A 520038-nucleotide genomic window follows, 5' to 3' on the forward strand; every position below is an offset into this window, starting at 1 on the left:
TTCTTCCAGATTGTCCATTTTATTGGCATAGAGTTGCTCGTAGTAGTCTCTTAGGATGCTTTGTGTTTCTGCGGTGTCTGTTGTAACTTCTCCTTTTTCATTTCTGATTTTATTGATTTGAGTCCTCTCCCTCTATTTCTTGATGAGTCTGGCTAATGGCTTATCAATTTTGTTTATCTTCTCAAAGAACCAGCTTTTAGTTTTATTGATCTTTGCTATTGTTTTCTTTGTTTCTATTTCATTTATTTCTGCTCTGATCTTTATGATTTCTTTCCTTCTGCTAACTTTGGGTTTTGTTTGTTCTTCTTTCTCTAGTTCCTTTAGGTGTAAGGTTAGATTGTTTACTTGAGATTTTTCTTGTTTCTTGAGGTAGGCTTGTATAGCTATAAACTTCCCTCTTAGAACTGCTTTTGCTGCATCCCATAGGTTTTGGATCGTCGTGTTTTCATTGTCATTTGTCTCTAGGTATTTTTTGATTTCCTCTTTGATTTCTTCAGTGATCTCTTGGTTATTTAGTAATGTATTGTTTAGCCTCCATGTGTTTGTGTTTTTTACGTCTTTTCCCCTGTAATTTATTTCTAATCTCATAGCATTGTGGTCAGAAAAGATGCTTGATGTGATTTCAATTTTCTTAATTTTACTGAGGCTTGATTTGTGACCCAAGATGTGATCTATCCTGGAGAATGTTCCGTGCGCACTTGAGAAGAAAGTGTAATCTGCTGTTTTTGGATGGAATATCCTATAAATATCAATTAAATCTATCTGGTCTATTGTGTCATTTAAAGCTTCTGTTTCCTTATTTATTTTCATTTTGGATGATCTGTCCATTGGTGTAAGTGAGGTGTTAAAGTCCCCCACTATGATTGTGTTACTGTCGATTTCCTCTTTTATAGCTGTTAGCAGTTGCCTTATGTATCAAGGTGCTCCTATGTTGGGTGCATATATATTTATAATTGTTATATCTTCTTCTTGGATTGATCCCTTGATCATTATGTAGTGTCCTTCCTTGTCTCATGTAACATTCTTTATTTTAAAGTCTATTTTATCTGATATGAGTATAGCTACTCCGGCTTTCTTTTGATTTCCATTTGCATGGAATATCTTTTTCCATCCCCTCACTTTCAGTCTGTACGTGTCCCTAGGTCTGAAGTGGGTCTCTTGTAGACAGCATATAGATGGGTCTTGTTTTTGTATCCATTCAGCAAGCCTGTGTCTTTTGGTTGGAGCATTTAATCCATTCACGTTTAAGGTAATTATCGATATGTATGTTCCTATGACCATTTTCTTAATTGTTTTGGGTTTGTTTTTGTAGGTGCTTTTCTTCTCGTGTGTCTCCCACTTAGAGAAGTTCCTTTAGCATTTGTTGTCGAGCTGGTTTGGTGGTGCTGAATTCTCTTAGCTTTTGCTTGTCTGTAAAGCTTTTGATTTCTCCATCGAATGTGAATGAGATCCTTGCTGGGTAGAGTAATCTTGGTTGTAGGTTCTTCCCTTTCATCACTTGAAGTATATCATGCCACTCCCTTCTGGCTTGTAGAGTTTCTGCTGAGAAATCAGCTGTTACCCTTATGGGAGTTCCCTTGTATGTTATTTGTCGTTTTTCCCTTGCTGCTTTCAATAATTTTTCTTTGTCTTTAATTTTTGCCAATTTGATTACTATGTGTCTCGGCTTGTTTCTCCTTGGGTTTATCCTGTATGGGACTCGCTGTGCTTCCTGGACTTGGGTGGCTATTTCCTTTCCCATGTTAGGGAAGTTTTCGACTATAATCTCTTCAAGTATTTTCTCTGGTCCTTTCTCTCTCTCTTCTCCTTCTGGGACCCATATAATGCGAATGTTGTTGCGTTTAATGTTGTCCCAGAGGTCTCTTAGGCTGTCTTCATTTCTTTTCATTCTTTTTTCTTTAGTCTGTTCCGCACCAGTGAATTCCACCATTCTGTCTTCCAGGTCGCTTATCCATTCTTCTGCCTCAGTTATTCTGCTATTGATTCCTTCTAGTGTAGTTTTCATTTCAGTTATTGTATTGTTCACCTCTGTTTGTTTTGTTTTTTAATTCTTCTAGGTCTGTTAAACATTTCTTGCATCTTCTCAATCTTTGCCTCCATTCTTATTCCGAGGTCCTGGATCATCTTCACTATCATTATTCTGAATTCTTTTTCTGGAAGGTTGCCTATCTCCACTTCATTTAGTTGTTTTTCTGGGGTTTTATCTTGTTCCTTCATCTGGTATATAGCCCTCTGCCTTTTCATCTTGTCTGTCTTTCTGTGAATGTGGTTTTTGTTCCACAGGCTGCAGGATTATAGTTTTTCTTGCTTCTGCTGTCTGCCCTCTGGTGGTTGAGACTATCTCCATGTCACTCTTTTGATCCAATGATTTCCATCTGTTCTTAGAATACAAGGTCTTGTGTGATCTAGCTCTTCCTGCCTGTCTACACCCCTGACTTATTCCAGCACAGAATCTGCCACTCAGTAGATGTTCAATTTAATATTTATTGAATAAATGTAAGTCACTTGTGTCCTTTGTCTGCTCAAAACCCTCCAATGGCTTCCCACCTCACACAGAATAAAATCCAAAATCCTTACAACGTTTTGTAAGTTACTAAGCCATCTGGCCTCATCCTCATCTGCCTCCTATTTCTTTCACTCTCAATTACTTTACTCCAGCCAACCAAGCTTTCTTGTTCCTCAGAAGCACCACACACACTCCCTTCTCTTTGCGCTTGTTATTCTCTCTGCCTGGAATGCTTTTCTCCCAGATGTCTATCTGTGTGGCTCAATCCCTCCTTTCAACATTAGGGAGGTCTTCCCTGACATTCTAAAATAGCAATTTCTGGGGACTTCCCTGGTGGTCCAGTGGGTAAGACTCTGCACTTCCAGTGCAGGGGGCTCAATCCCTGGTCGGGGAACTAGATCCTGCATGCATGTTGCAACTAAGAGTCTGCGTGCCACGACTAAGAGGTCCACTTGCTGCAACTAAAGATCCCGCATGCTGCAACTAAGACCTGGCGCAGCCAAAATAAATAAATAAATATTTTTTTTTAAATAAAAAAAATAAAATAAAATAGCAGTTCCTATCCTTGTCCCCTGCATTTTTCTGCATCATAACGTTTATCACCATTTGATGCATAATGAATTTTACTTCTTAATTTTTTTATTTTCTGTTCCTCCAACTAGAATGTCACCTTCATGAAAAGAGATGTTAGCTTTTGTTCACTGCTTGTATCCCCAGTGCCAGTCGAAGTGCCTTATCCATAAGGGCCATAGTCATAACCAGTACCTGGCTCATAATTGACACTCAGTGTTTGCTGACTGACTGAATGAATGAACGTATTATCAGAGAATGAAAGATGTTACACAGCTTTGTGTATGTGTTGCTGTGTTTACTGTAAATAGGTTGTAGAAGCTGTTGTTCACAGTATCTCAATATATTTTTCTGAAAAGCCACAGAAGAAATTTCTGCTTCAGTCCTAGGAACAGTTGCGCCTCCTCTGCATGGCTATTTGCTTCTTACTTTATGGGCAATGCGAATCATATGTGTGTACCTCTGCATGAGCCCTGAGGAAGTTCAGAGCCTAGCTCTGTGGCCTAGCTCCAGCAAATAGTGATTATGCATTCTGCACGCTAACAAAATCCTTAACTTCATTTATCTTTTCTGCCTTCATTTTTTTATTTGTCCCACTTTTTCACTATTTTACTTTTTTAAAAATTAATTAATTATTTTATTTTTGGCTGTGTTGGGTCTTTGTTGCTGTGCACGGGCTTTCTCTAGTTGCGGCGAGAGGGGTCTACTCTTTGTTGTGGTGCACAGGCTTCTCATTGCGGTGGCTTCTCTTGTTGCGGAGCACAGGCTCTAGGCATGTGAGCTTCAGTTGTTATGGCACGCGGGCTTCATATTGTGGCTCGCGGGCTCTAGATCGCAGGCTCAGTAGTTGTGGCACACGGGCTTAGTTGCTCCGCGGCATGTGGGATCTTCCCAGACCAGGGCTCGAACCCATGTGCCTTGCATTGACAGGCGGATTCTTAACCATTGTGCCACCAGGGAAGCCCTATTTTAAATTATATTTCTTTTTCTGGTGGGTTTTTGCCAGCTACCTTAGTTTTTTTTCCATAATAGTGTAAAATATTAATAAATAAAATTTTAAAATATTGTTAAATGGTATATCTTAACTTTGCATCTAACTTTTTCACTTAGCAAACTAGCACATTTTCCTAACTTATCATAAATTCTTGGGATACTTGATTCATAATGATTGTATTCATAGTTCTTGTTACTATTGGCAATTATTTTGAATATGTGGTCTTTAAAAACAGTGCTAGTATGAACATCTTTATATACAAAGCTTTTTCATTTTTCAGATTGCTTACTTAAGTTGGAATTTGTCCTATTTAATACCATCTGCTGGATATATTGTATCTACACATGTTAACTGTTAACCTGGGAGATCCAAGGGCTGGTCGTGACCCTTGCACTTCTCTTGAGTAGGGGGTGCAAGTGGAATTACTTCTCAACAACTTAAATCTAAGACACCAAATGCACCTGTATTCTAATGGCATTTTTCTTTTGCTTCCTTACTAGCTTCCACTGCGATTCCAAAGACTTGGGCACCTAGTGGCTCTGACGGCCCTACTGTGTGGGGACCCAGTGAAAGAGGTGGCCGAGGAGGCTGCAGAGGGCACGCACTACCTGCTGCATATTATACTGAGACTGAAGTGTAAGGCATGCTGAAGGCAGCGAGGCCCTGAGTTAATTCTCCAGCACAACACGAGCACCAGCCCTCCTTGTGCACTCACTTCCCACATTCTAGAAAGACTTTTACAGTAGTACATAAAGAGAAAGGTACATACTCCATAGGCAAAGATAGAGCAACACTGACTTAATAATTCGAAGCATAACACTGGATCAGACCCAGCAGTGTCAGCCACCTGCGCGGCCATGGAGTTGGAGTAGTAAACACGTGGCCCTGTGGACAAGCTGGAATGATTAGTTTGGTCGGAAGTAGAAGTTCTTGCCATCATTTGGGCCTGAATTTATTTGTTTATCCCATAAATGTTTACTGAGTACTTACTCAGATCTAATAGTAACCAGAAAATAAGTGGTCCGGTCCTTACGTAACACATAGTCTAGTGCGGGAGTCAGACAATCAAAGTATCAACAGATAACTCTTCTTATAAACAAAGATGGCTGCTATGAAGGGAAATTACAGAGGCCATGAGTAAGAGTCAAATCTAGTTGTGGGGTTCAGAAAAGGCTTTTCTGAAGATAACTTAAACTTAAAAAATAAGGGACATTTAGCCAAGTGAAGTGATAAGAAGAGCATACTAGGCCGAAGGAACAGCATGAACAAGGGCGCTCAGCAGGTATGAGCTTGGGGAGTTTGAAAAACAGAGCAAGGGCCACTGTGGTCCAGGAGTGAATCACTGACCCCCCGCAATTGGAAGAGACTTCAGAAGATATCTAACCCAGCATCCCCCCCATGTTTGAGTCTTAGTCTCCTCTATCCCCACCAAGGAGTTGCCCTGCCTGGGCTCACTCATACCAAGGATAAGAAAGCTCTGTTCTTCCCAAAGCAGCAGTATCATCTCTGGGCAGCTCTGAGTATGAGCTTTGTCTACCAAGACATATAGCCATGGAAATACGACTGGTTGTTCATTCAACAAATATTTATGAAGCACTTCTCGTTCGAAGGATGCACTGGTGAGCAAGACAGGCAAGGTCCCTTCCCCCAAAGAGCTTATAGTTGGAGAGATGGTATCCTTAACCAAGGGCTCAAATACTTCCTATAGATAAATTTCCAGTGAACATGAGTCACAGTAAAACATGAGGAAAACAAGGCACTGTGAGGGAGTCTGGGCAGACTCAGTAACCAGCAAAACTAGACACATGGAGATTTCTGATAGCAGAATTATCAGACAGTACAAAATCATGTAATTTTTTATGGGGATCCAAGCTTCATAGGGAGACTGCTCAAAAGTCATCACCAATGGGGAAATGAATGGTTTAGCTTGCCTTGTTTATTATACTCCCAAATCACTCAGAAGTTCTGCTCTTACAAAAAGCTCTTTTCTTTTTTTTCAGCTCTTTTTATATATTGCTGTACCACAGAGGGGAAACATATCAGATAAACACACACTCCTTCCCCCAGGCATTTTTATTCAAGTGAAAAAGACAAGAGTGAGACTAGGGATTCACTTCAACCTGGAGATCAACCAGACTTGCAAAATCAAGAAAAAAGAAATAAGCCAGAAAGTATAATATTTTATGTTTTTTCTCAGATATCACTCATGACAAGAAAAAGCACCAAAGCTTGAAAAGAACAATGAAAAAATGTCGAGAACTCCTAGAACTCTACAGTATTAAACGGTTCTACAGTTGTCCTTTCAAAATTGCCCAGGTAATCAGAATGGCTAAAATTATAAAGACAGACAGCTTGAAATGTTGGAGAGGACGGGAGACAACCAGAAGTCTCATACATTTGTTCATGGGAAAGTGAAATGGTAAAACCACGCTGGGAAGAGTTCCGTTAACTTCTTATAAAACTAAACATACACGATTGCCCAGAGAATTTGCTCTCTGAATATTTCATAGTTTGGAGACGAGGCACCATGGCTATGACTCTTACACACCTTGCCCTGTGAGTTTAGTGGTTTATGTCAGCCTGTCAGTGAGGCCAGTATCACTGTTTGGATATCTCTTCAGTCAAGCTCTGCTCTCACTGATTGCTGTCCTAACCCTAGCCAGCCTCTTGCAAATTTAAACCCTTGTCACAAAAAGGAATTTAAAGAGGGTGTAGTTGATCCAACAAGCCTTACACTTTTTAATTAATTAAGATATTTATTCAATATCCCACAAATATTAAGCATTTATTAGGGACCAGGCACTATGTTAGGTGATACAGAAAAAAACTTACAGATCTTACTCATGTAGGGTCAAAGGTTTCAGGTAATTTAAATTGTCTTTACATCAGTTTCCTTAACTGTATGATGAGGATCCGTAAAAATTGGGATAATTCAATTGTTATGAGTTAAATGAGATACAGTATAGAAAATGCTTTGCTTAGTGCCTGTCACATAGTAAGTGCCCAGTAGATTATACCTATTATAATTATGTGAAAGACTTTATACACTGCCAAGTACAGTGAAAAGCAGAATGACACATTCTTTTAATATATTATCTCCAGGCAAATTATTTTAGCTAGGCGTGGGTCCCTGTCAGCCGTCTAGCATTAGGGCCTTTCCTTAATTCCTATTCCTATAAAAGTGTCACATGTCACTCTTTCTGAGGATCTCAGTAATCAAGCTTTTTTTTTTTTTTTTGGCCTCACCGCTCACCTTGTGGGATCTTAGTTCCCCAACCAGGGATTGAACCCGTGCCCCCTGCAGTGGAAGCACAGAGTCCTAACCACTGCCAGGGAAGTGCCTCAAGCTTCTTTCTAAAAGTCAGAGCTGTAAAAGACCATGCATAGTCCCTAGCATGGGACATTTGGGTTGCTTTGAGTTTTTCACTTTTGTAAACAGTATAGAAGTAAATAGCCCTGTACAGGTTTGTATGCTTCTCTGATTGTTGACTTAGAATCTATTCCTTGTTCAGGACTCTTTCTGTCATACCGTGTGTCTTTAAAGTTCATTTTCCCTAAATCATCTCAGGTCTTTGAAGTTTTTCTCAATTCAAATGAGCTCTGCCAGTTTGTAATGACTACATTGGATGGCCTGAAAAACCTGAAACATCCCTGCACCCAGCAGTCAGCGGGGGAATTGCTGATAACATTGGTGAAGAATGCGGAGTCCTGGTTTGAGAAGGTAAACAGCTCAGTGATCATTTCCTGGGTTTAAAATGCTGGCAAGAACTCTCCCCTCCTACAGATGCTGAGGTCTCTCCTGCTGCTCCTATGCAGCTGAGAACAACTACTGAAGGGGACCAGGGTCAAAGCCTTAGTGTGTTTGGTCAATGTTGAACAATCATTCATAAACCAAGCATATAATTAACAACCACTGTGTATGCAACTAGGGAGGGCAATTTTAAAAATCTAAGGTGTGGTCCATATTTTCCAAAAGAATATAGTTTTTCTGGGAGGAAACACATATGAGAATGGTAACTCCAATTTAGATCCTCATTCAGGTTAGAGGTATATAATCTTTAAAAAATCGAGCCATCAGTGATCCTAGAAGGAAGCCAACTTTGTAAACTTAAAATCAGGAGAATTTATTTAAATGTATCTAAAATTGATACATGAAGAAATAACAATATGGTTATATCATCTAAAAATATGGAAGGACATACTGGAAGAGGTAAATGGATGAAAGTAGTTGTCTCTGGAGAGTGGACCTGGGGAATAGGCAGGAGAGAGCCTTGAAATACCACTGGACTTTTTAAATTGTGTGCATGTTGCACTTTGATAAAAATAAAAAATAATTTTAAAATGATGAAAACCCATTTTTTAACCTATTAAAATAGCAAAGATGCAAAAAGATGAGTACTGTGGTGAAATGGGCACTTGTATCATTTGGGTGCTTTCAGTTGTAAAAAAAAAAATCAATTATGAGACGCTTAAACAAAGGGTTTATCATCTCATACATTAAGAAGTCTGGAAGTAGAGTATATTTTCTAGGATTGGTTCAGCAACTCAACAATGTTATCAGAGAGCCAAGGGGTTTTCCATCATTCCAGCTTTACCTGTTCATATAGTCATAAGATAGTCACCACAATTTCAAACTTTATGAGCAGATAAGACAAGACTACCGAGCAAAGAAGAGAGAGGTTGCCTTCCTTTAATCAGAGAGAAAAATCTTTCCCAGAAGCCCTGGTAGATTTTCCCTCATGATTCACTGGCCAAAATTGCATCACCTGCCCATACTCAAACCTGTTTCTGGCAGCTGGTGGTAATGATGGCCATTTTATATGAGGCTGCTAAGAACCGCCTCTCTGAGAAGGTGACATTTCCACAGAGACCTGAAGCCACGAGTCTATGAGCAGGAAGAGCAGTCCAAGCAGAGAAATGGACCAAAGCCCTGTGGCTCCTGCTGACTTTACCTGAACATGATAAACATCTCCAGGAGGAAGGCGTGTATGACTCCTCTGCCATTCTCAGAGTCAGAGTGGAAAAAACCCAGCTTCCTTCCAACACTTTCATTAGTTTGTCTTATTATAAAACGAATACAGGGACTTCCCTGGTGGTCCAGTGGTTAAGACTCCAGGCTCCCAATGCTGGGGGCCCGGGTTGGATCCCTGGTCAGGGAACTAGATCCCATGTGCCACAACTAAAGATCCCACATGCCAAAACGAAGATCCCACGTGCCGCAACTAAGACCCAGAGCAGCCAAATAAATAAATAAATATTAAGAAAAAAAACAATACATAATCTTTAAGGAAAAATTAGAAAAAATATATAAGCCAAAAAATAAATATCCCATCACTCAAAGACATTAATATCTTTGTATATATGTATATATATATATGTATGTTCTTCCAAATCCTTTTATATGCATATACATTCATACAGGTATATTTTAAGTAGTTTTGATAATAATACACTTTTTAAAAATAATAAACATTCTGTTTTAAAAGTCTCCCTGAGGATCTTTTAAAAATAACCACAGTATCCTCAGTAACTATCAGTGTCCTACAGCATTAAGGTCTTAGTGATTTCTTTCCTTTCTTCAGGTGCCAGAAATTATGGGAGTTATCTGTGCCCCGCTATCCATAATCAGCCAGCCTAGAGTCTGCCAGCAAATCATAAATACTGTGAGTATGTTTATCTCCAGGCCCAAGTATACAGATATAGTGATCAGCCACCTTCTGTGTCACCCAGTACCATATGACAAGTAACAGAATCTGATACAGCCTCTGGCTTAAATTGGGGTGTGTGATACAGCTCTGAATATTGTGGAACGTGGTTGCCCTCAAAAATCTAATAATGTTCTTATAAGATACAGACAGATGCCTTCAATATAAATCAGAATATAATGCATAAAATAAGGAAACAATCTAGAAAATCCAGAATGAAGAACATTTTACAAGATAGTTGGACTGAACTCTTCAAAAACGTTAATGTCATGAAAGAAAAAATTGTGCTGAGGGCACCGTTCTAGGTAAAAAGACACTAAAGAGACATAACCAAATACAATACATGACTTTGATTGGATCCTGGAAGAAAAACAAAAGCTGTAAAAGAAAATTCTGAGGAGATTTAAATATAGACTCTATACTAGATTACTAAATTAACATAATTTTCTTAGTTGTGAAATGATAATATAGATATATAGAAAAGTGTCTTTATTCTTAGGAGACAGATAATTTAAGAGATAGAGATTTAGAGGTGAATGTCATGATATCTACAAAGCACTTGAGAAAGATTTAGCCAAAAAATAACTGTATACATAAAAAAGAAAGTATAAATATATACATAAATAGGAACAGAATCATAGAGAGGAACAAACAAGAAGCTTCTTTTAGATTAGTGGTTTTGAATTGGAGCCACCTTGGAAGTTCCAGGAAATGCCTTATGGGGAAGGCAGTGAGGCATCAAGCCCTTCTATTTACCTGCTTTATATAGCACTGTGATTCTGGGTAATTATCGTATTGAAGGAAAGATTTCTCAGCTTTTTTTTTTTTTTTAAAGTATAGTTGATTTACAACATTGTGTTAGTTTCAGGTATACAGTAAAGTGATTCAGTTTACACATACACACACACACACACATATTCATTTTCAGATTCTTTTCCATAATAGGTTATTCCAAAATATTGAATAGAGTTCCCTGTGCTATATAGTCAGTCCCTGTTATTTATCTATTTTATATATAGTAGTGTGTATCTGTTAATCCCAAACTCCTAATTTATCCCTCCCCCCTCACTTTCCCCTTTGGTAACCATAAGTTTGTTTTCAGTGTCTGTGAGTCTTTCTATTTTGTAAATAAGTTCATTTGTATCTTTTTTTTAGATTCAATATATAAGTGATATCATATAATATTTGTCTTTCTCTGTCTGACTTACTTCACATAGTATGATAATTTTTAGGTCCACCCATGTTGCTGAAAATGGCAATATTTCATTCTTTTTTTTTTTTAATTTATTTATTTTTGGCTGCATTGGTTCTTCATTGCTGCACGCAGGCTTTCTCTAGTGGCAGCAAGCGGGGGCTACTCTTTGTTGCGGTGCGCAGGCTTCTCATTGTGGTGGCTTCTCTTGTTGCAGAGCACAGGCTCTAGGTGCATGGGCTTCAGTAGTTGTGGCTCGCAGGCTCAGTAGTTGTGGCTCGTGGGCTCAGTAGTTGTGGCACACGGACTTAGTAGCTCCACGACATGTGAGATCTTCATGACCAGGGCTTGAACCCGTGTCCCCTGCATTGGCAGGTGGATTCTTAACCACAGCACCACCAGGGAAACCCTCATTCTTGTTATGGCTGACTAATATTCCATTGTATATAAATACCACATCTTCTTTATTCATTCATCTGTTGATAGACACTTAGGTTGCTTCCATGTCTTGGCTATTGTAAATAGTGCTGCTATGAACATTGGGGTGCATGTATCTTTCTAAATTAGAGTTTTTGTCTTTTCCAGATATATGCTCAGGAGTGGGATCACTGGATCATATGGTAACTCTATTTTTAGTTTTTAAGGAACCTCCATATGGTTTCCCATAGTGACTGCACCAGTTTACATTCCTACCAACAGTGAAGGAGGGTTCCCTTTTCTCCACACTCTCTCCAGCATTTATTATTTGTAGACTTTTTGATGATGGCTATTCTGACCAGTAGGTGTGAGGTGATACCTCATTATAGTTTTGATTTGCATTTCTCTAATAATTAGAAATGTTGAGCATCTGTTGATGTGCCTGTTGGCCATCTGTATGTCTTCTTTGGATAAATGTCTATTTAGGTCTTCTGCCCATCTTTTGATTGGGTTGTTTGATTTTTGGTACTGAGCTGTATGAGCTATTTGTATATTCTGGAAATTAAGCCCTTGTTGGTTGCATCATTTGCAAATATTTTCTCCCAGTCTGTAGGTTTTCTTTTTGTTTTGTTTATGGTTTCCTTTGCTGTGCTACAGCTTTTAAGTTTGATTAGGTCCCATTTGTTTATTTTTGCTTTTACTTTTGCCTTGGGTTACTGCTGTAAGGGAATATTGCTATGATTTATGTCAAAGAATGTTTTACTTATGTCCTCTTCTAGGAGTTTTATGGTGTCCTATCGTATTTAAGTTTTAAGCCATTTTGAGTTTATTTTTTTGTATGGTATGAGGGAGTGTTCTAAATTCATTGATTTACATGCAGCTGTCCAGCTTTCCCAACACCACTTGCTAAAGATTCTCAGCTTTAAACTGTTTGAAAACTGTTTGAAACTGGTTTCAATGAATGGTTCTCATATAACGTCTTGGTGTAGCGCTGATGTTTTCTGTAAGCTGAACTTAGACATTTTAACCACTAAATCAAATAAAGGAGGACTTTTACCCATCCAGGGGAAAAATGAGTTAATATAGATTTTTTTTAAAATGTTCTTACTTTTGTGTATTTCTCTGATACATTGTTTTTACATCTTTACTACTTACCTCAGCTTACCTACACTAGAGTGTTATGTAAAATATATGATTTGGTACAAAATATTAAATATATCCAGTTGTTTTAAATGTAATTTTAGCATTATTTTATTTTTGGGGTTTGTTCTAGCTCTTGGAGAACTTTGAAAACTACAGCTTTAGATCATATGAGAAGTGTGGAATCTGTTAGAAATGGAAAGGACTTAGGAAACTTCATTCTGATTATATTTTTGGTTATTTACCTGAAGATGTTAGTTGATTTACATGCAGATTGGGTGATTGCTCTTAGGAGTCTGTTCAGATCATCTACTATGTACATGTAGATGGGGAAATGATGGACAGGACATGGACCCTGCCCTTAAGCAGCACAGAGTCTGGTAGCAGACATAGACAAATAACAGGATTCCAAAGCAATATAAAAGACTTCTGTGGAAGCCCCTATGAGGGGACGGGACTCAATTTGATGAAGGATGGGGGAAGGATTTCTGAAAGACGGGCTGTCCCAAGCTGAGTTTCTAGTGTAAATTGGCCAAGTAGACAGTGGGATGGGGGAGTGTAAAAGGCATTCTAGACAGAAGGAATAGCAAAAATAAATGCAAGGAAGGTATGAAGCAGCTTGGTGAATGTTCATTCTCAAAGGGATGATGGTCAAACAAAAACCATGTCACATCACAGAATCAGTATCACTGGAGGTGAGACCTGTTCCATATTTTTTACAAACTCTCCAGTTGATTTTTTTTAATTTTTATTTATTATTTATTTATTATGTTTATTTTTGGCTGTGTTGGGTCTTCGTCTCTGTGCGAGGGCCCTCTCCAGTTGCGGCGAGCGGGGGCCACTCTTCATCGCGGTGCGCGGGCCTCTCACCATCGCGGCCTCTCCTGCTGCGGAGCAGAGGCTCCAGACGCTCAGGCTCAGTAGTTGTGGCTCACGGGCCCAGTCGCTCCGCGGCATGTGGGATCCTCCCAGACCAGGGCCCGAACCCGTGTCCCCTGCATTGGCAGGCAGATTCTCAACCACTGCGCCACCAGGGAAGCCCCTCCAGTTGACATTTTTCACACTAAAATTTGTGAACCATTGGCTTATAGGCCAATGTGTGTGTTTTCCTAATTCCTAGCACACTTAAAAATTTGCAGGGCTTCCCTGGTGGCACAGTGGTTGAGAATCTGCCTGCCAATGCAGGGCACACGGGTTCGAGCCCTGGTCTGGGAAGATCCCACATGCCACGGAGCAACTGGGCCCGTGAGCCACAATTACTGAGCCTGCGCGTCTGGAGCCTGTGCTCCGCAACAAGAGAGGCCGCGATACTGAGAGGCCCGCGCACCGCGATGAAGAGTGGCCCCCGCTTGCCACAACTAGAGGAAGCCCTCGCACAGAAACGAAGACCCAACACAGCCATAAATAAATTAATTAATTAAAAAAAAAAATTTGCAGCAGTCCAAAAGCATTTTTGAAACACTTCTTTCACAATGAAGAGCTTCTCAAAGTATTTCATTTACTCTTCAGGAATTCAGAGAAAAAAAACAAGGGTAGGTAGATATAGGAATTTCCTAATTTTATCCCAGGAGTGACTGTTCATATTCTACAATCTATTTCCCCAGCTATGAGCCTTTACAGCATCCCACGTTGCCTTTCTGTCCTTCCCTTTAGGAGTCCTTTAGGATCATCTACTTTGTTTTATTCACAGAGTGGAAATACCAGAGTAGGGAGTGAAATGTTGGAATAGCCTTTAAGCCTCTCAATTTTTGTAGTGATTCTGATGCAGGTAATTGGAAGACACAAACTAAAGTAAAAAACACTGACTCTCGCATGCAGAGACATCTAGGTAGATTCCAAAAATAAGACAATTGATTAAAAGCATGAGTAACTCCCAGTCTTCCCCCTGTAATGCTCCTCCACAATGTTTACATAACTCTCAGGCCCTACCTTTAGGTCAATGATAGAAGAGAAGTTATTACATGCTACCTTTCTTTAAGAAGAGATCTCTTCTAAGGAGGATCAAAGCTTTATTTCAGGGCTTGACCTTAGCCAAAATTTGAGGACCATAGAGTAGATTGAATAAATACTTCTTTGAATGTCTTCTGTGAGCCTGGCATGGTGCTAGCCCCTAAGAGATCCATAGGAGAAAAGCTGGACACAATCCCTGCCTTCAGAGGGAAGAGATAGACACACACATGGAGAACCGACAGTAGGACGTGTAAGATTGAGGCAACCTCTATAAAGAAGAAATTTTTAAAGTGTTAGAGGAACTCTCGTGAGTGACATGGTAAAGAAGCAGCAAAGACTTCACAGAAGACATGACACTGGAGCTCGACCTTGAAGGATTTTGATGGGCAGAGAAGAGTTTTGGAAAGGGCCTTCTAGTTTAAAGAAATGACATAAGCAAAGATATAGGGTTTCCAAAGTCCATTGTTCGTTTGGTAAAGGTGAATGGTCTAGGGTAGCTAGAACACAGAGTATGTGATAGGGAAGTTGCGAGACTGGAAAGGTAAGTTTGGACCAGTTTGCAAATGGTCTTGAAGTCCATGCTGAGGCCATGGGAACTTGCATTTATGAAACCTTGGGAGTTACTGTTATGACATCAGATAGTAAGTCTTGATACCCTGAAGAACCAAGCATCAGAGAGCAAAACCTCTTATAGAGTAGATTCCAGACAGATTCTAGGAAGCTTGTGGTCGTGGTTGGCCTAGGATAAGCCATTCCCCTGAACCCTCTTACTGTGGGATTTCTAGGCATCTGGCTGAGTTTGGAGAACTCTGGAGGTGGAGCTGCCCAGCACAACGTGGATTCTCCGGGGGCTCGTGAGGAAGCTGCAGAAATGCCCTGATGTGCCCCCCCCCAGGAGAAGATGGCCTATGTGGCTGTCACTGTAAGCCACTGGGCCCTGCCCCTCCAGCGTTAGCCCACCATGGCCCCTCCTGGGTGACTGACCCAGCACCCCATCTCAAGAGTGTTCCTTTTGGTTCCTCTCGAAGTTTGCTTCTGTCATCCATTTATAACTCTACCAAGTGTCTCCACCAAGGGATTGATGTGGAGGGGGCTGGGATGAGTGAAGGAATCAGTATGGTTTAATATGTTTTAAACATTCCTTTCCTCATCCTTTAAAAAATGTATATCATCATAGTTAAGAGAATGCAAACTCGTAAAAAAATTTCAAATAATACAGAAGAATATAAAATAGAAACCAAAGGTCCTCCTTGAGCAAAGTTTGGCAAACTTCTCCTGTAAAGGACCAGATGGTAAATATTTTAGGTTTTTCAGGTCACCTATAGTCTGCACCACATATTCTTTGGATATATTTTTAAATAATCCTTTAAAAATCTAAAAACTATTCTTAGCTCATGGCTATACCATCTCCCTGAAAATGAACTTTCTAGAAGTGTTTATAATATATAAACTTGTTTTGTGTGCACTTGGCATACTTTTTCCCTCCATATTTTTCCTTTTAAATAAACTTTTTTAGAGCAGTTTTAGGCTCATGGCAGAATTGAGCAGAAAGCACAGAGTCCCTATACATCCCCTGCCCCGCTACATGCACAGCCTTCCCCATACCCACGTTTATTTATCTTATTGGAGTAGAGTGGATTTACAGTGTTGTGTTAATTTCTACTGTACAGCAAGTTGACTCCGTTATACATGTATATGCATTCTTTCTCATATTCTTTTCCATTATGGTTTATCACAGGATACTGAATATAGTTCCCTGTGCTATACAGTAGGACCTTGTTGTTTATCCATTCTGTATATAATAGTTTGTATGTGCTAATCCCAAACTCCCAATCCACCCCTTCCCCATCCCCTTCACGACTACTTTTTACTTTATTTTCTTCCCTACCAGTTTATGGTTCGTCTTTCTCTGGCCTAAGTTATTATCATACTTTTTTTTTTAGCTTTCAAAATTACTTTGTCTCTATTCTGCTATTGTCTCCTCTCTTATTCTCTCTGTTCTTGTGAGTTTATGCCTTTTTAAAAATCCCTGTAATGTCTTTTTAGTGCAGGGGTTAGGGCAGATAAAGCTATATATTTAATCACATTAGTCTATAAAATTATATACATGTATTAATAAGATCATAGTACATATAGTTTGATGACCTGCTGTTTTTCATTTAATGATATATGAACTACTTTCCCTATCAATATATAGGGCTCTCAGTTATCCTTTTCGTGGCTGCATAGTAATTTGTTTAGTTTTAATTACCTTTTAAAAAACAGGTAATACGTGATACAGAACTATTTATTTCATTATTAAGTTTCTTATTAGTGAACATTTTGACAATTTTCAAACTTTTGCCATTAAAACAGTGCTGTAGCAAACTTAATCATGGATGCATAAATTTTGTTATACATACCCAATTATTTTCTTAGGCTAAAGTCCATTGAAGGGGAATTTCTGGGCCAAAGGGTGGGCTTATTCAAACTTTTGATAATGTTCCCAATGGCCCTCTAGAACACTGCCCTTCTACCGTTGTGTGTGAGCATGCCCGTATACCCTCACCACACTGAGCATTGTTGTCTAGCCGATAGGTGAAAAAGGAACATGTTTTAATTATAATTTCATCATTGGTGAAGTTGAACATTTATATATGTTTTTCAGTTGGTCATTTATGTTTCTTTTTCTTCATGTCCTATACACCACTGCTTCTCAATTTTCACATACACACAAACCACAGTCATCTGAGGATCTAACTGAAATACACATTCTGATGCGGAAGGTTTGGAGTGGGGCTTGCGGTTCTCCATTTCTACCAGCTCTAGGCGATGTCAGTGCTACTGGTATGTGGCCCACACTTTGAGTAACAAGCCTTTTCATTTTTTCTTCCTGATATGTAAGGGCATTTTATATATTAAGAATATCACGTTGGGCTTCCCTGGTGGCGCAGTGGTTGAGAATATGCCTGCTAATGCAGGGGACACGGGTTCGAGCCCTGGTCTGGGAAGATCCCACATGCCGCGGAGCGGCTAGACCCGTGAGCCACAACTACTCAGCCTGCGCGTCTGGAGCCTGTGCTCCGCAACAAGAGAGGCCGCGATAGTGAAGAGGCCCACGCACGGCGATGAAGAGTGGCCTCCGCTTGCCGCAACTAGAGAAAGCCCTCGCACAGAAACGAAGACCCAACACAGCCAAAAATAAATATAAAAATAAATAAATAAAAGATTACTATTTAAAAAAAAAAAGAATATCACTTTGATGCAAATTATTTGTTGTCCAGCTTTGTTTATGAAAAATTTTGCCCTGGCTTTAAATTTGTATGTGGTCAAATATGTTAATAGTTTCCTTATAGTGTACTTCTGGATTTCAGGATGCCCCTCACTCTGGCAACTTTTAGTGACAACTTCACTCCTATTCCTTTTCCCCCTCACTTTCATGTCCCTGCATTGATTACCGCTCCCCTTCTGCCTGTGGGATAGTAGAACCAGAAAGCATGTTCTGGCACAAGCAGAAGTAAAACAAAAGTAAGGATTAGGGCTAGCGGGTGTTCAATTCTGCTGTGTGCCTTTTCTCCCACAAGCAACAGATGCCCTTTATGAGGTGTTTGTGGGAAACAGTCTCCGAGCAGCTATGTTCCGACTCTTCCCTCAGCTTCTCATGACACTGCTCATCAAGATTCACCGCAGCATCGGCCTCACCATGTCTCATGTCGCCATCCCAAGTGGCCTGTACACAGAACAGGAAGTGTCTTCAGAGGTCACCCCTTGTGGTACTGCCCATTGCGATTTCACTGACCTCGATTCTTACTAAGCACTGGGCACTGTGGTGGCTGCAAAGATAGCCAAGATGTGGCCCCAGCTGTGGGAGAGCTCCCATCTGCTACCTTCATGAGACATCAAGATGAAATGCTCGGGAATCATTCTGGGCTCTCATTGGTTGTCTTTGGTCTTACTGGTACTAAGGCAAATTTGGCTAGCTGGGTCCAGATGCCTCGCAAAATAATGTGTGATAGTATGCCAGCCCTTTCTTGATAAATCAGGTAGAGACAGAGACAAGCAAAACAGCCTTAAACCTACCTCCAAGACCATACTGATCCACAGTTGAACATTTTCTCATTTCTGCTTCATTGCGTGGAGAGGTATTTTTAGTTCCCCATTAGGGTTTCAGTAGAAATTTCTCAGTGTTGCTGTGGCACATGGATTTCTTTCAGAGGAAATGCTATAATGAACACCTGACTAAGAGGCAGGAGAACTGAGTTCTAATTCTCATTCATTTAAATAACTACATACCCTGGGCAAATCTTTCTGTTGTTCCGTGCCTCAGTTTCCTTATCTGTAAGTGAGATCAGGCTAGGTGTTCTCCAAGGACCCTTCCAGCTTTAAGATTCTCTGATGTTATGTCCAGGATACTAGTTCAGTAAGTAATTTTAAAAAGCAGTGGGGGTAAATTTCATAGGGTGTAAATTCTATCTAAATAAAGCTTAAAAAGAAAAGCAGTGAATATCAGTTTAGCATCCTATATCATTTGTTTTATCATAGATTTCTTTCCATACTCCCAGGGAAACAAAATTTAGTTAGATTTCTTTATGCTTAGAATTTGTGTGAAGGGCCTTTCAGGTTATTAGAGCATTGAGTCTTTTGGGAAATCTAGAAAGAAGAGAATTACAGTCCAGCAGCTATCAATACATGGCCCTCCTCAATGAGAGCAGGGTGATTTTTTTTTTTTTTAATATTTATTTATGTGGCTGTGCTGGGTCTCAGTTGCCACACGCGGGATCTTTTTAGTTGCGGCATGCAGAATCTCTAGTTGCAGCATGCGAGATCTAGTTCCCTGACCAGGGATTGAACCCGGGCCCCCTGCATTGGGAGCACGGAGTCTTAACTGCTGGACCACCAGGGAAGTCCCAAGAGCAGGGTGATTTTATGCTCGTAAGTTAGAGGGACCTGCACTGTATTCACTTGTACTTTTTGTTTGATTAGCTTCGCCATACAGGCTACAAAGACTCTCTTCCTCAGAACATTCTGCTGGCAGGAATTTAACATCATGGAAAAGAATAAAGGATGGACTCTCCTGGAAGGAAAAGATTGCTGTCTTCAGGGAATATCCCTTCTTGCCAAGTAAGGCTCCCTTGCCATGCATACCTGCTCTAAATCACCGGTGTTTTAAGGTATTTTTTTTCCCCTTTTAGTTATCACAGCCACCAAGGTTGAATAACCTTCTCATCACAGGGTGGGCAAATGCCCATAATGCCCGCCAAATTGTTCAGAGGCGCTGGCCCTGCCATATCCTCCTGTGCACCTGAAGCTGAGCAGAAACTTCAGAGGGTGCCCCCCGACCCTGGGAACAATGTTCTCTGAACAGGAGCATTTCTAAGAGTTGTTCTGTCGGTGTTCTGTTTTGCAGTGCATTGCCGGAGAGCAATCACCTCCTTGCACATAAGGTCATGTACCTGCTAGTCCCTCTTCTTAACCGAGGGAATGATAAACATAAACCCACATCTGCAGGCTTTTTTGTGGAGGTAAGACTCATTCTTTAGAAGCTGGATTCAGGAAGCCTATAAAGCAGCAGCACCTGCCTTCCTAGGCCTTATCCAACTTAGTGGCAGGCTGGGATCCTATTCAGACATGGGATAGAAATAGTTTCAGATTTAATCCTATTGAAATTCTTCTGCCCACGTATTCAGCGTTCCTTATATACCTACAGTGTAAGCATCACCCTGTAATGCATGTGCTGTATAGCAGAGGATTCAAAGAAAAGTATGTATTTTGGAGTTGGTGGGAAGGTGGCTCCCCTCATGAAAAGGGCTTAAAGGTAACTTCTTTGGCTGATTTCTGGGTTCTTTCAGCTTTTCCAGAGCCCAGTGGCTAGGAGACTGCCCAGCATATACTCTGTTGCCCGCTTGAAAGACTGGCTACTTCATGGAAATAATCTCTTTAAAATTCTTGCCCTGAGGGGACTGCACTATCTTATCAGACACCTGGAGATGGTAGGACCCCTGATTCTTCAGTCACAAATAAAACATACCCCAGAAATATACCCAGGAAACTGGTAACAGCCGAAAAGGAAAATTCGGTAGCCTGGGAACAGGAGTGGGTGGGAGTCCATCCTCTGTACATTGAATTGGGAGTACAATTGAATTTTATGCCTAGGAAATATGGAAGTACCGACAATTAAACATTTAATGAAATTAAAAGAAAGTAGAAGTCCAAGTCACATATATTTATAATTTTTGAAACCTGCAGTTTGTATAGGAGGTATCCTCATTATCTTCACAACCTGGGCAACATTCAGGTGTCCTTTTATGCTTTGTACCATGTTGCCCTGTGGTGTAAATTTGGTAGGCCATTGTATCAGTTCCCAAGATGCTTATCATCCAAGACAAAGATCACCCACATTCATGTTGGAAGTTTTCCACAAGCCTAGCTAGAAACTATTGATAAAACTAGGTCAGAAGAGAAGATTAACCCCTGAGCCTTCAATTTTATCACTTGAGTTCTCTTCCTTTTATGTAAAAGATAGACAGATCTGAAACAAAAATGGCAAATGTTAACATAAGTTAATTCTGGTTGATTAGATACTTGAATGTTTGTTGCCTTATTCTCTTTACTTTTTAACATGTATGATTTAAACTTTAAAATGCTGAGACTGCCTCCTTTTGGGGGTTTCAGAAGAGCAGAATCCCAATTCAGAATTTAATTAAGAATGAATTAAAATTCAGTTAATTTCTGCTTGAATTCCTACAAGGAGTCTTTTAGCCTCTGTTTGGATACACCTTCCATGTTCAGGAATTGCTATGACCTGAGCTAGCCATTCCACTTTCTCTCACTGTTTGGAGAGCAATTCCTTATATTAAGCCCAAGTCCGTGTTGCTGGACCATCTCCACCTAGTCCCACTTCTGTCCTGTGAGGCAACTCACAACAGCTCTGCTCCCTTCTCTACATATCAGCCCTGCCAATACTGAGAGAGGGCATCAGGCCCTCTTTACTCCTTCTCTGTTCTTGACTGGCCAGCACTACCAAAAACTCAACAAGCACCAGGTACAGGGTACAGGCGGGAAGCCCTACTTTGGTACCAGATGAAGTGCTATCAAGAGGGGTGGTGATATGCTCCCTTTGGGCACACAGAGGGAAGACATCAAGAGTTTGTTGCCGTGCGTCTTAGACTTCTTATATGAATCCGACGAGAAGATTGTTTGTTGGCCATTCAGATACTCCTGCAGTTCGTCAGGACGATGGATTTCACCACCCCAACTGCCATGATGAGGACCCTCTTCTCCTTATTTGTTGATGTAAGACAAGGGGAGAGGAGAGACTTTCCTAGGGGGAAGGTAATTGGCATAACAGCAAATAGAAGTTGGTAATAAATATTCTCTATTTTAGATAGTACTTTTATGTTCAGAGCACTTTCAAATCTCCTCTCTTAAGACCCTTCCAGGTAACCCATGATGTTGTTAGGGCTGGTGTTACCATTTTTCAGATTTAAAAAACTGAGACATAGAGACTTCCCAAGGTACTCCCCTGCTTCATGGGATGAGGAAGGAGTTTATATAAGAAAAGACATCGTCTTTCCTTTCAAGGAACAATCAGAACTGCATCAAGATGGTGGACTATATGTATGTCTCCATCCCAAATCCCAAAGACTTCTCAAAAAGAAATACACGGGGAGACTTCTCTGGCAGTCCAGTGGTTAAGACTCTGCGCTTGCACTGCAGAGGGCGCGGGTTCGATCCCTGGTCGGGGAACTAAGATCCTGCCTGCTGCAAGGTGCGGCCAAAAAAAAAAAAAAAGAAACACATGGGGCACAGTGAACCACATTCTGAAGAGTCAAATATGCCAAGGCTGGGATTTTGAATTTCAGCAAAACAGCTTGCATGAATGGTTAATATCAGGAGCAGGTACAAGCTGTGATGACTACAGGTAGGAGTGACCTGTTTCTCATTTGTAGAGTGAGAGATCAAGTCGTGCGAAGCAGCAAGTATGGCTATCTCCACATATATTTGGTTTCTTATCCTCAGCTACCGACAGCTAAACATCCTTATGTTGGGACTGACATTTCAGCTGACCTAAAGCTCTTACAAGTTAAGCATGAACACTTTCAGTGAGTTGCTTCCCTTTGAACACTCCCTTCGTAGGTAAGAGCTGATGTTCGTCATTTCTCCATGACCCTCTTTGGAGCCTCCATAAAGTCTGTGAAATACACAGATAAGAAGCGTGTAGAGAGCCAAGTCCTGGACAGCTTGGTCCCACTTCTTCTGTATTCTCAGGATGAAAATGATGCAGTAGCTGAGGTAATGTCTACTGTCAACTTCTTTCGACCCTGAAGAAGTTCAAATCCAGAGCCAAATGTGCAAGCAGGTATTCATGTCTTTGAGGGCAGGGACTTTGTGGTACCATCTTTATCTCCCATTTCCTCTGGCACAGGCTTCCTTTCAGCTATTTTACCTAAGTGAACAGTGCGAAAAATCTTACTCCTTATTTCTGTATAGCAAATCATGGCCCTTTGTGAGTAAGAATCATGTATTATACCTTTTTGTAGCCCCTCCCCAATATTCAACCTAGCACAGAGCCCTAAACGCACTGCCCAATTCAACAAACTCTTTCTGTTAATGATGATAATATTCTATTGTCTTTCCTCTTTTGTTCAAGTACTGTCTTGTGGCCTTGAGACAAATAGACTTGTGTTGAGGCTAAGTCAGAAACAGTAGCTTCTCTGACAATCTGGAGACGGCTTTACCTCACCTTAATCTTTCTGCCATAAGAATTGTGGGAGGGATGTCATCATCTTTAGTACTGTCCCATACCTCAGAAGCCTGTCCTTTCCAAGGTGCTATGACCACCAGTTAACAGCAAACCAGAGAGGTAGGTTTAGGCTGCAAGGATTCTGGAAAAATGCTGGAGCTCTCACCTACCTATGCTCCTTACAGAAAGATTCAGAAACGGGACTTAAAATTACGGTGGACCTTGGTACCTTGTTATGCGGGAAGTTTTATGGCCTTGTGGCCATAAACATAAAATATTTCAGATCCCAATGAAGTACAGAGCAGAGCTGCCCAAACAAGTGCTGGGAAAGTATGCCCCGTGGAGGTTACGGATATGTGGCAGTATTGATACCCACCGCCCCCCCCCCCGCCCCGTCCGCCCGTGCCAGCCTCTGGCAATCAGGCAAAGCATAGAGCAGCCAAGGCTCTGGGTTTATTTTCCTTCAAACCTTGAACAACCTCTAGCCAGCTCTTCAAGTTTTCTCAGAGGGTAGCCTAAGCAGAGGGGAGGGATCTAACATTAAACAGGTTAGGAATCACTGGCACTGGCAACGTGATAAAGACCCATACATCTACCACCTACTCTGAGAAATAAAACAGGAAAAAAATCACACACCTATCCCCAGTTGAATTACCCCAAGAAGTACCATCCTAAATTTTGTTTTTATTATTTCTGAGGTATTATTTTTCATGTTTTAAAACTTTCTGTGAAAAAAAAGAAACTTTATATATTAAAAAACTTTATATCATTTATAAATCTTTCAGCAACTTGCTTTTCTTTGTTTAACATATTTATAAGATTTATCCATGTTATATAGCTCTAGTTCATTTATTCACTGCTATATAGAATTCCATCATGTAAATATCCTACAACTTATCCCATTCTTCTATTCCTGGACATTTAGATAATTTTCATTTTTTTCCTTATTACAATGCTGCAATGAGCATTTCTGTACATATTTCTCTGTGTACATGTGTGAGAGTTTCTTGAGGGCATCAACCCAGTAGTGGAATATCTGGGTATCTTTAACTTTACTAGACATTTACAAATTCCTAACTAAGTAGCTGAACTAATTTGTATTCCCATCAGTCCCCAGAGGAATTTTAATGGCCCAAATATCTAGTGGATCTGGGACAAAATACTTATTTGGAGCCTCACCAGGGATGTCATACGGTACATGGGAGCCATTCTGCTGAGAGCAGTGAGTAGAGGAGAAGCCCACTTGCTAAATTTTGCTCAAGTATGGCGATCAAGAAAGGATCGGTACTCTCCAAAGTTTCTTCCAAGCTAGAGATTTCACAAGGACTGTGAGAACGGGAGCTACCCTCCCCTGTGTAGAGTGAGAGGAAAATGACATAGGAGCAGCGAGTGGGCATAGGAGCCCTATCTCTAGAGCATGGGGTAGTGGGAACTCCTGCCCAAATCTCTGGTCTGGGTAATACACTTGATAGCTCTCACTTTTGCCCTAGACCAGTGGTTTCTACATCTTCCCCAGAACCCTGCAGATTTTATGGGTTCTCTTTAGGGACTGTTTGGGAAAGTTGAAGGAGGGCAGAACTCTGGTTCCTTTCCATCTCCCCCCTCACTTGAACCAGGATAATTCTGAGTTTATTAGCTTATCATATTGGACTTTAGTGTCAGTTTTATTTGAAGAAAGGTAACCTCAGCTGAAAAATGCTGATCTCTGATAATCCTTTTCATAGGAGAGCAGGCAAGTCCTAACTATATGTGCCCAGTTCCTGAAGTGGAAGCTGCCCCAAGAAGTGTACTGCAGAGATCCCTGGTACATCAACCCTAGTGAAGCTGGAACAATCTGCAGGTTCTTTGTATGTGAACAATATGGCTTTGCTAACTCCTTAATATGCTGACATGCTTATTTTTTTCAGACATAGTTTTTAATGGAGGAATATGACATAAAGGAAACACTTCCCATCCCTTCTCACATCAACAGTTGATATCTATGAACTGTCTTGCTCTGTGAATCCATTTTTCCATAGCTTCCTCCCAAATGAATCAAAATTCACTTTCTATTACCACCCTTCCTCACAAAAAAGACTGGTGAACTCTTAGGAACTCCACTAACCTGGGTCAGAGGCTACAGAGTCAGGGTGATAGTATATGCTCAAAAAACTACTTATGGAGTGAATGGAAATGAGGTTATGTATTGCCTTTGCAATGATCTCTAATCCTTTCCTTGGATATAGTGGATTGTTTACCCCCCATCAGAGCATGAGCCCCGAGCAAGGGATGCCGTGCTGTTGTACGCCATGCAGCACGACAGCAGCATGCCACTGGCTCTGCCAGGACCCAGATGGCATCCTTTCTCTTCACAAACTTGACAGAGGCTACTGTGGCTGATCTTAGGGGCAGGTTTGAGCCAGGGCAGCCCAAGGAGGCCATCCTTGGTTTTCTAGACAACTGAGTCTAGAACCACTGGGATCCTATTATGAAGTCCCTAGGACTGACTATTCCCAGGGATCTTCCATATGTGTAGCCATTTAGGACCCAGTATGGGCTCCTCTGACCAGACTTGCTGGGCTAGGAAGCCCCACAGTGCCGTCATGTCAGGCTCTCCACTGGGGATTATCTCTCTGACCTGCAACCAAACCTATAGCTGATATACTGATGACAGCATTTGCAGCAAGAAATTCAGTGCTCTCAATGGATGAGACTACAGCTTGTCCATGTTAAATTGTAAGTTCTATGAGAACGAATTCCTGTCCTCCTCCTTCTGTCCCTGAGGTGCCTATCCTTGTAAGAGATCCACTGAGGGGTGAATTCATTCATCCAATAAGCATAACACATCCAATGTGCAACAGGCCGTGGAGAACCCAGAAATGTGCCAAGGATTAAATCTTCTTAAGCGGAGCTTACAAGCTAGTGAGGGAGATCAAACCTCTGTGAAACACTGAATGGAAACTCAATGTGGAAAATTGGTATGTGCCAAGAGAGGAGGACCTGCAAAACGCTCAGAGCAGGGTTAGGTCAGGACAGCAAGAGCTGGCGGGGAAGAGCTCATAGGGAGGCAGAGCTCAAGGCTGAGCTTAGAGGCCCGAGAAGACTTAGATAGAGAAGTGAAGGCAGATTAGAGGCAGTACAGGCACAATATGCAGAGTGAGTGGGTGTGAGTAAGGTGTATTCAGAGGATTTAACATTGCCGAGGGCCTTGGTATTGTGGCATGATACACGCTGAGCAACTGTAGTTATTTCAACGAGGATACTCTGTATGTGTATCTGACGTTGTCCCTGACTCTGGAAACTGTAGTGAGGCTGATAATAATAGTGCTGCTACTTCACTCCTTTATACTCTGACTTTTTTCCCCACTTAGGGAAAAAAATGCAAGGGGAAGGTTAACATCTTAGCCCAAACTTTGACGTTCTCAAGAATGCAAAACTTCCTATCAGAAGAGCAGCAGTCTTGTTTGTAGGTACAAAGAAAATCCTTTCATTTTTACAGTCACTTTTATCCTGTACTTTCCCAAATGGTGTTTCTGATTATCCCCATTCTTTATGAAGATGACCTTGAAAATACTTCTTTGGAGAAAGGGGCTATGTTATCTATAGGTAACTATCAGGCACTTGGAGGAGTTCAGTTTTTAGAATCTAATTATCAAAAGGCCAGTTCTACCAGCTGCTTAAAGCCACATCCAGATCACAGACTCACTGACTTTATCCTGCATTTAGGGCTCTTATCAAGGTACGTGGATCACAGTGAGCTCAGGATGAAGACTGACTGGATAGAGGATGGTAAGTGATGAACACTTGGGTTTGGGGTGCCCCATACTTTGGAAGGTATCTGAGGCAGTGACTGTGGGCAGGCTCTGTGGCAGAGCTGAGCCTCTGGGAACCAGAAAGCCTGACTTTTGTGGTTAAAAAGCCCTTGAAGAATTTAACTGAATGCCAATACAATTCCTGAACTTTGTCTGTCAGAAAATAAGAAACTATGTAGAAATACTATCTTAGTAAATTATGATGACACCCTATAAGTACCACAGAAATTGACTGCAGCACTATTGTCTATAAGTGGCAGTTGTCCTGTAAGGTGGGGGGACTTGCTAAGAGAGAAGTTTTGTAGTTGTGTGAGGCAATCATCATGCAAATGATTTTCTATAATTGTACAGCCTTGAGGATTTAACACTCAAAGAATTATCTATTTCCATTGAATAATTAGTCCTACAATTAGAAAGTGCCATGAAATGCTAAGTCTCACTCTCCAAAAGCATGTACTTTGAGAACCAAATTAAAGTCCTGAGCAATTCACTTCTTTTAAAATAAAAATATGTAACTGGTAAAAGAGGCAGAAGCTAAAACTTATTTAAGAAAGATCATGCCACTTTTCTCTAAGGTCTCCTACTTCCTCACAGATATCAGAAGCAAAAAATAAAGTAAAATACAATAAAATAAAATAGGAAAAGTCAGTAGATTATCTTATTCTATGAGGTAGTATTCCACGTGGTTGATTCTGGTCAATTAAAAGGAAATTATTTTCTAATCTAAAACACTGGGGAACCAAACTTCCTTTTCCATTCTAAAGTTATCTATATAGAAGATTTAGAATATGTATATTTAGGATATGAACCACAGAAAATTGCCATTTTGTAAAGCAAGAACAGTCAAGTATCAGCAATCTCACATGGTTAAACCTAATGGAATAATCCCACCCTCTTTATTCCCTAACAGTGGTTTATCTGTCTTAGAAATAGGGTAGAACATCCTAGCACTCTATTTTGAAAAAGTTTATGTCATTTATCACAGGTAATTTTAAGTTAAATTTAAACAAAAATAACAAAAATTTAAATATGACTTTAAATCAATTTCATGACAAAATAGGTTTCAGTTCCTTTGGATTCAAAAATTGACGTCTGCTCTCTTGTGTTCTGCGGAACATGGAGACAGATATTAATGCAAGAACTGAAAGAAACTAAAGACTAGTCAGATATTCCATTTTGGAAATAAACGTGATGAATGTAAAGACTAAGCTACTACTTAAATTAAAAACTCCATCTATGAAGAGGTCCTGAGCACTTTTGAAATCTTGGAAAATTAGAAATTAAAAAGAGAGCTTTTTCTAGTATGATACAAACACAGATGCATAAGGTGAAGGAATGATAAATTTGTGTATGTAAAAATTTTAAAAAACAATTTTGAAAAAAAAAAGAAACATAAAATTGAAAAATTATTAATAATATGGGGGATATATTTGCATTATAATAAAGGGTTAATATCCTTCAAACAAATCAGTACTTCCTCAAAAGAAAAGTGGCAAACAGTATGAATAAGTAGTTCATAGAAGACAAATAGCCAATAAGTATATGAAAAATATTCAGTATTACTAGTAATCAAGTTTGCAAAACGAAACGATGATGAGATAATAGTTTTTGTTTTTCTTTCAAAATGGCAAAGATTACTAGTTAATACTCAACATTGGTGTGTTAAGGGAAAACTGACATTATCATACACTGTGCTAGTATGAGCATAATTTGATACAACTTTTTTACAGGGAAGTTTGGCAAATATGTATCAAAACCCTTTAAATAAACATATACTGGACTTCCCTGGTGGTGCAGTGGTTAAGAATCCGCCTGCCAATGCAGGGGACATGGGTTCGAGCCCTGGTCCGGGAAGATCCCACATGCCGGAGCAACTAAGCCCGTGTGCCACAACTACTGAGCCTGTGCTCTAGAGCCTGTGAGCCACAACTACTGAGTCCACGTGCCACAACTACTGAAGCCCGTGTGCCTAGAGCCCGTGCTCCGCAACAAAAGAAGCCACTGCAATGAGTAGCCCACGCACCACAACGAAGAGTAGCCTCCGCTCGCCGCAGTAAGAGAAAACCCCCACGCAGCAGCAAAGACCCAACGCAGCCAAAAATAAATAAATAAATTTTATAAAAAATATATATATATACTATGACTTATCAATCCCACGTCCAGGAATTTAAACTATGAAAATAAGCAAAAATTGTTATAGGAATGTTCATTTAAGTGCTATTTAAAATAGCAAAAATAGGAAACATCCAAGATTAGAAAAAATAGGAAATTAGTTAAATAAATTAGAGTATATCCATGTTGTAGAATCATGTGTAACCGTGAAAAATATTGTAGAAAAATGTTTAAATGACTTGGATAAAAGATGATGCAATATTATTAAATAAAATAAGCAGTGATTAGATAATATGTATAATATGGTTCCATTTGGACAAAAAATAAAAGCATACCTGTGTAAACGAATGAATAGAGAAAATACCAAAAAAGTAACAGTGGTTTTCTCTGGTGGTAGGAATATCAGTGACTTTGATTTTCTTCTAGTGCTACATGTATGTATTGTCTAAATTTTCTACACAATGAACGTGTATTTCTTTTGCAATATGAAAACATATACAAAATTTTTTAAAGAAAAATTAAAAGGGAATAATGATTTAAGAGTAACCTCTAGGACCAACACAGGAACTCAGAAATTAACATTGTTACACATAGCTTGGCAGGTCCATATTATTTGACTCTAGACTACTTGGCAGTGTGATTATTGTAAAAGAGTAAAATATTTGGCAACTCGGAAACAAGTAAGTTTTGTAGGTCAAAAATTGGAATTGATCTACAAATGTACAAACTTTCACACAGAGGCTTGGAAAAAGTTAGGCCTTCATCTCAGCTGCTCTAGGCATATTGGCTGTTGTGTCTGGACCAGTGATCATTTCCATAGATCTTCACCTCCAGCCTGGGTTTTCTTGCCACTTTAGATCTGAGAAAGCTACTACATGACCCTGAGCCCTCTCTACGCATCATCGCCTCCCAGGCTCTGTTCCGAGTCCAGAAGGTGGGGGCTGAACCAGATCCCAGGCAGACAGTTTGCAGGTTGAGGAAGCTCATAGGTTGTGTTCCTACCTAGAAGTGCAAGGCAAGCAACAACAGGTAAAAGCTAATCCTTTCAGAAGCCACGGAAGCAACTCGTTCTCCATTAGCAAGAAGCTTCCTCCAGCAATTTAATTACCTCAGAACATATTTTTTGCTGTCAAAACCTTTAAGGAATTACAATATATAAGAGAGAGCAGCTCTTGGTTTACATTTGCAAAATGCACTGAGTTTATGAGGCATGCCAGAACATCCGTAAAGTTCTAGTCTTCATAAACATGTCTAGGACAACTTCAAGAGATTCTAAATCAATGTTAACGTTGCAGTGTTTGTATTGTTGGCTCTTTTATCAAGGCCCAGTCTACTTGTCAATAATCTTAAGAATAAAGTAACAACCAGCTCTTATAATATGATACTAATGATGATTTTTATAAAATTCCTTACGGCCTTTCTCCTTCCTTTCTCTTTCCCTTAAAAACATTCAAGCAAGAAAAATTTTCTGAAGGGTGTAATACTAAATCTATTCCAATATATGTGAGGTTTCCACTCCTTACTTTCCCTTTTTTATTTTCCTGACTCCTCTCCTACAACTGCTGTCATCAGATCCTCAAATGGCTCTAGGATGGGAACTATTATTTGTTGAGTACCCACTGTCTGCTTGAACCTTTAACCATAGTTAGAGAAAACTTTCTTACAAGTAGAAATTTTCTGAGGAAGAGATTAATTTTTACTGTGTGAATACTTTGATAAGCTGCAGGTGGAAGGGTGGAAACTCCCTGAGAGGTATGCTGGATTAATTAGAAATGGTCTGTAGTGGTCTAATTCCCAGGCTTTTGTTTGGTTGAGGAACATAAGTGGAGAATCAGAGCTGAATTATTTAAGGCAAGGGAGAGGCCTCTTGGAGGTGGTATGGGAAAAGAGAAAGGAAATGAGGCAACTGGCATATGTAGAAGAGACACATCCAATGGTGAATTACATAAAGTTTTTGTTGTAAAGTAAACAGTATGAATCCTTACCCCTATCCCCCCACCTTTCACCCCGTCCCTCTGCTAAGACATCTTTAGAAACAAATTTCTCCATGATTCATGATAAGTTGGATATGTTTTGAGGGATGTGAAAGAATGCCAAGGGTGGCTTCAGGAGGATTCCTGCCCAAGAGAGGTCTTCATATTTGGGACTAGCAGGAGTTTTGAGCTAAAATGCAGGCCGTGCCTGGCTGCCTATGGACTAACTCTCCACCCTTGAGCAGAGCTAAGAGTACACCTTGAGGGTGGCCATTGATGCTAAACTTCAGTGCAACGAGCACATTTGAGCTACATGCATCCCTCACTGCTTTCTCTTTGGTCTCGCTGCATGCAGGCAACTCCACTCTGCACTTTTGAACTATCCATTTTGTGGATCATGCAATAAAAATGACTAACGTTTATTGAGTGCTTACAGTGAGCCAGACTCTAAGTACATTATATGGTTAACTCTTTTAATACTCCAACCACTCCATTATTGGAGTGCGTATTATGTATTATTATTTCCATTTTGCAGGTGGGGAAGCTGAGGGACAGAACGTGAAGGTGACTTGCCCAAGGTCACACAACTAGTAAATGCCAAACTCAAGTAGTCTGGCTCCAAAGCCCACATCCTTGGCTGGTCTGCTCTGTTCCTCTCCAGTCTGCTTTCCCTTTAGTGTGAATAAAGGTTTCCTCTACATTTCATCTCAGTTGCTGAATTCATGCCCCAAACTCATGTAATCAAACAAATGTTATAAAATGTTATTGAGCCTCAAATTATAAAGTTTGAACACTTCTTACCTAAAAGTTAGTGCACCTCATTTTATTTTTTAATGGGATAGAATGCACATGCTACACTGTAAAGAGTGGAGTTAGAGCAAAAAGTGGTGGTTATTCTTGAGGAATATTTTTGAGTCCTTGGTTTGATTTCATGAAATATCTGTGTCTCACTGCAGGAAACAGACCTTTAGGTTTAGGATGCAGCTTAAACCTCCAGTGGCATGTAAGAGGTTCAGTGAATCCTTTCTCTTTACTCATATTTACACTGGTGTCCCTTTCCCTCCAGGCGGTATGTTATTTTCTGAGTAATACCACTAACAGGGAGTAGCAAGCACACCAATGCTTATTCTATTTTATTTATGCTTTATTGTGTTAAAATTCACAGAGAGAAGCATCCATTAAGAGACAGAGGACTGCTCTTTACAGAACTACCTCAGCAGTTTGGGGAGGGCTGAAGAAGCACTTAATAGTGATTGTGTTAGCAAGTCTATTCTAAATATCTCCATTACTTTTATATAAGGCTCTCCTCAGAGATAGGTTTATGTTTTTATGGAATTTTTTTTTTTCTTTAAATGGGGATAGTAGTTCTTTTTTTTTTTTTTTTTTATTTATGGCTGTGTTGGGTCTTCGTTTCTGTGCGAGGGCTTTCTCTAGTTGCGGCAAGCGGGGGCCACTCTTCATCGCGGTGCGCAGGCCTCTCACTATCGCGGCCTCTCTTGTTGCGGAGCACAGGCTCCAGACGCGCAGGCTCAGTAATTGTGGCTCACGGGCCCAGCTGCTCCGTGGCATGTGGGATCTTCCCAGACCAGGGCTCGAACCTGTGTCCCCTGCATTGGCAGGCGGACTCTCAACCACTGCGCCACCAGGGAAGCCCTTTATGGAATTTTTTAAACATACAAAACAAATATTTCTGGACATTTAATTTTGTTGTAATATGTTGATATAAAAGTTCATATAATTAAATATCATTTTGGCTTTATTTTCATCATATACTATTAAAATGTATTGTTCATCTATTACTCGCCCAACAGTGTCTTTATTATTTTATATTTTCCCTTTTTTAAAACTTTGAATATAGCTTTTCCTCCTTATACTGAGATACCTATTTTATAAATTTTTCTTCTCTTATTGAAAGATTAAACTATCATCTAAGTAAAAGATGGGATTGCGGAAGGGGAGAATCTTACAGGCATCAGCTCTGGCAAGTAAAACTGTAGTAGATAAAGTTGTAAAACAGGTCAAATCTCTGCGCCTTCCAGCTTTCCCTTCTCCCTTCTCCCAGGTTCTGTGCTCCATGCTCTTTTTTTCTCTCTCTCCCTCTCAGGAAATAATCTGATGAACTCACTGTTAGTGTAAGTGATTAATAATGTGAGACTTAATGAGGTTAACTCTTCCAGAGACTTTTGCTTTTTAACAAAGCAGAGTTCTTAAGCTAAGGGCATGAACCTCTAATTGAGAAAGTTTAGGCATTACTGAGCAGGATGGAGAGGGGAGGTATTTGGAGATGAGGTTGGAGGTGATGGTGGGGAATAGAGATTTTTCCTGTCATCCCTGAAACCATATCACATAAGCAGCTGCTTTCCCTACTTCTTCCCAAACCGTCCTCAGAACACGGCAGAGGAAAGGGTAGAAAGAATAATTAAGAATATGCAAAATACAAAGGGAAGTGCTGGAGTCTATCGTTCCTGAAAAACGGTGATGACTTCCCCTTCTTAAACACCAAGTGCCAATTGCCAAATGATTCCATTATGTCTTCTTCACTTCACTTCTCACTCTGTAGTTTATCATTTGATGTACAAGGAAGACAGCACTGATTTAAAATGGTTCTTATGGATACTGATAAAGTTAATTTATATATAAGGACCCACAAAATGGAGGCCACCCCAGTGGCCTGACCCACATCACAAATCCTTGATACCTGTCAAGGAATCCTAAGATGTACCAATTACGATCTTCCAACTCAGCTTTAGCTAGCTTAACCTTATCCTAGAAAATAGGACCTGCTAGCCTTATAAGGAAATCCCCAACCTCCTAGTTAATCATGCTGTTTCCACGTTGCCTCTGCTAATTCTATAAAACTTGCTCTTGCCCCAAATCCCTCAGGAACGGTGCTCTACTACTGTGAGGCACTGTACTCCTCCAATCCATGAGCTGTTTTCCCTTGAATAAAGGACATCAAACTTGTTGCTAAATTGTGTTATTTTTGTCACTTGACAATACCAGAGAATCTTTATGAGGGAAATGTCACACACACACACACACACACACACACACTTTAATAGAAATGGTGGCGTGAATATAGAACGGGAAAATTTATTTTATTTTATTATTTTTTTAATAAATTTATTTATTTTATTTATTTTTGGCTGTGTTGTGTCTTCGTCGTGTGCGGGCTTTCTCTAGTTGCGTCAAGTGGGGGCTGCTCTTCGTGCCGGTGCGCAGGCTTCTCACTGCGGTGGCTTCTCTTGTTGCGGAGCATGGGCTCTAGGCCTGCGGGCTTCAGTAGTTGCGGCTCGTGGGCTCTAGAGCGCAGGCTCAGTAGTTGTGGCGCACGGGGGCTTAGTTGCTCCGCGGCATGTGGGATCTTCCCGGACCAGGGTTCGAACCCGTGTCCCCTGCATTGGCAGGCAGATTCTTAACAACTGCACCACCAGGGAAGTCCCAGAAAGGGAAATTTTAAAAGAGAGCAGGAATATGGGAAGAGGTTTGAGGAAGATGGAGCTGGGAATCTAGAAAGGATGTCCACCTGTGAATGAGATTAAAAGGTATAAAGTTTTGATACTATAGAAGAGACATCAAAATGGAGTCTAGCCTTTTTGGTCCCTAGGACTGGTTTTCAGTAAAATCTTACCCCAGACCACGTCAGAAGGGTGAGTAAAGACTGCTTATATGGCATGGGTTTAAAAGATTAGGTCACAGTCCTACACATGCCATTTAAGGGTGCATCTCCTGAGCAAGTCTTTCAACCAACCAAACCAAACCCACTAAATCCTGCTGAATTTAAGTTCTGATTGTGTATTACTTGATCTCAGGAAATCATTTTTGTGGCCAGAAGGGCATGACACTAAAAAGGAAAAGAATTTATAGGCAGTTAAAGTGTTGTGACCTTAAAATTAAAGAAGTTGATTTTTCCAAGAAAGACCTCAAAGCTTTCCCCTGCGATAGCCTTGGTGATTTCTAAAGAGTCTTTGTGTTGTATTATTGCCCAGATTATGATTTCAGCTCAAGACCCCTTAGAATTATAAAGTCTGGCCAACCAATCCCACTGCATTTTAGTAATTTTATATGAAAAAATTTTTTGCAAATAGGTTTTAAGCCAAACACATTTCTGTAACTTCCTTTGTGGTAATCTGATTTAGAGCTTCAAATAGTCTTGTCAGGGACTTACCTGGTAGTCCAGTGGCTAAGACTGCACACTCCCAATGCAAGGGACCTGGGTTCAATCCCTGGTCAGGGAACTAGATCCCACCTGCCGCAACTAAAGATCCTGCACGCGGCAACTAAGAGCCTGCATGTAGCAACCAAAAGATCCCACATGCTGCCACTAAAAAAAAAAAAAAATCCTGCGTGCCGCAACTAAGACCTGGCCCAGGCAAGTAAATAAATAAATAGATATTTTTTAAAAAAATAAATAGTCTTATCAGGTTGTTGTTGTTAAGATTTCTAAGCCAAAAGTTCCTTGCAAAACCATTTCTATCCACTGCATTATTAAAATAATTGAAATTATTTAAAAAATTGAAAATTTAAAAAGTTATAAAAGGATTTTCTAATTCAGACCTTCAAAGTTTTTACTATTTAACAAGAAATGAAATTGCTACAGCATCCTGATTGCTAAAAGAACCTTTTAAGATGTTTGAAATATTATACCACCCAGGCCTCATCACTGCCAAAAGTGAAATAAAAGCATGAAATAGACATTAGTTAAGTGGTCTTGTGTTGAAACAAAATCAGTAAATGACTGAATCTGAAAATAATCTCAAGTAGTCATCTCTGCATCTGATTCCTTGTATGAAAGCCCTGACCTCAACATACTGTTTTGAAATCAGAATATTAAGTCAGTTAGGGTTATTTAAAATGAAAATACAGTACTTAAAAAGTGAAAAAGAGAGAAGTTCAGAAAACACTTTTGTTTTTCTTATTACAGATTTATTAAAGTGGTAATGCGTATATATGTTCAAAATGCAAAAGTTATAAAATATTCCCAGCCATCTACTTCATCTTCCTGAAGCAATTATACTCCAATAAAGATTTAAAAAAAGACATAATTATGCATTTATGAGCAAATATGTACATTCTCTTCCCTACTTTGTTTTCACAGATTATAGTATTCTATATATACTGTTCTGTACCTTGCACCTTTTCTCCTTAATATCTGAAATTTTTCCATGTTAGTCCAAAAAGAGTTTTCGTTCTTATTTCCTGCCCAGTACGTTGCCTTTATTATATTACTGGACATTTAGGTAACTTCCAATCTTTGGCACAAACTATACTATAGTAACTACAGACATATGTATGTCATACATGGCCAAGTGTATCTTCGGGATAAAATCCTAAAAGTGAAATTACCAAGTTAGGATATGTCATTTGTATTTTCAAATTAAAATATTGCCTAATGACTTCCATGGAGGTAGTTAGAGTTACACCCCAGGGATGTAAGAGCGTGCTTTTCTCCCCACATTCTGGCCAGCACAATGTGATATTCATTCACTCTGCAGAGATTTATTGGACTCTGGCTATGGGCCAGGCACTGTCCTGGGTAATTAGGAAACATCAAGGAATAAAAGAGAACGAAATCCCTGCCCTAGTGGGGTTTATATTCTAGCAGGAGGAGAGAAATAATGTATAATAATATACAATACAAACCAAACATAACATCTTACAGTATGTTAGAAGCTGGAATATGCTCTGGAAAAAAGAGCAGAGTATGTAGAATCAGGAGTGTGGTGGTTGTGGGGAGGAGGGGCTGGAATTTTAAATAGGATGGTTAACAGTAGGCTTCATTGAGAAGGTGATATTTGAGCAAAGACTTGAAGGAAGTGAGGGAGGTGGCTATGCAGATCTAGGGAAAGAACATTCTGGGCAGAGGAAATGGCCATCTCAAAAGTCCTAAGGCACTAGGGTTGCCTAGGGTAGTCAAGGAACCACAAGAAGGCCAGTATGACTAGGGTGGGGTAAGAAAGGAGAGAGTAGCAAATGAAGGCAGAGGGAAGTGAAGTTATATAAGGGACCAGGGTCCAGATCCTTAGTGACCTGTAGACCATGACAAAGAGTTCACCTTAACTCTGAAAGAAATGGGGAGTCACTGAAGCATTTTCAAACTTTTGGATTTTTGCCAATTGAAAGTTTAAAAAAATGGCTTTTCAGTGGCTTAAGTTTGCATTTTTTATTAGAAAGGTTGAGCACCTTTTCGTGTCTACATGCCATCTATATTTCCTTTTCCTAGACTGTATTCAAATCCTTTCCCCATTTTGAGGCGATTTGTTAGTCTTTTTCATGTTGATTCATAGGAGCTTTTCATATTCAGGAAATTAGCCTTTGGTCTGTTACTTTAGTTACAAATTCATTTAACACCTGAAATGGTCTGACCACATGGGTTTTGCTTTTATGTGTTGCATTTCAAACTTTAGGACCCTAGCAATGGCACTGCGATTGTAAATGGAAATTAATTCATGATTCTCCACCCCTGTGTCAAATCAAATATACAGAGAAAAATCGTTTCTTAAATGACAAAATGCTAAGAAGTTCCTAGGTGCAGTTTTTAATTAACTGAGCTTATCAGTAAAAACAGGTAGTAAAAAAAGTATCTTAAGTATCATAGCATATATATGTGATGGTCTCTTCCCTTTATTTTATAGCATTCATTTTATTTATTAAGTTAGTTTTTGGTGTAACTACAAAGTTCAAAAGATAAAAAAAGATACACAGTAAAAGTAACTTTATTTTTATCTCACCACTATTGAATTCCTCTTCCCTTACGCAACTACTGTTCCCACTTTCTCATGTATCCTTCCAGGTATTTTATACAGATACCTATGTATATATAATCTTCGTCTGTTTGCTCTAAGGGAACCCATTCCTAATCTCAGTTAATCTGCATTTAGGAATCAGTTATATTGATTGAGATGACACACTTCAAGATGTGGAAACAAAGTAGGTTAGAGTTGGTTGTAAAGCAGCCACTTGTTTCTGGTGCAGTAGAAAAACAGTAGAGGAAACAGTTATAATTGTTCTTCGTATAGAACTTTCATGTTATTTTTCTACCTTGCATTAATTATGTAATTTAGTTATTATTATCACAATTTTACAGATGAGGAAACAGGCTCAGAGAGGTTAAATAACTTTCCAGAGAGCACAAAATCAGTAGGCAGCAGTGCTAGGACTTCTTAGACTCAAATCTCTTGATTCCAATCTTCTGTACCTTCTTCAGTAGCTCCCTAGGTAATAGCCTTAGCTGTTTCAAAGAAGAAAAGGAAAATACCAATTTCTCTAAACTGAATGAGGAAATCGAAATGAGGAAAAAAGCAACAGGGATAATCTCGCGAAGACTGTTCCTGCTGTTGCTATCTTTGGGTGTTACATATATCCCTCTCATATGAATGACTTTTCCACCAAGACCTTCTGATTAAAAGGCTATTCTCTGGGGGGCGGTAGGGGGTAGGTTAAACCAGTGTTCACTTTTCCAACTTCTCTGAGAATACAGGGGAGCAGGATTAACATAAGTATGTATACATTCAGGAAACAAAAGTGATCCTAAGTTTTGGTTCTAGGTAGAATGAAGTCTGTGTCAGGACAGTCTCTTAGAGGAAAACTTAAAAGAAAATGCTATTCTGAAATATCTTCTTGTGACTAAATCGAGTGCCCTGGACATAGATTTTGATGGATAAATGCCTTAGAATTAACATTAAGTTAAATTGGGCTTTTCGGTTTTTAATTTCTTTATCTAAAGTCTAAGCGAGGTAGAAAAATCATTAATTATCCTTTTGAGTAGGGCTGGCATTACCTTCTCTGTAGGGACTCAGCTTAAGGACCACCACGTTAGTTTTTCCTTTGAGGAACAAGAACCATAAGAATGATGAGGGCTGGTCTTGCCCCTCCCTGACAACTATTAACTGCTTTTTTTTGACAGATAGAAGGTTAGCTGTAGTAGTTTTTCCTAAGAGGGGCATGTGCAGACTAAGTAGTTGCTTAGGGCAGAACAAAGTTGGGGGAAAAAAAAAAAATTTTTTTTTTTTTTTGTAAAGAATTTCAAAATGAAATAGTCATGTTGGGAAAAATAATCAGAACTTTGTTGTACTTTCTTACCCTTATTTTGGGGTTTGGAATTGTTTATATTTTGAATTACATTTGGAAGGGTGTATACTATCATCTTTTTAGTCTTGGAGCCTCTAAAGGTCTTCATCAGGCTCTCGACACATGCTCTGGGGAACTATGAAATACTAAACCACAACTGGGAGGCTAATCATAGAGGCACAATGGGATCAAAATAGAAACAACCTTCATGATGTATCTGGATCAGAAATTAAGGGCAGAGTAAATCTATCTCACCACCCATACTTCATTTTCTATTCAAAAAAGCTCAGTTGAGTGTTAACACGGCAGGCCATTGGATAATAACGAAAAATAAAACCCAACATGTACCCTGAGAAAAAGTAGGGAGAGCATATTGACAAAAGAAAAGAAAAAAAAGCATGCAGGTGAGGCTGGACCTGACAGATGTGCTTCAATGCTTAGCTGCCTAAATTTGATTCAACTGGTAATAGTGAAGCCCTGAAGAGTCTTGAGAAAGAGACACGTTACAAATGCTGCTTGAGAAAGACTAGACTAGGAAGTAAACATAAGATGGACTGTAAGAGAAAATATAACATGTTGAAAGACAGCTAGAAATCTGGTGGAGGAGGAATCCACAAGATTTAGTAATTAGGTATAGAGGATGAAGGAGCAGGGGAGTCAGTGATAACAAAGAGGACAGCATGGGCTGGGTTTTTTTTTTTGGTGAGTTTGGCAGTACTGTTTACTAAAAACCAATGATATAATAGCAGAGGGAGGAACACTCCCAAACTCATTCTATGAGGCCACCATCACCCTGATACCAAAATCAAAGATGTCACAAAAAAAGAAAACTATAGGCCAATATCACTGATGAACATAGATGCAAAAATCCTCGACAAAATACTAGCAAACAGAATCCAACAGCACATTAAAAGGATCATACACCATGATCAAGTGGGGTTTATCCCAGGAATGCAAGGATTCTTCAATATATGCAAATCAATCAATGTGATACACCATATTAACAAACTGAAGGATAAAAACCATATGATCATCTCAATAGATGCAGAAAAAGCTTTTGACAAAATTCAACACCATTTATAATAAAAACTCTCCAGAAAGTGGGCATAGAGGGAAGCTACCTCAACATAATAAGGGCCATATGTGACGAACCCAAACCAACATCATTCTCAATGGTGAAAAACTGAAACCATTTCCTCTAAGATCAGGAACAAGACAAAGGTGCCCACTCTCACCACTATTATTCAACATAGTTTTGGAAGTTTTAGTCCCGGCAATCAGAGAACAAAAAGAAATAAAAGGAATCCAAATCGGAAAAGGAGTAAAACTGTCACTGTTTGCAGATGACATGATACTATACATAGAGAATCCTAAAGATGCTACCAGAAAACTACTAGAGCTAATCAATGAATTTGGTAAAGTAGCAGTATACAAAATTAATGCACAGAAATCTCTTGCATTCCTATACACTAACAACGAAAAATCTGAAAGAGAAATTAAGGAAACACTCCCATTTACCAATGCAACAAAAAGAATAAAATACCTAGGAATAGACCTACCTAAGGAGAAAAACCTACCTAAGGAGACCTGTATGCAGAAAACTATAAGACACTGATGAAAGAAATCAAAGACGATAGAAACAGATGGAGAGATATACCATGTTCTTGGATTGGAAGAAGCAATACTGTGAAAATGACTATACTACCCAAAGCAATCTACAGATTCAGAGCAATCCCTATCAAACTACCAATGGCATTTCTCACAGAACTAGAACAAAAAGTTTTACAATTCATATGGAAACACAAAAGACCCCGACTAGCCAAAGCAATCTTGAGAAAGAAAAATGGAGCTGGAGGAATCAGGCTCCCTGACTTCAGACTATACTACAAAGCTACAGTAATCAAGACGGTATGGTACTGGCACAAAAACAGAAATATAGATCAATGGAACAAGATAGAAAGCCCAGAGATAAACCCCCCCACCTATGGTCAACTAATCTATGACAAAGGAGGCAAGGATATACAATGGAGAAAAGACAGCCTCTTCAATAAGTGGTGCTGGGAAAACTGGACAGCTACATGTAAAAGAATGGTATTAGAACACTTCCTAACACTATACACAAAAATAAGCTCAAAATGGAGTAAAGACCTAAATGTAAGGCCAGACACTATAAAACTCTTAGAGGAAAACATAGGCAGAACACTCCATGACATACATCACAGCAAGATCCTATTTGACCCACCTCCTAAAGAAATGGAAATAAAAACAAAAATAAACAAATGGGACCTAATGAAACTTCAAAGCTTTTGCACAGCAAAGGAAACCATAAACAAGACGAAAAGACAACCCTCAGAATGGGAGAAAATATTTGCAAATGAAGCAACTGACAAAGGATTAATCTCCAAAATATACAAGCAGCTTATGCAGCTCAATAAAAAAAAACAAACAACCCAATCCAAAAATGGGCAGAAGACCTTAACAGACATTTCTCCAAAGAAGTTATACAGATTGCCAACAAACACATGAAAGGATGCTCAACATCACTAATCATTAGAGAAATGCAAATCAAAACTACAATGAGGTATCACCTCACACAGGTCAGAATGGCCATCATCAAAAAATCTACAAACAATAAATGCTGGAGAGGGTTTGGAGAAAAAGGAACCCTCTTGCACTGTTGGTGGGAATGTAAATTGATAGAGCCACTATGGAAAACAGTATGGAGGCTTCTTACAAAACTAACAATAGAACTACCGTATGACCCAGCAATCCCACTACTGGGCATATACCCTGAGAAAACCATAATTCAAAAAGAGACATGTATCACAATGTTCACTGCAGCACTATTTACAGTAGCCAGGACTTGGAAGCAACCTAAGTGTCCATCGACAGATAAATGGATAAAGAAGATGTGGCACATATATACAATGGAATATTTCTCAGCCATAAAAAGAAATGAAATTGAGTTATTTGTAGTGAGGTGGATGGACCTAGAGTCTGTCATACAGAGTGAAGTAAGTCAGAAAGAGAAAAACAAATACCGTGTGCTAACACATATATATATGGAATCTAAAAAAAAAAAAAAATGGTTCTGATGAACCTAGGGGCAGGACAGGAAGAAAGATGCAGATGTAGAGAATGGACTTGAGGACACAGTGGGGGCGGGGGAAGGGGAAGCTGGGACGGAGTGAGAGAGTAGCATGGACATATATACACTACCAAATGTAAAACAGATAGCTAGTGGGAAGCAGCTGCATAGCACAGGGAGATCAGCTCCGTGCTTTGTGATCACCTAGAGGGGTGGGGTAGGGAGGGTGGGAGGGAGACGCAAAAGGGAGGGGATATGGGGATATATGTATACATATAGCTGGTTCATTTTGTTATACAGCAGAAGCTAACAAAACATTGTAAAGCAATTATGCTACAATGAATATGTAAAAAAACAAAACAAAACAATGATATAGTTTAGTTACAGTCCAAAAGAGGAAAAAAAAAAAAAAAAAAGAGTACTGCTTAAATCTGCTTTATTTCGTAAGGGAAATAAGGGAACTCAAGATTTTTTTCCTTTTATCGTGGCCTCATTTCCAAGGCCTGCACTTCCTAATAATTCAATTCAGGACAGTCTGAGAATTACAACATGGCAAAAGGAAAAGTCACAGATGTGAGTGGTTAATTGGATGTAAAGGGTTACAGATCAGATGAATCAAAACATAGGAGGGGAAAATGGAAGGCTTTACATATAGGATATGACTTACTGAAAATCCAAAGTTAGAGCCCAGATTCACTCCTGAGGAGAAAACAACAACAACAGATAGTGTTTCTCAGTTTTTGTTTGTTTGGTGGATGACCTTTGAGAGGTGTTTCTTCTGTTCTTGGATCATTTTCAAGCCAGCAATGCCCCTCAGTTCAAGTCTGGATGATCTGAAAGTCACAGCAAAGGAAGAATCAGTATCTTGCACATAGCAGGCATTCAGTAAACATTTTTGGAATGAAGAAATGAAGGGTTTTCAGGACTTAGTATGCATGCAGTGGGACAAGAATCAGGAGAATCAAATCCAGCTGCAAAGAAGAAATGGGCTATAGTACGTACTGCAACTCACTGAAAACCCAACTACTTACTAAAGGGATGAAAAATGGGGCAATGAGTCTCAGGTTCTATTTGATTTATAATTCCTGAGAGCTGTTTCCTTTTATCTTGGTTTCTTTTCAAGGCCAGAATGACTCTCTGAAGTTCAGATATGGATAAAAAGGAGATTGATTAGTTATGGCAAAGGCAAAAATCTTGAGGCTTCTCAGCTCTTGTGATCTTGTCCAGGACTAGCTACGAAACCCAGGATCTCATGGGGTAGACTTACTTTTACTGCATTTTTCCTCAAAAAATTCCAACCATGATGTCTGCATTTGACAGAGCCAGTGATATTTCTCAAGTTGTTCCAAACCTTTCCCACTCTCAACTCCCAACTGCATGTTGCTATTTTGCTCTCATCAGAGCACCTAGCAGTTCTGCTTAATCTAGATGTGAGGTGACCCCCTTCCAGACAAGAGCTATGAAGAGGAAGGGCAGGCTCTGGATCCCCGGCTTGGCCACTTTCTCTGGAGCCTGACTATATTGATGATCTTTTTTTATTTTCAATCTCTGCCTGCTGCCTGTCTCTGATTACTCGCATGCTTGTGTTTCCCAGTCCTAGAAAATACCCTTCCATTTGGCTCTCCTCCACCAGACTACTTAAAGAGAAGTTTTTACTTCCTACTTCAACTTTCTGACCTTCCTCCCATTAGCCCCTCAATCACAGTAATCTGGCTTCCACTCCCACTGTGCAAAAGGCAGCTGCTTCTGGCAAAGGTCACTGAAAACATATGAAAGATAATACATGAGGTCTTCTTTGAATTCCTCATCCTATTTGAATTCTCTGTAGTGTTGGTAGTACTCTATGGAGTACTTCTTTCCTGGCCTCTGAAATATTGGTCCTTGTTTTTATACCTCTCTGGACAGTTCGTTTTTTTTTTCATTCACTCCTAAAATTTTACCCATCCCTGAAATGTTGGTGTTCCTAAAGGTTCTACCCCTGAGTCTCTTCTCATGCCAACACATTCCCTGAGTGATATGAACCTGCTCCCTTAGCTTTCAGGTACTGCCTGAAAATTCCCAAATCTTCATGTCTAGGCTGTCTCCACTCCTGGAGCTCTCTCCTAAAGAAGCACAGTAGGTTAATTAGAAAACAAATGAGCCAGTACAGGAAGACCTTCATCCATTTCACCTCCACTAATCCTGACATTTCTTTGCTGAGAGGAAAGGAAGTTAGGAGGAGGGACGATAAGCCCTGTTACAGAACCCTTGGCACTGGCAATAGACCTCCCCTTAACAGCCCATAACCTCTAAGTAAAATCTCATGGGAGGTAAGTCTCTGTACAGACACTATGTGCCAACATCCCTTGCAGAAAATGATAATGAGATGGCCCTGAAGTCAGCTAGAAGAAAGCAGAGTTGCAAGTACCACATGGGTGGTTCAGTTTGCGTTTGAGTTTTTAGGGGGAGTTTGAGTTTTTACTCATTTGAGACCCAGCCTGCCACTGGTTCCCAAGTCCCACCCCTCCCCACGTGTGGAGAATGTAGAAGACTGGGAAATTGCCCAGGAGAGAGGGGCTACGCTCCAGGATCCAACAGCCTCCTTTTAAACTGCCTGCAAGCATCCCATACACAACAGTTCCAGAACTGATCCTATCCCTCTGGCTGTACTCCCATTCTAGTTGACAGTATCACCTTTCACCCTCTTGGCCCAGATGGAAACCTGTTATTGGAGACTTCTCCTCTTCAGTAGTGCCCCCTTCAGTTCTAGGACACAGTTGTCTCTCCAGACTGGCTCCTTTCTACGCTGGACCAACCTCCCACCATCTTCATCCCTCTACTCTCTACCCCATCCAATCCACGTGTGACACTGCAGCCAGAGGAACCTGTCCAAAACACATACCGATCATTCACCTCCTTTCATTAAAACCCCCACTGATAATGTGCACGCTTTTACCTTTATGAGATCCTTTGCAACCTAACTTGACCTGTCTTCCATTTTCATCTCTGGTGACTCCTTCCCTCATCTAAGCAACAAAGGTTTTCTTTGTAATTTTTCAAACACACCATGCTAAGTACTGAGTGCCAACTACAAGTTGGCCACTCATCTATAAACTTTGGAATACAGTGAACATGAAAGGAAGGCCCCTGCTCTCATGCAACTCACATTTTAGTAGGAAGAGCCAGCGAATAAACAAATAGGATAATTTCAGATAGTGATAAGATGCTATGAAGACAATGAAATGGGGTGGATGGGGGGAGATGCGGGTCAGCTATTTTAAATACAGTGCTCAGGGGTGGCCTGACAAGACGACTTTTAGCTGAACTTGAAGGATGAGGAGGAGCCAGACAAGCAAAGATCTGGCAGAGAGTATGTGGGGCTGTTTGAGCAGCACGTGCAAAAGGCTCTGAGGCAAGAACTAGTTTGGCAGCTTGGCATTTCCGAGGTTCCAAAACAAAGCAGTGAGGTTGGATCTTGTTATATACCTGAGGAGGGGGACAATGCCCTAGATGAGGTGAGGCCAGGTCACATGGGGTCTTATAGGCCAGGTCAAGAAGTCTGGATATTATTTTAAGGGCAAAAGGAATCTACTGAAGGATCTTGAGTGAAGTACTGACGTGCTCTGATTTACCTTCTCAAATGATCACTCTGGTTCTTCTCGGAGAAGGTGTTTTTGGTGAAGCGGAAGGGTAAGCCTCGAGACTAGCTCCATGCCTTCAGGCTTGTGCTCAGGCCATTCCTAAGTCTGGAATAACAGTCTTCACTGGGTTCCAGGGTCCCAGCTCCCAGGAAGCTGAGAAAGTGGCCCCTTACTGCATTTCTTTCAGCCCAGGTCAAGCCTCGTTTAGCGATCAAGAAGAGATGGACAGGTATCCCCCAATAAACCTTGCCTCACCAACCCTTCAGTCATTCAAAAGACCACTCACTAGGCGCTGGAGACACTGAGGAGAGTCCGACGAGGCCCTCCCCCGCCCTCGCTGTCGAGAGACCACTTTTTTCAGGTCCCTCCTCCATCTCCTAACTCAAGGGGCAATTCTCGATCAGACTGTGTTTGGCGTCCCGGGGCAGGGACAAACCCAGGCCCGTGGGTTGGCCGGGCAGAAGAGGCTTCTCCCTAAGATGAACGGGGCCGCCTCGCAACTGGCAGCCCAGCGGGGCCCAAACCAAAGAGCCACCAAGAAAGGGCGGCGCAGCCGGCTCCAAGGCAGGATACGGACTACAACTCCCAGCAGATCCTGCGCGTGGACCGCCGATCCCTCCGCTCCCAATTTGCCCTGCCGGCGGTTCCACCGCTGTCCGCCAAGGGCCAAGTCCAGGTTTTCTAGGCCCCGAAGTCCGTCTTCTTATCACATTTCCTGAGAGGGACGGCTGGGAGCCCTGGAGGAGAAACGGACCTTTTTGAGGAGAAACGCGGATGCAGACCATCGAGGAGACGTCGTGCTGCGGTTCCCGATTTTCGCGCGCTTTTGGCGCGGGGGGTTGTGGGTAGCGCGCCCAGGAGGGAGAAAGGAGCTGGGGGGCCTGTGATCGCGCCGCCCGCCGGGCCTGAGGGGATGGACGAGGACGATCCCCACGCTGAGGGGGCGGCGGTGGTCGCCGCGGCCGGGGAGGCGCTGCAGGCCCTGTGCCAGGAGCTGAACCTGGATGAGGGGAGCGCGGCCGAAGCCCTGGACGACTTCACCGCCATCCGGGGCAACTACAGCCTAGAGGTGAGCGGCGGCAGGTGGGGCAGCGGGACCGAGCTCGCCAGGCCCCACCCCCGCCCCGCCCCTACCCCACCCTATGGGGCGGTGGGAGTTTCCCCACCGGGAAGGGTCTCTGCCCAGCCTCGCGCCGAGGAGTGCGGAGCTGGAAGGGCGAGTGTAGATCAATCTCTCCATTTATTTTGAGGCGGGAAACCGAAATCCGGAAAAGGAGTGGCTTGTCCAAGGTCACACGCCACTCAGGGGTCCCCTAGTCTTCAGACCAGTGCCACAAACGTCATGGGACTGCCCTTAAGTCTGCTTAAACAAACAGTTACTCTAATGGCAGAAGCTTACGTGAATTGTGTGCCCAGACGCCACTGCCCAGCGCTTTAAATATGTCATCTCACTTGGTTCTCGCCGCCACACCTCTTCGAACATGTTGTGATCCCCGTTACACAGATGGGGAAGCTGAGCCCGGAAGAGGTTAAGCTCAAGGTCGCACCGTTAGAGGTGGAGCCGGAGTAAGGAGTCTGAGCCATAAACTCTCCACCCTTCCGCCTCGAGGTGTGGGTTGCTCTTTCGGCAGTATTGCCGCTGTACAGCAGTTTGATCAGAGCCAGTGTGCACACGATGCTTATCTCTCGGCCCCAGCTTCCTCCTCTCTCAGATGGGGATAATTAGGTTATCCTGATGCTAAGCACAGTGTCTGTCTCTAAACAAAATAAATGTAGGCTATCATTAGATTTTCCCCAACCGTTCTTGCATTAAGTCCTCACAACAGCCCTGTGAACATGGCAGGGCAGCGAGTATTAAACCTGCTTTGCAGGCAATATTATCAAGGCCCAGAGGATTGTCTTGCCCAGGGTCGTTCTGCTAATTGTCCTAGGAACCCAGACAAGCATAAGCCCAGTATAGAGGTAGAACGGTGGTGGAATGTATTTGCAGTTGCTCCAGCAGCCTTATGGTCAAAGATTTTCGTGATCCAAGAGGGCTGGACTCACCCAGAGGGCTCTCCTGACTCATCACCTGGTGAAATAATTAATCGGTGGGCTCTAAGGCATAGAGTTGGAAATTTGGAGGTGTGTGTGTGTGTGTGTGTGTGTGTGTGTGTGTGTATGAGGGAGAAGAAGAGAGACTCTTGCATGTCTCCAGGGTAGGACTGGATAGACTGGATGAAGGACAGTGATGTGCGTCTCTGGGTGACACGAGTGGAAAGCTGAGGAAAGAATAAGAAACTAAGGGAGATTATAAATTATGTCCTCTAGATTGGAAACAAACTTTTTAAAAGTCTGAGAAAGCATTTCTGACATCGAGTCCTCATTTGGTCTGTCACTGAAAAGCACTGCTGAGTGCAGACGGTGGTCAAGGTATTAAACTGGGCACCTCTTTCAGATTCTTGAATATGCCCAGCTTGTTCCTACTTGTGTGCTTTCTCCATGCCAATCCCTCTGCCTGGAAACTTTTCCCTCACTCCCGACTCCAGCGAAAGTTGAAGAGCTGAATCTCCAGTTAGGCTGAGTTGATCAGGATATCTTAAATGTTTGACCGAATTCACAGCTGTGTGAATTAAGATTTTGTGAGTGTTTATTCTATCTAGAGTGTTTTATTTTCCTCTTCTTTTATGCTTTGTTTTTGGTGGAGGGCATTTTTATATATCTGCTGCTTCCTAAGAACCCCTCTGCCCAGCCCCTGTCCCCTCTAGTCTACCTGACAAGCTCCTGCTTACCCACCCCACTTCCCCCGTACATTTTGGTGATTTTTCACCACTTACCACTTTTGTCTCCCTCTGTGAACCCTTCCCTGACCCCCAGTCAAAATCAGTAACTACACTATATTCTCCCATAACACTTTCTCTTCAATTCTTTTTAAAACATATATCTCACCAATTATAGATAATAGTATAATATCTGTTCCTCTTAGCTCTACACTTGGAGTACCCTGAGGTTAGAAACTGTTTTTGTATTTCTAAGGCCTAGCATAAAGGAACTAAATTAAATACTATAGGTGCTTTTTTTTTTTAAAGGAAAAAAAATCAAAGCAGTAATTTTGGTTCTTAAATTTTCTCTGTCTTAATAGTGTTTTCATCTAGTAGCCTGTATCCAAAAGCTGTAGAGTACTTGGATGTTATACCCAAACAGTTAGTTAATCAAGGCTTCTAAAAGTATTCAACCTTAAGCTTACCTGCCTCCTTTAATGCCTTGAGCAAATGAGACTTTTCACTATAGTACTTTAGGGTAGGAACATTAGGTGGCTTTATTGGTGGCTACCCATCTCTACCCACCCCTTTCGGATTATTGCGAGAAATCTTTATCAATCATTTTATTCTTTTAGAGTCTGATCTTAAAGAGGATCTGCACAACAGTATTGTGTTGTGCTATGAGATTTGAGTCTAGTTCTTAATTTTATGTAAAGCTCAGCAGTGAAGTCATAAAGTGAATCTAGCTTGGATATCTCAAGCCTAAAGCAGAGAATTAAGTGTTGAATTCCCAAATGTCACCTTTTTTGTAGCATTGTAAATTGAAGTGTCTGCTAAGATAGAGAGCCATACTTACTATTTTAAAGATTAGGGTAAATAATTCCCCAAATTTTTACCTCACAAAACTGACAGTCTCCTTTGTGTTGTGATGGGTCTTAATTTTTATATATGTAATTCTCTTGCCATCTTCTACTCTGTTCTTTCCTTTCTCTGCCAAACTGGTTAAAAAAGAAGCCTAAAACTAAAATGGTAGGAACTTCAGCATCATCAAGGCCATGACTGGTGTTATAATATCGAGAAAGCTAATGCTGAGAAATTGAAAACTCTTCAATAATATTAGATTTGGGGTATAGGTGAGAGATCTATCTTTAGATTAAAACGGATTTAGCGTGTTACACAGGACTAAGAGTAAGGAGTTTTATACCCATTACTGCAACCAACTAAGTTTTGTGACCTTGGGCAAATATCTTCATTTCTCTGGCCTGTTAATTAATACAGGATGAAAATTAGACCAGATAATTCTAAGATCTCTTTTGATTCTAGAATTCAAGCATTTTAACGTAGTATATCCATTTTGCTGTTTTATCTTTTGCCTGCCAGGGAGAAGTTATACACTGGTTGGCATGTTCATTATATGTTGCTTGCCGCAAAAGCCTTATTCCCACAGTTGGAAAGGGTATCATGGAAGGAAATTGTGTTTCACTTACCAGAATACTACGTTCAGCTAAATTAAGGTAAAGCACTTTGATTTTTCAAACATTATTTTATAAGTCCTAAATTTAATTTTAGGATTTAATTTCTCTTTATTTTAAATCATTTAGCTTCATCCCATTCGAAGTTTGTTATCCATATAGGTATCCTTTCCCAATTCTCACATTCTTTCTCTGCCTTTCTTCCTTAAATTCTAACTTCAACCAGAGGCCTCTAAATCTTTTTAGATTTAGAGGTTCTAAATCTTTTTTCTCTGTAACTTTTTCATTAATATTTTAAATTTGAGAATAATTTCAAGCTTTCAGAAAAGTTGCAGAAATAAGAAAACTACAAAGAACATCCATGTACCCTTGACCTAGACTCACCTTTTATTGATATTTTACTCCATTTGCTTTATCATTTGATCTTTTTCTCTTGAATAGTATTTTTTTTCCTCAGCTATTTCAATTTAAGTGGTGTCCATTATAGCCCTTTACCCCTAAATACTTCGTGTGTATTTCCTTAAATAACTGCAGTACAGTTATCAACTTCAACAAAATTAACATTGATACAGTAATTTTATATAATCTAGCATCTGTATTCTAGTTTTATTGGTTGATCCAGTAGCATTCTTGATAGCATTTTTTTCCTTCAAGATCCAATCTTAAAAAAAAAAAAATCCAATCTAGGATCAGGTATTGCATTCACTTACCATGTCTTTTTAGTCTCCTTTAAACAAGAACATTTCCACAGCCTTTGTCTTTTATGACATTGACATTTTTGAAGAGTATAGTTCACAATCACCCTGCCCCCCTTTTTAATAGATTGTTCCTCGTTTTGGATTTGTTTCATGTTTCCTTATGATTAGGTGCAGGTTTTACATTCCTAGATGGAAAACTACATAAGTGATTTTGTGTCCTCAGTATATCACATCTAGAGGCACATGATATCCTTCTGCCTCTCATTGGTGATGTTAATTTTGATCATCTGCTAACGATGTTCTCTTGTTTCTCTACTGTATGGTTAATATTTTGTCCCTTGCAAATACTAAGCAATTGGTGGGTCTTAGCTATAGCTTTTACTCTCTCTGGTGTCAACTGTATGGAACTATTTGCCTGAATACCAAACAACAGAAATGGAGTGATTCAGATTTGGATAGTTGCTTATGTTCATAATGACTATTTGAGGTCATTGTCTATTTGCTATCCTGGGTTTCCAGGACAGAGACGAAAGTGTAAAGCCCTATCCAGAGAGGGTTAAGTTTCAGTTCATGCTAAATTAAAAAAAAAAAAAAAAAAAATCCTCAGAACAATTTTGGTTTCTATAAATGGAAAAAGAATTAAGTCAAGACAATTTTTAAAACTTTAGTAAATATAATTTTTGTCATTCATGATAAAAACAAAATGAAAATATAAGATAAAAGGAGTTAAGGTAATTTTTTAAAATTGAGCAAAACCTTGTCCATTGTCATATGATCTTTTTCTATTGATGTTTCTCTTTTAAATTTATTTATTTATTTATTTATTTATTTATTTTTGTCTGTGTTGGGTCTTCGTTTCTGCGCGAGGGCTTTCTCTAGTTGCGGCAAGCGGGGGCCTCTCACTATCGCGGCCTCTCTTGTTGCAGAGCACAGGCTCCAGACGCGCAGGCTCAGTAGTTGTGGCTCACGGGCCTAGTTGCTCCACGGCATGTGGGATCCTCCGAGACCATGGCTCGAACCCGTGTTCCCTGCATTGGCAGGCAGATTCTCAACCACTGCGCCACCAGGGAAGCCAGGGAAGTGATGTTTCTCATCACTGACCATATTAAACTTTTAAATCTTTGTAATAATAAGTTGTTGCGGAAACTGAACAGTACAAGCTCATGATAAAAATTTCAAATAATGAAAAGAGTTCTGGAGGTAGATAGTGGTAATGGTTAATGCCACTGACCTGTACACTTAAAAATGGTTAAAATGGTAAATTTTATATTGTATATACTTTTACTACAATAAAAGAAAAAAGGTTTAAAAATTTTCAAATAATACAGAAGGGTTGAAAATAGAAAGATATCTCTTTCTTTTTCCATCCCCCAGATTTACCACTATTAGCAATTTACTGTTATTAAATTGTTAAGCAGGAAAAAAATCTGTTTTTCAGTTTTTTGCGTTTTATTTGTAAGCATAAATGAGATCATTGCTATATGTATTTTTCTGTTGGTTTTCTTACTTTATATTCTGGAAATCCTTCTATATCACCATGTATAGCTCTACCTCATTAATTTTTTTTAATGACTGTGGGATATTTTAAGTTATAAGGATGTTTTATATATTTAGCCAGCCCCCTTATTGATGAGCATTTAGATTATATCCAGTCCCTTGTGATTACAGACAAGTGAACATTATTGTAAGTGTGTATTTCAGAAAAATTCCTAAAAGTGTAGTGATGAGTCAAAAGATACTTTTAAAATGTGGATTGGTTTTAAAAAAATTGTTTAAGTGTCACATTCCTAATTGCTAAAAGAGCAGTTGACCAACATCAATGTGTTCATTCAGACAAATAAAAAAGAATTTCAAGTGATCATTATTATTTACATTGATTTATAATAATTTGGACTATTTTCAAAATTTCAACTTTAAATGTAATTTTAAATGACTAGATCTTTATAGATATGGGAGAATATCCATCAAATATTGTTAATAAATTATACTGCAAAATACTGTTTAAGTATAGATTTATACATACACATGTAAAACTAGCAAATTTTTATTGAATATTTACCTGTGTGACAGACAATATGTGCTAATAGTTTGCATATCTTTATTCATTTAATCCTCACAGTAATTGTATTAAATAAATCTCATTTTAAAGATGAGGAAACCAAGTCACCAAGAGATTAAATTACTTCCCAGAGGTTATATACCTAAGAAAGTGGCAAGCCTCCCAAGTCATGCTGTGTTACATATGTATCTATATACAAATATACATTAGTATGTCTCCTTTTGAACTGTATCTATATTCAGCTTCAGTCTACAAAACAAAAAAAATTTAACCAAAGCAACTTCCAACTTAAAAAGAAAGTTTCATGTAAAAATTTGTTCTGCTATTAAGGGTATTAAAAAATTATATCTATTTTATAATTTGTATTTTAAATTCATTTTAATAAAGCAGTTAGTTGTCTACATCTTATTGTTTTAAGTATTGAGAACTAATTTTTCCATATTTTTTACAAGTTTTTCAGTAACTTAAATCAAGACAACTTTCATTCATTCATTATTTTGTAGTATAATAATAGAACCTGAATGAAAAATGAGTTTTCATAATTTTAATTGGAACATTGATGATACTAATTTTTACAGAGTAATTTTCTTTTTTTTTTTTTAATTAATTAATTAATTTATTTATTCTTGGCTGTGTTGAGTCTTCGTTTCTGTGCGAGGGCTTTCTCCAGTTGCGGCAAGCGGGGGCCACTCTTCATCGCGGTGCGCGGGCCTCACTGTCGCGGCCTCTCCCGTTGCGGAGCACAGGCTCCAGACGCGCAGGCTCAGTAATTGTGGCTCACGGGCCTAGTTGCTCCGCGGCATGTGGGATCTTCCCGGACTGGGGCACGAACCCGTGTCCCCTGCATTGGCAGGCGGATTCTCAACCACCGCGCCTCCAGGGAAGCCCCCAGAGTAATTTTCTCTTTTATCTTTTGCCGTTAAAATTAGGTAGTGTGCCACTATTGGAACGTATGTTCCATATTACCATCCCTACCCTATACTTTGCTTTTGGTGGCACGGTTTGGGGGAAGTGTATGTGTATGTGATAAGATTTGCATTACATAAAATTTACCATTTTAACTAATTTTAATTGTACAGTTCAGTGTCATTGAATACATTCACATTGTTGTTCAACCCTCACCACCATCCATCTCCAGAACTTTTTCGTCTTCCCAAACTTAAACTCCATACCAGTTAAACAATAACTTCCCTCTTCCTCCTCATCCTAGCCCTCGACAACCACCATTCTACTTTCTGTCTCTCTAAGTTTGACTGTTCTAGGTACCTCACATAAGTGGAATCATACAGTATTTGTCTTTTTGTGACTGGCTTATTTCACTTAGCCTAATGTCTTCAAATAACAGCATAATATCGCCAAGGAAGGACACAACAAATGAATACTTAGCATAATGTCTTCAAAGAAATGGCTGATTCAGAAGCTGGGGCAGACCTATTTTTCTAACGAACCTGGAACAACTTATGCCAGAAAGTAAGGAAGTGCTCAAAAAAATGTTGGGGACATGTCCAGGGGACAAAGGAGCTAGTTTGAAAAGGCTCCCATTTGTAACCATACCTGGGATAACTTGCGCATCAGAATGAATAGGGACAGTAATGGATTATAACTCACTGAATAAAATCTATACTGATGATAAATAGGGGAGAAGGGAAATCTCTTCCTTATATTAGAATGCCAACTAAATATTTACATAATTGTAGAGTATCTTCTGACAAGTCACTTATCAATTACAAAGGGAAAAATAGTAACTTTGAAGTGGAAAACCTGGCAGATACCACCTAAATCAAGTACAGAGTTATTATCAATGATGGGACAAATGGTTATGACCCACTGAGAAGGATATAACATCACTTATGTAGTACTCTGTCAAAAATACATAGCCTAAATCTAATAATGAGGGAAGCATGTAGTGACATACTATAAAATAACTGACCTGTCCTCTTCCAAAATGTTGGTGTCACAAGAGACAGTCTAACGAACTGATGTAGACTGAAGGAAACTAAAAGGAAATAACACATAAATGCAGTTCATGCTACTAGATTACACCCTAGATTGGGAAATTTAAGATTGCTGTGAAGAACATTCTTGAGACAGTTGGTGAATTTTAAATTTAAATATGGACTAATAGTATTTTATCAATATAAAATTTTCTGATTTTGATAATTGCACTTAATCATGTAAGACCTCTTTCTCAGGAAATAGAAACTATATTTTTGAGTAAATACATTTTCTCTTTATGAAAATAGAAGAGAGGGCACGATATCTACACCTTACTCTCAAATGCTTCAGAAAAAAATTATATGTATGTTATATTAGGGTTCACCAGAGGAACAAAACCAATAGAATGTGTTAATATGTGTGTGTATATATATATATATATATATATATATATATATGTAGAGAGAGAGAGCGCGCACGCACGCAAAAGAGCATGTACACACATATGCACAGGTTGGGAAGAGGAGAGGGAGAGGGATTTTAAGGAATTAAGGAATTGGCTCACATGGTTGTGGAGACTTGGAGAGTCTAAAATATGGGGTAGGCCAGCAGGCTGGCAACCCAGGAAAGAGTCGCAATTTGAATCCAAAGGCAGTCTGCTGGCAGAATTCCTTCTTACTTGGGAGGAGGTCAGTCTTTTTCTGTTAAGACCTTCAAACTGATTTGATGAGGCCCACCTACATTATGGAGAGTAATCTGCTTTACCCAGAATCCACCAATCCAAATGTTTATTTCATTCCAAAAAATACCTTAATGGAAACATTGGAATAATGTTTGACTGAGTATCTGGGCGCCCATACACATCTCCTTACACCATACTTAATCTGCAAGTAAAAGCCATAACAAGATCATACATTAGCCTAACATGACATAAGTATCCTTTGTACAACCAAAAATGCCTTAACCCTTTCCCCAAAAGAGGATGCAAAATCCTTGGGTGATGTTTACTCTTCTTCTTGATATCCTGTAACTTAAATACTCGGAAGTAAAGTTAACAATACTGTGGTATAAAGTCAGTACATGCTATGTTACGTAACAAGTGGGTAAGAGAGGAAGGAATACAAAGATTTAATACACGCACACAAACACTTGTAGCAAAATAAGAAATACTCATTACAATTAGAGTCCTCGTTTCGTAGCTGGTCACGTGGTTGTAGTTGGTATTAATAACCTTCTTCCACTGCCCGCTCCATATTTCCTTTGCCTTCACCAAGCACCTCAGCTGGTCGTGGTTTTTTACCTGGTGAGGTGACCCGAAACCTTCATTCCTGAAGAGTCTGGGCCATTAGTAGTCCTGCCTGGATTAGATTGTTGTAGTTTTCCATTGACTTCAGTTACAGGGCATGGTAATAGTAAGAGCTACCCTAAGAGATTCTTGTATTCTATTCTTTACCTCCATTCTGGAGTAGCAATCCAATTTCTCCTTGGTCATCAGGATCAGTGACTCCAGCCAGCATAGTAACTCCCTTCTTTGCCTGTTGCTTTAGAGGCATGAGGAGCCCAAAGTGGTTGGATGGCAGTCTTAACTTCTAGTTCAATGGATTATTGTTGTATCTCTTGGTGGAAGCATTACTCTCTCTGGAACTAAGACCTCTAGGCCAACAGAGTATAATGTGACAGGGACAGGAAGCAAAAATTTTGCTGGTGGGTCAATAGGGGTAATAGTGAGTGGTGCCACTCTCCCCCCACCTCTTGATTCCTGGACCTGTGAATCCTGGCTATGGAAGAAACAGCACTATATTGTTTGCTGATTCAGAGCATATACAGCCTCCTAAAGAACCTTGCTCTGCCGCTGGCTGATTGGGCACTCAGCAGTGACTGTAGGCAGATTGGCTTTGGTCCAGATTGGCAGTGGAAATCCATGAGCCCGTACATAACTTTTCTAAAAAATTTTAATCTCATCAAAAAACATCTTCACAGAAACATCCAGAATAATGTTTGACCAACTATCTGGGCACCGTGGCTCAGTCCAATTGACACCTAAAATTAACCATCACATGTGGATACATATACAGATGATGATTCGACTTAAGATTTGTGACTTGATGGTGTGATACTGTCTCATGATGCTGGGCAGCAGCAGTGAGCCATAGCTCCCAGTCAGCCATGCAGTCAGGAGGGTAAACAACCAATACACTTACAACCACTCTGTACCCATACAACCATTCCGGTTTTTACTTTCAATAGAGTATTCATTAAACTACGTGAGACAGTCAACACTTTTTTTTATCAAATAGGCTTTGTGTTAGATGATTTTACCCATCTGTAGGCTAATGGAAGTGTTCTGAGCACATTTAAGGTGGGCTAGGCTAAGCTATGATGTTTGGTAAGTTAGGTATATTAAATGCATTTTCAGCTTATAATATTTTCAGCTTACAGTGGGTTTGTCAGGATGTAACCCCATGATAAATCAAGGAACACTTGTATGCACATATATACACAGAGAGAGAGATGGATGACAAAGCAAATACACAAAATGTTAATTATTGGTGAATATAGGAGTTCTTGTATACTATTTCGCAACTTTTTTGTAAGTTTGATGCTATTTCAAAATAAAAAGATTAAGGGATAAAAGGGAATGTTTAAATACATTTATGGTACATTCATATAGTGGAATAAAATGCGGCTCTTAAAATTATGGAAGGAGTGTAACATGAACTGATATAAAAAGATCTCCAAAATAAATTACAGGGAAAAAAATGAAGTGCAGAGTATTGTAGGTAGTATGGTATCATTTGAGTGGGAAAAAAGTTTAAGTAGGTATATGTTTATAAATGCCTTAAAAAGCTTTGCAAGGATAAATAAGTAACTAGTAACAATGTAATTAGTCACTAAGGCAAAGTTGATTGCTTTAGTGGAAAAAAACTGGGAGGGCGGTGATAGCGGACATCATATATCCTTTAGTACCTTTTAAATTTTGTAATTATGCATATTACCCGTTAAAAAAAGAAAACCAGAAAGGAGAATTCTCACACACAGGGTATCATGATATACTTTTTTTTTTTTTGGCTGTGTTGGGTCTTCATTGCTGCATGCAGGCTTTCTCTAGTTGCAGCGAGTGGGGGGCTACTCTTCGTTGCAGTGCGGTGGCTTCTCTTGTTGCGGAGCATGGGCTCTAGACGCATGGGCTTCAGTAGTTTTGGCTCGCGGGCTCCACAGCGCAGGCTCAGTAGTTGTGGTGCACGGGCTTAGTTGTTCTGTGGCATGTGGGATCTTCCCGGACCAGGGATCGAACCCGTGTCCCCTGAATTGGCAGGCAGATTCTTATCCACTGTGCCACCAGGGAAGCCCTGATAAAGATCTTTTAAAAAAACTCAGATTCTTAGATTTCAATCAGCATGTCTGGAGTTTGAACACCTATGGACAACTAGCTGATGATTTCTTCCACCACCTTTTTTAAAAAAAAAAATTACAAGTATCGTTCTGTATATAGCGCTAGACACTTAAATGAGCTTTAACACTACAAAATTTCAGTCTAAGACCATACTAACATGAGGACATAAAAAAAATGCACTCATAATTAAATAAGCCAGAAAGGTAGAGCCATTATCCATTAAGTGATATTCTGGGTATGTACTACCTTCTTAGTTTATATTTGGTGGTAGAACCACACGTTGGAACACAAACATTTGAATTTTATTCCTGCCCTGTAACAGTCTGGTGCTTTGTGATCAAATTTCAGAATCCAGTATTGGGAGATTCTGTCTTTCCTCAAACTAGTTTTGTGAACTCATCAGTCTGATGCCTAACATTTACTTTGTAATTTATATGCAGAGTATTGTATAGGTGCTGCAGGGAATAAAAGAAGTAGATAGGTACTCCCTGCATAGTAGAAGGTATTTTATGTATTGACTACTAATTCAAAATCTACATTCCCACAGTGATTCTGGGAACCAAAGTAATTTCATAGCACTTGGAGTGAGGTTTTTGGTTTTTTTCTCTCTCTCTCTCTTTTTCTTTTTTTAAATAAAATCAGGCATTTAATAAAGATTTTTAGGCATAAGTAGAGTGTCTTCTTTTCCTTCCCTTATACGGACTCATTTTAAAGTTGCTTGTTTTCTGTTTTTTTAGTTTAATACAGTTTTTTAGTAAAATGAAGAAGTGGATGGACATGTCAAACTTGCCACAAGAATTTCGTGAACGTATAGAAAGGCTAGAAAGAAATTTTGAGGTGTCTACTGTAATTTTCAAAAAATTTGAGCCAATTTTTTTAGATATATTTCAAAATCCATATGAAGAGCCACCAAAGTTACCACGAAGCAGGAAGCAGAGGTGAGACACTTAATCCTCATATAATTGACATAGAAATTATGATACAAACTTATTAAGGGAATTTGCATTTTTAAAAGTCTACTTTTTAATTCCATTTAATAAAACATAGTTGTCTGTCCTTTGTGAATGAGATTTTATATGTAATTTGACTTTACTATTCGTTATATTTGCTGTTTCAATTTAAGTGACAAATGTGGAATGATATTTAGTAAGTTAGTCAGATAAAAAGTACATTTTTCCCCCTTTTTAGGAGGATTCCTTGCAGTGTTAAGGAGCTCTTTAATTTCTGTTGGACACTCTTTGTTTATACTAAGGGTAAGGTGACACTTTCAGGTGTTTTACATTTCTACTGTGGGAACTTGGTGCTATTTGACCTGAAAGGTTTCTGGGTTTTGTGTCTCTTTTCTTCTAAAGGTAATTTTCGTATGATTGGAGATGATTTAGTAAACTCTTATCATTTACTTCTGTGCTGCTTGGATCTGATTTTTGCCAATGCCATTATGTGCCCAAACAGACGAGACTTGCTAAATCCGTCATTTAAAGGTAAGACCTTATTTATTTTTGAAAACTGATTATCAATTTTTAGAAAAAGAGTTTCAAAAATTGACCATATTCTCTTTTCCCTCCATTGCTCTTTATACCCTGTCAAATTAGGTTTACCGTCTGATTTCCATACTGCTGACTTTAGGGCTTCTGAAGAGCCTCCCTGCATCATTCCTGTACTGTGTGAACTACATGACGGACTTCTGGTAGAAGCCAAAGGAATAAAGGAGCACTACTTTAAGCCATATATTTCAAAGCTCTTTGACAGGAAGGTACTATACTTACAATTAAATGACTCAGATTTTGGGGGGTCAGCAGCAGCAGCCTCAAGGGGAAAAGCAATATTTTAAGCAAGTTCTTAACATTATAGGACTCAGGGTCAAGATTCCCAGGTTTCAGTCTCTGATGTGATGTGGAGTTGTCCTGTGATTTTCTGTGATGTGCAAAACTGAGCTGTTGAAGAATGTGACCATCTGTATGTACTGTCAAGTAAATGCACTGTCAGAGGCAACTATAGGAGGTTCTGATAGAGAATTATAAAGAACAGAACATCAGAGTAAGCCTGATAAAGAATTATGAAAAGCAGGAGGTCAGAGTAAGCTAGTTTACTGCCACAATTTGAATAACTGCTGACTGTTTACTGAAAGTAGGATGATGTATCAATATAACAACTGTAGCTTTAATTCAATATGAGTAGAGCAGAAAATCCCTTACAGTTGTGGGCTACCTACATGCATTCTGGATTTTTTTTCTCAATAATTTACCTTGCTATTTCTATATGTTTGAGTTGGCTTTTTCCTTTGGGTCTCAATTTATTTCCCCAACGCTGAGCCATTTAATCCAGCTACGACTTGAGTTTTCTCTTTGGTTGGAAAAAAAAAAAATAGGAATATGGATTAATTAGGTCATTATTATAGTTCCCCTCTTTGCAAATACTATTATGAGATTTTCCTCTGAGCATAAAGTCTTCCCTAACTGGTTTCTTCTCTTGCACATACTTCTTTTTTTTTTTTTTAATATTTATTTATTTATTTAATTTTATTTTTTGGTAGCATTGGGTCTTTTTTTTTTTAATATTAGAATTTTATTTTTTACACATATTAGTGTATATATGTCAATCCCAATCTCCCAATTCATCACACCACCACACACCCTGCCCCCCACCGCTTTCCCCCCTTGGTGTCCATACGTTTGTTCTCTACAACTGTGTCTCAATTTCTGCCCTGCAAACCCGTTCATCTATACCATTTTTCTAGGTTCCACATGTATGCATTAATATACAATATTTGTTTTTCTCTTTCTGACTTATTTCACTCTGTATGACAGTCTCTAGATTCATCCACGTCTCTACAAATGACCCAATTTCGTTCCTTTTTTATGGCTGAGTAATATTCTATTGTATATATATACCACATCTTCTTTATCCGTTCATCTGTCGATGGGCATTTAGGTTGCTTCCAAGTCCTGGCTACTGTAAATAGTGCTGCAGTGAACATTGGGGTGCATGTGTCTTTTTGAATTATGGTTTTCTCTGGGTATATGCCCAGTAGTGGGATTGCTGGGTCATATGGTAATTCTATTTTTAGTTTTTTGAGGAACCTCCATACTGTTCTCCATAGTGGCTGTATCAATTTACATTCCCACCAACAGTGTAAGAGTGTTCCCTTTTCTCCACACCCTCTCCAGCATTTGTTGTTTGTAGATTTTCTGATGATGCCCATTCTAACTGGTGTGAGGTGATACCTCATTGGAGTTTTGATTTGCATTTCTCTAATAATTAGTGATGTTGAGCAGCTTTTCATGTGCTTCTTGGCCATCTGTATGTCTTCTTTGGAGAAATGTCTATTTAGGTGTTCTGCCCATTTTTGGATTGGGTTGTTTGTTTCTTTAATATTGAGCTGCATGAGCTGTTTATATATTTTGGAGATTAATCCTTTGTCCGTTGATTTGTTTGCCAATATTTTCTCCCATTCTGAGGGTTGTCTTTTTGTCTTGTTTGTAGTTTCCTTTGCTTTGCAAAAGCTTTTAAGTTTCATTAGGTCCCATTTGTTTATTTTTGTTTTTTATTTCCATTACTCTAGGAGGTGGATCAAAAAAGATCTTGCTGTGATTTATGTTGAAGAGTGTTCTTCCTATGTTTTCCTCTAAGAGTTTTATAGTGTCTGGTCTTACATTTAGGTCTTTAATCCATTTTGAGTTTATTTTTGTGTATGGTGTTAGGGAGTGTTCTAATTTCATTCTTTTACATGTAGCTGTCCAGTTTTACCAGCACCATTTAGTGAAGAGTCTGTCTTTTCTCCATTGTATATCCTTGCCTCCTTTGTCATAGGTTAGTTGACCATAGGTGCCTGGGTTTATCTCTGGGCTTTCTATCCTGTTCCATTGATCTATATTTCTGTTTTTGTGCCAGTACCATATTGTCTTGATTACTATAACTTTGTAGTATAGTCTGAAGTCAGGGAGTCTGATTCCTCCAGCTCCGTTTTTTCCCCTCAAGACTGTTGGCTATTCGGGGTCTTTCTGTCTCCATACAAATTTTAAGATTTTTTGTTCTAGTTCTGTAAAAAATGCCACTGGTAACTTGATAGAGATTGCATTGAATCTGTAGATTGCTTTGGGTAGTATAGTCATTTTCACAATATTGATTCTTCCAACCCAAGAACATGGTATATCTCTCTATCTGTTTGTATCATTTTTAATTTCTTTCATCAGTGTCTTATAGTTTTCTGCATACAGGTCTTTTGTCTCCCTAGGTAGGTTTGTTCCTAGGTATTTTATTCTTTTTGTGGCAGTGGTAAATGGGAGTGTTTCCTTAATTTCTCTTTTAGATTTTTTGTTGTTAATGTATAGGAATGCAAGAGATTTCTGTGCATTAATTTTGTATCCTGCAACTTTACCAAATTCATTGATGAGCTCTAGTAGTTTTCTGGTGGCATCTTTAGGATTCCCTATGTATAATATCATGTCATCTGCAAACAGTGACAGTTTTACTTCTTCTTATCCAATTTGTATTCCTTTTATTTCTTTTTCTTCTCTGATTGCCGTGGCTAGGACTTCCAAAACTATGTTGAATAATAGTGGGGAGAGTGGACATCCTTGTCTTGTTCCTGATCTTAGAGGAAATGCTTTTAGTGTTTCACCATTAAGAATGATGCTTGCTGTGGGTTTGTCGTATATGGCCTTTATTATGTTGAGGTAGGTTCCCTCTATGCCCACTTTCTGGAGAGTTTTTATTATAAATGGGTGTTGAATTTTGTCAAAAGCTTTTTCTGCATCTATTGAGATGATCATATGGTTTTTATTCTTCAGTTTGTTAATATGGTGTATCACATTGATTGATTTCCATATATTGAAGAATCCTGCATCCATGGGATAAATCCCACTTGATCATGGTGTATGATCCTTTTAATGTGCTGTTGGATTCTGTTTGCTAGTATTTTGTTAAGGATTTTTGCATCTATATTCATCAGTGATATTGGTCTGTAATTTTCTTTTTTTGTAGTATCTTTGTCTGGTTTTGGTATCAGGGGGATGGTGGCCTCATAGAATGAGTTTGGGAGTGTTCCTTCCTCTGCAATTTTTTAGAAGAGTTGGAGAAGGATGGGTGTTATCTCTTCTCTAAATGTTTGATAGAATTCACCTGTGAAGCCATCTAGTCCTGGACTTTGTATGTTGGAAGATTTTTATCACAGTTTCAATTTCATTACTTGTGATTGGTCTGTTCATATTTTCTATTTCTTCTGGTTCAGTCTTGGAAGGTTATACCTTTCTAAGAATTTGTCCATTTCTTCCAGGTTGTCCATTTTATTGGCATAGAGTTGCTTGTAGTAGTCTCTTAGGATGCTTTGTGTTTCTGTGTTGTCTGTTGTAACTTCTCCTTTTTCATTTCTAATTTTATTGATTTGAGTCCTCTCCCTCTTTTTCTTGATGAGTCTGGCTAATGGTTTATCAATTTTGTTTATCTTCTCAAAGAACCAGCTTTTAGTTTTATTGATCTTTGCTATTGTTTTCTTTGTTTCTATTTCATTTATTTCTGCTCTGATCTTTATGATTTCTTTCCTTCTGCTAACTTTGGGTTTTGTTTGTTCTTCTTTCTCTAGTTCCTTTAGGTGTAAGGTTAGATTGTTTACTTGAGATTTTTCTTGTTTCTTGAGGTAGGCTTGTATAGCTATAGACTTCCCTCTTAGAACTGCTTTTGCTGCATCCCATAGGTTTTGGATCGTCGTGTTTTCATTGTCATTTGTCTCTAGGTATTTTTTGCTTTCCTCTTTGATTTCTTCAGTGATCTCTTGGTTATTTAGTAATGTATTGTTTAGCCTCCATGTGTTTGTGTTTTTTACGTCTTTTCCCCTGTAATTTATTTCTAATCTCATAGCGTTGTGGTCAGAAAAGATGCTTGATATGATTTCAATTTTCTTAAATTTACTGAGGCTTGATTTGTGACCCAAGATGTGATCTATCTTGGAGAATGTTCTGTGTGCACTTGAGAAGAAAGTATAATCTGCTGTTTTTGGATGGAGTGTCCTATAAATATCAGTTAAATCTATCTGGTCTCTTGTATCATTTAAAGCTTGTGTTTCTTTATTAATTTTCTGTCTGTATGGTCTGTCCATTGGTGTAAGTGAGGTGTTAAAGTCCCCCACTATTATTGTGTTACTGTCGATTTCCTCTTTTATAGCTGTTAGCAGTTGCTTTATGTATTGAGGTGCTCCTATGTTGAGTGCATAAAAATTTATAGTTGTTATATCTTCTTCATGGATTGATGCCTTGATCATTATGTAGTGTCCTTCCTTGTCTCCTGTAACATTATTTATTTTAAAGTCTATTTTATCTCATATGAGTATTGCTACTCCATCTTTCTTTTGATTTCCATTTGCATGGAATATCTTTTTCCATCCCCTCACTTTCAGGCTGTATGTGTCCCTAGGTCTGAAGTGGGTCTCTTGTAGACAGCATATATGTGGGTCTTGTTTTTGTATCCATTCAGCGAGCCTGTGTCTTTTGGTTGGAGCATTTAATCCATTCACGTTTAAGGTAATTATTGATATGTATGTTCCTATTATGATTTTCTTAATTGTTTTGGGTTTGTTTTTGTAGGTCCTTTTCTTCTCTTGTGTTTCCCACTTAGAGAAGTTCCTTTAGCATTTGTTGTAGAGCTGGTTTGGTGGTGCTGAATTCTCTTAGCTTTTGCTTGTCTGTAAAGCTTTTGATTTCTCCATCGAATGTGAATGAGATCCTTGCTGGGTAGAGTAATCTTGGTTGTAGGTTCTTCCCTTTCATCACTTGAAGTATATCATGCCACTCCCTTCTGGCTTGTAGAGTTTCTGCTGAGAACTCAGCCGTTAAACTTATGGGAGTTCCCTTGTATGTTATTTGTCATTTTTCCCTTGCTGCTTTCAATAATTTTTCTTTGTCTTTAATTTTTGCCAATTTGATTACTATGTGTCTCGGCGTGTTTCTCCTTGGCTTTATCCTGTAACGGACTCTCTGCACTTCCTGGAATTGGGTGGCTGTTTCCTTTCCCATGTTAGGGAAGTTTTTGACTATAATCTCTTCAAATATTTTCTCTGGTCCTTTCTCTCTCTCTTCTCCTTTTGGGATCCCTATAATGCGAATGTTGTTGCATTTAATGTTGTCCCAGAGGTCTTTTAGGCTGTCTTCATTTCTTTTCATTCTTTTTTCTTTATTCTGTTCCACAACAGTGAATTCCACCATTCTGTCTTCCAGGTCACTTATCCGTTCTTCTGCCTCAGTTATGCTGCTATTGATTCCTTCTCATGTATTTTTCATTTCAGTTATTGTATTGTTCACCTCTGTTTGTTTGTTCTTTAATTCTTCTAGGTCTTTGTTTAGCATTTCTTGCACCTTCTCGATCTTTGCCTCCATTCTTTTTCCGAGGTCCTGGATCATCTTCACTATTATTATTCTGAATTCTTTTTCTGGAAGACTGCCTATCTCCATTTCATTTAGTTGTTTTTCCTGGGGTTTTATCTTGTTCCTTCATCTGGTACATAGCCCTCTGGCTTTTCAATCTGTCTGTCTTTCTGTGAATGTGGTTTTTGTTCCACAGGCTGCAGGATTGTAGTTCTTCTTGCTTCTGCTGTCTGCCCTCTGGTGGATGAGACTATCTAAGAGGCTTGTGGAAGTTTTCTGATAGGAGGGACTGGTGGTGGGTAGAGCTGGCTGTTGCTCTGGTGGGCAGAACTCAGTAAAACTTTAATCCACTTGTCTGCTGATGGGTGGGGCTGGGTTCCCTCCCTGTTGGTTGTTTGGCCTAGGCGACCCAACACTGGAGCCTACCCGGGCTCTTTGGTGGGGCTAATGACAGACTCTGGCAGGGCTCACGCCAAGGAGTACTTCCCAGAACTTCTGCTGCCAGTGTCCCTGTCCCTTGGTGAGCCACAGCTGCTCCCCTTCTCTGCAGGAGTACCTCCAACACTAGCAGGTAGGTCTGGTTCAGTCTCCTATGGGGTCACTGCTCCTTCCCCTGGGTCCCGATACGCACACTACTTTGTGTGTGCCCTCCAAGAGTGGAGTCTCTGTTTCCCACAGTCCTGTCAAAGTCCTGCAGTCAAATCCCGCTAGCCTTCAAAGTCTGATTCTCTAGGAATTCTTCCTGTTGCTGGACCCCCAGGTTGGGAAGCCTGACGTTGCACTCAAAACCTTCACTCCAGTGGGTGGACTTCTGTGGTATAAGTGTTCTCCAGTTTGTGAGTCACCCACCCAGCAGTTATGGGATTTGATTTTATTGTGATTGTACCCCTCCTACCGTTTCACTGTGGCTTCTCCTTTGTCTTTGGATGTGAGGTGTCTTTTTTGGTGAGTTCCAGTGTCTTCCTGTTGATGATTGTTCAGCATTTAGTTGTCATTCCACTGCTCTCGCAAGAGGGAGTGAGAGCACGTCCTTCTACTCTGCCATCTTGAACCAATCTCCAGCCTTGGGTCTCAGTTGCGGCATGAGGGATCCTCCACTGCGGCGCGCGGGCTTCTCTCCAGTTGTGGTGCATGGGCTCCAGAGTGCGTCGGCTCTGTAGTTGTGGCCCGTGTGCTCAGTAGTTGTGGCGCACAGGCTTAGTTGCCCCACGGCATGTGGGATCTTAGTTCCCCGACCAGGGATCGAATCCCCTGCATTGGAAGGGGGATTCTTAACCACTGGACTGCCAGGGAAGTCCCTCTTGGACATCCTTTTGTATTTAGTCTTATCTTTCAGCAAACAAACAAGTATTTATTTATGTGTATATATACACAGTATATATTTTTGTGTGTATATCTGTGTAAAATATCTCTTTGTAGAACTTTAATCTCCAGCAAAATAAACTTTTAAAGGAACTCAAGGTTTATGTCTATTGTGCTTTGCTGAAGCAAGGCACTAGTGGCCCCTGGCTATGATGACCATTCATCTTGGTTTGCCTGAATTATCTGGGTTTTGGCTGTTGTCTTGGCATAATTATTATAATGTCTTATTTCACTCCAAAAGTATCCTGGTTTGGACAGTGGTTCTCCTGCCCATGGGCCAGATGCTTTATTTGGCCTGTTTAGGGTGTTTTAATTTTTTATTTCATTTTTATTTTGTTCAATTTTTAACTTACACATAAAGATCTTTTGTATGAAAATTTTTTAAAAATCAGAAGCTATGGCAATACTGGTTTGCAATTTCTACATGGTAACTGTTGTCAAGCTAAATGATGGCCACTTCTTTTGGCCACCTTTTTTAGGATGGGAAGTGTGCTTTCTGCCCTCTTCATTTATGTATGTTGATCCCTGACCCCTGAAATCATTTGAGTTTGCAACCCTTGTTATGTAGTAATCTAAGTATAGTGTGGATACACAGAAAGTATTGCTAACAGTGTAGTTTTCCTCTGTCACCAGTAACAGTACCTATATTCCTTTCAAATCTTTTGCTTGCCTGACATACATTATCATTCAGTAACTGTTAGTTTCCATTTTCCATAGACCAATGTTTAAAATTGGACAGCTTTCATGAGAATCACTTGAGGGATTTGTTAAAACTGCTGCCTTAGTTCAGACCTTGAGGTCTGTCAGTCTGCATTTTTAACAAGTTCCCCTACATGATTGTTATGTCACTAAAATTTGGAAACCACTGCTATAGACTACAAAGTATTTTCAAAACTTGACTTTAAATGTTTTTTAATATTTTATTTGCATACTAAATAGGATTTACAGGTCTGAAAGAAAGATTTAGTAATTCTATTTTGTGTGTGTGTGTTATTTATAATAACTACCAATGTGAAAATTTAGATAAATGTAGTATTTTTGTGTGTATGTTAATATGCTTACTTACATGAAGTCACAAAATGGCTTTTTTCCCCCAGATTTTAAAGGGAGAATGCCTTCTGGACCTTTCTAGTTTTACTGATAATAGGTAAGTGTCTAGCACTGATGGTATCTGGCATATCATAAGCTGACAATATGATTTGTTGCACTTTGTTAAGTGAAATGTTGTATGAAGGTAACTGCTCCAAATTCAAGTTCCTTCTGTTTTGGTGGCATTGAGTGGGTGTTATCACTAAGCCTTGCTGTCTTTAAGTACATTTATTTTAAGATCCCATTGGCTCTTAAAACAGCTGCTCTCCTGAGAAACTCATAAACAGACCCAGTGACTTCTGTATTTGACTTTACATTCTTTCATTAATCAAATATTGGCAAATTCAGAATGTGCTTATATTTCAAGGCCACACACAGTTGTTTCCTCAATGATCAGGTCTTAATTAGGTTCAACTAGTTTCCAGATTAAGTGTATATTCTTTTCACTCACCTTTCAAAGTAATTTATTGCCATGTATGTGAATGTGAAGAATGTCTGTGATCGGATAGAAACCTCTGATATTGTTAGATGGGCAAAGTTAATAAAAACTAGAAAGTCATGAGCTTTTCTAGTCTGTGGAGTCAAAATCTATCAAGTCAAGATAAATCCATTGTGTAACTTAGTTTTATTCTAGCAGCTTAAAATAATTCTCTTTTCAGCAAAGCAGTGAACAAGGAGTATGAAGAATATGTTTTAACTGTTGGTGACTTTGATGAGAGGATCTTTTTGGGAGCAGATGCAGAAGAGGAAATTGGAACTCCTCGAAAGTTCACTGGTGATGCCCCATTAGGGAAACTGACAGCACAGGCTAATGTGGAGTGTAACCTTCAACAACACTTTGAAAAAGTAATTAACCTAGCCTGGCCTCAGTCTTGAATGATCTTTTTCTCTGTGTGTGTGATTCTACTAACAGCAGAAGCATCTTTCAAGTTAAATCTTGAGTTTCTTCTACTAATTCATATTTCCCATGAAAGCCTTAAAAGGTATTTTTCAAAACTATGGCATTTAGTATTTATACCTCATTTCTTGCAATTTTTCATATTTGGATATTTTCCCAGAATGCCTGGGTTTTCAGTAGAGTATGTGTCTTTGGATATGAAGAAGGATTTATGCTTTCTTCCTATTTTTTCTTTGCATCACTTTAGCCACTCTTCTCTTGCCTTAAAATTTAGTTTGCTTTCCTACCCATGACGAACTATGTGCTCTTCCCAAACTTTAGCCATATAACTCTGGATTTGATTGTTAATAGCCAAGGCTTAATTCTGTATTTATGTGTTAGGTGGGTTGGAGGATGAGGTCTAATGGAAAATTCACTGGTCCGGAAGATAGAAACCTAAGTTTTAGTCCCAGCTCTGCCATTACCTTTGTCAGCTTAAACAAGTTTTTTAACTTCTCTGTGCCTATTTCCTCATGTGTAAAATGAAAATGTGCCTGTTATATTTCAAATGAATGTTATGAAGATAAAATGAGATTATGGATAGAAAGCACTTTGGGAAAGTGTTATTTAAAGGTAGGATGTTATTAGCATAATATTGCTAAAAATTTGGTGGGTAACCAGAAGAGGGGGAAAAAGTAACCTACTAAACATGAATAGAGAAGATGGTATATGTACTGAATTAAGCACATAATGGGGAAGAAGGTAGCTTTTTAATCTCACATAATTGTCTTTTCTGACAGAAAACATCATTTGCACCTTCTACACCACTGACAGGACGACGATATTTAAGAGAAAAAGAAGCAGTCATTACTCCTGTTGCTTCAGCCACCCAAAGTGTGAGCAGGTTACAGAGTATTGTGGCCGGACTGAAAAATGCACCAAGTGAACAACTTGTAAACATTTTTGAGTGAGTACAATACTAGTATTTTTCCAAATGTCTCTTTTAAATTAGATTCTGTATTCCATTCTGTTTTCAGTACTTCCGAATTCTGGAGAGAGTGGATATACATCTGGCAAGTTTTACTGTACCATTTCAATCACAAAGTATGTTGACCTAAAATCAGATAGAAGTACCTATTAAAAATTGTATATAAATTTTATTTCATATTACTATAGACTTTCAAGGTTAAATGCATCTTAAAGGTTATTTAGCTCCAACATTCCATTCTGGTAACACCCCTAATTTATGCATTACTGTTTTTCTTTTTACATTGATTTTAAATGGGTTCAATATAAATGTCCATCAAATGGGAGACTGGTTACATATTGATGGTACAGCTGTAAAATGGAATTTTATGCAATTGTCTAAGAAAAAGAAGCATATTTCGTAATAAAGATGATAAAGTCAGGCCAGATTAGAGAACCTTATTTCCTAATACCTAATGAAATAACAGAATAGTAAAAATCAGCAAACTACCTATCAGCAGAAACCAAATGAAGAGAGGGATATGATTTCATGCTATAATTTTCCAAAGTGGTGGTCAGGAAAGGAAATGGATGCTTCTGGTATGCCCATCCCCAAGAAGCGTTACTGGGGGAAAAGGGTATGTTGATGGGACTTTTTTATTTATTTATTTATTATTTTTGGCTGCGTTGGGTCTTTGTTGCTGCACGTGGGCTTTCTCTAATTGTGGCAAGTGGGGGCTACTCTTCATTGCGGTGCACAGGCTTCTCATTGCAGTGGCTTCTTTTGTTGCAGAGTGTGGGCTCTAGGTGCGCAGGCTTCAGTAGTTGTGGCACGCGGGCTCAGTAGTTGTGATGCACGGGCTTTGTTGCTCCGTGGCATGTGGGATCTTCCCAGACCAGGGCTCGAACCCATGTCCCCTGCATTGGCAGGCAGATTCTTAACCACTGCGCCACCAGGGAAGTCCTATTAATAGGATCTTGAAAATACTCATTAATACCCCAGATATGGAGAGAAACAAATGGAGTGAGTAGGCAGATGAGTAAAAAGTCATAGAAACCTCCCCAAGTGAATGTCCCTGTATACCACCAAGATAGCAGTCCCTATCAAAATCCCAATGGCATTTTTACAGAAATAGAAAAAAAAAAATCTAAAATTCATAAGGAATTTTGAAGGACTTTTAATAGCCAAAATAATCTTGAGAAAGAAGTAAAAAGCTGGAGGCCTCACATTTCTGATTTCAAAACACACTCCAAAGCTACAGTAAGCAAAACCGTATGGTATTGGCATAAAGACAGACATGTAGACTAGACATGGAATAGACTAGAGTCCCAAAATAAATGTTCACGTATATCATTAAATGATCTTTGACAAGGGTGCCAAGACTACATTATGGGGAAAGCCAGATATCCACAGGCAAAAGCATGAAGATGGACTCTTATCTTACACCATATACAAAAGATACTTTAGATACCTGTTATAGGTGGAATCATGCAGTATTTGTTTGTGTTTGGCTTAATTTACTTAGTATCATATCTTCAAGGTTCATCCATGCTGTAGCATATGACAGGATTTCCTTCTTTTTAAGCCTGAATAATATTCCATTGTATATATATACATACCACACTTCCTTTATCCATTCATTCATCAGTGGACATATAGGTTGCTTCCACATCTTGGCTGTTGTGAGTAATGCTGCAGTGAACTTGGGTATGCAAATATCTCTTTGAGATATCCACATGTGAAAGAATGAAGATGGACTTTTATCTTACACCATGTACAAAAGTTAACTCAAAATTTGTTAAAAACCTAATAAACATGAGACCTGAAACTGTACAACTAGAAGAAAACATAGGTGAAAAGCTTTATGACACTGAAATGGGCAGTGATTTCTTGGATGTGACATCAAAAGTATAGGTAACAAAAGCAAAAATAGAAAAATGGGACTATATCCCACTTAAATACTTCTGTACAGCATCGAAAATAATAAGATGAAAAGGCAACCTACTAGAATAGAAGAAAGTAATTGCAAACCATATATCAGATAAGGGGTTAATAGCCAGAGTATATAAAGAACTCCTACAACTCAAACAACAAAAAACAAAACAAAACAAAAAAACAACAAACACCTGATTTGAAAAAGGGGCAAAAGACTTAAATAGACATTTCTCCAAAGAAGACATACAAATAGCCAACAAGCATGTGAAAAAATTCTCAACATTACTAATCATCAGGTAAATGCAAATTAAAACCACAATGAGATATCACCCGTTCGGATGGCCACTATCAAAAAAACAGAAAATAACAAATGTGTTGGTGAGTATCAGAATTGGCACTCCACTGGTGGGATTATAAATGGTGTAGCTGATATGGAAAACAGTATGGAGATTTCTCAAATAATTAAAAATAGAATTTTTATGACCTAGCAATCCCACTTCTGGGTATATATCCCAAAGAGTTGAAAACAGGATCTCAAAGAGATATCTGCACACCCAAGTTTATTGAAGCATTACCCGTAAGAGCCAAGATATAGAACCAACCTAAATGTCCACTGATGAATGAATGAATAAAGAAAATGTGGTATGTACAACAGAATATTACTCAGCCTTAAAAAGAAGGAAATCTTGTCATATGCTACAATATGGATGAATCTTGAAGACATTATACTGAGTGAAATAAGCCAATCACAAAAAGACAAATACTGCATGATTCCACTTATATGAGGTATCTAAAGTAATAAGACTGATAGAAACAGAAAGTAGCATGGTGGTTGCCAGGGGATGGGGGAGGGGGGAAACAGGGAGTTGTTGTTCGATGGGTATAGAGTTTCATTTATGCAAGATGAGAAAGTTCTAGAGATCACTATACAATAACATGCACATAGCTGACAATAATGTACACTTAAAAATTAAGAGGGTAAATTTGTTATGTGTTTTTACCACATAATAAAATTTTAAAAAGACAACCTAGTTGGAAGAAAATGTAACTCAAGAGGCACAGCTTTGCATTAGAAGAACTTGATAAGAACATAAAATGTTTTTGCCATGTATGCTACATGGCACATGATGCTGGTCTTTTTGAACATGGGACTGGGAATTCTGAACCCTGCACTAGTTATTTGGCTTTGGGCAAATCACATTGTTTCTCACAGTCTTGGATTTGTGTCATTTCTGAATTAAGACCTGTATTCTGTGTTTTATTGATAGAAAGTTAACAGAGTTAATAATATAACAGGATTAATTGCTTCTTGCCAAATGTCTTTCTTTTTTTTTTTTTTTAATTTATTTATTTTTGGCTGCGTTGGGTCTTCATTGCTGCGTGTGGGCTTTCTCCGGTTCCGGTGATTAGGGGCTACTCTTCGTTGCAGTGCATGGGCTCCTCATTGCGGTGGCTTCTCTTGCTGTGGAGCACGGGCTCTACGCGCGTGGGCTTCAGTAGTTGCGGCTTGCAGGCTCTACAGTGCAGGCTCAGTAGTTGTGGCGCACAGGCTTAGTTGATCCGCGGCATGTGGGATCTTCCTGGACCAGGGCTCAAACCCATGTCCCCTGCATTGGCAGGCGGATTCTTAACCACTGTGCCACCAGGGAAGTCCTTTTTTTTTTTTTTTAATTTTTGGCTGCGTTCGGTCTTCACTGCTGCAAGCGGGGGCTACTCTTTGTCATGGTATGCGGGCTTCTCATTGCGGTGGCTTCTCTTGTTGCAGAGCACAGGCTCTAGGTGCGCGGTCTTCAGTAGTTGCAGCACTTGGGCTCAGTAGTTGCAGCACGTGCACCCTAGAGCGCTAGTGCTTCAGTAGTTGCGGTGCATGGGCTCAGTAGTTGCGGCGTGCGGGCTCTAGAGCGCAGGCTCAGTAGTTGTGGCACACAGGCTTAGTTGCTCTGCAGCATGTGGGATCTTCCCAGACCAGGGATCGAACCCGTGTCCCTTGCATTGGCAGGCAGATTCTTAACCACTGTGCCACCAGGGAAGTCCATCTTGCTTTTTAATGCTACATTTTTTTTACTTGTTATTCTTTTGGCTTTGATAAGAACTAAATGCAGTTTATTGTTCCAGCACAATATATACATAAACACTGTCTATCATTTTTCTTAAATCAGATGAAGAAATCTTTCTTAAATTAGGTTTATTGAAGTATAATTTATATACAAGAGTCATCCTTTTTACTGTACAGTTGTATGAGATTTGACAAATGTATACAGTTGTATAACCATCACCACCATGATCAAAACATAGAACAGTCCCCCCAAATTTATGCCCCTTTGTAGTCAATCCCTATGCCATCCCCAGCCTCTGGAAACCACTGATATGTTTTCTGTCCTTAGAATTTTGCCTTTCTAGAATTTCATATAAATGGAAGCATAATAGAGATAATATTGACTCCCCTAATGTTGAAATTCCAAAACAATATGCCAAATGATTATATTTAAAGGCTGTAGACTGGTTTGAAATATGCTGTGTTTACATATCTAGGTTTACACCTGAGAACAGGACTTTGGTCACTAAAAACTAGACTAATTCTTGACTGAAGAAATGTTGGTACTCTGGAATTTTTTTTCTGTTAATTAGGTTCCTTTTGTATTTTTTAGATCTTGTATGCGTAATCCTATGGAAAACATTATGAAAACAGTGAAAGTAATAGGAGAGACTTTCTGCCAACACTATACCCAATCAACAGATGAACAGCCAGGATCTCACATAGGTAAGAAGACAAAACTGAAACTGATAAAGCATTGAAAGTAGATAGATTGTTCCAGGAAAAATAGAAACTCAAGTTTTTTCTTTCCCTGCAATTTTTAATATATCTGATTGTAGCTTATGTAAGTTTTGCTCTTTAGTTCTTAACAGCTACATTTATTTAGCACGTTTTCCCCTTGTTTCCCCCCGTAGATTTTGCTGTAAACAGACTAAAGCTTGCAGAAATTTTGTATTATAAAATATTAGAGACTGTAATGGTTCAGGAGACACGAAGACTTCATGGAATGGACATGTCAGTAAGTAAATTCACTCTCCCAGCCACTGGCATGGTCTACAGAACCTAAGCCTGGAAGCAATGTGTTGAGAGCCTCTGTAGTTCATTGTGGGGCTCAGCAGTTAATGGCAAACTTACCCATGATGACATGTTAATTGGCCTTAGTTGTCTTTGGCACACCCAGTGCTAGCCACCTCTAGGCAGAAATGTGAAATTTGTAAAATTTTTCTTTGATGCACCATCATTATCCTTTCCCTTTGGTCGGTTTTTTTGTCCTTCATTCCTAGCTAGCTAATAATGAAGTCCCTCAACTATTAAACCAACTGATAATTAAGATATCTAGCCATACCGCTCAGGGAGTTTTGAGGAATAAAATGTTGATGGCTTTTTTTTTTTATTGCTTCATTTTCTTTGGACATTTGATCAAGTCTGATCACTCTCTCCAATAGCTATGTAAAGGAATTTTTCTAAGAAGTCAGACTTATCATATGATCTTTGTTTCCTCCTCCTCCTCTCTCTTGTCACTCTTGGAGCCTTCTGGCCTTCAATTCCAGTAAGAAAAGTTGATGTTTGGAGGTGCTGCTTAACTAGTGTAATAAAATTTCTCTGTGTTTGCACCCTGGAAGTTTTCTTCTGTGTTGGTTCCCCATTTTTCCTGTATGCCACGTCTTTCTTTTTCATGATTTACTAATACTTGATAGAGCATATGCTCCCATAGCTTCCGGAGAAAGAAGTAAATTTTCAACTTTTTATTTTGAAATAACTATAGATTTACAGAAAGTTGCAAAAGTAGTACAGAGGGATCCCATATATCCATTTGCCCCCAGTGGTTACATTTTACATAGTATATCAAAACTAGGAAATTGACATTAGAACAATGTATGTGTCTTGCTCTTTACCCTTATATCACATGTATAGATTAGGTAACCACCACCAAAATCAAGATACAGAACTGTTCTGTCGCCACAAAGATCTCCCTCATACTACCCCTTTTTAAGTGACACTCAGTTTCTTTAGCCACTAATTTGTTTTCCATATCTAAACTTTTATAATACAATCTTATGAGTTCTTTTTGTTTATATTTGTTGAGGTTTATTTTATGACCCAGGATATGGTTTTTCTTGGTAAATGTTCTGGGCACTTGAAAAGAATGTGTGCTATTGTTTGGGTGGAGTGTTCTGTAAATGTCAGTTCTATCTTGTTGGTTAATGGTGTTGAATTCTTCTGTGTCCTTGCTAATTTTTTGTTTAGTTCTATCAGTTATTGAGAGGAGAGAAAGGTATTGAAGTCTCCAAATAAAATTGTGGATTTGTCTCTTTCTCCTTTCAGTTCTATCAGATTTTTTTTTAATTCATATAGTTTGAAGCTCTGCTGTTTGATGCATAGACATTGAGGATTACTGTGTCTTCTTGGTGAATTAATCATTTTATCATGACAGAACATCCCTCTCTGAGTCTGGTAACTGTCTTTGTTCTGAAGTCATCTGACTGATGTTTATACAGGCATACCTAGTTTTATTGTGCTTCACTTTTTTGCGCTTCACAAATAGTGACTTTTTAATAAATTAAAGGTTTGCAGCAACCCTGCATCAAGTCTGTTGGTGCCATATTTCTAACAGCATTTTCTCACTTCATTTCTCTGTGTCACATTTTGCTAATTGTAGCAATATTGCAAACTTTTTCACTACTATTGTATTTGTTATAGTGATCTGTGATTAGTGATCTTTACTATTGCAAAAAGATTACGACCCACTGAAGCCTCAGGTGATGGTCAGCATTTTTTAGTAATAAAGTACTTTTTAATTAAGTTATTTTTTTAGACATAATGCTATTGCACACTTAATAGATTATAATATAGTTTAAGCATAACTTTTATATGCATTGGGAAACCAAAAAATTTTGTGTGACTCACTTTATTGCGATATTTGCTTTATTGCATATTCACTTTATTGCAGTGGTCTGGAACCTGGTATGCCTGTATATCTTTTTCCATTCTTTTACTTTCAATCTACCTGTAACATCCTTTGAAATTAGTTTCTTGTAGGCAGCATATAGTTGAGTCATGTTTTTTTTAATCTACTCTTCAGGCTTTTTGTTTTAATAGGTAAATTTAATTTACCTATTAAGTTCAATTAAATTATTGATTTGTTAGGGCATAAGTCTGCCATTTTATACTTTGTTTTCTGTTTTGTTTTTCTGTTTTCTTTTTCCTACCTTCCTGTGGGTCACTTTGAACATTTTTAGACTGTATATCTTTGTATAGATTTTTTCTTTATTGGTTGCTCTAGGTATTACTTATACATACATAATTTCACAATCCAGTGGTATAGACATTTTATCGGCTCAAGTAAAGCGTGGAAACCTTACCTTGCCTTAAGTGTCTTTTTTAAAACTGCATGAATATCTTTATTTTATTTTATTTTTTTATTTTTTTATTTTTTGGCCACACCACGCGACATGTGGGATCTTAGTTCCCTGACCAGGGATCGAACCCACACCTCCTGCATTGGAAGCATGGAGTCTTAACCACTGGACTGCCAGGGAAGTCCAGAATGTCTTTATTTTAGACTCACACTTGGTTAATAGTTGTCTGTGTATAATTTTATGATTTAAAAGGCATTGCTCCATTATCTTCTAGATTCCAGTATTGCTAATTAGAAATCCAGTGGCATTCTAATTCTTTGTATTGGTATGTGACATGTTTTTACTTTCTGGAATCTTAGTTATCATTCTTTTATCACTAATGTTCTGAAATTTATAATAGAGTGCCTTAATCGTGGGTCTTTTCATTCATGTGTTGGGCATTCCTACAGAGTTGCTCTTTTAGCCCAGAAATTTATGTCCTGCAGTTCTGGGTCATTTTATTGCATTATTTCTTAGATAATGTATTGCCCACAATTTTATCTTTCTGGAGCTTTTATGATTCAGATAAAGAACCTTCTGGATTAATCCTCTTATTTTCTATTTCTTTGTCTTTTTGTTCTACTTCTAAGGATATTTACTCAATTTTTCACCATCCAATTCTAAAGAATTTTTTATTTTAGCTATATTTTCATTTCTAAGACTTATTTTTTGAGGTTAATTTAGATTTCTTTGAGGTTTTCTTCTGATGCCTGCATTGTCTCTGTTTCCTCTGAGTTTCTTTTCCATTTGTTTTGATCTTTGTTTTTCAGTTGGAGGCTTTCCTCAAATGTTGGATTATTCCTCAAATATTGGATTACACCTTTGTCTTTCAGTTGGAGGCTTTCCTCAAATGTCTACTTTTTGAATGAGTCACTAAAAATGAGACATTAGTAAACCCTTATGTTGACAAAACAGTTTGGCTCAAAGCTCTGTGTGCAAGAGTGAGAATAAAAGTCCAGTAGCCTCAAGTGATCATGTAGTATAGGGACCCTCAACTGTTGGTGTCTTTCAGACTTCTCTGGAATATTTCAGTTTCTTTAGAAAAGTATCTGCCTGGCTGTTGGTGTTACAGAGCAGAGCAAGGAAGGGAAACTTGGTCTCACAATTCAGTCTGCAGACTTTCACCTTAAACCACGGTCTCTTTTTTTTTTTTTTTTTTTTTTTAAAGAAGGAAGCTTCTCTCTTTTTTTTTTTTTTTTAAAGCTGCGTTTTATAGCTACTTTATTTATTTATTTATTTATTTATTTATTTATTTATTTTTGGCTGTGTTGGGTCTTCGGTTCGTGCGAGGGCTTTCTCCAGTTGCGGCAAGCGGGGGCCACTCTTCATCGCGGTGCGGGGACCGCTCTTCATCGCGGTGCGCGGGCCTTTCACTATCGCGGCCCCTCCCGTTGCGGGGCACAGGCTCCAGACGCGCAGGCTCAGCAGTTGTGGCTCACGGGCCCAGCCACTCCGAACCACGGTCTCTTTTATACCTGGTGTTCTCAAGCTCTGATTCTCTCTAGTTCAGTTTCTGTAGAGAATAATTCTCTAGATCCTTGTTGGGATAGACTAGAGACCTATCATCTGACTCCTTAGAGTGGTTGTTGGGTGGGGACCTGAGGACTTCTAACTACCATAAACTTAAAAGTCACCCATCCATGTCAGCCCCTGCCTAACCTCTACTTTCCATTCTGCCTGTGCCTTCAGTTGCTGTGTTTTTCCCAAGTTGAGTGGAGCAGATTCATTTGTTTTAAGTGTCTCTCTTCAGGCCCTTATGTTTGACCATCCTACTTTCTGCTGAGTAATTTGTCATCCTTTCATCCAGTTTCAGTTTTCATATATGTTTTGCGGTTACAGTTAACTCCTTGTTCTATCCAAGATATTTTCTATTGCTTATTCTCTTTGTTGATTTGGAATGGTATTTGAAAGAAGGATGGCAACAAACACCATTTATAGAACTGAAAACTTATGTTAAATTTTAAACTCAGTGGCGAAATAGAACTTTATCTTTTTCTTTTTTTTTTTTTTGCCACGCCACGTGGCATCGGGATCTTAGTTCCCTGACCAGGGATCGAATCCATGCCCCCTGCAGTGGAAGCATGGAGTCTTAACCACTGGACTGCCAGGGAAGTCCCAGGACTTTATCTTAGTAAAATATTTCTTTCTCTGAACTTTTAAAAATCTTAACTGTGATATACTACACCTTTAATTTTTGTGTTTTGATTAATAAACACTGCCCTCATATTGACAAAACAGTTGACATAAAACTGTCATTTAAATAAAGGAGCCCAATTCTTATGCTTTTCTCTTGGCAGGAATATTAATTATTTTATTATTTACTCCAGTTTCAAAGTAGATTGTTGTTTATGCCTCATTTGAATTTAACATCTATCACTGAGCAAGATTATATCTTATAAGAAAATTATCAGTTTAAGAACTCAGATTTTTATCTCTGGTAATCTAGTATAATATAATGTGCACTTATATAAGTTATGGTTTATAACTTATATAAGATATAAGTTTTTTTCTTGTTTCTATAGTCTTCTTTATATAATGGCAGAGGCTAAAATTGCTGAGAAATTCATTAAACTGTGGTCTTTCTCTTCCCCAAGGTTCTTTTAGAGCAGGATATATTTCATCATTCCTTGATGGCCTGTTGTTTGGAAATTGTGCTCTTTGCCTATAGCTCACCTCGTACTTTTCCCTGGATTATTCAAGTTCTTAATCTGCGACCATTTTATTTTTATAAGGTGAGATGAGAGCAAAGTTCTGTTATGGTGTGCCTCAGGTAAACATTCTGTTTGTCTTAATGCTGAAGAAGTGAGCTGTAGTGATGTCTGGAAAATATTTCCAGAGGTATTGTGAAAGCATTCCTTTTAGGGTGGAATCAAGGACAAAAGGGAGACAAAGAGGGAATCAGTAAATTAAGCCAATCACACAGCTTCAGTTTTTCCATCACTGACTTGCAAATGTGGCCAGGAACTAAGTAGTTAAGTTTGAATTTCCATATTATGAATGAAAATCATAATCCTGTTAAATAGATGTATGATGAAGAACAAAAACTCTTTCTCTCAGGAGAAAGAAAAGGTCTAAAATTAATTGTGGTCATGGTCTAGCTAATGAGGCTGTAATAACAGATGGTGCTCCTTCCCCAAATTTGAGCTAATTCGTTGTGGATGAATCTTACTTACTTACCCTTTTGTACCTGCTAGAACCTTTTTCTTACAAAACACAGAGGTCACAGCTGCAGTAACATTTAATGTTACCTGATGTCTGAATTTAAGACTGATGCTATTACTATACTGGTTGGCATAATTTAGTTAATATTTTGTCATCTGTGTTACTTGCAAATTATTGATTATAGAAAAGTTAGTTTGATGAGTTAAATTTTTATACCTAAATATACCTAAAGTTACAGAAATGCAGATCACTGAAAACCCTATCCATTTTAATTGTTGACTGAATGGAATTTAAATTCTTTTTAGTTTTGTAAGGAAAATTGCTTCTCTATATTTACTTTAATGTTTATGTATGTGTTTCCAATTTTCCATTAGGAAATATCTGTAGTTTTATCTGAGGAAAAAGTTTAGTTTTTGCCCTCACCTAATAACAATTCATTTTTATTTGTAACATCCTTTTTTCATTCAAGAAGTTAAATGCCGTTGTTTTTTAACCACATAAATAATATATACTCCTTGAAGAAAAACAGAAAATACACACAAATGTAGATATTAAAGTCATACATTATAATCCTAATTACAAATAATAATCACGATTAATATTTTTATATATATGCTTACAGACTTTGCTCTAGATATTTACTCTTATTAAAATGGAACTATAGTGTATATAAGCAAAGTTCCTTTTAAATATGTTATTCATTCTTTCTTTTGAGCTGTTGGGAGGAATAGTCTGAGAAGGGGCAGTGAATTCAAAATAGCACTGGACTGGGAACCCAAGACCTGACTTCTACCACTATTGGGCTGTTGACCACTTTCACCTATCATTGCCTCTGTTTTCCGTGTATAAAATAAAACATGAAAACCAGAAATGTATGTGAAAGTATTTTGAAGATCTTAAAAACTTCTTTATAAATTAAAAATATATTAATAAGCCATAGAATTATGGTTCAAAGGTATTCTTGGTTCTGTGTCATTAATAACAGCAGAGCTAGCCATACATGTAAGCCTAGTCTAGAACTGACTACTTGAGACCACATGACTTTCTCAGTTTTCTCTTCTCCAGGTCATTGAGGTGGTGATCCGCTCAGAGGAGGGGCTCTCCAGGGACATGGTGAAACACCTGAACAGCATTGAAGAACAGATTTTGGAGAGTTTAGCATGGAGTCATGATTCTGCGCTGTGGGAGGCTCTCCAGGCTTCTGCAAACAGAGTTCCTACCTGTGAAGAAGTGAGTTAGGGCAAGGCTAATAATCCCATCATTTTATGAAAGCAGCTTTATTGAGACGTGATTCCCATACCATACAATTCACCCATAAGTATACGATTCAGTGGTTTTTAGTATATTCATAGGTACGTGCAGTCATCACCACAGTCACTTTTGGAACACACCACCTCAACAAGAAACTTTACGTATCACTTCCCTAACCTCCATCTTCTTGACCTAGCCCCTAAGCAACCAAGTAACCTACTTTCCATCTCTATTGATTTCCCTATTCTGGACATTTCATGTAAATGGAATCATACAATATGTGGTCCTTTTTAACTGACTTTTTTTTTTTTTTTAAACATCTTTATTGGAGTATAATTGCTTTACAATGGTGTGTTAGTTTCTACTTTATAACAAAGTGAATCAGCTATACATATATCCCCATATCTCCTCCCTCTTGTGTCTCCCTCCCACCCTCCTTATCCCACCCCTCTAGGTGGTCACAAAGCACTGAGCTGATCTCCCTGTGTTATGCGGCTGCTTCCCACTAGCTATCTATTTTACATTTGGTAGTGTATATATGTCCATGCTACTCACTCACTTCGTCCCAGCTTCCCCTTCCCCTCCCCGTGTCCTCAAGTCCATTCTCTACATCTGCGTCTTTATTCCTGTCCTGCCTCAAGGTTCTTCAGAACCTTTTTTTTTTTTTAGATTCCATATATACGTGTTAGCATATGGTATTTTGTTTTTCTCTTTCTGACTTAGTTCACTCTGTGTGACAGACTCTAGGTCCATCCGCCTCACTGCAAATAACTCAATTTCATTTCCTTTTATGGCTGAGTATAACTGACTTCTTTTATTAGCATAATGATTTTAGGTTCATCCATGTTGTTGTATGTATCAGCACTTCATTCCTTTTTACGGCTTACTAATATCCCATTGTATGGATATACCAGTTTGTTTATTCATTTATCAATGGATAAACTTGGGTTGTTTCCACCTTTTGACTATTATGAATAATGCTGCTATGAACATTCATGAACAAGTTTTTGTGTGGACATATGTTTTCATTTTTCTTGAGTATATGGCTAGCAGTGGAATTGCTGGGCCATATAGTAACTCTCTTTAAGCTTTTGAGGAACTGTCAGACTGTTTTCCAAAGTGGCTGCACCATTTAACGTTCCCACCATCAGTGTATAAAGATTCTAATATCTCCACATCCTCTCCAGTGCTTATTATCTGTCTTCCTGATTCTAGCCATCCTAGTAGGCATGAAGTATTATCTCACTGTGGGTTTTTTTTTGCATTTCCCTGATGGCTAATGATGTTCAACATCATTTCATGTGCTTATTGGCCATTTCTTTATCATCTTTGGAGAAATGTCTATTCAGATCCTTTGCCCATTTTTTATTTGGGTTGTCTTTTTATTATTGAGTTATAGGGTTCTTTATATATTTTAGATACACTCCTTTATCCGATATATGATTGGTAAAACTTTTCTCCCATTCCATGGGTTGTCTTTTTACTTTCCTGATGATGACCTTTGAAACACAAAAGTTTTAAATTTTGATGATATCCAGTTTATCTATTCTTTTGTTGCTTGTGCTTTCAGTATCAGATCTAAGAAACCATTAATCCCATCATTTTTAATTTTTTAAATATCCATATAAAGAATTAAACACTTTTAATTAGTAGTGTTTACAATAAAAAGATCAAAAGCTTCTGCCTAATGCACACAAATTGCACATTTAACAGTTTAGTATCATGAGAAATTGAGTTTTTTCCCTTCACCTCTGTGTTATTCTTTAACTCTTGTCTATACATCCTTCTTTGCTTTTCTGTGTCTCCTTATACTTCATTAATCTTCTTGAGTTTTCCCCTAATCTCAAACAACTGAAAGAACTATTTAAGACTAGGAAGAACTGAAAAGATGATTTCTTAAAGCCTCTCTTCCATGCTTCTTTGGTCTTTTGCAGCAGACTGTGATTAATTGGGCAATCTTCAGTATTCATCAATATTTCCATTATGGAATTCATTGGGAATGGAAAAAACTATGAACTTAAAAGAGAAGGATTTGGGTTGAAGCCCTCGCTCTAATATTTAGTAGTAGTGTGTCCTTGGGCAGATTTCACATTTTTGAGCCTCAATTTTCTCATCCATAAGTGAAGAATAGCAGTGCCTACCTCATAGGTTTACTTCTAGTGGTCAGTAAACTTTACTAGATATATTATAAGATTAAGTGAGATGAACTCTTTATATATCTTTAACAACGTTAACTATTGAGCACTTTATGCAAGTTGGTATATTTTGTGAAGGACAGGGAAATAAAACAGTAAAAAAGTTAAGACTTCCTCATTTTTTCTGTTATGTTTTGATCAGTGGGTTTATCTGTGTGTAAAGCAGAGGGTTTTTGTTTTCTACAGGTTATATTCCCAAATAATTTTGAAACAGGAAATGGGGGAAATGTACAGGGACATCTTCCCATGATGCCAATGTCTCCTCTAATGCATCCAAGGGTCAAAGAAGTTCGGACTGACAGTGGGAGTCTTCGAAAGGGTAGGTTCAATATTGGTAAAACAATGAAAAAATAACAAAGATCTTTTTTTAGAGAAAATTTCAAGTCTTGCCTAACATATTATTAAGAAATACAATTTTTTTATCAAGATTTGAAAGGGGATGAATGTTTATGCCAACACCCCGTGTGGCTCATTGTATACTTTTTATATTAAAGTAGTAAGATGTCCACTCTGATTTTGAATCTAATCTATTTTTTAAATTGCAATGTCTATTATTGTGGAAATAGTATTTTGGCTTTTTCATAAATATACACAGCTTTTCCTCAATGCTAATGGAAAACTATTTAAGCTAAATACCTACTTTTCCAAATGTGACAAAAGTTATATTCTTTATCTCTATGTCTTTAAAGAAAAAGAAACGTTTAAAGCAGAACAAAGAACTCTATGGGATACTTAAATTCATCTAATAAATTACTTATCTATACTCTCTCAAAATAGTTCATTTGAGCCTTACTAATAGGAAGATTTTAGTGCATTATTCTTTATTTTCTCTTGTGATGTAGCAAACTGATGTGTGCATCTTCTGGATTATTTAACTCTTGGATTTTTAAAAATCACTTAAAATCTTCTGATGACAATATCCCTGAATAAACCTCAGATGTACAAGTATTCAGGTTACATAGTAAGGTAGCTCAAGACCCACTTTTGGACTATAATTGTGTGTGTGTGTCTTGCTTTACATGTAGTATAAGGTCATAAAAATGTGCACGCTGTGCATGCAAAACAATCTTCATTAAGCAAGGGGAATAATTAGGATTGTTTTATGACCTTTAAAAATCTTGTCAAACCTAAAAACTCTCTTACTGTCAATTATTAATATTTAAACAAATTTAAAAATAGTAAAAATATTTACTTAGTACACTACAATTTAAAACATTGGAAACATTGAGAATGAAAATGTTTTGTTTTTAAAAAAGTCATAAAGAATCGTTTACATGGTGCTTGCCACTTTCTTATATAACTTACAATACTGAGTGAGCTTCTTTCCTGTGCCTTGGTGAACTATCATGTTTCTTTCTAAGTTTGGACCAGATCTTAACATTTTATCCTTTGTGCTTTCAGTGTTGTGAAATATTTCTGAGAGTTCCTTTAAAGTGAAGTTTTTTGCCATCATAACTTCCTGTTGGATGTCTTCATCCTATTCATCTTAACAACTTTTCGCATTTATATCAATAAGTCTCATCTTCACACAGTTCTTCTGGCTGTATATCTAATCTCTTGAATAGCAGCAGTGTCAACATTCCTAGGGTCAGCTATTTCTTCTATAACTTCAGTAACAATTTTAATTTCACTTTCAGCATTATCACTTTTCATTTCTTTGTTGGACTTTCACTTTTATGGGGGGGGCCATTCCCTCTTTCATTTGTCTATTTTCATTTGTCTATTTTGTAAAATGCGGGTTTATCACTGGGAAATAAGGAGACAACATAACCATATGCTTTGCTGCCTGCATGAATTGAACCAGCAAATTTGCCCTGACCAATCACCAACAGACTTTGAAAGAAGTAACAGGATTGGTCACTGATCATGATGCACATCTATTTTTTACACAATGATTTATGTAAATCCTCATGGGAAAAGTTTGTAGTTTATGCAATTACTCACAGTTAATATACCATGGCAACTGAAATCTGAACCTTTTTGTTAAGGCTGTCGTTAATTTATGCTATGGTAACTGAAACTCATGCATACTTTAACTGTACAAAGCATGAACTCTGTGCGTATGCGTGTGTGTGTATCTGACTATAATGTGTATGTGTATATAATATATATTATATATATAATATATGTTATGTGTGTGTGTGTGTGTGTGTGTGTGTGTGTGTGTGTGTGTGTGTGTTTGCAGCCTAGCTAGATATCTCAGAACTAAGATCATGAAGAAATGGTCACTAAAATGTAATTCTGTCCTGGTGGTGGAATTTTGAGTGTTACCTTTTTCATTACAGTTTTTTGGTATCATTTGAGTTTTTTCAGTGAGCTTTTAAAAATTGAGATATAATTCACATCCCATAAAATTCACCCTTTTAAAATATACAATTCAGTATATTCACAAGACTATACAACTATCACCATTATCTAATTCCAGAACATTTTTATCACCCCCCCAAAAAAACCTGTATCCAATAGTAATCACTCTCTATTTCCTCCTCTACCAAGACCCTGGAACTACTAATCTATTCTTTGTCTCTATGGATCTTCCTGTTCTGGACATTTCATATAAATGGAATTATATAATATGTGACCTTTGTGATTGGCTTCTTTTACTTATCATGTTTTCAAGGTATATGTATGTTGTCGCATGTGTCAACACTTCATTACGCTGAATAATTTTTCATTGTATGGATATACTGTATATTGTTTGTTCATTCGTTTGTTAATGGACATTTGGATTATTTCCACTTGTTGTCTTTTATGAATAACGCTGCTGTGAACATTCAGGTGATATATTATTTTTATAATTAGAAGAAAAAGGTATTTTCTTATAGGGGTTCAGGCAAGAGAATCAAATAATGGAAAATCCTTAGAAAACAATAATATTGAGCCTTGACTCTGGGAGAAAAAAGACAATTTATTAACTTATATATTTGTTAAATTTTTATTGTCTACTGCAGCTTTTCCAGTACTGTGCTAGGCAGAGAATCATTTCAAGGGTCTTGCAGCTAACTTCATGGCTATAACATGAGTTTTCCCTTGAAATGTCAGCTCTGAACATTCCAAGTCAGATTCAAGGGCTGCATTGGTTTTCTTAGATATAAGGTATTCAGGTAGACTTCTGCTAAGGGGTAATGGGAGCTACAATAGAACTTTCCACTTTTTTTACTAAGACTGGAAGTCAGAGCTGCTTTTTTAACCTCCAGAATTATGGAGAGATTTTTATTAAACCATGACTATTCCCCACTTATCTCAGTAATACAGAGAGCTGTCAAATTATTGCCAGAGGTAATTTTTATACCTTTTAAACATGTTTTGAAAATAGATGACATGGCTATCTAATTATCTAGTAATTGTAAAAATAATTAGTGAAATGTTTTTACTTTAAAAACATGTTATATACCTGTAAAGAAACAGTGGGTTGAGGGAAGTAGGGGGAAAATGGTGGGAAAAGATGTAGGATTGGCTAGGAGAGGCTTTGCACCTAGTGGAGATGGAAAAGAGAGCAGTTTCTGCAGAAGGATAGCACTGGAAAAGAGGTTTAATCCATACCTTACTTTCTTTTTGATCAACACACTAATGCCTCAGATTAAGGCAAGTTAAGCAGAGTCATAACACTTCTACTCATCTTTATCTTCTAGTGGACTTATAAAAGATGATTCTGCCTCTACTAAATCAGAAAGTCACAGCTACTGCCTTAAACTGTTTGAAGTGTGGGTATGTGGCGAAGGCAAAATTGTGAACCAAATCACTGATTTTTCCTTCTAATCAGGAGTTATTTACTAGATAAGATTGGGAGACAGAAGCTAGTTGGACTACTTTTGAAATTTAGCAGTCACCACATTCTACCTCTCACCTTTTACTTTACCCTTAATATTTTGCTTCTTTAATATAGGCAGAGGTTCAAGAAACCAGGAAGATGAGTTCTCATAATTTTATTTTAAGATTTACTTCATTCTCCTCTCTCCCACTAGACTCGATTATTCCATGAGGACAGAGGCCATGTTATTAGCATAGTAACTCAATCTCTATTTGTTAAATGAGTGAGTAAAGCTGACTTATTATTTTGGAATACATGTCAAACTATTATAAATTTTTCTCTTTATTAGATACGCAACCATTGTCTCCAATTTCTGTCCATGAACGCTACAGTTCTCCTACCGCTGGGAGTGCTAAGAGAAGACTTTTTGGGGAAGACCCCCCAAAGGAAATGCTTATGGACAGGATCATAACAGAAGGAACAAAATTGAAAATTGCTCCTTCTTCAAGCATTACTGCTGAAAATATATCAATTTCACCTGGGCAAAGTCTTCTAACAATGGCCACAGCCATAGTAACAGGGACAACAGGACATAAAGTTACAATCCCATTGCATGGTAACATTTTGATGCATTTATTTTATATTTTTTCTGAGTTGGATGAAAATTTAAGAAATGTCTTATTGGATTGATCACATGGTCTTATTATTCCAGTATTTTTTCTTGAACCTGTATACTTTTTTTTTTCTTTGGCTGCGTTTGGTCTTCATTGCTGTGCACGGGCTTTCTCTAGTTACAGGGAGCAGGGGCTACTCTTCATTGCAGTGCACGGGCTTCTCATTGCGGTGGCTTCTCCTGTTGCGGAACATGGGCTCTAGGCATGCGGGCTTCAGTAGTTGCAGCACACGGGCTTCAGTAGTTGCGGCGTGAGGGCTCGGTAGTTGCGGCTCGTGGGCTCGAGGGCACGTGGGCTTCAGTAGTTGTGGCTTGCGGGCTCTAGAGTGAAGGCTCAGTAGTTGTGGCGCACAGGCTTAGTTGCTCCGTGGCATGTGGGATTTTCCCAGACCAGGGATCGAACCTGTGTCTCCTGCATTGGCAGGCAGATTCTTAACCACTTCGCCACCAGGGAAGTCCCTGAACCCATACTTTTTTTTCTCTAAGAGCAGTTTTAGGTTCATGGCAAAATTGAGCCTTCCTTGCCATCGACATCCTGCACCAGAGAGACACATGTGTTACAATTGATGAACTTTCATGGACACATCATTATCACCCCAAGTCCATAGTTTGCATTAGGGTTCACTCTTTGTTGTTGTACATTCTATGAATTTTGACAAATGTCTAATGACACATATCTACCATTATACTATTATACAGAATAGTTTCACTGCCCTAAAGATCCTCTGTGCTCCACCCTTTTGTTTTGTTTTGAACCTATAGAGGCATTCCTAGTATTATTGCACTTTGCTTTGTTGCACTTTACAGATACTATTTTTTTTTTACAAATTGAAGGTTTCTGGCAACCCTGTGTTGTCAAATGATGATTAGCATTTTTTAGCAACAAAGTATTTTTTAATTGCGGTACGTACATTGTTTTTTAGACATAATGCTATTGCACACTTAATAGATTGCAATATAGCATAAACATAATTTTTATGTGCACTAGGAAACCAAAAAATTCATGTGACTCACTTTATTATGATACTCAATTTATTGTAGTGGTCTGGAACCAAACTCTCAATGTCTCTGAGGGATGCCTGCACTGTTTTTTGAATTTTCACATTCTATAAATTTACAACCCTCTTTGTTAGGACTTATTTTATTTTCTTATCTGAGTTTTACAAATAAGTGCATTGAGCAAGAATTTTGTTTATTGATTAAAAACATCTCCTTTAGAGCTCAAAAGAAAATAATTTTATTGTTTCAGAGCAGAAATAGAAAATACGAGTATCATAACCTAGAATTACTATTTTTGTGGCTTTCTTCTAACATATTCCTATGCATAGATAGATAGATAGTAAAGAAAGGAGGGGAGGGAGAGAGGGAGGAAGGAAGCAAGGAAGGAAGAATTGACAACTTTTCTGGGGCACATTTCTAAAACTAAGAACTCTTGCTTGTACATTCAGGTATTGCAAATGATGCTGGAGAGATCACACTGATACCAATTTCCATGAATACAACTCAGGAGTCCAAAGTCGAGAGTCCTGTATCACTTACGGCTCAGTCATTAATTGGTGCTTCTCCAAAACAGACCCATTTGACTAAAGCACAAGAGGTACATTCAGTTGGAATAAGCAAACCAAAGAGAACTGGGTCCTTAGCACTGTTTTATAGAAAGGTACGTGTTTTTATAGCATCTAAAAAGGTCTCCTTTAATCAATGCAAGAAAGATTGAGTAACAGAGGGCAGCTTTAGCCTTCTTTTTTTGTGTGTGGTAAAATATACATGAAATTTACTATTTTAACCATTTTTAAGTGTACAGCTAAATGTCATTAGTACATTCACGTTGTTGTGCAGCTTCCACCACCATCCATCTCCAGACTTTTTCATCTTCCTAAACTGAAACTCTGTACCCATTAAATAGTAACTGCTCATTTCTTCCCCCCACCCCCAGCCCCTGGTAGCCATTATTCTACTTTCTGTCTCTATGAATTTGACTACTCTAGGTACCTCATATAAGTGGAATTATATAACGTTTGTCCTTTTTTGACAGGCTTATTTCACTTAGCATAATGTTTTCAAGGTTCTTCAATATTGTAGCATGGTCATAATTTCCTTCCTTTTTAAGGCTGACTAATATTCCATCGTATGTATATACCATATTTTGTTTATCCATTCATCTATAGATGGACATTTGGGTTGTTTCTACCTTTTGGTTATTGTGAGTGAATAGTGTTGCTATGAACATTGGTGTACAGGTATCCAAGTCTGCTTTCAATTCTTTTGGGTATATACAGAAGTGGAATAGTAATTTTCAATTTAATTTTTGAGAAAATGCTATACAGTTTCCCACAGTGGCTGCACCATTTATATTCCTGCCAGCAACATACAAGGGTTTTTCACAATATTGTGAAATACAAGTGTTTTTCTCTTTCTGACTTACTTCACTCTTTATGACAGTCTCTAGATCCATCCACCTCACTACAAATAACTCAATTTCATTTCTTTTTATGGCTGCGTAACATTCCGTTGTATATATGTGCTACATCTTCTTTATCCGTTCATCTGTCAATGGACACTTAGGTTGCTTCCGTGTCCTGGTGTTGTAAGTAGAACTGCAGTGAATATTGTGGTACGTGACTCTTTTTGAATTATGGTTTTCTCAGGGTATATGCCCAATAGTGGGATCGCTGGGTCATATGGTACTTCTATTTTTACTTTTTTAAGGAACCGCCATACTGTTCTCCATAGTGGTTGTATCAATTTACATTCCCACCAGCAGTGCAAGAGGGTTCCCTTTTCTCCACACCCTCTCCAGCATTTAATGTTTGTAGATATTTTGATGATGGCCGTTCTGAAGGGTGTGAGGTGATAACCTCATTGTAGTTTTGATTTGCATTTCTCTAATGATTAGTGATTTTGAGCATCCTTTCATGTGTTTGTTGACAATCTGTATATCTTCTTTGGAGAAATGTCTATTTAGGTCTTCTGCCTATTTTTGGATTGGGTTGTTTGTTTTCTTGATATTGAGCTGCATGAGCTGCTTGTATATTTTGGAGATTAATCCTTTGTCAGTTGCTTCATTTGCAAATATTTTCTCCCGTTCTGAGGGTTGTCTTTTCGTCTTATTTATGGTTTCCTTTGCTGTGCAAAAGCATTTAAGTTTCATTAGGTCCCATTTGTTTATTTTTGTTTTTATTTCCATTCCTCTAGGAGGTGGGTCAAATAGGATCTTGCTGTGATGTATGTCATGGAGTGTTCTGCCTATGTTTTCCTCTAAGAGTTTTTATAGTGTCTGGCCTTAAGTTTAGGTCTTTAATCCATCTTGAGTTTATTTTTGTGTATGGTGTTTGGGAGTGTTCTAATTTCATTCCTTTACATGTAGCTGTCCAGTTTTCCCAGCACCACTTATTGAAGAGGTTGTCTTTTCTCCATTGTATATTCGTGCCTCCTTTATTAAAGATAAGGTGACCATACGTGCGTGGGTTTATCTCTGGGCTTTCTATCCTGTTCCATTCATCTATATTTCTGTTTTTGTGCCAGTACCATATTGTCTTGATTACTGTAGCTTCTTAGTATAGTCTGAAGTCAAGGAGCCTGATTCCTCCAGCTCTGTTTTTCTTTCTCAAGATTGCTTTGGCTATTTGGGGTCTTTTGTGTTTCCATGCAAATTGTGAAATTTTTTGTTCTAGTTCTGTGAAAAATGCCAGTGGTAGTTTGATAGGGATTGCTCTGAATCTCTAGATTGCTTTGGGTAGTATAGTCATTTTCACAGTGTTGATTCTTCCAGTCCAAGAACATGGTATGTTTCTTCATCCGTTTGTATCCTCTTTGATTTCTTTCATCAGTGTCTTATAGTTTTCTGCATACAGGTCTTATGTCTCCTTAGGTAGGTTTATTCCTAGGTATTTTATTCTTTTTGTTGTAGTGGTAAATGGGAGTGTTTCCTTAATTTCTCTTTCAGATTTTTCATCATTAGTGTATAAGAATGCAAGAGATTTCTGTGCATTAATTTTATATCCTGCTGCTTTACCAAATTCATTGATTAGCTCTAGTAGTTTTTTGGTAGCATCTTTAGGATTCACTATGTATAGTATCATGTCATCTGCAAACAGTGACTGTTTTACTTCTTTTTTTCCAAGCTGGATTCCTTTTATTTCTTTTTCTTCTCTGATTGCTGTGGCTAACACTTCCAAAACTATGTTGAATAATAGTGGTGAGAGTGGGCAGCCTTGTCTTGTTCCTGATCTTAGTGGAAATGGTTTCCGTTTTTCACAATTGAGAACGATGTTGGCTGTGGGTTTGTCATATATGGCTTTATTATGTTGAGTTAAGTTCCCTCTGTGCCTACTTTCTGGAGAGTTTTTATCATAAATGGCTGTTGAATTTTGTCAAAAGCTTTTTTTGTATCTATTGAGATGATCATATGGTTTTTATTCTTCAATTTGTTAATATGGTTTATCACATTGATTGATTTGTGTATGTTGAAGAATCCTTGCATTCCTGGGATAAACCCCACTTGATCATGGTGTATGTTCCTTTTAATGTGCTGTTGGATTCTGTTTGCTAGTATTTTGTTGAGGATTTTTGCATCTATATTCATCAGTGATATTGGCCTATCGTTTTCTTTTTTTGTGACATCTTTGTCTGGTTTTGGTATCAGGGTGATAGTGGCCTCATAGAATGAGTCTGGGAGTGTTCCTCCCTCTGCTATATTTTGGAAGAGTTTGAGAAGGATATGTGTTAGCTCTTCTCTAAATGTTTGCTAGAATTCTCCTGTGAGTCCATTTGGTCCTGGGCTTTTCTTTGTTGGAAGATTTTTAATCACAGTTTCAATTTCAGTGCTTGTGATTGGTCTATTCATGTTTTCTGTTTCTTCCTGGTTCAGTCTTGGAAGGTTATACCTTTCTAAGAATTTGTCCATTTCTTGCAGGTTGTCCATTTTTTTGGCGTATAGTTGCTTTTAGTAATCTATCATGATCCTTTGTATTTCTGCAGTGTCGGTTGTTACTTCTCCTTTTTCATTTCTAATTCTATTGATGTGAGTCTTCTCCCTTTTTTTCCTGATGAGTCTGGCTAGTGGTTTATCATTTTTGTTTATCTTCTCAAAGAACCATCTTTTAGTTTTATTGATCTTAACTATTTTTTCCTTCATTTCTTTTTCATTATTTCTGATCTCATCTTTATTATTTCTTTCCTTCTGCTAACTTTGAGGTTTTTTTGTTCTTCTTTCTCTAATTGCTTTAGGTGTAAGGTTAGGTTGTTTATTTGAGATGTTTCTTGTTTCTTGAGGTAGGATTGTATTGATTGCTATAAACTTTCCTCTTAGAACTGCTTTTGCTGCATCCCATAGATTTTGGGTTGTCGTGTTTTCATTGTCATTTGTTTCTAGGTATTTTTTGATTACCTCTTTGATTTCTTCAGTGATCTCTTGGTTATTTAGTAGTGTATTGTTTAGCCTCCATGTGTGTGTATTTTTCACACATTTTTTCCTGTTATTGGTGTCTAGTCTCATATCATTGGGTCGGAAAAGATACTTGATACAGTTTCAATTTTCTTAAATTTAGCAAGGCTTGATTTGTGACCCAAGATATGATCTATCCTGGAAAATGTTCTATAAGCATTAAATGTATCATTTAAAGCTTGTGTTCCCTTATTTATTTTCATTTTGGATGATCTGTCCATTGGTGAAAGTGGGGTGTTAAAGTCTCCTACTATTATTGTGTTGCTGTCGATTTCCCCTTTTATGGCTATTAGCATTTGACTTATGTATTGAGGTGCTCCTGTGTTGGGTGCATAAATATTTACAATTGTTATATCTTCTTGGATTGATCCCTTGATCATTATGTAGTGTCCTTCCTTGTCTCTTGTAGCATTCTTTATTTTAAAGTCTATTTTATCTGATATGAGAATTGCTACTCCAGCTTTCTTTTGATTTCCATTTGCATGGAATATCTTTTTCCATCCCCTCACTTTCAGTCTGTATGTGTCCCTAGGTCTGAAGTGGGTCTCTTGTAGACAGCATATATACAGGTCATGTTTTTGTATCCATTCAGCCAGTCTATGTCTTTTGGTTGAAGCATTTAATCCATTTACATTTAAGGTAGTTATCAATATGTGTTTTCCTGTTACCATTTTCTTAATTGTTTTGGGTTTGTTATTGTAGGTCTTTTCCTTCTCTTGTGTTTCCTGCCTAGGGAAGTTCCTTTAGCATTTGTTGTAAAGCTGGTTTGGTGGTGCTGAATTCTCTTAGCTTTTGCTTGTCTGTAAAGGTTTTAATTGCTCCGTCAAATCTGAATGAGATCCTCGATGGGTAGAGTAATCTTGGTTGTAGGTTTTTCTCTTTCATCACTTTAAATATGTCCTGCCACTCCCGTCTGGCTTGCAGAGTTTCTGCTGAGAAATCAGCTGTTAACATTATGGGGATTCCCTTGTATGTTATTTGTTGCTTTTCCCTTGCTGCTTTTAATATTTTTTCTTTGTATTTAATTTTTGATAGTTTGATTAATGTGTGTCTTGGCGTGTTTCTCCTTGGATTTATCCTGTGTGGGACTGTCTGTGCTTCCTGGACTTGATTGACTATTTGCTTACCCATATTAGGGAAGTTTTCAACTATAATCTCTTCAAATATTTTCTCAGTCCCTTTTCTTTTCTCTTCTTCTTCTGGGACCCCTATAATTTGAATGTTGGTGCATTTAGTGTTGTCCCAGAGGTCTCTGAGATTGTCCTTAATTTTTTTCATTCTTTTTTCTTTATTCTGCTCTGTGGTAGTTATTTCCACTATTTTATCTTCCAGGTCACTTATCTGTTCTTCCACCTCAGTTATTCTGCTATTGATTCCTTCTAGAGAATTTTTAATTTCATTTATTGTGTTGTTCATCATTGTTTGTTTGCTCTTTAGTTCTTTTAGGTCCTTGTTAAACCTTTCTTGTATTTTCTCCATTCTGTTTCCAAGATTTTGGATCATCTGTACTATCATTACTCTGAATTTTTTTTGCGGTAGACTGCCTGTTTCCTCTTCATTTGTTTGGTCTGGTGGGTTTTTACCTTGTTCCTTCATCTGCTGTGTATTTCTCTGTCTTCTCATTTTGCTTAACTTACTGTGTTTGGGGTCTCCTTTTCGCAGGCTGCAGGTTCATAGTCCTCGTTGTTTTTGGTGTCTGCTCCCCAGTGGGTAAGGTTGCTTCAGTGGGTTGTGTAGGCTTTCTAGTGGAGGGGACCGGTGCCTGTGTTCTGGTGGATGAGGCTGGATCTTGTCTTTCTGGTGAGCTGGACCACATCCAGTGGTGTGCTTTGGGGTGTCTGTGACCTTATTATGATTTTAGGCAGCCTCTCTGCTAATGGATGGGGTTGTGTTCCTGTCTTGCTAGTTGTTTGGCATAGGGTATCCATCACTGTAGCTTGCTGGTCATTGAGTGGAGCTGGGTCTTCACATTGAGATGGAGATCTCTGAGAGAGCTTTCGCCATTTGATATTATGTGGGACTGGGAGGTCTCTGGTGGACCACTGTCCTGAACTTTGCTCTCCCACCTCAGAGGCTCAGGCAGGACACCCAGCTGGAGCACCAAGGCCCTGTCAGCCAAATGGCTCAGAAGAAAAGGGAGAAAAAAAGAAAGAAAGAAAGAGAAATAAAATAAAGTTATAAAAATGAAAAATAAAAAATATATTATTATAAATAAAAAAATTAGAAAGTAAAAAAAGAAAAGAGAAAGAAAGAAGCGAGCCACCAAACCAAAAAACAAATCCACAATGATAACAAGTGCTAAAAATTATAGTTAAAAAAAAAAAAAAAAAGACAGACAGAACCCTAGGACAAATGGTAAAAGCAAAGCTATACAGACAAAAATCACATAAAGAAGCATGCACATACACACTCGCAAAAGGAGAAAAAGGAAAAATATATATATATAAAAAAAGGAAGAGAGCAACCAAATCAATAAACAAATCTACCAGTGATAATAAGTTCTAAATACTAAACTAAGATAAACATAAAACCAGAAACAAATTAGATGCTGAAAGCAAACCCCAAGTCTATAGTTGCTCCCAAAGTCCACTGCCTCAATTTTGGGATGATTCATTGTCTATTCAGGTATTCCACAGATGCAGGGTACATCAGTTTGATTGTGGAGATTTAATCCACTGCTCCTGAGGCTGCTGGGAGAGATTTCCCTTTCTCTTCTTTGTTCGCACAGCTTCTGGGGTTCAGCTTTGGATTTGGCCCCACTTCTGCGTGTAGGTCGCCTGAGGGCATCTATTTCCCTCCCAGACAGGACGGGGTTAAAGTAACAGCTGATTAGGGGGCTCTGGCACCCTCAGGCCAGGGGGAGGGAGTGGTATGGAATGCGGGGTAAGCCTGGGGTGGCAGAGGCCAGCATAATGTTGCAACAGCCTGGGCACAATGTGTGTTCTCCTGGGGAAGTTGTTCCTGGATCACGGGACCCTGGCAGTGGCGGGCTGCACAGGCTCCCGGGAGAGGAGGTGTGAATAGTGACCTGTGCTTGCACACAGGCTTCTTGGTGGCTGCAGCAGCAACCTTAGCGTTTCATGCCCGTCTCTGGGGTCCACGCTGATAGCCGCGGCCCGTGCTCATCTCTGGAGCTCGTTTAGACAGTGCTCTGAATCCCCTCTCCTCGCACACCCTGAAACAATGGTCTCTTGCCTCTTAGGCAGTTCCAGACTTTTTCCTGGACTCCCTCCCGGGTAGCTGTGGCTGACTAGCTGCCTTCAGGCTGTGTTCACGCAGCTAACCCCAGTCCTCTCCCTGGGATCTGACCTCCAAAGCCCGAGCCTCAGCTCCCCGCCCCCACCCGCCCCGGCAGGTGAGCAGACAGGCCTCTCAGGCTGGTGAGTGCTGGTCGGCACTGATCCTCTATGCGGGAATCTCTCCGCTTTGCCCTCTGCACCCCTGTGGCTGCGCTCTCCTCTGTGGCTCCAAAGCTTCCCACCTGCCATCTCTGCCAGTGAAGGGGCTTCCTAGTGTGTGGAAACTTTTCCTCCTTCACAGCTCCCTCCCAGAGGTGCAGGTCCCATCCCTATTCTTTTGTCTCTGTTTTTTCTTTTTTCTTTTGCCCTACCCAGGTACGTGGGGAGTTTCTTGCCTTTTGGGAAGTCTGAGGTCTTCTGCCAGCATTCAGTAGGTGTTCTGTAGGAGCTGTTCCTCATGTAGATGTATTTCTGATGTATCTGTGGGGAGGAAGGTGATCTCCATGTCTTACTCCTCCACCATCTTGAAGCTATCTCCTTACTGTAGTTTTGATTCACGTTTCCCTGATGATTAGTGATATTGAGCATCTTTTCATGGGCTTATTGGCAATCCTTCTACCTTCCTCAGAGAAATGTCTATTCAAGTCCTTTGCCCATTTTTTGAGTTTTTTATTGGTGAGTTGTAGAAGTTCTTTATATTGTCGGGATATTAATTCCTTATCAGATGCATGATTTGCAAATATCTTCTCCCATTCCATGGGTTGCCTTTTCACTATGTTATATATTAGTGTCTTTTGACACACAGAAGTTTTTTAATTTGATGAAGTCTAATTTATCTATGTTTTGTTTTGTTGTCTTGTTCTTTTTGGTGTCATATCCGAGAAATCATTGCACATTCCAGTGTCATGAAGCTTTTCCCCTATGTTTTCTTGTAGGATTTTTATAGTTTTAGCAATTACATTTAGGTCTTTGATCCATTTTGAGTTAATTTTTATATATGGTATAAGGTAAGGACCCAGTTTCATTCTTTTGCATGTGGATATCCAGTTTTCTCAGTAAGTCTTGTTGACAAGACTGCCTTTCTTCATTGAATGGTCTTGACACCCTTGTCAGGTTACTCATCACTATATATGTGAGGGTTTATTTCTGGGCTCTGTATTCTGTTCATTGGTCTCTTCATGCCAGTACCACAGTTTTGATTAGTGTAACTTTGTAGTAAGGTTTGAAATCAGAAAATGTGAGACGTCCAACTTTGTTCTTCTTTTTCAAGATTATTTTGACTATTCAGAGTCCCTTGACATTCCATATGAGTTTTAGGATGGACTTTTTTCTATTTCGGCAAAAAAAAAAAAACTTTGGGATTTTAATATGGATTATATTGAATCTGTAGATTGCTTGGAGTAGTGTTGACATCTTAACAATAGTAAGTCTTCCAGTCCATGAACATAGTATGTCTTTCCATTTATTTATGTTTTCTTTAATTTCTTTGAGCAATGCGTTGCAGTTTTCAGTGTACAAATTTTTGCCTCCTTGGTTGAGTTTATTCCCAAGTATTTTATTCTTTTTCATGCTATTGTAAATGGAATCATTTTCTTAATTTCATTTTTGGATTGTGCATTGTTAATGGTATAGGAATAAAAGTGATTTTTGTGTGTTGATTTTGTATCCTGCAACTTTGCTGTATTCATTTATTAGTTCTAACATTTTTTATGGACTCCAGGGTTTTTGGGTTTCCTACACATAAAGTCATGTCGTCTGCAAACAGAGATGGTTTTACTACTTTTCTAATTTGAATGCCTTTTATTTCTTTTTCTTGCCTAATTGCTCTGGCTAGAACTTCTAGTATGGTGTTGAATAAAAGTACTGAAATTGGGCATCTTTGTCTTGTTCCTGATCTTAGAGGAAAAGCTGTCATTGTTTTACTTTGAGTGTGATCTTAGCTATGGATTTTTCATATATGGTATTTATTATGTTGAAGTAGTTTCTGTCTATTCCTAGTTTGTAACAAAAGGGTATTGAATTTTGTCAAATGCTTTTTTTCTGCATCAAATTTTGAGATGATTATATCATTTTTCCCTTCATTCTGTTAATGTAGTGTATTACACTGATAGATTTTCATATGTTAAACTATCCTTTCATTCCATGAATAACTCCTACTTGGTCATGATGTATAACCCTTTTAGTGTATTATGTTCCATTCAGTTGCTAGGGTTTTGTGGAGGATTTTCACATCAATATAATAGATATTGGTCTGTAGTTTTCTTTTCTTAGAGTGTCTCTGTTTAGCTTTAGTATCAGGTAATGTACCTTTAGCCTTTTTTAAAAACATATTTGACATTCTAAAAGAACATTATGATCTTGATGAGCTATGTTTGGACTCAGGCTCATAGAGTTTTAATTCCATTTCCTGCCAGCTTGTTTTACATAACTTTGATTAAGCAGTTGGCCATCCTGTGGAATTTACAGGAACTCCATTGTGTTATATTGCTTTAGATTGGAGTTTATTGTGGGACAGGTACATTGGATCTTATGGATAAGTTTAAGTTACTGAAGATTCATTATTAAGATTGGTGGGATACTGCTGGGAGTCTACCTAATTTTTATCATAAATCTAGTTTTTTACCTTTTACGAATTGACCAGTTCTCATTATAATGCCTAAATTATTTTAGTATTAATACAAAGATTTAACATAGAAATAATTTCAGCTTATCCTGCCTAGCTTTTATAAGCACCATAAAGCTTCTGATAAGATAGACATGTTAATCAGATATTTGTGACCAAACATGCCGCTTCTCTAAAATAAATCCCAGAATTGGAAGATACCTCTCCAGTCTACCCTATAACTAGTGGCTATCTAGCCCACTCTGAAAAATTGTAAATGAAAAAAAAGGCACTGTTTTTTGTTTCTTTCTAGCATTATGATTAGGGTTTAAGGCTTAAAATTTTTAAGAAATTCATGTTTGTTTTTTCAAATTATCTCTTCATGCAAATTTATTTCCTCTATCTAGTCTTTCTTAGAATAATTCTTGAGACACTTGCCCTTTTTTCCACCTCCCACTGCCTTCTCTACTCTGTCCCACCATCTCCACTCCTGCCTACATCTTGTGCCTAAGGCCTGTTTTAAAAACAGAGCTCCAAATGTAGTATTTTCCCCATTCATTCCCTATTTTTAATTTTCAAAATGACAAATTGCTGCCTTTGATAATGAATCTAAGATTGACAAAAATAAGGCTTTATTTATGAATTTTTAGTTCTGAATTTATTTCAGAATCTAGCTTGTCCTTTTCTTTTTAATTATAGCCTACTTAGAAGCTAGAAAAATTTTACCCTAAAAGGGAATTGAAACGTCCATATCTATAATGAGTTCAAAATAACCATTTCTTGAGTAAATTGCAGATGTTATCCATGCTGAACTCAGTGTGATGCTGATATCCTATGCCTGAGTAGAATTTACTGTGAATTTTTTGTTAGAAGCCTTCCAGAGTATGTGTACCTTTAAGGCATTGGATTAGCTTTGTAAAAGATACTTAACAAGTATTACTTTTTTTAAAAAATTTATTTATTTTATTTATTTATTTTTGGCTGCGTTGGGCCCTCATTGTTGCACGTGGGCTTTTCTCCAGTTGCAGCGAGTGGGGGCGACTCCTCGCCACAGTGCGTGGGCCTCTCATTGCGGTGGCCTGGCCTGCTGCAGAGCACGAGCTCAGTAGTTGTGGCTCACGGGCTCCAGAGTGCAGGCTCAGCAGTTGGGCACACGGGCTTTGCTGCTCCGTGGCACGTGGGATCCTCCCGGACCAGGGCCCAAACCCATGTCACCTGCATTGGCAGGCGGACTCCCAACCAGTGCGCCACGAGGGAAGCCCCACAAGTATTACTTAATGACATATTTCTTAATCCTTCTACATAGGACTGCATCTGTTATCTTCTCCTATCATGAATGTAAAGTTCCAGCATCTTTCCCACTGCTCTGACCCCAGTGGTTCCTGTTTATCTCTTGGCCAACAAGACCAGAAACAAAGGGTTGGGATGCAGAAAATGAGTTTGTTATAAAATGAATCACTGGTGGCTTTGGAGTCAACCCTTATCTCTCTTTCTATCAGATTAGTGTATTGGATGGCTAAAGTTCATCTTTCAGCTTTAGTTTGTGGATTTTTTTCCCTCTCAAAAGATACTTTGCTATAAAGAATGCCTTACTCTTTTTCATTTTTTTTACCCTGAACATTTAGATTTAAAGACTTAGTTCACACAGAATAGTCTAGTTTAGGAATATCACAGTAGGATTACCAGTTCTTAAGATGATAAAACATAATGCTTTTTGGATGATCAGAAATCATTTTAGAATATATCAGGACCTTTGGGGCATTTGCATTAGTATCAGTTCATATAAAAACTCTATATATGAAAGGTTGAAGGCATTGAACTGAATTTACTCTGACATACTTAAAAACAACAACTTGACTGAGAAGGACAATACTATATGATATTTATATGTGGAATCTAAAAATCAAAAACAAGCTCATAAATACAGAGAACAGGTTAGTGGTTTCCAGGGGGCGAGGAGGTGGGTGAAATGGATGAAGGGAGTCAAAAGGTACAGACTTCAAGTTATAAAATAAATAAATCATGGGGATATAATGTATAGCATGGTGACTATAGTTAGTAATGCTGTATTCCATATTACAGTTGCTAAGAGACTAGATCTTAAAAGTTCTCATCACAGAAAAAAAAAATTCTGTTAACTGTGTGGATATTAACTAGACTTATTGTGGTGATCTTTTCACAACATATACAAACGTCGAATCATGTTGTACACCTGAAACTAATGTAATGTTGTATGTCAGTTATACCTCAATAATCAACAACAACAACAAAATCTGGTATCTCATTTACTTAACATTCCTTTCATGTGCTCATAAAAACAATGTAGACTATTGGGGAAATTTTTAAATGATTTTGCTTTCTGACTCATTTTTGGAGTCAAACATTTTAGTGTATTATGTGACATTTTAGGCTTTCTGGTCATTTTACCTGAACCAAAAAAAGAGAGCGACTTCTGAACACTTGAAAAATTATGTATTCATAATGATCATGATGCTGGTAAATCAAACCATTTAATTTTAGTATTTCTCACTTTACATAGTTGACAGCATAGAATAATAGCATATAACATCTTTACCAAAAAAATGTTTAAGGTAGTTTTCCAAAGAGAATTTTGTTTTAATATATTTTCTTTTGCCATAGCAGTGAATTAGTACTATAAAATAAAAATTTTATGTAATTTAATGTATCAGCAGCCTTAGGTGTTTATTAATCTTGGCCTAAAAGCCCATGTTCCTGGTAAGACATAAATTTGAGAAATTATTTACTTGTTTTTTTGCATCAATGTGCTATCTTTCATCTTAGGTCTATCATTTGGCAAGTGTACGCTTACGTGATTTATGTTTAAAACTGGATGTTTCAAATGAGTTAAGAAGGAAGATATGGACATGTTTTGAATTCACTTTAGTTCACTGCCCTGATCTGATGAAAGACAGACATTTGGATCAGCTCCTCCTTTGTGCCTTTTACATCATGGCAAAGGTAATGTATAAGTTGGGGGAAGCGCTTTGCCGTAGTTACCTGTATTTGAAGCCTGAGGTGAAAATCTGTTGCGCTTGATTGTTAGTTTGCCTTAAGTGCTATAAGCCAACAGTGGTAAATTCCAGCTACTGTATCTATTTCTATAGACTCTTCATTACTTTCTTTTTTTTTTTATTTTATAAATTTATTTATTTTATTTATTTATTATTTTTGGCTGTGTTGGGTCTTCGTCGCTGTGTGCGGGCTTTCTCTAGTTGCAGAGAGCGGGGGCTACTCTTCCTTGCGGTGCACAGGCTTCTCATTGCGGTGACTTCTCTTGTTGCGGAGCACAGGCTCTAGGCGTGAAGGCTTCAGTAGTTGCGGCACGCGGGCTCAGTAGTTGCGGCTTGTGGGCTCTAGAGCGCATGCGCAGTAGTTGTGGCTCATGGCTTAATTGCTCCGTGGTATGTGGGATCTTCCTGGACCAGGGATCAAACCCGTGTTCCCTGCATTGGGAGGCGGATTCTTAACCACTGTGCCACCAGGGAAGTCCTTCATTTACTTTCATAATAATCAGCCTTCTCGCTTCATAAGAATTCACTGGTTGTAAAAAAAATTGGAAAAGATCTTAGAGACCATTTGTAGTAAAATGGTTCTCCACACTATTGATGGAGAACCATTTCCACCGTCACCCCGTGATACCTCTAATCTTGCACTTTAAAGTAAAATGATCGTTACATTTTAGGTGAGTAACTGAGGCCCAGAGCTGAAAGTAACTTGGCCAAAGTTACACAATAAGTGACAACCTATGTTCTCCTGATTCAGAATCTGGTATAAAGTAGCTTCTATACTATATTGCTTTCCAGTGATTTATTCTGTTGCCTCAGAAGAGCATTCTACTTTCTAGTTGCTACAATATGTTTTAAGTCATAAAATGGCATATCTTGCTTGTTTTTAAAAATTCTAATATGTCTGAAACAATCATCTGTAACTTTGGTCTTGATCATATTGGCCACACTACCAGTCCTAGCAGATGTACATGTTACAACCTAATTTTTCAGCTTTTTGAGGCAGAGGACATGTTTTCAAACTCCTTTGTGACTTCCTTCTCACATTACCTCTTTAAAATCTCTATACAAAACAGGTATTAATAAATGTTATTAACTAATCTTTTTTTTAAGCTGTTACTATTTTTATTATTTCTCTTAAGGATACCAAAACCCTAAAAAGCAGCCTTGGGTTTATAACTTACAGAGAGTTAAAAATATTTCCTTCTGTGGTTACGATTTTTATACATTTATTCCACAACAACTAAATAACATACAGCACAAAAATGACCACGTAGTTACTCCCCTTTTATAGTCACATTCTACATTGGCATCCATACTAATAATCCTTTATATTGGTATCACTCTTTCCACTTTTAAAACCACACCATTTATTTTACCATTCCAAGAATCTCTAGGGTTAGGACTCTGCGCTTTCACTGCCGAGGGCGCAGGTTCAATCCCCGGTCAGGGAACCAAGATCCCACGAGACACGCGGCACGGCCAAAAAAAAATCTCCAAAGTCAAAACAGTAACAATAACAGCAACAACAAAACCAAAAGTTGTCCCAGAGCTAATAATATCACTGGGGTTCCCAGCAGAAGAAAACTACTTTGAGGTATGAAACACTCAACCCTGAAGCCATTCAGTATTCACACAAATTAAATCCTTATTAAAACAGAACTAAAAAATCCAAAATTATAAAACAATCAAGGAAATAAGCCAATGTGAGTATGTCAACAGATAAAATTTAGAGCAGGTTAGATATTCAAAAATTTCAGGTAATGGAATTATTGATCTCAAATTATGCAATTATATGTTTAAAATGATTCAATGTATAAAGGAAAATTCTTTTTATGAACAAAGGCCAAGTCACTTTAAAAAGGACCCGAAAGAGGTCAAAAAGAACTGAATGAAACTTGTAATGGAAACCAAAGTCCAACCCAAAAAACTCAATGGGTTAGAATATAGAGCTGAGGAAACGAAAAAACAGCTGGAAAATACAAAAAATCAAGAGACATAGAGTTACGAAACATTTTTTCTTGTTCCCTTCCTCTTTTGTTCTCTTCTCTTGTGATTTGATGACTAACTTTAGTGTTGTGTTTCGATTCCTTTTTCTTTTTTGTATGTGTATTTATTGTAGATTTTCGATTTGGGGTTACCATGAGGATTTGATATAGCAATCTATATATAAACAAGATTGTTTTAAGTTGCTGGCCTCTTAATTTCAAATGCATTTCCAATATCCTGCATTTGTGTTCTCCCCTTCTCGTAATTGCTGGTTTTGATATCATATTAGCGTGTGGATGATTTCCTACCTTTACTGTATGTTTGCCTTTCCTGGTGAGCTTTTCCATTCGTAAGTTTCTTGTTTCTAGTTGTAGCCTTTTCTTTTCTGCTTAGAGAAGTTCCTTCAGCATTTGTTGCAAAGCTGGTCGGGTGGTGCTGAATTCTCTTAGCTTTTGCTTATCTGTAAAGCTTTTGATTTCTCCATCAAATCTGAACAAGAGCCTTGCTGGTTAGAGTATTCTTGGTTGTAGTTTCTTCCCTTTCATCACTTTAAATACATCATGCCACTGCCTTCTGGCCTGCAGAGTTTCTGCTGAGAAGTCAACTGATAACCTTACGGAAGTTCCCTTGTATGTTATTTGTCGTTTTTCTCTTGTTGCTTTTACTATTTTTTCTTTAATTTTTGTCAGTTTGATTACTCTGTGTCTTGGTGTGTTCTTCCTTGGGTTTATCCTGCCTGGGACTCTCTGCCCTTCCTGGACTTGGGTGACTGTTTCCTTTCCCATGTTAGGGAGGTTTTCAGCTGTTATCTCTTCAAATATTTTCTCAGGTCCTTTCTGTCTCTCTTCTCCTTCCGGGACCCCTATAATGTTAATGTTGATGCATTTAATGTTTTCCCAGAGGTCTCTTTGACTGTCTTCATTTCTCTTCATTCTTTTTTCTTTATTCTGTTCCACGGCAGTGATTTATACCATTCGGTCTTCCAGGTCACTTATCCGATCTTCTGCCTCAGTTATTCTGCTATTGATTCCTTCTAGTGTATTTTTCATTTCAGATATTGTATTGTTCATCTCTGTTTCTTTGTTCTTTAATTCTTCTAGGTCTTTGTTAAACATTTCTTGCATCTTCTCTATCCTTGCCTCTGTTCTTTTTCTGAGATCCTGGATCATCTTCACTGTCATTTTTCTGAATTCTTTTTCCGGAAGGTTGCCTGTCTCCACTTCACTTATAGCTGTTCTTCTGGGGTTTTATCTTGTTCCTTTATCTGGGACATATTCCTCTGCCGTTTCACTTTGTCTAAGTTCCTGTGATTGCGGTTTCCATTCTGCAGGCTGCAGGATTGTAGTTCTTCTTGCTTCTGCTGTCTGCCGTTTTAACTAATCATTTGTGTTTTTTTGAAAACTACCATAGCTCAGGCTTTGCCATTTCTGTGGAGAACATCATTATGGAGAACAGGTTTAGTGCTAATGGACAGTGAAGGAGAAAAAAAGAGTAATTTAAGTAAACTCTGTGATAATAAATAGACTAGAAGGGATTCCTTTATGGATCACTAATTTATTTTCTTTCTTTTGGCCACCACTGTGACTTTTCTAAGTGTTAAAACCCTACAGTCTGGACTTCCCTGGTGGCGCAGTGGTTAAGAATCCGCCTGCCAATGCAGGGTACATGGGTTTGAGCCCTAGGTCTGGGAAGATCCCACATGCCGCGGAGCAACTAAGCCCTGAAAAAAAAAAAGAAAAAAAGAAAGAAAAAAAAAAAAAAAACCCTACAGTCTGTTCTGAACTATTAAAAGCCAATCCTATAATAACCTCTGTCTTATTGTGAATCACAAGACATTTTCTATCCTTTAGTATGTGGTTAATTTTAAATAAGTACTTAAAAACTAATACAACTGGAGACTGCAGGGGATTCAGCAGATCTGAGTTTTCTTATATCATTCTTTTTTATAAAGAAATGCATTTTTGGTAGTTATACCATAGCAATCTTAGTGCTTTTGATTAATGAAACTATTAGCTGAGTCCCCACAGGCCACAAAGCCTGAACTTTTAAGGTAGTAAAAGTCATAAATGGTAGTGGATTTTAGTTATTGAGTGGCCTGGGGTTAATGGCTTTCTGCAAGACTGCTCTCAATGCCAACCTGTAATTGAAGTTTTTGTTCAGAGCCATTTTTCTTTCAAAAACAATTGATAAATGCAGTTCTTATTTTCCTTAGGTAACAAAAGAAGAAAGAACTTTTCAAGAAATAATGAAAAGTTATAGGAATCAGCCTCAAGCTAATAGTCATGTGAGTTACATTATTTTTCCTCCTGTCCCAAAATAGATTTGTACTATTTCTCTGCTGACAAGTCACGTAAAAGGTAAACTTCTTTTCTAGTTTTACTATAGATTTTTTGGTTTAATGGACACCGTTAAACTCGAGACAGCTTTAATTAAAAAACAGTTTCAGTGGAAGCCAAAAATCTTGCTGTTTCTGACTAATCTATATTATTTATTTGTTTATTTATTTATTTATTATTTATTTATGGGTGCATTAGGTCATCATTGCTACACACGGGCTTTCTCTAGTTGCGGCGAGTGAGGGCTACTCTTCGTTGTGGTGCGCAGGCTTCTCATTGTGGTGGCTTCTCTTGTTGCGGAGCACAGGCTCTAGGCACACGGGCTTCAGTAGTTGTGGCACACAGGCTCAGTAGTTGGCTCACGGGCTCTAGCGCACAGGCTTAGTAGTTGTGGCGCACAGGCTTAGTTGCTCCACGGCATGTGGGATCTTCCCGGACCAAGGATCAAACCCATTTCCCCTGCATTGGCAGGCGGATTCTTAACCACTGTGCCACCAAGGAAGTCCCTATATATTATATATGCATATACTTCTCACACGTTCTCTTATTCCACTTGTTCATTTATTTGGGGACATTTTTCACTAATGAAAAATATTTATAATAATAATATTCCTTAATTGTATAAGACTTGATTCTCTGATGATGTTTAAATCCAGTGAAATTTGAGGATATATTAACTTAAGTCTAGCTTCTTTTTCCATCTGATAAGAATATTAATGTTTGCATCTTTGAATAGATATCAGGCATTTCTGATATAATAGCCCTGGTGAGAATTCTGTACAACCTTTCAGTCATGGAAATATAAAATGTTAGCGTAGTGACCTGGCACATAGTAAGCATTTAATAACTGTTAGCTCTGTATTATTGTTATTATTGTAGCTGAAGAACACAGGATTAGGTTACCTTAAGGCCTTGGTCATTCAAGAACCTGATTGCTCTGCTCTAAAGGAGCATAATGGCCTCTTCTCTGGCCCAGTGATCTGCCACCTTAGACAAAAAGAGAGACGTGGTAGCTCAGATATCCCTGGTCCCAGTACTAGTAGCCATACCCCCTTCTATGAGAGCCCCACAGATAGTTTCACTTCTTTACTTAAGCCCCAAATACACTGCTAGCAATATAGAGATATTAGAAGAGCCAAGTATAGGCATTTCTTACATCCTGTGACAGGGTGGAAGAGGCCTGGTTTCCAGGCCTCTTCAGAAAAATCCCTTAGGAACAGAGCTTAGAGAGGTTCAGAGTATCCCTTAAGATCATTAAGGTGAAGTTAATATGGGTCAAAAATGGTTTAAGCCACAGCTTCCTAAATATTCTCTCAATACCAATATCCATAGGATGAGGAGGAATGGATCATTCCTTTCAGCTACCTTGGAGGTTAAAAACAGTTTAGGGGCAGGGAGGGGAACAGATTTTCATGTGGCCATCTGAAAGGAGATGGGCATGGGATGGGAGCAGGAAAACAAGCCCCAGTGAGATCAAATGAGTCTCATGTAAGAAATTAAAAAGAAGAAGGAATAGGTTCATATCTTTTAAGTTGCTTTTATTTGGCAAAATCTGCTCATCAGTGTTTAGTTGCTCCTTACTTGATTCTTCTATTTTGTAACCTTCTGCAGTGGCTATATTTCAGGTGGTAAGCTCTGCTTCAGTATCCCCTCTTCTAAGATGTTTGCCATAATCTGCATTTCCCAAAGGCTACTAACATCTTGCCCTTGATTATCACCCATACAGACAAATACTTTTTAATTGGCTTGATATCTTGTCCTTATTTTGGTTTTGCTTAACCTGTGCCTCTTTGTGACTCAGCAGTCCTTTTTGTCCCCTCTGATCTATATAGGTTTACAGAAGTGTACTGTTGAAAAGTATTCCAAGAGAAGTAGTGACATACAGTAAAAACCTGAATGGTGATTTTGAAATGACAGATTGTGGTAAGTTGCCCAATTTAAGATTCTATATGTAGTACACTATTGGTTACATTGTATATAATACGGTGGATGTCCTGGAGTTAATTGTGTAGGTGGGGTGGATAATGCATATGTGTTAGGAAGAAGCAAATGACTTTGAGATAAGTATGGGTCAGGTACCTCCCTCCACAGAGGTTGTGTATTGAAACCATTAATTTATCCCATGTTAATTGTGTTTTAGAAGTTTTCTAGTATACTTATACACATTAATAAAAACTCATAAAAGACAATAGAATTCAAAAATAAATCTGAATGACAGGGAAAGTAAGATAGCTGTCAGTGATCTGCCTGTGGAGAACATTAAGGAAATGTCCTGTTCATTAATAAGTGTATAGGTATTCTGCCACCATCAGCAAAAGCAAGGTCGCCACCTTGTTACTACCATCATGCTAAGACTTCAGGCACTAGTAATTTTTTTTAAAGAAAGAAGAATCAAATGTTCAGTATTCATATGTTGATAAGTTGTAAAAATGCCTTTTCAGCCCATCTCTTTTCCTTGTCTCATCTGTCTTCTTTTCCTTGTCTCACTTTCCATTACTTAATGTATATATATGTGTACATGTGTATATAAGTACTGTAATTTATTTAATTTCACCGTGTGGGACTTTTAGGTTGTTTCCAATTATACACAGCTTTGTGAGGAACATCATTGTAGGTTGATCTTTGGTCCACATCCTTAGGGTAAATTCTTAGAGAAAATTGACTGGGTCAAAGACATTTTTTTTTAATTACCCAAATATCCATGATCATTATGGTATCTACTGGGATCTGAACTTTTAAGATCTTAACAAAAAAAATTATTTAATAATAATGTCCTAGAATCTGATCCCATCTAAGGTTACACAGGCCAAACTCAGTTCTTTTTACATAGATAAATAGTCCCTGAGCCTTTTCAAGGCAATGAGAAGAAGTACATTAGGAAGTAAACCTGACAAAATACAAAAAAAAACCACCTTCCTATTTTTGTTATACATGTTGCTCACCTGTCCTGGGTGGTTTTTCTGTCCTTGCAAAACCAGGCATCAGGTTAGCTGGGAAACTGTGTGTTCTATGAGAAACAAAGTAACTGCTGGCGAGAGTATTTGGGATACAAGGAGCAGTGAAGTTCAAGACAGAATTTGATAAGTTTGATGATAAAGTTTGAGGTAACTGAAGGTTAGCTACCTTCTCTACAACATAAAGGTTTCAGGTCTAGTTCTGTTTTGTATACATTTATTAACTAGATACTTATTAGCAGGCAAACAAAAAACCATTCTTAAGATCCTGTCCAGTGGTGATGGCACAGAGCAGGGAGAGTATCCAGTGATAGTAGACTGAGGAATTCTGGCACCAAAAAAGGGACAAAGTTATTGAGGAGCATACAGTCTCGCAAGTCTATGTTCAGATAAGACAAGTTCCAGTTCCTGGAGCTGTGGCTAGATGCTATGACCTAGACTTGGACACACCAAAGAACACCACCTTGGGAAGAACAGTTCTGGTTCTATAAACAAATTCATAATTAGGAATAAAATAATTACTATTTTAAAAAACACACAGTTTATGCATCCTGTGCCACCTGACCAACCACCTCCTCACATAAAAGATTCACTCAAAGTAGATGCCAAGATTCCAGAGCAGGATTCTGTTAAACTTAAAGCCAGGATCAAGCAGACAACATGCATCAGAGTTCAGGCCTGGGCATCATTCATAATAGTAAAGCCCCACAGACCTCACTGGATCTCTCATGTCTATCATGCTGTTGTGGGTAGTGTCTCAAATATGTTAATCAATCTGCTTTTTTTTTTTTTAATACATATATATTCTTTTTCATATTTTTTCCATTATGGTTTATCATAGGATATTGAATATATTTCCCTGTGCTACACAGTAGGACTTTGTTATTTATCCATCCTACATACAGTAGTTTGTATCTGACTTTGTTATTTATCCACCCTACATATAATAGTTTGCATCTGCTAATTCCACTCCTGATCCTTCCCTCCCCCACTCCCCCTTGGCAACCACTAATCTGTTCTATACATCTGTGAGTCTGTTTCTGTTTTGCAGATATGTTCATTTCTGTCATATTTTAGATTCCACATATAAGTGATATCATATGGTATTTGTCTTTCTCTTTCTGACTTACTTTGCTTAGTATGATAATCTCTAGGTCCATCCATGTTGCTGCAAATGGCATTATTTCATTCTTTTTTGTGACTGAGTAATAATCCATTGTGTCTATATACCACATCTTCTTTATCCATTCATCTGTCGATGGACATTTAGGTTGTTTCCATGTCTTGGCTATTGTAAATGAACATATGAGTGCATGTATCTTTTCAAATTATAGTTTTGTCTGGATATATGCCCAGGAGTGGGATTGCTGGATCATATGGCAACTCTATTTTTAGTTTTTTGTGGAACCGCCATACTGTTTTCCATAGTGGCTGCAGCAATTTACATTCCCACAAGTAGTGTAGGAAGGTTCCCTTTTCTTCATAACCCCTCCAGCATTTGTTATTTGTAAACTTTTTTTTTTTTTTTTGGCTGCGCTGCACAGCTTGCAGGATCTTAGTTCCCCAACCAGGGATCGAACCCGTGCCCCCTGCAGTGGAAGCGCAGAGTCCTAACCACTGGACTGCCAGGGAATTCCCCATACGTTGTCTTTTTGTTTATGGTTTCCCTTGCTGTGGAAAAGCTTATAAGTTTAATTAGGTCCCCTTTGTTTATTTTTGCTTTTATTTCTATTGCCTTGGGAGACTGACCTAAAAAAACATTGGTATGATTTATGTCAGAGAATGTTTTGCCTATGTTCTCCTCTAGGAGCTTTATGGTGTCATGTCCTACATTTAAGTGTTTAACCATTTTGAGGGGTTTTTCTGTGTATCCTGTGAGGGTGTGTTCTAACCTCATTGGTTTGCATGCGGCTGTCCAGCTTTCCCAGTACCACTTGCTGAAGAGACTTTCTTTTCCCCATTGTATATTCTTGCCTCCTTTGTCGAAGATTAATTGATCATAGGTGTGTGGGTTTACTTCTGGGCTCTCTGTTCTGTTCCATTGATCCATATGTCTGTTTTTGTGCCAGTACTATGCTGTTTTGATTACTGCAGCTTTGTAGTATTGTCTGAAGTCTGGGAGGGTTATGCCTCCTGCTTTGTTCTTTTTCCTCAGGATTTCTTTGACAATTCTGGGTCTTTTATGGTTCCATATAAATTTTAGGATTATTTGTTCTAGTTCTGTGGAAAATGTCATGGGTTATTTGATAGGAATCGTATTACATCTATAGATGTAATATTTGCTTTGGGTACCATGCCATTTTAACAATATTAAATCTTCCAATCCAAGAGCATGGGATATCTTTTCATTTCTTTGAATCATCTTCAATTCCCTTTATGAATGTTTTGTAGTTCTCAGCATGTAAGTCTTTCACCTCCTTGGTGAGGTTTATTCCTAAGTTTTTTTTTTATGCAATTTTATTTTTTTAAATTAATTTTTATTGGAGTATAGTTCCTTTACAACGTTGTGTTAGTTTCTACTGTACAGCAAAGTGAATCAGCTATGCGTATACATGTATCCCCTCTTTTTTGGATTTCCTTCCCATTTAGGTCACCACAGAGCACTGAGTAGAGTTCCCTGAGCTATACAGTAGATTCTCATTAGTTATCTATTTTATACATAGTAGCAATAGTTTATATATGTCAATCCCAATCTCCCAATTCATCTTACCCACCCCCCTTTCCCCTTTGGTATCCATACACTTGTTATGTACATCTGTGTCTCTATTTCTGCTTTACAAATAAGATTATCTATACCATTTTTCTAGATCCCACATACATACATTAAAATACGATATTTATTTTTCTCTTTCTGACTTACTTCACTCTGTATGACAGTCTCTAGGTCCATCCACGTCTCTACATAAGACCCACTTTCATTCCTTTTTATGGCTGAGTAATATACTACTGGATATATGTACCACATCTTCTTTATCCATTCCTCTGTTGATGGACATTTAGGTTACTTCCATGTCCTGGCTATTGTAAATAGTGCTGCAGTGAACATTGGGGTGCACGTGTCTTTTTGAATTATGGTTTTCTCTGGGTATATGCCCAGTAGTGGGGTTGCTGGGTCATATGATAGTTCTATTTTTAGTTTTCTAAGGAACCTCCATACTGTTCTCCATAGTGGGTGTATAAATTTACATTCCCACCAGCAGTGCAAGAGGGTTCCCTTTTCTCCACACCCTCTCCAGCATTTATTGTTTGTAGATTTTTTTTTTTTAAGTGAATGGTGGGTTTTTTTGTTTTTTGTTTTTTTTATTTTATTTTTGGCTGCGTTGGGTCTTTGTTGCTGTGCACGGGCTTTCCCTAGTTGAGGTGAGCAGAGGCTACTCTTCGTTGCGGTGCGCAGGCTTCTCATTGCAGTGGCTTCTCTTGTTGCGTAGCACGGGCTCTAGGTGCGTGGGCTCAGTAGTTGTGGCTCACAGGCTCTAGAGCGCAGGCTCAGTAGTTGTGGCACACGGGCTTAGTTGCTCCACGGCATGTGGGATCTTCCTGGACTAGGGCTCGAACCCTTGTTCCCTGCATTGGCAGGCAGATTCTTAACCACTGCGCCACCAGGGAAACCCTGTTTGTAGATTTTTTGATGATGGCCATTCTGACCCATGTGAGGTGATACCTCATTGTAGTTTTGATTTGCATTTCTCTAATAATTAGTGATGTTGAGCATTGGTCATTGATGGAGATATGCCTAACCAAAACCCTTATAGTAGCCATCTGTGGAGAATGAGCTTCCTGATTAAAACACCAGCTGGATACTCATGGACTGTGCATTCATTATCATATTAGCAGAGCACCCCAGACTGGCATTCTTTTTTTTTTTTTTTTAATATTTATTTATTTACTTGGCCGCGCCGGGTCTTAGTTTCGGCACGCAGGATCTTTGTTGCAGCATGTGGGATCTTTTTTAGTTGCGGTATGGGGAATCTAGTTCCCTGACCAGGGATCAAACCCAGGCCCCCTGCATCGGGAGCACGGAGTCTTAACCACTGGACCACCAGGGAAGTCCCCAGACTGGCATTCTTGATTAGAACATTTGAGAGACGCAGATTATAGCTTAATCTAAGTAACACAAACATAATGCCCAAGTGTATGATAGTAAATTGAAAACTTTACAGTACTTCCTCAGAGGCTTGTTTTGAGAATTAAACAAAAACTGATGCGTGTGTGGTGTTTAATACAAGGCCTGCTCATAGTAAGGCCTCAGTAAGTAGTAGTTATTATTTATTATTTTGTTTATAAGCAATATAAAATTTATTGTATTTTATTCATGAGTATATGGCTCTTTAAATGTCTTTTTTTTTAAGCTAATTTTTCTAAGGCCATATTCCTTACATAAAATCCTTTAAATGTTGAAAACTAGGTCACACACACAAAAACAGTTAAAAGCAAATCCTCTCAAGAGACAAAAATTCTGTTTCCATGTGAGATGTATAAAATTGATAACTGCAAATTGATAATTAAGTGACTTTATTCACATTAAAACTATTTTATAGTTACCAGATAGACAACCAAGATGTGGATGGAGCACATTTTCTTCCTAGACTGTTTAATCTAAACAAGATTTACTTGGTTTTAGATTATAATGATGCCCTTTAGAGCTCATGAGAAACTGCCAAAACGGTCTAAAACCACTGTAGTAGTTTTAAATTGGTCTGTGGTCAGTGGCTTTTGCATAACTCGAGCTAAATGGCACTGCCCTCTCAATCAGAAAGCCAGTCTGAAATATTTACTGCACACTGTTAATGGTGAGGAGCAAAAACGGTAAGGAAGGACGTGGTAGGAGAAATATAAAACAAATAGTAAATGTTTACTCCAGGGAAGTACTGCTGTGCTGATCAAGCCCATCATATCTCAGCCTGACCCTTGGATTTATAAATAAATTGTGATCTTCTTTCTTACTTTCATCTTAAAATAATTTTGCTTCTTTACTTTCTCCATTTTTAAGTGGTAAGAATCACTATTTATACCTCTTATCAGACTGAAGACTAATGACAATATACAAAGAAGCCAGCGTCAGTCACTTGAGCAGCTCCTCTGGGGGTGATGGATGGGGGTTTCATTAATTTATGCATCCCAAACAATTTGGGTGTGCCCATCCTCTGAAACCAGTTCCCCTGAGAAATGGGTATCTACTGTGCCCTCAATGTCTTTTCCCCTGAATGCATTTATATTGTCCTGGGATATAAAATTAAGCATGTATTATGGTTGCAGTTGTTGGCCACCTGCAGCCCTGGGGTAATTTGCCTTCTCCCTTCCCACTTTCACTTCAAATCCTTGGAAAATTCTGAAGCCAGAGATCCAGGCTAAAAATTTCAGCATGTCTCTCTGGAGCTCTGCAGATAATATCTCCTTTTTTCTAAGGGCTAGTCTCATTCACTGGTAGTTTATATAAAACCACATTTTAATTGCTTGACAGTGTTGTACGATAATCCAAAAAAGACATTCCTCTTATTTATGGGAACAGTAGGGAAAATTATGAAACCATAATAGTTCATTTGTTCGTTTCATGAATGTATATCAAATGTATACCATGTGCCTCAAATTATGTTAGGCAGAGGTCCCTCCTGCCCTCTGAGGGGAAACAGATTTGAAAGAATTATAGCACCAGGCAGGGAGATCTCATTCTCTTTCCCAGTCTTTCATAAGTTCCATCTCCTAATGTATATGTGGTAAGATGGTCACCAGGCCTACTGAGGCTTTGATTTCTGAGTGCTAAAGTCCTTAAAGAGGTGGGAAGGTAGAGATCTTTTTCCTGCTTAAAGGACAACTGACATCTTTTTTTCTGTTTTGAAATGAAAAAATACTAAACAGCTAAATAAAAATAGCTAAATAAAATCATGTTTAGTTAGAATCCAAGGTCCCAGAGAGTTTTAAAGGTTTGGTTCCTTCAAATTAAATATAGCTCCTTACCTTATGTAACTATTAACAACTGGAATTGGAATAACACAGAAACATGAAGAAGTAACTGCCTCCAGAAATTTCTAATCCAAGGAGGACATATAATAATTTTAATTCATCTGTATAACAAGAATAACCTACAACAGCTGTTATTAAGCCATTGTTTACTGCCTTGGGACAGTGTCCCCCAGGATGGTAGTAACTGTTATGGGGAAGAGCGACTGTGCGTAGAAAATTTGAGAAGTATGGAATTAAAGTGAACATGTGTTTTTTTCTAATTGCAAAAGTTCTCAGAACCTTTAATATACTAACATGTATTCTGAATTCCTAAGAGGAGGATATACTACTATGCAGCATTTTTTCAACTTATTTGATCACAGAGCTTTTTTCTGCCCTATTAGGATGCTGCAAAAATAGCAAGAGTCAAAAGGACATCCAAATGGAGATCCCTATGGAGGTTCCCTGTGGCTGCCTGGCCCTTGGACCATGTTTGAGTTTTCTGGTTTTCCAAAGGTGGAAGCATGTTTCTACCCATATTTTCAGTATTGAGAATGAGAAAGTTTTTTCACATGTTGAATTCTTTTTAATCACTGGTAGTTTTCTCAGCTCCTGTGCATAGATGATTCTTGTAGGTACAAGGAGAAGATGGTTTGTAATACTCTTTCCCAAAAAAGAATAGGATAAAGTTCTGCCTGGTGTCACAAGCTACTCCAGAATCACAGTAATAAACAGGAAAGTACCTTGGGGCAAGCTGTCATTTTACAACTGAGGACGCCGGTTATAGACAGCACTAAGGTTCCTGTTGTGCGTGGGAAAATAAGACTTTTTGAACACCTGTCATCTGCCATGTATTTGCAGAAAAATAAACTTAAGCAATTCACCTTGCTTCTTCCTTAAACTATGAGGATACACTTTACCTTTTAGAGTCTTTCCACCTTTTTCAAAGAGTCAATATGAATATCTGCAGGCCCTTTTGTTATCTGAAACTCAGGGTTTGCCACTGCTACCCATACTCTGAAGCTCAGTTTAGGTAAACTTCAACCCAGGGCTGGTGCCCCTCTAAGAGCCACCGGTGACAGTGAGCTCAAAAGGTAGGGTTGTGAAAACATTCTTGCTGAAGTGATATCTAGAGAATAGAGTACCAGCTTAAGTTTACGTGTTTGCATTTCTAAGATTCCAATTTAATTTATCCATAATATAGATGGATTTCTGAACCTTTTCTAAAAACATTAATTGTCTTACATAAAGATTTGGGTTTATTTGATTTTTTTTCCTTTTATATTTTAGAGCGAGTTGTGATTCAAATCGCCAACTTATAGATTAAGGTACACCTATCACAACACTGAATTCTTTTTTTTTTTTTTTTTTTACATCTTTCTTAGATTATAATTGCTTTACAATGTTGCGTTAGTTTCTCCTGTACAACAAAGTGAATCAGCTGTATGTATACACATATCCCCTCCCTCTTGAGCCTCCCTCCCACCCTCCCCACCCCACCCCTCTAGGTCATCACAAAGCACCGAGCTGATCTCCCTGTGCTATATGCAGCTATCTAATTTACACTTAGTAGTGTATATATGTCAATGCTACCCTCACTTCGTCCCAGTCTCCCCTTCCCCCACTGTGTCCTCAAGTCTGTTCTCTACATCTGCATCTTTATTCCTGCCCTGCCACGAGGTTCATCAGTACCATTTTTCTAGATTCCATATATATGCGTTAATATACAGTATTTGTTTTTCTCTTTCTGACTTATTCATTCTGTGTGACAGACTCTAGGTCCATCCACTACACTACAAATGACTCGGTTTCATTCCTTTTTATGGCTGAGTAATTTTCCATTGTACAACACTGAATTCTTTTAACAGACTTGGAAGATGCTACAAAAACACCTGACTGTTCCAGTGGACCAGTGAAAGAGGAAAGAGGTGATCTTATCAAATTTTACAATACAATATATGTAGGAAGAGTGAAGTCATTTGCATTGAAATACGACTTGTCAAATCAGGACCATGTGGTATGTTTTATATTTTACTACTTTATTAATATCTGTACTCATAATTGGATTACTGTGAGTTTATTTTGCTAGATAAGTGTTTCAAAGCTAAAGCCTTACTGATACATTTTATAGGAGAAAACATACTGGTAATTAGAGTGATTAAGGCTGTGATACAACAGAGACCAGAGGAAATCATGGAAATTTTATCCACACTGTGATTATGTTGTTAGAAATTATGGATGCATATGGGCAAGGACTAGATGGGAACATGGAAAAATGAAAACAATTCTGGTGGTTTTTTCCTTTGTTTTTGATTCCTATTGTTATATCTCTGAGATAAGTGTTTTTCTCAAGATAAAAAGAAAAGGAAATAAATAGGCTTGAATCAATAATAGAAGCAACACTAAGAAATTTTTATGCAGACTCTAGATTTGACAGTACCAGCAGGCCTTTGAAAGTATTATCAGTGTATAAGCTGAAGTTGGTTCACAGGAGACCAGACTTCAGTTATAAGAAAGAGGGACCTAGTAGAAGCTACATCCAGGCAGTAGCCATATATGTGTCTATGTATCTCTCTATATTTCTGTCTTTGTCCCTTTCAAGGAATATAGTCTATGATTATCCTCAGAAGCCATGACTACTCATTCTGTTCCCTCAGTTCCACCACCCCCACCATGTGCTATACTGTGAATATCTCTATTATCAGCCAATTAAAAAAAAAAACTAGTTTTCCTAGCTTCAGGTGGAGATGATGAATGAAATATTAATTAAGGAGTCATCTCCATTTATTCTTGGAATAGAAACATTGTATAGATTATTAAAAGTGCAGTCCCTTCTCACTTTATCTCTAAATTTTTTGCATTTCAGTATAAAGTCTTAACCATTTCATTAAGAGATTTGTTCCATATTGGACTCATCCTGCTGGCCCACAGAATGCTCTGCCTCTCTTTTATTCTCTGTGCTACTAATTTGGTTGTGGGTATGTGCGTGTGGAGAGAGATTCTTACTGCAAGTGTTAGGACATAGATTACTCTTTGCTCCACTTTCTGAGCATTGACATAAGGTTCCTATGCTCCTGGCTTACTGCTTCTGGTGTCTTGCTCAGAATTCTTCAGAATTCCCTGAAAGATCCAGGAAAATAAATTTTAGTTTATCTATTAGTAATTGTTGACAAACAAGGGTTAATGAACCATTTTTTGATTTTCTTCAGCCATAAATAACCTCTTACAGTATAACTGACTCCTAACTAGGAGATAGCAATAAGAATAAAAACAGGGCTTCCCTGGTGGTGCAGTGGTTAAGAATCCGCCTGCCAATGTAGGAGACACAAGTTCGAGCCCTGGTCCGGGAAGATCCCACATGCCGCAGAGCAACTAAGCCCGCGTGCCACAACTACTAAGCCTGCACTCTAGAGCCCGCAAGCCACAACTACTGAAGCCCATGTGCCTAGAGCCCATGCTCCACAACAAGAGAAGCCACTGCAATGAGAAGCCCACGCACCACAACGAAGAGTAGCCCCTGCTCACCACAACTAGAGAAAAGCCCGTGTGAAGACCCAATGCAACCAAAAATAAATAAATAAATAAATAAATAATTTTTAAAAAAGAATAAAAACATGGCAAAGAAAAAGTTCCATGTTGACCCTTCACCTGGCTTGGGGCTAGGGTGGGACAGGGTGGATAGTGCAGAATAAAAATGGTGGGATTCAAAAAAAGAAAGAAAACCTTTTATCTTATAAAAACTTTACTTTTGTATTATTTCAGATGGAAGCTCCACCACTGTCTCCTTTTCCACATATTAAGCAACAGCCAGGCTCCCCGCGCCGCATTTCCCAGCAGCACTCCATTTATGTGTCCCCACACAAGAATGGGTCAGGCCTTACACCAAGGAGTGCTCTGCTCTATAAGTTCAATGGCAGCCCTTCTAAGGTAAGTTGCACACAAACTTTACTCCAAAACAATGATGTACATGTGTTAAATACTGGATTTCAGATTTCCAATTAGTAATCTTTAATCTTACCCCTTTGTTTGCAAAGTTACCGCTAATAAATATGAACTGTTACTATGGCAAGTTTCCTGTGATCAAGAGCAGTGTATTCAGTTGAGGTAGTTTAATCCTTTACGATTGATGTGGTATCGGGGGAGTTCACTCCAAGAGCCCAGTGTGTCCCTGCTCAAGCACGATCTTGAGAAGGACTAGTAAGGCAACACCTGCAAGTGGTCAGACATGGGGAACACTATGCGTAAAGAAAGGCCTTGGAAGTGAAAGTTCATTTGGTGGATGGCAACCAGGATAGTGAAAGGTCTGAAAACAGACCTCTTCTTACTTACACAGACAGCTCTGTGGTCATCTCCATCTTTATTCCCATACAATGATGAAGATGTGATAGGGACATGATTGCTGTTTTCAGATAATTCAAGGGCTATCAAGTAGATACGCTCAGTATGTCTCCAGAAGCCAGAATCACTACTAACTGGAAGAAATTGTAGTGGGACAGATTGTAACTCAGTCCAAATACATGGCAGCTCCTTAACTCATTAGTTTCTCATTTAGTTCCACAGATATCTATTAAGTTCCTGCTATGCTTAGCAAACAAAGTTGACTGAGATATACTGCACAGGCTTGCATTTCTTCTTTATAGAAGTTGATTTCATATGAAGACTTTTAGAAGAAATTCTTGCATAAAATCAGAAATGGGACCAATTGAATTGTAAGGCAATGATTTCACAGTCATAGGTCAGAATCTGGGGAGCTTGTTGAACACAGATACCTGTCCCATAGACTTCCTGTATCACAGAGCTCTGGCAGGCAGGTCCCCTAGACTGTTGTGATGCACAGCTTTCAGGAACAACTTCTCTAAGGCTGCCTTACAGACCAGCAACATTCAGCATCACCCGGGAGCCTGTTAGAAACGCAGACTCTCAGGCCTCACACCAGCCCGACTGAATTTGAATCTGCATAGTAACAAGATTCCCCAGATGATTAGTAAGCACATTAAAGGTTGAAATGCATTGCTTCAGGAGGAGGATCTCAAACTTTAGGGAATATCAGAATCACCTGGAAGGCTTGATAAAATATAGATTGCTGGGCCCAACCCCCAGAATGTCTGATTCAGTAGGTGTAGGGCGAGGCTTGAGAATTTGCATTCCTGATAAGTTTCCAAATGCTTCTGCTGCTTCTGGTCTTATGTCCACATTTTGAAAACTACTGCTATAAGGTAAATCCAATTTTTAAAATCACCTGAAAAGATTAGATCTAATCACCCTTATTAGGTTGGCCTAGATTCAAAAAATAATCTCTACCCCAGTGTTTAGCTTTGGGTAGAGGATAAAGGGCAGGAAAAAACAGTTAGCTTAGTTCTTGGCTGCTGTTTCTCCCTTTTCCCCTTTTACTCACACATGTCCTCTATTTTTGCACAGAGTTTGAAAGATATCAACAACATGATAAGGCAAGGTGAGCAGAGAACCAAGAAGCGAGCAATAGCCATCGATGGTGACGCAGAATCAGCTGCCAAACGCCTCTGTCAAGAAAATGATGACGTTTTACTTAAACGACTACAGGATGTTGTCAGTGAAAGAGCAAATCATTAGTGCCCTTCCCATTTCTATGATAAAAGCACTTTCGGTTGTTTTCCAGAAAAGTTGGGGCTCTATCTTTCAAAACATTCAGCCCTGTAGGTAGTAAATATCACTGAGTTACAAGAAAAGTTACACCAAAGTTGGGTTTTTTTTTACATTTATCCAAAATGTAGTTGACAGATGTATTTTGAGTTGGATTGTAAAGGAATGTTTTAAGTGCCTTTTAAACATATTAATAGTCATAGAATTGTTAAAATATTTGTTCCCTGGGTTTTTCAGGTGAAGTAAGAAGAAACCTCATAATTTTTCAGCTCACTTTTTAAAATAATTAAATGTCTTCTTCTTCTGGGCTTTGTAATATGAGGGTGAATAATCTGGTTTTGGTAAGTGTCATTTGAGAGGTTTGTGTTCCTAATTTAGTACTGAGTAGGGGTTGGGTTCCATGGCATCTGGGCCAGAGGATGACGCCCAGCCTGTCTCTGACCCAGTGTGGTAGCTCCACATCCAGGTGCCAAGACCATTCTGGGTTGTCCAGACACTTCTCGTGCCCTTCCTCTCCTTGAGCGGAAGCAGATTTGTACCTGAACCCCTGCACTACCCTCACTCCTTGCTTTCCAGCCCTAAGCCCTCTTAGCCTGGTGTCACAACCTGATAAAAGAGATACTTGCTCCTTTTTAAAACTACTATCATTTTGTTTTCCAAACCATTAACTTAGTTATATATGATTATATTATGTCATATAATTCTCAAAATAGGAAGCTGCTTCTCAAGCCAGTAGAGTAAAATACAGAAAAGAGTTGTTAGAAACCATATTCCTACTAGTAAGGTAGCACCATGATAATATGTGAGATACTGTTTTTGAGGTCATCATGAGATTGGTCATTCTCAATGTCTAATTGATTCCCTAAGAATAGTTGAAACCTTTTTCAAAACCACATTAATGTCACCTCATGCCATATTACTTCCCCCTCTTTGTTCTCAGTATCATCGGTGCATTATGAGTTTCCCATTAGGGTTTGATCACTGCACCCGCTTAAGGGTGTTTTCCGGGACTTGGGGTGCAACTTTCCAAAGAGTCGGCTGTTCGGTATTCACTTTTTCTAGTATGTTTCCAGAATCTGGAAGGACATGGATAAGCCATTCTTAATTAATTTTGAGAAAATGTTATCAAATGTATGTTTTTTAAACCACAAACCTTATTTTTTTAAATGCAAAATATTTAACAAATATTTAACTTAACCTATGTCTAACCCTGGCTAATTTGAATTAGTCTGAGATTTGAGTATGAACTAGTAATTACAATTGTTAGGAATTTTATTTTTAAATTTTAAGATGAAAAGTGATTTTGGTCACATTTTACTTTTCTGAAAATTACATCCTCATTTTTTGTGTAGTATCTACACATGTTATAAGCCAAATAACATCGTCTGTTTGAATCCTTGTATATATTTTTATGTAGCTATAACTATTGTGTCATTTTCATCATCGTTATTAATGTGCAGAATGTAAATGAGCATTTGTACGTTGTCTTTATAAGAAACTCTGGACGTGTTTTTATCAGTTTTCAAGACTGAATATCAATGTACATAAAATGGTTAACAAAATAATGGAGTTTTTTGAGATTATTGAAAAAACTACACTTGAGCTCTTCTGTGTGACTAGATGCAATTGTGCAACCATCTAGAATCTGTATCTCTTTAACTATCTGCTTTATATCTTTAAAATATCTTAGTGTAACTTAAAAGTTAATGTTCCTGGTGCTTTCTAGGAGCTAGGAAGATGGGGAGTGAATGACTGCTTGATGAGTATAGGGTTTTCTTTTGAGGTGATGAAAATAATTTTGGAACTTGATATAGGTGGTGATTGCATAACATTGTAAATTTATTAAATGACACTAAATTTTACACTTTAAAATAGTTAATTTTATGTTAGGTGAATTTCACCTCAATTGAAAAAATGCCTTAGACACATATAAAAAAACAATTATTTCAAAGCCTTGGAATGGACTAAATTATGATTCTGAATCAAGGAAAAGGCTTCTCTCTTAGGAGTGCTTTCAGGTGTATTTCTTCATTTGAGGATCACAGCTTAAAAGTTTTTTGGTTTTTTTTTAACATCTTTATTGGAGTATAATTGCTTTACAATGGTGTGTTAGTTTCTGCTGTATAACAAAGTGATCAGCTATACGTATACATATATCCCCATATCTCCTCCCTCTTGCGTCTCCCTCCCAACAAAAGTTCTTTTCTAATTAAGATTTTTATGTCGTTAGGTTATGTCAAATCAAAAAAAAATTTTTTTTAAAGAAGGTAATATTCCCGCTTGTTTTTATTTTGTTCCTTACAATATTTTCACTAAGTCAACAGACATTATTGGCTGTTTACTGTATGCCTGGCCCTTTGCTAGGTGCTAGGGATATAAAGGTGAACTAGGCATAGTTCCTGTCCTCAAAATATAATATTTGTAGCCTATTAATATACTGGAATAAATACAGTAATACAAGTCTACACAAAGACGGATGGTGTTAGCACAGAGAAGGGAATGATTCACTTTGCCTGAACGAGTTTGTCAGGGAAATCTAAAATCACCCTAGGGAATTCCCTGGCGGTCCAGTGGTTCGGACTCCACACTTCCACCACAGGGGGCACGGGTTCGATCCCTGGTCGGGGAACTAAGATCCGGTGTGCTGCGCAGCACAGCCTTAATTAATTAATTAATTAACTCTAAAGTGGGGGCTAAGTGGTAATTTAGTCGTTAGGGATGAATAACTGTTCGCCAGGGCAGTAGAAGACAGCATAACCAGTAGAAAGGCCCAGCGACTTGAAAGTACTATAGGTGTAAGAATTTCAGATAGTTTAGTGAGGCGGGAGTAAAGTGTACATATGTAAAAGTGCAGTGCAAAGCAGAGCTAGAAAGGGACCTTTCTAGTTGGGCTTTAAGCCAGGCTGAGGAGCTCAGGCTTGGTAATTTCCAGTGGTTCTCAACATTGGCTGCAACTGGGGAGTTTTAAAACACACATCAGTGAATGGGTTTCTCCCCCAGAGATTTCTGATTTAATTGGTTTGGGGAACAACCTAGTATTAGGATTTTTAAGTACTCCCTAGGTGAGTACCTAAGGTTGAGAACCACTGCTCCAGGTCATGGGGAGCCACAAAAGAGGTTTTAATTTTATGTGGATAATGACAAAATCTGAATTTTTTTTTTTTTTTTTTTTTTTTTGGTGGCCAAGCTGCACGGCGTGCGGAATCTTAGTTCCCCAAACCAGGGATTGAACCCAGGCCCAGCAGAGAAAGCGCCGAGTCCTAACCACTGGACCACCGGGGAATTCCCTAATGTTTATTTTGGCAGTTCCTTAACTTGCCCAAAGATAAGGATTACCTGAGACACATATTAACAATGCAGGCTCCTGGGCCCCACCCTTGACCAATGGAATGAAATCTCCAGGAGAAGGACTTAGGAATTTTGTTAACCTCTGTTCCAAGTGATATTAACCCTCAGGCAAGTTAGAGACTTTCTGGCAGTTCTTCTCAAACTTTAAGAGCATAGGAATCACCAGGGATTGTTAATCTTGTTAAAAATGCAGAGCCTGGAGTTGGGCCTGAGATGTTGTTTTTCTAACAAGCTCTTATACCTAACACCAGTGCTGCTGGGCTAAGGACTATGCTTTGAACTGCAAGTTTTAGAAATCTGGAATCTATGCAGAGGATTGATTAGAAGATGTTTAGACTGACACGGGAGACAAGTTAATGGTTCTTAACTTGGTTAATTTTGCCACCTTCAGGTACATTTGACAATGACTGGAGACATTTTTGCATTTTTGGTTGTCACAACTGGGCATGGGAGGTTGGTGCTACTGGTATCTAAGGGTAGAAGCCAGAGATGCTGCTAAACATCCTACAGTGCACTGGACAGCCCCCACAGCAAAGAATTTATCCAGCCCCAGTGTCAGTCGTGCCAATTAAGTAAACACCTGGGCAAGAAGAGCTATATGCTTTACTGTACTGGTAATGGGGATAGAAAAGGAAACCACCAAGGGTCACCCAACTCTGGGCAGGTATGGGGTCCCAGTTAGGGATAGCTTCATAAGGAAGATGTCTTTCCAGGAAAGATTAACGGTAATAGATTCCAGGTGGGGTAACTAATACACATGTGGGATTATTTGGCATCGATGACAGACCCTTAATATAAAAGAAAATGTTCCTGAGGTTTCAGATTCTGCATGTAGGCAATGGTTCCATCAAATTTCCCCGTGGTAAGAATCACCTTTGAGGGCTTATTAACTATGCAGATTTAAAAGTGTAGTACACAAACAGTTTTGTTAAGCATCCCAGGCTATTATTCTTATCCTGGAAACTTGGAATGTACCTGTATAATGGCCAAGAGTATAGAGATCCAGGTTCAAACATCCACCCTGACGCTGTCTCACCAAACCAAGTTGGGCTTATTTACTTACTTCAGTTAGGTCATCATCACTTCAAGAAATAATTGATTAATTATGGAAAATAACATTCATTGTATAACATTCAATATATGTAAGCAAAAAATAAAAACTATATTCCCACCAACCAGAGGTCACCTGTTCAAAGTTTTTAAAATTTTTATTATTTTTTCACATGAAGAAAATTGTGTAAATCTTAAGTTTTCTGATGAATTTTTTCCAGCTTCACTGAGGTATAATTTACATAGAATAAAATGTACCCACTCTAAGTGTATAGTTTGTATAATCATAATTATATATGATTGTATAACTACCACTACAATCCTCGTTTTATTGTGCTTTGCCTTATTGTGATTCACAGATACTGCGTTCTTTTTACCAAATTGAAGGTTTGTGGCAACTGCATCAAGCAAGTCTATTGGCGCCATTTTTCCAACAGTATTTGCTCACTTCATGTCTCTGTCACATTTTGGTAATTCTCACAACACTGCAAATTTTTCATTATTATTATATTTATGGTAATCTGTGATCAGTGATCTTTGATGTATGATATTATCATTGTTTTGGGGTGCCATGAGCCACACCCATGTAAGATGGCAATGTTGTGTGTGTTCTCACTGCTCCACTGACCTGCCATTCCCCAGTCTCTCTCCCTCTCGTTAGTCCTCCCTATTCCCTGAGATGCAACAATATTGAAATAGGCCAAGTAATAAGTCTAAATGGCCTCTAAGTGTTCAAGTGAAAGGAGGAGTCAATCGATGTGGCAAACTTTATTGTTGTCTTAAAGACATCGCCACAGCCACCCTAACCTTCAGCAACCACCACCCTGCTCAGTCCGCAGCCATGAACATCGAGGCAGGACCCTCCACCAGCAAAAGATTACAACTCACTGAAGGCTTAGATGATGGCTAGCATTTTTTGGCAATAAAGTATTTTTTAATTAAAGTATGTACACTGTTGTTTTAGACAATGCTATTGCACACTTAATAGACTACTGCATAGTGTAAAAACAACTGACTTTTGTATGTACTGGGAAGCCAAAAAAATTTGTGTGCCTCACTTTTTTGCAATATATGCTTTATTACAGTGGTCTACAACTGAACCTGCAATATCTCTGAGGTATGCGTATATAGAACATTTCCATCACTTTAAAAAGTTTTCTTTTTCCCTCTAATATTCCCCGCCCTCCCCATATCCTCCCCACCACTTACCCAGGCAATTGTTGGTCTGCTTTTTGTTACCATAGGTTTGCCTTTTCTAGAATTTAATATAAATACATGTATGCACAGCATGTAATCTTTTGTATTTGAGTTCTGTCACTTAGTATAATGTTTCTGAAATTCATTCATGTGGTATGTATAAATATTTCTTTTTACTGCTGAGCAATTTTCCATACCTTGGTTATACTCAATTTGTTTTATGTCATTACCAGTTGATGGACATTTGGGTTGTTTCCAGTTTGAGGCTATTAATAATTATGAACATATGTATGCAAGTCTTTGAACATATAATTTTATTTCTCTTTTATTCCTTTACGAGTTGCACTGCTGGGCCAAATGGTAAGTACGTGTTTAACTTCGTAGGATATCCATGTCTTTTTTCAAAGTGGATCATTTTGCATTCCCACCAGCACTGTCTAAGAGGTCCATTTGCTCCACATTACAGCCCCCCCTTTTTTAAAATTAAAGTATAGTTAACTTAGAATACTGTGTTAGTTCCAGGTGTACAGTAAAGTGATTCGGTCATATATTTTTTCAGAGTCTTATCAATTATAGTTTATTACAAGATATTGAATATAGTTCCCTATGCTGTACAGTAAATCCTTGTTGTTTATTTTATATATAGTAGTGTGTATACATCAATCCCAATCTCCCAATTTATCCCTCTGCCCCACCCTTTTCCCCTTTGGTAACAATAAGTTTGTTTTCTACATCTGTGACTCCGTTCCTGTTTTGTAAATATGTTCATTTGTACCATTATTTTATTTAATTTATTTATTTATTTATTTTTGGCTGTGTTGGGTCCACCGGCCTTGGTGGACACATTGCTTTTTACAAGTTGGGCTCCAGTCTATTATGTAGGACCCGTGTGAAGACACTGGCCATGGACACCATCCTGGCCAATGCTAGGTTCTTTGATGGAAATCTCACCAAGGTGCCCACCATGGCCCTGATGGTGGGCGTGGGCACTGTGATGGGTGCTAGAGAGATGATAATCTTCATCTCAGGTGCTCACAAGGCGTTTGCTCTGTATAAGGCCATGGAGGAGGGAGTGAGCCATATGTCTGCCTTCCAGTAGCATCCCCACACAGTGTTTATGTGCGACGAGGATGCCACCCTAGAGTTGAAAGTGAAGACTGTCAAGTATTGCAGAGGTTTAATGCTTGTTCATAACAAGTTGGTGGACCCCTTGTGCACTATGAAAGAGAAAGAAACAGAGAAAAGCCAGTCTTCTAAGAAACATACAGTGATTAGCCTGTGCTAATCCTAGTGTCAACTACCTCACTGGGACAGGCGGGTCTTTCTGGAAATTGTCTTTAGGAGGACAGAATTGTATTGCTTTAATCTAGTGTGGTTACTAGTTGAATGGGTGAACTTGTTGTTCCTGGCTGTTCAGTGTGGAGTCTAGTCATGGAATTTAGCTACTTATTTGTAACTTAATGAGAAAAAAAATCACTATATAATTTTGACGTCTGCCCCACAAATTAGGGGTTTTTAGCTTTTTGTTGTGCCTCTAACACTGTTCAGATGTACAATATACTCCCATCAGGAATTTCTGTCATTACATGCACTGATCTCAATTGAGAGGGAGTTTGGGGCTTATGTATATTGGACAAAACCTCTTTGGAGAGTCTTAAGAGCCCCTCTTGGGAAGGCCTTCCCCTTATTTGAGAATCAGTGTTCCAGATTAAGGAACAAACTCTCTCAATGTCTAAAGTCACTATAAGGAAGTAGTCACTCTGGTCAGTAACAAGTGCCACAGGAAGAAAACTATCCCTTACTTTCTTTCCGCAGCTGTTTTTTTCTGCTCTCTCAGTTGGCCTTTCCATGAACTCAGAGCCTCCTTGGGGAAGGATTTGGGTGGGTGGGGCTAAAGGGAAAGTTTTGCTGATGAACTCAGAGCCTCAAGGGGCCCAGCCACATCAAACTCTTATCTCTCAGGGACCCTCCAGCACCAGGAGGAAGGCAGAAACCCTTTTCCCAAGAGAGCCCTGTGTTTTCTTCCAAGGTCTCACTGTGGCGCCTCTCTTATACATACTCATTCATAAGTAGGACGTCCACGGGAGCAACAGACACAGCCAAGATTCAATGTTATGTTCAGCCAAGGTGATGGGGTCAGGGCAAGCAGCTCAATTATGAGTTTAGAAACAACACTAGAGTGACGTGTTTCCTGTGTCCCTGAGAGTTGAGTGCCAAGAAACAGACCAAGTGCTTCTAAAGTTGACTAATATCCTTTCCCCACTTAAAAAACTGCCCTTCTAACCCACCTGTGTTCATGTGGCATGGTCTGATGTTCCCAGAACATCAGGAAGTACGCTTTTACCCTTTTATCCTTCATCCCCCTTGTTCACAAGATGAGTCTATTGCTCTGTTTTTTTTGTACTCTTATGCCTTGATGGTTTGAATGCTGCCTCCTCCTTCTCCCAATTTTTGTGCCTCTTTGAAGCTGCTGCTGCCTCTATTTCTGGGAAAGATCTTTCAGAGCCTGGCTCAGGCCTCTCTTTAACTGCTGTGTTTGGTACCAGCGTTTCATTTTTAGGTTTTACAATGTGATTGTGCTGTCATTCTGTTTTAAGCGAATGGATCACTGGACTTGTTTACAATGTGACATTTTCTTTTAAATCTAGTATTTTCAAGAAAAAAAATACAGGAAAGATTAAAAGGTTTTGGATTTTTTTTATTTCTTTGCTGAATTTGTTTCAGATACTGGCATTTGGAATAAATTTTGTTTAGTGAGTCTAATGTTCGCAAAGTTAAGAATTAGGCGGTATTTAATCTATAACATTATGATACAAGGTTGCTAAAATAGTAGATATTCATTACACAGTGGAGTACCCCACAGGCTCCTTACTTCATTTGGGTTCTGCTCAAGTGTCAGGTCACAGCACTTCCCAGCCTTTCCTATACTCTTAACATGTTTTATTTTTCTTCCCAGAATTTATAATCTACTCATGTATTATCTGAATCCACCACTAGTAATTAAGCTCCATGTAGGTGGAACATTTTTTCTGTAGTTTTCCCAGAGTGTAGAATGATGCATTGAAGGAAGTATGGGCTTGACATTTGTCAAATTCGTGAATTGAAGAAAGAGGCTTAGGGACATTTTTTGTTTTTATTTTGGGGGGTGGTTTGTCTTGATTTTGGGGTTTTTTTTTTGCCACACTGCGTGGCATGCAGGATCTTAATTCCCCGACCAAGGGTCAAACCCTCGCCCTCTGCAGTGGAAGCGCAGAGTCCTAACCACTGGACCACCAGGGAAGTCCCAGGGTTGCTTTTTATAATAATTATATCTCACATGTATTAAGCATTTTCTATGTGCCAGACTCAATTCTCATAAAGCCCTGTAACGAAACTTTACAGAGGAGGAAATTAGAGCTCATAGATTTTAAGTAACTTGCCCAGGGTCTCAAGAGTCAAACCCAAGCACTCTGGTTCCCAAATTTTTTTTTTTAATTCAATGAAATTAGGGGGTTTTTGTGTGGTAAAATATGTATAACATAAAACTTACCATTTAATCATTTTAAGTATACAGTTTAGTGGCATTAACATTCACATTGTTGTGCAACCAATCTCCAGAACTTTTTCAAAAATCTTGCAAAACTGAAACTCTATACCCATTAAACAACAACTCCCTTTTTCCCCTCCCTCCCTGCCCCTGCCAACCACCATTCTACGTTCTGTTTCTATTATTTTGACTACTTTAGATACTTCATCTAAGTGAAATCATACAGTATTTTTGCTTTTGTGCCTGGCTTATTTCACTTAGCATAATATCCTCAAGGTTCATGCATGTTGTAGCATGTGTCAGAATTTCCTTCTTTTTAAGGATGAGTAATATTCTATTGTGTGTATAGACCACGTTTTGTTTATCCATTCACCCTTGGATGGACTACAGCTCAGTTTTAATCTGTAAACTATACTGTGTCTTTTGATATTAATCTTGAGGTGACAGATTTATATCTGCCGTATTCTGGGAAGTCCTGGGCTGTCTTCCTTAAGCTTCTCTCTTCCTTTGCCATGTGAAACATTCTCATTTCTTGTTTCTGTTTGTTTTGGAGCAGATCTTCTCACCTGCATCACACACAGAGGAAACTCAGCTTGTTGAAAGATTTCCTTTCAAAAAGTTGCTTACAACAAATATTTGGGGGGGGAGGGGTTATTAATGTGGTCCAATAACAATCTTCTCCCTTCACTCAATCCTTCTCTTCCAAACCCTCTCTCCCAGTTGCCTCCTGGGAGCCCTAGATTACTTGCCTTTAATACATCTTCCCTAAACTTTCCACCTTAGAAGCCTTAGCACCAGCTTTCACCAACGTCCTGAAGATTGAGTCAAGGTGGCACTGAAAAGGGTCTTTTTCTCCAAGGAACACTGCTCTCCTTCTCAGAATCTACTGCCAGCTTATTCCCAGATACTCAGAGCACAGTAGATAGGGGAAAGTTCAATTCCCTTGAAGCCACCTCACATGTAAATTATACTTCTCATTAGTAGGGATAATTGAGGTTTTCTCAGTCTTATAAACAATGTAAATAAGAGCATCTTAAACACTACTATGTGTATTGGTGTACTCTAACTCACGATATAGGGAACTACAATATATTTATTATGCAAATGCAACTCCAAAGACAACCCTCCAGTCCCACCCAGGTTACTGGCTTTAAACCCCACCTTTATAAAAATTCTGAAACTATTTTCCTTGTTAATCACAGTGATTAACAAGTCCCAAACACTAGAATGCCTTCAGACCTTCTCCTTGAGATAAGGGTCACTTTTTTTTTTTTAAAGAGTGAAACAGAAAGTCTTTTTATTTATTTATTTATTTATTTATTTATGGCTGTGTTGGGTCTTCGTTTCTGTGCGAGGGCTTTCTCTAGTTGTGGCAAGTGGGGGCCACTCTTCATCACGGTGCGTGGGCCTCTCACTGTCGCGGCCTCTCTTGTTGCGTAGCACAGGCTCCAGACGCGCAGACTCAGTAGTTGTGGCTCACGGGCCTAGTTGCTCCGCGGCATGTGGGATCTTCCCAGACCAGGGCTCGAACCCGTGTCCCCTGCATTGGCAGGCAGATTCTCAACCACTGCGCCACCAGGGAAGCCCCAGGGTCACGTTTTTAGATGAGAAGGATTACTATGTAACAAGATATTTAACTTTGAGGAAAGAATATTTTTTAAAAGATCAGGGGACTTACCTGGCAGTCCAGTGGTTAAGACTCCACACTTCCACTGCAGGGGGCGCAGGTTAGATCCCTGGTCAGGAAAATAAGATCGCACATGCTGTGTGGTACGGTCAAAATATTCAAAAAAACAAAAAATCAAAGCCTTCCTTAACATTTGAATTAATATCTACTTTGTTAATGATAGCACACTCATAGTGGAGATATAGACAAGTATATATGAGACTTTATTTTGCATGATATCCAATAGCACAGGGGTTCCTGGTTGTAACCAGCTCCATAGTCATCAGAAGCAGAAGCCTGGGGCCCAAAGACTGGGAACCACTAAGTCAAAATGCCCAAACTTAGGCCATCAACTCAGGAGTAGATGTCACATAGTACAAACATGTTGGCTGTGTGTATCAGTCTGCTAGGGCTGCCATAACAATACACCATGGGCTGGGTGGCTTAAACAACAGAAACTTATTTTCTCATAGTTCTGGAGGCTAGGAGCCCAAGATCAAGGTGCTAGCACAGTTAGCATTACTGAACCAGGTCCATTTGCCCAATGTGCAGCAAGCCAAACACTGAGATGCCAAGGTTTACAGCCAAGAAGGAGTTTATTCACAAGGCAGCCAAGCAAGGAGATGGGAGAACAAGTCTCAGATCCACCTCCCTGTAGGCAAGAGGATTGAAGTATTTATTGGATAAGCAGGGTGGTCTTGAAACTGAGCAGGACACTGCAGGGCCCTCCTGGGTACAAAAGCCCTTCCATGTCCCCCACTTTTCATATGTAGGAAAAAGGCTTCAGCCTCCTAGACCTTCTCTGAGTTCCAAAGGGCAGATTCAAGCAGGTACTAACTAGAGAAATGAGGTAATGCAAAAACAAAGGAAAAGCAGTTAAGCAAGAAAAGTAATGACAACAGGCAGCAATAAAACAGAGTCCTAGTTCCTCCTCAAGAGATATTCATAACAATCTGATACATATCTTGAATTGTTTTATAGGAACTAAGGCCCCCCACTCAGGTGGAGGATGGTGACTTCATGCAGAGCACAAGATTCCTGGAACACCACACGTTACCTCACCATCCACCCATCAGAAGAAAGCTATGCATCCTGCAGCCCTCGCCCCAAAAGTTGCCTTTAAAAACTCTTCTCTGAAACCCATCAGTGGAGAGTTTGGGCCTTTTGAGCACGAGCCTCCCATGCTCCTTGTTTGGCACCTGCAATAAAAGCTGTACTTTCCTTCACAACAACCAGATGTCAGTAAATTGGTTTTGCTGTGTGGCAAATGAGTGGACCAAAGTTCATTTTGGTAACAATCTTAGGTATGGGGAAAGGTGACTTGAAGTAGGGAAAAAGGTGAGGTAATCAGTGTTCTGCACAGGTGCTTCTGGGTTACATGCTTCTGCATATTCAAAATGGAGGTGCTTAGCATGATCTGAGGGTGGAGTTTTCCAGCCCTCTAACATCAAAAGGTCCTTCACTGGACAGCTGTGCAGGCCCAGTTTTAGGGCTGGTGGTCCCAACTAACCCCCAGCTGGCTCATACTGGGCAGGAGCTGACTCCAACTTCCTGTAAAACAACTGGGCTTTGTGAAGCTTGGAAGGTGTGCAATTAAAGAGAGGAAAAAAGAAAGAAAGAAAATGAAAGTGAAATTAATCAATGAAGGCAGTTTTAACAAGCTGTTCCCTTATCTGTTGTTCTGTAAAATAAGTTCAAAAATTTCTATTAGTTATCAGCTTCTGTTAACTCCATGGGGCATGGTTTTATTAGTTTCTGGTAAGATCTCTCTTCCTGGCTTCCAGACAGCTGTCTTTTTGCTGTGTCCTCACATGGCCTTTCCTCTGTGTGCACAAAGGGAAAGAGATCTCTGCTATCTCCTCCTTTCTTATAAGGACACTAGTCCTATCTATTGGATTAGGGCCCCACTTGTATGACCTTATTTAATCTTAACTACCTCCTTAAAGGCCCTGTCTCCAAATATAGTCACATTGGGGGCTAGGACTTCAACATGTGATTTTGGGGTGACACAATTCAGTCCGTAATACCATGGATCCACTCAGTGAGTGGCACGGTGACTTTCTCAGAGAAAATGATCTTTGTGAACTTGGCTGACAGGCAGTGGTATTCACTAGGGACTGCAGGGCATGAGTGTTGAGGACTTGACTAGACTGGACTAGATACAAGTGTCACTACAAGCTAAAAATCAGCCAGATAACACTGAATATCTGAAACAGAGTCCTGTTGGATGCTGAAGTTGTGTATCAGTGATGCTTTCGGCTATAACTGAGAGAAAAATCCAAAAATTCAAAACACACACACATGGGACTTCCCTGGTGGTGTAGTGGTTAAGAATCTGCCTGCCGATGCAGGGGACACGGGTTCGAACCCTGGTCTGGGAAGATCCCACATGCCGCACAGCGACTAAGCCTGTGCACCACAACTACTGAGCCTGCACTCTAGAGCCCATGAGCCACAACTACTGAGCTCGCGTGCTGCATCTACTGAAGCCACGCTCCACAATAAGAGAAGCCACTGCAATGAGAAGCCCACGCACTGCAACGAAGAGTAGCCCCCACTCGCCACAACTAGAGAAAGCTCACGTGCAGCAACGAAGACCCAACACAGCCAAAAATAAATAAATAAATAAATTTATAAAAACAAAAATAGAAAAAAAACAAAACGCACACACAAAAGAGAAAATCCAACTCAACCTGGCTTAAGAACTAAGAAAGTTTCTTGGCTCACGTAGTTGGAAGTTGTCAAACCACAATCAGTATCATGGCTGCAAAGAATAAAGACCTTTATTTGGGGTGTTAAGAACTGCAATTCAGGGATTTCTCTGGTGGTACAGTGGTTAAGAATCAGCCTCCCAATGCAGGAGACATGGGTTTGAGTCCCAGTCTGGGAAGATCCCACATGCCATGGAGCAACTAAGCCCGTGCGCCACAACTGAGCCTGCGCTCTAGAGCCCATGAGCCACAACTACTGAAGCCTGCGCGCCTAGAGCCCGCGCTCCACAACAAGAGAAGCCGCTGCAATGAGAAGCCCGTGCACCACAACGAAGAGTAGCCCCCGCTCACTGCAACTAGAGAAAGCCCACGTGCAGCAATGAAGACCCAAAGCAGCCAAAAATAAATAAATAAATAAATAAAAATTTAAAAAAAACAAGAATTGCAATTCAGGAGACACAGATTTGGGTAAAAACCAAAAGAGCGCTCAGGAGAAGACATGAGTCAGAGGCTTATAAAGACAAAAGCCACAAGGTTGTTAGAGTTGTCTGGTGAGAATTGTGATTGACTGACACAAATAAGGAAACATTTGTTCTTAAGGAATAGGCCGTCACTAGTTTGTTTAGGGTAACGTCAATAAGTATCTTGAGTTTCTGGCAAATGTTCTGGATGCCTGTGTTAAGATTAATAAGTGGTCAGAAGTTCAGATTCCATCCAGGTTGAGACATGCATAAGTCCTATTTCCTCAGTGTCCTCCCAGGTCCATTTTAGAGACCTCTCTTAGCAATACCTACTCCATATTTATTTTTCTTTCATGTTTCCCCCTTTTGATCAAGATCTTTCTTTGGGAGGCATCAATGATCAACCATTTGGTTATCTGTCATTGGCTTCAACTTCCTCTGTGCTGGGAAGGCTCATTCCCAGAGAGTCATGTCCCACAGAGGAGGGAAAGAGGTGGCTGTGTGAAACGTACGCTTTTAGCAAGTTTATGGCCATATATGAGCAACAAGGAGTCATCTAGGAAGCAGGTCCTCAGTGGCATTCAAAATAAGAGAAGTTCATAAATCTTCATTAGTTAGAATCTTATAGGAGTGGTCAATCATCTCCAGATGTCTAGCTATCATTTTTCCTTTTAGTATTTCTCCAAGACTTGGTATTAGGTCATTCATAGCAGTTATTTGCTTTTTCATATGACTTATTAAGTGGATGACATTAGATGATTCATCTGGTCCTGAATCTTGGGAAAGCTGTCTACAACAGATGTCATCTGCTTCATTATCCTGGCCTTTGTCTGGTTAATTTCAGTTTCAGGTCTCTAGACTGTTGTGAAGTCCAAGCAGGACATGGTGCCTCCTTTAAATGAGAAACATGAATCCATGAGTCAATGCCCTTAAGTTTAGCAGCACAAGTTTAGTTAACAATACCTGGAAAGGTCCCCTCCAACAAGATTGGAGGACATTTTTGTGAAGGTGTCGTTTCCAATAGACATAGTCACCAGTCTCTTTTTTCCTGAGGGAGTGGACCTGAGATTAAGCAAAACCAAAGGCAGTGCTTTGGGCCACAGCAGCTTAAATGATTAGTCATTGTAAATGCGCTATGGTAGGTGAAGGAGTGCAAAGACTAAAAAAATGAGTTTGCCAGGGAGCCGCAGTTGTCTTGGGTTTCCCATAGCCCCCACTGTCAATTTAATTTACAGCCATTGTTTACCCATCTTAATTTATCTGATTCAGAAGCAGTCTGTTGCCATGTTACAAGTTATCAGGATGGCGAAAGTCTGGCAATAAGGGTAAGGGGTCAATTCTTCTGTAGAAGCAGAATGGACTTCATCTACATATGTCACAATATTTACAGATTCTGTTGCTGCCTTTGCACGAAAGTCAGCTAGGGCATTTCCCTTGTACTCAGTCCTTTTAGTGTTAGCCTCAGTTTGATGACAGACAACATTTTACGTCAGGACATATCCGACTTCCAGGAATTTCACACAATTTCTGGAACACTTATAACACATACCTATACAGACACAACATAAAGAAGTCTTAACATTACTTCTTATTTGACAATGCTTCCCCTATAATTTAAAAATATCAAATACACCTAATTAGTTTAATATCTCTTTCTTTACAAGGAGAAAGAACAAACCTTTGAGATATTTCAGAGACCCTTTGAAATATATCTCTAAGTTAGTTCTAAGTCAAAAAGAATTCATTTAGAATTTAATTTGGGGAAGTTTGTCAAAAATATCCAAAAGGTGCTAAAACAGTTAGTCAAATAGGATCACAGGTCACTGGGAAACAATGCTTAGTTATCCATTTAACCAAAGTAACACTTAAAGACTTCATAGGCAAATATAGAAGGTTATATAGTTCTGAGCAAAACTTAATATCGAGAGGACTAGGATTACTTAAGTAATCATCTGATAAAGACAGATGATTATTCTGACAAGACACAATATCTTTGTTTTCTTCCTAGGCACATTACTTAAAGGTAAAGAAAAACCTTCCTTATCTCTTATTATCAAGAGCAGACAGATAGGGAAAAAAAACCAAAAAAAATTTGTCCTTTTAACAGAGGGAGAAAACCAGATTACTTAAAGGTAAAGAAAAACCTTTCATAATCTCTTATTTGAAGAGCAGACCAATAGAAAAATATACTTTGTCCTTTTAACAGAGGGAGAAAAACAAATTCGAATTTTGTACCAGTTTATTTTTGATATTAAAACTCATTCACTTAATTAAATTCATTTCAATCTTTTCCAGTACTGACCTTGCATAAAAGTCCTTTCCAAAGATTCTTTTTTCATAAACTTTCTTTTATGGAAAACACACATTCTACTTTCCTCACATACTGAGATGTTTCTATTTATCTATTTGTCTATCTATTTATTTAGCTTTAATCACATATATTAGAATTTTTTTTAAAAATCCTTAGAAACCTTTACTTTGAAAATGAATGAGAACTAAAAAGTAAGCAATTATGAACTGTCTTTTACATAAGCATTGTATAGATTGGCACACATACTTTTTATAATTTCTAGAAACATGTGCTTTCTCATAGAAAACTTCTCAGCCTGGCATTAGACAACATCAGTCATCATCCTAAGTTATTTTTCTGACTGACAAATTTTTTTTTTTTTCCTGACTGACAAATTTTGTAACAGAGATAACATGAGCTTATTTGACTTTCAGTAAACCTAAGTAGAATAAAAGTGTTATACTTAATGTTGCTAATGCTAAAGATATGTCTGTATTAATTTAACCAACAAACTTAAACTAGCTTTTATTTACTAAAGATTCATCCCAGATCATGTGAACTTGAGGAACATTTCAGTTAGTTTCTATTATATTTTTGCAAGTATACTTAATTTATATAGTGCTTGTTTGTTTTAAGCCAATTACATAGAACTCTTTTACAAATTAATTTTAGCAATACCATCCAAAGAAAAAATACCATGTAGCCACAACATATTTATATATAGACACACATGAACATACAGACAGATGCAAACAGAGGCCTTACAGTTTTTGTTTTAAAATTTTCCTTGAACTAGATTTCTGGGCAAAAGTGCTTCTATAGCACCTTGTATTTTTTTTTTTTTTTTTTTTTTTTTTAATTTATGGCTGTGTTGGGTCTTCGTTTCTGCGCGAGGGCTTTCTCTAGTTGCGGCAAGTGAGTGGGGGCCACTCTTCATCGCGGTGCGTGGGCCTCTCACTATCGCGGCCTCTCGTTGCGGAGCACAGGCTCCAGACGCGCAGGCTCAGTAGTTGTGGCTCACGGGCCTAGTTGCTTCGTGGCATGTGGGATCTTCCCAGACCAGGGCTCGAACCCATGTGCCCTGCACTGGCAGGCAGATTCTCAACCACTGCGCCACCAGGGAAACCCAGCACCTTGTATTTTTAAAAGCCCTTTTCATGCTCTTTTTTTTTTTTTCCTTCCGGTTTTAGGAATTGGAGATGGTCTAGATAAGAGTTCCCAGAGAGGTTACAAGCCTTTTGAGATAAATAAGGGAGGTGTGAGGAATGATGAAAAGAAATGGGTGAACTGTCTCTAGAACTGCATTTCCAGTTTCACAAAGATTCATAAGGTATAATTTAAATGACATCATAGGCTGATCCACCCATCCAACTACTTTATCCTCAATTTGCTTCTTTATATTAGGGAGATTTCTAACTGAGATGTAAGTCAAAAAATGTTTATGTTTTGCCCAGGCAATGTTGTTGGTTCCCTTTAGCACGTCCAATTAATAGTGCTTGAAGGGCGGATTTACATGCCTTAGTCCAGGGGGTATATGTGATGGTGTTGGTGCCATCCTCATTGGACCTGGCTTTAAAAGGGGCTGCCATTACAGGATGGGCAGTATGGATGGTCTTCTGCAGGGGATCAACCTCAGTGTTATAAAAAAGGAAGTTCAGAGAGAGATGGATAGAAAGAAGGAGAGCCTTATGGCGGACATTCAGAGGGACAGAAAAAAGCAGATTTGGAGAGAGAGAGTTCTCAGAACCCTCAGAGGATTTTTCTAGTTTGGAAATTTTTTGAGAGTTAGTTTCTCTGGGGGAAGCAATAGTAGTGGATTCATTATTACAATTGGAGGCCTCAAAATACCAATTGAAATATGCTTCCCATTCTCTTTGTCTTGTTCTATAGCTTTTCTCCAATTGAGCACACAAACTAATTTAGAAATTTTGAATGAGCCACAAGTGGACCAACAGAGTTTCAAGTTGTTGTGGGTGATTTTAGTCCAATGTGAAAGAAATTTACAAGAGGAAGGCCCATAAGTTTTAAACATAAATTGATCTGGAGTTCTGGACGGTGGCAGTGCCTGTAGAAACCCAACTCCCCATAACTGAGTACTCACCAAGATGAACCATTCCCTTCCCAGATAAAGCCAGCAACAGAGGACACCCAAATAAAGGCTCAGAACCTCAACCATATTGGGAGGTTCAGAACCAAGAAGACTTACCCCTAAGACCCAAGACCACTGAGGAAATGACTGAGTACAAAGGACTCCTGTAGGTGCCTTACTTGTGCCTGCAGCAGCTCCAGGGGTAGTCACTTTGGCTCCCACTTTGGCTCCCACTTCTTTTTTTTTTTTTTTTTTTGAGTTTAAATGCATGTTATTTTTAGACAACCTACATGACATGTTTTTTTTTTCCTCAAATCAATGCCTCCGCTCCAAACAAATCAACATCAAAACGAAGAGCTCAAGATGCCATCAGTCCCATTTGTCTAAGTCCTGGTGTCGTGTGGATGAACAGCAGCAGCCAGCCAGTTATGACGAGCAGGTGACAGATCCAAACAGCCAAATATGTTAACATTTTTCCATTTCTAAACCATCCTTAAAGAAAATCATATACGGGGTCACACCATCCTCGCGGTAGTCCAGCAGAGCAACCATGCCATCTGGATTCATGTTTTCACCAATAAAGAACTGATAGTTTTTGAAATTAGCAAGGATATGCTTGATTTGTTCTGCAGCCCCTGTCATAAAAGGTTTTACTCTTTCTGGTCTCTGTTCTTCAAGCTTCCCTTTGATTGACTTCATGTAATCTTTGATGTACTTCTTGTAGGCTTCTTTTGTGAAGCTGGTTTCCTGCAAGTGATGGTTCATGACAATATCCACACCAGTGACTACTGTGCCTTCGGTACCTTCACCCTCGGGGCCTTCAGCGGAGGCATTTCCACCAATGAGCGAGTCATCAATGTTACCCTCTGTCCTACTGACCATCTTCCCCTCCACCTCCAGACACAGCCCGTCCGCGACCTCCCGGATCTTGTAGATGTCGGAGAACATCTCATCATGGCTGATGAGGTCCCAGTAGATGATCATGATGGCGACTGGAGGGAGACAACGGTGGCACTAGCTTAGGAGCACGGAGCTCAGAGCGAGCGCGGTGCTGCCGGAGCGGCGCTCGGGGGGAGGGGGGAGTGGGCGGAAAAGGCTGACTCTGCCGCTCCCCAACCTCATATAGCGAGCACGTCAGCTCCCACTTCTGACACCATGAAATGTCCAACAATAATCAGTTTCAAGGCTGCAAAGTACAAAGAGTGTTATTTGGGGTCTTAGGCATTACAATTTGGTAGAAAATTGCAATGCCTAAGATTCAGGTAAAACCGAAAGAGTGTTCCAGGGAACAGACAGAATCAGGGCAAAAGCTACAAGGTTTTTAAAGTTGTAAGAATTATGTTTGGCTCTCAAGCAAAAAGGAAATATTCATCCTTAAGGGACAGCTTTCATGAATTACTTAGGGTAATGGTCTGGTAAGTATCATAGACTGTGACAGGTTATTTAGGGTAAGGGTCTCATAAGTATCTTGAGTTTCTAGAACATTGCGCAGATGTTCTGGATCACTGTTTTAAAACAATAAGTGGCCAAAGTTCAGATTTCATCCGGGCTGAGACATGCAAAAATCCCACTTCCTCAGTGGCCTCTCAGCTCCATTTTAGAGAGCTCTCCTAGTAATACTGACTGCATTTTGATTTTCCTTTCACAAAGTGCAGAGATAGGGTGCATTTTTGGGTTGGTTGATCAAGTGGCTGAATAGTCTCATCAAAACCCAAAGTCTGTTCCACAGTTTTGGCTTCTATCAAAAGCTTTCCTCCTAATGATTTCAGGAGAGCTAACCATAGCAATGGCAAATTCACCTTTTGTCATATCTTAGGGGCTCCCAAGCAAATCTATGTTGGAATCAGGCTGGCTGATGCAACTACCATTTGAATTTAGGAGCCAATGCTCCTAAAATATGAGTTGAAATACATGTTGAGATTGGCTGTTAGCAATGAGTTTAAAAGGATTCATCAACTATGTTTACTCAGGAGTACCCCACTGAAGTCTGGCCACTCCCTCATGTGTTTGAGCATCCCAACCCCCAAATACATGGTCACCCCACCCCAAACATTGAGGCACTCCCGGGAAGTCACCGCAAGCAAAACTCTATAGGATGGGATGGCCTCTCTCTGTGACTGCCTAAAAGCAATAGAATTTGTACCCAGCTCAAGTTACAGAAAAGAACAATGGTTTTCAAGGCTGACCTAGGTTAAAATCCCAAAGCACTTAACACATGTGTGTGACCTTTGGCAAGTCATTTCACCTCCCTGGGCTTCATTTACAAATCTTTTAAATAACACCTGGGGTCTTTATCCAAAACCAATTCTCTTCTTCCTGATACTAGACCTTACCCTCTAACCCAAGGGTAACATGTGACCTGTTTGGGTCGATCATTTTATAACACAGCAATTGGTCCAGGAATGAATGCAATCAGACTTGTTGAAGTCATTCACTTACGTTGGAACTGGAGGAGCAGAGGCTTTCTTTCATCTCTAGATGTGAAGCCGTAAAGATGGGACCTCAAAGCTGCTTGCAGCGGGTAGCCCTCATGTTCCCACATGGTTTGCACCCTCCTTGACTTTATCTCTTAAGACTTCCCCTTTACTCACTTTGCCCATCCAAACTGGCCTCTCTATTTCTCAACACCAGGCATGCTCCTGCTTCAAAAGCCTTTGCACTTGCTGTTCCTCCAGGCACTTGCACGTCTGGAATGGTTTTTGTCTGGAATGCTTTTCCTCCAGACACCTGCATGGCTGACTCCTTCATCTCCTTCCAGTCTGCTTAAATGTCACTTTCTCAAAAGGCCTATGACCACCTTTTATGGCCATATTATGTATGACCACCCTATTCAAAACTGTGACTCTATCCTCCTCTACTCCTCTTTAAAATAAGTTTTTTTTCCAAAGTACTATCTTCTAAGTTTATTACTGTTAATTATATTGTTATTCACTGCCAGTCTCCTCCCACTAGAATATGTTTCACTAGGGCAGGGATTTTTGTTTCTTTTGCTCATCGATATGTCTCAGGTGCCAGGCAAATTAGTAAGTACCCAGTAAACATTAATATTTGTTGAATGAATGAATGTATTTATAACTAAATAAGCCCAGCTAGTAGAATACCACCTAATGACATTGTTATGAGGATTAGAAATTATAGATATAAAGTAAAGCACAAATCTGACTCATAGTGAAGCAGGAGATAGATGGGCCCCAGGTTGAACAGCTGGAGCTCATCCCCTGTGGACAGAAACTCCAAAATAGAAGCGAGAGAAGAGCTGAGCCCTGCCCAGATAAAAGATAGAGACCACATATTTCTTATTCTCGAGGTCAAGGAGACCTTCCCAACTATACATTCGCAGAAAGGTTCCTCGGAGGTCAAAAGGGAGGGGGGGGCGTCACCTCATAGTAAGTGATGTCAACCTACCCATAGGCCTCTTCGCTAGAATCCATCTTGGCTAAGAGATGCGTGTGCACACATGGAAAAACCCTGAGATATACCAAATACAGACACAGAACCAGGAAAAGCAAGATGATTGGCCAAAGGAAACCCGGAAGAAATGCCCCATAAAAGTGATTCAAACTACCACGAGGGTGCGACTCTCTCTCTGAGCCCGCCCGTGTGTCCATCCACACTTACTCTTTTTCCTCCTACTAAACACTTCGTTTCACTACTTTCCATGTATGGTGGGAATTCATTTCTGCAAAGCCGAAGGGCCAGGTCCTTGTCACTGGCCACTGGTCTAGTGGCTAGGATTCAGCGTTCTCACTGCCACTGCCCAACCTCAGTCTCTGGCCAGGAACCGAAACCCTGCTTCAAGCCGCTGTAGGCTGTGGCCACCCAAGATCAATAGTAGGTACTCAAATATGGTAGCTATTATCATTTTGCAAGGTCTCTTTTTTTTTTTTCCAATGAATTCCTTGACAGATCTGGAGATAAGTTTCTACATTACGAACAGAAAAAGACTTATGAAGAAAAAAAAAAAGAAAAAGACTTATGGGGCACACTCCAGGAGGTGATCTTTGGATCTGTATGTGTGTGTATACACATTTTGTTTTCCAACTTTTCTTTCTTGAGCATTATTTTTATCAGACAAGAAAACCAATACTTTTTTAAAAAAGAATTTTGGCTTGCTTTGGGATTTTTGACAGATGGAAAAAAGAATGTCTTGAGGAGGTTATATTCAAAGAAAGAACCAGGGGTTGGTGGTAGGTGGCACTGAGAACTAGCAGCACTGGTTTAAGAGGAAGTTGTGGAGAGATGTAAAACCACAAGGTTAATACTGCCAGAAATAAAATTGCCCAACTCAGCTGGGTGTGTGGAAGCAAGGAAGGGCAAGGAAGAACTGCTGGGGGTATTCAACGTCATTAAGCAATGGGCCTTAAATTAATTGAACTTAGAGTTTTTTCTAGTCCTAACTATGGTGAGATTGACATCAGAGGACAGCCTGAATAGTCATTTCTCTCAGTACAACCAGAGCAGAGGGCCTGTGTCTAGCAGGCATTTGTTTCCACGTTGTGGAATGACTGAATGGAATAGGATCACCAGGACCAAGTGGAAGTGAAGTGGCAAACTAGGAACCACCCAAGTTTTGGAGTCAGCTTTGAATGTTAATTCTGTCACTTGGTCAGCAAGCCATGTGACCTTGCTCAAGAAACCACCTTGTGCAAGATCTAGGGCCCCTACAAAGTAGGAGATTAGGGGAAACATCATAAATATGGCATTAAATTATACCCTTTAACAAGCAAAAACAAATAAAAATTAAATTCTCAAAACCAATTGCTTTGAACAAACCCAACTGATTAAACTTAAAACCCTGCTTATTATCACCTTCTACTGCCCAAGAAACCTTGCTTTCAGGGCAGATTTTCCCACAAGTCTTATAAACACAAATTTTCAAACAGCCATTTCCAAGTTTAAATATGTCTTTCACATTTATGCTCTTTGTTGTCTCTTTGACCCCTCTCCCCTTGTTTTGGTTTCACAAGTCTTGAAAACTGTTTTTTCTCAAAATATTCTGTGGTTTAAAGGTTTGTTTTTCTGGGCCTGGCACTTCTGTGCAGAGGAGGGCAAGGTCACCTCTCCATACTTTCCCCCACGGGTCTATGGGATAAGGGAGCAACTGAAAAATTTGGATTAACTAATATAAAATAATTTTATATCAAAACTCCCATTAGTGAGCAATTGTTGGCAAGTGAGTAGGAGCATGGGCTTTAGAGCCAGGCTAGATTGCTTGGGTGTGAATTCAGGCTTCATCACTCCCTAGCTGGGTGACCTTGGGCAAAACACTTACTCATTTCTCTGTACCTCAGTTCCTTACATCTTAAGGTTATTGGGATACTTAATTAATATTTGTAAGCCCTTAGAAGAGCGCCTGGCACACAGTAAAGCTCTAAGTGTTTGCTGAAAATATTTTGCTCAACCCTAGACCACTAACTAGTTCACGCTGCTTGATGATAATCTGCCTCACTCACCCTGTATCTCCTGGATGGGTCTATGGCTGTGCTGATGGGAAAGTGTACTGGCTTTAGTAGTGGTAGTAGTAGTAGTCCTTTTACCAACACGGCCAAGGGTAAGCCTGGGGTACTCACGTGAAGTTCAGTTCACCAGAAGAGCCCCTGCTCTGGACTGTAGCGGGATGTCCTGGGCACACTCTTTCCCGGCCCCCGCCCTTATCAACACCACCCTCAGTTCTGCTTCTACTCACCCGCTTTAGCGTAAACGCGCGGGTGGGGCTAAGGGTCATTGGGCGGTCACTGCGCCTGCGCCGGGACCGGGGGTTGGGGGTCTGAAGTGGGTGGCCTGCCTGGCCCCAAGGTCTGAGCTGTCAGTGCGCCTGCGCGGCCGGCCAGTAGGCTGGCAGTGCTAAGCTGACTCGCCGCCGCCGCCACTGAGCTGAGAGTGCGCCTGCGCGCGGGTCGGGCGCCGGGGTTCTTGACTGTGCCGCGCGGGGCGCTGGGTGTAGCCATGCAGAGTGCCGACTCCCAGAAGCCCCCCAAGCGGCCACGGCGCGATGGGAGCCCGAGAACCCCGCCAGACACCCCTCCTGCAGACGCAGAGAGGTCCCCGAGCCCCGACCTTCACCCCGACCACCGGACCTGGGGCCCGGAGCAGGTGTGCTCCTTCCTAAGGGACTGTGGCTTCAGCGATTCTGGACTGCTGGAACGCTGCCGAGGTAGCAGGGCTGTAGGGGTGAGGGGCCGGGGGCCGGCGACCCGAGGTCGCGACAGCCGGGCCTGAGAGACGGCCCCCTGAGGCCGTGAGCGGGGGGCCTCAAAGAGGAGCCAGAGCGGCCGAGGGAGACCGGACGCGGGAGGCACCCGAAGGGGTGGACCTGAGGCGGGGACGCCCAGGAGGGATGACCTGAGGCGGAGAACGGAAACCTGAGGCGGCGAGCCCTCGGAGAAGATTGCCTGAGGCGGGGGAGGGAAACTTGACGCGGGGGGCACCCGCAGGGGTGGACCTGAGGGGCGGCGCCCAGGAGGGATACCCTGAGATGGAGGAAGGAGAAATGGGGCGTCTGGCGTTGCGGACCCGTAGGAAGGGAGCGGACTTTGGGGGTTGTGAACCTGGGTCGGGGAGGGGGCAGCTGGTCTAACTCTGGTGGGCTTCTTCAGGAACTTGGCACCCCAGCGCCGGACAGGCGGGACTCAGGTCCCTTTTTCAGTTAGAAGACCCATGGTGGGAGGGTTGCTGTCATTGAGGCTCACCAGGCTCGGGAGACCCCCCTCTGCTGATGCAGCTCCCTGAACACTTGCCACGTTAGAGTATATTTGGGTGCTTTAAAGTTTGTTTCCTCCGCTCCCCTCCCAACTCGGGGTTTGTCTAACCGGGAAAGAACTTTTCTGTTAATCTCTGAATCCGTAGCATCCCGGTAGGACTCAATACATGCTTGATGACTGTACTTGCAGAGCTTAGTAAAGATCATGTTTTGTTCCCCAGAAGTTTCCCTCGCTAAATCTGAACCCTGGGGTGGTTCAGTTGACCACTGAACTCCCAGGTGCCCACAACTTGGCCTGTAGGTTGTGAGTTTTAAGCGACTTTACTGGCTTAAGTTCAAGCATCCATCCACTTGAAATCTACTCAACTTCCCGTAAGGGGGTTGAAGTTTAACCTCTGCTTTACCCTCTGAAGTGTTCAATAGGAAAGTGGTGTGATTTGCAAATTCAGTAAACTTTTGCAATTGCGGGGTGGAGCCCTCTTTGCTTAGGCTGGGTGGGAGGAACTAAAGAAGTGTTCAAGACTTAAAGATAGCTTGATGGGTGAAGGAAATTGCACTTCTCTTTTTCCCTACCACCACCCCACCACCCCCCCACCCCCGGCCTTGGTTTTCCTCCCCTTCTGGGGTGGGATTTTTCTTTTGAGTAGCAGTAGGTGGGGATGAAGTAGTTTTATGTCTTCAAAACGTGATTGGCTATATTGTTGGCTGCCTGTTTCAGTGGTGTCCTGTAGATTAATTCATCAGTCTTCAGAATGATCTGTTCTCTTGACCCACAGTCTAATACTAGAAGACATTACATGCTTTTAATTGGTAAAAACTGACCAAGTGTTCACAGTTGCTCATTTCTTGCTGTCTGCTTTGTTTTGACCAAACTTTAGTCAGTCTTCTCTCTCTTCTACTGGCCTCTGAACTCCTACTTGCCCCCAAACTTGAGCAAGCACTAAAAAAGTGGAATATGCTCCTTGATCAGCTTCTCCTAAGAACTGGCTGACCACAGCCGGACAATGTCCTGTCAGACTGGGGTCACTTCCCCTCCAAAGATTCTGCTTATCTCTGCTTGCCCCTACTTTATCCTATTAAAAAACCAACCAACCAACCAAAAAACACCTTTTTGATTTTGAGCCACTTGCAGATTTCTGAGATCAGAACGTTCTCCCTATTGTAATAATTTTCTCCCTAATTAGAGTCTGTCCCTATCTAAGTCCAGATTTTTTAAATTGAAGTATAGTTAATTTACAATGTTGTATTAGTTTCTGGTATACAGAAAAGTGATATATATGTGTGTGTGTGTGTGTGTGTGTGTATATATATATATATATGTAGTCTTTTTCAGATTCTTTTCCGTTATAGATTATTACAAGATGTTGAATGTAGTTCCCTGTGCTATACAGTAGGACCTTGTTTTTTATCTGTTTTATACACAGCAGCTTGCAAGTCCAAATTTGTTTTTATTTGACAAAACTAAGCACAGGTGCTGGGTCCCTTTCCTCATTTTGGAATACAGTTTCACAGGAATTTAGAGACTGTAATCTGTATTTTTTCGTAGATGATGTGTTTGAGGTTCAAAGGCCACACAACTAGAAAAAAGCAGAGCTGGATGTTAAAGTTAGGTCTTTGGACCCCAGAATTCATGCCACTTATACCTTAACAAGTGTTCTCATCAAAATACATTGGATTTCCCTCAACAATAAGGGAATAAACAAACCAATAAGAAAAGAAAAAAAATGGAGAACATAACCAAAGTTATAAAGTCAACTAAGAACAAGGAAAAAAACACCTCAGTAGGAAAATGAGCAAAACACAAGGACAATTGACAACCAGCCAATAAAAACAGAAAAAAACATTCAGTCTTAACAGTAATTTTAAAAACACTGATTTTAAAATTTAGATAGAAAAATATTTAAAAATTGGTAATAGGAGAAATGGGTAATCCAATAAAGTTGATAGAAGTATCAATTTGCTTAACCCTGGACAGTTTGGGAATACCTTTTTACTTATAGAAAATTTCACTTGTAGGAATTTACAGAAACATTTGTACACTGTCCAAATAAATATATTCAAGATTATTCTTCTAACCACTAGTTATAAATAGCAAAAAAGTAGAAATGATCTAAATATCCATTGATAACAGTAGTAAATAATATTGATGATTAACAATTTATGGAGCATTTACTTTGGGTGAAGTACTATTCTCTGCACTTCATGTTTCATCTTATAAAATCTTTACAATAACTCTGTGACATAGGTTCAGTTATACTCATTTTAGTGGTGAGGAGCATAAGGTTCAGAAGAAATTGGTTAAATGTATTATGGTACATCTGTATTGTGGAATAAAAGACAACCATTAAAAATGATGAAACTACATCATTAATAATTGTTAATAATTGACAAGAAAGATCTTTATGACCTATTAGTTGGGAAAAATAGATTATAAACAACATAATTTCATTTGTGTAAAATTACATAATTGCATAGATAAATGTCTTGAATGTTGTTATCTAAAATATTAATGATTATTGGGAGAATATGAGTAAGTTGATATTTTATACTTTATATTGTTTGGATTTTTTATATTGAATATTTTTTATGCTTGAAAAACACCCCCAAAAATGCCATTTTCATTTAAATGTTTTTTTCTTTCTGGAAAATTACATCCTCATTTTCTCTTGTTACCTTTAGAAGGACTTTTGTTTGTTTGAAAATAACCCAGTGTTCTGGAATCTGAGGTCAGGAAGGTCTGGAATTAATTATATAGAAAGATAAAGAAAAATAAACCATGTGGGACTTCCCTGGTGGCACAGTGGTTAAGAATCCGCCTGCCAATGCAGGGGACGTGGATTTGAGCCCTGGTCCGGGAAGATCCCACATCTGTGTAGCAACTAAGCCCGTGAACCACAGCTACTGAGCCTGTGCTCTAGAGCCTGCGAGCCACAACTACTGAGCCCGTGTGCCTACAGCCCGTGCCCTGCAACAAGGGAAGACACCGCAATGAGAAGCCCGCGCACCACTACGAAGAGTAGCCCCCGCTTGCCGCAACTAGAGAAAGCCCACGTGCAGCAACGAAGACCCAACGCAGCCAAAATAAATAAATAAATAAATAAATAATTTTTTTAAAAATGTATATAAGCTTTACTAAACAGATTGTTTGCTTTCTTTGGAGGTTTTAGAACTAAGTCAACACGTGGAGCATCCCTCAGGCTATGGTTTTGACCTGACTATTCTAACAATAGACTGACATTTCTTTCCCTGCTCCCACCCCAAACCTCACCTGTTTCAGGAGGAAGCTGCCAGTTTTGCAGCTGGACTTCCTTGCAAATAATTTACTCAAATAATTTTTAAAATTTTACCTGGTTTATCAAAAAAATCCTCTTGGTATAGTTATCAAATTAAAATTAAGACTTTCCAGGCTTCCCTGGTGGTACAGTAGTTAAGAATCCTCCTGCCAATGCAGGGGACACAGGTTTGAACCCTGGTCTTGGAAGATCCCACGTGCCACGGAGCAGCTAAGCCCGTATGCCACAACTACTGAGCCTGCGCTCTAGAGCCTGCGAGCCATAACTACTGAGCCCGTGTGCCACAACTACTGAAGCCCATGCGCCTAGAGCCCGTGCTCTGCAACAAGAGAAGCCACCCCAATGAGAAGCCCTCGCACCACAACGAAGAGTGGCCAACACTTGCCGCAACTAGAGGAAGCCCATGCGCAGCAACGAAGACCCAACGCAGCCAAAAATAAATTTATTTTTAAAAAAATAAAATAAAAAATAAATAAAATTAAGACTTTCCAAGTAGCAATCAAAAATGTGGTACTTGGCACAGTTTGTTGCCAGTACTGGGTGCTCAAAAAAATGTTGATCTGGGGGCTTCCCTGGTGGTGCAGTGGTTGAGAATCTGCCTGCCAATGCAGGGGACACGGGTTCGAGCCCTGGTCTGGGAAGATCCCACATGCCGTGGAGCAACTAGGCCCATGAGCCACAACTACTGAGCCTGCGCGTCTGGAGCCTGTGCTACGCAACAAGAGAGGCCGCGATAGTGAGACGCCCGCGCACCGCGATGAAGAGTGGCCCCCGCTTGCCACAACTAGAGAAAGCCCTCGCACAGAAACGAAGACCCAACACAGCCAAAAAAAAAAAAAAAAAAGAAAAAAAGACCTAAAGAAGAAATACGTGGCGAATATCTTTAAAAAAAAAAAAAAATGTTGATCTGAGTAAATTCTGGTGGACCCAAATTGAAAGAAATCAAAAAGCATGTGCTGTGAATATTGAAATCATTCATTTTTTTTCTCCCTTTTCTTCCATAGAGAAGAAAATCACAGGTTCCATACTGCCCTTTCTTGATGACTCTCTTCTTGAAGACCTTGGAATAAGGTAAGAATGATAAAATTCACATTGTAGCCAAGCACACTTAAGACCTTTTTATTCACACTGAACAGACAAAGCCCAAGATTGCCGATATTAAGTGTCCTCATTTTAAATCTGCACAGGTTTTAAAACAGAATACCACACCTGCTGTCTAAGAGTTGTTTCTGTTTGTTTTTGCTGTGCAAATCCTATGTTAAATATTACTAATGATTCCTGTTTTTAAAAATTTTGCTAACAAGCCTTCATGAAGTTTGTAGTGACCAACTTTTTACTCTCAAGTTCAGAATAATTGAATTACACACTCCAGAAAATGTAGAAGAATTGATAGGAAAAAAATGTTGGCAAGAAAAATCAAGGCTACAACCCTATCTTGAGTATATTTCTAGGTCTTTCTAAAGCTACTTAAGGCTGGAATGCTTCCCTGGTATTAGATTTAAAGACACTATCCAAAGTAGTTTGGCACTTTTCAGTTGTATGATTTGGGACAATTTATTTAACCCTTCAGTTTCTGCACCTGTGAAATGGATAATAATAATGAGACAATGTATGTAGAGTGATTAGCACATGTTAAGCCCTTCATAAATTATATATGTAGGTTGAGATCCCTATATATGACTGGAGATTCTAGGGTCTAGATTTATGTAAGTCCACTTTAAATATCTCAGTTGAAGATCCAATCAATATTTAAACCTTCCTTAAAGTAGAGACTCTGTTTCTATTAGGGAATTGGCAACAGTGGTAAAATATGGTCTTTTCTTCTGGAATTCCACTTAGCTAAGTGTTGTTTGTGGAAACAGTAACCAAAGAATCAGAACAAAAGATTATACTGAATTACTTCATGCACTGTTGTTTGGTAATTGATAATGCAAGTAGATTGAGGGAAAAGATCACTTTAGAACATTTTACTGACTTTTAATAAGCCTCCTTTGGGTCAGAATCCTTGGGAACCTAATCTTGCCTCTTTCATAATTATGTATCAGCCCCCTCTGTCCCCCCAAAGCCCCCTTACTACCTATTTCTTATGTATAATAGTAGCTTATTGTTTGAACTGAATGGAATTTTTTCTAATAGAGTTTTGCTTTTAAAGGGAACCATATACTTTGTGGACCCAAATGCTGTTGATTTATTCAACAAATATTTATGGAGGGCTCACTATGTGTTAGGCATTCTTCCAGGAACTTGGGACACATGAGTTAACAAAATAGTAAAAATTCCAAAAGGAACACTGTATGTCATGTCTTTTTGTGCCCACCTCTTAAGTCTGAGGTGGATTCTGCAGTACTCCTTAGAGCTGTGTTTTCCTATACAGCAGCCACTACCTATGTGTTAAAATTAATTAAAATTAAATGAAGTGAAAATTTTAATTTCTCAGTTATACTATCCATAATTCAGGTGCTCAGTAGCCACTTATGGCTGGTGGCTACCATGCTGAACAGGGCAGATATAGAATATTTCCATCATGACTAAGTTCTCCTAGACAGAGCTGCCTTTGAGGATTTCAGTGGGATCCGTTGAAGTTGTTCACAGTGGTCCAATGCAACCAACTTATTAATGTACCCTTGCATTATTTTCCCCTCATTTCCTGTTTCACCTTTTCTAGTCCTCCACTCCATATCCCAGGATTCACATCCAAAATAAATTAACTGTATGCAAGCTCTTGTCCTAGACTCTGCTTTCTAGGGGGAATCCAGTTTAGACAAGTACTCCTGTATTTCCTCAGTTTTATGATTAACTGATGATGGTAAAAGATTTTTCTTAAAAAAAATGAGAAATATTGTCACATTAAATGTACACATCAGTTGTAAGAAACATTAGATTTCAGAAATGATGAAATATGGAAACAAAATCTTATTTTAGTCCAACTATTCTGGCTCAAATCTTTGTTTAAAGTATTTAATTTGCCATAGCCTTTGCCAAAACAAACACACCTCCAGGTTTTGGGTGGCTTTTTAAATATACTTTAATCAGTGATCTTTTAAAAAAAATTAAATATTTTTATTGAGGTATAATTGACATATAATATTACATTAGTTTCAGGTGTACAATGTAATTATTCAATGTTCGTATATATTGCGAAGTGATTACCACAATAAGTCTAGTACCCTCTGTCACCATACAAAATTACAAAGAAATTTTTTTTCTTGTGATGAGAACTTTAAGATTTACTCTCTTTGGAATTCCCTGGCAGTCCAGTGGTTAGGAGTCTGTGCTTTCACTGCCGAGGGTGAGGGTTCGATCCCTGATCAGGAAACTAAGACCCTGCAAGCTGCGCAAAAAAACAAAACAAAACAAAAAACAACCAAAAAAAGATTTACTCTCTTGGGTCAACAAAAAATTAATCAATATTCGATCTAAAGGAGAAATAGAGAGTTTTATTCAAGCCAACCTGAGGATTATAACCCAAGAGACAGTCTTTTAGAAAACTCTGAGGACTCTTCTGCCTGTTAGAAGTCAAAGGAACAGTCATATACATTTTCGAGATAACAGATTGTACATCAAAGTGACACACTGACATTTTATGTAAAGTTCACCAAAGATACATAGTCCAGATCTGCACATAGGAGCAGTATATCACCATGATCCCTTACAGGATTAGGAAAGGAAAAATTAATCTTCTAAGGAGTTACATTGTTGGCGTCAGAAGAAGGAAAAAAGCATTGTTTTTTACAGTTGAGCAGGCATTCCCACCTTTGAGGAGGTCTGGTTAATGTATAATGCACATTGCACATTAGGGAGGGCCCAGTACAAGCAGGGAACATGTTATGCTTAAATTTTCTTGCCCTGCTTAAAACATAAATTGTATACCATCACTTGGCAACTTTTAAACATGCACTACAACATTATTGACTATAGTCATCATGCAGTACATTACATTCCCATGACTTATTTATTTTAAAACTGGAAGTTTGTACCTCTTGAAGCCCCTTCACCCATTTTGCCCCCCCCCATGTGATTTCTTTATGAATACAGTAGTTTCTTTTTGATTCCTAATTAAGTGATGAATACTGAGTATCCGTTGAGGAAAAGACTGGGCTGTGAGGTTGGTTTAGGTTTGGTATTATTTTATGCTGTGATTCCTGGTTATGCTCCACTGTGCAACTATACTTAACCTGTGTCAGTTACAGCTCTGCCTTAAAGTACTTCTTGGAGCCTGGCCTTTCCCTGTGCTTGATATTTCAAACTGATGAGGGTAGGGGAATAGTAAAACACAAGCTATGCTGCTTTAATGGTTTATCAGCTCTAATGATGCTTCTTTACATTCCAAAAAAATCATTCTTAGATTCTGTAGTTACTGTGGGTCTCGGGGGACAACATAGAGGTCAATTGTAGTACTTCTGGCTCCAAGTCTATCTAGGACTTTTAGCAAAAGATTTACATTTCAGTCTAATTAGCTAAAGGATTGATAAAGGCTAACCCCTTGCCTCCTGCTTCAGCCAGGTATCAGGCTAACATGCTAGACCAATTAGTAAGTGTTAATGGAGCAAGAATGTGAATTATAGGATTTTGAGTTGTTTAATTCCTATTAAATTCTTTCTCAAGACTGGAGCATTATGAGTAATTACTGATAGAGGACGATAGGTATAAATGAAGCTAAAACCATATATATTTGATTCATGCATAATTCATACCTGATGCTCATAAGTCAAACTTGGACCTTTGCAACTCATCACTATAAAGAGTTTTTAAAATCCATGCATGGACTGATCACGTGACTGACAACCGCCCCTGCCAAGAAGTCTTACATTGTCCTCCGTTTCCTTTCATTGTCCTGTGTTTCCTTTCATTGTATCCTAGACATTTGCATTTGATGTGACTATTTCTTAGTTGATGTAAGCAATAATTATTTCTCTTTGAAAGTTATTTTGATTTGACAAAGGCTCAGTTTGTCAAACAAATGTAGTCTTCCTATATGTAACATCTTTGGCCAGTTTAGTTAGATAACTTTGTTCGCATACTCACCACTTGGTTACACTAATAAACTCCTAGATTCTTGTACTTAAAACGCTGCTGATGGGATAAATATTGAATTTAACATCAATAATAATTTCTATAACACCTGTAATCATAGTTAAAATCCTCCTATAGTTCTTGAGGGCAGGAACTGAGTCTTTTGTATCCCCAGTGCCGAACACACTGTTTAATCCCTCTCCAGCTCTGTGAGGGAGATAGTATTACATCTGTGCTATAGATGAGAACATAAGTGTACCAATAAAGGTTAAGTGACTTTTCCAAGGTCATAGAGATTCCACGTGCAGATGTGAGCCAGTTCTGCCTGATTCCAAAGACCTTTTTCATTATCACTGTGCTCTACTTCAAAGAGACTTACCTATCTTGAGATTTCACTTACGTGAGCCATGCAGATTTAGGATCATGAGGGTAGATGTTGGCCTCAATTAGGTTAAAGTAAGTTTGAAGTGTAAATTGAGCATTCAGTGATGTAGGTATGAGAAGTGTTGAAGTCTGAATTTACCAAGAGAGAAGAGGATTGAGGGCAGAAGAGTCTCATGTCTTAGAAGCAAAGGAAGGAGAGGGTTTCTAGTAGGAGTATGTTTGAATTATTAACTGTTCCTTTTAATCTGACTTCTATTCTAACAACCTAAAGTTGATTATATACTATTATATACTCCAGGGATTATTATTTAGCAAATAATGATAGATTTGCTTATCCTGTTATAATTTTAGTTCCTACGGGAAGAGAATAAAGCTGCTTAATAATATCCAACAACTGGATCAAGCTCATGTTTATACAATGAAGGTAAGAGGAATCTGAGTTTATTATTTTTTTAATATAAAGTGATATAACTGAGTTATGTAGAATTCATTTTTAAAAGAATGGAAAGAAATCTCTTTACAGTAACAGGATTGTGAGTAATGGGTTTTTACTTTTCTAAATTTTCTGCATTTTCTAAAATAACCACGAGAAAAACTAAAATATTTTAAGCACACAGAAAAGCAGAAAAGCACACAGAAAAGCCCAGCTTGTCAAATCTTACCGTTTTGCCTAATTTGCTTCAGATCTATTATTTTTAGAACAAAATATTAGAAACAATAGAAGGCCTCCTTTGTACCCCTCTTGAATTCTGTTTCCATCCTTTCTTCCCCAAGTGTTTAATCATTTTCTTGAATGTTTTTTTAGATTTTTTACTACATATGTATGTATAGCCACAAACAGTGTATAGTATTGTTTTACATATTTTTTAAACATTTATAAATGGAATTTCATTCACAGTAAGTAACCTTCTAAACTTTCATATAATGTTATATTTTTGAGAAATATCCATATCGACACATATAGCCCTAGTTACCCCTTAGTCATAGAATAACTTTTAAATTAAAATTACTTATCAGCCACAAGGACTCAGAGGCAAAGAATATACAAATCAATTTTCACTGCAAAGTAAAGGAGCTGTTACAGTGGAAAAAAAAAAAAAAAAAAAATTACTTATCAGTTTTGGTAAACTTTTTTGTCAAACAGTAGACCAAAGAATAGATATATGCCTAAAATTTGATCTATCAATAATTGTTTATTTCTCATCCCCCACCCCCTTCCAGACATTTCAAAAGCCCTGTTTTTCACACTCAGTGTCCCAAGAATCATTTTAACAAGCAGTCAACTGCCTAGCTCCCATCTCAGAAATTCTGATTCTGGGAACTTACAGTAGAGACCCAGAAATGTGCATTTTTCACAAGCTCTTCAGTATGGTTCTAATACCGTAATTAAAGAAATGTTTCTTGATTGGTTGGTGACAGGAAATGTACCACATTGTTTACGCTTTTGACATCTATAGGGTAAGAAAACTTAGTTTCAGACCTGGAAGAGGGGATGGGGGTCTCATTCCCCTTTTACACAGTCATCTTTTGCACTTTTCATCAGAGGTGCTTTATGTATTGAGTTATCTCAGATCCTATGAGCGCATGAATTTCAATTTTACTGTTACAAGTTAGTCTGCTTATTTTTCATTGAAAATCATGTTTGAAGATATTTAATAAATGTGTTTGGTTCAATTCCACAAGAATCTTCTTTTACAGACAAAGTAGTTGTTCTTAGAGCAAATCTGTTATTTGAGGAATGATCAAATCCCAGCCCTTTTTGAAAAAGTTACCTAATATTAAAAAACTTCATTTTCATGAAGAAGTAAATAGAAGAATCACTTACCAAGGATGATATCTAAATATTTTGTCCTGCAGTTGGGAGACAGTTGCTGTCATGCATTCTTTTTTGTCCTTTCTCAATAGCAGCAGCATGGGTGTTCTCATCAGGCAGGGCAGAGATAAGATGAGTTTTCTTCATTAGTTGAGATCATCTCAGATAATCTCTGAGGTCACATTTTCACAGTTTGCAACAAAAAATCTTTTTTTTTTTTAAAGAGCTTTTTAATTATTATTTACTTATTTATTTATTTTTGGCTGTGTTGGGTCTTCGTTTCTGTGCGAGGGCTTTCTCCAGTTGCGGCAAGCGGGGGCCACTCTTCATGGCGGTGCGTGGGCCTCTCACTATCACGGCCTCTCTTGTTGCAGAGCACAGGCTCCAGACGCGCAGGCTCAGTAGTTGTGGCTCATGGGCCTAGTTGCTCCGCGGCATGTGGGATCTTCCCAGACCAGGGCTCCACCCCATGTCCCCTGCATCGGCAGGCAGATTCTCAACCACTTTGCCACAAGGGAAGCCAAAAAAAACTTTTTGAAGTAATTTTCAAGGCAGTCAGTACTTTCATTTGCCCCTTGTATTTATTTTTTCTATTTTTCATTAAAAACAAAATTGTTTAACCTCATATATAAACTATAGTCATTGAAAATAGATCTTAATGCTACTAAGTACTTGAGTCGGTGAGTCACTGTCTAGTAATGAAATTGATACCTTTTTTGACCTTAGCTTCATCAGCAGTACAGTTGAACAAAGAATTGATTCCTACCCTAATTTGGCATCTACCTTTTTTTTTTTTTTAACATTTTTATTGGAGTATAATTGCTTTACAATGGTGTGTTAGTTACTTTTTAACGTTTTTTTTTAAAATAAAAACAGCTTTAGTGAGATATAATTCACATACCTTGCAATTCATTCATTTTATTTTATTTTATTTTATTTTTTATTGAAGTGTAGTTGATTTACAATGTTGTGCCAATCTCTGCTGTACAGCAAAGTGACTCAGTTACACACAGATATATTCTTTTATTCACTCATTTTAAATATACAAGTCAGTGTTTTTTAGAAAGTTCACAAGATTGTTCAGTCATCACCACAATCTAATTTAAATTGTAACAGTTCTTTATATATTCAGGATACAATTCCCTTATTAAATATATAATATGCAAATATTTTCTCCCATCTTCTGGATTATCTTTTTACTGTCTTTTTATTTATATATTTAGACCACATCATGTGGCTTGCGGGCTCTTAGTTCCCTGACCAGGGATTGAACCTGGGCTCCCAGCAGTGGAAGCGCAGAGTCCTAACCACTGGACCACCAGGGAATTCCCTATCTTTTTAGTTTAGTTTTGTTTTGTTTTTTTAATCAGTATTGCCTCTTTGTAAATTTATTTATTTATTTATTTTTGGCTGCGTTGGGTCTTCGTTGCTGTGCGCAGGCTTTCTCTAGTTTCGGTGAGCAGGGGCCACTCCTCATTGCCGAGCACAGGCTCTAGAGCGCAGGCTCAGTAGTTGTGGCGCACAGGCTTAGTTGCTCCGCAGCATGTGGGATCCTCCCAGACCAGGGATCAAACCCGTGTCCCCTGCATTGGCAGGCGGATTCTCAACCACCATGCCACCAGGGAAGCACCCTCTTTTTAGCTTCTTGATGGTGTTCTTTGGAGCACAAAAGTTTTAAATTTTGATATAGTCCAGTGTATCTATTTTTGCTTTTGTCTCTTATGCATTTGGTGTCATATCTAAGAAACCATTGCTTAACCCAAGACTATAACCTCTTATTCTTGGCTTAGTTTTCTTCACGCTAAATTTAGTTCAATTGGCCTCTGAAGCCAGGAATTGCATAATAGTGAGGATGAAGTGCAGTGTTTGACATAGTAGGCACTAATTTGTCAAATGTATTGGTGATTTTTTTTTTTGGCCATGCTCTGTGGCTTTGGGGATCCTAGTTCCCTGATCAGGGATCTAACCCGTGCCCTCCCCACAGTGGAAGCACAGAGTCCTAACCACTGGATGACCAGGGAAGTCCCTGGTGAATTTTAAAACAGTGAAATGTCTGCCTAATATGTGTGAAATTATAGAATCACCACCTCTGAATCTTTTTCTGAGGTCTCCTGTTCCCCTTTCTTCAGGGTAGAACTGACCACTCCTTCTTTTGTTTCTTTTTCCCCATTCTCTTTCCCCACTACTCTACAGATAGATTCTATTATTTTTCCTGGGGGCAGGAATGGTAACTTACTCATCCCTCATCCCCAGTGCTTGGCATATACAGAAGGCAATAGAATTGTTTTATCCTGCTTGGCTAGTAACACAATAGAATATCATATACCTTTAAAAGTGATAAGTAAGTGGACCATGTGACTATAGAAGGAGTAGATTATATTAAATAATACTGGGAGACACCAGCTCTGAGACACCTTGGGCACCTTAGCCAGCCACCCAAGGATCTGGCCCCACTCACCAGCGGGCTGACACAAGCTTCAGGACAGCCCTGACCCTACAGCCAGCTGTGTCAGGAACCAGCCCCACCACCCCCCCAGTGGTCTGACACCAGCTCTGGTACCCCTGGGTCCTGCAGCCAGAGACCCCAGAACCCAGCTGTGCCCCTGCCATTGGGCCAGTACTAGCCCCAGGACCCAGTTTTACCCACCAGTGGGTGGGCATCAGTCCCAGGAGCTCCTAGACCCCGATCCTGCCCACCAGAGGGCAGACACAGGCCCCAGCACCACTGCAGCCCCACAGCCTGCCCTGTCAGGACCCAGCCAACACATCAGCAGTACAGCAGCAGTCCTGGGGCCCTACCTCCTAACCCTGCCCACCAGTAGGCCAGCTCCAGCTCTGGGGCACCTTGGGTGTGTCCGTCAGCAACCCTGGGATCCAGGCCCACCCATCAGCAGACTGTCAGCTTCGGGACCCCCAGGGCCCTGCATCCAGAGACCTCAGGACCAGCTCCACCCACCAGTGAGCTGGCACTAGCCTGGGACCCACCCTGGGCCCTGCACCTGCCCACCAGCAGGCTGACAACAGCCCTGTGACACCCCAGGCCCTGGACCTACCCATCAGCAAGCCAATACCAGCTCTGAGGTACTTTGGACTCCTCAGCCAGCCACCCCAGAATTCATCCCCACTCACCAGCAGGCTAGCATCAGCTTTGGGACACCCTAGAACTCACAGCCAGTAGTGTTAAGAACTGGCCCCACCCACCAACAGGCCAACACCAGATTCAGGAACCTCAGCCTCACAACCACTCATCTCAGAACCTGGCTCTGCCCACTAGTGAGCCAGCATTAGCCCCAGGATCCCCTGGGATTCTGCAGCCAGCCACCTTGTGGCCCAGCCCTGCCAACCAGTGGCTAGCAGCCTCCACACAAGGTAGGGCCTGGCAACCAAGCAAATTGGGGGGCCATCCGTGCCTACCAGACCACGCACAGTAGTCAGCCCACCATAACAGAAGGACCCATGCAGCTCGCACTGGGGGCACCCCTAGAACATATAACCCTAGTGACCAGAGGGGAGTGCACTGCTGGGACACATAGGACGTCTCCCATAAAAGGTCACTTCTCCAAGGTCAGGAAACATAACCAACATATCAGATACATAGAAATAAAAACAGCAGTTTAGGCAAAATGAGACAATAGAGGAATATGTTCCAAACTAGACAAGACAATAGAGGAATATGTTCCAAACTAAATAAAATATGTTTATTTTATTTGAACAAAATAAAACCTCAAAAGAACTAAGTGAAGTGGAGATAGACAATCTAGCTGATAAAGAGTTCAAGGTAGTGATAGTAAATATGATCAAAGAACTCAGGAGAAGAATGGATTCACAGAGTGAGATGTTAGAAATTTTTAACAAAGAGTTAGAAAATATGGAGAAGAACCAAGCAGAGATGAGGAATACCATAACTGAAATGAAAAATACACTAGAAGGCATCAACAGTAGACTAAGAGAGAATATTAAAAGCAGCAAGGGACAAGCAACAAGTTATGTATGCAGGAACTCCTATAGACTATTAGCTGACTTATTAGCAGAAACTCTGCAGGCCAGAAGGGAGTGGTAGAATATCAAGAACCAAGAACCTACCTGGCAAGTTTCTCAGTAAGATTTGATAGAGAAATCAAGTTTTACAGATAAGCAAAACCTAAATAAGTTCATCACCACAACCAGCTTTACAAGAAATGCTAAAGGCAATTCTCTAAGCAAAAAAGAAAAGGCCACAACTAGAAACATGAAAATTATGAAAGGAAAAAACTCATTAGTAAAGGCAAATATACAGTGAAGGTATTCAATCAACCACGTACAGAACCAGTAGGAAGGTTAAAAGGCAAAAGTAAAATCATCTATATCTGCAGTAAGCAGTTAAGGGATACACAAAACAAAAAGATGTAAAATATGACACTGAAAACAGTACTCATGGCAGGAGGGGAGTAAAAATGTAAGGTTGTTAAAATGCATTTGAAATTAAGAGATCAGCAACTTAAAATAATCATTTATATATATAGATTGCTATATATAAACCTATAATAGATACATACTAAAAACTAAGCACAAACTAAAAACCTATAATAGATACATACACAAAAAAGAGAAAGGAATGCAAACATAATGCTAAAGATAGTTACCAAATCACAAGGGAGGAGAACAAAGGAAGAAGAAAGGAACAAAAAAGAACTACAAAAACAAGCCCCAAACAATTAACAAAATGGCAATAAGTACATACCTATCAATAATTACTTTAAATGTAAATGGACCAAATGCTCCAATCAAAAGACATGGAGTGGATGAATGGGTACAAAAACAAGACCCTTATATAGACTGCCTACAAGAGACTCACTTCAGACCTAAAGAAACACAGACAAAGTGAGAGAATGGAAAAAGGTATTCCATGCAAATAGAAATCGAAAGAAAGCTGGGGTACGCACGTCACAACTAAAGATCCTGCATGCCATGACGAAGATCCCGTGTGCTGCAACTAAGACCCAGTGCAGGGCTTCCCTGGTGGCGCAGTGGTTGGGGGTCTGCCTGCCAATGCAGGGGACATGGGTTCGAGCACTGGTCTGGGAAGATCCCACATGCCGCGGAGCGGCTGGGCCCCGTGAGCCACAACTACTGAGCCTGCGCGTCTGGAGCCTGTGCTCCGTAACGGGAGAGGCCGCGATAGTGAGAGGCCCGCGCACCACGATGAGGAGTGACCCCCGCTTGCCGCAACTGGAGAAAGCCCTCGCACAGAAACGAAGACCCAACACAGCCAAAAATAAATAAAAATAAATTAAAAAAAAAAAAAAGAAAAAAGACCCAGTGCAGCCAAATAAATAAATATTAAAAAAGCAAAAGCAAAAGAAAGCCGGGGTAACAAAAACTTAGACAAAATAAACTTTAAAACAAAGAGTGTTACAAGAGACAAAGAAGGACACTACATAATGATCAAGGGATCACTCCAAGTAGAAGTTATAACAATTGTAAATATATATGTACCCAACATAGGAGCACCTAAATACATAAAGGAAATATTGACACACATAAAGGGAGAAATTGACAGTAACACAATAATAGTAAGGAACTTTAACACCCCACTTACACCAATGGACAGATCATCCAGACAGAAAATCAATTAGGAAACACAGGCGTTAAATGACATATTAGACCAAATGAATGTAACATATATGGAGAATATTCCATCCAAAAGCAGCAGAATACACTTTTTTTTTTTTTTTTGGCTGTGCCATGCAGCATGTGGGTTCTTATTTCCCTGGCCAGGGATTGAACCCGCACCCCCTGCAGTAGAAGCTCAGAGTCTTAACCACTGGGCCTCCAGGGAGGTCCCAGAATACACATTCTTTTCAAGCACACATGAAACACTCTCCAGGATAGATCATGTTCTAGGCCACAAAACAAGTCTCAGTAAATTTAAGAAAATTGAAATCATGTCAAGTGTCTTTTCCGACCACAATGCTATGAGACTAGAAATCAACTACAAGAAAAAAACTGCAAAAAACACAAACCTGTGGAGGCTAGACATTATGCTACTAAATAACGAATGGATCACTGAAAAAAATCAAGGAAAATATCAAAAAATACTTGGAGACAAGTGAAAATGAAAACACAGCAATCCAAAATCTAAGGGATGCAGCAAAAGCAATTCTAAGAGGGACCTTTATAGCAATAAAAACCTACCTCAGGAAAAAGAAAAATCTCAAATAACCTAACCTTACATCTAAAGGAACTAGAAAAAGAAGAACAAACAGAACCCAAAATTAGTAGAAGGAAAATGGACAGAAGACCTGAATAGAAGTTTTTCCAAAGAAGACATACGTATGGCCAATTGGCAGATGAAAAGATGCTCAACATCACTAATTATCAGAGAAATGCAAATCAAAACCACAGTGAGATATCATCTCACACCTGTCATAATGGCTATCATCAAAAAGCCCACAAATAACAAATGTTGGCGAGGGTATAGAGAAAAGGGAACCCTTGTACACTCTTGGTAGGAATGGAAATTGGTACAGCCACTGTGTAAAACAGTATGGAGATTCCTCAAAAAAACTGGAAATAGAACTACGATGTGATCCAGCAGTTCCACTCCTAGGCATATATCTGAAGAAAACACAAATGCTAATTTGAAAAGATACATGCATCGCAATATTCATAACAGCATTATTTACAATTGCCAAGATATTGAAGAAGTCTAAGTGTCCATCAACAGATGAATGGATAAAGAAGATATATTATATATAAGCAATAGAATAGTACTTAGCCATAAAGAAAGAGTGAAATTCTGCTATTTGCAACAACATGGATGGACTTGGAGGGTATTACTCCTAGTGAAATAAGTCAGAGAAAGACAAATACTGTGTTATCACTTATGTGTGGAATCTAAAAAATGAAACAAATGAATATAGCAAAACAGAAAAAAACTCAAGAATAATAGAGAACAAACTAGGGGTTAGCAATTAGGAGAGGGAAGAGGGAGGGGCAAAATAGAAGTAGGGGATTGAGAGGTACAAACTACTATGTATAAAATAAGCTACAAGGATATACTGTATGGCACAGGGAATATAGCCAGTATATTATAAAACTGTAAGTGGAGTATATTCTATAAAAAATTTGAATCACTATGTTGTAACCTGAAACTAATATAATATTGTAAGTCAACTATACCTCAAAAAAATACTGCAAGAACAAAAATAACATTATATACAATGATCAGAGCTCTACTCAGTACTCTGTAATGACTTATATGGGAATAGAATCTAAAAAAGAGTGGATATATGTATATGTATAACTGATTCACTTTGCTATACAGCAGAAATGAACACAATGTTGTAAAGCAACTATACCCCAATAAAAATTAATTTTAAAAAGTGATCAAAACACGTTAATATCACATATACACACTAAGGGTTGCGAAGGGAATATGAAATTGACTAAATAGAATTTCCAGTATCACAAAGCCCGATGTTAGGGGAATGGTTTAAAAATGTTGGTTCATCAATGAAACAGAGCCATTACAGTGATAATTATTAAGATTTGTAAAAACATGAGAAACTGTTCATGATGCATTTTGACATGAAAGGAGAGTGTGTGTTATGGTATTAAGTTAAAAATAATTTTCATTGAGTTCTTTTAAAAACAGTTATTAACCACTGAAAAATTGACAGTGAAGACTTTTAGATCTTTAAATGGATTAAAAGTAGATTATAGGATTTTTCTTTGATAATTTTTCAAAATAAAATAGATTCTTGGGACTTTCCTGGTGGCACAGTGGTTAAGAATCTGCCTGCCAATACAGGGAACACGGGTTCAAGCCCTGGTCCGGGAAGATCCCACATGCTGCCGAGCAGCTAAGCCCGTGCACCACAACTACTGAGCCTGGGCTCTAGAGCCCACGAGCCACAACTACTGAGCCTGCTTGCCACAACTACTGAAGCCCACATGCCTAGAGCCCGTGCTTCACAGCAAGAGAAGCCACCGCAATGAGAAGCCCGTGCACTGCAACAAAGAGTAGCCCACACTCGGCACAACTAGAGAAAGCCCACGTGCAGCAACTAAAACCCAACACAGCCAAAAATAAATAAATAAATTAATTAATTAATTTAAAAAATAGATTCTCATTCGTTTCATGGTTACATTGATCTTGTATAAGGGAGAAAGAATAGACCAGTATATGATTTTCATATATTTAAAAATTGTGCAACTTTTTCTTCTCTGATAAGGACATTCACAGGGTTGAATTACAACATCCTTCTATTCCTGAGATACTTTGACATCATTCTTGGCGTATTATTAAAGATATACTTGGTACACTGTAACTATAATAGCTTGTTAACATGTATTACTTTGCAATAATGTTTCAACAGTCATTCAAAACATGTCTGAGTTCCTACTCTGTGCCAGGCACTGTGCTGTTTGATGGGTTCTGAGAATATGGCAGTAAATGAGGCAGACAAGGCCCTTCACCTCCCAGAATTCCATACATTTTTTAGGAACTTCATGGAACCATTTGAAGCAGTTTGAAAATCATGGATTAGATCATTTATCATGTTCCTTTTTTTATTCTGAAACATTCTTTTTAAAAGACAGTTATGGACAATTAAGAAAGATGTTATCTTTATTTAAAGAAACATAGAGGAGCATTAAATCTTCACCCATATTTAAAGCCCCTGTTTAAGCTTAGAGTAATGAATAATTGTGAAATGTATGTTTACTAAGTATAAATAAGTACTTCTAAGAGACATTAAGTGCTGTAGAATTTTATAGTACTTCCTGCCTATGATTGTTTACTACATGGTAGGAGGGGTTTTTTTTTATTAAGGATTATAGTGATGGGTAGATACATTTACAAAAAAATTAGACACAGTGCCTGTGGTAAAATAGTGTATGTGATCTGAATGAGTGTGTTAAATGAGTATGTTTAACTTGAATACCAGACTAACTTACTAAAGGCTAATGAACTCATATACATAAAAGAAAGATTGAAATCTTTACCCTTCTGTTGTTAGAATCCATTAATCCATTATTAGAATCCATCAGGTCCAATATACTTGCTCTGTCTGGTAGTGATACCTAAATAAGGTAAAGATATTCATAACTTGTCATTTCCCTTAGTATTATTCTTACTTAAAAATGAATAGCTTTGACTTTGCACTGTAGATAGGAATGACTGGACAAAAATTTTAGATGGTGTTATGTATTGTTATTCACATTAATTTATAATTTTCTAGGTGATTAATGATCCTATCCATGGTCACATTGAATTTCACCCTCTTCTCATCCGAATCATCGACACACCTCAATTTCAGCGCCTGCGATATATTAAGCAGTTGGGAGGCGGTTACTATGTTTTTCCAGGAGCTTCACACAATCGATTTGAGCATAGTCTAGGGTAAGAAGGGTATTGGGGTGGGGAACTTATAGTTATTAAGTCCGTTCTCGGTCACATCGTATCTTTTAGAAAACAAATAGTTTTATAAAATGGTAATAATAGCCTTATTTTTTTTAAGAGCCTTGTTTGACTGAGACAATCAATATTTGATTTTTTTTTTTCCTTTGGCCGAGCCACGTGGCATGCGGGATCTTAGTTCCCCAACCAGGGATCGAACACGTGCCCCGTGCGGTGGAAGCGTGGAGTCCTAACCATTGGACTGCCAGGGAATTCCCAATAATATCCTTATTTTATTGATGAGAAAGCTGAGGGTTTGATTTACCTTGCTCTACTTTACTTATTTTATGTATTCTTAGAAGCCACCTCAAATCCTTCCTGGAAAGATAATGAAAGTGCCTGGCAGGCCTTTTAGATGAAATATTTGTGTTTAAATATTATTTAAAAGTTAATAGGGTTGGTTACTGATATAACTAACTCTGTAAGTTTGATTATTTAATTTTCCTACATTCCCTATTTAGTCTTATACATAATTGCCCTTTAAAACCACATCATTGGGCTTCCCTGGTGGCGCAGTGGTTAAGAATCCGCCTGCCAATGCAGGGGACATGGGTTTGAGCCCTGGCCCGGGAAGATCCCACATGCCGCAGGGCAACTAAGCCTGTGCGCCACAACTACTGAGCCCGTGTGCCACAACTACTGAAGCCTGCGCGCCTAGAGCCTGTGCTCCTCAACAAGAGAAGCCACCGCAATGAGAAGCCCGTGCACCACAACGAAGATTATCCCCCGCTCGCCGCGACTAGAGGAAGCCCACACGCAGCATCAAAGACCTAATGCAGCCAAAAATAAATTTAAAAAAACGAAAAACAAAAAAACCACATTGTTTTCTTACCTATCAGGAAACGTGTAAATCAGAAAAGCATTCACAAGCGTAGAGAAGATGGCACCTCTGTTACATACAACATAGTTGAGACTTTGCTCTGCTTTTTTTTTTTTTTTTTTTTTTGCCTGCGTTTGGACTTCTTTGCCGCACATGGGCTTTCTCTAGTTGCGAATGGGAGCTACTCTTCGTTGCAGTGCACGGGCTTCTCACTGCGGTGGCTTCTCTTGTTGCGGAGCACAGGCTCTAGGCGTGCAGGCTTCAGTAGTTGCGGCACGCAGGCTCAGTAGTTGCGGCTTGTGGGCTCTAGAGCACATGCGCAGTAGTTGTGGCTCATGGCTTAATTGCTCCGTGGCATGTGGGACCTTCCCAGACCAGGGCTCGAACCCATGTCCCTTGCATTGGCAGGCGGTAACCACTGCGCCACAAGGGAAGTCCCTGGTCTGCTTATTCATTATAAAATGTAGAGCCAGGTGGACGTAAGCCCAGAAGAATCGGACAGTTATCTAGATTTTCATGAAGTACTCACAGTGTAAGTGGTCCCCCCCTTATCCACGGGTTATATGCTCCTAGACCCCCAGTGGATGCCTGAAACCACAGATACTACCAAACCCTGTTTATACTATGTTTTTTCCTTAAAAATACATACCTATGATAAAGTTTAATTTATAAATTAAGCACAATAAGAGATTAACAACAACTAATAATAAAATGGAACAATTATAACAATACAGTGCAATAAAAGTTATGTGCATGTGGTTTCTCCCTCTCTGTCTCAGAATATCTTATTGTACAAATTTAATGCCTTTGCCATCTTAACTAAGCACTTACCACACACCGTGGCTGTAACTTTGACAGTTTGAGATGCAACAGCAAAACTAGCACAAATTTCTTTTTCCTTCTTCACAATTTCACAGGTAGAAGATTTGTTCTTATGATAGATCTTAGCAACCTCAGCATACAATTTTGTTCTATCTTTATTGAGTTGAGAATTTTGACCTTTTCACTCACTTACCGGAAGCACTTCTCGACTTCTCTTTGGCATATCTGAATTGCCAGCTTTACTACTCTTGCACTTCGGGGCCATTATGAAGTAAAATAAGGGTCACTTGAACACAAGCACTGTGAAACCTCGGCAGTCAATCTGATAATTGTGTCGGCTACTAAGTGATTAATGTGTGGGACACGCTGGACAAAAGAATGATTCACGACCCAGTCGTGATGGAGCAGAACAGTGTGATATTTCATCATGCTACTCAGAATGGAGTGTAATTTAAAACTTATGAATTGTGTATTTCTGGAAGTTTCCATTTAATATTTTCAGACCATGGTTAACTGCTGGTAACTGAAATGAGGAAAGTGAAACCAATAATAAGGGGAAACTGCTGTGTTACTTTGGTTTTGTTTGTTTGTTTAGAAGCATCTTTAATTAGCCAGAACACATGCATCTACTCAAATGTTTATTTATTCATCAACAAATATTTATTGAAAACTTATTAGTGCCTACCAAACCAACAAGATATCAACTGTTTCTATTCTTGTGAAGCTCAGAGTTTAGGGGGCAAGAAAGATATTCATTCAGGAAGTACTTTCAGGTGGAAATGCTAAAAGTGTATTTAACATTTGTTGAGCACCTTATCTACAATCTATGTTGTAAACATTACAACACCAGAAGTTATGCTTTTAAAACAAATTGTGGTAAAATACACAGAATATAAAATTTACCATCCTAACCATTTTTAAGTTTACAGTTCAATAGTGTTAAATATATCCACATTATTGTGCAACCAAGCTCCGGAACTTTTTCATCTCGCAAAACTGAAACTGTACCCATTGAATAACAATTCCCCATTCCTCTTCTCCCCAGTCCCTGGTAACCACCATTCTACTTTCTGTTCTAATGAATTTGACTGTTCTAGGTACCTCATATAAGTGATTTCATAGAGTATTTGTCTTTTTTGTGATTGGCTTATTTCATTTAGCATAATTTCCCCAAGAGTCACTCATGTTGGAGCATGTGTCAGAATATCCTTACTTTTTAAGGCTGAATAATATTCCATTGTATGTATATGTTACATTTCGTTTATCCCTTCATTCATCTTTGGACTCTTGGGTTGCTTCCACCTCTTTGGCAATTGTGACTGCTATGAACGTGGATGTGCAAATATCTCTTCGAGACCCTGCTTTCACTTCTTTTGGGTATATACCCAGAAGTGGAATTTCTGGATCATATGGTAATTCTATTTTTAATATTTTGAGGAACTGCTCTACTGTTTTCTATAGTGGCTGCACCATTTTACATTCCCACCAACAGTGTACAAGGGTTCTAATTTCTCCACATTCTGGTCAAAACTTTTTAGTTTTTGTTTTGTTTTATAATAGACATCCTAGGGACTTCCCTGGCGGTCCAGTGGTTAAGACTCTGCGCTTCCACTGCAGGGAGAACGGGTTCAATCCCTGTTTGGGGAACTAAGATCCTGCATGCTGCGTGGAGCAGCCCAAAAAAACCCAAAAAAACTCCTCCTAATGGGTGTGAGGTGGTGTCTCACTGTGATTTGATTTTGCATTTCCCTAATGATAAGTGATTCTGAGTCAAGAGGTCCTGCTTTGGGGAATCTGTGTGTTTCTGCCTAGTTCTGAAACAGACTATTCTGTTACGTTGCCCTCGAGGTATATTAGAACATTTGAAAAACATATTGAAGTTCTTGAGTGTTAACTGAAAGAAAAATGCATGATGTGAAAGTTAGGAATTAAGTTTTATTTGGGGACCTTACTGAGTACTATAGCCCGGGAGTTCTCAGATAGCTCTGAGGAACTGCTCCAGAGAGGTAAGGGAGGAGCCAGTATATATGTGAACTTTTTTACTGGGAAAAACATGTGGTCAAGTGTAAAAAGATTACTGCTAATCACAAATGTGGACAAAAAAAATGTTACCTGTCATTCTAGTAAACAACAAATATTGCCTGCCGTCAAGCCATCAAGCCACTGCAGCTGACCCCCAATGCTGCACCCAGAGGGGAATTCAGGGTGGAGAAAAACAGCATCCTGGCCCTAGATAGATCAGATGAATATCTAAGGAATAATTTCAATGACCCCAGACTCTTGCATCTTCCCATACATAGGAAAATGCTAAAAATTATTAACTTGAGGTGACTGGTTTTTGTCATTAGCAGTAGTCTTTTGATGTTGGACTAAATGTTTTTTTTGTTTTTTTTTTTTCCACCAGAAACTCCTACACACCCTGGTTCCTCCCTTACCTCTTTGGAACAATGCCTCAGTGCTGCCTGAGACTGTTTCCCGGGCTAGAGTCCTCAGTAAGATCTCTGAATAAAACATAACTTGCAACTTTTAGGTAGTGTTTTTCTTCAGTTGACAGTTTCAGTGACCACGAAGGGATCCAGAGCAAACTTTTCTCCTTTGCCTGAACTTTACAAGGATCTGGAGCCTTGGTACTAGCAGAGGCCTCTTGTGCCCGTCTGTCTCCTCAGTGAGTCCAGATGAATTTGGATGAGTGTCTCCTGGATCTTGGATCTCATGTTATTCGCTTATGATCCTAAGTTTTATTTGGTGGTATTAAACTTCTCACTGGAGGAGTAGGTTTTCCTTGAACTTAGTTTCAAAAAGAGGTGGTACCTGGGTTATCTTCAGTTGAAAGACATTAGGAAGATTTTGGTCAGTTGAATGACAGAGTGGGTTATCCTCACTTGAAAGACACTGGGAAGATTTTGCTCAGTTAAAAAACGCTGATGGGTTGCCCCAATTGACAGACACTGGGAAATTTTTATTATGTACATACAGAATTTGTACTTGCAAGTACTTGCTTAATTGGGAATTAAAGCTCATCCTAAAAATGGCCAAACTGCGGTTCTTTTGACATTCCAAAATTAATTGTTTTTTCATATGCAGCTAGAAAAACCCAACTTAATAAAACATCTTTTCAAAATTCTGAACTTAAAGAAACAAAAGCCCTTCTGGGAGAACTTGCATTTCTCTACCTGTGTCTTAGAGATGTAAATGTTCTACCTGATCTTCTTAGGCTTTTTTTTCTTTTCTCCTGTGTTCTGAGAGCTTGGTCTCTGCTACCCAGGAGGTACACATATGGTGTACATTTGGCAACCAGTCAATAGACTGGAATTCTGAGCAATCTTTTTGTCTGGCTGTGTCAACTCTCAGGAAAATTTGTCATAAGGGGTCCCAGCCCATAAGGGGCCTTTGTCATCTCAACCTTCATTGCAACCACCTGTACAATGAAGGACTTTACTCTCTTGGGCTGTTTGGGGGAGGAATTTCTAGATCTTATGAAGGCTGCATCCTTTGCACTCTCTTGTGGGGACGCCTCTTGCATTTTCTTGGTTTGAGTCACTATTAAGATACTATTCATCAATGACCAGACAGTGAATCCTTAAAATTGGAGAAACTTGGTAAATTGGTAAATTTTTTAGAGAGCTCTCATTACAAACAGCTGTTTTATTTTTACCTATAAAAAAACAAATTAGATGGTAGTATATATAAAATGGCTAACCTAAGAACTCCCTTAGTTTATTTATTTATCATTTTTTAGCATTTTTAGTTTTTTTTCTTACCTTTTAAAAAATTTGAATATTTTATTTTCCCCCAGCTTTATCGTTATATAATTGACACATAACATTGTGTATGTTTAAGGTGTACAACATGATTTGATACTTTTTTTTTTGTCATAAGTTGTGGATTTAATTGCATAAATTTAAATGTTACCTTTTGTTGTAAATTCACCACATATTCCATTAAGAATAGAAACCATATTATCTAGTTCAACAATGCTATATATAAAATAGATACCCAACAAGGACCTACTGTATAGCACAGGGAACTATACTCAGTATTTTGTTTTTTGTTTTTTTATCTCTTCTTGATTTTGTGAACTTAACATAGGTGTTGAATTTATCTTGACACTGACTTTAGCCAATTTTTTTTTTTTGAATTTTATTTTATTTATTTTTTTATACAGCAGGTCCTTATTAGTCATCAATTTTATACACTTCAGTGTATACATGTCAACCCCAAATGCCCAATTCGTCACACCACCACCCCCACCCCACCCCCGCCACTTTCCCCCCTTGGTGACCGTAAGTTTGTTCTCTACATCTGTGTCTCAATTTCTGCCCTGCAAACCGGTTCATCTGTACCATTTTTCTAGGTTCCACATATATGTGTTAGCATACGGTATTTGTTTTTCTCTTTCTGACTTACTTCACTCTGTATGACAGTCTCTAGATCCATCCCCGTCTCTACAAATGACCCAATTTCAGAACTCCCTTAGTTTAAAAAAGACAAAAATAAACCAGTTTGGGAAGCCTTATTTGTAGTCTCTAGGGTTACCCTCAATGGGCCTTACAGATGCTAATAAAAACATTAGGTTAATTAATGTTAATTGGGTTGGTTAATAGGGAAAAAAAGCTGAGGGGAAAGTTAAGAGACTGCTTCCCAAGAAGGTGGAAATTTTAAAGGGACTTGTCCCAGCAGGATAAAAATCTTTAGATGGTTATTAAGAAATTGGATAAATAAAATGGATGGTAATGAGATTAAAACAAAGGTTTTTATACAACACTATGTAAGGTTGGATGGGCCAAGGGGACATCTTATTGGTCCCCAACATTAAGGGCCCCGAGGAAGTCCATTCTATTTACCCCAGTTTAATACACACACACATGCACACACACACAAACACACACACATATTTAAAAGGCTGGAAGAAAATTACACTGAGATACGTGATCAACAGTTGAACAATTGTTTGGGGCAACAGGCCAATTAATCAAGTTAAAGATTTTTTAAAAAGGCCTGTGTCCCTTGGCTCAACCCCTCCCTGGAGACCCCAGAGCCTTTATACAAAAATAGATAAAATAGCCAGAGAATAAAAAGGAAACTTTCTAGGACTCCTTGTAAGACCACAGCTTGTTGATGGGGTCCTAATGGAGGCTAAAGTTAAAGGTGTAAGAGTTGATTGAATTGAGATGACAGTTTATAAAAGTAGGTATATTTAAGTGGGCTTAATATAAGATGTTTATATCTCTTTTGCCTCACTATATTGTGTGTAGTCATTATGTCTCACTGAGGAATGCTTCCCCTGCCTGGTATTATAAGACAGGGTATGTAAATCTGCCCCTCAGAAAATATTAATTTAAATATACAAAAAACAAAAAACCCAGTAAGGTTACCTGAACCCACACAATATAATGTAAAACTAGGGGCTAATATTCAGAAGCTAATAATAATCAAATTAAAGAAAATGTAGTTGGGCAAATCAATCTTTTAAAATCATTTAGGCAGCAGAGCAGTTCTTTGGGGAATTAAAAGCAACTGTCTTTGTCTTGCAAATCTCTACAAATCAGAAATGTAATACAGCCTACAATGACCTGAGACTGAGCCTAATTAGCTAGCTCAATCAGGTAGACTCTGAAACAAAAAGGGAAAAAGAGGGCTTTTTACACTCAAACTGCTGGGAAGGCTCCTTCACCCAAAGTCTAATTCACAGCCTCCTTAAGGATTTATCAAGGACAAATACAAATCTTAACAGTCGCTCATCTTTCAAACAGAAGAGTAACTCTTTCATTTTTGTTTTGTTTTTTCCGCTCTGCAGCGTAGGGTATCTAGCAGGACGTCTAGTTCGTGAACTGAGTGAAAAACAACCAGAGCTGCAGATAAGTGAACGAGATATGCTCTGTGTTCAGATCGCTGGTCTTTGTCATGATCTCGGTAAGCAGTTCAAAGAGCCAGAGTTCTAATGTAAAACCACATGGTACCTCTCTTTGAAATTAAAAAATCCAACTAACTAGGAGAATATGAAAGTTGTGTTTTAATTCTTCAGTTAACATTAAATGTGCCATTGCTTCTTTCTAGAATGGTTCATAAGCCCAAAGCATTGCTATTTTTTTTTTTTGTAGTCTTTCAGTGAATTTCCCATGTTAAACATCTTTGTTGCAGGTTATATGAAAGGACTTTCTGATAGTGATTTTTTTCTGACTACTGTGTGTTGGATGATGTGAATTTGACTTTTCCTTTATCTTGGTCGAAATAAAATTGCCATTTTCCTTTAGATAATTTGTCAAATCTGTTCTTCTCACACCTAGAATACATAATCTGCTCTAACAGATTAACAACAGATTTAGAGAACTCCTTTTCTTCCCTGGCTCATGTGAGGTCTTGGGCCACTTAAATCCAAGTAGAAGAATATCATCCCTTTCCATGGTCAAAGAAAGAGAAAAAGGACTGTTCTCTTTTATCACAGGAGTTTTTTCCCCTATCCTTGTAATTTATTCCTACCTGTTGGAGGATCCTAAGAGTTTGCGTGTGCCCTCATTGCAGGGAAAGGGAGGTTTCAGTAGCCAGATACTTAAAGGCATAGGGCACTCTCTTCAGCATGTCCCCTTGGAGATTTCAGTAGGACCAGTATCAGCCCTAGATCACAAATTTAACAGATTTTTGGTATTTTGAGAGGGAATCATTGGGAAACTTCTGCCAGTTCCTAGGAGTCTGAGCTCTGTAGTAACAAGCCTTTGTGTACAGACTGCAACATGCAAAAAGGCCCAGGGCTGGTCCAGGTAGGCTCCCTCTCCCATCTGTCAGGGAAGAGGGTAGGGGATTTGTTGCAGGACCCCCTGCGGGTACAAAAAAAAAAAAACCCCAAAATCCTGAATGCTCAAGCCCCTTATATAAAATTTGCATATAACCCGCACACATCCTCCCATGTACTTTAAATCAATTCTAGATTACTTATAATACTAATACAATGTAAACTATATGTAAATAGTTGCCAGCAAGCTTGGCAAATTCAAGTTTTGCTTTTTGGAACTTTCTGGAATTTTTTTTTCTGAATATTTTTTTGTCCGAGGTTGATTGAATCTGCGGATGCAGAGGGCCAACTGTAACTCCTTCAGAAATTCTGATAATTCCAGAGTTGTGCCCCGGCAAAGTTTCATATTACTAGATGTTGTGGAATGTTAAGATCACTTATGAATAAGATAAAGTAGTGATCTCCACTTTTGATTGCCCATATCATCAGTAAAAACCCAAGATAAACCCTGATATGTGTATATTTATTATAAAGTAAATTACGTACATTATAAAATTTACATAAAAATAGATGTTTTTAAAGGTTGAGAGTAATAAAGTTCTAATATTTTCTTCCTAACCCTAGTGGATTTTCTTAAAACTACTGTTCTAACACTAACAATATATAATCTGAAGAAGCCAAAAGTTTTTGTCATTAACATTCCTTTAGTTACACAAAACTGTCCTTTCATCAGATTTATGTAAACTCTGGTGACTCAGAGACCCCTCAATGGAGAGCTTACTTTCCTGTATTGTTCTGCTTCCTGTTCTCTTGTTTTGGAAAATAGGAAGGAAGGATTTGTTCCTTTTTGTGATGTATTTATAGATTATTAATTTCTATTGATATTCAAGTTTTAACTAAAAAGATTTACTTTTTACCAATTTACAAACATTTTTCTTGTTCTAAGGCTGCTTTTGTTTTTAAGGTCATGGGCCATTTTCTCATATGTTCGATGGAAGATTTATTCCACTTGCTCGCCCAGATGTGAAATGGACGGTATGTATTCACATATTTAATAGTCAATAAAATAAAGACTAAGCAGTGACTGCTGTGTTAAAGTATTCTTCCTTTTACAGTTTTTCAGAGTGTTTATATATAATGCTTTCATTTGATCCTCACAGTAATCTCTAAGGAGGAAATCATTATCTCCATTTTTGTAAGTATAAAGAAACTTGAAACTCATAGAGGTGTATTGATGCACCAAAAATCACAAAGTTGTTAAATGATAAAGCCAGCACTAGAAAACCAGGTTTCCTAGCTGCTAATTTAATGCTCTTTCTACTCTATCATACTAGTATAAAATAAAAAATAAAAGGCTGACTCTGGCTTTGACTCATTTTGTATGACCATGAAGTAACTAATACCAGCTAAGTTCATTTTATACTTACAGATTTGCAGGTGACTGAGCCGTATTTTTGGAATCAATGTTTGAGAAGTAAAGTTAGGTCAACTCCTATTTTTGGCCACACTATATATTTGGAGTAGAAAAAGGTATTAATACATATTGAACACTTCTTACACGTCAACCACTATTTTTTCTCTCTCTCTTTAAAGGTAATTCATATACAATATGTTGTACCGATCTTAAGTGTACAGTTCAGTGAGTTTTGACAAATGTATACATCCATGTAGCCACTACCCAAGTTGAGATAAAGAATGTTTTCATCTTCCTGGAAAATTCCTTTGTGACCCTTTTCAGTCAGTTCCTACATCTCCCTCCCACCATCACCTTCTGATTTTTATAAACAGATTAGTTTTGCCTGTCTTAGAATTGATAAGAGTAGAATCCTATAATAGGTACTCTTTTGTATCTTGCTCTTATTCACTCAACGTAATGATTTTGAGATTCGTTGGTGTGTCATGCATCAGTTGTCGGTCCCTGCTCATTGCTGAGGTAGTATTCCATTGTAAGAATAAGTTACGATTTGTTTATTTTTTCTCCTTTTGTAGAATTTGGGTTGTTTTCAGTGTTTTGGCTGTTACGAATAAGGATGCTATGCATGTTACTGTACACGATTTTTATGGAAAATGTTTTCATTTGTCTTAGGTTCATTTCTCCTTACCTAGGAGTAGAATTGCTGGGTCATCAAGTAGATGGATACTTAACTTTATAAAGCAACTACCAGACATTTCCCATTTTACACTCTGCCAGCAGTATGAGAGTGCCTGTTGTTCCATAGCCTCACCAACATTTAGTTTTTTAAATTATTCTTTCTAATGAGTGTGAAATGGTTTCTTATAGGATTTTTTTTTTTTTTTTGGTATCCTCTGTGGTATGTTGAGTACCATTTCCTGTACTTTGTCACTGGTAAATCATCTTTTGTGAAGAGTTTTTCCATTTACCCATTTAAAAAATTTGAATGATTGCCTTTTAGTTATCCATTTGAGTAATTATATATATAGTCAGATACATGTATTGTGAATATAGTCCCCGTCCCCACCCCAGTCTCTGACTTACCAATTCATTTCTTTAATGAAGGTGGCTTTTGAGAAACAAAAATTTTAAATTTTGATGAAGTATTCTGGTTCTTCAACCTGATAAGATGGATAGTTTCTCTCCAGTTCTGCAGCCTTAGGGCCTCCCTCAGGCTAAAAGCCATAAAAGAACTGGAATACTGCCCATTGCCTTCCTCTTCCAAGTGTTTATTTCCCTCTAACATCTGCCTGCTTTTGGTCGTAATCCAATACCTTCAGGAAGTTGTCCAGAGTTAATAGTTGTTTTCAACAAGGTCGATTTAAATAGGATCTACTCAGCCATTCCCAAGTCTTTTTCTTTAAATATTTTGCCTTTAACGTGTAAGTCCTTACCTCATGGGAATTTATTTCTCTGCATATGTGTGGTAGAAATCTGATTTCTTTTTTAATATGGATAATTGTTTATTGAATTTCACCAATGATCTGCAGTCAAACGCTCTACCACTGTCCCCACTGATTCTGTGATACCAACCCCAACATTTTTTTAACTTTCCGTAATGATGAATCTTTCTGGATTCTGTTCCATTCCACACTTTTCATAATTGTTACTTCTTTATAATAAGTCTTGATAGCTGGTAGGACAGCTGTTTCTTTTATTAGGTATCTTTGGCCTTTTGCTCTTCTATTATAAATGTTGTAATTTTCTCCATAAAGGTTTTATACATCTTTTATTATATTTACTTCTAAGTTGCTTATAATTTTAGTTATTATTGTCTGTGCTATCTTTGTGGAACTTGAATTTTTCTGTATGTATAAGTTTTTTTCTGAACCATTTGAAAGTATGTTGTAGGCATGCCCCTTTATTCCTAAAGCTTCAGTGGGTATTTCCTAAAATCAAGAACATTCTCTTACATAGCCTCAGTACATTTATTAAAATCAGGAAATTATTATTGATACAGTACTATTATCTAATTTACAGACCTTCTATCAAATTTCAACAACTGTCCATATAGAAAAGGGGAAAGAAAACCATTTTTGGTCCTGATTCATCATACATTACCCTTAGTTGCCATTTCTCTTTAGTTTCTTTTTTTTTTTTTTTTTTTAAGTTATTTATTTATGGCTGTGTTGGGTCTTCGTTTCTGTGCAAGGGCCTTCTCTAGTTGTGGCAAGCGGGGGCCACTCTTCATCGCGGTGCGCGGGCCTCTCACTATTGCGGCCTCTCTTGTTGCGGAGCGCAGGCTCAGTAGTTGTGGCTCATGGGCCTAGTTGCTCCGCGACATGTGGGATCTTCCCAGACCAGGGCTCAAACCCGTGTCCCCTGCATTGGTAGGCAGATTCTCAACCACTGCGCCACCAGGGAAGCCCCTCTTTAGTTTCTTTTGATCTGCAACAATTCTTCCGTCTTTATCTCTCATGACCTTGTCATTTTTTGAAGTATACAGGTAGATTATTTTGTGGATTGCCCCTCACTTTGAGTTTCGGTTTTCGGTTTCCTCATACTGTCAGACTATCTGTTTTTGGCAGAATGCCACGTTGTGACCTTAGTGTATCCCATCAGAGTCACATAAGGTCTTTTTAAGCCATTACTGGTAATATTAACTTCAATCACCTGATTAAGGCAATGGCTGCCAAATTTCATAAACTTACTGTTTTTCCTCTATGTAATTAATATGTATCTTGATTCAATTAAAAAATAGATATAGGACCATTCAGGGTTTTGTTTTCATGTTTCTTGAGTTTGTTTTTGCTAAGACCTGTGATAGGGCAGATGTCTCCCTCCAGGGAGCCATTTGATCTTTATAATGATTATAAATGAGCAAGCAGAGACAGATGAGTAAAATGAGTCTAATTTGAGATTCCAGCCCAGATCTTGACTTCAGGGCTCTGAGACATTTTTGTTTTTACTGGCAAGTTTGGAATTACCCCTTTTTATCAGTAGATGGAAACAATACAACTAAATTTTATAGTGATATTCATTAAAATGGTATTCTATTGGGAATTCCCTGGCGGTCCAGTGGTTAGGACTCAGCTCTTTCACTGCTGGGGCCTGGGTTCAATCCCTGGTCCGGGAACTAAGATTCTGCACGTGGTACATCTCAGAAAAAAAAAAAAAAGCTATTTCTATCTTTATGATCTGGTAATATTCAGTTGTACTGTACAATACTTATGTATTATAAATGATTATATCTCATTAAATATATTTATGTAATAATGATGAACCTGGTTTGTAAAGGTTTATAGACTGGTAAAATACAGACAGTTTTTTTTTTCCAGTCCCATCTGGTATTTATTTATTTATTTGGCTGCATTGGGTCTTCGTTGCAGCATGTGGGATCTTTCATTGCAGTGCACGGGCTCTTCATTGCAGCTCGCGGGCTCTCCAGTTGTGGCACGCAGGCTCTAGAGCGCACAGGCTTAGTTGCCCCACAGCATGTGGGATCTTAGTTCCCTGACCGCAGATAGAACCTGCATCCCCTGCACTGGAAGGAGGATTCTTAACCACTGGACCACCAGGGGAGTCCCAATATAGACAAATTTGACAGATTTTTTAAAATATCTGTAAGATTGTAGTTGAAAACTTGATAATTAACATGCATTAGAACCTTATCTCTGAATTACTTGGAGCCAAGAGTAATTTAAATAATCAGGGGTCTCTGATGGACTAGAGTCTACAACAGACCATACTGTGCTGACTTTTCCCAGCATGAACAGGGCTCAGTTATGATGTTTGAGCACCTAGTTAATTCTAACGGACTCAGAGATGTCATGGAACACTATGGTCTCATCCCTGAAGAAGATATTTGGTTTATCAAGGAACAAATTACAGGACCACCTGAATCACCTGTCAAAGATTCTTCGAAGGTAAGTTTGTGTACAACTTAATTTGAACTGACTGGTTCCTTTCATCTAGTCTCTCTGCTTGATTCCTTCAGATCTATTTGAAGAGGTGACATTTGGCTATCTTAGAGAGACTAAATGATAAAATATGTGATACATTTCTACTGTTTAATGCAAAAAATAAAAGACTTATATAGTTCTTCCAGCTCTTAACTGAGTTCTTCAGAAGTTATCCCCCAAATTAAAATGAATATGTATGCAGTATTTTATATAGAAGCCTAAAGTAACTTAGTTTGGAAAATGTAAAAGTATGTGTCTTGTTTATTCATTAAAATTAGCATATTTGAAATATTTAGATATGTGAAGACCTAGAAAAAAGTTGAATTAGTTCAGAGGGAAATATGTTTTGTTTCCTTTTTGATCTTTTTTCTTTTTATTTTGCTTAGAAAAAAGAATTTCCCTTTGTGGTTTTTAAAGTTTTTTTCCTTAAAATATACAAAGCTACTTGTAAGGCATAAGATAAAGAGGTGGATTTTATAGCAAATATCCTATTTCCAAAAAACAGAGCTCCTGGGAATTCCCTGGCAGTCCAGTGGTTAGGACTGTGACGCTTTCACTGCTGAGGGCCCGGGTTCTGTCCCTGGTTGGGGAACTAGGATCCCACGGGCCACACAGTGCCACACAGCGCCGCCAAAAAAAACCCAAACAAACAAAAAACAGAGTTCCAAAAATTCGTTGAATGGTGCATATCATTTAGACTAGATGTGTGGCTACTTTGAAAGACAATACTATTTTCATGCCTGAATTTAAGCATTAGAATATAAGGAACATTCTTACTAGTTCATAATTAGATCTTATATTTTTAAAAAAATTTTAAACGAAGAAAACAAGAAAACTTGTTGGTTATGGGAAGTGTAACAGAGTTAGGATCCTTCCGAAGGCACAAGGTTTAGTATTAACAGGGTATCACACTTTAGCATTTCTTTTCCCTTTTCTACTAATTTAGGAATTAAATGGAAGAAGGAATGAGTAGAACCTTCTCACTTACCTAACCTTCCCGTTCAAATATCTGTTTATACTTTTCAGAGTAATACAGTTGCTTTGCTTTGCTTACAAATAGATTTGGCTCCTATCCTAAAACTTTCAGTGGGTTTTCTTGTCTTGCAGTGGCTGTATAAAGGACGTCCTAAAGAAAAAAGCTTCCTTTATGAGATAGTGGCCAATAAAAGAAATGGCATTGATGTGGACAAATGGGATTATTTTGCCAGGTATGCATTGAACACTTCAGAAAAGTTGGTTAAAATCCTTATATACTTTAAATATATACAATTTTTATTTAAATAAACAAAATAAAATTCTTGTATAACTTTAGTGTTGATATTTAAGGTACAGTTTCCTTTGTTGAAATATTTCATTTCTCTGCTTTGGAATCTTTCTAGGGACTGCCATCATCTTGGAATTCAAAATAATTTTGATTACAAGCGCTTTATTAAGTTTGCCCGTGTCTGTGAGGTAGATGATAGGAAGCACATTTGTACTAGAGAAAAGGTAAGCTATGTCAGAGAACAACGAGGAAGGTATAGTTCCTAGTGTGAAATCTAGAAATAACCTTTAACTAATTTGGAAAAATCACTACCTGGTAAATTATCAATCTCTTTACTTCATGCTTAGCATTTGGAAGTATCTTAAGGCTCTTTTCACTTCTACTGCATTGTTAAATAATAATAAAATTACGATAGACATTTTTTGAATGTTGTTCTAGGCACTGTTGTAAGTGCTTTAGAGGGATTAACTCAATCCTCATCCACCCTATGGAATAGATACTGTTATTATCCCATTTAACAGATGAGCAAGTTGAAGCACAGAGAAGACATACAATTAATGGCAGAACTGGAATTTCAATCCAGGAAGTTTGGCTTGAGTATTATCCTTAATCACTATATTATGTGTTTCATGGTAGTTAAAATCCTAAAATCATTAGGTCCCCTGCTAGGTTAGAATCATGTAACTAAAGAATATTACAGTATTATACTATAGAAGGTCTTTCTTTTGAGAATGAAGACTATAAGAATAATAATACCTAATTTCTAGAGGTATTGGGAAATTTAAAGAATATATTTAAGATGCCTAAAACAGAATGTGTCACTGAGTTAAAACACTCAGTAGATTTTGGTTTACTAAGAACAAAAGTTGCACATTAGTAGTTTTATGAATCTGCCTTGCTCTTTCTTAGTGGGCTCAGGGGTTTTAATGAAGTAGCCCCTGTGCCTAGTCTTCTTTTATGCCACCATCCCTTTTCCTTGACTTATATACTTGTCTGCTAACAAGGGAACCTAATCTGATCCTACATTGTTCCACATTCTTCTGCAGGAGGTTGGAAACCTGTATGACATGTTCCACACACGCAACTCCTTGCATCGCAGAGCTTATCAACACAAAGTTGGCAACATCATTGATACAATGTAAGAAATTCGATTGTTATTTCCCTATAAAATTTTCCATGATGCTTTGCTAGAGTATCATACTTGGGTCAAGTTGAGATTTCTAGGTAAATTCAAGTGAATTTTAAGTGAACAAACCTAAAATGGTTCCCTTAAACAAATAAAACAAAAACTAGCATAAAGTGAACTTCGTTAGAGGTGAGGAGGAAAGTGGGTAAAGAGGATAGATTCAAGCAGAAGATGGGGTTTAGGCTAGGCAGGAAGGAGGCCACACTGGGATGGCTTAGACCTCTGCACAGGTAGTCGCTTAGGTACCAGATATTAGTCATGGAGGTGAGAGGTGGGACATGGATAATTGATATTCTGAAATTAATGATAAAAATGAATTTTAAAGATTAAGATTACTGTCTCTCCTTACCCTGTCAATTATCAAAATTAGTAGCAAATAGTAAAACCTACAGGAATTTCACCTCTTCTCCCCGATCCAGTCAGAACCAAAGCAGAAAAGTACAGCCAGGTCTCTGTGTGACTCAAAGACCCCATGAGGAATTACCAAAAGTTGGGTGTGAGTCAAGTTAATTCCATGTCTCTAAAATAGTTTTAAATTGATTTATTTTAAGCCTTTCATGTTCATGTTTAACATTTGTGTTGAGAAAATTTACCTTCTTTTCTACTTTTTTCCTCATCTTTTCTCATGAGCACACTAGTTAGAATTCTTTCTCCTATTTGTATGGTTGTCACTTTGGTAAGAGATTTTGTTGTTTTCTTTGTTTTTAATGTGGAGAATCAGAGAGATGTAGGTACAAAGCCTGGTACCGCTTCTTCCTAACTTGATTAAATGAAAATTCCTTAATTTCTACATCTGTAAAATTGAGGCTGATTACACCTATCTTATAGTTGGAAAGATTAAATAAGATGATGTATTTAAAGCTCTGTTATAATGCCTGGAACACAGTAAATGTAGTAGTTCACAAATCACCATGGATTTATTTAGCATGATTGAGAAGCAGTTGTGTTTTTTTTCTGGCTTTTTAAAAAATTATAAGTTGCAGGTGTACAATATAGTGATTCACAGCTTTTAAAGGTTGTATTCCATTTATAGCTATTATAAAATATTAGTTGTATTCCTCATTGTACAATATATCCTTGTAGCTTATTTTATACCTAATAGTTTATACCTCTTAATCCCCTACCCCTATATTGCCCCTCCCCACTTCCCTCTCCCCACTGATAACCACTAGTTTGTTCTCTATATCTGTAAGTCTGAGAAGCAGTTGTCTTTAGAACATTGTGTCTCAAGATTTTATTTCCCTAAAGTAGAAAGATTTCCTTAACTTTAAGCAAGGCATAAAGCAAATATTCAAATTTTCTCATAAACATAAATGTTTATAAAATGATCTTTAGGATTACAGATGCCTTCCTCAAAGCAGACCCTTACATAGAGATAACAGGTTCTGAAGGAAAAAAGTATCACATTTCTACAGCAATTGATGACATGGAAGCCTTCACTAAGCTGACAGGTAAGGACTAGAAGGTAACATAGGTGGTCCATCTCAGATAAAGTATAAGCTTTCCCTGGATTGCAGATGAGTTATTTTCCAAACATTCCAATGTATTTAGCTTCTAAAGTGATTGTATACTCTTGGATTTGAGTTTTATCTCTGCTTTGTACTAACAGGGTAACCTTGATAAAGTTATTTAACCTCTCTGAACCTTAGTTTCCTCATCTAAAATGGGAGTAATGACACCTAGCATATAGTTTTGTTGTGATGCTTCAATGAGGCATATAGCACCTAGAATAGTACTTGGCACATAAGTACTCAATATTAATTATTATTTAACTTATAATACAGCTGGACTAATACCATACCAGTATCAAAAAGCTGACTTGCCTTTTTTTTTTTTTTTTCTGACTTGCCCTTTTAACATGATCTTTGTTGCAAAACACAGGATGTGAGAAACATTTCCCCTCACGTCAGCAGAAACAAACTCTGCGGCTTAGGGTGTGAAGGAAGAGAGGTGAGGGGTTGCAGCTGATTCTTCAATGTGGGAGAGTGTAGACTGAGAAATAAAGATCAGTAAAGCAAAAGAGGTAAACCAAAAAGCGTGTACCAGTCAGAGTTCTTAGTTGCAAATCCTAAAACTGTCTCTGCTTAACTAAAAACAACATATACATATAACATAGAGAGTCCCCATTACACTTGTAAATTTTTAGTCATTTTCCAATCATAGCTAAACCAAAGATTGGAAGTGAAATGGTGATTCCCGGTATCAAATGTCTGTGTACACTGAGAACACTGTACATCAGTACTTACAGTTTATAATGTGACAAGTGAGTTTGCTTTTTGCTTGTTAATTAATCTGGGTTGGATTGATGACAAAGTTACTTATAGGGGATAATGTATCTAAATTGTTTCTGTGTTTTGTTTTAATAACATCATAGCAGGTATACTAGTCTCCCATTGTTGTGTGGATAGGAATGGAGGAAGAGATTATAAGACAATGTGAGCAAGCTGTGGATATTTATTTATTTATTTATTTATTTGAACATCTTTATTGGAGTATAATTGCTTTACAATGGTGTGTTAGTTTCTTCTGTATAACAAAGTGAATCAGCTATACATATACATATGTCCCCATATCTCCTCCCTCTTGCATCTCCTTCCCACCCTCCCTATCCCACCCCTCTAGGTGGTCACAAAGCACCGAGCTGATCTCCCTGTGCTATGTGGCTGCTTCCCACTAGCTAGCTATTTTACATTTGGTAGTGTATATAAGTCCATGCCACTCTCTCACTTTGTCCCAGCTTACCCTTCCCCCTCCCTGTGTCCTCAAGTCCATTCTCTATGTCTGCGTCTTTATTCCTGTCCTGCCCCTAGGTTCTTCAGAACCTTTTTTTTTTTTTTTTTTAAGATCCCATATATATGTGTTAGCATACAGTATTTGTTTTTCTCTTTCTGACTTACTTCACTCTGTATGACAGACTCTCGGTCCATCCACCTTACTACAAATAACTCAATTTTGTTTCTTTGACAGCTGAGTAATATTCCATTGTATATATGTGCCATATCTTCTTTATCCATTCATCTGTCAATGGACACTTAGTTTGCTTCCGTGTCCTGGCTATGGTAAATAGGGCTGCAGTGAACATTGTGGTACATGACTCTTTTTGAATTATGGTTTTCTCAGGGTATATGCCCAGTAGTGGGATTGCTGGGTCATATGGTAGTTCTATTTTTAGTTTTTTAGGAACCTCCATACTGTTCTCCATAGCGGCTGTATCAATTTACATTCCCACCAACAGTGCAAGAGGGTTCCCTTTTCTCCACACCCTCTCCAGCATTTATTGTTTGTAGATTTTTTGATGATGACCATTCTGACTGGTGTGAGGTGATACCTCATTGTAGTTTTGATTTACATGTCTCTAATGATTAGTGATGTTGAGTGTCATTTCATGTGTTTGTTGACAATCTGTATGTCTTCTTTGGAGAAATGTCTATTTAGGTCTTCTGCCCATTTTTGGATTGGGTTGTTTGTTTTTTTAATATTCAGCTGCATGAGCTGTTTATATATTTTGGAGATTAATCCTTTGTCCATTGATTCGTTTGCAAATATCTTCTCCCATTCTGAGGGTTGTCTTTTCGTCTTGTTTATAGTTTCCTTTGCTATGCAAAAGCTTTTAAGTTTCATTAGGTCCCATTTGTTTATTTTTGTTTTTATTTCCATTACTCTGGGAGGTGGGTCAGAAAGGATCTTGCTGTCATTTATATCATGGAGTGTTCTGCCTATGTTTTCCTCTAAGAGTTTTATAGTGTCTGGCCTTACATTTAGGTCTTTAATCCATTTTGAGTTTATTTTTGTGTATGGTGTTAGGGAGTGTTCTAATTTCATTCTTTTACATGTAGCTGTCCAGTTTTCCCAGCACCACTTATTGAAGAGGCTGTCTTTTCTCCATTGTATATTCTTGCCTCCTTTATCAAAGATAAGGTGACCATATGTGCGTGGGTTTATCTCTGGGCTTTCTATCCTGTTACACTGATCTATATTTCTGTTTTTGTGCCAGTACCATACTGTCTTCATTACTGTAGCTTTGTAGTATAGTCTGAAGTCAGGGAGCCTGATTCCTCCAGCTCCGTTTTTTGTTCTCAAGAGTGCTTTGGCTATTCGGGGTCTTTTGTGTTTCCATATGAATTGTGAAATTTTTTGTTCTAGTTCTGTGAAAAGTGCCATTGGTAGTTTGATAGGGATTGCATTGAATCTGTAGATTGCTTTGGGTAGTATAGTCATTTTCACAATATTGATTCTTCCAATTCACGAACATGATATATCTCTCCATCAGTTTGTATCATCTTTAATTTCTTTCATCAGTGTCTTATAGTTTTCTGCATACAGGTCTTTTGTCTCCTTAGGTAGGTTTATTCCTAGGTATTTTATTCTTTTTGTTGCAGTGGTAAATGGGAGCGTTTCCTTAATTTCTCTTTCAGATTTTTCATCATTAGTGTATAGGAATGCAAGAGATTTCTGTGCATTAATTTTGTATCCTGCTACTTTACCAAATTCATTGATTAGCTCTAGTAGTTTTCTGGTAGCATCTTTAGGATTCTCTATGTATGTCATGTCATCTGCAAAGAGTGACAGTTTTAGTTCTTCTTTTCCAATTTGGATTCCTTTTATTTCTTTTTCTTCTCTGATTGCCGTGGCTAAAACTTCCAAAACTATGTTGAATAATGGTGAGAGTGGGCAACCTTGTCCTGTTCCTGATCTTAGTGAAAATGGTTTCAGTTTTTCACCATTGAGAATGATGTTGGCTGTGGGTTTGTCATATATGACCTTTATTATGTTGAGGTAAGTTCCCTTTATGCCTACTCTCTGGAGGGTTTTTATCATAAGTGTTGAATTTTGTCAAAAGCTTTTTCTGCATCTATTGAGATGATCATATGGTTTTTCTCCTTCAATTTGTTAATATGGTTTATCACATTGATTGATTTGCATATATTGAAGAATCCTTGCATTCCTGGGATAAACCCCACTTGATCATGGTGTATGATCCTTTTAATGTGCTGTTGGATTCTGTTTGCTAGTATTTTGTTGAGAATTTTTTCATCTATGTTCATCAGTGATATTGGCCTGTAGTTTTCTTTTTTTGTGACATCTTTGTCTGGTTTTGGTATCAGGGTGACAGTGGCCTTGTAGAATGAGTTTGGGAGTGTTCCTCCCTTTGCTATATTTTGGAAGAGTTTGAGAAGTATGGGTGTTAGCTCTTCTCTAAACGTTTGATAGAATTTGCCTGTGAAGCCATCTGGTCCTGGGCTTTTGTTTGTTGGAAGATTTTTAATCACAGTTTCAATTTCAGTGCTTGTGATTGGTCTGTTTATATTTTCTGTTTTTTCCTGGTTCAGTCTCAGAAGGTTGTGCTTTTCTAAGAGTTTGTCCATTTCTTCCACGTTGTCCATTTTATTGGCATATAGTTGCTTGTAATAATCTCTCATGATCCTTTGTATTTCTGCAGTGTCGGTTGTTACTTCTCCTTTTTCATTTCTAATTCTATTGATTTGAGTCTTCTCCCTTTTTTTCTTGATGAGTCTGGCTAATGGTTTATCAATTTTGTTTATCTTCTGAAAGAACCAGCTTTTAGTTTTATTGATCTTTGCTATCGTTTCCTTCATTTCTATTTCCTTTATTTCTGATCTGATCTTTATGATTTCTTTCCTTCTGCTAACTTTGGGTTTTGTTTGTTCTTCTTTCTCTACTTACTTTAGGTGTAAGGTTAGGTTGTTTATTTGAGGTGTTTCTTGTTTCTTGAGGTAGGATTGTATTGCTATAAACTTTCCTCTTAGAACTGCTTTTGCTGCATCCCATAGGTTTTGGGTCATCGTGTTTTCATTGTCATTTGCTTCTAGGTATTTTTTGATTACCTCTTTGATTTCTTCAGTGATCTCTTGGTTATTTAGCAGTATATTGTTTAGCCTCCATGTGTTTGTATTTTTTACAGATTTTTTCCTGTAATTGATATCTAGTCTCATAGCGTTGTGGTCGGAAAAGATACTTGATACAATTTCAATTTTCTTAAATTTAGCAAGGCTTGATTTGTGACCCAAGATATGATCTATCCTGGAGAATGTTCCATGAGCACTTGAGAAGAAAGTGTATTCTGTTGTTTTGGAGTGGGATGTCCTATAAATTTCAATTAAGTCCATCTTTTTTAATGTATCATTTAAAGCTTGTGTTTCCTTATTTATTTTCATTTTGGATGATCTGTCTATTGGTGAAAGTGGGGTGTTAAAGTCCCCTACTATTATTGTGTTGCTGTCAATTTCCCCTTTTATGGCTGTTAGCATTTGCCTTATGTATTGAGGTGCTCCTGTGTTGAGTGCATAAATATTTACAATTGTTATATCTTCTTCTTGGATTGATCCCTTGATCATTATGTAGTGTTCTTCTTTGTCTCTTGTGATAATCTTTATTTTAAAGTCTATTTTATCTGATGGGAGAATTGCTACTCCAGCTTTCTTTTGATTTCCATTTGCACGGAATATCTTTTTCCATCCCCTCACTTTCAGTCTGTATGTGTCTGTAGGTCTGAAGTGGGTCTCTTGTAGACAGCATATATATGGGTTATGTTTTTGTATCCATTCAGCCAGTCTGTGTCTTGTGGTTGGAGCATTTAATCCATTTACATTTAAAGTAGCTATTGATATGTATGTTCCTATGACCATTTTCTTAATTGTTTTGGGTTTGTTATTGTAGGTCTTTTCCTTCTCTTGTGTTTCCTGCTTAGGGAAGTTCCTTTAGCATTTGTTGTAAAGCTGGTTTGGTGGTGCTGAATTCTCTTAGCTCTTGCTTGTCTGTAAAGGTTTTAACTTCTCCATCGAATCTGAATGAGAACCTTGCTGGGTAGAGTAATCTTGGTTGTAGGTTTTTCCCTTTCATCACTTTAAATATGTCCTGCCTCCCTTCCGACTTGCAGAGTTTCTGCTGAAAGATCAGCTGTTAACCTTATGGGGATTCCCTTGTATGTTATTTGTTGCTTTTCCCTTGCTGCTTTTAATATTTTTCTTTGTATTTAATTTTTGATCGTTTGATTAATATGTGTCTTGGAGTGTTTCTCCTTGGATTTATCCTGTATGGGACTCTCTGTGCTTCCTGGACTTGATTGACTATTTGCTTACCCATATTAGGGAAGTTTTCAACTATAATCTCTTCAAATATTTTCTCAGTCCCTTTCTTTTTCTCTTCTTCTTCTGGGACCCCTATAATTTGAATGTTGGTGCATTTAATGTTGTCCCAGAGGTCTCTGAGATTGTCCTTAATTCTTTTCATTCCTTTTTCTTTATTCTGCTCTGTGGTAGTTATTTCAACTATTTTATCTTCCAGGTCACTCATCCGTTCTTCTGCCTCAGTTATTCTGCTATTGATTCCTTCTAGAGAATTTTTAATTTCATTTATTGTGTTGTTCATCATTGTTTGTTTGCTCTTTAGTTCTTTTAGGTCCTTGTTAAAAGTTTCTTGTATTTTCTCCATTCTGTTCCCAAGATTTTGGATCATCTGTGCTATCATTACTCTGAATTCTTTTTCAGGTAGACTGCGCATTTCCTCTTCATTTGTTTGGTCTGGTGGGTTTTTACCTTGCTTCTTCATCTGCTGTGTATTTCTCTGTCTTCTCATTTTGCTTAAGTTACTGTGTTTGCGGTCTCTTTTTCACAGGCTGCAGGTTCGTAGTTCCCGTTGTTTTTGCTGTCTGCTCCCAGTGAGTAAGGTTGGTTCAGTGGGTTGTGTAGGCTTCCTGGTGAAGTGGACTGGTGCCAGTGTTCTAGTGGATGAGGCTGGATCTTGTCTTTCTGGTGGGCAGGACCACATCCGATGGTGTGTTTTGGGGTGTCTGTGACCTTATTATGATTTTAGGCAGCCTCTCTGCTAATGGGTGGGGTTGTGTTCCTGTCTTGCTAGTTGTTTGGCATAGGGTATCCATCACTGTAGCTTGCTGGTCGTTGGGTGGAGCTGGGTCTTACCGCTGAGATGGAGATCTCTGGGAGAGGTTTTGCCATTTGATATTACGTGGGGCCAGGAGGTCTCTGCTGGACCACTGTCCTGAACTTGGCTCTCCCACCTCAGAGGCTCAGGCCTGACACCCAGCCAGAGCACCAGACCCTGTCAGCCACACAGCCAGGTATGTGGGGAGTTTCTTGCCTTTTGGGAAATCTGAAGTCCTCTGCCAGTGTTCAGTAGGTGTTCTGTAGGAGTTGTTCCACATGTAGATGTAGTTTTGTTGTATTTGTGGGGAGGAAGGTGATCTCCACATCTTATTCCTCCGCCATCTTGAAGGCACCTCCCTGGATATTTATCTTTAACTTTTGCTCATAATGAAGCAAATGATGCTGTGTTTTAAAAAAATCATCTTCAGTTTTCCTCACAGACCAGTCCCAACCATTCATCCTGTAACATTATATTACATTTAAATTATCTTTTGGTGAAAAGAAATGAATTCTGCATTTTATACACTTTGGGGTTAACTGACAAACCATTAAAATATCATACATTTTAATGAGGTCTTAAGTGCTCATGACTATACATAGCTCTTGCTCACCATGAAAGTTCTACAACACCCAAACTGGTTTTTACCCCATTCGGTGAGATGAGTTCACTGATCACATACTTGGATGTTATAACAATGTCAAAAATCGCAGACAAGAAATTAAGTTACATTTTTGTGCTTTATCTGCCAGTGTATTGGAGAACAAGCATATAGCCTTTCCAGCTTTCATCATTTGAGACAGGGATCATTGTACTTTTCTTGCATATGATTCTGAGCAGTCATATAATCCTTATTCTCCTTAACTACATGACCTTGAAGGAATAGGACCATGTGAGAGCCTTCCTTACTCTTGCTGCATTTCCAAAAGCAACTCACCTTATCTTTATTTTAAAAATCTCCACTTCTTTTTTTAAATCAATTTGCTTTTAGTTATTTATTTATTTATTTGGTTGCACCAGGTCTTAGTTGTGGCAGGCGGGCTCCTTATTTGCGGCATGCATGTGGGATCTAGTTCCCTGACCAGGGATCGAACCCGGGACCCCTTCACTGGGAGCTCGGAGTCTTATCCACTGTGCCACCAGGGCAGTCGCAAATCTCCACTTCTTATTTTCAAATTTTTTAGAATGTTTTTTCACATTTTGGGGGTAAGTGTTGAAAATATACAGCAGTGTTGAAAGAATTTTACAGTTAAAACCTGTATACTCACCACCTAAATTCTAGCATTTACTGGACTTGCTGTATCACATATTTATTACCTACCATCCCTCTATCCATTTATTAATCTATCTAAAGTTTGATACATTTTAAAATAAATTTCAGACATCAGTATACTTTACCCTAACTCCTTCAGCATACAGATTAACTAAAGTTCACTAATTGTTTATAGATTTTTTTCTTTTGATGTAAAAGTTACATGCAATTTGTATAAATGCAAAAATTTTAAGTGTAACATTTGCTAAACAAATGCAGGACACAGAACCTTATCTTCTCCTTAGAAAATTCCCTCATGCCCCGTCCCAGTCAATTCCGGTCCCTCCCTCACCCTGAGAAGCAACCACTATTTGCCTGTGCTAGACTTTTATAGCAATGGAATCATACCGTATGTATTCTTCTGTATAAGGTTTCTTTCACTCAGCATTATGTATTTCAGATTTATCCAGATTGCATGTACTGGTAGTTCATTCCTTTTTATTGCTGAGTAGTAGTGTATCGTATGAATATGCTGTTTCTTTATCTGTTCTCTCTGCTTCCTAAATTTCTATTTCTGATGGATGTTTCAGCTTATCTGGATGTAGCTATCTTAAGCATTGCAAATGTTATGACCACTGTCTTAGGTAACCATTTTCTAAATCCTAATACATTTAGTAAATACCAATGCTAAACCTTGGTCTTTATCCCGCAATATTCCTAAGCAATAGGTGGACCTTACCCCTTCCCTCCCTTCCCCTGCAAGACCCTACCCCCAAATCCCTTAATTAAATTGAGGTCTTAGAATGTTAAATTCAAAAGAACCTTAGAGATCATCCGCTTAAAACCCCTCAAATGAGGAAACAGGCCAAATGAGGGAAAGTAGCTTATCCTAAAAGATGGCAAAGCTGAACTCAAACCAAGTCTTCTGACTCCCAAGTTGAATGTTGTTTACACTATTTTAGTGATATTTTAGTCATTAAATTTAATAGACAAGCAGTTTACTTTTGTAGATGACTCTTCTGAAAATATGTACATAGAACAAATAGAACTCTCATACATGGCTGGTGGGAATGCAGGTGGTACAGCCACTTGGGAAAAGTTGAGCATTTTCTTTTAAACATATATGTATCCTGTGATCCAGTAATCCTTCTTTTACCCATTTAGCCAACAGAAATGAAAATATAAGTCCACCCCAAAACCTGTACCTGGTAGAATAAGATGAAAGGCATAAGAAGAGTATCAGTTGAGTTCCATGGGGTTCAAAGAGGAATTACATCTCTGGTTTGGAAGAATTAGGGAAGGTTTCACAATCAGGTGCCTTTTGAGATGAACCTCAGGGATTAGACAGGCCTTCAGGAAGTGAGATTCTGTCATGGGGAAAAGCATTTCTTTAATTCACCTGGGAATAGGGTAGGTAAAAGCATGGATAAGAAAAGCGTGGTCTTGTTTTTGTTGTTGTTGTCGTTGCTGTTGTTTTTTATTGGGGTAGAGTTGTTTTACAATGTTGTTAGTTTCTACTGTACAACGAAGTGGAATTCCCTGTGCTGTACAGCAGGTTCTCATTAGTTATCTGTTTTATACGTATTAGTGTATATACGTCAATCCCAATCTCCCAGTTCATCCCACCCCTGGTCTTGTTTATGTTAAAATAAAATTGTTCTGTTTTTCAAACTGTGCGCATAATGTGTAAAGAGATAATGAAAACTAAAGATGGAGAGATGGGTTTGTAGACAGCATCACTGAGAGGGTGAGGAATGTGTTAACCATGGATTGGTACATATACATGTGGGTGACGTGAATGACATAGACTACTAATATTTTATTTTGCCAAGAAAAGGCATTTTAATAAAACTCACTTTGCAAAATGTGGTGATTGCTTCAATCAAGGATTATCAATGAATGCTAAACCATTGGTTGACAACTTATTGGGATAGTCAGTCTCTCTCAAAATATTACCCTGCAGATTGTTAATTACAAAGGGAAAGATACATTTATAACAGAAATTCGGGGCGGGGTGGTGGTTATTGCTTTAACCGACTGTTGGAACTTAACATAACCCGTAAATATAACAAAGGTCGTTATGTGACTTGTGATGTGATGCACTGAGCCAAGCTCTTATATAGTGTTCTTAGATGTTGTAACACTTATACAGTGTTCTCGACAACAGTGTTTTCCTTGAATCTAATGGTGAAGAAGCAGTCGAACAAGTTCAAAGTCTGGGACATTTTACATAATGACTGCCTGAACTTTTCTAAAATGTCAACTTAATGAAAGAAGTCAGGGGAATTATCCTAGTTCTAGATGGGAGGAGACTATAAAACACAACAACTAATGTCATCCATAATACTTGATTGGTTTCTCTAGACAGCAACAAAAATTCGTAAATTGCATTATTGGAACAATTAAGCAAATTCAAATATAGATTGTGTGTCAGATATTTTTATATCAGTATTAAGTTTCTTGGCATGATTGTGGTTATGTTGGGGGACGTTCTTGTTCTTGGGAGGTACATGCTGAAGTATTTAGGAGTGAAAGGTATTGATGTCTGTAATTTTCAAATGTTTCCTCAAAAATTTATGTGTGCACACACACGGAGAGAGTGTTTGCATATGTGGGAAAATGTTAACAGTGGATAAATTTCAGTGAAGCGTATTTTATTTTGAAATTTCCAAAATAAAAAGTTGGAAGAAAAAGAAAGAAGGAAAATAAACTACCTTCTATCATCAGGGAATGAAACTTTTAAAAACTTTTTTTTTCTTTTTTTTGGCCGTACCACGAGGCTTGCGGGATCTTAGTTCCCCGACCAGGGATCGACCCCAGGCCCTGGCCGTGAAAGCACAGAGTCCTAACCACTGGACTGCCAGGGAATTCCCTTAAAAACTTTTTATTAAGGAAATTTACATCACTTAGCCTCATCACTTAGCTGCAGCAATTATCAACGCATGACAACTTTGCTTCATCCCTTCACCCCATCAGACCCTGGGCCATTTTGAAGCAGATCTCAGACATAATTTTGTAATCCTTAAGTATCATTCTCTTTAAAAAAACATAATATAGGGACTTCCCTGGTGGTCCAGTGGTTAAGACTCCGAGCTCCCAGTGCCAGGGGCCTGGGTTCCATCCCTGGTCAGGGAACTAGATCCTGCATGCTGCAACTAAGACCTGGCACAGCCAAATAAATAAAAATAAATAAATAAATATTTTTAAAAAACCAACATAACAATAAATTAATACACCTAAATTAATACACCTTTGTACCTAAAACCCAGTCTCAAGTCATCAACTCCAGTGCAGTCTTGTCTCAGCTCTCCCCTTTCCCACTCATTAGATTACCTTGAAGCAAATCTGAGACATTGACTGCAACACTTTTACAAAGGTTTTTTCACTTCAGGCTTAGAAATTTTTTTTCACATTGTTATAATCATTGTGTACCTACGTTTGTAAACTGCTTGAAATCATTTCAGACGATGTATGAGTCATACAGCAATGTATGAGTCTTTTAAAATCTTGTTTTTTCATTTTAATGTAACTGAAATTTCATCAAATTGGCAGATAACATTTTTCTGGAGATTTTATACTCTGCTGATCCCAAATTGGATGCTGCACGAGCGATTTTAAAGAAAATTGAATGCCGTAACCTCTACAAGTTTGTGGGTGAGACTCAGCCTATTGGACAAATAAAGATTAAAAGGGTAAGTTGAAAGGTCCTCTGACCCCCAAGAGGAAAGCATTAGCCCATCACAATACCATGACTGTATTCTAAGCCCTTTACACGTTCTCATTTAATCTTCACATCAGTCTTCTGAGGCCTGCCCTGCAGATGAAGAAACTGAGGCTTGGGAGAGATTAAATAATTTGCCTATGGAAGCACAGTTAGTGAGCCAGGATTCAAAGCCAAGTCTCATTTACTCCAAAACCTTTACTCTCTCATTTCAGAAGTGAGAGGGGGGCCTCAAATTTTGTCTAGATCCAAAGGCAAGAAAATGAATGTAAGAAAAAAGGGGCCTCAAAATGAGGTATCTGCATGAGCTTCTTTGACACTCTAAGGACCTGCTTTAACTACTTCCTTCTTTCACAGATTATCAGGTTCTCGCAGATGGTGCTTGCCTGCCTTCTTTAGTTCAGTTATCAGTTATCTCTCCTGCTTGTTGAAGGGTTTTCTCTTTGCCAGAAAGCCCATAACAAAAGCCACACGGATAACCACACCCTGCCTCATGATACTTCCTTGGGTCACACTTTACTTCTTCTTGTTTTACCAATACGTTAATGCCACATTTTTTTCAATGTGAAATTTTGTTATGAAAATTGCACTATTGTGATTTGATTAAAAGATGGCATAGGCAGAAGCCATATATTTGTTAGGGAAATCTCTACCCACTTTTTTTGGTAAAGTGCCGTTTTTAGAGAGGGAACCTCTTCGTGATACAAACACTGTAGAATGAAGGACTGGAGTTCTAACATGAGGAGCCTTGTCTTTTCTAGGAAAACTACGAAAGCCTTCCGAAAGGGGTCGCCAGTGCTAAACCCAGTGACATGGTGCTAGAACCTGAACTGAAGGCTGAAGATTTCATAGTGGATGTAAGTAGTTAGTCCAATAACATACTAAGCAAAGAATTTATTTAAAATAAAGCACCACTACCACCCCCATTATAACAGTAGAACATGTTCATTATAGAAAATTTGGAAAATACAGAAAGATGGAAGAAAGAGAATCACCTGTGATATCACAGAAAAAAACTAACATTAAGCAGTTTTAAAATCTTCTTTGACATTTTTATGTCAATGTTGTAAATATTTTTATGTAATTGTGGTCATGTCATGAATAGAACGTTGTATATAGTGATTTTTGAATGTTTTCTTGATCAAAAAAGTAATACATACCAATATTTTAATTGCACACATACACACAAAGGAAAAAGTTAAGACTTTTTGACTCCTATTTTCATAGAGGATGTAGTGTCTTCTTGTATCCTAATGAGAATGCCAAATGGCTTTCTCACATTTTCTTCTGTTTCCTCTAAGAAATTCTTTTCAGAGTTCTACTCCTCTGAAATCTCAGGACAGTGTTCTCTGTGTATTTTTTCCGTAAGCCTCTCATTTGCTGTTCTCTTGCTGACGCATCTTTGAGCAAAAGGCAATCTCTCCATAACCATTCTTTGCCGAGGGACACAGTGAGTGAACTGCCCTTGGACCCTCTCTCTATTTGCTTGACTGTGTGTTGAAGTGCCTCAGATCTGCAGATCAGGCTGCAGTTTCCTGTTTCATTAGATGAGGTTCCACCAGAATAAAGGGATCTCACATCCTGACTTCCTGAGGCTCTGAAAGGCTTCACTCTCCAGAATGTTATCCCTGGGCTCCCACGTGTCTGCCCTTGCCCTCAGTGCAGGCATTACTCCTAGTCAGTCCCCCACCTCCCCATCTCCCAATGGATAGAGGATCAGAGGTACTTCAAGTGGCTGCCATGCATAGGAGAAGATGACATACACATGGCCAGTAGACATGAAAGAAGTTTAACTTTCTTGTTAACCTATAGGCAAATTGATGCAACGAGTTTTTTGATTATCAGACGTATAAGATAAGAACATTTTCATAAGATTTTGTGATAATAAAGGTATGTGAAAATGGGAGTGTAAATTGATACAAGAGACCAAACTAGGGTCAATTTTAACTGACCCAGCAGTTTCATTCTGGGGATTTGTCCAAAGGAGGTGATCAGTTTTTCAAAAAAAGCACAAATATATTTATTGTAGCTTTATTATAGTGTGAAATTAGGGGAAAAATGTGTATGTCTTTTTTTGGCCATGCCACACGGCATGTGGGATCTTAGTTCCCCAACCAGGGATCAAACCCGCGCCCCTTGCATTGAAAGCATGGAGTCTTAAGCAATGGACCACCAGGGAAGTCCCTATATATGTCTCTCAATAGGAAATTCAGTGGAATAATGCAAACATTAAAAGTTGTTTTTAACATCGAAAGGTGTTTATAATAAGTGAAAAAAGTACATACAGAATGATTTTCTTTTTGTTTCTTTAAATGTATATACATTACATTTAAATGTGTGTGTGCAATGAACATATTGAAAAAATTTTGGATATATTAATAGTAAAATGTTAACATTGTTTCTACCTGAGTGGTGGAATTGCAGGTGATTTTTTTTTTTTTTTTACAGTGAGTATGGTACAAGAGTTTCATAATCTGAAACTCTTTCCATTTTAAGATGGGTAAAGCCCATCTGTATTCTGAGAAAGCAAGTAAAATTGCTAATTAAATGTCTTATCATGAATTAGCATCTAGTTTTAGCTTGACAGTGTAATATATTTACGTGGTGCATCTTACCATACATGGCCCCTTTGGGGACTGTATGTAGTAACTTTTATGATTATGTAATGGGCTATAAAACATAATTTACTATTTAGAATGAAAGATTCATTGTTGTTGGTCTGTAGCTACTTTTTTACTCTTGAGTCCTTGCTTAAGAATGGGATCTCTGTATAACATTGCCCTTCTGGAAAGTAACTGTTTTATCAATCTGCTTTAAGGAGGAATTTACAGTTATGCATTATGAAGAAAATAGGGATTGCCTTTTATTACTATTCTAAAGCCAAGGAAATAAATACCGAAGAGGTAGTGGCACTTAAATTGTTGAAAATTTGATTAGTGTTCATGCCTTACCACAATGGGTAAAATGTCAATGCTGCATCAGGTCCCTCCCTTATGAAACAACACCCAGGAGAGAGACCTGTGACAGCACCAGCACTGGGATCGTGGGGAGGACTGAGCAATGCTCCCTCACAGATAAAGGGATGCAGCTATCAAAGCCAGTAGACCATGCAGAGTGGGAGGGCTGGCCGTGTACTGCAGACCCCTGGTCTCACTTCTGGACCATGGCTGAATCTCAGATGTCCACCTTTGTCTCACAGGCCACTGGCAGCATAGACAGCAAAGCTCATATACCGGTTTTCTTCAGTCACCACTCACAGGATAAGCCCCTCTTATCATCTGTTCTTTTCTGTACCGTCATCACCACATTACTCTATTTCTTCCCTTACTTCACTTCCAGTCTCTTCCCTTGTCCCAGACCGGTCCGTGGAGCCCTTTGGAATTTCCACTCCATAATTAACTAACTCCCCTCTATCTTTAGCCTCTTCGCTGACTATCTTTTTGCCTTTGTTGCAGCCTGGCTGTCCCCTGAGAGCCTGATTCCCCTGCAGCTCTTTCAGGAAAAGCACATTCCTCAGGGTCAGGAGACCTTCCTGTTCATCAGTCCTCTTGTTCCCTAGTACCACTTTAAGACCCCATGCAAGATCCCTGTTCCTCTGAGACTGACATCCTTAAACCATCTCCTGTCCTCTTGGTTGAAGATTTTGGCATGGTGTAGAGCCTTCCACTCTACTCCAGCTCCTGCCATCATCTTTAGTGGCTTCATAGTCCACATGGCGCCAGCTCTGATCTCCTTACCTTCATCCTCAGTGACCTTGTCCCCTCCACCTCAGCCAACGTGCTCGGCAGATTACACTCTGAACCTTATCAACATTTGAAAATGCCCTCCCTCTAAAAATCACTAACTGAAGCATCCCATCTCTGTCCATAAACCCCTTTCTTCCTTACTTGCTTGTTCCTAGCTCATCGGGAGCTCCAGTTTACTGTCTCCTGACTTTCTTCCAGCTTGTTAGTGATCTTCTATCTTCATTTCTCTCCCAATCTAACTTAGATCGTGTTTCCATTAATTCAGTCATTTTCTGCAGTTACCCTCAACTCCCTCGCAAAACGCTGAATGACAGTTCATGGTCACCAACCCTAGGTGGGCCCTCTGGACTTTCTGGCAAGCTTAGTGCAATTCTCCTAGTCTCCATAGTGACTATCTCAAACCATCTTCACTCCTCCCAAATCTCCAGCCCTGCTTCCCAACCCCAACTGTATTCACTCTCAGTGACTAACCCCACTTCAGGTCTTATTTCAGAGATAAAATATAGGTTATTAGATAGGAACTCTCTCCACCTACACCGTCAAATAAGCAAGCCTGCCTCCATGTGCAGCTGTGTTCAGACTTCGCTCTGGTACAGTGAGGAAATGTCTCTCTTCCTATCAAAAGGCTAAGGGTAACCCTTCTAATTGTGTTCCAGGCCAGGGCTGTCCAATAGAACTTCCTGTGGTGATGGAAATGGTCTGTATCTGTGCTGTCCATTTCAGTAGTGACTAGCCACACATGTCTATTGAGCACTGAAATGTGGCTGCTGCAGTTGAAGAACTAATTTTATTCTTATATTTAATGTTAATGACTTGACATGTAAAAAGCCACACATAGCCAGTGGTTACCCCATTGGGCAGTGCAGCCAGAGAGCAGTTTGTCTCAGAACGTCTGCAGAACCACACAGTATGCATTCTCTCCTCTCTCTCTTTGACTTTCCCATCAGCAGTTAAACAGACTTTCATCTTAAGAAAATAACAAACCCTGCACTCCTCTTTACCCGTCTTCTCTTCTTCAGGGTTAAACTCATTGAAAAGTTGTGTCCCCTTACCTTTCCTGGGTACCACGGTCCGCTTCATATTCTCCCCTCTTGCCTCTCTTAACAGCCAAACTTCCAAAAGTTGTCCTCTCTCTCATTTCTCGTCTACTTCTTTTTTGTTTTGCTTTGTTTTTTGTTTGTTTCTTTGTTTTGGCCACGCCACGTGGCTTTCGGGATCTTCGTTCCCCGAACAGGGGTCGAATCCGTGCCCCCTGCGCAGAGTCTTAACCACCGGACCGCCAGGGAAGTCCCTTCTCATCTACTTCTGAACCTTTTCTCTGTCACCATCACTATACAGCTACATTTCATTCTATTGCAAGTCATTTTATTGCACTTTGCATGTATTGCAATATCTCTGAGGTCTGCCTGTATTAAAACTACTCTCACTAAGATCACCAATGACTTCAGTGTTACTAAAACCAGCAGACAAGTTTCAGTCCTCTCTGCTTCAGAGCTATTTCTTCTGCCTGGAATTCTTTTCTTTCCTACCTAGGCCTGGTTAATTCCTGCTCACTTATTAGTAAAGTTACTTTCCTAGGAAAACATTTCCAGTCATTGCCTAGGTGCCCCAGACTACTAGGTTCCCAGGTTACAAAGTTTCACAGTACCATTTGCTTTTCCTTGGCAGCTCTCATAACAAATGGGGTTAGATAATTACTTTTTTTTGGCCAGGCTGTACAGCTTGCAGGATCTTAGTTCCCTGACCAGGGATGGAATTGGGGCCCCTGGCAGTGAGAGCACCAAGTCCTAACCACTGGACCACCAGGGAATTCCTGATAGTTACTTTTTAAATTATTTGTTCTACCTCAGTCTAGGCCATGTGGTCTGTGGGGGCTGGGATTTTATCAAGGGTCCTTGTATCTCTACACAACAGTGCCTGCCACGTGTCTATCACATAGTAGGTATTGATGTTATACCCTACTTATGTTGAAAGCACAAATACCCCTCCCACCCCACCCAGATTTCAAAGACCAATTCCCTATGGGTCATGCACCAGAGCTACTTTTATTCCGCTATGAGCCACCCTACCAGGGCTCCTACTTCTCAACCTCCAGAGAGCTCTTCTTCATTTCCTGTGATGCCCCACAACCCTGAATTGAACTCTCATTGCTATTATGTACATGATCGCTTATTTATTGCTTGTATTAAGGTTATCAACATGGATTATGGGATGGAAGACAAGAATCCTATTGATCATGTTCGCTTCTATTGTAAGAGTGAGCCCAGCCAGGCAATCATGATTACTAAAAATCAGGTAACTACTTAGGTAAAACAAATATACTACAGTGGCATTTGGATCTTTACAGTAAATTGCATTTTACTTTCAGGTTGAGTCCTAAAGTCAATGTGTACCGTTAAAAAAAAAAGAAGCAGAAGCATATCTTTAAAATTCAAGTATACCTGATTTTGTGTAGCCTAGACCATCTTAACAGCCAGTTTTTCCTGTTTGCTAAACATAGAAGAAAGCTCTGTTTTTTGGTTTAGAGGCTAGCTTGTAAGTCTGGTGGGAAGGGAGTGTCATATGGTTGAAGTCATCTAAGTTAAATGTGCGTATTTGCATATCTTCTGTGTGAGAGTCTGTAGTCTTCATGTAATTATATCATACAAACCTTTCATCTTCTATTAATGGACATAAAATTGCGGGACATTTTGCAATATGACAGCTGCCTAGAATTCTTTTCTCTGGATTATCATTGGGATAAAATAGCAAAACAACATGGTGCTTTTAATATAACGTCAAGCATGGAGCTTAGGAACAACTGATTTCTCTTCAGTGTGTGAATTCAAGGTGACAGTGAAATCTTTCCTTCTTTAAAAAGGTTTCACAGTTTTTGCCAGAGGTATTTGCTGAGCAGCTGATTCGAGTTTATTGTAAGAAGACGGATAAAAGGAGTCTGCATGCTGCACAACAGCATTTTGTTCACTGGTGTTTAATCAATGACTTCACCAAGCCACAGGTGGGTGACATTATTCACATACGTTGCACAAATTTTTAAGTAAAAAACACAAGCAATCCTTACATCCCTCTGAAAAGTTCTCATTTAAATATAGTCATTTGATGAACTTATTTACAAAACAGAAACAGACTCACAGACTTAGAGAACGAACTTACGGTTACTGGGGGGAACGGTAGTGGGGAGGAATAGTTGGGGAGTTTGGGAATGACATGTACACACTGCTGTATTTAAAATGGATAACCAACAAGGACCTTGTATGGCACAGGGAACTCTGCTGAATATTATGTAATAACTTAAATGGGAAAAGATTTTGAATAAGAATAGATACATGTGTATGTATAACTGAATCACTTTGCTGTACACCTGAAACTAACACAACATTGTTAATCAATTATACTCCAATATGAAATAAAAAGTTTAAAGTAAATAAATAAATAAATAAATAAATGTCATTTGGTTTTCGTTTGGGAAAAAAACATTTTTCCACATTCAGCTTTCCTTTTAAAATGCCTGAACCTGTGTCCACCAGCAGTTTCTTCCTACAGCAATTGTGAGTGGGTGCTCTGTTTATCAATATTGTCCTAATAATAAAAGTTTAAGATGGTGAACATGTGAATAGTACTTGACAATGTTCTCACCAGTTGTCTCACCCAGTCCTCCCAGTGACCCTGGCGGGTGAGATATTGTGTCCTCATCTTTTTTTTTTTTTTTTTTTTTACGACCTACTCTCTTAACAACTTTCAAATATACCATTATACCATGCAGTATTATTAACCATAGTCACCATGCCGTGCATTACATCCCCAGGACTTATCTGCATGTATTTTATAACTGGAAGTTTTGTCATAAGGTATGTGTCCTCATCTTGAAGAGAAGGTTACCAAAGCTGAGTTTTAACTTATTTAAGGCCACATATAACTGATAATAAGTTCTCTAACTTATTCCAAACTCAGCATTCCCAAACCTGTAACCTATTTAAATTCTCTAGTTGCCAATCCCATAGAGAATGTTGTTGAAATTGTCCCTTATTGACCTGCACATGGTGGGTGCCTGGCACAGAGAATGTGACCAGTTGATATTTGTTGACTGAATGAATATGATTGGCAGGCAGGTGGGAAACAGAGTTCTACTTCCTGGCCTAGTGCTGTCTCTCACAACACCTTAGCTGCTTCCCACCCCCACCCCCATGTGTTGGGTGCTGAAGGAAACAAAAACCAAAGGTTAGACGTGAAAGAGTAGCCCAGTACATCGGCTCTTTGTCAGATGCCAGAGGGAGGGACACAGGTGAGTCTGTTAGGACTCAGAGCTTTGGGAGAGCTGTCAGAAAAGCCTTAGAGAAGTTCCTTTATTATTTGTTGTAGAGCTGGTTTGGTGGTGCTGAATTCCAAAATATACAAGCAGCTCACGCAGCTCAATATCAAAAAAACCAAAACAACCCAATCCAAAAATGGGCAGAAGACCTAAATAGACATTTCTCCAGAGAAGATATACAGATTGCCAACAAACACATGAAAGGATGCTCAACATCACTAATCATTAGAGAAATGCAAATCAAAACTACAATGAGGTATCACCTCACACCAGTCAGAATGGTCATCATCAAAAAATCTACAAACAATAAATGCTGGAGAGGGTGTGGAGAAAAGGGAACCCTCTTGCACTGTTGGTGGGACTGTAAATTGATACAGCCACTATGGAGAACAGTATGGAGGTTCCTAAAAAACTAAAAATAGAACTACCATACGACCCAGCAATCCCACTACTGGGCATATACCCTGAGAAAACCATAATGCAAAAAGAGTCATGTACCACAATGTTCACTGCAGCACTATTTACAATAGCCAGGACATGGAAGCAACCTAAGTGTCCACTGACAGATGAATGGATAAAGAAGATGTGGCACATATATACAATGCAATATTACTCAGCCATAAAAGGAAACGAAATTGAGTTATTTGTAGTGAGGTGGATGGACCTAAGTCTGTCATACAGAGTGAAGTAAGAAAGAGAAAAACAAATACCGTATGCTAACACATATATATGGAATCTTTAAAAAAAAAATGGTTCTGAAGAACCTAGAGGCAGGACAGGAATAAAGATTCAGATGTAGAGAATGGACTTGAGGACACGGGGAGGGGGAAGGGTAAGCTGGGACGAAGTGAGAGAGTGGCATGGACTTATATATACTACCAAATGTAAAACAGATAGCTAGTGGGAAGCAGCCGCATAGCACAGGGAGATCAGCTCGGTGCTTTGTGACCACGTAGAGGGATGGGGTAGGGAGGGTGGGAGGGAGACGCAAGAGTGAGGAGATATGGGGATATATGTATAGCTAATTCACTTGTTCTAAAGCAGAAACTAACGCCATTGTAAAGCAATTATACTCCAATAAAGATGTTAAAAAAAAAAGTCTTAGGCAGGAGGGAGGATTCTACTACATCCAGAAGGCTGGATTGTGTTTGGATGAGTAGCAGAGAGAAATGGGAGCTACACAAAAATGAAACTGGAACAAGTTGGGTGTGTTTGGGGGCCATGAGGAGACCCGTCTGACTGGAGGAGAAAAGTCTTATTGTTGCGGTGACAGGGGAAACGGAAGAGTCGGCTGGATTGTGGAGAAGCGTGGGTAATCAGCTAAGAAGGATTTATTGTTACGTACAGTGGGCAGGGAATTGTCGAGAGTATTCAAGACTTACCATGCTGCTGTAATTATTATTTACTTCTGGGTTTTGTCTCCAGCTAGAGTGAGACCAGTGGAAATAAGGAAGTATGTCTGTCTTATGTACTGTAGCTCCTAAGGAGACTAAACCCCTGATGAAGAAGGAAAACTCTAGCAGCAGATGGATTGGAACGTGGAGAGACTGGAAGCAGAGAAACAAGAGGCTATTCAAGTTCAGCCATGTGGTGATAGTGACCTTAAATCCAGATACATTCAGTCAGGGAATGAGTGTTTTCACCAGGCCCTATGTGAGGGGCCAGGGATGGAACGGTACCTGAGACAGTTCCCACGGGTTTCGCTCTATTTGGGGATAACAGACACATGAGTAAATAACAATCACAATGGTGTGGTAAGTGCTTTGGGGTCAGGGGCAGTGTGGACAGTCTTAGAGGAGCAAAAAGGAGACGAGTTTAAGTCTGGTTTGTTGGGGAAGGCTTATTTAAAGAGGGACTTGGAAGCTGAGACCTGAAGAATGGATGAGGAGTCAGCTGGGTAAAGGGGGGTGGGGGGGAGGCCGGAAGGTGGGAGAGAACAGGGTGCATTTAGGGACGGGGGCGGGGCACTGTGCATAGTCCTGTAAGCCAAGAGCACCAGAGCAGTGGGAGCCATTGGGGTGTGTAAGCAGGAAAGTGACATAGTCAAGTCGGCGTTCATAAAATTCACTAGAGTTGAAATTAGAATGGGTAGAAATAAGGATGTTTGGTAGAAATAGAGACGAGTTTGAAAACAAATAATGTTGACTTGAGGTACGGGTCTTCCAAATATGAGTGTCATGGCAATAGTGTGGCTGCTTTTAATAATAGCTCTATCAAGTCAGATCCAGCGTAGGTCAGCAGAAGAAATGTGATACGGGCCATGAGATCCGAAAGCTTTAGAAGAGCTAAATGGGCAAACAGGACAGTGAGACAACAGGAGGGAGCTGCTGCCACCTCTAGGGAAGGAGGTGGGAGTCCAGGTGCTGGGCCGCCTGCAGAAGCTAGAACCACAGCAGAATCACAGCCACTGTACCCAGCCAGAGGGGTTAGGGGAGAGACACCCTGGCTTCTCTGCCCCCCTCTCTTCTAGCCTCCCACCAGTGCCTCCCATCGGCCAAACCTGACTGGAGGCCAGTAGACACGGGAGCTGGGAAACGTAGTTCACAAGAGCAGCTCCTGTGACACAGAGCACAGCAGAGGGAGGCGAAGAGTGGATCTGAGAGCAAGTAGGCAAATGAAGGCCACGATATTCTATCACAAGCATTCTCTTCCTAGTGCAATAAAGGCTCTCACAGATCCTGTACCCTCATATAACCTCGAGAATCCATCCACAAGTTCAAGAACAATTCAGGATAGAGTCAGGTGTTAGAGGGCCTAGCTTCTTACACTCTTTGTTTTCAAGTCGTAGTGTCACTTCACTTTGACACCATTGCTTGTTTTGGCTGGAGTCAATGCTGATGGGGCCAAAGTTATAGCCTTAATTGTGGAGCAAAGCTCAAGTTCTGCAGGCGCACACTGTCCTTCCCCCCTTTGCCGTCTTACAGACCTGGGACATTTATTACAGGGGAGACTAGGAAAGAGAGGAGCAAGGGTCCAGTGCGGCCCCTCTTTCTCCTGGAAAACCAGGACAGAGTGTGTTCTGTGGAAGTGTGTGAAGGGAGAGGGCTGTAAAACCTAGCCATGTGAAAAGAATAGGTCTGGTGGCTTTTGCTCTGAGGGCTCTTCCCTTCCTAGGACCGTGGTGTTTCTAATTCAGCCCACGCACTGAGCATATATACAATCTGGGGTTTCCCAAGAGTAAATCTGTCCAGAAGCAATCTGTCTGCAGGACAAAGATATGTGTACCTGAGGCTTTCGCTCAAAACCATGAAAACTGGCTTTTCTGTATTTCTCGTTTCTCTCTTTTTCACAGGATGGTGATATTGTAGCCCCACTTATAACACCTCGAAAATTGGAGTGGAAGAACACAGATTCAGCCCAGAGTCCAGCTCACACCCGAGAAGCATCCAAATTCAGAGTCAATCTTTTTTCAGATGACTCAGTGTGAATGTCTGCAATCAGTTGTTTACAAAAAGCCTCTCCCTCCTCCCCCCAACACAATTAATTTAGGGAATTTGATTACAGAGTTCTACAAATGTATTGACAACTAGTGCTTTTTATTTTATATTTTGAATGTACGCACATGCTAAGTCATTTTTATTTAGAGGAACAGGTATTAGGCAAACCTTATTACATGAGCTATGGAAAGCACTGCCTTGCCTATTTTTAATATTAATCAAAGTCTTTCTTCTTTAGCAGCCTGTTTTCTTAGAATAACCACTCTTTTATGTACTCTGAACTCTTAGGACATATGATTGTTTTTTAAAAAATTTGGAAATTAGACAAAGGTGCACACTGGAATTTGCATTTGGGATTGTCACGAACAGCCGCAGTTAAAAGCAAAACGTAAAATCCTGCGCCCCTGAGGAGGTGCCCAACACCCCAAATTTGAAGAGAGCTCTCCTTGAGTGACTGGAACATTAGTGAAAGGCACCTACCCTCACCCTTTTATCCCCCTGTAAGCTGCCATGTGGGATCAACAGTAGATGAGGGCCAGGAGGGGCTCCAGCATTTTGATGAGAGGCCTGATTGATTTGCTGAAAAGATCTGAGGGCTCTGGCCTCCTCCGAAATGGGGCATAAAACTACCTTATAGGAGACCCCTAGCCCCAGTGGCAGAGGGATCCCCCAAACCAGGCTGTTCTCTGGGTCAGCTGTGGCTCTAGCCCATGTTGGTTTCTTTCTCTCCTGAGTGCTCACTGCCCAAGCCCTGAGGGTTCTACCATTGCCCAGCCTGGAGAAGGCAGCTTCCCTCCCACTTGCTCTCTGCATCTTGCTTGGGTGCTGATCAGAGGTCATGACAGGAACCATCCATCCTCAGGGCTCCTCAGAGCTGGGACTTCATTTTTGCTGGTAGCTGCCCATGCAGAGATGAAGTAATTGCCCAGTGAACTCCAGGTTCCCCTCTGTGTCTCTACACCACTGTGGTTGAGCAGCGCTCCTGAACTGAGGGCTCTCCCCCCATACGCACATCCCCAGTGCTACAGAAATTCACCAAGAGCAAAGTCTGGAGTTAGAGCCAAAGCTGGTGGCTGCCACAGGCAGGGCAGTGGGGAGTGTAGTCATGAGCCCCTAACATCTTGTGCTTCGACACTCCCTTACAAAAGCCTGACATTCCCTGGCAGGCTGGGCCTGGGGAGCCAGCCCTGGCCCTGGGCAAGAGCAAGAGGGAGTGGGGAGGAACTCAGACCGCAGGCCAGTGGATTATCCACAGGGCCTTAGGAGTGCTGCACCTTCCACTGTGTAACCAGGCTCTCTGCTGTAGACACTAGGGTGACAGGTGTTTGGAATGTCTGCCATTGTGCACTATCACCCCTCCCCCATCCCTCAGTAGATAATCAAGAGTTGACCCTAATTCATAGAGTAGTTAGAACCCTTCTCCTCTCCCACCACGATGCTGTGTGGTGGGGATGTGGTCACACATGGGCTCATAGAAGCACAAGGAAAGTGGTCCGTGGTACTGGGTCATGTCCATTTTAACCAAGGTGCCTCTGAAATGTTCAGTAGGGAGAAGCATCCGTCCCAGACTTCATGTGCGCGGACCCAAGGTCAAGAATGTAATGTTTCTCTGCCAAGATTGTTTTATTTTTGCACCTCCTACCTTTAAGTCATTGTTTTACTCTGCAATTTTGTGGTCTCAGTGTTGTATCATTGTGCTCTCTGAGAAGCAACTTGGATCTATTTTGTTTGCATCTTTTGTTACGTACCAGGCAGCTGCACTTTATGCTCTTTGCAACTGTTTTAATTATGGGAACCATGTGCCACTGACAAGGTTAAATTTTTCTTAAGAAACATCTTCACTGTTTCTGTAAAAACGGAGACTTGAACAGCTTGGCCTCTAGAGTTACTGAGCATTGTCACATTGAGAATGTAAATAGAACTGCAAGTTCAAGTGACTGGTTATTTCATCTGGGTGAAGGAAACAGCTGCAATAAAACCTCATGACTGTATCTCTGTCTTGAAACCGGCCGTGTCTTCCTTGACGACTTTCTCTCACACTTGTGTGCCCACTTTTGACCCTTTTGTGCAAAAGAACTGTGTTTGGTCGAGGAATGCGCCCAGATGTTTCTTTATACCTCAGCACTGTGTTGGGTCTTCGAGAGGGGATGGTATTAACAGGGCCTATGTTACTTGGTTTTCCTCATTCAATAATGGCAAGTAATGGCCTGATAAAGAATCTTCTGGCAGGAGACAGGCACTAGCATGGGGAGGAATATGGATTTCTTTTTTTTTTAGTTTTTCTGAGCTCCTGTTTTGCCAGAAAACATACCCTTCCTCCTTTCTAACCTCCCTGAGGTTCCCATCTACAGAATTTCAAATTCTTTACCCAAGTATGCATATTGTTCATTTGCTGCTTTCATATTTTCCTCGTGGAATTAAATAAGAGATTTGCAAGCACCCGGTGGCACACTGGTGGCAGACAGAAAGCCCTCAATGTTCTGGGAAAAGAAGGATGCTACTGGAGTCTTTATTAATTTCACTGGTTGAGTACTGGTGTCTGTGGTTTGACAATATTCTTTAAGTTAAAATAATGTCCAAAACATATAGAGTAGAATCCCATTTTGTAAGATATATATATATATATATATATATATCTCCTTGGGAAATTATCTGGAAGGATATACATGAAATGTTAGTGTTTTGGGGGGTGGTTGAATTTTAAGCAACTTTAATTCTTTTATATCTTCTGGTCTTTCTACAATAAACATGTATTAACTGTATACTCTCTAAAAAGATCATTTTCCTGAGGGACTTTGTGCTGCTTGGGTGAGGTATAAGTGCTTTCACTCCTTCAGAGTCCCCTCTCCAGGAGAACATGGCCTGCGCCCATGCCTGTCTTGGTCCTCGGGCGACGGGAGGCTGGCTCACGGCCACAGTCCACACTGGGACACTTCGCCATCTGTGCTTCGGACAGAATGGACTGCCCAGGGTGAGGGAGGCCTCGTCGGCATCCGGGGGCAGATCCAAGCCCCTGTTGCCTCAGGAAGCTGCCCACCGGGGCATCAGCTCAGGACCCAGGCCTCTAGCTCCTTGATGCAGAACTGCTCCTGCCGGGCCAGCACCTCGTTGTTGAAGGTTGCACAGGGGTGGCTCCCCCCGTGATACAAGTCTCCATCCAACCACAGCCCAAAGTGGCCACTAAAGAGAGAGGAGAGTCTTGGCATCGCTCCTTCCTGGGTGCTGACACCTTTCGGACCTGCACCAGCGGTGCTTGGCCATACTGCGACCGCAGCCCCACTTCGCCTTTGTCTCATCTCCCCTTAAACCAGTTTATCCTGATTGTTAGGGGCTCGCATGTTGTTCCCCACAGGAGCATTTTTTTTTTTTAAAGTTCAATGATTTTGATAAATATATACAGTGGTGCAACCATCACCACAATCCAGTTTTAGAACATTCAGAACGTTAAAGACGGCAATGCTTAACCAAAGGAGGGACTCTCGCAAGCGTGGACTCTGAGCCCAAAACACGTCAGAGGGCATCCATTCTAATCCCCTCGTTTGACAGAAAACCTAGGCTGGAGCTGGCAAGTGGCTTACTGCAAATCAGCCATGGCTGGTGCGTTCTGTGTCAATCTGCCTCTCAGTGGAGGCTTTTCAGGCAGTTGGGAGAGCAAAGAACTTGCCTGGTACTAAGCAAGCCATGCTTTCATCTGTACCCTCAGGATAAGAGTTATTCTGCCTGAATTTTCAAGTCATACCAGAGGCGAGACTAACCTTGTCTTCCTAACGCACTCCATCTCCCACCCCCAACAGGCGCGTGCGTGCGTACACACGCACGCACGCACGCACGCATGCCGGGTTCCAGGCAGATGCCTGCCTTCCTCCAGTGAGTTATGTTCCTACGATCATGGAGCTGACAGGTAAATTTGAGGCTTGCCCATCCCTTGAATCTAGCCTCATCCAACCATATGGAATGGTGTTCCCAAAGTTACACACAAATTCAGCCTAAGCTGTCACCAACGAAACACATTGGGGGAGAGTCCACGCCACCCTCTCCTCTCAATATTGACTTAGAGCAGGGTTTAGGGGGTTGGCTAGGGGACTGAGCAGGCCCCAGGAGCTGCTGAAGGGAGAGGCTTGAAGGTTAACCAGCAGCCTCCCCATCTTGTCTGGGGCAGCCTAGCTCAGCATTTCCGGACGGGAGAAGGGATCCGAGCACAGACCACCCCGACACTCGAGACTCAGGGAGGACTGAGACACGCACCTGCCACAGCCCATCATCAGTGAATCCAAGTCTCCTTTCACAAAGAAAGAGTTGTTTCCTGTCCACTTGAAGACCTGTGATGATAGGAGAAACCTGCGGTTACTGGGCGAGTCCTGCCCTTGCACTTTGACTCTACACCACTGGGCGGCAGTGTTGTGGAGGAAACAGAACCTCCAGGCCCCAACGAAGGCTCAGGAACTACTTTGGGCTCCTAACTCTTGCAGTTTCTCTCCAGTCTCCCTGGAGTTCACCTCCTCTTGCCCTCCAGTCTGAATTCCCACAGCCCCAAAGCCCTTCTGTTCTAGGAATAGACCAGAGCCCTCTGAGGCTTCCTGCTTCCAAAGCTGGAGAGAGGAGGCGGAAAGTCCAGGTCAGGAGCGGGGCCCTGATTCTACCATTACTAACTGTTTCCTCCCCTCGCTGGAGGCAACACCAAGCCTGCACACTCCCCAGTGCTGCCTCACACCCAGTTGCTCAGCAAGTGTTGTGGGCCCCACCCCAAAGAGGCACCCTGACTACCACCATTTCTGTCCCATCCGTCCCCGCCAGTCACTCCTCCCTGGATCACAGCCTCCTAATGGGTCTCTGCTTCCACTGTCTCCTGCCCAGAGCCCATGTCCGCACTGCGGTCAGTGACGTATTCAAAATCCAATCAGGTATTAGCCCTCCTCTGCTAAAGCCCTCCAATGGCCCTGGAAATAAAATCCAACCGCTTACAACAGCCGAAAGCCCAGCCTGCTGTGCCCCCGATTTTCTCTCCGACCTCTTTTCCCCCTTGACGACTGCACTTCATCTACCCTGGCCCTTCTGTCCCTGGGACACCTGAAGCTATTGCTGCTCTAGGATCTTCACGCTTGCTGATCCCTCTGCCCAGGATGCTCTTCCCCCAGATCCTCAAATGGCCCACTTCTCATCTTTCAGCCCAAATGTCATCCCAGAGAAATTGAAAGTAGCCCTTCCTCCCAGGCCCTGTTCATGTGGCAATATGCCACTGCCTGCCCAGCTAACAGGTAAGCTCTGTGAAAGCTGCCTTGATTCCGGCAGTATTCCTGAGACATGGTATAGATGCTTGTTGAATAAACAAATTATTCAAGGGTCAATTTAGCTAATAAGATTTTTTAAAGGCTGCAAAAGTATAGCATATTATTGCCTGTAATTAGTTGCCAAAAATGCTCTGAGCAACCAAAGGGTGTTAAGCAAGAAAATGGACTAATAAAAGATAAGCCCTGGGCTCAGAAGAGGTGAGATAATACTAACAAGTGGCCACGAGAAGACAGAACCATTCAGCTCCTCCTCTACTTTCCTCAAGGAACATGACCTTCAGACTTGAAGGAGGAAGATAAACATTGCTGCAGAAAAAATTAAGGCCATGTTCACGGTGCTTCTTGGAAGAGCGGTCAAGGAACGGCTGGGAATTCATGAAGAACACAAGAGGTGCCAGAAGACCAAAGACAGGCAAAAATTAGCCAATTTTTGGAAGGATGAGATTCCATAACAGTATCCTGGGAAGACTGTAGTGATCCCCTGAAAAAAATCATAAGTTCCTTTGAAGAATTTTTTTGGCACTTAGCACCAGGTACTGTTTAGTCACTGGAGAGAACAGCAAACATAACAGACAAAAATTCCTGCCTCTTGGAATTCCCACTCTAGCGGCAGGAGGCGGGTAAATAAGTAAAATAAATGGTATATTAGGTAGCGACAAAAGCTAAGGAGAAAGAAGTAGAGAAGGGCAATAAGAATTTCTAGGGGCTGGAGTGTTACAAATTTAAAGCAGGTGGACAGGGAGGGCCTTGCCGATAGGGTAACATCTGAGCAGGGTCCTGAAGGAAGTGAGAACCGACCCACATGGAGATCCTGTGGAGGGCACACTAGGTAGAGCAGTGTGTGCAAAGGCCCTGAGGTAGGAACAGGCCTGCCTGTTTAAGAACAAACCGACAGGTCTGTGTGGCTGCAGCAGAGTGAAGGAGAGGGAAAGTAGCAAGAAATGACATCAGAGAGAGGCCAAGAGACGTAGGGACTTGTAGGTTACTGTAAAGACTTTGGCTTTTCTCTGAGGGAGAAAGGAAGCCATCGGCAGCTTGGAGCCCAGGAGTGACGTGCCCTGACTTATATTTTAAAAGGCTCACTCCAGGTACTGTGATGACTGAAGGTGGAAGCATTAGGAGGCTATAGCAGGAACACAGGCAAGTAATGATGGTGGCTTGAACCAGGGTGACAGCAAAGGACATGGTGAAAAGTGGTGGATTCTGGATAGCGATAGAAAGAGGAGGAAGAGCCATCAGGATTCGTTGACAGCTCAGATGTAGGGTGTGAAAGAGGCGTTAAGAAGGGCTCCAAAATTTTTGGTCTTGATGGCAGAAAAGATAGAGGTGCCGTTAACTTTGTCAGGGAAGATGGCAGGGGGAACCGGTTTTCTGGGAGAAAGTCAGGAGCTCAGCTTTGAACATGTGAGGCTTGAAATGCCATTTAGATCCAACTGGAGACACTGGGTAGTGGTTGGATGTATGTGAGTGTGGAGTCCGGAGGAGAGGCCATCAGCACCTGGACGGCATGGAAAGCTGTGAGAATGGACGAGACCTCGAAGGAAAAGAGGGCAGTCAGAGAAGAGATGACAACCAAAACCTGAGCTTGAGGACCCCATGACGTTAAAAGGTTGGGGAGATGAGGAGGAACCAGCAAAGGATTCTGCCAAGGAGCTGTCGGAGCAGTAGGAGGAACCTTGTACAACTTGGGGATTCTAGTACGTGAACCCTGGAAGGCCAGCGGTGAGGACTAGTATCCAGCATGGGTTTATTGTAAACAACTGTCCCCTCTCCTCTTCCCTGATAAGATTTCCAGGCTGGCGATGGAGGCAACGCAGCAGATATGGTGTGTTTTGCCTCCAGCAAGGCAGTCAGTCCAAGCTTGTGACCTCCTTGTCATGCAACCAGATGCCTATGTTGTTGCATGTGTCTGTAGGTGTCTTGCTCTGTGCATGGGACAGGGGTTTCTAACGGCAAACCAGTGCACCTGCAACTAGTGCTTCATCTATTTTGTGTTTCCACTCCATTCAACTCCCTTTTCCCTGTCTCCCTCTAGTAAAGCAGCTCGGCAAAACCCCAGTCGTGGTTGAACCCTCCCATCGCGCTCTCCGTGCTTGAACCTGAGGAGCTGAATTTTGCTAGAGAAAAGCACACACCGAAGTAAGTGGCCTTTACATTCACAGTCTCGGACCTCCAGTCAGCCCTGCCTAGCTGCCCTTCTGTTTCTCCAGTTTTCTCCAGCAGCTTCCCTTTCTACTCCTGCCATACCTCCTCTCCCCTCAACCTTCACACCCTCCTCTCCATCCCCACCCTTATCTGATGGCCTTACCCGACACTGCCTAAGAAAATATACCCCCACACCCACAGGGCTACCTGCACTTGGACCAGTTTTGTCTTTCCGGCCTGTATCTGCTGAGCGACAAACCTCCTCTCAAGCCAGTCAGTGGTTGCCAGGAACTGAGCACTTTTTAAATGAAGGGGGATGCTCTGCCTGCCACTGCCCTGCTGTACTCCCTCTGTGGAAAGATGGAAGGACACCAGGCACCCAGCCCGGGGGATGGAGCTGGGGGCCACTGGGACCCCAGGTTCTTTGTCCTGCCGTAGATCCCACTCCCCTCCTGGAAGGTTAAGAACATCACCTTCAGCTGTGGAGAGAAGGAGAAGAGGAACGTCTCGCCAGTACCGTAGAAGCCTCTGCTGAGTCGAATAGCCGAGGAGGAGAAGGCCCCAAACATCTGGAAAGAAGAGTTTGCAGTTTGTAGCTGGAAGGGAGCTGGAGGTCCACTGGCAGCACCACCCTTCAGGCTTCATAACATAGGCCCGTCCTAGAGAGGCTCCTGGGGAGCCTGGGGCAGAGCTGGGGGATGGAGAGGCCCTCGGGGGCCCAACGACATGCATCGCTTCCACTAACACTCCCAGCCCACGGCTCACCTGGCCATCCTGGTCCCTCAGCACCAGCAGCACCGGCCCGCTGTGGCCCTCCATCTGCCTGTACAGGCTCCGCAGACTGAAGCCGTCCCTTGACGTGCAAAAGGCCAGACTCCAGGGGTGTCCATCGACTCTCGGGGGGAGGTGGAGGCTGAGCTGGGGACAGGACTGGAGGTGAGTGAGGGTTCCCGGTCCTCCCACCCTCCTCGCCCCGTATCCTTCGGGTCTCAGGAGGACTGAGGTTGAACAGCCACCACTCACCCAAGCATGGTGCTTTGCAGGTTACAGAGTACTTTACTGTTTCCAGGGGACTTTCACGCCAATTAGCAGGGACCCTCAGAGAGAGGGATTAGTATTCCCATTTTATAGATGAGGAAGCTGAGGCCCAGGGAGGTGAAGCAACCTGCCTGAAGCCCACATGGGGAGTAAGTGGCAGAGCCAGGATTTGAACCCAGGTCAGAGGGGTCACCTTGGCCCCTAGCAGCCAGAGAATAGATGAGATGCTGAACCCCTCCTCCTAATCCCCCCACCTCATCCTCCCACCCCCACCCCAGCTTTGGTGTCAATTCCCAAGGACTAGATTAGTTCACTATATCCTTAACCTCCTGGCCCAGGGAAGAAGGCGGTGCTAGGATTACTGGATCATTTTACAAGAAAGGAAGAAAAGCCCAGAGAGGAGAAGTGATTTGCCCAAGGTGACACAGTGAGCAGAGGACAGAGCAGGAGTGACCCTGGGTGTCCTTGGGCCTGGCTGGGGTGGGGCAGGAGCGTGGGACCCTTAGGCTCAGGGCTGAAATCTTTGCACCATGGACTGTGCCCGAACCTGCCTCATCTCCGAGGCTCCCAGAACCTGGCTGGCTTCTGCCAGCTGGGGCGCCACTGGCTCTTCAGGAGCAGGAGCTGGGGCTGGGGCTGTCTCCTCCGCCCGTTCCTCTTCCTCTTCCTCACCCTCCTCCCCAGACAGAGCGTCCTCCACCTGGCTGGGCTGTGAAGACACAAAGAGGCCTGGTGAGTGGAGGGGCAAGGAGACACCAGCTTCCACACACCCGGAGCCTGAGGGCCTCGGCCACCTCATCCCCCCTGCCCAGGCCCCTGCAGCCACCAGCCCAGCCAGAGGAAGCAAGCATCAGCGACAGACCAGACCCTGCCCCCGCCTCCAGCCAGCTCCCTCCCTGGCCCCTGCCAGCCATGCCCATCAGATGTGGCCGTGGGCCCTGCGGTTTGTCCGCCTGGTTTCTCTGGATCCAGAGTGGATGCCAGGGCTTGCGTTCTAAGCTTGTGGGCAGGAGAGAAGGGCAGATGACAGCCCAGCTCTGGGAGCCGCAGCTGTGCCTTTGTACGTGAAATAACGATAATAATAATAACAACAACAGTAGTGGCCGACATATACAATATACAGCACACAGTTGACTAGGCCTGTGTGAAATGCTTGCTGTGCGTGATCTCTCTGAATTTTCCCAAGAATTCTAAGAAGAATGTGCTGCTTTTTTTTTTTTTTTTTTTTTTCCTTTTGGCCGCGCACTCTGTGGCTTGTGGGATCTCAGTTCCCCGACCAGGGATTGAACCCGGGCCACGGCAGTGATAGCGCCAAGTCCTAGCCACTGGACTGCCAGGGAACTCCCCAGAATGTGCTTCTTACTACCCCCATTTTACAAAGGAAGAAAGAAGGCCCTTTCAGCCAGTGAAACAACGCATGTAGTCATAGGTGAGACAGCGTGCAGGTTCGCAGATTCGTATAAAATGCACATTGTCTGTGTGAATGTGTGTGGTGTGTTGGCTTAAAATAGAGTTGTGTAGGCAAATCAGTGTGAGAAGGTGTTGAGTGCAACTTCGTGTGTTACCTGTCAATGTGTTTGTGAGTGTGAGTTGGGATTGTGTAAATATATGTGTGTGTCAGTGGGCATGTATGGTGGTGTCTTCATTCATTCATTCATTCATTCACTCCACTGAGCTCCCACTCTGTACCAGAGTGTGTATGTATGTGTGTGTGTGTGTGTGTGTGTGTGTGTGTGTGTGTATGCACGCCTGCACACAATGACTTCGGGGCTTTTCATCAGGAGAGACTTCCTCAAGGACTTCCCTGCTGGCGCAGTGGTTAAGAATCCACCTGCCAATGCAGGGGACATGGGTTCGAGCCCTGGTCCAGGAAGATCCCACATGCCACGGAGTAACTAAGCCCGTGCGCCACAACTACTGAGCCTGCGCTCTAGAGCCCACGAGCCACAACTACTGAAGCCCACGTGCCACAACTACTGAGCCTGCGTGCCTAGAGCCCGCACTCCGCAACAGGAGAAGCCACCGCAATGAGAAGCCTGCGCACCGCAACGAAGAGTAGCCCCTGCTTGCTGCCAACTAGAGAAAGCCCGCACGCAGCAACGAAGACCCAACGCAGCCAAAAATTAATTAATGAATGAATTAATTTTAAAAAACAGCAGGGGGTACTCCATTAAAGGAAAAAAAAAAAAAAAGACAGACTTCCTCGAGAAGGAGAGAAGGACAGGACACTGCTTTCCTGCTCCCCAGGTTCAGGCCTAGGGAGGGGGTCCTAGCTGTGCGGGCTTCTGGATAGAGCTCCATCTGGGACCCACTCCGGGGAGGAAGGGATGGAGACAGTGGTCTGTGCTCCTTGAGGGTCTTGGGAACATGGGGCTGGGCGCTAAGGCCCCAGGTTCCTGAGTCCTTGCTCTGAACCCTGGGCCAGCTGGGGAGGGGCTTGGAAGGGGGACACCGGCCTGTATCCAATCCTGGCCCAGACCCCCTCTCCCCCGCCTTTCCTGACCAACCCCCAGCCCAAGCTGGCCCCTTACCAGCCGAGTGTAGCGCCAGCGGAGACCTTTCATTCTTCTGTCCGAGCCCAGCAGAGGGCAGTAAGCAAGCCCTCAGCCTTGCTGGGGGAGGCAGCACCGCTTGTTGAGGCCTAAAGATGAGAGGGAGAAACCTGGGGCACACCCGGCCGGCTCCACGCCCACCCGCCTACCCTTTGCTCCCTCTCACCTGTCATTCACCTGTCATTCCCAGGCCAGTATGTCACTGGGTGGGTCTGTGAGGTCAGCTACGCTGGGCATTCAAGGCTGCACTTGTAGTTAGCAATTAACACGTTAGCCGTAAATTCTAGCTGTGATTCCCTTCTACCTCCTTGCCCTTCTGGCAGCCTGGCCCATGGACTGTAGCCTTTGGGCAGATGCCTGAGCCCCCAGACTAGGGGTCTGGGGCCTCTGGTTCCCTGTATGACCTTGCATAAGTCCCTTGCACCCCTGGGTTTCCCCACATGTAACTGGGTTTCCCCACATGTAACATGTAGCACTGTTACATGTTTCCCCACATGTAACATATTACACTGTTTCCCCTCTGGTTTCTCTGAGACCAGATTATTTCAGAGGCCCTACAAGACTGACAGCCTGCAATTCAGTTTCCTCTCAAAGCTTGAAAGGGGCCGAGCTAGACCAAAAGAACAGATGTTGAAAACAAAAAAAGTCACTTTTCTAATTAAAAAAGCAATACATGTTTACTATAGAAAATTTGAGGAACTTAGAAAAGAATAAAGAAAAATACAAAAATATTCATAATTCCACCTCTCAGAGATAAACTCTCAACCCCTAAGGGTATTTTTTCCCATCTTTTATATTTATTTCATATATAAGTATATACACACATTTATAAATAGATCATACTGTGTATCGTTTTATAAAGTGCTTTTTCAAGCTTAACAAATGAAAAATTTCCAGTTACATTCAGTACCCTTTGAACACAGGATTTTTTTTTTTTTTTAATTTATTTATGGCTGTGTTGGGTCTTCGTTTCTGTGCGAGGGCTTTCTCTAGTTGAGGCGAGCGGGGGCCACTCTTCATCGCGGTGTGCGGGCCTGTCACCATCACGGCCTCTCTTGTTGTGGAGCACAGGCTCCAGACGCGCAGGCTCAGTAATTGCGGCCCACGGGCCCAGTTGCTCCGCGGCATGTGGGATCTTCCCAGACCAGGGCACGAACCCGTGTCCCCTGCATCGGCAGGCAGACTCTCAACCACTGCGCCACCAGGGAAGCCCTGAACGCAGGATTTTTAATGGCTGCATATTATTTCATCACAGGATGTACATCATTTCTCAAATGTCTGACATTTTGTTTGCTTCTAATTTTCTGTGATTATTAGCAAAACCGTAATGAACCTCCTTGTTCATAAATCTGATGATATCCTTTATGATAAATTTCAAAAGTTGAATAATGGATCAAAGGGCATCCACATATTCTCCCCCTCCCACCTCCCCCCCCCCCAACCACACAGCATGTGGGATCTTAGTTCCCCGACCAGGGATCAAACCTGCACCCCCTGTACTGGAAGCACGGAGTTCCAACCACTGGACCACCAGGGCAGTCCCCATTCACACATTCTTGATAAATGTTCCAACACGGCTTCCCAGTGCTTAAGGCTGATCCATGTCCAGATATCTTTCAGGAATCTCAGGACAATATATTTCTGATCATCATGTTTTACACCCTTAAATTGCAGATAAGGAAACTGCCACTCAGAAAGTAGAAGGGACTAACCACAGCCACGTGATAGAATAACACAGTCATTAAGAGCACAGACTCTGGAGTCAGGGAGTTTAATTCCTGGTTTTTGCCACTTCCTTGCTGTGTGACCTTGGGCAAGTTACTTAACATCCTTGTGCTTCCGTCTCCCTATCTGTAAAATACTAATACCTATCTACCTGATAGGGCTGTTGTAAGAGTAAATGAAGATAATGCCTGAAGAACTAGGACGCTGAGCCAGGCCTCCATCTTCCTGTTCACGGTTCCTGGTGTTTGGTGAGCACTGGACAAATGACAGCGCTATGGCTACCCCCCTCCCCCCACATTGCCCCTTTGAGAGATTCAGGGCTCAAGTCCCTGACAAATGGCCACTCAGTCTCCACCTGGGCACCTCTGGGACAGAGAGTCACTCAGTCACTTGCAGGGGTGGGTAGCTCAGTGGAGAAGGGAAAGGCAGGAACCGTGGAAGAACGTACTCACCCTGCCGAGTCTCAGCCTCAGGTGACCTCCTCCAGCCTGTCCAGCCGGATGGCTTCCCTAGTGCATCTCCTGGTTCCCACAGAGAAGGGGCCACTTCCAGAACTGACCCTGTCCACCTGGCGGTCTGTACAAAGCAGCTTTAGCTCTGCACCCTGGTCCCCCAGTGGGCAGCTGGCACCTCTGCCCCAGCCGGGCTCCAGCCCTCCTCCCAGCTCTTATACCTGCCCAGAGGGTGGCAGGCCTTGGCCCCGAGCCTGCTCCGGTTCCAGCTGGAAAGGCCTGGCAGTCATTGTCGTCCATCAGAAACTCAAATCCCACAAACAAGACCTTGTCACCTCAGGCCCCCAGCTCTGCCACCACCAGCCCAAAGAGGTGGGGTTTACTCAGCTCCTTGGCTCTAACCTGGAGCCTCTCACCCACAGCTACTAGGTGCCACGTGGTGCCTGAAGCCCATCACATAAAGCGCTTCCTTAAGGGGTGCAAATGTCCAGGAAAGGGTCCTTCCGTGGGGTCCCCACCAATCACCCTGTGCTGCAGGGGAGGCCCGGGGCTGGGAGGTGAGGGGATGCAGCCCTGCTGGTTTCCCACTCTCACATGGGGTGCTGATTCTTTCCTCATTGGCCTGTCGTGCCATGGGGTGAGATCATGTCCAGGAAGCCCAGCGTCTGGCATACAGTAGGCACACTGCCAGTGGGGGTACTTCTCTATCCCTGGCTCAGAGGGGGACTTCAGTGAATGCTTTTGTTGAAACACAGAACCTCAAATTTGGAAGGGGCTTCAGCCAGTCCCAGAACAAGCGGCCTCCACCCAGGGCAGAAACTCCTGAAAAAATATGCCCACCAAGGGTCCCCCAGCGTGTTGGGTGGGTAAGCCCACTCTCTCGGGTGGCTCACTCCATCTTCACAGACCTGAAAGAGACCCCCTCCTGCTGGCCTTGGTGGAAAAGACTCGGGTCCCCAGATCCTCTCCCCATGACCAAGTCTCCTGGAGCAATGCCCGCTCCGGGAAGGTGGGATACCAAAAGGACTTGTATTATGGGGAAAACATTCAAGTGAGGAGCCCTGTTGCCACCTCAAACATGGTTGTTGCTATATGTGTTTGAGCTGTCAACAGCTCGGGGGTCACACGTCTGGCCTTCCCTGCTCTCAGGGCCCCTCTCCCAAATCTATTTCTTCCACGCTCGATTCCTGAACCTTTGGGCACTTTGGGAGGCCAGTGAGATGTGCCTTGCTGTCCCATTCTTTATCCTCAACTCTAGGAATGTGACCTGGCAGGAAAGCCAGTTGCCATGTAATTGGCCCCTAAAAAGCTTCCACGATGAGATTCTAGGCACCAGAGTGTTGAATGTCCCAGCTCTGCCTTGCAGCCTGTCTTGTCCTTTCTCCACCAGACCACAGGCCGCCTCTTTGAGAACTGCATCAGTCACAGCCAGGAAACAATTTCAACGTCCAGTAGAAGGGGAAAAGTTTAAGCGACCCATGGAATATCCCCTCTGTGGATTATTTCTAAGTATTAAAAGTGATGTTTGCCAAGAGTTCATAAATGCACGGGGAAATGCTTCTGCTACTCTGTAAAGTGAAAAAAGCCGGATATAAAACTGGATATGCGGCACAGTTTCAGCTCTGTGGTTTGCTGAGTCGACTGGCTTCACTCTGACCCTCGGATGGGTGCATGACATACCCCTTCACACATCCTGGGAGGTCTGATTTCTTCTCTGCTCGCTGTGACAGACGGTCTTTGCCCTCCTCACACAAGCTCCACGCCTTTGGTTCCTCACTCAGCCGGCAACTTTATTCTTCACTGAGAAAACAGAAGCCATCAGTCACTCCCTCAGCTTCCCGACAGACCCACCTGCATCTCACCCATCTCTTCCACCTTCCCTCCAGGACAACGGAGGAAGGGCCCCTGCTGCTTTCGAAAGCCGGTCCCCTGGGCCTCCCTGGCTCTGTCGCTCTCCGCTTCTCCTCCCCGGCTTCTCTCGGCCTCACCCATCTCTCGCTTGCCCCTCTCGATACAGCCGTCCCCTCCACGACTGCTCCCTTCTCTTCTCCCTACACTCCACCTCTACCTCTTCTTCACTCTTCAACCCCCGGCCTTTGGCATCTGTCCCTACCACGCCTGCTCTTGCAAGGTCCCCAGCAGCAGCTTCCGTGTCGCCCTAGGAAGGGGACGCTGCTCTCATCTTCCTCCAGCTCCTATGCCGCTTGACACAGCGATTCTCCCTGACGACACGCTGTCTTCATTTCCCTCCTCCCTCGTCGGCCACTCCCTCTCTGTCTTTTGTGGCTGGCTTCTCCTCTCTTAACCACTTTTTAGAACCAGGAATTCTCCTTTTTTTTTTTTTTTCTTCAATTTTCTACCTTATGAAAGAAATAATATATGGATACAGTTTTATTTAATAAGATTCAAACAATTCATGATAGATGTTTTGGGAGCAATTATTGAAGGCCCTCTTCATCTGTCCTCTCCCAATCTCATCCACTCCTGGAGGTAACAGCTATCAATCTTTTTTTTTTTTTGAATTTTTAAATTTTATTTTATTTTTTATTTTTTAAATTGAAGTATACTTGATTACAACATTATATAAGTTACAGGTGTACAGAATAGTGATTCACAATTTTTAAAGGTTATACTCCATTTATAGTTATTATAAAATATTGGCTATATTCCCTGTATTGTACAATATGTCCTTGTAGCTTATTTTATACAGAATAGTTTGTACCTCATACTCCCCTACCCCTGTGTTGCCCCTCCCTCCTTCCCTCTCCCCACTGGTAACCACTAGTTTGTTCTCTGTATCTGTGATAGAACCAGGAATTCTTTATTTTATTTTATTTATTTTCAATATTTTATTTTATTTTATTTTTTTATACAGCAGGTTCTTATTAGTTATCTATTTTATACATTTTAGTGTATATATGTCAATCCCAATCTCCCAATTCATCCCACCACCACCCCCCCCGCCCGCTTTCCCCCCTTGGTGTCCATACATTTGTTCTCTACATTTGTGTCTCTACTTCTGCCTTGCAAACCGGTTCATCTGTACCATTTTTCTAGATCCCACATACATGTGTTAATATACGATATTTGTTTTTCTCTTTCTGACTTACTTCACTCTGTATGACAGGCTCTAGGTCCATCCATGTCTCTACAAATGACCCAGTTTTGTAGAACCAGGAATTCTTAACTTCCTGGTTTTTCTTCTCTCTGTAGACCCTCTCTCTATGTGACCCTATCTGGTCTCATGGATTTAAATATTGTCTAAATGCGGATGACTCTTCATGACTCCGGACCAACTGCTCCCCTGGGCTCCACACTCATAGGCCTCTTACCTATATGACTTGGATGTCTGCACAGACATCTCAAACTGATCGGGTCCAGAAAGAACTCTCCATTTCCCCCTCTAAACCTGGTCTCTCTACCCCCGACCACATTTAAGCTGTTTTCCCTGTCTTGTTAAATGGCACTGTCACTCATCCTGTAACGAAAGCCAGTAACCTGGGAGTTGAACTTGACTTCATTTCTCTGATCCCTCACCTCCAACCAAGCGTGTCTAACTCTTCAAAGCTCCAGAACAGATCTCAAAACTACCCCTCTTCTTCCCTCTCCACTGCCTCCACCCTCATCCAAGCCACTGTTACCTCTCAGAGGCTGGTTCAATAGGCCCTTTACCCATCTTCTAGCATCTTCTTGCCATCAGCTAGAGTGATCTATTTAAAGCACAAATTAGATTACATCTCACCCCTGCTTACTCCCAAGTCCCCAGTGGCTTGTCACTGCATCAACAATAAAGCCCCGGGCTTCCCCGGTGGTGCAGTGGTTAAGAATCTGCCTGCCAATGCAGGGTACATGGGTTTGAGCCCTGGTCCAGGAAGATCCCACATGCCGCAGAGCAACTAAGCCCGTGTGCCCCAACTACTGAGCCTGCACTCTAGAGCCCATGAGCCACAACTACTGAGCCCGCGTGCCACAACTACTGAAGCCCACGGACTTAGAGCCCGTGCTCTGCAAGAGGAGAAGCCACTGCAATGAGAAGCCCGCGTGCTGCAACGAAGAGTAGCCCCCGCTCACCGCAACTAGAGAAAGCCGCATAGCAACGAAGCCTCAATGCAGCCAAAAATAAATAAACTAAATATATATATATATAAGATATTTTAAAAACAAACAAACAAACAAACAATAAAGCCCTGCCCAGGGCTGCTGTGGCTCCCACTGTCCAGTCCTGCTCTGTCTTGTCCTTCTTCTATTACCCATCAAGTGCCGGTCACTCTGACCTTCTTACTTCCTTGAACATCTATCAAGCTTGTTCCTCCTTCAGCCTTTGCCCTTGCTGTTCTCTCTGCCTGGCATTCTCTTATTCTGGCTCATTTAAACTGAATAACTCAGTTTAAATGTCACCTCCTAAGAGAGGCCTCCCTGACTACCCTATTTAAAGCAGGTTCTGGGACTTCCCTGGTGGCCCAGTGGTTAAGAATCCATGCTTCCACTGTAGAGGGCATGGGTTCGAACCCTGGTCAGGGAACTAAGATCCTTCCCGCATGCCAAGTGGTGCGGCCAAAAACAGCAACAACAACAACAAAAGCAGGTTTCCCTACTAATTCTTCTAATTCTCCTTCAGCCAGTGGTTTGTATAAGGAACAGAACCTTTATTTTTAAAAAAAAAAAAATCACCTGCTTTTTGGAGCCTTCCTACTCTCCATTCAGTTTCCATCATGTTGGTCAATTTAGCCACTTGAATGGGAGAACATAAACTGTTTTTCCGCTGGGTGATCAGCATCTTCATTTCGTACAATCTGATATATAATTCTTAGAATCACTTAACACTTCATGCCTTCTGGAGTAGAGCTTTATATGGCACACACTGTGTGCCTGAGCTGGACACCACCCAACAGTGCAGCACAACAGGCTCTGAAGCTGGATGGCCCTGGGTTCCAATCAACCCCAGCCCTGCCGCTTCCAAGCTGTATGACCTTGAACAAGCATTCCAGTTATCCATTGCTGCGTAACAAACTACCCCCTAAGTTAGTGGCTTAGAATAACAATATTTTGCAGTTTGGGACAGCTCATTTCTGCTCCACTTGGCATCAGCTGGGGCAGCTCCAAGGCTGGGGGCTGAATCATCTGAAAGTTCCTTCTCTCACATGTCCGGGGCTTAGCGGGGACTGGAGCTGGAGTTGTTGGCTGGAGCACCTTCACGTGGCCTCTGCATGAGGCCTGGGTTTCCTCCCAACATGGTGGCTGCGTCCCAAGGGAGAGTGGATTGAGAGAGAGAGAGACAGAGAGACAGAGACTGAGAGACACAGAGAAACAGAGGCAGAGAGAAATTGAGCTGTAAGAGCCATATTGCCTTTTATGACCTAGCTTCCCACTGTTGCTTTTGCCATTCTCTATTGGTTGAGGCAGTTACAAAAGTCTGCTCAGGTTCAAGGAGAGGGAACATAGACCACGTCACTCAACTGGAAGAGTGTCACTGCCACACTGTAAAAAAGAATAATTGGGATGAGCTATATATTGCTGAGCCTGTCTTTGGAAAATATAATCAGCCACAAGAAGTTCCTAACCTTTCTGAGATCCTCTGCTGAAGTGTTGAGCACAGAGCCTGGCATGAGTGCCCAGGGCTCAGGAAACCCCAGGTGGCCTCCCCACCTGCATGGAGCCAATTCTGGGCCCCTGGCTAGTCTTACTCCTTTCGCTGTTTCCCTGGTGTGACCTGAGTCCAGAGCCCCACCTTGACCCAAGCCCTGGGCCCCTCCCCACCAGGGCCTTGCTGCTCCCCGGGCTCTTCCGGGGCCGCAATGTAGATTCATGGCTCCCCAAATCCAAAGACCTTCAAAGCAGGAATGGCCATCAGCCCCCCTGCTCAGCCATGAGTGTTGGGACCCAGACAGGGTTTGTGGTAGAGCCAGGACTCGGGCCCAGGCCCACATGGGGAGATCCAGGCCACCGCTGGTGTGGCCCTGGGTGTGTCAGGAGTGGCTGAGCAGCCTGCTCTATGTAGCATGTCCCCTGCCGGGATTCCCACCATCCAACATCTCCAAGCCCACGTTCTGCATAGATGGAGAAACTGAAGTTCAGAGAGGGTAAACAATTTCCGAGAGCCACACAGCATCTCTCTGTGCCAGGCCAGAACCAGTCTACAAGAAACGGGGACATCAGAGCTAGAAGGACCCTGTCATCTGTTACATCAGACTAAACCAAGTGGGGTCTTCTGAGGCCCGGGAAGCAGGAGGGCTTACCCTGGCCCTTGCCCCTGTGAAATGCCATGCCATCCTGTTTGTGGTGAGTCTTTTGTGGCTCATCTCCTCCCTTTACCGTGTGCTCCATGAGGTCAGGAACTCACCATTGACAAGTCCACCACTGTGTCCCTCAGGGTCCCACCTGGTGCCTGTGGACTGGGTGAGTGGACAGTCAGTGGGGGCAGGGGAGCAGGTGCCTTGCCAGGACGGGGGTGGAAATGCCCCTGAAGAAGTGTTTGCAGAGAACCTGCTGAGTGGCCCTGCTCCTTACCTGGCTCCGTGGGGGGCACCCAGAGGAAGGATCCGAGGATAGAGGGGGCACTTACACACCTAGACACACCTAGATGGGGATGAAGCCGTGCCTCACCGGGAGAGGGCATACCCCGGGAGTGTATTCACCGCTGCGGGGCAGGTGGCACAGAAACAGAGTGGACCTGGGCCAGCTGTGTGTCAAGGGCAGGAGGAGGTGAAGCAACAGGTTTGGGGGAAGAGGAAGAGGAGGGAAAGAGAGAAATGGAAAAGAAAGGAGGAAAGGGGGAGAAGGAGGAGGAAAAGGAAAGGAAGGGGAATAGAGGGAGGAAGAAGAGGCTGCAGACCGGTAAACACCAGCCTTGCCCCCCACGCCCGCCAGGGGGTGCTACCCTGAGAGTGAGCGCCTGCCCGCCGGGCAGCCAAAGGACTTCAAGTGGCTCTGCCCAGCAGCGGCTCGGTGGCGACAGGGAGTAGCAGCGAGGAGCGGGGGCGGAGAAGACGTGACAGACACAAGGGAAAATCAACAACACAGGAGCACAGTTCTGGAAGGAAAGAAACGACACCCACCAGAGCCGGGGCTCCGGGGTTATCCGGAGTTGTTCCTGTGGGGGACGTGTGGGGATCAGGGCAACCGTGTCCAGCTCGGACCAGCCCCCACGGGAGCCAAAACCTATTCCCAAAGCATCCGCTGGTCTGACTCCTGAGAACGGGTCGCCTCCATTTTAGCCCTGCAGAACCTGAGACCGGGGTCAGGGGAGGAGGGAGTATGCCTGGGATCACAAGCCGGTCACGGCGTGCAGAGCCGGGCATGCACCCAGGGCCCGACGCTCCCCACGACTGTGAGAGGGAAGCCAAGCCAGAAGATGCGGAGCACGCCCTGGAGGCGCGAGGTCTGGCTTCCATCCCGGCTCTGCCGCTAACCGTGGGCTGATCGCCTGTCTTCCCTAGGCTTCAGTTTACCCATCTGTACATTGGGATAATCGGTCTTGCTCTGCGAGGTTCAGGGGGGCGGAGTTCGCGCACGCTCTGCACAGCCTCGAGGGGCGAGGTGCTCGGCGTGTATATGGATGCTGGCTCCCGCGATCTGAGGTCCACCCGGCCTCTACCTAGGAGTCCCCCCTCTCGCCGCTCGCGCGACCCCTGCGCGGACGAGGGGAGCAGGGTCGCCTCCGCCGGGTGCGTTCCCCAGGCCAGCAGGGGAGGGGGCGGCGGCGGAGCGGAGGGGAAGGGAGCCCGGGCCACGGCAGCCCCGGCCCGCCTGACCCTCGAGGGGGTCGCTGTTGCTTCGCAGATCCCTCCCTCGCTCGCTGCCTGTGTCCCTCCCTGCCGCTCCCGCCGCGTCCGCCTTTTGTTCGCGGAGCCGCGCGCCCCCGAGCCGAGGCGGCGGGGCGGGGAGCTGGCGGGGCTGCGCGGGGGGCGGGCCGCGCCGGGCGGAGCCGGGGCCCGGGCCGCAGCCGGACTCGGAGCCCGAGAGAGCGATCGGCGTGCAGGCAGCCGGGGCCCGGGCGGGCTCCGGGGGCGCGGCGAGGCCGAAGGGGCGGGCGCCGGGCGGAGCCGGAGCCGGAGCCGGGGCGCCTGGAGGCGATCGGGCCGCTCTCTCCGAGCCCAGGGCAGCGGAGAGACCGTGCGGCGGGGGTCGGGGCCAGAGCGCAGCCGGGGGGCTGAGGTGGGCCGAGAGGAGCCGCGGCCCCAGCGGCCGGAGGGGCGCCAGGAGCCTCCCACGGGGCGCGGAGGCCGGGCGGGCCCGGGCCATGCGCGCCGCTCGCTGAGGCCGAGGGAGGCCGCGATGGAGGTGCCGGCGGGGGAGTCCCCGGCTCGGGGCTGCGGCCCCCCGCCCGCTCCCGCTCCGGAGAGGAAGAAGAGCCACCGCGCGCCGTCGCCGGCCCGGCCCAAGGACGTGGCCGGCTGGTCGCTGGCCAAGGGCCGCCGCGGCCCAGGCCCGGGCGCAGCCGCCGCCTGCAGCGCCGCGTCCTCGGCGCGGCCCGACAAGAAGGGGCGTGCGGTGGCGTCCGGGGCGCGGGGCTCAGGGACCCGGGTGGCCGGTGTCCGCACCGGGGTCCGCGCCAAGGGCCGTCCGCGTCCGGGGACCGGGCCGCGACCGCCGCCACCGCCGCCCAGCCTCACCGACAGCAGCTCGGAGGTGTCGGACTGCGCGTCGGAGGAGGCGCGCCTGCTGGGCCTGGAGCTGGCGCTGAGCAGCGACGCCGAGTCAGCGGCCGGGGGCCCGGGGGGCGCCCGCACCGGGCAGCCGTCCCAGCCCGCGCCGTCCGCACAACAGCCTCCGCGGCCCCCCGCCTCCCCCGAGGAGCCGTCGGTGGCCGCGTCGTCGGTGGGGAGCAGCCGCCTGCCACTCAGTGCCTCGCTCGCCTTCTCCGACCTCACCGAGGAGATGCTGGACTGCGGGCCCGGCGGCTTCGTGCGAGAGCTGGAGGAGCTGCGCTCAGAAAACGACTATCTCAAGGTGAGGGCGCTGGTGCGGGAAAGGGAGGCCGCGGGGAGGCGCGAGTGTCAGCCCCACCGGCCTGAGGCACCAGCCGGCCCGCTGTCCCACCGCACGAGCTGGGAAAGGGGCCTAAACCCTCAGGGGCTCCGTCACATCCCGCTTCCCATTGTATCTGGGACACCTTCTCCTGAGGAAGGAACCTGGAAGAGGAGACTGCCCAAAGGACCCTGATTTGGGAAGGGGGTCTTGAGAAAAGTACTTTGGAGGATGCCTAGATGCGGTACTTGGGATGGGGGTGGGTACTTAGTGAGGGGCTGGACCTCTGATTCAGCTGCTCAGAGCCTCCACCCCCAAGCCAGAGGCCAGGCCTTTGGCGGCTCTCCTTTCTGGGACAGGCACTGGTGTGCCGTGCTGCCAGGGAGACCTGTGGCCATCCCCTGCCAAGGAGAGGCCAGAACACCATCCTGAGTCTTTACCCAGGGCTTTCCTGGCTCAGGCCTGTCCCTGCCTGCCTTTCAGGGCGGGTCCGGTTTGAAAGCATTGACATCTGGGAACATCCCCTTGGCTAGAGTCCGACTTCCGCCCTAACGGTCCCACAGCCTGGGAGGATGATGTCGTGGGAGAACCGGTTCAGAGGCAGCTTCCTAAATCCCAGGGTATTATCTTCTGCCCAGTTTGGGACAGGCCCTGTACACACAGCAGCTGCACTGGTGCCCCACGGCAGTGCCCATCTCCTTCCCATGTTCCCAGTGAGAGGAGGGAAACTGACATCTGAAAGGGGCCTTTCCTTTGGCTGGGGGTGCTGGGGACCTGAGAGCTTCCCCGGGAGAGCAGGCTTGGCCTTCACGCTTTCGGTGGACATAAGCACCTGCTGGGTGCAGGCCAGGCTCTGTCTGCCCGCTGCCTGGCACCGAGGCAGCTTTAGGGACAGCCCAGCCCTGTGTGTCGATATTGGCCTGGGAAGCTTCATGGGTTCTGCCGCCACTGGCTGGGCATGGTTTGGAAGAGGCTGAAATGTACCTACTTTTATTAGTTGATGTCCTGGCACAATACCCAGAGCACCCCTGGCCAAGAGCCACCGAGTTCACGGCACTCGGCTAGTTTATGTCTGCCCAGCAACACTTAGCTTTGCACTGTAGCTCTTCTGGCCAAAAGGGTTTCTCTCTCATTAGAGTTTGTAAGGTCTTACTTAACTGTGTCTCCCCCTCCCTATTTTCCCCAGCATCTGCTCTCCAGTGTACGTTTAGTAACTGTTGTAGAATAGAAGGACAGGGTCTGTCTGAATCAGAATAATCTACCCCTTTAGCCTCTAACCTTTCCTCAGGCCAGGGCTTAGTTTTCTCATCTGTTAATTGGGAGGGTAAGCCTTCCTAAAGACCCCATTCGCTGTTGACAATCAGGGGTTCAGTCAGCTCCTATAGTATTCAAAAGCCAGTGGTGAGGAGAAGACAAGTGGAGGGTGGGTAAGAGGAGGGAGACAAGCCAGAAGGAGGCCTGGCCCTGCCCAGTTGGTGCTCTGAGCTGCTTCCAGCACTCCTTGCCTGAGCTGCTCTAAACTCGGACCCTGAGCTCCTCACTCCTGCCTCCTGGCCCCAACTGCTCCCCCTGGCAAGGGAAGATGGGCCATAGAGCTTTGCTTTAGGGTCTCACACACCCACCCCTGTGGGCTCCTGTTCATTCCAGGAAGTCAACAGGCAGAGCTCTGGAGTCCCTGTGAGCCACCCATGACTGTTAAGATGGAAAATAGTTCCAGAAGGTTGGGGATTGAGCCTAAGGTCTCACAGGGGCCAGGGCCAGGCTGGGGACCTCCCACTGCCTGGGTCAGGGTGCAGCCTCAATTTCCCCCATTCATGCAGTGTTTCTGGCTTCACGTGCAGGCCTTAGGCCACTGTTAGATCTGGGGTCTGTGCCTTCCTGGCTGTGTGATCTTGGGCCAGTTACTTAATGTCTCTGGACCTCAGTTTCCTCGTTGTATAAAGGGACATCACACATCTTCCAGCCTTAAGGGTTAAATGAGTTATGTGTGCAAACACCACTAGAGCGCCTGGCATGTAGCGAGCCTCAGATGAGGGTAATTTCCATCACTGCTATTCTCAAGTGGTATGTGACACATTTCCGTGGGCGCTTATCATGTTCTCTTGTGGACTCCATGGGGGCAGAATAGATCCTCCTCCTCACCTGAAGCAGTCCCAGCCCCTCATTCATTCATTCACCAACTACTTATTTAAGGCCTACTGTGTACCAGACACTAGCGCAGATCTGAGGATACAGCCATGGGAGAGGATGAAGTGTCTGTTTTCATGGAGCTGTTCATCTAGTGGGGGAGACTGAGATTAAACAATAGTCATACACTACGTCACAGTACAGATCGTGATAAGGGTGGGGAGGGACACAGTGTGCCGAGAGCACATGAAGCTGGGGCTAGGGGTGCTAAGGGAGGCCAGGGGCTGAAGGATGAGATGGAGCCAGCTGAATAAGAAGCTGGAGTAAGACCATTCCAGGCCAAGGGAAGTAGGAAAAAGCTCGTGGATTTCGAGGATCAGTGCCAAGGCTGGAGAGAGGAAGGAGATTGGATGGAGAGGTGAGCAGGACCAGATTGTGCGGTTACCACTGTGTATACATGGGTCAGTCCCTGAACTTCTCTCCAGCTGCCAGCCTCTCAGAGGCAAGATGAAAATCTAGAGGCCATGGATGTGGGCCATAGATGCAGAGGCTATTACAGGAGGTATTGTTTTGTTCATTCTACAGATGGGTAAACTGTGGCCACAGCGGGGAGGGGACTTGTTCCAGGTCCCAGAGCCAGTTGTCCAGGCAGCCAGGCTTGGAGTAAGAGTACCTTGTACTCTTGACGTGTTTCCTGCCCCTCTGGGCCACTTTGCTTCTAAGATGCAGGATCTGAGTTACCAGGAGAAGGACTTCAGATCCCCAGTGTGTTCCCAGCAGGCCTCGTGCTGCCTTGGGTTGAGTCCCACTGAGTCCAGTGGGGCCCTGCTTGAGCTCACCTCCCAGCTGGTGGGCGGCACTGGGAACCATCAACTGGGGAAGACCTTGCGGGTGACGGCAGATCTCCTGTGGCATGAGGCTTACTCTGGGGCCCGAGTGGAAAAAGTGGAAATGGGGCAGCTCTCTCTCAGTGAGACGATAGAAGGAGCTGCTACAGAGAAGGGAGTGAGCTTGCTGTCCGTTGAGTTATTCAGAGTTATTCAACCTTGCATGTTGGATAAAGACATGGGGTTTGTGGAAAGCAGCTGGTAAACGACACAAAATGTGGTGGTTGTGATTACTTGAGGAGGATATTTATGTGGAGGCTGTAGTTGAGTTGCCTGACCTCAGCCAAGGAAGTCTGCAGGTTATTAACTTTTAAGGTTCCAGGATTCTAAGAGACAGCTTTGGCTGCAGGGCAGACACATGGACTGTTTGACCTTCAAAACCCTGGTGGTCTGAAGTCTTCCATCTCCCCATCACCACTAACTGTTGCCCATGCATCTTTTGAGGACATGCTGGGAACCCACCTGGTGTGGATGGAAGAATCTGAGCGTTGGAGCCCAAAGACCTGGTCTAGAGACCTGACTCTGCCATTTACTGTGTGGCCATGAGCAAGTCACTTGGCCTCTCTGAGCTCTTTTTTTTTTTTTTTTTTTTCCATCTATAAAATGAAGATGATGAAACCTGCCTGGGCAACTTCATAGGATTGTTTTCAGGAATCAGGGAGGTGTGAATAGATAAGACATTTTGCAAGCAGTGAAATCCCTCATCTTTTAGGGAATTGTTATTATTGTTAGCCAATGAGCAGATAGGATGTCAAAGCCTTCATTCTTGAGGGAGCTGGGAGAAGCCAGGAGGGGGGATCCCCCTAGCTTTAGGATGTTGATAAATCAGGAACTGCTCCGAGGAGGACAGGAAGGAGTGATCACATTCCATGCTGTGTGGGCTTCATGAAGCGAGGCCTCCCCACCTCCTTGGAGGTTCTACATGTGAGTGTTTGAAGTGTAGCCAATCTAGATGTCAGCCAGAAGGGCCCAGAGGAAGCATCTAATTCCCCTCCAGTTCCCATTATACAGTTGGGTAAATGGAGGCTCCTGGTCACACAGCCAGGATTCCAAACCTGGTTGGTCTAACTCTGGGTCCTGTTCTTTCTACAGTCCGACTGGAGCATGAGCTTGTGGTTGCTAACAGCGTGTCTAGTCTGGGACATAGGTTGTTGAGAGGAATTCTGTTGTGTGCAGGGCTCCAGGCTAAGACTTGTTGGCACCAAGTAGAGAATGACATCTGCTGGGGCCGAGAACCTGGAGCCTGCAGGCGGTGTGTGGGGGACATGTGCCTGTGTGTGTGTACATGAATATGTACCCTGCACCAGTAGAAAGTGTGATTGGGACCAGGGATCTGAGGTCTTGGAGGAAGTGGTGGGGGTTTGGATCAAGACTTAAGGGTTAGATAATGGTTGGGTTGGAATCCAGAGTGCTGGAATGTTAGAGCTGGCCAGGAGACCCCCAGACCACTGATCTCCGGCCTTCTGTGGTTCTTGCTCACAAATGCTATCAACTATTAGATCATTTCCAGTGTGCCAGGCTCTGGGTTAAGTAAGTCCTTTACTCCTCACAGCAATCCTGTGTGGAGGGTTCTGATATCAGACCCATTTGACAGATGAGGAAACCGAGAGGTTATGTAATGTGCCCAAGATTGCACAGCTGATATACTTGGGAACCTCACTAGACAACCCCAAGGAGCTCCCTTCCCCAGTCTCTCTTCCACCCTCTCCCATGCAGGAGGCAGCTTGTGCCTCCAAGTTTCCCAGAGCAGGGTTCTTGTCTGGTTTTGCCAGTTATAAGCTGTGTGACTCTGAGTGAGATTCTCAGTCTTTCAGAGTCTGTTTTTCCTTCTGAAAAATGGGCGATAAGCATGCCTGCCCCAGGGTCATGGGGACCCTTTTCTGAGTGATGATATAGATCTAGTGCACAGTAAATGTTAGTGCCTGTCCTGGTTGTCACCATTCCCATACCTGCTTCTCCAGACATTCATTCATTCATTCATTCAACACATATTTTCCAAGTGCCTCCTAGGTACCAGGCCCTGTGCCAGGTGTCTGGGGCAGTAACCCACAAGTTGTGAAGCTCTCAGTTCCTGGGAGCTGTAGGGGGAGGACTCCAGTATATCTGTCACTGTGGGGGGGAGAGGAGTGGTCACCATGGTCAGCAAAGCTCCTGGCTAGTCCCTGCCGTGAGTCCCAGCCCTCCCTGTGGCAGCTGAGAGGTGGCCTGAAAGAAGCTGCTCTGAGAACTGGGTCTTTAAGGATCCTCAGCTGGTCGCCTGTCATGGGGGGAGGGGGGCAGCTCCAGCGAGATGGAGAATGAGCTGCAGAAGGTGAGACGGCTGCTGCTGAGGCCTTAGGGGGACCACGAAGCTACCAGGGCTCCCAGCATTCCTTACAGAGGGGTTTGGCCTGTGTCCCTGGGCACACTCTTTCTTGCACACACAAACACATGTACACATATTCACAGCGTGTGCTCAGAGATCCGCGACCACTCACACATGTCTCACATACACATCCAGGGACATGCTTGTGCTGTCTGTTTGCAGAAGCACACCTCCAGACTTATTAGGGAGGAGACCGGCTCAGAGAAGTACACAAACCCATGCAAGATACACCACCTCCTGTCTCATCACACCCGCAGTTATCAAACAGACACAACAGAGACTCACACCATCTAGGAGACTGCTGGCTCAGAAACACACACTTACACACCCCCAGACACACTTGGCCATGTCCCAGAGATGGACACACCCTGGAGACACCATCAGACATATCAGAAGCACACGTGTGTATGCGGGCGCACACACAAACCCACCCAGAGTCATTACACACAGGTGCTCGCATCCGTGGAGATCCACAGATACGCCCCTGCCAAGCGGGCTCAGACACAGCTCATCACCCAGCCACCCACGCTGCCTCTTCCACAAAGAGAGCAAGCAGCAGAGGTCCTTGCACGCCCGGGGCTCATAGACACACACCCAAGAGACACACGTGAGCAAGACATGTAGCTGTGTACATAGAAGCAGGACACGAGCACAGAGCACTCAGATGTCAGACCTGTAGCATTTGCTAACAGGAGCCAAAGACCCACAGACCAGGTTACCCAGACACACACACACACACAAACTGGCTGTGACATTTCAGCTACACAGAAACACAGGAAATCCTGGCCCGTGTCTCCCTGGAGCTCATGTGTACAAACTACTGTTTTCAGCTCCTCCATGAGGCTTCCTTCCACTAGGCTGCTGGGAACAGTGAGGAGTGTGGCAGGGGCTTGATTTTGCAGTCTTCTGGATCTGGGGGTCCTAGGAGCCTGGCTGGGGCTGAGTGGTATGTAGGCAGATAAGGGGCTGGCAGGTCACCAAGGTGGAGAAGATGCACCAAAGGCCCTCAGGCCCCGGACACCCAGCACTTGGGCCTGGGCCCAATGAGCTGAGTGAAATGGAGCAATTGTCAGGCCTGCCAGCGCCCAGGGGCAACTCCCTTCTAATTTCCTCGGAATTTCCTGCTTGCCCTCATCTCCCGCCTCCTCCCTCCTCCCCCTTTGCTGGGGACTGTGGAGGACCATGCCACTGCCATCCCTAAAGGGTGCCTGATTCTGCCTGGGAAAAGGAGGCCAGGATAGAGAAGGTTGGAGGACATGTGAGCACTCAGAGGAGGGACCTGGAAGACTTCCTGGAGGAGGAGGCATTAGAGTTGAGGAGTTAGCCTTGAATGACTGCCTCTGTGTCCAGCTGCTGGGACCGTGCCTGGCACATCGTAGGGACTCAATAAATATTTGTTGCATGGTTGAATGAAAGGCAGTGATCAGGGTCTGCAGGTGGGCTGCAGGCCGGCTGCAGGCTTAAAACAGAAGAGCTGGAGGGAGTTGTGGGAGGGGGCAGTGGTGAGGGAGAGGCGGGGAAGGGGAGTTGGGCCTGCTGGGGAAGGGCACTGAATGCCGAACTGAGCTGAGGCATTGTGAACACCTTGCTGGGAGGGGGCCGTGTTGACCTATAGCAGAGCTAGGAGCTGCCTCCTTTCCATGTCTGTAGCACCGGACACAAGGCCCCAGGGCCTCTCGGGAGGGAGGTGGACAAATTCCACTTTTGGGATCAGGTCTGGGACCAACCCTTGCTTTGTCACCGCCTCCCTGTACATGAACCCCATGTGCAAGGCCCCCTCATCAAGCCTCAGTCTTCCTATCTGTAAAATGGGAACTTAATCCCTTTCTTGCAGAGCACTTGGGAGGATTAGTATTCAAGTATATGGCACATCCAGCACTGTCCTGGGCACAGCGGAAGGGAGGGAGCCCCATGTCCTGTGTAGCCTCTGGGGCAGAGAGAGTTCCGCAGGGGAGGGGCTTGGCTAAGTTCTAAGCAGAGGCCTGACCAGCAGCCAAGCTTATTACTAAGGTCATTGCCCCGGGTGCCCCATAGGCGTGACCTCATCTGCAGTCACATTCTCTTCCTTCTGGTGCCAGAAGGAACTTGGAGCTGGGGTGAGGAAAGAGCTAGAGACTCTGGGGTGTTCTGGGCCAGGCTGGCCCTGGCATTCACTGGAGACCCACAGGTCAGCAGATAGCACTGGCCTCCCTGAGGAATGGCAGGGAGTCAGAGAAGGTGGGAGCAGCAGGCCAGCCTTTCCCTTCTCTGGGGTCCAAGGTGGTGAAGAGCACTGTGGTCTAGAGCTGAGCCCACCTGGGCTTGAATCCTGGTTCTGCCTTTTCCTCTATGAGCTTTGCCTTTATAAGCCTCAGTCTCTTCATCTGTAAAATGGGGATGCTGATCCTCCTTTGCTGATGGAGGGTTGCCTTTGGGGTCCCACATTCTAAGACTGGGGTGAATAATCTCCCATTGCCTGCACCGCAAAGAGAAGCTCGGGCTCCAATAGAAAAACTGTTTTGGGTCCTGTGGCTAGGCTGGACCAGTTAAACATCTTTCACCTGGTTTTGCCCCAGATCCACATGGGATCTTCTGGGTCAGTTGCATCAGCCTCTCCCCTCCACACCCATCCTGGGCCCTGCCCAAGTGCCTGGGTGGCCTGTGTGGTCCTGCCTTTCTCAGCCTCACCTCACCCCTGCTTCACCCAAGTTCTGAGTGCTCCATGCACCCCAAGCCTCTATCCCTGAATTCTTCCCACTGCGGGGGGCCTTTGTACTGTAGTTCCCTCCCGCCTCCCTTGGTTTCCTCCTCCACCTTCATGTGTTCAGCTCCAGGCCAGGCTCCTGTGTTAGACACGTAGGGGCTTCCTATAGGCTCCTTTGGGGCATTTACCTCTACAGTAATTAGATTATTAATGGGATAATTACAGGTTTCACTCCAGCCCCTCCCCCTGTGTGCTCTGCATGAGGGCAGGGATCTTACCAGGGTGGGACTTAACCCCTTCCTTTCACACAAGTGTAATTAAACTGAGGCTCAGAGAGGTTAAAGGGCTTGCCAAAGGTCACACAGCCTACAAGTGGCAAGAGGCAGAAGGACTGGGGTCTCGTGATGCTCTTTGCTCAGATATTTGGCTGTAGCCCAGAAGCCCTTTGGGGGATGTTTTAAACACATCCAGATCCAAAAGCTGCCTTCCTTCCTGTCAACAGAGAAAGGACAGGAGGGACACTGTCAGGTGTCCCCCCTGTGAGTGCCCCCCAGAGGCATCAGGGACTGTGGAGGTCTCCCTGCTCTGGCGCGTGAGGCCTGGAATGGGGCAGTGACAAGCCAGGCCTGGCCTTGGTGGGCAGTGGTCTCTGGGCATCTCCTCCCTGCCCACCCCCTCCACGCACGCACACACACACACAGCTCCCCACCAGAGAGAGTGTCTGTGGTCTCGTGCGCAGAGCTGTGCCACATCTGGGAGGCTCACTCCTGATTGCCTTTGGAGCCTTCATCTTCCTGAGCCTCTGTTTGCTTATCTGTAAAATGGGCATAAAGTAATAGCACTTTCCTCAAAGGGACTGTCATTGAGATAACAGACATTCATTCAGAGCTCAGCCCGGTGTCTGGCACATGGTAAATCCTTGTAAATGTTAGCTATTATGATTCTCACTATTGTCCCATTATAGAGACTGTCTAGTCTAGTTTACTAGAGCTCAAATTGTAGTCAAATCCTGGCTGTGCCATTGAACTGTGACTTTGAGTTGACCTTTCTGACCTCAGTTCCTCACCAGTCAGTGGGGTGGCTGGGGATACAGTGAGATAGTATGTGCTACCTGGCACATGCCTGGCACGGGGGGAGTGCTCAGCGAGCTCAGTGCCTGTTACTGTTTTTTGCTGTCTGAGAGGTAAGTTCAGGACCTGTCTTCCCTCATGACCCTGTGGGTCACTGGGACCAGGCAGCCTCCATGCCAGTGGGAGGGGGCATTGTGTAGCATGGCTGTGCCTGTCTGGGATCCTGGCCCTCCTCTTCCAGGACCTTTGACCCTGACTCCCCTAAAACTAGAGCCGAGCCTCCAGGCAAGGAGGCTAAGCTGGGAGGCGGGAGCCCAGAGTCCCTCCCTGCTTGACTCTGTTCAGTCTGGGGGACTATGGGGTTGTCCCCAGTCCCGCTCTAGGCTCAGTGTCCCTGCTCATGAAGGGATGGAGTCTCTGGGTTCCCCTCCGCCTGCTGCTACTCCCACAGTCTTGGCTTTTGAGCTGGGAGGGAAGTGGAGCTCTGCAGAGCCTTCTGCCCTCCTTGGGGTCCAAGTGTGAAGATCTCATCTGGAGCCTTGACAGACCCTGGAGGACAGGCAGAAGGGCCAGCAGATGGCTGCGCTGGCCTCTCGGGGGGCTGGCATGCCGCCCTTGTGGCCACTGCTGGCCCAAACTGCAGGTCAGCCCTTCCGGGCTAGGGTGAGTGGCCCGGGCCAGAGCCAGGGTGGCAGATGGGCAGGCAGCCTGGGCTTTGGCCTGAGGGAGGGACCGTGGGGGGCAGGGTGGTGTGGGAGAAGGCGGGCCAGGCAGAGGCTCCCGCAGAGTGAAGGTTCTGGGTCCCTTAGCTCAGCAGTCATTCTTCCTGCGTCTGTTGCCCATTGGTGGGTTGGGTCCCTAGAACCTGGGCAGGAGGTGATAAATTTGGGTAAGGTTTGAAATTGGGCAGGGACGCAGTTGGGCTGGGACCTGTGATACGCTCCTTGAAAGAAACACAGGGTTGAGATGGACACAATGGGCTTAGAAGGGTCTGGAAGGCTTCTCTGAGGAGGTGACATTTAATTGGAGGCTTCAAGTAGGACGGGGAGCCGGTAGTGGGAGATGCAGGGGAGGGGAATCCAGGCAGAGGCTTAGAGGTAGGACAGGCAAGATGTCTTCTGGATGCTGGGAGAAGACCCGAGTGGCTAGAGTGTAGCCAACAAGAGGAGGAATGGGGAGAGATGAAGATGGACAGGTAGGCGGGATCAGGCTTCTGTTTTGCTTTCAGGTCCGGTGGTTTACATACCATGAAATGAGTTTTGACAAATGCACACAGCTCTGTTAACCACCACCACAATCAAGACAGAACCATCGACCCCCAAAATTCCCCCGTGTCCCTTTGTAGTCAGTTCCTCCTTCCTCCCCCAGCCCCTTGCAACCACTGATCTGTTTTCTGTCCCTATAGTCTTGCCTGTTCCAGAGTGCCATGGAAATGGCTTAATACCGTACGTAGCCAACGGAGTCTGACTTCCTTCACTTAGTATAATGCATTTGGGCTCCAACCACGTGGTTGTGGGTATTGGCATTTCCTTCCTTTTTATTGCTGAGTAGTATTCCATTATATGGATGTACCACTGTTTAGCCATTCACCAGTTGAGGGACATTTAGGTTGTTTCCAGATTTTGGCGATCATTGGAGGGTCTTAAACAGGAGAGTAGCAGTTTACAAAAAATCACTCCATGTACTAAGTGAAGAACAGATTAGTGGGGAGCAGACTGACCATCATGGGGACTAAATCCAGTGATTTGGTGATGAATCTGGCCCACCATAGTTACTCACTAATTGTTCATACAAAACGGCTGTGCTCTGAGGTAGCCAGGGAGGCTTCTTGGTGGAGGTGGCATTTGAGGTGGAGCAGTGAGGAGGTGGGAGACAGATGCAGAATGGAAGGAGACCCAGGCAGTGCAGAGTCCCTGTCAGAGCTGGGTGGGCTGAGACCCCGGCTCCCTGCTCCCGACCCAACCTTAGTATCCCAGGGTTTCTAGAATGTGTTGTGCAGGGCCCAGATCAGAGTTCCCTGGGGACGCTGGGTGAACAGGCCCCTCCCAGGGTCCACCCTAGCCCTGTGGGGGCTGATTCTCTTGGGTGGGAGTTGGCCAGGGGACCTCTGCGCTGGAACAGTCTCTTCCTTGGTGGCTGGTAAGAGGCTGCCTCCTCGTGCCTTCAGGAGCCTCCTGTCTCCCTGGTTCCTTCCCTGTCCCCTGTGGGCCAGCTGGGAGCTGTTGCTGAGGCTCACCCACCCATTGCTGCTTGCTGTGTTTCTGCAGAGGGGCTTCGTGTTTGGTCACTTTCACCTCCAGCCCCATGGGTCGGGAGACCTTCTCACCATCTACTTTTCCAGACCAGTTCCATCAGACCCAGGCATCTGGAGTCACTGCGAGTGTTCCAGTAGCCCCACATCTCACCCCCGCTTCTGTCCTCATTGTGCAGAGATTAATCATCTTACATTCCTGTAGGTTTCCTGCAGAAAGCATTCTTTCCTGGAACATTTTATTTTGCTTTGGCCGCACCGAACGGCCTGCAGGAACTTAGTTCCCCGACCTGGGATCGAACCTGGGTCCACAGCAGTGGAAGCACCGAGTCCTAACCACTGGACCGCCAGGGAATTCCCTGGAACATTTTATTTATTAATTAATTTATTTAAATTTTATTTTTATTTATTTATTTTGGCTGCGTTAGGTCTTTGTTGCCACATGCGGGCTTTCCTCTAGCTGTGGTGAGCGGGGGCCACTCTTTGTTGCGGTGCGCGGGCTTCTCATTGCGGGGGCTTCTCTTGTTGCGGAGCATGGGCTCCAGGTGTGCGGGCTTCAGTAGTTGTGGCTCTGGGGCTCAGTAGTTGTGGCTCACGGGCTCTAGAGCGCAGGCTCAGTGGTTGTGGCGCACGGGCTTAGTTGCCCCGTGGCATGTGGGATCTTCCCAGACCAGGGATCGAACCCGTGTCCCCTGCATTGGCAGGCGGATTCTTAACCACTGCGCCACCAGGGAAGTCCCTCCTGGAACTTTTTTTTTTTTAAATAAATTTATTTATTTATTTATTTATTTTATTTATGTATTTTTGGCTGTGTTGGGTCCCCGTTGCTGCGCACGGGCTTTCTCTAGTTGTGGCTCGCGGGCTCTACAGCACCGGCTCAGCAGCTGTGACGCACGGGCTCAGCTGCTCCGCGGCATGTGGGATCTTCCCGGACCAGGGCTCGAACCCGTGTCCCTTGCATTGGCAGGTGGACTCCCAACCACTGTGCCATCAGGGAAGTCCCCCTCCTGGAACATTTTAAATGTGGCGTGAAAGCGGAGCTCTGCTTCTCCAGCTTTATGCCCTGATGGTGGAGAGCGAGAGTCTGGGGTGGCGACCCAGACCCCACAGATGAGGCAGCTCCAGGGGGAACACAGACTCCATCTTATTTTGTGCCATGTGCTGAGAGTAATTCTCAGAATAATGTTTTTAAATGTTTAAAACAAAATATAAAGGAAAGCAAGCATATTGAAATATAGTTATCAAAGTATATTTTTAAAATTATGATATAGTAATATGTGTGTTTATTAACTCATAAGATCTGGAAACAGGTCTGTTAACTACTGTAATTTCAAAGTACTGATGAGTGTATACAATATTTTGACATTTCTGCAACAACTGTTATGGGATATGAAAATATCTGTGGTTTCTTTTGGTGCCAAAGCTGTAAGTACTGCTGATACAACTGTGGCTTGTCCAGAATAGAAGGAAATGTTAATTTTTAGTTAGCATTAGTGAAAGTAAAGACATGATTTTTTTTTTCCCCTTCCCATCCAAGTTCATGGACTCCCTGCGTTCTGGTGCAGATGAAAGAGCCTGAAGTCTGCAGCCCGAGTCCCGCTTGGACGTGTCTCTGTGTGACCCTGGACACAGCCCACCTCCCCTGTGCTCCTCGGCCGCTCTTTGCCTCTAGAACAGAGGTGGTGATTCCTGTCCTGCCTGTCCGTGGGGCTTCTGTGAGGACCCGTGAGATGATTCACATGGAATGTCTTTGTAAACTGTGAAGCCCCGTGCTGCCATGCGATGCCACGCTATTATTAGCGGTAGTGTGAGCTCATGTTTGGCCCTCCGGCCCAGTGTGGACCAAAAGACTCTTCCTGGCCAATTCCCTCAGGATTCCTGGGAACCAATCCGTTTCGGGGAGCGGGTCTGCCCCTGAGAGGCTGATTCCTGCAGGCTGACCTCATGGGTCATTAGGGCATGTGAGGGAGGATGGACAGAGGTGTACTTGTGGGCAGGGAGTGGGTGGGTGAGCTGAGGTTCGAGAGACCCTGCCCATTCTCCTGAGGTGGCATGGGGGTCCGAGGCCAGCCCTGGAGCAGCCTAGGCTCTCCCTGACTCTTTGTAGCTGACCTGGGGCTGGGATCAGGAGGGCCTGCCCTCTCTGGGCTGTGAGAGAGGCTGGGCAGGGCAGAAGCCATACTCCTTTCATTCATTCATCTACCCACCCATAGACAGTGATGGGTGCCTGCTCCGTCCCATGTCCTGTCCAGGGCTGTGCTGGGGACCAGACACGAGTCAGACCCAGCACCTGCCCTCCCCGCCAGCTCTTGGGAAGATAGACTTGAAGACGAGCAAATGCAACCTAAAGTTGTTAGCACAAGAAGAATGGAGTTCAGAGTGTGGGGTTTGAATCAGATTGGGGGAGGAGGGAATACTCTGGAAGGATGAGAAAGTTAGCAGTTAGCCTGGCAAAGGCTCTCAAGCAGAGGGAATAGCCCAAGCAACCCTGGGAGTAGAACACACAGTTAAGATGCACTGGCCCAGGGTTACAGGGCTTGTTTGGATTCCAACTCCACCGCTCCTTTGCTTGAGCAGCTCTGGGAAACTTCTGAGCCTCAGTTTCCTCATCTGCAAAGTGGGAACATTTTCCCTACCTACTTCACAGAGCTGGTAAGGGTCAAACTATTGTGCATGTACTGTGCTTGGACTGGGCCTGGTAATTAGTGAGCTTCCCGATAAGTGGTGGCTATTTCCTGGTTGTGGTGTACCTGGACATGGAGGGCAGAGGCAAGACAGAAGTGGGGAGGAGACCTGGGGTGGGTGGGGGGGCGGTTTGAGAATCGGGGGCCCCTGGGCTCTGAGGTGGGCACTGCTGGGCAGTGTGGCCTCTTCCTGTCTGCAGTGGGGGATGAAGTCTGGGTTTCCCCACCGACGTTGGGGGGTCTCCAACAACCTTGTTGTATAGCCACTGGGCTGGCTTAGTTCAGTGGTGTTGGCCCCCTCTCTGCGCATTTCCCCGCGGCTGGGGTGAGAGGCTCAGTGGTCACTGAAATGTCTTTTTTTTTAAGGAGGAAACTTTTTTTTTTAATTAATTTATTTTTTTTTTAATTTTTGGCTGCGTTTGGTCTTTGTTGCTGAGCATGGGCTTTTCTCTAGTTGCGGTGAGCGAGGGCTACTCTGTTGCCATGCGTGGGCTTCTCATTGCGGTGGCTTCTCTTGTTGTGGAGCACAGGCTCTAGGCGCACGGGCTTCAGTAGTTGTGGCACACGGGCTCAGTAGTTGTGGCTCGCAGGCTCTAGAGCGCAGGCTTAGTAGCTGTGGCGCACGGGCTTAGCTGCTCTGCGGCATGTGGGATCTTCCCGGACCAGGGCTCGAACCCATGTTCCCTGCATTGACAGGCAGATTCTTAGCCATTGCGCCACCAGGGAAGCCGCACTGAGCTGTCTTTGAAGGGAAGCCTGAGCTCCCCACCCCCCACCCGCCGGCGATTCCCTACCAGCTCCCTCGGTTGGATCAGACAGTCCCTGGATGAAGTCCCGGGAGACTGGGAGGCTCGGTGAGGTCCAAGAACCTCTGGAGGGAAGCAGAGTCCTACCCTCGACCCCCTCCCCATGTCCTAGCAGCCCCTTTCCCAGCCCCCACCTCAGACCCCGAAAGCTCAGCTTCTGCCGCACACATCCCAGCAGACCCAGCCGTGCGGGCCACAATTCAGCCTTTGTGGACTCACCCTCTCACGTGGATGGTGCCAGGAGGGGCTGACCACATTCTGCCTGCAGCTGGGACAAGCCCCCGGGGGGCCTGGGCCCCCCTTGGCCACCACGGAGAGATGGAGCTGGCATGAATGCAACATCCTGCATTTTCAGAAATGGACTGTGGTGAAGGGCAGGCCTGGAGAGACAGCTGCTCATGTGAGAAAGGTCATTCATTCATTCACTTCCTCAATAGATGCTTATTGAGACCCTGCTCTGTGCCAGGCTCTGGGCTGAGGACTTGTGTGCTGAGACACGTGACTCTTGTGCATTTAAGGAAAGAGACTGGAAGGAAGGGACTTCCCTGGTGGCACAGTGGTTAAGAATCCACCTGCCAATGCAAGGGACACGGGTTCGAGCCCTGGTCCGGGAAGATCCCACACGCCGTGGAACAACTAAGCCCGTGCGCCACAACTACTGAGACTGAGCTCTAGAGCCTGTGAGCCACAACTACCGAAGCCTGTGTGCTTAGAGCCCGTGCTCCGAAACAGGAGAAGCCACTGCAATGTGAAGCCTGTGCACTGCAACGAAGAGTAGCCCCCGCTCGCCGCAACTAGAGAAAGCCCGTGCATAGCAACGAAGACCCAATGCAGCCAAAAAAGGCCTGCCCTTCACCATTAAAAAAAAAAAAAAAAAGACTGGAAGGAAACACCCTGCATTAGAGTCACTTGGGGCCCCCATTTCCAGGGTTTCTGATTCAGTAGTTCTCAGTTAGGGCATGAGGATTTCTGACAAGTTCCCCCCGCAGTGTTGCTAATGCTGCTGGTCCAGGGACCACACTTTGAGAACCACTGTGATTCAAGACCAGGTGGAGGAATGATGAGTGGTTTATGTTTTCTGTTTTCAAAACTGTCTTTATGATCGTCATTTACTTTTTTTAATAATTTTTTTTATGATTAACATTTTAAAAAATTTATTTATTTATTTTTGGCTGCGTCGGGTCTTCGTTGCTGCATGCAGGCTTTCTCTGATTGCAGCGAGCGGGGGCTGCTCTTCGTTGCAGTGCACGGGCTTCACATCGCGGTGGCTTCTCTTGTTGCGGAGCACGGGCTCCAGGCGCGCAGGCTTCAGTAGTTGTGGCTCATGGGCTCTAGAGCACAGGCTCAGTAGTTGTGGCTCACGGGCATAGTTGTTCCGTGGCATGTGGGATCTTCCCGGACCAGGGCTTGAACCCGTGTCCCCTGCATTGGCAGGCGGATTCTTAACCACTGCACCACCAGGGAAGTCCCATTATTTACTTTTATAAACAGAAAAATCAGTTTTTTAAAAAAAATATTTATTTATTTGGCTGCATCGGGTCTTAGTTGCGGCACGCGGGATCCTCGTTGCGGCACGTGGGCTTCCCTCTAGTTGTGGCACTCGAGCTCTAGAGTTCGCGGCCTCAGTAGTTGCGGTGTGCGGGCTCTCTAATTGTGGCACGTGGTCTTAATTGCCCCGTGGCATGTGAGATCTTAGTTCCCCAACCAGGGATCGAACCCGCATCCCCTGCATTGGAAGGCGGCTTCTTAACCACTGGACCACCAGGAAGTCCCGAAAAAATCAGTTGTTTAAAAGTTAGAAAAGTAAGTGGTCCCCAAAAATGACTCCAGTGCCCTGGGTGTGGTCCTGTGTTGTGGGATGTCACCTCCCATGATTTAAATGTCATACATCTTTTAATGTAGCCCAGCATCATTAGCTTGTGCATCCCCTGCACTTCCCTTTGGCTCACCCTGCACTTTCGGGGTGCTCCCTGTCAACATGTTCTGTAAATAGTATGGTGAGGATTTGAACACAGGCCCATCTGGAGGCTGGTTTAGCTTGGATTTAGCCAACTGGCCCACACTTCCTGAGTGCTGTTTCCTTTATGCTTCCTTAATCTTGCCAGCTGAAATGAGTGTGGACCCCTCACTTCCTCATTTCTTTAACTGGTGTGATCATTGACTGTCCCACTTCCTCCTTCTCCACTTTTAGTTCTGTCTGCTTGGCATGGGGGGGAGGTTGAGTCTGTGTATATACTGGGGTAGAGGTGGGGGTCCTGATGAAGTGACCATTCCTCTGCAGCTTGATGCAGGCAGAATCATTCACTTTGTGGGGTGCTGCTGAACCCACCCCCCCAAGCAGGAGCGAGGCTGTGGCGCCAGGTGGGAATGGGACAGTATCTGTTGGGGTTGAGAGAAGCAGATACCCTGTCATCCCCTCTGTCTTCCTTTCCTGTGTTCAGAACCATTTGAGAAACAGTCCCAGGAGTAGCTGGGTACAGATGGATATAAAAACCTCCATGAACTTTCATACTAAGAACCAGCCTGAAGGTGCCACTTCCTAACCCTGAATTAAACCAACCCATCCAGTCTCAGGGGTGCTGGGAACCCCAGGCCATTCCCCCGTAGGGAACCACCCATTTTCTTTGGGGAAAGGGAGGCTCAGAGGGCTGGTGAACCCAGCTCTCCAGATTGTGGTCCCTCTGCAGGGCCTGCACAGTGGTTTGTTTGTTTGTTTGCTTCTTGGACCCACCCCGCTTTCCCATCAGCACCATTTCTAGGTGCTTTCTGTGACTCCTCTGGGATGCCTTGTGCATCCCCTGAACTTCCCCTGCAGGTCATTCATCTCCTGTGACTCGGTTTCTCTTTTTAGTGTACAATCTTATTTAATCCGTTCAATCACACTAAGGGCAGATATTATTATTTCCATTTGTGACTCAGCTTTCACATCTGCTGTTAGACATAGTAATCATCCATTTCTTCTCCTGGGTCTCCCCACTCATCCCCCTACACTTTGTGTCTAATGATTGTTTCACGTTGGTATGTCTTTTTGTGATTGTTTACCTAACGAGACATGCCTCCATGCACTCAGTATTTGTTGGGAGCCTGCAGGATGCTGGGCCCTGTGCTGGGTGTGGGGCATACAGCGGGGAGTGAGGTAGACGTGGGGAAGCCCCCCAGGCACTCACGGTCTCTCTGGGAGACAAACTCTTAAATGAAGAATTGCTGATATACCCATGATGACAAAGGGGAAGTGAAGGACATCTGGGAGTTGATGACAGAGGTGGTCAGGAGCTGCCCTGAGGAAGTGAGGTCATCCCCCTCAACCCCCTCCACCTAAAACCCAGACTCAGATTCTTTACTCAACCCTTCAAGGCCCTGGATGGCTGACCCCTGTCAGTTTCCCCAGCCTCACCTTACCCCTGTAGCTACCCTGGCTGCCTTGCTGTATCTTGACACACTGAGCTCTTCCCTGCCTCTGGGCCTTTGCACACACTGCTCCCTGCCTCTCTCTCTGCATGGCTGTTCCTTCTTGCCTCAGCTCAAACGTCCCTTTAGAGGCGGCCTCCCCGACCTTGTCCTCTAACATAGCACCTTCCCCCATTACTCTTTCATATTACCCAGGTGTTTTGGTTCTGGTTTTTTGGTTTTTTGTCTTCACAGCTCTTAATAGTATCTGAGGGGTTTTTTTATCTTTCAGTTTACTGTGTGTCTTGCCAATGAGACTTGGGGCTCCATGCAGACAATACAGAAAGGGCCACGTTTGTCTTGGTCACCACTCTCCTTCCCCACCCCCTGTGCCTGCACAGAGCCTGGTACACAGTTGGTGCTCATAAATGCTTGTTGAATGAGCCTCTTCTGCTTCCCCAGTGTATTACTTTCCTATTGCTGCTATAAGTTACTGCAAATTTGACTTAAAACAATCCCAGATTATTATCTTATAATTCTGGAGGTCAGAAGTCTGAAAGCCAAGGTGTTGTCAGGGCTCCATCCCTGTAAAGGCTCTGGGGAGAATCCATTCCCTTTCCTGCTTCTAGAGGCTGCCTGTATTCCCTGGTTCATGGCCCTTTCTCCATCTTCAACATACATCACCCCAACCTCTGCCACATCGCCTTCTCCCGCTCTGAGCCCCTTGCCTCCGTCTTATACAGATGCTTGTAATTACACTGGGCCCACCCAGATAATCCAGCAAAATTTCCCAATCTCAAGATCCTTAACTTAATCACATTTGCAAAATCCCTTTGCCATGTAAGGTAACATATTCACAGATTCTGGGAATTAGGACGTGGGCATCTTGGGGGGTCATTACGCAGTCTGCCACACCCAGACCCCCCGAGGTGTGCCTAGGACAGCATCGAGTGTGCCCTGCACTCAAGTACCCTGGCCACTGCCATAGGGCCCAGCGACCTGACCTCTCCTTCCCTGTGCAGGACGAGATTGAGGAGCTGCGGGCAGAGATGCTGGAGATGCGGGACGTCTATATGGAGGAGGACGTGTATCAGCTGCAGGAGCTGCGGCAGCAGCTGGACCAGGCCAGCAAGACCTGTCGCATCCTGCAGTACCGGCTGCGCAAGGCTGAGCGCCGCAGCCTCCGCGCTGCCCAGACTGGCCAGGTGGACGGCGAGCTCATCCGTGGCCTGGAGCAGGACGTCAAGGTAAGCCCAGGGCCCTCCCAACCCTCACAGGTGCCCTTGCTGGGGGGGTAGGACCATGAGCCTGAGTGCCCAGGTCAGCTCACTCCTCATGTGTCCTTGGGCAAGTTCCATCATCTCTTTGGGCCTCAACATCCTCATCTGTAAAATGGGGATCCCTAGGAACTGAGAGGCCATCTACCACGGTTGTCCCAAAGTGGTATCATAAGATGATACCTATGAACAGCAGCTGCTGTGTGAGTATGAGCCACACACCTGGTGCTGGGCTCCAAATTATCAGTGCATAGTTCCATGGAGGTTTCTTCCTTGCGCTGATGGAGAGTAGTGAAGGTCTGGAGTTGAATAAGGCTGATTTAAATCTTGGCTTCAATATGCCCTAATTTTATGATTTTGAGCAAGTCACCTAAGTTTCAGTTTCCTCATCTGTAAAACACGTGTAACGGCAGCCCCTGCCTCACAGGGTTCTATGAGGATCAAATGAGATCAGGTAGGTAAGAGGTCACTGTAGGCACTCGAAAAGGTTAGCTAATAATTATTATTATTATTCTCATTTTTCGGATAAGGAAAGTGAGTCTCAGAGAAAGGAAGTACCTGTCCAAGGCCATGTGACCCTCCGTGTAGCTGGCAGGGCTCAGACTCATCAGCCTCCCATACTTGCTGCCTGACCTTGCTGCTCTTGGCCTCAGAGAGCAGGAAAGGGATGGCCTGGAGGCTGGCAGATGGGGCTTCCAGAAGAGAAGTCTGCCCTGCCTGTCTGTATGAGCCCTGGTCTGGGGGCTGAGAACTCCAGGGGACCTGGCCCAGCACCCTGCTCTCAGAACTCAGCCCAGTGTTATCCAGGGATGTAGGAGCTGGGGGTAGGGGCCTCTGGCACAGCCTGGGCGCCTGTGGAGTCTTCCTGCAGGGGTGACCTCTGAGGTGAGGCCTGAGGTGGAAGAAGGGATGTTGAAGGAAGAGGGCCCCTGTAAGGGGAGGTGAAGAGTGAGCAACAGACCCACACCGGCCTTTGCGTCTCCCATTGTCTTGCATGTGCCGTGGGCACAGTGGGATTGTAGGTCTGCTGTACAAGTGAGGAAACAGCTCAGAAAGGTTATATCTCCACCAAGGCCAAAGTGCACCTGTACCTGCGAAGGCAGCTCTTGGGATAAATTGTTATACAAATATTCAAATTCCAGGTACCAGATTGAGAGGGTGTGGGGCGAGGGAGAGCCCTGGAAGCTTAGAGGAATCTGAGTTTGGGTCCAGGTAGCTGGGGCTTTGGGGCGAAGACACCGAAAAGTCAGCCTTAGATGAGGAAGGGGTGGAGGAAGGCTGGAGCTGGGAGCAGACTGGCTGGCTTGCCTCTGTGGGAGGAGCTGAGAGCAGCTGGTGTGTGTGTGTAGAATGGGGAGGGGGGGAGGCCCTCTGGAGTCTGGGCGGAGGGGAGCGGCCCCTTCTGTTGGGATTTGAACTAGCCAATCAGCAAGTGGCTTGGCCCCTTCCCTCCCTCCTCTCCCTACGCCTGCAGCTGGAGCGCTGAGCTCATCCGCACGGGCCTGGGCTGGACAGCTTTGGCCGCCTCTCTGTGTCCCAGGTGCTGGGGATGTTCTGGGGCATTTTTTGGAGGGTTTCAGAGTGCTGACTTCCCTGGCATCGCCTGGGAGGGCTTGAGAGACCCAAGTGTGGAGGGAACTGGATGCTGCTTGGGCGGATATCCCCGGGGGCCCTCTGACTTGCTCTGCCAGCAAGAGTAGACTGGCGTGAGGCCACCTCTTGGAGTCTCAGTTTCCCCTTCTGTTAAAAGGAGGGCTTAGAGCAGCTGAATCTTCAGGGCTTTTGCAGCCCCAGTGGTTTAAGCAAGCAGGTAGATTACTGGTGAGGGTGCCGTGAAAGAAACCTCAGGCCTTGGCCCTCCCTCTCCCTCACCCCCACCCCCAGGCTCTCTCACTCTCTGCTGGTTCTCACAGCTGGCAGGACCCACAGAAGCTCAGCAGGAACATTGTTCAGCATGAGGAGGGCAGGGGTGGAGGGGGCGGAGACCTGCTCTACCACTTGCTTGCTGTGTGGCTTTGGGAAAGCTCCTTGACAGCCCTGAGCCTCAGTTTTCCCATGTGGAAAATGGAGATGCAACAAGTCTCTACCTATAGAGACATTTGTGAGGATGAAATGAAATAGCTCAAGTAAAGAGCGTGCTGAGCATAAAGTCTGGCTCGGGGTGCTCCCTCAGCAAGTGAGCAAATGTTGCCTGGGGTGTTACTGTTCAGGAGAAGAACTTAAAAGGCACTAGTGGGACAAATGGCTGGACCACGGTGGAGAAGGAGGCCAGACTCTCTGCCTCCCTGGGTAGATAAGTATAGCCTGGAGGTTTGTTCACCATGGAGATTCCCAGGCCCCACCCTCAGGGCTTGGGATCCTGTAGGAGGGCGTCAGGTCCCGGGAATCAGGGGTGAAAATTCCCACCTGAAGGGACTCTTGTGGGAGGCCCGAGGACACACCAGTAAAACAATTCTTAGAAACAGATGTTGCTGGAGAAAAAGTTCTGGCTTTGGGTTTAATCCCTGGGTTACCTGAGCAGGTTACTTTCTCTCTTTGATCCTCAGTTTCCTCATCTGTACAATGGGGGTGACATTCCCACCCTCCCGGGGTTCCTGGGAGGATTTAGCCACACAGAACCCAGATGCTGCCTGGACAGGGGGTGCTCCTTAGTGAGGGTTCCTATCCCACACCCTGGGGATTCAGAGTGACAGAGACCCCTTAAAGCCTTAGGCCCAGGAGCTGAGGGGCCGATGAGCGAGGTGTCTGTGGGCTGGAGGCTGCTGGTTGCATTTGGCAGGAGCCAGGCTCCAGCGCTGTAACAGTGACCTCATGGCTGAGAGCATTTGTTTGTGCTTTGGGGATTTGCCCTGGTTTCCAGAAGCTGCAGCTGCTTCACCTCCTGTAGTATCTCAGCCCCCCAACCTTGGGGATAGTTGGAAGGATCATGAGAGGATCAAATGAGACAGGCAGGTGGGGCCCCGTGAGCCCCTGACACAGTGAGCCCACTGTTGCGCTTATTTTTAATACTCCTATTATTGATATTAATATAATGTGTCTTCAAGCTTCAGGCCAACAGCGGCTCAGATTGAGAGCAAGACTCCAGAGTTGACCCACCTGCTTTCAGATCTTGGTTCTGTAGCCTCCGAGCTACAGTGTGGCCTTGGGCAAATGACCTTTTCTTTCTGAGCCTCAGAGTGGGGATGATATTCAAAGCACGTTGCCAGGGGATGAAAGGCATGTGGTGGGTGCTCAGGGAGCAACAGCTGATTCTGCCTGATTACCTGTGAGAGCCAGGGGGCCCAGGACCACTGAGGCTCAGAGAGAGAAACGGAGAGGCCCAGGCAACCGGGCTCCTGCCCCCCCAGGCAGGCATGCTCTTTGCTCCTGTGGGCCTCCGTCAGGGGCACAGGGCTCTGTGGGGATCTGAGATTAAGGGCTCTTTTGTCCACACTGGAATTCTGTAAGCTGCCTGGGGCTAGGCCTTCTTAACAAAGCACTCCTGGGGGTAGAGAGCAGATAGAGAAGGAGGTTCCATGGAGAATGGGGCAGGAGGCATCTGGGGACTCACGGAAGGGATGAAATCCATAGAGTCACTTATGAACCCAAGAGGATCCAGGAATCCACATGAATCATGACTTCTTGGTGGGGAGTGGGTCACCTGCCCAGGTCAAGGCCATGGTGGGGATGGAGTGAACCCCAGGTGGAGAGGAGCTGGCCCAGGTGGGAGCATAGTTGGGAGAGGAGCCCCCAGTCCAACCAGCAGCTGATCCCTCATCCCGGTCAAGGACACAGCCCTCTCTGGACATTTGGGGGTGTGGGCAGTTGGGGGGAGCATCCCCAGCCAAGCTAGGGCATGTGCAGCTCCCCATGTTTCAGTCATTCACTCCTTCATTTCCCTCCCTTTTTGCTTGCTGGAGTCTTGGATTTGTTTGTTCATCCAACAAGCATTTATTAGGCACTTAGTGTGTGCCAGACCCTGCGCTGCTACCGGGACACAGAGATATGAAGGAGCCCCGGCATGGCCTGGGGCCTGGACCTCTGTGCTCCACCACTCCTGCCCTCAGGGGCTAAGCAGATGAATGAATGAATAAATGAATGAATGAATGGAGTATTGATCAGGACAGGGACTCACTGGGTAACCTAATAGCCTAAAACTTGGGACCTGGGGCTGAACACCCGGACACTAAACTCAAGAGTGAGGTTGTGGGGTATTGGGCCAACCTGGATAAAGTCAGTGCACAGAGGTGAAGCAGTAATCTTGACAATGCATTAAAAATCATTATACTTTTGAGCACCTGCTACCACCCAAGCACTATGCCTTTTTTTTTTTTGAATTTTTGAATTTTATTTTATTTTTTTACAGCAGGTTCTTATTAGTTATCTATTTTACACATATTAGCGTATACATGTCAACCCCAATCTCCCAATTCATCCCACCACCACCCCACCCACCGCCGCTTTCCCCCCTCGGTGTCCATACGTTTGTTCTCTACATCTGTGTCTCTATTTCTGCCCTGCAAACCGGTTCATCTGTGCCATTTTTCTAGGTTCCACATATATGCATTAATATATGATATTTGTTTTTCTCTTTCTGACTTACTTCACTCTGTATGACAGTCTCTAGATCCATCCATGTCTCTACAAATGACCCAATTTCATTCCTTTTTATGGCTGAGTAATATTCCATTGTAATATATGTACCACATCTTCTTTATCCATCTGTCTGTCAATGGGCGTTTAGGTTGCTTCCATGACCTGGCTATTGTAAGTAGTGCTGCAGTGAACATTGGGGTGCATGTGTCTTTTTGAATTATGGTTTTGTTTGGGTATATGCCCAGGAGTGGGATTCCAAGCACTATGTCTTTTATTCCTCACAGCAGGCCTCGTGACTAGGCTATATCAACCCCCTTTTACTGATGACCAAACCGAGACTTCAAATGGTTAAGTAACCTGTCCTGGATCACACACCCAGTGAGGGCTGGAATCAGGCTTGAATCTAGTCTTCCCACCTGCAAAGTCCTCGTTCTGCTAGTGAGGGATTGCTCCCCCCACTTTGTGGATGAGGAGGGTTTGGTGGCCTAGAGAGACTGTGGGAGGAGCCTCGTGGGCCAGCTTCCAGCTGTCCTAGGAGATCTTCAGGGGGCTGAGAGGGGCAGTGGGCAACGGAGGGAGGAGGGGGAGGCAGGGCTCGATTTCCTTTCTGGCCGTTGTTTTTCCTGGCCTGCCTTGCACACTGCCAAGGGGTCCGTGCCGAGTTGGGCCTGGGCCCAGGCAGAAGGCAGAGCCAGGGAGGGCCCTCTTCCCTTCCGGCAGGGAGGAGGTGCCATGGCCATTTCCGAGACTGGCAGGCACGAGGCACTGGGCTGTCTGCCCCACACATACCTCTTGCTGGCAAAGCCCTCATACCCCTTGTGGGCTGGCCCTTCAGCCAAAGCCCCTGAGCTCCCTCCAGCTTGGCCCACACTAGCTCTGTTTGACTCTGAGCAAGTCATTTGCCCTCTGAGCCTCAGTTTCCTTGCCAGTAAAACGGGGGCAGAGTTGGGGTGAAGAGGAATGAATCTGGCACATAGCAGGTATTCAACAAATGCTAGTACTTAGTTCACTTGGGGATGGAGGCTAGTTGTGATTTACCAGCTCAGAAGGGCCTTCCTCATCCCCAGAGAAGAGACCCCCTTTCCTACCTTTCATCCCAGCCAGCAGGGGACAGGACAGAGGGGTCCTCAAGGAAACGGGGTGCTGTTGCAGCAGAGTCCTGGAACCGGGATTGGAGTTTGCAGCTCCATTAGCTCCTTCTGTAGGGATGACTTGGACAGCTGCCCAGCCTTTGTCACTGGGGGTATGTTCTGTATCCCAGACAACTGGAAATAGGCCTCAGGGTCTGTGTCACATTGTGACCCTCCGCAAGTCATGCCCCCTCTGGGCTCAGCGCCTCCCAGCAGCAACCACCACTTACCCAGTGCGCACTGTGCAGGCGCTCAGCCAAGCCTTTGTGCAATCGCTGATTCAGTCCTCCTGTCGGCCCATGAGGTTGGTGCTGTTATTATTGCACCCATTTTGTAGTTAAGGAGACTGAGACCCAGAGTAGGGAAATAATTTGCCCAGGAACGTATGCTGGTCACTGGCAGAGATGGGGTTCAAGTGGCTCTGGGTTTCCCCTCCCTTTAAAATGAGCTTCTTGGGGGGTAGTGGTGGTGGGATGAATTGGGAGATAGGGACTGACATATATACACTAATTTGTATAAAGTGGATAACTAATAAGAACCTGCTGTATAAAAATAAATAAATAAAATTAAATTTTAAAAAAATAAATAAAATGAGCTTCTGGTCCTGTCATAAGCTCTGGTGAGGACTGGGCAAGAGGGTAGACAGGAGAGGCTTTTGGAAGCATTAAAAAGCCCAGATAAAAGTAAAGGCATTGCTAAGAACAGGCACTGCCTCTATAGCTTTCTGGGAGCTGAACTATGATGTGGACATAGGAAACACAGGGTGCCTGGGTTTGGGTTTTGGTTCTACCACTTCCTGGCTGTGCGACCCTTGGTGAGTTACTTGACCTCTCTGTGCCTCAGTTTCCTCTTCTCTAAGTGGGGGTGATGAGAGTACCTGCCTACCCTGGGGTTGCTCTGTGGTAGAGGTGGGATGGCCTGCTCATGCCCTGCTCATCACCCACCTTTGCTCAGGTCTCTAAGGACATCTCCGTGCGGCTGCATAAAGAGCTCGAGGCGGTGGAGAAGAAACGGGCGAGGCTGGAGGAGGAGAATGAGGAGCTTCGGCAGCGGCTCATTGAGACCGAGCTGGCCAAGCAGGTGCTGCAGACGGAGCTGGAGCGGCCGAGAGAGGTGAGGGCCCCGTCCACCCCGGCAGGGCCAGGCCTGGGCCGGGCAGGCATGTGCCAGCCCCATCCAGCCAGTGTCTCTGAACCTCTGTCTCTGCACAGTTATGCCTCCCTGGCAGAGCTGTCTATTCATTCACTGCTCCAGCACACGCTCCCTGAGCACCTCCTGTGTTCACTGTGTGCTGGTTACTAAGGACACAGGGGTGCGTGAGAGACATCTGGTTCCTGTCCTCGAGGAGCCCACAGGCTGACGAAGGAGACAGTCAGCCATCAAAGGACCACAGCTGGGAGAGGATTGCCTGAGAAAACATGCAACAGTGCTGAGCAAGGGACCCAGCCCTCTGTGCCTCAGTTTCCTCATCTATAAAATGGGATAGTAATACTTCGAGTCATTGGAAGGACTAAGTGGTATAGATTTTGTGGACATGCTTTAGGGACTGCCCGGCACTGCCACTCGGTATAAAGTCACTGCCGGGTCTGGGCCTCTGGCTGGTGTCTCAACACATTTCCAGGACACAGATGCTTCTTGAGTGTGACCCCAGGCACCAGCCTCTCTGTCTTTGGTCATGAGAGTCCCGCCACCTGGCATCCCATTCTCCCTTCTGCTGTGTGTTAGGTGTACAGCATGTTAAGCACCATGCTAGACACTCCCCATGATTTTCAGAAAGGCCCGATGAGGTTGTGATTGTACCAGTTTTATGGATGAAAACACAGCCCTGAGGGAGGGAGCGATGTCCTCCAGGTCACGTAGGGCCCAGTGGGCTGTACAGATTGGAAACCATCAGCCCAGGTGATGCCTAAGGGCTGGAATCCTCCAGAATCCAGGGGTCTGTGTCCCAGGCGGCCCGGGTGCCTTCTGCCCCCAGAGGCACAGCTGGGCCTCAGCTGTCTGGCTGCTCATGAGGCATGCTAGGATCGAACGTTGTTCTGGGGCACAGTTCTCACCTTCCCAAGGGCAGGCGTGCCAGCATTCCAGGACAGACACCACGGCCCTGAGGCCATAACAATCCTTCTGCTGCCCTCCCCGCTGGGTGTGTTGGTGTGACGTGCCAAAGGCTTCTCGGTGTGGAGATGGGAGGTGTTTGCTACTCAGGGCTGCCCAGGGCTGCGTGGGAGGCCCCCTCCCCCAGGCAGCCTCCTGCCCTCCGTGGCCTGGCCGATAACAGGGGACCATCTTCACACATCTCATTGCTGCCACCCTTGATAGTGAAAAGGAGAGACAGTTTCAGAAGGTGCCTCGGATGTCAGCCTGTTCCCATTGTAAAGGAGAGGGAACAGAGGTCCGAGAGGGAGAGCCTGCCTGAGTTCACCCAGCCTTTCCTTGGCTGAGATGGGGCTGAGACCCTGAAGCCACCTCCCCTAAGTTTCAGTTTCTTCATCTGTGACATCAGGATAATAACAGTACCCAGTTTATGAGGTTGTTCATGGTCATTCATAAGATTGGGTAACCATAGAACACTGTGAAGAAGTTAAAAAGAATAAGGTAGTATAGCGGTTCCTGAGAAAATTAAACAGAATTACCAAATAAGCCAATTCCACTTCTGGGTATATACCAAAATTGAAAGCAGGGACACGAACAGATATTTGTACCCTCATGTTCATAGCAGCATTATTCACGGTAGCCAGAAGGTGTAAGCAACCCAAATGTCCATCGATGAACAAAAATGTAGTATATACTTACAATGTATGTATAATCTTAAGAGGGAATGTGATTCTGAAACAGGCTACAACGTGGGTGAACCTCGAGGACACTGTGCTCAGTAAAATAAGCCAGACACAACACGACGAGTATTATATGATTCCACTCAGATGAGATATGGAGAGTAGTCAAATTCATAGAGACAGAAAGTAGGTTAGAGGTTACCAGAGCCTGGAGGGAGGACGGTATAGGGAGATATTGTTTAATAGGTACAGCATTTCAGTTTGGGATGATGACAAAGTTCTGGAGGTGAATGGTGATGATGCCACTGGATTGTACACTTGAAAATGGCTAAAAATAGCAGATCTTATGTATATTTTACTGCCATAAAAAAGAAAAAAATGGTTAAAATAGTAAATTTTATATTAGGTGTACTTTCCCACGATTTAAGAAAAAAGGCAGATACATATGTACTGATGTGGAAAGATCTCTAAGGTACATTTTTAAGCAGGAAGAGAAAGCTATAGAACCATACATATTGTGCAATCCCACTAATTATTTTGGAAAGCCATACAGGACGAACTGATTTTGAAGCATGTGTCTATATGTGCAAATGAATAGCCTGGAGGAAAGTCTGGAGGAAAACGCACTGAACTGAGGCATTAGAAATGGTGGGAGTATGGTAGGCAATGGCTTTTGCTTTTTATTCTATGATTGCTGTATTTAGGGGTTTTTGGGGGGGGGCGTGGTTATTATTAGTGAAATTTTAAATAAAGTCAAGCATGTAAAGAGCCCTTTGTGGTGCCTGGCACACAGTTGGTGCTCAGGAAACACTGGTTCACTTCCTCTTGAAGGCGATGTCAGTGAGGCTGGCCTAGCCCTCCCTGATGTGCCCCTCGGTGTCTTAGGACCGGCTGAAGGAGGTGTGGCGCTGTGTTTATTTGCTGATTGCCCTCTCTCCTCCCTCTCCTTCCTGATATGGTTTCTATGGAGACGAGGGTCCCTTAGCAATTCTTCTGCCAGAGCTGTTCCAGTCCCATCATGGAGATCTGCCTTTGCCATCCTGACAGGTTGCTGTGGCGATGCTGTCACCCGGCTGGGGACAGGAGCCCCTGGCCTGAGCTGATGTGGTTGCTATGGAGATGGCTCTTTGCTAGAGAGGAGGGAGGGTGGCCTGCCCCAGCTGTGTTCTGCAGTGGCACCGTTGCCAGCTGGGCTGCAGCTCAAAAATCGTAACACGAGCCACCGCCACCCCCAGTCCAGTATCATTCCCCGTCTTTGCATTTTAGGCAGAAAGCCAATATCAGTGTTGATGGGATTTATTATAACATAGCTGCTGTGTCTGAGTGCTTGCTCCGTACCAGGCACTGCACTAAGCGTTTCGTGTGTGTCTTCACGTTGTGTAGCCAGCAGCCTCCCAAGGTACATAGTGATTTTGTCCCCATTTTATTTTATTTTGTTTATTTATTTTTCTGGCTGCGCCACACAGCTTGCGGGACAAGGGATTGAACCCAGGCCCTCGGCAGTGAAAGCGTGGACTTGCTGTATATAGATGGGACAGGGGAAAGACAAGGATGGGATCCTAACCCAGGACTCTCCATCTCCCAAAGCCACACTAACTCTTACGGCGATGCCCGTGCCCTCCTTGCCCCATCCAGGGGCCTTCCTAGAACCCGGCTGTGTTTCGGAAGCTCTGAAGAGGCCACTCACTCCAACGAGTACTTCCTTCTCTGGCCCAGGCTTCTTGGCCTGATTCCCACTCTCATGGGGTAGGAAGGGCACTCACCATAGCATCAGTTCACCTGGGTTCAAATCTCAGTTCTGCTGGCGGCGTCATCTGATGCAGCCTAGCCGCGGCCTGTGTGCTGCAGGGCAAACTCGAACTTGGAGTCACACGGGCCTGAGTTTGAATCCTGGCTTTGCCACTTATTTGCAAATAACTGTAGCATTGGGCAAATCATGTTACTACTCCAGTGTTCAGTTTGTTCATTTATAAAATGGGAATATGGGGACTTCCCTGGTGGTCTGTGGGTAGGACTCCACGCTCCCAATGCAAGGGACCCAGGTTTGATCCCTGGTCGGGGAACTGGATCCCGCACGCATACCGCCACTAAGAGTCTGCATGCTGCAACTAAAGATCCCGCGTGCCGCAACTAAGACCCGGCACAGCCAAGATAAATAAATAATAAATTTTTAAAAAATGGGAACGTGAATCCCTAGATCTCAAAGGTGTTTGTGAGAATTAATCAAGACAAGCAGGTAAAATGCTTAGTGGAGAATAAGAGCTCGGTAAATACTGATTATCAGTATCACCACCCTCGCAACCTCTACAATGGCTGTGGGCCTGGAGAAGCATTTACCTTAGTTCAATAAATATCCTTCTGCTGCCTCTAGCAAGGAGCTCTCCATATCAAACTGCCAGTTGCCCATGGAAGGAGCAGTTAGGTAGCAAATCAACGCCTGCTGCTGGCAGCGTCTGCCCCTGTACTTTGATTTGGGGTCCATGTCAAACCACTCTGTTTCCTCCACCCAAACGGCCTCCCCCAGCCCGGAGCCACACCGCCTCTCCAGCTGCTTCAGCCGCTTTGGAGGAAGAATGCCTCAGTCTTTGAGATGCACCCCTACCCCAGGCTCCCCCCCTGGAGTAAATTTGGTACACACAGCACAGTCTGTGTTTTCAGTGAGACCTTTTCAAACATCCCCTCTAAGTTGGATGAAAATCTACCCAACTGTTTTGGCAGAAGGCTCATTTTATTCCTTGAAGGTTGGTCTTTGTTTCCTGGCAGCATGGAAGCGTGGAAGGTGTTAGAAGACAGGGGGCCTCTCCAGAGCTGTGCTCAGGCAGCCTCTCCGTGTGGGCTGGAGGGGCGGAGGTACCCTCTTCTAATCTCCTGGAGAAGGGCAAGGGAGGGCAGAGCTCCTGCTCCTACTAGGAGCCATTAGACCAAGGAAGCTTAGAGACACCACCCTGGCTGCTCAAAAGCGGCCTTGTGAGTTGCTGGTGGGTGGGGAAGCCCCTGCTGCGTGCCAGGCCAAGGATTGTGCCCTCGGGGTCCGGCACTTGTGACTGGCATTCTTGTTGGTGCCCGGGTGCTGTCCTGCCCTGCCCCAGCCCGCCCACCTGAGGCCCAGGGCCAGAACATCTGCCCCTGGGGGCTCGACAGAGGGGCTCTGACGGGCCTTGGCTCCCTGGAGGGGCACCGCAGTCCCCCAGGCCGCCTGGCCAGCTGCTGCCCTGCAGAGAGGAGGAAGGACTTTATGCTCTGTGAGCCTGCCTTGTTTTCCCTCCAGAGCCGCAGAGCAGTGTGGGAGCCCAAATGGCTTAGATGAGGTGGGGGGCAGGGACAGGGGCAGTTCCATCCAGAAAAGGCTGGAACCACTTTGGTCCTGAAAAGGTTTGCTGCTTCAGCCCCTCTTCTCTGCCCACTGCCCTCCCTTTCTGGTGGGCACTCAGAACTCACCCTCTGAAAATGTGTTGGAATGGTGTTCATGACTTTTCTTGGGGAAGTACATTTTTAAAACATTTTACTATAACTTTCTCCTCCCACCCAGCAGGTAATGTATGCGTAGTAGAGAAAGACTAGGAACTACAAGTAAGCCATAAGGAGAAGAAGTTTCACCTGTAATCCAATATTCAGAGGGAATTCCTCCGAGTAATTACCAAATTACTATTTGGGTGGGAGTACTTCCCAATATGTTATACTTCCCATACGTTTTTCTACGTATGCGCACACACATATTGAAATGTATATATGCATTTTTTTTTACTAAAAAAGTAATATAAGCTCAGTGAAGCAAAAATTTCATTACAAAAAACATATAAATGCATGCCTAGCATACCTCTAAGGGTGGACACATCAGACTCTGGTTGCATTGGTTGCCTCAGGCAAGAGAGCTGGTTACAGGGTTCACTGTATTCCTTTTTGGGTTTTTTGAAGTTTGAAGTATGTGAGTGTGTTCTCCAAAATGTAAGAAATAATAATAACGATACGTAAGATAAAAGAAGAAAGGCTCCCCTAACCACTTCCCTCAATTCGACGCCTGACTCAGCCTAACCTGTGATTTGGTTTGGTTTGTGTCTTTTCAGGCCTTTCTCTATGCTTATATGCTGTATATTCCTCTATGTATTTTTTTTTTCATTAAGATGGGATTATGTTACATGCACCGTTTCTGTAACATACAGAATAGTACAGCGTGACCACAGACTGTCTTTTTAAATGCTGGATGTTTTGGGGTTTTCTTCTGCTTAAGGTGCTTATTATAAAAGTCAAAGATCACAGAGTCGAGTAAACATAGGAAGGAGAGTCTAAAAGAACACCATCTATTTCAGTATTTTAAACACAGAGCCAGAGATCTAGAAGGAGCTCCAGCTGACCCTCAGCTGTGGTCACCCTCAGGAGGAGAAGGGATGGGGGTGTAAACAGGGGGGCTTCTGCTTCGTCAGAACAGTACAGATTTACAGTGAGAATGTGTCTTTATATATTAATTTATTTTTAAAATATTGTATAATTTTTAAAAATTTAAAGAGAAAACGCTGGAGGACTATGTCTTCCCTCCTGAAAAAATGTGGGGGAAGAAAAGTGCAAAGTGCAAGTTCCCTGTACTCTCATCATTATCAGCCTGGTGCATATTCTTTAGACCATATTCCCCCACCATACACATGTACACATGTGTATGCACACACACACACACACACACACACACACACACACACGTCTTATTTTTATAAAAATGGTAACGTTCTAGTTTTGTTTTTAATAACAGCTTTATTGAGATATAATTCACATACCATATAGTTTGCTTTTTAAAGGATACAGTTCAGTGGTTTTTAGAATATTCAGAGTTGTACAGCCGTCACCACTCTAATTCCAGAACATTTTCATCACCCTAGAAAGAAAACCCCAAGTCACTCCCCACTCCCTCTTCCTCTTCCTCCCTGGCAACCACTAATCTACTTTCTGCCTTTGTGGATTTGCCTATTCTCAACACTTCATGTAAATGGATTCATACGCTATGTGGCTTTTTGTGACAGGCTTCTTTCACTCAGCATGATGTTTTCAAGCATGTTGTAGCACTGAGCAAGGCTTCATTCTTTTCTGTGGCTAATATTGCCTTGTGTGGCTATGCCACGTTTTGTTCATCCATTCATCAGTTGGTGGACATTTGGGTTGCAGGTTTTGTTTTGCAGTTTCCTTCTTTCCCTTACCAAGCTGTCTCAGAGATTTTACCATGTCAGTGAATCTCACTCTCCCTCTGTCCTTTTTCATGGCTTTAGGCTTTGTGTTATCTCACTCCTTTATGTGTGATAGCTGGGACCTCTCAGTGCCCCTGGAGACCCCTGGTTCCCCTTACTGTCACCCCACTTCCCTCCTCCAGAAAGTCTACAGTGGTCACCTAATCCGTGGCTCAGTTTTGTATTGATAGATGATGAAATGGAGTTCCAGAGAGAGGAAGGGTTTCATCCAGGATCATCAACTCCGTGTTGAGGGGGTCCCAGCTGAGTTCACAGGCCCTCCCATCAGCTTGTGATGGGCGGGCGCAGATCTGCAAGCCTGACCACCTGACTCCCAGGCCCCCACCTCACCACTCCAGGAGGGGTCTCTGAGCACCCCCTTCCCAGGCCCCTTTTGTAGGAGGGGGTCTTTGGGGAAGGACTTGTTTTGTGGCCCTCACCCCCGCCTTCGCTACTCTTTCCTCCTTGCCTTGGAAAGATCCCCCATCAGTCCTTCTCAAATACTGGCTCCCTGCTCTTGGCGCCCAGCGTCTGAAATATCAGCCTCTGCCTTCTTGCCTCATTTGCATTTCAAAAGGTCTCTTTAGGAATTGATTGGGCTCTAAGATGAACTTAAGAGCCTGTCTCCCTGGCTCTGTGGTTCCAAGCTTAGCTGCACATTAGAATCACCTTGGAAGCTATTTAAAAATACTGATGCCTGGGACCTACCCAGACCAATGATGTGAGAATCTCTGGGGTTGGGACCTTGGGCATCTTTTTTTTTCTTTTTAAGTTTCCCTAGGTAATTCTGATGTGCACCCAGATTGAGAACCACTGTGCTGGCTCCACTCTGTCCCTTGTCCAGGAAGGCACATTTTCTCCTTCCAGGTCTTTGGAGCTAGAACAAGAACTCTGTCAAGAACTGGTCCCAGGGACTTCCCTGGCGGTCCAGTGGTTAAGACTTCACCTTCCAATGCAGGAGGTGCCGGTTCGATCCCTGGTCCGGGAGCTAAGATCCCACATGCCTCATGGCCAAAAAACCAAAACATAAAACAGAAGCAACATAGTAACAAATTCAGTAAAGACTTAAAAAGAAAAAAAGAACTGGTTCCAGGTCAGCTCTGGTTTTGCTGTGGGACCTCTCTCTAGCCTTCAGTAAACTGGGGGCTTGGATTAGATCAGTGGTTCTCACCTTCAGGGATTGGGTGTGAGAGGTGGGGGACCGGGAGCCCATGTATTCAGACTACCTGGGAGCATGCTCGAAAATTACCTGCCTGACTTGAAAAGTCAAATGTAACCCAAGGGTGATTTTATATGCCACTAACATGAAGCACCCCTCTCATGGGAAGAAGTGTTCAATGGACTCATGCATCTAACTGAGTGACATTTTTAAACATGGAGAAAGTTCAGAAATGATTTTTATAACAATTCCTCAAATTCCCCTCCATTGGGCTTGTGCCATTTTGCATTCTTGCCAGTGAAATATGAGTGATCCCGTTTCTTCTTAGTTTCATCAATAGAATGTGTTGTCAGGTGTTTGGATTTTTGCCAATCTGATAGGTGAGAAATTGTATCTCAGTATAGTTTTAATTCACATTTCTCTACCATGAATAGGGTTGAGCATCTTCCTATGGTTGGAGCCATCTATCTTTTTTTGCATGTGAACTGGTTTTCATATCTCTAGCCCATTTTTCTATAGGTTTGTTGGACTTTTTCCTCTATTTTGTGAATCTCTTTACATATTTAAGATATTAACCCTTTGTCAGTGTAATACATTGCAAGTATTTTTTCCCAGTTAATCATTTCTATTTTTACTTTCCTTAGGGTATTTTTTTCCCGTGTAGAATTTGCTTATCTAATCAAATGTATCAATTTCTTCCCCTATTGCTTCTGTAGTTTTGAATCATGATGATTATTATAGGCTTATTTTGCTTTAATCTGCATGAAAACCTACCATTTAAATTGTAAAAACTGATCAGTTCCTCATCATTTCTAAGCCTCTTGTACACTTATGATCTGTTTTACCATATTCATTTTGTTTATTAGTATCCATGCTGAATTAAAGTCCTCACTAGAATGTCAGTTCCATGAGCTCAGGACTCCCCCTGAGATGGAGATGTGCATACAAGAGGCTTCTGGAAACGTCCCCTTGGAATAACACCATCAGGGATCGAGGCAGAGGGAGAAACTGAGCTGCAGAGCATTCACACCAATGGCCTCAGCTGATCCCATGGGGAGCTCTGGAGCTGGAGTGGGAAGGGGGCATGGACCAGTCACTGGATGTGGGTTCCCCGCCCCCCCCAGCACCCCCACCCAGGAAAGGCATATGACCTTGGATGAGGTGGTTGCCCTCAGCCAATGGCCATCGCTGGGAGAGGGACTCAACTTTGAGGTCTTAGCCAGGGGAATGTGTGCCCCAGTCCTAAAGGGGGGATCTAGGCATAACACTCCAGCATCCCCCTCAAGTACCCTATCTGTCATGGTCCCTGCTGTATTCTCCATGCCTAACTATGCCTGGCACATGATAGGTGCTCAGGAAGTCTTTGGTGAATGAATGAAAGACAAACAAGAACAGAAACCCAGATTTCTGGGTCTTGGGCTCAACCCAACTGGATCACAATTTCGGGGTGGGAGAGAGGGGAGGAACCCTGGGCAGGTGGGTTCAGAATCGTCTCAAGTGCTTCTGGCCTGTTCCCCATTTGCAGCCCATTGGGTGGTCTTGAGACTCCTCTGGCTCAGCAGTTGATGCTGGTCAAGGCTGGACGTGGCTGGGCTGCGCTGGCCAGGGAGGGCAGGGGCCCTCAGCGGAACCCTAGGCACTGTGACTGCTCTTTGGATGTGCATCACCCTTGTGAGCTTTCAGTTCAGTTTTTTTTAATCTCGCTCCAGCATTCCTTGAAGAAAAGAGGAACCCGCTCCCTTGGGAAGACGGACAAGAAACCTTCCATGCAGGTACCTCCCGTCAGCCTCCACAGCCTCTGTGCAGCCCCCAGCAGTAGCTTTCAGTCTGAAGTCCCCAGGCCTAACTCCGTGTGGCTCGGGGAGTCCCCAGAGGTGCCCACCCTGCCCCAGTTTCTACTCCATCCTCCCCTTGTTCACTTTCTTAGCTTCGCTGTGTACTTTACTTCCCCAAACTACACCCTGAGCCCATGGTTCTCACATGCTCTGCTAGAGAAAGTGCTATATGTAGCACAGGTCAGGCATAGAATATAGTTCGTTTCTAGTGGTCCTGGATGGTCAGGGTATCAGGCACTTTTTATATATTGTCTCATTTAATTTTTATCATGGTCTGTGAGGGAGGGAATGTTATTGCCCCATTTTACAGATGAGAAAACTGCAGTAGTAATGGTAGTAGTAGTAGCAGCAACACTGACCCTGGCAGAATGTTGCCTACTCCAGGAAGCCCTCCTGGACTCCCCAGGCTACATGCAGTGCCCCATCTGTGCTGCAATATGTATGTCCCCCTCTCTGCTTCCCCTCTGGATCCAGAGCTCCTTGAGGGTCAGGGCTGTGTTCCCAGCACTTAGTGCTCCCTGAAATGCTGTGGTTGAGCCTCCCAACACTAACCTTGCTGGGTCGTGCCTGTCCCTGTTCCCCCTCGGGCCCCAGGAGGACAGTGCTGACCTGAAGTGCCAGCTGCACTTTGCAAAGGAGGAGTCAGCCCTCATGTGCAAGAAGCTCACCAAGCTGGCCAAGGAGAATGACAGCATGAAGGAGGAGCTGCTCAAGTACCGCTCACTCTACGGGGACCTGGATGGCGCCCTGTCGGCCGAGGAGCTGGCGGATGCACCCCACTCGCGGGAGACGGAGCTCAAGGTTCATCTGAAGCTGGTGGAGGAGGAAGCCAACCTGCTGAGCCGCCGCATCGTGGAGCTGGAGGTGGAAAACCGCGGCCTGCGGGCCGAGATGGACGACATGAAGGATCACGGCGGCGGCTGCGGGGGCCCCGAGGCCCGCCTGGCTTTCTCCGCTCTGGGCGGCGGCGGCGAGTGCGGGGAGAGCTTGGCGGAGCTGCGGCGACACCTGCAGTTCGTGGAGGAGGAGGCCGAGCTGCTCCGGCGCTCCTCAGCCGAGCTGGAGGACCAGAACAAGCTGCTGCTGAGCGAGCTGGCCAAGTACCGCTCGGAGCACGAGCTGGACGTGACGCTGTCGGAGGACAGCTGCTCCGTGCTCAGCGAGCCCTCGCAGGAGGAGCTGGCAGCCGCCAAGCTGCAGATCGGCGAGCTCAGCGGCAAGGTCAAGAAGCTGCAGTACGAGAACCGGGTGCTCCTCTCCAACCTCCAGCGCTGTGACCTCGCCTCCTGCCAGAGCACGCGGCCGATGCTGGAGACGGACGCCGAGGCTGGGGACTCGGCCCAGTGTGTGCCCGCGGCCCTAGGCGAGGCCCACGGACCCCACACCGCCCGGCTCTGCAGGGCCCGGGAGGCCGAGGCGCTGCCGGGGCTGAGGGAGCAGGCCGTCCTGGTCAGCAAGGCCATTGACGTCCTGGTGGCCGATGCCAACGGCTTCACGGCCGGCCTCCGCCCGTATCTGGACAACGAGTGTGCCGACTTCCGGCTGCACGAGGCCCCCGACAACAACAGCGAGGGCCCCAGGGACACCAAGCTGATCCACGCCCTCCTGGTGCGGCTGAGCTTGCTCCAGCAGGAGCTCCACGCCTTCACGCGGAAGGCGGACTCGGTCCTCGGGGGCCCCAGCAAGGAGCAGCCCGAGCCCTTCTCGACGCTGCCCGCCTTGGGCTCCCAGGGACCCTCCAAGGAGATTCTTCTTGCCAAAGACCTTGGCTCAGACTTCCAGGTAAGATGTCCCAGTCACAGGCCCTGTTACTTTTTTTATATATGTAGGTATGGGCTTTTTTACTGAACCATACATACAGAGAGGCACGCAAAGCACAAGTACACAGCTTAATGACTTTTCCCAAAGTGAGCACACCTGTGTAAGCGTCACCCAGGACAAGAACTAGAACGGGACCAGCGCCCCAGAAGCCCCTCCTCAGGTCCCCTTTTAGCCACTATCCCCACTCCCAAAGGTACCTCCTCTCGATTCGGTTTTGCCTGTCTTTGAACTTTGCATAAATTGAATCACACAGAACACACTCACCTGTGCCTGACTTTTCACTCACCATTATGTTTGTTGTCTCAGGTGGCAATAATGTGTGTGTTCTCATGACTGAATATGATCCCATGGGGTGAATATACCACAGTTCCCTTAGTCACTTACTGTTGATAAAGGGATTCATTCCAAAGCCCTATCTTTTTGCCAGGTCGCCCTTTCTTCTCTTCATGTTTCTTTTGCAACGCTGTATTTTAAAACCAGTATTATTTAAAAAAAAAAAAAAAAAAGCTTTGGTCAGATCCTGTGCAAAGGCCAGAAACTTGGCTTTCTAAAGGTAATGAACTTCCAGCCTTGATATCTATAAACTACTACTTAGAAAAATTAAAATAGCAAAAGCACTTGTCCCCCCAAAAAGCATCACTGCAAGAGTAATCCATAAACATGCAAAGAGTTTCAGAAGTGCCTCTGGTAAAAAGATGAAGCCTCCTCCTCCCTGCTTCTTACTCCTTCAAGGTTTTGCTATTAACACTGGTTTTGGAGCACTGCTGTCATATAGGCACATGTGGGCTGCTTAAAATTAAATTAATAAAAAGTACGGTACATATAATTGACAATTCACTTCTTCAGTTCAGCCACATTTCAAGGGCTCGGTAGCTGCATGTGTCAAGTGGTGCAGATCTAGAACATTTCATCATCACAGCATGCCGTTCTAACTCTTTCTCTCCACGTACTCTCATATATTTGTTTTTGCCTCAAATTGTTTTATGTTATACCTCCTGCTACCACACAACTTGTTTTTCTTGTGTAATGTATCTATTTGTTCATTTATTTACGATGCTGTATTTATTGTTCATGTGCTTTTTGTTCTTAGTGCTGGAGGTGCCATGGTAAGCAAATAAACAGTTATGATTCCTGCCCCCCAGCCTATATCATCTAGTGGGGAAAGAGATGTTAATCAAAATATCATGCCATTGAATGGGAAATCACAAACTGAGATGAGGGCTCGCTAGGAAAGGTGCTGGCTTCTGTGAACGAGAAGCTTGACCTAGACCCTGGGTCAGGGAGGACCTCTGATCTGAGCTGAGATCAGAAGGATGGATTACCAGGGGAAGGGTGTTCTAAGCAGAGGGAACAGCCTGTGCAAAGGCATCATGGCCAGAAGGAGCAGGATGTGTCCAAGGACTAAGGGAAAGAGTGCGGCTGGACCCAGTGTCGGGAGGTTTGATCTTCATCCTGAGAGCAATGGGGGAGGGGCGTCTTCCCATGTCTGTACAGAGAGGTTTAGCTCTTTCTTTCTGACAACTAATTTCTTTAATCAGTACCTTGTGCATCTGGCTCGGTCTTGCTTTTCTTAAGCAAGCAGACTGCCCTATGTTGGGTCTCCCTCTTGGTTCTCCTTGGGGTAGGAATGAGCTGGGGCCGCATGTGTGGGAGGACAGTTGAAGCTGGCTCAGAAGGTTTGTGCACAAGACAGGCATTCACAGAATCAGTGTTTTCACTCACCACTAGTCATTCAGCCTTTCAACAGACATTCATGGGGTAGTCGCAGTGTGCCAACCAGGGCTGGGGCTGGGCTACGGAGGCAAATCCACCTAGGCCCCTGCCCTCAGGTGTGCGGTCAGAGGCCTCTTACAGAGCCAGAGGCCTGGGGTGGGTGCAGTTTCTAGCACCCCCGTGTCCTCCTCCCCATGGTTACCTTTAGTCTCTTCTGCCTGTGCCTCTAGGTGCAGCCACCTGACCTCAGGGACCTGCCGGAATGGGAGCCCAGGATACGAGAGGCCTTCCGCAGCGGCGACTTGGACTCCAAGCCCGACCCCAGCCGGAGCTTCAGGCCTTACCGAGCTGAAGACAATGATTCCTATGCCTCTGAGGTGGGCATAGGCCTGAGCGGGCAGGAGGGAGGGTAGGAGGAGAATGGCTGAGGCCGCTCAAGAGCAGAGTGACCTGTGGAGAATCTTAGCTGGTGATGATGATATGGGTTTTGAGTATTTCCTTTGGTTCCAAGCTTCCTGACAGCAAGGGCTGAGAGGGAAACAAGGAAGTTTGGGCCATTCTCGGGGCCTGATGAAAGGAAGTTTATAAACTTATCCGAGGAAATTGATCTTGTTCTCCTATACTACTGAACTCCACAGGGAATTTAATAATTTATGTCATTTAATGGAAACAGTAATTTCTTTAGCAGGAAGGCAGCAATCTCTACAGTCAGGCTGACTGGGTTCAGATTGTGGATCTATGTATACTAGTTGTAAAATTGTACAAGTGTCACTTTACTTCTCTGATCCTCAGTTTTCTCACCTTTAAAATAAAGGTAAAGTGTCATAGGGTTGTTGAAAGGATTAAATACATGAAAAGCCTTAGCTTAAGGCCTGGTCCCTGTTGGGTGAGGAGGAGGAGGAGGAGGATGACACATCACTGGGCCTCAGGAGACCTGCCAGGCTGTGTGGCCTCAGGCATGTTCCCACTCTCTGGCTGCAGCTTCCTCACCTGTAATATGGGAGGATTAGAGTGGGTGGTGGCTGTAGAATTTCTAGGATTCCCTGGTCCTTGAGGAATTCCGGATGGTTCTGAGCCCCTCCCAAGCCTACTGAGCCTCTCCCCAGCACTTCATAATGAACCTGAAGCAGGAAAAGGCTCCTATGGACTGGATGGGGCCTCCCTGAGACTCCTGAACCATGGAGAGTCTCATGTGTGCCCCAACCTGAGCGTCCTTTTCTTCTCAGCATCCCTAGGAAGGCAACTTTTGGTCCCAGGGAGACCAGTCTGCAACTGTGAAGGGGGAGACGCTCCCTCGAAGCTGATGGATCAAACTCTTGAAGTGGCCTGAGTGTCCTAGCAGCCATGGCAAAAGAGGAGAGAAGGGGGCAGGAAGCATGAGATACTTAGTTCTTATTTTTTGAGAAAAAGAGATAGGCCAGCTCACCTGCAGAGAAAATAATTTCCTACCTGCCCTCAATTATTGTTTCATTCAGCCACTCTTTACTGAGAAGTCACAATTTGCCAGGCACCGTGTTGGGCACTGAGTTTAAGGAGAACACCAGAGATAGGTAGTATTGAGCCCTTTAAGGATTTTTAATAAAAAACAGGCATACACAGGACTTCCCTGGTGGTCCAGTGGTTGAGAATCTGCCTTCCAATGGAGGGAACGTGGGTTCGATCCCTGGTCGGGGAACTAAGATCCCACATGCCTCGGGACAACTAAGCCCGCACGCCACAACTAGAGAGCCCATGTGCCGCAACTGTTGAGCCCATGCTCTCTGGAGCCCATGCGCCACAACTAGAGAGAAGCGCGTGCACCACAACAAAAGATTCCTTGTGCCACAACTAAGACCCGATGCAGCCAAATAGATATTAAAAACAAAAAAACAAAAACAGGCATACAGGATATACCTCAAGCCAGAGTGCCTTCCATTGCCAAATTTTTACATTATTGGCCAGATAATGAGTGTTTGGTTTTTTCACAGAGGGACATCTTGCCATACCTGGAAACCTTTTATGTAGGTGTTGGAGCTGACATTTCTCTTTTTTGTTTTCCTGCTTAACATGACAGCATAAAAATTTCCCTTTATTAGTAGAAATACGTTTAGAAATCTTTTTTTTTTTTTTAATCAGTCATCAATTTTATACACATCACTTTATACATGTCACTGCCAATCGCCCAATTCAGCACACCACCATCCCCACCCCACCGCAGTTTTCCCCCTTGGTGTCCATACGTTTGTTCTCTACATCTGTGTCTCAACTTCTGCCCTGCAACCTGGTTCATCTGTACCATTTTTCTAGGTTCCTAGAAATCTTAAGTGAAGTATAACACACATGCAGTAAAGCACTCATATTGTAAGTGTACAGCTCAAATAATTTTCATAAACTGAACACTACTGTGTAATCAGCAAGCAAATCAATGAACAGAGCATGACCTGGCCCTGGAAGCTTCCCTTCTCCTCCCCATCTAGTCACCATCCTGACTTCTAACAAAATAGATTTTTTTTTGCTTGTTTAGCTACAAATCCTTATAAACCCAATCCCCCCGCCCCTCCCTCACCAAAGGTAGAGTTTTATTGTCTTTTTTGTAAGGTTTTATTATATAGTCATTATAAACAACAAATAACTATAATAAAGTCCCTAAGCAGCATTGCATAAGGATATAAAGAAGAAAGTCAAGATCACAAGATTATCACATAATTAACCACTGTGAACAGTTTGTGTGTGTCCATGTCCTTCATGTTTTTCTATTGAGTATATAAAATTTTAACTTTTTATTGAAGTATAACATAATAATATACATACAATAAAGGGCACTATCCTTTTTTTTTTTAATTTAATTTTATTTTTGGTCATGCCATGTGGCTTGCAGGATCTTAGTTCCCCGACCCAGGCATCGAACCCTCACCCTCGGCAGTGAAAGTGTGGAGTCCTAACCACTGGACCACCCGAGAATTCCCAAGGGTACTATCCTTAAGTGTGCAGTTGAATGGATTTTAACATAAGTATAGACCCATGAAACTCATATGGTTGATCCCTAACTTATCTTAGTTGTTTGTAAATTACTGCAATTATAAACGAGACGAACATCTTTGAGAATTAAACTGAGTTTTCATAGTATTTATTTTCTACAAATAAATTTCTGCAAGAAATTATCAAGCTAAAATTATAACAATAGCTAGATTTGATGTGCACCGTTTCATTTCATCGTCATGACAACCCACCGAGATAGGGACAGCTGCCGTGCCCGGTTTATACGGGAAGGACAGCTTGGGCCTGACTTACTGCAGTTGCTCTCCTACGACTCTCATCCTTTGACTGCAGCTTCTGTCCTCCTCCTGCTCTCTCCCTCCTCCTTATCTGTGTCCCTCATCTCGACCCCAGATCAAGGAGCTGCAGCTGGTGCTGGCCGAAGCACATGACAGCCTCCGGGGCCTGCAAGAGCAGCTCTCCCAAGAGCGGCAGCTGCGGAAGGAGGAGGCTGAAAACTTCAACCAGAAAATGGTGCAGGTGGGTGGTGCCCAGGGCTCTCCTGCACCTACTGCAACCTGTCTTCCCTGAACCAAACCTTAGCGGCCCATGGGTCTTCAGAGGCAGGAATGTCAGGGGAAACCTGTGTCTTCTTGCCCCATGCTGCACTGGTGCTTATGCATTAGCTGTTCTGGGCTGGAATCCTGGGCTTGTCGTTGACTGTGTGACCTCAAGCCCATTCTGTCTCCTCTCTGGGCTTCAGTTTCCCATCTATGAAATATTGCCCCGTCAGAGTTGAAAATCTGTATTAGAAAGGCCGTAGGCCTGGCTGGTAATCAAGATGGTAGCTCTGCTAGTAGAAAGCATTTATTAAGCCCTTACTGTATGTCAGGGCACTTGCCACACATCATGTCCTTTAATCCTCATGTTTTCCCCTGTGAAGTGTGTCCCCATTTTACAGGTGGGGAAACTGATGCCCAGAGTGCTGAAGTGCTTTGCCCAGGGTTGCACTTGCAGGGCAAGGTGGGGCTGGGATTCTTTTTGTTTGTTTGTTTTTAATATTTTTTTGTTATTTATTTTATTTATTTGGCTGTGCCAGGTCTTAGTTGCAACACGCAAGATCTTCACTGCGGCATGCAGGATCTTTAGTTGCGGCATGCAAACTCTTAGTTGTGGCATGCATGCGGGGTCTAGTTCCCCGACCAGGGATCGAACCTGCCTGGGGCCCCCTGCATTGGGAGCGTGGAGTCTTACCCACTGGACCACCAGGGAAGTCCCTGGGGCTGGGATTCTAATCCAGGTTATTGGCTCCCTCTGAGCCATTACACCGCGTTGCTTACTAAGGTATTAATGCTGTCAGCCTTCCTCACCCCGAGCATGCCCTTTGCTCTGCATGTGGGTCACCCCTCCCTGCCATCATTGCTCACCCTCCCAGGTGCCTCAAAGAATGTGAGAGTTCATGTGAAACATTGGTTCCCGGTATGGGCTCATTAGATGATGTCATGGTTTTTATAATCAGACAGAGCCGGATTCAGATCCCAGCTCTTTCACTGATTGTTACTGTGATTGCTGCTGTTTTTATGAGTCTCTCTCCCCTGGAGTAGCAGAAGGCACTGTTTATTTCAACACAATGAACTGCTAGTGGCGGAATCCCTGTCAGGGGTCACCACCAGGCACTGCCTGAAATTTCCTCTCGGCCCTTGTGTGAGGCCTGGAATGGGGTGAGTTAGGGTCCCCTAGACAGCTGGGGTAGCTCACGCTCTTGTCCCCCTTGCAGCTGAAGGAGGACCAGCAGAGGGCACTCCTGCGGCGGGAGTTTGAGCTGCAGAGTCTGAGCCTGCAGCGGAGGCTGGAGCAGAAATTCTGGAGCCAGGAGAAGAACATGTTGGTTCAGGAGTCCCAGCAGTTCAAGCACAACTTCCTCCTGCTGTTCATGAAGCTCAGGTGGTTCCTCAAGCGCTGGCGGCAGGGCAAGGTTTTGCCCAGCGAGGGGGATGACTTCCTTGAGGTATGGTTCCCCTGGGACTGGGACTGGGGTGGGGTGGGGTAGAGGAGAGAGGACAGGAGGGACATAGCCCTGAGTTGACATAGCCCTGGGGCTCAGATACGAGGCATCAGCTTGCAGCTTCCATCCTTGCATTCATTCATTCATTCCTTCAGCATCGGTTTGTTGAGAACCAGCTCTTTACTGGGTGCTGTGGCAGATGCCGGGGAGACCATGGTGAAGACGACAGACTCGGTCCCGGCCTTGCCAAGAAGAAGTCTGCTTGGGGGCCAGTAGGTCTTTAACACCTCTCCGGTATTTGTTGGTTTCCCTTTTTAACAAACCTGAGTCTTGAGCTGGCAATAGGATATAGATGCGTTTAATGATCTGGTTTTGTTGTTTTTGCGTTATTTGCAAATATAGTATATATTAATGGTTTTTACTCTTTTAAGGTACAATTTATATACAGTAAGGTGCACACATCTTAAGTGTACGGCTGATGAAGTTTTATAGTATACACCCTGCAGATACATAGTATAGCATCACCCAGATCACAATGAGCACATTTGCAGTGCTCCAGAAGGCTCCCGGGTGCCACAGGTGATATGCCCACCCCAGCAGTCAGCACTATTCTGACTTCTTACACCATGGATTAATCTTGCCTATTCTAGAACTTCATACAAGTGCATGTAGTCTTTTGTGTCTGGCTTTTGCTTAATATGATTCTTTGAGATTCATCCACATTTTACCTATAAAAGTAGTTGATTCTTTATTGCTGCTTATTTTTCACTTATGAATATACCTATTTTATTTTTAATGTTACCTTTGACAATGATAATGGACACTGGCTTTCCATTTTTAGTAATATCAACTTCCTTTTTTAGATATGTTTATTTAACTAGAAAGGGTAGGTTGACTTAAAAGCATTACTGATAGTACAGGTAGTATTTGGGTGTGGCAGGAAACATGACGAGTGGAGCTTTGGGAATGTGTGAAGCTTGGGAAGGACTCACGTGGCCCATTTGTCCCTCAGCCTGTGCAGGACCCTTTGTCCTCAAATCTCCTTCCTCCTGTCACGATCAGCACACTGACATTGCTAGGAGAAGGGGGCATGTAAGGACGTCATACCTCAGTCACACCCACCTGAGTTGGCACTGCTCACCTTGGCCTTGGCCTTTTAGGTACAGGTACCTCTGCCCTAGCCCAGGCTTGGCCCTTCTCTGGTTCAAGCTACTCATTCCAGAGCCAGTGGGGACCAGTGGCAGTCCCCATGTAGCCCTGTCAGGGGTCCCCCAGAGTAGCCTGAATGTCCCAGGAACAGGGGATGGTGGTTAGACCTGAATCTGTAGCAGGAGTTTCCTCCCCGACCCCCAGTGGGGCTCATAGGCCGCCCGCCTCCTCCCCAAGGGCCTCTAGAGAGAGTTGCTGACCATCTTTAGATGAACACATTCCCTGCTGCCCTCTCCCAGGAATGTCTGACCTGGAGGCACCCCTATGAGAAGCACCTGGAGAGCCCCACATGGCTGCCCCTCGAGCTTCACGCTTTGTGACACCTGGGGACTCTATTTGAAGCCGCTGTCTGCTTTAGGACTGTCCCTCCTGTTTGGAAGTCCCACACAAGCCTCTGGATGAAGCCCAGTTTGTTTGTTTTTTAACAACTTTTTCAGAATTTATTTTTTTATATTATAGTAAAATATATTGTTCATAACATAAATTTTACCATTTTAACCATTTTTAAGTTTACAGTTCACTGGCATTAAGTACATTCACATTGTTGTGTAACCATCACCACTGTCCATCTCCAGAACTCTTCATCTTGTAAAACTGAAACTCTTACCCATTCACTCCTTATTCCCCCCTCCGCCTGCCCTGGCAACCACTGTTCTCCTCTCTGCTTATATGAGTTTGACTTCATTAGATTCCACATGTAAGTGAGATCTTGTAGTATTTCTCTTTCTGTCTCTGGCTTATTTTGCTTAGCATAATGTCTTCCAGGTTCATCCATGTCCATGTTGTCGCAAATGGCAGGATTTCCTTCTTTTTTAAGACTGAATAATATTTCCTTGTATGTATATATCACATTTTCTTTACCCGTTCATTCATAGACACACACTTAGGTTGTTTCCATATTTTGGCTACTGTGAATAATGCCACAATGAACATAGAGAGATCCAGATTTCATTTCCTTTGGATATATACCCACAAGTGGGATTGCTAGATCGTATGGGAGATCTATTTTTAATTTTGGGGGAAACTTCTATACTGTTTTCCATAGCTGAAGCCCACTTTTGGCTGCTAGGGAAGATGTCCCCCCCCCCCCCAAAAAAAATGAATTGCCTTCAGGCCACGTAGCCTGATTTTAAATCAGGTTGTCTCAGGCAAACTCTCCATATTTGGTGAAAATCTTTCTAGCCATTTCAACGTACTGGGATAACAGAGAGAAACAGAAACTTACTTTAGGAAAAAAATAAGGTGTAACCATAGAAAATAAAATAATATACATGCCTATAATAAATAGAAATATACATACTTACTGAGATAGACGTGATAAGAAACATAACCACCCACACTGTAAAAAATACATATATACATAGATATAATGATATAAAGCCCATGTGTATAAAATACATATAAACAAGTACATAATAAAATACAGATAACCATATAAATAACAAACTTGATGTACATTCATACTTTTAAAGAATATGTGTGTCCACACATGTAGAATTAAAGCTATATATATGAATGATGACCCTCGTATATTGAGTATTTATAGTGTCCTGGCACTGTGATAAATGCTCTGTTTGGATAATTGCATTTCACTTCTACACATGCCCTATGATGTGGAAACAATTATTATCCCTATTCTACTGCAGATAAAGATCTTTGATTCCTTGTCCTCAATTCTGAAATCCAGAAGCTCTGAGAACTGTGGTTTGTTGGGTCTAACTCAGTTGGAAAAAATTGACCTGACATTCATTTGGCAGCAAAACCTTTATTTACCCCATTTCCTGTTAGTACTCACATGTTTGAAGGGGAAATATTGGTGTCCACAAGCATAGGGTATCTCACCAGATGGGGCTGTTTTACAATATACAGTGTAGGTATCATATTATCTTTCTAAATCCCGATTAATTCTGAATTCCAAGCACACCCAGCCCAAAGAATTTCAGGGAAAGAACTGTGCACATATACAGATAATCAAAAGTCAGTATGTTTAGATACTGGTGACCAGGGAGGGAACTGGGTATTTATTCACACAGGCCCTGCTCCACCCCACATATTTCCAGCCTCAGTGCCTGCCCTGAACCCCAGAGACCCTTCTTCATTTGATTTCACCACACTCTCTTGGTTTTCCTTCCACCTCACTGGTTGCTCCTTCTCAGTCTCCTTGGCTGGACCCTCCTTTTCTCCCTGAACTGACCCCTTAACGTCACAGTCCCGAGGGCTCAGCCCTCAGGCCGCGTCTCTCCTTGACCTTCACCTGCCTCCTTGGGGAGCTTGTCCAGGCACTTGGCTTACATGGCCTTTCTTGCACATTGCGAATCTATCTAGAATCTATAGAATCTGACCCAGCTGCACTGCCTACCCCCTCACCACCCCCATCTGAGCCATCACCACTTCTCGCCTGGATAATCACCGTAGCCTCCTAACTGGTCTCCCTGCCTCTGCCCTTGCACCCTTCCACCGAGCATCTTCTATTCAAAGCAGGGAGGTACCAGGCCGCGTGTACTCCACGTGGATGGTGCCCCCTGGTGTTGTGCAGTATGGAGCTCTGTTGCTACCCTGTAAAGTATCTCAACACAGCAGCTAGAGTGATCTCGTACAACTGAAAGTCAGGCCAGTGTCACTCCTCAGCACAATCCTCCCCTGGCTCCCATGGCACCCAGAGTAGAAGCCGAAGTCCCTGCAAAGCCTGTTCAGCCAGCCTTGGTCCCCGTACCTCTCACTTCCTCCCTGGCTTGCTTTCTCTTCCTCAAATAGATGTGTTCCCATCTCAGGGTCTTTGCATTTGCTGTGACCTTAACCTGGAATTCTCAACCTGCACGTATTCACATGGCTTATTCTTTTACCTCCTTCGGGATTTTGCCCAAATACCACCTTCTCTCTAAGGCTGTCCTTGACCACCCAGTGCAGCACATCCTGGCTCCTTTCCCAGCTCTCTTTTTCTCCATAGCACTTATTATTATGGAACATTCCATATATTTAATGATGTTTCATGTGTCAATATTTCACATATTTGTTTGTTTTCCTGCTACTGGAATGGAAGCTCAAGGGGACCAGGGCTTCTGTCTGTCTTGCTCACTGATGTATTCCCAGCTCTGAACACAGGACCTGGTGCGTGATAGGTGTTCAATAAATATTTGTCAAATGAATGAATGAATGAATGAAATGAATAGTGAATGAGCACCCACTTCTTCTGCTTCACTCCCATCATGAACTAGACCCTGGTCTCCTGGGCTGGCTCTGGACTCCTGCCCAGAATCCATCAGCAGCAAACCCCTCCGCTCCCAGGAAGGGTCCCTTCTGCCCACCCAAGCCTCTGGTTGCCCTTATCTATAATTATGAGGGTGCCTTGTGGCCCTTTATTCCAACCACAGTGCCTACCTTGATAACATAGCTATTTTTGAGTAGCTCTCAGGGATGCCTCATGGTCCTTGGGGCAGAAGAGATGGTGTGGGGGGCAGAAGGGTCTGACTCTCCAGCTGTGCTCCTTGACCTGGACGGTGCCCAGGGCTCAAAGTTAAAATCTGGGAAATCAGTGCCCAGCTGGGGTACTTTAGGTCCATAAACCCCCATTCTTTATTCCTGCCTGGCTGTGCAGCCCACTTTCTATCTGGGCCACTAGCCTGTATCCCCTCCCCCTGAGGGTCAGACCCCAGGCATGATGCCCTCCTACCCGCTATTGAGTGTGGTTTTGAAAAAACAGGTAAATAGCATGAAGGAGCTGTACCTGCTAATGGAGGAAGAGGAATTAAACGCCCAGCATTCTGATAACAAGACCTGCACGGGGGACAGCTGGACCCAAAACACGGTGCGTTCTCAGCCCATTTCCAGTCCTGTCCTGTCCATTTGTTCCTTTGTCTGTTTAGTGATCACATCTTGCTGCTTTCTGACCCCAGTCCTACACCAGGCACTGGAGCGGCAGAGGGTTATTGCTTGGTCACTGGCCCCAGATGCTCAGTGCTATGGGGTATGTAAGTCACCCCAGGGCAGTGACAGAGGGTCAGATGATGGACCGTGGGGTCTCAGGTGAGAGAGCAGTTAATTCTGTTTGGAGTATAGAGGATGGTATTACAGAGAAGGGGTCATAGGTGGTGGGTTTCGAAGGATGAATAGGAGCTTGCCTAATAGAGAATAGGGAAAAGGCCATTCTGTACCAAGAGAACTGTATATACAGAGATGTGGCAAGGTATTCTGAGTCTGGCTGCTGCTTGGGATGTGCATAGTGGGGGTAAGGACATCAGGCTAGAGTGAGTTGTATGAAGAAGGGCCTTGTGGCCTAGGATCAGGAACCATCAAATCAAGCCACGGGGTAGTATAGAGCAGTAGGGTCAGGCTCCCAGGGGCACCCACAGTAAGCTGGGTTACAGGTGGGAAACAGGTCATGGGCCCAGAAGAGAAGACTGGGCCCAAGTCGGGCAGTCAGGGAGCTTCCGTGGTTCAGACTCCCCCATCTGGCCTATGGTGGGTCAGAGAAGGCAGATCTTGGGCAAGGAGAAAGACGGAGGCCTAGATGCTGCAGAGCCTCAGAGAAGCCAGGGCCCAGCTCAGATTTAGGTTGAATAATTGCTGTAACTACAGAATTTTGTGTTTTTGTGAGACTGGGGCATGTGTCAGTCTAAGAGGTGGTCAGGGCTGGGCTTGTTATGCCTGTTTTATGGGGAGATGACCCAAAGAGGTCGTGGGACTTGCCTGAGGCCTGGTAGAGTCCCAGGCTGGACTCTGGATGAGTTCCCAGCCCAGCCTCTCCTCCTTGCCGCTCCGAAAGCTCCTGACCCAGGCCTTGCCCCCATCTGCAGCCCAATGAGTACATCAAGACACTCGCCGACATGAAGGTGACGCTGAAGGAGCTATGCTGGCTGCTTCGGGATGAACGCCGTGGTCTGACTGAGCTTCAGCAACAGTTCGCCAAGGCCAAGGCCACCTGGGAGACAGAGCGGGCAGAGCTCAAGAGCCATACTGCCCTGGTGAGTCTCCCACCTGTCAGAGACATCCCCCTCCTTGTTCCCCTCTCTGCCAAGGCGTCAGCTGTCAGACTGGGGAGGAGGATGCCCAAGCCATGCTCCTAGAAGCATAGGAACCCCTTCACTTACCTTGTGGCCCAGAGAGGGCAAGAGACTTGCCTAGAGTCACACAGCAAGGGTACCAGAAACAGTGGGAGCTGAAGGTCCCTGGGCTAGGGAAGGCAGGTGAGGGACTGGCAAAGGAGCCGTGGGGACATCACAGGCGCCTCCGCCGCACCATGAGCTCACAGGTGAGGCCGGAACACTTAAATGCCTGTCTGCACCTGGTGACATCCTTCATCCTCACACCCACACTTCTGCTGCCTGCTGTCCTCATAAGGATCCCCTTAAGCCCCTGCTACCTGACTCTGTTTTGCTCCCTCCACCCAAACTGGGGGACTCCCCTCCTTACAACCCAGATGATCAAAGGAGCCTTAACCAGGAGTCCTGGATATTTGGTCTCTGCTGTGTGCCTGGAGGCAAGGTGCTGCCCCCCACTCTGGCCTGAGAAGTGAGAGGATGGGCTTCCTCCCACTCAGAGAGAATGCTCTCACCACCCCAACCCCTACCCCACGCCAGAACTCTGCAGGGCCCAGCTTCCTCCCTGCTGCCCCTGCTGCAGTCTGCCTTCCCAGGCATCACAGGCCCCTCAGAGGTGGGTACACTGATTATCTTTGTTGGGCAAGTGACAGAACAGGCACAGAGGAGTTAAGTTTCTTTCCCAAGGTCACCCAGCTAGTCAGTGGCAGACCTGACCCTCACTCCCCAAACCTCTGCCCTCCTGGCTCCTCATGACCGTGATCCCACCTTCTTCCCAATTCTCAGACTTCTGGCTTCCTGGTGCCACCGTTCTCTCCTTCCAACCCTCCCTGCTGATCTCACAGCTCCCGCCCCACCTGCACCTTCCACAGCGTCCCCTGCTCCCACTGCCCCCCCAACCCCAAGCATTCCAGGTGTCCCTCCCGCCATGGGAATCTGACCACAGCTTGGGGGTGTGGGGTACATTGATTCTATAGATTGCATGTTTCCCTCCTGCCCCCCAAGATTTGGGCCAAGACAGCCATCACGCTCAGGTGATTCCTGACCACATTCTTTTTTTTTTTTTTTTTTTTTTAAGTGTATGTCTGTATTATTTTAAATTTTTATTTATTTATTTATTTATTTTTGGCTGTGTTGGGTCTTCGTTTCTGTGCGAGGGCTTTCTCTAGTTGTGGCAAGCGGGGGCCACTCTTCATCGCGGTGCGCGGGCCTCTCACTATCGCGGCCTCTCTTGTTGCGGAGCACAGGCTCCAGTCACGCAGGCTCAGTAGTTGTGGCTCACGGGCCCAGCTGCTCCGCGGCATGTGTGATCTTCCCAGACCAGGGCTTGAACCGGTGCCCCCTGCATCAGCAGGCAGATTCTCAACCACTGCGCCACCAGGGAAGCCGTCCTGCCCACGTTCTTTATGTGACTGTGCATGTCCCCCACTAACCGTAAACCCTGGTAAACATGGGTAAGTGTTGATGAAATATCCTGAGAAGCAATAACTAGGAACCTCTGCCATTCTGTAGCTATGTGACCAGGGACAGATAACCTCTGTGAACCTCTTCCTCCGCTGTAAAATATCGAAAATGTTGGTTATCTTGCTGAGTTTTCTTGAGGGCACAGGTAATGCCTGAAAAGCCCTTAGCACGGAGCTTGGTGTGTAGAAGCTGTGCTACACAAGCCTTGCCTTTGAGAAAAGTTTAGTTCTAACTGAGGAGATCAGTGAAGGTTCCTGGGTGAGGGGTCCTGTGGGGAGAGCACCCTCCCCCCTGCCCCCTGCTGATGCCCGGGGAGGGACGAGGGAGGGCAGAGAGGAGGGGCCTCCTGGTGCCAGCCACCCAGGTTGCTCTTCTTTCCGCAGATGGAGCTGAAGGCTGGGAAGGGGGCTGGGGATCGGATGGGGCCCGACTGGAAGGCAGCCCTGCAGAGGGAGCGGGAGGAGCAGCAGCAGCTCCTGGCTGAGTCCTACAGTGCGGTCATGGAGCTGACGCGGCAGCTACGGATCAGCGAGCACAACTGGGGCCAGGAGAAGCTGCAGCTGGTGGAGCGGCTTCAGGGGGAGAAGCAGCAGGCGGAGCAGCAGGTAAAGGAGCTGCAGAATCGCCTGAGCCAGGTGAGGTCTGTCCCAGCCCAAGACGGCTTAAGCCACAAGGGGGAAGTTGCTATAGGCACAGACCAGGGGGAAGACTCCTTCAGGTAGAGATGGATCTGTCTGCTCGGAGACTGCAGTAGGGACCAGGTCTGCCTCTCTGCCAGTCTCACAGGCTTGCTTTCCGCTGTGTTCTATTCTGAAGCAAGCCGTTCTCAAAGATGGCCTCTGTTAGTGTTGTATTCATAGCCTCACAGCTTAGCAGTTTCAGTGGAAAGAGAGTTTTCCTTTTCCACAAGGCTCTGATCTGCCAGGTATGAGTCACGTGCCCACCCCTAGAACCTGCCAAAACCTCGGAATCAAGAGGTTTCCCATGAAAATTAGAGTCCTCTGACCAAAAGGGGGAAATAGGAAAAACAGTCGTTGACCATTACAGCCCCACTACAGTTAACATGCACCTAGCTTATCAAGCTGCTATGCTCCACTGTGACTTTTCCCTTTGTTTATTTTTTAGTTCAATTGTATAAGTCAGGACTTCATCTTTATATAAGACTCAAACATTACAAAAGCATACTCCAACCCACTCCCTCCCTTTCTTGCTGTTTAAATTTACATTCAGAGATTTTAAAAAATCACTAATTGAATGCTAATGTACATATTATTTACACTTTGCCTGTTTCATAGAGAGCTGTTCATGACAGAATGCAGAGGCCACTCTCATTCAGTTTAATTGCTGCTTAGCATACCTAGGTGGAGATACCACTTTGATGTCATTCAGCTGCCGCTTAGCTGATGTAGCTGTTGCAGGCGTTGTAGCGTGAATTAACATGGTAATAACAACTATTACCGCGCTTGATATAATGACACTGATAAGGATGCCTGTAAGTGGTTGGTTTCATGATCATTTGTCAAACCCACTCCGTTGGTTCAGAGCTGCTGCCCACTGGGAAGGTGGCTCTGAGTCCATGATCTGGGTCATCTGGGCTGCAGAGTGGAGCCTGGGGAATGGCCCTGCACAGAACAGGGCCCTGCTCACCATCTTTGCCTGCACATGACCATCTTCTTTACTCTTGCCCAGCTGCAGAAGGCTGCTGACCCTTGGGTCCTGAAGCACTCAGATCTGGAGAAGCAGGACAACAGCTGGAAAGAGGTGAGTGGGGTGACAGGCTGCCCATGTGCTGTGCTCCTGGCTACACTGGAAAGTCTCTCACTTGTGGGGAATGTGACAAGGAGGATGCTAATCCTGTCCCACAGGTCACACACCCTCACCCCCTTGGGCTCCTCAATCCTGAGGTCTCTACTTCATGGTTCCAGCCTTGAGACCTGTAAAGAGCCCCCTGTTAGCTCCATCTTTCCATGCCTGGGACAAAGGCTAGGTGTTTCTCTGTGTTTCAGTTGTGCCTTTCTCAAAAGCAGAGCCTCCAAAGAGCTGTGTGATCCTGGGCAAGTCACTCTCCCTCTCTGGGCCCCAGTTGCCTCACTGGTAAAATGAGAATCACGTTCTCTGCCTTAGCCCAGCCCTGGTTGTGGAGATCAATCAGTGAAGTTTGCTTCTAAGCCTCAGGTGCACTGTCTGTATAGACACACACCGAGTAACCAAACAGTGAACATATGGGCCCTTGCTCATGACAGCCTGAGGAAGCAATAAAAGCCAATTCTGGGGAAGTGAAGCAGGAGAGGATTTCATTAGGGGCTCAAGAGGGCTGGTGATGCAGGGTCAGAAAACTGGTGTAGGTCTCTGAACCAGGGTGGGGCAAACCCCAAGCAGGACCTCAGGTCACTGCTTTCACCTTCAGCTGAGCAGCGACCACTGGGTGCTTTGTTGCTGCCACTACATTCAGAATAAGTTCTAAATAGAGTCTCTTTCCTTGGGTCCTCTCTCGGACCACTGATTGGCCATGCCTGGATCACATACCTATGTGTGTGTGGAGAGGGGGTAGGTGCACTGTAGCCAGAAACTGACCACTGAGCATTCTAGATCAGTGCTGACGTCACTCCTGCTCTACAAGAGGAGACTCATGCGTGGGGCTCGGGGCCAGCTCCCACAGTGGCCCCCTGTTACCTTCCCTCTGTGTGCTAGTGGCCAGACTGACCCTTTCCTGTCTCTCTTCCATGGCAGACACACAGTGAGAAGATCCACAACAAGGAGGCTGTTTCTGAAGCTGAGCTTGGGGGAACCGGCTTAAAGAGGTGCTAGCAGCCCCTCCCCATGCTCCACTCTGCAGCCCCTCCCCCTGCTCTGCCCCCCCCCCAGCCCCACCCTGCAGGCTGCCCTGCCCCTTTGCCTCTCTTCTCTTCCTCTGCCACTGCACCTCAGCTGAATTGGGAGAACACTGGGATATGGTTTCTAAAGATTTTTTTTTTTGATGTGGACCATTTTTTTGGTCTTTACTGAATTTGTTACAATAGTGCTTTTTGTTACAATAGTGCTTCTGTTTTATGTTTTGGTTTTTTGGCCCGGAGGCATGTGGGATCTTAGCTCCTCCACCAGGGATTGAACCCGCACCCCCTGCATTGGAAGGTGAAGTCTTAACCACTGGACCGCCAGGGAAGTCCCCTGGGATATGGTTTTTATGGAACCCAAGCCACTTAGGAGCTGGGAAAGTTTGGGTGATGGCAATTGTAGCCTGTGCTTTTTTTGATTCTGGGCGTGGAAAACTGGGGCCCCAGAATATCCTAGCTGGGAAAGCAACTGTTTAGCTCCTCTTGGGGTTCTTCCTGTCCCTGGAGTTGGGAGAGTCCAGCTGGACATCTATTCCTGGGACTAGTGAGCAGCGTCCTCTGGGCCCAGCCCTGTGCTATAGCCAGGAAGACCCCTAGGGCTATCAGGACCATGTCTGCACCATTAGGAAACCATTATGAAAAGATTCAGGGTAACAGAACCTCCCAGGGGCCGTGCGAGTAGCGTGAAGCCAGGTGGGCCCCGGGATAGGAGGGTGGCTCTGGAGTCATAGTGTGGGATTTGAATTCCAACACTGTCATTTCTAGCTCTGTGCCCTTCGGCTGTACTCCCCATTTCTACCTACTGGGATAACAGGAACTGCCCCCTAGAGTTGTCGGAGGACTGAATGGTCTGACGTGTGCAATGTCGTCACGTATGCCCGGCACTTACAGTCATCAGGCAGCACACGTGCCACGTCTGGGCTGGAGATTAATGGCGTCCTAGATTGGGTTCCCTCAAAAGTAAACCTTGAGGCAAGGATTTGAGTGCAAATGGTATATTTGGGAGGGGATTCCAGGAAAAGCCTGGAAGTGAGACAGGGAAGGGAAGGCACCATGAAGGAGGTGTTATCAACCAGGATACACGTGGGCAACTGGAGCTCAGCTCCACAGCACCTCTGGGAGCCAGAGCAGAACATGAGTTCTCCCACCTGCGGGCAGGGAGGCTGGTACCAAGCCACCAAACCCCGCTTATTGTTTGTTGAGGGCTGTGTCTAGGGCCATAAACTATGTGAATTTCTAGCTTCCTGTGGGTGGAGGCCAAGTGTGCTCCTGCAGACAGAAAAAAGCCCTCCGGTGGAGAATGGCAGGTGCTCAGAGATGCAGTGTTGAGTGTGTAGGTGTGAGTGTGGAGGGGACGAGGGGCAGGGCACCTACAGCGTCTTCCGCAAGAGGTGAGCAGGACCGTCATGGTCCGTCTCCCCACTGCCCCACCGCCCCCTGCCCGTGAAGTGCACGGACCAGGGAGGAAGACCAGAGTACCTGCTCCGCGTGAGGCATCTTCCACTAACTCTGCCCTTTCTCCCCTGCTCTTCCCAGGACCAAATCGGTTTCCTCCATGTCAGAGTTTGAAAGTTTGCTGGACTGTTCCCCCTACCTCGCAGGGGAAGCCGCCCGGGGCAAGAAGCTGCCCAACAGCCCTGCCTTTGCCTTTGTGGGCCCCCAGCCAGTGGACCCGGAGAAGGCTGCCCCGGAACAGCCAGGGCTCTCGCCACGTGACTGCAACCGCCTGGGTGCCCTGGGCTGCCAGGAGCCGGCGGGGAGGCAGATGCAGCGCAGCTACACGGCTCCCGACAAGACGGGCATCCGCGTCTACTACAGCCCCCCGGTGGCCCGGCGCCTGGGCGTCCCCGTGGTCCATGACAGGGAGGGCAAGATCATCATCGAGCCCGGCTTCCTCTTCACCACAGCCAAGCCCAAAGAGTCGGCCGAGGCGGATGGGCTGGCGGAAAGCTCCTACAGCCGCTGGCTCTGCAACTTCTCCCGGCAGCGCCTGGACGGGGGCTCCGGGGGCGGCCCCTCGGCGGCCGGGCCCGGCTTCCCAGCGGCCCTGCACGACTTTGAGATGTCGGGCAACATGAGCGACGACATGAAGGAGATCACCAACTGCGTGCGCCAGGCCATGCGCTCGGGCTCGCTGGAGCGGAAGGTGAAGAGCACGTCCAGCCAGACGGTGGGCCTGGCCAGCGTGGGCACGCAGACCACCCGCACGGTCAGCGTGGGCCTGCAGACCGACCCGCCCCGCAGCAGCCTGCATGGCAAGAGCTGGTCGCCCCGCAGCTCCTCGCTGGTGTCCGTGCGCAGCAAGCAGATCTCCTCCTCCCTGGACAAGGTGCACTCGCGCGTCGAGCGGCCGTGCTGCTCGCCCAAGTACGGCTCGCCCAAGCTCCAGAGGCGGTCCGTGTCCAAGCTGGACGGGGCCAAGGACCGCAGCCTGTGGAACCTGCATCAGGGCAAGCAGAACGGCTCGGCCTGGGCCCGCTCCACCACCACGCGGGACAGCCCCGTGCTGAGGAACATCAACGATGGGCTGTCCAGCCTATTCAGCGTGGTGGAGCACTCGGGGAGCACCGAGTCCGTCTGGAAACTGGGCGTGTCCGAGGCCCGGGCCAAGCCCGAGCCTCCCAAGTATGGCATCGTGCAGGAGTTCTTCCGCAACGTGTGTGGCCGGGCGCCAAGCCCCACGTCCGTACCCGGGGAGGAGGGCGCCAAGAAGCTGGAGCCCATCTCCCCCGCCAGCTACCACCAGCCGGAGGGCATGGCCAGGATCCTGAACAAGAAGGCAGCCAAGTCAGGTGGCAGCGAGGAGGCCAGGCTTTCCATGCTCCCCCAGATGGGGAAGGATGGGGTCCCTCGTGATGGAGATGGAGCCACGGTCCTTCCCAATGAGGTAGGTGGGTGGGGTCTGCCCTTTTTCCTGGGAGGTGAGATTGGCTTATAAGGTCCCACTCTTGGTTTTCAAACTCAGGCATGTGGTTTGTGTATTTCAAAAGGTCCTTGTGCTGCTCTGGGATGGGGGTTGGAAGGCCCCAGACCTGGAACAGCAGACCTGATGGACACACAGTCTGAATACAAGAGACTGGTGAGCATGGTGGTATACCCACCTGCTTTGCCACCACACCCCAGAGATTGCCAGCATCCCCTCCAGGGAAGAGGCATGCTCACTGCCCTCCTGCTGCCCAGTGGTGTGCGGGAGCCACCTCCTTTGGTTCATGAGAGCCCATCGTGTACATCTCTGTGTTTAGTGATGTCACCTTAGTACCTTGAGATCGGCCACCAGGGGAGGATTTACTCCGTGAAAATTAGAAGTGCTGCATGGGAGGATTTACTCCGTGAAAATTGGAAATGCTGCAGATCAGGGCTTCTCCTCTTACTCCTGGGAAACTAGTCATTAAACATGTACCAGCACACCACTGCCCTCACCCCACCAAGACTCTATCCCTAAGTGCTTCCATTTCCTCTGAGACTCTTTTGCTGCTCACTCCACTCCTGATACCAATTTCAGATTTAGTTAGGGATTATGTGCATGTTAGTAAAACAACGCATGTAAGTTAGCTTTGCAGAAAGGGAAATTGCAGAGGATCTCATGGAACCCAAGGGCAGGGACCCAAAGGCCCCAGTGGCTGCTCTGTCTCCCTCTCCTCTCTCTTGAGCTTCATTTTCTCTGATGTCCTCTTCCTCCCTCTGTCTCTGTTGTATTTGAATATGGTCCAGGTGGGCTCTGCCTACTCTGCTTTTATAACATCTTCCAGTTCCAGCACCTGAGGGAGACTGACTCAAATCCCTGTGTCCCCATTCCACATTTCAGGAAGAAACTGACTAGTGTAACTTGAGTCCAGTGTAACCCCTTGGTCCAGTCAGCTGTGGTCAGGGGTGGTATCATGGTCTGCAGTGCACAGAGTGAAGGAGGGTTGTAGGTGGGGGCACAGAGAGGTGGCATGGGCTGGGATTGACCCATGTGATTTGTACGTATTGTATGTTTAGCTGGTTTCTAGTTTTTCCCTATTTATACGTAATGCTGTGGTGAACGTCTTGACACAAAAGCATTTTTCCATATTGCAGATTATTTCCTTACATTTGAGTTGCAGAAATGGGATTCCAGAATAAAAGACTGTAAATTGTTAAAGGTATTTGATAAGTGTTGCTAAATTGTCTTTCCAAAGACTTTGTTTAATTTCTAGAACCCCCAGGAGTGTATGGTGAGTGCCTTACTTCCCTATACTCTCTGGCTGCATTTAAAAAAAAAAAAAAACCTTTTAAATATTCATTCCTCTTTTTTTAACTTAAGAAAACCCTTTTTGAGGTTAATATACATACTGAGCATATTGTAAGAATATGACTTATTGACTTCTCACAAACTGAACACACCCATGTATTAGAGTTCTCCAGAGAAACAAAACCAATAGGCTTTGTGGTTATGCGTGTGTATGTGTATGTGTGTGTATATGTGTATATATATATATAGAGAGAGGGAGAGAGAGAGAGTTTTATTATATTGTAAGCTGAAGACCCAGGAAAGCCAATGGTTTAGTTTCTGTCTGTGTCCAAAAGTCTGAGAACCAGAAGAGCCAACAGTATAGCTCCAGTACAGCATATGTAGCTGATGTAGTTCCGATCTAAAGGTCATCAGGAAGGAAGAATTCTTTCTTACTCAGGGGGAGTCAGCCTTTGTGGTCTGTTCAGTACATTGACTGATTGGATGAGGCCCACCCACATTAGAGAGAGCCATCTGCTTTACTCAATCTACTGGTTTAAATGTTACTGTCTTCCAAAAGCATCCTTGCAGAGGCACCCAGGATAATATTTGACCAAATATCTGGACCTGTGGCCCAGTCAAGCTGACACATGAAATTAATCATCACACCCACATAACCACACCTACATCAAGAAACAGAGGTACAAAGCTGACCGTATTTTGAATGTTGGTTTCATAGTTGATCCAAATGTTTTTCAGTATGTAAAATGTGCTTATTACCTGTTGACCCAGTAGTTCTCCTAGGAATGTAGCCTATGGAAATATTCACAGAGGTAGATACGTGTGTAAAGAAATGTATTGCATTATTAATAAAAATTGCTAAGATTTATTGAATACTTAATAGGCACTATCAAATGCTTCACATATACCTGATGTGACCCTCACAACTACTTTGACAAAGGTATCACGTCCCTCATCTTAGAGCAGGAAAAATCAAGGCTCAAAGAGGTTAAATAACTTATCCAAGTTCACACAGCTGTTAGACAGTTGGGCTGGGATTTGAACTAAGCAATTGAGTTTTACAGCAGCACTTTTTTTTTCAAAGTATAGTTGCTGTACAATATTATATAAGTTATGTGTGTAATATAGTGATTCATAATTTTTAAAGGATATAGTCCATTTATGGTTACTATAAAGTATTGGCTATGTTCCCTGTGCTGTAAAATATATCCTTGTACAATAGCTTATTTTATACCTGATAGTTTGTACCTCTTAATCCCCTACTTCTATTTTGTCCCTCCCCCCTTCCCTCTCCCCACTGGTAACCACTAGTTTGTTCTCTATATACATGGGTCTGCTTCTTTTTTGTTATATTCACAAGTTTGTTGTAATTTTTAGATTCCACATACAAATGATATCATACAGTATTTGTCTTTCTGTATCTAACTTATTTCACTTAGCATAATGCCCTCCAAGTCTATCCATGTTACTGCAAATGGCAAAATCTCATTCTTTTTTTATAGCTGAGTAGTATTCTATTGTAGATATATACCACATCTTCTTTATCCATTCATCTGTTGATGGACACTTAGGTTTTGGCAATTGTAAATAATGTACTGCAGCACTTTTAACCATTATCCCTGTGTGTTGGTAATAGTAAAAAAAAATTAGAAACTACCTAATATCCACATAAAAAATGCATTGGATAAATAAATCAAGCTATTTCCATTCAGTGGAATAGCATATGGCCATTAAAAAGAAGGAGATCTGGGCATACATGACAAAAAAGTGTTCATGTTTTGCAATTACAAAATAAGCTGTAGGGGTTGAAATCATTTGGGTAAATGCATGTGTGTGCAATGTTTTGAGAATTTATCTTTCATGGACAATGTCTACTTTCTTCTCTGTATATTCCAGAATTTATTACCTTCTGGAAGGTTGTTTATAAGCATTCATTACTGCTCTAATGGGAGAAAATAATTTTTAAAAATTGGTCCAGAGAGGGGCTACAGCCCCTGGGAACTGGTCCCTGGGCACAGCTGAGTCCAGATTCCTTGCCTGGCCACCCAGTCCCTGGGTGGGCAGTGCCTCCTGGCTCCTCCCGACTTCTTCCTCCCTCCTCCCAGGATGCCGTGTGTGACTGTAGCGCCCAGTCTCTCGCCTCCTGCTTCGCCCGGCCATCCCGCTCTGCCATCCGCCACTCTCCTTCCAAGTGCAGGCTGCACCCTTCAGAGTGCGCCTGGGGTGGGGAGGAGAGGGCAGCCCCCCCCAGCGAGTGACAGAGCAGCCAAGCTCCCCACTTCAACCAGCCCAGTCCCTGGACAGCCAAAGGGAACCCGCGGAGAGGAGACGAGGTGAGGGGCCCGCGCCCCCTGCATCTCTCGCCCAGGAGGGCCAGCAGCTGCACCACCGCCGCAGAAGAGCTTTCCCATCCAGGTAAAGCGGGGCCTCCTGCTGACTGCTGGGTGGCGATCTCTGACTTCCCAGGGGAAGGCAGCGAGTGGGAGAACGACCAAAACTGGGCTTCAGAAGCATCTCCAGAGAGATCCCGTGGGAGCTGATCCCTGGGTCATAAGGGAGAGCCTTGCCTGGTTCTAGCCACACCCACTTCTCAGAGGAGCCAAGGAAAGGATACACTTCCGGCCATGCCCCTCAGGGAAAAGGGCTCACAGAGACGTTCCCTGCCAACCACATCCCTCTTCATGGGGAGGAAACACCAATGAGAAGAACAGGCTTTGCTCTAGGGCTCAACTTGGGGTTCTTGGTGGAGCTGAAATGGGCATCACCCCGTCCATTTTTTCCCTCCACCGCCTCCTCCTCCCAGCCCTGCTGCTCTGGATTGCTGTGGCTCTAGGGGATATGATAGGGCAGTAACCAGGGTCAAGTATCTGCTTGGAATCCTGGAGCCCTGGATCTCCCTGCCCGTAGCTTGGATGCAGCAAGGACTAGAAGACGAGGGGCTCAGGGTAGGGGAGCCACTGGAACTGCCTTTCTTGCCAAGGTGACGTGGGGGGCCCCAACCTTCCCAGGAGACTCCTTGAGGACAGAAATAGGTAAAGTCCATCTCAAGACCTGGTGCACAGATAAATACATGCCTAATTGCCCACTGCCTTGATCGCTGGGGTCTCTTTCCCTGGCACCCTGGAGGGGCACCACATCTCCACTGTGTTTACATCCTGCAGCTGGTGGAGGGCAAAGACGTTCCCAGTAAGAGACTCCCAGATGGCCAGGTCAGGCCGAGGAGCATTCTGAGAGGCCAGTGCCCCAGGACATGGCAATAGACTGGGGCCTGGAAACACATTTCTTGCCTAGGTTGTTTATTTGAATTTTTCTTACTATAAATATTTAAGGTGGTTTTACTTTATTTTAATAATTTAACTTACCCCAAAGCCCCTAAGGTAATTTATTGGAGGTTGATACATGTACTCTCGCCACTGGGACAATGCAAGGCTTTAAGACGATGGACAGGCGCAGGGTCCCCTGTGTGGATGAGGCAACTCAGCAGCCGAGCTCTGGTCTCCAGGTCAGCTTTGGAGGGCCCCCCAGCAAAGCTGGAGCCCTGCAGCCTGCTCCCCCAAAACTGCTGACCCTTTGGCCTCAGAGCACCACTTTACACTCAATACCCGGTACTTGCCCAACCCCCAGCCGTGAGTCTGTAAATGCTCACAGACAGGGTGGAGGGCTGGACCACTTCCTAAACATTCTCCGTTTTCTTACTCATTTTCCTCCCTCCCTCTGACACCTTTTTTGTTTCAATGAGTCAAACACGGATTACTAAGGCTTTATCAAGAGCATGGAGATCTCTCCAAGTTCCCCAAGTGAGAACTCGCAGGAAAACAGGACTGAACTTCGAGAATGTTGTTTATTGCAGCTTTGCACATGGATCTGAGAGTGTCTGCCAGCCTGCCTCAGTTCACACCAGCCTGCCAGCTTTTTCACCAGCCTCTCTCCTTAGCCTTATGGGCTCTCCTGGCTCGCCTCCCAGCCCCAACTCCACTGCCCACCCTTCCCCATGTCCCATGTGAGCTGCCTGAGCCATCGGATGGATTGCACCTTGGCTCATTGCAGTGTGGTGATGGGGGAGGTGTACTCAGATGGCCTCCCCCTTGGTGCCAGTGAACCCGTTTTGTTTACACACATGCCCACACATCTGCCTGTTACAGGCTAGGGGCTCAGAGTGGAAACACCAGGATAAAGTGGCTTATCTGTGAATTTGCCATCAGGAAGACCAAAAGCCAGCAGCTTGGCTAATTTGCTCCCAGGACTCAGGAGATGCCTCTGCGCTCCCATCCACCAGCTCCCGGTCTTGCCCTTTCTGGGGCACCTGGACCAGTTACCCAAATTCCTTCATCGCCATTCCCTATCAGCAGAACTTGGGGTTACGTTAGTGCAAGCAGCCACTTCCTCATGCTATAGTGACCTGTGTGGGCAGAGCAGGCAGGCTGATGGAGCCATGGGCCAATCCCCTCTAGGATGCCACTGCTCCCACCCAAGAGGTCAGGGGTCCCCTCCAAGGTTATCTCCAAGTGAGGGGATTCACACAAGGCCACAAGCCACCAGAGGCCTCTGGCACTTCCCAGAGCTGCAGAGGGCCAGGGAGGCTGTGCTTCTAGCCTTGGGGAGAAATCCTCGTGAGACCTGAACCCTGCGGACCGCTCAGCCTTACCGTCGTTCTCACCCAAGATTGTCCTTGCATTCTCATTGTCTTAGAGCCTGGCCACCCAGCCCTCAGCCAGTGTCAGAGACCCCAGATCTTGGTTTTCAATAAAGTCCCAGTTTCTGCTTCCTGCATGCCACTGTGCAAGCTCACTCATCACTGTTCCTACAGAAGCCTCTGGACGTGGGGCTTGATGGGGTTGAAAATGTTACGTGTAAATATTGGTTTGGTTTGATTTTTAGCATTTTAATTAGTAACGGTTGTGTTTTCTTTTTTGGGGTGGGGGGTTGGTTTGTAAAAACTCTCTACTCTTTTGGAATGTAATTTCTAAGTTTGTTTCTTCAAATGCCTTTTTAAGTCTTGGTAACATTCCCAAAGCAGAAAACTGCCTGGCCCTCTGTGGGGACTCCCCTGGAGCATTGGGTCCCAGGAAGGAACACTGCCCTTTCCCCCTTTCTTCCCCTTCCTGCTACCCCTTACCTTTTTACTCCTAGCAGCTTCTTCTTCCTTCTCTTCCTCCTCCTCCTCTAGCCTTCTTTTTCCTTTCCCCATCTCTATTCTCTGCAGCCAAAGTCCCAAGGAACCCTGGGGTCCTAATTCCCTACAGACCCCTAGGCTTGGATCCATTGTGTTGGCACCAGTTGGTTGAGGGGAAATGGGAGACCAGTTGGCATGGTTGACCCCAAACTGGACGATCTTGTGTTTCCTATGTCTGACCTCTTCCCAGAGCCAAATTAAACCCTCCTGGGGGCAATGACGTCTGTATTTGAAATGAAAGTCGAACCGCTTTGGCGCATCGGTGTCCTGCATGCACAAAGCATCAGTATCCAAGTCCCTGTCACCCTGGCAGCCCTTCCCCGCCCCCTGCTAATTCTTTCCCCACCAAAGGCTGACCAATTTTAAAAACTCCTCCAAGAGGTCTTGCTCAAAATGGCCCCGCCCCTTGGTCTCCCCAGGGACGCCCTTCTACCAGCTGCTCTCCCAGGTGACAAAGTTGAGGGCCCAAGACTTGACCCTCTTACACCCTAATTGCCACATGGCTCCCTCTTGCCTGCCCCCATGCACCTTTCATGGTTTTGTCACCCGGCCTGTTCTCCTCTTGCCCATCCAACTTCCAGGCCCTTCCTCCCTCTCCTCTCCCATCTAGAATGTCCTCCCCACCCCAGCTTTGCCAGCCTTCCAGCCCCACCAGCATCACCCCCCACCCACCCTGTACACCCCTCCTAGAGCACGTTGCTATTTAGAAATTGCTTCCCCATGCCACATCTCCTTCAGACTTCTAAGGGCCAACTCTGGGAGGCAACCTTGGCAGGATAGGGGTTAGTGCTCCCATTTTACAGATGAGGAAACTGAAGTGCAGGTCTCATCCCTGAGTCACCTAACTGGGAAGTCATCAAGTTTAGACTAGAGCCTGGGTCTACTGGATCCCCCAACCCAACTCTGTCCTGCTTGCTGTGTCAACCCACTGCCCCACTGGGGGCTTTGTGTGGGTATAGGACACCAAGAATATGCCACTGCCCAACCCAGACATAAAACCAGTCCACTCTGAATCACTGGACCCGTGTGTCCCAGAGGGTGGTGTGGTGACCCCCTGCATCAGAATCCTCTTAGGGCATGTCCAAAATGCAGCTTCCTGGGACCCGCCTCAGCCTCTGGGCCAGGAATCCGCGTATCTAACAAATTCCCAGGGAGATCCTGAGTACCAGTGGCCACACCATTGAGGTTCACAGCCCTGACCGTTAGGCCATCTATTTTTAACCAGATAACCATGATGTTATATCTTAAAAAGAGCACTGAGCTGGTAATTAGGGGACCTGGTCCTCAAGCCAGCTCTGATTTGGGTTAATTATGCTGAGAATTTCCAAAAAGCACTGGAGGCAATTTACAATCTTAGTCATAAGGATCAGTAAGACAACAGAAAAAAAAGAAAGGAACTTTCTTGGCGGTCCAGTGGTTAAGACTCTGTGCTTCCACTGCAGGGGTTACAGGTTCGATCCCTGGTTGGGGAACTAAGATCCCGAATGCCTCGCGGCACAGCCAAAAAAACAAAAAAACAAAGAAAGTCAAAAAGCAAGAGGAATTATCATTCCCCAAATCTATCTGACGTGATTCCCATAATCCTGCAATTAAATTTTACTCTTGGGCTTCCCTGGTGGCTCAGTGGTTAAGAATCTGCCTGCCAATGCAGGGGACACGGGTTCGAGCCCTGGTCTGGGAAGATCCCACATGCCGCGGAGCAACTAAGCCCGTGAGCCACAACTACTGAGCCTGCGCGTCTGGAGCCTGTGCTCCGCAACAAGAGAGGCCGCGATAGTGAGAGGCCCGCGCACCGCGATGAAGAGTGGCCCCCGCTCGCCACAGCTGGAGAAAGCCCTTGCACAGAAACGAAGACCCAACACAGCCATAAATAAATAAATAAATAAATAAATAAATAAATAAATTTATTAAAAAAAAAAAAAAATTTTTACTCTTGAGTTTCCTGGCAGCCGCAGTAAAAAGGGAAGCACATCACGGTAAAAAGGGAAGCATGTCATCATCCAGTCATGGGATGTAACCATAGTTGCCCCAGGAGACAAACTCTTCTGCTGCTAATTTCGAGCATGTGTCCTTCCTTCAAAGTCCACTAAGCCGGTTGCAGTGTGAACCTAAGATGCAAAGACGGTTTCCAGGTCACTATTTTTAAGATAATAATAAACGGCCACCAACTTGAACGACCTTGGCCCCGGAGCATGTGGCTAGTCTGTACCTCAGTTCCTCCAGCTATAAAGTGGGAGAATGTCCTTGCATGGCTGTGCTGAGGACCAAATACAGTACTGTGCCTGTGAATACGCCTGGGAAAGCATAAGGTTCTACACCCATGGAAAGTGGTCTGATCACACTCATTGTTCCCACACCAGCCTCCTGGTGCCCTGGCCCTAGGGGTGATACACCCCTCACTAGTCTTAGTGAATAGAAAGAAAAATAAACTGGACCTACCCCCTCACTTTTTAAAAAATTGTGGCAAAACATACATAAGACATAGCCATTTTTAAGTGGCTTTAAATACGTTCACAATGTTGTATTGATACACTCTCCACTTCCAGAACTTTTTATCACCCCAAACTGAAACTCTATACCCACTAAACAATAACTCCCCATCCCTCCCCCCCAGCCCCTGTAACCTCTGTTCTACTTTCTGTCTCTATGAATTTGCCTAGTCTAAGCACCTCATATAAGTGGAATCATACATACAGTGTTTGTCCTTTTGTGTCGAACCCCCTCACTTTTTTGGATGAGGAATCAGGCCCAGAGAAGGGAGAGAGTGACTCACCCAAGGTCAGACAGCAGGTTAAAGGCAGAATCAGGACCAGAACCCAGGCTTCCTGACTCCCATCAGGTTCTGCATCCTGAGTGGTGAGTGAGACACCCCCCACCTACCATTCCGTGGTCTTGGTTGAACCCCTTCCTCTCTCTGGGCTCAGTCTGTTCGCTCCCCACTGCCCACCCATCCTCTCTTTTATCATCTTCCTCCAAAGCTTCCCCTCCTCCTGCCTCCTCTTCTCCAGCTGATTCCCACCAGCAGACTGAGTGGCCCTGACCCATGGCCAGGTTTTCCTCTTCTGAGCCCCAGGCTTCCTGGTAGCACCCATCCCTCAGCCCTCCCAGAACGGCTTCCCCAGCTCCACTCGTCTCCCGTGGATTTCCCTGTAACCTCAGCAAACCCCTCCCTGTCCCCTCAGCCTCACATACCCATCCTCCCGTGTCTGTGGTCTCCCAACTCCAGATGTTTGCTTGCAGATCTGGTTGTATTCCCTGGGTTCTGTTTTATTTTGTGTTTCCTCACACCGAAGGGGGAACCTTTCCCCAGTGCCTCAGGCTGGGCTTGGCCCCAGTGACCACACCCCCAAGCCCAGAAAGACATCCCCCCATCCCACCCTTGAGCCCCATTTTCTTCTGTCCACGGCCTCCCGGCAAGACCCCAACACTTTCCACTGGGAATTGGGGGGGAGCTTGGATCCCCCATTTTGGCCTCCTCTATCCTGCCCAGTCCCACATGGCCTTGTTTGGAAAGTAGATACAGCCTGGCTTGGGTTCTTCTCTCCCTGGCCATCCGTCCATCTGTCTGTCCATTTGACATCCCTCATACTCTCCACTCTCCCCTGGACCTCACGGCCTCTGGAACAGGTTGCCCTGGCAGAACCTGTAGCCCACCCTGGCAAAACCTGTAGCCCACCCTGGCACTACCCCTTACCCCTCCCAACAGTGTTTGCAAAGTCCACAGACCCAAGAACGGAAGGGGACTGGTGACATGATGCTGGGCCTGAGTCCCCTGCCCAGGGCTCTTCCCCACCCCTCCTGCACTCTTCTTGGACCCTACCTTGTGTATCCCATCAGCCCTACTCCACTCCCTTCCTGCCCTTCACTAGCCCCCTGGACCCCAGGGTCTAAGGAAAGGAGCTTTGGTTTCCCCTAAGTATCCTTGAAGGGCCGAAGTCGTCAGGGCCTGGCCACCTTGTCACTCTCCATTCTGATACCACTCAAACTGCTCCCATGAAAAGGAACCTCAGCCAGGAGTCTGGAGACCTGGCCCAGGAGGTGTCTTAACTTCTCTGTGTTTGGCTGGTTGTATGATTTTATGATAAGCACGAGGATGATCCTTAGGGCCCCAGAGCACCCCTCACGTTTTGGAGTCCTGCATCACCATCCTCTGTCCACTGGGCCCTGGTATCCTGGCTCCTCTCAGCTCCGCCACTGATCTCTGTGCCTTAGTTTACTTCTCCGCACAGGGGGGCTCACCACAAGTCTGTTCCCAGCAGCTTCCCAGATATTTTGGTGCCTCTAAGGCAGGGCCTTACCAGCTGTTGCCCAGCTCCCTGGCACTGTCTTGGGGCACCAGGTTGCTGAGGATGAGATGCCTGGAGGTTCTCAAAGAAGCAGAAGCATCACCTGGGCACTTGATAGACATGCAAAGTATTGGGCCCACTCAAGACCTATGGAACAGAACCTTGCGGGGCGGGGGATGGCCAGCAAGCTGGGGTTTAACAAGCCCTCCAGGTGATTCTGATGTACACAGGAGTTTGCCACCTGCGGATCTGGACCAGCAAATAGTGTGGCCTGGTGAGGGACTGAGGCTGGCCCTGACCAGGAACAGGAAACACCAATCTCATCTGGACTCCTGAGAGATTGCGAACCCTCCCTGCCCCTACCCAAAGCAAAACAAAACTAAGTTCTCCTCTTCCTGGAAACTGGGGGGCTGGGAGAAGGCATACATTTTTCCTTTCCCTGCCCCTGGCTTGTTTCCAGTTCTACCCACTTCTCCTACTTGTCTGGGTTTTACAAAAGATTGTGTAGGGTTGTGCCAGCCAGGCAGCAGGTGGGCGTCCTGGTGGGGGTGGGGGCGGGAGACAAAAGACCCTGACCGTTTATCCCTTGGGAACCTCACCATAGGCTTATGGCCTCTCTTCAAATGGAAAGAAACAACTCCTCAAAGAAAGACTCCTAAATCCCCAGTGAGCTCCTCCTCCTCCTTCTCTCACCTCTAGGGAGACCTTGTAGACAGTGCCAAAAAACAGCTCCAACCCCCAGCAGCTGGGGAAGAGAGCCAGAAGCTGTCCCTCCTCCTCATCCTGGCCCCCCTCCCCAAACCCCGCCAATACTGTGAAGCCCCCTTCCTGACCATCCTGGTTTCCTGGTGTGGACCCTGCAGCTGTGGGCCCTCAGGGTTCCCCAGGGAAAGGCCTTTGGGAGGGAAGGGACTAAGGGCATCCTTGGGCCAAACCGTCCACCTCTCCTGTCCGCTGTTTCTCCTCCCCACTCCTGTCTTCAAAAGGCTCTTTCCCAGGATGGATTGGGTGCTAGGACAACCATGGTCTAATCCGCCAGCTCTCCTTGCCCCCGTGTCTTATTTCAGACATGAGAATAACTGTACAGTGTAAACTTACAAAGCGTTTTTAATGGTTGTAGATTGGAAATAAAGTATGTCATATGAACAGTTTCCATGGACTTGGCCTCTTCTCTGATTTCTCATTTTGGGTGGGTGGGGTGCTCAGCAGATTTGAAACTTGACTGTACCCCACACCCAGTTGCCTGGGAAGGAAGGAGCCCTGGGAATGCCACAGCCAGCTGGCTGGTTTGGGGTCACTTGGGAGGAGCCACCAGGAGTTCCTGGCTACTGACTGCTGACACCTCAGAGTCTCCCATGAAGGGTGGTATGGCCACTGAGAAACAAATGCAGAGTCATCAAAAATGGAATTGAGGGAATTCCCTGGAGGTCCAGTGGTTAGGAGTCCACGCTTCCACTGCAGGGGGCACAGGTTTGAATCCCTGGTCAGGGAACTAGGATCCTGCAAACCTCACAGAGTGGCCAAAAAAAAAAGGAATTGAAACTTTCTACAAAAGACTTTCAAAAATTTATCATAGAAAAGGACATGGATTAATTATCTATTACAGTAGAATTAATTATCCCCAAACATTTATTATATCACAGATGCTGTGGGTCAGGAATTCAGGAGCTGAGTAGTTCTGACTCAGGGTCTCCTGAGGGTGCAGTCAAGTGTCAGTCAGGCTGCAATCATGTGAAGGCGTGATTGGGGCTGGAGGATCCACAAGGTGGCTCACTCATATGCCTGGCAAGTCAGTGTTGGCAAGAGGCCTCAGTTCCTCCCCAGGTGGCCCTCTCCATAGGGCTGCTTGAGCATCCTCACAACATGGCAGCTGGCTTCCCCCAGAGCAAGTGATATACGGGAAAGGAGGGTAGAAGTTACAATGTCTTTTATGACTAAACCTTGAAAATCATACACTGTCATTTCTGCAGTATCTTATTGGTTATACAGATTAGCCCTATTCCTTGTGGGAGAGGATTATACAAGGGTATGAAGACCAGGAAGTGGGGAACATTAGGGGCCATCTTGGAATCCAGCAACCACATGAAAATTACACAGATCTCTTTTTTGAGGGCCTAACAATAGCCAGGCCTGTGCTAGGCATTGAGGATAACAATATATGGGCCTGAAAAACAGGAAAGCAAATGTCAATGGCCAGGGGGAGCCCAGGGTGCTCAGGGAGCTAGGAAGAATCAGCAAAGGCTGCAGAGGGACATCTGAACTGATACCTAAGGTTGAGACGACCAGATGAAGGAGATGATGGCGTGCTGTAGGCAGGAGACGGAAAGGACATGTTCCAGGTGGAGGGAACGGCATGTGTGAAAGCCTAGTAGAAAGAAGAGCAGAACTGGGGAACTGAAAGAAGTCACTGGCGCGATGAAAGAGGCTGGGTCAGATCACGCAGGGCCTTATGAGGGAAGGAGTGTCCACATCCTGTGGACAGTAGGGAGCCACATAAGAACTGAAAGCAGGTAAAGGACATAGAGGATGTACTGGGTCTGGATGCCATTAAGCAGTATACCCACTGTGCCCCAGGACGGCCAGTTCTGGCTGTGTTTTGTTCTTGGGATATTGACAAGCGAGTAGTAGTTGAAGGAGCTGGGTGAGCAGAGAAGGAACTGGGCTCTAGAAAGTGATATTCAGGGAATAAAGAGCAAATCTCTGCTTTCAGATGTCTGTTGGGAGCCAACATGCTGGAACCACATGGTGGAAATTTCAGGAAGGCAGATTTCTGCCTACCACCAGAAAACTTTTCCAAGGACCACAGCTGCTATAGAAGGATGACCACAGTCACATTCCAGCTGCTGCTCACCAACCCTTCTTTCAGTTTCTGTGGACTGCTTGTAATTCAACACTTGGAGGTTTCAGATCCCAAAGGACTGCACATGCAAGGGGACATTCTGATGGCATCATGCTGGGTGCTGAAGCAGCAGTCTGCTATCTGGGAGCACCCAAGCCAGCAAGGGATAGTGGACCAGGCACAGGCTGGGCTCCTGGGAGCACAGAAGGGGGATCTGCTTTTCAGCCTGGCGCCTCAGAGAAGGCTCTGAGAGAGATGAATCCTCAGCTGAGGCTTAAAATCGGAGAATTTTGCCAAAAACAAAAGGCTTGAAGGGCTTCCCAAGCAGAGGGAATGGCTTGAGCAAAGGAGTAGAAGCAACGGGGGATGATGAGAGGAGAGGCAAGCAGTTTGGGGAGGGGCTGGACTGCAGTGAGGTTACAAAGGAGAGTTCTTGAACTTCGCCAAGTATAGAAGGGACCACAAGGGGAGAACATGTACTAGAGCAGGACTGGAAAAAGTGTGAGAGTCATGGTCCACATTTTCAGCGTTAAGAAGATAAAAGGAGGGGTGACCATGGCCTAGCGACGGAGCAGGCATCACTGCCCACCCGCTAATGCACTGTATTCCTTTGGCAAGCACCTCTCTGGACCTCTGTTCCCCATCTTAGAAAGGCTCTAAGCATACTGGGCGCAAAGGATACGCTGGTGTGACGGGACCCAGTTAGTGACTCCCTGGGCGTGGCGTAGCTGAAGAGGTGTAACATGGCAAAGTCTAGGGTGGGAAGAACTTGGACAAAGCGGGCGGGTCAACAAGTCTTGAACACCAGTTTGCGCATGCACCTTGAGGGAAGCCGGCGTTCTGCGCGTGCGCGTGCGCGAGCCCTGGAGGCCGCCGGCCGCCGGCCGCGCATGCGCCCTCGTCTGGCGGGAGTTTTACCGGAGGCGGGGCTGGCGCGGGTGGTGGATCGCCCAGCGGGCCCAGACCAGGAAGGAGCCTCCGCTTTGGCGCAGGGCGTGCGGGGGTCACCCGGGGCCGCGGAGAGTGGCCTGCGACCTTGTTTTTCGGGGACGGAGGCTTTGGGCTGGACGGGCGTCGCTCTGAGGTCAGGAAGTCGCAGACGTCTCCCTGGACGCGGCCCCGCTCACCCGCGCACCATCCTCTTTGGGGTCGGACACCTCGGCCCAGCCCAGACCCAACCCGTCGTCACCCCCGACAGCGGGGACTAGGGGGGCTCTGCAGCCACCTCCGGGTAAGAGGAGACCCGAGGCCGGGAGGCGCCTCTCGGTCGGGGCCTGTTTGCCGAGCCAACGGTCTAAATTCCAGAACAGTCGTTGAAGGCTGGGGGTGGGTCGCAGGCCGGGGTTGGAATTTAGCCTCTGCTCCAGGCTGGCCGCACAACAAGTTTGGGCCAGGCTTTTGCCCCTCTCAACCTCAGTTCTCCTATCTGCAACGTGGAATTGATGATGGTACTTACAGAGCTGTGGAAAGGATTAACGGGATAGTGATGCAAGTAAATTGTTTGCATACACACCCAGGTCCTGGAATGTAATAAGCGCTTAACGGGCGACAGTGATTGCTGCTATTATCCAGGCTTTCATCTGAGTGATACAGTCGTAACTGAGGCGATGTAGATCCTCGATCTCCCCCTCGTTGTTCTGTTATCTTTGCCATGTTGTCCTTTCGCATATATTCATTTCTCTTTACTAAGCACCCCGCAACGTACCGATTTCTGTTGGGGATGGGGGCGGGGGAAGCATGGACGATGTAGAGATGCCTCAGTCATGTCCCTGCCCTTTTCCAATCCGTTAGTTGTCTGTAACAGGCTCTAGAAATACAGTCTGGCCGGGGAGGCAGACATGTAAACAGACTTTACAGCCAGTGCTAGGGAGACCTAGGGGTGGAGCAGCCAACTCTGCCAAAGAGAAGTGGTGTGAAAGCTTCACACTTGAGCTCGATTGGGAAGGATGAATAAGCTTTACAGGCAATGTGTGCAAAGAGTCAAAAGTGGTGCGTGGAATGGGAGTGGCAGGAGAAAGCAGGAATGGGTACTAGTTAGGACTAGCTTCTGGAAGGTGTTGAGTACACTGGAGGAATCTCTGCTGCTGTCTAAAGAATGGATTGGAGGGAATTCCCCAGCGGTCCGATGGTTAGGACTCCGCGCTGTCATTGTGAGGGCCAGGGTTCAGTCCCTGGTGGGGGAACTAAGATCCCACAAACGGCGCGGCCAAAAGTAAAATAAATAAGAATGGATTGGAGAGGAGCAATGCTGCATGTAGGAAAATCCAGTGGAGAGACTGTTAGATTCTTGGGGGAGGTGGGGGAGAGTGGTAGAAATTACGAGATCTGATCTAAATCGATAACTGGAAACAGGGAAGAGTTTTAGAGACTGTTGGAAGTAGAATGGACAGGCCTTTGGATCTGTAGAATTAATCAAGGATAATGTGATTTTTTTCATGTTTTGAAGACCATGTAGATCATAATGCCATCAACTGAATTATGCACTTAGGCACTTGTTAAACACAAAATAATTGGGAAATAAGATGGGGTACATGTTAAGGTGAGTATTTCTAGTGATGAATTCTGTAGAAATTGAGAACAGGAGGTGGTGAGCTGTGCAGATGTTCTCTGGAGGAGGTGGGTGAGGTGGGGTTGGACTGGGCCTTGTCAGGCAGGTAGAATTTCATGGGGCAAAGTGGGGCAGTTCAAAGAGACTAGAAAGCACAAGGCCGATTCTGGGGTAGTAAAGCCCCAGCAAGACTGGGACTGAAATGTGGAGAACAGATCACCTCATTTTCCTGTTTTCAGGGTTCTCCACCCAGGATGACTTCTAGATCAGAGACTGTAGAAGGTGAGTACTGTAGTGAAATTCAGTACCTCTTGGGTTCAGGTTCTTGAGCTTTACCTAAATACTTTCCTGGCTCCTGGTGGATTTGAAGGCACTTATTCACGTATTTGCAGAGATGCTTCCTCAGTGTTTCCATGATCTGGGGCATACATTTCCTTTTTCCACTTTTTTGCACAGATACTTAGTTGTGATGGGTTTGATTCTGTATTTTGACTTTTTTATAACAAGTGCTAGAAGAGGAACCAGTGGCATCTAAGACTCATGATCGTCAATTGGAATCAGATCCCAACCCTGCGGAAGCGTGTGGTAATTCGTCCACCTCCCTGGAGATGATTGAAGGCGTTTCAAAGGAACAGATTCACCTTGGCTCTAGCCCTAAAAAAGGGGAAAGTTGTGATCTCAGCCACCAGGAAGGACTTCATTCCAGGTCCCTTCATTTGTCCCCCCAAGAACAGTGTGCCCGTCATCAAGACAGGAGGCAGTCCTGGCGGCGAGCAAGTATGAAAGAAACGAACCGGCGGAAGTCACTGCCTCCCTTTCATCAGGGCATCACAGGTGGGGTGCCATGTACATAAAACAATGGAGTTCCAGCTCAGATAAGAGGCAGTGAGGTATGACAGACAGATAGACTTGACTTTGCTGCTTACTAGCTATGTGACTGAGCAAATCTCTCTGAGCTTCAGTTTCCTCATCTGTAGGAGTATCCTAAGATTATAAGTACTGATGTCAAACACCTAGTAAGTATTCAGTATCATTGCTATTTATATCATGTTATTAGCTACCCACTGTAATCTATACCATGAACAGAAAATCTGATTTATGGTTGTTCAACACTCACCTCTGCTAAGTGAATGTTCAACATTCGCCTTTGCTAGAAGTAAAGATTTCTTCCTGTGGCTTTCGGCCTCATATCCTTAAGCAGAACAGAAGGTGGATGGGTCGCTACCTGATTTTAGGCTTTATAACTGAAAATGTCGCAGAGGGAAGGACACATAAAAATATCTAGGGTAAAAACCTAGTTTTTTAGACATGCTGTATTTGAATGTGATTTTGTGTGAATTTATAATAATAGCATCTCAGTAAGCATTGATGTACAAGATTTAATATGGAAAGTAACACATTTCAGGAAGACCTTACTAGCTGTGTGATCTTGAGCAGGTCCCTTAACCTCCTTTGCCTTACGGTCCTCATCAGTAAATGGGATGAAATAATACCTATTTTACGGGGTTGTGTGAGAATTAAATGAGTTGATATATAGCACAGTACTTGGCACACGGTAAATAAATAGCTCAAGTGTTAAGCTGTAGTGATTATTTTAAAGATATCACCTCACTTCCAGATGGTCTGATGTTTAGAAGGAATTCTGGGTAAAAACAGCCATGTAGCATATCAGAAAATTGCTACCACAATTAGGCTCATGCACTTTACTCCATGGACGTGCCAAGAAACTTCAGTTTCCTAAGATTGCCCTAACCTGCATCTCTGTTCCAGAGCACGTGGGCCTAAAATTCTGTGCAATAGAAAATTACTGATGCATAATAAGATTTGTTATCTCCTGGTCACTACCAGCCACTTGCCAAGTTTCTTTGGTTATAGGCAGAAGGTATCCTGTTTTTCATGACTAAAAGCAAGAAGAAGTAATCAAGAGAGGGCACAAAAGAACTTTAAAAACACAGCCAGCTGAAGCTGGAGGGCAAAAAGACATGTATCTCTCCCAATTCTCAAAGCAAATTTCCTTTGCTGTATAATGGTTGATGTTTTTAAATGAACATAATTGAAAAAACAGTATCTATGTCTTCTAGTTGTTTGAGGATTCAGTGGCATAATTATGTAAAATGCCCGTTCAGTTCTGGCTGACTCACTGTGTGACCTTGGGCAAGTTACCTATTACCTACCCTTTGTCAAATGGAGTTGATAAGATACTTGGGGCTTCCCTGGCGGTCCAGTGGTTAAGACTCCGTGCTTCCACTGCAGCGGGCAGTGGTTCGATCCCTGGTCTTGGAAGATCCCACATGCCGGGCGGTGTGGGGAAAAATATAAAAAAAGATTCACCCAGATAAGATACTTGCCTCAAGTTTTAATGAGGTGTGTATAGCGTTTAATAAAATGCCTTTTAGATAGCAAATGTTCAACAAATTACTATTAATGTATCATTAGGTCATTATAGAGAGGCAGCATGGTATTAGTGGGAAAACAGGTTTGGTGATGGACTTGGGGTTGAATTCTGGCTCCACCAGTCTCTGGCTTCAAACAAGTTATATCCCCTCTGAGCTTCAATTTCCCCATCCGTAAAATGGAGCTCATAGTTTATAAGAAGATTCTTAAGACAGCGTATGTATGTATGTATGAATTTATTCATTCATTCATTCATTCATTCATTCATGGCTGCACCACACAGCATGTGGGATCTTACTTCCCCGACCAGGGATCAAACCCGCGCCCCCTTCACTGGGAGCACGGAGTCTTTAACCACTGGACTGCCAGGGAAGTCCCAAGACAGTGTATTTAAAGCACACTGCAGTGCCTGTCATAGAAATACTGAAATATTCCCACCCTCCTTTCTTCAAATGGTGAATATAAAACATAAAAGGAGTTAAATTTTTTTTTTAATCTACGTTGTTTAGCAAGACAAGATTTTAATGTAGTACACAAAAGGTTCTTATAACTTTTCAAAGTTAGGATGCACAGATGGGTAAATGTCATTCTTTGGTGATCTTGAACAAATTAGATGTGACTATATATGAATTCTCCCTTTAATTAGAGAAGGCTGCTTGGGTTTTCTTAAGTTGGACTGCATCAAGGGGGAGGGAATTTTTCAGTTTTTTTTACTTTGCTAACTGTGTAAGTATCCATCTCCTTCAATATGGTGATATTTTATGTTAGAGCTCTGCAGATCCATCAGTGTCAACATAGCAGAAAGGAAACGGCTGGGCTGTCTCCTGCTTTCCAGTTTCCAGGTGAGAGTCTCAGGATTGGGAAATGCTTTCTTTTTCTTTTTTTTTTTTTTTTAAACTGTTACTATGACATCCCCAAAGAGAGATCAATACTGTGTGATTTATCGGTAAAGGGTAAAAGATATTTCTCTCTAGTGGGATTAATTTAAAAGCCAGCTTTAATCCCGGGAGCTGATCTGTCTCTGGACTAGGCTCTACCAGTCCCATCGGTGCTGCTGTCGCTGAGCACTGAACAGTCAGATTTCCCCGATCTAGTATATTTTGCTCACTGGCAGCAAACGATGGGAATTTACAGTGAGTGGAGGTCAAATCTAAGTTTAAGCGGTCATTTGAGGTCTGACTGCATTCTAAGTTGGTATTATATGGCTGACTGGTGATCACATCAGTTTAGATAAGCAAGTAATTTGTGTGAATTAAATGACCATTTTTTTTTCCTGAATCAAAAATCAAATCATATAGTCTAGGCAACAAAGAGTTTTTCCCTTACCTTTTGATTTTCTCATTTTGTTTTGTTTATATGAAAAATCTTAGGTGTAGAATTAAATCATGTTTGCTCACATTTATTAAACATCATAAAATTACATGAACTCGGGACTGGCCTGGGAAATCTTGGTTGTTGTACTGAAAATGCTTTTCTTTATTTAGTTCTCTGTTCAGAAACTTGAACCTTTCCTAAGGGGCACTGAGGGCTTCAGTCTTGAAAGTTTTAGAGCCAAAGGTAAGTTACTAAGACTAGACAAGTGAGCTTTGACCTTGGTCTGTACCTCCTATGAAGGTCAATTGAAGCCCCATTCTCAGGATCCCCATTTACAGGAACTGCTGCCTCACAAAACCAGCTCCCCTCCTTTTTTGGGGAGTCGCATTAAAAAAATAAGAATATATGTTTATGAAGTTCAGAAGGTCCAAAAGTGAAAAAAGTGAGCCTTTCTTCCACTGTGACCCCAATTACAGTTCTTTCCTCCCAGAGGAAACCGCAGTCACCAGCTTCTTGTGTATCCTTGCAGAGAGATTTATTGCATTTCTAAACATTTATCCATTGAAATCAAATGAGTAAACCAGTCTACACTGTTCTTTACCTTGTGTTTTTTTTTAACTTAATTTATCTTGCAGATAGTTCTATATCACACTTACAGAGCTGTCTTGACATTTTAGTAGCTACATGATAACACCATTTTATAAATGTACCATATTTGATTTAACCAGTTTTTTACTGATGGACTTTTAGAGTTGTTTTCAGTCTTCTACTGTTGCAATGAATGGATAATGAATACCTTTTTATACAAGCCTGTTGGCACATATTCAAGTAGAAGTAAGATAAATTTCTAGATTAGAAATTAACTAGTGTAATTATACTGTAACTAAAAGTTTAGATTTTTTACTATTGGTGATAAAAGATATTTTTTTGTACTTCTAATCTGTGTTTCTTTTTCTTTTGAAGAGGATAATAATTTTTTCATATTTTTAGAGGAGAGCCATTTTTAGAGGAGAGCTTTATTTTCTGTGTATTGTCTGTCCATATCCTTTGTTCATTTATAAAAATTGGGATATTGGCTCTTTTATATTGATTTTGTAGGAACTCTTTATATATTAAGGAAATTAGCTGTTTGTCTGTGATGTAAGTTACAAATATTCTTTCCCAGGAATCAGTTTTCAGCTTTCCAGAAAGTAGCTATTCTCCTTACAGTGTCATTACACAATCATCCAGGTCAGAAATACTCAGTGTTACCCACTTAAAAGACCTAGAAAATACAAGAACTCGGACTTAACTTAAATAGTCAGTTAAAGCTATTTATCTCAGAACTGCACTATCACCATAATTAGAGTAGATATGCCCAGGTTATTTTGATAGCTGTTTAACATATCTTTTCCCCTCTGCATTCCTCACCTGAATTTAATTGTGAACTCTTCCATATTTAAGCAGAGACCTGTTTTTATCTTATGCCCATAATTCTTTATTTGCCTCCAACATTTCTCATTACACTCTTGCCCATTGCCTGACTTCTGTAATATGTTCTTCCACCCAGTGCTAGCAGATCAAATCTCTTGAAAAGAATGAAATGTCCGTGCAGATACATCTTTTTAACCGCTTTTTCACCAGTCAAGTGTAAAAAACACTATTATAAATGTTATAAAGAGGAGTTGTCTTTCATTTTATCTATACCTATCCAAAGAAAAAAGATAAAATCTTCCTGCATATTTATACCACTTTTTTAAATGGGTGAGAATGTAACAGGGGACCCTAGAGCTGGGACCACATTAAGTATGTTATATCTTTGTCAGCAGCTCACGGTGAAAATTTATATTCTCTTTATTTTATAACATATAATTTTATCTATTCTGTCTAGCATCTTCTCTTTCTGAAGAATTGAAACATTTTGCAGACAGACTGGAAAGTGATGGAACTCTACAAAAATGTTTTGAAGATTCAGAAGGGTAAGAGCAATTCCCCTTCTGTCCAAAATTATAATTGAATTAGGACTTTTTATTTATTTATTAAAAAAATTGTTTTTTTAATATTTATTTATTTGGCCGCACTGGGTCTTAGTTGCGGCACGCGGGATCTTTGTTGCCGTGTGTGGATCTTCGTTGCGGCATGTGGGATCTAGTTCCCTGGCCAAGGATCGAACCCGGGCCCCCTTCATTGAGGTTGCAGAGTCTTAGCCACTGGACCACCAGGGAAGTCCCTAAAAAAATTTTTAATTAAAGTATAGTTGATTTACAATGTTGTATTAGTTTCTGATGTACAGCAAGGTGATACAGTTACATATACATATATTCTTTTCCATTATGGTTTATTACAGGATATTGAATATAGTTCCCTGTGCTATACAGTAGGACCTTGTTGTTTATCTATTTTATATACACTAGTTTGTATCTGCTAATCCCAAACTCCTAATTTATCTCTCCCCACCCCCTTTCCCCTTTGGTAACCATAAGTTTGTTTTCTTTTTTCTTTTTTTTTTTTAAAGATTTTTACATTTATTATTTATTATTATTTTTTTTTATTTTTGGCTGTGTTGGGTCTTAGTTGCAGCACGCAGGATCTTCATTGAGGCACGCGGGATCTTTCATTGAGGCACGCGGGTTTCTCTCTAGCTGTGCAGGTTTTCTCTTCTCTAGTTGTCGTGCACAGGCTCCGGGGCGCACAGGCTCAGTAGTTATGGTGCGTGGGCTTAATTGCTCTGCGGCATGTGGAATCTTAGCTCCCTAACAGGGATCAAACCTGCGTCCCCTGCATTGTAAGGCGGTTTCTTTACCAATGGACCACCAGGGGAGTCCCCCATAAGTTTGTTTTCTATGTCTGTGAGTCTGTTTCTGTTTTGTAAATAAGTCATTTGTGTTGTATTTTAGATTCCGTATATAAGTGATATCATATGGAATTTGTCTTTCTTTGTCTGACTTACTTAGTATGATAATCTCTAGGTCCATCCATGTTGCTGCAAATAGCATTATTTCATTATTTTTTATGGCTGAGTAAATACTCCATTGTGTGTGTGTGTGTGTGTGTGTGTGTTTGTATACACATACGCCACATGTTTATTCATCTGTCGATGGACACTTAGGTTGGTTCCATGTCTTGGCTATTGTATAGTGCTGCTATGAACATTGGGATGCATGTATCTTTTTGAATTAGAGTTTTCATCTTTTCTGGATATATGCCCAGGAGTGGGGTTGCTGGATCATATGGTAATTCTATTTTTAGTTTTCTAAGGAACCTCCATACTGTTCTCCATAGTAGCTGCACCAACTTACATTCCCACCAACAGTGTTAGGAGGGTTCCCCTTCTTCCACACCCTCTCCAGCATTTATTATTTGTAGACTTTTTTTTTCTCACCACGCGGCTTGTGAGATCTCAGTTCCCCAACCAGGGATTGAACCCAGGCCACAGCAGTGAAATCCTAACCACTAGGAGACCAGGGAACTCCCTGTAGACTTTTTAATGATGGCCATTCTGATGGTATGAGGTGATACCTCATTGTAGTTTTGATTTGCATTTCTCTAATAATTAGCGATGTTGAGCATCTTTTCATGTGCCTGATGGCCATCTGTATGTCTTCTTTGGAGAAATAAAACTTTTTATTTTAATTAGACAGTTGTTAGACATGCACTCAACAAACGTTTATCCAGCATCCCCTATGTACCAGGCTCTTCTAGAAGTTGGAGATAAATAGTGGTAAATAATCAAACAAGATCTCTCTTCTTATACATTGTAATAGGAGAGACGGTCAAACAAATACATAGAAAATAATGATTTCAGATAGTGATAATCTAAGAAGTCAGTAAATATGAGAGTGACTTGAGGGGTGGGCAACTTTAGCTAGAGTGTTCAGAGAAGTCCTCTGGTGATTTGACCTTTGCACTGAGACCTATAAGACCTGGATGGTGAGAAGGAACCAGCCATGGAAAGTTGAGAGGAAAAGTGCTCTTCGGGTCTTCGCTAGCCATGCAAGTTGGAGATAAATTTATGTTCTTTAGCTGTTGGCAAGCAAGAATATTAGGAGAAATTTTGCAGTCGCACCCCCAAACTGGTCGTTCCTCTTCAGGGGCAGCACCCAACCCTCTACCCACTGCCTGTAACAAATCATGTAACTTGGGCTTACACTTTTGACTTCACAAAGGTCTACCTTTCTGTGGATCCTTAGAATTAACATTACTATTCAGGAAATGAAAAATATTTTAGTTCAACGTAGCTTCTCTTTTTTTTTTTTTTTTTAGCTTCTCTTTTAATACAGTATATATATATTTTTTTTCCATCAGTGCTCCTTTATTGTTCTTCACTGTACATATCTTACCATGAGAGAATTACATTTATCAGGCAGCACTGAAGCTATTTATTCCCTTCTTATTCCATTAATTAAACTATAATACAATCACTTGGGTTACCCATAACCAATCTTTGGAAGATTAATATAGGATGCTATTCTTTTGCTCATATTTGGCCTCTGCAGGGTAATGAAACAGCAATAAGGTTTATGTTCCCATAACTTAATGCAGTATATTTAAGCCACAGGCTGCTGCATCTCAGCCAGAGGTGATAGAGGCTGTTTTTCACAGGCCTTGGTAGAAAAACACGAACAGTGACACACTGATTTGCTTTTGCCAGGTAGAGTACCAAGTACATCTGCAAAATTTTGGCATTTTCAATGCCTCCTGCTTTTCCTTTAGGATTAATCGCCCTACAGAGCCGAGGCATTGGTTTAAGTAAAATATATCCAACCAGTAGCTTCAGTTTAAGTGGGAATACAAGATGGTTATATGGAAAAGTATTGTTGGTTCTTAAAAGATGTTAAGGTTTTGATTAGTGGGAAGGGAAGAGGCTAAAAAACGGCGTGAACAAAACTTTGGAGATTGAAACCCTCAGATGTTTGATGCTGAATGGCATTATATGAGACAATAGATAAAGGGTACTTGGAATCAAAGTTAATGAGCTGGACAGAGCCAGAACCTTAAGTGCCAGATTAAGGAGTTATGGCTTTTCTTCTGAATGCAGTAGAGGGTCACAGAATTTTTAAGCAAGGAAAAAAATTAAAGGAACATTTTAAGAAAGGTTAATCTGGCTGTGTGTGAATTAGAATTGGTGAGAGAAATAAATGATGAAGAGACCACTGAGAAAGCTGTTACCTGGTGCAAAAGTGAAATAGAGCCCAAGAATAAATATTTGTTGAAAGATAAATTCTGGGACTTCTCTAGTGGCGCAGTGGTTAAGAATCCGCCTGCCAATGCAGGGGACACAGGTTCGAGCCCTGGTCCAGGAAGATCCCACATGGGCACAGAGCAGCTAAGCCCATGCACCACAACTACTGAGCCTCTGCTCTAGAGCCCGCGAGCCACAACTACTGAGCCCGTGTGCCTAGAGCCCGTGCTGTGCAGCAAGAGAAGCCACCGCAATGAGAAGCCCGCACACCACAACGAAGCCCCTGCTCAGTGCTACTAGAGAAAGCCTGCATACAGCAAGGAAGACCCAACGCAGCCAAAAAAAATAAATTAAAGAAAACTTTTTTAATAAATAAATAAATTTAAATCTTCAGAAACGTTTAAAAAAAAAAAAAAAAGATAAATTCTGAACATGTTTTATTGCCATTAAAATTATGTAAGGTGTCCATAGCAAGTGCTCTTGGAAGGTTTGTGTTAATCTCATCATCCTGTCTGTATTCTAGAAGAGCACCAGATTTGTCTCTGGAAACATCAGTGGCTGAGATGAAGGAATATATAACCAAGTAAGTGAAAATGAGTGAACCTTTGTTGGAAAATCTAAATTCATCTGGGAAAAATAACTAAACCTGGGAAAAAGGAATAGTAAACATCCTGTTCAGTGTGTCAATACTAGTATATCCACACTGGAAGTTAGACAGCTGCACACTGGGATTTTATGGGCTGTACTGATGGCCAGTTTCATAGAATGGAGTCTAGAGACTAAAGATGTGGATTTGATATTAAGAACTCATGTTTGATTTGATTAAATTAATAGCCTCTGAATTGGTCATGCTTTCTCATCCTTTTATGACCTTTTTATTCATATCTTAGAACCAGAGTAGACACCTAATACACTTATTGTTGCCCTGAGTGATTCAGAGTGAGATGATAAAAAATTAACTGAATTTTTTTCTGTTCCTATAGGTTTTCTTTAGAACGTCAGAGTTGGGATCAGCTCTTGCTGCACTACCAGGAGGAGGCTGAAGAGATCATACCCAGGTTAGATCTGTGACAGGAAATAGGAAGCTTTTACCTTGTGGAATTTGATTTGAATTGATTTCAGTTCTGTTAGCACAAATTGAACGATGAATCCATTCTTAGAGGCCAATCAACTCATCAAATCCCTGTAACGTGTATATTAGCACTTTGTAAATGGAGAGTGAGGGGGAAGGGAAGGAAGAGTTGTCACTATTTTCAGTCAAAGAACAGAATTGCCTCTGTTCTGTGTCCTTGGCTGCCATTCCACATCCTGGGGGAGACAGGCACATTTCTGCCCTGTACCTGGCAACCTGGGGCTGGGCCAAGAACAGTATCAAGGGACTTCAGTGAGCACATGGCCTTTGAGCTGCAGGTATGGGAGAGAACCCTGGCCAGGGCCTTCACGGAGATACAGACATGAAATGGGTAATGGAAGATGATGTGTAGGAGAGAGAGGATCTTTGTCTGGGTCTTGAAGGCATAAGAAAATGGGTAAGTGCTAGATTTTGATTCCATTTTACCATCCAAACCAGTGATTTTAAGCTTTTTTTCCCAAACAGAATCTTAGCTAGAAATGTAACTATAAAACATTAGCCAAAATAGTAATTGCAAAAGTGGCCTCTTAGTAGAGAGGTGCTTTGAGGAACACAGTTTGAAAAACTCCCCCAGTCTAAGCATTGATGGTTATTAGTTATTTTCTTCACCCTTTAAATGTTCTATTTATGAAGATAGATAATGTATAAGATGGCAGTTTCAGAATAAAAACTTTTGATGGGGCATAGCTTAATAGTTAAGAGGAATGCTTCTGGAAGCAGACTGTCTCTATTCAAATCCTAACTACTCCTTACTTCTGTGACCTTAGGCAATCTGAAGTGCCTTATTTGAAAATGGGGATAATATTAGTTCATACCTCGTTGGGTTATTATGAGGGTTAAATAAGTTTAAATGGAAAGTGCTTAGCTGTGTATGGCACCCAGTAAGCACTCAGTAAATTGTAGTAGCTGTTACTAAAGAGTCATCATCAGTTTTCATGAACTGTCCATTATATTCAGTTTGTGGTTGTTGTTGGGGTTTTTTGGCCACACGCCGTGCAGCTTGCGAGATCTTAGTTCCCCAACCAGGGATCAAACCCACACCCTCGGCCATGAAAGCACGGAGTCCTAACCACTGGACCTCGAGGGAATTCCCTATATTCAGTTATTTTAGATAATTGAAGTGGGCCAGCATCTCTTTGGTAAAAGATTATAGACGTTGACTTCAGGATAGCAGGCTTTGGCTTTATCCCAAGTGTAGTCCTTTTTGTAAATGGACCTTACTGTTAGGTGGAGTCAGCTAACCTTCTAGCATTTCCTGGAGTCCAGGGGTATAAAAATATTAATATTGGATAATGATCTCAGAATCTCCTGTTAGTTAGAGAGCCTGTACTTTCAGTGGGGTGGAAGAATATTGATTCAGGTTAATAAAGCCTTCTAGGAGGTTTTTTCCCTAGGTAATCTTTACTGTTTTCCCCAGAAAATGATTATAAAATTATTTGAAAGCTCTTTTGTTTTGTGTTTAGAGGATCAACTGAAACCAAAAATACTGAAGTTGAAGTGGAACCTACAGCATATCTTGGGTCTTCCCAGAGTGAAGTCCTTAATACAAAGCCTGACTACCAGAAAATATTACAGAACCAGAATAAAGTCTTTGATTGTATGGAGTTGGTGGTAAGTTGGGTCATGTTTCTTTTGTTGAGTTATCCAGCTTTGCTACCTTGTCATCCTTGGAAATTAAAAGACGTGGAGAATATGCGTAATTAGATGAGATAAGAGATATTCAACTCTACCTTGGGGAAACATGGAGAGACAATGGAAGAAAAGAAACGAATAAATGGTGATAAGTGCTAATAAATCAGGTGGAGGGAGGGCTGTAGGTTGCTATATAGAGGGGTTGAAGGTCCTGCTAAGGTTCTACTTTAGTAAGACTTGAAAGAAATGAGGAATGATCCATGAGGACATTTTGGAGAATAGTAGTGTATCAACCCAAGTATTAACAGGAAGCACATGGCATTTGATATAGGATAATTCAAGGAGAGTCTGTTTACAGAGGGGCTAAGTACAAAAGTGTGGGTTTCAGGAAACCAAAAGTAATCTGGGGCTTAGAGGCAGCTGAGCTATTTACCTGTCGGCTGGAGGAAGGAACAGTTACTGTGGCACCTGGCAGGGAGTCATATAGTGGGATGCTTTGAGAGAGCCATGACGTTCAGTTGAGAGACACAGCTAACTCAAGATGACCCTTCTGGAAGCAGGCCTGGGTAAAATACCCTGGCCTCATTCAGCTCCCTCGCACTTGGCTCCTTCTTGGCCAAGCCCACCCAGAAACCAGAGGACATGGGATCTTGTTGGAGGTTGTGCAGGTCAGCCCGCTGGGGCATAGAGCAGTGTGGAGAAGAGTGGAGTGGGGATGTCTGGCATAAGCATTCCAGGTTGAAAGAACAGCAAAAGCAAAGCTCCTGAGCAGGAGCTCTCCTGACATGTTTGAGGAGCCTCAAAGATGCCTGGACCCTTACAGTTGACAGCTGTCTTTTGTCTGCAGATGGACGAACTGCAGGGATCCATGAAGCAGCTGCACGCCTTTATGGAGGAAAGTACCCAGTGCCTCCAGAAGGTGTCAGTACAGCTCGGTAAGCCTGTCTTAAGGGGACCAGAGCTTGTACTGTTTTATGTCTCATAGCCCTTCGGATACACACTACCCTTCAAAACATATGGTCTCAGAGGGTAAGGCCTATATCTGGTGGGGTTTCTTTTCCCCTCACAATAACTATTACGTTGTGGGTACTCAAAGTTGATGGGAAATTTGTAGATGTAAATTCCACAGAAGCACAGTAGACTGAGAATTAAATCTCCACAAACTGTGTTGTTTGGGTAAATCCAAGACTTAAGAAATACCCATTGCCTTTTTTCCCCTTTTCATTCTTCAAGAATCCACTAAGTGACACTGACATTACTTATCCATCACTTTTCCTGACCACCTCCAGCCCTAAATTATGTGCTATACATACCTTCATTTCATTATTCATTGGATGGTATTGTGGTTGTAGTTGCAGCTGGCTTTCCTGCCAGACTGCCATCTCGTAGAGGGCACATGCTCTAATTTGTTGTTGGAATGCCCTTCTGTGTGTCTGGCACAGTGTCCACACAGTAAGTTTTCAATAAATGGTATTTGAATTCAATTGAAATTTATTTTTTGGCTCCTTTTCTCTGCAGGGAAGAGAAGCACGCAACAATTAGATCCTTCACCAGCTCGAAAACTGCTCAAGCTTCAGCTACGGAAGCAGCCTAGCACACGTTGCTCTAAATCTTGTCAGTGACCTTATGCAGCTTTTCTGCCACAGGATGCTCCAGAGGAGAGAAACAGGAAGAGTGCCCCAGTGCACGGCAACTGCACAGCGGGCTAAGCTGTGACATCTGCCCTGTTGCCTTTGAAGATAACTGGCTGACTATAAAGCACTTCGATTTTTTTCTTAAAATGATGGAATTTATGCATCTGAAAGAATGTCATATAGAAACTTTTTCCAAGAATGTGCAAAGTGCTTGAGACTTCTGCTTTGGAATGACCTTCAGAACTAGTGGCCCATTCTTTTAAATATCCTTTGTGATGAGAAACCTTCCTCTTGTGAAGATGTTTTTCAGGCTTTGAAACAACGCAAAGTCACTCAGGGCCAAATCCGATAAACATTTTAGGGGTCGTCCTGGTTGTAAAGGGAATGAGACTGATTTCTAGTGTGGCTTTGAAGGTGATTTTAGGATCGTGTTTTAGCATTGTGTGGATACATAAATCGCATCACAACATGTCCAAATTGAAGGAAGTACCACTCATTCTCTATATCCTGTTGTCTATAGTGTGCTTTAGCTTTTAATATTGAGTGGACATCCTAAATCCTGGATTCATGGCAAGAAGGGGTTAAGTACCTCTTTTCATTGTTCTCCATATTTGTTAATAATACGCATTATAAGATTGCACATACTTAAAAGCTTTCCCTTGTCTTTGTGTATATTTTGAGTGTATAAAAAAATGAAAAGGCAGGGAAGGCTTAGCAGAAAATAGGATTCTTTGCCAGGATCTGGAAGTGAACAGTAGTGTGGAGATACGCCTCAGCATTAACTACCAGTAAAACACCAGCTAATTTATTGTTAGTGTCTCTTATTCTCTGATCCTCCTATTAGGACAAAATCCATTTCACTTAAATACCCAGTCATTATCCTAAGTCTTAAGCCTTCGCCTAAGCACCAGTTAGTGAGAGGTGATATCTCCTTGCTTTGACCTACATTCCTTATTCTTTCATAGGTTTGCAGAGCCCCTGCTGTATGCCACACAGAGTTGTAGGAACTGGGAAGAGAGCAAAGAACAAAAACAGACTCGGGACCTCCTTCCATGATGCTCACAGTCTAGTGGGGACAAGGGAACAAGAAGACACGGAACAAGAAGAGAGCCCTAGTCCACAGAAGTGATGTTTTAGTTAACTTGGGAAGGAGAAAGGAGTTAAATAGGGCAGTTATTTGAGGTAAAAGGAGCAGCATTTACAAAGGTCTGAGGGGAGAGAGAGAAATGTAAGAGCCACGTGAGACAAAGATAATCGAAAGTCATTGGAAGGTTTTGAGAGAGGGAGAGAAGGGATCAGAGCTTTATTTTTAAAAGATCAGGGACTTCCCTGGTGGTCCAGTGGTTAAGACTCTGCACTTCCACTGCAGGGGGCGTGGGTTCAGTCCCTGGTCAGGGAATTCAGATTTTGCATGCCACGCGGCAGCAGCCAAAAAAAATCACTCCAGTTGCTGTTTGGAGAACAGACAGAAGCAAGTATGTGTGGGTGTGAGAGACCAGTTGGGCTATTGTAGTCATCAGGTGGGGAATGACAGCCTGTGCTGGGAGTTGGCAATGGATGAGTGCGGGGAGTCGTCCACAGTGTCTGGAACATAGCAGGCATGTCACCTACGTGTTAAACGCCTAACTGCCACGTATTAACTGACCGAGAAAAAGTTATTTAACCTCTTATTTGTAAGATTGGGGGAATGATAGGATCTATATCACAGGGATGCTATAAGGGTTAGATTAAATAACGTAAGTTTAGAACAGTGGTATGAATATGATGGAGGGGGTGGGTAATAGAGCAGATAATGAGATGGGAAAGCTTGCAGTTTAGTTTGGAATGCCAAACATGTCAACTAGAATGTTGGATATACAGGTGGAAAACTGGGTAGGAAAACCTGGACTAGAAATAAAATTTGGAAGTTACTGATATCTAGTTATTAAAGCCTTAAGAGTAGATAATATTGTCCAGAGTAGAGCAAGAAGGGAAACTGGACAGACCCAAGGAAAGCTTTTAGGAATCAGAGGAGTGGTGTTAATTGCCTACTCTCAGAAGCAGAATAGTATAGTGGAAAGAGTGTAGAATTTGGAGTGAATCTTCATCCTTATCCTCAATTTCCTTTCTGTGAAATGGGGAGAGATCACCTCTCTCCAAAGGTGATTGTACCTCTCCAGCCCCATTTTATCTACTACATTGTATTACATCTTTTGTTGATAAGAATTTGTTTTAAGCCCAAGGATAAGAAGTATGTTTTTGTGTCTTCAACAGCTATGCAAGATAGAGCACAGAAAAAGAATATTTAATAAGCTCTGAACATTCTATACACATACAGACCACAACTTTATGAGATAACTTCTATTTTTTGTCATTATAGATGAGGAACTCAGGCATGGAGGGGCTTAATAATCTAACCAAGAACATATAGATAGGAGTGGAGGGTCAACTAGAACCCATGTGGCACTCAGTAAATGTTAACAAATCATATAATAAAAGGCTGTGCTCAGTATTAGTTTTCCCTCTCCCCAAATTTGGTTCAGGAATTGCACTTGATGAATATTATAGACAGTTGCAACCCTTGAGATGTTTGGTAATATTCTTCCATTTGCCCTACTTTAGTTAAGAGAATATCTTGCTTTTAGTCAATGATACTTAACACTAAAGAAATAATAGATCAAATTATAAGCTCTTTCAAGGAAGGGAGTATGTCCTGTACATTTTGGTGTTTCTTAAATTTGGGTGTAATTAAGCTTAATGTAATCATTCTGGGGAAAAAAAATTCCATTTCTCATGTTGCACTCTAAAAAGGAGATGGTGTGGCTGGTGGCTGTAGTAGAGGTGATACAATGGAGGACTAGGAATTAGGAGCCCTGTCTTGGATTCTGGTTCTTTTTTAACTTTTATTGGAGTATAGCTGATTTACAATGTTGTGTTAGTTTCTGCTGTACAGCACAGTGAATCAGTTATACGTATACATATATACACTCTTTTTTAGATTCTTTTCCTATATAGGTCATTACAGAGTATTGCGTAGAGTTCCCTGTCCTATATCTAGTTCTTAAGTTACTGGTTCATTCACCAAAAACTTACTGAGCCCTTTCTTCATGCCAAACACTGTGCTAGGTGCCATGTGACCTTGGGTACCTCTCAGGGCCCATGTCAAAGGAGGATGCTATGCCCTGTAAAGCAGGGGTCCCTAACCCACGGGCCGTGGACCGGTACTGCCTGAACCATCCTCACCCCCCAACCCCCCACCGTCCGTGGAAAAAATTGTCTTCAATGAAACCGGTCCCTGGTACCTAAAAGGTTGGGGCCTGCTGCTGTAAAGAGCTCTTAGGGGCTTCCTAAGGATGCAACTCGGCAGAATGGGAGAAGCCAGCCAGACACAGCACTCAACTCCCCTCCCTCTGAGCAGTTCTAGTTTAAGGTTCTCCAGGGAGACTCCACAGCAAGAAAACTACAGTACTCCCCCCTTAACCGAGGGGGATACGTTCCAGGACCCCAGTGGATGCCTGAAACTGCAGATAGTACCAAACCCGATATGTGCTACGTTTTTTCCTATATATACACACCTACAATAAAGTTAATTTATAAATTAGGCACATTAAGAGATTAACAGCAACAATAACAAAATAGAACAATCATAACAATATACTGTAATAAAATTTATATTTTTTTTAATTAAAAAAATTTTTTGACTGCACCATGCGGCATGTGGGATCCTAGTTCCCCAACCAGGGATCGAACCCGTACCCCCTGCATTGGAAGCGTGGATTCTTAACCACTGGACTGCCAGGGAAGTCCCCTGTAATAAAATTTAGGTGAATGTGGTCTCTCACTCTCAAAATATTGTATTGTCTTGTACTCACCCTTCTCACAGATGATATGAGATGATACAATCCCTATGTGATGAAGTGAGGCATTGTGACATAGCATTAGGCTACTATTGACCTTCTGACTGTACATCAGAAGGAGGATCATCAAGCCATGATGATGTCAATGGTTGGATGTCAGGAGCAGATGATGTTGATGGTTGGGGATCCACGATAGATAGTTGAAGGGTTTTTTGCTGAAAGCTTTTGGAAGAACATTGTAATTGGAGTTGCTGTCTCTTTAACTCATCACAGTGTTGCTGCAGAGTTTGTAATCCTTTGGTGATCATGAATGGCTACAGTGCTTCTTTTCATCTGAGGATCATATTCCATAATTTTGAAATTGATTGTGAAATTCGAAACACTTTGGCAAGTTTCAGTAATGTCCACATTGCTGATTCTGCTTCAGTTTCTTCACCTTCCTCTTCCTCTGCAGATGACTCCACAAGTTCTTCCAATAACTCGCTTGTTAACACTTCTCGGTGGCCTTCAATATGTTCTTCCGCTTCTTCATCAAGCATGTCAGCAAATTCTTCTCCACCAACTTGTCTTGCTACGTGAATGAGTTTCCTAACTTCTCCATCGAGCCTCAGTAAACTTTAAAATCATTCATGACTTCATAAGTTCTTCCAGCAGGCATTTACAGTTTCTGGTTTTAATTCATTCACTGCAGCTTTGATGAATGTTATTGCGTTGGCAATAGCGAATGATTTCCAGCACTGCTTTATGTCCAAATGAAAGTCTGCATTAATTGCTGACTAAATGTGATCATATATCAGGCGGGTGTATGTGGCCTTGACAAACCAAGTGATGCCTTGTCAAGAAGCAATGAGGTTGTATTTGAGGTAAAAATACAACTTTGACATTTTCATTTTTATAGCAGATTCAGGATGGCCAGGTGCATTGTCTTATTAGTAATAGGATTTTAAATTCCAACCCTTCCTTCTCCAAATGTTTTTCACTTCTGGAAAGAAGCATTGGTGGAACCATTTCATAAACAAGATAACTTTCACCTGATTATGTTGTCAGAATATGGGCAGATAATTCCTGGTTTTGTTTCTGAGAGATTGTGGATGCTTCATTCTGTACACAACTCCTGCCTTTAACATATGCCCTGCAGCATTGCCAATAGTAACAGAGTTAATCTGTTCTTCCATGTTTTATGACCTGGTGCCTCCTTTGCACTTCTATGAAGGTAGGTTTGTTGCCGAATGCAAGTTTGTGTGCCTGACACACAATGAGGCCAAACAAACCCAAACGTCCGAGTTTGGAGCAGAGAAAGTTTTATTGCAAGGGCCAAGCAAGGAGAATGGGTGGCTCATGCTTTAAAAAAACCAGAACTCCCAGATGGTTTTTGGTTCTATTGGGCATCTTCTTCCAGAAAAGCCCAGTTTCATCACATGAAGACTTGCTTTGGATGGTATCCTTTCTCTTCAATCAAATTCTTCAACTCTACTGGAAATGTGGCAACAGCTTCTGAAGCTGAATGCAGCCTCTGTACCCTGACACCAAATTAATTCTCGGAGACAGAGTTTTGGGTGAAGTAGAAAAGAATAGCTTTATTGCTTTTCCAGGCAAAGGGCCACAGTGGGCTAATGCCCTCAAAACTGTGTATCTCAACCTGGAGTGGGTAGTGAGAAGTTTTATTGTAATGGTTCAAGGAGGGTGTGATCAGCTCGTGGACAATCTTCTAACTGGTTGGTGGTGAGGTAAGTGGGAGTCAGCATCATCAACCTTCTGGTTCCAACCAGTCTGGGATCTACTAGCTTGTGGGCAGCATACAATTAATTTCTCCCACCTGATGGGGGTTTCAGTGTCTGCAAAATAGCAGATAACAAGATATTGTTATGTATATCCCTTGAGTGGGAAACAGGACCCTGCCCCAAGGCTGCATTATTGTTTGTTTTGACTGTCCCTACCTTGTCTCAGCATCCCTTCCCTTCCCTAATTAGCAACTGTTTGAATCTGCTTTTGCAACTCAGGAAGGTCATGGAGGCTGAAAGAAGCCTATTTCCTGTAACCAAGAAATGGCATGCGTGGGTGGGGGAATTCCCTGGCTGTCCAGTGGTTAGGACTCAGTGCTTTCACTGCCAGAGCCAGGGTTCAATCCCTGGTTGGGGAACTAAGATCCCTGCAAGCAGAGCAGTGTGGCCAAAAAAAGAAAAGAAAAGAAATAGGGGACACAGAAAGGCTTTTGTGTCCAGGGTCCTGCTCGGTATCACTTCTTCATTGGCAGACTCAGTCTCTCCAGTAATTTTTCTATTTTCAGTCCAAAATATTCTTGAATCTGTGTAACAATCCCTTATTTGTAGTAAATGGCTTGGTGTCACTCCCTTCAGAGGATCCCTTGCTTAAGTCTTTATATAGGCTTGAAACTGAGCAGGTACAAAAGCCCCTCCATGTCCCCGTTTCTTGTCTGTGGAAAGAGGCTTTGGTCTCCTAGGCCCAGGTGGAGGTTGGTGACTGCATGCTGACCACAAGCACTAGACCCCAGACTGGCTGGAACCACAAAGTCCATGATTACGATTCCTGAAACATCACCCTGTTACCTCACCACCAACCAATCAGAAGAAAGTTATGCACCCTGCAGCCCTCACCCCAAATGTTGCCTTTAAAATTCCTTCCTTGAAAGACATCAGGGAGTTTGGGTCTTTTGAGCACCGGTTGATTGTTCCTTGCTTGGCCCTGCAATGGATCTTTGTCTGCTCCGAACTCCAACGTTTTGGTTTGTTTGGCCTCACTGGGTGTCAGACACATGAACTTGGGTTTGACAGTAGGCTCAGTGCTTTCTGGGGCAACACGTTGTTGTCAACAGAATATGTATTTTGTTCGTGTCTTCCACAAATTTAATGCCTTTTCACTCTCAATTAAGCACTTTTTATGCACTGTGGCCCTAACTTTAGCAGTTTGAGGTGCGACAGCAAAGCTAGCACACATTTTTTTCCTGCAGTTTCACAGAAAATTCATTCTTGCTGTAGATCTTAGTAACCTCAGCATACCGTTTTTCTTCTTTCCTTATTGAGAACTTTCACCTAAAGGAAGCCCCTTATGTCTTCTCTTTCACTTATCCACATCACTAGCCATACTACTCTTGCACTTTGGGGCCATTATTAAGTAAGGTAAGGGTTACTTGAACACAAACACTGCCATATGCAGACAATCCATCTGATGAGAGACCGTCACTAAATGATTAAGGGGGCAGGTAGCATATACAGCGTGGATATGCTGGATAAAGGAATGATTCACTTCCCCAGTGGGAGGGAGCAGGACAAGAGATTTCGACACACTACTCAGGACAGCACAGCAATTAAAAACTTACGAATTATTTACTTATTTTCCATTCAGTAGTTTCAGAGCAGAGTCGGCCAGGGGGGAACTGAAACCACGAATAATGAGGCAAACTACTGTACACGGAAAATGGCGCCAGCTCAGCCACCATCTTCTCCGTAGGTCCCCGGGCGGGCGGGCACAGCGCATATGCGCCGCCTGGCGTCCTCAGCGCGCCTGCGCGGGCGCAGAGCCTCCCCCCGCCCCACTCCCGCCGCCGCGGCTGCTGTGCTGACGGCGGGTGCCGGAGCTTCGGGTGAGTGTGAGCGCCTCAGCCCGGCTGGCGGGGGGGGGGGGGGCGCGCCGTACTGCATGCGGGGTCGTCCCTCGTCTTGCCTTCTCCTTCCCCGCCTCATCACCCCAGTGCGGCCGGGCACCGGGTCAGCGCTGCCAGCCTCGTCTAGGTGTCCGGGCGCCCTTCGCGCTCCTCGCCTGGGGACCCGGGGGCAGCCCGGCCTCCCTCGGCCGCTACCCACCTGGGCGGCGGGGCCCAGGGCGAACCCGCCAGCGACAGCGTGCAGGCGGCAGCGGCCGAGCCTCTGGGTGCCCAACAGCTCAGCCTCAGGGACCCACCGCGGGCGCGACCCCCTTTCCCGCTCCTGCTCTGCAGGCGGCGGAGCTCGGTGGGCCTCAGGGTCGGGCATTCGTCTGCCCCGTCCGCCCGGCGGGGGGCCTGGAATATGGGCCGGGAGCTCGCCTTGCACCCGTGGGGTGCCGGTGCCGCAAAGAGTACCCTCTGGCTGGACCCCGCGACGACCATGCGAGGGAGGGGCTTCTTAGCCCCACGTTACAGATAAGGAAACTGAGGCACAGAGCGGTGAAGTGCCGTGCCCAAGGTCACACGCCAGACGAGAGGCTGGAATGGCTCTTGAATTCAGGGTCTGGGGCTGTCAGGCTAGTGCGGTTGGAATTTGATCTTGTCCCTTTAAAAAAAATCAAATACACTTTGATCTCTGGAGTTGCTTCTTCGACGTCATAAAAGTAGGCTGCAAAAACAGCATTTTCTTGTTGTTGGAGTACAATTGAGGTGTTACTGTAATAATGGTAATAGTAATGTTATTAATTAAGAGCTCACGTTCATCCAACGCTTGCTGTGTGCCAGGGCTCCTGCCAAACATTTTAAGATTATCGCAGTATCTCAGCGCTTCGCCATCGGATGCGTCCTCCTTCCTTTTCATGCAGCTTTTTTTCTGCAGAGCTGGCCTCCCTGTCACAGATAAACTAGGCTTAGGAGGCAGGGACGCTCTCAAGGTGGCTTACTGGCAGAGCAGGGGTAAGCCTTGTCTGCCTGAGTCCAGATTTTGTCCCCAGAGGATATTATTAGCCTTCCTTTTCTGGCTGCCAGGAGGGCAAGACTGGGATAGCTGGGCTGGTTGAATTTGGAGGTGACAGAGCGAATCTGGCGAGCATTCCCCTTATCCTGGGGCTTTCTGGCTCTATTCCAGTGCTGGGCTTGAACATCTCATTTAAGATGAAGTAATAAGAGAGCATTGACAAAGTAGTGTTGGATCTAAGAAGCCTCACCGATTTAAAGTCCCAAAGGAACGGCTGTAAAAATATGTGAATGTTTCTTCCCCAAAATAACTAGCTCAAACTTTTTGTTTTTCTTCCTTAGCAAACCCTCCTACACACTTCAAAACTCCATTAACTTACCACCTTTTCTGTGAAGCCTTCCTTGCTTGATTTTCCCAATTAGAATTACACACACATACATACGTATATATGTGTGTGTGTAGATAGGTAGGTAGATAGATAGATAGGGTAGAGGCTTCAGTCTTACCCTTTGGACTGTTAGCCCCTTGAGGTCAGGGACCATCTTTGCAGCCCCAAGTGACTGACTCATAGTAGGCCCTTGGTAAAGACTCAGTGAATTTCCATTGCTCCTTTTCATTACTCAAAGGTGACGTTTTCCTGCTGCCCTTCTGTTCCTCCTTCTTGCCCTTCAATTTCTCTTAGCTGTCCTTCTCTTTAGTTTCAACTTCTGGTCACCCTGTTGTGTCTGAAAATTTGCAGAAAAAGGCCCTACGTCAAGAAGCCTGTTTATGCCCAAGAGTGGAGTTGGTATATGTCACCTAAGTGTACAGGACTGTTTTTATTTGCATGTTGCACTAAGGTAGCCTGAGGCTTATAGCTTTTTAGTCTATTCCTAAATACATGTAAGATTCATTTTTACATTCTTTCGCCTTACATGGCTGACTGCCCCAGTGTTATCAGAGTAATCACAATTTTTACCATAAATCATTTCATAGTATTTATAACAATAAATATTTGAAAGGGCCCTTTGGGAGGCAGTAGATCTGTGCATAGGTTCTCTACTTAAATGAAACTTCTAAAATAATTTTTCCAAATAATCTTCTGCAAATAGATTGAGCTGTTATGCATAAGGCATGGTGCTGGGTATGGTGGAAGATTCTCATAGTTCTTGTTCAGAGCTTACGAGCAAAGCAATAGGAGTATGATGGTATACTCAAGTATAATGGAATAAGATATTCCAATGTGAGACATTTCATAAAGTCATACATTGCTCAAGGCTGAAAGGAAGTGTTAGGTCATTGAGTCCAGCTGTCTTGCTTTTACAGACTTCATCCTGAGAAGTGAGCTTGTCCAAGGTTGCAGAACTGGTGCTACAACTTGAATGTAGACTTTTTATCCATTAAAAGTTTATCAGGGCTTCCCTGGTGGCACAGTGGTTGAGAATCTGCCTGCCAATGCAGGGGACACGGGTTCGAGCCCTGATCTGGGAAGATCCCACATGCTGCGGAGCAACTGGGCCCGTGAGCCACAATTACTGAGCCTGCGCGTCTGGAGCCTGTGCTCCGCAACAAGAGAAGCCGCGATGGTGAGAGGCCCCCGCTTGCCACAACTAGAGAAAGCCCTCGCACGGAAACGAAGACCCAACACAGCCATAAGTAAATAAATAAATAAATAAATAAATAAACCCAATTTAAAAAAAAAAAAAAGTTTATCAGTATTTCTCTCGGTGAATTTATCCTTAAAGACCAGCAACTTTATTAAAATGTGTGCTTAGAACAGAGGTGAGGAAGAGGTGGCAAAAATATGATTCATGTCTTCAAGGGAAAAGTAAAGAACTGTTCTCTGTCATTGGAGACAGTGCGTACCTAATAGTGAAATTGTATGGTACGGGAACTAGGTATGTCATAGGAGGGGGAGGAGCAAGAGGGATCAGTAAGAGCTGTGGTACTGAGAGCACTTTGGGGAGGAGCGAGGACTTTCTGGGCTTTGACAGATTGGTATGATCAGAATTAATCAAAAGGACAAGAAATGCATTTTGAAGTAGGGTGGTAAAACCAAAACAAGGTTACAATGCCTGACAATATAATGTTTAAGGAACAATAAAAAAAAAAAAACGGCTTGGGGCTTCCCTGGTGGCGCAGTGGTTAAGAATCCGCCTGCCAATGCAGGGGACACGGGTTCGAGCCCTGGTCCGGGAAGATCCCACATGCCGCGGAGCAACTAAGCCCGTGTGCCACAGCTACTGAGCTTGCACTCTAGAGCCTGTGAGCCACAACTACTGAGCCCACGTGCTACAGCTACTGAATCCCATGTGCCTAGAGCCCATGCTCCGCAACAAGAGAAGCCACCGCAATGAGAAGCCCGAGCACCACAATGAAGAGTAGCCCCCGCTCACCGCAACTAGAGAAAGCCCGCGCACAGCAACGAAGACCCAACGCAGCCAAAAAAAAAAAAAAAAAAACCGGCTTGACCAAGGTGGCCTGACTGTTAGAGAAGTGGTTCTCAACCATTAGTGTGCATCTGAATTACCTGGAGAGTTGATTAAAACACAGATTGTGGGGTCCCCACCTCCAGAGATTCTGATTCAGTAGGTCTGGAGTGGGGCCTGAGAATCTGTATTGCTAACAAGTTCCCAGATGATGCTGATGCTTCTTATCCAGGCACAGCACTTTGAGAACTTGAGCTGGATTAGAAAGTGGAGAAGCTAGAGTCAGAAACTGTCAAAGAACTTGTTCCAAAAAAGTGTAAGAGTGTGTGTGTGTGTGTTATATACCAGCATAGGAAAGTTCTGGAAAGATACAGTCCAGATTGTAATAGTAGTCATTTCTGGGAGTGGGATTTAGGAGGTTGGAGAATTCACTTTTCACTCCATACCTTTCAATACTATTTTTGCATTGTGCACATATAGCTTTTGTATTTTAAAAAGGGAAGAAAAGTAAGAGTCCTTTTTGAAGATATACACTAAAATATTTATGGATTAAAAAAAGAGCTTGCTAAAGTAATCTAGTGTCATACAACAAACATTTTTAGAGTGTCTGCTGTATGCCAGTTGCTGCTGGTTCTGGAAATACAAAGCCTTTGGTAAAGCTTGCAGTCTGATGATCGAGATGGGTAGATTGCAGCTCTACTGAGTATCAGGTGAGCTTCCTAAGCTCAAGGACAAGGGTCTAGCTCTGTGCGTGGCAGATAATAAACACTTGGTAAATGATGAATGAATGAGCAAATCCAGGCAAGAAGTGAGGACAGTCAGAAAGAAAAGGAAAGGGCAAATGGGAGATTCTGGAAGAAAAATTGACAAGCCTGAATAGAGATGATGAAAAGAAGGGGTGTATCAAGGACTTTCAAGTCCAAAGATTGATAACATTTGGATTTACTGCAGAACTGGATGTCCAGTCATCTATTCTGAAAGACCTTTTTAAACCATCCCCCCAGTCCCACTTCTTTCTTTTTTTAAGAGACTGCTTGAAAATAGCACGCAAAAACTTAACTAGATTTAATATGAGTATTTACCAGGGCTTTCTTTGGTAAATGAAACTCTTTTTTTCTTCAATTACAGTGCTAGTTCTAATGTATTTATAAATATTTATCTATCTATCTATTTAGCTGCACTGGGTCTTAGTTGTGGCATGCGGGATCTTTTTAGTTGAGGCATGCGGGCTCTTAGTTGCGGCATGCATGCGGGATCTAATTCCCTGACCAGGGATCAAATCCAGGCCCCCTGCATTGGGAGCACAGAGTTTTAACCACTGGACCACCAGGGAAGTCCCTTCTCCCCCACTTTTTGTTTGGAGGTGCTACTTTTTATATTCTTCAGATATTTAATATAGAAAATTAAAATTAATTTCCCTGGTAGAGGGGTTTAGCTATATCATTTGATTGTAATCCCTTTACCACCTAAAAATGCCCACAGTCTACAGTTTGAGTTTTCAATTGACCAAATATAAATTTCTGATACAGCCACTCTTCATACTTGATTTTATTACTAATTATTTTAAGGTTTTTTTGGTGGTTATAAATTTTGCAGTATCTTTTTAAAGGTAATGCTGTTTCAGGTTTGGAGCCAGTTATGTTTGTGACTGTGAGGGCCCAAAAACTCATGTATCAGGATAAGGAAAATTAGCTCATAAAAACTTGCTTCCCTTTTCTAATGATAAGAGGAGAAGTCATGTCAGCTTTTCATTTAATTGGTAGTTGTCATATGATAATCTTTCCAGAAATACCATTTGCTTTCAAAAGAGACACAGTTGTTTATTAAAAATGACAGTTTTTGGGCTTCCCTGGTGGCGCAGTGGTTGGGAGTCCGCCTGCCAGTGCAGGGGACACGGGTTCGAACCCTCGTCCGGGAGGATCCCACATGCTGCAGAGCAACTGAGCCTGAGCGCCACAGCTACTGAGCCTGTGCTCTAGAGCCCGTGAGCCACAACTGCTGAGCCCACGTGCCACAACTACTGAAGCCTGCGTGCCTAGAGCCCGTGCTCTGCAGCAAGAGAAGCCACTGCAATGAGAAACCCGCGCACAGCAAGGAAGAGCAGCCCCCACTCACCGCAACTAGAGAAAGCCTGCGTGCAGCAACAAACACCCAACACAGCCAAAAATAAATAAATAAATAAAAATTTATATTAAAAAAAAAATGACAGTTTTATCCTTACAGTGCTTCTATACTTTTAAGCCTGAACTTTCAACTTAAGGATAAAAATGAATGCTTTTTGAAATTGTGAGATTTCTTAGCTCTAAAACCATTTAATTTGAAACCTAATAATTGGCAGAGAAAGGAGAAGGGAGGAATCAGGCTATTATCTCTTTATCCCTGTAGTTGAGAAAGCTCTGGGGACCAGGCTTTCTGGGACCCAGGTTTTTAACCAGGGTGTTGACTAAGGTGTAACTTTGGGTGATTAGACAGTCCACAGGGTAATTGCTTTTCAAATACCTCCAGATTGGTGTAGGTCTCTCCTATTCATTGAAGTAATAATGATGATAATAGTAATACCTAAACTTTGATGCTTCTCAGTTTTCAAAATTCTTGGATCATTAAGATCCTGGTAGACTCCCGTAGCCAAACCTGAAAAAGATAAGTAGAAGAATTAATGGTCAGTTGGCATCAAGTGGAAAAGTTGTTTATAGAGGCCTGCCCAAGCTCTAGCTGCAGGCTGCTCAGGTTCAGATCCTTATTCTGCCACTTGCTAGCTGTGTGACCTTTGGCATATTACAAAACCTCTCCAAGCCTCAGTTTCTTCATCTGTAAAATGGGGAGATTACAGTACTATCTTATAAGTGTGTCGGGAAATAAAATGAAATAATGGATAAAACTGCTTATTCTGGTATCTGGCATAGAGTCAGTGATCAATATATTATGAGCATCAAGTTAGTATGAGTATTAAGTATTGCCTCTTAGGGCTCTTATTTGTCCTTTACCTCCCCTCACGTTGTCTTAAAGAACAGATTGTTTTCAGGGATTCTATCTTATAGCTGGTGGGAACTTGGAACCCATCCCAAGAGCACGTACCAGAGCCTTGCCAGCAGTAGCTTTCCTGGTGTCAAGAGTTGGAGACAGAGGGCAGTGCTTCTGCTTCTAGAGTGACTTTAGTATGACCCCCTTGTTAGAGCTTCAGCTGGTTGATGGGTGTCTGGGATTAACAAGAACTCCCCTAGATGTGTGTTGCTTTGTTCTAATAGCTATCTGTACCAGTACCCTGGGATGAATAGAATGGTTATACAAGCAGACTCAGATTCCCAGCTTGGCAGTCTCTGCAGACCTCCCGTTTACCACCTGCTGCCAGAATCCAGGAGTGACACAACAGGAAGGCGGGCCTGTTGTGAGGGGTGCTGCTCTTTTCCTTTTAGAAAAACACAAGGTGCGTGGACAGCCCTTATCCAGGGCTGAGGACTGTAGAGAGATTTACTGTTAAAATGAGGGTCTGTGGGCATGCTTCAGCAGCTGCCTTTGATCTCTCTCCCCATCCCCCACCTCTGCTTATGGCATAGCATCTCTGAAAGTATTTTCCCGGTGAAGAGTAACCCAGACTTTCCTTTATGCGGTGCGAAAGGTCAGTGAGCTGTATTTTAAAAAGTCATTGTTTGTTCCACGGAGCTGGGGGTTTTGCTTGTTTATCTGGCTTTCTGGGGATTCTCCTGAGACCCTTTCCTTTCCTAAGGGCCCTCAGGAGACAGCAATGAAATCAGCATCCATTACCCTAGACACTTGAGAGGATGCTTAAGTCAATAGTTTTATGGTATGATTAATTCAGGCCTTAACCCTGGCAAAACTTGAGAGGCAAGTCATCAGATTGTGCCTCTTAAAGACTGAAGTGTGGAATTTAGCCCAGGACTCTGTGGTATCTTTCAGAGCCTGGAACAGGACTCCAGATGCCAGTCCCAACCCTACACCCAGCCGACTATGTGAACTTCGGCAGACCACTTAAATTTCTAGGCCTCTTTTCTCATCTGAAAATGACAGCATGACTGTAGACCAGTGGTTCTCAGTTCTAGCTGCGTGTAAGAATCACCTGTGGAGCTTTAAAAACAATATCTGGGCCCTGTCTTAGCCCGATTAAATTGGATCCTTAGGGTTGAGGCCTGGGTATTGACGTTCTTCAAAGCTCCCCAGGTCTTTCTAATGTGTAGCTAAGAGAACTGCTGGACAAGATGCCACGTTTTAAACAACGGTGTCATTTTGTTCCTCAGGAACCCTCAGTGACTGTCCAGTGATGTTTGATTCATGTGCTCTGTGTTCTGACCAGCCTTGTCTTCTTTCCCAACTACATTGTTCTTCCTGGTGTCTCTTGGATATGTTGTGTACATTTGTTTCTTTCCCAGCTCGAATGTCCTCACCTGGAATGTCCTCTCCTCCCTTCCAGCTATCCAGAACATATCCATTCAAGGCCCACCACTCTTATCTCCTTTGGGAAACTCCTGACCATCCCAGTCCTTAGTTATTTCTCCCACTTCTGCACTGGTTCCGAGCTTCGTTTAACTCTGACTAAACGTAGTGAACACTAGATGCAATGTAAGACATGATACTCAGGCAACATTCTGTCCTCCTGGGTAGGTGGGACACATGGAAATACCACTGGTTTGACTTGTATACTGTTAAACATCTGTGTAGTATCTTGTATTGTTGGCTATTTCATTATGCGTGTGTATCTTGTAACTGTTAGCTGATGGATAGCTATCTGTGACATGACTCCAATGGACATTTTTAGCTTTATCACCTATTACCAACAGCAAGCTTCTGCTCTTGCCAAACTGGAACGTTTTCCAGCGGTGCTTTCTCATCATCTTGCTTTTTCGTTCTCCTCCCTTTCTGGCATTCCTTCTTTTATTCTCTCATCCTGACCTATAGGAATGGTATCTATTCTTCAAGGTCCAGTTCAAATATTACCTCCTCCATGAAACTTTTTCTCAGCACCACAACCTGCATTAAGTGACCTTTGCTCTAAACCCCTGTAACCCTTAGAGCAGTGGTTCTCAGCTGGGGGTGATTTGCCCCCCAGAGGACATTTGGCAATACCTGGAGATATTTTTGGTTGTCACAACTGTTGGAGGAGGGTGCTGCTAGCATTCAGTGGGTGGAGGCCAGGAATGCTACTAAACATTCTACCCAGGACAGCCCCACAGCAAAGAATTATCTGGCCCAAAATATCAGTGGTGCTGAGGTTGAGAAAATGCCTTAGAGTTTGTCCAATTCATAGGCTCATGTTTATCCTGCCTCAAACTGTAGTGATTTGTTTATAGGCTTAATCTCCCCCACTCAATTGAATTAATGGGTGAAGGCAGACTCCAGTTCCAAATCTGGGCTTTCTTGTTATTAACTTCATATTAAGGTTTAATCCTAGAGCCTGTGGCCAGATGCTAACTGCACAGTGTAACTGAGGACGAGAGATAAAGAGGTCCTTAGTGTGGGATGGGCGCAGTGAGGCAATCAGCTGAATTTCTCTCCTTTTTACCTCCAGGTCTTTCCATCTGTGATAACCTGGGAGGAACTGTGGTACAGGGCATAGAGTAATAAGCATTTGGGATCAGAAGAAAATTGGGTTTTGGTTCGAGCCGTTGCATTTATTAGTTGTGGTTTTTGGTCAGTCCATTTCACCTCTTTAAGCCTCAGTTTCCTCATCTCTGCAATAGAAATGGTGCAGTGCCCCCGTGTTTTACCTCACAGTGCCATTGTGATAATCCAATGAGATGGTAGGTCTTTAACCTAAATTGTAAAGTGCTGTAATAATCATTTAGCCAGGGGTTTATAGGTAAGAAGAGAGGACGTGAGTCAGCTTGCTGTAGGAACACCACTGTCTACTTTCCCAGCCAGTCCTCTGGCCACTTCCTGCAGCTTTCCAGTCCTAACTGCTTCAGCACCAGCTCCAGCTGACCCCTTCCAGCTCAGTCTCCTTAGTGTGCCTCCCTCGTTTGCTGCCTTCATTTTCTTTTGGTTGTCTGCCTGCAATCTTGCCAAAACCAAAAGTGACTGATTCTGCCCTTAGAATACAAACTAGTGGCCGGGTGTCAGTCCATTCTGGCAAAGCATGATGAAGGCCACACAAATTACCTGGGTCATAGGGAAAAGCTACAAAATAAGACAGCGTGTAGTTTAGAAAGCCAATACTATGTATAGTCCCTTATTGTCTTTTTAAAGTAGCAAAACAATGTTTTTAAGCACTGGAAATCTCAGTGAGCTTTTTCTGACTAAATAAACAGTGTAGAGTGAGATAAAAGCCTGAGACCCTCATGTCCCTGGAATCAGGCCAAGTGCACCCTCCCACTGATTTGCCGAGTGACCTTCAGCTAATCATTGAACCTCATTAGATTGATAACTGGGTGACCTCTTAGGATTATAGTAAGAGCCCTATGAAGCAGAGGATAGGGGAGTGCTTACCCTGGGGAATACGTAAAGTACTACATTTACAGGGAGCTTTTGGGTCACAGAATGTCAGTCCTATCAGGGGCTGAAATGTCATCCTGCCCAGCCTTTTCTCTTGACAGATGGGGAAACTGAGGTCCAGAAAGGGGAAATGCTTTGCCCAGTGCCACTCAGCTAGGTAGGGGCCCACCTAGGTCTAGAGTCCACATCTGATGCGCTCTTTCCATGACTAGAAGAATCAGGGTTTTGGTGCAATAATTAAAAGTCAGTAATCTTGATGACCTTTAAAGGCCCTCTCAGTGCTGACTCTGAGTATCAAAGAACACTGGTGCCTCTCTTGGTCATTTTTGCTTGCACTTAAATTCAGAAATGTCATTTTCTAGATGTTTAATAAGTCATAGTCATGGGCTTTTTAGCATGGAGTACTGAATCTTATTTTTTCTAGATTTTAATGCCATTGACTTTCCCTGTCAAAAGACAATGGCCCGGTCTTCGCCGGTGGTGCAGTGATTAAGAATCCTCCTGCCAGTGCAGGGGACGCGGGTTCGATCCCTGGTCCGGGAAGATCCCACATGCTATGGAGCAACTAAGCCCGTGCGCCACAACTACTGAGCCCGCATGCCACAACTACTGAAGCCTGCGTGCGTAGAGCCCGTGTTACGCAGCAAGAGAAGCCACCACGATGAGAAGCCCACGTATCGCGAAGAAGAGTAGCCCCCGCTCGCCGCAACTAGAGAAAGCCTGTGTGCAGCAATGAAAACCCAACCCAACCAAAGATTTAAAAAAATAATAATTAAATAAATAAATAAATTTATTAAAAAAAAAAAAGATAATGCCCCCCCCCCTTTTTTTTTTCATTTTTTGGCCGTGCCGCACAGCTTGCGGGATCTTAGTTCCTGCACCAGGGATTGAACCCAGGCCCCCAGCAGTGAGAGCGTGGAGTCCTAATTACTGGTCTGCCAGGGAGTTCCCGCTAATGGCCCTTTCTTAGTCCTCCTCCTCCTCCTCCTCCTCCTCTTTTCTGCTTCAGCATTTGACAGTTTCCCTCCCCTTCCATGTAACTCGGTCTTCTTCCTTGGCTTCTTTGACATTGTATTTCTGCTTTTCCTCTTGCATCTCTGAGCTTTTTTTTCGGTTGTGCCAGGCCTTAGTTGCGGCACGCAGGCCCCTTAGTTGTGGCATGCAAACTCTTAGTTGCGGCATGCACGTGAGATCTAGTTCCCTGACCAGGGATCGAACCCAGGCCCCCTGCATTGGGAGCGTGGAGTCTTATCCACTAGGCCACGAGGGAAGTCCCTCTGAGTTTTCTATTTCTTTGTTTCTTTTCCGTCACTGAGCTGTCTTTCAGAAGAACCCAGGGCCTGCAGCTCCTCCTGGTCTCTGGTTTGGTGAGCACCTACAGATTTTCCTAACTAATTCTCACTCCTACCTGTGTATCTCTTGGAAGCCCAAATTTCAGCTCTGGTTCAAAATTGTTGTTTTCACCAGTTTCTCTGGTATTGTATCTCAGTTCCCCCATTTCGGTTAACAGTGTCATCATTCTTTTATCCCTAGAAACCTTGGCAAAATCTGACTCTTCTCTGATCTCAGGCTATTTTTACCAACCATATACCCCAGATCTCCCTTTTTCTTTCTTTTTTTTTTTTTTTTTAAGTTTTGAATTTATTTTTTATACAGCAGGTTCTTATTAGTTATCTATTTTCTACATATTAGTGTGTATATGTCAATCCCAATCTCCCAATTCATCAAACCACCACCACCACCACCACCGCTTTCCCCCCTTGGTGTCCATACGTTTGTTCTCTACATCTGTGTCTCTATTTCTGCCCTGCAAACTGGTTCATCTGTACCATTTTTCTAGGTTCCACGTGTATGCGTTAATATACGATATTTGTTTGTCTCTTTCTGACTTAGTTCACTCCGTGTGACAGTCTCTAGATCCATCCACGTCTCTACTAATGACCTAGTTTCGTTCCTTTTTATGGCTGAGTAATACTCCATTGTATATATGTACCACATCTTCTTTATCCATTCGCCTGTCGATGGGCGTTTAGGTTGCTTCCATGACCTGGCTATTGTAAATACTGCTGCAGTGAATATTGGGGTGCATGTGTCTTTTTGAATTATGGTTTTCTCTGGGTATATGCCCAGTAGTGGGATTGCTGGGTCATATGGTAATTCTATTTTTAGTTTTTTAGGGAACCTCCATACTGTTCTCCGTAGTGGCTGTATCAATTTACATTCCCACCAACAGTGCAAGAGGGTTCCTTTTCTCCACAGCCTCTCCAGCATTTATTGTTTCTAGATTTTTTGATGATGGCCATTCTGACTGCTGTGAGGTGATAACCTCATTGTAGTTTTGATTTGCATTTCTCTAATAATTAATGATGTTGAGCAGCTTTTCATGTGCTTCTTGGCCATCTGTATGTCTTCTTTGGAGAAATGTCTATTTAGGTCTTCTGCCCATTTTTGGATTGGGTTGTTTGGTTTTTAATATTGAGCTGCATGAGCTGTTAATATATTTTGGAGATTCATCCTTTCTCCGTTGATTTGTTTGCCAAATTTTCTCCCATTCTGAGGGTTGTCTTTTTGTCTTGTTTGTAGTTTCCTTTGCTTTGCAAAAGCTTTTAAATTTCATTAGGTCCCATTTGTTTATTTTTGGTTTTATTTCCATAACTCTAGGAGGCAGATCAAAAAAGATCTTGCTGTGATTTATATCAAAGAGTGTTCTTCCTATGTTTTCCTCTAAGAGTTTTCTAGTGTCCGGTCTTACATTTAGGTCTCGAATCCATTTTGAGTTTATTTTTGTGTATGGTGTTAGGGAGTGATCTAATTTCATTCTTTTACATGTAGCTGTCCAGTTTTCCCAGCACCACTTACTGAAGAGACTGTCTTTTCTCCATTGTATATCCTCGCCTCCTTTGTCATAGATTACTTGACCATAGGTGCGTGGGTTTACCTCTGGGCTTTCTATCCTGTTCCATTGATCTATGTTTCTGTTTTTGTGCCAGTACCATATTGTCTTGATGACTGTAGCTTTGTAGTATAGTCTGAAGTCAGGGAGTCTGATTCCTCCAGCTCCGTTTTTTCCCCTCAAGACTGCTTTGGCTATTCGGGGTCCTTTCTGTCTCCATACAAATTTTAAGATTTTTTGTTCTAGTTCCGTAAAAAATGTCAGTGGTCGTTTGATAGGGATTGCACTGAATCTGTAGATTGCTTTGGGTAGTATAGTTATTTTCACAATGTTGATTCTTCCAATCCAAGAACATGGTATATCTCTCCATCAGTTGATATCATCTTTAATTTCTTTCATCAGTGTCTTATAGTTTTCTGCATACAGGTCTTTTGCATCCCTAGGTAGGTTTATTCCTAGGTATTTTATTCTTTTTGTTGCAATGGTAAATGGGAGTGTTTCCTTAATTTCTCTTTCAGATTTTGCATCATTAGTGTAAAGGAATGCAAGAGATTTCTGTGCATTAATTTTGTATCCTGCAACTTTACCAAATTCATTGATTACTTCTACTAGTTTTCTGGTGGCATCTTTAGGATTCTCTATGTATAGTATCATGTCATCTGCAAACAGTGACAGTTTTACTTCTTCTTTTCCAATTTGTATTCCTTTTATTTCTTTTTCTTCTCTGATTGCCGTGGCTAGGACTTCCAAAACTATGTTGAATAACAGTGGTGAGAGTGGACATCCTTGTCTTGTTCCTGATCTTAGAGGAAATACTTTCAGTGTTTCACCACTGAGAATGATGTTTGCTGTGGGTTTGTGGTATATGGCCTTTATTATGTTGAGGTAGGTTCCCTCTAGGCCCACTTTCTGGAGAGTTTTTATCATAAATGGGTGTTGAATTTTGTCAAAGGCTTTTTCTGCATCTATTGAGATGATCATATGCTTTTTATCCTTCAATATGTTAATATGGTTTATCACATTGATTGATTTACATATATTGAAGAATCCTTGCATCCCTGGGATAATTCCCACTTGACCATGGTGTATGATCCTTTTCATGTGTTGTTGGATTCTGTTTGCTAGTATTTTGTTGAGGATTTTTGCATCTATATTCATCAGTGATATTGGTCTGTAATTTTCTTTTTCTGTAGTATCTTTGTCTGGTTTTGGTATCAGGGTGATGGTGGCCTCATAGAATGAGTTTGGGAGTTTTCCTTCCTCTGCAATTTTTTGGAAGAGTTTGAGAAGGATGGGTGTTAGCTCTTCTCTAAATGTTTGTTAGAATTCACCTGTGAAGCCATCTGGTCCTGGACTTTTGTTTGTTGGAAGATTTTTAATCACAGTTTCAATTTCATTACTTGTGATTGGTCTGTTCATATTTTCTATTTCTTCCTGGTTCAGTCTTGGAAGGTTATACCTCTCTAAGAATTTGTCCATTTCTTCCAGGTTGTCCAGGCACAGAGTTGTGTGTAGTAGTCTCTTAGGATGCTTTGTATTTCTGCAGTGTCTGTTGTAACTTCTCCTTTTTCATTTCTAATTTTATTGATTTGAGTCCTCTTCCTCTTTTTCTTGATGAGTCTGGCTAATGGTTTATCAATTTTGTTTATCTTCTCAAAGAACCAGCTTTTAGTTTTATTGTTGTTTGCCGTTGTTTTCTTTGTTTCTATTTCATTTATTTCTGCTCTGATCTTTATGATTTCTTTCCTTCTGCTAACTTTGGGTTTTGTTTGTTCTTCTTTCTCCAGTTCCTTTAGGTGTAACATTAGATTGTTTATTTGAGATTTTTCTTGTTTCTTGAGGTAGGCTTGTATAGCTATAAACTTCCCTCTTAGAACTGCTTTTGCTGCATCCCATAGGTTTTGGATCGTCTTGTTTTCATTGTCATTTGTCTCTAGGTATTTTTTGATTTCCTCTTTGATTTCTTCAGTGATCTCTTGGTTATTTAGTAACGTATTGTTTAGCCTCCATGTGTTTGTGTTTTTTACGTTTTTTTCCCTGTAATTTATTTCTAATCTCATAACGTTGTGGTCAGAAAAGATGCTTGATATGATTTCAGTTTTCTTAAATTTACTGAGGCTTGATTTGTGATCCAAGATGTGATCTATCCTGGAGAATGTTCCCTGCACGCTTGAGAAGAAAATGTAATCTGTTTTTGGGTGGAATGTCCTATCAATATCAATTAAATCTACCTGGTCTATTGTGTCATTTAAAGCGTGTGTTTCCTTATTAATTTTCTGTTTGGATGATCTGTCCATTGGTGTATGTGAGGTGTGTTAAAGTCCCCCACTATTATTGTGTTACTGTTGATTTCCTCTTTTATAGCTGTTAGCAGTTGCCTTATGTATTGAGATGCTCCTATGTTGAGTGCATATATATTTATAATTGCTATATCTTCTTCTTGGATTGATCCCTTGATCATTATGTAGTGTCTTTCCTTGTCTCCTGTAACATTCTTTATTTTAAAGTCTATTTTATCTCATATGAGTATTGCTACTCCAGCTTTCTTTTGATTTCCATTTGCCTGGAATATCTTTTTCCATCTTGTCACTTTCAGTCTGTATGTGTCCCTAGGTCTGAAGTGGGTCTCTTGTAGACAGCATATAGATGGGTCTTGTTTTTGTATCCATTCAGCAAGCCTGTGTCTTTTGGTTGGAGCATTTAATCCATTCACGTTTAAGGTAATTATCAATATATATGTTCCTATGACCATTTTCTTAATTGTTTTGGGTTTGTTTTTGTAGGTCCTTTCCTTCTCTTGTGTTTCCCACTTAGAGAAGTTCCTTTAGCATGTGTTGTAGAGCTGGTTTGGTGGTGCTGAATTCTCTTAGCTTTTGCTCATCTGTAAAGCTTTTGATTTCTCCATCGAATCTGAATGAGATCCTTGCCGGGTAGAGTAATCTTGGTTGTAGGTTCTTCCCTTTCATCACTTGAAGTATATCATGCCACTCCCTTCTGGCTTGTAGAGTTTCTGCTGAGAAATCAGCTGTTAACCTTATGGGAGTTCCCTTGTATGTTATTTGTCGTTTTTCCCTTGCTGCTTTCAATAATTTTTCTTTGTCTTTAATTTTTGCCAATTTGATTACTATGTGTCTCAGCTTGTTTCTCCTTGGGTTTATCCTGTATGGGACTCTCTGTGCTTCCTGGACTTGGGTGGCTGTTTCCTTTCCCATGTTAGGGAAGTTTTCGACTATAATCTCTTCAAATATTTTCTCTGGTCCTTTCTCTCTCTCTTCTCCTTCTGGGACCCCTATAATGCAAATGTTGTTGTGTTTAATGTTGTCCCAGAGGTCTCTTAGGCTGTCTTCATTTCTTTTCATTTTTTTTTCTTTATTCTGTTCTGCAGCAGTGAATTCCACCATTCTGTCTTCCAGGTCGCTTATCCATTCTTTTGCCTCCGTTATGCTGCTATTGATGCCTTCTAGTGTATTTTTCATTTCAGTTATTGTATTGTTCATCTCTGTTTGTTTGTTTTTTAATTCTTCTAGGTCTTTGTTCTTTAATTCTTCTAGGTCTTTGTTTAGCATTTCTTGCATCTTCTCGATCTTTGCCTCCATTCTTTTTCTGAGGTCCTGGATCATCTTCACTATCATTATTCTGAATTCTTTTTGTGGAAGGTTGTCTGTCTCCACTTCGTTTAGTTGTTTTTCTGGGATTTTATCTTATTCCTTCATCTGATACAAAGTCCTCTGCCTTTTCATTTTGTTTGTCTTTCTGTGAATGTGGTTTTCCTTCCACAGGGTGCAGAATTGTAGTTCTTCTTGCTTCTGCTCTCTGCCCTCTGGTGAATGAGGCTATCTCCCTTTTTCTTTATCTCTGTGATTCCAATAGCATGGTCAGACTCTTGTCATCTTTCAGCTAGATTTCTGCAGCAGTCTTCTCTATTTCTCCAGTGTATTCCCCCTCTAGTTGGTCTGGCCTGTTGAATCTTTTAAAAATGCCGTCTAATTTATTGAAATCATTTTTGGAGGAAGGCAGGATGAAATTAGATTAATAGAGTCTATCTCTACCCCACCCTCATCATCTCTATTAAGGATTGTTGCTAATAATCAAGCCCTTCATTTCTTCATCTTCACCTCAGATGATCCCCACTTCTCCTCAACTGATGAGGTCATATATTGGACTATCATCACTCAAAACTGATTATACCTAAGATCCTAAACAAGATCCCCAGGTGATTGATTGTACATTAAAGTTTGAGGCTCATCATACTGAAAAGAAGCAAGAAATAGCCCTCTTTTCAGAAACTGGGTACCAAGTAATAGCTGGGATTTTGCTTCACTTTTCCCTACTCATTTCTTGTTCTCCTTGTCCTCAGCTAACTACTGAGATAATGAGAGTTCTTGTCCTGGTGTAATGACTCAAACCTTCATTCTGAGGCATCTGAGTCATTGGTGGTATAGGAGTGCTCTGAGTTTCTGTCACCTTTATTTCAAGGAGGTGCCTCTGTGGGGAGAGTGGAGGAAACCTGCCCAGGGTCCTACACCAGTAGATGGGGGTCTGGCATAGACATTATGGTATAGTGGGAAAAGCAAAGGTTTTTAAATCCTTGCCTTGTTACTTACTTAGATGTGGATATTGGAAAAGTCACTTAACTTCTCTAAGCCTAAGTTTTTTGCTTATAAAGTAAGAAATGAAGATATCTACTTGGGAGGAGTGTTAAACATAACTTCTGGGAGGAGGAGGATTAAACATAAGGTCTTTAGATTATAATTTCTGGCACAGAGTATACTTTTCCTCTTTCCCTTTCTAGCCTTTTGATACAAGGTTTGCTTCCTCTGTTTGAGGATGGCTATTTTTTCTTGCCACTCTCCCCTCTATCTCATAAAACTGGAAAAGAGTTCTTATCTTCTACAGTTTATAAAATCCCTACTAGCCTCTTAAAAATATTAATAGCTCTTAGTTCCAGGATGGGATCTGGCAGCCATATCATTTGTGCAGATGAGGGCACTGCAGGCCTTCGATCCCCAGGAGGGAGCCAGTCTGTGTAGCTGAGGGATCTGGAGGTGGAGTTTTCCACCATGTGATCTTAGTTTTCTTATAGGTGTTATAAAACTGCTCATTGGCAAGGGTTCAGGGCAGTGAGAACTGAGCAAAAACTGAGTCTCTTCTGAGTCTCTGGAAGAACATGTTGGGTCCCCTGTAATGTGGAAGGTGAACATCTACTGTCTTGTTGCCAGTTCCTAAGTCACAGTGTCCTGCCTTGACTGCATTGGGCCTGGCTGATAGCGACAACCTTCTCATTTAATTTGTGCCCTTGTTTAAGTGTTTGTCCTGGCACAAACTGCATATTTCTTCATCTTTAAAAAATGCATGGGAACACTAGGTGAATGCGTCACTTTGGAGGCACCGCAGGCTTCCCTCTGTCCCTGAGGCTCCTTGACAGGCCTCCCCATGTGGAGTCACATTTGAATAATTAACATCTTGCAGTGCCCTGCTTTCAAATGAGTGAATTAAAGTAAGGAATAAAGAGGTGGGTTGGAAAAACAGTTTCAGGAAATCACCATTTTACATGAGGGGAAAATGGAAATAGACTAAAATGTTAACAGCGGTGGTTTTTAGAAGGAAGGGCTGTGAGTAAAATATCTTTTCATTATTCCGTGGTTTCCGCATTTTCTAAAGTGAGCACACATTACTTTTAAATAGGAAGAAGAAGTTTGAAATTGCCATTTTAAATTACTGGTAAGTAGTGAAATCCAAATGAAAAGTAGCCACAATTTATAGTGTGATTAATAAACACAGTTGAGTAGATCCCAGTTAGGCCAATATCTTGGGAGTTAACTGGGTTGAAGTGGGGACTATAAAAGAGAAATTTTAGATGCTGGCTGAAATTGGTGATAAAAAGTTCAAGCCATCTCATCCCGTTTTGAAGTGTGACTGATATGAAAAAAATAAAATAAAAATTCAGGTTCTGGGCATTCAGTAGCTCAATCAAGTTTATAGAATACCTGGGATCTGAGAAAAGAACCACGTCCTAGAGGGGGGTTAATATCGAGCTTGTGCTCTCTAACTGGCACAAATGTTTGGGGTCCTCATATTGGCATGTGGGGTCCATAGTTTGAGCAGTGGTCCCTATTGGCACCCTCTGGGTTCTTCAAAGTAATGGTAGAAGAGGTTTTGTTAGTCAGCCTTAATGTAGTCATAGTTGAGAGCAGGATTTATTTTGGTATATCGGTCATTAATAGCTAAGAGGTTGCCTGGAACACATACCCTCTCCATAGCTAACCAAGTCAAAGCCATACATCCTATCTCTGGACGGAAAAACAGAAAAGTGGGTTAATATAATAAACGAGTATCTCGTGAAGGATTCCCACCAATCAGAAGTAATTGCTCCTCCTTTGAACTCCTCTGGCTCTTCTTTTTATTTCTCATTTTGTAGTTAGCTTTATAGAGAGCTGTCGTCTCTACTCTTTAGTAAGCTCCTGGAAGGCAGGGACCTTCTTTGTATCGTCCATAATGCTTTGCACAGTGAGTACTCAATAAATGGTTGTTGAATGTCTGAATTCCCAACTCATGAATTTAGCATTTTTCCTGCAAGGCCAAGGCAGAGGAGATGAAGCCTAGAGCTTTGAAGTCTGGGTGGGAATCACTTGCATGCAGTATCCAGTATTTGCAGCCTCTCCCCATGGCTTCCTGTACAGTAGGATGGAGGCTCTGCCTCTCTATTCCAACTTTCCCTAACTTCTCCCTGTTTGTATTAGTTATCTATTGCTATGTAATAAATCACTCCAAAACAAAGTTATATATTACGTCTCATGGTCCTGGGTCAGGAATTGGGGAGCAGGCTTGGCAGGGCAGCTCAGGATCTCTCATGAGGTTGCAGTCAGATGTCTCCAGGGCTGCAGTCATCTGCAGTCTTGACTGGGGCTGGAGGATCCATTTGCGAGGTGGCTCACTCACATGGCTGGTAGGTTGGTTCTGACAAGTTGGTTCTTTTCCCCAGAGGGCTATTTGAATGTCCTCACTATATGGTGACTGGCCTCCCCCAGAGCTAATGAATCAAGACTACAGTGTCTTGAAACAGAAATTATAATGCCTTTTATATTGTCGCTTCAGAAGTCACATGTTGTTGCTTCTGCCATATTCTATTAATTACACAGGCCATCCCTGATTTTTTTGGATGGGAGATTACACATGAGTGTGAATATCAGGAGTCAAGGACCCTTGGGGTCATTGGAGGCCATGATGGAGGCTGGCTACCATACTCTCCATCTACTGCTTTGATTCCCCAGGTGAAGGCTAGTGAGCTTAGCCTTGGTTTATCTGTTTATCCTAGGCTACAGCATTAAGCTTCAATTTTTGTTCTCCCTTAATCCACCCTCCAAACTGTTGCTTTCTGAAGTGTAACTCTGAGCGTGTTGTTCTCTTACTTATACAAAGTAACTAAAATGGATTCTCCATGAGGGCAAAGACTATTGTATTAAGTATCTGTTGCTGCATAAAAATATTACTGCAAACTTAGTGGTTTAAAACAGCACACATTTATCATCTCAGTTTCAGGGGGTTGGGATTCCGGCTGGGTTGACTGGGTCCTCTGCAAGGCTGCAATCAAGGTTCCGGTCAGGGCTGGCTTCTCATCTGAGGCTCGAGTGGGGAAGGATCCACTTCCAGGCCCATATGGTTGTTGGCAGCCATCAGTTCCTTGCAAGTGGTTGGACTGAGCATCCCAGTTTCTTGCTCTTTTGGCTGGAGGCTGTTTCTTACCACATGGCCCTCTCACAGCACGCCAGCTTGCTTCTTCAAAACCAGCAGGGGAAAGTGTGTCTCTCTGCAAGACAGATGTTAAATATTTTTGTAATGTAATCATATATAGATACTCATGTACATTCCATCACTTTTGGCCATATTCTAATGGCTAAAAGCAAGCCATGGGTCCCACCCACACTCGGTGGGGTGGGGAATTATGCATGGGTGTGAATGCTAGGAGGTACAGAGATCACGGAGGCCACTTTAGAGTCTGTTTGCCCTAAGCATCTGGTCTAATGTGTCTTCAGCACCCTGAGCCATGCATGACACATACTAAGCTCTAATATTTGAATGAATGGATGTAGTGTGTGACCATTATGTTTCCAGCTCCTAGTTTAAGCCTTTTGCTTCACTTGTCTTCTGTTTCAGAGTTACTGATTTATTCTTGAGAATCCTCTACTCTCATCTGTCCTCATGGATGAACTTCAGGATGTTCAACTCACAGAGATCAAACCACTTCTAAATGATAAGGTAAAGACTGCTGTTGTCACTAAAATATATGTAAGTCTTTTCTTCTGTGATTAGTTCATTTTCTATATTATCTAAATAGTAACTAACTCAAAACATATTTAACTTGACTTTCTATGGAGAGAATACTTTAAAAAATATATTGCTTAACCTTCTTCTTGATGTCTTGCCTCCCTTTCTTCCTACTTTTGTTTCCACTGGCCAAATTCAATCAAGTTATCCTTGGAATTTTCTTGTTTTACAGATAGAGATGTTAAGCAGAGAGTGTGAGAGTGGGTTTGACTTAGAATCCAAGTGTCTTGACTTTCAATTTCTATAAGGAAAACTTAACATCCATGGCTGGTGATGTACACAGGCTGCAGTGCTCTCTTTAAAATTTGTCAAGTCTGTGATGTGACCTTTCTGTCTACGTTGAGGTTTTCATCAGGGATGCCTGGATGTTGGTGATACACCTCATTTTTATGTTCGTGTCAGAGAACTGCACAATGAGCATCATAGTTAACAGCCACCAGGATTCAGCAAGTAAAGAGTGCTGTGATGGTGGGAGTTACCAAAAAGCGAAGAAAGGCTGAAGAAAGGCTGATCCGCTCTCCTCTCCCTCTCCATTCAGTAAATGCGCCTGAAATTCTTTCTTTTCAGCCCTATTCTTTTTATTGTTTACTGTCATGGTCCCCTATGGAAATACTGTTCTAGCTTGGTGTGGATGAGTCCCTGGCATCCTTCCCTGAGGGAAGTATTGTTGGAGAGTAAGGGTAAAGATGGGTGAGGTCAGGATGGGGGCAGGGGCTATACCAGAAGATGCTGTTGCCTGTTATCTCTTTTGCCCAAAGCAAGGCCCTTCACCTACAACTTCTGGGGCCGTTGACTTACTGTGTGTTCGTTAATTTGCTGTTGAAACCTGTCAACCCCATTTTCGTCCCTGTGACCTCATCTCCATCCCCACTCCCACTCCTTCCTTTATCTTTCACCAGATTTCTTGCTCTCTCCCTTGGCAAGCGGCACACTTTTTAAAAACCCCCATTTGGTTTCTTCTGCTGCTTCCCTTCATGTTTTCAGAAAACTCTCTCCTTTAAGCACTGTCTTTTGGTGCATGTGAAGAGCTGTCCCCAAAATGATTTGCTACAAAGAGGAGGAAGGAAATAAAATCTGCATCTGTAAAGCTTATGTATAGCCACAGAAATGAATAGTTACAGGGCAAGTGGGGGTAGGCAGTTTAGCTTCAGGAAGGTAGTAACCTATCCTAAACCTGGCTGATAGTCAGAATCAGCTGGGGAATTGTTTAAAAATACAGATTCCTGGGTCCCACTCTAGAACAACTAAATTGGAATCTGAGGGGAGGGGGACAGGACACACACACTTCTCTACAATCAGTGGTCCTCAACCTTGGCTGCTTATTGGAATTACTTGGGGAGATTTAAAAATGACCGATGCCTAGGTCCTACCTCCAGAGGTTCTAATTGAACTGGTCCGGGGTGAACTTTTTTAACAGCTTCCAAAATTGAGAACCACGCCTAAAGTGATTCTGATTAGACAATGTTGGAAACCCATGACCTGATGGATCTCAGACATTTGAGGACTAGGACACAGATAAGAAGAGGATTCTTCCTTGACCCCGGAAGTCCACAGGATGCCTGAGGCACCTACATGAAGAGTTGCAGGAGGGACTTCCCTGGCGGTCCAGTGGTTAGGACTCTGCACTTCCACTGCAGGGGGTGCGGGTTCGATCCCTGGTCGGGGAACTAAGATCCTGCATGCCGCGCAGCGTGGCCAAAAAAAAAAAAAAAAAAGAGTTGCAGGAGTTAATTGACTGGATATCTCATAGAGAAGGCAACTGGAAAAGAAAAGATTTGGTGACCATAACCACAGAAAAGCAATGAATTAACATCTGGGTCCTCATCTCTGAGGCCATAGTGATTCCTCAGCTATGTCTGATGTGTGCCCAAGTTCTCTGAACAGAATTGTGTCCCCTCCCCTAAAATTCATATGTTGAAGCCCTAGCTCCCTATGTGACTTTATTGGAGATAAGGCCTTTAAGGGGGTGACTAAGGTTAAATGAGGTCATATGGTAGAGCCCTAATCCAGTAGAATTGGTGGCCTTATAAGAAGAGTGGGGGAGAGGAAAAGAGAGAGATCCACCCTCCACTCCCACTCCTGGCCAGGTGAGGACACATCTGCAAGCCAAGAAGGGAGCTCTCACCAAAAACTGAACCCTGCTGGAACCTTGATCTTGGACTTCCAGCCTCCAGAACTGTGAGAAGATAAATTTCTGTTGTTTAAGCCACTCAGGCAGCCTGAGCAGTCTAAGATACCAAGCATTGTCTCACTTCCTCACATCTGTTAGCTCTTCTTTGATATGCCTGTGCTGTTCCTACCCACTTCCCACGCTCTATCTCCCTCCCTCCTCTTCCTGGGAAGTGCTTCTAGCCCATCACTATTCATGAGCACTCCCCTGCTCCAGCCAAGCTTTACTGAAGTAGATTGGCAAGAGGGCCCTCTTCAGATGGTATCATTCCCAAAGAATTCTACCCCATCACACCCCACACTCCCCCAGTATATCAGTGCTTCTACCTTTGCCCAATAAGTGGGTGCTTTTGCATTATTTTGGAAGATATAATGGTGGTAATGCTTCTCATCCATTATTTCATTTGATCCTCCCAAAGGCCTGGCGATGTAGAACACACAGATCAATTTATTCGCATATTGCTGTTGAGGAAACTAGGGCTAAGAAAGCTGAAGTAGCTTACTCAAATTGCGTACCTAAGAACCCCTGCTGTATGGCAGGATTCTCAATCTTGGCACTGTAAATGTTTTGGGCTAGATAATTATTTATTGTGGGAGACTGTCCTGTGCACTGTAGGGTGTTTAACAGCATCCTTGGCCTCTACCCACTAGATGCCAGTAGTACCCCAGAGTCATGACAACCAAAAATGTCTCCAAACATTGTCAGATGTCTCCTGGGGGTGGGGCAGAATCTCCCTATTTGAGAACCACTGCTATTAGGCTATAAGCCTCCAGGTTTGAATAGGAGATGTCTTGAAATTTTTTGTTTTCGGGGAAGTTTTATTTTGCCTAATAGCCTATCCTGCTATTATTTATTAAGCACTTTTTATGTGCCAGGTGCTTTACATACCTGCTCTCTTTTAATCATCAGAATATCCCTTTGAAGTAGATAGTATTCCTCACTTAGCAGATGAAAATCTGACTGAAAGATGGGCTCGCCCAGTCAGTAAGTGGCAGAGCCAGGACTGAAACCCAAATCTTTCCTACTCCACAGCCTGAGGCCTTTCCACTGTGTTCACACTATAGATATTTTGGCATCACCTCTGAGGCTTGCCCTCCCTCTTTAAGGAGAAGCCTAGAGGTACGTATTATTTCACTTCATCTTTCTGTCCGTTCTCCTCATAGACACTCTTAGCCAGAGACATCGCTGTGCCCTTCCAGGCTTCAGGGAGCTAAAGGAAGTCTAGACCCAACCAATAATGCAGAAATTTGTCCTGAGCTGACTGTAAGGAAGCATTCTCAAAATAGCTTTGAGCGAGGCTTATGTTAACTTTTCTCTTGTTGTTTGTTGGTACTTTTCCCATTTAATTTTAGTATGCCTGTGATTTTGTCTACGGCTCAGAATTGTGAAGAAGTGGGTAATTTTGCCATGCTTGTTCTGGCTCCAGTGATGAAAAGAAGCACCTGCCAGCACTTCTGTTTGTTTTTTTGGAGGCAGATATCACACAGGAATGTGAAATTATTTTTTAAAAAATAACATTTAACCATTTTCAGAGCACTTTCACAAATACTATCTAATTTGAATCTCCTGACCTCTTGTGAAGTAGGTACTTAAAGGTATTTTTAGCTCCATTTTACAGATGAGGCTCAGAGAGGTTATATGACTTGTCTAACATTGGTGTCTAGTGAGGTGGTGAAGCCGGGACTAGACCCCACAGCTGTTGACTTCAGCCTGGATCAGGGGGTCTAGGGCTCTTCCCACCATATGCTGCCTCTTGTAGCTGGTTGTTCCAACCTCTTCACCCAACAGACCTTGTACAAGCAGGAGAGCTGGCTGGTTTGTGCTTCATTTTCCCTGCCCTCCTCTACCTACTGTTAGTTCAGATACTGCCGAGCCTGTGAAAGCCGAAGACCAGGCTTGAGAAAATAAATAGTAGATCACGGTTGGCTTCAGCAAAATTGAGGACCTATCAAGAAGGGGAATAAATACCTACTAGGGGGAACAGAAACAAGTTATTTGCTTTGGTTGTTACAGTAGAAAGTGAGGTAGACCCTAAGGGAGGATATTATAAGAGGAAGCAGGGAGAACCCAGGGATGAACATTTTTGTAACCTCCAGGGCAACAGAGACAGGCCAAAGGGTTTATGCCAGGGTCTCTTTTAAAAAAACAACACAGGGCTTCCCTGGTGGCTCAGTGGTTAAGAATCCGCCTGCCAGTGCAGGGGACACGGGTTCAAGCCCTGGTCCGGGAAGATCCCGCATGCCGTGGAGCAACTAAGCCCGTGCGCCACAACTACCAAACCTGTGCTCTAGAGACCGCAAGCCACAACTACTGAGCCCACATGCCGCAACTACTGAAGCCCGCACGCCTAAAGCCTGTGCTCCACAGCAAGAGAAGCCAGTGCAGTGAGAAGCCCTCGCACTGCAACGAAGAGTAGCCACAGCTCGCCGCAACTAGAGAAAGCTGCTCACAGCAACGAAGAACTAAGGCAGCCAAAAATAAATAAGTTAAATAAATAAATTAAAAACAAAAACAAAAAAACCCCACAGATTTATTGACATTTTCATTAAAGAGTATTTGTGAAGTGCAGCATTGCTTGTACAATTCCCCATCTTTCTCCTTTCTACAATAATCCAAAAAGGATTATTGTCCTTTTTTAGTAGAAATGCCATATTTTATTCTCTTTGACTGTTTTTAATCAGCTTCTTTCTAAAACTTTTACTGTCGTAACAACTCCTCCTCACTTTAGTTCCGAGCTCATCAATTGCACGTAACCCTTCCTCTTTGGTATTCATTTCTTACTCAAATTGAGTATCTCTATTTTGAGATGCTCATAATCTCTTCCAAAATGATAATCAGTGCATTTACTAAGTGCCAGAACTGGGAATAGAGTGGTGAATCAGACACAGCCCCCCACATCAAGTTCACAGAACAGGTAGATTTGCCCCAAATCTCTTCCTGTTGGTAGTTGGTTCTAAGGTCTTATGTATCTTGTCTTTCCATTATATTGTTGCTTTGTGTCTTTTGACAACTCTGTGCTTCTTGACTAGATCTCATGTTGGGAAATTACATTTCTCTTCTTTCTAGCAGTTCCTTGTTTTTTAAACTTTCCTCCTTTCCTTCCCCCCCTTATTTCATACTTCTCTTCATACACTGATGTATTCTCAGTTGCTTTTTGCTTACTCTCCAGGCTTGAACTGAGAGAATTACTTGTTTTTAATCCACTTTCTTGAGCTGCTTCATTTACCTTCTGCATTTGGCACTGAGCCTCCACCAGGAAACATTCCCCTTAGTTGGCTTCTACCTTGACTGCAACTTTCAGTAATAGCTTCTTTTTTTCCTTGAGTTATTCTTTTTTTTTTCTCTTCTTCCACATTATTCTATTATTTAAATTTTTTTTCTTGAATCCCTTTCTGCTACTTAAGTCTGCTTAGTGCAAGAATCTCTCTGAACATGGAATTAACGGTATATTCAAAATGGACAGAAAATAAAAAGAAAGCACCCAGAGCCTGAAACTTCTGGAAGTTTTGTTGGAGTGGAACCTTGTACCACAAATATAAGAGACAAATAAGTCCCCAGGGAGGCCTTTCTCCTTCCAGAATCTACCTAGTGAGTAGTATTGAATTTTTTTTTTTTTTTGGCCATGCTGCGTTGCATGCAGGATCTTAGTTCCCCGACCAGGGATGGAACCCGAGCCCCCCTGCAGTGTAAGTGCGGAGTCTTAACCACTGGACCGCCAGGGAAGTCCCCAGTACTATTGAATTTTTAATGAGTTCAGAGAATTTGGCTTCAGTTGACCACGCTCAACTGAGGACCAGCTAATGAACGTCATTCAGAAACTCTGGATCCACCAGAGGGCAGACAGCAGAAGCAAGAGGAACTACAGTCCTGCAGCCTGTGGAACAAGAACCACATTCACAGAAAGGTGGACAAGATGAAAAGGCAGAGGGCTATGTACCAAATGAAGGAACAAGATAAAACCCCAGAAAAACAACTAAATGAAATGGAGATAGGCAATCTTCCACAAAAAGAATTCAGAATAATGATAGTGAAGATGATCCAGGACCTCAGAAAAAGAATGGAGGCAAAGATCGAGAAGATGCAAGAAATGCTAAACAAAGACCTAGAAGAATTAAAGAACAAACAAACAGAGATGGGCAATACAATAACTGAAATGAAAAATACACTAGAAGGAATCAATAGCAGCAGAACTGAGGCAGAAGAATGGATAAGTGACCTGGAAGACAGAATGGTGGAATTCACTGCTGCAGAACAGAATAAAGAAAAAAAAAATGAAAAGAAATGAAGACAGCCTAAGAGACCTCTGGGACAACATTAAACACAACAACATTCGCATTATAAGGACCCCAGAAGGAGAAGAGAGAGAGAAAGGACCGAGAAAATATTTTAAGAGATTATAGTCAAAAACTTCCCTAACATGGGAAAGGAAACAGCCACACAAGCCTAGGAAGCACAGAGAGTCCCATACAGGATAAACCCAAGGAGAAACATGCCGAGACACATAGTAATCAAATTGGCAAAAGTTAAAGACAAAGAAAAATTATTGAAAGCAGCAAGGGAAAAACGACAAATAACATACAAGGGAACTCCCATAAGGGTAACAGCTGATTTCTCAGCAGAAACTCTACAAGCCAGAAGGGAGTGGCATGATATACTTCAAGTGATGAAAGGGAAGAACCTGCAACCAAGATTACTCTACCCGGCAAGGATCTCATTCAGATTCGATGGAGAAATCAAAAGCTTTACAGACGAGCAAAAGCTAAGAGAATTCAGCACCACCAAACCAGCTCTACAACACATGCTAAAGGAACTTCTCTAAGTGGGAAACACAAGAGAAGAAAAGGACCTACAAAAACAAACCCAAAACAATTAAGAAAATGGTCATAGGAACATATATATCGATAATTACCTTAAACGTGAACAGATTAAATGCTCCAACCAAAAGACACAGGCTTGCTGAATGGATACAAAAACAAGACCCATCTATATGCTGTCTACAAGAGACCCACTTCAGACCTAGGGACACATACAGACTGAAAGTGACAAGATGGAAAAAGATATTCCAGGCAAATGGAAATCAAAAGAAAGCTGGAGTAGCAATACTCATATGAGATAAAATAGACTTTAAAATAAAGAATGTTACAGGAGACAAGGAAGGACACCACAAAATGATCAAGGGATCAGTCCAAGAAGAAGATATAACAATTATAAATATATATGCACTCAACATAGGAGCACCTCAATACATAAGGCAACTGCTAACAGCTATAAAAGAGGAAATCAACAGTAACACAATAATAGTGGGGGACTTTAACACACCTCACATACACCAATGGACAGATCATCCAAACAGAAAATTAATAAGGAAACACACACTTTAAATGACACAATGGACCAGGTAGATTTAATTGATATTTATAGGACATTCCACCCAAAAACAGCAGATTACACTTCTCAAGTGCGCAGGGAACATTCTCCAGGATAGATCACATCTTGGATCACAAATCAAGCCTCAGTAAATTTAAGAAAATTGAAATCATATCAAGCATCTTTTCTGACCACAACGCTATGAGATTAGAAATCAATTACAGGGATAAAAATGTAAAAAACACAAACACATGGAGGCTAAACAGTACGTTACTAAATAACCCAGAGATCACTGAAGAAATCAAAGAGGAAATCAAAAAATACCTAGAGACAAATGACAATGAAAACACGACGATCCAAAACCTATGGGATGCAGCAAAAGCAGTTCTAAGAGGGAAGTTTATAGCTATACAAGCCTACCTCAAGAAACAAGAAAAATCTCAAATAAACAATCTAACGTTACACCTAAAGGAACTGGAGAAAGAAGAACAAACAAAACCCAAAGTTAGCAGAAGGAAAGAAATTATAAAGATCAGAGCAGAAATAAATGAAATAGAAACAAAGAAAACAAGAGCAAAGATCAGTAAAACTAAAAGCTGGTTCTTTGAGAAGATAAACAAAATTGATAAACCATTAGCCAGACTCATCAAGAAAAAGAGGAAGAGGACTCAAATCAATAAAATTAGAAATGAAAAAGGAGAAGTTACAATAGACACTACAGAAATACAAAGCATCCTAAGAGACTACTACACACAACTCTGTGCCAGGACAACCTGGAAGAAATGGACAAATTCTTAGAGAGGTATAACCTTCCAAGACTGAACCAGGAAGAAATAGAAAATATGAACAGACCAATCACAAGTAATGAAATTGAAACTGTGATTAAAAATCTTCCAACAAACAAAAGTCCAGGACCAGATGGCTTCACAGGTGAATTCTATCAAACATTTAGAGAAGAGCTAACACCCATCCTTCTCAAACTCTTCCAAAAAATTGCAGAGGAAGGGAAACTCCCAAACTCATTCTATGAGACCACCATCCCCCTGATACCAATACCAGACAAAGATACTACAGAAAAAGAAAATTACAGACCAATATCACTGATGAATATAGATGCAAAAATCCTCAACAAAACACTAGCAAACAGAATCCAACAACACACTAAAAGGATCATACACCATGATCAAGTGGGATTTTTCCCAGGGACGCAAGGATTCTTCAATATACGTAAATCAATCAATGTGATAAACCATATTAACAAATTGAAGAAGAAAAACCATATAATCATCTCAATAGATGCAGAAAAAGCTTTTGACAAAATTCAACACCCATTCATGATAAAAACTCTCCTGAAAGTGGGCATAGAGGGAACCTACCTCAACATAATAAAGGCCATATACCACAAACCCACAGCAAACATCATTCAAAGTGGTGAAACACTGAAAGTATTTCCTCTAAGATCAGGAACAAGACAAGGATGTCCGCTCTCACCACTATTATTCAACATAGTTTTGGAAGTCCTAGCCACGGCAATCAGAGAAGAAAAAGAAATAAAAGGAATACAAATTGGAAAAGAAGAAGTAAACCTGTCACTGTTTGCAGATGACATGATACTATACATAGAGAATCCTAAAGATGCCACCAGAAAACTAGTAGAAGTAATCAATGAATTTGGTAAAGTTGCAGGATACAAAATTAATGCATAGAAATCTCTTGCATTCCTTTACACTAATGATGCAAAATCTGAAAGAGAAATTAAGGAAACACTCCCATTTACCATTGCAACAAAAAGAATAAAATACCTAGGAATAAACCTATCTAGGGATGCAAAAGACCTGTATGCAGAAAACTATAAGACACTGATGAAAGAAATTAAAGATGATATCAACTGATGGAGAGATATACCATGTTCTTGGATTGGAAGAATCAACATTGTGAAAATGACTATACTACCCAAAGCAGTCTACAGATTCAGTGCAATCCCTATCAAACTACCACTGACATTTTTTACGGAACTAGAACAAAAAATCTTAAAATTTGTATGGAGACAGAAAAGACCCCGAATAGCCAAAGCAGTCTTGAGGGAAAAAAAACGGAGCTGGAGGAATCAGACTCCCTGACTTCAAACTGTACTACAAAGCTACAGTCATCAAGAAAATATGGTACTGGGGCTTCCCTGGTGGCGCAGTGGTTGGGAGTCTGCCTGCCAATGCAGGGGGCACGGGTTCGGGCCCTGGTCTGGGAGGATCCCGCGTGCCGCGGAGCGGCTGGGCCCGTGAGCCACAGCTGCTGAGCCTGCGCGTCTGGAGCCTGTGCTCCGCAGCAGGAGAGGCCGCGATGGTGAGAGGCCCGCGCGCCGCGATGAGGAGTGGCCCCCGCTTGCCGCGGCTGGAGGAAGCCCTCGCACGGAAGCGAAGACCCAACACAGCCAAAAATAAAAAATAAATAAATAAATAAATAAATAATAAAAAATTAAAAAAAAAAAAAAAGAAAAAAAGAAAATATGGTACTGGCACAAAAACAGAAACAGATCAATGGAACAAGATAGAAAGCCCAGAGGTAAACCCACGCACCTATGGTCAACTAATCTATGACAAAGGAGGCAAGGCTATACAGTGGAGAAAAGACAGTCTCTTCAATAAGTGGTGCTGGGAAAACTGGACAGCTACATGTAAAAGAATGAAATTAGAACACTCCCTAACACCATACACAAAAATAAACTCAAAATGGATTCGAGACCTGAATGTAAGACCGGACACTATAAAACTCTTAGAGGAAAACACAGGAAGAACACTCTTTGACATAAATCACAGCAAGATATTTTTTGATCCACCTCCTAGAGTAATGGAAATAAAAACAAAAGTAAACAAATGGGACCTAATGAAACTTCAAAGCTTTTGCACAGCAAAGGAAACCATAAACAAGATGAAAAGACAACCCTCGGAATGGGAGAAAATATTTGCAAACGAATCAACGGACAAAGGATTAATCTCCAAAATATATAAACAGCTCATGCAGCTCAATATTAAAAAAACAAACACCCCAATCCAAAAATGGGCCGAAGACCTAAATAGACATTTCTCTAAAGAAGACATACAGATGGCCAAGAAGCACATGAAAAGCTGCTCCACGTCACTAATTACTAGAGAAATGCAAATCAAAACTACAAAGAGGTATCACCTCACACCAGTTAGAATGGGCATCATCAGAAAATCTACAAACAACAAATGCTAGAGAGGGTGTGGAGAAAAGGGAACACTCTTGCACTCTTGGTGGGAATGTAAATTGATACAGCCACTATGGAGAACAGTATGGAAGTTCCTTAAAGAACTAAAAATAGAATTACCATATGACCCAGCAATCCCACTCCTGGGCATATACCCAGCGAAAACCATAATTCAAAAAGACACATGCACCCCAATGTTCATTGCAGCACTATTTACAACAGCCAGGTCATGGAGGCAACCTAAATGCCCATCGACAGACGAATGGATAAAGAAGATGTGGTACATATATACAATGGAATATTACTCAGCCATAAAAAGGAACAAAAGTGGGTCATTTGTAGAGACGTGGATGGATCTAGAGACTGTCATATAGAGTGAAGTAAGTCAGAAAGAGAAAAACAAATATCACCTATAAAATGGTACAGATGAACTGGTTTGCAGAGCAGAAATTGAGACATAGAAGTAGAGAAAAAAACGTATGGACACCAAGAGGGGAAAACGGCAGGGGTGGGGGGCAGTGTGATGAATTGGGCTATTGGGATTGACATGTATACACTGATGGGTATAAAATGGATAACTAATAAGAACCTGCTGTATAAAAAAAAAATTAAATAAAAAAAAAGAAGAAAAAGAAACTCTGGATGCCAAACACTGTCAGACTGACCCAGTCATATCCTTTCTCCAGGATGATCAATCACTCATGAAGGCTGAAGCCATTCTCCAAGAGGATCTGGCATCCCTTTGAGAAAAAAAAAAAAAAAAGCCAAGAAAACAAGTGTTATATAGTCTTCCTCTGATTATTAGTACCTTTTCTTTGGGAGTCTAGCTGTGTACAGCTGCGTACATTGCATAAGGAACGTGGAATTTTTTTTTTTAATTTATTATTTTATTTATTTATTTTGGTTGTGTTGGGTCTTTGTTGCTGCGAGCAGGCTTTCTCTAGTCGCGGCGAGTGGGCTTCTCATTGCGGTGGCTTCTCTTGTTGCGGAGCACGGGCCCTAGGCGCGGGATTCAGTACTTGTGGCTCGCAGGTTCTAGAGCACAGGCTCAGTAGTTGTAGTGCACGGGCTTAGTTGCTCCGCGGCATGTGGGTTCTTCCCGGACCAGGGCTCGAACCCGTGTCCCCTGCATTGGCAGGCGGATTCTTAACCACTGCACCACCAGGGAAGCCCTGTGGAATTGTTTTTTTGCTAGGTTCTCAACAAAGAAAAGATCACTTTGGTTTCTGGAGAGAATTGCATCTTTCTGGTTTTGGCATTTCCCTTTGCGCTCTTCTCAGGCTTCAGGGCCTAACAAAATGCTTCATGACTGTGATCACATGATAGTGAGTAAGGGAATTCATGCATACAGGGACAGCTGCTTCTCAAATTGCTCATCAGAATTTGTGTTTCTGTGTTCCAGGACCAAGATTTTAGTTCAGACTAGAGCGATTTTCCCTAATCTTTCTAAATAATCTGTAAAGGAACCTCTGGGAGCCCAGTAGGATTGAAGCTCTAATATGGTCTGTTTTGACATCATTATAAATTATTCCTCAAAAGATTAAATGAATCTTTAAGTTGTATATTACAAAATACTAAGTTACAAACTTTTTTTTTTTTTTTTTGTCCATGCCATACGGCATGCAGGATCTTAGTTCCCTGACCAGGGATTGAACCCGTGCCCTCTGCACTGGGAGTGTGGAGTCTTAACCACTGGACTGCCAGGGAAGTCCCGACAAACATATTTTTTGTGCCATACCAAATCCTTTTTTTCTAATTTTTTAATTACGAAAGGTGAAGTATATGCTCATTGTAGAAAAGTATAAAAAAAATTATAATCATCCATAATCTGTCTATTTAGAAACAACTGCTATTGTTAACGTTTTGGTATTTTTCTTCTAGTCTTTTTTCGTGCATATTTTAATGTAGATGAGGTCAAACTTTGAAGACCATTCTGTAGCCTACTTTATTATCATTTAATAACCGTATCATGTCTTAAACTGGAATGCAGTGGAATTTTTTGTTGTTTTCGACCCAAAGTCTTAACAGAACTATTTCAGCATTTAATTTTGTTATATTGGCGTATTCATTTTATAAATATATATTAACTTATACCCGGCCCTGTGCTGTATGTGGTGGAAGGTGCGAGTTGAATCAGAGATCAGGGGCTCACTGGCTGGTCATTTATATCCTACTACAACGATCTACCCTAGTCCCTGAGAGGGCCCTTCCTCCTGCTTCTCATCGTCTAACTAGATGTTAAACACAATGACTTCTCTGAAGGAGTTCTCAGGAATTTTATGGGGCTAGTGGGGAACTAGGGAACTCTGTGATCCTTTTTACCAAGGGCGGCATTCCTTGGAAATGTGCTACCCAGTCCCATCTACGTGGCATCTTAGTTGTCTTTCCACACTGTGACTGCATCAGACTTTACTTTGTGAACTTGGCTTCATGCCAGGACTAATACCTCAGACCGGCTGCCTCCACCACTCTCTGTCCTCTGTGTCATCTACAGTCTCTCTGTGATTGGTAATCTATTGTGACTTTACTGCCACCTTTACAGAAATAAGGTGGTAGGATACAGAACTGTTTCTAAGAGGATCTTCTTGAAGGGGGATGGGATTGCTTAGTACTCCCTTGGCATCAGATTTCTTGATCTTCTCCGGAGGGGCAGCTTTGGGGAAGGTGCTGATAATTATTATAGCTCCACACCTTCTGGAAGCTGTTGTAGACAGATATAACACAGTTTCTAAATAATGAGAGGGTATTTTTTCTGGGCAGGAGCTTTTACTTTATGAAAAATCAAGTCAGAAGGTTTTCTTTTCCTCCCAAACACATCACTCATTACCCTTTTTATACTCTTATGTCATACTCTTGCAACTCTGGCATCTGAAATGCTACAAAAATGCCTCTGAGTCATTGCCATTGATTTTTTTTTTTCTTGGCAATCAGACATTACTATGATACAATCTCTTTTTAGAAGCTTGGTGAATTCTCCTTGGATCTTTTGACTGTGTTTTACTTTTTAAACGATTCAATGATTTGTCCTTTTTCCTATTAGCAGTTTCCTGGGATATACCAGTGTATTAGGAACCCTGTTTTATCATTCTTTCCCTCCTTCAATGACACTGCCTTTCTTGCTTGTTAAATTTCAGATCTTCCATTTCTTATCCACCTATATCTTTGTTCTCTTCTTAATCCTTTCTTTGCTTCCTTGTCCCGGGCACTCTGGCTCCTGCCTTCCTTTGCACGTCTCAGGGTTGGCCTCTAGCTCCTTTCCTCCCAGGTACCTCCCGTGTGGGTTGTGAATGTGCTCTCAGACTCTGATCCATGTTTTACTCTCTCTCACTGCTCTCTTTAGGTAGGGAGACAAGAAGTTACAGGCTTTACTGGGAAACCAGGCTCCTTTCCTTCATCTTCACAGGAAGCCTGCCAAAGTGTAACCCCACCTCTAAAGGCTCACCTTTTACTAACACACGTTAGGAACCCACCCGGCCTCCTCTGAAGCCTATTGATGAGAACCATTTGAGTTTTACGGCAACCAAGAGGCTGCACATGCACTGCTTTCACTGTGAACTGAATTTGCTGCACATTTGGGGAAGCCACATGGGGAAACTGACTGTGTTTTCTGCCTTCTGTTGACAGAATGGTACACGAAACTTCCAGGACTTTGACTGTCAGGTAAGGACTGTACAAACACCAAGGAGGGCTGTGTACAGGATCTCTGCAGTGCTTCCCTCCCTGTGCTGGTGGTGTTATAGAGGTGGATCTCTCTTCGTAGCTAATCATGACTCCTTCATGTTCTTTTGGTCATTGGATCAAGTTTATTTAAAATGATTTGCTATTGTGTTCAAAAATTGCCTGCCAGGTACCTGTTCTGTGGTTGTAGGTTATTGGGTGGAGCTTTCTCTTTGTAATTAAGATCTCCTTTCCTCAAATGATATTGGAAACCCTAGTCACAGGTGTCAAATGGTTGTCACCTCACTGCAGAGAAGGCGGGAGAGGGGCAATTTGAGGTGAGACTTAACCAACAACAAAATCTTTTCCTAAAAGAAAAAGACACATTAAGTGTTATTAACATAAAATGCAGATATCTCTTGGCTTTATCTTTGGAAACGCAAAATTCATCCTGGCTCATTAGTATTTTCCTAAATGATATTGTTTGTCTTAGTCTGTTTTTGCCTATAGCTCTATTGCCAATTTGAAAATCAATAAAGTGAACCAGCAACCCTCCCTCCACCTTCCTACTTTATCTGTTGCCTGGCCCTGAAAGAAATGGGAGGAAGGAGTATGGAAATGGGAACCTTATAAGCCCGTGCAGCCTGACTCTCCTACTTTTGGGGTAGATGTCATAAGAGTGGCTATCAGAGGCAACATGAAGTAGACTCAGAGGGTACTAGGCAGGAAAGGAAGGTGCAGGGAAGCCAACTTCCTCGTGTCCAGGATTCACCCAACTTGTATACCCACAGGCAGATAGTTATTTTCAGATATATTAAGTTAAGTACAGTGGAATCTCTCCATATAGCATTAGAATCAAAAGGAAGAACTAATATTTGTCTCATAGGCAAACCAGTTATATCATAATAATTTATTGGGTACCTACTATAGATACTAAACATACATCATCTCTAGTGCTTGGAGCAATATCATTAGGTGGTTTTTATTACAGATGAGGAAATTGAGAATCACATTTCATAACTTGCCATTGGGTGGAATTGGAGTTGAAAAACCCCCTTTGTCCTGAATCCATTGCCCATTCTTTCTCACTTGGGAATGTCCAGAGCTGAGATGTGGCAAGGAGTTGAGAGCTGAGGTTCCTTGGCAGGACAAATAAGACTGAGACTCACTTTAGAAGGGGCAGGCTCCTTGTTACAGACTTTTTAATCCCAGTGCCAAACACCTCTTGGTGTGACTATTTGGTATACTTACATATACAACATAATCAGCCAGGTGCTGTTAGGGAAACATTTGCTATAGACCCTTACTCAAAAACAAGAAGTCATATTATTTTTTGGTGAATGGTGGCAATCAAGTTTGGGGTTAGTTGTCTTTAATTTGATCTAACTTCAGTTATGGTTTGGATCCTAGGTTGAACCAGTTTAACTTGATTGCTGTTAATATTTGATATAATTTACCTAGAAGGAGATCATTTGAGAGAGGGTGACAGTAAAATTCAAGGTGAGGAATTCCAGAAATAGTATATATATTCCTACCTAAAAGTGTGGAAGCATTTATTTTCATCAAATTGAGCACCCCCCCTTAAAAAAAATGGAATATTAAAAAATTATGTGCTTATTGCAAAATAGATAAGAAAATACCAAAAAGCAAAAAAATAAAAATCACTTGTTATTTCACCAGTGTTAGTATTTTGGTATATATACTTCAGGATTTTTTTTTCACACATAAACATACTTAGATATAAATGAAATTGAGTTTTAGAGATATAATTATCAATCACTTTTTAATATAAAGGCTTGAAAATAGTCTGGCAAAAATTCTTGATGTTTTGAGTGAAGCTCTAATATATTAACATGTTCTGGCCTCATTAAATATAACTTTTAGTTCAGTTCTGATACAAATAGAATGATGGCAAATGTTTGTCACATGTCTGTTACTGGTTATGAATGTGTAGGTTCTCTGTGTTCTAAAGAAGAAAATATCACAGGCCCTTCTTTTTTTCTTCTCTCAACACTCATGAATGCTCTTCATTCTCATCTGTCTCTTTGTTAAAGGTTTATGTGGTGTTCTGGAGACTGGGGGCATCTGGGTCAGGAGTCTAGCGACAGGTGATAGAAGCCCTAGGAAGTAGGAACTGTGCTGTGAGACATCTAGAGTGGCCCAGTTGGCCTGAAGGCTTCCCGGAGACCACTGGACCTTCTTAGGAGACAAAGCAGAACAAATTTAAAGCCACCCACTGGCTTTGTCACTTAATGGAAAGGCATTCAGCCTTGACATTGGTGTTGTTCATTAGCATAAATGTGGCACGGGGCTAACTGAGGCCAGTTAATCTGGGCTTCCTTCTGGTCTCTGTCTTGCCTCAGAGAAATCTTTAAGGAATGTTTGATGATATTCCAGGAAGTTATCTTAACATCACAACCATGAGAGATCATAACTTCAGTCTGAACTGCCTTTTCCCCCTCTGTTTCCTTTACTAATCACCTACATGCTTTTTTTCCCCCCAATAATTGAAAATATAATTAAAATTGTACCATTTCTCTTGGTTCTTTGATTGTCCTAGTGACTTCATTGCTATATAGCTCCCCTGAGGCCAAAAGCAGTTATATTGGGATATAAGAGTAATGAGGGGAGGGGTGCTTAGAGGTGACATGCTTAGAATTGCTGTAAAAGGAGAAAACCTATTGCCAGTTGAAACAATGAATCAGCAGGCTTATTGTCCATTTATCTACTTCAGTGCTGCTTAATTTTCTTCTACTTATGAGAGTGTTTAAAAATTTGGAATTAGAGCTGAGACAATGCTATATAGCTTTTTTGTGTTTGTGATATATTGCTTTAAAAAATAATTATACCGGGGGATTAAGAGGTACAAACTACTATATATAGATAAATGTTACAAGGATATATTGTACAGCATAGGAAATATAGCCAATATTTTATAAAAACTTTAAATGAAGTATAATCCGTAAAACTTTTGGATCACTGTGTTGTACACCTGAAACTAATATAATACTGTAAATCAGCGGTACCTCAACTTTAAAAAAAAAGATGGATTAATAAGATGGATAGATGCATGATAATTAACTATAGTAAAATGTTAATGGTAGAGTTCAGGTGGTGGGTATACAGATGTTCACTGTAAGGTATTTCAACTTAGGCATATGGTTGAACGTTTTCATGATAAAATATTGCGGGGAGACCAATGTTTACTTTTGTTAAAAAGTACACAAAACTGCTTTTAATTTTCACACAGCTCTCTCCATGGACATTTCCAGTGCTTCTCCACACGCACACACACTTATGAACTTGTGATCACTATGTTTGTATAAATATCATCATTGTTATTTCTCACATGTTTCTAAAACTTCACGTGTAGTATTTAATGTGTGTATATCACATGAGTAAATATGTTAAAAAATAACACTTGTGTATAATCAAATTTAGAAAATGAAGAAAAGTATGAAAATAAAGGTTTCCTATAATCCTGTTCCCTAGGGATAACCGTATTTTATTATATTTCTTTCCAGTATTTACTTTTATATTCTGGTTATCAAAAGAGTACGTGCTCATAGTTGAATATTTGGAGAGCACAGAGAATTATAAAGTAGCTAGAGAAAAGCTCACAGTCCTAAAACCCAGGGGCAACCATGTTAATGTGTTCAGTGTTGAGATGTATGTCTGTGTGTATTATTTATTTATTTATATTATTTATTTATTTTTATTTTGGCTGTGCCGGGACTTAGTTGCCGCACAAGGGATTTTTTTTTTTTTTTTTTTTTTTTAGCGACAGGCGGGCTTTTTGGTTGTGGCATGCAGACTCTTAGTTGCAGCATGCAGACGGAATCTAGTTCCCCGACCAGGGATCGAACCCAGGCCCCCTGCACTGGAAGCATGGAGTTTTACCCACTGGACCACCAGGGAAGTCCCTGTATATTATTTTCTAAAATATAATTTTTAAAGTTTATATAATTGGTCACCCTGGATGTAAAATTATGTATCTCCTTTTCTGACTTAATATTAGAACACAATCTCATTTACGTGTCATTTTAAAACTCTCATAAAAATAATCTCTAATGGGGAATTCCCTGGTGGTCCAGTGGTTAGGACTTGGTGCTTTAACTGCCGAGGCCCAGGTTCAATCCCTGGTCAGGGAACTAAGATCCTGCAAGCCACGTGGCGCAGCCAAAAAAAAAAAAAAATCTCTAATGGCTGCCTGTTATTTCATCATATGGCTATCCCATGACTTAACTATTCCATTATTTTTGGAAATTAGATTGCTTATAATATGTTCAGTTCACTGAACATTTTTGTGCATAAATTTTACATACACGTTGGATTATTTCCTTAGATGGATTCTTGGAATGAACACATTTAAGGCTCTTGGCATATCTTGTCAAATTGCCTTCCACTTCCACCAGAAGGGTACTCAAGAAATATTAATGGAAAGTGAAAAGCTGCTGTCTGCCACAATATATCATTCCTGTAGAAGATGCTGATGATGGAGTGAACTCACAAGAATGGAGTTCTTGCTCCTAGGATAAGAACTCCAGGCCTGGCCAAGGGCTGGATAATTTCATGCTGGCTGTTTAATTGCAGTAGCTCTTAAGAGGACTGATTTATAGAACTCTACTGTGAGGACTGGTTTTTAGTACCACAGTTCAAATGTATGTATGTGACTGCCTCTTCTAAAGGGGTATAAACACCTTTAAACTCTTGCAGGTCACTTGGTGAATGGGCACTATTACAAAATAAGAATTCAGTGAAGTAAATAACTGAAAGTGCCTTCCACAGAAAAGAGGTGTTTGGAGACATCTGGGATTCAGCCACCTGCTGCAGTCTGTTAGAGAGCTTGACCAGTTCCACGCTTCTCCCCTTGCCTTGAAGGATGTGATTGTGGCCTCAGTCCCCCTTTCAGCCTGTTGTCCCACTGCTTCCCATTGTACATTCCACCCACTCCCAGGAAAACTAGAATTATTGCTGACCTACCCATCCTTCTGCTTTGTGCTTTTCCTTTCTGATGGCCTTTGTTCACAGGTCCTCCCCTTGAGATGCATACCCATCCCCTTTTGGATTTTTTTTTCTTTTTTTTTTAACTGTTATTTATTTATTTATTTTCTTATTAGTTATCCATTTTATACACATCAGTGTATACACGTCATTCCCAATCGCCCAGTTCATCATACCACCGCCACCACCCCCCGCCACTTTCCCCTCTTGGTGTCCACACGTTTATTTTTTTTTAATTAATTTACTTATTTATTTATTTTTGGCTGTGTTGGGTCTTCGTTTCTGTGCACGGGCTTTCTCTAGTTGCGGTGAGCGGGGGCCACTCTTCATCGCGGTGCGCGGGCCTCTCACTGTCGCGGTCTCTCTTGTTGTGGAGCACAGGCTCCAGACGTGCAAGCTCAGTAGTTGTGGCTCACAGGCTTTGTTGCTCCGTGACATGTGGGATCTTCCCAGACCAGGGCTCGAACCCGTGTCCCCTGCATTGGCAGGCAGACTCTCAACCACTGTGCCACCAGGGAAGCCCCCATACGTTTTTTTCTCTACTTCTGTGTCTCAATTTCTGCTCTACAAACCAGTTCATCTGTACCATTTTCTAGGTTCCACATATGTGCTTTAATATATGATATTTGTTTTTCTCTTTCTGACTTACTTCACTCTGTATGACAGTCTCTAGATGCATCCACGTCTCTACAAATGACCCAATTTCGTTCCTTTTAATGGCTGAGTAATATTCCATTGTATATATGTACCACATCTTTATCCATTCGTCTGTCGATGGGCATTTAGGTTGCTTCCATGACCTGGTTATTGTAAATAGTACTGCAGTGAACATTGGGGTCCATGTGTCTTTTTGAATTATGGTTTTCTCTGGGTATATGCCCAGTAGTGGGATTGCTGGGTCATACGGTAATTCTATTTTTAGTTTTTTAAGGAACCTCCATACTGTTCTCCATAGTGGCTGTATCAATTTACATTCCCACCAACAGTGCAAGAGGGTTCCCTTTACTCCACACCCTCTCCAGCATTTGCTGTTTGTAGATTTTCTGTTGATGCCCATTCTAACTGGTGTGAGGTGATACCTCATTGTAGTTTTGATTTGCATTTCTCTAATAGTTAGTGATGTTGAGCAGCTTTTCATGTGTTCTTGGCCATCTGTATGTCTTCTTTAGAGAAATGTCTATTTAGGTCTTCGGCCCATTTTTGGATTTGGTTGTTTGTTTTTTAAATATTGAGCTGCATGGGCTGTTTATATATTTTGGAGTTTAATCCTTTGTCCACTGATTCTTTTGCAAATATTTTCTCCTGTTCTGAGGGTTGTCTTTTTGTCTTGTTTATGGTTTCCTTTGCTGTGCAAAAGCTTTGAAGTTTCATTAGGTCCCATTTGTTTACTTTTGTTTTTATTTCCATTACTCTAGGAGGTGGATCAAAAAATATCTTGCTGTGATTTATGTCAAAGAGTGTTCTTCCTTTGTTTTCCTCTAAGAGTTCTATAGTGCCCGGTCTTACATTTAGGTCTCTAATCCATTTTGAGTTTATTTTTGTGTATGGTGTTAGGGAGTGTTCTAACTTCATTTTTTACATGTAGCTGTCCAGTTTTCTCAGCACCACTTATTGAAGAGACTGTCTTTTCTCCATTGTATATCCTCACCTCCTTTGTCATAGATTAGTTGACCATAGGTGCGTGGGTTTATCTCTGGGCTTTCTATCCTGTTTCATTGATCTATATTGTCTGTTTTTGAGCCAGTACCCCATTGTCTTGATGACTGTAGCTTTGTAGTATAGTCTGAAGTCAGGGAGTCTGATTCCTCCAGCTCCATTTTTTTTCCCTCAAGACTGCTTTGGCTATTCAGGGTCTTTTGTGTCTCCATACAAATTTTAAGATTTTTTGTTCTAGTCCTGTAAAAAATGCCATTTGTAATTTGATAGGGATTGCACTGAATCTGTAGATTGCTTTGCATAGTATAGTCATTTTCACAATGTTGATTCTTCCAATCCAAGAACATGGTATATCTCTCCATCTGTTGGTATCATCTTTAATTTCTTTCATCAGTGTCTTATAGTTTTCTGCATAAGGTCTTTTGCATCCCTAGGTAGGTTTATTCCTAGGTATTTTATTCTTTTTGTTGCAATGGTAAATGGGAGTGTTTCCTTAATTTCTCTTTCAGATTTTTCATCATTAGTGTATAGGAATGCAAGAGATTTCTGTGCATTAATTTTGTATCCTGCAACTTTACCAAATTCATTGATGAGCTCTAGTAGTTTTCTGGTGGCATTTTTAGGATTCTCTATGTATAGTATCATGTCATCTGCAAACAGTGACAGTTTTACTTCTTCTTTTCCAATTTATATTCCTTTTATTTCTTTTTCTTCTCTGATTGCCGTGGCTAGGACTTCCAAAACTATGTTGAATAATAGTGGTGAGAGTGGACATCCTTGTCTCATTCCTGATCTTAGAGGAAATGCTTTCAGTGTTTCACCATTGAGAAAGATGTTTGCTGTGGGTTTGTTGTATATGGCCTTTATTATGTTGAGGTAGGTTCCCTCTATGCCCACTTTCGGGAGAGTTTTTATCATAAATGGGTGTTGAATTTTGTCAAAAGCTTTTTCTGCATCTATTGAGATGATCATATGCTTTTTATCCTTCAATTTGTTAATATGGTGTATCACATTGATTGATTTGTGTATATTGAAGAATCCTTGCATCCTTGGGATAAATCCCACTTGATCATGGGGTATGATCCTTTTAATGTGTTGTTGGATTCTGTTTGTTATTATTTTGTTGAGGATTTTTGCATCTCTATTCATCAGTGATATTGGTTTGTAATTTTCTTTTTCTGTAGTATCTTTTTCTGGTTCTGGTATCAGTGGGATGGTGGCCTCAGAATGAGTTTGGGAGTTTTCCTTCCTCTGCAATTTTTTGGAAGAGTTTGAGAAGGATGGGTGTTAGCTCTTCTCTAAATGTTTGATAGAATTCACCTGTGAAGCCATCTGGTCCTGGACTCTTGTTTGTTGGAAGATTTTTAATCACAGTTTCAATTTCATTACTTGTGATTGGTCTGTTTATATTTTCTGTTTCTTCCTGGTTCAGTCTTGGAAGGTTATACCTTTCTAAGAATTTGTCCATTTCTTCCAGGTTGTCCATATTATTGGCATAGAGTTGCTCGTAGTAGTCTCTTAGGATGCTTTGTATTTCTACAGTGTCTGTTGTAACTGCTCCTTTTTCATTTCTAATTTTATTGATTTGAGTCCTCTCCCTCTTTTTCTTGATGAGTCTGGCTAATGGTTTATCAATTTTGTTTCTCTTCTCAAAGAACCAGCTTTTAGTTTTATTGATCTTTGCTGTTGTTTTCTTTGTTTCTATTTCATTTATTTCTGCTCTGATCTTTATGATTTCTTTCCTTCTGCTAACTTTGGGTTTTGTGTGTTCTTCTTTCTCCAGTTCCTTTAGGTGTAACGTTAGATTGTTTATTTGAGATTTTTCTTGTTTCTTGAGGTAGGCTTGTATAGCTATAAACTTCCCTCTTAGAACTGCTTTTGCTGCATCCCATAGGTTTTGGATCATCGTGTTTTCATTGTCATTTGTCTCTAGGTATTTTTTGATTTCCTCTTTGATTTCTTCAGTGATCTCTGGGTTATTTAGTAATGTATTGTTTAGCCTCCATGTGTTTGTGTTTTTTACATTTTTATCCCTGTAATTGATTTCTAATCTCATAGCGTTGTGGTCAGAAAAGATGCTTGATATGATTTCAGTTTTCTTAAATTTACTGAGGCTTGATTTGTGACCCAAGATGTGATCTATCCTGGAGAATGTTCCCTGCGCACTTGAGAAGAAAGTGTAATCTGCTGTTTTTGGTTGGAATGTCCTATAAATATCAATTAAATCTATCTAAACTATTGTGTCATTTAAAGCTTGTGTTTCCTTATTAATTTTCTGTTTGGATGATCCGTCCATTGGTGTAAGTGAGGTGTTAAAGTCCCCCACTATTATTGTGTTACTGTTGATTCCCTCTTTTATAGCTGTTAGCAGTTGCCTTATGTATTGAGGTGCTCCTATGTTGAGTGCATATATATTTATAATTGTTATATCTTCTTCTTGGACTGATCCCTTGATCATTTTGTGGTGTCCTTCCTTGTCTCTTGTAACATTCTTAATTTTAAAGTCTATTTTATCTCATATGAGTATTGCTACTCCAGCTTTCTTTTGGTTTCCATTTGCATGGAATATCTTTTTCCATCCCCTCACTTTTAGTCTGTATGTGTCCCTAGGTCTGAAGTGGGTCTCTTGTAGACAGCATATATATGGGTCTTGTGTTTGTATCCATTCAGCAAGCCTGTGTCTTTTGGTTGGAGCATTTAATCCATTCACGTTTAAGGTAATTATGAATATGTATGTTCCTATGACCATTTTCTTAATTGTTTTGGGTTTGTTTTTGTAGGTCCTTTTCTTCTCTTGTGTTTCCCACTTAGGGAGGTTCCTTTAGCATTTTTTGTAGAGCTGGTTTGGTGGTACTGAATTCTCTTAGCTTTTGCTCGTCTGTAAAGCTTTTGATTTCTCCATCGAATCTGAATGAGATCCTTGCCGGGTAGAGTAATCTTGGTTGTACATTCTTCCCTTTCATCACTTGAAGTATATCATGCCACTCCCTTCTGGCTTGTAGAGTTTCTGCTGAGAAGTCAGCTGTTAACCTTATGGGAGTTCCCTTGTATGTATTTGTCGTTTTTCCCTTGCTGCTTTCAATAATTTTTCTTTGTCTTTAATTTTTGCCAATTTGATTACTGTGTGTCTCGGCATGTTTCTCCTTGGGTTTATCCTGTATGGGACTCTCTGTGCTTCCTAGACTTGGGTGGCTGTTTCCCTTCCCATGTTAGGGAAGTTTTCAACTATAATCTCTTCAAATATTTTCTCGGGTCCTTTCTCTCTCTCTTCTTCTGGGGCCCCTATAATGCGAATGTTGTTGCGTTTAATGTTGTCCCAGAGGTCTCTTAGGCTGTCTTCATTTCTTTTCATTCTTTTTTCTTTATTCTGTTCCGCAACAGTGAATTCCACCATTCTGTCTTCCAGGTCACTTATCCGTTCTTCTGCCTCAGTTATGCTGCTATTGATTCCTTCTCGTGTATTTTTCATTTCAGTTATTGTATTGTTCACCTCTGTTTTTTTGTTCTTTAACTCTTCTAGGTCTTTGTTTAGCATTTCTTGCACCTTCTCTATCTTTGCCTCCGTTCTTTTTCCGAGGTCCTGGATCATCTTCACTATCATTATTCTGAATTCTTTTTCTGGAAGACTGCCTATCTCCATTTCATTTAGTTGTTTTTCCTGGGGTTTTATCTTGTTCCTTCATCTGGTACATAGCCCTCTGGCTTTTCATCTTGTCTGTCTTTCTGTGAATGTGGTTTTTGTTCCACAGGCTGCAGGATTGTAGTTCTTCTTGCTTCTGCTGTCTGCCCTCTGGTGGATGAGACTATCTAAGAGGCTTGTGGAAGTTTTCTGATAGGAGGGACTGGTGGTGGGTAGAGCTGGCTGCTGCTCTGGTGGGCAGAACTCAGTAAAACTTTAATCCACTTGTCTGCTGATGCGTGGGGCTGGGTTCCCTCCCTGTTGGTTGTTTGGCCTAGGCGACCCAACACTGGAGCCTACCCGGGCTCTTTGGTGGGGCTAATGACAGACTCTGGGAGGGCTCACGCCAAGGAGTACTTCCCAGAACTTCTGCTGCCAGTGTCCCTGTCCCTTGGTGAGCCACAGCCGCTCCCCGTCTCTGCAGGAGTACCTCCAACACTAGCAGGTGGGTCTGGTTCAGTCTGGTTCAGTCTCACTGCTCCTTCCCCTGGGTCCTGATGCGCACACTACTTTGTGTGTGCCCTCCAAGAGTGGAGTCTCTGTTTCCGCCAGTCCTGTCAAAGTCCTGCAGTCAAATCCCGCTAGCCTTCAAAGTCTGATTCTCTAGGAATTCCTCCTCCCGTTGCCAGACCCCCAGGTTGGGAAGCCTGATGTGTGGCTCAGAACCTTCACTCCAGTGGGTGGACTTCTGTGGTATAAGTGTTCTCCAGTTTGTGAGTCACCCACCCAGCAGTTATGGGATCCGATTTTATTGTGATAGCGCCCCTCCTACTGTCTCATTGCGGCTTCTCCTTTGTCTTTGCATGTGGGGTATCTTTTTTGGTGAGTTCCAGTGTCTTCCTGTCGATGATTGTTCAGCAGTTAGTTATGATTCCGGTGTTCTCGAAAGAGGTAGTGAGAGCATGTCCTTCTACTCCGCCATCTTGAATCAGTCTCCCCTTTTGGTTTGATTTTGTTGGGGTTTTTTTGGGGGGGGTGGGGGGTAAGGGGGAGATTGATTAAGTACTAAGGATAGAGGTGACTTTATTCTCATTTGGGGAGAAAAAAAGAATCTTATAGAAAAAGCTGAGGCCTTTTATCACCACCCCCAATCTCAGTTCCCTTTTCCCTTGTCACTAGAGGGTTTATTTCTCTGACAAGCTCTGTCATAGCATGGGCATGACAGCTGCCAACTGCCCAAAATTCACATCCTTCCAGCTTAGCAGCCTCACTGCTAAGAGAAGAGATCTTTACCTGTAACTTGAGGGAAAAGGCTAGGGGAGGAGTCTTATTGGCTTAGTATGGGTCACATGTGTGGGGGTCACATGCATTTCCCTGGACTGCTCACTCTGGCCAGAGACTGGGGTGTCTGAATTGGCCAAACCTGGACCCCTTCCTACCTGGACTAGAGAGTCCATGTTCTGAAGGTGTTCTGGGCTGTTGCATGTGGGTTAAATAGTCATTCACTCTTTTTCTCCTCATTGTTAGCTAAGGCTGTGTGAAGAAGATATTGGAGTTGGCTTTGAAAAGACAGATAGGAAAAGATAGATTTTATGTTGACATATTGCAAAAGAAGCTTTCAAATGAAGAGCATGATTTGTAGGAAGTCTGAGAGTGTGGGTAGTTGAAAAGGAAAAGTCGATGTCTCAAAGAATATTGATTGAACCAGGCTGAAAGATCTAAGAGGTAAGAGGGGAGAGAGCTGAAGCTAGAGTCAGGGAGAATGTATTATAGAACTTTAAGAAGGAAAATGTGATTTACACATAGGCAGAAAGGCTGAGTAATTGTGGAGGCAGATTCTTTTACTATGGGATTAAATGAAGTCATGCAAATGAACTTTATACCACTACACAGGGGTAAGGCAGTGGGGGCATTATATTAAAATTTCCTATGTAATAAATAACAAAAACTATGCCCAAGGCTCATACAGTAGCTTGCTTATTAGAAACAGAATAAAACTCATACTAATAAGAATGTTGACATTTCCAAGAGTATGTTGTCCTCCAAGTTTACCTAAACTGTTTCAGACTGGCCAGGGAGAGGAAGAAGCACTAATAGACATGACGTGATCAAAATTTAACTAAGTTCAGAGAGGTATGACAAGTCAGATTGTGTAATAACTCTGGTGATTGCACATTTAGCAGAAGGAAAAGGACTCAGAAAAAAAGGTGAACACTGATTATTATCAATTAATGGTAATATCCTAATCTCTCTACTACATCTTTGATTAAGAGGGAGAGGCAGTCTAAGATGGAGAAGTATGTTGTGGACCGATATGATTTCAGGTGGTTTTATAAGCCTGGAGAATAAAGGATCATGTTTTAAAAGTGCATAGTGTTGGAGGTGGTAAGTAATCAGAGAGTGCTGGGAAAGCTCTATGACCAGAGCCTATTGGACACTTTCATTGTGCAGTCACACCCTCTAGAATGCTGGGGTGAAGGGTGAGGTAACTGGAGAAACAGCCTGTGCAGCAGCTGGTAGTTGGCTAAAGCAGAAGGGTGGCAGCAGCATCACCCCTGCAGTGGCCCGACCATTGAATCAGCTCCATAGCCAAGGTCTCTGCGCACTCATCTCCAGATGGAGACTTGTTCAAGCCATTCACATATAAGGTCACAAAGGATATATTTACAAATCCACATGGATGTGAGTGTCTCCTTTTTTTTCATATTACTTTGAAAATGAAGAGAAACCATAAGAGATACTGACAACCAAGGGTTGCTCCAAATAGGGCAACAAGATTGACAGATAGGGCTCAGTACTCTTGGCCTTTTGATACTTTGGTCGCTACACAATTTGAGGGCATATTATGGGGAGGTAGGGGCTAAGATCTCCCTAAAAAGTTGAAATTTTGTAAGCCAATTTTAACTCTGAATTTCGTCCAGATTATGAAATGATGACAAAGTAAGTTACTTTGCCCTGTTGCCTCGTCTGCTTTTTAAATGTGTTCTCTTTTGCCCCATCTGTTTTATTTCCCTTTTCATCATCCTTCTGAACTTCCCTGACAGCTCACTATCCCCCACCCTCCTCTTGGCACCCTCCCTTTTCCTGCACACACTATCCCCATCAATTACCAGGTCTTAGGAGGTCCTGCTAACCCTAGGGCCAAAGTGTAAATCGTTCTTTTCCCTCAGTTCTCAGTAGCACAGCTGAGACCAAGCCAGGATATTTATGCAAGACTCTACTGAAGGCTTAGATATGACACAGGAAGGCTCCAGCAACTAGACTGTCAAGATGACAGATGGTTGCGCATTCTCTTCAATTTGGGTTCTCCTGTATTGTCACTCATCTGGCAGGGGCTGGTTTCTCCCTGTCTCCCTCTTTATTCTTTCTTTCTCTCAAGAAGTGAAACATGAGAGAGATCAAAGCCTCCTTAAGTTCATTTTCGGAATATATCACCTCCCAGAAGGAATCAAGTCCTAAATTTAGTGTACATTCCTTCTCCAAGTTTTTATACTTTAAATATATGTATGTAGGGACTTCCCTGCTGGAGCAGTGATTAAGATTCCGAGCTCCCAATGCAGGGGCCTGGGTTCGATCCCTGGTCAGGGAACTAGATCCCACATGCATGCCGCAACTAAGAGTTCGCATGCCACAACTAGACCTGGCGCAACTAACTAAATAAATAAATATATATATATTTTTTCAAGATTTTCTCTGTGTATTAATGCTTATAGTTCTAGTTCATTCATTTTTGTCTGCATCTCATTATACGAATGTCATAATTTATCAGTTTCCTTATTGATGACTAATTAGACTACTTTCAATTTTTTGACATTATAAATAAGGCTTCAGTGTATATGTATATATGTATATATATCTGCACATATCTTTTTGTCTGTGTGAGTGTGTTTGAGAATCGCTTTAGATTAGACCTAAAAGTAAAATTGCTGTAGGGTAGACACCTCTTAACTTTACTAGAAATTACCAAATTTTTCTCCAGAGAAGTCGTTCCAGGTTACATGCCTACCAGTAGTGTATGAAAGTTCTTATTTCTCTACATCTTGGCCAACACTTGGCATTATCTGACTTAAAAATTTTTGCCATTCTGGTATGTATGAAATTACATCTCATTTAATTTGCACTTTCCTGACTGCTAGTAGAGTTAACGTCTTCCTCTTCAATTTTCCATCACAGCATCCTATTTATTTCTTTCATTCACAGCACTGATCACAGGCTATTGTTATGGGTTGGTTGGTTTGTGTGTTTATTGTCGGCCTCCCTGTGTAGAACGTAATCTCTGTGAGAGCAGGGATCACATCTCTCTTGTTCACTGTTTTGTGCCCAGAGCTCAGTCCAGGGTCTGGTAGTAGGGGTTCAGTAGATATGTAGTTGTTTAGGGAATGAGCCTGACGATGGTGGTGGAGGGGGTTCCTCAATAAGTGACGTTACCACGTGAGAAATGCTCATACAGCAACAGGAATTTCTGTCTTTATATTCCTCCCATCCAAACCCTGTACTTCATTTCATAGCCAGTTCACAGTACCTGATTCTCTCCTTCATTTCTTATTCCCCCTTTTCAAGCCTTTGAAGAGGATGTAGCAAGCAGTAATAGAGAATAGCAGAAATATTGAGTCACTTGTGGTTTGATTTGCTAGAGAGATACCTGCTCTAGCTTGCAGCCCATGATTTGAGATATACTGATGTTCAATTAGTGTAAGATTGTTCTGTGCCCCACATGAGAGAAGAAACCAAGGCTCTGATGAGGTTCATTATTAGATAGGAAGTTAAGTTGGAAGTGCTTTGCCTTTGTTGGGATTCTTATTGACAGAGTTATTTTGTCTCAGCTACTGTAAGACTTCCTGAGATAGGTACGGACTTTGTCAGCAAAAATTCACTAGGCTAGGTGTGGTAATTCATTTTTAAGAAATTAGATGTTGAAGAAGACTAGAATAATCTCAGTTACTTTTTCTAGAGTCTCTTTCTTTTCTACCCAACCACTCTTAGTGCTGGTCCCAGTAGCTCTGATTGCATCTTGTTCTAGCTTTATTCAGTTCCTGAGCTCTGCTCTGGCTGCATCTTAAATTTTACTCATTGCCTTGGTTAGGACCCTTTAGGATGCAGGGAACAAACCCACCCAAATAGCTTAAACCAGAGGCAATCCAGGGATGTCTCAGAACTTAACAGCACACACAGCCGGAACCAGGAATTAAAGTGGTGGAAATGCCTACTATAAGCTCCCAAGTTTACTTTTCTTTTCAAGAGAAGAACCAAGCTGAGGATGGAATCTCTTAGTCCCAATTACAAATTCTCAGGGAAGGATGCTGACCTAGCATGGACCAAATGCCCACCTGACTCCAGTGAGCCATGGCCATAAGGTTATAGTCTACAGACAAGGCGGCCAAGAGCCACTCCTGTACTGTATGGATGACACAGAAGGGCAGCTCCCAGGGAAGGGGAGAGATTTTAGGCAGATACACCCATAGGTGCTATTGAAATGATCAGTTGTTGAACATGCATTTAGAGGCTCTGAAGCCTCTGTCTTTTTACCCAGCAGCTTCTTCACATCTTCTGCTTCCTTAACTTTCCTTTCCCCAGGTCTTACCTGGCTCCTCACTCAACTTGCTGATCTCCTCGCCATACCCGGTTACGAATATATTCTCAACAGATCCCTGGCTTCCCCCACTTAAGAAAGTGAGCTTTGTAGATAAGTTATATTTTTCCTTAGTTTGTTTGTTTATCTGGAAGGAATTAAAAAGTAGGAATATTCTGTATGATATAACATCTCTCTAGTAGGCTTATAATTCAGCGATGTGTCCTGCCCCAGCTAGTGGGAAATAGCAGTGAACTGGGTATTGTGAAACTTCAGTAACCTGGGAAGTCCATTCTGCCCTTGCTGAGACCTTTATGTTCTCTTGTTACAGGAACATGATATAGAAACAACTCACGGTATGGTCCACGTCACTATAAGAGGCCTACCGAAGGGAAACAGACCAGTTATTCTGACATATCATGACATTGGCCTCAATCGTATGTATTTGATTTTATGCCTTCCCTATTTTATTATAATACATAATCGTTGTATATTTTTTAAAAACACACAAGAAACCCCAGTATTCTGATAAACCATAGGTTTTCTCCTCTCTGCCTTAACCTTCCCTCCTCATTGCTACATGTTAATGGCAGAATTAAAGTTCCTGGAAAGTATGCAGTTGAATGCGTTTTGGGGGATACTGGGATTATATCTCACTTTGTGTCATATCTGCTAAAGGACTGAAGATTATATGATGAACTGGTTAAGAAAGTAGAACTGAAATCAGTTTTTTTTAAAAAACAATCTGTGCTTTGGGTTTTTTCATATTTCGGGTTAGAAAATTCAGAGTTCGAACTTAACTTTGTTGTGAGCTCTTCAATAAATTAGTAAAAGTATTCTTATTATAGCCTGTCATGAGTGACTTTATTTAATTAATTAATTAATTATTTAACATCTTTATTGGAGTATAATTGCTTTACAATGGTGTGTTAGTTTCTGCTTTATAACAAAGTGAATCAGCTAGACATACACATATATCCCCATATCTCTTCCCTCTTGCATCTCCCTCCCTCCCACCCTCCCTATCCCACCCCTCTAGGTGGTCACAAAGCACCGAGCTGATCTCCCTGTGCTATGCGGCTGCTTCCCACTAGCTATCAATTTTACATTTGGTAGTGTATATATGTCCATGCCACTCTCTCACTTTGTCCCAGCTTACCCTTCCCCCTCCCTATGTCCTCAAGTCCATTCTCTAGTAGGTCTGTCTTTATTCCCGTCCTGCCCCTAGGTTCTTCATAACAATTTTTTTTTTTTTAGATTCCATATATATGTGTTAGCATATGAGTGACTTTAAATGGACTTTTCTAGATGGTAATATAAGATTCTGGCCCTAGCCCCAGGCATACAGAGTCTACGTACATGTGTTTTCTTTCACGCTCCTCTGGCTTTCAGAGGTGGCCTGCATTTGAGGTTACAGTCTAGTGCTGGAGCTTTTGTTGCCTCTTTAGCATGAGAAGGAATTTAAGCAGTTCCACCAACAGGGTAGAAATTGAAGCAGAAACCCCTCCCTGCACCCCAGCAATTTTGCCAAGAGACAGTCTTCCACGTGGTGAATGTAAGCAGCCTAAGATACTCACTTTAGCCAGGCTCTTGGGATATGGTCAGTATCTCTCTGTTAGGTAGGGGAATAAGATACATGAAAAATGACAGTACTATGGGTGTAAGATTGTTTTGTGAAACACCAGGATTGGTTTCCACTTTGTAGACATTCTGTAGAATTGAGGATTAGTTATCCTTTTCAAGTTGTTGATATGTCTGGTAGTCAGCCTGTAGGGCAGCTTGAATCAGACAGATTATTCAGACACTTCACTTTAGTGAAACAGTAATTAAAAGGGGGTGAAAGAGGACGATGATATGGAATTGATTGAGTAGAGGAAAACTGGGGAGAAATGGAGAACTTGTGACTTATGAGTGTTTTGCTCTTGCAGATAAATCCTGTTTCAATGCATTCTTTAACTTTGAGGATATGCAGGAGATCACCCAGCACTTTGCTGTCTGTCATGTTGATGCCCCAGGCCAGCAGGAAGGTGCACCCTCTTTCCCAGCTGGGTAAGACCACAAGCAAGACCTTCTGGAAGACGCACTCAGAGAGCAAACGGCTAAGCTCCAGCGGGAGCAGTAGCCGTGTGCTTCCCTCCAAGCTGGTTTCAGCACAGCCTACAGGTTATACTTGTCAACCGACCATCTGCATATTTCCTCTCCTTGTTCTGAGAGGACTGTTATGTACAGTCTGTTCACGAAAACTGCATGTTTTCCCATATCCAGGAATGGCCCTCCGTGAATGGGAGCCAATCACAAGGCATTAGTGTCTGGAACACCCACTTCTCACTGTCTTTTAACTGTCTCCTTCCTCATCTATTTTAAATCTGTCATTTTTGTGTCCCTCCCTGAAACTCCGAACTACCTAGGCCCAAACTCAGATTCCTCTGAGCTTCCTGGGAGCACCTCCCCACCCTTACCTTTAATCTGGTGACAGGAATTTGAATATCAGTATAACCATTTATTTGGAGGAGCTGCCGTGTCAGCTAGAGGTGCATTTAACTGGACGTGGACATGGAGCTCTCAGCCTCATCCTAAGCCTGCTTTGCATGGTGGAGCCACAGTCTCCCTGACTCTTCCCTGGACAGCATAATTATTGAGGAGACCTTGGAGGAGGAATGAAAGCACAAACTGTGGAATGCTAATTCTTCCCCTCTCCCTTTACTCATCTCCAGAGCTGCCTTTGCCAGTGACTGCTGTGAAATAGACCATTGCAGTGTTAGAATAATAGCTAACACTTACGTAGCACTCAAACAGTATTCTTGACGCTGCATTGCACGCTTTACATTTATTAACTCATTTAATCCTTACAACCCTATGGGATAGGTTTACTGTTATTCCCATTGTACAGGGGAGGATATTAAGGCCCAAAGGTACTAAGTACCTTGGCCAAGCTTACATAACAAATAAGTAATAGAGCTGGGATTTTAACCCAGGCAGTCTGGCTCCAGAATCTTATGTTATTGACTACGTCCAAGCTATTCTGTCTCTTAAACACAAATTGGCCGGTGACCAGTTTATATCCAACAAGACTTAGATCCAGTTCCTTTTTTATGATCCTTTCCTATTTTATGTACAAATGGCTCAAGAACACTCCAATGCTTGAAGTGTTTCAAGCAGAGGCAGGCTGACTTCCCTGTCAAACGTAGAGCAGATCCTGCCCCATATGTAGGGGGTTGTCTGAAGATCCCTTCCATCTTTGATGCTGTAATTTCTATGGACACTTCCTACTTTTCTTGGATTCTTGGTCTGAGTCAGTTTCAGGCTTGCCTGACCATCTTAGGATCCAGTGGCTTAGATCATGAACCAAATTCAAAAGCAAATAATAAAGTAACCGGGTTATTCTAGGCCTAAGTAAAACAAATCAGCCCAGGATTTGCGACTGTGTGCCTAGGCCCAGTAAAGCTTTGTTTACTTTTGCACTTAGCTGCCTAAACCTAAGCAGCAGACCAAGAGCAGTAAGTTGACTCTTACTGCTAGAAGTTTACTGAGCCTGAACCCCAAATGAAGTGGTTATTAGGGGTTTGGAAATACCCTGGAGAGAACCGTATTACCTGTTCTTTTCAAATGGCTTCCTCTCGTCCCAGAGATTGCTCTTCAGGTTATAGAAACACATAGGGGTTTTTTTGTTTGTTTTTTACTTTCCTCTTAGTGTGGCAGTTGTAGAGAGTCACACAACATGCCAAAATCATTTCCGGGTACCACATCACCTCCTTTGAGCCTTTGGTAAAGGGAATGCTTTTATCTAAGAACCCTGTACTTTTCTAGCTGTTCTAGTGATTGGGAACTGTGAGTACATCCTAATTCAGGAGTTATCCTTCTGGATTTCAGGTACCAGTATCCGACAATGGATGAGCTGGCCGAAATGCTGCCTCCTGTTCTCACCCACTTAAAGTAAGTTCATTCTGCAGTTCTTTCACATGGTTTTTGTTTTCTGTTTTTTCACACTTTCTACTATGTGTCTCATCTGGGGGATATGACGATGAGCAAAAACAGTATCGTCACTACCCTCATGGAGTGTGGAGCTTACATTTTGGTGTGGGAAATAATTGACAACAAGTAAGCAAACAAATAGTCACAACTTACGTGCTATAGAAGAAGTCAGTGGGGATGTTGTGATAGAGAATAAGGGCAGGGTCTACACAGCTAAGGCTAATTGAGGATTGCCTCTCTAAGAAGGAGTCCTTTAGATTGAGACCTGGAGGATAAAAAGGAGTTACCTAAACAGAGAGCCAGGACAAGCGGATTCCAGACAGAAGGAATATGTCCAAAAGGCCTGAGCCAAGTGAGCAAGTTGGGAGAAAGGCACAGGGTGAAATTTGAGAAATAGACAAGGACCAGAATGCACAGGTCTCACAGATCAGGTAAGAATTTGGGATTTTATTCAAAAGACAAAAAACACCGAAGGGTTTTAAGTGCTATCCAATTTAGTCTTTTAAAATGATCACTCTAGATATGTAAATTGCACATCAGTAAAGCAATTTACATTTTTAAAAAGAAATTACTCCAGCTGTGGAGAGAATGGTTTAGAGAGGAGTAAAAGACAAAAAGCAAGGAACCAGTTAAACCATTACAACAATCAGGCAAGTGATAATGATAGCTTGGTACTGGATACTGTCCAGGGGGTGGAATGGAGTAGGAGAAGGCAGATGGAAATACTTTGAAGGTAGATTTGCTGATGGGTTGGATATGGAGGTATTAGGAGAGTGAGCTGTCAAGGATGACTCCCAGGTTTTAGTCATATTTCATTTAATCCTTAAAATCAACTTAGAAGTAGGTGGTCATATTCTTGTTTTATAGGTAGGGAACCCAGGCTCAGGAAGTTAAAGAAACCTGACCAAATTCTACATCCAGTAAGCATCAGAGCCAGATTTGAACCCAATTGCATTCTTTTCATTATGCCATCCTACCTCCAAATGAGTTAACCCTATCAATGTTGGTGTGTCCCATTCACAGTCTGAAAAGCATCATTGGGGTTGGAGTTGGAGCTGGAGCTTACATCCTCAGCAGATTTGCAGTAAGTACATGGAGGATTAGTCTCAACACCCTTGAGGCACTGCCTAGGTCACAGCTCTTACTGCTGTGTTAAATGACAAGGAACTGTTGTGGATCTTATGTCAGTTTTCCTATAAATTCTGTCAACAGATACAGGTTTGTATAAGGCCTTGCTTTGTACTTATAGCAGCTGAAGAATAACAAATGAGGGCAAGATATCATCAGTAAAAATAATTCTCAGAGAATAGTTATGGTGGAATTTCTTACAGCCATTAAAATTTTGTAAGAAGAGCTTGTAATGATATGCAATTCACATACACCGTAACCTTAACAAAACGGTTAGAATACAGATGCACATAAAGTTTGTCATAGGCATAGGAAAGAAATGAAAGAAAACATACGAAAATACTAACAGATTGATGTTGTGTGGTTAGATAATATGAGATTTTATTTTCTGCTTTTTATAATTTCTCTGTTTATCAAATTTTCTATAGTGAGCATAATCGGAGGGGAAAAAGTAAGCTGGAAAGTTTTTCGTTTACATAGAAATATTCTTATTAATTTTATTTAAGGAACTCTTTCCCAAATGCCTCCTGGGTAAAGGGCAGTCTTCTGGAGGGTGGTATCACCTATTCATGTGGTTTTAGAAAAAAACTTAAGAAGTTGCTACTGGGGACAAGGTGTATGAGTATGAAATAGCCAGTCTAAGCCTCAGTAGCCCCTTATGCCGTGTAGTCCCAAGGGCACTGCCCCAGCGGGGGAGACCCACCATGAGCTAAACAACTGTAGAGATACCAGGTGCCGTCCTCTGCTGTGGAAATAAAAACCATCTCCCCCGTAGATCTTTGCCAGGCGAGATCATGTGATGGTAATTTAGGAAGCTGGTTTTCCAGATGCTAAGCTAGATTTATAGAGCTATTTTTCTAAATATCCTCCCTAGCACCTCTCTGACCTTTCTTACTTTCAAATCTGAGACATTGAGGCCTAGTAAGAGGTGACTAACCATACTGCAGTATTTTTAGAAAAAGCTGAGAAGGGGGCTCTTTACTGTTGTCTTTGTCTTATTTCAGCTCAATCACCCAGAGCTCGTGGAAGGTCTCGTGCTCATTAACGTTGACCCTTGTGCCAAAGGCTGGATTGACTGGGCAGCTTCCAAAGTAAGACCAGTGTCCATTGGCTCATCTCTTGGTTCCTTCTCAAAATGGCTTATCTGGTTTTTATTTTTATTTTTTCATTCATACAGTCAAGGGCAAGAAGTTTTAAGTATACAGCGTGATGAATGTTTACACATGTAATCACCACTTAGTCAATATACAGAATATTTCCAGCTCTGTGCTTAATACTTCCTCCCTTTCCCAGAAATAACTGTTATACTGACTTCTACCACCATAGATTGGTTTTATATATTCTTAAACTTCATATACTTGGAATAATAGAATATATATTCTTGTGTATCTTGCTGCTTTGATTCATCATTGTCTGTGAGTCTCAGTCACGAATGGAATACTATGCAACCAAAAACTTATGTGTTTTTTTTTGGTTATTTAAGGAAATGTGAAAATTCTCATGTTTAAAAAAACAGACAGTAAAATTTTGTTAAATACATATATGCATAAGAAAAGAAGGAAAATAATTTGCTACCGGTAGTTACATCTTTGGCTGGTAGCATTACAGATGATTCTTATTTTTATTTTATGGATTCTATGTTTTCCTAATTTTCTATGATAAACATGTATTGCTTTCATAGTTATTTAAAAATATTAAACTATTCCACCTGCCAGCAGACCAGATTCTAAAAAGTTTATCCATTCCCTCCCACATTTAACTTCTGGAGAAATGATGTATTTCCTAGCTTTGGATGAAATATATTAACAATGCTATTGCCAGATGCTATGGAAATTCTTTCTTACAACCTGACTTATTTAAAATTTGTTCTAATTCCTATCTAGGATGTGGGTACATTAAAACTTACCTGAACACTCTTAATAACGTGATACAACCTAGTAAAAATTCTTATAAAGCTTTAGAATGACCTTATGAGTATTAAACATGAAATGAAATAGGTTATTAATTCTTATTATCTTTAATTTGTAACCTGTGGATCATTGATAACCCATGTGAAGATTTCTGGGCTTCTTTCTTCCTGAATCTTTCTGGGACTACATGATCCTGCTCCACCCATATCCACATCTGTCCCCCTGATTTCCTCTTGTCCGTCTCCACCCCCAGCTCAGTACTTCACCTCTGATCCAAGTCAGCAGTAGGAATTGAGCATAAAAGCAGCAAAGGTTTAGCGGAGCGTGGGGTGGGAGAAAGGGTGGTGTTCCGTACCAATAGCGCCTCAGCGTTCAGGGTTGGCCCTGGGCGGTACCCTCACTCGTCTGGACCCGGGTGCTGCTTCCGGCTGCGCTAGGAGGTCGCGCAGGCAGGAGGCCTCGGTCGGAAGGGAGGGAACGGCAGCATCCAGGGGACAACATGCCAACTGCCAAGCAACTAGCCGACATTGGCTACAAGACCTTCTCCACCTCCATGATGCTCCTCACTGTTTATGGGGGCTACCTCTGCAGCGCCCGAGTCTACCACTATTTCCAGCGGCGCAGCTCCCAGCGCCAGGCTGCAGAAGAACAGAAGACCTCGGGAGTCCCGTAGAACTGGGGGGCTTTTTACCTTGAGCAGAGAGACCTGAGGCATGTTGTGGAAAGACCTCACCTGCAATCATTTCTGAGTCAAGAGGATCAGGGCCTTAATGGTTTTCGAACTCTGCTGGGAAAAAGTGCCCATGTTTTCTCTGGTAGTCAGTTTGGAGAGGCTATTGAATCATAACAGGAATGGGAGGGTGAGGCACACCTACAGACATTAAATATTTTGCCATGTCAAAAAAAATCAAAAAAAAAATCAAAAAAAAAAAAAAAAGCAAAGAAGGAAGGCTTAAGGGGAATCAGCAACATAATTTGAGATGGAAATTTTTCTGAAGATAGACTAACAGTCTGCAGATTTACACAGATTGATGCATTTATTGGACTGTGATGTGCATAGTTTTGAAATGGGAAAAATTAGGAGAAAAATGTTCAAAATGCAAGAACATTCTGTAAACATAGCAGTTTCCTCCCACTACTTGAAATGAAGATAGCAAAACTAAAAGAAAAAAAATCGTTTTTTCTTTTGGATGGCTTGGGAGTAGTTGTAAGTCGTTCCTTATTAACTGTAAACCCAGTGTAACTGCAGAAATACAGGCAGGAATGAAGCAGCTAATAGCTGTGAGTTCTCGGTCCCACGTTTTCAAAGAAGTAATGGCAGCATTTCTTCTAGCCACCTGTTTCAAAGCAGGCTATATTATTACCCTGGAAGGAAAACTTTTCGTTTTTTTCTGACTTGTTTCTTGTTCTCAGGTTTCCTGGGACCACCATCTCACAAAAATGTGTGACACTGAGTTGTGTTGTTTATATGTTGAAGGATAACATATATACAAGAAAGTGCACCAGTGAAGTGGACAGCTTGATAAATTTTTACCCATGCTAACTCCCTTGACACCAAGTTTTTATCTTTGTAGCTCTCGGGCTTGACAACCAATGTTGTGGACATAATTTTGGCTCATCACTTCGGGCAGGTAAGTGCCTGTGCCGGCCAGGAGAGCGGTGTGTTTACTGGCTTGTGTGCAAAGTCTTATTCATCTCAGGAAAGAAGGGGTGCCCCAGAACTCACCTGATCCCAGTGGGTTACCACTTTCCGTGCCGTGTGAGATGCACGTGGCCCAGCAAAGGCCAGTCTTAGGGGAGAGGCATGAACTCAGTGCCACGTGGCTCTTGGCATTTGGAGAGAGGAGAGAAGGCAGCCCCCACCGCCGACCTGTTCCCTGTGAGCAGATGCCATCTGTTCATGTTTGACAACATCACGTGCCTCGCCAAGCATCTCTGGAGCCAAAATGAGGTCTGGGAAGGGCTTCACAGAAATAGAAGTTTCAGAGAAAAAGAAACCAAGAATGTTAGTGCTGAAAGAACCTTAGAGATTATCTTGTTCAAACCCCATGTCTTAGTGGTGAGGAAACAAGTCCACGGAGGAAATGACAATTATATGGATAATTGTTACGTGAAAGGGGGGATCCCAGTCCTCTTTTCAGAGAGAAAGGGAGTTGGGTAACAGAAGTCTTACACCAGTTACAATGTGTGTTTTCTCCTACACCACCAAACAATTCTCAGACACCAGCTGGGTGTCCTGCAGTTCAGCTCAATGATGCCACTGTCTACCTGGAGATAGGTCAGATCCAAAAGATGAGGACTCGGTCCTAACCACCAAGCCACCACCACTGCTCCCCCTTCCCCCACTTCAGCCACCAGTTGCCACTCTAGGTTGTCGTCACCTGTGCTTCTGACCAACCAGCTATATAGATCAGAGGTTCCAACGACCCCCTCCTTGGGTTCAGTTAATTTGCTGGAGCGGCTCAACAGAACTCAGAGAAACATTGTACTTACTAGATTACTGGTTTACTATCAAAGGACGTATGACTCAGGAACAGCCAGATGAAAGAGATGCATAGGGCAAGTTATATGGAAAGGGGCACGGAGCTCCCATGCCCTCTAGGGTGCACCAGTCTGCCAGAACCTCCACGCCTTCACCAACCTGGAAGCTCTACCAGTCCCGTCCTTTTGGGGTTTTATGGAGGCTTCATTACAGAGGCGTGATTATGTGGCAGTCAATTCGATGGCCAGCTCCTCTCCCCTCCCCGGAGGTGGGGACTGGGTGGGATTGAAAGTTCCCACCCTCTACTCACAGGGGCTGGTTCCATCTAAAAGTTACTTAGGGGCTTTCCTAAAATCACATCATTAACAAAAAAAGATACCTTTATCACTCTCATCAGTTTGGAAATTCCAAGCATTTTAGGAGTTCTGTGCCAGGAGTGGGATGAAGACCAGACACATATTTCTTTTTCTTTTTTTTTTTTTTTTTTAATTTATTTATTTATTTATTTATGGCTGCGTTGGGTCCTCGCCTCTGCGCAAGGGCTCTCTCCAGTTGCGGCAAGCGGGGGCCACTCTTCATCGCGGTGTGCGGGCCTCTCACCATCGCGGCCTCTCCTGCTGCGGAGCACAGGCTCCAGACGCGTAGGCTCAGCAGTTGTGGCTCACGGGCCCAGCTGCTCCGCGGCATGTGGGATCCTCCCAGACCAGGGCTCGAACCCGTGTCCCCTGCATTAGCAGGCGGACTCCCAACCACTGCGCCACCAGGGAAGCCCCAGAGACACATATTTCTTATTGTAAATCACAACATCACAGATGACCTATGAAGAAGGAATAAATGGGCAATGAGTTTGGAGAGCTGTGAGGTGTCTGGAGTTGGGGAGATGAAAACAATATAAATAGGAGTAATGCGGGCTCAACTGTAGTCTCTGTACTGAAGGAAAATGGTTGGTGGGGAGAAAATTAGCATTTACTGAGTACTCATTCTCTGTAAAGCACTTTGACAAGTACTTTTAGGTACAAACTCAGTTATTTTTCATATGGTTCTATTAGACTTATTTTAAAATGGAGAAACTAAGGGCCAGAGAGGCAGCGTAACTTGCCACCATTGTCCAGATAGCAAGTGGTTTGAATCCAGGCCAAGCTAACTCCAAAGCCCATAGTTTTTTTCTTTCATTGAGATTTTATTTTATCAAAGGTACACATTCACCTATATTTTAGAGTAGAGAAGTTCTGCAGGGCTTATGACAAAGAATCTGCCACTCACCCTATTTCCTTCTTCTTAGATTAATTCTTTTAGCTGATTCTTTTGGGTTTTGCCTCTTTAATTAAGGTATTTACTTGCATATAGTAAAGGACACAAATCCTAAGTGCATCTCAGTGACCTTTTGTATTACATACATATACTTCTTTGTAACCACAGCCAAATCAAGATACATAACATTTCCATCATCCCAAAAAGTTTCCCTCATGCCCCTTCCTAATCACTATAATCCCCCTCCCCAAACAAGGTATTCACTATTCTGTTACCTCTATACATTATCTTGCCTGTTCTTAAACTTTATGTAAACGTAATTACAGTGTACACTCTTCTGGGTCTGGCTTCTTTTGCTCTGTATAGTCTTTGAGATTCAACCATGTCATTCTGTGTATCAGTAGTTCATTCTTTTATTCTGTGTAGCAGTCCATTGTTATATACCATGAATGTTCCTATGAACATTTGGGTTGTTTCCAATCTTTTGTTTTTGTTTTACTCTTATATTTATTTATTATTATTTTTTAAATTTTATTTATTTTTGGCTGTGTTGGGTCTTCGTTGCTGCACGTGGGGTTTCTGTAGTTGGGGCGAGCAGGGGCTACTCTTCATTGTGATGCGCGGGTTTCTCACTGTGGTGGCTTCTCTTACTTCTTAGAGCACGGGCTCTAGGCACGCAGGCTTCAGTAGTTGTGGCACGAGGACTCAGTAGTTGTGGCTTGCGGGCTCTAGAGCACAGGCTCAGTAGTTGTGGCGCATGGGCTTAGTTGCTCCACGGCATGTGGGATCTTGCTGGACCAGGGATCAAACCCGTGTCCCCTGCATTGGTAGGCAGATTCTTATCCACTGGGCCACCAGGGAAGCCCTGTTTTACTATTATAAATAAAGCTTCTATGAACATTCTTTTTTTTTTTAATATTTATTTATTTGGTTGCGCTGGGTCTTAGTTGTGGCAGGCAGGCTCCTTCGTTGTGGCATGCAAACTCTTAGTTGTGACGTGCATGTGGGATCTAGTTCCCTGATCAGGTATCAAACCCAGGCCCCCTGCATTGGGAGCACGGAGTCTTACCCACTGCGCCACCAGGGAAGTCTCCTATGAACATTTTTTTTTTTTTTTTTAATGAACATTTTTATATGTGTCTTTTTGGACATATGCTTCCATGTCTCTAAATATGCATATATTTCCACTTGTTGATTTTTCATTTGTAGGCATTATCTGTTGGCATTTCATTATGAAAGATGATTTCTCTCATATACACATACACACCAACCCCATGACACACGTTTGTGTTTTCCACCGCTTTATCCTCCCAATATAATGTAATTTGGATTAGATCAATTTCCAGGATTTACACTAGCATATAAATGTTATTCAGAGCTGAGCCATGACAGATTTCTTTTTCTGTACATTTCCCCTTTACCAAGTGACAGTGTTAGAATTTTTAAGTAAAGGCCACTGGGGGGACACTGCAAGGTGATAGTGGCAGGAAGACACTTCCTTTCCTTTTTAAAAAAAATTTAGGACTTCCCTGGTGGTTCAGTGGTTAAGAATCCGCCTGCCAATGCAGGGGACATGGGTTTGAGTCCTGGTCCGGGAAGATCCCACATGCCTTGGAGCAGCTAAGCTTGTGTGCTACAACTACTGAGCCTGTGCTCTAGAGCCCACGAGCCACAACTGCTGAGCCCACGCGCCTAGAGCCGGTGCTCCGCAACAAGAGAAGCCACCGCAAGGAGAAGCCCACACACTGCAGTGAAGAGTAGCCCCCACTCGCCGCAACTAGAGAAAGCCCATGCCCAGCAACGAGGACCCAACACAGCCAAAAATAAATTAAAAAAAAAAAAATTTAGCCCAAGAATCAGGGGTTGCCATACAGAAGGCCTGGTGACACTCATCTCGGCAGTCTTCAGGTCACACTTTCTCCATCCTGTGGGCTGTTCCCAGGGTCCAGTCAGGAGACAGAAACCACACACTCTGAGTTGAGAAAATTTAACATAAAATATTGTTAACTAGTAGAAGGTTGCTTACTTCTCAAAGAGGTGAAAGAGGACTCTCAGGTGTCCAAAAGTAGCAGGTGGAAACCAGCAGCTACTCCTAGGCAGAGTGCATGTGAACACTCAGGGAACTAAGGACTTAGTTGGGCCCACCCCCACCAAGCCTGAGAGTCATGCCTCTTCAAGGAAGGTAAGATTTCCACAGAAAGTACAACCGGCCAGGAGTGAAAAAACTTGCCAGAGGGTGAGGGCCGTAACTGGTCCATAGAGCCACTCACCAGATGAGGGAGACATTTGTCTAAAATAAGGTCTGAACAGCTGCAGAAGCTCCAGAAGCTGCAGCTGGATGGGGGAGAACCTGGGCCTAGGGTGCAGCTACAGCTTTTCTACGAGAATTCCTGACACCTTGAACCAGTGGCTCCTGTGCTAAATTTTAAAAAGGGACTGGCAAACGGAAAATGTTTATGCATTCTAGCTCCAGTACTACAAAGAACAGTGGATCTGAGGCTGAGGGTAACTGGAACAGGTTCTTTGCCCAATGGCTAGTGATCCCTGTCTGCCCGGATTTTATAAGGGTGGATCACTGAAAGGCCTGTGTGCACCAGGTGAGGCTTATCCCTTGGGCGATTAGACTGGGCCATTTCCTTGGGGAGCCCCTGATGCCAGCAGCTTTAGGTCTTTTCTCTGGGACTGGTCAGATTCCCCAGATAAGCTTTGAGGTTACACACCAGACACTAATGTTAGTATTCTTGGAGCCAAGTTCAGAAAAAGACAGAGAGCCTCAACATTCAGGCTTTAAACTTTCACTTAAACTTCATGTTTTCAGTATGGTGTATCTACCCATCTGGGCCTGTGGTCTTCCAGATCAAAGACCTTGTATTTTGTCATTTCCAGAGAATAGACCTTCAGTCTTCTGGGGTGGGAAAAGGGAAGTCCCCCAGAATGCAGGGGAGGGATCTGGAGCTCTGGCTGCTTTATGCTTTGTTCCCATTGGACCACAGGTGCAGATAATTAGAATGATCATAGTCTGGTTTGTAATACACCCTCATCATTCATTGGTCCATGCACATAACCCACTTTTATTTAGTTAATTAGCTAGTTATTTTTAATAATGTAGTAAGCACCCAAGATATTACCACCCAAAGCAAAAGCTAGGGTTTGAGAGTAACCTGCACCTAACTAAATGATACTCTGAATTAACCTGTTCCCCTGCTTTTCTCACCCTGAGGAAACTATCATCTTTTATCAGTCCTTTGTTTTCCTTTATGATAGTCTTACTGAATTTATATGTGTTCTTTTACATTATGTACATATTTCTAATTATAACAGGATATTATGCTGATGTAATTTGGGGAACTTTTTTCACTTAAAATTGCGAAGATTTATCCACATTACTGCTGGATGACTGTGAACAGTTTTGTATATGCCTCCTACTTTATTTGTACGAAAGTCCATCTTGGGTGTAAGTTTAGGAGTGGAATTGCTGGGTCTTAAGCGTTCATATATCATAAAATTCACACTTTGAAGGTTTAGTGGTTTTTAGTATATTTATGGAGTTGTGTAACGTTGCACTATCTCATTTCAGAACATTTCCATCACCCCAAAAAGAAACACCATACCACTTAACAGTCACTCCCTATTCTCCTTCCCCTGTACCTGGCAACCACTAGCGTACTTTCTGTCTCTGTGGATTTGCCAATTCTGGACATTTCTTAAATGGAATCATATAATATGTGGCATTTGTGTCTGACTTCTTTCACTTAGCATGTTTTTGAAGTTCATCCATGTTACAGCATGTAGCAGTACTTTATTCCTTTTTATGGCTGAATAATATTTCAGTGTATGGATATATCACATTTGGTTTATTAGTTGATGGACATTTAGGTGTTTTCTACCTTTGGGCTATTATGAAAAATGTTGCTATGAACATTCATATACCAGTTTTTACATGGACATATGTTTTCAGTTTTCTTGAGTGTATACCTAAGAGTGGAATTGCTGGATCACATGGTAGCTGTGTTTAACGTTTTGAGAAACTGCCAGACTGTTTTCCAAAGTGGCTGCACCATTTACTGTCATACCAGCAAAGCATGAGAGTTCCAGCTTCTCCATATCCTTGCCAACATTTGATGTTGTCTGTCTTTTTGATTATAGCCATCCTAGTGGGTGTGAATTAGTGTCTCATTATGGTTTTGATTTGCATTTGTTTATCTTCTTTGGAGAAGTGTCTATTATAATCGTTTACCCATTTTTTAGTTGGATTATTTATCATTTTATTATCAAGTTGAAGATTTCTTTATATGTTCTTGATACAGATCTTTAGATATATGAAATGCAAATATTTTCTTGCATTTTGTGGGTTGTCTTTAACTTTCTTGATGGTGTCCTTTGAAGCACAAAAGTTTTTATTTATTTATTTGTTTGTTTAACCTAATGAAAGCATCTTTTTTTGTTTGTTTGCATTTTATTGGGGTATAGTGTTGATTTACAATGTTGTGGTAGTTTCAGGTGTACAGCAAAGTGAGTCTGTTATACATATATCCACTCTTTTTTAGATTCTTTTCCCATATAGGCCACTACAGAGTATTGAGTAGAGTTCCCTGAGCTATATAGTAGTAGGTCCTTATTAGTTATCTATTTTATATGTAGTACTGCGTATGTGTCAATCCCAGTCTTCCACTTTATTCCTCCCCCCACTTACCCTCCCAGTAACCATAAGTTTATTTTCTACATGAAGCACAAAAGTTTTAATTTTGCTGAAATCCAATCTATTTCTCCTTTTGTTGCTTTCACTTTTAGTGTCATATCTAAGAAACCATTGCTTAATCCAAAGTCATGAAGATTTACTCCTATCCTTTCTCGTAAGATTTGTATAGTTTTAGCTCTTAACATTTAGGTCTGTGGTCTATTTTGAGCTAATTGTTTGTACATGGTGTGAGGTTGGAGTACCAGTTCATTCTTTTATATGTGAAAATCCAGTTGTCCCAGTATCATTTTAAAAAAGACTTTTCTTTGTCCAGTGAATTGTCTGGGCTCCTTTGTTGAAAACCAGTTGACCATAAATGTAAGGGTTTATTTTAGAAGGCTCATTTTTATCCTATTGATATTTGTCTAGCCTTATGCCAGTATCACAGTGTCTTGATTACTGTATCTTTGTAGTAAGATTTGAAATAGGGAAGTGTGAGTCCTCCAACTTTGTTCTTTATCAAGATTGTTTTGGCTGTTTTGGATTCCTTCCATTTCCATATGAATTTTAGGGTCAGCTCGTCCATTTCTGCAAAAGAGCTAACTGGGATTTTGATAAGGATTGTGTTGAATCTGTAGATCAATTTTAGAGAGCATTGCTATCTTAACAGTACTGTTTCAATCCATGCACATGGAGTGCCTATCCAGTTATTTGGGTGTTTTAAAATTTCTTTCAGCAACGTTTTGTAGTGAAGTCTTCCCACTTCTTTTGTTATATTTTTTCCTAAGTATTTTATTTTGGGGGTGCTATTATAAATGGAATGCTTTCTTAATTTCATTTTTGAATTGTTTATTGCTAATGTATAGAAATACAATTAAGTTTTGTATATTGATCTTGTATTCTTCAACCTTGCCGAACTAATTTATTAGCTCTAATTGTTTTTTTGTGGATCCTTAGGATTTTCTACATACAAGATCATGTCATCTGCAATAGACATAGTTTTACTTCTTCCTGTCCAGGCTGGATATGTTTTATTTCTTTTTCTTGCCTAGGCAGAGCTTTCTAGGCCCTGGATAGAACCTCTGGTACAGTGTTGAATAGAAGTGTTAAGTGGACATCCTCATCTTGTTTCTGATCTTAGGGGAAGCCATTCAGTGTTTCACCATTAAGTATGATGTTAGCTGTGGATTGTTCATAGATGTCCTTCATCAGGTAGAGGAAGCTCTCTTCTCTTCCTAGTTTGTTGAGCACTTTTATCATGAAATCGTGTTGGATTCTATCAGATGCTTTTTCTGTATCTATTGAAATGTATGTGTGACTTATGTTCTTTATTCTTTTAATATGGTGTATTACATTTATTGATTTTTGTATGTTGAACCAGCCTTGCATTCTCTGGATAAATTCCACTTGCTCATGGTGTGTAATCCTTTTTATATGTTGTTGCATTTGGTTTGCTAGTATTTTGTTAAGGATTTTTGTGTCCATATTCATAAGAGATATTAGTCTATAAGTTTCTTATGTGGTCTTTGTGTGGTTTTGGTATTAAGGTAATACTTGGCCTCATAGAATGAGTTGAGAAGTATTCTCCCTTTTATTTTTTGTAAGAGTTTTGGAAAGATTGCTGTTAATTCTTTAAATGTTTGGCAGAATTCACAGTGAAGCCATCTGGGCCAAAGTTTTTCTTTATGGAAAGTTTTTATATTACTAATTTAATCTTTGTTTCTTCTTGAGACACTTTAGGTGGTTTGCGTCTTTTTAGGAATTGGTCCATTTCATGTAGGTTATCTAATTTGTTGGCATACAGTTATTCATAATATTCCCTTATAATTATTTTTATTTCTGTAAAGCTGATAGTAATGTCTCCTCTCTCATTCCTGTTTTTAGTAATTTTGAGCTTTATCTCTGTTTTTCTTGGTCAGTCTAGCTGACTAATTTTCGATTTCATTGATTTTCCCCATTCTTTTTCTATTCTCTCATTTATTTCCACTCTCATCTTTATTATTTCCTTCCTTCTGCTTGCTTTAAGTTTCCTCTCCTTTTTCTAGTTTCTTAAGGTGGAAGGCTAGCTATGAATTTGAGATCTTTCTTCTTTTTTAATACAGGAATTTACAGCTGTAAATTTCCTTCTAAATATTAACATAGCTGCATCCTATAGGGTATTTTCATTCATTTCAAAGTATTTTCTAATTTCCTTGTGATTTCTGCTTTGATCCATTATTATTTAGGAGTATGTTGTTTAGTTTCCCAAATTTCCTTCTGTTATTGATTTTTAATTCATTTCACTGTGGTCAGGGGATATTCTTAGTATTTCATTCCTTTTCAAGTTTATTGAGACTTGTTTTATGTCCTAACTTGGTCTATCCCAGAGAATGTTCCATGTACACTGAGAATAACATGTATTCATTCTACTGCTGTTAAGTGGAGTGTTATATAGATGTCTGTTAGGTCTGGTGGTTTATAGTGTTGTTCATTTCTTCTATTTCCTTGTGATCTTCTGACTCGTTATTCTATCCTTAATTGAAAGTGGGGTATTAAAGTTGCAAACTGTTATTGTTGAATATTCTATTGCTCTCTTCAATTCTGTTTCTTTTTGCTTCATCTGTTTTCATTGTTATGTCTTCCTGATGTTATGTCTTTTTTTTTTTTTTTTAATATTTATTTATTTATTTATTTGGTTGTGCTGGATCTTAGTTGCAGCATGCAGGCTCCTTAGCTGTGGCATGTGAACTCTTAGTTGTGGCATGCATGTGGGATCTAGTTCCCTGACCAGGGATTGAACCCGGGCCCCCTGCATTGGGAGCGTAGAGTCTTAATCACTGCGCCACCAGGGAAGTCCCGGATGTTACGTCTTTATTAAACAGGACTTTGAACCAGTCATCCTTTGTACCATGTTTACCCTCTGCTTGCAGGGAGAACTGGTACGGACAAATCTTGGGCCTTTTCAGGCTCCTTGGTACATGATCGCTGACTTTTTTCACTTTGCCCACTGCCAGCCTAGCAGCCTTATTGAGCCTGTTAAATGAGTGATTACAGTCTTCCTTCTGCTTTCCCACTTTCAAAATGTTATTGCTGTTGTCACTTTTCTTTGTTGTCTTTGTTCTTATGAGGTTTATGGCTTATAAAGAAAAAAATTTACTGTTATTTTTGATTTTTCTGGAAGGAGTAAAGCTGTATTTTAATCCAGTATCTTTAATTGGAAGTTTCAAAGACCATGATCTTTCCACTGCATAGTGCTAGATAGAGTGGGTACTTTCCTGAAGACAAAGGATGCATGGTTTTGACTGTAGACCTTAAAAACCAGTTCACAGAATTTACAAAATTCCATGCTAAGTGCATTGGGAGAGACAAATGTATATAAGATATGGCCCTTCTTCTCCAGGAGCTCACTCTGTGGAGAGATGAGATGTACAGAAATACTGCTATAGCACATGTAAAAAGGGATAAGTAATAAGAACTATTGATACCTTTCATTGAACATCTACAGATTTCAGACAGACGTGTTATGTACATTAAACAATTCAATCTAATAATCTCATAATGGAATTGTATTATTCCCACTTTACAGGTGAAGAATGAATTGTTTTATACAAGGCCAGCAGCTAATAACATATCAAGGGAGATTTGAAGCCACGTGTGTCTAACTCTGAAGCTTTCCTCTTTCTACCATGTCAGGGTATCTTAGGAGAGGCCCCATTAGGGACCTAGAGAAATTCAAAGGCAGGAGAGGATCAAGGAAGGCTTCAAGGTGGAGGCATCCCAGCTGGGCCTTGAAGGATGGATAAAATTCAACATTTTAGAATTTGGGGGGAAGGGGATCATTACAGGAAGGGGGAATAGTTTGCTCAAAAGCCAAAGAGGAAGGAATTATAAGATACATTTGGGGGTTTTAAATAACCTGGTGGGAGACTTAGTGTAGGATACCTGCGGGAGGTTGACTAGCCAAAACATCGCCTGACCTGGAAGAATGAGGCCCTGAGGTGTTTGCATTGGAATAGGGGAAAGCTAAGAAGGGAATTTTAATGATTTTTGCAAAGTAAGAACATCCTCACAATATATATATAATGTGTGTTTAATTAAAAATGTGTGAGATCACAGTGGGTTGTCACAAGGCTGAAGAGTTCATTTAAAATTTAAGCAAGCAAACACATGTATATGGAATCTAAAAAAAAAAAAAAAATGGTTCTAATGAACCTAGGGGCAGGACAGGAATAAAGACGCAGAGGTAGAGAATGGACTTGAGGACACGGGGAGGGGGAAGGGTAAGCTGGGACGAAGTGAGAGAGTGGCATGGACATATATACACTACCAAATGTAAAATAGATAGCTAGTGGGAAGCAGCTGCATTGCACAGGGAGATCAGCTCAGTGCTTTGTGACCACCTAGAGGGGTGGGACAGGGAGGGTGGGAGGGATACGCAAGAGGGAGGGGATATGGGGATATATGTATATGTATAGCTGATTCACTTTGTTATACAGCAGAAACTAGCACACCATTGTAGAGCAATTATACTCCAATAAAGATGTTAAATAAAAAATAAAAATAAAAATAAATAAAATTTAAGCAAGCAAATGCTTGTATTGCTCTTATTGCTTTGAAATGAAAGCAAATTCGTTTTCTAAACGTTAATAATCTCATCTTCTCTAATAAGAAAAATACCCCACAGTGATATCCTCTTTCTTATCTGCCAAATTAGCAAAAGTCAAAAAGTGATCGTTTGTACTAGCAAGCATGTGGGAAAACAGGTAGTATAAATAAATGAGACGGCTCCGTATATCCTGATAAGGAATGACGACCTCTGCCGTACTTTTAAGTGGAAAAGCACAGTGTAGAACGGTACGTGTAGCAGACTACACTTTGTGTTTTAAAAAAATGTGAGTGGGGGGGTGCAATTTATACATAACAGCTTTTCCTGAGAAGTTCCATTAGCACTTAAGCCAGTTTTACCCCTTTTATACCAATATCATTCCTTCTCTTTTTTTTATCTCAAACTTTCCTGCTCAAGTTCCCCTTCAGACTTTCAAGGGGGAGTTGGATAGGTCATTTCATCTCTTAATTGCCATGTGGTTCATTTGTTGTTCACTTTTCGTAGTATCTTCAGCATTTATCACATTTCCTTGGAATGGCTCCAGTGCCCTTTAGTTTCAGGTAGCCTCTGATCCAGTTGGTAAGTTTCCTACTGTATTCTTGGCTCACTTTACCCATATAGTAGTGAGTATGCAAATACACGTTCTCCTTATCTCTGTTTCTCTTCCTGTAGAGAAAGGTCACCTGGTGGTGACCTTTACACACTGCTGTAGATTTACTGACTCTCACTATCCCTGATACATTTCTTTCCTCCAGTGTAAACATTTTCCGTTCTGCTTAAAACTATTTACTGGGGGTGTGTGTGTGTGTATACATATATGTACACATATGCTTATGTACACAAAAACCTAGCAACTCATTCTGGTGGCCTCCAAGAAGACCAGCAAGATAGGCACCACTGGACAGTGGGGAGTGGGGAGGGAGATTCTCTTTTTACTGATACACCATTTTGTTTCTCTTGAATTTTATACAGGGAATATAGCCAATATTTTATAATAACTTTAAATGGAATATAATCTATAAAAATTTTGAATCACTGTGTGGTACAACTGAAACTAATATAATATTATAAATCAATCCTACCTCAACAAAAAAAATATAGTATTGGTAATAAGAGTAAATAAATGATAAATTTACTTAATAAAATATTATAAATGGAATGTAATATATAATTCTACAATGTATATTATTAAATGATAGTATATAAATAGATATTATACCCATTATATTGATGAAGATACAGATAAGTTAATTATGCAGATTTATGGCTAATAAGAGAAATGTTACTTTCCACTTATTTTATACTTTACAGTCCATATAACTTTTCTTTTTTAATTTTTAAAACAGCCCTGGCAGGTAGCTGGTTATTATCTTTATTTCACAGACACTATCTGTTTTTATGAGAATGGCAGAACATGAATAAGACACAAATAAGGAAACTAGGCTTCCGAATGGTTAGGTAACCTAAGTTTCACATCTAGTACTTGAATCCAAGTTTAGTGCAGTTTCCTCTGTGCTGCAGGGAAGGGTATTCAGAGCATATCCCCAAGTTTCTGTGCTTGATTTGGAGTTGATTACCGACATTTTCCATCATAGATTCTTTGTTGCCCTCATTCAACACAGAATATGGCACTGAACCAGTCTGATGCAAATAAAAAAGAAGCCATTCAGCCTACCAGTACATAAGTAGGCCCCCCAGGCTCTTCCCCATCTCCCATCATGGGCAGGGAGCTTTGGCTTTGGGCATTGAGAATGCAAACCAAACAAGATAGACTTGTACTGTAGCTCAGAAATTCACCTGTGTCTTCTTTTCATTGTTCTAGGAAGAGTTGCAGGCCAACCTGGACCTGATTCAAACCTACAGACTGCATATTGCCCAAGATATCAACCAAGAAAACCTACAGCTCTTCCTGGGTTCCTATAATGGGTACAGTTGTTTCTGTTCCTTCACTTAAAGGCAGACTAGGTCTAAGAAGATAACGGATATCTAAGAGAGAAGGAGAAGAGGAAATAAACTACTTCTTCCAGTGTTGTGTGATGGGATTGCTTTCGTACTTTTCACCACAGTAGAAGGGGAAGGGGCTTTCAGACAGAAATGAAGACAGCTTTCAAGAGCAGTGCATGAACTGAAGGCTGTTTCAGGCATGTGCAACTACCAGTTGTACTTTTAAGATATTTTGAGACCAGAAGTACCTAAAGTTGTGTACACACACAAAACACACAAATTGAGGTAGCACAGAAAGATGCATGTAGAGGAGGCAAAGAATAGAAGTCTTGGGCCCCAATTCAGTCTCTCTGCTGGTGTCCTGTCATCACGCAGAAGTGACACACGGAGAGAAGCTTAATTCTTATCTTGGGACCAGCTTCTCCAAGGTGAAAATGTTAGCCCCTTTTAGCTTTCTGGGTACATGGAAAAAGATTGAGGAAACGCGTCAGCTGTAACTTACCCAGAGTCACACAGCCAGTCAGGAGCAAAGCCAGGTTTTGAACCCAGTCTCTCTAGCTCCTTCCTCTGTGTAACAGAGCCTCCTTATTTTTTGTTGAAATCAGAAAGGTTATTAAGTACTGCACTAAACTGTTAGTTACCAGGAAAATGTTCCCCCAAAAAAGTTCCCCTTGGACCTCCATGGCGGTCCAGTGGTTAAGATTCTGTGCTCCCAATGCAGGGGGCACGGGTTGGATCCCTGGTCGGGGAAGATCCTGCATGCCACGTGGTGTGGCCAAAAAAAAAAAGAAAAAAGTTCCCCTTAAGAAATTATTCCTATAAACTAGTTGGAAAATTGAACACTTAAGACCTGAGGATTTCAACAGCATTGCTATTGAGTTTTGAAGTTGCCTCCTTTTAGCATCCTGCAGAGTCCCTTTTTCCTGCTCTGTACCACTCAGGATGCCACTGAACAAAGTGCACAAGGGCCCCTTCCCTCATCTGTGTGAAAGAAAGATAGTTTTCAGATTTCTTGATACATTTTGGTTTTCACAACCAGGAAGTAACCTGAGTTGCCATGATTTTACCTGAAAAGTGCATTGATTTCCTTTGTGTTTCTCTAGACGCAGAGACCTGGAGATCGAAAGACCCATTCTGGGACAAAATGATAACAAATCAAAGACATTAAAGTAAGTCCCTCAGTCTCCCCCACTGCATTGCTCAACATCTTTGCCTTTCATAGACAGAGTCATTTTCAGTGGAGTATATGTGCTGCTTGCTGAGCGTCCTCTTATTTTCCCTTTCCCCAGGTGTTCTACTTTATTGGTGGTAGGTGACAATTCACCTGCAGTTGAGGCTGTGGTAAGTATGTCCTGATGTTGTGAAGATGAATAAGATGAAATGCAATAAATTGTGTGTAACACACTGCTGACGCACTAGAAACAGTTGGTAGGTACTAGTTTTTGTGATTTCTCATTACACAGACCAGGGTTTGCACTTTGTTACCCAGTTTGGAGGAAGAATTCCTCGTTGATCACTAGGTTTCATCAGAAGGGATCAGGACTGCCCTTGACTGCTTTGGGTGGTGGAGCTTGCTCTGTGGCAAGCAGTACAGGTAAAGGCCACTGGCTTATCGTCAGACTTCTGACAGCCTTGGCCTTCTGCAGCCACCACAGATATAGAAGCCTGCTGGGAGCCTGTATACTTTCCTCAGGCACGTAGCACACTGGCAAAAAAAATATGTGCTCATTGTAGAAAATTGGTAAATAGGAGGACAGGAGGAGAAGTCATGATCCCGTTACTCAAAGACAAGCCATTATGTTTTTCTTTACAATAGATGGGATGATATTAGCTATACAGTGTTTTGGGACCTCATGACTTAGCACTGTTGAGAGTATGTTTCCATACTATAAAGTCAGTATGTCTGTATAATATTGAGTCTTATAAATATACCCTTGTTTATGTAACCTCATTCTCCTGTTGATTATTTCTGATTTTGCACCATTAATAATGTTGCTGTTGAACATCCTTATAGAATCTTTGCCTGAATCTTTGATCATTTCCCGGGGATGAGATGGAAATAATTTGTCAAAAATCATAAACCTCTGTAAGGTTTTTAATACATTTTGCCAGATTCCTTTCCAGAAAAGACATAACAGTGTGTTGCCCCTGCCTGTGTATGAGAGTGCCTGTTTCACAGCATGCTGTTCGGCATTGGACTTTTAAGTTTCATTAGTAGTTAATTTGATTAAAAATGATATCCCACTGTTTTAATTTGCACTTCTGTAATTACAGATGAAGCTGACAGTTTTTGATAAGTCTGTTATCACTTGCTTGTCTTTCCCACAGCATATATAACTTAAGTATCTGCATGAAATTATCTGGTTTTCTTTGGCCTACTTCACTTCCACCCTATTTAGAGCAAAACATTAGGAAGTAAAGCTTTTAGAAAAGGAATCTAATAAATAATCAGAGATGCAGACATAGATGAGAAGGTTGGTGGGCAGGGGGAGTGTTGGTAGGGTGAGATAGATGTAACAATAGAATATATTCACACTTCCCTGAATTACCCTGTAAAACATTCCGTGTCTAGTGTGAAATACATAGTGTGGCTTGAGCACAGAGGCAAATAACTCTCAACTCAAAAAAAAAAAAAAAAAAAATCCCCAGAGGTAATAAAGTTACAGTGATGATCTCATCAAGAAGGAGTTTTGTAAAGGTCAGTCTTTTTTTGGCTAAAAAGGTAGAGATACATGCTACAAAATATCTATAAAAAACATTTTTTCATAAACATGTGTTTATGAAAATAGTATCGTTTATAGAAAATACCCTTAATCAGAATTCTCTAATAATGCTGAGTTGCCTTTTGGAAATTACATGGACTTAAAGCAGCATTACCAATTATTTTTCAAGATTGTGTAAGCTGGCCAATACAGATAAGATCTTTTTCTCTTTCTGATTTCCACACTTTCAGTGTTTATAGGAGAAGAACTTCAGGAACCCCATCTGTACCACAATCTAGATGCTCTTCTAGACACATTGAAAACCAGCTCCCCTGCCAGAGCCTTTTATCCCATAAGTTGGTAGGGATTAAAGGGCTATATCCATGCATGGAAGAGCAGGAAGAAACTCCACAAATTCTGGCCACTGTCGCTAGCTATTCTTGCTCACATATTCATTCAGCATCATTTTTTGAGCATCTCCTATTCTCTCGATGCTGTGGAGAACACAAAAATGAATAAGACGGAGTCTCTGCGCCTGGAGCTGGGGAGAGAGTAGACGTGTCAAAAACCAACTGTTGTTCTTGGCCTACCAGAAACTGAGACTTCTTATAAAGTTACAGAAATTACAAAGTGATGAACCAAGAAAAGCATGCTTTATTATATTAAATACAGACTTGGGAGTTCATTCTTCCAGAAAATATTTATTGTATATCTACTGTGTTCTCAGCACTGTGCCTGGCAGTTAGGGATCCGGTTTTTACATTCTGCCCTTTAGAGCACCTTCTATAGTAAGTAAACGGGTACATTTGTTTGTCACTGCCTGCGTTGTCATTTGTATAGAGCAAAAACCTTGATTTGGTGATTCTGGCTTTTAGATCATCCTGTGCTTTTAGAAGAGTTTTGAATACCTACCCATCAGCAATCCCCAGAGTAAACGTTCAGCTGGGTTACTGGTTCTTGCCTAGGTAATTTTAATAACTCCCTAACTGGCTCGCTGCCTCTGCAGTCTGTCATACAGGCCACTGCTGGTTATTTTACTAAAACAACTCACATCCTGTCACCCCAGAAACCCTCTGTGGCTTTTTGCCTTCCACAGTCAGTTCAAGTCTTTCCAACCTCGCCCCGCGGTGCATCCTCACGCCATGCTTGTCTCTGTAACCCCACACATGCCCTGCACGCTCACTTCGCATCCCCTGAGTCTTTGCTTATGCTTTCCCCCTGACTCTGGAAGCCTTCAAATGCCCACCCCTTCTTGCTCTAGCTATAGAAATTCTACTCACTCTTCTATTCTCACTCAGCTCAGAAGTGAAATTTTCAAGTGATCTCATTCTGCCTCATAATTACATTTCCACCCCACTAGATTCCATGCTCTTAGCGCAGCGTATTATATGTGTGCTTGGGCAAGCACGTGTAAAGAAGAGATCCAGTTAATCAAGTTAACCATAAAACATTGTTGAACCTGGAGATTATCTCCCCAGAATATTTTCTTTGAGGTCCCTGCCTTTGTGGATACAAAGGTATGAGATACCATACATGTAAATATACAAGGTTGTAATTCTTAATTGTGATGGCTACAGTGAGAGAAAAACCGTAGAGAGTTCAACTTTACATGGGATAGCCAAAGATCTTGAGGCAGAAGAGAATCAGGGTGTAAGGAATGGCAGACCCACTACCTCCAGGGCACGGGAAAGGGGTGAGAAATGGGCAGGGGAGGGGTATAAGGGCCAGTCATAAGGGCCAGTTGTGCTGGGAAATCATCAAGACCCCAGCAGGTGAGGGCCACGGTCCAGTTCACTTTTTAAATTAGGTAACTTGTCCCCATGTTATGTAGCGAGTAGGAGGAATTAGATTCAACATGTAGTCCTTTAAAGACTCTACTTGTAACGGATTCAGAAAATGCTTTGCCAGATTTTTAGATCTACTAAGAAATATAAGATATAAAGTACTTCATATAAATATGTCTCCCACTTTTGTATTTTGGTAATTTGGCTGATTCAGCCATCTCCAAATGAGCCATTGATCTTGGAAGATCATTCTCATGCCAAGCGATTTCTTATTTTTCTAGCAGTTCATAAAATTCTCTCTCTCTCTCTCTTTTTTTTTAAGGTTGAATGCAATTCTCGCCTGAATCCTGTAAATACAACTTTGCTAAAGGTAATGTGTCTTCTTTCCTCATTGCCAACCATTAGTGAGTAAATTATACGTGGTTCAGATTACTTTATTTCTGGAATAGATGCCCAGAAAGAAGGAAAGCTTCTCTTTCTCTCTCTGATTCTCTCACTCTCTTAAAAAAAATTTCTTTTCCTGAATATATTCTCATTGTAGAAAATTGGAAAATAGGAAAAAAATGGAAATATAAAAAAGAATAAAATAAAAATTACCCTAATCCTGCCACCCAAAGGTAACCTTCTGGTAAAAATATCGGTCTTTTTCCTATACATTTTTACATCATTAAGATCATAGGCTGTTTATAGCCCTGTGTCTGTTTTCCTCAACTTTTTGACAATTAAACATCTTCCCATGTCATTAAAAACGTCATAAGCATTATTTAATATTGTTGTGAGAAATTAGACAATGAATGGAAATTCTTTACGTGCTAAATCCCCTTGTATGGATAAGGGAAGCTTCCAATAACATTCTCATGATAAGGGTAGATGCATTTTTTCTTTCTCTTAGGTCAAATAGAGAGTAACTCTTGTATTAAATTTCTAGGGTTAATATCAAGCTTCTCCCCGTTTTGATTGTACCCCAGGCTCACATTTTCTGGAGCCTCTAGTGACATATTTAAGGGCCTGACCTCCTGGTTTGAATTTGGATTACAGTAGATTTAAGTACTGATCTTATGTTTCTGACTGTTACTTTCTCATCCTGAAAGACCTCTGCTTTCTTCCCTTTCTCTTTGAAGTGAGATTAAAAGGGAAGTGCTGTCACCAGAAGCAGCCCATAGTTCCTGGAAATATAACATGAGGTTAATGCTCTGAGGTTACAAAACTCAGAGTGTTCTGGGGTCCAGGTGATTGATGAACTAGTCTAAAATATGATTTTTTTTTTTTTAAAGCATGTGGTTTCAAATTAGCTTTCATTGCAGGTTTTAATCAGTTTTCCAAAAGCGCAAAACAACTTTACAGTAGCCATAGATGTGCTTATTTCTGGGCAAAAATGCCCATCTACAACAGCATGATGGAACTGATTCTCTGTTTGATAGGTATCAAGCTTGAAACAGTCTTTCCCAGTATTTTCTCTGCATACGGGAACTGTTTTACAGTTCTAATCAGACTTTGACTCCTAACCTTCATGAAAATACAGCCTGGGCCAGTTAGGTCTATTTTATACTTTTTCAGGTTAAATATTTGTTCCTGATCTTACACGTAGAATTTTCAGGGAACTGACTGTTCCTTATTAACCTCAAATTCCTGTGTCTCACGTGGCAATCCCATCTGCTGAATAACAGTCCACTCTCAAAGAAAGTTTTCATGTTAGTGAAGGGAGACCATGAGGTTCATGTCTCTTTTTTAAAAAACGCCAGTCAGCCTGAATAGGCTGCTATCTGAGTATGGAATGCATAACAGCTGGAAGGAGGAGGGTGGCCTCATGGTTGGCCATCATGCCCTAGAAGCAGTGTTCTCTGCGGATTGGCAGAATATACATCACCTGGCTTGTTAGAAATGCAAGTTCCTGAGACCCGCTGCAAACCTATTAAATAAGAATCTCCAGGGACTTCCCTGGTGGTCCAGCGGTTAGGACTCCGTGCTCCCAATGCAGGGCGGCCAGGTTTGATCCCTGGTCAGGGAACTAGATCCCGCATGCCACAACTAAAAGATCCCACATGCTGTAGCTACAGAACCCGCACGCCACAACTAAAGATCCTGCATGCCACAACTAAAGATCCTGCACGGGGCAATGAAGATCCCACGTGTTGCAAAATAAATAAATAAATATTAAAAAAAAAAAAAAAGAATCTCTAGGGCAGGAACTCAAGAATCTGAGTTTTAACAGGTCCTCCTGGTAATTCCAGTGCATGCTAATAAAACCCTACTCTAGAAATCTTTGCACAGGTGAGAATAACCAACTGTAAAGATTTATGAAGTGAGAGACAGCCTTACCAAATCCAACTATGAAATGAAAGTGGCTGACCAAGTAGGTTGGCTGAATTCAGCCTCAGTGCCTGATTGGAGACATCCCCTTAGTCGTGAAGTGAAGACAATGTAGAGTTGAGAGGGAACCTTAAAAGTGTGGTGCCCTGAGGAGTTAGGATCACACTGTTTGAGGACTCTGAAAGTAACATTCTCCAGGTGGAGGCAGAACCATGGTTGAAGGTAGTGGTTAACTTCACTATCACCCGAATGGAAAATTTCCGACACGGGCTTGAAAGTTAGGCCCTGCACTACTGATTAATAAATGTTGAATAATCTTTCAAAATTACATCCAAGGTTATTGCTAGGATCTAAGTCTTTGTGTAAGAGTGCATTGAGGAGATGGACACTTGGATGTAGTTAAACATTAAGTTAAGGAACCTAAAATTTGATCCTGTCCTGTTTGAAAGGACCCATGGATGTTCAGAGCATTTCCCTTAAGTGTTAAGTCTCAGCTGACTTGCATATTTTTCCTCTTCTAGATGGCAGACTGTGGTGGACTACCCCAAGTAGTTCAGGTAAGGAGATTTTTTTAAAAGCACCCATTTGACTCCAGCTCTCTGACTGTGCAAAGATTAATGCCTTCTTATTTTGTCCCCCTAGCCCGGGAAGCTCACCGAGGCCTTCAAGTACTTTTTGCAGGGAATGGGCTACAGTGAGTAGTACACAACTTTCTATTCTACCAAAGATTTATTGATAATGGGGTCATTTTGGCATCTGATGAGTACTCAATTCTCAGGGCATAACCTCTGTGCTAGCCAGCCTGAAATCAAGTAGAAACCAAACTGTTTATGGAACATTCATCTGTGTGTATATATAAAGATGAGCTAATGCTTATTAAGCACTTACTTTGTGCCAGGCACTCTATATTCTTAACCTTGAGAGGTAAGTTCTGTTATTAGTCCCATTTTATAGAAGAGGAAACTGAGGCTCAAAGAAGCTAAGCACCTTTCCCAGGGTAACAATTCAGCTGCAGAGCCATGATTCAAACCGTGGCAGTCTGACTCCAGAGCCCACATTTTCAACCACTGAAGCTTAGCCAGACCAAGCTATGCATCTGAAGTTGTTATTTGCATCTGAACTCAGCTGGTTAATGACTCCTGGACTAGAGAAACAAAATGGAGCCTCCAGAAGAAAAGGAGTTAAATCAGTTAAGTCTGCTCCACCACAGGAGATGAACTTGCAGAGTGTTGTAGAGTGAATCCAAGGATGTGTCCATATCATGTGCCACTGTCCTGGTCTCTTGTATTGTGAGACCCCTGAGCTTTCTCATTTGTCACAGAATATCCACACTTGCTCCTTTCTTGGAGTTATAAAAAGGAAAACTCTTCTACCCAGGTACAGAGCTCTTTATCCAGTAGGGTGATTTTTCTCCTGTCTTTGGTATCAATGTGATTAATGATGATTGGGCAGCTGCTCTGGGCAGCAGCTGGGCCCCTGGGTACAGCCCTGTACCTGGCAGGCAGCTCGTGTGTGTCTCGTCTAGAGTGGCTGTGTCATCCCCGTCTGTGAGCCACTACCAACCGAGCCCACACCCATATCCCTCTGGGAGGAGCAGAAGTCCCTCTCCTTTCCTAGGAAGCAGCTGATCTTCCAGCTGTTGGATCCATTTCCGATCCAAGCAGGTTGGCCCTTTATAGTGAAGGAGAAAACCTTTGACTAGTTGAGAGGAGTAACATCTGAGATGTTATTGAAGCATCAGTTGGCCTCACCTCCTTTCTGGGGCCTTAAAATAAAACTTCACCCCTGGCTTAGAGCGTTCTGTCAGTGTCTGCTGGGCAGCTGAAGTTGCCGCTCGGCACGGTCGGGTTACTAACGTGCCTTTTCCTGTGTCCGTCCTGCTTCCAGTCCCGTACGTGCAGCTCAGTCACCTGAGCACCGAGTCAGGTACCTTCCTCTACGCTGGCCCTGCCCCTGCCTCCCAGCCATGCTCTCCTGGCTGCATTGGCTGCCCGCAGCATGTCCGTGGTTTTCCTGTGCAGTGAGAGCCCGATAGAACGTGGCTCGTTGTGCCCTGAGAGAGTTAGCCTGCAGGTCCTACCCTGGTCCCCCAGGAGTAAAGGAGCGGGTTGTAACAGCCAGGGTCACAGCAGCAGGTGAACCTTTATATAGGCAGGGCCCCTCCTCCACCACCACCTACTTACTGATCCTTGAGTTAACCCCCAGACACTGGATTCTCAAATTAGGAGCGTCAGAGCCTGTGCCCGGAGAAGTGCAGGTGATGGCATCTTCGGACCCCAGCATTGAAATGGCAGCTGGGGGAGTAGCTCGTGTCTCAGAAAGATAGGCAGGGGGGTGTGCCAGGTAAGGCCCTCTCCTGGCCAAGCTGGAAGGACCTCCCAGCCAGAGCGGTGGCAGTGGGCAGGAGTCTGAGTTACACAGCCACCTCCGGTGCTCTTCCTCACAGGTAACCTGTACCTCACCCCCTGCGCAGGGACCAGCTCCAGGCCCGCCTGCCCTCCCTACACCTCATCTTCCTACGTGTCTCCTCCCCAGGTAGCAAGGGTCGCCTGTGGACACGGATGGTAGTCTCGTTGTATCGGGCTTGCACTGTGTTTGTGAAACACCTTCATACTTGTGTGGTGTGGTTTGTCTTTCTTTGGTTTAGTCTTGCATGTACTGCAGGTTTTGGTTACCTGCTTGGGTTCCCAAAGCCTCCTTCCTAATCACTTTATGAATGGCATGGGCATAGCTAAGAGGCTACACTCTGGACTTAGGTTTCCCCTCGTTCTGCTGTGGACCAGAGTCAGCTGAGATTCCAACCAGAACCAGAGGCTTAAAGCAGCCTTGCCTATAGCCCCTCACCTAGAGCCAGTAATGCAAAGTGGGGATGGCTATGTCTTGTCCTGGTGTCACCTTAAATGGGTTGGGAAAGCTAAAATGTAAAGCTTTTGGTGAAACTTCTCGATTAGCTGAGTTGAACCAGGGCTCCTTCCTATAGTCCTCTTGGTTCTTTCTTACAGTCCCATCTGCCAGCATGACCCGGCTCGCCCGATCACGAACCCACTCCACCTCAAGTAGCATCGGCTCTGGAGAAAGTGCCTTCAGCCGATCTGTCACAAGCAATCAGTCAGACGGAACTCAAGAATCCTCTGAGTCTCCTGATGTCCTGGACAGACACCAGACCATGGAGGTGTCCTGCTGAGCAGATGCTCCTCCCTTGGACCATGCAAGTCCGTCCTCCTTCCGACAGCCACTCCGTAATATAACACTTCATCCAGCAAACTGGCATCTATCTTTAAGTCTTGCATGGCCACTGACTCTCTCTTTCTGGTATCCTGGATTAATCATCCTCTCTGCCTGCCCACCCCCCTTTTTGTATGTACCCAGAACCACTTCCATGCCATTACTGTAGCATTCCAACATCTTCAGCTGATCCGATCTCCATATCTTCTCTTGCCACCTTTCCCTGTGCTTTCCCAACTATGTAGCTAAGATTGTTTGATCCTGATGTATGTGTGTGAGCACGCGTGTCTGTGTTTGTGTGTGCATAGTTCTGTGATTTTAGACAGGCTTTCTTGTAGAGCTTCTGCAAAAAACAAAAAAAAAGGGACTCTTTTTTTGCATTTTCAGTGGTGTTTTTAGGGGAAATATGCAGAACAGGTTTCTAGGTTGGGTAGGCCATTGCATTCTCTTTCGCTTCCATATTGGTCAACAAGAACTGCAAAGTGACTTCAGGAGAGAGCAGTTCTGAGGAATGTGGAAGATCATAATTCCTGTTTGGATTGTTGACTGCGACCAACAGAAGGGAGCCTGTTACGTAGAGACGCAGGCCGGGTGGCCGGCCACTTCTCCTCTCCAAATGAATTCACGCATACTGTCCTGTGAACAGAAGGGGGGGATATGTTCTCTCAGAAGCCCGTGAATGATGAGCTTCTGACGCAACGTGGAGTTTTTCCCAGGGAGTCAGTGTGGCTTAGTCACTGGACTTTTTTAGCACAGGAAGGGGAAAATGAAATTCCAGGCCTCTGCTCTGTCAGAACAAAACTGAGTCTCTGCAGTGTCTGATACCACATGCCAGACGTCTGCAGGAAGCGCCTCCCAGGAGGGACACTCTCCATCCCTCGACTGCCCCAGAAGGGAGGGGTATAGCCTGAAAATTATGTAGATGATGAGGCGATGGCTGGGCAGAGAGGAACAGTATAGACTTATTTCAGCAGACTTAATGGAAGCTAAATGAAATTCAGATAGAACCCATGTCTCAGAAAGTTATTCCTGTGAACTCCCTTTTGTAGGAGGGAAGGGGCCAATCTGTAAGGGCAGCCTGTCCGGGTAGAATTTTGTTCAGTCCGCTGCTATGTGAGGGGGTCACAGCCACCCAGAGAGTATCACCAGGAGGAGGGTGAAAGCAACTACCACCCAGTAAGGGCCCAGCTTTGAGGGCATTGAGATATTACATAGAGAAGGGTTACACAGTTCTGATCTTAGGAAGGGGCTTTTCAGATGTAGCGTTTGCTTTCTGCTGAGGTACGGAATGCGTTGCTCTGTCAGAGTACAACTTTTTACGGATGATGAAATAAAGCTGTATACGTCTCATTGTTACCCGGTGGCTGGTGTGACTTCTCTCAAGCCACTTCCTGGGGCTCAGGGGGGTACCGAGTGACTGCGTGTGGGCTCCGTGCTGGGCATGCTCACATACCTGATGCTTATCCACCCAGCAACACTGTCCATTTAAAGTGAGGAAACCAAGACCCAGGATAAATAATTTGCCCGAGGTCATACCAGCAAGCCAGCTGGGATTGAACCCTGAGTCCATCTGACACGCCTATATTCCTCTCAAACCGAAAACCTGACCATGAGAAGCCTGACCGTGAGGTGATGCGGGAGAAGCCGAGATCTTGGAAAGGCATTCTGCATCTCAGCTCTGCCCTCTGTGTGCAGTTGCCACGTCCCACCCCTCGTGTAGTAATCTGCAGCCACCTGCCAGGGCTCCTCCAACAGACCAGACTGTATTTCGCCAGAAGGGGCTGTCTTCACACCCACCAAGGATAATTTCAGGAGGCAGCCGTCTCAGGTCAGTTTTGAATGGTCCAGGGTCTGCGGCTACCAGTACATTGAGGTTGCTGTGTCTGTGGCAGGTTCTTGTAAAACGACTCGACCCTGCCCATCCTGGTAGAGGACAGGAAACGAATGCATGTGGGCCGATGCAGGTGACCGTGCTGAGGTCCTTACAAAACAGGCAAAAGCAGAGTTCCGGAGCTGGAGGTGGTCTCATGGGCAGAGCTGCTCTACGAACCCACCTTGCTCCGGCTGCCTCGGCTACACGTCGGCATGGATGGTTGCCTGTTTCCCACCTTGGCTGTGTGCCTGGAGTCGGGCCCCAACTGGCTGGTCCTTACCACACTCATCCTCTTCTCATTTTCATTTCCTTTCTTCCTATTCAGTATATTCCAAAAAAAAAAAAAAAGTTGGGGTGCCTGCTTTGTGAGAGGCAAGGAAGTGGCCAGGTAGATGCTACCTACCCAAGATGATTGTGTGAAGCTTTTCCGTATAAATTGTCTCACCCAGTTCTCATGGCAACTCTGCAAAGTGGCAGTGTATTTTACAGACAAAGAACAGCTGAGGAAAGTTAAGTGATTTGACCAAGGACACCTAGCTAGAAAAAGTTCCCAGTTCTTTCAAAATCGATGCATTTTCATATTTTATTGACTACAGGCCAAGCCCTTACACCTTCCTGAATGTTCCTCCTACTGAGCCAGTAAGGTAGACCCTATTCCAGTTTTGTGGATGAGAAAACAGGCCCAGAGGTAACCAATTTACAAATGGTCAAAAAACTCACAAAGCAGCAGATCTAGGCTTTAAACTCTCTTAATTCTCAGGTGCCTCCCTGAGTGGAACGGGAGAGGATATGGTGGGATCTTTTTGAGACCATAGATGGTCATTCCCTACTTCCTTCCTCGTTCATGGGCCTCTCCTTAAGGCCAGTCCAAAAGTCTGCCTGTCAGATGAAAAGATGGACATCGCGGTGGTGTGGAGGCAAGAGCAGGAGGGTGGGCCTGTGATCAGTTCCCTCCCAGCCACAGGCCACATCCTTGAGTGGCCGTCACGCACCCTAACATCCTGGTTAGAACCTCCACTCTGGCTCCCTCAGCTCTCCACGCCAGGTGCCGCGGGAGTTAAATCTCAAACGAGCCTTCCCCGGGAGAAAGGGAGAACCTGAGCCCAGGTGTGCTCGAGGCCCCAGAAAAGGCTGCATTGTCTGTGAAATAGCGGTTTCGTGTTAAAAGCATCTGTCTCCAGGATTGCTAAGCCCCTAATGGGGAGGCAGTGAATGGGTGGTTATTTAGATACTAATGAGCTGAGATTTTTTACTAATTTAAATTCAAAAAAAAAATTTTTTTTTTTTGGCCATGCCACACGGCTTGTGGGATCTCAGTTCCCCAACCAGGGATGGAACCCGGCCCCCCAGCAGTGGAAGCGTGGAGTCCTAACTACTAGACCGCCAGGGAATTCCCTAAATTTAAATTTTAATGACTGATTTAAACATACCAATCAAAGGGGGTTCTATCAGAGATTCTTTATCCTAGCCCAGTGGGTCTTAAGTTTAGGGTGTGCATCAGAATCACCTGGAGGGCTTGTGAAAACAGGTTGCTGGCCCCCTACCATGGAGTTTCTGATTGGGTAGATCAGAGATGGGGCCTGAGAACTGGCATGTCTAACAAATTTCCAGATGATGCTGAGGCTGCTGGCCTAGGGACCACACTTGGAGAACCACTGTCCAGGTCCTGCTCCGCAAAGTGCGGTTCCCAAACCAGCAACGTGGGTATCGCCTGGGAGTTGTTAGCAATGCAGAATCTTGAACCCCACCGAACCAGAATCTGCTGTTTAACCGGATCCCCAGGGGATTCCTATACACATTAAAGGTTGGGACACTCCAAGGCAGTGCTTCCCATACTTGCTAGTCAAAGGAATCTCTTGGAGTGTTTAAGATTCAAATTTTTGGGCTGCTCCTCTGGTGACCTGGATTCAGAAGATGTGGGGGGATCCCAGGAATCTGATACTAACAAGCCCCTCAGGTGATTATTATGACCAGGTAAGCATGGGAAACTCCTGCTCATTTAGCTTGGTTCTGTATTCCTTGGACCAGACCAAGCCACAAAGCCAGAGAGAAACCTCTCCCTCCAGGATTATGACGAGGCAGCTGCTTCTCCCCCATAAACAGGAACTTGGGGAAGGTGGCTCCTCGATGGTCTGTGATGCCGTCAGAGGAAACGGGTGGTTGTGAGAACCACAGAGCCTGCAGATATGAGCTGGGAGCCCCAAGGACCCTGTGACAGAGCTCGAAGAGCCCTGGGCCTGCTTCCTGGCCTGCCTGTGCTTGGGAGGGCCAGCCAGTTGGAGGTCTCTAAGGAGCATGGGGCTCCTGTCCCATCCCAGGGGTACAGACTGCTGACCACAGGCAGATGCCAAGCTCCCCAAAGCAATATCGAGAGCCTCTCCCTGAAGACTCCCAGGCTGAGAGGGTCCTGGGTGACCTAGGACTAAGGACATTGGCAGACTTCCAGAAGGGGCCCCCCAAAGCCCTAACCTCTTCAGCTAAAGCATGCGTCTTAGCCGAGCCCCTGCCTCAAGCCTCTGATGACAGGAAAACAGTAAGTATGCTTGTTTTTTGTTTTCCGATGGCCTTGGGACTGTGAGGAAGGATGGTCCCCTCAAGACTGGGAGTGGCCTTTACAGTTGGGACAGAGCGTCAGTGGATAAGAGGAGTCTAGATTATAACCTCTGAAGACACGTTCAGCTCTAGAGTCTACAATTCTTCTTAAAAGGGTGATCTTTCTCAGTGGAAAGGGAGGGAGGTCTCCCTTTAGCTCAATCCAAATTTATCACTTGCGCCGCCACTGAGAAATTACCTGCAGAAAATTATGGTCAGAAAAACACAACAGACGCGGATTGTAGATCCAGCTCTGCACTAACCAGCTACGAACAGTGAGCACGAGGTTGCTCTCCCTGGGCCCTGGGCCTTGTTTTGAATGGCATTCAAACCCTGCCGACCTCTCAAAGGGTCAAGTGCTGTGGTCAAAACACCAAATGTTCCATGTGCTGACCTCGGCTGCCTTTAACTCTTTGCTTCCGCCCAAGCCTGGGTCCCCTAGAAAGTGCCTACCTAACATGTAGTAAGTTGTTCAAATACTTAGACAATTAGGATTAGATTCTTAAAAGTTTGGGCCAGTACCATCTCCCCCTCCTAGGTCTGCCCACCCACAGTCTTCATTTTGCCCCCAGAAGGCCTCCTGACGTTGCCGAGACCAGGTGAAGGGAGCTGGCGGAGTGCAGGGTTCTCCTGCCTCTCGGGCCCAGCCCCTGGCACCACCTGCAGCGGGGAGAAGTCTCTGGGTTCAGTGTGGTTGGTGACTGTCTTGCTGAAGGAGGGGAAGGGAGACTAACCTTTACTGAGCACACACTCCGTGCCAGGCCCCTCAGCTTCTCACAACCCCATGGAGTCAGGATTATCCCAGATTCACCAGTGAGACTCAGAGAAGTTACACGCTTTGCCTGAGGTCACACAGCTCGAGCTTGGTTGGTCTGAATCACTCGTGCTCCCCAGGAATGATCTCTCCCAGGGATTTTCTGCACCCATGTCTGCATAGTTAAGCACAGCGCATGTGCCCCATACCCTAGGGGAAAGGACTATTGAAAACCTGGCCTGAAGGGGTGCCTTGGCATTGAGGGAAGCAGAGACCCCAGGAGGCAGCAGCGCCATCTCGGGCTGCCAAGGCTTCAGGATCCCAAAGTCGGAGCAGGAAGTGGCTGCCAGGAGCCATTCCCTAATGGTGGGCCTGTTTTCTGTTAAAGAGCTCTCCTGTCCCGTGAATACGGAGCTCCCCCGGGAGGCAGGAGCAAACGTGCTGTCATCCGCGTGTGGATGGCACGAGACTACAGACAGCTGTTCCATTCTCCAGGGCCGGATCCTTGCTCCTCAGACAGGAAGGCCCGTGAGGCCATGGGAGTTACTCCGCCATCATGACGGACACCCATCCTCACCCAGGTGTGGGAAAAGGCTCAAAGGCAAGGACGGAGCCTGCTATGTCCCTAAACTGGTATAATTATGTGTTGTCTCTAACGAAGAGACTGAAAACCGTCTGAAAGAATGAAACCACCTCCCTACAACATTTTAATACGTATAGTGCTTAAAAAAATCGGCATTACCCTGGAAACCTGGGAATTTAAATTATTCTAAGGATAAGACACCTGTCCAAAGAGCTAATAATCACTTCGTCCATTTAGATAATGTGTATCAGGTCCCTTCTGTGGGTGAAAATGCTGAGGAAATGGGCAGAGAGGTCCTTGTTCTCAACAAGCTGTAGAATAATGGCTGATTAAACAAGCACCCCAGTACATGAATAATTAAAACTGGGGAAAAGCACAACAGGCAGCCCCAAGAGGGAGAAAAGGGAAGGTCCCCAGGAATGGCCTCTGGGGAAGTGACACTCGGAGCGTGAAAAAGGAAAAGCAGGCCCTGACCTGGCTCTTCACATGCATTATCTCTCAGACCCGTATGGTGGGTATCGTTATCCCCATTTTTCAGATGGGGAAATGGAGGCAAAGAGAGGGAAGTGGTTCGACAACCAATCCTGTAAAGGCTTGCAAGTCATCACTGTGTCATACAGTCTCCCGGGCCTCTTACTTTGCCCTGTGACCCCAGTAACAGTGTGCTCAGTGTCACCTTAGCGTGTGAGACGTGCCAGCCAGCTCCCAAGCCCCCTCAGATCCCCCTTGCCCACCTAGCCGTGGGTCCTGGTGTGCCTAGAGTGAACTCTGTCCTGTCATTGGCCCCTGCCACCCAGTGGCAGAATGTGATCCCAGGTCAGGCAATGATTCTGAGTAGCCATAGGAATGACCATTCGGGGAAAGCTTCCTGGGGAAGGGTGGGATCCAGACAGGCCCGAAGTGGAAAAAGGGCCTTCCAGTAATGGGAGGGGGCTTCACACACGCAAAGGCCCAGAAACAAAGAATGGAGCACGGCTACAGCGTAGAAGAGATGGGAGGCAAAGAAAACAGCGTCCGGTTTGCAGAAAGCCTTAACAGCCTGGTGGAGGGGCTGCAACCTGGTCCTGATGGGAGGGATCTCATTTGCCTGTGTCAGCAAGGAGGTCAGCAGGGCTGAGCTGGGGAGGGAGGGAGGGTGTCTGGGCACCAGGCTGGGAACCACAGCTCTGTCCCCATCACAGCATCTCTTTCAGATTTCTCTTGGTGATGCACTTCTGAGTGTTCTGCTGAGGAACGATGGGAAGTCAGCCCAGCAGGGGGAAAGCCCTTCCAAGCCCAAGCCTGAGCCCCTGTGTGCAAGGCCAGGGTCCTGAGCCCATGCAAGCAGGTAGGCCGAGGGCCCCGGGGCAGCCAGGCCCTTCCTGAGCAGCCACTCCAGCCTCAAGTATCAACGAGGACCTGCTGTATACCAGGCCCTCCCCATGAACCACACAGCCAGGGTCCCTGCTCTTAGGAAGCTTACATATTCGTGGTCAGAACATTAAACCAGACAAACTAGAAAATGTGAGAGTGACCAGAACTAACCAGGAGGGTGTGATGGTCCCCCAGGCATCTCCCATGGCTTCCCTCCTAAACCAGTTTATCCAGAGCCTGAGCTGCAACCCTAAGACCAACCCACATCCATAGCTCTCCAAAGCTGCACCGTCCATTATGATAGCCGCTAGCCTTATGTAGCTATTTCAATTTAAACTGAAATTAATTAAAATAAAATAAAACTAAATATTCAGCTCCTCAGTAACACCAGCCATATTGTAAGTGCTCTCCAGCCATATGAAACTAGTGGCTACCTTATTGGGCAATACAATTACAGAACATTTCCATTATCACAGAAAGTCCTACTGGACAGAAATGCTTTTATCCTGAGAGGTGCTATGAAATACTTGACGCAAAATAGAGCTATGATGATTGGAAAAAATGAGTTCATGCAATGCATGGGCTGAACCTGTAATTGTGGTTTTCTGAGGCAGTCCTGACTAAAAAATGCCAGTTTTTAGGACGATTAGACAATTAAAGTATCCTGCAGTATCTAGTACTTTGATGTCAGAGCTACAGCCCCAGTTTGTTTCTTGTTCCCTAAAACAGCCCACAAATCCTTTCTCAAATCACATTCTGATTTGGGGTTTTGATAATGTATTTGCCAGGGTTCCCCAGAGAGACAGAACCAGTAGACTGTGTGTGTAAGAGAGAATTTATTTTAAGAAATTGGCTCACACAGCTGTGGGTGGCCAGTCTGAAGTCTGCAGGGCAGGCCAGAGGGCTGGAGACCCAGGGAAGAGCTGATGCTGCCGAATTCCAGAGTGGAGTCTGGAGGCAGGATTCTCCCTTCCTCAAGGACCTCAGTCTTTCTCTCTTAAAATCTTCAACTGACTGGATAAGGCCCACTCACATTGTGAAGAGTAATCTGCTTTATTCAAAGTCTACTGATTTCAATGTTAATCTCGTCTCAAAAATAGTGTCACAACAACATCTAGACTGGTGTTTGACCAAATATCTGGGTACTGTGGGCTAGCCACATTGACACATAAAATCAGCCATCAGAGATAACAAGATTGCTCTAAACCAAGCAGCACTTTTAGGAGGAAGGACACAGACACACAGTTAAACAGAAGTAGAAGACTGCAGAGCCACACTGGATATCTGTGTTTGGCAGGCTCTGCCCCAAACTGAAAAGTCCTCTGCAATGGCTGGGGCTTCCTTTCTGCTCCTCAGCCCCCATCCCCAATATCCACCTTTCTTTTTCTTAAATACTTTTATTTTATTAATTTTTTTTCTTTTTGGGCACGCTGCACAGCACGCGGGATCTTAGTTCCCCGACCAGGGATCGAACCCGCACCCCCGCGTTGGAAGCGCGGAGTCTTAACTGCTGGACGGCCAGGGAAGCCCCAAAGTCCTCCTCCTCTCTTTAACAGCAGCCTCCCCTAGTCCCCATGGTCATCGATTGGCACCCTGGACCCTGTAGAATCCTGCTGGGGAGGCAGTTGCCTCCTTCGAGCCACGCAGTGTGCACCGAGAGCCTGGGGCCCAACAGGCCCTGCAGGAAGGGATCTGGAAACCACACAGGCCTCCACCTCATTTCCTCTGAATCTAGCCACAGGCAGCGGCCCCGAAGCTGCTCTGAGTCATGCCCAGGATGCTGAGGGGGTGACCCCCCGGCAGGTGCCCTGGGGCCCTCCTTGCCTGTGGAAACTGAGGGGCACTGTGTTCCCCTCTCCGTCAGGGTCTCCAGGGGACTAATGGGCTTCTCTCAGTACTTCTACCCCTGGTCCCAGCAGAAGCATGGATTTTGGGCAACTCCTTTGTCCATCAGCCTTGCATCCATCCAAAATCTACCAGGGCTCTACCCCGTGTCAGGCCTTGTGCCAGGACCGGGGGACACAGTAGTGGACAAGACAGACACAGTCCCTGTGTTCAGGGACAGTCAAGCCTCAGACACAGGTGCTAAACCAATAATCAATTACAACTGTGTTAGACTTTGGTGACAGTGTTTTAAGGGACTCTGACCAAGAGTGTGTGCTGAGGGGCTCATCAGGGAAGGGACGTTTCATCCAAGGAGTGAAGGATGAAGGTGACTCAGCCACCGGAGGGGACCCATCAGGGGGACAGCATGTGCTGCTCAGTGGCTCCTGGGGTGCAAGGCCAGGGCTTCCAGGAGGGGGAGGGGCACTTCTGGCCACCTGGCTCTGTTCTTGTCCGAGGACACCCTCCCCAGACTTACTTGCACCGTGTATTCGGGCATCAGGCAGGCATTTCCCTGCACCGGGGGATGGCCAGGCCCTAGGTTCTGAGGAGCTCCAGTCTGGGGTCACCACGGGGGTCTCCATGTGTGTCTGGGAGGACATGTAGGAACTGGTCCATTTCCGGAATTACAGTCTCATTCTGCCCATGTCCCGGAGGCCCTCAGCCCGCGTAGCGTCCAGCTCTGTGTCTGCCCCACCCGTCCCCTGCGCCCTTGTCTGTCCTCTGCTCGCCCTCGCTCACTTCCTGGGGCCCCAGCTCTGTCTGGAGGGCCTCACAGCGGCCTCTCAGGCTCTGAGGAGCACCTGTGAGGCACATAAACCTTCCTTGCTGACCTCACTGCTTCTCGCAGCTTCACGCAGAGACCCCTGCTGAGCTGGGATAGGAGGAAGAGAAGGGAGGGCGCCGGGGTGTGGGTGAAGGGAGCTCTGCAGCCCGTGTGTTTTCAGGACAAGTAGGCCTGGACAGGCATCAGGAGGTCTAGATGGCCGGGGCGGGCTGGTCCCTGAGTGGGGGGCGAGGGGATGAGCGTCCTGTGCTAAGGGAGCCGCTTGCCGCCTGCTGTCCAACCTCAAAATTGGGCCTCAAGGCCACCACGTGCTCAGGACCAGTCCTGGTGTGATGGGGTGGGGCGCGGCGGCTCGGTGTCCCGTCTCTGTGACTCCCTCTCTGAACGCCAGCCTCCCGGGGAGTCTGGGCCTTTCAGAGACGTGCTGCTGCTGTCCAGCCCAGTCCCCCCACCCTGGGCCCGTGGGAGGACAGGGACGGGGTGATGTGGCACAGGAGTTGCGCCCCCCTCCCCGGCAGACTGCCCCGTGGAGCCTCGGTTGCCTTGCTGTGTGATGGGGCTGAATGGAGATGACACATAGGGTACCCGTCAGGCCCCGACACAGAGCAGGTGCTCAGGAAGAGATGGCAGGTGTGTGACCAGGACACTTGACTGAGACACACATTCCTGCTGGGTGTCTGCTCTGGGCCAGGCCTGTCCCAGTGGGCCCTGGGGCTGCACCTCTTCTGAGGGGGCAGCACAGACCTACACCTGTCGCTCTGGACAGAGGTCATGGGAGAGCCACTCTGCCCACGTGCACGGCACTCCAGAGTTACAGAGCCCGTCCAGGTCAGTGATTTCCTGGGCCCCTCCAGGAGCCCTCCCCCTCCCACGGCCACCTCCCAGCCCCTCAAAGCTAATCCATCTGGTGGCCACCTCATCGGTGCCTTTCAGAAGCTGAGCTCAGAGATCCAGGCTGACACCTGCTTAGAGCTGTCGGCTTCAAGTTTGCTGAACAGTTTGCTGAGTTCCTTTATCAAAATCTCCTGTGATGATCTGTATAAAAATGGGATTGTAGCCAGGAGCCCCACTCCTCTTGCCACACCAATCCTTTCCCCGAGGGGCCCCCAAGAGATGTCTGGGCACCCCCAGGGCTCTGCAGAGCCCTATGGAAAAGCATCAGATTCCAGGTTGCCATCCCAGGATCCAAGCAGACATGCTGCCCTAGGGTGCCCGTGGGAGGATTGATGGTGGGAGCCCAGCCTCCACTGGAACTCACGTCTGGCCGGAGGGTGACCATCTCTGTCCCTCCATCCAGAGAGGAGCAAGGCCAAAGCTGTGGCCTTGGGCAGTTTCCCGGTAGGCGAGCAGGCAGAGCTGTCTCTGAGACTGGGGGAGCCACTGACCATCGTCTCTGAGTAAGTCCCTCTGAGGGCACTGGCTGGGGTGCTCTCTCCCCTCCCCCGATCCCTGAAGATGCATGAGTGGGAGGAGGGGCCCCTTCCAGGAGGAAAGAGCATGGACTTTTGTGCTGAGTTCACACAGCACTCTAATGGTGGGATTTTAGGCAGCTTGACACACCTGTAGGGAAAAGCAGTGGGTGGGCAGGGCCTTGCAGGGGGGCCCTGAATCAGGCCATTCATTGCCTAGGAGGTACCCAGACTGGCTGGTACAAGGAAACCTGGGAAACTCAGGTGGGATGGGTGGCCTCAGGACCTAACCTGGAGGGTCCTTGTGAATCCCAAATGAGCGGTGCCCAGGGCCTTGGCCCTCCTGAGAGGGGTCCCCTCGCCCTTCTCTCTCCAGGGATGGAGACTGGTGGACAGTGCTGTCGGACATCTCAGGCAGAGAGTACATCTTCCCCAGCAACCAAGTGGCCAAAATCTCCCATGGGTGAGTTCACACCCCAGGCCCTGCCTCGGGGGAGCTTCCTGCTTTCTCCTCCCACAAGTGTAGTTCTTTACGCCCAGGCTTATGCTGAGCAAAGCTGGGGTCAGGGGAAAATCAGGCCCAGACCCTGCCCTCCAGAGGAGCTGAAGACTGACTCTCTCAGGTCAGCCTGTGAGACTTGGGAGCCCAGAGGAGAGGGCTCGGCAAGGCCTCATGGAGATGTGACACCTGGGCTTTGGAGGGTGGCCGGGAATCTGGTGGTGGAGAATGCTGGAAGGGACTTGCAGGAGGTGCGGGCAGCCTGCATAAATGTCCCCAGAGAGCCTCCTCGGGCTGCCCTTCCAAGAGGCACTTCCTCAGAAGGGCTGGACTCGGGGACGCAGGGTCTCTCAAAAAGTGTGAGCCATCCCTTGCCCAGAGTAAGTGACAGACTGACTCCAGAGCAAATTCTATGTCGAGAGAGAAAGGCAGTGAATAACCTGGAGCCAGGGACATGTCACTGTGTCACTGTGTGTGCTGTGACAGCCACGCTTCAGTTCTGAGGAAAAGCACGGCTCCCACGCTGGATGGCCTTCCTTTCTGAAGCTCGTGGTATGTCTGGCTCTGAGGAAAGCAACATAGGATCCTGAGACATGTGGACACCGCACAGAATCAGCTCGCGTCTCCCAGTGGCCTGGGCCTGCTGGGCAGGGTTTGTGCCTCCACAGCCTGGCGTGACGTTTAAACAGAGGAAACACCGACTACCTCTAAGAGTCCCCTTTCCTTGCCTCTGCTTCATTTATAGCCTCGATTTTCGTAAGTTGTATGAATGATGTATTTTATTTACTATAAAACTAGGCTCAGTTTGCTGCTGGCACCAAGAGAATCACAGCTTCTCTACTTTATTTACTTGGAATCAACTCAACCGTGACTCTGGCATTTCACAAAGTGACAGGGAGGCAACCATTTCCATCAAATTGGCTTCTGGAGGCTTTGCCTGGGACCCCCGGCCATAACTCTGGGGGCAGTAAGAAGCTGATGGACTGTTAGCCAGAAAATTCCTGCACGACTCCTTGAACTTTTCACTGCACTGAAGTCCTTCATGGACATACATAGGTGAGGGATTAACTGAAGAGAGAAAAGGAAGGTGTGGGCTCAGAGTTATCAACAATCCCAGCATTGGAAGAGGCACGTATGGCGATTGATGGGCTACATGATTTTTTCCAAAATTTTAGAATGTCTTGAACATTCTAGTTCCAAACTTTCTACCCACAAATAAGCTCCAGTGGAAGTTAGATTTCAGTGATAATGAGTAAATGTTCACCTGCATACCTTTTGGCTACAAAGTTAAACTTTAAACTGTTGAAATAAAATATTTACTAAAATTAAAAAAAAAGAGAGAGGCAATTCTTGGAGAGGTGAAGGCTTAGAAAGGTGAGTGGATGGTGTAGGGGCGCTGGGGGAACTGGGCAGTGATAGGAGAGGGTTTGGGATCACCTCACCTGCCCCCAGACCCTGGCCACTTGGGAATGAGCTCTTCAGTTAGGAAAGGCTGGGGCTGACCCCATGAGATGGTCCTGGCTCCAGGGGCCTCAGAAGACAAGGACAAAGCTGGGGGCCCTGAGAGACCTGAGGCCAGCTCTTCATGGGACATTTGGAAGTCTGAGGCCCACAGAGGGAGGAGAGGTTCCAGTAGAGTCTTGGGCCACCCACCCCCCAGGCTGACCCCCGACCCTCTCTCTGCTCATCTCCCCACCCCCAGGTGGTTATATGAGGGCCTGAGCCGGGAGAAAGCTGAGGAACTTCTGCTGCTGCCTGGAAACCCCGGAGGGGCCTTCCTCATCCGGGAGAGCCAGACCAGGAGAGGTGGGTAAGCTCAGCCTGCCATGGGCTTTTCCCTTGCATGCCAAGAGCCAGGTGTGATGTGACTTGGGGGTAGAGGTAGGAGGCCACATGTGGAGGGCTGGAGACCTGGCCTTGGAGTCGGGCAGTCCGGCTGACTGACCACATGTTGCTGCCGTGAGAGCCTACCAACAATGGGGCAATAACCTGCATTTCTAAAAGTGGTGTGAATTGCCCATGGGAGGGATCCAGCTCAGCCAACACTCTGGCAACCAGGACTTGTAACACAGTATAGTCACAGGATTTCCCTGCCTTGACCAGCAATGATTTCTCCCTCCCCAAGACACAACATGATCCTGATCTCTTGACAAGGTCTCTGTGCTTTGGGTCACCACCAGCCAGTCGGAGCCAGAAAACCCACTAGGAGTCACCTCATGATCTTCCTCTCTGTGCTGTGCAGATGGGGAAACAGAGGCCCACAGAGGGATAGGGACATGTCACACTGCACATTCATATGGGACTTCTCCCACCCCAGGTACAAACAAAACACGAAGTTGAGTCTGTCTCTGATGCCCCTGCTTCTCTCTGAGCTGCCCTGAGTCCCTTACAGCAGGGACAGAGAGGGACGTTGAAGGAGTGGCAGTGCCCTCGTTTATGTTAGGCGCTTTCAATGCCTTCAAACAACCCTGTGGGGATTGTACTTCCAATGTCCCCGTTTTACAGATGAGGAAATGGAGATTTTGGGGAAGAGAAACGATTTGCCTGGGGAGACACAGCTAATAAGTGCAGAGCCGGGATTCAAACCCCGCTGCGGTTCATCGCACTTCAGACACCCAAGAGAGGCCCACCTGTGACAGTAATGGTAGCATTGCAAGCACAGGGGTGGACTAGGGAGAAGCTATTCAGGAGTGAGGACGGGCTGCCTGTGCTTCCCTTAACTGAACTCACTTTGATGCGTCGTCAGGGTCCTTTGCTCTCTACTCAGTCTCCCTCCTGGGGCCCCTTCCAGCGCGTCTTTGCCTCTCCTTCCCTTCCTTTGGGAGTCCCCTGGGTTGACCTCTCCCCAGCCCCTCCTACTATTTTCCAGGCAGCGCCAGCATCCCTCACATACACCCATAGGCAGGCCAGGGTGGGGGGCTGGCTCAAGTGCAACAGCTACAAACAGGAAGCCATAGCGGTGCTGTTGGGGGCAGGGGCACTGTATACCCGAGCCCCAGTGAGCGTGAGAAGCCACAGGAAGTGCTCCGTGCTCAGCTGCCCCTCCCACACCCCTTCTCTGGCCTGGTTCAACCCCAAGAGCATAGTGACCGAGACTTATTGCCTCTCTGAGCCCCTTTTCTAAGAAGGCACATATACAAGAGGAACTGGTGGAGAAATAAAGGAGAAGGCAGATAAGAATCCATAGGAACTTTTTTTTTTCCTTCCAGTTTTATTGAGACATAATTGATACACAGCACTGCATAAGTTTAGGGTGTAAAGAATCCATAGGATCTTTAAGGATCCACAAAATTGCTGGGATTAAGGTTAGATTTGACTCTGAGGTTCCCCATAGCAACACCAAAAAGGGATAGATCAGAATGCAGCTCTCATTATCGAAAAAGGAAGAATTTGCCAATTCTGCAGGAAAGGCAACAGTTTCCCAGTACTGATTTCTAATCTCTCATCCTGGGCTTCCTTTTGGAGAGTGTTTGTTAAGCTGCAGGTTACAACCCATTTGTGGGCCAAGAAATCAGTTTGGTTCAGTGGTTATAGACCAGTGGGTCTCAAACCTGGGTGGGCATCAGAACACCTGGAGGGCTTGTTAAAACAAAGAACTGGTCCAGCCAGTTCTGATTTGGGTCTGGGGCCTGAGAATTTGCCTTTCCAACAGGTTTGCAGGTGGTGCTTGCTGCTGCTAGTCTGGGGACCACACTTAAAGAACCACTGATCTAGACCTTGACTGTGTGTTGGAATCATCTGGGGGAGATTTATAAATTACTGACGGCTGCACCCCACCCCCAGAGTTTCTGATTTAATTGGTCAGGGGTGTGGCCTGGGCCCTGGAAGCTACAAGAGCCCCCCAGGTGATTCTGATGTGCAGCCAAGGTTGAAACCCAGTGGTTTAGTGGATCTGGACCAGTAAGCGTTTAAAGTGAAACATAGCTGAAAACATTAGGATGCATCACTGGGGTTGGGGAAAATATTGCTTCACCAAACTTTTTGTTTTCGATAATTTTAAGTGTGTCCTGGGTCACTGTAAAATTTCATATGTGGTTTGTGGCCAAAAAAAGTTTGACACTAAAGCTGTACGGGCCCGAGTGACGCCACAGGATGGTGGTTCTCAGACTTGAGTGTACAGGAATTGTCAGGGGAACGTCTTGCCAATGCACCCTTAGGCCCCGCCGCAGACCTGCCAAATCAGACTGTTGGGTACAGAGGTCAGAAATCTGCTTCCTTCACAAGCTCTCCGGATGGTTCTCATGTTCTTTTAAGTTTGAAAACACAGTTCCAATCTAGGGAACCCGAAGTTAAGTAATGAGAGACAATGTTTTTCATGTTTACATAATGCATCTTGTCATATATAACGGTAATTAACTGTTGACCAAGTGAGTGAGTGATATCAGGATCAGCTTTTCTTTGGCCCAAGATCCAGATGTACCTCTGGCAAGGGAATTCTGTAGGGGCTTTGAGCCTGTGAGTGGACCAAGGAGGAACGCCTGGGGCCACTGAGCTCCCAAGAACACTACTCAAGAGTCTGGAGGGGGAGGGGAAGACCCCCCATCTTCCCCAGAGTCCCTCTGGCATACCTGGTTGTGTTCTAGGCCTGGGGGGAGCCATGGCAGGGCCCAAGTCAGGCCGAAAACCTTGGTGTGGGAAGGGGCACAAAGAGTGTGTGGAGGTCCCAGGATTGCTCCAGAGGTCAGCGCCAGGGCCAGACCCCAAGAGCGTCACCCTCTTGCCTTCCTACTGTCCTACTATGTGTCTATACTGCGTTGAGCATTGCAAGAGAGACTGATGAGCAAGACACGCTTCCTGCCCCTGAGGGACTCACCTCTGTGATTCTGTCAGCCGAGAAACACTTAAAAGCATCTCCTCTGAGTCAGGCCTGCTAAGTTGTGATTCCTGCCCTCAGGCTTCAGACAGTCAAGGGTCCAAGGTGCAGCATCCTCGAGGCTATCAGCTTCTTAGAGGTCTCAGAAGTTCAGAGGGTCCTGCTAGATCTGCGTCCCTCAAACAGGTTTTAATGTGCTCCCTCACACCACTGTGGACCCCTCCCCTCCTCCCGGCATCATCATCAGAACACCTGGGAGAACATGGTTCCTGAGCCCACAGGTCACTGCAGGCCAGGGTGTGACACTGGCTAAGCCTGCTGGAGCTTTCTGGAATCCGGGACCTCATACTTTCCTTGCCTTTCTCCCAATGGGTCTCCCTCCAGGCCCTGCACCCAGCCATAGTTCCCACCATTCCTTCCCACAGCCTGCCTTCTGGCCCACTGCCCACCAGAACACTCCATGAATGGACACACCTTGTTCTTTCCACTGCTGCATCCTTGCACACGAGCCTCCCTCAGCCTGGAAAGCCCTCTCCTCCATTCCTCCACTTGGCCAACTCACACTGATCCTTCACGACCCATTGCAGTGTCATTTCCCCAGGTTATTTGTCACTCTTTGCTCTCAACTCCCACAGCATCCTGAAAAGACCTCTTCTGTAGCTGCAATAAACTTATTTCTTAAAACAAAGTCAGGGTATGTGGTCTAACAGCAGGGGAACTAAATACTTGAGATGAGGACCATAAAGGAAAATTCTGGCTGAGGGATGTGCTGAGGGACAGTACTTCTTTCCCCAGAGTATGAAGATCTGATTACCTGTGTCTGGGGCTAGCGCAGTGCCAGCTTGTAGCAAGTGTTCAACAGATGTTTACTGTATAAATGGATGAGTGAATGAGTGCATGTATGTACGTTGAGGGGAGGAGAGAGGATGAAGAGCTGGGGTAGGGTAGACTGACCCCCAACACCATCTGTGCTCACAGCGGTAGGAGTGCAGATGGTGGCAAGGACTCCTCAAGTCTGCTTGTAATCATGGCCGTGTCCAGTGTTTATCACAGAGACTCAGTAATTCATTCAACAAATAAATATTGCATGGTGACTCTGTGCCAGCCACTGTTCTAAGTGCTGGGGATTCAACAATATAAAAAGCACCAATAAAGAGGTTAAAAAGAAAGCAAAATCCCTGCCCACAATCTAGTTGGCAATGTCCATAGTGAACAAATAGTAATTAAGCAACTGATCATGGCAAGTGCCACAAAGAAACAATAAAGCAACAGTTAAGAGGAACAGAGTAAACAGGTGCATCCTCAGCAGGAGGCAGGTGTGCCTGGAGCAGATCCAACGTCACCGGAAGTCAGGTCATGCAAGGCCTTTCCAGGGTGAGAGCTTCAGATTTATTTTAAATGTTGACAGGGAGGGTTCTAAGCAGGGGAGTGACATGATCTGATCCCTCTACGGTGCAAAGAGAGGATTTGGCAGGGGATGAGGCGGAAGTGGGAAGCCACATGGGAAGTTGTTGCAGGCTAAGAAGTGGTTAGATTCCGGATATGTTCTGAATGTAGCCAGTAGGGTTTTCTGTGGGGCTGGATGGGAGGTGAGGGAGAATGGAAGCTGCCAGGGATGATGCCGGGGTTAGGAGCTTAGTAATGAAGGAATTGTGCTGCTGTTTTCTGAGATGGGAAGATGGTGGGCAGATGAATTAGGACAATCCCTCGTGAGGCTCACCGTTGGTTATATGGTGGGGTGGGGTAGTGTTGAGGGACAGACGATGGGAGAATAGGACCTTTGGTGCTAGCACTTGTGTCTGGGCAAGCCTAGAGCTGGGGTTTCTCCCAGGCAGAGAAGGTGTTCTGGAGAGGAGTTGTCTCAGTAGGAACTGAGTTGTAAAAGGAAGGCTGACGGTTACGCAGGTGCAAGAGTGTTCCATATAAAAGGAACAGCGTGAACAAAGAACCAGAGAACTGATAAGGAGCACTGGATGCTTGCTATGTGCCAGACGCTGCTACATGCTTTACCTACTTTACCACCTGAATCTTTGTGGCAATCCATTGAGGCGGGGACAATTATTATCCCCCTTTAGAGAGGAAGAAACAGATCTGAGAGGTCAAATAATGTGTCTTAGAGACACAGGTAGGGTTATAGGATGTAGGGGTGCTATAGTGTGTGACTCTGGGTGGGATATGAAACCAGGGAGTCTGAGTTTAAAAGACGCCCTGGAACTGGGAGGCAGCTGTAGATATCTGGGAGCGGCTGCAGCAGCAGTGAGAAGGAACAGCAGGATAGCAGGCACACAAGGCAGTCAGAGGTGGCCTTGGTAGGTGACCTGTCCCCACATGGGCTTGACAGAGCTTATTATCTCTGAGTCTACCAGTCAGATCCTCAGTGTAGCTGTGAGGATCCCTCCTGGTTCTAGTAACTGTGGTGACAGTGGCCAGGGTGGGGTGGCTGGAGAACCAGGCCCCATAGAGGGACTTGGTCACTTAGTTCAGCTGGTTGGTTGGCTTCCAGGGCCTAGTTTCAGATATGTATCCCTTTCCCAACCACAGAGCTTTTTCAGGGTCACAGCACAGCTCCAGAAGAGATTCTTCTTAAAGGTACGGAGTCAAGGGGGTCTCCAGAGTCAGGTAGAAAACAACGAAAAGGAAGCAAGGACCTTACTCCATACTTCTCAAAGTATATTGACTTTGTATCCTGTAGCCTTGCTAAATTCACTTATTAGTTCTCGTCTCTTTTTTGTAGGTTCCTTAGGATTTTCTACATCTATGATCACACATTATCTATAAATATAGTTTTACTACTTATTTTCCAATTCATATACTTTTTTTTTTTCCTTGCCTTACTGCACTGGACCTCTAGTATAACAAGTAAAGTGGTAAGAACATTCTTGCTTTATTCTTATCTTAGAAGGAAAAATTCAGTCTTTCCCATTAAGTATGATGTTACTTATAGATTTTTCACAGATGCTCTATGTCAGGTTAAGAGGAAGTACCCTTCTGTGGTAGGCAGACTAGCCCCCCAGCGATGTCCAGGTCCTAATCCCTGAAACATGTGAATATGAATTACCTTACATTGCAAAAGAGAGTTCGTAGACATGATTAAGGATTTTGAGATAGGAAGTTTATCGTGGATTATCCAGATGAGCCCAATGAAATCACAAGGGTCTTTACAAGATGGAGGCAAGAGGGTAAGAGTTTGAGAGATTGGAAGATGTTATGCTTCTGGCTTTGAAGATGGAGTAAGGGGCCATGAGCTAAGGAATGCAGGGGGCTTCTAGAAACTGAAAAGGCAAAGAAATAGACATTCTTCTAGAGCTTGCAGAAGAAGTACAGGCCTGCTGATACCTTGATTTTAGTTTAGTGAAACCCGTTTTAGATTTATGACCCCCGGAATTGTAAGATAACACATTTTTTTGTTGTTTTAAACCATTAAATATATGGTAATTTGTGATAGCAGCAATAGGAAATCATTACACCTTCTATTTGTAGTTTTCTTTTTGTTTTTTAAAAATCATGATGGGTGTTGAATGTTATCAAATTATTTTTCTACATTTCTCCAGGTGATCATGCTTTTTCTCCTTTATTCTACTAATTTAGTGAGTTAACACTGACGTTCAATTTTTAAATCAACTTGTATTCTTGGGATAAAGCCAATTTAGTCATAAAGTATTATCCTTTTTATACATTGCTGGATTCAATTTGCTAACAGTGTGTTAAGGATTTTTGTGTCTACATATATGAGGTATATTGGTCTATCGTTTTCTCATAATGTTTTTGTCTGTTTTTTTTAGCAAGTTAATTGCTGGCCTCATAAAATGGGTGGGGAAATGTTATCTTCTCTATTTTCTTAAAGAGTTTGTATAAAATTGATACTATTTCTTCTTTAAATGTTTGATAGAACTCACTAGTGAAGCCATCTGGACCCAGAGTCGTCTTTTCAGGAAGTTTTAAAATTATGAATTCTATTTCTGCAGTAGATATGGGTCTATTCAAAATTTCTATTTCTTGTGTCAGTTTTGGTAATTTGTGTCTTTTAAGGAATTTGTCCATTTCATCTAAGTTGTAGAATTTATTGGCATAAAGTTGTTCACAATATGCCCTTATCCTTTTAATGTGTGTAGGATCTATAGCGATGTCCCCTCTTCATTCCTGATGTTGGTAATTTCTGTGTGTTGTGTTTTTTTTTTTCTTTCATCAGTCTAGTTTGAGCTTTATCAATTTTATCAACCTTTTCAAAGAATCAGCATTTGATTTTTCTCCATTGTCTTCTATTTATTTCCTTCCTTCTACTTAAATTTATTCTTTTTCTAGCTTTTTAAAGTAGAAAATTTATTTTATGCCTTCTTTTCTTCAAGTGTAAGATTTAAAGCTAAAAATATACCTTTAAGTCCTGATTTAGCTGAGCTCACAAATTTTTATTATTTAGTTAAAAATATTTTCTAATTTTGCTTATGATTTCTTCTTTGATCCCTGGGTTATTTCCAAGCATCTGGGGATTTTCCATATGTCTTTTTGTTATTAATTTGTAATTCTGTGTGGTCAGAAAACATACCTTTAATTATTTCAATCCTTTTAAATTTCTGTTTTTACGGCCCAGTCTAGAGTCTGCCTTGAATATTCCATGTGCTCTTGTTGAGCCCAAGGTTTGTTAATTAAGTCAAATGGGCTGACTGCATTGTTCAACTCTTCTATATCCCTGTTGATTTTCTATCCTATCAAGTACTAAGAGAGGAGTGTTGAAATCTCCAATTATAATTATGGACATCTATTTTTTTCTGTTAATACTGTTGGCTTTGCTTCTATATTTTGAATCTCTGTAACTGGGTGCATACAAATTCAGGATATCCTCTTATCTCTGGTAATACCCTTGGTCTTGAGTTCTACTTTTCTGATATTAATATAATCACTCCAGCTTTCCTATGATTAATGTGTGCATGATACATATTTTTTACTTTTAGCCTGTGTTTTAATATTCAAAGTGTGTTTATCATGTAGTTGGGTCTTGCTTTTTAAAATACAGTTTGAAAATCTCTGCCCTTTAATGGAGTATTTAGACCACTTCCTCAAAGTAAAAGCTTCCTAAAACTGAGCACTGCCTGTGGTTTGGGAAAGTCACTCCTGCATTTTGTTGGCATTCCACAGGGAAAGGTTAAGTGACAGGGTCACTGGCTCTTCCTCCAGGTTCTCTGTGCCAGTTTTCTCATCTGTAAAGTGGGGATAACTGTACCTACCTCACAGGGTGGTTATAAGAATTAGATGAGATAATCCATATAAAAAGTGCATAGTAAGCACTCAATAAATGAAAGCTACAGATAGCTTTAAATAATTAGATAGTAATAATAGGTTATTACTATCATTCCACTAAGCACCCTCTTCCCAATTGGCTTTGATGAAGTGTTAAGAAATGAATCCCACTTTACAGTTATAAAGAGCACTTGTATGCATCCTCATCTGCTGAAAACTACTGCTGGAGGCCTGATTTTATATAGTTATATAGTTATGATTTTATATAGTCTTTTCTCTCTATTCATTTTTCAACCATGTGCTTTTCCTCTTCTAGCCAGTTATCCTTTTTTTAAATTAAAATTTTCGTTGAAACCTATCAAACTGTATACTTTAAATATATGCATTTTATTTTATATAAATTATACCTCAATAAAGTTGATTTTAAAAACTAAAACAGGGAGTTCCCTGGTGGCCTAGTGGTTAGGATTCTGGGCTTTCACTGCCGAGGCCCGGGTTCAATCCCTGGTCTGGGAACTGAGATCCCGCAAGCCACGCAGCATGGCCAAAAAAAAAAAAAAAAAACTAAAACAAAACTGGAAAAATTCTGTCAGTTGCATCAGTGAATATAATATTCATGTATAGGTTTAAGACTAGTAACAGGGACTTCCCTGGCGGTCCAAGTGGTTAAGACTCTGTGCTTTCACTGCAGGGAGTGTGGGTTTGATCCCTGGTTGGGGAACTAAGATCCCAAACGCCGTGTGGCGTAGCCAAAAAAAAAAAGACTAATAATAAAACCAACATCCATATGCCCACTTCCCAGCTTAAGAAATTGTGCAACAGTTCCTTTGAAGACCTTTGCCTGCTTCACTGTGTTAATCAGTTATTTTTTTTTTTTTACATTTTTTTTTAAATTTACTTTTGGCTGTGTTGGGTCTTTGTTTCTGTGCGAGGGCTTTTCTCTAGTTGCGGCAAGCGGGGGCCACTCTTCATCGCGGTGCGCGGGCCTCTCACTATCGTGGCCTCTCTTGTTGCGGAGCACAGGCTCCAGACGCACAGGCTCAGTAGTTGTGGCTCACGGGCCTAGTTGCTCTGCGGCATGTGGGATCTTCCCAGACCAGGGCTCGAACCCGTGTTCCCTGCATTGGCAGGCAGATTCTCAACCACTGCGCCACCAGGGAAGCCCAATCAGTTACTTTTCTTCATAGTTTTTTCTTTTCCTGGTTGTGCTGGGTCTTAGTTGAGGCAGGTGGGCTCCTTAGTTGCGGCTCACCAGCTCCTTTTAGTTGTGGCACACGTGCTCCTTAGCTGTGGCATGCAAACTCTTAGTTGTGGCATGTATGTGGGAATTAGTCCCTTGACCGGGGACTGAACCTGCTTCCCCCGCATTGGGAGGCGGATTCTTAACCATTGTGCCACCAGGGAAGTCCCTTCTTCATAGATATGCCATACGTGCATCCCTATGCAGTAGTCTTGGCTGCCTCTGAACTTTATTTAAATAGAATCATACTGAACGTACGCTTCTGTGACTTGCTGTTTCTGCTCATTATTTTAAACATTTATCTATGCTTATGTGTGTAGTGGTTATTAACTTTTATGCTGAATAGTGTTACATTCTAGAATCTACCATTCTCTTGAGTCCATATGGGCCATTTGCAGTTTTGGGCTTTTTGGAACAATGCTGCTATGAATATTTTTGTTCATGTATTTGCAAGGCATCATGCTGGGATGGAACGGCTGGGTTGTGAGCTATGAGCGTGTTCAACTCGACTAGTTAATGCCAACTGTTTCCAAAGTGGCTTATACTAATTTATCTTTCCACCAGCAGGGTAAGAATTCCTCTTTCTCCACATCCTTGCTGACATCTACTGACACATCTTCACATCCTAACAACACTTCTGCCCACTTGAGTCTTTATAATAACAGCCAACACTTAATGCTCACTTAAACTGTGGCAGGCCCTGTTCTGAGTGCTGTGTGTGTGACCTTGTTTCACCCTCACGAGAGCCCTAGCTATGATAAGTGTGTTGTCATTTATGAGCCAGAGAGCAAGTCTTTGTCCCTCCCTTCCCCCGTCCCTCGTCTGGGCCCAGTGCCCACTCTCTGTGGCCATTTCATGTCTTCCTTCTCCCATCCTGGGCTGGGCTGGGCTGGGCTGGGTCCCAGCAGGGCCTTAGTCCCACCCCGGACCCTTTCCTCCTCAGGCTGTTACTCCCTGTCGGTCCGCCTCAGCCGCCCTGCATCCTGGGACCGGATCAGACACTACAGGATCCAACGCCTTGACAATGGCTGGCTGTACATCTCACCACGCCTCACCTTCCCCTCACTCCAGGCCCTGGTGGACCATTACTCTGGTACGGCCATCCCCTACCTCCATGAGAGCAGACTGGGATGTGGGTCTGTGGGGAAGTTAGTCATACCCTCGGACACTTTGCCTGCTGGAGAATATCTAGGCAAAAGTGGGACCTCCCCTCTCTCCATGCCAGTCCCTATGCCAAGCAACACAGCCCGGGAACCCGAAGTTCATCTCGTGCCAGCAGAGCCACGGAGGTGTCCCGTGTTAGTGCAGGCCAGTGCCTCACCCACCACTGTGGTTCTGAGCCAAAGTCCCCAATGGCTGGCACAGTTCTCCGCACAGGAACTAGGCCCAGAGCTGTTGCTATTGTGGAATTCAGTTGATTCTCAGCATTTCCTGGTGCCTGTTCTGTAACAGGCACTGCCGCCACTACAGCGGAGTGTCAGAGAAGCAGAGAGGAAAGACTACTGCTGGGAAAACTGATCGGGGGATTTCAGGACAGTCATTCCACGCAGCAGATACTGACAGAACAAGTAGAGACTGATCACCCCTTAGCTTTCTTCTTTCCAAAGTGCTTTTCTAACCAGAAACTGGGGCTCAAAGAGGTCCATCAACTTACCCGAAATCACACGGTAAATTAAGTCTCCCGAAACCTAGCCCAGAATGACCTTTGACTGCATGTCAGCTTCCAGATCACAGCTTGGGGCTCATGCTCCCACCTGCCAAGTGTGGAAAGCTGTCAGGGTGAGGGTGGAGTTGTCGGGGAGGAAGGCAGGGCTGGAGTCAGCCATGTCAAGGGTCTAGGTCTCTTCCTCAGAGCTGGCGGATGACATCTGCTGCCTACTCAAGGAGCCCTGTGCCCTGCGGAGGGCCAGCCCACTACCTGGCAAGTCCATACCTCTACCTGTGACTGTGCAGAGGACACCACTCAATTGGAAAGAGCTGGACAGGTGAGAAGCCCCTGGAACGTGAAGGCAGAACAAAGGAGAGTTAGAAGGACCCACCCCTGGGAACCCAGAATGGGCTTGTCGCCTTCAGGGACACCTGGGAGCCAATAAGCGTTGACTGAACTCAGGCCAGCCCAGGCTCAGCAGGTCTGCTGGGGGGACTAGCAGGGAGGCCAAAGTGGGCATGGATATGGGGCATGCCTGGGCACCAAGGTGGCCAGGATGGAAGGTCAGACAAGATGGGATACAACAGAGAGCACCAGTCCTGAGTGAAGTCAAGGGGAGTTTGATCTGACAGGGAACAGGAACCACTGTGAGTTTTTCAGCAGGTGTGAGAACAGGGAGCCGTGTGGTAGGTGCAGGGAGGAGGGTGAGGCCCTCTGATGCAACTCTTTCCCCCTCTCCACAGCTCGCTCCTGTTCTCTGAAGCATCTGCCACAGGGGAGGAGTCCCCCCTCAGTGAGGGGCTCCGGGAGGCCCTTAGCTCCTACATCAGGCTGACTGATGACATCTCCTTGGACGATGCCAAGGCCCAAAGCAGAGGCCAAAAGGGGAACCAAGGCTGCAGCACCTAGAACCCCAACTCAGCTCAGTCTGACTGAGCACCCCAGAGGCAAAGGCTGTGCAGAGTGAGGGGAGGGCTGGGACACAGAGGCACAGCCAGAGTCCCACCTCTATCCTCTGTTCCTTCCTCTCTCAGCCCTAAGAGGTCACCTAACCTCCTCCCAGTGCCATGACCCGACCTACAGCCTCTAGTTCAAGTAAAGACCAGTTAAGAACAGGGCCAGGACTCCAGAGAGACTAGATATCCTCGGTGTGACCCAGCCAGTTCCCGAGTTTGGGAGTCCCAGTACCACCTTCCTCCCTCTGCCTGTCGAGTCTCATTCTACATCCCCACAACCACTCCCACAAGGCAGAGAACGCCCACTAGCATCAAGGAAAAAAAAATAATCATTTAACGGAAACTGACCAGTCTCACTCAGAATGGCAGCACACCTCAGAAGGTAGAACTACGGCCTAGAAAGGACAGGAAGGCAGAGGGGATGGGTGGCTTAAACGGCAGCAGAACCTGGGCTGTCCAGCTTCCACCTGACCACCACGGCGAAGAGCAGGACCTCTGACAGTCCAGGTCCTCCACGTCCCCATGAAGCCCCTTCTCTGGACAGTCCTAGCTCTCAGATCTTTCATTTTGTGGCTCATCAGTTGAACCTGGCTAAGCTTTCTCGGCTACAACAGCCTTGCCGTCTTGTAGCCAAATGCAAAAGACACCATCGGAGCCTAGCACGCTGCAGTGAGCTCAGTCCTGTCCCTCAGTGCCGAGCGGGAGCGTCAGGGCATCGGAAGGTGGTAAGCCCTCCGTCCACAAAGTCAAGGCCACAGTCTACACCAACTCCAGCCCTTGATTTCCCTGCTGCACATTAAGGGAAAGAAGCCTGGATAGAGCTGTTAAGGGAGCAGGGAGAGGAGGAAGAGGGAAGGGGGAAGAGGGAAGGGGATGGGAGGGCACCACCTCTATTGCTCCTATTGGGTTCTAAGGCTAGAGGTGAGGTGGGAAAGGCTTTACCAGGTATCACCAACAGGGGCTCAATTAAAGATCTGATTTATTCAAGTATCTGAAAACATTCTACAACGAAAACTGTTATTAGATGCTGCTTGTACTGTGCTATAGACCACGCACATACTGCCATACTGTTTTCAGAAGACTTGAAATGCCAATGTTTGATAGTTTAAAAACCATACACCTGATGGAAAAGGAAGACAATTTAATGTTTCATCCGGATCCAGAGGTGCACCAAATTAAAGGACAGCTCCAATCGGCAAGCAGGTGTTTCATGATGGTATCCAAGAAGAAACGGTTGGTGATGGACAATTCAGAAATGCTTCCCCAAAAGGTGGATGGTTCTTTAAAAAGTTTCAGGTCACAACCCTTGCAGAAAACACTGACACCCAACACACTGATTCTCGGTCCAGGAAACACGGGTCTTCCAGGTTCCGCGTGGCTGGGGTGCCCCCCAACAATCGTGTTTCTGTGGTGTAACTAAGAGGGTCCTTTGGACCGGACAGGGAGGAGGTGGGGACTGTGCACCGTCAGTCATAGTGGATGGCAGTGTAAAAGATGATCCAAATGACCTAGAGAGGAAACAAGCAACGTTCATGGGCTCCCTCACCAACAGGGTCAACATAGGCTCCCACTCCACAAACAAAAGCATCCTAAGAATGTGCGCACAGTGTACTTCCCGGGGGCTATCCAACGCATAAGCTGCTTGGGGGCTTACGTAATTTCACTGAAATCAAGCTTTCTCTAATAGAGCCCAGGACCACCAGCCTGTGTTTCCAAAGGGACCCTGGACAAGTCTCTCCCCCTGCCAAACAGAGACCAGAGTGCGAGGGCTTAGAGTAATGGGTGTGGAAATGATACAGGTAAAGCAAACTGTACTGCTAGTAAGTGTTAGCATTAGCAACAAACGTGAAAACAAAACTACATCATACCCTGTCAGCTTCATATCAAATAAAGCAGAGGTTCTCAAACCTGACTCGCCTTTGCAATCTTGTGCGCTCTTTAAAAACATACAGAGAGATGCCCGGGCGCCACCTCCCAGAGATTCTGATTTCGTTGGTTTGGGCTAGGTTCTATAATTTTTAAAAAATAACTTTGAGATATAATTCATATTTCATGAAGTTCACCCTTTTAAAGTATATAATTCAGAGGTTTTTTAGTATATTCAGAGTTGTGAAAACATTTTGGAGCATTTGCATCACCCCGAAGACAGAATCTATTCCCATTATCAGTTACTTCCCATTTCCCCTCCTACCCCTGCCACTGGCAACCATTAATCTACTTTTTATCCATATGGATTTGCCTATTCTGGACATTTCACATAAATGGAATCATACAACATGTGGTCTTCTGTGTCTGGATTCTTTCACCTAGCATAATGTTTTCAAGGTTCATCCTTGTAGCATGTACCAGTTCTTCATTCCTCTTTATGACCAAGTAATATTCTACTGTATGGGTATATAACATTTTATCTAGCCATTCATCGGGTGACGGTTGTTTGCATTTTTTGGCTGTTATGAATATATTTTTAAATGTTTTCCAGTTTTCAATATGCAGCCAGAGGTGAGAATTAGATGTAGAAACTGACAATGAGCTCTGGATTTGCTCACCACAGGGAGACTATACAGTGTATCACACCACATCTTTTGGGACAACATTAACTCAAGAAAGGACATGCCCTCCAGCCTCAGGAGTCTTGAAAAATGGTACCCAAATCACACACTGTAACTCAATCAAGGGGCTCGCCTTGAATAACTGACATCTCAGGAAATGACAAAACCTGCTGTGAAATTATCAGCTACACATACCATGAACAAGGCAAACGATGTCATAAACCCTTCCTTTGTGAGCTCCCACGTGCCGCCATACTCTTCCTCATCTATCTGTAGGTAGTTGCTGAAGTAGAGGTACAGGACACCTGCATTGATCAGGCAGAATCTGGAGCAAGGGACGACAAGCACCAAACATAAACTGTAAGCTTCGAAGACTGAGAACTCCCACCAACATGGTCCAGCTCTATCAGGGCACTTGCTGTTGCACAGTTAACTCTATTATGGGGGCAAATGAAATAATACATACAAACGCCTAGGCCCTCAATGGAGCTGCCCACTTGGTTGTGCTAGAGACTTAAAAAAGGAGAAACTCTTTTTAGCTGACCAGCAAAAGCAGAAAATAAAATAAAAATAAAGCACATATAAGTTCTCCAAGTCCCCTTGAAGTAAGACAGAAGGCTGCTTGCTGAACAACCCCAAATAGGTCCAGTACCTGACATGGGCCTCCAGGTAGCTCCAGCTCGGGGGCGGGGGGGGGGGCATGGGAAAAACACATGTTAAGCTGCTGCTTCATGGCCTAGTTGAGCAAGCAAGGGCATAGTAAAGCAGCCTCTGCATAATTCCCAACGGGAGAATGTCCACTGTCTGCTAGTGCACTTGATGCAGAGGTGAACATGACAGTTCCTGCCCTCAGCTCACCACCTATTAGGGGCCAGAAACAGTCAGAGTGGAACTGAAACCAGAGGTTTGTGAGCACTTCCAGGAAGGTCTTTGACCCCTATCACGTATGATTTAACTGATGCAGGAATCAGAATACCACGACTAGTAACACATCACTCTGCTCTACTGATCTCTTGGTACTGTCACTATGTAAAAGTAATATTCATAAAGTGATCAAAACTCTCTTTATGATCTTTCCAGTTACGGCACCTAATCCAATGGGGGACTATATGCCTTAGGCCACATCCCTTCTGAAGGCTGCAGGAGAAAATGCAGAGAGAACAGGTTCCTCCTAGCAGGTAAGTGTGGGCTGGTGTAGGGCAGGGCAGTATGATGGTGATGAGGAGTGTAAATCGGTATGGGGGGGCGGGGCAGGGAACAGACCCTGAGGCTGTCTGAGCAAGGTAACAAGGAGGTAGGGTGTACATACACCAGGAAGTCTAGTTTGTGAGTATGGGCTTTCTCGTGAGTGGAAGGAAAAGGAGCTGGGAGGCTGGTTTAGACCTGTTTCAGGACATAAGTACAAATAAAGTTTGAGGACAGGGACTGGGAAAATGGCTGAATGGGGAGGCAAGAATCCCCAAAGGCTTCAAGCCTAAGGACCTGGGAGAACCATGGGTCCAGTAACAGAAGCAGGGAGTCAGGAAGGACAGATGGTTTTTCTTGGATTTCACACGAAATACAGTCCTTGGCTTGGCTATGTCATGGCCATATCCTTATTGTCTACTAGAAATCTTGGGACCCAGCCAATCTGGCCACCTCCCTCTGACAGGAGTTCCATTTTGGACAGGCTGAGTTAGTGGCTCTAGACAGAGCCTACTATCAGGACTTAGCAATGTCACTCTGGGGCTCAGCTAATAAGCTAGGGCTGGAGAGTGACTGGAGACTCACTGACAGTCTCCAGCTGTAAAGTCGTTGCTTAGTGAGATGAGAAAGGGAAATATAAGGGAAAGAGATAAAGGATGACAGGGAGAGAGAAAAGGGCTGACATAGGCCCTGCCTTCCAAGGGGCACACATTAAGTAGAAAATGAATTCATAGACACAAAGGCATTTAAAAGTCTGGTGTATAAGGGGGAGGGGTCAGGAAAGGACTGGAAAGGCTCACACTGAGCTTTAAGGATGGGCATAAATTCTGTATTGTAAATGGGAGAGAATGACATAGCAAATGGGTGGACAAAGAAATGAACATACTGGGGACTTCCCTGGCAGTCTAGTGGTTAAGACTCCGGCTTCCACTGCAGGTGGGCAGGGGTTCGATCCCTGGTGGGGAAACTAACATCCTGCATGCTGCGTGGGGCAGCCAAAAAAAAAGACTGACTCTCAAATGGATTTTTAACAATTCTATCTTAAAAACTCCAGTCACAATTTTAACGAAATAATGAATCTCTAACAAATACTGACTTCAGGGCTGGAAGGTGATATACGACTCTGCTTCCAAGGGTCAATGGGAACTCATTTCAGCTTTTCAAAAATTTTAACAAGCATTCACTGAGCACCTCTTAATCATGTGCCAAGCTCTATGAGAGACAGAGAGGCAGAAAGGGATGAATAGAACCCCTCTCCAATAATGTAAAACCTCGGCAGACAGAGCAGAACCATCACACTCAGTTCCCAGGCAAATTTTAAGTAATGAGACCCAAGGAGATGGCTTTACCTTAATAGGCCCTAACTGGTGGCCACACCAGAAATGAAGAGAAGTCAAGTGAGGGTCCAGACAGAGGGCAGCGAAGGCGGGAAGTGGGGAGGAGACGGTCACCACAACTGAGCACCAGGCAGCTGAGTCAGACAGATGGAGGAAAGGGGGTGTGTGTGGAAAAATCAATGTCCTTGGGCACTTTCCAAGAGCTGGGAAAAAGGTGCCAACCAAAGGAGGGAAGGGATTCCTTTGGAGTGAGAGAAACTGGCTCTGGCAGGACAGTGTGGGACTGAACCCTAGAAAACAGGCAGTCCTGAGAAAGTGGCATGATGGGTAAGCCACTCCAAGATGAATTCACTGCAGACACCCCATTTCTTGCTTTCTCAATAGCCAGCCATATTTTATCACTCTTTGTAAAGCTAATCATATGATTGCAGTGAACCACTTATGGAGTACCTATGATGTACTAAGCCCTACATTTAGCAATTTACTTGTATCATCTCATTTAATTCACACATCAATCTCATGAGGAAGGCACTTCTTTATTGTCCCCATTTTAATGAGGAAACTGAGTCTCAGAAAGTGAGCTCCAAATTATGTAGCTTGAAAGTGGCAGAGCTGGAACTTGAATCCAGAGCTTTCTAGAAAGTTAAAAAAAAAAAATCTGGGCAGCCTTACTCATTTGCCACAGTGGGAAGGATACTAGACTAGTTCTAGTCTTTGCTATATTATTTCCAGATTGGGTGACTTCGGAAAAATCCCGTAGGACTCCTACAAGATCAGATAGGTGCTGGGGGTTTGAACCAGTGTCATCCTCTCCTAGAAAAGTGATCTGGGGAAGACAGGAGACTACCTTTTGCCTTTAGATTGCCTTCTGCCTTCTCTGGCATTTTCCTTATATCTGCTTTTTTCTCATAGAAAGCTAAAACAGGGTGACCAACATTCTAAAAATGTATCTACATACTACTTCCACCCTGAGAAGACCTCTGTGAACCCCAGGTCCTGCCTGTGTCTCATCACCCTCAATGAGTCCTCATCAAATGTCCACTCTGTCAAAGTCAATCAGAGGATAAACTCTTATGGTTTCCTTGGACAAATGCTTTGCTCAGCATCATAAATCGAAAACCTCTTTAGGGACTTCCCTGGTGGCGCAATGGTTAAGGATCTGCCTGCCAACGCAGGGGACACAGGTTCGATCCCTGGTCCGGGAAGATCCCACATGCCGCGGAGCAACTAAGCCCCATGCACCACAACTACAGAGCCTGCACTCTAGAGCCCTCGAGACACAACTACTGAGTCTGTGTGCCACAACTACTGAAGCCCGCGTGCCTAGAGCCCATGCTCCACAACAAGAGAAGCCACTGTGATGAGAAGCCCGTGCACCACAACGAAGAGTAGCCCCCGCTCGCCGCAACTAAGCCCGTGCTCAACAACGAAGACCCGACGCAGCCATACATACATACATAAATAAATAAATACAACAACAACAACTCTTTAGTTAGGAGAGGGGACTGTACATTCCTTTTAGGTTATCTTCTGAAAAAACAGGCAACTCAAATGAGTTTGAAACGATTTCACACTTTTCACCCCAGAGTAAGGAATAAGAGATGTATGTGATCACGGTTAAAACGATATATGTGATTTTCCATGGGTGAGTATGACAGTTTGTATTCCCAGAGGCCTGACTGTCCATTTCTACTATAACTTGCCCACGACTCCTATCTTAAGACAATTCTGGGACTTCCCTGGTGGTCCAGTGGTAAAGAATCCACCTTATAATGCAGGGGATTTGGGTTCAATCGCTGGTTGGGGAACTAAGATCCCACATGCCATGGGGCAACTAAGCCCGCACGCCACAACTACTAAGCTCGTGCGCCTCAACACGAGAGCCCGCGTGCTGCAAACTACAGAGCTCACGCGCTCTGGAGCCTGCGCGCCACAACTAGAGAAGAGAAAACCCACACGCCACAATGAAGAGCCCGCGCAGCGCAACAAAAGATCCCACATGCCTCAACGAAGATCCTGCGTGCCGCAACTAAGACCCAACGCAGTCAAAAATAAATAAAATAAATAAATACATCTTTAAAAAAAAGAAAAAGACAATTTCCACAAATCCTATTAATTCAAACTGGCGGGCATTCGGACTTGCTCTCAGTGACTGGTTAACAAGCTGAGCCATGACTGGGAGCTGGTGTCAACTGCTACCACAGACACACGATAAAAAACTGAGGGCTTAATCTCCTACTTTTTCACTGCCTTTAAAATGTAGGCACCTGGGACTTCCCGGGCGGTCCAGTGGTTAGGACTCTGCGCTTCCACTGCAGGGGGCACGGGTTCCATCCCTGTTCAGGGAACTAAAGATCCCGCATGCTGCAAGACGCAGCCAAAAAAAAAGGAGGGACCTAAAACAACTTCTGCCAAGTCCAAGATTCAGGACATCCAGCACAGTGCACAAGGGAGTGGTCATCAAGTATTAGAAGCTCTTCCACTTTCCAAACTTCCACAGACAACAAAGGTCATGTCAGAACTAGATGCCTGCTGCCAACAGGCAATGTGGGAACCTCTTGCATGAGGTCACTATGGACCCATGAATGAATAAACTAACCCGGATCTTCATAAAGCTACCATGCCTGACCCAAGCTGCTCCCAAGCCTGTGGAACTGACGAGTGCTGTATCAGACCCAGGAGTGTCATCATGGGGCCAGTTTTTTGATTTAGTCATTACACACACACACACAGAGACACAGGGAAAAAAACAAAACAAAACAAAACAAAAAACCCAAGACTTACCCTGCTATTCCCAAGAAACCTCGCAATGGTAACACTCCCCAAATGACACCTAGGACCACAGCAATGATCTGTCGGAACCAGTAGATCACATCTAAAAATTCATCCTGTAGAAAAGAGAGAGAATGTGTGCATAATCTGGAGTGGGTGCCACAAGAGAGCCTCTTGTGATAGGTGAGGAACAGAAAAGCTTTCTGCTAAACTCATGTTCCAGAGAAATTTTCCCCAAAAGCAACGGTATATGGTTCTTGAATCTCCATATCTTCTTATACTAAAATGTGGTTAAAAAATGATGCATTTAGTTATCTTAAGTGATGGCTTCCAGGGTATTGTGCTCTACGTAAAAATTTTTAGAAAAATCATTTACTTTTTTTTTTCAGAAGCTACAAAAATGAAATTGCTGTGATAGTAACTGAGCTACTGGCCAGTTATCTGACCTGGAGAGACATGAACAGACTATCCACAGGCAGAAGGGCTGACTGTTAACCAATTCAGTACCACCTTCCCACACTCTGAATTTTGAGTAAGTCACAAAAGAGAAAAGAGATTAGAAACAAAAGTGCAGGAGGCAGGTGCCAGCATATCTAATTTTCATACAAGAACACGGAAGACTCAGGTTTCTGACCTGCCCTGGACTGCAGAAACTAGTCCTTACACAAGGAAGGAAAGAAATGACACAGCAAATCAGAAAGATTTTACAAGAGCTGGGCAGCACCGGGGGCAGGACAAGGGCACCTTCAGGAAGTACCTCCCATCCCCCCCCCCTTACAGGAACTCTAGGAAAAACTACTTCATCAGTCCAAAAAAAAAAGGGAAAGATTACAAATCTAACATTCTTTTCAGGCCAACTGGAATCAAGCAATTTGTGATGGTTCCTTCCACGCGATGGAGCAGAGTTGGGGAAGTGCTTACATTCAGATCTCCTGAATGCGTGTGACCAGGAAGGACATCTTGAAGTTCCCCAACCATTCCTCACACACATTTGGTGGTTTCTTCCCCACTCCCTCGCGTACGTACGTACACACACACACACACCCCACACACTCACCCCTGAAAGGTGGTCTCAGTCTCCCCTCTCAACTCTCACACTTACTAGGATATTCTGTTTTCTCATTCAACAGTAAAGCACTGGCACTTCACCTTTAGTGAGCCTCACCATATGCTAAACGCTTTACCGCACCACGGTACCCCACTTCAGAGTTGTTCGGAGACTTGAGTGAGATGACGCACAGAGAGCGCCCAACACACAGCAAGTACTCAGTAGAAGTCTGTTACCGTTACTGTTCGTGCTAACCACGGTGGTAAGTAGTTAATTCGACAAGATAAGTCACTTACTCAAGATCCTACTGGGAGTAAAAGGCGGAGATCGAATCGAATTCAGCTCGCTCTCGCCGTTCAGGCACCCGACCTGCCCGCGGGGGGGCAACTCCTCCGCCCCCTCCTTGCTGCTTCCCGCGTGACCCGGGCGACTTCACTCTTAGGCCACTCCGTAGTGAGCCCGGAGCCCGACAGCCGGGCCCTCCGAGTTCGCCCCGACACCCTTGGGCCACCCGCCCCACCACCCCGAACACTCGGCAGCGCCCGGACGGGGGCAGGGGCAGGCTCGGGCCTGTCCATTCGTCCCCGAGTCCCAGCCGGCTCCTCGAACGTGCGCCCTCGCCAGGCCCCACCGCACCTTGTCCTCCCAGGCCGCGTCGCTCCGCAGCACCTTGCTCCAGACGGAGACTTTGAGGGCCCCGTTAGCCAGCTGCGGCTGAGGCGGCTCCTCTTTCCGCCGCCCGCCGCTCATCCTCCCGTCGCGCCGCCCGGGCCGGGCCTGGGGCGCGCGGGCCGATCTAAAAGAGGTCGGGGTCTGGGGTCGCGGGTCACGGCGCACGGGGCGTGGCGGTAGCTGCGGCGGCGGCAACAGGCTCAGCGGATCGGTTCGGCGGCGCGCCTGCGGCTGCCCCCACTTAGCCGAACACCCCGGCTCTGCTAGATCGGCCGAGACCAGGAGCGCGGAGGGCGGAACAACGCAGCGCCGTGCGTCCTCCCGCCGACGTGCCCACGCAGCCAATCGGTGGCCGCACAGTCGTCTACACGGAAGAGAGACCGTCTCTTCGGCGCAAGCGCTCTACGCGCGGGGAAGTGACGGCACGCTTCCGCCAGCCCCGCGGTAGAGTGAGAGGGAAGGGACAATATTGGTAGGGACGGCGACACGAGCGCGAGGAGGTGCTGCGGAGACTGAAGAACGGTGGCTGAGGCGAAAGCAGAGGTTGGGACAGGAGCGTCGTCCAATCCACCACAGCTTGTCCCGTCGAGCAGCGGGGCAGAACGCGGCGCTACCTTCCCCGAGGCGTCCTTTCGAGCCCAAACCTTGCTCCCCGGGAGCCCCAAGTTGCTCCTCAGGATTTAGCCCTTGCTCGTTTTCTCCCCTAACCCTGCAAGTCCCGTAGGACCTTGTTCACAGAGTAAACTCTTTCCTGTAATAACTTAGTCTTCTCGTGCCTAGCACCCTCTTTTGACAAATGTGAGCCCTGAGATCCAAAGAGGGGAAATGATTTTCTAAGGCTGTATAGCATGTTGGAACCAGCTGAGGACTCCTCGGGGGAGCAAAGTTGCGAGAGTACTTTATTGGCTGTCAGAAGATCTGGGTATTCATCTATCGTGTCCTCGCTATGCGCTTGGTTAGTGGTTCACAAAGTGTGTTTCTGGACCAGCAGCAGCTGCATCACCTGGGAACTTGATTAGAGATTCAAATTCTGAGACCCCATCCCAGACATACTGAATCAGAAATTCTGGGGGTGGGGCCCATAATCAGCGTTTCAGTAAGCCCTCCAGGTGGTGCCATGCGCACTGTGCTATGTAGCAAGACCCATCATCCTACGTGGTGGGTTTATATAGGCAAAGAAACTTGCTCAGAATCACTCGACGGTTACCTGGGTCTGTCTGACTTCAAAATCTGCACTCTGGGGAGTTCCCTGGCGGTCCAGTGGTTGGGGCCCCGCGCACTTTCACTGCTGTGGCCCCAGGTTCAATCCATGGTCAGGGAACTAAGATCTTGCAAGCCGGGCAGCGAGGCCAAAAAAAAAAAAAAAAAAGAAAATCCGCCCTTTTTTTTTTTTTTTTAAATCCTCACTCTTAATCTTACACTTGAAGTCTTAAGGAATATCAATAAGGTCAGAACATCCTTTGCATACCTGTCAACATTCAGGTGTAGTTCTCCACCTTAGATGAACAATGCCATCTCCTAGGAAACTTTTTCAGAATACCATAGCTGTTGTTTTCTACCACAACCCAATCCCAAGATCCTGTTTCAGTAGGTTGAGTGGGGCTGGACCCCAAAGATGATACACACTTCAACAGACAATACTTTGTCTGGACCTGGTGGGATAGGCATATACCTGACATGGACGTACAACTTTAGTACTAACTTTCCCGTAGATCTTGTTCTTATCAGCCCTCGCTTCTCTGAACCAGTTTCCCTCCCATATGCAAAACTGTGGTAAAGCCTAACCAGCTCACTCCAGTTTGGATGTGCACCACTGATATAAAGCCTATTTTATAGGTGGCATGCAGTGCTGGAGACAGACAGATCATTCTATCATAGAATGTTGGAAAAATACCTAGCCTGGAGTCAAAGACAGAAGAGGTAAGTTTTTAGTCTGCTGGGTCTGGTGGCAAAGGTTTGTAATGGGGAATTTGATCTGGGGGGTTAGGGAAGACTGAACTCTGAGGGAAGAATAGGAGTTAAGAAGAGGGAGAGGGAGGGGAAGGGAAGAGGGCATTCCAGGAGATGAAACCATGTCGGCTAATGGTGAGGTATAAAGCCACAAGTTGGGGAAGGACGAGGAGAATCATGCTGAATAATTTTTTTCCAGTGGTATAGAAACATAATTGATGTACATCACTGTATAAGTTTAAGGTCTACAGCATGATGGTTTGACTTACATATATTGTGAAATGATTACCACAGTAGGATCAGCTAACCTCCATCTTCTCAGATAGATACAATAAAAAGAAAAGAAAGAAGAATATGAAAAAGGAAAAAAAAAATTCTCCTGTGCTGAGAACTCTTAGGATTTACTCTCTTAACTTTCCTATACATTGTATGGCAGAGTGTTAGCTATAGTCATCATGTTGTATGTTACATCCCTAGTACTTATTTATCTTATAACTGAAAGGTTGTATCTTTGGACCACCTTTCTCCACTTCCCTCTCCCCTCACCCTCTGCCTCTGATAACCACAAGTCTGATCACTTTTGCTATGAGTTTTTAAATTTTTATTATACTTTTCAAAGATTCCACATGTAAGTGAGGTCATACAGTATTTGGCTTTCTCTGTCTGACGTATTTCACTTAGCATAATGCCTTCAAGGTCCATCCATGATGTGGCAAATGGTAGGATGTTCTCTTTTTTATGGCTGAATAATATTCGTGTATGTGTGTATGTATGTATCTCACAACTTCTTTATCCATTCATCCATCGATGGACACTTAGGTTGTTTTCATGTCTTGGCCATTGTACATAATATTGCTATGAAAATGGGGGTGCAGATATCTTTTTGAGTTCGTGTTTTCATTTCCTTTGGGTATATTCTCAGAAGTGGAATTGCTGGATCGTATGGTAGTTCTATTTTTAATTTTTTAAGGATCCTCTACAGTGTTTTCCACAGTGACTGTACCAATTTACGATCCCACCAACAGTGCACAAGGATTCCCTTTCCTCCACAACCACGCCAGTATTTGTTATTTCTTGTCTGTTTGATGATGGCCATGAAGAATTTGTTTTTATCCCAAGCGTGGAGGAAGCCACAGAAAGGATTTCAGCAGGGAACACTTCACTTTTCAGGTTTACATCTTGACAAGATCACCCTGCCTGCTATTTGAAGGACTGGATCACAGTGGGAGACTAGTTTATAGATAAGATTTTTTTTTTTCTTTTTTTATTGGCTGCGTTGGGTCTTTGTTACTGCGCGCGGCCCTTCTCTAGTTGCGGCGAGGGGGGCGCTACTCTTCGCCGTGGTGCGCGGGCTTATTGCAGTGGCGTCTCGTTGCGGAGCTCAGGCTCTAGGCGCGCGGGCCTCAGTAGTTGTGGCGCACGGGCTTCGTTGCTCTGCGGCATGTGGGATCTTCCCAGACCAGGGCTCGAACCCATGTCCCTTGCATTGGCAGGCAGATTCATAACCACTGTGCCACCAGGGAAGCCCCGGGAGACTGGTTTAAAGACTTAAAGTTACCCAGGTGAAATTTGGTGGGGGCAGTGAAGATGGAGAAAATTGGAATAAAACATAATAAATAATAATAATTATTAATTATTAAATTGTAATAATTTTATCATTAAATAAATTTAAATAATAAATTTATTATTTAAATAATAATAAATTTATTGTTAATTATTAAACTTTTATTATTAAAATAATAAAAGTTAATTCCTTTTTAAAACTTAAAAAAAATTAAAAATTTTGCTATGAAATATACGTAACAAAATTTGCTATTTTTAAGTCTATAGTTCTGTGACACAGTGAAGTACATTTACTTTGTAGTGTGGCCATCACTACTATCCATTTTCAGAACACTTTCATCTTACAAAACTGAAACTTGGTGCCCATTAAACTGTTAACTCCCCATTCTCCCCTCCCCTCAGCACCTGGCAATTACCATTCTACTTTCTGTCTCTGAATTTGACTAAGTTCCTCATAAGACTGTAATCACAGTGTTGTCTTTTTCTAATTGGCTTATTTCACTTAGCACACCATCTTCAAGGTTCATCTATGTCATAGCATGTCAGAATTTCCTTCCTTTGTAAAGCTGAATAATAGCTTTGTTAAATGTCCACGGTATATACATTTTATTTATCCATTCATCTACTAAGGGACACTTGGGCTGCTTCCACCTTTTTGCTATTGTGAATAATGCTACAGTTAACAAGGGTGTACAAATATCTGTTCATGTCTCTGCTTTCAGTTCTTTTGGGTATATACCCAGAATGGAATTGCTGGATCATATGATAATACTGTTTTTAATTTTTTGAGGAATAGCCATACCGTTTTCCATAGCAGTTTCACCATTTTACATTCCAACAGTGCACAAGAGTTCCAATTTCTCCACATTCTCATCAACACTTGTTTTCTGTTTTTTTTTTTTTTTTTCTTTTAACAGCCAACCTAATGCGTGTGAAGTGGTAACTCATTGTTTTTGATTTGCATTTCCCTAATGATTGGTGATGTTGAGCATCTTTTCACATGCTTGCTGACCATTTGTATATCTCTTTTGGAGAAATGTCCATTCCAGACCTTTACCTGTTTTTGAGTCTAGTCTTTTGGTTTTTTGTTGTTGAGTTTTAGGAGTTCTGTATATATTCTAGATATTAATCCCTTATCATATATATAATTTGCAAATACCTTCTCTGTTCTGTGGGTTGCCTTTTTACTCTGTTGATAGTGTTCTTTAATATACAAAAGTTTTAAATTTTAATGAAGTGAAATTTGTCTAATTTTTTTGTTGTTTCCTGTGCCTTTGGTGCCACATTCAAGAAATCATTGTCAAGTCCAATGTCATCAAGTTTTTCCACGTTCTGAGTGTTTTATAGTTTTAGCTCTTATGTTTAGGTCTTTGATGCATTTTGAGTTAATTTTTTTATATGGTGTTAGGTAAGGGTCCACCTTTATTCTTTTAACATGTGGATATCCAGTTTTCCCAGCACCATTTGTTAAAGACTCTCCTTTCCCCATTGAATGGTTTTGGCACCATCATTTGACAATATATGCAAGGGTTTATTTCAGGGCTGTCTCTTTTATTCCATTGATCTGTTTGCCTGTCTTTATGCCAGTACCACTCTTTTGATTACTGTAGCTTTGTAGTAAGCTTTGAAATCAGGAAATGTGAGTCCTCCAACTTTGTTCTTATTTTTCAAGATTGTTTTGGTTATTGGGGATCCCTAGAGATTCCATATGAATTTTAGAATGAGTTTTTCTATTTCTGAAAAAAAAAAAAGTTATTGGGATTTTGATAGAGATTGCAGTGAGTCTGTAGATTGCTTTGGTAGTAATGATATCAAGTCTTCTAATCCATGAGCATGAGATGTTTTTCTATTTATTTGTACGTTCTTTAATTTCGTTCAGTGATGTTTTGTAGTTTTCGACATATGTCTTTCACTTCCTTGGTTAATTCCTAAGTATTTTGTTCTTTTCGATGCTATTGTAAATGGAATTGTTTTCTAATTTTCCTTTTCAGATTTTTCATTGCAGAAACAGAGTTGCTTTTTGCGTGCTGATTTTTGTATCCTGCAGCTTTGCTGAATCCGTTTGTTAGTTCAACAGTTTTTTGTGTGGAATCATTAGGGTTTTCTGCATATCCGATCATATCTGCAAACAGAGTTAACTTTATTTCTCGGCCCCCCCCCAAAAAAGTTAATTCTTTATATGTCATATTGTATCATATTTTGAAGCTCTGCTCTTAACTCCAAGATTCAGTAAGTTTATGTTTACATGGGAGGAGAGGAGAGTGTCACAGAAAGTTGTATTTGGAAGGGTGCTTAGATCCTGCCCAAGGTCACACAGCCAAGTTAGACGTCCAACAGGCATCTGAAACCTCATCTGTGTCCCTCCTCTTAGCTTTCTAGGAGCAGACAAAGCCAAGCTGGCAGCCTGGAAAGCCCTTGCCGAGAAGGTATTCATGGGACTGAGACGTGTTCCCTTTCTCCTTTTACCCAAAGCTTTCCTTATCTTAGGAAGTGGGGAATTTGGCTGAAACCCAGTGCATCCATCTGGTTAAAATAAACGTCTTGGGTGGTCTAAGATGGAAAAGAACTTAATGAAGAGTCAGATTTGGAAGTGGGAGAGACAGATTTGGAAGTAGGAGAAATGTTGCCTTTGTGAGGTTGGGGCTTTTTAGCACCAGTTAAATGTATGATGTCCGTCTTGGGCCTGAGGGTGTCCCTTCCAGTTGAATGCCCCTATACCACTGCCAGCTGCCTGTAGCAGGGTTTGGAGGAAGGTGTGCTTTGAGGGGTAAGATTGTGGCCTCAGACAGAGATAGCTGGAATCACAGAAATCAGGAGCCATGTGGGGGAAAACCAAGGAGCTGTGGAAAGAGCACTGGTTGTGAAGTAGAGGTCTGAGTTTGTATGCTGGTCCTCTTCTTTTTGCCCACAAGAAATATTTTACTAGCATTATTGAGCCCTTACCAGGTCCCAGCTTTACTAAATGTTTTTCATACATTTGTCTCCAAAAGCTGGCTGGGCTCTTAGTCACTATACTGAACTCCTCTCCTTTTACAGTAGTCCCTCCTTTATCCACAGGGTACATGTTCCAAGACCCTCAGTGGATGCATGAAACCATGGATAGTACCAAATCCTATGTATACTATGTTTTTTCCTATGTGTACGTACCTATGATAAAGTTTAATTTATAAGTTAGGCCCAGTAAGAGAATATCTGAATCGCCAGCATCACTACTCTTGCATTTTGGGGCCATGATTAAGTAAAATAAATAAGGGTTACTTGATCACAAGCACTGAAGTATAGCAACACTGGATCTGATAACAGAGCAGGCTCCTAAGTGACTAATAGGCAGGGTGGGGAGCACATACAGCATGGATAAGCGGGACAAAGGGATGATTCACGTTCCCGGCCCTGAGGGTGGGAGATTTCATTATGCTACTCAGAACAGCATGCAATTTAAAACTTATGAACTGTTTATTTCTGGAACTTTCCAGTTAATATTTTTGGACTGAGGTTGACCATGGGTAACTGAAACTGTGGAAAGTGAAAGGACTACTGTACCTTTACTTAAAATTTTTCTATAGTGAATGTTGACTACTTATGTAATTAAAATGACAACCTCAGGAAGGCTACACTTGACCTTCAGGACACTATAAACTCCTAGGAGCCGAGGGAAGTCAAATGGTCTTGGGGGACTACTTGGTGGTAGTCTTCCTCTCACCTTGTAACTTTGAAAGATGAGGTGCTGTCTTCCCAACCCAGCAGTTTCCTGGGGATAAGTCAGTGTCCTGATTATAAATGATCAGGTCTCTGTAGCAATAGCATGAGAATCTCCTGTGGCATCAGTGAACGGTGCAGATTCCTGGACTCTCTGGGGGTAAGGTCTGGGAATTTGCATTTTTGTAAGCTCTCCTGATGCATGAGAACTACTTCTCTGGTAATTAGTTCCAGTTCTCCCACTTAAAAGCTGTGTGGTATTGGGCAAGTGATTTTTTTAAAAAACATTTATTTATTTATTTATTTGGCTGCGCCGGGTCTTAGTTGCAGCACACGGGATCATCTTTGCAGCGTGCGGGATCTAGTTCCCTGACCAGGGATTGAACCCTCCCCGCCCCCTCCCCCAGCATTGGGAGCGCTGAGTCTTAACCACTGTGCCACCAGGGAAGTCCCTAGAGTGTAGTTTTAAAATCCAGGGACTTCCCTGGTGGTCCAGTGGGTAAGACTCTGCGCTCCCAATGCAGGGGGCCTGGGTTCAATCCTGGTCGGGGAACTAGATCCCACATGCATGCTGCAACTAAGAAGTCCGCATGCCGCAACTAAAGATCCTGTGTGCCGCAACTAAGACCCAGCACAGCCTAAATAAATAAATAAATAAATAATCCAGAGTCCTGAATCCCTAGGGATTTTTTTAAAAAAATAAATGAATGCCTTATTACAGAGTGTTGCTATATTTCTTTTTTTTTAAATAAATAAATAAATTTATTTATTTATTTATTTTTGGCTGTGTTGGGTCTTCGTTGCTGGGCGCGGGCTTTCTCTAGTTGCGGTGAGCGGGTGCTACTCTTCATTGCGGTGCACAGGCTTCTCATTGTCGTGGCTTCTCTTGTGGCGGAGCATGGGCTCTAGGCACACAGGCTTCAGTAGTTGTGGCACGTGGGCTCAGTAGTTGTGGCTCACAGGCTCTAGAGCACAGCCTCAGTAGCTGTGGCACACGGGCTTAGTTGCTCCACAGCATGTGGGAGCTTCCCGGACCAGGGCTCGAACCCGTGTCCCCTGCATTGGCAGGCAGATTCTTAACCACTGTGCCACCAGGGAAGCCCTCCCTAGGGATTTTTATTCATGGGGCTGAGTTGGGGAAAAGTTTCCCAGTGGGGTCCGTGAGGCTGGGGGTCCATGGAGAAATCACCACTCTCAAAAACAGTGGAAAGGAAGAGGCCTTCCTTGACTGTCAGTCTAAAGGCATACCCCCCACACCCATCATTACCACTTTTACTTTTTTTCCTTTACTACTGGACACAGGGCCTAAGGTCACATTGATAACTAAGGACTTGAAACATCATCATGGCCCCCTCGTGAAGAATAGGGGCATAGACAGAGAGTCAGCCAACCCAACCACAGGTACTCAGACTAAGGAGCAGAAATGCCTTTAAAAAGCTATTTCCTAAATGAGAGTGTTACAGGACAGGCTGATGTCCTTATATAACATTCCTAGCTTCAGAGGAGAGGGGCCCTAGCCACACTGTCCCTGTCACCTTTCATTATCTAGAGTGCTTGCTCACTCCAAGGCTCATCAGTCTGAAGCTGGATACAGAAGATACTTTTATTTTCAGTTCTTTGAAAAGTATTTGTAAGAAGCCATCTCTTCTGAGGCAGCTGAACCATCCAAATCACTGCCCCTCTTAGAGGAATATTAGTACTCATTTTCCAGATGTAAAATGAGCGTCACTCTTATTTTGAAGAGCCCTTCCAGCATGTTCCTGTTCTGTCAAGCCCCAGGGCCAAGTGTCCAACTTGAGGGATACTGATGGAGGGAAGTGGGAAAACCAGGACCCCGGATGAATAGCTAAAGGAGCTGGGGCACTTTAATCTGGGAACTTGAGCAAGAAGGCTGCATCTCCAAATTCCTAAAGGAGAGTGACCTGTGGGAGAGATTCAATATCCTCCATCCAGGGTACTGGGGAGAAATCAGAAAGAAGCCGATTTGGTTCAATGGAGGAAACTTCTAGTGCTTAGCCCAAACCATGCTAGATAGCTGGATGCCAGTAGGCAGTGAACTGCCTATCACTAGTTTATATAAGAGAGGGGGACAGACCTCAGGGTGACCTTAAAACAAGACAGACTTGAATTCATATCCTAGTTCCACTTAGTACTGGCTGTGTAAGTTCAGGCAAGTAACTTAACAAATCCCGTTTCTTTACCTATGAGAAGAGTATCTCATTTTTTAAAAAAATTTATTTTTATTTTTGGCTGCATTGGGTCTTCGTTGCTGCACGTGGGCTTTCTCTAATTGCGGCGAGCTGGGGCTACTCTTCATTGCGGTGCACAGGCTTCTCATTGTGGTGGCTTCTCTCGTTGCAGAGCATGGGCTCTGGGCGCGCGGGCTTCAGTAGTTGTGGCACGCGGGCTCAGTAGTTGTGGCGCATGGGCTTAGTTGCTCTCCGGCCATGTGGGATCTTCCTGGACCAGGGCTTGAACCTGTGTCCCCTGCATTGGCAGGTGGATTCTTAAACCCTGTGCCACCAGGGAAGCCCTCTCATTTTTTTTTTTTTTTTGGTGAATGTTTGTGTGTACAAAAGTTAAGAGATAATGTTTGGGCTGTAATTACAATGTACAGTCATGTCAACAGAAATGCTACCACAGGTAGCTTAAGCAAAAAGGGGAATTTACTAGCTTACATAATAGGGAAGTCCAGAGACGGTACTGGTTTCAGACATGTCTACAGTATCCATGTATCATCATCTCTGCTTCTTTCTGTGCTGGCTTCATACTGTAGTCATGCTCCTTCCTCCTTAGGAGAGGGGGGGACAAAGTTACCAGCTCACTAAGTTCCCTTACCACTTAGCAACCCCAAAGCTTGACTGCTGACGCAAGGGAAGACTGGTCCAGCTTGGGATACATATGCCCCCTGCACACTGTGATGAAGAGGATGTGGAATACTCGTGAGGCCCAGGAAATAGGGACGCAGAGTACACAACACTTACAGGCAGCTACTAGAGGGAGGGTGAAAGAGGTAAGGCTGAGTAAGAACTCAGCAATTGTCCTGTCTCCAGGCTGGGCCCAGGATCATAGTGGATCAATCCTTCTGCTTTGAAAAACAAAACCAAAACCAAAAAACAAAAAAACTTTATTTGACAAAAGACAAAAACCAAAGTTATTTACAGTAGTTTTTTGCTCAAATAATCCAACGGGATAACTGTGCTTCCAGGGTTACCTCAGAACCAAACCAAGCAGAGGCTGCCCTGCCCCCAGCCTCCCCGTCTTGTACAAGGGGGGAGTGCCAACCAGAATTCAGCAGCATGGCTCCCTGACCCCTCACCACCCTCCACTGCTCAGTGCACTGTGGGAGGGAAAGTCCCACCCCAGCCCAACGCGCTTCCACAGTCCCCTGCTGCAAGTGTCCTGCAACAGTGACACCAGACCTGGGCTCAGAGACACGGGTGGGGTGCAAGAGGCCGGACAAGCAGCAGCTTCAACTGATCTTGAAGCTGCCGTGATCATTCTTCCCCAGCTGGGCCTCAGGAGGGTGAGGGTCCCTGATCCCCCCCGGGGCATGGCAGGAGAGGGCACAGAGAGGGGAGGAGGCAGAAGAGAGCCTAGAAAACCTGCCCACTAAAAGAGAGCAAAGCCCCCCTCTCTTAAATAACCAATCCCCACTCCCACAGCAATGGGTGGGCCAAGCCACTCAGAAGTTGGGGAGCCTCCCTGAAGTCTTCAGGGATCATCCGGAAAGCACAGAACACATGTTGCTGCCTTTCTCCCAGCCAAGCCCACCCAAGTCAGCCAATACCCAGGAACTCTCCACCTGTGCCCAACATGGCAACTTCAGGAAACTACAGGTTGAGGATCCTGACCTGTCTTTTGGCCCAGTAACAATGTTATTCAGAACAAAAATATTTCAGCTAATAACCTAGGATTAGTGTTTCTTAGGATATACTAGAAAGGTGGGGTATATTGCTGTTGAATGCTATCAGCAATGAAACAGCAGAAAAAAAAAAAGCGGGGCGGGAGGAGAATAAGACTAACTGTGTGATCCGTTTCACTGTGAAGTTCAGGGCAGGGGCTTCTGCAACTCCAATTTAAAGAGAGGTGCAACAGAAAGACACTCACAGCGAACAGGCTTCGTGACCGATTCCCAGCCCCAGCCTCCTCCCGGGGCAGTTCCACAGGCAGCTGGGGGCACTATTCCATGTTTCCTCCAGGCACAGTTTCCGGCCACCATCATGGGAGAAGCTGCCCGTCTGGATCAGCTAAAAGGCCTTCCTGACCACTAGATGGCTCACTTCTCTCCAAGTAGGAGCAACAGGGAGCTTCTGACATTCTGGCCCCACTAAGCCAAGTTCCTAGAAGGAATTCAGAACTCAGGCTGCGGGGTGAAGCTTTCAAAGATAAAGAAGGGGAAAACATGAAAGAGAAAAAAACACCACCCCACTGCTCAGCCTAGCTTACCTCCCCCTCCCCTCCCCCACAATACAGTAAAAACAACCACCAACCAACCAGAAAAACACCTCTCTCTATCATCCTTCTCTGCTCTGCACCTAGAAGGTTTGGTCAGATTTCTGTTGGACCCTCTCTCTGGCTGTGGCTTTATCCCCTTCTCCCTTCTGTGCATGATGCAGAAAAGTCAAAGCCCATAAAAGTTTTTTCTGCCTTTTTTTTTTTTTTTTTTTGGTAAACCAAACCAACAATAAAACAACCATTTGGAATTTTGCAGAGATTTAGCTGGTCCCCCAAATGAAAATACTCCTTCCTTGTAAAACAATCACCAGTTGCAGTGGTGGATTATTCTCAGTTCATCAGACTCCATCAAGCAATGCACTCTCATTCCCCACACCTGGGCTAACTACTCCTGTTAATGCAAACCACAGCAAAGAGGGAAAAATAAACACAAAGTTTAGCAAAAACCTAAACATTCAACCGGAGTCGGTTCTGTTACATCTGCTGGGCTCCTCTTTTCTTCTGTTCACACTTATGAACCTGGAATGTCCACACTTAACAAAAAGAGGCCCTGTCAGGGGGCAACTGGGACCCAGCACAGGTGTGAGTGAACTTGGCAGGTTTCCTGTGCCCAGCCCAGGAAAGCAGGTGGGAACAAAGGGGCCCCGGGGATTCTCTGCAGCAGCAGCACCATGCCTGTCTCCAGTCTCTTGGTCTCATCACTGAGGAGGCCTGGAGAAACGGCAGAGTCAGCAGAGGAGAGGTCCCATCACAGTGCAGTGACACCAGCGGGCGTCTTCCTGCTGAAGACCTCTGGACAGAGGAGATGATCCCGATGTTTGGCAGTGATCCAAAGAAAACCCTCTGTAGGAAGGGGAACCAAAACGGAAACCCAGGACAGCTGGCTCGAGCCTCGAGCACCCCTGTTGGCAGATGCCTACTTGGGGTTTTCAGAGACGAAAGAAATGGGAGTGCGCAGCAATGGGGGTGACGGGTCCTGCTGCTTCTGGAGCTCCATCTCAGCTGCCCTCTGGAGCGCCACCTCCACCAGCAGCTGGAAGCTGCTGAAGTCCTCCTTGTCCTGCTCCGGGGGTGTGGGCGGTGGTGTGTTGAAGAGTCCACCCGTGGGGCTTCCAGCTTCAGCCCTGGTCAGCAGGGTGAGTGTGCTACCAGGGGTCACCAGGGGCTTGGGGGGCTCCAGCTCGCCTTGTGGGAAGGTGGCTGCCGGCTTGTCTCCCTGGCCTGAGTGGAGCGGCATGGAGCACACGGACAAGGAGAGCACATTGGTGGGGGCCGGCACAGACACAGCCAGCACCGAGGGGCTGCCGCCTCGGGGGAGGGCCACATCGGAGGCCTTGCCCCCGCGGCGGGAAATGGTGTACTGGTTGGGGTCTTTGCCGTCCTTCCGAAGCATGTCTGGGAGAAGCCGCCGCCGGGCGTTGATGAACCAGTTACAAATCTGGAATGAGAATGAGTGTGAGAGACTGTGATCAGTTTACTCTCTCAGAACCGGCTGCAAAGCACCTGCGTTCCTGGCCCCAGAAACACAGCAGCAAACGATTCAGGCACAATCGCAGCCCTCAGAGAGATTTATGTTGGGCAGAGAGAGTTAAAGAAGAAATCATGTAAATGAAAATAAACTGCAACTGTGATCCAGCCAATGAAGGGAAGGTACGTCGGTGCTGTTGGACACAGTAATGGGAAGACCCAATCCAGTCTTCGTGGACTCGGGGTAGTATTCTCTGAGGAAACGGCTTGCAAATTGAGATCTGAAGGGTAAGCAGTAGGTTAGGTGGGAGGCCAGAGGGGAGAAGAGCATTCGATTGAGAAGGATCAACACCTGAAAAGTGCCTATGAGGAGCTCAGAGAAGGAAGTCCTGTCTGGATGGAGCTCAGAGTGGTAACTAGAGGTTACCTCTCATGGTGGGGATTTGGTTCTTTACTCTAAGGACGATGGGGAGCCGCAGGAGGGTTTTAGGCAAAGGATGCTAAAAATGCTATGTGGAGAACCGAGTGGAAGCAGAGTGCAAGGTTAGTAGTTCAAGTTAGGTTAAGGGAGGTGATGAGAAGATGACAAACGGTTGATCTGTCTGGGAGACTGGAAATGACACGACCTGGTGCCCAGTTGGATATGGGTGTGTGAGAGGAGAGGGGATGGAGCCAAGGGTCGTTCACTCCTAAGATTCTAGAATAGAGTCTTGCTGTATGCCAGGGAAAGAGCCACAAAGACACTAAGGGACTCTCAGGTAGAAGAAAAGTTATTGTTTCCAAGCAAAACCAAGGTCAGTGGTTGAATGTGCATTCAACCAACATCCTTAAATCCTTTTTTCCTACATGCTGCTGAGAAAGCTACCATTAACCGTGACCCCATTCCTGTCCAGCTGATTGTTTAGATCAATCCTCTTGGGCCTATGCCTGAGGCATGACATTTCTTACTGATAAGTGGTCTGCTGCAAAACCAAGGCATATCTAGCACCCATCCTATATTTGTCTGGACCCTTTATAATAGCCTCCAGATTCACAGCTCTCCAATCCAGCCTCGTCACTGGTTGTCACTCACTTTCTAAAATGCAGTACTGTTACTCCTGTTCTAGAAAACTGCCATTTGTCTCCTACTGCCTATAGGAACAACTCCAGACTCTTGGGCCTGGGTGTTAAAAGCCTCCCCTGTTCATAGCCTATCTTTCCAGCCCTTGTATTCTCCTTTTAAAAAAAAAAAAAAAAATTTATTTATTTTTGGCTGCGTTGGGTCTTCGTTGCTGCGCGTGGGCTTCTCATTGCAGTGGCTTCTCGTTGCGGAACATGGGCTCTAGGCGCGTGGGCTTCAGTACTTGCGGCGCGTGGGCTCAGTAGTTGTGGCTCGTGTGCTCTAAAGCACAGGCTTAGTTGCTCCGCGGCATGTGGGATCTTCCCGGACCAGGGCTTGAACCCATGTCGCCCTGCACTGGCAGGCGGATTCTTAACCACTGTGCCACCAGGGAAGCCCCTGTATTCTTCTTCATGTGAAATTGCTCACCAGCCCTCACTGAGGCCCTGTGCTTTAAAAAACAAAAAACAAAACTCCATGCCTTTTGCACATCACATTCCTTCTTTCTGGAACACCCTCTTCTCTACCTGGAGAATGCCTACTATTCTAAGTCTTGGCTGATCTAAGATATTAGAGATTGGGCTGAGGCAGAGGAAATGGTTTCAAAACACATCTCTCCTCACCCACAGCTGCTGTAGGGCCTGGCAGTTTCTTTTCATACTTGAATGAATGACACCATGAGGGTAGATAACTGTTCAGGAAGAGTGTGAATAGTTTCTGCACACCCCAGAGGAGATGGCACCTAATCGTGGCATCATTACTGATCAGCTAAAAGATCAGCCACTTACACCCTCTTTCCTTTCATTTACTCCTAACAGCCTGGAGATGTGACAAGACCAATCCCGTAACAAGCTCACCTGGGCATTATTTTAAAAGTTATGGATTAGACTAGAAAACAGTTTCTTAGCTGCCTGGCTGGTGTAAGCTCATAAATACAAAACCAGTTTTTCCCTAAAGAGGCAAATACAACCCCTTATCATTTTTTCCATGTCCTTCTCCCTCTTGCCCTCCACTGAAGGAGCTGCCACAGGCGGAAAGTTGCCTAATCACTTTCTTGCTAACACAAAAGTAGCTGGAGAGAAGAAACAGAAACTGTGAGAGTGTGTTGGTGATGAGGCCTGTCTGTGGCATGGCATGCCTCCACACATCTCGGCATCTTTCTGGGAGCCTTTGTTGAGAAGCGTTTACCAATAGCTGCCGTTTACTAAGCACTGTACATCTATGCAATTTTCTTCCAACAGTTTTATCAGCCCTATGAGTTTGATCAGCTCCCATTTTACTGATGAACATATATAAAGCTGAGCCTGGAGAAGTCAGGCAGGATTCTACCTCTAGCCAAGGATCCCCAAGCCTGGACCTTTGGATCTGGAGGAACGAGAACCCCTACTCTCTGAATCTTTCTCTCAGGCTATCACAGGACCCCAGAGCCCAGCTTATTTTACTCACTAGAATGGTCAAGTCAGAACTTCTCACCTTCCTGTTGCTCTCCCTTTCAGGGCTTCGTGCTCACTCAAATAATATTTATTGATGCCTGCTATGTGCCAGGCCAGTTCTCGGTGCTGAGGATGCTTCTGTGAATTAAACAGATACGCACTCTGCCTTGTGGAGCTTATAGTCCATCTAGTTGTGGAGACTGGCAATGAACGAACATCACTACAGCAACAAGAAGTGCCAGGAAGGAAACAGACAGGAATAAAAAGGTAGTATATAAAGATAAGAGAGACCTCCGTAGATAAGGGGTCTGGGAAGGCTGAGACCTAACAGATAAGAAAGAGCCAGCCACACAGAAAGCTGAGGGAAGAGTGTTCTAGACAGAGGGAACAGCAAATGTCAAGGTCCTGAGGCAGGAAAGGGTTTGGTTTAAGGAACAGACAGAAGCAGGCAGGGCTGATCCCACGAGGCCAGAACACCATGGTTAACCACCAAAGGGGCCTAAACAGTGGCCTAAGCTAGTTTTCACACTGTACGTCCTTCTCCTGGTCCTGTCTTTTCTCTCCTCTTAGTTCATCAACAGAAACTTACAGAGCATGTAGCAGCTGCTGTAGGGGAAGAAATGACAGGAACCCCTCCCCCACACCTCTCCTGTGCTGAGATGCCAGGAACTGTGTGGGCTGCGGCAATGCCTAACATTCCTCTAATGGGTGACTGGATCAAAGGCCCCACTCTCCTCAGGGCTCCCATACCAGTTTCTACCCCTGCCTATCACCTTCCTTAGCTGACACCTGGGCAAGGCCTTGAGTACCACTACCCAGCCAAACGGATGGCCACCTATGATAAGAGCGGGCACCTGGAGTTGGCATGGCTCCTTGCCCAGCAGCCTGCAGCTGTACCTGTTCCACAGGTGACCCAAGGAGAGCACCAGGCTCCAGGTCCTGTCAGGCTGGGAAAGCTCATGGGCAGGGCAGAGCCAGAGCCTTCCTGTGGCTTCTCTCCCTTTCCATTCCAGCCTGGAAGGACCCTGCCTCTGGGGTTCTCATTTACCCCGCTTTACCTCTCTGGTCCTCTCAGTACAACTGAGTGTGCGCACGCGCGCGCACACACACACACACACACACACACACGACAGCAGGCATCAGCTGACACTTTTTGAGCTGCTCACTGCAATCTTGGCTGGAGTTGCAGGGGAGCCCCAAGGGAGAAGTAAGACTGAACAGCTGAGTGGACGAAGGAACTAAGGATCTTTGACACAAGGTATCACGCCAACCATCTCACTTGCATTATGTTTAATTTGCATGAAAGCCTGGACGGTAGTAAGCAGTGTCCCCAAAGTACTACAGAGAGACCTGGAACTCAGAGATGAGAGAACCTGCCCAAAGTCACACAGCCTCCGAGTGCAGAGCTGGGATTCAAACTCAGGTCTCCTGCTGCTGTTCTCATTCTGGTCTGCTGTCTTACCAACAGAGGAACAAAATGGATAGCTGCAAGGCATCACCATAATCCTAAAAGCAGACTCTTGCTGAACACAAAACATATCAGGTGCTGTTCTGAACATTTCCCATCTAACTAACTCATTTAATCTTCAACAGCCTATGAGACAGGTTCTGTGATGATCTCCATTTTATTTGAACCACTGAAGAAACAGAGGCCCTGATCAGAGAGATTCAGTAACTTGCTCAAGGTCACAAGGGCAAAGGCTAGGATGTGATCCAGACAGCCTGATTCCAGGCAACTACCACTGTCAGGTGAAGATAAAAGACGGAGGAGAGGGCTTCCCTGGTGGCGCAGTGGTTAAGAATCTGTCTGCCAATGCAGGGGACACAGGTTCAAGCCCTGGTCCGGGAAGATCCCACATGCTGTGGAGCAACTAAGCCCGTGTGCCACAACTACTGAGCCTGCGAGCCACAACTACTGAAGCCTGCTTGCCTAGAGCCCGTGCTCTGCAACAAGAGAAGCCATTGCAGTGAGAAGCCTGTGAAGCCCGCTTGCCTAGAGCCCGTGCTCTGCAACAAGAGAAGCCATCGCAGTGAGAAGCCCGTGCACGGCAACGAAGAGTAGCCCCTGCTCTCCACCACTAGAGAAAGCCCGCACGCAGCAACGGAGACCCAACACAGCCAAAAATAAATATAAATAAAATAAATTAAAAAAAAAAAAAAAAAAAAAAGACGGAGGAGAGTCAGCCTGAGGCCTTTTCTCCTTGCTCAGATGCTTTCATCTCTCCATCCTGCAGCTGCCTCCTTGGCTACCTGCGCTACAGGAGACCACTACACCTCTCCAGCTCAGCCCAGGATGCAGGGGAAACGTGACCTGGGTCAAGAGGAGTAGGGACCAGTGCTTTTGTTGAGAGCAGTCTTGGGGAGGGGAGCCTGGCATTTACTAGCAGATGCGTGGGCACTTAGCCTCTAGCTGCACCTCCCATTTTGGCTTCTAATTCTGAGAACAGCAGAAAAACACCCCCCCCATGTGCTCACCCTGGTCCACAGAAAACTTGGCAGCCTACTTACTGTCTGTTTTGTCTTCTCATCCGATAGAAATGCACAGCTGAGGGCAGCCGGGCAAGGGCACAAGGCCCGAGTGCACCACCAGTGCCAGCTGTGATAATGGGCTCTGCGGATTTTCTGTAGCCCCTTCCAGCAGCCTGACCCACGCCTAAGTCAGGAAAAAAGCATGTGACTTGCCCCAATTCAAGGTCCTTGGGGAGGGGGTAGGAGAATGCCAAGGTGAATTCTGTGATTGATACGGCAAAACACAGGCTGGGTGCCTGAAAGCCTGTCTCTACCATAAAACAGGGCCCTATCTGAAAGGCTGCTGCCCTGCCAGTATTTTCTTTTTTTTAAATCAGTGGCTGAGATGAAGGACACGGGAGGAATCACTGTGGCAAATGGGAGTGGGAGGGGCACTAGGGAGCAGATAAAGGCCATGAGGACCAGAGCAGGGCTTTTGAAGGCGACACAAGTGCTTTAATTGTAATGTCTTTTCAACTGTGAAAGACAGAAGCAAAAGAGGGGAGAGAGTGAGGGCATGGAGAGGAGAGACCTTTCCCAAACATCACGGTCCCTCAATCTGTGCTGTGACCACCTGTATGCAGGTGCTCCTAAAGGCTGCTGGCTGTATTAGAATAACCTTGAGGGTGATTTTAAAAAACTGCTACTTCTCATCTGCTTTATAGATGGGGGGCAGGGGAGAGGGGTGGGTGGAATCAGGAATGTGTTTTTAAACAAGCTCCCCAGAGTCCTGCCACCCAAACTTAGGAACCAATGGTTTAACCCACTGGTTTAACTTGTCCTTGTGGGCCAAACCCTTTACTTAAGCAAAAAAGCTTACACAAAAGCTCAAAAAATATACAAATGAAAGGCCTTAAGGTGGGGAGACAGTGGTTACCAGGAGGAAGAATCGGGAGGCAGCTATCTTTGGAGCCAGAGTAAGGAGAGCAGCTTCGAGAGATAAAAGTTCACTGAGGGCAGGGCCAAGCCACCCCCTCACCACACAGCAGGCCACTACAGCTTCTGCACCAGGCTCCTTTCTTGCCCAGTACAAGTACCAGAGGGACTGCTGCCCCTCACCTCCCCAATCCTTCAAGTCTGTCAGGATTCCATTCATATACAGCTTCCGGAGAAGCCTTGCCTACCAGGGCAGCTCAGCTGACACACACGGGTAATTAAGTACACTGAATTCTCAGTCCTTTCAATGTCTTCCCTCCCCCAGGGGGGACAGTGCCGGTTCTACTGTTGTGTTCCCAGCACACAGCACTGGGTCTGGCACAGAGCACACCCCCAATCAATATTACACAGAGAAGGAATGGGCACGAACCCTCCCCGCCACGCTTACCTCCCCTGCCCAACTGGCAGCCCCTTAGAACAGAAACCACAGCAATAAAGTGGGCTTACAGGGTGTCACTGGGACCTGTGAAAATCCTTCACAAATGACTTTTTGGTTTTACCCTCCCAACTGCCTCGCCCAGGGCAAGTACCAGCTAACCAGTTAGTTAAATAACTCATTGACTTGCTAATGAGATTGCTCCTGGGCCGGTTAAAGGAGACAATCAAAAGGGAGGTCCCCAGGGAGAGAGAAAACAAACTTGGCAAAATGTTGATGCTTGCTGGAGCCAGGTGATTGGTGCCAGGGGTGCGTTATAATATTCTCTTACTTTTGCGGTTATCTGCAAACGTTCCTAATAAACAATGGAAATTTAAAAAATTAAATACAGGAAAAAGAGATGCCTCCAGGGACTGACTTAAACCAGCTTTTCCAGATTGAGGAGCCACTACGTTTCCTTTATTTCTGAGGTCCTGCCTATTGACATTTCCAACACTTTTTTTTTTTTTTTAATTTTGGGCCCGCCGCGCGGCTTGCGGGATCTTAGTTCCACGACCAGGGATTGAACCCAGGGCCCTCGGCGGTGAAAGCTCAGGGTCCTAACCACTGGACCACCAGGGAATTCCCTCTAGCACTTTTACCTTCATTTTGTCACTTCAACAATTATTTACTGAGCACCTACCAGATACCTGGCATTGAGCTAACACTGAGGATGTAGTGATAAATAAGTCTAGGCCTCTGGAGTTTAGTGTGTTCTAAAAAGCCATCAGTCAAGTCCAAATGCTGACCCAGTCCCGGTGCTGTGGGAACACAGAGCTCCTCTAGGGGTCAGGAGTCTCCCTAGTCAGGGGTGGGAGCAAAGTGGTGTGGGGTATCTATCAGTGTGGCAGGAATATGGGGGGCCAGGGATGAGTCCCGCTACACAGATTGGGAAAGATGATGTCGTCAATAGGTTGGCAGGAGCCACTGAAGGGTTTTAAGTAGGGGAGTGACACGTGATCAGACGATGATAGGTTGGACTAGGGTAGGAAAGAAGCTATATTCCGGAAATATTTAAGGGGTAAACGTGTAGAAATTGGTGAGACCAAAGGAACTGAGAAAGGGCTATCAAGGGGAAGCCCTTAGAAAGGGAAGGACCCAGCTTGGAGAAGTTACCTGTTATCAGTCAGGAAATCTGGGGTGCCTGTGAGACCTTCAAGCACGAATGTATGGCTGGCGCTGCTTGGGACTCATGGTACAGTTTCCATCAAGGAGTACTAGATGGCCCCCACTGCTCCTTTTTTTTTTGGCCACACTGCGTAGCAGGTGGGATCTTAGTTCCCTGACCAGACCAGGGATCAAACCCATGCGGAGTCTTAACCACTGGACCACCAGGGAAGTCCCCCCACTGCTCCTTAACTCTCAGCATGCCTCTAGAACAGGGTGGCCACCCGTGGAACCCCTCCCACCAGGGGATGCCAGGATCCAGCTGGCCCTTCCTCAGAAGTCTCCAGCAGCTAATCCTGAAATGGATTAGCTGTAGCCCCAGACCTACATTTCTGTAAGTGGGATCTGGGGATATGCCGTCCTAGGGGCCCACTAGTTCCCCACAAGAATGTTTTGGTTTTGTGTTTCCAATTTGATCACAAGTAGGAGTGCCGTGGCCTCTGGCAACCCAGGTTTGCTCAACTCCGGAGCCAGTGCCTCTGTCGTACTACACATCGTAGTGCAGTCAACAAAACACCATCCACCGTTTGTTATTAATGCAGTTAGATGGAATCTCATTCGTTTTACATCTATTTACTTTGGAAAACTGTTTGGTTATTTCACAGTTGTGTATAAGAACAAAAGCAAGAGGTTTTTTTACCCAGTTTTATGTTTGTACATGCTTAAGTGACGTGATAAAAATTATTCAAGTCTACATTGTGAGGGAAGCAAGTCCGTGAAAAAGATTTTAAGAGGAGTCAGTACATTATTCAGACTTGAGAAACAGTGTTCCTGATAAAAGGCAATTTCAATACAGTGTGGAAGTGGTTTGGTCGCACAGGTAAGAGGCACACTGGAATATACAGCTGGGGGAATCAGAGAATGCTTTCATGAGAAAATGCTTAAACAGAGTGAGCCAGGCTCAGAGAGGTCAAAAAACCAAGGGAGAAGGCCCGGAGGCCTGGGGGTTCAGGGGCCCCAGAGACAGGAAGAACTAGGCTGCAGGCAGGAAGACTAACAAAGAGGCTATCTAGGGTAATCCTGGCTCTTAGGCACCAAGACTTTGGCCTGTGCTCTTCTGCATCCTGTGAGTTCAAGTCCACCTCTTCTGGGAGGCCTTCTGAGGCTCCAGCCCTGCTCAGAAGCCCTGCCCTGAGTCTCTGCTGCCATCTGCCCCAGCGGTGATCACTTTTTGCAAACATCAGTGGCCAGGTCTTCCCCTGCTTTCCCATCCCAGACTAGACACTCCCTAGGGTAGGAATGTGTCTGGATCCTCTCTGGGATCCCAACCCTGCCCCGCATAGAGCTGGGCATAGTGCAGCGCTTGTCGGTAAACTTGTGAGGTTCTAGGAACTGCTAGGCGAGACCTATGACCTAGGAGAGATGAGGATGAAAGGGAGAGAAGAAGTGCCCACCCTGTGCCAAACACCTCACAGTGGGCCTTGAATTCTTCTCAGTCCCGCCCCCCAATCCTTACGTGCTAGGAAAGTGCTACTATCAGCCCCCTTTTTCAGGTGAGGAAACACGAAGCTCAGAGAGGAGGCAGTGACTTGGCCAAAGTCCAGGCTTTCTCTTGTGGAGAAGATGGGATCCGAGTCAGGGTCAGTAGCTCTAGAGCCTTTCTCACAGACAGACTCCGATCAGCCACTGCCCAGCGAGTATAAAGTCAGGTGACAGGATTTCTGAGGGCCGAATACTCACCATGAGGCTTCATGGAAGAGGGACGCAGCTGGAAGAGGTTGGGGGTTCGGAGCAGGGTAAGGGAAAGAGAGACGGCGCCAGGGATCGGAGTAGTGGGCCAGGAAAGAACAGAGGTGGAAGGGGAGGCAGCAGGGGGTGGGGTGGGAGGCGTGGGGCGCCAGCGGGGCAGAGGGTGGGCCTTTGGTAGGCTGGGGGCCTGTTCTGTGTCTCCCAGGCAGGTGAGCGCCCAACTGGAGGCAAGGCAGCGGTAGTCCTGGGGGTCTCACCTCAGCACCAGGAAAACAGAACAAAAACACCTGTAGGTCAGCAACTGGGGCAATTCAAAGGGGGTAATACCTCTCACTCTGACCAGAAGTGGATAACATGACCTTCTGAGCGTGTTCACATTCGTGGTTCACAGAGCACTTTCACATCCAGTTCTGAATCTATTCCTCCCAACGGTTCAGTCAGGCAGTCTAATCCCACTTTATAGATGGGAAATCAAGATGTGGTTTACAACTCCTGCGTGGCAGAATGGGGTTTTGACCCCAGAACCTCTGACTTCTGCCCTTTCCTTAACCGTGATTCCAACTCATTTTTAACCACTGTGCAGATCACCAGCTGCCCCGTGAAACCAAACTGCCATCCAAGTACCAATCTGGGGCTAAAGGCCAAATCCCAGACACTCAATGCCTTCTCACCCTCTCCCAGTTCCAGTGTTAATGACGACACCTAGACATTAATAACAATTCCTTGCCTCTTCATAACTCTCCAAAATCTAAATCTAGCTGCAATGACTTCATGCAATTGTCTTCCCTTGAGGCAGAGAGGGTGGGTATTCTCATCTAACCTACGAAGAAACTGAGGCCCAGAGAGGGGAAGTGACCAGCCCAAGGCCACACAGTTGAGTCAGTGACAGGGCTGGGACAGGACCAGAATCCAGGTCTCCTGCTACCCTCTCCTTACCTGCAGCACCGACAGGTTGGTCTGTCCAGAAAGGCTCAGCTTCTCCTGCTCTGAGGGGTAGGCATTGTAGCGGTGCAGGTACAGCCAGTCCCGCAGGATCTTCACCGACTCCTTGGGCAGGTTCCCTCTGCGCTTCCTCTTGCCTGCCAGGGAGAGGAGGCCTTCATCCTCACCCAGGTCACTGTCTGACATGGTGTCTAGGGGCTACGCTGGACCTCAGGCAAGCCTAAAACAGGTGACAAAGGGGAGGAGGACATTATTACCATGCTGTGCCTCTGACCCTTTTCCTAGCCTTCCAGCACATCATTACTAAAGCCTAGGACACCAGAAACGGGGTAATCGAAATTCAAAGTCTCAGGCCATACCAAACCCTGGGCAAGGTAGAAGGAAGGGTCCAAAATGCCTCTATTTCATCAGGCCGGTAGATAACTACTGAAATAAATGGCAGATCATTAATAAGCAGAACCAGACTAGAAGTAATTACAGCTACCACTGAGGCCTGTTTCCCATGCTCTGTACTGAGCATTTCACCTTTATTATCTCATTCAGTCCTCACAAATGCCCTTGTAAGGGAGACACTAATATCATCATCATTTTACAGATGAGAAAAACCAAGGCCCAGAGAGATTCAGAAAGTCACCCAAGATACTCTGGCTGTTAAACAGTTACCATGTGACCCAGTAATTTCACTCCTAAGGTAGCTAAGCTATGAAGAGAAATGAAAACCCACGTCCACACAAAACCTTGTACAAAAATGTTTATAGTAACATTATTCATAATAGTCAAAGGTGGAAGCAACCCAAGTGTCCTCCAGCAGATGAATGGTTAAACAAAATGTGGCCTATCCATAATACTGTAGAATATTATTCAGCCATAAAAAGGAAGTTCTGATCCATGCTACAATATGGATGAACCTTGCAACTATTATGCTAAGTGAAAGAAGCAAGTCACAAAAAACACATACTATATGATTCCGTTTTTATGAAATGTCCAGAATGGGCTGGAGGGGATAGAAGAGTGATAACTAAAGGGTATGAAGTTTCTTTTCTAGGTGATAAAAATGTTCTAAAATTGATTGTGGTGATGGTTGCATAATTGTGAATATACTAAAAAAAACACTGGTTTGCTTTAAAAGAGTAAGTTGTATGGTATGTGAATTATATCTCAATAAAGCTGTTATATAAAAAAAAAAAATCTCACCTCCAGGATATGGTATGGAAGTAGGGTTTAGACCCAGAGAGCTTGCCCCGTCCTCCACCCCCGTCCCATCTTGCTTCCAGGGTCTCCCAGGACCCAGTGAGGAGTCTGGAAACCCTATCAATCTCCACAGTCCTACAGCAATCCATGTAATATTTACTGTGTACCTACTGTGTATACCCTGCAGAGATGCTGAGTTATCCCTACTGGTTATCTCTCATTCTCCTTTGTCATCTAGCCCCTGGCCTGGTCCCAGAATCAGTGCCTCAAAAATCCAGATAAATAAGCAAGGCTGGGCTCTAGTTCCTCCAACTTGGCCGTGTGACCTTGGGCAAGCATCCTTCCCTCTCTGGGCTTGAGCCTCCTCTTCATCTGTTAATTGAAGGAAGGTGTTTCCCTAGACAATCCAACTCAGTTGTTTATCCCCCTGACAAACTTCTTGTTCGAACACGCAAAAGAGATATACATTTTAAAACCAAAAGTTCCAGGACAAGCTGATGCCAGAATCTCAAGGCCCCTCCCTCCTCAGCCTTTTAACAGCTCCCTAGCAGGCTGGGCCAACAGACTCTGGCATCTCCCAGGTTTTGTTTCCTCGACTTGGGCCTGAGCCCAGATATCCGGGCTGGCTAGGCCAGGCTTTCGAGGGAAGGGTCTACCCTCCCAGCCGGGCCACCTGGAGGTGAGACAGGCATTGGTTAGAGGTGCCACTCCTCAGAGAGCAGCAACTGCGGGCTGCTTTCTGAGGTCAGGTTTCTGAGGTTTAGCTGGCCAGGGCAGTTGGGATCTGAGCTCAGGCAGGGATGCAGCCCTGGCAGGCTGTAAGAAGTTTACTCAAGGTTATCTGTACAGATTCCACCCTGGCTGCCAGTCAAGTCCCAGTCTGCAGGGTTCCAGTGGGTGGCGTATGGAGGTGACCCCCTCAGTCTACACAGACCTCTCTACCGCAGTGTCCTGCACCCCAGCCATGATATTCACCGACAAATACAGCAGACACAGTTTACAAATCCCAATCCAGGAGGCTTCCCACACACACACCCCACGCTCCCACCCAGCCTCACACCAGGCAACTCTCTAAGAGCACTCAGATAACTGGCACCAACCCATCGCTCAGCCCCTGGAACCCCCAGGACTTTCACCGACAAATACAGCAGACACACAGTTTACAAATCCCACGTCTAGCACGAACAACTGGTACCACGCAACCAATTCCTGGATATACGCCCACCCACGATCTCTCAGACTGGGACAACTCCCGACGACATCATACTAAGGGTCAGTTCTTACCCTAACTGGCCTGTGGTAGCACCCTCTCGACATAACACCCAGGGCACCCTCCTACACACTCCACGACGCTGACCTGCAACCACTCCCGCGCCAACTTTCTGACAACTTCCCCAGCTCGGCCCGACACTCCCCCGGGCCGAGCACTCACGCTGCATTCCCAGCAGTTCACACAAAGCGCGCAGCCTCCCCCGCGGCCCAGACCCGAGTCGGAGCACATGGCTCCCGGGGCGGTGGGCAATCGGCCTGCGCTCGGGGCGCCTGCACCCCTCAGCCCCCCACCCCGCGTCAGACTCGGCGCTTCTGTTCCCCCGCGGGCCTGCAATCCGGGTGGGGCGGGGGCTCTGGAAGAAAGAAAACTCACGTGTCTGTCCCGGGGCAGGAAAAAGTTTGGTTCCCACCCCCTTCCCCCGCCGCTCAGCGCTCCTGACTCTTCGGGGCGCGGGGCTGGCCGAGCCTGCGCGCTCGGCTTTGTGCTCCGAACTCGGCCCGGAGGGGGAGGGGAGGGGGCTGGGCTCCCACCTCCGCACCGCCCCCCCCCAATCCTGCGCCCAGACTCCATGTTGGCCGCCCCCTGCCCCGGAGACTGCGCGCTTCGCCCGCGGGAGAGGCTCGGCCTGCCCGAGGGACCCGGCGCACACAAACTTTCTTCGGGTCGCCGGCCCCACGCGCCCCGCTTCCTTGGCCCGCCTGGGAGTGACAGATGCCTCCGAGACAGACTTTCCTTTGTTCCAAAGGAAAAGGGAACTCGCGCGGGCTCCCCGGCCCCCCCCAGCTCCGAGACCTTCCGGCTGCCCCCACCCGCAGCTGTCACTCTCGGGGGGCCCCTCCCCGGCTCGGCCGCGGCGGGGGGTAGGGGGGCTACCGGCGGTTAGCAACGTGCACTTTTGAAACCAAACAAACCCGCCCCCCGCGCGCTCACCCCGGCCCAGGGCAGGGGCGGCCCTCTACCGGGGTGGGCTCCTAGGGAGTTGGGTCCCCCAAAAGGGCCGCGAGCGAACTTTCTCCGGGGGGTTGGAACAGCCCCCCCCACCGGTCCCAGTCAGCACACCGCAGTCGGGACTCAGAAACACACCCGAGGTCACCCATCCACAATCGCACGCGCTTAGACGACGCCCCCTCCCCCGCCCGAGAAAAAAAAACTTTCCAAGTTGTCCGCGCGCCCCCCGCCCCCATCTGCCCCCCTCCTGCGCCCCGCACTGACTTTTCCCAGCAGCTTTTCCGTCCACGCGGCCTAGGGGTCGGTCCCGGGCGTCCCGGCAGGGGGCGGGAGGCGCCGGGGGAGCGCGCCGCGTACCTGCCGGGCCTGACACTCGGCCTGACAGCTCGCGGCTGGAAAGCACCTCGCGGCCTGACGTCAGATCCCCTCTCCTCCCCTCCGCTCTCTCCTCGCCCTCCCCCACCCGCCCGGAGGGAGAAAACAAACTTTGTGAGGAGCGCGGCGAGCGACGCCCACCCCCCGCGGGGCGGGCCAGCGGCTGGGGGCTTCGCCCCGCCCACCGCGCCCGGAGGGGGCGGAGCCGGGAGGGCACCTTCTTCCTGCGCCCACCCCCACCCTCAGGAATGCCACATGGCCTCCGAAGAGGAGTGGTGGGAACCCGGATCGGGATAGTGCGCTTGGGGGCAGGAAGTGGCCCGTTCCTCCTTTCGGAGAGCATTTCCGGAGCGCCTACTGTGTGCTCCACGCAGGGGGTGGGGGTCGTTACCGAGAGGAGAAATAATGCAAATCCCGATGTTTGTTAGTCAAATCTCCGGAGAGGAAACTGAGGCCCAGTTAGTCCGGGGATTTACCCCCAGCTGGTAAGGACTGGGGTCTGAATGCGGCGCCTCTTCTGCCCTCAAGGTCGCGTAGAGTCGGGTAGAAGTCTCCCTCGGACACAGCCCCAAAGCACGTAGCCCCAGGGTCTGTCACACAAGGGGCAGCCAGAGGTAAAAATAGCCAATGTTTAAGGAGTGTTTATAACGCAGTGACCTTAAGCGTGTGTATCTCCCTCGGGTTATGGGGTAGGTCCTGTTATATGTCAGTCCCTGGTTTGCCCATGAGCTGTTCTTGACTTTGCTTCTTGTCACACAGTCAACCAGTGACATTCAGCCCAGGTGGGTCCGATAGCGGGAGGCCGAGCGCTTATCTGATTGAGACGGGCCGTTGAAGGAGGCAGATGACCGTCTAAGAGCTCTCAGCGCTCCCTGGTTTCTTTTTCCTTTGCCCTCAACACCCAACTCCAGGACGTTTCCCTTGGTCTTCCCCGACCCTGCCAGCACTCTCTTCCCTGCTCTTTGCTCTCTGTTCCACGTACTGTAAAATACCTGCTGACCAACCTGTTGGCCTTCTGGGGAGACTTTGTGCCCCGCAGAGACTAGCACAGAGTCAGCCTAAAAATGGGTAAGGCCTTTTCTGGGCCTCTGGTTCCTCATCTGGTCCCAGATATGTAGGACCCTCGAGCTTGGAAATCAGCAGCTTTGAAATGGTTTTTGGTCTTAATTGCCCTTTAGCTATGGAGAACTCAGAACAAAGATCTAGTTTGCGCCCCAGACCCTAAGCCAATCAGAATGCTGATTAAATGACTGTTAAGGTGCACCTGGACTCCCCGTTGAAGCCAGACTAACCTGCAAATGCTTAGAAGCTAGTTGGCCACACTGCTTTCCTCACAGCAGTAGCCAGAGTGTCAGTGCTGCAGCCCAGCGCTCTCCGTGTCACAGACGGGGAAACCAGAGCCCAGAGTGGAGGCCCCAAACAATTTCTTGGAGCGCTCTGTCCACAGCCTTATGAGAGAAAAAGGGAGGCTTGGGGAGTCTCACGTAAAAAAGGTAAAACCTCCGGGCCCTGCAGAAATAGAGACGCAGATGTAGAGAACAAAGGTATGGACACCGAGGGGGGAAAGTGGCGGGGGATGAATTGGGAGATTGGGATTGACATATATACACTAATATGTATAAAATGGATAACTAATGAGAACCTGCTGTATAAAAAATAAATAAAATTCAAAAAAAAAAATGTAAAAAAAAAAGCCTCTGGACCCAGATCCCTAGGATCACAGAACATGTGTGGGATGGGGGCCTACATAAGGGGGACCCTGGAAGGGAAAACGGGTGCAGCCAGGTGAGCCTGTTGATGCGACGGTTCCCAGCACTTGGTGTCAGTGCATGAGAGCCAGACTCTGCCCGTTTTGGAGAAGCCACGGGGGACCTGGGCTGCAGCCCAGAGACCTCCCGGCAAATTAAGCCGGCAGCAGCCCCCTAGGCCAGTGCTTCGCATGTCTTATGCTAGACGAGGTGCATGGGGCAAATGGAGGAGAGCAGCTCTGTCCTCCTTTTAGCCTGCAGTGGAGCCACCTGAGAGCCGTTAACAAAGCAGATTCAGGAGCCCTTCCCCAGACTTCCTGGAGGGGGAGGGGGAGAGTTGGGAGGTAGAGGGGAGGCTGGTAGTATGTCAAGATTGTGCATTGTAAACAAATTTGAGAATTACCGCGTGTTTCTCAACTGGTAAGTTATCAGAATTTAAAATATATGCATCCTTTAAAAGCCAGTAAGTGTACCTCTAGGAATCTATATCGAGAAATAATTGCAGAACAAAGATGAATGCTTACACAAGATTGTTCTTTGCAGCACTATTTATTTTGGTGGAAAATTTCAAACAGCTACGTGCCCCTCAGCGGGAGCTGACTGCTTACAGGCACTCTGGGACCTCTGCACAGCGGGATGTTGTAATGGGGTAAGTCTGTGAGCACTAACCTAGGAGATGGCCAAGGAATATTTATTATGACACTTTGCAACGTCCTAGCAAGAAGGGGCTTTGCGTATACTTGTTGAGAACTTTCGTGGGAAAACTTTTTCCAACTGGGAAGTTATTTTTATTGTCATTTTTCTCTCATCCAGTTTTGCCCCCCCCTCGCTTTTTCACAGATGAAAAAACTGGGTCCCTGAGAGAAGAAGGGACTTGCCCCATGATCTGCCTGGGGTCCTGACTCCTGGCACAGATCTGGGGTGGGGGTGGAGGGGAAAGAGAGGTGGGCGAGGCATCAGAGCTCAGGCAAACCTGTTGGCCGCCTGGAGGCCATTTTAGGAAGAGTCCCAGGAACTCAAGATCCCTCAGGCCAGAAAGGGACTGGATAGGCTGCATAAGGCAATTCTGCCTCTGTACCTGAAAACCCAAATTAGAGGCTCCTGATGATGGGGCTGTCTCTTGATTGTGCCTGTTTCTAGTGAACTTGGTTATTGCATGCATAGGTTCAAATGAATGTTATGCAAATCTATTTTCATTGGGAAAAAAAAAAGGCCAGCCATTACTCTTTTTACCTGGGGTTGATGGAAATGGGGAAAGAGACTGATATTCACTATATTCACTTGGCTTCCAACATGAGCCAAGGCGAGATCCGGTAGCACAAAGGAGATAGGGTTCTGGGGGGTAGAGGGGAAGAGTCCAGCAAAGGCCAGGGTCAGTCAGTAATTCAGGAAAAAGCTGGATTTGATCAGCTGGTAGGGCCTTGAAAGCTGAAGTGAAGAATTTGGATTTGGCAGTGTGGGTAGTAGGGAGCCCCTGCAGGGCTGCTGAGACAGTGGCTGAGGAGAGGTGGGAAGAAATTGGAGGTAGGGTGATCAGGTGAGGCAGCTCTGGGTAATTGAGACCAAACAGATGGAGACCTGTCTCTGAAGTCTAGGAGATTTGTAGCTCTCTTCCGTGAGGTTGTGCATTTTCATCTAATGTGGATTTCAGTTTATCAACATCTTACTTTAAAAGTCTTCTAGTATTTTTTTTTTAAATAAATTTGTTTATTTATTTATTTTTGGCTCTGTTGGGTCTTCGTTGCTGCGCACGGGCTTTTTGTAGTTGCGGTGAACGGGGGCTACTCTTCGTTGTGGTGTGCAGGCTTCTCATTGCGGTGGCTTCTCTTGTTGTGGAGCAGGGGATCTAGGCATGCGGGCTTCAGTAGTTGTGGCATGCGGGCTCAGTAGTTGTGGCTGGCGGGCTCTAGAGCGCAGGCTCAGTAGTTGTGGCGCACGGGTTTAATTGCTCCGTGGCATGTGGGATCTTCCCGGACCAGGAATCTAACCCATGTCCCCCGCATTGGCAGGCGGATTCTTAACCACTGCGCCACCAGGGAAGTCCCTAGTATTTTGTTGATCAGCTACAATTTGCTTAGTTTTCTCCTAGTTGTCAGGTATGCACTCATTCATCTAATTTTTGAGTGCCCAGTGCTTGACAGGCTGTGTGCTTGAAGCTGGGGGATTTGGGCTACAGTGCCCGGTGGTGGAAAGGGTATGGGATTTGGGATTTGGAGCTACTAGCCAGGTGATGGAGGCAAGTCATCCAAACCCACTGAACCTCAGTTTTCTCATCTGTGGAAACATCTGGCTTTGGTGGGGGTCAGAGAAAATAAAGGCTGTGTAAAAACCGTTTGTGAATAGCATTCAGCATTTATAGAACAGCAGATACCATTATCAGGGTGTCTTAGCTCTGCTTCTAATAGCTGTGCGGCATTTGACAATCCGAGTTCCCGTTTCTTTCTCTTCATCTGAGAAATGACAGGGTTGAAAGATAGTCCTAAAGGTCTCTTCCTTCTTTGGCATTCTACCATCTAAGGCTTAAATGTTTTTGAAAGCAACGTATTGTATATATAAATGTCTGTTTGCCCACAGTTTAGGCAACACTGGGTTAAAGATTAAAACACTGGATTAAGATTAAAAAATCTTTTTTTTTTTCTTTAAGTTTTTGGCCGTACCCCACGGCATGTGGGATCTTAGTTCCCCAAACAGGGATTGAACCCACGCCTCCTGCATTGGAAGGCAGAGTCTTAACCACTGGACTGCCAGGGAAGTCCCAAAAAATGTTTTTAAATTTTATCTTTTCTGGGTTAAGTGGTGAGGAGTATTACCTAAAACTGTATCTGTCTGCATGGCTTTCTTAAATAGCTTTCTAGTTACACTTGATTATCTGATTTTCTTCCTGTGCAGTTTACATTTCAAATGGGCCCCAAGTTATAGCACTTTAACTTAGGGATGTCCGTGTGGCAGGGATGTGGCAGTGACCTGCAGGTAGAGTTACCACAGTCTCTTCTCTTGATGCCTTCTGGCTTCTAGACAGATTAATTAGTGGGTGTTGTGCTTTTAATTCGGGGATTGAAAAAGATCCCTTTCGATTTTTCTGATAGTCTGCTGTCCTACCTGTAAACCACTGGGTACTGGTACTTGCAATCACAGCCATAGAAATCAGCTGTCAGAACTGGCTGTTATGGGGCCTGGGAGATTTAATGACTGTATTTTTCTTCATTCTTTTTATTAGGATCCCAGGTGATAGGACAGTGGGGGATCAGATTCCGTTTGGCATGGTTTCATCTTTTTTATATGTGAGAACTTTTTTACCTCCTGGAGTACTTTTTATTATTTTTATTTTTTAAATTAATTTATTAATTTTTGGCTGCGTTGGGTCTTCGTTGCTTCGTGCGGGTTCTCTCTAGCTGCGGAGAGCAGGGGCTACTCTTCGTTGTGGTGCGTGGGCTTCTCATTGCAGTGGCTTCTCTTGTTGCGGAGCGTGGGCTCCAGGCACACAGCCTTCAGTAGTTGTGGCTCATGGGCTCTAGAGCGCAGGCTCAGTAGTTGTGGCGCATGGGCATAGTTGCTCTGCGGCATGTGGGATCTTCCCGGACCAGGGATCGAACCCGTGTCCCCTGCATTGGCAGGTGGATTCTTAACCACTGCGCCACCAGGGAAGTCCCCTGGAGTACTTTTTAAATTACAAAAGGAAATACACTGTGTTAATTATGGCAAGTTAAACAATGCAAAAGCATATAAAGAAAAGTGAATAACCTCCCCCCCTCATTCCCACCTTTCAGCATTAGCAGTGATAACAGGTATGTATTCTTCCTCACCTTTCTCCATGTTCATGTAAACTCATGCAAATATATACACACATCCTGAGAGGTGTTTTCTCTCCTCCCTCTTATTTACATTTTTTCCTAATTTTCAACAATTGCAAATAACATTTTCTACATAAAGATGTTTGCAATTCTGAGAATTTCCTGAAATAGATTCTCTGAAGTGGGATTACTGGGACAAAGAGTAAGAATGAATATTTGTAAGGCATGTTACCAAAGTGCTCTCCATGACAGCATTTGTAGTGTTTGAGTGCTTGTCTTACCCCGTCCTTAACCACATCAAGTGTTAGCAGTTTTATGTTAATCTTTGCTCATTTGATGGCTGAAGAATCGCCTTTGGTTCTTTTAATCTGCATTTCTTCTTATTATTGGTGAGATTGGATATCTTTTTTTTTTTAATTTATTTATTTATTTTGGCTACGTTGGGTCTTCATTGCTGCGCGCAGGCTTCCTCTAGTTGTGGCTAGCGGGGGCTACTCTTTGTTGCGATGCACGGGCTTCTTATCGCGGAGGCTTCTCTTGTTGCGGAGCACGGGCTCTAGGCGCGCAGGCTTCAGTAGTTGTGGCTCGTGAGCTCTAGAGTATAGGCTCAGTAGTTGTGGCGCATGGGCTTAGTTGCTCCATGGCATGTGGGATCTTCCCGGGCCAGGGCTCAAACCCGTGTTCCCTGCATTGGCAGGCAGATTCTTAACCACTGCGCCACCAGGCAAGTACCGAGATTGGGTATCTTAAAATTTCCTAATTATTGGACATTTGTCACCTATGAATTATCTCTGCATCTTTTCAGGTCATTATGAGTTTTTTTTCTGACCTGCAAGTTCTTTTTAGTAGTAAGGATACTTAATCCTTGTTTGTCCTATTGGTTGCAGGTAGTTTTTTCTCCCAAGATTATTGTTTGCTTTTTTTCTAACTCTTTTCTAAGCTGTTTTTTCTTTGTTTTTTTTTTTTAAACTTCTTACTTGGTCACATGTCAGTCTTTGTGATGTTGCCCATTGCTTTTAGGCTCAGAAAGAATATCAGTGATCCAAGGATGTTCACCTAGACTTTCTTGTTGATTTTGTTTCTTAAGGTTTAATTTTTAACACTTAACCCTTTGCTGCATCTGGAGTTTATTTTGACTTACAGTGTGAGGTAAGAATCCCAATACATTTTTTTTCTTAATGGCATACCATTTTTCATCATCTTTCCTATGTGCGATGCCACTTCTTCCAAGGCATTGAGTTATTACACTATTTTTCATGGTATATCCCAAGGAGGGGCTATCTTGAGACTACTACTTTAGATGATGAAAAGACAGATTTTGGCCACGGAAGGAAAGCCTTTGAATTTCTGTAGTGGAGACAGATTCTCCTCTGTGAAGCTAATGATGTTTGGGCTTTAAGGACCCTTACTTGCCCCTGTCTCTTCCAAGCCCTGGAAGAGGTCATATGTTTTCATAAAATATACAAATTAAGAAATTGTCATTGTAATCACTTAAGACCACTGTCTTATTCCACTATGACTTCCCTCCTCACTGTTCCCCTCCTGCTAACTGGCCTTCTGTTGGCTCTGGACATTTTTCTGGATCTGGCTAAGGGTTGAGTTAGAATGCATTTAGGTTGGGTTTATCTGTTTATGTAGTTTGTAGTCACTTCCACCAACAGTTCAAACACTGACAACTGTCCTGGTAGAGGAAAGCCTTTCATGACACAAAGATGCAGGAACAGAGGTAGTGGCACCATATAAAGGTGTCCTATAGCATACACACCAGAAGTATATAAGTAAAGGAAGATAAACAAGGTTGGAAACATGGATCAGAAGCTGGTCTGTGCCGAATTCTTCCAATCATGAAGATTGTAAAAATGGAAGCAGAGGACTTAGTTTTTGTTTTTTTAAATTTATTTTTGGCTGTGTTGGGTCTTCGTTGCTGCGTGCGGGCTTTCTCTAGTTGGGGTGAGCGGGGTCTACTCTTCGTTGCAGTGCGCAGGCTTCTCATCCCGGTGGCTTCTCTTGTTCCATGTTTTGCTTATCCATTCATCTGTCCTTGGAAGCTTGGGTTGTTTCCACCTTTTGACTATTGGGAATAGCTGCTATGAACATGGATATGCAGAAACCCATTGAGTTCCTGTTTTCAATGATTTGGGGTATATACCCCGAAGTTTCATCAGATTTTGAAGGCATTGCTCTGCTGTCTCTCAGCTTTTAGTATTGCAGCTGGGAAATCCCAGGTCATTCTGAATACTGATACTTTGTGTATGACCTACTTTTTCTTCTCTAGAAATTTCTAGAATGTCCTCGAATCCTTAGTGAACTGGAATTTCTTGATGATATGCCCTGATATGAGTCTGTTTTTTCCCCTATTGCTGAGAGTTCTGGGAGTCGAGAGTGGGGTGAAAGCCAGGGGGGTGGGGGTGGGAGGGTCTCACCATTTAGTATTATGAGCTCTGTGCCTCGCTGGCAGTGTTCCCAGAGCTGAGCGGAGGAAGAGGGCTGAGGGTCTGGACATCTTCAAGAGTTAGTACATGAGCTTTCGTTTAATCCCCTTGTTGGTATCTTCTCTGTCTCCTGTGCCTAGTGGCTACTTGTCCAGGGACCTTCTACCTTCTCCAAAAAATAAACTTCTGATCTGCCAGGGTCTGGGTTGCAGCCATGGTGAGTGGGGAGTAATGTAAGGAAAGGGATCTAAGAGTCTATTATTTTATATGTATATATTTTTGAAAGTATTTTTTTTTATTTATTTATTTTTGGCTGCATTGGGTCTTCGTTGCTGCACGCGGGCTTTCTCTAGTTGTGGCGAGCGGGGGCTACTCTTCGTTGCTGTGTGCGGGCTTCTCATCCCGGTGGCTTCTCTTGTTGCGGAGCACAGGCTCTAGGCACACGAGCTTCAGTAGTTGTGGCTCGTGTGCTCTAGAGCACAGGCTCAGTAGTTGTGCCGCACGGGCTTAGTTTCTCCGCAGTGTGTGGGATCCTCCTGGACCAGGGCTTGAACCTGTGTCCCCTGCATTGGCAGGCGGATTCTTCACCACTGCGCCGCCAGGGAAGCCCTATTATTTTATATTTAAGCAACTTTTTTTTTTTTTTTTTAATCTTTTTTCCCTCCTCCCCTACTTGTTTTCCATCCCCTTCTCCTTTTTTTTTTTTTTTTTTGGAATGCAAGCCTTGTTTATTTATTTATTTATTTATTTATTTATTTATTTATTTTTGGCTGTGTTGGGTCTTCATTTCTGTGCGAGGGCTTTCTCCAGTTGTGGCGAGTGGGGGCCACTCTTCATCGCGGTGCGCGGGCCTCTCACTATCGCGGCCTCTCTTGTTGCGGAGCAAGGGCTCCAGACGCGCAGGCTCAGTAATTGTGGCTCACGGGCCCAGCTGCTCCGTGGCATGTGGGATCTTCCCAGACCAGGGCTCAAACCCGTGTCCCCTGCATTGGCAGGCAGATTCTCAACCACTGCGCCACCAGGGAAGCCCCTTAAGCAACTTTTTAAGCCCTCTTCTGCCCATCGTCCTTGCTATAGCAGCCCCTCCCCCAACCTCACCTTCATGCCCCCTTCTAGAGGTGCCACTGATTTCTGAGTCTTTTGAGGATTCTGTGGTATAAATCAGGTTAAATTTTCACCTTTCCTTATTGCCTGCTTGGTTTTGCCATCTGATAGTACTTGTCCATTTACGTTTTTTTTTTAAGCAGAGACCATATTCTTTTCTTTTTAATTTTTATTTATTTTTTTTGGCTGCATCCGATCTTGGTTGTGGCATGCGGGATCTTTCATTGTGGCCTGCGGGCTCTTAGCTGCAGCGCACGCATGGGCCTCTCTCTAGTTGTGGCGTGGGGGTTTTCCTCTTCTCTAGTTGTGGTGCGGGGGCTCCAGAGCATGTGGGCTCTGTAGTTTGCAGCACGCATGTTCTTTAGTTGAGGTGTGCGAGCTCAGTAGCTGTGGCACGTGAGCTTAGTTGCCCCGAGGCATGTGGGATCTTAGTTCCCCGACCTGGGATTGAACCCATGTCCCTTGCATTGGAAGGCGGATTCTTAACCACTGGACCACCAGGGAAGTCCCCTTGTCCATTTACTTTGTACCCTCAACAATTCTGTAGTGCTCCCCTCTCCCATTCTCCTCTTTCTTGTGGGTTTATGCATTTTGAAAGTAGAGTTTCAAAAGGGAGCCACATTACATACCTGTGATACATCTACCATCTTCAACTTAATTTTTTTCCCACATGGTTTCCCAACGGTCCCAACACCCTTGTGTTGAGTAGTCTACCTTTCTCCCTCCGGGTTGAGATGCCAGCCTTATCCTACACCAAGTAGCAGGTCCCATTTGTCTGTGGATCCTATTACTGAGCTTTGTCTTCTGTTTCAACAGGTCTTTATTGAGTATATTCTATGTGCCAGACTCTGATCTAGGCCAGGCTCTGATCTAGGCACTGGAGATAAAAGCAGTGTATAAAGTACAGCCTCCGCCTCCTGGAGATTACATTCTAGTGAAGGGACTCAGGCAATAAATAATGTCAGGTAATGGTAAGTACTAGGAAGAAAAATAGAATAAGACATAGAGAGTGAGAGGTTGAGCTACTGTAGATACCAACAGAGGAGTGCCATCTCAGGAGGTGACGATGAATAGCATCTTTATAAATGGGAAACTCCAGCCATGCATGGATCTTTAGAGAGGGGGTGTCGCGAGCAGAGGAAATACCCAGAGCAAAGACCCTGAGACAGAAGTGAGCTGGGTGAGGGACTTCCTTGGCGGTCCAGTGGTTAAGACTCCACACTTCCACTGCAGGGAGCGTGGGTTCAATCCCTGCTCGGGGAACTAAGATCATGCATGCCATGTGGCCAAAAAAAGAAAAAAAAGAAAAAGAAATGAGCTGGGTGAGTTTGAGGAATAACAAGAACAGTCGTGGCTGGAGCCCTGCAGGCAAAGGGGGAAGTGGTACCTGGGGCCAGATTTTGCAGGGCCTGGTAGGCCTTGGCCAAAAGTGTGTATTTTATTCCACACACAACGGGAAGTCATTGTAGTGTTGAGAACAGAAGAATGGAGACATAAGCATCATTACGTGTTAAAAGCAAGGCTGTGGTGGTTGTGTGGAGAACAGACTTCGGGGAGGAGGCAGGAGTGGCAACAGTTGGGCTATTGTCCTAACCCGCTGAGACAGAGGTGCCTTGGACTAACAGGGGGTGGGGTTGAGAGGTGAGAAGCTATTGGTTCTGGAATATATTCTGAAGGTAGAGGCAACAGAACAGGTGGGCTGAAGGACTGGATATGGGTGGAAAGGAAAAGATCCCACATGCTGCAGAGCAACTAAGCCTGTGCACCACAACTACTGAGCCCGCGTGCCATAACTACTGAAGACTGCACGCCTAGAGCCCGAGCTGCACAACAAGAGAAGCCACTGCAATGAGAAGCCCACGCACCACAACGAAGAGTAGCCCCTGCTTGCCGCAACTAGAGAAAGCCCGCGCACAGCAGCAAAGACTCAACGCAGCCAAAAATAAATAAACAAAATAACCCCTTTGAGACAAATGATACCTTTTTTTTTTTTTAAAGTATTTGTTTATTTATTTATTTATGGCTGTGTTGGGTCTTCGTTTCTGTGCAAGGGCTTTCTCTAGTTGTGGCAAGTGGGGGCCACTCTTCATCACGGTGCGCGGGCCTCTCACTATCGCAGCCTCTCTTGTTGCGGAGCACAGGCTCCAGACGCACAGGCTCAGTAATTGTGGCTCATGGGCCCAGCCGCTCTGCGGCATGTGGGATCTTCCCAGACCAGGGCTCGAACCCGTGTCCCCTGCATTGGCAGGCAGATTCTCAACCACTGCACCACCAAGGTAGCCCAATGATACGTTTTTGAAGAGTAGAGGGAAAGGAGACACAGATAGTTTAAGTAACCTGCCTGTGATTATACTCTGGTCATTGGAGGAGATAGGATTTTATTTCTGTAAGTTCAGTAGTAATGTCCCTTCTTCTCTTTCTGATTTTAGTAATTGAGTCTTCTCCCTTTTTGTCTTGGTCAGTCTAGCTGAGGATTTGTCAGTTTTTACAAACTTTTCAAAGAACCCACTTTTGGTTTTGTTAATTTTCTCTAATGTTTTTCTGTCCTCTATTTCATTAATTTCTGCTCTAATCTTTATTTATTTCCTCCTGTTTGATTTAGGTTTAATTTTCTCCTCTTTCCTCTTTTCTAGTGTCTTAAGGTAGAAGGTTAGGTTTTTTTTTTTTTTTTTACATCTTTATTGGAGTATAATTGCTTTACAATGGTGTGTTAGTTTCTGCTTTATAACGAAGTGAATCAGCTATACATATATATATATCCCCATATCTCTTCCCTCTTGTGTCTCCTTCCCTCCCACCCTCCCTATCCCACCCCTCTAGGTGGTCACAAAGCACCAAGCTGATCTCCCTGTGCTATGCGGCTGCTTCCTACTAGCTATTGGTTTTACATTTGGTAGTGTATATATGTCCATGCCACTCTCTCGAAGGTTAGGTTTCTGATTTGAAATCTTTCTTCTTTTTCAAAAAATAAGCCTTTACAGCTATGAATTTCCCTTCAAGCAGTGCTTTAGCTACATCCGATAAGTTTTGATATTTTCATTCATTTCATAGTATTTTCTAATTTCCCTTGTTATTTCTTCTTTGCATCATTTATTGGTTATTTTTAAAAATAATTATTTATTTGGCTACACCAGGTCTTAGTTGCAACATGCAGGATCTTTGTTGCTGTATGCAGGATCTTTGTTGCTGCATGCAGGATCTTTAGTTGCAGCATGCAGGATCTTTAGTTGCAGCATGCAGGATCTAGTTCTGTGACCAGGGATTGAATCCGGACCCCCTGCATTGGGAGCACGGAGTCTTAACCACTAGACCACCAGGGAAGTCCCTCATTTATTGGTTATTTAGGAATATGTTTGGTTTCCATATATTTGTGATTTTCCCAAATTTCTTTTTGTTATTGTTTTCTAATTTCATTGCATTGTGCTCAGAGAACATACTTTGTATTATTTCAGCACTTTTAAATCTATTGAGGTTTGTTTTATGGCCAAGCATGTAGTCTATCCTGGAGAATGTTCCATGTGCACAAGAGAAGAATGTGTATCGTGATGTTGGGTGGAGAGTTCTATAGATGTCTGTCAGGTCTAGGTGGTTTATAGTATTGTGCAAGTCTTCTATTTCCTTGTTGATCTTTTGCCTAGCTATTCCATCCTCTTTTTTTTCTTTTTGGCTGTGCCACATGGCTTGCAGGATCTTAGTTCCCTGACCAGGGATTGAACCTGTGCCCCCTGCAGTGGAAGTGTGGAGTTTTAACCACTGGACTGCCAGGGAATTCTGTCATCCATTATTGAAAGTTGAGTATTGAAGTGCCCAACTTTTATTGTTGAATTGTCTTCTTCTCCCTTCATTTCTGTCAGTTTTTGCTTCATGTATTTTGGTGCTCTGTTGTCAGGTACATATATGTTTAAAATTCTTATATCTTCCTGATGGATTGACCCTTTTATCATTATAAAATGTCCCTCTTTATCACTAGTAGAGGATAATATTCTTTTTTTTTTTTTTTGCCTAGCCATGCAGCTTATGGAATCTTAGTTCCCTGACCAGGGATTGAACCCAGGCCCTCGGCATTGAAAGTGTGGAGTTCTAACCACTGGACCGCCAGGGAATTCCCTAGGGAATAGTATCTTAAACCCAGTCAGTGTGATTCCCAAGCCCATGTTCCTAACCTCATACCAACTGTCCCGCTTCTGGAGGGTGCATCTTCAGGTATTCCTCCAACTCTTGTGTTCTCAGTCATTCCAGACTCACCCAAGTGTTCTATGTCAGCTGGATCTTCCTGCCCTGGGTCTTAATAAGACAGCTGAAATTCCATTCTGTACTCTGGGCAAGTCCCAAACCCTTCCCAGGATGCGTGCAGATTACTAGACGTTTTCACTCTTCATCTTGGGCCCTGGAGCCTGCTTGCCCACGAGCATGCCCTGGTTCTGTTGAGTCTTCACAGTTCAGTCACTTTCGCCTTCACCTCTCCCGGTGTCTCCCCTCAGTCTCCCCATCCCTCACCAAACCTTGCTTACACAGGTGGAGTAAGCCATTTACTGTAGGAGGGTGAGAGGGAAGGCGTACTTTACAGAAACACAGAGGACTTCCATTTCCATGTTCTCCATCCACGGGTATCCTCTGGTGCCTCAGCTCCTGGAAGATTTGTCATGGCCCAACAGTATCCCGCCTTCCGTCACCTGCCCCAGGCTCTGGTCTCCTCTCCCTTCTATTTCGAGGTCCTTTTTCTCTTTCCCCTCACCCCTTTCCTCTCTGTAGCAAAAACAAATTTCCCTCTCTGCTTTCTGCAGAGTGACTTAATGGCTGCTTTTGTTGTCTTTGTTTCTTTGGATTCTCAAGGGTCAGGCTCTGTCTGCTTTGGTCAAGCCCCTTAAGGAATTTCCCTAAACCCAGACTAATTTAAGAGTAGTGGGAGGGACCTCCCTGGTGGTCCAGTGGTTAAGACTCCCTGCTTCCAATGCAAGGGGCCCGGGTTCAATCCCTGGTCAGGGAACTAGATCCCACATGTCGCAATGAAGGTCCTGCATGCCGCAACTAAGACCCAGTGCAGCTAGCTAAATAAATAAATTTAAAAAAAAAATTAAAAAATAAAAAAAAAAATATATATTTTTTAAAAAAAAGAGTATTGTGGGGCCAGCAGTTAGATAAGAAAACTTTCCACCTGGCTTTGCTGGGTTTATTGTCCTGCCTTTCTGCTGTGGTTGGGTGAAATGTTGGCATTTCCTGGACATTTTGATTATTTGTGGGAGCAGAGTATTTGAAGCCAGGAGTTTTCAGAAGAGTCTCAGAGATCTGTGATGCTGAGTGAATCATCAGGCTGAGGCCCAGGGAGTGCCTACAGCAAGTTAGTGGTGGAGCCAGTCCTCAAGCCCCATCCCTGGGATGTACCTTGACCCTGGTGGACCTTGATGCTGGATGTACCTTGGGTCATTGCCTTCCCATCCCTGAGCCCAACTTCCCATATGGGAAATGGGAATAAGAGCACTGTCTCGTCCCAAGACTATTGTGAGAGATAAATGACAAAATGCTTATGCCATGCTCTGCCTAATGCTTGGCAAATAGCGAGGGAAAGTTACGCAAAAAAATCTTCACTTAGTTACATTCTATGACTTCTGACAATTTTCTAATCTGTTTCACAAATCGGTGTGTATGTGTTTCATATGGGCAAGACAGGCTTCTGCAGTAAATCCATAGTAAGAGAATACTTATTTTTTGCATGGAATAGCAGGAAGCGCCACAGAGAAATCTGTTATTTTTGGTAAAGGGCAAAGTATATGTCCACACAAAAATTTGTGCATGAATGTTCATAGCAGCCTTATTCATAATAGCCCCAAATTGTAGGCAACCCAAATGTTTATCAACTGGTGAAAGGATAAATTGTGTTATATCCTTACAATGGAATACTACTCAGCATTGAAAAGGAGCCACAGGTACATGCAGTAACAGAAATGAATCTCAAAAATATGCCAAGTGAAAGGAGCCAGACACAAAAGAGTAAGTATTGTATGACCTACTCATTTAAAATTCTAGAAAAGGCAGAGAAATCTATGAAAGGTAGATCAGTGGTTGCATGAACTGAGAGATAGGAAGAAGGGCTCAACCAAAAAGGGGAATGAACAAACATTTGCCAAAACAATTTTATTTTGCATTTAAAGTGGATAAGTTTTATTGAAAAGCAAAAAAAAAAAAACAAATGGAACACAGACAAAGCAATAGTAAAGAGAAACAAATGCAACAACAACAAACGCTTAAATTTAATCATACATTAAATTTAAGTTGGGGGACTTCCCTGGCAGTCCAGTGGCTAAGACTCCGAGCTCCCAGTGCAGTGGGCCAGGTTCGATCCCTGGTCAGGGAACCTAGATCCCACATGCTGCAGCTAAGAGTTCGCATGCCACAGCTAAAGATCCCACATGCCACAACGAAGATCCTGCATGCTGCAACTAAGACCCAGCGCAGCCAAATAAATAAATAAATAAATATTTTAAAAAAACATTTTAAGTTGGGAATTCCCTGGCGATCAAGTGGTTGGGACTCCGTGCTTTCACTGCTGAGGGTGTGGGTTCGATCCCGGGTCGGGGAACTAAGATCCTATAAGCTGTGTGGCTCAGCCAAAAAATAAATAAATAAATTTAAGTTGATCAACAGCTTACATACATGCTCTTTGTTCACTTGGTTGTAAATTTACTTTCTCATCATCCCAGTTGGGGACATTTTACAGCTCAGCCTCTGGATAAACAAAATCCTTTAAGATCCAGATACCTTGTGCCTGACAGTTTCCCTTTAGCTGAGGTGAATTTCTTAAGGGAGGATTTATATCTGACTTCATATTTTTCTTTCTCAGAGGTGAGGAGCACTTATATTCTGTTTCCGTAGGTCTCTATCCTTAGAGCAGGGGGGACGTGCTGGTGGGTTTTGGCCAGGGCAGTGACATGGTCCCATATACTTGGAAAGAGCAACCGGAAACTGCCCTGTGGAGGATGGATGAGAGGCAGGTGGGGGGAGAATCAGGAAGGCCGCTTAAGAGGCTGGTACAGTTCATGGAGCCGTATGCTTCAAATGTATGCATTTTTTTATATATAAATTAAATATTCAGTTTTTTAAAAAATGAGAACAAAAGACTGTTGCAATAGTCCACATGAAGTCCGGTGGCCAGAGAAAGGGGCTCCAGGCCAGTCTGAGAGCAGTGGGGCAAGTCTAGGGACTTGAGTGGGATTCTAATTGTAGAACTGACAGGGTCTGAGGAGAGGTTGGGAAACTGAGAGGAAGCACTGGGGGAGGAATGGGGGGCCAGGAGAGGGAGGAAGCCAAGTCATATTTGAGCACTGAAGATGAGCATTTCTGAGTGGGTCTCAGGGGACCTGGCTGAGTGAATAAACTTACTTTGTAGCTCTCGGATTCTGCTAGGATGGAGCCGAGAAAAGACCTAGACCCCATCCTCGAGCGTCATGGCTCAGTGGGGAAAGGGGACAGCCTTCTTGGGCCGGTTGGGGAAGGCATGGAGGGACTTTGGGGGAGGAAGTAGATGTCCCTTTACGACCCCTCCTTCATACACCCTCCTTACCTGTTTGCCTTCCAGATCTGAGGGTGGGGGATTAGTAACCAAGTGACAAGGGTCTGACCCACCTGGGTGTGAATTCTAGTTCTGAAGTTCCCTAGCTGTGTGACCCTGGACAGGTTGCTTAACATTTTTGAGCCTCAGTTTCCTCACTTGTAAAATGGGGATAATATCTTATTTGCTCGCATATGACTTTTGCCCCGTTTTCCCCAGGAAGATGCAGTTTGCAATTTCCCTGTTGCCTTGTAATGTGCTCATATTGTAGATGGACGGGGATGGTGCAAAGGGTGGTTCTTGGTTACCTGGCTGAAGAATTCCTTTATTTAAGCTCCTGAGGGCTCCATGGGCCTGGGGCCACCAGTCCCTTGAGTGTCTTAGAACAGAAGAAGGCAGCTCTGGGGAGGCAGCAGGCATGTTGGAAAGCAGAGGGGGCTGGGAATTGACTTCTCTGTCTGGAACTCTCTGGGTGACCTTGGGCGACCCCTAGTGGAGAAGTGTGACAACACACAACATGCCTGCAAGGATGGGTTTTGCAGCTTTGTACAAGATTTTGCTGAAAATACATGCTTTTGCTGCAGGTCCCAGGTAGAGATTCCTTCAGTGTATTTTTGCATTGTGGCTTGCTTTTTATTCACTTGGATTCAGCCCTGTGTTCTCACTTACACCAATGTATGTATGGAAGGGGCTTTTGCTTACTGGCAAATCTAGTATATCTTGTTACTGATGTCATTTTTTCCTTAGCTTTTGGGATTTTTGTCCTTTCCAGAGCTTGTGAATTCCTACTAGAATCCTCTGAACTGTATTTACATAACAAAAGTGTTTTCTCCTATAAAACCACTTTAAGATCACATTCAATGCGTGTATTTAAAAATTCATTTTATGTAATAACTTTTTTAAAAAGTAGCACTTTGTACTTACCAGGCACTGTTGTGTGTCCTTTATAACTATAAACTTATTTAATCCTCATAATAACTCTGTGAGGGTGAATGTTATTATCCCCTTAATAGTTGAGAAACTGAGCCTCAGAGAGGTTAAATAACGGGCTCAAGTTCATGCCGCTAATAAATGACAGAACCAGGATTGCAACCTAATTTTGTTCTCTTAATTATTCCACTGTGTTACCTGTGACCTCAAAATTATTTCTGCAAAGCTTTCCATGTAAAATTGGGATGCATCTTATGTACTTGTGTACCTTATAAACCAATAAAGATGGGACTAACAGCTGGACTTAACCCAACTTAACCTCAAGTCTGAGCCTCAGTTCCACTTCACAGTGACCCCAGGTCCCCTAGGCCTCATCTGTAAAATGGGGGTGGGCATGTGAAGAATTACATGAATTGTTTTAAGGTTTGATTTATTTACACTTATATTTCCTTCCTCAGATCCATTTTGATGCACAAAGAAGGTCTGGCATATACCGCCCCCAAGCCTAGCACAGGATTTTACACACAGTGGTCCTCCCATAAATGTCCTGGGGATAAAGGGAAGACCAGCTCTAATGAACATCCCCACCTTACCTCACCTGGAAGTTAATTTCTAGCCAGGGGAGAATTGCTGATAATTTCTATGGTAATTTCTATGGTAATGGCTGGTAATTTCTTATTAGAATTAAGTCCCACCTTAAGAGGTGATATAAAGTAATTCCTAACTTCACAATGACTGATGAAGCTGGTTCTCTTGTTTTCCTTTATTTGGCAGATGTGTTGGGAAAGGGGGTCAATGGTTTGCCCCAGGTGACTCAGTGAATGTGAGTGGGAATCAGGCCAGGCAATGGGTGGGTGAAACTCTAGTCCTTGTGATGTCCTTTCTGGTTGCTGCTGTAGTCATTGCCTGTGGCCATTGCTGCCCCACCTTGAGTGCTAGCTTTGAAGAAAGGGACTATTCAGCCTGAGTGTCCAAGAGCCAGCCACAGGCTCTTGCGGGCTCCATGGGCCTAGACTGCTGGCTCATTGAGGTGGGATCCTAACATCTTAGAACTGGAGGGACCTTGGAGGTCCTTTAGAGGCAGCTAACATCAGGATAGCAGACTAGGCTGGGAATTCCAAGTTCTTTTTTTTTTTTAACATCTTTATTAGAGTATAATTGCTTGAATTCCAAGTTCTTTGTCCCAAATTATCTGGCAACCTTGTGCTTGCCTCCGCCCTACTCTGGGCCACAGCTGGGATACTGGAGGTCCATCTAGCTATGGTGTTCCATGATAAAAGTCCAACATTTCCATTTTATGTGTGAGGATGCTGAGGCCCAGAGAGGGACAGGGATTTGCCCATATAATTTTACAGCCAGAGGAATTCTTAAAAAGATCCCTTTCACCCCTGAAATCAGACTACCTAAATATAGTAATTGATCATTAAGTGTGGGCCATTATTTTTGAAGTTATTTTATTTTGTTCACATGTTGCTTTTACTCAGAATTTTTTTTTTATATAAATTTATTTATTTTTGGCTGCATTGGGTCTTCGTTGCTGCGCGCGGGCTTTCTCTAATTGCAGCGAGCAGGGGCTACTCTTTGTTGCGGTGCGTGGGCTTCTCATTGCGGTGGCTTCTCTTGTGTGGAGCATGGGCTCTAGGTGCGTGGGCTTCAGTAGTTTTGGCATGTGGGCTCAGTAGTTGTGGCACACAGGCTTAGTTGCTCTGCGGCACGTGGGATCTTCCCAGACGAGGGCTCAAACCCATGACCTCTGCACTGGCAGGCGGATTCTTAATCACTGCGCCACCAGGGAAGCCCGGGCCATTATTTTATAAAGCAGCATCTTATACAGTGATTGAGTGTGGGTCTTACTAGTTGTGTGACCTTGACTTGAATAGGTCACTTAACTTTTTCCTGCCTCAGTTTTCTGGGTGTGGATTGGGTTAATAACAGCCCGTCTTTATGGGGGAGTTGTACAGAATAAAATGTGATTGTCCATGTAAAATGTAGAGCTTGCCACATGGCCCATCGTAAGTGCCCAATAAAAATGAAAGTCAACTAACAAGAAAGTTGAAAGTTAGTTGAAAATGAAAGTCTGTCCCTGCTTGAAAGGTCCTAGAAGACTCTGAATTCATCACTTGGCCCCTGCCATCTTGGCCCCTTCTCTCATACCAGCCTCAACCCCACTTACTTTATGCCAACTTCATATGCATACAGTGAGGTTATTTTTTTGAATATCAAGACCATTCTTGTTTAAAAAATTTATTTTTATTTATTTATTTATTTTTGGCTGCATTGGGTCTTAGTTGCGGCACACAGGATCTTTCGTTGTGGCACGCGGGCTCTTTGTTGCGGCGTGTGAGCTTCTCTCTAGTTGTGGCATGCGGGCTCCAAAGCGCAGGCTCAGTAGTTGTAGTGTGCGGGCTTAGTTGCTCTGTGGCATGTGGGATTTTGGTTCCCCGACCAGGGATCAAACCCACATCCCCTGCATTGGAGGGCGGATTCTTAACCACTGGACCACCAGGGAAGTCCCTTGTTTGTTTTGTTTTTTTTTAACCTCTTCTTGTTTCCTCTGATTTCAGCTTAAACGTCACCTCCTCAGGAAGGCTTTCCCTGACCACTCAGGACTCCCTTCCCCCCATTAATCTCTTTCCTACATCACACTTAACCTAGTTGATGATGGTTAGTTTTGTTGTTTATTGTCTCTCTCTTTCTCCCCTGCTCAATGGTAAACTGTTTTGTTCCCTATGGGACCTCCCAGCACCTGCAGCCTCCCATAATAGGTTCTAAATAGATGCTTGTTGTACCTGGTATCCAATCTCCAGTAGAGGCCCCTCACCTATGTCCACATTGGTCTTTCTTGGACAAATCTGATCAAGCTCTGTCCTGCTTCAGGTGCATCAAAGACTCCTTGGTGCTCTGGGGGCAGGCAGGAGGAAAAACCAAACGCTCTCACCTCACATTCAGGTCCTTTCAGATCTGGCTCTGCGTCTTACTCCCCACCCTGCCCCACACTCCAGCACTGATACTGTGGGCAAAGTCATTTCCCCTGTTTGACTTGCTTTATTTCTCAGTTAAGTTGACCAGGCTTCTTTCTGAACTTCAGATTAACCTCACTCATTTCTTGTGTACATTTCATTGCATGCCTGTCCTTGTGGAGATTTATCATTTATCCATCAGGTAGCACCCTGTTAATTTCAGGTGCTCTTTTCTGTCTCACTCTGTTTCTCTTTCCCCAATCCAAGTGACTCCCACCTCCTTTTCCTCCCTGTCTCCTGTGCCCCTACCCCACCCTACAAATCCCCTCTAAAATGTTTTCTTTGGGTCCTTGCGTAATGTCCAAACAGTCCCTTGAACAATCCTATGCTGGTTTTAAAATCTTATGCACGTTTTAAAATTACATTTAAGTTGTTAGGCGATAGCTCTCATTCTGTTTCTCCTCCCCCCAACACATTGTTTTTAATATCTATTTGTGTTGAGGCAGGAACATTGAGTTCACTGCACCAGAGTGCTGCATGGTATTCCACAGCACGCATCGTCACATTTCACTTACTCATTCTCCTTGTGACAGGCATGGGGGTTCCCTCCAACGCCCTGCTGCCATCAGTGCTGCTGGCAGTGGACATGTTGTCCTGCCTCTTCTGGGCTTGCCCAGTTTCCCTGGGAGATGTTTCCAGGTGTGGAGTTGCTGAGCCGGAGGGGCTTTACTTGTTCACAAGTACTGGCAAGTGCTGTCCTGCATGGGGTACCAGTCTATCCCTGATCACCCAGCGTAGGAGAATTCCCCTTTGTCTCCATCTTTGCCAATGTGGTCTCTTGCTTTTGCTTTCTGGACACCAGTGAGATTGATATATTGTTCTTGTTAGTTGAAATTCCCCTTTTGTGAATCTCCTGTTTATACACTTTGCTCGTTCGCCTATTAGATTCTATAACTTTTTCTTGTAATATTTTAGAAATTAATTCCTTGTTTCATTTTAATATAGTAAAAATTCACCCTTTCTAAAAAATGAGTTTTACTAACACAACATTGTATTGATAAATCAACTATAGTCCAATATAAAATAAAAATTAAGAAAAATTTAAAAATAAAAAATGAGTTTTTTAAAATTAATTTTTAATGGAGTATAGTTGATTTACAATGTTGTGTTAGTTAAAAAATGAGTTTTAACAAACATAAACAATCATATAATCACCACCATAATCAAGACAGAGAACAGTTCCATCATCCCCATCCCTGCCCCACCTCCAGAATTCCCTGACATCCCTTTTACAGTCCGTCTCTCTTCCCACCCCTAGCTTCTGGCAATCGCTAAGCTGTTTTCTGTCTTACAGTTTTGTCATATTCAGACTGTCATACAAGTGGAATCATATAGTATATAGCCTTCTTAAAAAAAAAAAAATTTATTTGGCTGTGCCAGGTCTTAGTTGCAGCATGTGGGATCTAGTTCCCTGACCAGGGATCGAACCAGGGCCCCCTGCATTGGGAGCGCTGAGTCTTAACCACTGGACCACCAGGGAAGTCCAAGATATAGCCTTTTGAATCTGCTTCTTCCTTTGAGCATAATGCATCTGAGGTTCATCTCTCTGTTGTGTGTGTATCAGTAGGCAGTTGGTTCCTTCTTATTGATGAATAGCATTACATTGGATGAACAACCCACATTTTGTTTATCCGATTATTGGTTTATTTTATTTTATTTTTTTTTATTTTTGGCTGCGTTGGGTCTTCGTTGCTGCACGTGGGCTTTCTCTAGTTGTGGTGAGCGGGCTTCTCATTGCGGTGGCTTCTCTTGTTGTGGAGCACCGGCTCTAGGCGCGCGAGCTCAGTAGTTGCGGCTTGCAGGCTCTAAAGCGCAGGCTCAGTAGTTGTGGCTCACGGGCTTAGTTGCTCCGCGGCATGTGGGATCTTCCTGGACCAGGGATTGAACCCGTGTCCCCTGCATTGGCAGGCAGATTCTCAACCACTGCACCACCAGGGAAGTCCCCGATTATTGTTTAAAGGATATTTGGATTGTTTCCAAATGTGTCAGTTTGATTTTGATGACCCTGACAGTTTTGAGTAGTCCTGATCAGGTATTCTGCGCAATGTCTAACTTCTTGAACACTATGCTTTGAGTTTTGCAGGGCATCCCACTGTGATGCTGCGTGGACTTAACTTACCTGCCAGAGCCAATTAAGCTGTTGTCTGTGAAGGGGGTTTCGTGGATTGTTTAAGGCACACCTTTTTTCTGGCACCTGGAGTGAATTTTAAGTGTCAATAAAACTTTACCTTCGCTGACTCTGTTTCTCCCCTCATACCATCTCTTTTTTTTTTTTTTTAACTTTCTTTTTTCTTGGTTGCTTTTTTTCTGACTCTGTGTTTTATTTTAGTTCAGGCTATTCTCATGGTGGCCAGCAATGATTGACAGTTGGTTTTGTGGTCTGTTTGTTGATCTCTGTCAGGACACTGGGGGTCTATTCTCTATCCAGTGGGAAAAGAGGGAGAATCTGATGTTAGTCTTTTTTCTTTTTTTTTTGATTATTATTTGTGAGCTCAAATCGGTTAAGAAAATATTGAGAGAAATAGAAAGCATTGAAAGGAGCAGCCCATTGAGATACAGGCCAGTGGGTTTTTGTGTTTTTTGGTTTATTTTGGCACAAGGCTGAGGTTGTTGAACTGAAGCTGAAAGTTTTCAGTGTTTCTCTATGAGTCTGAAATATTTTATTACCTCCACAGAATGTTAATTAATAAGTCAAATTATATCTCTTAAATTTAAGAGGATTTGTCTTGATTGGTTTATCAGAGCTAATGGGGCTTACATAAATATAAGGAAATACAAAAATTTCAAGAAAATAAAGAAATGGAAGTTTAGCAGTTTAAATATGCTAGCCTTTGAAGAGAAAAAAAAACAACAACAGCTAAGCTTTACAAAAATGTTAGCTTAAGAGGGTTTGTTTTTGACTAGTTATTTGTTTTAACAGCTTTATTGCTATATAATTTACATATCATAAAATTTACCCATTTAAAGTATACAGCTCAATTAATTTTAGTAGATTTAAAGAGTTGTATAACCATCAGCATAATCTAATTTCACTCTCCTTCTGCACCCTCCTTACCCCAACCCTAGGCTGACACTAATCTACCTTATTCTCTGTAGATTTGCCTATTTTGGACATTTCATATAAATAGAATCATGCAATATGTGGTCTTTTGTTATGGACTTGTTTCATTTAGTGTAATTTTTTTGAGGTGTATCCATGTTGTAGCATGAATCAGTACTTCATTCTTTTTATTGCTGAATAAATATCCCAGTGCATGGCCATAAAAAGAAAAGAAATTGAGTTATTTGTAGTGAGGTAGATGGGCCTAGAGTCTGTCATACGGAGTGAAGTCAGAAACAGAAAAACAAATACCATATACTAACACATATATATGGAATCTAAAAAAAAAATAGTTCTGATGAACCTAGGGGCAGGACAGGAGTAAAGACACAGACGTACAGTATGGACTTGAGGACATGGGGAGGGGGAAGAGTAAGCTGGGACAAGTGAGAGAGTAGCATTGACATATATACACTACCAAATGTAAAATAGCTAGCTAGTGGGAAGCAGCTGCATAGCACAGGGAGATCAGCTCGGTGCTTTGTGACCACCTAGAGGAGTGGGATAGGGAGTGTGAGAGGGAGATGCAAGAGGGAGGGGATATGGGGATATATGTATACATATAGCTGATTCACTTTGTTATACAGTAGAAGCTAATACAACATTGTAGAGGAACTATACTCCAATAAAGATGTTAAAAAAAAAATTCCAGTGCATGGATATACCACATTTATTTATCCATTCATCAGTTGATGGACATCTTGGTTTTTTACTATTTTTTAACTATTCTGAATAATGCTGCTATGAAGATTTGTTTTCAAGTTTTTGTGTGGATGTTTTCATTTTCTTCAGTATATACTAGGAGTGGAATTGCTGGGTCATGTGCTAACTGTGTTTAACCTTTTGAGGAACTACCAGACTATTTTCCAAAGCAGCTGCATTATTTTACATTTCCTCCAGGAGTGTATGAAGGTTCTAATTCCTCTACATCTGCATCCTCTCCAACACTTGTTATTTTTTGTTTTTATTATTAGTATTACAGTCCATTTCCCTAATGATGTTGAGCATCTTTATATTCGTTTATTGACTGTGTGCATATCTTTTTTGGAGAAATGTCTATTCATATTTTGCCCATTTTAAAATTGGATTGTTATCTTTTTATTAAGTTGTGAGAATTCTTTATATACAAGTCTCTTATCAGAGATATGATTTTGCAGGTATTTTCTCTGTTTTATTTTCATTTTCTTTTTTTTTTTTAATGTGGGATCTTATTTCCCTAACCAGGGATCAAACCCGTGCCCCCTGCAGTGGAAGCGCAGAGTCCTAACCACTGCACCACCAGGGAATTCCCTTATTTTCATTTTCTTGATATGAATCACTCTATACCAATTTGAAAAAAAAAAAAAAGTTCTGTTTTTCTTGTACTTCCTCAGAAAAAAAATTCACCCATATTTTCAAATTTCTTGAGTTCTCTTTTCAACCTTTCAGTTACTTAATTAAACTTTATACCTAGTTAACAATTATTTATATTAAATAATCTCTGTTGAAATAACCAGTGTGGTTTCTGTCCCCCTGACTGAATCCTGACTGATACAAATGTGTACTCCTTTGTGTCTGTTTTTTTTTTTTTTGGCTTGACTTGATATTTGTGAGATTTATCCACATTGATGCATGTAGCTGTAGTTCATTGTCATTTCTTTGTCCATTTTGTTTGTGGGCAGATTGGGTTGTTTCTAGTATGGGGCTATTACAGTGGTGCTGCTGTGAACATTCTTGCATCTGTCTTTTGGTGAACAAGTGCCCACATTTCTGTTGGATATGAGCATACCTAGGAGTGGAATTGCTGAGTCATGGGGCAGCTGTATGTTCAGCCTTAATAGATGCTGCCAAACAGTTTTCCAAAGAGATTATACCTGTTACACTCTCTCCTGTACTTTGTGAGAATTCTAGTTGCTCCCCATCCTTACCGTCATCTATGTGTCGTATGGAGAGCGTTTTTCATTGTAGCCCCTTTGATGAGTGTCAGCTCCATTTATTGAGTCCCTCCTTTCTCCACTGGTCTGCCACCTATGTCATATAACAAGTTTCATGAATGTGTGGGTCTGTTCCTGGGCTCTCTATTCTATTCCATTGATCATTTTGTCTATCCCTCCACCAATATCACACCGTCATGTTTACTATAGCTTCATACTAAGCTCTGAAATCTAGAAGGCACAACTTTTCTTCACTCTTCTTTTTCACAATTATCTGGTAATTTGTGGCCCTTTACTTTTCCATATAAATTTTTTTTATTTTTGGCTGTGTTGGGTCTTCGTTGCTGCATGAGGGCTTTCTCTAGTTGCGGCGAGGGGGGGCTACTCTTTGTTGCGGTGTACGGGCTTCTCATTGCAGTGGCTTCTCTTGTTGCAGAGCATGGGGTTTAGGCACCCGGGCTTCAGGAGTTGTGGCTTGCGGGCTCTAGAGCACAGGCTCAGTAGTTGTGGCGCACGGGCTTAGTTGCTCTGAGGCATGTGGGATCTTCCCGGACCAGGGCTTGAACCTGTGTCCCCTGCATTGGTAGGCGGATTCCTAACCACTGCACCACCAGGGAAGCCCCTGATCCAGCTTTTTTTCTTAGATATTCTTAATCCAGTTAAGGATATTCTCCTCTATTCTAATTTACTAAGAAATTTTAACATGAATAGGAGTTGATTTTTAAAAAATCATTTAAAATCAGGGGTTTTTTTTTGCATTTATTGGTATAATCATATGTGTGTGTGTGTTTTTTTTTTTTTTTCTGATTCGAAGTGATACCTCTTCGTAGTGTTGATTTGCATTGCCCGCTTCTTTGGTTGGCCAAAAAGGGCGTATGCGTTTTTCCTGAATATATTCTGGAAGTTAAATTTGAGAGACAGCTTTTTGTTTTTGTTAATTGATTAATTAATTAATTTTTTTTTGGCCGTGTTGGGTCTTCGTTTCTGTGCGAGGGCTTTCTCTAGTTGTGGCAAGCGGGGGCCACTCTTCATCGCGGTGCGCGGGCCTCTCACTATCGCGGCCTCTCTTGTTGCGGAGCACAGGCTCCAGACGCGCAGGCTCAGTAGTTGTGGCTCACGGGCCTAGTTGCTCTGCGGCATGTGGGATCTTCCCAGACCAGGGCTCGAACCCGTGTCCCCTGCATTAGCAGGCAGATTCTCAACCACTGCGCCACCAGGGAAGCCCATCATATGTGTTTTTAAAGATTGTATGTATGTGTGTAACTGAGTCACTTTGCTGTACAGCAGAGATTGGCACAGCATTGTAAATCAACTCTACTTCAATTAAAAAAACAAGTAAACACCTAATTACACTCTAAAAAGAATCATATGTGTTTCTATTTTCTTCTAATCTGTTAATATGAATTACATTACCATCCTTGAATAATCATATGTGTTTTTATTTTCTTCTAATCTGTTAATGTGAATTACATTACCATCCTTGAATACCTGGAATAAATTCAACTAAGTCATTATTTATTATCTTTTTAAAAAATACACGGTTACATTTGGTTTGCTAATATTCTGTATGAGAGTTTTACATCTATATTCGTGAATGAAACTGATCTGTTTTTTTTAAAACATTTTTTTAAAAATCAAAATCAATTTTTTCTTAATTCATTTTATTTATTTATTTTATCTTCGACCTGTTATTTTCTCTTCTGATAATATTTTTTCTGCTTTTGGTGTCATAGTTATGCTAGAACAGTCAGGATGATCTGTTCCTTGAGAGTTTGGCAGAACATGCCTATAAAATTATCTGGGCCCAGTGTCATCTTTGTGGGAAGATTTTGTTTTAATTCAATTTAATGTTTCTTTTCTTTCTTTTTCTTTTTCTTTTTTTGGCTGTGTTGGTTCTTAGTTGCCATGGGAAGATTTTTAACCACTGCTTCAATTTTACCAATACTTAGAAGAAAACTCAGACTCTCTTTTAATTTTTTCCTATTTTTAAATGTTTTATTATAACTCTTATTTCTTTCTGAGCCATTTCTAAGGCTCTGTTCTAGGAATTTGTTCACTTGTTTAGGTTTTCAAAATTGTTGGCATGGAGGGACTTTCCTGGTGGTCCAGTGGTTAAGACTCCTTACTCCCAATGCAGGGGTCCTGGGTTCGATCCCTGGTCAGGGAACTAGATCCCGCATGCCGCAACTAAGAGCCCGCATGCCGCAACTAAGACTGGTGCAGCCAAAATAAATAAATAAATATTTTATAAAGAATTGTTGGCATGTATTATAGTTGTTAACAATATGGATAAATTCTTGGTCTTGGTTCATTAATTCTTCTTTGCCTCGGTGTTAGTCTTAGCTCCACCCTGGCACAGTTCTTTTTCAAGTGCTGTCTTCTTCATGGGAACAAGAGGAAAGCCTAGGGACTTAGGTGGTCTCCAGTCTTTGTCCCAAGGTTACCCTGACGCTCGGGATAAATGGTGGAGGCAAAAAAATCGCAGCCCAGAGACTTCCACCCCTCCCAGAATCCCCATTCTGCTTTGGGCTGCTGTTTACCCTTCTTCTCTTACACATCCCCACCTCATCCATTGCGGCCCAACCATGGTCCCAGAGGACTCTTTGTTTTGGGGTGGTGTTGACAGTTAACCTCCCTCTGGCTTGCTTAGAGTCTCTGGGTTGGTGGTGAAGGGAGCCACAGCTTGGCTCTTTCTCCTTGTTCTGCGCTAGAGGCCCTTTAGCTGTGACCTCAGCCTTCTGCATCAGTGGTTTCCTCTGCCTGAGGGAACCTGGCCTGATTTATGCCTCACTTCTCACCTTCTCCTGGATCCTTGCCTCCTTTCCCACCAGAGGGCATCCCTGTTCTGTGATCCTGTCACACTGAACTACTCAGTGCTCTCTGGTTTCTGGACAGTCTCCCCATGACCCTGTGAACTCCTTTAATATCAGAACTGTGATTTGTCCATTTTGAGAGCTCCAGTGCTTATTATGTGCCTGGCACATAGTAGGTGCTCTACATATATTAAAAACCTAATCAACACCCATGTTCATAGCAGCATCATTCACAATAGCCAGAAGGTGGAAACAACCCAAACATCCATGGGCAGGTAAATGGATAAGCAAGATGTGGTATATACACACAATGGAATATTATTCACCCTTAAAAAGGAAGGGCATTCTGACATGCTACAACATGGATGAACCTTGAGGACATTATGCTAAGTGAAGTAAGCCAGGCACACAAGGACAGATACTCTATGATTCCACTTAAATGAGGTGCCTAGAGTAGTCAAAGTCATAGAGACAGGCAGTAGACTGGTGGTTGCCAGGACCTGAGGGGACGGGGAATGTGGACTCAGTGTTTAATGGGAATAGTGTGTCAGTTGGGGAAGATGAAAAAGTTCTGGAGATGGTGGTGATGGTTACACAATAATGTGAATATACTTGACATGTAAAAATGGCTGAGATGGCAAATTCTACATTGTGTGTATTTTATCACAATTAAAAACTTTTTTAATTAAGAAAAAACTAATAAAAAAAAAAGTAATACAATCATGTGAGTTGTCTGAGGTCACACAACTTTTTCCAGATAGAACTATTGTTCCTGGGAATATAATTGTCAAAACCCCAGGCACTTTCATCAAAGATCTAAGTATAAGAATTAAAACTAGAAAAAACTAGGAAAAATGAATATTTTTACAATTATATGATGGTATTGAACACTTAAAAAATGCTTATTTAAAAAAAAAAAAAAAGAAAAAAAGGGAGTTCCCTGGTGGCCTAGTGTTTAGGATTCTAGCCTTTCACTGCCATGGCCTGGGTTCAATCCCTGGTCAGGGAACTGAGATCCCACAAGCTGTGTGGCATGGCCAAAAAATAAAATAAATAAAATAAAATAAAACATGTTTATTAAGTGTTTGTATTTCTTCTGAGATTCTCTTTTCATATTATTTGCCCATTTTTTCCTACCATTGTCTTTTCTTTTTTGGCTGCCCTGACCAGGTCCTAACCACTGGACTGCCAGGGAACTCCCTGTCTTTTTCGTATTGAATGGTTGAAGCTCTTTTTATAGGATAGTGTCATTGACATTTTTTATTAATCACGCTACAAATATTTTCTCCCAATCTGTATTTGGTTTTAACTTTGCTTATGGTTTCTTTAGCCCTACAGAAGCATTTAGTCTTCATGCATTTAAATCTACTGGGTGTGTGTGTGTGTGTGTGTGTGTGTGTGTGTGTGTGTGTGTGTCTCTGTCTGTCTGTCTTCTGAGTTTTGTGCCAGACTTTGGAAGTTCTGGGGGTGCTTCACTGTTACCTCTAAATGTTGCCTGTGAGAAATAAAACATTAGCTCCTGCTGCTTCTTTTCTAAAAAGCTGCTGTGAGATGTTAATAAATTAATGAGTGAAAAATTGCCTTCCCCCTGGCTCCTGAGTATGTACCACATGCACTCCTGCTCCCAGACTTTTGTTCAGGCCATTTCCATTCCCTGCAACACCCTTTCCCTCTTAGCGGCTCCTGCAGATTCCCCCTGGCCTGCTGGCCTGCCCTTCCACACAGAACACTTCCCTTTTCCCATCCCCTGGGTCCCGTGAGCCCCAGGCCAGCTCTGAAACCAGTGAGGCTGCACTGGTTCTGTCCCACCCACACCTGGGTGTGAAGCCTTCTCTCTCTTGGGTAGAGGGGGAGGGAGTAGGCTTGTGACAAAACTGGGGGTTGGGATCGAGGAGGTTTGTTCCTGACCGCATGTCCCTGCCTTCTTCCAGGAAGGCCTTTGGTGCCACAGTGGCTCCGCCGAGTGATCTTTGACCCTGGTGTCGGGCATGTGTGGCCAGTGCTCTGGGAGTCCTGGGACCTGGCTGCAGTGAGTGGGTGGCCAGGCTCAGCGTGGAGTTGGGGCGAGGGTTGCTCGGGGCCCACAGTCTGGGGTCAGGGTCAAGGGTGTGGTGTGGTTGGGACTGAGTCTGGGGAGTGTTTGGGCCTGGTTGGGACTCATTTGGGGCTGGCTCCATCTAAAGTTGCGATCAGGGACTTGTGGGGCTCAATTTGGAGGCAAGAGGAGGGGTTTCATGGGGCTCTGACCAGGGCTCGGCTGGAAGGGGCCTGGCGCCCCGATAGGGGCAGAGGCCTGTGGGAGGTTAGGCCTCCTGGGCCAGTGCAGGGTCCCCTTAGCGCTCGGTGCTCCCTTGGCTCTGATCTCAGACCTTTGTCGTGCACTGTGGCTGGCTGGCTCTGGGTGACCCTTAGGGAAGGCAGCAGGACCAAGCGGGGCCCAGCACCTGCTCCCTGCTGGGGTCAGGTGGGATGTGTCCAGCCCAGGCCTGAGCCCCATGGAAGGTCCAGAGGCCAAGGTCCAGCTCTCTTTCTGCCCCAGACCCAGTCTCTGTCCCTATTGACTCTCTGTTCATTCAACCGTTAGTTCCCCTCCTCTTATGCTCCAGGCACCGTGGTCAGTGTCCCCATCGTTCAAATGTAACAGGGACCCCCATCCTGCCTGTCTCTTGCACGTGTGGGATGTGAAAAGCTGTGGCTTGCTGTGCTGCTGGTCGTGGCTGAACTGACCCTCCAGCTGTGGCGGGTGCAGCTCAGAACACAGCTGGTAGCTACCTGGAGCTGCCCACACAAGGAATCCATTCATTCTCATCTCCGTCCCTAAGCTAATGGGATGAGCCCTTCTCACTGTTCCCAAAGCCTCCCTGTTCTTCCAGGACCACCTGACTTTCCAGGAGCATTGAGGTGACCCTGGAGATCCAGGCTGTAGTCCTGAAAGCTGTGACCTTGACCCCTGCCCCCTCAGAGGCCCAGACCCCCCGCTGGGATTTGCTGTGGTGACTCCTGTGGGTCCTCCCCACTCTGCCCTCTCCCTCCCAGGAGGGCTTTTCACCTCTGTCTGCTCCCCACTGCTAGTCTGGTCTCAGCTGAGCCTTCCCTGGGCCAGGGGCCGGGTTGGAGAGGATCGGGGCAGCCCCGGGGGATGGAAGGAGAGGTTGGGAGGGTGTTTGGGGCATAGGGGCTCCTTTACTTCACCCCAGTCACAGACACACAGACCCAAGGCAGTGCTCAGCCTTCTATTAGACATTCTGCCTCGCCGAGACAAACACCCACCCGACATGCATCTCCTGGAGCGCGCTCCCGGCGGGTGGCGCGTGTTCTGGTGGCTGGGCAGGGTGTAGGGGACAGGACTGGCATCCTGTCCTCTGGGAGGGGGCCTGGGTGAGGCTCGTGTGCTTGTGGCGGTGGCTGGGGAAGGGCTTTCATGCCCTGCACAGGGTTGCACGTGAAGTGGTGCCCCAGACCAGGACTCAGGGCCCTGCCTGTGGGGAGCAGCCTGGGAGTGGGCGGGCAACAGCCGAGGCCTGGGCTCTCTTGAGGGGCCTTCCCCTGGGGCCTCCAGGTCCAGCCTCTGGCCCAGTTCCCAAGAAGATGGGGTTTCCTTGGAGGGTCACGGGGGGAACACCCGCCTCATGTTGGCTGTGCCCCTTGCCTGGCACTGCACTCTCTCAGCCCGTTTCCTCCACTGGGAGCTGGGACCCTAACCCCTCAGAGGGAGGATCCTCCGAGAGGGGCCTGTGGGCTCGCGGGTTTGTGGGCAGAGCCGGTGCGGACAGTGTCTGAGGGAGCAGGTGACCGGGACGCGGGCCTGGGCACGGGGGCGCTGCGCTGGCCTAGTCGTCTTTGTCCTTGGCGCCATGTTTGAGGATGCGGGTGAACTCTACGTAGTTGAAGTTGCCTTTCTTATCAATGGGCGCCTCGCGGTACATCTCATCCACTTCCTCATCTGTGAAGCGGTCGCCCATGGTGGTGAGCAGCTCCCGAAGGTGGTCCTCGTGGATGAAACCTGGGGGACAGGGCCAGGGCCATGAGACAGGGACTCGGGCCAGGACACACCTAACACCCTCTACCCCTGGGGCCCCCACCAGTCCTTTCAGACCCGGGAGGGGCCAGGAAAAGCCACAGCCCTGGTCTCTGTTCAGTTCAAGGTCGCTAGGGCCAGAGGGAAGAGTTCCGCCGTGGGACTGTCGGCGAGGTGTTTCTGCAGGGGACTGGGGCTGGCGGGGGGCGGGGGGCGGGTGCTGGCTGTGTCCTGCTTTAAGAGCCTGAGCCCCAGAGTTCCACTGCCTGAGTTTGAATGCTGATCCCCCCCCCCCCCCCCCGCTTCTTTCTAGCTGTGTGACCTTGGGCAAGTTACTTAACCTCTCTTTGCCTGTTTGATCTGGAAAATGGGGATGAAAATATGCCAGCCTGGTAGGGGCTGTGACGGCAGTCACGAAAATGTTCGAACACGCTTAGGCCAGTGGTGTGCCTGTGGCCCCTGAGAAACTGCTGAAACAACTACTGCCAGCGTCGCTCTGGCCTGTCCCTGGGAGAAACCAGCGGTGAGATAGAAGCCTTTTGGAAGATTTGAGGATGGGGGCTGGTTTCTGTACCTCGTTGGCCAGAGGGCCTGAAATGGTTTGGTGTCTGGAAGGGTAGAAAGCAGAGGCCTAGTGTGTTGGGCCAACAGGTGAACTAGGAAATGGGAAAGCTTGGTGGATGTGGGCTGTTTTAGTCTCGCATTTGGGGGAGAAAACAAGAAAGGAGCATAGCTTTTATAGTTGTGGCAACATAAATGGGTGATTTCTGTTCTGGCCTTTGGGAGCAAGGGGCCCTGAAGTCCCAGCGTGGCCGGGTCCCCCCGGCATATGCGGGGGTGCCCTCGGGGAGGTGTGCAGGCCTAGCCCTGTCCAGGCCTCCATCCAGAGGCTGCCGACCTGAGGCCTCCTCGTCGAAGCAGGCGAAGGCGTTGCGGATCACGTCCTCGGGGTCCGTGCCGTTCAGCTTCTCCCCAAACATAGTGAGGAACATCGTGAAGTTGATGGGCCCCGGGGCCTCGCTCATCATGCCCTCCAGGTACTCGTCCGTGGGGTTCTTCCCTGTGGTGGGAGGGCCATTCGTGCCTGCTGTCACCTCCTGTCCCTTCCCTCCTCCCTGTCCCCTCCCTTCATGGCCCCACAGACAGGAGACAGTACGTTTTGTAAACTGTAAAGCATCTCTCTGGGACGGCCGGCTCTCTGACTTCTCCCTCCCCGCTCTCCTGGCAGGTGGCCTTGACCACTTTCCTCCTCAGGTCTGGGGTCTGGATGTCCGCCATGGGTAACGCTCACTGAAGTATAAGGGCCCCCATCTGCTGACCGCTCACTGCGTCCCGTGCTCCATGTGCCTTATCGCTTTAACTTTCACCACCTGTGAGGTCAGCATTCTTATCCCCCTTCACAGGTGTGGGACCTGAGGCCCAGAGGTTAGGACTTGTCCTTAGTCACACAGCGAGTAAGGAGTAGAGCCAGCATTTGAAGCCAGGCAGCCAGACCCCAGGTCCCAGGCACAGTTTCGAAAGTAGTTAAACCAGTGACCTTTGGTGCCACACAGGCTAGGGTTTGAATCCCAGCTCTATGCCTGTTTCCCCTGCCTCTGAGGAGAACTGTGAAGGTGAAGAAGGCAATGGTTGTAAAATGGGCAGAACAATGATTGGCATTGGCCCTATGGATTTGAATCAACTGCTGGTTCAAATCCCAACTCTACGACTTAGTAGCTGTGTGACCTTGGGCAGATTACTTAACTTCTCTGAGCCTCTGTTTCCTCATTTATAAAGTGGGAATGATAATCACACCTACCTAATAGGATTGCTTTGAGATTTAAGATAATACCTGCAGAGCTGCTTCTTGTTACTATTTTATTATTTGCTGCTCTTTTTTTTAACCTGAGGATGATGTTCCTTTTTTTTTGTTTTTGGGCATGCCGGCACGGCATGCAGGATCTGAGTTCCCCGCTCAGGGATCCAGCCCATGCCCCCTGCAGTGGAATTGTGGAGTCCTAACCACTGGACTGCCAGGGAATTCCCAGAGGATGATGTTCTTAACCAGAGGCCACGACTGATCTGTGGACTCACTGACACGAGCTACAAACAGGAGTGGGGATTTTTCTGGGTAGATGCCCGGGACTGTCATCAAGTCTCTGGGGTTGAGGGCCCTGGCTGCAGGCGCTGCCTCATAAATGGGAAGGAGTCTTCGTGTCCCTGTCTCCTCTGAGCCTCACACACTCTGCTGTGTCCCCATGGGATGGCTGAGGCCCGAAGAGCTGTGACATGGGGACTCACAGCTCCTCCCCTCGCCAGGCCTCAGTCCTCCTTCCTGCCGGTGACCTCCTCAGGGAGGGAGCCTTCAGGTGAGTCTGGCCTGAAGCTGGGAGAGGTGTGGTGCCGAGGGTGGGGGCAGTGTGTGATGTCAGCCCTCCGGCTCCCTCTGCATTGCTTGCTCCTCCCACCAGACACCCTGGGGGTGCACACAAGGGCCACGGTCACCATTGCACAGGAGGGGAGACAGGCACAGAACGGGACTGCCCAGCCGTGAGGGGCAATGCCAGGGACTGACTCAGGCCTATCTGGCCATAGGCTGCCGCCTCTACTGCCAGAGACCACCCCCTCCCCCAGCCAGTGTCTGGCCCAGATGCTCTCACCTGGATGAAGGGGGCACCAGGAACTTGGGTTGAGAGTGGTTGTCTGTGGCTAGCACATGGGGAGGGATGTGGAAGCAGAGCCACAGGCTGCGGGCTGGCGTCTGGAGGCCTGGCCTCTGGGCCTCAGTTTCCCCATCTGAGCAATGGTGAGATGCACTAGATTCCTGAGACCTTTCAGCTCTGATTCTGATTCTGGGGAAATCACTGGAGTCAGCCTCTCGGAGCCTGACACAGGTGACCTCTAAAGGAGGGGGGCAGATACCCTGGCCTCCCTTCTAAGGCCTCAGTTTCCCCATTGTACAATGGAAAGTCCATGCAGTTCAAACTTTCTTGTAGTTGCTGATCCCTTTCTTTAAATGAAATGGTACTGGGCAGCCCAATCCACAAATCTGCCTGAGGCAGTCCTGCCCTGGAGTGGGCCTGTCTGGGTTCAAGTCCAGTGGCGAACTGCTCTGTGCCTCAGTTTCCCTACCTGCTAAATGGAGAAAGTGATGGCAGCTACTCTCCAGGGTGGGTGCCTCATGTCAGTAAACAGGAAGTGTTCCGTAAGGGATGAGCAGCCCCGCTGCCTGCTCCAGCTGCAGCCCTTGCTGGGCCCACTTGGACTCCCACACCCCGCCCCTGCTCACCCAGCGAGGCCAGCATGTCATGCAAGTCCTCCTTGTCAATGAAGCCATCTCGGTTCTGGTCAATCATGTTGAAGGCCTCCTTAAACTCCTGGATCTGGGACTGGTCAAACATCGCAAAGACGTTGGATGTGGCCCGCTGTGGCCGCTTCTTGGTGGTCTTGGCCTTGGCCCGTTTACTGGACATCTTGGCTGCGGGCGTGTGGGGCTTTCCTGTAGGCAGTGGGTGTAAGTGGGAGAGCCTGTGACCCCAGGCCAGAGAATCTTCTGGCCTACCCCTGCTCGGCTGTCAGTGCCTGGGCCGGTCTTCGTGCTCCCATAGGCCTGGGGCTCCTGCCACCCAGCTCATCACAAAAGCATACAGCGTTGGCCCTGTGTGATCTAAAACAACTTCCTCTACCTCTCTGAGTGAGTATACTCATCTGGGAATGGGATAGGAGTGCCCAGCAGAAGGGATTAATTGACTTAGTGCCCAAGAAGCCCCTGGCATGGTGCCCGGCACAGAGGAAGCTATTTTTGCTGTGACTGTTTGGGTAAGACACTTAGGATTGGGTTCGGTGCCAACCATTTCCGTGCTTTATCTCCTTTAAGCCTTAATAGCATTTACACTGTCCATCTCTCTCTCCGGCTTACAAGGTGGGTTGGCTTACAAGGTGGGTTGCCTCGTAAGAGGCTCTGAGGCTCCCTGCCCCCACCAGCAGGAAGGAGCTGGGTCAGCGGCCCTGCATTCCTGACATTCCTCATCCTCTCCTCCTCCCCGTCCCTCTGCCCTCCCTCCTCTGGAGGTTCTGGAAGGCCAGTGCTCTGGGCAGTCTCCCTTCCCCCCACCTGCCCACACTTGACCAGCCCCTTGGGGTGGGAGATAGACCTGATTTGGGCCTTACTCCTTGTTCTCACTCCTCAGTGTTTATAGGAGCATAAAGCTCCCCCCGGCTCAGAACCCCAGCTTCCTGTCACCCTTGTTTAGACCTGGCCTCCGAGCCTCCAGCCTGTCTCACCCATTGCATACAGACCCAGACACTTCACCTTGAAACCCTTGAGGGTTCCTGCCATCCCCTCTCCTCCCCCAGCAAGTCTTGGCCCCTCAGCCTGGCATCAAAGGCCCTGTGTGAACCCCTCCTGCCCTGCTCTCTGACTGGCCGCGGCACCCCTCATGGCATCCCTCTTGCCATCTATGTCTGCTCCCCAGACAGCTCCCCCCACCCCCCAGACTTTCCTTCTTGGTCCCTCCCCCTGGAATGCCCTTCCTTCTCCAGCCTAGTTCTTCTGACAGCCCTTGGGGAGCAGTTCCCCCACCCTGGCTTTGACAGTAAGCACTTAAAGGTCTCTCTCCTTCACAATCAATCAGGGCTGGTGTTAAGTCCCCCGATTTAAACCTAAGCCCACGGTGGTGCTCATAGATGCTTGTTTAATGACTGTGAAGGCAACTGCAGCCAGTCTGCTGGCCCCACTGTACAGATGGGGAAACTGAGGCCCAGCAAGGGGCTCTTTCCCTGAACGCTTGTCATGGCTAGTGGGGACTGTGCCCCTGAAGACCTAGGGCCATGTGCCCCTCAGCTGGGGCAGTTGTGGGCCTGGCCGAGGCCCCAGGACTGCTGCCCTCCCTCTTTCCTCTGCCCTGAGTCCCTTTGTCGAGGATCTGCAGGAAGCCTTAAGTGCTCCTGGATCTGTCGCCAGGCCTTTATCCCATGACCCTGTTCAAGCCATTTGCCGTCTTTGGCCTTTGAGATCTTAAACCCTGAGCTGGGACACTGGCCAGCCCCAGCCCTTCCCCAGAGCCACAGCTGCCTATAGTTATAGACTGTCCCACTGGGTCCCACTGGACTGACACACCTGGCCCTCAGAGTTTCTCCTGTGGTTCAGGGTGGGTAGACAAAAGCCTTTCCCACCCTTGACCTGGGTGGGAGCGGGATGGTGCTGTCGGCAGGGAGTGCCACCGTGTCCTGTGGTTAGCGCTTCGAGGGGCCCACTCCTTCCCTGAGCCAGGTGTTCTCTGGGAACTTTGACTCATGGCACCCACAGAAGGCAGCCGAGGAGAAGTCCACTGTGCCCAGCAGAGGCTGTAACGGTTATCATCACTGTCACTCCCCCCCGCTCCAGCCCCCCGTAAAGTTCTAGGGCAGACATGGCAGGATGAGAGAGGAAGCCACGACCAGAGGCGGGAGTGGCCAAGAGCTCACCCACTGCTCTGAGACTAGCTGGGCTCCCCTGCCTCCCTGGCCACCCCATCCCCGCCCTCTTCTGTTGAGGCGCCATGACAGGGCTCGGAGCACTGAACTGTACAGCTTGTCCATCCCAGCAGTCTTGGGAAGCAGGGTGGGGAGAGTGGGGTGCCCCTTACTGTGCGATTAAAAGAACTGAGGCCCGAGAAGTGGTGTATCCACGAGAGGGGTAGAGTCCAACTGGAAGCCAGGACCCCTGGGCTAGGGTTGGGTCTGGGGGTGGCAAATGGCCTTTCATGGTGGGCGGATGGCTACTGAGGGGCTGAGGACTCTTTGTGACCAGAGGCAGTTTCCAGTCTTGGTTGAGGGACGGGGGTCAGAGACAGGCTGGCCTCTTAGCCCCTGGAGCCATCCCCTCCTCCTCCTGGGGACCCTAACCACGGGGGGTCCGATATAGCGGGTACTTGGCCTGCTGCAGCTAGGTGCCACCTCCCCCTTTCTGGTGCCTGAAATCCCACCGTAACAGCAAAGACAAGGCCTGTGTCCCCCATTACCTCATGGTCCCTATGGCTGGCAGTGCCAGATGCCTTGCTGGTAAAGTCACCTCATCTGAGGCAGAGTTATCTGACACTTTCCTGAGAGTAGCCAGAGTAGCTGGAGGGCTGGGGAGGAGCGGGGACCAGGTCCTGAAGCCCAGGTCCTTATCCAGCCGGGGGGTGGGGTGAGCCCGCAGAGGGCCCCTGGCGCACCTTCCCCACCCAGCAGGCCGAGGTGGGCAGATGGCTCAGGGTGGGCAAGCCCCGGGGCGCGGCACACAGCCTCCGTGTGTGTGTGTGTGTGTGGGGGGTTACTCCGGTTTCCATCCCTCTCTCCTGCCCCAGCAGATGGGGGATGGGACACGGACGCCCTGGAGGACACACATGGGTCCCCTAGGGCAGGGAACACCGGCAGCCACAACGTCCTCCCGTCCTCCCGGGCATCCCGAGTCCTGGGCTTGGCACCTCTAACCGCACAGCGAAGGGGCAGGGCCCGGACAGTCTTCCCTGGCCATAGGCCCACTGGTTCCCAGAGCCGGGAACGGTCTCCCTGCTGCCCAGACCCAGCCAGAATCCCCGTCAGACCGAGCAACCTCGCAGCCCCAGCCAGGCCCACAAGCTGTCCCTGCCCAGAGGCCCTCCGACACCTCCCTGCGTCCCCAAGTTCGGGCCGCGGCCGTCACACCGCCCACACTAGACCACCCGGGCCGCCGGGCTCCCACCTGGTGCGGAGAAGGCGCTGGCTCGGTGCGCGGAGCGGGTGCGGAGCCGGGGCTGGCGGGCCGTCGGTGGGGTCCGGGCTGGGCGCGGCGGGGGCGCGGGGCGGGGCGCGGCGCCGGGCCTTACAAGGCAGAAGAATGTGCGGCTGCGGCGGCGGCGGCGGGACGGGGGCGGGGCCGCGGCAGCCCAGCCTTATTTGGCCTCGACCCACGGGCCCGAGAGGTGGGGTGTTCCCGGGTGAACCCCCAGGCTGCCAGGGCCTTCCCCATCGTGGACCGGGGAGGTGACGGGGGTGAGTAGGGGGCCTGGACTGCCCGGGGAAGCGGGTTTATCTGGGCCGGCCCTTCGTCTCCTGCGAGGCCGGCAGAACATCCAGGGGCCTCTAGTCCTCAGACCCTACCCCCATCTTTCCCCCAAAGGCCAGCTGCCTGGCCCATTCCCGGGCGAGGGCCTCCTTCCACCAGGCCAAGTATGGCTTTTTTCCAGTCCCAGAGAAGAGGCGTGTCAGAGAGAACCCACTATCCTCATACAGAGCCAGCAGTCAGGCTCCTGGGGTGTGGGGCACACGTGAAAGTTCGGTTAGGACCGCACTGGGGACAGTCCACCTCAGCCAAGTCATTCTTCTCTCTAGGTGCCCTCAGTTTCCTCACCTGTAAAATGGGAGTGTGGTGGTGAGAATTCAGTGAAAGAGTGGCCAGAAAGACCCACGTAGACCCTGGGGAGCCAGCGAGAGGAGCAGGGGCTAGGGGACCCCCGGAGCATCCTTGCCAAAGGGGCTGCACACCCTATCCCCCTCTTGTTGGCCTGAGTTGGAGGATGGAGTCTGGAAGGACAGACCCATCCCCTGTGCCATCGGGCATCAGGTCCATCATTTTGACCCGTGAAGGAGCACCTTACCCATCAGCCCCTACCTGGACTCCCGCCCCGCTCTCTCTCCCCTTTGATCCAACACGGACGTTCCCAAGGGAACTTATCAACGCCCAGTTACTTACTCTGTAAATATTAACTGACACCTGCTACCTGCCAGGCACTGTGCTTGGGTGCTGGGGTAAATACTCAAGTAATTGCACTCAGGAAGCATTTGTTCTTGTGGAGGGAGATACCATGAACAAGTAGCTCCATGGCTTGGAGGGTAGAAATAAATGCCTTGAAGGAGAATAAAACTAGGTGAGGGGAGAGAGAGTAACAGGAGGTGGGGCTGCCTCCCTGGAAGTGACATTTGGGCAGCGCTGAAGGATGTGAGGGAGTGAGCCAGCCCAGTGAGCCACAGAGGAAGAAGCCCTGTAGGGGGAGCTTGCCCAGCTCACGGTCAAGGAGCAGCGGGAGGTCAGTGTGACTGAGGGGAGGGGGGTGGGGGAGAGGAGGTCTGAGAAGCAGTAGGGACCTAGCCCGGGGATCCTTGTGTTACCCAAAAACTGGGTTTGCCTCTTGGTGGGTGTCAAGCCAGTAGACACTAACAAGCCAAAGATCAGGAGACGGAAGGATTTATTATTACTTGCAGCCAGTAAGGAGAATCTTACTGGTGATCTTTCCCTAAGCAGTGTTTCCCTGAACAGCAAAACTGGGGAAGTTTTAAGCTAAGGGTACATGCATACTCATGAAGGGGCTTGAGCAGAGGAGAAATCCGCATGGAAATGGGGCCAAGGTCCAAGCTTTAGCTGAAGTCAGGAAGGTCAGCAGCATCATTCTGTCCTCCACCTGGGGTGGGGGTCTTAGTCCCTGCAGAACTCAAAGACAAGTTATGCCTATCCCTTGAGGAGGAACTAGGACTCTGCTTTATCACTGCACTACTGTTTGACTGCCTTTTCTCTGTGCCTGCATTCCTTTGTTCTCTTAAGATCATTAATTACTGAGACCTGTTCAAGGGCAAGCATTGTGGCCAGACTTAGATCACAAAATGACTTAGGCCAAAATGGCTTCTCTTATGTCAAGAAAGCCATTCCTGGTTCTCTTTCTCCAGGGACCCCTTAACTTACCTGCTTACACTCGTAGGCCGCTGTAAGACATCAGAGAGTTCTGAGCAGAAGGGTGGCATGATCTGGCTTACGTTCTAACTGGATCCCTTTTGGGGTTGGGGAGGGGGAAGCAGGGAGACCAGTGAGGAGCTATTCAACAGGATGAGGTGTCCAGACTAGTGCGGTGGCAGTGGGAGAAGTGATGGGATTCTGGACATATTCTTTTGGCTCGGGGGGGAGGGTGGCCATGCAGTGCGGCTTGTAGGATCTTATTTCCCCGACCAGGGATCAAACCTGGGCCCTCGGCAGTGAAAGCGTGGAGTCTTAACCACTGGATCACCAGGGAATTCCCGTCTGGACATATTTTGAAGTTGCATCCAGTAGGATTTTCGCATGGATTGGTATGTGTGTGAGAGTCAAGGAAGACTTGAAGACTACAAGGGTTCTGGTCTGAGCAGCTGGAAAGAAAGAGCTGCCATTTTCTAAGATGAGTCTCTTATGGAAGGAGCAGGTTTGGTGAGAGATCAGAAGTTCTGTTTTGGACATAGCAAATTTTAAAAACTTTACTTTGAAATAGTTTCAAACTTACAGTAAAGTTATAAGAACTGTACAAAGAGCTCCTGTATACCTTCACCCAGATTCTCTAATTGTTAACATTTGGCTTTATTATACTCTCTCCCGTATGTGTGTGTATCCTCCTCCCCAACCATTTGAGAGTAAGTTGCACACATCAAGCCCTTTTACCCCGAAATACTTCAGTGAGTATCTCCTAAAAAGGAGATTATATTACATACCCATAATACAGTGATTAAAATCAGGAAAAAAATTTTTTATTGAAATATAGTTGATGTACAGTATTATAAGTTACAGGTGTACAATATAGTGATTCACAATTTTTAAAGGTTATACTCCACTTATAGTTACTGTAAAATATTGGCTATGTTCCCCATGTTGTACAATATATCCTTGTAAACATCAGGAAAATTTTAACATTGATTTAATTCTATGTTTTTTTAAAGATTTAATTTAATTTTTTTTTTGGCTGCATTGGGTCTTCGTTGCTGCACGCAGGCTTTCTCTAGTTGCGGCGAGCGGGGGCTACTCTTTGTTGCGTTGCGTGGACTTCTCACTGCGGTGGCTTCTCGTTGCAGAGCACGGGGCTCTAAGCATGTGGGCTTCAGTAGCTGTGGCACGTGGGCTCAGTAGTTGTGGCTCGCGGGCTCTAGAGCGCAGGCTCAGTAGTTGTGGTGCACAGGCTTAGTTGCTCCGCAGCATGTGGGATCTTCCTGGACCAGGGCTCGAACCCGTGTCCCCTGCATTGGCAGGCGGATTCTTATTCTTTTGCCACCAGGGAAGTCCCGATTTAATACTGTTATCTAATTTACAATCCATATTCAAGTTTTGCCAATTATCCCAATAATGTCCTTTATAAAAAATTTCTTTCTGGTCCAATAGCCAATCCAAGGTTATCATATTTCTTTGATCGCCTTCTGTGTGTGTGTTTGCGTGTGTGTATGGTAAAATAACAAAATTAATCATTTTAACCAATTTTAAGTGTACAGTTCAGTGGCATTAAGTACATTCACATTGTTGTACAACTATCACTACCATCCATCTCCAGAACTATTGATAAATTCTGTAAATGTTAAATAGTAACTCCCTATTCTTTTCCCTGAGCTGCTGGGTACCCACCATTCTACTTTCTGTCTCTATGAATTTGACTACTCTGGGTCCCCCATATAAAGTGGAATCAAACAGTATTTGTCCTTTTGTGACCGGCTTATTTCACTTAGCATAATTTCTTCAAGGTTCATCCATTTTTTAGCATATGTCAGAATTGTTTTCCTTTTTAAGGCTAAATAATATTCCATTGTGTGGAGAGACCACATTTTGCTTATCCATTCATCTGTCACCAGACATGTGGTTCTTTCCACCTTTTGGCTGTTGTGAATAATGCTGCTATTAACATGGGTGTAGTACAAATATCTTTTCATGTCCCTGCTTTTGATTCTTTGGGGTTATATATCCAGAAGCAAAATTGCAGGATTATATGGTAATTCTGTTTTTAATTTTTTTGAGGAACCACCATACCGTTTTCCACAGAAGCTGTACCATTTTACATTCCCACCAACAGTGCACAAGGGTTGTAATTTCTCTACATCCTCGCCAACACTTGTTATTTTCTGTTCTTCTTTCTTCCTTCCTCCCTTCCTTCCTTCCATCCTTCTTTCCTTCCTTCCTTTCTTTCTTTTTAATAATAGTCATCCTAATGGGTGTGAAGTGATATCTCATTGTGGTTTTGACTTGTATTTCCATAATAACTAATGTTAAGTATCTTTTCATGTGTTTATTGACCATTTGTGTATCTTCTTTGGAGAAATGTCTGTTCAAATTCTTTGCCCATTTAAAAAATCAGGTTGTTGGACTTCCCTGGCGGTCCAGTGGTTAAGACTCCATGCTTCCACTGCAGGGGGCACGGGTTTGATCCGTGGTCAAGGAACTAGGATCCCACATGCCACATGACATGACCGCCCCCCGCCCCCCCAAAAAAAATCAGGTTGTTTTTTTGTTGTTGAGTTGTAAGAGTTTTTTTTATATATTCTGGATATTAATCCCTTATCAGATAATATGATTTGCAAAAATTTTCTTCCATTCTGTGGACTTCTCTGTTTAAAATAATTTTTTTAATTTATATAATTTTTATATACCATAAAATTCACCCTTTTCAAGTGTACAATTCAGTGGTTTTAGAATACTCACAGAGTTATATAACCATCACCACCATGTAATTCCAGAACATTTCATCATCCCCCAAGAATCAACATACTCATTAGCAGTCTCTCCCCACTTCCCCTTCCCCTCATCCCCTGGCAAACACTAATCTACCTTCTGTCTCCGGCTTTGTTTACTCTGGAAATTTAATGTAAATGGAATCATATAATATGTGGCCTTTTGTGACTGCCTTCTTTCACTTAGCATAATGTTTTCAAGGTCCATCTATGTTATAACATGTATCAGTACTTCATTCTTTTTATTGCTGAATAGTATTCCATTCTATTGCTATACCACATTTTGTTTACATATTTATCAGTTGATTGATATTTGGGTTATTTCCACTTTTTGGCTATTATAAATAATGCTACTATGAATATTGGTGTATAAGTTTATGTGTGAATGTATATATTCACTTTTTTGGATATATATCTAAGAGTGGAATTGCTGGGTCATCTGTTAACTCTACGTTTAAACTTTTGAGGGACTTCCAAACTGTTTTCCTCAGTGCTGCATTGTTTTACATTACCATCAAAAATGTGTGAGGGTTCCAGTTTCTCCACATGCTCACCAACACTAGTCTTCTAGTCATCCTATTGGGTGTGAAGTGGTATCTCATTGTGGTTTTGATTAGCATTGCCCTTACGACTTGTTATCGTGAACATCTCTTCACGTGCTGATTGGACATTTGTATATCTTTGAAGAAATGATTATTCAGATATTTTGCCCATTTTAAAATTTGATTCTTTTTTTGTTGTTGGGTTGCAAAGGTGCTGTGTATAGTCTAGCTATTACACCCTTACCAGGTATATGATTTTCAAATCTTCTCTCCCATTCTGTGGGTTATCTTTTCATTTTTTGGTTTGTTTAAAGATGCATAAATGTTTTTAACTTTGATGAAGTTTATTTTTTCTTTGGTTTCTTGTGCCTTTTTTTTATCATATCCATGAAACCATTGCCTAATCCAAGGTTGTAAATATTTATACCTATGTTTTATCCTAAGAGTTTTGTAGTTTTAGCCCTTCAATTTAGGTCTCTAATCCACTTTAAGTTAATTTTGTATATGGTGTGAGGTAAGGGTCTAACTTCCTTCTTTTGCATGTGGATATCCAGTTGTCGCAGCACCATTTGCTGAAAAGACTATTCTTTCTCCATTGAATTTTCTTGGCTCTCTTGTTGAAAATCAGTTGTCCATAAATGTATGGGTTATTTCTGGACTCTCAGTTCTACTTCATTGATATATATGTCTACCCTTATGGCAGTACCACACAATCTTGATTACTTTAGTTTTGTAATCAGGAAGTGTTTCATCCAATTTGTTCTTCTTTTTCACGATTGCTTGGCTATTCAGAGTCTCTTGCATTTCCATGTCAATTAAGATCAGCTTGTCAATTTCTACAGAAAAGGCAGCTGGGATTTTGACAGAGATTGTGCTGAACCTGTAGGTTAATTTGGGGGAGTATTGCCGTCTTAACAATATTAAGTCTTCTGATCCATGAACATGAAGTGCCTTTCCTTTTACTTAGATCTTTTAAAATTTCTCTTAATGATGTTTTGTAGTTTTCAGTTTACAAGTCTTGTACTTCTTTTGTTAAACGTATTCCTAAGTGTTTTAATCTTTTTGATGCTACTGTAAATGGAATTGTTTTCTTAAACTCATTTTCAGTGTGTTCACTGGTAGTTGAACTGTTTTTACTCACGATACTTCTGACACCAAATATGTGGGTATTTTCCTCACACCGTCAATTCTCCAACTCTTTGGACATCAATTGGATGTCCTACTATTTGGTTCAATTCTAACCCTAATTACCTGGAGTTAGTGTCAGACTCCACAGGTTTAAGGGCTCAGTCCCACAAGATTTCCCTCACATCACACCCAGGATACCCACACTTTTGTCCCAACTTGACTACAAATTGCAGATTACTACACATCCCTCCCCGCCACTGTTAGGGAACTGTTGACCAAAACCACCAGTCTTAGCCAGGCTCGCTTGCCTGAGTTGTCTCACAACAGGAAGTCCCGATAAGGACTGGAATCCATCTTGGCTGAGAGATGAGCATGCCACCAGGAAGGATCCCGAGTGAGACTATGGGCCAAGCAAGATGATTGGCCAGAGACAACCCGGAAACTAATCCCATTACCATAAACCCTGAGACTTTGAGCCACGTGGCAGAGCAGTTCTCCTGGGTTCCCTTACCCTACCGCTCTCTGCCTGGGCGCCCCTTCCCGATAAATTCTTTTGCTTTGTCAGCACGTGTGTCTCCTCGGACAGTTCATCTCTGAGTGTTAGACAAGAGCCCACTCTCGGGCCCTGGAAGGGGTCCCCCTTCCTGCAACACCAGGATAAATAATTTCTTAGAACTGCTCATAGGACTCAGGAAAGCAGTTGAATTACTATTATCAGTTTACTATAAAGGATACAACTCAGGAACAGCCAAATGGAAGAGATGCACAGGACAAAGTGGGGGCAGGGGAAGGAGGGAGCTTCCATGCCCTCTCCAGGGATGCCATCTTCTTAGCACCTTGAAGTGTTCACCAGCCTGGAAGCACTCCAAACTCTGTTGTGTAGGGGTTTTTATGGAGGTTTCATTACAGAGGCATGATTAAATCTTTGGCCATTAGGACTGACTTAATCTCCAGCCCCTCTTCCCTCCCTGGAATTTGGGGAATGAGGCTGAAATTTCTAACCCTCTAACCATGCCTTGGTCTTTCTAGCAACCAGCCCCCATCCTGAAGCTATCTAGGGGCCCCCAGCCACCAGTCCTGCCATTAGCATACAAAAGATTCTCATCACTCCAGAGAGTCCAAGGGTTTCAGGAGCTGTGTACCAGGAACTAGGGACGAAGACCAAATATTTATTATTTATTATATCACAGTAGAGATACGATTGGTTTTTGTATATTGATCTTGCTTCCAGGAACACTGCTGAACTAATTTATTAACTCTGATAATTTTTTTGTGGATACCTTAGGGTTTTCTATATGAAAGATCATGTTATCTGCAAATAGAGGTAGTTTAACTTCTTTCTTTCCAATTTAGATGCCATCCATTCATTCATTTATTCATTCTTGCCTAAAGGCCCTGGCTGGAACCTACAGTACAATATTGAATAGAAGTGGCAAGAGTGAACCTCTTCGTCTTGTTCCTTATCTTGAGGGGAAGGCTTTCAATCTTTCACCATTAAACACGTTAGCTGTGGATTTTTTTTTTTTTTTTGGATGTCCATTATCAGCTTGAGGATGTTCTAATTTGTTGAGCATTTTTATCATGAAAGGGTGTTGGGTTTTATCAAATGTTTATTCTGCATCTATTGAAATGTCTTTAATCTCTGTCCCTTAGAACTGTCCTTTAGCTTTTCTATGTCTTTCATGCACTGACATTTTTGGAGAGTCCCGGCCAGTTACTTGGTGCTCCCTCATGATTAGCTTCAGGTTATGGATTTTTGACAGGAATATCACAGAAGTGATGCTGTACTCTTCCCAGTGCATCTTATCAGGAAACATGTATGATGTTATTATTACCAGTGATGGGAAAAATTAACTTTGGCCATCTAGTGTCTGCCAGATTTATTCATCAGAAAATTACTATTTTTCCCCTTTATAATTAATATGTTCATTAATAGGTAATTTGTGGGGTGCGCTCCTTTGAGACTAAATATTCTGTTCCTCATCAAACTTTTACCCATGGCTTTTAACACGTACTGATGATCCAGTTGTTACTCTGATGGTTGTCAAATGGTGATTTTTCTAACCCTTCTCACTTCCTTTTACTGGTTGGTGAACGTGTTAACTTTGAGATTACCTGTTAGACGTCTAAGTGGAGGTGGTGAGTGGGAAGTGCAAAGTTCAAGGAAAGGTACATGTTGTAGATTTAGATGTAGGAGTTGTCAGTCTGTAGAAGGTTAAAGCCATTAGCAGTTGAGGGTCTCCAAGGGCCCATGTCCCCTGTTGGTCACAGGGCTTCACCAGGCCTGGGGTCCGCTGACATGTTTTAGAGACAAACCCTGGTGCTGACTGGGTCATAGAGTACCATGGCTCCATGGAGGCTGGGACTGGGGGCTCCTGTCTTATGGGAAGCTGGGTTCTGTGGAAGGAAGTGTCCTTGCTCTGTTCAAAGCTGGTAAAGGCCCTTACTACTAAACCTGGCATTCTAGGCTTGTCCAGCACCACCCCTTCCCTGAGCAGCAGCACAGTCTTACACTTCTGCCTCTGCTTGCTGTGCCCTTCACTGCCACAGCTTGGGGAACTCCTGCTCATCCTTCAAAGCCCAGCTCAAATATTACCTTCTCTGTGAAGTCCCACCTCTACTCCCCGCAACAAGGTCATTCATTTAGAAAACAGTTCTTGAGGCTCTCCTCTGTGCTAGGCCCTGAGACTAGTGAAAAAAACTCTATTCCTGCCCTCAGGGAGCCCATGTTTCCTGATGGAGACAGATATTCATAAGTAATCTCACAGATCTAAGGGTCAGTGACAGCAACAAAGCCAAGATAAGTGAAGTGACTGTCCAGCTCCAATAGTTAGAGCAGGGGGTTTGCACCAACCTGGCCTGGCTGAGGTGCTTTGGGAAGGTTTCACTGCAGAAATGGCAGCTGGCCTGAGAGCTGAGGAAAGAATAGGTGCATTGGTGGGGGAGCCAGGGCTCCCTGTGCAAGGCCTGAGGTGAGGCTGGAAGGCAGAGAGCAGGGGATGGGCTCCCATGGGAGATGTACCTAGAAAGGTGGGCATAGGCCTCCAAGGCCAAGGTGAGGAGGCTAGATTTTCTCTTGCTGGTACTGGTAAGGCTTCAAAGGGTCCTGAGCAGAGGGTGATTTTCGAGGAGTCCCTCTGGCTGCCATAAGGAAGAGACAGTGGGGACCACATTGATTTTTCAGATCAGCCAGATTCATATCGGTAGGAGACACAACTTCATTTTTTTGTTTAGATTTATTTTTATTTATTTATTTAGTGCCAGGTCTTAGATGCGGCATGGCATCTCTTAGTTGTGGCATGCAGACTTCTTAGTTGCGACATGCGTGTGGCACCTAGTTCCCCAACCAGGGATCGAACCTGGGTCCCCTGCATTGGGAGTGCAGAGTCTTACCCACTGGACTACCAGAGAAGTCCTGATACAGCTTCATTTTAAGTTTCTTTTATAAACCCCATTCCAGTGCTGGTGGTAGGAACTTCATCTCAGTTGGTCTGGGGGTCCTCATGGTCTCTGGATCTCAGGCTACTGGTGACAATGGCTTTGTCCTGCTGGCCTGGCCACAAGGCCCCTGAGCCCTGTGCTGCTCCTGGCTACGGCTGAGCCTTCTTCCTCTGCTCTCAGGCTATGGGGTGGGGACTCCGAAAGGCTTGGGGACCCACAAACTTTGGGGGAGCAGGAGGTTTACAGGGGAACCTGGGCCTCCCTGCTCTCTGACCTGCAGCCTCTGGGTGGTTCTCAGGGACCCACGGACGCTGAACAGTCTCCTGCTCTGCTCCCTTTCCTCTTCCCCAGCACCCTGCAGCCTTCAGGAGGGTGCTTTCTGTCTCTGTTTGGCCCTGTTCCCTCAAGGATTGTGCTTTGGAAATGAAGAAACTGAGGACTCACTCCCAGCTTCTCTGGGAAGCTGCTGTCGGCCTTTCCCTGAAATGACAAATGTCTCCCTGATAGAACAGAGTACAGGAGATGGGACATCATCTAAGCCATGTTCTTGTTCAGACTGTTTAATCTGAGTCATGAGAAAACAGAAATCCAAATTATGTAACATTCTCTAAGATGCTTGGATACTTAAAAAATGTCAATGTCATGGAAAAAAAAGTGGGTAAACTGTTTCTGATTCAACGAGACTAAAGAGACATGATAACTGAAAGCAGCGAATGATCCTTCACTGGATCCTGGATGGATACAAAGGAAAAGCCATGGAGGACATTGCTGGGGCACTTGGAGTATGGCCCTGCTTTAGCTGGTATTAATGTCTGGGCACCAAGTGCCCTCCTGGGTAAGGGAGGTGCTCGAGGGTCACTCGTTTGTTAAATTAGAGAGTAAGAGTGGTATTGTGCTCACGTAGGAATGTCCTTATTCTTAGGTGTCGCCTGGTGTATTTGGGGTGAAGCAGCGTGGTATGTGCAGCTTATTAAATGGCTCAAGGTGAGGGGATGTTTGTGTACGTCCTTGAGAGGAACAATGCAAATATGGCAAAATCTTGAGTGGGTGATTCTGGGTAAAGGACATTAAACTATTCTTTCAGCTTGGGGAGGGTGGGCCTCTCGTCTGCTGCACCAGCAGGGCTGGCAGAGGGGGCCCAGGTACTCTGATACAGGGAGTGCAGGACCCTCCCTGAGACCCTGATCTAACCCTCAAGGCCCCTCCCCTGCTGCCGCGGAAACACTCAGGCTCTGAAGGGGTAAGGGTCCACCCAGTTCCCCGAGGCCCGTCAGGAGTAGAGCTGGGTGCTTGCTGGTCAAGTGCAGCGTGACCGCCTCCTGTGTTCACTCACACCTCTGAGTATCTGGCTCAGTGCCCAGGCAACCTGAAACCCGTTCACTTACCTTCGAGTCACCC

The 520038-nt window shown here is 43.7% G+C and overlaps 12 protein-coding genes and 2 long non-coding RNA genes across 34 annotated transcripts; 7 read left to right on the forward strand and 7 right to left on the reverse strand.

Moving 5' to 3' along the window:
- Positions 1-34145: 34145 nt before the first annotated feature.
- LOC132349009 (uncharacterized) lies at positions 34146-46590 on the reverse strand. The gene is made up of 3 exons (XR_009497610.1): positions 45842-46590; positions 42898-43063; positions 34146-34598 (listed from the first exon to the last, which is right to left on the reverse strand). It is a non-coding gene; the product is annotated as an uncharacterized LOC132349009 (long non-coding RNA).
- RBL1 (RB transcriptional corepressor like 1) lies at positions 46504-122831 on the forward strand. Of its 2 annotated transcripts, none has more exons than XM_059897072.1 (22): positions 46504-46919; positions 49972-50105; positions 58887-59087; positions 59338-59402; positions 59502-59630; positions 59742-59902; positions 67964-68013; positions 68615-68801; positions 69633-69799; positions 74383-74495; positions 74684-74787; positions 79762-79899; positions 81380-81559; positions 83962-84094; positions 87876-88142; positions 89648-89859; positions 102289-102465; positions 106714-106785; positions 108670-108760; positions 117600-117748; positions 119494-119658; positions 121150-122831. In XM_059897072.1, the coding sequence occupies exons 1-22, from the start codon at positions 46764-46766 to the stop codon at positions 121318-121320; spliced, it is 3222 nt and encodes a 1073-aa protein (XP_059753055.1). In that variant the 5' UTR covers positions 46504-46763; the 3' UTR covers positions 121321-122831. The 2 variants fall into 2 exon arrangements, with proteins under 2 accessions (XP_059753055.1, XP_059753056.1); XM_059897073.1 differs by having other exon boundaries at positions 81395-81559; positions 121150-122830.
- On the reverse strand, positions 88259-145532 carry LOC132349007 (translationally-controlled tumor protein). Of its 5 annotated transcripts, none has more exons than XR_009497609.1 (3): positions 145259-145532; positions 132150-132207; positions 88259-88734 (listed from the first exon to the last, which is right to left on the reverse strand). XR_009497609.1 is itself a non-coding variant. In XM_059897078.1 (2 exons), the coding sequence occupies exon 1, from the start codon at positions 140670-140672 to the stop codon at positions 140154-140156; it is 519 nt and encodes a 172-aa protein (XP_059753061.1). In that variant the 5' UTR covers positions 140673-140781; the 3' UTR covers positions 134903-136201; positions 139868-140153. The 5 variants fall into 5 exon arrangements, 1 of the variants encoding a protein (XP_059753061.1); XR_009497608.1 differs by lacking the exon at positions 88259-88734 and adding an exon at positions 130646-131037; XR_009497607.1 differs by lacking the exons at positions 88259-88734; positions 132150-132207 and adding an exon at positions 134903-136201 and having other exon boundaries at positions 145375-145532.
- Positions 145520-209639, forward strand: SAMHD1 (SAM and HD domain containing deoxynucleoside triphosphate triphosphohydrolase 1). Of its 2 annotated transcripts, none has more exons than XM_059897075.1 (16): positions 145520-145842; positions 150686-150752; positions 155430-155502; positions 166116-166276; positions 173773-173888; positions 175670-175740; positions 179866-180024; positions 181168-181268; positions 181440-181548; positions 182371-182462; positions 183846-183961; positions 195217-195356; positions 196147-196242; positions 201322-201426; positions 201992-202129; positions 204918-205333. In XM_059897075.1, the coding sequence occupies exons 1-16, from the start codon at positions 145635-145637 to the stop codon at positions 204939-204941; spliced, it is 1776 nt and encodes a 591-aa protein (XP_059753058.1). In that variant the 5' UTR covers positions 145520-145634; the 3' UTR covers positions 204942-205333. The 2 variants fall into 2 exon arrangements, with proteins under 2 accessions (XP_059753058.1, XP_059753057.1); XM_059897074.1 differs by lacking the exon at positions 204918-205333 and adding an exon at positions 206733-209639 and having other exon boundaries at positions 145521-145842.
- Positions 205278-220276, reverse strand: TLDC2 (TBC/LysM-associated domain containing 2). Of its 2 annotated transcripts, none has more exons than XM_059897077.1 (7): positions 220078-220276; positions 217880-217989; positions 215923-216057; positions 215076-215228; positions 214784-214879; positions 211123-211196; positions 205278-210057 (listed from the first exon to the last, which is right to left on the reverse strand). In XM_059897077.1, exons 2-7 carry the CDS (start codon positions 217910-217912, stop codon positions 209922-209924), a joined length of 627 nt encoding a protein of 208 aa, XP_059753060.1. In that variant the 5' UTR covers positions 217913-217989; positions 220078-220276; the 3' UTR covers positions 205278-209921. The 2 variants fall into 2 exon arrangements, with proteins under 2 accessions (XP_059753060.1, XP_059753059.1); XM_059897076.1 differs by having other exon boundaries at positions 215896-216057.
- Positions 220277-228244: 7968 nt separating this feature from the next.
- MTCL2 (microtubule crosslinking factor 2) lies at positions 228245-300768 on the forward strand. Of its 3 annotated transcripts, XR_009497744.1 has the most exons (16): positions 228245-229026; positions 248327-248551; positions 255241-255399; positions 265136-265198; positions 265856-267043; positions 269026-269172; positions 272165-272290; positions 273528-273758; positions 278665-278769; positions 279758-279925; positions 281848-282099; positions 283154-283225; positions 284195-284265; positions 285835-287185; positions 290617-290926; positions 300681-300768. XR_009497744.1 is itself a non-coding variant. In XM_059898522.1 (15 exons), the coding sequence occupies exons 1-15, from the start codon at positions 228352-228354 to the stop codon at positions 290767-290769; spliced, it is 4986 nt and encodes a 1661-aa protein (XP_059754505.1). In that variant the 5' UTR covers positions 228245-228351; the 3' UTR covers positions 290770-299121. The 3 variants fall into 3 exon arrangements, 2 of the variants coding, with proteins under 2 accessions (XP_059754505.1, XP_059754506.1); XM_059898522.1 differs by lacking the exon at positions 300681-300768 and having other exon boundaries at positions 290617-299121; XM_059898523.1 differs by lacking the exon at positions 300681-300768 and having other exon boundaries at positions 281848-282069; positions 290617-299121.
- A 933-nt stretch (positions 300769-301701) lies between these two features.
- DSN1 (DSN1 component of MIS12 kinetochore complex) lies at positions 301702-317275 on the forward strand. Of its 2 annotated transcripts, XM_059897016.1 has the most exons (11): positions 301702-302040; positions 303597-303639; positions 303865-304191; positions 306520-306593; positions 307236-307308; positions 308936-309023; positions 312750-312809; positions 313210-313284; positions 314822-314969; positions 315838-315925; positions 316509-317275. In XM_059897016.1, the coding sequence occupies exons 2-11, from the start codon at positions 303612-303614 to the stop codon at positions 316610-316612; spliced, it is 1065 nt and encodes a 354-aa protein (XP_059752999.1). In that variant the 5' UTR covers positions 301702-302040; positions 303597-303611; the 3' UTR covers positions 316613-317275. The 2 variants fall into 2 exon arrangements, with proteins under 2 accessions (XP_059752999.1, XP_059753000.1); XM_059897017.1 differs by lacking the exon at positions 303865-304191 and having other exon boundaries at positions 301703-302040.
- Positions 317276-323973: 6698 nt separating this feature from the next.
- NDRG3 (NDRG family member 3) lies at positions 323974-408744 on the forward strand. 4 transcript variants are annotated; one of them, XM_059899002.1, is made up of 17 exons: positions 323974-324061; positions 326385-326714; positions 344979-345110; positions 359537-359572; positions 375749-375854; positions 377346-377466; positions 379288-379350; positions 380413-380473; positions 381522-381608; positions 384002-384058; positions 397246-397349; positions 398471-398536; positions 398657-398708; positions 402176-402223; positions 404685-404720; positions 404806-404857; positions 407166-408744. In XM_059899002.1, exons 3-17 carry the CDS (start codon positions 345024-345026, stop codon positions 407345-407347), a joined length of 1158 nt encoding a protein of 385 aa, XP_059754985.1. In that variant the 5' UTR covers positions 323974-324061; positions 326385-326714; positions 344979-345023; the 3' UTR covers positions 407348-408744. The 4 variants fall into 4 exon arrangements, with proteins under 4 accessions (XP_059754985.1, XP_059754984.1, XP_059754986.1 ...); XM_059899001.1 differs by lacking the exon at positions 326385-326714 and having other exon boundaries at positions 323975-324061; XM_059899003.1 differs by lacking the exon at positions 326385-326714 and having other exon boundaries at positions 323975-324061; positions 344979-345080.
- Positions 344322-384448, reverse strand: LOC132350027 (uncharacterized). The gene is made up of 2 exons (XR_009497796.1): positions 384154-384448; positions 344322-344631 (listed from the first exon to the last, which is right to left on the reverse strand). It is a non-coding gene; the product is annotated as an uncharacterized LOC132350027 (long non-coding RNA).
- LOC132348959 (cytochrome c oxidase assembly protein COX14) lies at positions 382741-383336 on the forward strand. Its single transcript, XM_059896993.1, has one exon. It carries the CDS (start codon positions 382927-382929, stop codon positions 383098-383100), a length of 174 nt encoding a protein of 57 aa, XP_059752976.1. The 5' UTR covers positions 382741-382926; the 3' UTR covers positions 383101-383336.
- On the reverse strand, positions 385403-442904 carry RAB5IF (RAB5 interacting factor). 3 transcript variants are annotated; one of them, XM_059899013.1, is made up of 4 exons: positions 442542-442904; positions 440870-440973; positions 435759-435888; positions 385403-385726 (listed from the first exon to the last, which is right to left on the reverse strand). In XM_059899013.1, exons 1-4 carry the CDS (start codon positions 442653-442655, stop codon positions 385640-385642), a joined length of 435 nt encoding a protein of 144 aa, XP_059754996.1. In that variant the 5' UTR covers positions 442656-442904; the 3' UTR covers positions 385403-385639. The 3 variants fall into 3 exon arrangements, with proteins under 3 accessions (XP_059754996.1, XP_059754997.1, XP_059754998.1); XM_059899014.1 differs by lacking the exon at positions 385403-385726 and adding an exon at positions 407680-408024; XM_059899015.1 differs by lacking the exon at positions 385403-385726 and adding an exon at positions 434386-434522 and having other exon boundaries at positions 442542-442894.
- On the forward strand, positions 408941-435291 carry SLA2 (Src like adaptor 2). 3 transcript variants are annotated; one of them, XM_059899006.1, is made up of 9 exons: positions 408941-409216; positions 411365-411794; positions 414384-414517; positions 418512-418611; positions 419000-419086; positions 420825-420928; positions 431354-431503; positions 432263-432395; positions 432802-435291. In XM_059899006.1, exons 3-9 carry the CDS (start codon positions 414427-414429, stop codon positions 432965-432967), a joined length of 831 nt encoding a protein of 276 aa, XP_059754989.1. In that variant the 5' UTR covers positions 408941-409216; positions 411365-411794; positions 414384-414426; the 3' UTR covers positions 432968-435291. The 3 variants fall into 3 exon arrangements, with proteins under 3 accessions (XP_059754989.1, XP_059754988.1, XP_059754990.1); XM_059899005.1 differs by lacking the exon at positions 411365-411794; XM_059899007.1 differs by lacking the exons at positions 408941-409216; positions 411365-411794 and adding an exon at positions 414276-414293.
- Positions 442905-452895: 9991 nt separating the features above from the next.
- Positions 452896-469861, reverse strand: TGIF2 (TGFB induced factor homeobox 2). Of its 4 annotated transcripts, none has more exons than XM_059899011.1 (3): positions 469799-469861; positions 465895-466120; positions 452896-455682 (listed from the first exon to the last, which is right to left on the reverse strand). In XM_059899011.1, exons 2-3 carry the CDS (start codon positions 466084-466086, stop codon positions 455161-455163), a joined length of 714 nt encoding a protein of 237 aa, XP_059754994.1. In that variant the 5' UTR covers positions 466087-466120; positions 469799-469861; the 3' UTR covers positions 452896-455160. The 4 variants fall into 4 exon arrangements, with proteins under 4 accessions (XP_059754994.1, XP_059754993.1, XP_059754991.1 ...); XM_059899010.1 differs by lacking the exon at positions 469799-469861 and adding an exon at positions 469670-469766; XM_059899008.1 differs by lacking the exon at positions 469799-469861 and adding an exon at positions 469577-469765.
- Positions 469862-501303: 31442 nt separating this feature from the next.
- On the reverse strand, positions 501304-508896 carry MYL9 (myosin light chain 9). The gene is made up of 4 exons (XM_059896577.1): positions 508788-508896; positions 505371-505580; positions 503001-503162; positions 501304-502087 (listed from the first exon to the last, which is right to left on the reverse strand). Exons 2-4 carry the CDS (start codon positions 505552-505554, stop codon positions 501915-501917), a joined length of 519 nt encoding a protein of 172 aa, XP_059752560.1. The 5' UTR covers positions 505555-505580; positions 508788-508896; the 3' UTR covers positions 501304-501914.
- Positions 508897-520038: the final 11142 nt, after the last annotated feature.

Source organism: Balaenoptera ricei, chromosome 15 (assembly GCF_028023285.1).
Source record: "Balaenoptera ricei isolate mBalRic1 chromosome 15, mBalRic1.hap2, whole genome shotgun sequence".
Lineage (NCBI taxonomy): Eukaryota > Metazoa > Chordata > Mammalia > Artiodactyla > Balaenopteridae > Balaenoptera > Balaenoptera ricei.

Coding starts and splice junctions, on each gene's coding strand:
- RBL1 (XM_059897072.1), top strand. CDS start 46,764: ATGGACGAGGACGATCCCCACGCTGAGGGGGCGGCGGTGGTCGCCGCG. Junction 117,749..119,493: donor TGTCAAATCAGGACCATGTG/GTATGTTTTATA, acceptor GTATTATTTCAG/ATGGAAGCTCCACCACTGTC. Junction 119,659..121,149: donor TCAATGGCAGCCCTTCTAAG/GTAAGTTGCACA, acceptor ATTTTTGCACAG/AGTTTGAAAGATATCAACAA.
- LOC132349007 (XM_059897078.1), bottom strand. CDS start 140,672: ATGATCATCTACTGGGACCTCATCAGCCATGATGAGATGTTCTCCGAC.
- SAMHD1 (XM_059897074.1), top strand. CDS start 145,635: ATGCAGAGTGCCGACTCCCAGAAGCCCCCCAAGCGGCCACGGCGCGAT. Junction 166,277..173,772: donor CGATTTGAGCATAGTCTAGG/GTAAGAAGGGTA, acceptor TCCGCTCTGCAG/CGTAGGGTATCTAGCAGGAC. Junction 202,130..206,732: donor ATGACTTCACCAAGCCACAG/GTGGGTGACATT, acceptor TCTTTTTCACAG/GATGGTGATATTGTAGCCCC.
- TLDC2 (XM_059897076.1), bottom strand. CDS start 217,912: ATGAAAGGTCTCCGCTGGCGCTACACTCGGCTG. Junction 215,229..215,895: donor GAGCCTCGGAGATGAGGCAG/GTTCGGGCACAG, acceptor TCCTGTCCCCAG/CTCAGCCTCCACCTCCCCCC. Junction 211,197..214,783: donor CCTTCTCTCCACAGCTGAAG/GTGATGTTCTTA, acceptor CTATCATCACAG/GTCTTCAAGTGGACAGGAAA.
- MTCL2 (XM_059898522.1), top strand. CDS start 228,352: ATGGAGGTGCCGGCGGGGGAGTCCCCGGCTCGGGGCTGCGGCCCCCCG. Junction 267,044..269,025: donor ACCTTGGCTCAGACTTCCAG/GTAAGATGTCCC, acceptor CTGTGCCTCTAG/GTGCAGCCACCTGACCTCAG. Junction 283,226..284,194: donor AGGACAACAGCTGGAAAGAG/GTGAGTGGGGTG, acceptor CTTCCATGGCAG/ACACACAGTGAGAAGATCCA.
- DSN1 (XM_059897016.1), top strand. CDS start 303,612: ATGACTTCTAGATCAGAGACTGTAGAAG. Junction 312,810..313,209: donor ATGAAGGAATATATAACCAA/GTAAGTGAAAAT, acceptor CTGTTCCTATAG/GTTTTCTTTAGAACGTCAGA. Junction 315,926..316,508: donor GAAGGTGTCAGTACAGCTCG/GTAAGCCTGTCT, acceptor TTTTCTCTGCAG/GGAAGAGAAGCACGCAACAA.
- NDRG3 (XM_059899002.1), top strand. CDS start 345,024: ATGGATGAACTTCAGGATGTTCAACTCACAGAGATCAAACCACTTCTA. Junction 359,573..375,748: donor TCCAGGACTTTGACTGTCAG/GTAAGGACTGTA, acceptor CTCTTGTTACAG/GAACATGATATAGAAACAAC. Junction 398,709..402,175: donor CACCTGCAGTTGAGGCTGTG/GTAAGTATGTCC, acceptor TTTTTTTTTAAG/GTTGAATGCAATTCTCGCCT.
- LOC132348959 (XM_059896993.1), top strand. CDS start 382,927: ATGCCAACTGCCAAGCAACTAGCCGACATTGGCTACAAGACCTTCTCC.
- SLA2 (XM_059899006.1), top strand. CDS start 414,427: ATGGGAAGTCAGCCCAGCAGGGGGAAAGCCCTTCCAAGCCCAAGCCTG. Junction 420,929..431,353: donor GGAGAGCCAGACCAGGAGAG/GTGGGTAAGCTC, acceptor TTTCCTCCTCAG/GCTGTTACTCCCTGTCGGTC. Junction 431,504..432,262: donor CCTGGTGGACCATTACTCTG/GTACGGCCATCC, acceptor TCTCTTCCTCAG/AGCTGGCGGATGACATCTGC.
- RAB5IF (XM_059899013.1), bottom strand. CDS start 442,655: ATGAGCGGCGGGCGGCGGAAAGAGGAGCCGCCTCAGCCGCAGCTGGCT. Junction 440,974..442,541: donor ACGCGGCCTGGGAGGACAAG/GTGCGGTGGGGC, acceptor TCTTTTCTACAG/GATGAATTTTTAGATGTGAT. Junction 435,889..440,869: donor GGTTTCTTGGGAATAGCAGG/GTAAGTCTTGGG, acceptor CCCTTGCTCCAG/ATTCTGCCTGATCAATGCAG.
- TGIF2 (XM_059899011.1), bottom strand. CDS start 466,086: ATGTCAGACAGTGACCTGGGTGAGGATGAAGGCCTCCTCTCCCTGGCA. Junction 455,683..465,894: donor CCAACCTGTCGGTGCTGCAG/GTAAGGAGAGGG, acceptor TTCTCATTCCAG/ATTTGTAACTGGTTCATCAA.
- MYL9 (XM_059896577.1), bottom strand. CDS start 505,554: ATGTCCAGTAAACGGGCCAAGGCCAAGACCACCAAGAAGCGGCCACAG. Junction 503,163..505,370: donor TGACATGCTGGCCTCGCTGG/GTGAGCAGGGGC, acceptor CTCCCACCACAG/GGAAGAACCCCACGGACGAG. Junction 502,088..503,000: donor CTTCGACGAGGAGGCCTCAG/GTCGGCAGCCTC, acceptor CCTGTCCCCCAG/GTTTCATCCACGAGGACCAC.